Here is a 576716-nt window from a genome sequence, read left to right as displayed (position 1 = left end):
AAGTGAAAAAGCAAACCCACAAACAAAGCAAACATCCCCTTGAAATCTGAGCCAGAGTATACAGAATTATGCCCATCTTTTATTTGTCATGGCATTGCAGTATTTGCCTTACCCTTGAACTTGACCATAGATGTAGTTTTTAGATACACTGCTGGTGAACCCTGAGACATTTGTTTGTTTTTTTGTGTTTTTTTGTTTTTGTTTTTGTTTTTTTAATTTTTTTTAACGTTTATTTATTTTTGAGACAGAGATAGACAGAGCATGAATGGGTGAGGGTCACAGAGAGAGGGAGACACAGAATCTGAAACAGGCTCCAGGCTCTGAGCCGTCAGCACAGAGCCCGACGCGGGGCTTGAACCCACGGACCGTGAGATCATGACCTGAGCCGAAGTCGGACGCTTAACCGACCAAGCCACCCAGGCGCCCTGAACCCTGAGACATTTGTAAAGAAGAGTTTAAAATAAGAATGAAGCTATAAAAGAAAAGTATGGAGGTGTTAAAGTATGAGCAAAATTGAAATGAAATTCAGCAATTTACTGCTGCAAACCTTTCTTCCTTTTTTGCAAAATTTTGAAAGTCAGTACTTTTTCTCTTAGTTTACTTCTTTCCCTTGTCTCCACTCTTTTATCTATGTACTCTTTCAAAAATAATTATTTCTTTTTACAATCGTTTTATTAAGATATAATTGACACACAATCACACATATTTAATGTGTACAGTTTGATTAGCTTGGACATATGCAAAGAGCTATGATACCGTTACCACAATCAAGACAACAGACATATCCTACATTTCCCAAAGATTTCTTGTGTCTCCCTTATTCCCTCGCTGTCTTTGGTTGTATAAACACCTACTGTGAGATCTAACCTCTTCACAAATTTTGAAGTGCACAACAACATATTGTTGATTGTAAGCAACATCTTATTCAGCAGGATAACAGGATACATTATCACAAATGGCAGGATTGCCTTTTTTAAAAGGCTAAATAATATGCTATTGTATGGTTATTTACACATTTTGGCTATTGTGTATAATGTTGCCATGAACATGGGAGTGCAGATATCTCTTCAGATCCCAATTTCAATTCTCTTAGACAAATACCCAGAAATGGGATTATTGGATCATATGGTACATTTTTTATTAATTTTATGAGGAACTCTATACTATTTTCCATAGCTGTTGCACCATTTTACAATCTCATCAAGATTGCTTCTAATTTCTCTATATCCTTGCCAACGCTTATGCATTGAAAACTACAAAACATTGACAAAAAAAAAAAAATGAAAGGAGACGCACGTAAGTAGAAAGACATCCTGCAGTCATGAATTGGAAGACAATATTGTTAATATGTCTATACTACCCAAAGCAATCTACAAATTCAATGCTATCCCATCAAAATCCAAATGGCCATTTTTATAGAAATAAAAAAATCCTAAAATTCATATGAAATCATAAAGGGACAGATAGTCAAATAATTTTGAAAAGGAAGAACAAAGCTGGAAGTACCACACTTCCAGATTTCATATTATATTATAAAGCTACAATAATTAAAACAGTATGATATTGGCATAAAGACAGATATATAGACTGATAGAATAGAGAGCCAAGAAATAAGCCCACCCATATAGAGTCAACTGATTTTGACAAGGGTGCCAGGAATACACAATGGGCAAAATATTAAACAAGTGGTATTGGAAAAACTGGGCATGAAACGTGGACATGTACATGAAAAAATGAAATTAGACCACTACCGTATACTGTACACAAAATAAACTCAAACTGTGGTAAAAACAAGCATATGACATATAACTGTGAAACTCCTAGAAAAATACAAAGGGGAAAATCTTGACATTGCTCTTAGAAATGGTTTTTTGAGGGGCGCCTGGGTGGCTCAGTCGGTTAAGCGTCCGACTTCGGCTCGGGTCACGATCTTGCGGTCCGTGAGTTCAAGCCCCACGTCGGGCTCTGGGCTGATGGCTCGGAGCCTGGAGCCAGCTTCCGATTCTGTGTCTCCCTCTCTCTCTGCCCCTCCCCCGTTCATGCTCTGTCTCTCTCTGTCTCAAAAATAAATAAAAAACATTAAAAAAAAATTAAAAAAATAAAAAAGAAAAGAAATGGTTTTTTGAATATGACACCAAAATCACCAGTAACATTTGCAAAAATGGACAAATGGCACTACTTCAAACTAAAAAGCTTCTCCACAGCGAAAGAAATAAGAGAATGAAAAGACTACCCACAAAATGGAAAAAAAAATTTGTACACCATATATCTGATAAAGAGTTAATTTCCAAAATATAAGAAACTCACACAACTCAATAGCCAACAATTAATTACTTAATTAACCCAGTTAAAAAATGCATAAAGGACTCAAACATTTCTCCAAAGACGATGTACAAATGGTCAACAGGTATTTGAAAAGATGCCCAACATCATTAATTATCAGTAAAATGAAAATCCAAGTTACAATGAGATATCTCCTCAAACCTATTAGAAAAGTTATTATCAAAAACAACAACAAAAAGATAACCTAATTTCTTTTTATTCAAAAATTTTTTGTATCAGTATGGCTATCAAAATCTATATTTTACCTCTTGACTTACAATCCAATGCCACTCTATTTTGTGGCTCCAATTGCTTCATCTCTGGTCCCGGGGAGCTCTTACAGGTTAATCAAGATATGGTTCCTCCTATTGGAGAATGGTATTTAGAAACCAATATCTGAGTGATAGATGGTGTTCTTTGCTACTATGGTCACTGCTATTAGATTTCTCAGTAGACAGATCTAAAAAATATGTGTATGTACTAACCATCAATAACCATCAATCAATAAAGATGTATCTATATATATCTTGAGCTAAACACAATGCCTGATTTATCTGATTCTATTTAAGTACAACAGGTGTATTCTAGTCATCCCCCTTTACATGCTTGTATCACATTGAAAAACCTGGTTTTTACTATTCTCTGCCCATTTACTTATTTGTTCAATCCCAGTATCCATGTAAAGCAGGTTCACAATTGTTAATTCATATCGTCTCTTCCAAATGAGAAGTATATTTTTCAGTATGGTGACTATGAACAATACATTTTATCTTGTGTTTACATTTACAGTTAAACCATCATTTTCCAAAGTAATAAAGGTCAATTTCTTTTTTTTATTTCATCTCTTTCATACGACAGTAATCGAGTTGGATTAATCTTTTACAGTCTGCATTCCATGTTGGGATCCCCTGGTGCATAAAGCCAAGTTCACTTTTTGTGATGTGTAATTCTATAGGTGTTGACAACTTCTTAGTGTCATAAGCCAGTACCATGCACAACACATCATCCAAAAAATTCTCTGTGCCTCTTTTTTCTTTCTTTTTGCCAACCCTCGACCTCCAATATTTGGTAACCATAGCTCTGTTTTCCATCCTTATAGTTTTATATTTCCAAAAATGTTACACAGAGTCCTACAATATGTAACCATCAAAGTCTGCTTTCTTTCATTTAGCAAAATGTATTTGATCCCCATTCATGTTGGTGTATAATCAGTAACAGGTTCCATTTAATTGCTGAATGGTACTCCATTGAATGGATGTACCAGTTCGTTTATCTGTTCCACTGTTGAAGGAAAATTCTAATAGCTTCCAGTTTTTCCAATAAAAAAAAATTTAAGGGAGTTTAATTTTTAGAGCATTACTTAATTTACAAAAAAGTACAGAGAGCAAAAAAAAATTTACAGAGCGCACAAAGTTCCCATATACTCTTCCTTTATCCCTCAGATTTCCCTATTATGTATATTTGTTAATAATTACATTTGTAATTAGTGTGGCACATTTGTAACAACTGATGAACCAATATTGATACATTATTATTAACTACAATATATAGTTTACATTAGATTTCACACTTCGTGTTGGATGGTTCATTGGAATTTGAGAAACAGGTTGTTATGTATCCACCATTATAGTATCATACGTAGTAGTTTTACTGCCTTTTATTTGTTTGTCATTGTAATTTTCTACATAGATAATAATGTCATCTGCAAACCCATTTTTCCTTCTTAATCTAAATACATTTAATCTCCTTTTCTTATTTCATTATGTAAGATTTCTTAAATTAGATGTTGAAAGGAGTACTAAGAGAGAAAATCCTTGTTCTGTTCTTGATACTAGGGGTAAGAATCTCATTTCTCACCAAATACTAATTTTTAGAATAGCTGAGATTATTCATTTTACTACTAAAAAAATGCAAGGAGTAGCATAAAAAAAGAAGCAACTTCAGATTTAAGGGATGTATCATTACTTCTTTCATTTACCTTAAAATAACTTTTTGAATGTAAACAAGTCATTCTACTAAGATGCGTCTCATATAGAAATACTCAATTTTGTTTATATAGATATGACAATACTCTATTCTAAACAAAGATTAATTTTCTACTCTCATTCACCTTTTTTTTTGGCTTTTTATATGAATATTGTGTTCATATTCCTAGGGCTGAGTTAAAGTTTTTTTATTATAATGATATTTACATATCCATACACCTATTATAAAGTTCCCATTCTTATAACTTTCATCCAACTATAAAACCTGAATTTATTTTAAATATGTATAAGCTACATAACAAAACTTCTGATTTTCCAATAACCGTAATTGTTTAAACATAATAAGTGATGTGTTTATCACTTAAGACAAAAAATTTCTTTAACGAGGGTATGATACTGGTTGTTCTATGCAGTTGTTTTTAAATTGTTATATATATATATATATATACATGACTATAACTTTATGTACCTTATACATCTCACCCCATCATTCTTTAAACTAAATCACTGCAAAAGTGTATATAGATCTTACAGTGAGATGTTACTGGTCCATGAGTTGACATCATAAAAGCACTGAGTGTATTTCTAATCTTTATTCACTAGGCTGTAACAATTAAATACTCTGACTTTGGACCCAAGATATTATAAATAAAAATGCATATTGAATCATTGAAACCTCTTGGGTTCTTTGTTTTTTATTTTGTTTTGTTTTGTTTTGTCTGGGATATAACAATAGCCTCCAGGTTGCTATTCAAAGTGTGTTTCACAGACACACAACAGAAGCATCAGGCATCATGAACATCACCTGGGGTTTCTTAGGAATGCAGAATCTTGTGTCTCACTTCAGAACAATTACATCAGACTTTTCAAATTATTAACACCCAATTCTTTCACATGCACATTGAATTTTGAGAGACTCTAAGATCCACATGATAAAGAAAATCCAGACTGTGCTTATATAATTTACTTGGTATTTCTAGTAAAACTTAAAAAATTAAAAATAAGTTTTAAGCATTGATTCATTTTTTAAAACATGGCCCTCAGATTGGGATTATTATGTTAGTGTTACCTAGAGATTGCAATAAAGCAACTTTATATGCAAAACTGGGGCTCTTAGCCTCTGCCTCAGAAAACAGAGGGTTTGCATTTACCTAGATAGTTTAAAGTTTCTTTTGAGGCATTACATTTTAGTTTTTATATCTTAATTCTTCTTCTTTTATCATCTATAAATAAATTCTAGTTATCACAAGAGTCCTGTGAAAATTATTCACTTTGCAATTGCCCATAGTTCTGTGTTACAACATTATGGCTTAAAATTTATTCTGTAAAAGGGTATTTTGTTTGTTTCTAAGTGTTTTAGCTTCTAACATTTATAGAGAAGACTGGATTTAAATGAAGAAAAGTGATTTAAGAGAAGCTGAGAGAGGCTGAACTGATTGACCAGGAAAAAAAAAAAAAAAGGAAGAGAGAAAGAGAAAGGGGAAGGGAAAGGAAGGGAAGGGAAGGGAAGGGAAGGGAAGGGAATCTACCTGGAAAAGAAAACACAAAATGTGGAATTTGGAAGAGGGAGAGGCAGTAAGGGAAGGTAGTGAAAGAGCCCTGGAAGTATATTTAGCAAAGAGGTAAGGAGTTTGATGATGAAGCTAACATGGAAAGTGGGACTGAAGAAGAGCGGGATCAAAAACAGTAAGAAATGTGGCTCTGTGTGGTGTGAATTAATTCACTTCCCCCTCATCTCCATCAGAGGCATTCCATAAAAACCTTGATTTTTTTTGAAATTTTCATTTGTTTGTACCATTAATAAAATAACTAGTAAGAAAGAAAATCAAGTTTATAATGATGCACAGAACTGGAAGGCATTGATCACTAATTTAATCCTCACAGAGATCCTCAAAAGAAACCTTAGTAACTTCATTTTAGACAAAGAATATGATACAAAAAAAAAAAAAGATTAAATAGCATTCCCTACACCTCTTTAATTAGAGAACACACAGGGTGTTTTTTAGATCTCACCAATAACATCAGTTCCACCATCAGATGAGTGGTGTTGTCAGACTCTTGGGAAGCTTACACAAGCGATAGTGTGGGGGCTGTAACCAAGGACCTGGGGCACAATCTCTGCTGGAGAAGCCAGGTTAACAATCTTTATACCATGCTGCTAAAAATCTGGGTTTGATATTAATCTAATTTCCATTGGCTAAAATTAAAATTTTATTTTCTAAAAAAGGATATAATTTCTTCTAGTAACTCTCACCAGCGAGACCCAAGACATGACATTTACTGCCCACCTGCTTGTACTAACTTTTGTCTTACATTTTTCCTTAAGATCTTCTTTCTGGATTACCTCTAACCCAGGCAAATGAAACCTGAAACCATCCCTGAGGTGATGGGACTTCCCTGACAAGACTCGGTGTGGCCCAGACCACTCAGACTTTTGAGCTAAATGCCCTACTTATACCTGCACAGATGGACCATGGAATGACCTCTAAAATGACCTACCAGTACCTTTACCTCATTATAATACCAACATCTCTGCCCAGGAAGAAGCCTCAGCATCATTTATATAAATTACAATGTATGGATAGGCATGTTTCCCTTAAGTGCTTGAGTAACCTTATGTTGCTTCTACATAGGATGACAAAGCTTCCCTACCTAAATATTCATCCTAATCCTAAACAAAAGGTACCCATTCACCCTTTCTTAGGGAGGGCTTTAGAAGCCATTCTCCATGATCTCCTTATTTGCTGCAAATAAAGTTTTCTTTGTTCAACAACTCACCCAGCGCAGTTTCAGAGACTCGCCAGGAGCACACTCACATTGGTTTGGTTACATTGCCAGCTATTCAGTGAGAGATAACCCTTCCCCTTGTACTCAAACACAGAGATAACTGAGATTCACTTATATTAATCTCAACCCCACAGCGCTCGAAACAAACAAAACCTGCCTGGGAACTGTGTCAATTTGAACTTGCAACAATATCTTTACAGTCCAAATAAAACATCTTCTTTACTTTCTCTAAGACTATCCCATCTAGCTCCTCCAACCCACCCATACCCAGCCTCACCAAGGAGAAGAACTATCTGTCAAACCAAATTTAAAAAGGTCTTTTGGGAAACATCTTTACGAATGCATGTCTTGAAAAGAAATTAAAAATAAGCATTGTTTTTTTTTTTCTTTTTCAACATTATTTTGGCTATTTGGCGTCATATCTGGTTCAATACAAATTTTAGAATTATTTGTTTCAGCTCTGTGAGGAATGCTGGTATTATCTTGATAAGTATTTCATCGAATGTGCAGATTGCTTTGGGTAGTACGGACATTTAACAATTTTTGTCCTTTCAGTCCATGAGCATGGAATATTTTTCCATTTCCTTGTGTCTTCTTCAATGCCTTCCATAAGCTTTCTATGGTGTTTAGCATACAGATCTTTTACCTATTTGATTAGGTTTATTCCTAGATCAGTGATGGTGTAGAAAATTAGAGGAACACATAGAAAATAAAGAAAGCAAAATTGATTAATTTTAGAAACATGCTAATAGCATGTATCTGCACCACTTAATTAGAGTTTAGCCAATAACAATAACCATGCCTGGAGGCCAATTAAAATTTAGAGTCTTTAATTTTGCTCTTGCAAAATTTCTGCCACTTTTTTTTTCTGTTTCCCACCTGCTTGGAAATCCATCTCCAAAAGACAAACTAACCTTTAACTTGATACCAGGAGAATTTACTGAGCCTGTTTATGTAGTATTCAAATGCGACCAGAGAGAGAAGAGTAAATGATCTGAGATGGGCTTGAAGGTAAACAGCTGTCAGTGAACTATGAATCATCTCAAAGGCACATTAACTGAACTCATTTCAAAAGGGAAAATTGTTTTGCATGTTGAAAGGAATAACCACCGGAACCCTGAACCTACTCTTAATTTGCTGTCTATCTTATGACCTCCTTTGGGAAGCAGTATGATGAGCTTTATTTATTTATTTATTTATTTATTTATTTAAAGTGGGGTTTTTTGTTGTTGCTTTTTTTTTTTTTTTCCCTGATACTGCAATGAATATGGAGAGGAAAATGGATATGTCCTTTCTGGCAGTGGGATAGCAAAACATCAGCACTCCTATTCTCGAGCTGGATTCTCACCTAGATTTAATTGCCTAGAGCAGCTCGGCATGTAGTTCATTTGTTGTTTGGTTCTTGTTTTTTTTTTTCCAAGTGTAATTTTTCACAAAATGTAGACTACAATGGGTGATGCGTGATTTGATATTTCAAAAATTAGTATTATTGTGTGTATGTTAATGTAACCGATGCATTAAGCTTTTCTTTCTTTTGCTCCTTTTTTTTTTAAATACATGGAATACAAGATCATTTTGCTCAAGTCAAAGGAATAGTTTAAAGCAGAAATGTTTTCCTGACCTTATGTTTTATGGTTTTATGGTACAATTTTTATTTAAACAGAAAGGTCAGGTGAAATTCTATCCTCAGACCTCAACAATATCAAGCCAATGGTTAATCCAGCAACAGAACCCGAAGACTTCAATGTGCATTCATACATGATGTATTTGAGTATGTGTGTTTGTTACCAAAGTTTTAAAATATTTTAAATTAAATTGATTTAGAATCAAACATGACACAGTGGCATTTCCAAAGAAACCTAAATATCCACAAAATACTCCTTGCAAAATGCTGCTTTAAAGATTTTAGCTAGAGATTTGAAGAGCTGTGAAGAGAGGTTAATTAGAAAATTCATTTATGAAAATGCAGTGTGAAATTATACTAAAACAGATAGTCTAATTTAAAAAGGATATGTCAAGAGCAATGTGCTTTGATAATTTACAACTTACTAATCACTTTTCTGTCTCTCACAGTCTTTGGTTGTTCTTTTATATTCTCTCCATTATCTGCTATTTTTTCATAATTTTTACTTTCTTTTTTTAAATTTTACTGTTTATTTATTTTTGAGAGAGAGAGAGAGACAGAGCACGAGCAGGGAAAGGGAAGAGAGACAGGGAGACACAGAATCTGAAGGAGGCTCCAGGCTCTGAGCTGTCAGCACAGAACGAACGCGGAGCTCAAACCTGAGAATCGTGAAATCATGACCTAAGCCAAGGTTGAATGCCTAACCGACTGAGCCACCCGGACACCCCTTTACTTTCTTTTTTTAAGTTTATTTATTTATTTTGAGAGAGGGTGAGGTGGTGGGGCACAGAGAGAAGGAGAGAGAAATCCAAGCACTCCCCACACATGGACAGCCCAGAGCCCCATGAGGGTCTCCAATCCACAAAAGGTGAAATCATGACCTGAGCCGAAACCAAGAGTCAAATGCATGACTGAAGTACCCTGGCACCTCAATAATCTTTACCTTTTTCATGCTGCTATCTTTCTACTATTGTACTTGTCATTGTAATTCTTTCACATTCAGCCCTTTTTTTTTATTTTCTGAAGCTGTTTTCTCAGGACTTCCTTTTGCTAATGTCCCTTACCATTTATCTTATCTGATATTAATTTTTCTTAAAATACAGCAATAAATCATGAATATAGTGTTCACATATTACATTTCCATATTTGTACAATATACAACTAATGACCAATGTCATGTAAATATCTATTCAATATTCTTCTCTTTCGAGAAATGAACAAGAAAATTGAGGGCCAAGAAAGCTTTGGCCCTCAGCTGCTGAGGTGAATCACTACTTCACAGATGTATTTTATTTAAAATCTCAAGCATTCCACTGTTTGTTTAATTTGTGGGAAGTGCCATTGGCTGGTTGTGTTTGGGATGGAAGCAGGTAGATGTGGTCTAGGGAGAGTCACATTGCCACCTGCCAACAATCATTGGGAAAAAATAAGAAAAGAAAAGAAAAGAAAAGGGTATGCGAATAGCACAAGACTCACAGGCCCTGTTTTCAGAGTTGCTCACTGCAGGGAAAAGAAGCAAAGTCTATAGGAAAATTCCCTTCGTAGAGTTTCTGTGACACTTGTATTAACAAATATTGATAATAAGAAATAGGATGAAAACAGATGGGGCTACTCTCTAGACCTTCCCTCAGATTAGTAAGAAAAGAAACATCAGTCTGACTTTCACAGAATCAGGTTCAATTTTTTTGTTTGTTTGTTTTTTTCTTTTTACTTGCAAACTTGAGTGGTGGCACTATTTGATACAAATACTGATATCAGTAGTAGTGAAAATGGTCAATACTCTATACATGAACGTTGCTTCACAAGGCGTACATCCACATGCTTGTGGCAATTTGGGATTAGCTGAATATTTCACAAAGGGTAAAAAAACAGTTGTGGTGCTTTATTTTCCTTCTGTGTGTGTGCGCGCGCACGTGTGTGTGTTTTGCAAGGAGGACAGAAAAGTCAAGCTGAATGTTCTGTATTTTCTTGTAGTGTGTTCAGTTCTTAATTCACAAATGTAAAGTTTAAAGAGAAAATAAATATCTGGGATATTTGCCTTGGAGATAGTTTCAGTGCCCCTAAGTGATAAAGTTTGGCGACATTTTTGCTCCAACGAAGGGAGATCTTGCAAAGAATTTGTTTGAAAATTGTTGGATATAAAAACAAAAATATGATTTAGGTTTCAAGATATGTGATTACTTCAACAGCAAAAAAAAATTGTTGTCTTTACGAGTACTAACATGGATAGACTATACTCTGGCTCCAAAATTATAGAGAGTGATGATGGATTGATTGAATTTTCTTAATAATATAATGAAAGTCATTTTATAAATAGTATGATAAATATTGTAATAAAAGTCCTGAGAGTAAACGGAAGTGATTTTTGGGTCTTTTCTCAATTTAATTCTATCCTCAGAGGATGAAGATATATTACCAGTACTAAGGAGGTACGTATAAAGTCACTATGATTGTGACTTAGTTGCTTCTTGTTTTTCTCTGTAATAGAAAATGCTACAGTGAAATTCATTATGCATTTGTTTAGTATGTATGCACTTTTTTAAAGTTTAGGCTATATTACAAACACTCAAATTGCTTGATTTGATTTGAGATGTGGGGCTGAAGACAGTAAACACACACACACACACACACACACACGAGTCTCCGTCTAGGTTATAACTTCTCTGATGTTAGAGCCAGGAAGGACAGAGGGTAATGAAAAAGGGTGACTATTCCTTTACCTAACTTGAAAAAGTTACAATTTGATTCTCTTTAGCTGTGGGTAAGGACAAACTGCCTGTCCCTGTATTTTTTTGACAGAAAGACTAGTGGGGAATATATGTGGGTTCTTCAGAGTCTCTTTGGGGCCTGCCCACTCTCTCTGATGTGGACATCAAGGTCTTTTTACATCTCACCACCTTCTCCCTCCACTCCTGACTTTGATAGGTCACTGTTTTCTCCCAAGTAAAATGACCACCTTTGCAATATCCATTCAGCCCATGAGAAGTTTGGATGTCCTCTGCGAGCATGCACACTTTTAAATGTTGTTCATCCACCAGCACGGTCACTCACACCATTCTGTTCCCCGCCCTGGAAGATAGGAGGGAAGATTGGCGAGTTATCTAACCAAGAAAATATCTACTATTAATCTAGAGGAGAAAAATGCCTGTTATAGCAAGCGCTTACTTCATTTGTTTTTAAGCAGGACCGTTTAGAATTTTGGTTTTCAACTTTGAGCCTCAGTTGCATTTCCAAGAAAAGTGATCTGTATTTTCCACTTCCTACTGTATACATTTTTAATATAAGCATACAAAAGCATCACTGTCTAGAAAATATTTGCCAATTTTCACTTTGAATACAGTGTATTATATTTTTTAACTTTTGCAAATATTGATGACTTAATTATTTAAAATCTGATAGGTGTGACTTTTTCCTTTGAAAACCATTCTAATATATGTATGGATCACTTACATGTTTTTATGTTATATGCTCATTACCTTTGATTTGGTATTATTTTCCAAATCAGTTTACAAACGCTCTTTGTAAATAAACAGTTTAAATCTTTTATTTCGAAGACTTTCCTTTGATTTCTGAGGTCGTCAATTTTTTTTTTTTTTTTACTTTTTCTTATGAGTTTCTTTGAATTTTGTTTTGTCAAGTTGTTGTCAAATAAACTCTTTTTATCCCCTTTATGCCTTTGTTATTTTATTACTTAGAAAACTCTTGGATCAGTATTCTAACAACTCCAAATTTCAATGTCCCCATCTATCATCAACACACAAGATTATTGTTGTATAAGTTAAATAGACTTACTCTGTAAGCATTTGATATATAAAACATAAGAAATGTTTAACGATTCTAATTCTCTTCTTTTTACCATGAGGCTCTAAGTTCAGTTTTTACATCAGCTTTTCCAAAAAATAACAGTATGAATTTAATGCCTGGGTCATTCTACTTTATCAAAAAATAATTTTACAGCTTGGTCAAGTTTTGATTTTTCGTCCATTTCTCAACCTGTTTTCTTTTCTTTTTTTTTTTTAATACATGAAATTTATTGTCAAATTGGTTTCCATACAACACCCAGTGCTCATCCCAAAAGGTGCCCTCCTCAATACCCATCACCCACCCTGCCCTCCCTCCCACCCCCCATCAACCCTCAGTTTGTTCTCAGTTTTTAACAGTCTCTTATGCTTTGGCTCTCTCCCACTCTAACCTCTTTTTTTTTTTCCTTCCCCTCCCCAATGGGTTTCTGTTAAGTTTCTCAGGATCCACATAAGAGTGAAACCATATGGTATCTGTCTTTCTCTGTATGGCTTATTTCACTTAGCATCACACTCTCCAGTTCCATCCACGTTGCTACAAAAGGCATATTTCATTCTTTCTCATTGCCACGTAGTATTCCATTGTGTACATAATCAACCTGTTTTATTTTCTAACGCTTGATAATACTTTCTTCACTGAAATGGAGCCAATAATTTTCCTTACTTCATTATTTTTTTTCTTTTTTTTTTCATTGCTTTAGGTAAAGCATCCAAGGACATAATATGGGATAAAATAAGGCATTTGATTTTAGAAGACTTTGGAGTCTAATCCTTACAGATAAGCTGTATTAGTAAATTATAAAATAAGATTATTGATATCTAATTCATTTTCATAAAGTGAATTAACTTTCTAAAAGTTCTGTGTGGTAGATTGTTTGTCAAAAATATCCATCTTCTCGGGGGCGCCTGGGTGGCGCAGTCGGTTAAGCGTCCGACTTCAGCCAGGTCACGATCTCGCGGTCCGTGAGTTCGAGCCCCGCGTCAGGCTCTGGGCTGATGGCTCAGAGCCTGGAGCCTGTTTCCGATTCTGTGTCTCCCTCTCTCTCTGCCCCTTCCCCGTTCATGCTATGTCTCTCTCTGTCCCAAAAATAAATAAAAAACGTTGAAAAAATATCCATCTTCTCTGTATTCACACTAATATTATCTCTTACTAACAGGTTACTCCAACTCTTAGCCACCTAAACCAACACACATCATTTCACGTATTTTCTGAGATTCAGGAAACTGTGCACACCTTAACTGTATGATTCCAGTCTCACATGAGATTGCAGTTAAGATGTTGGCTGGACCTGGGGCACTTGGGTGGCTCAGTTGGCTAAAAGTCTGACTTCAGCTCAGGTCATGATCTCACAGTTCACAGGTTTGAGCCCCATATCAGGCTCTGCACTGATAGCTCAGAGCCTGGAGCCTGCTTTGGATTCTCTCTCTCTCTCTCTCTCTCTCTCTCTCTTTCTCTCTGTTCCTCCTCCGTTTGTGCTCTCTTTCCCTCAAAATAAAATAAATAAACATCTAAAAAATGTATACAAAATCATGAAGAAAAATATGTTGGCTAGAGCTAACATCTCTGAAGGCTTGAGTTAAATGGAGGGTCTGCTTCCAAGTGTTGTTGGCAGGACAACTCAGTTCCACAACACATGGGCGTCTCTAAGATCTGTTCATGCATGACAGCTGGCTTCCCCAAGAGCACGTGATCCAAAGGAAAGAGCAAGGCAGTAGCCAGTCTGTCATTTTTTAGTCTCCAAAATTGGCATTCCATCCCTTTTGCCATATTCTATTTGTCTCACACACCAACTCTGATACACTGTGAGAGGAGAATATGCAAAGCCACATGCCAAGAGACAGGAATCCCTGGAGGCTGATTATCACAATGCTGTTTTGTAATATGACTTTCTAGTTAACTGCATCAAAATTAATTTATTTCTCTATCCCTTATTTCCAAGCTCTCCTTTTAATTTGCTTTGATCAAGAGATTGCAGAGTAAAATGCTTTATCAGCTTCCAGCTGAGACATCATGAAAATTCGTATGCTTTTGTTTACTCTCTTAGAAACCAACCACCACCACATAAAGCCTGAGCCAGCTTAAAGAACATTACAAGCCCATGTGAAAAAAATTCCAGTTGTCCCCGTCTTTCCAGATAGTGAGACCCAGAGAGTATCATCAGAGCTATCTACCCAATCTGCATTTCATCAAAGACATGTTCATAAATCTAACCAGAACTCAAATAACCATATAACTTACTCATAGATAAGTAATAGCGATTACTTAGCATTTTGTGCCACTAAATTTTGGGGGGTCTGCTACAGATCAATTGACACCTGATATTTTCTATGTGGATAATATGGGCTGCATCTTGCACAAGAAAAGGATTTGAATGCAAATAAAACATAAACATGTTTAAAAAATTATTTCAGTTTGTGTTATCAATTTCCCATTATTCCATAGATGTCTAGTTGCTCAGATTTTCTGGCTATCTCTCCATTGCAGCCTATCCACCTTGGCTGTGCTCTGTAATTCTGGGGCCGACTGGGAGTAGTACAGTAGATTTCTGAAGCTCCTTTGCTACCTGGACTAGCTACTGATTTTTGCCAGTAGAAGTCAATAGAAGGAGATCACAAGATAAGAGAGGAGCTATAGTTTTTTTTTTTTGTTTGTTTTTGTTTTTGTTTTTAACTTTTCCTTCTTTGGGCAGTGACTAAACGGTGGCATTTTCTTCTTCAACCTACTTTAAACTTTCCTTAAAAAGACTCAGGATCATTTCATAAGAGGATTATATATAGAGGAAAGGCAGTTACTCTGGTTGTTCAAGAATTTACTCTAAATCCTAGGCTAAAACTTCACTATGGTCCACACACCATCTTTTTATGAGATTTTATGGAGGTAACGTACACACTTTGGTTATTTTTCCAGTTCCTGAATGAATAATTTCCACAGACCTACCTATTCAACAGCTTGTAAAATCTCCACATCATCCCCTTAATCCATGGATTGAGACTATTTGGGGAAGGACCAAATGAAAATCCCAGAAACATCTCCTTACCCCTCTAGTAAATGATATGTAACACATTATCTTCATGGAGTTTCAGAGATCAGTGCCCCTGTCAAAGATGAAAATGCAAGGATTACCCCCTTTCGGGGCATGTTTGGCTAGGGCGGAAGGTTGATGAATTATGGAGTCATTGATAATGAAGATCGATTATGATAAGCTTCATCAGGTGGTAATTCCAGTTGCAAGTGCCACTCATCATAGCATACGGCACATGGTCACACTTTTCTTTATTTGCAAGAGCCACCAGGAAGCAGTTTTTACTAGTAGAAACCAAAGTGCAACTTCATTCTCTTATCTAAGGGCTATGTCAATGATCTTGCTCTTCTTTCATAATACAGTCATTCTAAAATCCCACAAACTCTTTTTGTGGTCAGTGCCATTGAGGACATATGTGGAACTGTTAAGGAAGTAATAAATTCAAAGATGCCTTAATAAGAGATGTGTCCCATTCATAGAATTGCACTACAATCCCTCAGGGTTTGGGGGCAAAGCCGTGATTTCTTTTGTGTATAATTATTCTCCTCTGAGAAAAGCTCCCTGTCTCTATCCTTTTCCTGGTTGCCAGAAGCCTGTCTTCTGCCTACTACCAGACATTTGTAGTTACCATTGTCTGGTGTAGAGTTCTAGTTTACCAAGAAAGGAATAGTTTCACCAGAGAAAATAATGACCCCACTCAGTTTGAATCGAAGACTTGAACCCTATAATTTGAGGCTCCTCATACCCTAAACTTATAGGCAAAATAGTAGATAAGTAGACTGGACGTAACAACTATTCAAATTGGCAGAAGGATCTTTTTGGTTGCTGACACGGAGTGGGAGCAGGGAGACCTATGTCTGAGACTCAGAAGTTTTTCTAGGGTAACTCTTAGCACTTCTGTTGCCAACAGCATAAGATAATGAAATAATAGTGTGACCCATCAAAAGCAGAACTGCTTTGAAATCCGATCTTTGGGGAAAAAAAACCTTAACCAGTTGAAGTGCCAGATTAGAAAAAAGAAATATAGGATGACTAGTAGAAGAAGAAAATTATGATAACAAACTATAGCTTCATGGCCTTTGAGACATCAGTGTTACTATGTGTTTTCTTCCTTTCACAATTAATCAATTGACTGATCAGTCTACATTTTTGCCTTCCTTTTTATTTCTTTGTGATTCCAATGATAGAGGTTGATTTCCAAATTTAGTCCTATGTTTATGAAATATTCAAGAGTGGGGTTGTGTTTAAACTGAACGTAGAATAAATATGAATAGGGATGAATACGGCGGTTATTGTTTCTTCCATTTTTGGAAACAAACACATTTGTTGTTTTCAGTAACATTCTGCCAGTCAGAAGTAGCCCACCTTTTTGTCATATACTCCAAAATTCTGCATTCCAAAATTCCTTTGTCAATTGTCTTCCCTTTGGGGTCACAGGAAAAACTTTTTTTCCCTGTTTCATTCTAGCTGTCTTCTTACTTCTGGCCATTTCTCTAAGGTGGTTGCCCTTTAGGCTTCCCATTCTGACCTCCATGGCCCCTTCTCCACATACTCACTGACAAAGCAGTGAGTCCTAAGGTGAACACATCTCTGGAGGATGAGAGATAGAGGCCTTCTATTCATATTCCTAGATTCTGAAACCCCCACTTCCTCCTCTGGAACTCTCCTCCCCAGCCCTAGAAATGATAGCTACTTCCTGAAATCTCTAACCTGTAGACATTTTCCTTATGTTTGGCCTCTTTGGCCTAAGGGAAACTATGTATCTTTTTTTTTTTTTTTTTTTTTTGGAACATGCTATTGTGAAGTACATCTTATGGTTTATATTGGTGTTTGTTTTTGGACAGGTGATCATCCTGTTACGGCCCCAATTTCCTTGGTAATAAACATAAATGATAGTGCCGTATATGTTTTTTCAGGATACCCCAGTCCCCCTTAAAGCTATGTTTAATCTTATGACTAAATTCTGGTCAATCAGAGCTGTGTATATGAATACGATGCCCTTAAAAAGAGGGAAAATCTTTCTTTTCCCCGTTTAGTCATTTTAGCTAGAATAAACCATGAGGATAAGCCATTCTTAAACTTGCAGAGAGAGGGAAATATTTCAGGAATATGGGGATGGAGGTGTAATATAGAGAAAGATCAAGCTTCTGCCATGTCATGTAGTACAGCTCTCTTGCATGCTTGGACATGTACAAGAAAGAAAAAATATTATCTTATTGACGTTGTTGTTTTAGTTGTCTCCTACAAGCATTCAAATAAACAACCAATATATACATCTACACAACATATTCTAGTTCTCCTAAATATTAACAGCAATACAAATTTTAACTAAGTCCTCTGATCACATCAATTCCTCGCCTTCTCAGGTTGATTAAAACAATTAATCTTAACTTACAGTCCTCTCTCTCCTGTCACCAAAACTCGGCCTACTGCTGCTAATGGAAATATGGACTATGTAGGATTTTCTCTTTTCCTACCCAATGGCACTTACAATGATCTTGTCATAACCAAAACACAACAGTGACTTGATAGTAGTGAGCCACAGGTGTGTGTGTGTGAAAGAGCAAGAGCGAGAGAGAGAGAGAGAGGGAGAGAATGAAAGGTCCTCCTTCAGATTATTAATAAAGCTACCAAAGTGGGGCGCCTGGGTGGCTCAGTCACTTAAGCGCCCGACTTCAGCTCAAGCCATGATCTCGTGGTTCGAGAGTTCGAGCGCCACATCAGGCTCTGTGCTGACAGCTCAGAGCCTGGAACCTGCTTCGGATTCTGTGTCTCCCTTGGCTCTCTGCCTCTCCTCTGCTCACACTCTGTCTCTCTCTCTCAAAAATGAATGAACTTAAAAAAAGAAAAAAATGAATAAAGCTACCAAAGTAATGAACTGCCTGTGTTCCACGTTAAATGTACTCTAGAATATATTGTACCAAATGGAGAGAGGCAAAAATGTTTCCAAACATTTGTCTGTTATCCTTATATCTGAAAATTTCTGGATATGTTGAAACCAAATTGGTCCAAGCTTATTTGTAGTAATGCAACTTTAAATATGGGGTTGTGCTCTAAGTAAAGTTGACTCGTGTGAAACACATTAAATGGGGATGTAGTTATCCTCCAGGATTTGCTTAAAATAACGTATAATTACATCTTTTGTAACTGTCCTTTAAGTAAAACACAACAGGCACATTAATACACCTGTGGACAAAGAAACTATATATTGGCTGCAAACCAGAGTCCCAAAGGGAATGACTCAAGGACTTATGTTCCATATTTTTGGTGTTGTTTTCCCAGCAGTATGTCTCTCATGGGATGACACCAAAGGTAAAGTAGTAAAGCAGCACAAAAGCGGTCACTTAGTAAATCTTTGGAAATAAGTGGTTTAAAACACATTTGTGATGAGATCCTGGATTTTCTTCTTTCTCTCCCTTTTTGTTTGTTTGTTTTGTTTTGAGAGCTAAATAGTTTTGTTAAGGAGGAAATCTTTGATTGTGCTTTTATGCTACTTCCTCGTATTTCTTACCACGTATAATTAAACTTAAAATAGGACTCCTTGAAACATAGATATCATTGTGTAACAGAGGCTTTGAAAGACTTAAAATAAAATTCATATTTTTACTGGCATCTTCTGAGTCAGACTATGTGCCTTCAATAGCACAGCCTACTGTTAAATACCACATGAGTTAGAAACCATATAAACAAATGAAAGTACAACAATATTAATTTACAAAATATTTTCTTTCTTTCTTAAAAAAACATTTATTTATTTTGAGAGACAGAGACAGAGCATGAGCGAGTGAGGGGCAGAGAGAGAGAGACAGACATACAGAATCCGAAGCAGGCTCCAGGCTCCAAGCACAGAGGTGACGTGGGGCTCGAACCCACAAACCAGGAGATCATGACCTGAGCCTAAGTCGGATGTTTACCCCCTGAGCTCCCCAGGTGCCCCTACAAAATACTTCTAAAGTCCTGTCGAATATTGCTTCTAAATAAATATTTCCCAAGCATTCCTTTTTGTAAGAAATAATAATCATTACTAGTCAAATAAAAACATTCTGTTTTTCTCACACAAAGTGACTTGCTAATAAAGACTTGGAAATATCTTTTTTGCATTCCGGTTATAAAGTGATCATCTTCATGTAGTAAGAAGCCAGCATTACAGACCTGAAGTACAGTGAGGATCCACTGCAGCATCAAGAAATTGTATTGTTTCCGTTAGCGGTAAATGATTGTGAGCAGCGAAACTGGCATACCCTAATCCTTACTTCCAAAAAGAATAAAAGTCCTTGATTTCAATATATAATTCATGCATCATTGCACATGTGGTCTATAATATCTATTTGGCTTTCACATGACTACTGAGGATGGTAAGGTATGAGGATAAGCCGAAGACCAAAATTTGTTCACTTTTTTCATCGTGATGATTTATAGACTCTCTGTGCTATTATCATTTTTCTGGTTATCCAAATTATGGGTTTTTCATATCTGGATTGTTGCATTTATTTCTCCTTTCTTTCTATGACTTTTCTACTATTTTCTTTCACCTGTGTGATTTTATTCAGAAATTTATCAATAAGAAACTTCAACAGGGATTACTGGGATCATGTCTTTTTAAAAAGCCTAAAATGGCTTTCTTTTTTGCTTTTATGAAATCTAAACTCTTTGTGTTGATTATTTCAAACTCTTTAGGTGTCTAAAGAATTTCTAATGGCTAAAGAAACTACTATGAGGAGGAATGGATTGAACAGCTAACCCCCAACAGAATATATCTATAAATTCCTAGGCCTAATCTTTAAACTAAATATGAAATTTCCATTCTGTTCAATAATTTGATGATGTCTGTTTTGATACAAATTATGTCCCCAAATATTCAATAAAACTGGTACTACTGAAATATGCGTAGCATGTTTATCTAATATCTATAAAGTGAATAACACAGAGAGAGAATAAAATCTCATCCCTGTTCTCCAAACCCCACCTAATGTTTTTCATTTCCTATCATAGAAGTTCTCAAAATTTAGTCTTTACAGATATAAAGTATGTGTATGACCTTTTCCTAATAATTAGTTTACACTTTATATAACCAAACTTATATGATATTATATAAATAGCTATTTATTCTTACAAATGACAGTTTCTGTTCTTTTTGGGAGAAAATAATACTTAAAAATAGTGTTACTTCCTCTGTCTATGAAATAATCTTTAAAATTATTCTAACTGGCTTTAAATATTTCTGATTTGGTAAATTTCCTATATCTTCCCGTACATGAATCTGATTAGAATGGGCACTCAAATATATACATTTCCACAAAGAAAAAACATATATGTATAAAATTATCTAAATGCAAAATAATCACACACGGACAACTGCCAAATTATTAAACTTCTTCAAATCCAAAAATACATTGTTAAACTGGCAACAAATCACATTAACATACCCAAGATTTTCCTAAGCCATAGAGCAAATTAAGCTCTTACAATAAAATAGTTCATATATAATTTATGTATTTTTCAATGTTTGTGGCCATTGAATAAAGCATATTTATGATAGCTATTTGATTCAGCCTGATTCTGTAAACTTGGAATTTATCTTTGTTCTTTAAAAGACATATTGGCCAGTCTGTTTTTCAAATGTAATTATAAGTGAGAAGACACATATTCCATTAATGCCATGTTGGGCAGAACTCTTATTAGGGATGACTGAATACAACATCCTTTCCTTACTTAAGTGTAATTCTTCAGAAAAAAAATTGTATATCAGCATAAAAATATTTTTAAAAGAATGAATACCATGGCTTCATTTAACTGACATAAAATTAAGTTTAAACTAAATCCCAAGGATTTTTGAAATGATATTAATTTACATTTTAATTTGTCTCTGCATAAAATGCATCTCCTTCAAATATCATTATATGCTGATGCACAGTCTCTAATCTCAGAAATAAAACTTATGCCAAACCCTATTTCTTAGAAGAAAGAATACCATCAAATTCTAAACACTTTATCATCAAGATTATGTTGATGAAATATTTGCCAACATGCTACACATGCCAATGCAAATTTGGATATCAGTAAACTTTTGTACAAAAAGAAACCAGGTAATTGAAATTAAACACCATTAATTTTGCATCTTAAAAGATTTAAATAGTCCAAAGTTTATATCTACCACTGTTTTTGCAAGATGAAAGCAGAGTCTACAACAAAAATTCAAAACAATTTCGAGAACAATCAATTCGTTAGTATTTAAAAACATAAAACCTTACGTGTATTTTTTTCCCTAAACTTAGTTTGTTTGGTCTTTTTGTTGACTAGTTAATTGTAATCAAATAATACAGTTTCTTCTCAGTACGGCAATGATAATAAGTGTAAATCCTAGTTCAGAGTGGAAAATTACAGTTGGAGTGTTGAAGGCCTTAATTTATTTTTTCAGTATAGGTCTAGGTAATTAAATGGTTATTGATTAATGTATTTGTTATTGATTGTACTTCTATATCTAAAGTTTTTATACTGAAAATGTATTTCATGTTCAATTCCCCTAAGAAGTTTTAAAGACCAAATTTAAAAATTATTAAATCTAATTTTGGTACCATAAATTTCTGTTATATTTGCCATATTTGACCAACAGATAGGTTTAATTATATGGATGTTTGTTCAAATATTTTGCCATTTGCCACATGGAAAAGTTGGACATTCACCAAAATATTTATGATCTAAAATTAATTCTTCCAGTTTAATGTTAAATCTTAGAGAAATTTTTAAGATATTTAAAACCTGAGCTATGCAATGAGTGAGGTAAGAGTCTCAACAGTATTTATTTATTTTAGAAATTTCTTCATCAAAGTACTCAATTTCCTTTTTTATGGCAACTTAGTAACTATGTTCCTTTTTTTTTTGTCTACTTATACTATTTTTGCTTAGGATATTATAACTTTAAGTCTTATTAATAAAGATAATAGGAAGTGTAATACTAGCTTCCATTTGTATATTATTATACAATTCATAAAGGATTTTTATACACATGAGATCATTTGACCTGTGTAATAACCCTATGAAGAGAAGACCTAATTATTATTTCTATTGTATGGCTGAGAATACTAAGGCTCAAAGAGACAAATGAGTTATCTAAAATACTTCTTCTAACTCCAAACCACATTCTCATTTAAATACACTAGGTTTCAAATGTTTGGTTGGTGTATTACAGGGGCTTTTGTAAGGCCCTTCTATCAAGAAGCATCATCATGATATCTAGTAACTATAAAAGCTCCACTCTGTCTTGAGTCCACATCTCCAGAACAGGGAAAGATCACCACATGAAACCTGTTTTTCAAACTTGAGTCAACTGGAGAATACGACTTACAAAACATACTAAAGTGGTACACAGCTACCATTCATTAAGCAAACACAAATATTGTTAATTGGATGTTTGAATTAAAACAGGATTGTCAAAACAAACAAAAAGAAACTTTAAAAAGCAAAGCAATATAAGTTTTTTTTTTTTTTTCTAAATATAATTTATTGTCAAGTTAGCTAACATACAGTGTATACAGTATGCTCTTGGTTTTGGGAGTAGATTCCCATGATTCATCTCAACAAGTGCCCTCCTCAATGCCCATCACCCCATCAACCCTCAGTTTGTTCTCTGTATTTAAGAGTCTCTTATGGTTGGCCTCCCTCTCTGTTTGAAACTAATTTTTTTCCCTTCTCTTCCTCCATTGTCTTCTGTTAAGTTTCTCAAATTCCACATATGAATGAAAACATATAATATCTGTCTTTCTCTGACTGACTTACTTCACTTAGCATAATACCCTCCAGTTCCACCCACATTGTTGCAAATGGCAAGATTTCATTCTTTCTCAACGCCAAGTAGTATTCCATTGTATATATAAACCACATCTTCTTTATCCGTTTATTGGTTGATGGACATTTGGGCTCTTTCCATGATTTGGCTATTGTTGATAGTGCTGCTATAAACATTGGGGTATAAGTACCCCTATGAATCAGAACTCTTGTATCCTTTGGATAAATTCCTAGTAGTGCTATTGTTGTATTGTAGGGTAGTATCATTTTTAACTTTTTGAGGAACCTCCACACTGTTTTCCAGAGTGGCCGCACCAGTTTGCATTCTCACCAACAGTGCAAGAGGGTTCCCGTTTCTCCACATCCTTGCCAACAGTGTGGTTTTGATGTGTATTTCCCTAGTGATGAGTGATGTTGAGCATCTTTTCATGTGTCTGTTGGCTATTTGGATGTTTTCTTTGGAAAAGTTTCTATTCATGTCTTCTGCCCATTTCTTCACTAGATTATTTGTTTTTCAGATGTTGAGTTTGGTGGTAAGTTCTGTTGCGACCGGCGCAACAAACACCGAGATCAGGGTCCTGAGGGTAGGGGAATGTAAGAAAAAAAGAGAGAAGAGAAGACAGTTTGGGAACAGGAGGGTCCCCTGGGCTGATGGCCCAAGTGACGGCTTTATTGTTGCTGTACACAATCTTTTATATCCAGACTCTTATGGGTCAGGCCATTCTAAGAATAAACGGGTTTCACATAATCGCTGCCAACCAAAACATTTAGTTCTGTGTTTCTTTTGAATTTTCTAAACGGGTCACAACAAGACTTGTTGATAAGATTGCTAACAAAACACAATTCCCATGTTTGTTTCTATCTGACTTGGGGTAGAAAAAGGGAGGTAGCATTACTGCCAACACCCACAGACCACAGGCTTTAGGAATTAACTTTCTCAGCCTTGACAAGGCTTTCGCATGCCCTTGAAAGTGGGGGAATGGGAGGGGGAACCACCGGGTTGGCTGAGTCAACAGGGAACCGTTGCTCGACCCGGTCTCAGCCTGGCACTGGGGCCCGGCCTCCCACAAGTTCTTTATAGATTTTGTATACTAACCCTTTATCTGCTATCTCATTTGCAACTATCTTCTCCCATTATGTTGGTTGCCTTTTAGTTTTGTTGATTATTTCCTTAGCTGGGCAGAAGCTTTTTATCTTGATGCGACATGCCATGCTCAATAGTTTCAGGGTATAATCTATTTATTTCAAGTAAGTAATTCACCTGTATTACCACTAGAATTTCAAAAACTCACAATCATTAGAACTTTTATCACATGCTTTAAATTAGGGAGTCAAAAATACATGTCGAGTAAATTTTCTGAGGCCATAGAGCTAATACAAGGGAAACAAGAAACTAAGTCAAGTACATAATACCCCATTAACTGTGTTCTTTCTACTCCAACACATTTGCAATTTGTTTAGGCCTCTTTTACATTATCATGCAGCAAAAAAATAAATACAATCTCAACAATGACCCCCAAATTGCTGGTAAACTCTAGTTGTGCATGTTGCCTCTACAATTCACAGCAACTGTTCATTTAATGCACATTTAATATGAATGGAATGTATGAAAATAATAAACACTCCCAATAAAATAGCTCTTTTGAAATGTGCTAAGGATATATAGTGTTGAGTAGAAGTTCCATATTCAGGTAGCAGAGTCAGGCTGACTGGATTAGAAAGTTGGCCAATTCAGTTAGTGACTGTGTGGTCTTGTCCATTTTACCTAAACTTGGGGAGATTAACTTTTTTCACTTTATAATTGAGATTTTGATAATATCTTCCACATGAATGTTGTCACAATTGCAAAAGAATTTTTAAAGCACATAGCACGTAGAATTATGTTGTGATAATAAGTAACTGGCAGTTATTAACAATAATCAGTAATCTCTGTGGGAGCAAAGACCATGTACATATTTTGTATATCAGTGTATCCTCAGCATGTAGTAGAGAGTCTTGCTCTTACTGGACACTCAAGAATTTTTTATTTCAGGTATTCCTGAAAATGTAAGTTAATCATATGATTTACCAAGGATTTAATAGCACTGGTGATTTAAAGAAAGCCAAGCCTATTACTGGCTTTAGGAATGAAGTCTGATTATTCTGAGATAATCATGGTAATCCTACTACACCTCCCAGTTGATTTAGGAACCCACGGTAATTCAAACACCTCACAGCTATTTGGAGATTTAAAAAAAGAGACATATTAGCCTAAGTTGGCTCAATAATATTGAGGAGGGGGATTTTCACTCCACAATATGGAAGGAAGAATGTGCCACTGGACTTGAGCAAAGATGCATACAAATACAATTGTGAATGGCATCTATTTTACACCTATTAAGGGAAATAAAATAGAGCAAATAATTGCATGTCAAGGTAAAGAGAGAATGAAATGGCAATATTGAGTTGGTTAGTCAACTAATGCTAAACACATTCTACCTCTAGGTTTAGTAATGCATAAGATAATAGATTAATTCATTGTTTTAGCTAATCTCTGTTATTGTAGCTAAAAGCAATTTAACAGATGGATACTCCTTGATTCTCAGCATTTAAAAAAATTAGAAAAATGAAGTGAACTACTGGCAAAATAGGCAAGAGAATTGGCTTTTGAACCGTAGGAAAATTCCATTAAGTTTCCTTAGGATTTGATTAAATACAGTTTTAAAAAGAGATGATTGAGAAAGAAGATTGTCTGAATACCTGGTAACTTTACATAGAAAGCAACATCATAACTATTAGAAAAAGTGTGCTTTTTTATTGTAGCTCTATGCCCAAGGTCTAAGGCATTATTCTAAAATTACTTTCAAAATCCATTTTAAAATCAGACTGATACTTATAAACTACATAAACTTGTAGAAAGTTATGTATTTCCTTTCAGCTCTGTTCCTTGATATATTAAGTGATAATAAGATTAATAGAATCTTTGAGTGATTTTAAAGATTAAGACAATACATATAAGCCTGTGTTCTTTGTCTTCTGTTTCTACTTTAAAGTGTTTCTATTTTCTCAATATTTTACAAGAAACATTTATTTGTTATGGCAATCAAAAATTAACAGTCTTGTCTTAAACTTACACTCTATTTCTATTTTAAAAATAAATGTAATTCTTGGGGCGCCTGGTGCTCAGTCAGTCAGGCATCGGGCTCTTGATTTTGGCTCAGGTCATGATTTCACAGCTCAAGTTGAAGCCCCACATTGGGCTTTGCACTGACAGTCAGAGCCTGCTTGGGATTCTCTGTCTCCCTCTCTCTGCTCCTCATCTGCTCATGTTCTCTTTCTGTCTCTTTCTCTCTCAAAAATAAATAAACATTAAAAATAAATGTAATTCTTGAGCCTTGTAATTACAGTCTATAATAAAATATTTAAAAAATAAGATTCAATTTTTAGCCATTCATTTGAAACTTTAATTCAGACACTGGATTTTAGATAAAAAAAATATATTTTTTGAATTATCAGGCCTAAGGAGTATATGTAATGTTACATCAAAAAAGCAAAGGAATGAGCTAGAGATATAAGGGACACAACTCTCCTCTCCAAAACCAATAACCTTGTGCAAGAGAAGGGCTTGGTATCTGATGATTTGGATAATGCATTTTATCAATAGATTTAGGTTATTCTCAACTTTCAGTGACATAAAATATGAGGACTTAGTTTTTGATAATAATAATAGTAATAATTGGTGTGCCTGGGTGGCTCAGTCAGTTGAGTGTCCGACTTCCTCTCAGGTCATGATCTTGCGGTCTGTGAGTTCAAGCCTCGCGTCGGGCTCTGTGCTGACAGCTCAGAGCCTGGAGCCTGCTTCGGATTCTGTGTCTCCCTCTCTCTCTGCCCTTTCCCCACTCGTGCTCTGTCTCTCTCTGTCAAAAATAAATAAACATTAAAATTTTTTTAAATAATAATAGTAATAATATAATACTTCATGTCCATCTATTGGCAGGTTTACTGCAGCCAATTAGATACCCAGTGGAATGGAAAGTCCACCACATTGTGATCCTTCCAGGCCAAAACCCAGTGACCAGGCCAAGTGACAACATAATATATGAGGTAATGTTCTAATATATTCTTATTGGTGTTTCCATAACACCATAACTTTTCAAGAAAAGCACAAGTGTTTTCGTTCAGTTGTTAACCTATTACCCAGTGCTTCTGATTCATTATTTGTTTCATAGCTCATACTGGAAGATGCACATTTTAAAGAAAATGACATCCAAATGGATGATTTTGTAATGCATACTGTATGAATTGCGAGTTTTCTTATATATTAAATTAACAAAGTTTAATTTTTGCAAACGGAAATGAGTATTTCTCAGAAATACTAGGTTTACAGAAATCCTAGGTTTACAATTCAATGTGTAATGTAAATATATTTCATATTCTTCACTCCATTTCCTAGGTTGTAGACTTAAACACATAATTCCTTAACCACTATATTATTCTGGTTGAGAAAAAGTATACCACAATGGCGAACGACTCCAAAATCTCAGTGATTTAACACAATCAATGTTTATACATTTTTAAAGAGTTTTCTATTTGAGTATAGTTGACACACAGTTACGTTAATTTCAGGTATATATCATAGAAATTCAAGCTTTTCTATACATTATGCTATGCCCACCAGAAATGTAGCTACCACCTATCACCATGTAATTCTCTTACAATATCATTGACTATATTTACTATGCTGTGCCTTTTATTCCTGTGACTTATTCATTCTATATCTGGAAGCCTGAATCTCCTACTCACTTGCCTTCACCCTTTTGTCCATCTCCCCACTCTTCTCCACTCTGGCAACCACCGGTTTGCTCTCTGTATTTATAGGTCTGATTGTGCCTTTTGTCTGTTTATTCATTTGTTTTCATTTTTAGATTCCACCAGTGAGTAAAATCATATGGCAGTTGTCTTTCTATGTTTGACTTATTTCACTCAGCATAATACCCTCCAGGTCCATCCATGTTGTCGCCAAAGGCACTATCTCATCCTCTTTTATCACTGCATGATATTCCATTGTGTGTGTGTGTGTGTGTGTGTGTGTGTGTGAGTGTGTACGTGTGCATGTGTACACACCTGTGCTCACTTTTCTATCCCAGGTTCTCATCACATGAGGGGTGCATTGCAAGGAAGGCTAAGAGGTATAGTCTCTCATGAGTCTGAAATGACGGAAGTAACAGCCTTTGGTGAATATAAACAATAGTTACTATGAATAATTTTTAAAACTGGTAAATGTATGCAAATAGCAGAACATCTGTTAGGGAGATTTAGATTTATTCACTACAAACAAAGTTTTTTGTTTTGTTTGTTTCAAGTTTTTAGGTAAACTCTGGTTAGTTAACATATAGTGTAATATTGGTTTCAGGAGTAGAATTTAGAGATTCATTACTAGCACTCAGTGATCATCACAAGTGCCCTCCTCAATACCAATCACCAATTTAGGTGACTCTTACAGTTTAATGTTTAGAAGGAAATGTTAAAAATCGAGCAGTTTTTATTGATTCTGTTGTTTGTTTCTATTTCTTAGTTTTATTTCTTTTTTCCTTTTCTATTTTTTTTCTTTTTATTAAAATTTTTTTTTGTCTTCTTTCCTCTTCTTATTTTTTTTTTTTCTTTTTAGGGCATTGTGCATCAAATGTTTCAAGAAAAGCATGCCACTGTCCAAAGCTAGGGGAAAAACAAGAGAAAAGCTACTTCTATTAACTTTGGAGTTTCAAATTATAAGTTAACAGGAAAAAAATTATACAAATATATAATATATTTGTGAAAGTTTTGTTATGTGTAGTAATGAAATATTCTGTGTTTATGATCAGAAACAAGTTCCTAGGTAGGGATCATGGGGAAGATCGAGAGGAAACAGAAGAAAAATGAGATGCATGCAGGCTGAAAGCCTGGACCTGCAATAACCTGTGGACAAGAGTAAGGTCAGCATCCAAAGGTTGTCTGACCTCCAAAGTCATTAACATGATCCATCCATTTCAGAGGGAGCTGAATGGAGCTGAGGCTATGCCTCCAGATGTCTAGTCCTCTTTCGAATAAGCGGCTTTCATCACCTATATCTAGGCCTGCTTTTATCAAGGCCATAGCCTGAGATTGTGCATATTTTGCACTCGGATGAGGGACAAAGGCCACAAGGAAAGAGGAATGAATACCTTAAAATTGAGCCTGTTCTCCAATTTACCTAGGTGTTGGCATGCAACCAGATCTGGCATGTAGCCAGATCTAGGAGAGTCTGTTGTCACACAAAGGTGCCAGCAATATGTTAAGATGTGGGTCTATGGGGTACCCCTAACCAAGGGAGATTTTGTTTGTGAAATTTCTCAAAAGTTCTCAAAAAGTTAACATGTCCAGTACTTTGCTCTAATCTTTGATGAGGAACTTTATTCAAAAAAAGTCAATAGGTCACCTGTGAACTGTCAGGCAGGTGCCACTCTTTAGTTTTGTAAGATATTAGTGAGCCGTTGCCAACAATGAATGGAAATCTCAAAGCGAAGAATGTCTTGTTTCAATAAAATAGTCTTTTATTTTTTTAAATGTTTATGTATTTATTTATTTTGAAACAGAGCATGAGTGGGGTGTGGGAAAGAGAGAGGGAGAGAGAGAATCCCAAGCAGACTTCACGCTGACAGCGTGGAGCCCTACATGGCGCTTTATTTCACAAACCATGAGATCATGACTTAAACCAATATTGAGTCAGTGGCTTAATCGACCCAAGCACCCCTAAATGGTCTTTGACATCAAAGTTCTGTATTGCCTATTATTGCTGATATATGAAGCAGTTGGAAAAGTTGGTCATCACATATAATAGTGCCTACATTGTTTTTCTTTTGAAATTACTTGTTTCATAAAATATTAGCTATTAAAAACCACCAAAGCAATTTAATTAACAGCTTAATTAAAATTTATAAGAATTTATATAATTGGCCACTTGTTATTAATTATACATAGATTTTTATAAAAAAAAATTGAACTCTGTGAAATGATTAAATCTCAACATACTGATATTTCAGTAATTCACTATTTTAAACATATGCAAGAAGTCAATTAACATATATTTGTGCTTTTTTTTTCCTTGACAGCTGCATTTCACAGTTATTTCTTAAATAAGTGATTGTGATATGTTTTAAAGAAGGAAATAACATTGGAAAATACAAATCTGTTTCATTTTTATGACTTCTCTTCTGCTAAGTTATAAGTATCAGTAGCTATGATTATGAAAAACATTTTCATGTTTACGTTGTACATCATGCACTTCATCAGTGGATCTTAAGTATCTCAAATATGAGATGATGTGACATTATTTTGACTGGAAGATAAAATATCATTCAGAGTAAAATCAACTTATTTTGTTTCTAACTTGTAGAATGGTTCCTCCAAATTCATAGTCATGTAGGTTTTTTGGAGTATGCAGCTTTAGAGAAAAAGGGTCAGGATGTAGCAGAAAACATTCAGTGAAGGGAGGTAGTTCCATGCACCTGGCACATTTCAATTAAATGTGTTCTCAGGAAGCCTAATGTCCAGAAATTATCTTTTTTAGTGATAAGAACTAGCCCTTAACTAAAGGTTATATTTATTTAACAATGGAGTCAGAATTTTCCACTTAGAGCTCCAATTTTTTCTTAATATAAAATGCGGGTGTCTCTTTGGCTGCAAGACTTTTATTTCATTAAGAAACTTCCACTGATGTATAAAGTATCAAGACTTCTCTCAGTAGTAAGGTAGCAAATTTAATTCCGCACAATTTCAATGGGCGCAGAAAAGGTAGTTCCAGCATTATGTCTGTAAGTTATGTGGTTTCACTTCTGTGACCCCTTTCCTTTATTGGTTTCATATGAATTAAAATCTATTCAAAATTGACTGGCTATAGATTTTACTTTTTCTATTTAAATAAATCTCCTGAGGAATTATTCTATAATGAGTCATTTGGCTTTTATACAAACCAACACATTATATAAATTACAAAATGTACAAAATATTTAAGACATTAATAAATGTTTAATGGAACAGTGAATTTAATATCAAAATATTTTTACATGAAATAAAACACTAAGTTATTAGAACTGAGCCAGGAAACATTACTGTAAAGTTTTTAAATAAATTCTTCAAATAATATATATGTAAAATATACTATCCTTTCTAGTCTTAAGGTCATTTCATTTGCGTTATTTTTTTTAATGTTTATTTATTTTGAGAGAGATAGAGAGCAAGCAGGGGAGGGGCAGAGAGAGGGAGAGAGAGAATCCCAAGCAGGGGATTGGGGCAGGCCCAGAGCCTGACACAGGGCTTGAACCCTCGAAACCTGAGATCATGACCTGAGCTGAAACCAAGGTTTGGAGGCTTAACTGACTGAGCCGCCCAAACACCCCTGTATTATTTTAAATACAGTACAATACTTTAAATTTTTAAAAGCATATTTTGTGATAGACAGGAGGATAGGTTTTCATTCGTACCTTAACTTACTCTTAATTATGGCTTTAAAATGTTGCCTTTTAACCTTGAATTTATTACTCAATCGCTGTGTGTTTCAGTGTCTGTATGATCTGGCTTTAGTAGAAGTTGTATTAAGACCTCCACCTCCTGGTAGTTTGTAGTTGCAAAACCTTGATAAATTACAAAATCCCAAATTCAAATGCTTCAGTAAGGGCTAAATGCATTAAAATTTCATCAAAAAAATCTTTCCTATTTTAGCTGATTCTAAGAATTTGAACAAGAGCGTGATGGAAGAAAGTGAGGGGACAGAGATCCAACAGACGTTTCAACAATCACATGGGAGTAGAAGAGTAAAAGTTGAGACATTAAGGCTCTCAAATACATGGATGATTTCTTTTCTAAAGACATTTTCTCTATTTCAAAGTTGAAAGGTGCAATAGAATGAAACAATAAAACAGAATAGAAATTCCCAGAATCTCGTGGTGGCTAGGAGAATAAAAGCCTCAAGAGGGAGGGCACAGACTCCAAGTGAGAGCTCATAGCCCTAGAAGGAACGATAAATTCACAACAGCAATCTGCAGCTGCTTATTCCTTGGGCCAATTGCTTATCTTGAGCACAAATGGAACTGAGAATTCAGAGAACAATGACTGGTGTTCAGAAGAATTATAAAAAGTTTTGGCAGCAGTGTGACACTTAGCTGGTAAAAAAAAGGCTTCAGATTTCTAACACAAATTGTTATCTCCTGCAGACATTTCCAAATCCTAAAGATACTTAGGTGGGTGGCTGAAAAGCAAACCAAATTTAGCCCCCTGGAAACGTAGCTGTAATTTCCACTGTGTCTGAGTACGGAGAAGACAAACACTTGCAAACTATCAAGAAAGACCTTCATATTCTTCACAGAGGAACCTTGTGAACCATGCCCTAGACACAGGGCAAATCTGAGACTTGTAGTCTGAGTCTTAAAAAAACTTCAGTGCAGCCTCAACCCAGTTCAGTTGGTCATTGGACTGAGGTAATCAGCACCCCCAAAATGCTAACTCTGTAGTAGAGGAAAGAGTAAATTCCTTTTTTTCAGTAGATACGTAGGACCTTTACAGTATTTTATAGAGACTATGAATTATCAAGCAAATAGTAAGTGAAGTCCAGATGACACACAACTAAGAGGAAAAAAAAACTGATACTAACCCTATAATCTAGACATTGTAATCAGCAGAAAAAGCCTTTAAAATACCAAGAAATTGATGGAAAGGTGGACAGAAAAGGGTAAAATATGTGCAAATTTTATAAGAGAATTGAATTTTATAAAAAAATATCAAATGAATATCCTGGAATGCAGAATATAATATTTGCAATTAACAATCAATACATGAGATTGACTGCAGAATGAATACAACAGAAGAAAATATTGGAGAACTATAAAGCAAGTCAGTAGAAAATGTCCAAAATAAAACACACAAGGAAAATAACAACAACAGTATCTGAACATTAAAAATATGGAAGACACAGACAAGAAGATTCTGGAAAAGTTAATGGCTGAGGAATTTTCAAAATTGATGAAAGATCTCAAAAAAACATCTATTAGGTCAGAGAATTGAAAATAGAATAAACACATGGAAAATTATATATAGTCATATCATAGTAAAACAACTAAAAAGAAGGCAAAGAGAAAATTATAAAAACATCCATAAGAATAAGACATATTTTGTTCAAAGAAGCAAAAATAATACTAACAGCTTACTTAGGAAAAAGGTTGTCAAAAGACAATAAATAGCTATCATTAAAGTGTTGGAAAGAATATAGTCAGCATTTTACTAAAGCACAGAAAGAAAATATGTGCAATAGAACATAATTCAAAATTAAAAGTGATAGTGTCCCAATTTCAAGTAAAACAATTTAAACACACTATATCTCATCTCTGCTACTGAATGCAACTAAAAATGTACATATATCCTGGACAATATACACGAAACATCTGAGTCTGAGTTCTCTGAAACATAAATGCCGGAAACGGATTAGGGACTATAAAGAGAATAATAATACAAATTATTGACCAGAAGAAAATATGTGCAAATCACATATTTGAAAAATTTGAACCCAGAATATATAAATAAGTATAAAAACTAAATGCAAGAAGGCAAAGAACCTAATAAAAATCAGGCAAAATATTTGAAAAGACACATCATCAGAGAAGATATGCAGATTTCAAATAAGCATATGAAAAAAAATATGTTCATAATTAGTAGCCATTAGGGAAACAAAAATTAAAGTCACAATAGGATACATCTACACAACCAGTGACGATATAGTAATCATACAATTAATAACAAAAGAGACAATTACAAGAAATAGTAAGGAGGTAAAGTAATTGAAACTCTCATACATTGCTCATGGAAATGCAAAATGTTATAGCAATTCTGGCATTTTCTTACAAAGCTAAGCATCAACTTACAATACGATGTAGCAATTCCACCCTTCCAACTATTTACCATGGAGAAATGAAATTATGTTCAGGCAAAAATACTTGCACCAAAATATTTATAGCAGTTTAATTATCACCCCAAACTGGAAATAATCCAAATGCTCTTCAATTGATGAATGGATACACACATTATAGTGCATCCATACAATGGAATTCTTTAAAATGATGTAGAGGAACATATACTCATACACACAACAACCTTGGTGAATATCAAAAACATGCTAACTGAAAGAAACCAGTGTCAAAGTTTACATCCTCTATGATGATATATATGTATCATGTCTCATATAAATGTCACATTTATATGACATTCTGGAAGAGGCAAAACTATAGCAACAGAGAAAGGATAGGTTAGTGGTGGGTGAACAGTATGGTGACATTTAGGGAAGTTTGGGAACCGTCCTGTATTCTAATAGTGGTGAAGGTTTAATATATGTATATAGGTTCCAATTCACCAATACCTGTAACCATAGTATATGTAATTAATATTATATGAATTTGTATAAAATATATGAAATATATGACTATAATTTTACATTATGGTAGTAATTTCATGGGCATATACATTTTCCAAAATTAAGAAACACTTAAAATGTTTGAATTTTTTTGAGTATAAATTTAATCTTAATACAATTAATTAAAACATGTATCTTTCCTCCCAATCAAAATAAACACGAAAAAAAATACAACTTTTCGCAAATGAAATTGAGAAAATGTATCACTATCTGACTTACATTAAAATTATGATACCTGGATAAAAATGCAGGAGTTAATCCTGGAACTATAGATAGACAATTATATAGAGCAATATGAGTTAGTTATTTAGTGGTTTAACATATTATATATGTTGAACTCATATACATTAAACATACGTGGTGTTAGGAAAGATGGTTTTTGGAAGTACACAACTATCAAAATCAGATTGTTATTCAAAATACATTTGGGGAGGTGTGAATATTTTTTTCTGTATAAATCTGGAAATAAATGGATATTATTTTAAAACCGTAACTTTAGCTTACAAAGGAGATTTAAAAGTGGAACTTTAGTAAGAATATCATACAATTAATGAAACTTCATAGTACAAACTCTTCCAGTTTTTAGGAGACTGTAGGATCTTGATATTTCAATATCCAACATCTAAATATATAGAATTAGTTAGTGGTTTTGCCTGATAAATTCATATTATTTTACCATGTCATTTTTTTATATAATTTCAATTTTGTCTCATCAATGTCACAGCAGTCCTTTTCCATATAAGAAACTCTTTGAAATGTGTTCTTATGAAGACCATGCTATAACATGTACTAACTGATCATAAATAGGAAACATAATTTCCAGTGGCATTACGGCCAGAATGATAACAAATTAAAAACAAAAAATTAACACTTTAGATCAGATATCTGTGGTCAATTGTAGCAGATAGAACCAACATAATGGTCACGTTATGAAGATTTCCTGACATAAATTGCCAATTGACTACTATTTATGAGAGTGTTTCTAAGTATAAAAGAAAATATTTTAAATTCTACCTGCACACTCTTTAAACATTTGATTTTTAAAAACTGATTGCACGCTAAATTGTCAAGTGTTGAAACAGTTGTTCAAATGTCATCAGCATTAGTATTGTCTAGGAGATATAATTCTTTTGTATCACAAGATTTTTAAGAAAACCTAAAAAGAAGCTAATTTGTAAAGAATGAAATAAAAGATACTCAGGAGAAAAATGAGTTATTAGCACATAAATAACTACACTGTTCTGTATTTTTTAATATTCTTGAAAGTATAAGAGATTATAATCAAATATGGTTTCTTCATTAGGCTCATCATTAATGATGCTGATTCAGCTCTTGCTAATGAGAATTGTAAGCCTTTGTTGATTAGGTCATTGAATTAGGTCTCACTAGTATCATTACAACACATTTACTGTAGGGAAGGTAATAAAAATCAGAATTTTTGTCTTTTAATTTCTGTAGAGGTACACTTTTTACTTGAGAATGAAGCTATTCCTATTTTAAATACCTTTACTCAATTTTCTTCACTTCCAGCCTTCAGAGACAAAATAAAAAAAATACTCAATTTATGGAAGGTAAATTATGCAAAAACATGCACTGGGACATATTATAATTCAATAAGAAAAGTATATAGAACCTAGGATATGTGACTGACATCCGATCAACTTCAAAGAATGTGAGCAAGTAAGCAAATACAACAGGACATACTGATCTGTGTTAACAGATTAGTCAATCTCCACAGGAACAAAAAAAAAGAAGAGAATCTAAGTAATCAATCTGCATTAGCAGATTAGGAGTCAAACTGTAGAACCTTTTTATGAAATACTAGTTACAGCGAAAAGATTTAGACATAACTACGCTAGAATCAGAGAAGAGGCTGCAAGTCAGAATGAGAGCCTGCCTGAACGAGTAAACTCCCAAAAGCAAACAGCAGCAGTCGTCAGGCAATCAAATGGCATCTTCACACATTTCCCTTCATTTAAGAATATCCGCAATAATAACCCAGATGACTTTCTATTGTAAAAACCTGAGGAGACCCTAGGGTCACCAGAAAAACCACCATGAGGCAGAAATTCAGGAGATGAAAGATACATTTGTGAGCTCAACTTGAAAGAATAAAAGCCACACAGAGGTGGGGATTAAGTTAATATACTCCTAAATTAAAAATTGTACCTCTTGGAATTAAAATGCATGTTTGATTTTCTGACAATTCTTATATTTTCTTAAGCTACTCTTTTTCCCTATGATACAAAAGGCTTCTTCAATAAGCCTTTGAGTAATCCATAAATTTTTCTCTCTTATGTTCTCTTTTCAATTTAGTAATAATTTTCTATTTGTAGGACCTTAAATCAACAACTTGAACCCAGTTGTTTAATGAAACATGTCATTTCAAACATACAGGGCGGCTGGCTGACTCAGTCAGTAGAACATGTGATTCTTGATCTCTCGGTATCATTAGTTTAAGCCCCACATTGGGAGTAGAGTTTAATAAAAGAATAGCATTTCAAACATACAGCTGCCCATACTCTTACTGAAGGGCCACTCTACAATAGTAATCCACCTTTTCTGTAGCACCAAAAATTCTAGTAAATATCTCTTTAAGATATGGACATTTGCTAGTCAATGAACTAAGAATGAAGGTGTACTATGCAATTTCAGCGAAATAGGTTTGAGGCCATCATGTAAGCACTACTGCTCTGGTCTCTGTTTTAACATGACTTATTTGGGAAACACACTTTCAAATGTAGATTTTATGTAGAGGATGTTATTAGGGTTTCTCTCCTACCTTCTGAAGTGAATCTTTTTAAGCCTTCACATGTGCTTTCAACCTTTTGCTCATCTGGTCCTGCAAACATGAGGTAATTAAGATAGTGGAAAAGGCAAGAAGACAGAAAAGGCAATATAGCCTGGGGCAAAGCTATAAATGCACACTCTTGTTTATCCCATGGGAGCCGAAATTGCTTCTCACCCTCCACCTGATACCAACAGAAAACAATGCATTTGTCTGCTCAGTGAACACAGATGGTATACCTGAAGCCATGTTAATCTTCTCTAGCAAAGATACTATAAATTTCACAGCAGCTGCAATGGGGTAACTTATTTGTTGAGCTGTGGCTGTCTACTCTCATCTGTCAGGATGATAAAAGTTTTGCTAGAAGAAGAAAAAACAACAACAGGCTGCTATTATTAAAGGAATTGCAAGAAATCAAGGTTTATGAAGAGATTACAGATGAGGAAAACAGTATGGAGGAAAGCATGGAGGTGTAAGAATATGATGTAGCTCAGAGTGGATGGAATCTATGGCCCAGGACAGGTGAGGATATGAGTGTCCAAGCTCATGGGGTACAAAAGACCCATTGCCTAAAGGCTTCGAATGACACATAAAGGTCTTTATTAATTTTTATATAGTGAACCAGGAATGATTGTATTTAACCAAGAGGCTGATATTTCAGAATTTCATTTTAGAAATATTGATCTGGTCGCAGTGGAAAAGGTGAGAAGTAGCAAAATACGATGAAAAACAATTGCAAGAGACCAGGTGAATGATGACTAAGTCTTGTCCTAAAGTTATATGATGATGTTGAATGTACTTGAAGATGTTTATGGGAAGATACAAATGTTCAGATATAAGAAGAGTAATTTCTGGGGTTCTGACATACAACATTATGACTATAGTTAATGAAATGATATTGTAAACTTGAAAATGGCTGAGAATAGATCTTAAGGATTCTTACCATACACATACACACACACGCACACACACACATACACAAAAAAAAAGAAAAAAGGAGTTAGCTATGCATGTGAGATGCTAGATGTGTTAATTATCTTGATCTTGTTAAGCATTCTACGTTTACGTATACCAAATCATCGCACTGTACACCTTAAGTGTACACAATTACATTTAGCAGTCATTCTGCAATAAAGTTTTAAAAAGTAATTTTAATAGGAAAATGTGTAAGAAATCCATGATATATTAAAGGAAATGGGAAGTACTGCAACTCGACTTGGAGTTAAGGGGAGGAATTAACTATGATCAGAAGAAAAGACAGTGCTGACTTTGGCAGTTGGAGGAAACGAAGAGTAGGTGAAATGGAGATTCGTTGTCTATCCTCAGTAGTTATGTGTACTTATAAACGTATATATGTGCTTAACACCATATAGGTGAGAACTAAGAATGGGAACTAGAAAATGTGGTGCCTTGAAAAAAAAAAAAAATGACTTCCTAAGAGGCCCTGGGATTATAATGTTATCACTCCTCTAAGAATCGTGTATCTGATTGATATTGGTAACTGGATGTTTCATTTATCTATAGCTCTATCATTCAGCCATCCCTTTAGTAAAAATAAACTTTGTAAGAATTTTACACTATTAACATGAAAATATCTTTATAGAGAACAATATTTTCTGTTACTATGTTGCATGTACAATAGTTAGAAGTTAGACATTTTCATAATAAAATATATCCAGAAAAATTAATGAAAACACATCATATGATTTCAGCATTGTCCAATATGATGGCCATCAGCTACATATGACCATTGAGAAGGTACAATGTAGCTAGCCTAAATTAAGATGCACTATTAAGTATAAAATGGACACCAGATTTTAAATACATAGTAGGAAAAATAGTAAAATATCTCATCAATAATTTTTATATTGATTGTTGAAATAGTATTCTGGAAATAACTGGGTTAAATAAAATATATTGGTTTTTTAATGTTTTATTTCTTTTTGAGAGATAACGTGAGCAGGGGAAGGGCAAAGAAAGAGATGGGGACAGAGGATCCAAAGCGGGCTCTGCACTGACAGCAGTGAGCCCAATGCAGGGATGGAACTCAGGAACCGTGAGATCACGACCACAGCTGAAGTCCGAGACTCAACTGACTGAGGTACCCAGGCACCTCAAATAAAATATATTGTTAAAGTTAATTTTGTTCTGTTTCTGTTTACATTTGTCAATATGTCTACTACAAAAGTTAATATTGCATATATGGCTCACATTGTGACTAAGATATTCCCATGAACAACATTGTTCTAGAATATAAAGAAGTTAAGAGATTTAGCATTATTTAAATTACCAGCTCTTTTCTAAGTTTTATTTGTTGAGAGTTTTTTTTTTTTTTTTTTAAATAATATTAATAGGGGATGCCTGTGTGGCACAGTCAGTTTAAGCGAGGGCTCTTTGTTTCAGCTCAGGTCATGTTTTCATGGTTCCTGAGTTCAAGATCCCTGTTGGGCTCTGCACTTGTGAAGCCTGTTTGGAATTCTCTGTCTCTCCCTCTGTCTCTCTGACCCTCCTTTCCTCTCTCAAAATAAATAAATAAACTCAAAACAACAACAACAACAACAACAACAACAATATTAACAGGGGCCTTAAGGAATACACTGGGTTTTTAAGTCAATGTTGCTAAATTCTCTATATTTGAACAGTATTTCTCTTTACTCTTGTTCCTGTGATTAAAGTTGTTATTTCTAGCATCTTTTGTTTCCTATTTTTATTTAAGTGGTACATTTGAGCAGTTTGCTTTCCATTTTGTGTTTGCCTTGCTTTTACATTCGTTTGGTAGATATGTTAGGGGTGGGAGAGTCTGCATTATGTGAATGAAGGTCTGGGTCCTTGGATTCCCCACAAGATTTATGCAGGGATCTGCTCTCCAATAGAGACAACCAGAAGAAAAGTAGCAAGCGCAGAGCAGTTTATTTATTGATTTATTTTTTTAATGTTTATTCATCTCGGAGAGGAGAGACAGAGTGCAAACGGGGGAGGGGCAGAAAGAGAGGGAGACACAGAATCCAAAGCAGGCTCCAGGCTCTGAGCTGTCAGCACAGAGCCCACCCCAGTGCTGGAACTCACAAACTGAACTCACTGAACCATGAGATCTGACCTGAGCCTAAGTCTGAGGCTTTACCAACTGAGCCACCCATGTACCTCCAGGACAAAACAGTTTATTAAAGCAAAAGTATACTATTCAGGTAGGAGAGTGGGCAAGTTCCCAGAGGTGAAACATGCCCTACGTTGTTTTGGGATGTGATAATATTGGCTTGTCTGTCCTGGGAGGAGGGATGAAGTGGTCTCTAATCAAGGCTGTTTCTTATCATTTGAGAAACTCGTCCCACAAGTTGGGGGCGGGGGAACTTTTGACCCTATAAGGACCAGAACCTTCAGGGCACCCTTTCCCTGTGGTTGGGGGACTGTGGTAATGCTTTGTAATGAGTCTAGGGGCATGCTCTGCACCTGTGGCTCTTGATCTGTCAGCCCTCAGATTTTGGAAGCCAAAAGGTCAGTATTTTGTGCCCCTGGGTGTTCAATGTGTAGTTTATTCATCATTGTCCTTGCCTCTAGTTCAGGTCTATCATTTCCCTTCAAGGATTTGGGACTCTGCCTTGAGGATGGTCCTTCTTCAGCTCTGGCTAGCTTCTACCTAACAGATATGTAATATCTGTGGAATTGTTAATTAATCTCATCTACCGATGATGGGAATAGAAGAGTAACCAAGAGAATATCAGTGCGCAAAACTAATGTGCATTTATCTAGAACTGTTTTAGAACTCAAGGGTAGTTAAAGCTACTCACTAGAAGATGATAAAATAGTTTAATATACTTAGGAATGTAAAAATAACCTGAATTCAGGCAGATAATTTGCCTTTACCTCTTGTCATAGAATTTGAGATATTAGAGGATATTATTTAAAAGGAGAGAATTATGAAAAAATGTGAGCCTTGAAAAAGAATTTACATGATGCATTATCTAATTTTACTTTTTCAGGTTAGCCTATAGATATCATGTTTTTCCCATACTATAAGCAGTAATCTTGAGATTCCAGGAGCTGTGACTCTCTCTTCTCTTTACATTTCCTGAGGACTTGGGGAATATTGGTTTGTATAAATTCAAGAATCAGTAACACTATCTTCTGTGCTGCTGCTGCTGCTGTTGTTGATTATATTTGTTACTGTTGTTTTCAAATGAAATTTCCTTCAGAATAAGATTTCATTTCATTCTTTTCATTTTCTAAACTTATTTTATTTATAGATCTTCTTTTATTAGTGTCAGTTTCCTACTAGTGTATATTACCATTGCCAAATAATTTCATCTATTTTAAGTTTCCAAAATTTAAAATGTAATCTAACATCAATACTCTTTTTTTTCCTAATGATTTGCTATTTCTTGTTAGCATTCTAAATTTAAAATCATATTGTGAATGAAATAATCTTCTCAAAATATTAGGGATTTTTTAAATCCAAATGCCTTTGATATGCATTTTTAAATTAGTAACATGGCATAAAATAAATAAAGGATCCTCTGTAAGAAATATATGCTGGTAAATAAATCTTTGTGAGGCCAATGAGTCTAGCAGTCAACTATGAGGATGTTTTAAAACAGAGACTGCTGCTATCTTATTGTTGATAGTTCTTCTTTTAAAAGAAGCAAATGTTTATTTTATTTATCTTTTCAAAAAACAGCTCTAAGTTTTTATTGTTTTCCAGGTCTCTGTTTCATATATTTCTGCTCTGATCTTTGTTATTTCCTTCCTTCTGCTTGCTTTGGACTTAGCTGGTCCTTCTTTTTCTAATTCTTTATGGTATAAAGTGGGTTTGCTTATTTGAGATCTTCCTTTTTGCTTAATGTAGATATTTACTGCTGTTAACATCCCTCATAGAACTGCGTTTGCAGTATCCCAGGGGGGTTGGTGTTCCATTTCATGTTTCCACTCTCATTTGTTTCAAGTTTTTTTTTTTTTAATTTCCCTTTTGATTACTTTTTTGACCCATTGGTTGTTTAGGGATGTATTATTTAATTTCCACATACCTGAATTTTTCAGCTTCCCTCCTGTTACTGATTCTAGTTTCATACCATTGTTGTCAGAAAAGATACTTGGTATAATTTCAAACTTAAATTTACTAAGACTTGTTTTGTGACCTATCATATGATCTGTCCTAAAGAATGTTCAGCATGTGCTTGAGAAGAATATATGTTCTACTGCTGTTGGATGGTATGTTCTGTATATGTCTGTTAGGTCCATTTGGTTTAAGGTTTTGTTCAAGTCCAGCATTTATTTGTTGAGTTTCTGTCTGGATGATTTATCTATCATTGAAAGTTGAAGAATTGAAATCCCCAACCACTCTTGTATTGTGCATTTCTCCATTTACATCTGTCAGTATTTGCTTGCTGTATTAAGGTGCTGCAGTATTGGGTGCATATATTTTTCAACTGTTACACATTAAAAAATTTTTCAATGTTTATTTATTTTTGACACAGAGAGAAAGAGACAGAGCATGAGCGGGGGAGGAGCAGAGAGAGAGGGAGACACAGAATGTGAAGCAGGCTCCAGGCTCTGAGCTGTCAGCACAGAGCCCGATGCAGGGCTCAAACTCACAGGCTGTGAGATCATGACATGAGCCGAAGTCGGATGTTTAACCAACTGAGCCACCCAGGTGCCACTCAACTGTTACATTTTTTTGATTGATTCATTCATTTATCATGATATAAAGACCTTCTTTGTCTATTGTTACTGTTTTTGGCTTAAAGTCTATTTCAGGGTAGCATATAGTTGGATGTGTTTTGTTTTGTTTTGTTTTGTTTTGTTTTGTTTTGCATCCACCTAGACACTATGTCTTCTGACTGGGTAATACAATAATTTATATTTAGAGTAATATAGGTAGGAAAGGACTTTAATGCCATCTTGTTCTTTGTTCCCTGGCTGTTTTGTAGTTCCTTTGTTCTTTTCTTTCCCTCTTGCTCTCTTTCCTTGTGATTTGATTATATTTAAATCACATTAGTGATTATGCTTTGATAGAAGCGTGCTTTGATTCCTATCTTTTATCTGTGTAGTTTTTGTTTTGTTGTTACCATGATGCTTACATAAATGATCTTATAGTTATGTAGTCATTTTAAGCTGATAGCTTTGAACATGTAAAAATCTCTACATTTTTACAAGTTCCCCCCTCATTTTTAATGTTATAATTTATATCTTTTATATTGTGTATTCATTAACAAATTATTGTAGTTATAGCTATTGTAGTTATTTATTTATTTATTTATTTATTTATTTATTTATTTATTTTAGAAACAGAGAGAGAGAGAGCAGGGAGAAGGGAAGAGGGAAAGAGAGAGAGAATCTTAAGCAGGCTCCACATGTAGCTCAGAGCCTGACACAACACCGAGCTCGGAGCTCAGTCCCATGACCTTGGGATCATAAATTACTGAGCCAAAATCAAAAGCCCGACCAATAAGATTTTGGAGTGATATCAACAGTGATAGCTGATTGGCCAAGAAAGATTTCCTGAGCCATCTTTGATACAAAAAGGTGATTTTATTAAAGCACAGGGACATGATCTGTGGACAGAACGAGCTGCACTGGGGTTGTGAAGAGTAATTGGTTATATACTATGGAGTTGGGGGAGGTAAAGTCAAAAGGAAGACCTGCAGAAGGACTTTGATATGATAAAGAGGACTCATAAGATACCTGGGGCCTTGCTATTATGAAGCTAAGGTGGTTTTTCCTCTAGTAAAGCATTAACATTAGGACAGTAGGGCGTTCCTGGAGAAATGTTATACTCTGTATTTGACTCAAGTATTTTTCAATGGGCTGCAGGTTATAAAGAAATTTAATTTTACCTGCCATTTCCTTCTTGCCTTTGTCCCCTACATCACCATGAAGGAGAGGGTGTTATTAGGACTCCAGGAAACTGGGTCCCTAGGTTTCTGGAGATTAGGCTATTAATAAGATTGCTTTTTTAATACACTAAGGTATTTGTAAACTGATGAAGACTCATGTCCTGTATGACTATGATCTCTATCAGTTAACCATTTGTTTTATTTCCTTTCCTTTGTTCTTGGGCCCAGGAGTGCCTGAAGAAAATCGCATATATCCCACCTCGGGGAGAGGGGTGGTGGTGGGTAGTGGTTGTGTGCTAGCTTGTGCTTTGGTCTCAGCTTGCCTTATGGTCCCTCATCACAAAGCTCAACCGACGGAGCCACCCAAGTACCCCAGTTATAACTATTTTGATACTTTTTCCTTTTAGCCTTTATACTAAATCTATAAGGGAGTTATTTACCACTGCTACATTAGAGTATTCTAAATTTAATTATATATTTACTTTTAAACATGTCTTACACTTCCATATGTTTTCACATTAGTTACTAATGTCTTATTATTTCAACTGGAAGGACTCCTTCCAACGTTTCTTACATTTAACAGTTGTGCTGCTAGATTTGTGGACAAACTCATTCCAGGGAGAAACTATAGACTTGATTTTACTGTTGGAGTGATAGACAGCAGGGGACATGCTAATCAGTCTATCAGGTTCCCAGAAGGGGCACAGTCATCTCCTACATTCAGGCTGATAAGAAGCTAGAACCTCAGCACCGGCTGGGAAAGAATGATGTTAAATCCCTACTAGGGACAAAGTGGGAGATAGGCATTTTACTTTCTGCCCTGAGCCAATGGTGGAGAGCTGTAGGAAATGCTTCTGAGCTTGTTTGAAACTTTCGTCTTGGTTTAATAGTCCTATGGAACTCATCAATGCTGAGCCCCATTGGCTATCAGAGCTAGGTGATTTGAGACCCAGTTCTATGGGCGATAGCACAAATGCCAGATTGGTATATGTGTGGTACAAACTCTTTGCTCCAAAAGGAAGAAGCTAGGAGTTGAGGGATCTCCTCCCAGTTGTAAGGTGCTGTGTCTGGGTGGGCTTTATTCCAAAAGTATGTTTCAGCCTTTCTTACCTATTTCAATGTAGATATTTTCAGAGTCATCCACTGTGCAGAAATCACTCAAGTAGTTTCTGCATTTCTCACAGAGGGAATTGATCCATTCATAGCTATATACTTGGTGTATCCTTTGAGAGGAGAAATTCAGGAGCCTCCTTTGTTGCCATCTCAATGGTGCCTGAAGGCACCTGTTTTTAATTTGAAAGAGATCAATGGGAATTGTTATCTCCTCTGACACACTCAGAGCACAGAATATATAGCACAATACATTGATACTTTGCACTGGAAAATGTAAAACAAAATCATATCTTTAAGTCAGAATAAGCCTTTGATAAAGGTTCAGAAATACAAAATGTATTCTATGAATAATTAGGGGAATATTTCTTTTTCCTTTTTAATTGGAAGGAAGACTCCAGAGACTATAAAGGCAAGAACTTCTTTGCTCTTCACAGATATTGAATGTAAATTATCTTTCAATGTCTTTTAGCCTAATACCTGCTTCTTTTTTCACTTAGTGAAAAGAATTTCCCATCTGGTTTTAAGTCAGGATATGCCTATGGGAGAAGTTGGTCCATTACAAATCAAGAAGAGAAAACAATTCTGCTTTTGATGCTAGAGGCAGTTGCTGGTGGCTACTGTAGCTACAGTGCTGGTTGTTGATTGTCAACTTTAGTTGTCCTTGATCTTACTAAGCTTCTTACAATGTTCCAGCTCCAAGAGAAGGTACTTCTTTGGAGATTACAACACAATTGGTAAGAGATGTTTCACCAGTTCATAGCATATGAAGACTCATGGTTTCCAAAACTGAAGCATGTATCAGTTCCTGAATTTTGGCCCAATGCCTCTTTTTCCCTATCTTACTTCTCTAAGCTCCCTTTTGCTCATTCATTCCTTTCGACACTTTTTTTTTTAATTTGAGATATAATTGACATATAACGTATTAGTTTCCGGTGTACAACTTTTCTGACTAAATGCTGTTCTGCTGTGTTAAAAGTGGTCGTAAAAATGGTTACATATGAAGAAATGGACATAGTATAGGAAAGTGCCCGCATAAATTTTGTCCACATCAATTAGGCCAGTTCCAGGAGTGAATAGGTATGAGTTTCCTGAATAGATGATAGTTGAGAAGCTCTTTGATGGATGGGAAATCATACATAAAGTTTATATCAACACATAGGGTTCATGAAGGGAAGAGGATATATGTTAGCTTTTTTTCCCTTAGGCTTACTTTTTTTCCCACTAGTACAGAGAAACATTTTGTCAAAGCAGTAAATGATGGTAGCATGTGATGACAAATTTATTGTGATTGTACCATGGGTATTTGGTGAGTTCTGCATTAATAAAGTTATAAATATTTTATTTCTAAAAACCTTTATTATACAACAATACATAACAAGGTCTTTGTTGGCCTCAACTAAACCAGTAACATTATCAATGTGTCTCTTTTCAAGGAAGACACTTATTTTTCTCCTTTTCTTATTGACATCTATAATATTCTAAGCACAGAAATATGTGCAAGTTTTTCAAATCCAAGTATCCACTAGAGAATGCATGAACACCATAATAGAAAAATTACTTTCAAAAACATTATTCTAAGCAGGTTCTTCAATAAGTTATTTGTGGATTTTCAAAGAGTAGCACATAATAACCACACTTTGTTATCATGTAGTTCTCATTAGCAACATTAAAAATTTACAATTATTATTTGCTTAGTATTTTTCAAGTGCTAATAGCATATTAGGAGTTTTGGACACAAACTACGACTTCTTTTAAACAGATGCAACCATGAGGAATGAAAGTGAAGAAATCAAGCTCTATAAGCCAGGCTGAAGGGAGAATCCAGGAATCCTTTGTCCTTTTTATTACCCTATTTCCTGGACAATATATTCAATGGTTTAAATGATTTTTAATCAAACATAAAATCACCAATTCTACAAAAGGGCTAAAATTTTACATTCATAGACTCTTAACACAAATATAAAAGATTGGGTTCACAACTCAATACCTCTTTTTCTTTCTCTCTTCATCAGGTATTTTTTCTAATTACTTAATATTTATCTGTGTGTAAGCCACTTCTAATAAAGACAGAAAAGAGACTTCCCTCTTTTCATACATGTTAATATTTCTAAATGTACAAAAGATGAAAGATTAATGATATGACGTAAATCTTTTTTCCTCCATTTTCCCTCATATATAAACTGTATAAACCTATATATATATATATATATATATATATATATATACACACACACACATATCCACATAATGATACACATATGTAGCTACCCGCATGTATACACAATGTATTTTTGAATGCATTATCTTCTTTAAAAATTAAAATTATGGATAATTCATGGACAGTGATCTTTGAGAGGGAAGCATGGCATTCAAATACCACCTCTTTGGTCTAAGAAAATGGAAGAGTGAGATCTCTATGTGGAAAAAAAAAATCTCTGAGTAGAGGTGAGAGATAATGCTAAACACATATTATCTGTAGAGTTCTATGAACTGGCCAGAAACCAGAAGGTTCTTTCCTTACCTAACTCTGCATTTATGCCTCCATTCTATCATTTGGTCTTACAGACATTCAAAACTTTTCTTTTTTTTTTTTAATTTTTTTTAATGTTTATTTATTTTTGAGACAGAGAGAGACAGAACATGAGCAAGGAAGGGCCAGAGAGAGGGAGACACAGAATGTGAAGCAGGCTCCAGGCTCTGAGCTGTCAGCACAGAGCCCGATGGGGGGCTCGAACTCACGAACTGTGAGATCATGACCTGAGCCGAAGTCAGACACTTAACCGACTGAGCCACCCAGGTGCCCCTCAAAACTTTTCTAAAGATCTATTTAAAACCATTGATTTGGCATAAAAGTGACCAATTTTATCTGTAGACATTTTTAGAGAATAAATTTTAAATGTAGTTGTGAACTAGGGATTATTTCCATGGAGCAGTCCTTCATAATGACATAGTTAAAATGATACAAAAAAGTTTCTTTTTTTCAAAGCAGTAGTCACAAACATATGACACTGTGAAAATATCATCTGTATTCACTAGTAATATACCTTGCTGGTACTTGGAGTAGATTCTTTGGGCAAAAGGCTGGTATGGTTGGTGATGTTAGTTGTAACTTGTTAGTTGTAAAAATGATATATAAAATAAAAATAGAGACAGATTAAGTGAAGAGAAATAGTGGCAGCATTAATATGGAACAATAGAAGAAATGATTAAATAGTGAAGAGATAATATTTAAATACAATAAAACTGTAAAGCGTTTTTAAATTTTTTTTTATCGTTTATTCATTTCGAGAGACAGAGACCTAACATGAGCGGGGGAGGGGCAGAGAGAGAGGGAGACACAGAATCTGAAGCAGACTCCAGGCTCCGAGCTGTCAGCACAGAGCCCGATATGGGGCTTTAACCCACGAACCATGAGATCATGACCTGACCCAAAGTCAAACGCCCAACCGACTGAGCCCCCCCAGGTGCCCCTAAAGTGGGTTTTTTTTTTTGCACAAACCACAATAAAATGACTCACTTCTATGAGAATTTAATTTATTAAAAATTGATTATTCTTTCATTTTTTATTGCTTTAATTCATTTACTACTATTTTTTTTCTTTTTTTGCTAAATATTACACAGTTCTGGGGCTCAGTCGGTTAAGCGTCCAACTTCAGCTCAGGCCATGATCTCATGGCTCGTGAGTTCGAGCCCCATGTCAGACTCTGTGCTGACAGTGCAGAGCCTGGAGCCTGCTTCAGATTCTGTGTCTCCCTCTCTCTCTGCCCCTCCCCTGCTCATGCTCTGTCTGTCTGTCTCTCTGTCTCTCAAAAATAAATAAAAGTTAAAATAGAAAAAAAAAATTATACAGTTCTGAGATAATACTCATGAGTGTGATTTATTTTCAGTGAACAATTAAGGCTGACCTTTGAGGCATCAGGATATTTTTAGTCTTCTTTATTAGTATTTTCAGACTCCTTACTCTTATTTCATATTCCCCCCAAATTTTTCTCACAAGGATTTTGAATCTGGCTAAAAATAAAAAAAAATTAAGAATGAGAAGACAGAGCATGTTATGAAGAATGAAAAATGAGAAGATAATTAGAATCCATAATTCCTTTGAGATCCAAGAATTCTGAACCATATAAGCTCAGGCACTTTGATACTATACCTATATATCTTTAATTATAGTTATGCCTCCAGTTGGAGATTATCAGAAATCTCAGGTATTACTTTTCTATAAAAATAGCATATTGCATTTTTGGCAAAGAAATAAAATATAGGAAAATTTCAATGAACAATAAATATAGTGATGATTTCTTAAGAAACATTTGCAGATCAGGTATGCAATGAGGCAATTTGTATGCAATTATTAAATATGCCCTCCTGTGATCTTTCCTTTATAATCATTAATTACATTTCTTTCAATAAAATCCCCTGGGAGATTCATTTTTAACATCCAGTCAAAGAGGTAAGTAAATTAATTTCATTTAGTGATCCTTTTTTTCCATGTTCACTTATTCTTCTTACCATTATGAATTTAATGTGCACTAATACTGAAACATATAATGAAATAATAAATTAACCCTAATTTTCTACAAAGTGTTTCTATCTTTAATTAAGAGAAAAGAAGCCGCAAAAGGTAACTAATCAAGAGACATCATTTATCTTTTAAATTAGCATGCACTTATGTACACTTACTGTAGACTTGCTGTGTTCTCTGTCTTATTAATACAATTCCAAATAGAACATTTTTCCAGCCTCAAAGCTACTGTTGCCTAGTAAAGGGATTTTTATATGTCAATATTTAAAGTTTTTTATTAACAGAAAATAGACATATGCAGGCAATGATCAGTAAATAAAGAAGGAAAGAGTCCATTTTAGTTAAGAATGGCAGTAAAGCTTTATTGTAAAGATTAAAAAGGTATTGATTTTTCAAAGATGAGTATGTGTTATTGCGAAAGAGTTTGGGATGGTGTGAAAGATTAGAGATGTTGTTCAGAAAGAAGAAAAATGCAAAAGTAAGACCCAGAAGGATGAACTAGCTTGCTGTTTTCCAGAAGTGCACGCACTCTTGTCAATCTAGAAAATGATATCTATTAGTGAAGATGAGAAAAAGAGTGGGTAGTGAGAATCCCAGAGAGATAAGCAAGAGCCAGATCAATTTTAATGAATTTTTATGCAAGTTTAAGGAACATTCCCCTTGTTTTATAGATAAAGAGAAATCAATGTTGGGTGTTAGGCAAAGAGATCACATGATCATAACTTTTTACCCATGATAAAATTTGGGAAAGTAGTGGTGTATTTATCATTCAAAGTGATTTATCTTTGCTTGCATATTTTTTATTGTTTTGTTTTTAGGATTTTAATCTTTAACATTAAACCTTGATTCTAATTGTCTTATTGTCCCATCTAAGACAGGACACAAAGTAGATAGGGAAAATGAAGAAACCATTTAAATATCTAAACAAATTCTCTTAGAAACTCATAATGGAAAGTATTGATTTATGGTTAAAGTTTTACATTAAAATAAAGAGTTTTTTTGAAAGAGGAAAGACTTTTTTGGGGCGCTTGGGTGACTCAGTCAGTTAAGCATCTGACTTTGGCTCAGGGCATGATCTCGAGTCTGTGAATTTGAGCCCTGGGTCAGGCTCTATGCTGACAGCTCAGAGCCTGGAGCCTGTTTCAGATTCTGTGTCTCTCTCTCTCTCTGACCCTCCCCCGTTCATGCTGTCTCTCCCTGTCTCAAAAATAAATAAACGTTAAAAAAAAAAAAAGAGGAAAGATTTTTTGAAAGCTAAAATGTTAATTTGCAGAAGTACTCTGCAGGGCGCCTAGGTAGCTCAGTAGGTTAAGCATCCAACTCTTAATCTTGGCTCAGGTCATGATCTCATGGTTTGTGAGATCAAGCCCCATGTTGGGCTCTGTTCTGATAGTGCACAGCCTGCTTGGGACTCTCTCTCTCTCTCTGCTCCTCCCCTGCTTATGCTCTCTCTCTCTCAAAATAAATAAATAAACTTAAAAAAAGTACTCTGCATAATACTGTATCACATGCAACTTGGTAGAGAAAATGCAGAATAATTTAAGAGCTATTTTTATTTTTCCCCTGGCTTTTCAGAGGGGACATAATTCAGGGGGTTAAGACAGAAAAATCTTTAGAGAAGGAAAGATGAACAATAGAATAAATCCTGGGTATAGATGCTAATAATCAGAATATTAAATGAAGGTAAACTATAAAAATTCCCTACAAGTTTAGAGTAATCTCAGAGCACCAGAATACTTGTGACTCATATCTCATGGAATATCCTGAGAATGAACCTCCTGGGGAAGTTGTGCATCTGTCTTAGTTGTGCATCTGAGAAGTGAGTAGCAATAGGTCAGTAAAGTTAAGTAGATTGAAAGATTTAAGAAGAGACCCAGCCAGTCTTATAAATCCCTATGTGACAGAAAGCAGGGAAAATAGCTAAGAGTTCCTAAGCACATTAACATCTTCAAAATGCATGCATTTTTTCATAAAATAGGTGTTTATGATCTACTCTTATCATTATTTTTATTTCCTTGATATATATATGCATATATATATATATATATATATGCACATATGTATATATATGCATATATGTATATATGTGTCATGTGCATATATATATATATGTCAAATGTGTATCTCTATCACTCTCTACTTATCTAAGCTAATAAAATGAAAACAAATTGCTCCTAAGAAATACGTTCCTTCTCAATATGGTTGTTAAATTATTGATTTCCTTATGGAACCACTTATATATTAATATATTCCATGGTTTCTCAGGATGTGGAAGATGCCAATATCAGAATTAGAATCCAAACTCTAAAACTGTTGCACACCGAAATGTGAGCAGACTAACTATGAGACTCCATTATTATGCTGGTACCTTACAAGATGAATTTATAGGGCCTAGATTAATAGAGTCTGTGTAATTTTTAAGAAGAATAGACCTACTTTGCCTATGGAAGAAAGAATCCCAAAGTCAAGTTTTTGAGATTTCCAAATATTAAATCAGCTGTTATTCATAGTAAAACAAACAAGCAAATGAGCAAACATCACAAGTTATACACTATGGATATCAAGAAAAACAAAAAAATAATAGGTGAGATATTGTCATTGGAGTTATGAGATATGCATTATAAAAATCAAAAAAACAAACAATATTTAAATAAACAAAAATAAACTTTGGAACAAAAGAATGAATAAGTAATTAGAGCTTGTCTGAAGGGACAGGTTGATGTGACAAAAAAATCCAAAATGAGGTTTCAGAAATGATAAAATGTGCTTATTGGAATTAAAAACTCAACAGGTAGATTAAAAAATATTTTAGACATGCTGGAAAGAGAGTAAATGAACTAGAAATCAGACCTGAAGAAATGTACCAGAAAATCCGGAGCAGATAAAAGATATAAAAGACATGTTAAGAGACATAGCAGATAAAATAATAAAGTTCAGTGTATGTTAAACATATATATATACATATATATGTATACATATGTATACATATATATGTATACATATATATATATGTATGTATATACACACATAGATAGGAAAAAAAAACTATGTAAAAGAAGAGGATAAAACTAAAAGAAAATCCACAGCTTGACTTATAGTAGAAAACACCAAAGAGAGAAAAGATGTTCAAATCAGCCAGAGGGAAAACTATTGCATTTACCAAAAAAGTTTTTAGGCAATGGAAATCAGACTTTACCTTAACTTGTATGGTTTGGACTTCATATAGTTACTGTCAAATTGAATTTAATTGTACGATACCCACCTGGTGTCACAAAATTGATGGTAGAACAGATCTACCAACATTTATGGAAAGATATTTATAATATTAAACAAAATCTTTACAAAGGTCAAAATAAAATCCATACCCTGGCTTTCTTATTTTTAATTATTAAATTTTTTAATGTTTTTATTTATTTTTGAGACAGAGAGAGAAAGCATGAGCAGGGGAGGGGCAGAGAGAAAGGGAAACACAGAATCTGAAGCAGGATCCAGGCTCCGAGCTATCAGCACAGCGTCCGAAGCAGGGCTTTAACTCATAAACTGTGAGTTCATGACCTGAGCCGAAGTTGGACGCTCAGCCAACTGAGCCACCCAGGCGCCCCACCCCGGCTTTCTTTTATGGTGAAAAAACTGTGATCTAAAAAATGTAAGTAACTTTCCTTAAATCAAATTCTTAGTAAGTAGGAGCTTGCATTAACATGAAGCTTTAAGATCAATTCCAAGACCTTTCTACTACACTCTGCTAACGTCAAAGTATGAGTCAATAAATTATAGAGTATAATACATTAGTAAATGTAAATAGAACATTTTACTACTTGACTTAAAAATGACATTTTTTTTGAAAGAGTGTGTAAATGAGTGGGGAAGGTGCAAAGGGAGAGAATGAGAAGGAGAGAGAGAGAGAGAAAGAGAAGAGAGTGAGAGATACACAACAGAGAGTGAGAGAGAGAAAGAATCCCAAACCTCCAAATCCAGCATGAGGCCCCACGTGGGGCTTGATCCCATGACCATGCCATGAGATCATGATCTGAGCCAAAATCAAGAGTCAAATGCTTAACTGACTGAGCCACTTGGGTGCCCCAACATTGGCATTTTAAGACTTAGAATTAGTAAAAAATATTGGCCATAGTGAGGTTCACATCATATCTTCATATCACATCTACATGTGAGTAGATTACCGGTGAAAACATTATTACGAAGTTGTTCATAATTTTAGTGTAGTTTATAATGTATTAATCTAAGCAGTCACCTTTGGGGTATTAGAAAAATATGAATTACAGGAATACTCTACTTATTTGTAGAGAAGAGAGATGAAATAGGCCGTCAGTTTTTGAGATTCCATGACTGAGGGCAAAAATAGTATAATCTGAGACAAGATGAATCAAATATTTTTTATGCTTGGTTGAGGGATGAAGACACTAACCTAGGACCATATTATATTGAGGTGAAGGCAAAAATTATCAAGGCAGTTGATTTCAGTAGAACACTAATGTGTAAGCACAAATGTGTATTCTAATTATTATTTTTTTTTATTTTTAAACTAATACTTGTGTAATTTTTAAAAAACATCTCCACTGGTACCCTTAATAATTAAATGATAGTCTGATCTCTTTCTCTCTCTTTGTATTTTATTTTAAAAAAGAATAGAAATGAAGCTTGATTCAAAAATTAAAGAGCCAGTGTATAACCTACTTTTTAAAATAAAGCTTTGATTTAAGTCTAGAATATTTTGATTAGTTAATATCATGATATTGGAATAAAAATGAAATGGAGAGTGAGAAGGGAAAAGTGCCCATGCTAATCATAATGGAAAAAAGTAAAAACAGGTTGAATGAATTATGGTTGCTGTTGTGATGAGACATAACATTCAATCTTTAATGGAGCACACAGATAATAGGACAGTGCACTCAAACAGAAGCTTTTTGCTAAAAATTGAAGATGACATAATTATAGTTTCAGTAAAAAAAGCTGACCTTGATTCCTGGATGTGTTTATCTGAAATATTATAGGCAGCAGTGCAGTAAGAAAAAAGGTGATTTAGGTCTTTAGTGTTAAAAAAAAAATTGCATTAAAAAATGTACACACACACACACACACACACACAGAAACCAGTAAAACAAGTTGTAGAAAAGAAATGTCTAAATTAAATACATTTGGCCCATATTATATTTTTTCATGTTCTTGGTTATCAGAGTCTTACCTATAAGAAAGTAAAATTATTATTGAAAACCTTATTTGTTAGTTGTAGTTTTGTAGTTTCCTATAACCCACATTCTAGTTTAAGTCTAGCAAGTTTTTTTTTTTGTTTTTTTTTTTTTATGTTTTTTTATTTATCTTTGGGAGAGAGAGAAACAGAATCCAAAGACAGCCTCCCGGCCCTGAGCTAGCTGTCAGCACAGAGCCTGACACTGGGCTCAAACTCACAAACCGCAAGATCATTACTTGAGCCAAAGGTGGACGCTTAACCAACTGAGCCACCCAGGTGCTCCAAGTCTAGCAAATTATTTTTATCAGTTCATGGAAAGACAGGCAGTCACTAATAAATGGAGCCTTTTGAATAAAATAATCAGCTCTTCATTATAAGTCACACATAGGGATCTATGGTTTCTCTATGAGCTTTACTAACCACAAGGCCCTCTTTGAATGTATACAATTAAAATAAGGGATAAAAACAATAATTCCAAAATCTATGTGGAGCTAGATTTTACCAATAAGTGAAATACTTCATAGAAATAATATATGTGTTATAAAATTTCAAATGTTTTCTATTTTTATATAGAATGTAAATATAAAAACTTTCTATGTTTATACATGTAGAAAATAGAATATGTTTTATGTATTTATTTTATAAAAATGCATTATGTTATATATATATTTACATGTTATATATTTAAAATAATATACCATTACATATTTATACATCTTATGTTAATATATTTATAGATATGTATATATATTATTCACATATAAATATAATCTATAAAACAAATTTTATATCAATATAAATATATAAGACTATATATATTATATTTTGAGGGCTGTTTAATCTAGGAATTATAGTATATCTTCAGGAAATATCCAACTTAAACTAAAAGTAATTTGAAAATTTGAAATTTCCATCCAATTTAAAGTATATTAATGATTCCAGAGAATGTCATAAAATCTTTAAAAGACATTTTTCATAAATTCTAAAAAAAAATGAACGTAGCAACACGCAATACTGGTATTTTCCCTACCATCTAATTCTAAAATTCATTCATCTGTTAATTCACTTAGGCATTTAGGGAGACTGCCCTATTGTCCAGGCTATTTGTTGAAAGCTAGGGTGAGAGAGGTAAATTTAATTCAACACCTGCTGGGTAATTCAGAAAAGAAAATTTGAAAATTATGTACAAATATTAGTACTGAAATGATACATATCTGTAGAACGCTACAGAAGCCTGGTGCAGAGTACTACCTTCAGTCCAAAGAAGTCAGGGAAAGCTGAGACTCAGACTAATAGAACATGTGTGTATTAGGCCAAACAGGAAGAAAGTGGTTTCTGGAGGTATGAAAGGAAAGAAAACATGTAAGCTAATGATAAGTATCTAGTTAAGTCATGTTAGGTGGCTAGACAAAGCAAATGATGCCTCAGGGGTGTCAGATGGTTAAGGCATAGCTGGAGGTCTCATAAGTCAAGCTAAGATGTAACATACAATACATAGCCATCAAATAATTTTGAGCACGATTGATTTTTATTAAAAGTGCTCTTTAAAGACTATGGATGAAGAATTTAAGAGGACAAATGAGAAATTCTGAAGAAAGAGAGAAAGAAACTTTAAGAGGTTATTTTATCTATGCGAGACAGTGAACTCAGGAAGTAAAAATCTCTTGAGCGAGATTAATGACATAGAAAATATATATCATGGAATATATACTTAATATGGGGCACGTGGGTGGGTCAGTCAGGTGAGTGCCCGACTTTGGCTCAGGTCATGATCTCACAGTTCGTGAGTTCAAGCCCCACATCGGGCTTGCTGCTGTCAGCACAGAGCCCACTTCAGATCCTCTGTCCCCATCTTTCTCTGCCTCTCCCCCATTTGCACTGTCTCAAAACAAAATTTTAATTAAAAAAAATTAATTTATTAAAGCACTATTAAAATTGATAAAAGAAGTAGTTAAATTATTAAAGTAAAATATGAGAAATGAAAAATTTAAAAATCGTGTATCATTACAGATGCTGTTTATGGTAAAAAGATTACAAGATAAGATTTCTGCTGATAAACTTCAACTTGTGATGAGTTAGACACACTTATCAAATCTTGGATAAAAATTTAATTTATAGGGCACTTGGGTGGCTCAGTCGGTTAGGTATTTGACTTCAGCTCATGTCATGATCTCACAGTTCATGGGTTTGAGCCCCGTGTTGGGCTCCGTGCTGACAGCTCAGAGCCTGGAGGCTGTTTCAGATTCTGTCTCCCTCACTCTCTGCCCCTCCCCCTACTCATGCTCTGTCTCCATCTCTCTCAGAAATAAACATTAAAAAAATTTAAAAATTTAATTTATCACAACTGACACGGGAAAATATAGGAAATTTTGAGTATCCTATAACTACTAAAGACATTTAAATTTAAATTTAAAATCCATTCCTCCTCCCCCCAAAAAAATTCATAATGAAGTTCAGATAGTGTCACCAGAGCTAATGTCTTTCCCTAAAATTTTAAAGAGGAAATGATAGCAATCAATCATCCAGAAAAAAATAAAATAAAATAAGCAGAAATATTTTTTAAAATGTTTTAGGAGGTCAGTATATCATACAGTCCAAATGTGACACCAAATGTGACAGTACAAAATAAAATTTAACACCATGAATAGCAATGAATGTAAAATCCTCAAAAAAAATTTAGCAAACCAAAATAGTTATATAAAAACGAAAAATACATCCTCACCAACTTAATTCCAGGAATGTGTTATTTACTATTAAAAAATAATCGGGGCGTCTGGGTGGCTCAGTTGGTTAAGCTGCCAACTCTTGATTTTGGCTCAAGTCATGATATGACAGTTGGTGAGTTTGAGCCCTACCTCAGGCTCTGCACTGTTAGTACAGAGCTTGCTTGGGATTCTGTCTCTCTCCTCTCTCTGTTTTTACTCTCTCTCTCTCAAAATAAATAAATAAACATTTAAAAAGTAACCAACATACGGGGCACTTGGGTGGCTCAGTCGGTTAAGCCTCTAACTCTTGATTTCAGCTCGGGTCATTATCTCGCAGGTTCATGAGTTCAAGCCCCACATCAGGCTAAGCACTGTGAGTGCAGAGCCTGCTTGGGATTTTCTTTCTCCCTCTCTCTTTGTCCCTCCCCTGCTCATGCTCTCTCTCAGAATAAATAAATAAACTTAATGGGGCGCCTGGGTGGCTCAGTCGGTTAAGCGTCTGACTTCAGCTCAGGTCACGATCTCGCGGTCCGTGACTTCCAGCCCCGCATCGGGCTCTGGGCTGATGGCTGGGAGCCTGGAGCCTGCTTCCGATTCTGTGTCTCCCTCTCTCTCTGCCCCTCCCCCATTCATGCTCTGTCTCTCTCTGTCTCAAAAATAAATAAACATTAAAAAAATAAAAAATAAAAAAAAAGAATAAATAAACTTAAAAAAATGTTTAAATTAAAAAAACATAATTCAATAGAGTAGAAGAAAAAAGAAGAGAGATATAAAAGATCATGTAAACATATAAAGAAGAGTATTTTATGACATTCGACATCAATTTGTTAAAAGAGACATAGAAAAACTTACACTAAACAACGTATTAAAAAAAAAAAGTGTTGGGGCGCCTGGGTGGCGCAGTCGGTTAAGCGTCCGACTTCAGCCAGGTCACGATCTCGCGGACTGTGAGTTCGAGCCCCGCGTCAGGCTCTGGGCTGATGGCTCGGAGCCTGGAGCCTGTTTCCGATTCTGTGTCTCCCTCTCTCTCTGCCCCTCCCCCGTTCATGCTCTGTCTCTCTCTGTCCCAAAAATAAATAAAAAACGTTGAAAAAAAAATAAAAAAAAAAAAATGTGCAAAGCTTTGTCTCTGGAGTAGAATGACCACTGTCAACATTTCTATTCAATTTTGGCCTGAAACCCAACCAGTGTAATAAGGCAAGAAATATAGGAGATGTCTACACGGAACTTATAGACACCAGTGTGAGATATTAAGGATTCAAATCAATGAAATTATTAAGTTGAACCATATAAAATAGTCTTTTAAAATGTCATAAAAGACTAAATATGAGAACTTTAATACTTAAAATTATAAAAATGTAAAATCTTTTAAACTACTGTTTGAATAGAATTCCATAATAACCTCAGTTATTTTTGTAGAAATTAAGTCAATTTATATATTTATTTTTAAATAGATCTGAACAAGAACAATAAAGAGAAACAGAAAGCAGAAAGACATTGATGTGTTTATGTTACTGGATATCATGACATAACATAAATTATTGTATTGAAACACTATCATACTGAACAAAAATAAACAACTATATCGTATCAACAGGTAGTCCAAAATTAAAAAAAACCATGTAAACATACTGCTTTATAACAAAAATAGCATTACATAGAAATAAAGAAAGTACTTTCAGTAATGATGCCGAATTATCTAAGTTTCAACAAAGGGGAAAAACAAAACATACACCCCTGTCTTGTGTATGGTTTAATTTAAAAAAATCAGTTCCTGATAGCCCATAGATATAAATTTGAAAATTAAAATAATAAATTTTCTAGAAGGTAAAATGTGAGGATAGCTTTAGAGATCTTGAGGGAAGACAATATTTCTTTAAAATGAGACCAAAAAGGGAGCTTTAAACAAACAAAAAAAATGGCCTACATTAAAGAAGAATTTCATTCATTATTAAATACCAATGTGAGAATGAAAAGTAAGCCATGGAGGAAAAGAACATAATCGTAGAACACATACCCATCAAAGAAGCTTTACCTTTAATATAGAAGGAACTATGAAATAATATGAAAAAGGCAAAATCTCAAGAGAAAAGTGATTGACAGACTTGAAATGTACTTCATAAATGATAAACAAATATAAAAATATGAAAAGTGGCACAATAGCATTAGCCATTATGGGAATGCAAATTAAAACTAATATGAGATTCTAATAGTTACCCCTTGAGAATGGTTGAAATTAATGAAATTGTGACTACAAGATGATTGGTAGCAATAACAACCATCACCTTGTGCTTATGTGGTTGACAATTAGTTAAAAACCCACTTGTTTGGCAGGGAGAGGGGACACCTGGGTGGTTCAGTTGGATCAAGTATCCAACTCTTGATCTTGGCTCAAGTCTTGATCTCAGAGTCGTGAGTTCAAGCCCCACATTGGGCTCTGCACTTGGCATGAATCCCACCCCCCCCCAAAATAAAGCCTACTTGTTTGACATTTTCTATTAAAGGTGATATGAAGTAGAAAGCTTACTACCAGGTGTATACCATAGAAAATGTATGTGCATGAGCACTAAAATGATATGTAATGAAAATGCTTAGCAAAATTATTTGTAATTAGTTCAAATAAAAACAACCAAAACATTCATCAGTAGTTTAATACAAGTAAATTTTAGCGTATCTTTAAAATAAAATACAAGAGGGGCTCCTGGGTGCCTCAGTCGATTGAGTTTCCGTCTTCTGCTCAGGTCATGATCTTGCAATCTGTGAGTTCCAGCCTGGCTTCCGGAGCTGTTCTGACAGCTCAGCGCCTGAAGCCTGCTTCGGATTTTGTCTCCCTCTCTCTCTGCCCCTCCCCCATTCATGCTCTGTCTTTCTGTCTCTCAAATATAAACATTAAAAAGATGTTAAAATTCAAGAAAGGGTAAACTATATTTACACATAATCATATCATTTTATACCATCTAAAGATCTGTTGATGGTGAGACATAACACACTGGCCCTGGGATAGCTGGAGAGCAGATTTTTTTATTTACAATTCCAAATGAGAGAAAGCTGGCAAGCAGAGCCACGTAGACATTGCACCCAGAGACAGGGTAATAGCAAGCTGGATCTGTAGGGGACAGCGTACGTCTGGCAAGTGCGGTAGGATTAACTAGGTTTTGTGGCATCTCGGAAGACTGGTTATTTTGTAAACTGTCAGCACTCTGGTACATAGGAGATGTCTCCAGTTGTGCCTGGTCCTGGTAACTGACCCTGGGCCAACTAGGATTGATGCACTGACAGTGATGGACTGACTCACAATGGTACAGGGCACGAGCGCCTGACGAGGGAAGTGGCTGGGTTTGGAAAGTATCAGCTACTCATAAAGGGGAACTAACTGGCACAACCAGAGTCTCAAAACAGTCCTTGATTTAAGACGGTTCAACTTGAAATTTTTCAACCTTATGACCATGCAAAAGTGATAGGTTATTCAGTAGAAACCGTACTTCGAACTTTCAAGTTGGATTTTTTTCCCTGGGTAGCAATATGCCCTGTGATACTCTGCAGTGACGCTGGGCAGCGGCATCAGCCGCGCCATCGCAAGAGTGAACAAGCCAAGCCATACACTTAGAACCCTTCTGTACCCATAGAGCCATTCTGTTTCTCACTCTCAGAACAGTATTCAATAAATTACATGAGATATTCAGCACTTTATTAAAAAACAGGCCCTATGTTAGTTGACCTTGCTCAGCTGTGGGCTAATGTAAGTGTTCTGAGCATGTTTGAGGCAGGCTAGGCTAAGCCAGGATGTTCAGCAGGTTAGGTTTAGTAAACACATTTTCAACGTAATGGTGTTTTCAACTTATGATGGGTTTATCAGGATGTAAGCCCATCATAAGTGGAGGAAGATCTGTACTGGGTCAAGACAGCATAATTAAAAAAAAATATTTTGAACATATGAATGACAAAGACTTAGCATTTAGTGAAACAAGCCAAAAGAAAACAAACTTTGTAATTCTGTGTATAGAAAGATAAATTAAACAATGCCAATGTATTGGTTTAACAGTCAATTTGGCAGTTTCCTTTGAGATCTAGAGAGCAGGTTCTGTTTGGGAATGGGCATGAGCTGGCTCTTTTGAATCCAGTAAAATTCTTTTTCTTCATCGTATAGTGGCTCACTTCTTCACAATATATTTAGCTGTACAATTTACACATGTTTGTATGTTAGTTTTATTTCAATAGAAAGCTTATACACACACATTCTAATACACATTATGTTTTTTTCTACAGCCATTCACTTATGACATTTAAATGGATTGTTAAAAAGTCTGAACTTGACTAAATAGAAGTTTTACCATCAAATAAAGTACAGGAAAATCTAATGTGCTCATGTATGAGAAATGGCTCATTCAGGAAAGCTGCTCATACATTGTCTCCCAAATGATAGGATTTATTATGAGTAATTAGGAAGAGAGTATAACAAGAAGGAAAATCCACAGGAGAGTTGGTTTTTCCCGTCAGTCCTGTATTAGATAAAGAGCATTGAAGTTTCTTATAAGATGGCCATGGTAATTATTACAGAAATCAATATTAGAAGACAAAATTAGCTAGAAATTACAAATGGAGAGCAAATGTAAAATACTTAACCAGATAAGTCATAATAACTCTTGGAAAAAATACTTTGATGGCTCATAACAGCTAAATAGCAATAATAAGCATCGTTTTAACATCTATGTTAGCATTAATCTCATTTCACCATAAATGTGACTCAGCCAAATTTAAAAAAAAGTGGCAAGTTTTGGGGATCTATTGTAGAACACGGTGACTATAGTTAATAAAGGTACTATATTGCATACTTGAAATTTACCAAGGGAATAATTACTAAGCATTTTCACCAAAAACAAACAAACAAAAAAAAACAAAACACACACTAACAATGAGGTGATAAACGTTTTAATTAACTTGATTATAGTAATCATTTCACAATGTATACTTACAACAAATTATCACATTTTATACTTAAAATAAATTATAATTGTATTTGTCAATTATCTCTCAATAAACCTGGGAAAAATTATTTGAAACAAATAAACACAAAATTTTAATAGCTATAGATAACCATCAAGGTAATTCTTCAAGGTATAGAGAATTATGGTTTGTGAGGTGTCTTGTGCAGTACTCCTCATTCGACATCTAAATAGGAAGACATTATACCTATTCAACACAGGACAGTCCCGGCTATACCTGATATCCCACCATAGTCATTAATAGTAATCCTTTACCTTCTGAAAAGTGTCCTTGTGTGCACCAAAATTGTGTGGGTAGCCAAAAACAACTAAATATCCACTGGCCTTTCTGTTAATCAAGTTATTGGTAATAGCTACTTTTTAATATTCAAGAAGTTACCATTGATTTAAAGTATCAACTCATAAGTATATAGCTGATTAGAATACTTCTTTTTTTTTTTTTTTTTTTTATTTTTTTTTTTTTCAACGTTTTTTATTTATTTTTGGGACAGAGAGAGACAGAGCATGAACGGGGGAGGGGCAGAGAGAGAGGGAGACACAGAATCGGAAACAGGCTCCAGGCTCCGAGCCATCAGCCCAGAGCCTGACGCGGGGCTCGAACTCACGGACCGCGAGATCGTGACCTGGCTGAAGTCGGACGCCCAACCGACTGCGCCACCCAGGCGCCCCTGATTAGAATACTTCTGATGTCACATCTTATCAGTCCTACCAGAGTTTTACGGCCACATCAGTATCAGCTGATGTCCCAAATATCATAGTAGTGATTTCTAAATTTATTTTCTATTCAAAAAACTTTGATAAATTATGCATATTGAGTAACTAACCATGTTGGATTTTAAATTACAGAAAATTATTTACTGTTTGGCATTAATTCGGTGAAGAAATACACATAAACTTCAATACTTTTTAGAACTCTTTTTTTTTTAATGTTTTTTTATTTTTGAGACAGAGAGAGACAGAGCATGAGCAGGGGAGGGGAAGAGAGAGAGGGAGACACAGAATCCGAAGCAGGCTCCAGGCTCTGAGCTGTCAGCACAGAGCCCGACGGGGGGCTCGAACTCACAGACCGTGAGATCATGACCTGAGCCGAAGTCCGATGCTCAACCGACTGAGCCACCCAGGCGCCCCTTTAGAACTCTTAAAATACAAACCAATGCCTCTGAATTAAGAGACACTTAGTGTATCTCTGTAGTGTATCTCTGAATCTTTTTTCTTTGTAATTTGTTTTAATAAAATAACATGTATGTTATAATAAATTCTCCAATCAGGTATATAGCTAGATAAGCACAAGTCTGTGAACTTGTAATTTGCCAAATGGTTTGGAACAAATATTAATTTTAATCCCTAATGTAGGTATTATAATTTGCAAAGACACCTTATAATATAATTAAAAAAGTAATTATTTTCTCATTTGCAGAAAGATTATGAAATATTTTTATGTATATATAATTGAATATCTAATTATAGGTTTATATTAAAGAGATAAGCTTCTTTGCAGCTTTGTATTTTAGCTATATTTTCTAGAAATTTAAATATTTTATATTAGTGTTAATATAATAACAATATCTCATATGGAAGTATTAAAATTTTTAATCTTGATGTATAATATCTGTATAGAGCATGTAAAAAACCTTATAATTAGATACATTGGGGTGAAAAGCTGTTATGAATATTTTTAAGCAGCGTAGACTAAACCAAAAAAATATCATTTGATTACACTTAAATACATGCCTTGCATATTTTTGAATATGCATTGTTTTAATGTCCTTAAATAAAATCTTTGACTGTATAGCAATATTAAGGAATAGGCCTTACTGTTCGTACCACGATAAAACATTATAGTAACCTATTTGATTTGGCAGCAACCAGAAATTAAAAGACATACATTGTATGTATTTCTTTAGAAAAATTCGCAATCTTGGTTCAATTGCAAAGTGTTGGCAAAGTCTCTCTCTCAAAAAAAAAAAAATACAAGTGGTCATGGTTGTGTGGAGGTGATAAGCATCATGCAGAGCATGGAAACCAGAGAACACAGGCATGTCCCTTGACCCGGGCTTTTCAAAGGCCCAGTCTCTAATAATCATACCAACAGATTCTTCAGAGCTTTTAGCCAAAACAGAAAATACATTCATGTTGTGTTTAATGCAAAATGTAACATTCCATGAAAAGGATTTAAGACAAGTGAAATTTGGAGCAATTAGTATTCCAAATGACCTTCTGTGTTTATAATAAGCAGAAGGAGAAATGGGCACTGATCTGAGCTATAGACCTATTTTTATTAAAATCATTTAATTTGATTATGTATAATTCTTTTCATTGTCTAAATTTTATTTGGGGAGAACAAATTTGAGGCTAATATGAGGAGACTGGAAAAATTTCCAGATTTTGTAACTAATGGCACAATGTCGGCCAGATTTTTTTCTTTTACACTAACTTTATATGAGTTTTATAAGATATTGATATATTAAGTTTTCAGGTAATAAACTTTTGTAAACAAATATTTATTTTTGAAATAAATGAAATGTATAATTACTATTTTAAATAAATCATATAACTTTACAATTATATTATTACTCCAAATAAATAAACCATTTCAAACAATCTGTGATCATATACAAAGGCAATTAAATTATAACAAAAGAGGTTTATTTTGTTTGGCTGTAAAGATTTTTACTCTTACAGATTAGGTCTTCCAGAAGCCCATGATCGTGGCAAAGTTTTTGTCATTCTCACTCTTGTTAATTTTGAGCATTTATTTTGAGTATTTATTTTGCTTGGGAGATAATTTAGCTACTGGATAGTATCTGGGTCAAGAATCAACCTAGAGTTTTTCTCAGACTGTCGTCTTAGGAAAGGACAAAAGATGTTCACGTCTAGATGATTTATTATGATTTACCAGCATGGATGAAGAACAGATTAACAAATGATCTCCATGCATGGTAAACTTGGCTGTAACACTTGCTTACGAACACAAATTTGTTCTGAGATGGTTGATGTGTTAGGGAACAAGTTTAACACAATGCAGATTTCACATTTGCTTATCTATTGTTTCATCTGTGGGAAATAAGGAATATGTTCAAAACTGCACATAACTGAATTTATATAGACACACACAACCCAAGCATCCTTTACAACCATAGGTTTACAACATGTGTTATGCTACATACATCATCTTACAATTTAACACATGTAAAATTGTTTTTATTAGTGTTTTCTCTTTTTAAAATGTGTGTTACTAAGTTTTCTAGCGTCTTGATCAATAAACATTGTATATGTATATATACATATATGTAATAAGCCCATTAGCTCTCTTATGTTAATGCACAATTTTGAATAAAAACACATATTTTGTGTTATAGCAGAACTGACTGTACTATATTTTTATAGAAGACCAGGGCACATAGGGTGAATGATTCCAAAAAGTTTAGTAATAGAATTAGGAAATAATATTGATAAAATAAATAAAGAAATCAAAGTCTTTGTTTACTAAAAAATCCAAGAAAAAAATATATATGAATGATATGATATATATGTAGTATATAAAATATGTATACATATTTTAAACTTAGTTACTTCCCTGCTTGTGAAACTAGAGAAAAAAACCAATACTTCTCTTTTATATTAACAACAACAAAATGTTAAAATATTTACTCAGTTCAGAATGTATACATGCTAATTGACGTAGTGATATTTGGGCCATATGTTGTAAGCAATGAAAGAATTATAAGTATAGACTATGTAATGATTAAGGTTTATAAAAATAGGACATAATTTTTGAAGTTTCAGTATTTTACAAAACATTATTGCTTAATTTAAATGTTGAGTCAATATATTGTACATCTGTAACTAATATTGCACTGTATATTATCTAACAAGAAGTTAAATAAAACCTTAGTGGTGTCTTGGTGGCTCAATTCAGTTAAGTGTCTGACTCTTGATTTCAGCTCAGGACATGATATAGAGCCTGCTTAAGATTCTCTCTCTCTAATCTCTCCCTCTACACTCATGATCTCTCTCTCTCTCAAGCATAAATAAATAAATAAATTAATTAATTAATTAATTAAAAAGTAAAGAACATTTTCAATTACAACAGTCATGATAACAAAAACACATTTATGTAACTAATTTCATAAATCGACGGTTGGTTACTTGGCCTAGGAGTAAATATTTTCAGCTTTGCAAGTTATACATGATCTCTGTCATAACTACTCAACTCTGATATTAGGGAGAAAGCAGCCATAGATACTGTGTAAACAAATGGGCCTGACTGCATTCAATAAAATTTTACTGATAAAAACAGACATTCAGAATGGACTTCAGTACACTGAAAGCTAATTCATAGCAAATCATTTACACTGTTACAAATGTGATCGTTACTAATATTTGAATAGATCATTGAAATTATAAAACCCTATTATATAAAGTTTCTAATTCAATCCCCCATCAAATCTCCAACAGTTGTATATTATTATTAATAAATTCTAGATAGAGAAATTGTGTTTTGATGAGATTAAATAATTCGGTTAAATATTATTAAAATTAATAGCTATGATCAAAACCAAAACCAGATTTTTAACTAATTATTACTGTGAATACTATGATATGGAGCTTTCAGTGTGTTGGAAAAGGAAGAATTATATAATTTCCTAGGGGAAAATTAAATATTCTTCTCACTTAAGTTCTAAATTATATTCAGATGGTGATTTCAGTAGGGGAAATTGAGCATTAATATACATAACTAGTGTTCAAATACCAGATAACAGGATTTATCTGATAAAATATATACAAGGTCCCTGTAATATTCAAAATATAAAGTAAGTATTCAAACAATATAGCTATTGTTTTAAACTTTGTTAGAACTTTTGAGAATAAAGTACTCAAGGAAAAAATTTACTTGTCAACCCTGAGATATGGCTCTTAAGATGCAATCCAACTAAAAAAATCCAATGACTAAAATAACCAAATACACCATTGCCTAATTTTATTTTTCTGAAAATAAATATCTAAAATATTATTTAAAATTATCTGTCAAAAAATGTACTTTAACTAGCTGTTTATTTTCTTGATGAAGCTATTTATAAACAACAATAAAAGACTGATTCTAAGTGTATCATTTAATCGGTAGCTCTAACATTTTTATAATGTTCACTATACCATATTCAGAATATTGATGACTGGGGTTGTTGTTAGGTGAACCATTCACTCAATCCATGAGTATAAACATAGCATGTGATATGATTTAACTTATTAGGGACCTTTGCCATGCAGCATCCCCATTGGAATTTCTAAAGCACATGTCAATCAATATACAAATGAAATATTTTTCAATATTACACTTGATGCTTGATATATAGTCCATAAGAGTTAGATTTTCATATTGATATCATCTGATCATTTGTTTTATTAATTTTGTAACATCAAATAATCTTGTTGTTCAAGATCTTCACTTAATGTTCAATGATCAATCATTTTAAATATATTTTCTTATAATTATGTTGAATATATTTTACATTTTGAAGTAGCAACTTTTCATTATTTTTTAAGTGTTTATTTTATTTATTTTGAGAGATAGAGTGCAAACAGGGGAGGGGCATAGAGAGAGGACAGACAGAATCCCAAGCAGGCTCCACACCCAGTGCAGAGATCAACATGGGACTCCAATACCATGAAGCGAGCTCATGACCTGAGCCAAAATCAAGAGAAGGTGGTTTAACCAACTGAGCCAGTAGGCACCCAAGCAACATTTTACTCTTATACATATATATATATACACATATATATGTATATATATATGTGTGTGTATATACACATATATGCATATATATGTGTGTGTATATACACATTTATATGTGTATGTGTGTGTATATACACATATGTATGCATATGTGTATATATATATGTATATGTGTGTATATGTATATGCATATGTATATGTATATGTATATGTATATGTATATGTATATGTATGAAAGTGTTGATTTCCTTCACGGACATTGCAAACAGATTAAACATTTTTTTTTCTTTTCTTAATCTATTAAGAATAGCAGTGAATCAAAAAACACTTTTACAACCTATGTGATAAAATATTTTTGCCAATATAAGAATGAACATTACATTTTATTTAATGTAGAGTATTAGCATAGAATAGTGTTCAAAGAGTAAAGTGAAGGCCTAAAATGCCTTTTATGACAAGAGGTAAGGAAAATTGGAAAACAAGATGAAGGGACAAGGAGAGTGGGCCTGGAGAGGGAGCTATTTTCTTCCAATGATCATACCCAGCTGTAGCTAAGCAGGGAGTGAGTGTGGGATTTGGAAATTTGGTTCAAACCAAATTTGAACCCAGGGGCAAGTTAGGTTATCCTCAGCTTAGCACTTCTTTATTCTCTTAGGTTTTTAGTGCACCTTTGTTAAAGCTCCAGTAAGGACTTACATGGACTTTTGGCAAGTTTTCTAGAAAGGGAATTACTCTGTCCAGAAACCAAATTAGGGCTGAGGGAATGCATGACTTACAGAAGGAAATTATGATTAACAAGAAAGGTTTTAAAAGAACAATGAAGAATTCAGAAGCAACCAAAGATTCTGTGCATCAGTACTAGGGAAAAGTAACAGCAAACTGGTAGAGTTTGTTGAGCTATAAATATTACTAGGGGATTCCCAAAACTTATTGAGGAAGGAACCCAAGGGCACCACGTGAGATATCTGTTTATATGTGCATGAAGGAGGATCTCAGGATCAGCATGTTTTATTATTAGAGTTTTTGACATGACACAGCTAATTATTTATATTCTAAATGTACAGTCAAAATGTTAAATTTTAAATTATTTTTTGATACATATATCTTAAAAGCAAACATTTTTCTAAGGTAGCTGTGACTTAAATTGTTCTCATTCAACAATACACTTTTTGTTTCCTTAATACTCTCACAGATGCTAGTCTCTATTGCTATTGTGTAGCCATAGGACAGTGTTTGGCCAGTAGAATGTTGATGGAAGTAATATATACCCTTTCCAAGCCTGGGACATAAAATCATGCATAAGAGATTTTCTGTTCTTTCTTTCAACTACATGGCACTCTTGGAGAACATGTGTTCTAGGTGACATATCTACACAGAGGAAGAGACATCACCCAGTGGCAGAGAAAAAAGTTAACCATTGTTTTATTAATATATTGAGATCTTAGAAATTATATGTCACTCATGCCTAGATTTGTCTATATTAATGCAATAACAAATCATGTAAATGATTTTTTCAAAGTTTCCAATTTTTCCTATGCTGCATCTCTAATCATAGAAAATAAAAATCTGTTGTAACAGTGAATTTGTCACCTTCCATGACCTCCAGTCCATTAGAAATAAAGGGGACCTCCATTATAATTAAAAAGAACCAAAAGGAAATAAAACATGTATTAATACTAAACACATCAAAGACCATAGTTATAGGTGCTGTTGCATTTTATAATTGATTTTCTCTGGTAGCAATATATTTTTAAGATCAGTGTTTAAGGTGAGAACATAATTCTCCCTGTATCTCTCTTTTTTTCTTGACAAAGTAAGAGCCTGTTACTGCTGGCATTGGACACATTGTCACCAAATTTTAATCTCTATCTTTTGACCCCTTCATGGTCAAAAAATTATTACAATAACACACTTCAACTACCCCAAATCCAATATTAAATTGCTCTAAAAGGAATCATAGCCTATCAAAAAAACAATGTTCCACTTGCTCTAAAAAAATAAAGTCTTAAAAAAGGACCAAAGGTACATTTTTACTGATAAGACATAATTTTTGCCCATATAAATTCTGAAACAAGACCTAGTTTCTACCATACAATCCGTATAAACATAACTGAAATTTTTAACAGGTTATTGAGGCATAATGATTTTTTTTTACTTTTGTTTTTTAATTGAGGGAGAGAGAGAGAGTACATAAACTGGGGAGACGCACAGAGTGGGAGAGAGAGAGAATCTTAAGTAGGTTCCATGTTCAGTGTGGAGCCCAATGCAGGGCTCGATCCCATGACCCTGGGATCATGACCTGAGCTGAGATCAAGAGTCAGATGCTCAACTGAATGAGCCATCAGACACCCTGAGGCATAATTTACATAACATAAAGTTTATCATCATAAATTTACAATTACATAATTTAATAAATTTATAAAGTGTTCAACTATCAGCCCAATAGAGGTTTAGATATTTTCTCATCCTAAATGTTCCTTTGTGTTCATTTGTAGTTAATCTGTGCTTCTACTCCCTGCCCTAGGCAACCACTGATCTTCTTTCTTTCTATTAAATATCTATCATTAAATTGGATAAATTTATCTTTGCTAGCTCTTTCATATAAATGGAATTATATGTAGTGTATTATTTTGCATATGGGCCCTTTCACTCACTATAATGTTTTTGAGATTTATCCAAGTTGGACCACGTATCGGTGTTCAGTTTCTTTTAATTTATTATAGATATACCAAATTTTGTTTATCCACCCGTAAATGTATGGATATCTGGTTTGTGGACATTTGGACCATTGTTTGCACTTTTTGGTCATTGTCAATAATGCTATTCTAAACATTTGTGTACCTGTTTTTGAGTGGATATATGTTTGATCTCGGGACAAGCTTATATTTAACACTCAAGAAATTGAAGGGCATTTGGGTGGCTCAGTCACTTAAATATTGTTAGAATATGTGATGTATCACTTGTCTCTAAGGTTCTGTTTATTTTTTTTCAAATTTTTGTGTTTTTTATTTTTTTCTCTCTTTTCTTCAAATTGGTTAATTTTTATTGATTTGTATTCAGGTTCACCAAATGGTTTTTTGTTTTTTTTTTCCTAGTGTCACACATCTGGATTGGATTAAACTTAGTTAACTTTTATTTTAATTATCATACTTTTAAATTTCATAATTTCACTTTGGTTCCTTTAATACCCAATAGGTCTCTAGGTATTAATTTATTATTATCACTATTTCTTTAAACTTTATTTCCTTTTTATTTCAATATCTTTATAATAGCTAATGTGAGATCTCTGTGGAAACAAGGATAGTCTCTATAAATTGTTCTTATTTTCCTAAGTATGGATCACAATTTCCTATTTATTTCTATATCTCATAATATTTTTGATTGAAAACTGAGTATATTGTTAATATATTTTAAGTGTGATATTTTCTCCCAAAGATTGTTTTTGTTGCTTTTTTTTTGGTTTACTTTTCTTTGTTGTTTTATTGGTTTCTTTTTTTTTAAGTTTATTTATTTATTTTGAGAGAGAGCAAGAGAAGAAGGCATGAGTGGGGGAGGGACAGAGAGAGAGGGAGAGAGAGAGAATCCCAAGTAGGCCCCACACTGTCAGTGCAGAGACTGACATGGAGCTCAAACCCATGAACCGTGAGATCATGACCAGACCCAAAATCAAGAGCTGGACACTTAATCGACTGAGCCATCCAGGCAGCCCTATTTGTTTCTTTTTTGCTCCTTTTTAATTTTTTTAATTTTAATTAAACTATGGTTGACATACAATATTATGTTAGTTTCAAGTATATAACAGTGATTCAACAATGAAATGTTCACCACACTCAATGTAATCACCGTGTGTCACCATTCAAAAGAAAATTACAATATTATTGGCTATATATTTTTAAAGTAAGCTCTGCACCCAAAGTGGGGCTTGAACACATGACCCCAAGATCAAGAGTCATATGCTCTACCAGTTGAGCCAACCAGGTGCCCCTTGACTATATCTCATGTTGTACTTTTGTTGTTGTTATTCCTTTTCTTAAATACTTTGCTAAGTCTGTGAATTCTATTTCCCCTGTAGTGCACAGTTACTGATGTCTCTGTTCAGTTTTATTTTAATTTTAAATAATATTTGCTTTTATATTTAAACCTAACTTTACTCTGGTTTTCTCTGCTTTATATAAATTACTGAGAAGCCAATGACTACATGGAGGTTGTTTTAAAAAAAAGTGGGCAATAATCCTTCCAACTCTGTCAATGGATCTGTGTTTGAATAGGGAAGCGTATTTAATGCTCAACTCATTTTCAAGTCTTCACTTCTTTCTAGGCCCTTTGGAGTCTTCTATGCATGTGTGGATAGCCACGAAATATACCAGGAATTTGTCAATAGCTTGGACCCTCTTTCTTCTCCATTGCACAAGTACAAAACCACAGTCAGAAATGTTCTCTCTTCAATCATGGACTATAATCTCAGGTTAATAAAATGAGCTGTATCCCATCACTTGCTTGTTGCCTCTGAATAGTCATATCCACGGATGTTGATCCTGGGCATGGACATTGCTCACTGCTCTGAATCAACTAAGTTCCTTTTACCTATAACAAATAATCTGCCAGGTCTCAGTTTCCCCATCCTGACATGAACCTTGTGTCTACCAACCTGGAAGGACGTGTAAGCAGGTCCAGGCCAATTGCCACAGATTCCCTCAGTTCTTACAGTTCAGCAGTTTTTAAAGCATAAATGCTTCCTACTTTGGTTTATTCCTTTTGTCAAGTACTATAATACTAAAATGGGTGCTGCTGTTTATTTTTTCCAGCTTTACTTTTAAATTTTTTTTTTAATTTTTTAACGTTTATTTATTTTTGAGACAGAGAGAGACAGAGCATGAATGGGGGAGGGGCAGAGAGAGAGCGAGACACAGAATCAGAAGCAGTCCCCAGGCTCTGAGCCATCAGCCCAGAGCCTGACGCGGGGCTCGAACTCACGGACCGTGAGATCGTGACCTGAGCTGAAGTCGGACGCTTAACCAACTGAGCCACCCAGGCGCCCCCCAGCTTTACTTTTAAAACAGAGGACTTGTCAGTCTTCTCATTGACCATGGCTGGAAGTTCCACCTCCTTATATCACTTTTGCAAAGACGGAAACAGGATATGATGTTAAAATTGGGGTTTGTTTTTCAGTCTCTTAGGGATAATCCATAGTGCCTAATTCAGGGCAGTAGGTATATTGGTGTGGAAAGTATTATCCATCCATTCTACTTACATTTATCTGTGACATTCCATTTGAGAGCTAAGTACTCTAATGGATGAACTAGCTAGTCTTGTTATCTTATTTGCTTCAATTATTAAATTGAATAGATTTTTTTCTCCCAGAATCTTCTTAATATAATATTTTTTCTATCCAATTCTTTCCACCAACTCAGTATCTGAAATGCCTTTCATTATTCAGCCAAACAGATACATGAGTTACAGACGGTGCAGTCTTGCCAGAGCTGTTGAATGAATCACTAACTGGAGCAAATGTTTCACTATTTTTTCCAACCTTGACAGGAAATAATTTCCTCCTAGGAGGATTTCTCAACCACTTCCAGGAACCCGAATAACCATATATCCATTGGCCAAATGTTTTATCATATTGCCTCTTGTTCAAGAGTCTCTTGTTCAATATGTCTCTTATCATATTGTTCAATTTACCTACCTAGAGAACTTTTCATAATTTCACTAGCCTGTACCTCTAGTAGTATTACACTTGAACTCTAGTGTTATATTCATCCGGTTGCCAGCTTGCAATCTTCAGGTTCCTCACCATCCCACATACTATACGGATCATTGTAAGATTACCCAATAGTACCATGCTAATATGTAAAAGGGTGTATTTCCTTTTAAATGACTGATTATTTGGTAGATTTATAAAACAATAAAGGGTTCTAGCATAGAATTCATAACCTGAGCACAGTTAATGCCATAGAAGAAAAGGCCATTCCATATGTGGCCTCATTTATTTTAGGATGTTTCTGCCCCATTTTGTAGTAGGAAGAGAGGTGAAGAATAAGGTGGTAAGGTAACTCCTAAATACTATTTGACCAAGGTCTTCTTGGGCTGAAGGAGCTCAACAGTAGTCATGTATTCACTTTTCTTCTTGCAGTTCTAGTACAATTTGTTCCTAATTTAGTGACATAGGGACTCTAAATATTCCCCAAACTTAGTGGTGTATAGAACTTTGGCTTCCATTGCACCACATTATTTTCAACGAGATTTACATCCGTTAGTAAACTCCCTGGTATTCCACCAGGGTCCTGGAATAGGAGGGTCTCTTGACTACAGGAATTACACTCATAAAAACATATATTTTCCTTCAAGAGGCAAGATATACAAGCATACCCACTGTATTCATAACCTCTGCACCACGGTTACTAACATTAAAACTCAGTCAATATCCTTTCATAAAGCATGCAGAGTATCACCAGAAATGGTTCCCTGTTAGCGAAAGCTATTACCTATTAGACTGACTTGAAGTCAAAAAACCTTCTCAGAAGTCCTTATCAATGCAAAAGGTTCATACCTCTTTTTCATGCTTTACTCATGGTTCTACCCTAAAAAGATAGTGTGGTCTAGTTAAACTTTTCATGGTTCATTTTTGGTTAAATATAGTTATTTAGTGCTTATGATGAGTGATGCCCCAGCTTTAGAATTGTGAAACAATATGAAAAATCTGCGAAAAAGTCCTTGATTTCATGTCATCTACAATTAAGACATGCCAGAGAAGGATTCCATAAGATATACTATTTTTGGAAGATATCCTCAATAAATTATGTAACACTTAGGAATGAAGAAAGCATCACATTTTTCAAGCCACAGCAATATTATAACCATTTAAGTGATCCACTTAATCACAAGAATCACAAGAATGTATAATTGCAGTGAAGTTTGATTGAATAAGAGGAAAAACATATTCTGAATAACATATTAGAAGGTAACCTGTTATTTAAAACTCCCATCCCATCATATACTGGAATAACTTTCATTGATTGTTTTTTAAAGCTGCACAACTAATTTATAAATTATATTTTTCTAAGCAGGAGAAATTTCACTGCTTTTTTAAAAATATATGTCTTGGTATGGGGTGCCTGGGTGGCTGGGTCAGTTGAGATTCTGATTCTTGATTTCAGCTCAAGTCATGATCTCACAGTTCATGGGACCCATCCCTCCATCGGGCTTTGAGCTGGCAGTGTGGAGCCTGCTTGGGATTGATTCTCTCCGCCTCTCTCTCTCTCTCTCTCTCGCTCTCGCTCTCGCTCTCTCTGCCTCTTCCCCCCTTGTGCACTGTCTCCTCTCTAAATAAATAAATTCATTTCAAAGTATATATATAGTCTTATTTACATATTTTTGTGGCTATTATAGAAATAAATGAAGTCAGAATAAAGTGTGTCAGCAAGTGTGAGTCAGCAAAAGCTATTTATTCAAAGTTTGCAAGGGAGTCAGCTACTATCACTTGCACTTGGCAAAAACTCAGAGGCAGGTAGGTGATTGTGAAGGTTTTATGGTGAAAAAGAGGCGAGGCTTCTGGTGTGTCCATGATGAAGTTATGGGGTGATGGTGGGCTGGTCCAGAGCCGATGACCAAGAAAGAATTCTTGAAGACATCTTTGGCGCAAAAAGATAATTTTATTAAAACACAGTGAGAGAACCTGTGAGTAGGAAGAGCTGTACTAGGGTCATGACAGGTAACTGATTATATACCCTCAGGATGGGAGGGGGTTAGGGATAGAGAACGTCTCTAAGGTGTCTTGGAAGCAAGGTTTCCAGGACCTTGAGGGGATAGGTTAGGAAAATGCCATTTATTACCATTTAGTAAAACCTCAGTCATGAGACTCTTCAAATGTATATCAGGGGGCCATAAGCTTGGAATATGATTGCCAGCATATAGCTTGGGACAGTTGAGATAAAGGAAGTGTCTAAGGGAATTTTTATATGTTAAAGTTACAGGTTCCTGTGGGGGTGGGTCAAGGTAATGTTAAGCCAAGATTCCTTTTTGCTGCTAGCAAAGTGTGATCATTGAGGTAGCTGAGCTCCTAGAGGGAGGTCACTCTGCCTGTTTCAAGGACTTGTCAAAGGACTGTAAGCAGTAAGGGGATTTAATTTTTCATTTACCTTAGTTTCCCACATCACTATGGCAAGCACTTAAACCCCTTCCCTTTGTTCTTGAGTAGTCAGGACTGTCGAGGAATATCACACATATTCCACTGGGGGGGCGGGGGGGTGGTGAGCTATGCCGTTAGCCTGTACTTTGCCCTCAGCTTGGCCCACACTCCATCATTGTCCTGATTGATAGTTGTTAGCATGGAGAAGCTGAAGTTGAGCTAACAAGAAGTGGGTTATCCTAGGTGATTGGTCAGTGTAGTATATTTGGCTTTCTCTGGTTGCTTCTGAGTAGGAAGATGGGAGGGAAAAGAGAGGAGGGCAAAAATGGGGAAAACTGGCAATTATTGACCAATTTGATCCTTTGGGCCTGATTGCTGCATCTTGGCTTCCTGGACTGGTTACTTTTTTATATGGTCTGGTCATTGCCGATTTGCACATTCATTATTTGGTCATCATGCTCTTATTTTAATTTTCTGCACACATTCAACCATATGTGCATTTTAAAAAAACCTAATGATCTGATGCTAAATGTGTCTGAAAAGAGTAAATGATATAACCATGTATCATACGTGCACATGCCACAAATGTCAGAGATAATCAAATATCCTAGGTCTGCATTACCCTACATCAACAGCACCATCTCTGTATTTTTTTCATCTTGAGGACAATTACTTTGCAATTCAATTCAAATATGACACACTAGTCTTTTGTGAGCACAGCCTCCATTTTCTCTAGTCTGCCTCCATCTCTTGTGTTAGTTTTTACTCACGTCCAGGTAAAGTTCCAGACACGTTTTTAATGCTTATGCCTTTGATGTACGGATCAACCATGTGAACTCATTTGGCTCTGAGAACAAGGTGAAAGTGATGGTGTGCCAATTCCTAGCATAGAAGGTGCAAATGATTCAGAAAGTGTTTGCTTGCTACCCTGTGTTTCTCTGATTATCATGCAGAGGACTTGTCTATACTAACCTGTTGGTTCAAAAAGGAGCTGAAGAACATGTGAGAAAGAGGAAAAAGACACATGACAAGTCCTACAAAGGTTAGTTAAATCCAGCCTAGATTAGTCAGACCTTCCAGATACTATATGCTAGTATGTTTTGAGTGTATCTTTACAAAGAAAAGGCTGATATATATATATATATATATATATATATATATATATATATATATTGAACATTGCGCTGAAGTTCTGTGAGTCTGGATCTATAGAGGGAAATAAATGTCCCTGCATTTCTCAGTGCTACTGTAAAAAGCCTTAGTCTTCTGAGAGTCTTCATATACCATGAGAATTAGATTTTCAGACATTTGTCTAATGAATTGCTTTGATCTGAAGGGATAATAAAGCTTTATTTATCGCTTGGTGAAAACCAAATAAGTATAGCCTGGACTGTATCTCTAGATTAACACCTAGAGTGGGAGCATCTTGGAGAGTTAACTCCCTAGGTAATTTATGGCAAAAGGGATGAAGCCACACAACGTGCCATAAAAGCTGATATGCATCAAACTTTCTGGCTCCCAGACAGATTTTATTTACATATCAGGGGTTCGGAGTAAGGACTCCAATTATTTTTTTTCCAGTTACTTTTTTACAGAAACCCTTTCAGGTGGGTTTCAGGGGGCAGCTGTTTCCATTCTGTTGTAAGCAGAGGATAACACATTTTCCTGGCCCCTTACCTATAGAGTGCCTGGCTACTTTTATGGAAAATCTGCTATTGATTCTCATCATGTCATGTCAGAAGTAAGCACGAGGACGAAGGGGGCCAACGCATTTATTATTTACTGTGAGGTAATAAATAATAAATCTATCTTTGACCCAGAATACCATGTGTGTGCATTTAGGCTAAAATGAATACAGATGAATATTCGTCTCCAACAATTGAACTTAATTTAGTTGAAATAAGATAGAATTTAACTCTTAAAAATACAACTATCTTCAGTTTTTATAACAGAGACAGTTCTATATGCTATATACTATGGGAGTTTTAGAAAAATTATGGGAGTATTTCTATGCAGTAAGCAGCCAAAAGGAAGTAATCCTTAAACCAACTATTTATTTAAACAATTGGATTAAAGTTGGGATGATGGCATGATAGATGCTGGCAAAACATATTGGAAGATGAAAATGGAAAATACAATACTAACAAATTTAATACTGATAAGCCAGAGCAGTAAGGTTCAGTTTAATAAAATGTGAACTAAAATATATAGTTGAAAATCCCATTTTCAATATGTTAATGAATTCAAGGAAAATATAATAATATGAGAAATGATATTAGATTACAGGTCCAGAACAATGCTAAAGGCCTTTTAAATAAATAAACAGTAAATATAAGAGCCCCAAAATTTAGAGTAATAATGTAGAACATGATGAATGAGAGAGTGATAAATAGCTGAGGAAGAGACTTAGCCAGCAGATAAGTTGATTGACATTTTCAAGGCCTCTGAGATTGAAATCACAGATGAGAAGTAATTTATCATTAAATCTCAGAATGATGGACTCAGGATTGATGTTTTTAAAATGCAAACTAGGATGAGCAATGTGTAAATCTGAGGACTTGTATCTTTTTCAATTGCAGTTCTTGTATTAAAGGTCATAGATAGTTCTGACCCACTTTTTGACAATCACCTGTTTCAAGCAAATTCTTCAAAGTCAAATTAAAAAGAAGGGAAAAAGATAGATACAACAGTTCAGAATCACCTTCAGCTAACCAAAGAGAGTAAATTGACTGCAGGGATGAATGAAACAAAAATAAAGACATAGGAAATAACAAAGAAGACAATCAACTGAGGAACTTGTTGAAGAGTTTCTTAAAAGGGAGAATAATTGGGAGATAAGAATTCTAAGAAGCAGAGCATTGAGGGTGATACAGTAAGTTGGGACATAGTTTACACTTTTTCTTTCTTTTTCTTTTTCTTTTTTTTTTTCTGGTCCTGAAATTCTTTCCCATGATTGCAAATGATCTTCAGCTTTCTAGGTAAGCATTTGGCGGTCTCATTGCTTGCATTAGGGAAGTGAAGTGAAATTCATTTTACATGGGGTTTGGGGCATCTAATTTATTTCCTAGTATACAAAGTGTGCTTAAGATATAATTATGGCTTAACTATACTTTTTTTAAGATTTTTTTTGTTTATTTATTTTTGAGAGACAGAGAGAGGCAAAGCACGAGCAGGGAAGGGGTAGAGCGAGAGGGGGACACAGAATCTGAAACAGGCTCCAAGCTTCGATCTGCCAGCACAGAGTCCTATGCAAGGCTTGAACTCAGGAACCGTGAGATCATGACCTCAGCCGAATTTGGATGCTTAACTGATTAGGCCACAGGTGCTCCTAAAGTGGGTTTTATATTTGATTTATATTTGATTTGACTCATGGAATTAACTATATATGTTATTATATAGTGTAACTAATATAATAATATAGTGAATAATAAAGCTATACTATACTGTTTTATAATTATGCATAACATTAAATATAGTTTTATGTAATGTATATAGGGAAAACAAAAGATGCACATATAGCTATAAGACATTTTATATATATTATCTTCTATTATACCTATTTATAATATATTGCATATATCTTGATAAATAAAATTAAAGTTTCTGGTTATGGGAGTCACAGAGATGATTAATGTGTTCTGTAAAAAGGATAACCAGATAGGTATTGCATTTGCTAATAAGAGACCTAATAACCTACACAGTGCTTCACCTTTAAGCCCACAAAAAAGTTGATTGTAAGATTATTGACTATAATGATTGAATTTTCTCTCCTTTTCTCCTGCTCTACCTCTCTATGTTCTTCACTTATGTTTTTTTTTTTTTTTTTCAAGATGATAAAGACATTTGGAAAAATTTGTAGGAAATGTAAACTCTGAGAATCACATACAGTAAAACATCTGGTTACATATCCCATTTTGTTACAAATAGGTGACCTGACTCTTAGTTGATGTCCAGAATTCAGATCCAGCATTTTAATTCGTTTTGATGTTCATTCTCAAAATTATGTTATTCTTATTCACTTCTCACAGAAATCAGAAGGGTAGTCCTTTATCTGTAAACAGTTCCATCATATTAAGTGTCTATACAGCTTGAGAACATTAAAATCCATATTTCAATGTTGTAGATAAAAAAGAAAATTGAATGGAAAACTGCATATTTCTCAGATGTGATCACTGTCTATAGTAATGATTCAAAAGCCGTAGAAAGAACTCAAAATACATTTCCTAATTATGCGATGCAATAATTGTTGCTATATTCAAGATTTTGTTGTTCCTCCAATTTTTCTACATCCTGATCAGCTACCTTGATTTTGTTTTCTATGATTACGGCTCAACTATACTTGCAGATGAACATGCCCATCTAAAACTATAAAGACATTCTTAAGTGAGACTTGGAAGTCCCAGGGCTACAAAGTCAAAAGTGCATAATAACAAAAACAGTGGATGAAAACTTTTGATAGAAAAAATAAAATCTGCTACGGGTTTGTTGACTTCATTTGCTCAGGAGGTCAAATGAAAGTGCAAATCGCACTTAGAGAATAAAAAACTGGTCATCACTATGCACACTAACATTTTCCCTCTTGGATCTTAAATAATTTGAGGAATAAATTGAATGTTATTTGCATCTTCCTTATAAAGAAATCCTGCTGCTATTTTTAACCAATATTTTATTGTAAGATTTGTTTTTCTCTCTTCCTTATTTTTCTCACTTCAAATTTCTATTAACTTTAATTGATTTTACCTTATTTGCAAGTTTATTTGGAAAGCAGTAAAAGGAATACTAGCTAGTAAATAAACCTTTCACAGTGATAGCATTAATGTGCATTTTGAAAAAGATGAGTAAATAACTTTCTTTTCTATTTAAATACAGAGGCTTAACATATTTCCAGAGCTCTTTGAATTATTGAGCCATTTCTAATGCCCCCATATTTAATATTTTCACAGGGTCTTAATGTATGAGAAACAAACAAAAAAACCTACTTCGGCAAATTAAATTCTCCAAAATGGAAGAGTTTTAGATTGACACCTTAATGTGTAGGAATTGGCCTTTTTACTATAATTACACAACTATTTTTAGGTTCAGATTCTTAAACCAGTATATATCCAACTACTGAAGTAATAAATTTGATAATCAGATTATCAACAAACTATAATATTTACTTTTAATATATGCTAAAAAGATATTGCAGACATAATCTTCTTTCCAAAGCTAAATGTATCTGGATGTATTCAATAATTACAATTTTTCAGCACATTCAGAACAATTATAAATCAAATGACTAAATCTAAGGAAAAAAACAGACAACTTTAAGATAATTCTGACATAGAAATTTTGTGACATATCTTCTTTGGCTTTCAAGTGATTGAATTACTAGGTTAAACGTATCAATAATCATAATAAACGTAATAATCCTTTCCTCAGTATTCACCAAAGGAGATAGTGGAAAATGTTATTTTTATTTAAAGCATTTTTAACTTTTGTTTCTTATTTCTGTAGAAATGTATGAGGTGACTTATATCTTTAATATTTATTAAATATTCCTATAATTTCTACTACTTAATAATGAGAGAAGCATTGCTTAAAAATCATTATGTGCAGTGATGTCCCTACCTGTCCCTAATAATCTGTTTTGTTCTACAGTGTCCTTTACCTGAGGTTAATATAGCCACTCCAGATTTTTTTTTTACTAGTGTGAACATGGAATATCGTTTTTTGTATTTAAAATTTTAGCCTGTTACTACATAAACAGTAAATTTCTTGAAGACCCCTCCTAAAAAAATCATTATTTGATTACCCAATAAATGTGTGAGTTGCTATTATTCCCCACAAGTAGAAATGAACTGTTTATAAATTGTTTAAAATTTACATGTGGAGTCTGTAGTGAGATAATAGTTCAGAATAATTCATTATTCATCAATATAGCTTGGGAAAACACTTTCACTAGTAGTTTCAAATGATTATCAGAATATATTCCCCAACTTGAACTTTAACCTTCAACTTCATTGTTTTCCCCTAGTTTCTTGTACTAAACAAGTTGTTTCCTCTGATTCTTCTTATAATTTGTCATTAATATTTGAACACTTAATATAACTTAAATCTGTACAATCTTTCTTAAATTACACTTTGTTCTGTTCAATATCCCTTATCTAAATCTAGAATTCTAAAAATGTCTAAAAACCAAAAAGCTTTATTTACAATACATCTGGAAGGGGCAAGAAAAGTCCTTTCCTGAATCTATTTTGGTGGAAAAATACAATCATATTGGTTATGAAACTATCAACAATCTTGATTTCTTAGTCTTATTTTATTTTTTTGAGTTTATTTCTTTATTTTGAGAGAGAGAGAGAGAGAGAGAGAGAGAGAGAGTGGGAGGGGCAGAGAGAGAGAGGGAGAGAGAGAGAATCCCAAGCAGGCTCTGCCCTGCCAGCACAGAGCCTGATGCAGGGCTCAAACTCACGTATAGGGAATCAGCTGAAAGCAAGAGTCAGATGCTCAACCTAATGAGGCACCCCGGCGCCTCTATTTCTTACTTTTAATGTTAATACATATATTTTACTGAGGAATAATTCATCTTTGTTCACAGCATGTTACCCTCATTACTCTGGAAGTGTTAGGTAATAAACTTGAATAAACATTCATAAACTTTAACAAGACTCAATCATAAACTAATCAATTGTCCCGTATTGAGAAAGATATATTCACCAGATAACTGGCAGAAGAATATTTATATCACAGTTAAGAAAGGAACAAGAATATCAAACACAAATTATTATTTTTAAAAACATAATGGAAATGTGTACATGTAGTCTAGAATTAATGATAGATGATATACATCTTGTAGGAGAATGAATACTAATATACATTTTTAAATTAATTAATTAATTAAATTTAAATTAAGTTAAATCTCTACTTATACTAATAGAATTTTCTTAATTACTGAGGTCTGAATGTGTCTTCAAAAGGAAGAATACATGTTTTGCTTAAACTTAAAAGTGTTGCAGATACATTCATGTGTGATACATTTATGTTCTTTTATGCAGTTCAATGAGTTCATAGAAAATTTAAAAATTAAAATCAACTTTTAAGAAATTTAATTCTCTGCATGTCTCTTGACATTTGTGTGTGTGTGTGTGTGTGTGTGTGTGTGTGTGTGTATCTCTTCCATTGTGTATAAAATTAGGAATATATTTACAAAAATAAAAATTAAATTAAATTAGGAATATATTTTTATATATGTATATGTATGCACATTATATGTGTTTATTCACATTTGGATGTATGAGAAATATTTTATAACTATGTTCATAGAGACATAATTTAAATGCAACAAGGATTATTACTAATTTACCACAATTAAACTATCATATATGATTTATTTAAAGCCCAATAATTTTTAGGGATACATTTTATAAATATTATTTCTGGAAGGATGCACAAAAGGGAAGCAAAATCCTTATATCATAAACTGATAAACATATTTTCTCTGCCACGGTTTATATTTAACATTAAGCACAGTGAAATTTTAATTAATTTCAAGCTTTCTAACCATAACATGCAGCTTCATTTAATGGAAATTCTTTCTGAATTATTTTACATGATTGAATTATAAGGAAAACAACACATTAAAACATTCCTATCAAATAGCTACTTGCTCTAATTATATTACATTAGGTAAAAATAAAAATAATATCAATGTATTATGATAGTTACGATCATATTTTGTATCAAATTACTATATGTAGCTTAAACACTGAAATTTAGTGGATGTGTTTGGTACATGCTACTCTGTTGTTCAAACAGAGAAGTATGAATTGAGGCAAGTCAGGGAGGTAAAAGAGGGAAATTATTTAATTTTTAATATTTAGGTAATCTGAATGAATGAAATATCAGACTTTCTTGTATTTCTGCATCTTTTCTCTAAGTCCGAAATTATATAAAATGAGAAACAATTTAAAATTTACAAATGCATAAAGAGAAGATGAGCAGCTAGATAGACAATGAATGATAGATGATAGATAGATATTAAGATAGATGATAGAAATAGGTATTTTCTGCTGAATTCCACTCATACGTGGCTAGCTTTCTTATATTTGATAATCTTTCTTTGTGAAGTAATGTTTCATATTTATTTGCACAACCTCTGCATGCCCATATTGTATGTAATTTCTTCACAGTTATATCCCTTTCTTCTGCTTCTAAGAGTGTTGTTGGAAGGTTGGGATGACTCAGAGGACGTAGTAGGGTTAGTCAAGTCTCCATTCCCTACTTGCCTATGCTCATATCTTTATAGCTTGTTTTTGTTTGTTTGTTTATTTGAGAATGGGGCAGGAGCATGTTTTCTGGCAATTTTGCCTTCCTCTTCTGAAGCTGGCAATCCATCAAGTGCATCCTATATGGAGACTGGTTTTGGAGACAGTGGGTCCCTCAGACCTGCATTCACCTGTGACCCTGAAAGCAGAAGAATCACATTCATCAAATGAATGTATGTACTTTTTCATATAGGAAAGACAACTTTAAAAGTTTGATAATGGCCAACATAACTCAGTCTAGGTGGTATAGGCTTCCTGATACCCTATTTCTTGGGATATAAGTTTAGAAAGACTTATTGGAGGGAAAATTTTGGCAATATTTATCTCTAAATTTCCTATTATTAAAATAAAAATGGGGCGCCTGGGTGGCTCAGTCAGTTGGGCGTCCGACTTCAGCTCGGGTCACGATCTCGCGGTCCGTGAGTTTGAGCCCCGAGTCCGGCTCTGGGCTGATGGCTCGGAGCCTGGAGCCTGCTTCCGATTCTGTGTCTCCCTCTCTCTCTGCCCCTCCCCCATTCATGCTCTGTCTCTCTCTGTCTCAAAAATAAAAAATAAAAATAAAAAGTTAAAAAAATTATTCTTAAATTCAATCATTTATTATTAGAATTTCTTTATTAACATTTATTAAAATTTATTAAAAAGGTAAAATTATTTAACACATTGCCATTTTGTGAATAAAAACATTTGACCACAACCTAGGTTCCTACCAATAGATTCAAATAGATTCAAATATACTTGTCTATAGTCTCACACGAAATATATAGCCTTCAGGAAGATGAGGTAAATGTATTTTTTCTATCAATATGGAAATATGTGTGAATATATATATATATATATATATATATATATATATGATTCCAGTGTAGTACTGAATTATATCACTTGTGAAATGAAATGTTTACTATATATATAATTTATTTATGTGTTAAACATAAAAGAAACCCTATATTTTATACTAAATAGTAGCCTAAATCAGAAAATCATAAAATTTTTTCTCATAATAAAAATTTTTAGGCCACTGCAATTTTTTTTCATAATTCTAGGCTAATATGTATTAATAGTTTATACTTTTATTTCTTATAGCTTATACTTTAAGTTTCTTATAGTTTATACTTTTCTTAAGGTAGTGACAGCACTACCTTAAGAAAAGATATGGGGGCGCCTGGGTGGCTTGGTCGGTTAAGCGTCCGACTTCGGCTCAGGTCATGATCTCACGGTCCGTGAGTTCGAGCCCCGCGTCGGGCTCTGTGCTGACCGCTCAGAGCCTGGAGCCTGTTTCAGATTCTGTGTCTCCCTCTCTCTCTGCCCCTCCCCTGTTCATGCTCTGTCTCTCTCTGTCTCAAAAATAAATAAACGTTAAAACAAAATTAAAAAAAAAAGAAAAGATATGATCACACTCATATTTAATTCTGAAAATATAGCTGATAAATATTGGTATTCAGAGAATTGACTGGTATATACCAGAAGAAAATAATATTGCCTAATACCTGTCTTTGACTGTAATTTTTTTTAATTTCTCAGCCTATACCTTGATGTTCTGAAATTATTTCTGTTTGATTGAGATGGTTCTACATCTCTTCTAGTAATCTGCAGTTAAAAAAAAAAAAAAAGTTTTTGAATTTACCAGTTAGTAAAAGACTTATGGAAAGACCTAGAAATGAAACTGGAGGATGTTTTACATTTGAAAAAATCAAGATTCAAATAGAATTCAGTGATTGAATGTGTAATGTCTATGATTGTGTTCCCTAAGTATGTATACATCAGAAAATAATAATCTATTTTTCAAATTATCTTAAAGCTGTGATGAAATTTACCTTTTACACTTTAATTTTTAAATCATTGGACTTTAGTATTCTTTCTCTCAAAAGTGTATGCAAATTGAATTTTATTAAAAGACACCCTAGTAAATCAATTACACACATAAGATTGTAATTAAATGTATATTATAGCAAGAAAAGTGAAAGAGAATAAATATGTATGTTTCCCTCAAGTTGTGTTAGAGAAAGATCATGTCCTTCTCTCCTACTAGCTTATTGGAAAATTGGGTATGAGAAATGAGAGAAGAGCTCTAGACAAGATTCGTTTCATGTGCTAAGGAAACTATTTCGTGGAAATATTTAGTTCTGTTGTTTGAGATGGGACTTTGAGCCTTTTGCTGCCATTATCCTTTATATGACCAAATATGTCTGAGTTTGAAAAAAACATAGCTTTGGGCGATGCCTGGGTCCAACTTCAGCTCAGGTCACGATCTTGTGGTCAGCGATTTTAAGCCCCGCATTGGGCTCTGTGCTGACAGCTCAGAGCCTGGAGCCTGTTTTAGATTCTGTGTCTCTCTCTCTTTCTGCCCCTCCCCTACTCACGCTCTGTCTCTCTCTTTCTCTCAAAATGAAGAAACGTTAGAAAAAAATTAAAAAAAGAGAAAACATAGCATTTTGAGAGATACTTTAAACATTAAATAAGCAACATAAATCAACTATTAATGCTCCAATGCTCCTTGCTCCAATACATGTTATTTTATTATTAAATATTTTATCTCATTTTGTAATTGTAGAAAAGCCAGGATGAAAGGAGTTCATGTTGGAAATATGTTTTACTTATAATAATTATAGTTAAGAAGTGGTAAAATACGGAATTAGCCTTAGGTTGAAAATGATCTGTAATATGTATGAAAAAAATACCAAATACATTTGCTTAAAATGAATTTCTTAAACTTTTATATATTTAGTTTGTTTAATTAGAAATGTCATGGGTGTTGGGGAGATAGTGGATAAAAACAGGTTTCATGTAAGATTTGAAAAGATGAGAATTTCCATTCAGCTAAACTAGAGAATATATTTTTGTTTGACTATTAGGTAATAGGACTGAAACAAAACGATTCGAGCTTTGAGGTTTTACCAAAGAAGGCTAAATATTTGAGGAATGTATTCAAAGGATTTGCTAACTTACAGAAAAAAATGATTAGCTGTGCTAAAAGGAGATAAGAGGTATATAATATTTCCTGTAATACATAATAGAAAATTTTGAAATATAAGCAAAATAACTAAAACATTCTGAGGGATAGAATGTAGGTCATTTATTAGTCATTTTCTTTTTCACTTACAGGTTACTTGGAAGTGACTGATTGGAAAAGATCTATTGCAATTAAAGTACAAACCTTTATCAAGGCAAGTTTTAAGACAACGTCCCTAAGAATGAATGTTCAAGATATTGAAAGTGAAAAAAATGGCAGGGTTTGATATACCTGAACAATGATGGAAAAGGTGTTTTAGAAATACTAGGTTTTTAGTGCAAGTGAACAAGGCACAAAGATAGTGATGCTTACATACAACAAAGGGATGTGACGAGAAGCAGGTTGTAATGGAACATAGTTAATAAAAAGAAGAGACAACTTAGTGTCATGATTGAACAAGCAGGCTCTGAAGCATCTGCCTGTGTTCTCACACTGCCTCCTCCATTTATTACACAAGTAAGTCCATGGAAGAATTATTTACAACTCTATGCCTCACTTTCCCCATCTATCAAATGGAAAAAACAATACCTTCTTCTACAGGATTTTGAGGATTAAATGAATTATGTTAAAAGTCCCTTGAACATATTAACATTCAGTAAACATTATTTATAAATAATAAACAATGTTTACTGAATGTTAATATGTTCGTATGTTTATATGCCTTAATATTAAAGGCAATACTTTTGGTTATGAATTGAATACCAAAGTACCAGATAACAGAATATTAGGAAACAGGACTCCATCATGCGTATATAAATGCTTTATAATCTTTAGGTTATGTATTTAAAATGTCCTTTTCTCTTTTCCTTTTCTTTTTTATATTTTTAAGTTTATTTATTTATTTTGAGGGAGAAAGAGACAGTGCAAGTGGGGAAGGGGCAGAGAGAGAGGGAGAGAGAGAATCCCAAGCAGGCTCTGCATCACTAGGGCAGAGCCAGATGTGGGGCTCGAACTCACGAACTGCAAGATCATGACCTGAGCCTGTTGGACGCTTTAACTGAGCCACCCATGTGCCCCTAAAATGTGTAGTTTTCTTCAGTGTGAGTCTATCATTCTGACATTAGATACCCACAAAATCTGTAGTTCTAAAAACTTACAATTGTGCCTAGTAGATTGAATAAATATATATTTTGAAATGTCTCGTGGAAACATTATTATGTCATACAATTGACATGGATTGGTTCTGAAGAAATCATAACAGAGACTACAAAATTGACTTATAACTAGAGATTATTAATACAGAAATATAATGGAACAAGTGAAATAAATTAAAAATATACAGCAAAAAAATTTAGGTGGACTACCAGAGAGGTTTCCCACACACACATACACAAAAATGTTTAATCATAAATTACGTTAGTAGATACTATAGGTTGAATTGGGTCTCTCCACCACCACTAGCAATTCATATGTTAAACTTGTGCCACTAGTAACTCAGTATGCGATTGTATTTGAAAATAGGATCCTCAAAATGTACTTAGTTGAAAGGAGGTCATTAGGGTGGACCCTCATCCAGTGACTAATGTCCTGATAAACGAGGATATTTCAACACAGAGAAACACAACAGAGAATGCCATGTGGAGAAGGCAGAGATTGACACAATTTTTCTACATACTAAGAGAAGCCAAAGAATTGCCAGCAAAGCTTCAGAATTTAGGTGAAAAGCCTAGAACAGATTCTCTCCCACAGCCCTCCAGAGGAACCAGCACTGCCAAGAATAGATCCTTCAGAACTGTGAGACATTCTTATTGTTTAAGCCACCCAGTTTGTGCTGTTTTGTTTGGTAGCCCTAGCAGATTCATATCTTAGGTATTAAGGAAACATCAAGTCTTCAATAGTTATAGCAAAAATAGAATTATTTTGCTTAGATAATCTAATGTACTAGATAATTACTATTATTTGTTTATTCCTGATACAATATTGATGATATCAGGCCTTTTTGCAAAGTCTAATAGACTATGTTAAATGCTTTTAACATAGGAAGTAGCTCAAATAAGATCTATCCATATATATACTTTACATTTTACGTGATTTTGCTAAAATTGATCTCATCGGCTTCATCATGTTAATGAACTACAGCTGATTATAAATGCTATGAAAACTGCATTTTATAAAAAATAGGCAATTTTAATTATGAATTGCAAGGACTGTTTTATTTGATTGACAGTACTGAAGAAGTTTCATTTAGTGGCTTGTATTAAAGGCATATCACATACTTTCTTTACCTCATAAATTACTTATATTTCTGGAGAAACCCTGTTTGCATAGCCACTCAGGCAACTTGGAGATACTGGCTCTTTTGAATTTTGGAAGGAAATTCACCTATGTGTTGCTTTGTCTTATAGAAAGTATTCAAAGAAGATTTTGAAAGATTTTCGTGCAACTAGATAACTCAGGTTTTGCCAAAAAGCAGCAAAAAAATGACTTTTTCTCTTTAAGTGGCAGGAAAAATATTTTTTTTAGAATATGCTATGCCACCTTTATCTGGAAAAAGTTGACTTTGACTTTAACATTTAACTTTTTAGAACCGAGCAAAGAAATAGGGTCATAATGATCTGAGATATTAGAGTTACTTCCTAATGGAATGAACCTATGATTTTTTTTTTTTTACTAGCTGAGTGTATAATTTTTCACTAGAAGTCTCAAAGGGAATATTGCTAAGAGCTCTAACAATGTCTACTAGAGTAGGATGTCTAGCCATATAACTGATAGTATTATAAAAGGAAATATCATAGCATTTATTAATATACACTTGATCTAAAATAATAAATAATGCCTACTAGGAAAACTTTACTAATATTTAATGTGTGGATTAACTCTGAAGCCTTTAGTGGGTCTGTGTACCACACACACCTGTATCTCATAAGCAGGCAAGGTTGTCTAAAGGAAGCACAGTAGATCGCTCAAAACACAAAAAGGGTACCAAAAGCATGCTTATATTTTATTCATGTTTAGAATGTGATGATATATTATAATTATTACGTACCAGGTTAATTTTGCACATACCTTGTCTAAAAAAAATAATTTCCTTAAAAAGAGTCTGTGAAGAAATACTACTCTGAAAGAAAATGCCAGTATTGCTAAGCAAGTAAACAAACACTCCCCCCTGCAAGAAACAAAACATATTTTTCTGCAACTTGTATGTACTCCTCTCAGCAGTGGTATAACATAAAAACAGGAATAAGTTTAACTACATCTGAATGAAAATCATCTAAAAAAAGAAAGGATCAAGATGATGAGTTAAAGTGTGAATTTGTGTCTACTAACAATAAATATAAGCACCTTGCATTGTTCATTGAAATATTGTCTGATAATAATATAAGGCCTTTACAAAATAACATGTATTTTTTTTAAGAAAAATGTGCAAAAAACTGGGCAACCATTAGAAATTCAGTTTTGTAAAGATAAAACATCATCGAAAGTAATGGTCCAATTTAATATTGAAACTGTGAGTGACCCTGAGTTCAAATCCATACAGTGGACAATGTCACTGTGTTTTCTTAGAAGTGTAAAATAGCCTACCATGCTTCTGTGTACTTTCTGTGCTGCCCATGGTATTTTGACACACTTAAACAGTTAGTTCTGCATTATCAAGCTCTTAAATCTCTGTCATGGTACAAAAAGGTATTAGTAATAACTATGTCACTGAGTATATACTATATAACAATTCTTTAGTGCATGTATTTGAACTCTGATACCAGCAACGCAACAATGAAACAAAAAATATTGACTTAAATGACCATATTTTTCCTGTTATACCAGGTCACCTCTCAGCAACATAGGGCTCTTCTGAGGGCACTATGAGAAGCCACAAGCAAGAAGAACTGATGATTAGAACACTTAACCAGTAGCAACTTACTAACAAAAGCTAAATTTAAAAGAAGTGAGTGCCAAGTTCCCTTGTCTACCTAAAGTTTAATGATAGTATGGAACATAGATAGTACCTCTTCATGATACTTGTTAGTGAACTAAGAAGATAATTTGTCAGGGCACCTGGCTGGCTCAGTCGGGGGAGCATGTGACTCTTGATCTCAGGGTTGTGAGTTCGACCCCCATGTGGGATGCAGAGATTACTTAGATAAATAAAAACTTAAAAATAAAATAATAGAAAGCCTTTTATATTTAGAAATATTTGACAAGATCTCGTGGCAAAATAACAACTTTCTGAACCACCTACTTACCATATTGTTGTGTAAGTAGATAAGGACCACATAAGGGGAGTTCAGCGGATTACAGTAATAATAGTGCCATTTTTAAGGCACTTTCTCCAACACTCTGAGATACCTACCATGCAAATAATAAACCTTACTGGTATTTCATGTGCAGATTGACTCTGGAGTCCTCAGTAAATCCTCCTATCAGATAGGTGGGTATCACATTGCAAAACAAGATTTTCTAAAGAAAACAGGGCAGAACACACAAAATGTAAAACAAAACAAAACAAAACAAAACAAAACAAAACAAAAAAAGGTACCAAAAGCATCCTCAAATCCTTACATCAATGTCAAGAAGTAAACTTGCATTGTTCTATTCCAAACACATGCAAATAAAATGATGATGTAGCTCATATACTCAAGGTCATGAAGCTCATAAATAGTAGACTCAGGACTCAAAGCCATGGTCTTACACCAGTCTAAGACACTATCATGCCACTGTTCCTATCCTGGCATTTTAACGGCTCCTTGTTTTCTCAGAAGACTTTTCACTGACTTTCATTGAATAAATTATATATAAGTGTCATAAATATTTTAATTGCTTTATGTACAATAAGATAATATCAGACACAAACACTTACATTCAAATACATTCTTAGCACAGTCTGTTTCTTCTCTTACTACCCATAGGAAGATGCTAATAAGACATGCCAAGCTTGTGATGTAAAATGATAAAAAAGTGTTTCACACTATTTTGATGATCCACAGACATAATTCCAGATATGTATACACAGCCTAGCCCTGTAGATGTAACTGATTAGGGGATTATATTAGCCAGTCAGTCAAAAAATCAGTCACATTAGTATTCAGGAAGAGAAAACTTTGTATTTTCACAGAAATAGAATGCTTGCTTAAGCCCTCTTTATTCTAGGTCTCTATTTGAGTCACTTTTTGGAGTCTGTCTTATGGTCAAAAACAACTCTTTAAAGGTCTTCATTGACTTTCTGAAACTAAATTGATAAAATTTACTTAAACTTTAACACTCTTGACATAGTTCCAATTTTAGATCCCCTAGCTGTTCCATAAATTTATTTCCCTTCTTCTAATCTCAAACCCCAGAAAGTATGAGCAGTAATTTTCCTCTATTATGCAGAAATGTTTTCCAAAAAAAATAATGATGCTTTATTCTATTTACATGTATAATTCTCTACTTTCATCAATTAGCTTTAAACCCTTTGAGGAATCTGCTGTATTTTTTGGTTACAACATGAAACATAGTAATAATGAAATAAATATGTGCTAAACTAATTGAGAAAATAATAAAATGCCTTTAGAATTTAATACTGTTGTTCACATCTCTTCATTTATCCTATGCCACCCCATTCTTTTGGCTCAATAGCTGGCATATCTATTATTCCTTTCTTTTAAAATTTCTGATTTTTCTTCCATATTGTGTAGACTCTTCCCCTTAATATTTCTATCCTTATTTATTTACATGGACTGATCTACAATTTATACTAAGTACCTCCTCTCTCTGACTGTGTCTCGATAGTAATTCACAATTGTTTTTACAGCCTTTTGAGAGTTAACATTGAAAATAGCTAGCTTTTATTTCTTCTTATTTGTGTGATAGGAGACTAGGTTATTCTAAGCCTTTCGCCTGGAAAAACAGCTGCATAAGCATACGCAACACAAAAAATTCTTTGAAAAAATAAAGTAGTGAAAAATAGAGAGGGAAAATTAAAAACAAACAAACAAAATTAAAACAAGACCTAAACAAAAAGGAGACACAGCCAGGCCAAATTAAAAAGTGATAACTAGAAACAAGAGTAAAACCTGAAAAGTTGGAAAATAAAAGCCACTGCTACACAAGATAGTTCTTTGACACTTGCATTGTATTTCCATGGTTTTATGAGGGCTAGAAGACAGATTAAGAATCTTAGAAGAGTTTCCCCCCCATGCCCATTGACACAAACCTCATAGATGTAAGACCATCAAGTGAACAGATCCTCAGACTTAATCTATGTTGTTCTGTGAGGGGTTAGGGGAAAATAGAGGGCATTGACTTGAACCTGAACAAAGAAAAAGAAGAAGTAAAGGAAAAGAATAACAATAAGAAAAGACTGAAAAGTTTCAGCCACAGAAGACAAATTCAAGTTAGAAAAACAAAACAAAAACAAACCAAAAAACTCTCTGGGACATTCATGTAGAACAAACGTGAATAAAATCAAATAACAAACTCTCTCCTATTCAAAATCATTTAAGTTATGTTAAAAAGAAAAGAGAAAAGAAAAGAAGAGACAAGAGAAAAGAAAAAAAGAAAAGAAGAGAAAAGAAAAGAAGAGAAAAGAGAAGAGAAGAGAAAAGAGAAAAGAAAAAAAAAGAAAAGAAGAGAAAAGAAAAGAAGAGAAAAGAAAAGAAAAGAGAAAAGAAGAGAAAAGAATATGCTAGCAATATCCCCCTAGAGTAGTAGACAAAAAATGCTGGTAGAAGTGTGTAGTAATAGCCTTGCCTTGGTAGGTGCAATGTGACTTTCTACAGTTCATGCAGTCAGTACAGAAGAAAATGATATTAGGATGAATTCTGAAAAACATCCTGCATTACTATTGTTGGAGAGAAATAGGTTGAGAGAGCACTGAGGTACTTCTGGATGAGAAGAAAACGGCTTCAAATGCGGATGCTTTTCTGTACTAACTCATGTCTTATGGGGTACAAGAAAACCTAGTCATGTCAGGATTCTAATTTTCCTGGCTGGAAAGAAATCTAGAGGGGAAAAAAAGTTAAATAAGGACTCTGGAAGTGAAAAAGGATGTATAAAAATAGGCTGACTAAGTAAAAATAGCAAGATTCTCTGAAGATGAGCAGGACAAACTAAAGATAGAATAAATAAGAAGAGGTTCCAGGAGGATTCTAGTGCCCTGACTATAATCAAAACATATTTTTCTCTTGGGACAAGCCTTAAGGATAATATAAAAAGTTGATCTTTCCAGTCGTAGCATATGTCCAAGAATACATATATGTATACTCTTAGTAAGTCATAGCTAAATCACATTAAATAAACAAAAAATAATTTCCACAAAACCAAAATATATCTGAGTTGAAAAGAAGCATGTGGAGAGAAAGTGAACAAATAAAACTAATTCACCCTTCAGAAACCAAACCCTGTATTCTCAATTGTAAGTGTCAAAAGTTACCCACTATTGCAGTAGTAATGCTTCTGAAAAGATAAAGTAGATTTTATGTTTTTTTTTTTTTTTATTTATGTAAACTCTAGCCCAACATAGGGCTTGCACTCATGACCCTGAGATCAAGAGTTGCATGCTTTATGGACTGAGCCACCAAGGTGTCCCTAGATGACGTAATTTTTAACAAAATGGCATCAACACACATTTATAACTATCATAATTATTTTTATATTTTAGGAAACATAATTAAAATTAAAATGTGATGTCAGTTTTCACCTAACCTGCTGAAAATAAGTTATATTTTAATGATGTTAATTTCATTAAAGTGTAATAGATTTATTTCATTATAAAGTTTCTTATGTTATTAATATAGTTCTATATTAACATAAGTTAATTTAAAATATTCTGTTTGTATAGTGTGCTTTCATGTTATTTTGGTACGGAAGTTAATCTGCTATCAGTTTTTAGTGGACGTTTTGACAATACTGGGCTTTTAATATACATTATTTATTAATTTTATGCACATTAATTTTAATATGCATAGAAGATGTTCTGATTCAGAGATGGATTTATTATTAATTACTTCACAGTAAATAATAATGTTGATTCCCCTTGCCCTAGTAACACAAAAAGAGCCATGCCAAATATCCTGTATGAGTTGTCTAGTATTCCATAGGTGAGTGTTGAGGGAAAATGATTTTTCTTTCTTTATACAGGGAAAGGCAATGGGTCTCTTGGAAACATCAGTAGTCTGAGTAAGTTTTTGGTGTGTAAATAAAATCTCTGCAGGACCAGATACCCCAGTTCTCCTTCAGATCTAGAGAGATCTCCAAGCTCTGAGACTCCATCCGTTTTGACATGTGAACACCTAGGGGGCTGCCTCTCTGGGGTCCCTAGCCCTAAGGGGTTATTTTTGAGACCTAGTGTGAGCTATAACCACCTGGGATTCTTGGCGAGGTAAGGGATTTTATTATCCACCAAATCATCAGAATAATTAAGTAGGCAAATGGCAAGAAATACAATTCTCATGCGACATGGAGAGTCTCAGACAAGCAGGACTTTTACAGGAGCACTGAGAAATCCAGGAAAGTTTAATTTCTTCATGCTAGGGACCTAAAAATTCAATAATCTTTCAACCAAGGACTGCTTAAAAAAACCATACTATTGATATACTTACAGGTACTTCAAAATATCTAGAAATATGTCATCATGCAATCGGTAATAATCACAAAAGTAGAATTATAATTTTCAAAATATGGAAAAGATAAATCTATTCTTCTACATATGGCAGCTTTATTACTAAGTTCTAGTCTTGAATATTGACACTAATTTTATTATCCTCTAAGATGACAACAAATTTTCAGGCTCCAAAAATACCCACTCCTTCTCACCTGAAAGGAATTATTCATTCTCATAAACTATGTATCCTTTTTTGTTTTTATTTTTAAAGCGTACCTATATGTGTGAGTTGATTTAGCCTCACTCTTGATTTCTGATATTGTGATGCTTTCTGATTTTTTTCATAAATGCACATTCTTCACACATACACATTCAGTCTTGAATTTTAAAATATAACTAATAAGAAAACTGAACGGCTTTATCATCTTATCTCTTTAATCTTGTTCAATAACATTTTTCACCCTTTCTAAGAGCACGCCTCTTTTATTCGATATCTTCAAAACTCAAATTAGTAAGAGAAAACTTTGATGTTAGCTTTCTTTTGACAGAAGATCACTGAGCATGATCTTGTCTGTATACTTCCCACTGCATGCTGAAACACCATTTCATTTGCATTTTATTGTTATGTGACCAAAACAAGTTTTCTTGCAAGGATAAAAGCCAGAGGGTAGCATCGATCTTTTATTCAGCCCAGCTTTTTTGTTGTTTGCTATTGTATCAGTAATAACTTTTAGTCCAGGAATGTCCATTTAGCTCCTCCATTTTCCTGCTATGATTTGAGAGTCCTTTGCTGAGATTTGCATTCAGTGAAACCATGTTCGATTGAGAGAAGAAATCACAACAGGTGCTTTAAGGTGGTTGACTGTTGGTGTCAACATCTTGTTTATCTCAGTTTTGGACTCAGCAACCTTTGCTCTTCAGAACATGCCACATATTTTGTTTGTTAATATTTCAGTTAATTTTTACTATGTTCCTGATACAGAAAAGGTTAAGTTGTAAGGATTGGGGGTTGTGTTACTTTTCTCAGCGTGCTTTCCTCAATTTTAGCGAGAAATACTTGGCTAAGCTTAAACTGCAGACTTTTATCTCGAGCAGCATCTCTGGTCTCAAGTCAGATCCAGTTTCTTTGAGCTGGTTTAATCCATGACTCAAGGCTCAGTTTAAATGTGGAAAGGCCTAGTTTGGAAATACCCCCTTTCATTTTTCTGAAATTCCTCTAATCTTTTCAATGGTCATAGTTTCATGTGCCTCCTCCTTCTGGTTTTCCAGGCCCGGAAAAGCTGGACTTCTCCGCGCGTACTCTGCAGGTACAGTAGATAACCACACAGACAGTTCCTGGTTGCATTTAAAACCCGGAAAGGCGCAGGGATGTGTTTACTTCCAGTCTCTTCAATGCGTGTGAGTGCATCCTGCATCAGAGTCTTTGTGCTTCTGTGCTCACTCTAGTACCAATGTATGATCTGCATATTTTTCTGCTGACTCTTGTTTTACAGTAAATCCCATACCAGTTGGTTTTTAGCACCTCATACCGGAAATCAGAATCAATCCTTGTTCTTGAGAAACTGAGAATATCGATTTTTTTTCATGAACACATGTATTTTGAAATATTTTCATAGGTTTTTAAAAAAATTTTCTGAATTATTTTGTTGTCCTCAAAAGTATGTGATGATTGCTTGTAGCTAAGAATGATTACAACAACCTTTTTCATATGGCTGAAAGAGTGTTTTCTACCCTGAATAATATAGTATTTAGTCAAATATTTATACATCTATAAGGAAGCACAGATCTAAGTCTTATATTAGAATAACTTCCTTTTTTTTGAAGAGGTTATCAACCTTTTATATATTCCTTTTCTTCATGTATAACATGGGAGTAAATTTCTAACTGATTCTTATTAAATGAAATAACATACAGAAATTATAAAGCTTCTGAAATGAATATTTAAAAAATAAATATTATTCTTTATGCTAGTTATTACTATTCACTTTCAGGGACATAATAATAATTATTATATATATATATATATATATATATATATATATATATATATTCTTATAGTTAGGAATTGTGGCAGGCTTAAAAATAATTTTGAGGAGAAGAAAGGATAGAGTTTCAAATATTAGGAGGTGTGATAGTTGTAAAATTTGGGGAAAACTAGGATAATTTTAAAAATTATCTGTGATTCACTATGAGTGGACATTTCCATATAATTGGGAATAAAAGAAAATTAAATGTTTTTGAGGTAATAAAACACATTCTGAGGAGATCATATATCATATAACAAAACAAATAAAACAAATCCTGTTGAATTTAACTAGTCCACATATGAGAAATAAGGGAGATATTTATTAATTTCCATGTACTCGTATATTTTTCAGTTTACTTTTATGTATAGCATGCAGTGTCAAGAATCAAAATATTATTGCTTTGAAATAGTATATGGGTAGATAGGGGCAATCAAGATATAGGGGAATTATTTAAGACTATTTCCTAACCTTTGATAGATTAATATTAGAGATAACGGTTGTTGATGTCTTTTGTTTGTATATTAGTTTTTGGAAGTGGGTAGGCTGGTGTGATAGAGATAGAGTTAATGGAAAAAGTCCTGAAGAATTTACATAATTTAAGAACTTTTCTATTTTCATAAGCATTTTGCTCATTACCTGTCTCTCTGATCCTCAGTAGTCAAACCTTTCTACTTGACAGTTGTGTGTTGGAAGACAAGAGCAGATGTGCTCTCCTCTAATAGAATCATTTTCTTAAAAACAAACAAAAGAGAAAGATATACTTTCCCATCGGTCTACTAAATTTAAAATTCATTCTAAGTATTGCAGATTTTACAATGATTTCTTTCAAAAATGAAGATAAGGAGAGGATTGTGTGTAACAATCATTACTAGAATCTTTAGCTAATGGCTTTGTATGAATTCAGGGACAAAGAAGTATCACATTCTAAATACAGGGAAAATAATTTATCTCTATTGTCATAGGTCCCTTAAGTGATAAAAGGACCCTCCTGATGATAAAATGAAGCGTTTCAACTGAATGAGTTTAAGGGTCCTTTTAACCTACAGGTTCTAGTATCTTTCTGGCCCTAAATATAAGTCATCACTAGTCACCAGCACCAGCCACAGTGTCTGACATACAGTTATTTCTCAATAAATAGTTATTAAAATAATGCTAATCAAATGTATACATATGTGCTTTTTATGTATCAGATTAAAAATATGAAGGTGAGAAATATGTGAAGATCTCATTCAGAAACAATACCTTTCAAATAAGATAGAGCCCAATCTAATCAGAATATGCTATAATTAATTTAGAAGGGGGTAAAAACCCAAAAAGATGAAAATAGAAACCTGTAAAAGATTTCACGGGTTCTTTCTAAATCAATGATCTCCATAGTATTTCATTTTTAGTGGATGCTTCCACAAATCCTGATTGCTTACAGCCCACAGAACTCCCTATAACCACTGATTTCCAGAAAATGCAACAAAGCTTCCCATTCTTGATCCTCCTGCCATACAGAATCCAGACTCCAGTATACCACTGCTCCAAGGTAGGCAAAATTGAGGTCGAGGTGTGGTTGGCTGAAGGTAATTGCTGTTTGATTTAAAAGCCTTTGTGGTATTCTCGAATTCATGAGTCAACAAGTCTCTCTTCCCACCCCATCTTTAAACTAGGCTCATCTCTCTCTGTTAAGAGATACTCCATTATTAGAGAAAAATATAAATATATATTTGAAGCCAGAAACTTTAAACAAGATGATAGGTGAAGCATTAGTGACAGCTTTTCCTTCTGAGTAAATGGTTCACTTGGTATCATTTGCTTACACATTTTTCACATGAATGGTTTTGCCAAATGAATAGTTTTTGCATTAATATACTGGGTTCACATTTGCAACCTGCCCTTTAACAAAATGCATTAACAGCAAGGCTTAAAAATGAATAGAGCTTGAGTCTGCAGTATCACCTCCCTGTTTTCTTCTAAACCCTTTTATAAGAGCAAAGTTATGAAATGTGGCAGCCATTAAAAATAATTTTATAGAGAAGAAAGGATAGAGTTTCAAAAAATAGGAAATGTGATGGTTGTAAAATTTGGAGAAAACTGGGATAATTATCCCAGAAAACTGGGATACTTAAAAATTTGTATCTAGGATTCAGTATTAGTGGGCATTTCTGTAAAATTAGGAATAAAAGAAAAAAAAGGAATAAAAGAAAATTAAATCGTTTTGAGATAATAAGGAAACATGTTCTGAGAAAATCTTACACGGACGAGAACACATAGTACTTAAGCCCTGTCTTAGTTAGGTTTCAGGGAATGCTATTTTGGGTCCGTCTGTTTTTATTGCAACTTTTAAGGAGCACAAAGAGAGAGAAAGAGATCTTATATTCAGAGAAAAAAACATAGTTGGTCAGCTAATATGAAGGGCCTAATATGATAGGGAATAGGCTTTTCTGAAAATCTTTTCATCTGTGGAGACTGCTATGACACAGTTACAGTTGGACAGCAGAACAGCTTAGCAATCAACAAAAGGAAATATACAGAAATGTACATGATAATAATAATGCCATTATTAGAACAATTTTTGGTTTTATATTTGTCAAGCAACATTATCTGACATACACCATTACATGGTTATGTAATGACGTGTGTTTGAGAAGTGATTCTTGTATATATAATTTTACTCGTGTATTTCTTTGCAAACAGGCATTCATGACTTTTGTCCAAATTCCATTTATTTTATAGAAAAAGTAATACAAGTATTACTGGTATTATAATTCCAGGTTTGTGGTGTGTGTTTGTGTTTTGTGTGTGTGCACCGTGCTCATACGTGTGCAGATATCCATTGATACGGGTGAACATGCAAGGATGGGTGAGTGTTACAACATGTCCTCTGACCTCTCAAGTGCATGTTCTCTCTATGCCAAAATGATGCAGGAAACAAAAGGGAATAAAATAAAATTCATGGTAATGTGTTTCAAAGAACGAGACAGAATATTTCCTTAAAGAACATGTGTCCTTGAAGAAGGACACCAAAAATACAAGAGAGTCTGTTTATACTCCATAAATCTCTCTATTAATCTGTAAAATGACTTCCAGTACAAGCAATGAGAAAATATATTGGTCAATTGTTATTATTACAAACCATCACTAATGTCAGTTCTTACAAAAAAAACTCATGAGAATTATCTGAGTCTTAGAATGAGGTAAATCATGACTAAGTTAAGTAATACAATAATTCATAATCATATTTATGGAGAGATTATCAAGTTTTAGTTTTGATAACATAATATCCCCATAATTTGCATTACTCACTGCTTTAGAAATTGACTTTCTTAGAAAATAGAGTGAAGAAATCTAAACATAACTTTATATATATATATATATATATATATATGTATGTATATAATATATATTCAGCAAATGTCCTTTTTAAAAAATATAGAATATCCTTTAATAGGAAAAACCTATTTTTATTGGTAAAGGAGGGATGACATTCTCGTCCTATACTCCATACACTTCTCTTCTCTTTCTTGTACCTACACTTTTAAGTTGTTGCTTTTTAATTGAAGTATAGCTGACACACAATGATACATTAATTTCAATTGTACAACCTACTGATTCAACAAGTCTATACATTATACTGTACTCACCACAAGTGTAGCAACCATCTCTCATCACAAAATGATATTACAATACCATCAACCAAATTTCTTATGCTTTGTTAACCTATATTTTAATAGGACCGTTTTTCTGTATGAGAGACATTATACCTTTACCTTTTATGTCAGAGTGATGCTCATTCCCATGTACTTAAACCAACTTATTAGTTTTCCAAAAGATTCATTTGTCACAACAATAATTGTGTATATTAATCAATGAACTGAATCACATATCTGTTTACTAAAACCATGGTTGGCATAGACAGAGAAAAAAAAACATTAAGAAGCTTCTTTTGAATGTATTATGGATTTAAAAAAACAGTACAGCTGAAAAGGCAGAGGAAGCAGAGAAAACAGAATAGTAATATAAATAGTTTCTCATTTATCAGTCTATACATACTAGCTTCTCTTCCCTAGAAAGATAATTTTTTATATTTGATTGTAAGTAATATGTTTGTCAGGAGCATTTAAATATGCCTGTGTCTTACAGCAATGAGAAAGATGAAGACCATTAATTCAAGAGAAAGACCTTTGTTAAACATTTTGGAAAAGACTCTAAGAAAGTAATAGCAACCATAACAAATAGGAAATATCCAATACCACCAAATGAACTTACACAAGACATTCACATATCTGTCTCCTCCCTGTTCATTAGCCTCTTTAATTACCATATAATGGGCAAAGACAGAAGCAATGAAATTGTCTTTTTTCTTTTTTCTTTTTTTAATCTTTTGTATCTCCTGGAGAAACTGATGTAGACATTCGCACACAATGAATTGTCAATAAATACGATAGAATTCAACAGAAATTAAATTATGTTGGCTTTGTAGGTTATATGCATCTTACTTTTATTCAAGCATTTATTTTTCAGAAACATGAAGATGAAATGAAAACACTTAAAAATTTAGTCATAGTGTGAAAGAAGGATTACAAACTGTCAAACAGTCAAGCCAGGAAGATTCTTTGTTTGATGGTGGAAGTAAAGGGTGCTTTTTGAAAGCCCTTGACAATTATAAATGCCAAAGTAAATGTAATATAATTAAGTGTTCTATAATCCACCCAACTGTACCCAAATTATTATTATTACTTAATATGATTTTTGTAATGTGCGTGTCAAATAGCTATATCTGAACTGATTTATCTTAGCCTAATTGATTCATATGACAATTGAATTAATATAAACTAAATGAATAGAGTTGCACTGAATGAAATTGCACCTACAAAATTATTGCTGCTAAAATAACTCATCTGTTTGGTGACTACGTCTCAAACCTCACACTGTTAGATACAAAAAATAAATTTTCTGTATAATTTTTTCTTGATTTATCACAAACATTTTGTCACAGTTGCTCATTAATTTCTCCCTGATGTATTCATGTGGCTTCTAGGGGACATCATGTGTCTGGCTTTGCCTCTAACCCAGTGACTTCATTGTTAATCCCTTTTCATGGTTCCCTTACCAAATAGTGGAGTGTCTCAGATCTCAGAATTTGGCCCTTTTTTCTCTACCTCCACAGGTTCCCTGAGTGATCCCTCTTTGGCTATTCACCTATAGGTCTAATACACTCACATCTGTGTGTTCATATTCCTTTCACATCCAGGCTAGCTTATCCAACCACCTGCCAAAACTGGAGTATGTGTGTGACGTCTACAACACAACATGTTCATCAGTGACCTTCGAATATACCCCCCAGATCTCCTCACCTGGAGTCCCTCATTTGATGGCAACAACACCCTTCCAGTTGTTCAAGCGAAAAACAAAGCAAAACAAAAAACAAACAAAAAGTAGAGGCATCTTTGATCATTCTTTTTCTCTCAGATACCAGAACATCACATCCAGTTCATCCGGAAATCCACAAGCTTTACTTCAAAGTACATCCGGGCTTCATCCCCTTCCCTGCCACAACTGCCATGACTCATTCTCCTCACTATGATCTTTCTCCAGTATTACTGTAGTCACTACTCTTTCCACCCTTGTACTTAACTTTATTCTCAACATAGAAGAGTGTTATCTAACATAAATTAGGTTATGTCACCCTTTCATCTTAAAAAGTCTCCAATAGGTCACCAATTCAATCGAAGCCCAGAAAGCCTTAAGTTATTGTCTCTCTCTTCTCATAACCACCAACAAAAATCTACACCCACATCTCCTGACTTTATCTCTTCCTCCTGTCCCCTCACAGGCTTCCTTCACGCTCCTTATATGTGCCAGGTATTTTCCCACCTTAGGGACTGTGCCCTGATTTTCTCTCTGCCTAAAATACATTCTCCCTGGAAACCACACAGCTGAAGACATCACCTTATTTCAAGTCTTTGTATAAATTCTTTCTCAGTGATGTTTGACTTAAATAACATTTTTTAATTGCAGCCTTGAGAAAAGCATTTGTAATCCCCTTCACCCTTTTTTACCTTTATATTTTTATGATGCTTTATAATTTTAAAGCATACTAAATAAATAGATTATTTATTACATTTAATCTGTCTTGCCATGTGTCTCCCACTCAGAATGTAAACTATGTGAGTATAGAGATTTTTTTTCTTTTGTCCACTAATATATACAGGAGCTAAATCTGTCCTTAACATATAATTGCTCAATAAATATTTATGGAGTGAATAAATAAGACCAACCCCCATAAGTGATGCAGAGAAACAAATTATATCAAGAAGCAAGTAGAATGTTATTTTTACATATTCAGTCTGTGTTTAGTTATGGCCATTATCCTCAAAAGAGAATTTTACACAAGGCAGAGAGATATTTTTAAGTATGGAAAATGTGAGGAAAGAATCAAAACCGTTTTTACTTTCTCATAATAATTTATTTAAATTCATTATTAAATAAATACATGGAATATTATAAATTCCATGAGTAGACTGCATCACTAACACAATTTAAAAGCACAGAGCATGATTTGTTTTCTAAAACAGATTTCAGAGGTTTCACCAAACATACGTTAAATAATCTTAATTTTCAAAGGAAGGTGCAGTATTCTGAATTTCCTTAAACATGCAGTTAAGCAATGTTAGCTGTATGTTAATGATGCATCTTCAGTATCGGTTGTCAGGGAATCATTCTTCCAAGTTGAGATAGAAAATGTACGCTGCTTCTTATCACAGCAAGCCTCTAACTTCACTGCAGGGATAGAATGTTATAACCTAGTAGAATTACCAGGCATATTTCATGTGAATGCTCAGTAAAGACCACACTTTGGTACCCAATAAAAGAAAAGAAAATGTTCCCTGGAGGCAGTCCAACATGCTGAGACTCACCTATTTTTTTTTTTTTTCCATATTAAACAGTACTGATGAGTTGGAAGAGATGAAATGCAAAATATATTCAAAGATCAAGCAAAAGGCAGCTAATTAGGTGAGAGTAATTACATGACTACAGAAAATAATTGTATTTTGCTGAGTTAGTGTTGAATCAGTGAGGAGCTTTTTTAAAAGTTGAATATCCATTATCATTTTTTAACATTTCCAACACATGAAATAGAGTAAAGAACAACCAGATAATTAACTTTTTTTTTAATTTTTCTATTTGAGACTTGCAATAATAATAATCATAAACATAATCATAAAAGTTTAAATTGATTCATGACATTGATATATTTTTGAATTGTTAGATTTTGTTTCTGACTGGGAATTTTACAAAACAGCTATCTTTGATTATAAACTTAAAGCTTCAAGGATCTTCTGTTTTTCAACAGTGTGTTATCTGGATTATAAATTCCTTAGCGCTAGGGTTTTTCTTCCCCCACTTACAATTGCGATGACAAATTTCACATGGATATTAGTATCTCTCACACACAATCATCAATGGTCCTATGAGAAATGCAGCTCCAGCAAGGGTGCTAATGTCGTTCTGAAAAGGTGTTTTCTTTCTCACCAATTTGGAAACCAAACCTAATGGAGTTTACAGAAAATAGCATTAAAACTACAGTAAATTTATGGTACAGCATTTAAATACAAGGATTGAAGTAACATGCCCCAGTAAGTTAAAGCTTTTTTAGACACAGAAAGTTTTTGCAAGAATCACTTTCAGTCATGTAATACAAAGGCCTCATAAGCTTGCTGACAAATAGGTAAATGAAGTTTTAGAAGTGTTTCCCTAATCTTTTTTTTTTTTTTCTTCCCAATTGGGACTACACTTCTACTTTTCATTGTTTAGACAATTGAACAATAATAATCTCTGAATGTGACAAAATAAAAATGAGATGATTCTTCCTTACAAAGAACAGTGTGTTGTTCTCCACAGAGCTAGATAAATATTTAAGTATATATCAGTGTTTAATTCACTTCTAGAAGGATATGGGATAAAGAAAAAAAAGTTAGCAATAAAATAACACAGGGTCTTAACTATATATAATATAATGCTTTCTTAAAGACAATCTACGTTCCCTAAAAAAATAAAATGTCCTAACAATATTTACAGTAAAATGCCTAGAATACTTATTTTTTTTCCAGTGTTCTTGAGATATAATTGATGTATATCAATGTATAATTTTAGGGTGTACCGCTGATGATTTTATTTACATATAGTATGAAATCAATACCACAATAATTTTCGTTAACATCCATCATCCGATACAGATACATACACATATTTTTCCTTGTGGTGAGAATTCTTAGGATCTATTCTCTTAGTAACTTTCATATTTATTATACGGCAGTGTTAACTATCGTCATCATGATGTACATCACCTAACACATACTTATCTTAGAAGTGGAAGTTTGTACTTTTTGACCTTCTTTATCCAATTTCTCCTACCCTACCCCCATCTCTGGTAACCAAAAATATGATTTCTTCTGAAGTATTTTTTTTTTTTGGCTTTGTTTGGTTTTAGATTTCACAACTAAGTGAGATTGTACAGTATTTGTCACTAATTCATTTCACTTTGCATAGTGCCCTCAAGGTGTCCATCGGTGTTGTTGCAAGTGGTAGGATTAACTCATTTTTTTATGGCCAAATAATAGTCATGGCAAAACATTTAAAAGAGAAATGCCTTGTGATGATCATTTTTGTGTATTTACTTGGTTAGGCTATAGTGTCCAGCTTTTGAGTCAAACAGTAATCAAGATGTTACTGTGGACCATATCAGTTGCTGTGGATTTTATAAATATGATTAGCATTTATAGTCAAGCCACTTTAAGTAAAGCTGATTACTTTCCATTAAATGGATGGGACTGATTTAATCAGTCAGAGGCCTTAAAAGAAAAGTCTGAAGTTTCATAGAGAAAAAAGATTTCTGCCTCATGACCTTAACATTGAAATCCTGGCTGAGTTTCCATCCTGGGGTCCTGCCCTACAGATTTCAAATTTGCCAAACTCTACTATTATGTGAGATAATTCCTTATACTAAAATCATAATATAAGTATGATTAATCATAATATAAATATAAATATACATGTAGATTATAGAGATATACAAAGATAGATACTAATATCCTGTTGATTCTATTTCCCTGGGGAACTCCAATAGATACATATTTTATTTCACCCTTATGAAATCTTATTTTGTTGCAGTAGTGTAATTGAAATAAAATTGAGTAACATTATGCTTAACTTATAAATTAAATGCTATGTGAAATTATAAGAATCAAGACTGAACTAAAACTATGAAGTCACATTAGAATTATCTGTTCTTAAATGCTGTTTGAAATTGAGTTAAATCATATTTTAAGAATCTGTGTAACTCTTGGCCTTTCATACAAACCCTAATCACTTAAATCCAAACAGTAATTTGATCAGACTTTGTGATTCATTCTCAGCTTTGCAAATTCATAACAACTTTATCTTGTTTGAAAAAAAAAAAAAACTTGAATATAAAATCGTATGTACCTGGAATAAACTTCATATTTTTTTTTTAAGATTTTATTTTATTTTGGGTTGCTCAGTCGGTTAAGCCACCTACTCTTGACTTTGGCTCAAGTCATGATCACAAGGTTTGTGAGACTGAGCCTTGCACTGAGCTCTGCACTAACAACGTGGTCCCTGCTTGGGATTCTCTCTCTCTTTCTCTCTCTCTGCCTCTCCCCTGTTCATTCTCTCCCTCTGTCTCTCTCAAAATAAATGGATAAATATTTTTTAAAAATATTTTAAGTGATCTCTATACCAATGTGGGGTTCAAAGTCACAAACCTGAGATCAAAAGTCACATGCTCTACTGACTGAGCCAACCAGACACCCTGAACTTCATAATTTTTTTAACCAGTGTATAACCTAGAGAAAAATCATTCATTAACACTGCTTTGTAGTCATTTACAAAAAATACATTAATTTGTTTTACATAATTATATATGGTTGTTTTATTACTTATAAAGTTTTCCTTTCAACTGATGTGTTGATCAAAAAGAAAGTATTGTCATTTTTGTTTTGGTCAAACTCAAAAGAATAACATGATGATATTTATTCATTATCATTATGATAATTCAACACACTGAAAAATATATTTTTCAGGAGATGTCATGGTGCACATTTTTATAAACAGCAATGGAAAATGCTCTGTGATTTAGGTAAAATGATTCTAATACCAATTTCTGTGACTGTGGGAGGGTGGAACTATTGTTCCCCACACCACCAAGCAATTCTGACATCAGCTAAGTGGCCTACAGTTTAACTCAAATTCTGACGCTATCTACCTAGAGACAGCATCAGATCCCACAGGTTAGTTCTACACAACTACACAACTCCCCATCCTAATTCAGTCCTACACAACTCCCTATCCTAATTCAGATGCCAACCACAAGTCTAAGTTCTCAGCCCAGCTTCTGATCAACCAGCTTTAGGTCAGAGGTTCAACAACCCCTCCTCAGGATTGCTCAATTTGCTAGAGCTCCCCATAGAACTCAGAGAAATATTTTACCTACTAGCGTACCAGTTTGTTATGAAAAGATAGAACTCAGGAACAGTCAGACAGCAGACATGTGTAAGGCAAGGTATGAGAAGAGTATGGAGCTTCCATGCCTTCTCCAAACGCTCCACTGCCCCCCAATTTCCACATGTTCACCAACCAGGAAGCTCTTCAAACCCTGTACTACTGGAATTTTTATGGAGGTTTCATTACATAAAAATGAACGATTCAATCACAGGCTACTAATAATTAATTTAAGCTCCACTCCCCTTCCCTTCTCCCCTCTCCCCTCTCCAAAGTTCAGGGTGTGGGACTGTACTTCCAAATCTCCGATCACATGATAGTTTCTCCTGGCAACAAGTCCCCATCCTTAGGTGTGGTCCAAAAGTCACCTCATTAACATAAACTCCGGTGTAGTTGAAAGGGGTTTGTTATAAATATTAAGATACTTTTATCACTCTTATTATTTAGGAAATTCCAAGTTGTTTGTTTTTTTGTTTTTTGTTTGTTTTTTTTTTTTTTTGAAACTGAATGCTTTATTCTGTTCCAAACCAACTTTTCTGCTGGGTCTTGAAATATTAAAGTGTCCTACAACCGGAGAGAAAAATGTAAGTCAGGTGATAAAACGTATCTTTTGAGCTCCACAGAAATTCGTTCCAAAGAGATTTTTGAAAATAAGGCAACATTTAATTGCAGTCAGGGTAATATGTCTGTTCAGTTTCCTGGTGATTCAAATAGGAATAACAATCACATTAGATCCATCGACTTCACTGTCCAGTGTGTAGGCAAAGGACAAAAGGGGGTCTGAAGCCGGGAGTTCCAGTCTCTTACCCAAGTGGAACACCAGGAGGACACAGTGAGTTTATAGTAACAGTCCTCCACCAGGAGGAAGTGGGATCTTTCTCCACACATCACAGGGGAAGAGCCAGACACAGGACAGAGACTAATATATATTTATTATTATAAATCATAGTATCACACATTCTAGCAATTGTGAAATTAGATGTCATCCAGTAAAAGTACCAACAGGTCACAACATTTAGGGTAAATAAACCAAATTAAAATTTTATTAGATTTTATTTTTTAATATTTAAAGATATTCCATACACTTGCTAAAACTAGCACAAGGAAAATAAAATAAGACCTATCAATTTCTGACATGTGATTTTGATGTTTCCTTGACATTCATTACAAACAAGCAGCATATTATACTACAAATTGACATTTACCAGAAAAGTACAGCTTGAGCATTTCCACTACTGAATTGTTTGTTTACACTTAATTTTTCAGTTGAAATATGCTGATTTATCTTTTAAAAACTTTTTTTTTCCTGGAGTATGTGAACTGCACATATTAAACCTCTTAAAATATGGATGTGAGCAATTTCACTCCATTAACATTTAAATATGAGCTGTGTATTGCAATTACAACAGTATCTAACTGAAATGAGAAAACTGTAGATTATCACTAAGAGAAGATGAAACATCAAATGTTATAGTACCAAATGAAGTTCAAAATATATTAATTTCATCACACTGCAATGCTAAATGATATCTGTATGTCCTAGAAAAACAAATAAATTCATCTACTTATAGAAATTAGTAATAAAAGTCAATTAGTAGCATGATAGCAATCAATCATCATATAAACATGGCAATGATATTAGGTAGCAGTTAAACTGTATTGTAAATGGCTGATGTTCTCAAGATAATGCAAATAGAATAAAGGTATAAATTAACTGTCAAACCTTTTTATTTGTGAAAACCTTTTAATATACCTGCAGTTAAACCCAGAAGTTTATTGGGCTTTGATTCTGTACACCCAGAAAGTATATTTCATAATCCTATAATTTTGATTTTGATAAACTAGAAAACAATTATCATAATGAAAAGCAATGGACAGATCAAACAGATCACAGTGAGAGTTTTCTTTAAGGTGAAAATGAGTTTTCTTTTAGACATACTGAATTGGAAGAAATAGTGGAAAATAATTATTAGAGATACTCTAAGTAGTCAGATAGATGGAAGTCAAAATAGTGCCTTTTACATTGATAAAGCTTTTTGGAGAATGCCACATATATGTGTGAATAAGCATGCTGCAAACATTTTATCTTAAAATTAGATATCCTAGCTCACCCAGTCAAGAAAAAGTAGTAGAGTGATGATTCATTTCTATACTGATGATGAAAGAGATATCCCCAAAGGAAAGAAAACAGCTGACCCAGTATAATCCTGTTGATAATTGGATCACACAGTAAACAAAGTAATAATATTTGTTGAGCAGAAATTTTTATCTATGGAAATCTCAGAGCATGATGCACATGGTTTAGTATTACTTAACAATACAAACCACAATCTGTGAATTTATGACACATGACACTCTGAAAAATGTGATACAATCATTATAATGTTCTTGTTTTAAAATAGAGATATTTGATAACCTAAATGATCTCCACCATATAAGGTGGCACACAAACTTTACTTAGAATCCATAACTATTACTCTGGGACAGAGATCACTTATCTGACATGGGAAAGAAGTACATAAAGATCCAGACAGGATCCCCAGAACTCTCTCTACTTCACCTATGCTACTTTGTTGCCGGTATCCTTGCAATTTATAGTAAAGCTTGACACTGGCAAGATCTTTGATTTAGTTTGACAGTTTGATTCGTTGTGGTAGCTCAAATTTGTACCAACAGCAGGACTGTCTTTCAGCCAGAATGTAGCTGCCTACCCATCTTTGGTATAAACTGGCAAAAGTTTCTAGATAAATTATAGGAAATAAATATTACCAAAGGATTTTGGAGAAAATAGAATTAGATCCAAGAGAACTATCTAAATGAATGATAGGGAGTCCATGGAGGAAGAAACATTCAAAAATATTCTAATGTTTATTTATTCTTGAAAGAGAGAGAGAGAGAGAGAGAGAGAGCGCATGGGAGGGGCAGAGAGAGGGAGACACAGAATCTGAAGCAGGCTCCAGGCTCCGAGCTATCAGCACAGACCCAGATGAGGGGCTCAAACTCACGAACTGTGCGATCACGACCTGAGTGGAAGTTGGACGTTTAACTGACTGAGACATCCAGACGCCCAAGTTGTTCATTCTTTTTTTTAAGAATTATGTATCAATGTATGACCTGCTTGTGCATTTTTGTTTACCTGGAGAGATGCCCAATTTTCATACAAAATAACTCAAAGTTTTTGATTACCTATTTATACAGACACACACACACACACACACACACACACACACACATATATATATACAATACACACTTTTGATTACACACTTATATATACACACACAGATATATATACAATAGATATTTCTATATATGTAGTTGGAGGCCTAGCTAAGTCAGATAACTACTGAATTCTAAGGACATACAGTTAAAGAACTCAAAACACTTTAAAAAGAAATGCTAACAGAAGTCTGATGAATAATTAATGTCATGATCTCTCAGAATTGATAACATAAGTACATGTCACTAATTTCACATATTACTTAAGAAAAAGGATTTTTTAAGTCCCTAATATCAATTAATCTTAGTTTGGGAAATAAAAATATCCATTCTTCATTTTATTACTATTGACATACTTATCATCTAAGTCTGTTATGTAGTCAGATACCTGTAATTTTAAACTGGTCATGGCTCAGCTATATTCCATACTCTTCAGGTAATATAGTAAAGATTAAGTGAGGTTTCCAAATCTCCCTCTAATCGAAAAGCTGGAGAACCTTGGTATTGTATTTACAATGCATTTATATTATACATACACATATACATACTCACACACACAAATATATTGAAGAAAGAAGTCTGGAAACTTATTGCATAAAGAATAAAAAATTTCCTTGTCATATTAAATTATCTTTTAGCTTAAAGCTATGATAAAGCAAATGTTTAAAAAAAGGTTCTTCAATACTGCATTCTTTTAAGTTTCTCTAAAATACTATAAAAGCAAATGATCTTTACAAGACTATCAAGAATCTTAAAATAGGAAATGTGTTTTTTCAGTGGTTACATGACTTTCCATTATTTTTAACCTAGAAAATTAATGAGTATAATAACAACAAAACAAGTACTTTATGTGGATATTTTAAATATAGATATTTGCTGGCATGAAAAAAAAGTATTCTCTTGATATCTTTGAGACATTAATTTTTGTTTTAATATTGTTTTGTCTCACTCCATGTAACATACAATATTCATTATAAGGCTTAATGGGAAGAAAAATGAAAATTTAAAGTTCTATATTTTATTTTGTTGACAGCTGATTTAATGTCTATACAAAGCAAATTGACTTTATTTAAGAAATGCCTTAAAATATATGCGTGAATATCACTGTTTTGCTATTCTTTTAAAATATGAAAATAGTTGTCATGCTTTTTAAGATTAAAAAAGATGAATGCAGTTTTATATAATACTCATTGGTGACCATAAATGTTCTTATTGCTATTTGACCATATATGGTCAAATAGCTTGCATATCTATTTGATCTAAGTGTAAAAAAGAGTTGTTTTAAATTTTTTTCCAGTTATTTTCTATTTTCATCACTCATTGTTTATTGTATTTTACTGTAATAGGATAATATTTTTGAAAGTTTTCTTTTTAGGCTTAATATGAAACCTTGTTCCACTTTATTTTTTCACTCTCTTACCTTCTATAATTTTCTAATATAAATAAAAGTATCTTACTAGTTTTGTTATTATTTGTATTAATCCCCAGCATTGTGGAAATGTGTAGAATTCAGTCATTCTCTTTGTCAGAACATTTCTTTAATTTGACCTTAAATTCATCTGATTTCAACCAGGTTTCCATGGTTTTACCTTTTCAGTCAATTTTCCCTATTAGATGGTAAGTCCTTTATTTTTAACTTAGTGTAGTTAGGTTTATCATTTGAGATATATAGGGGTTCACCATTTCTGTTTGCATTTGTTGATTTTGTCTTTATGTACAGCATCAACAGGGCTTTCAAAGGGAAAGCTATAAGGAGAGGTTTGTTGATAGAAATACCCCTTCCCATTTGTTCTATCCCATTTCTACCCTCATTCTTTTCACCCCATTTCTAACTCCTCCCTGTAAACAGTCTCACTCTAATCTTTTCTTACTTCAGGACTGCGAAAGAGAGACAAAAAAATAATCTGGAGATCCCTTATGTCAGAAAGTAAGACAGTTCATAGAATAAAATAAAAATTTATAAATTCCTACTGGCAATAAACAAACAAACACATACAGGAAGAAAAAAATATTTTCTTCCATAGAGTATGGTTGCAATGAATAAGTGAAGAAGAAATGATGGAAGAAAAAGTCACAATTTGGAAACCATAAAAGTAATTGCTTAAATTAATAATTTTTAATAGATGAATGTAATGAGTGAAAATTAGATGAGAAACAGGGTATTGAGGGAGTTGTAAAGCATCTCCATGAGGTATGTATCAATTACATAGGGCAAAATCTTATTGGATCTGTAAATTAAAACACAGTATCACATCATGTTTATTTCCTGATTGCGAAAACTGTAGTATAATTGTTAGAGTAGGCACTCAGTTAGGTTCTGACAGCTGCATGAAAGTCAGCAACAAGGAAGTCATGGTGAGCTATTGAGAAAGTCAGAGGCTTGTCCTGGAAGCACCACACAGGAAGCAGGGTCAAACCTGACAGGTCCAAGATGGCTGTACCCCTGACAGGAAACCCCTGACAAAATTAGGGACAAAGAGAGAAAAGCCCTGCTTTATGAACCAAGTAATAAATATGCCCCCTACTTAACAACTGTCAATAAAAGATAGAAACCCAACCCCTAGAGATGGCTATTTGCTTGCGTATACATTCCCTTTCTCTCTCTGCCTCTCTCTTCCCTCCTCTTCTATCTTGAGAATGTCCTTTTCACTTTAATAAACTTCCCCCTTGTGTTACTCATCCCTTGTGCTGCTTGTCTGTCCTTGCGTTCATTCTTGTGATAAGACCAAGAATCTTTGGCCAGTCCTCTGGATCTAGCTGGGTTGAGGCCCCAGAGCTCGGGGTCTCCCCAATTCACCTGGCAATATAATATTTTCTTAGAAAATATATCTGGCATAAAGTAAAGAGGCATCATGTCTGCACATTCACACAAATGATTGGAGAGAATCTATCTAGATGATCAATAGATCCATAGATAGATAGATAGATAGATAGATAGATAGATAATAGATAGATAGATAGATAATAGAAAAATAGACATACACTGAAGGCAAATGTGGTAAAATGGAATGTTCAGGGATCTGTGTAAAAGATATTGTCACGGAAGAAAATCTGTCTCTGCCCTATGGTCTTTCTAGCTGGACTTAGAATCAAATTGACATGAGACAGATTAATAGGAGAAAGTCAAACTTAACAGCATATATACTGGGAATCCACACAGACATGAAATTCTGAAGACAACAAGGCAACAGGAAGCTAGGAGGAGCTAAGGAGGAAGGTAGGGGCCTGAGGATGCCAAAGTGGCACCTTGTGGGGCATCTCATCCTGCATCCCTTTCAATATACAAGATTTTTTTTGTTCCTTCTCACACTCTTTGGTAAGTCTGGAATTACTTGAAAGGACAAGATTATAAAAAAGTAAAATTAGTGACGGAGAGTGTACAGAGTGAGTCTAGTACTTAGGACTGAGTCATGGGGAAAAAAATAGCCAACACTTAAAACATAATAAATAAATAAACAAATCAACCAACAGAAGCGTGTGATTCTAAACTTTGCAGCTTCCAATTATGTATAATTTATGCAATGGACTTATTTAGGTCTTTGCATTTGCTTCCAGCCCTAAAACTTCCTTTTCATTACAGTCTGAGGTTTGTTTTGTCTTTGCATCATCATCTGTGTCTTACTTGTCAGACCCACGTCTACTCTAGTTTCCTTGTCTACATGAATATGTCAAATTTCTTTAATTCCTGGGGTGAAATTCAGACGTATAGCTGTGTCACTTGATTCTATCACTTACTTTTCTCTTTTTATATTTAACAGATAAATATTTGATTTTATCTATATTATCTTCAAATGAAAGGTAATTTTTCCAGAATCACTTTTATCAAAGGAAATGAACTTCTACAACAACAATATCAGCAACAATTAGGAAATTAGGATAAATAGCATCTTTTTTTTTCTTCTGTGTTCTGAATACTGTTTCATCATTCAACCGGAAATTAAGCTCTAGTGCTGGGCATTATTAAATTATCTTATCACATATTTTATTTAGTCAACTGATGGTGACAAGGAGGGAAACAGGATGATGTCCTTTAATACGTGATCTTTGATTCTATCTGCTTGATCTTCATTAATTGTAGCACCAAGAGTTACCACACTGGTTGGGTGGTGTGAGCAATGAACTCAGGATTTTTTATTCATTTGTTCTTTGACATACCCAAGTGAAGATAATTTACATTAGAGATATTCACTGAAGCTCACAAGCTGCTTTGTCAATTGGGAGTATTCTCTTTAACCCAGTATTCTATTGCTGCTGTTGTTTCTCGGATCATGCCCCGAAGGTATGAGATTAGGTGGTGAGTGTGTGTGTGTGTGTGTGTGTGTGTGTGTGTGTGTGTGTGTTTTAAATTAGAGATTATTATCAAATCCAAAAATAGTGAAGCAGAGTTGTAAATTTTCTGTTTTATTCGCAGTGTAATAGCCTCTGTCGAATTTGGTCTCTGGTAAAGAACAGATCTCTCGGCGAAATGGGGTGGAATACCCCTATGTCCCCAGCAATTTCTTCAGACCTCTCTACCATTGAAGCTAAACAAGTAATTTTTTTTCAAAATCCCTTCTACATTTTCTCTTAAACACTGAATTCTTATTTCACAAAAGGAGTTATAAGGTTATTCTATCTTACTCTACTTGCAAATTGAATCTTAGTTGAAGGATGTCTCAGAATATTTTCTGATGTGGGAAACAAAGGCAAATGAAAAAATTAAGTTTCCTTACTACATACAATTGACAAGTCTTTGAAACAGGCAGGGTGACCTTCCTGGGGGAGCTCAGCTGCCTCGATGATGTCAGTTTGCTATGGGCAAAAAGCAATCTTAGCTTAACATTACCCTGACCTGCCCCCCCTCCGGGATCCTGTGAGTCTAAACATATAGAAATTCCTTTGGAAACTTCCTTTATCTCTTACCCCCCCCCCCCCCAATATATGTGTTAGCAATCATCCTTCTAGCATACGGCCCACTGATATCCATCTGAAGGGTCTCATGGCTGAGGGTTTACTAAACAATAATAAATGACCTTTTCCTAATAACAGATAGCCCCCTCCTGGAAACCTTGCTTCCAAAATTCTTTACAGACTTATGCTATCCCCAATCCCTTCTCAACTTGAAAATATATAATCAGTCACCAGTCACAACCCCAGTGCGGCTCTTTCTGCCCATGGGTCCTGTCCACGTGTTTTCATAAAACCACCTTTTTGCACAGAAGACATCTCAAGAATTATTTCTTGACTCTTCACTCCAAACCCCAACATTTCCACATCATTTTCTACTTATTTGCTAGAGCACTGAGTAAGGTAAATTGAATATTTTTGATAAACAACCTCTTTCGATTTTATATAAATTACAATATATTATGATTCATATACTTTAGCATTCATTAATTTCTCCCCACCATATTTTATTCTCTGTGTTCACATTTTATCAGTGTTTAGAGATTTTTTTGTTTTAATCCATGATTATCCTATCATCCTCCTCATGAGTCCTAAACTTACAATATTCCAATGGTAATATATTTTAAACTATTTATTGTGCGTGCATATATACCAACTTATAATTTTACCTTAAGTGAGTCTTTTGGTGTTTCTATTATTTTCTTTTTTTTTCTGATTAATTAGGGCAATGTCATTTTAGATTTTAAAATATTCAAATTATACAGCTCCTGAAAATACACACTGAAATGGAAATTGTGTTCTTTATATTAATATGTATGTGCATCTAATGAGTTTTAATGAATGTGCAAAGGTCATTTCAATTGATTGTTGATTTGAGTAGTTTTTCTTCCAAGGGATTTGAGAGAATTGTATTCAAATGGGCTGGATTCTTATAACAATCACAATACTGTAATAGTGAATAATATCATATTAATATATGATTTTTGTGGCTTGAGAACAAGTGTTTTGTCATAAAGTCACAACTTTGAAATTATGAGTAAATTTAGTGATTTGATATGAATTAATTTGCATTACATATGAGTTAAGTGGTAATATTTCACTGTGCAAATGGCAAGAAATAGCAAAGAAATTTAAGAATTCTCACCTGATTATAAACAAGCACGTCAAAACTTTTTTAAGGAACGCAACAAATGCTTACATGTCTTTAATACCATAAATCATGAGATCTATTATTATAAATTAACACAATTTCATATTTCATACACCATGACAGATGAGGGTCACTATTATTAACTTTTTCTAAATTTTATATTAATAAGACAATTTGTTCAAGTAACTACCAATTACAAATTTCACAATTCAGTAAAACGGGCACTTGCTAACTAAAATGTACAGTACATTGTATGCATTTAAAAATATTTTGACCCCATATATTTGAAGAGAGGAAGCTTCTGCACTTCTAATAAAACTATGTTGCACCATTTAATAAAAATTATACTAACAAAGTGCAAGGGAATTCAACAATACACATTGTCTTAATGGAGAAAATACATAACTGTGCTAAAATATGAGTCACTGGAATTTCTCCAAATTCTAGATGATTGTCTAAATCATGTCACTATAATGCTTATTTGGCGTTAAACTCCAAGATACGTCAGCGTAGCCTTGTTGCCTTTACCATTCAAAACAAGGCTGGAATGCATACGGAGAAGATATCAAAGATATTCAAGAAATTAGAGGGGTGAGAAATTGAAAATGTAATAAAGGAACATAAAGGAAAATAAAAAACTTGCCATAAGCCTATGGTTTCTTGAACCTCCAGTATTATAATATTTATCTTATTATACTGGATTATTCATTTATATAGTAATATTTCAAATGCTAAAAATCGCAGAGTAGTTTCTATGTCACTGAAAACACAATAGCTATCCAGAGTAGCCTACAATCAAGTTAAATAATCAATATTTCACACTGTGGCATTCCTGTTGACATTTACAGGTTTGGGTTTACCATTCCCATTCATTACAGATTACTTCCTTTTTTTTTTTTTTTTTTTTTTTTTCTTAAACTGATTTCATACCCAGTGTGGAGTGCAGTGTGGGTCTTGAACTCAAGACCCTGAGATGAAGACCTGAGCTGAGATCAAGAGCGGGACACTCAACAGACTGAGCCAACCAGGTGCTCCTGTATTCATTGTAGTTAAATAGGTTGCTCTTTGGTGAATGGCAACATCTTTCTAATGACTTCCTGGTGAAAAATGCCAATTGTTGTTACTATCTTATAATTTAGTGTATAAAATGTTACTCCTTAGAAAATAAATCAATAACAAAAATATTGAAGATCATCAAAGGAAGGTGCTTGCATTCAATCTCATATACTTCAAATATTTGGGCTGTTGTCTTCTATCATAATCTTTTCCAAACATTCTTTCAGTTATTCTTTCTAGGTTTAAGAAAAATTCAGTCTTTGACCTAGTTCTCCTAAAGCCAGGCTCCAAGATACTTACTTGCAGGAAGTTTATTGGTGTTTGTGTTTGGAAACAGCACTTGTAAAGGAGGAAAGAAATCCAGATTAGACATAATAAGAATTTGAATTTCAATAAAGTTGCAACAAAACAAAACAAAACAAAACAAAACAAAACAAAACAAAACAGAAACCTCAGTCTATCCAATGTGGAGCAGAACTGGGATAGCATTTCCAAATTGCTTAGATTTGAGTTAAGAGGAATAACCTTTATATTATTCTATTGACCGAAGGATGAGTGTCAGCCACCAGGAAGGGAATAAACTTGGGTGACACCTTTGGCCAAAGGCAATGCACAAGAAGAGACTCAGCCATGGGCTGGGGCAATGCATACCTTAGTCTTAAAATTAGGATCTGGACAGCTGACCATACACTTCCTAGATTCATCTACTTTCTAATCAGAATTTATATGTGAAATTAAAAGCAAACAAACAAATGAATAAAAAACAAAAAAGCAGAATCAGACATATACATACAGAGCACAGACTAATGGTTGCCAGAGGCAAAGGGGGAATGGGAAAAAATGGGTAAAAGGGAGAAGGAAGTACAGGCTTCCAGTTATGGAGTGAATAAGTCACAGGGATAAAAGGTACAACACAGGGAAGTGTAGCCATTGGTATTGTAATAGTACTGAATGGTGACAGGTGGTAGCTACCCTTTGGGTGAGCATAATATAATGTATAGAGAAGTTGAATCATTATGTTGTACACCTGAAAGTAATGTAATATTGTGTGTCAACTATACTCAAATAAAAAAATAAATAAAAACAAAAACATCAGAATTTTAAAAATCCCATTTTGATCTCCTCTTAAATAGTATTACTCTCAGTATTAGAATATCTTATGTTAAACCCAATAAAGTAAACCAATATGGCTCCTTGATATTTGTCTTAATTTTTTTTCAACTTTGAAACAAGTTCAGAATTATAGCTATAAAGGAGGTAAAAGCAAAGGCATAGTAAGAATTCAGTGCAAGACATGATCTATTTAGGTCCCATTCCTCAGTTCTTATTGTGTCTCCAGTATCAGAGGTTTTTTTAATGATTTAATTTTTTTCATTTTATTTATTTGTTTATTTTCATTTTATTTATCAATTTTATTTTTTTTTATTTTATCTATTTTAGACAGGCAGAAAGAGAGAGAGTGAGTAGGGAGAGGAGCAGATGGAGAGAGAGAGAGAGAGAGAGAGAGAGAGAGAGAGAGAATCCCAAGCAGGCTCCACATTCAACACAAAGCCTGATGTGGAGCTAGATCCCACAACCTTGCGGTCATGACCTGAGCTGAAACCAAGAGTCAGACACTCAACCAACAGAGCCACCCAGGTGCTCCCCCAGTTTCAGAGGTTTTGAAATGGTAGCTCCCCATTCTGGGAATGGCAAATGCTATTTCACTTTCCAACATCGGGGCTCTGAACCTGTACAGATGTCATTATCCTTTCTCTTCTGTAACACTTTTCTTAATATATATATACATACATATATATATATATGTATGTATATATATATTTGTCATTTCTTCTGCTGCTCCTGCAATATTGGACTCACAATTTCATAAAATTTTCCCACTTACTGCAACTTTACTGACTGTCTTCCTCCTTGAATGTATAGCTACATCTTCTTCCACCATTCCTGTTAGTAGAGGCATTACTACTTTTTCAAGGACTAAAGAACGCTATCCTCTACTACGTTCCCTTTGATTTTGCTTCAGCAATTATACCTGCTGTCTTATATCCTCAATGTATCAGCCAGATGCCATCTTTCCCCTAAATGTAATCACAATTAAGTCTCTTCCATACTATTATAGTGCTTAAAAGTCATTTCTTTAGCTATCGCCTTTTCAAGATACTGTTTCATTTATTTTCTTATCTTCACTGTCAAATTCACAGAAAATATAATTTCTACCTGATACCTATTTTAACCCACCAAATAACCCTTCAACTTAATGCTACCGTACAAGAGAAATTATATTTCATTTCTTTACCATTTTCTCAAGATTATTCAAAGAATTAAGCCCAATGAGCTTTTCCTAGACATTATTTAAAAGCTCTATGTGAAAACTTTTTTCAAGGGATGAGATGCTCATTACATCAGAGGAATCCCCATTTCACCATCTTATTAAGCCACAATATGCTTTTCTCTAAATTTTAGGAGTTTCAATGCTCTGTGGAGATATATAAACTAAAATTACTCCTTTGCTCACTTCTCTTGATAAAGGATCATTCTTTTATATCATCTTGATTATTTTAAACTATATAAGTACCTTAAGCAATTTCAGTCTCTGTAAGATTCTTCTATTGATCATATCAATTTAGTTTTATATATTACACTGGAACAGGATGTCTCAATCTTGGCACTATTAACATTTTAGGTTGAATCATTCTTTTTTACTGTGGGCCTGTCCTGTGAACAGTAGGATGTTTAGCACTATTTTGGCCCCTACCCACTAGATGTCAGTAGCACCCACCATCACCAAATAGTGACTATCAAAAATGTCTCCAGGTATTACAACATGTCCCCTGAAACCACTGTCCCTCTCTTAAGAACCTCTGCAAAGATGAATAAAGAGAGGCTATAGAAGTCAATGAGTAATTTATATGCAATAATATTGAGGGATTTTTAGGACACCTGCAATACATTTACACATTTAATTGCATCATATATAATCTTCACACAAAAACACTACAAGGCAGATACTATGATAATCCCCATTTCACAGATGCGGAAACTGAGGTGCAGAATGGTTATTTAGCCTGCCCAAGATCTCAGAGTTTATAAGGGGTAGATCCTGGCTTTAAACCCATTTAGTCAAAACCCAGCCATTACCAGTACAACAAATAGCCTCTAAACCACCATATAAAGGCTAATAAAAGAATGGGGACCTAAAAAGAATATAAGATTGGTTAAAGGAAATAATTTTCAAAACTTAGAAGTGATTCAAAATAAGAAAGAAGTTAAAAAGAGGAAGACAAATATATGGTTTAGATGATACAAAGTAAAAAAGACAAGGATACACATTTTAAAGGGTTTGGGAAAGACAGTGAGAAAACTAGGTCATATCCATACAAATATTAGATTTAAAGCTGTAATGTAGTAGGAAAACTACAATATAGTAGGAAAATTTTTCTGCTTTAAAAGAAATCTTAGTTGTCTTTATTACAAATCCATCATTTCTGATCAATTATTTTCTTAAGAACGCCAGTTTTGGGGCACCTGGGTGGCTCAGTCGGTTGAGGGTCTGACTTCAGCTCAGGTCATGACCTCATGGTCTGTGAGTTCGAGCCCTGCATCGGGGCTCTGTGCTGTCAGCTCAGAGCCTGGATCCTGCTTCGGATTCTGTGTCTCCCTCTCTCTCTGCCCCTCCCCTGCTCATGCTGTGTCTCTCTCTCTGTCAAAAATAAATAAACATTAAAAAAAATTTAAAAAAAATAATGCCAGTTTTTTTTCTTGTGTTCATGGATTGAAGTCAGTGGCGTGGGAATAAGACAATCACAGAATTATGCAGTCATATTTACAATTAGGAATCTAGCAATTGTAGCTCTGTAAAGCATATATTTTACATGGTGTCCCAGTATTGTGTTCTGTATAGTTTTACTAAGGACATAAGTAAAATAAAATAGGTTCCTATGGACATAAACTGGAAATAAACATTATTGTTTTTGGTTATACTACGTTTACATTGTCTTTATTATGACAATTATCGCAGGTTTATATCTGCAAGATGCAAGAAAATGTATATATGAACAAACTAACAGTAGAACATCATACAGAGAGACCCCGCAGTCCAGTTCCCAGAGAATACAACAAGCCGTGGTGATAATACACAACCAGTCAGGTGGAGAAGGCAATAACGTGCTAGAATGAAGTAAAGTCTTAAAAAAAGACCCAGCTGATTGCACTATCCAAAAGGCTGGTAAGTCTGTGTACAGTTGTACGAAGTGTCAAGAATATTTTCAATTGGGTTTAGAAGGGGAATAAAGGTAAATTCTAGATCAACTAAACCAGATGAAAACTTACATCAGTCTGTCCACTCCAGTGCACACACCACTCAGTGGCTAAGGATGATCACACAGCTAACAAAGGGAGAAAATGTTTGGAGATGGACTTGAAAATAATAGAAAGTGTTGCTTGGCTGCTCATTCCAGCGTAGAGTAAAATAGCTAAAATAAGAACTGTCTTCCAAAGCCATGTGACAGTTTTGTGCATCCAAATACGAATCCTCCAATATATATGAATGAACATGTTGTATAAAAATCTTATTCTCCCCTCACAATACAAGGGATATCTTTTACTGGAAAAAAAGTCAAGAATTCTATTCCTTTTTTTTAAGTTCTCTTTTGATGATCTAAATATTAAGTGTATGTCCTTCGTATAGCATCAGGGAGGGCAGTGGTTCCTTGGTTTATATGAAGATAAGGAAAAAAGAACATGAAAGGTTAAATATAGCTATTTAAATGGTAGGGAATAGTTTGGCTTTAAATATCTTTGAGGTCATGGTAGTTAGCAAAAATCAAAATGGATGATTTAGCTTATTTATGATAGTTGCTACAGATTTCTAATAAAATATAAATGCTTTAATATACACCTCAACATCTAACATTTATAACCTCATAAAAATAAGTCTTGGTATAAGATTTGAGAATTATTGTACTCTTCTATTAGCATAATGACAAAAATATTTATAGTTGGACAGTATAAAATAGTGATTATTATGTTTTGAAAAAGGCTCATCTTGATGTGTTCTACTAAATGCCTAAGAACATGTTTTTTTTAAACTAACTAAATATATAAATACATAAATCTCATCGCCATAATCTCAGTATACCTGAATTGGGAAATGTACCATATTCTAGGATTTCATTTATAAATTGTGGTGATGTTTTGGCTTGCATTTTTTTCTTCCCTGCTGATTAGTAGGTAGTTTTTAACAGATGACCTCAGGAAAGTTTTGCAAAAACAGTTTCAGGATAAAATTTTCAATTGACCTCCAGAAGTACATTCTCAGGTGGAATTTGAGATAGGATAGTAGATTCTACCACATACCCAGGTGGAAGTGAAAAAAGCGCCCCTGTGTGCCTATAAAATATGCATTTGTATCTGTAAATGTATTTTTGAGAGAATCTTAACCATTACAACTTCCTGTAATGTTAACAAGGAAAAGATGTTTAAAAAAAAAAAAAGACAGTGTCAGGATCAACTTTTTCAATCAATGCAAATACCTAGAACATAGTATATCTTCACATTGTATATATATTTTTTTCTTTTCTTTAATTTGGAGAATATGATTCTGCATCACATTTTTCTATATCCCAGAGACTCAGTAAATGCTTAGAGATAGATGATAGATAGATAGATAGATAGATAGATTATAGATAGATACATAGATACATAGATAAATATTTCTCCTTCAAATTTTCTCCTTTCTTGAGAATACTCCAAGGGGAAATTTCACAAATTAACAGGTTGGATTAGGAATTGTTTGCTGTGTATCTTTTTTCTTCAATATGATCTTTAATTTTTTTAATGTTTATTTTTGAGATACCAAGAGACAGAGTGTGAGTAGAAAGAGACAAAGAGGGAGACATAAAGTCCGAAGCAGGCTTCAGACTCTGTGAGCTGTCAGCACAGAGCCTGGACATGGGGCTTAAAGTCACAAACCACAAGATCATGACCTGAACTGAAGTCAGATGTTTAACTGAGCCACCCAGGTGCCCCAATATGATCTTTAAAATAAAAACTCCTCTGAAAGTAAAAAAGGATCCCATCCCCTTGAAAAGGGTTGCCAGGAATACTATCTTATATAGCACAGAGTAAAATCACTGTCAAAGTCTTCGTATTACCAAATGCCCTGGCAACTTTAGAAATAGTTCATACTTATCACATTGAGAAAAGCCTGTTTGTTGGGTTCTAAACATACTGCTATGGCTATTCAGAGTCCTCACATGTCAGTAGAAACATGAACCACTGATACTTCTGAAAATAATGATTGTCTATGTCTTCGGTGCAGAGCAAAGGAAAAACTTAAAAAAAAAAATAAGAACCAACATTATACACAAAGATTTCATTGAGCAAAAATAATTATTTAAGAAATTCCCATTCTCAACTATAAATTCATGAGATCAGGGAAAGTATACCCTATTCATTGCCATATCTTCCAATTCTGGAAGATGTACCTGTCAACTATTAGGAACAGAAAAAAAAATATGTTGTTTCATTTATAACTATTTCTCTATGAAACTTTATTTATAAAAATTTAAACTAAGCCACCAATTTATTAGGTCTCTTTGGAAATTACCTAAAATACAGAAACAGCCTGGGGATTAGCAAATGGCTTTACCAGTGATATAATTGGAGTATCTGATAATTTTGTGGATTTCCCACAACTTGAACAAAGTTGTGAGAAGAAAGAAATTAAAATGGCCACCGCTTTTGAAGGAGGAAAACACATAACAAATAAGAAAATACAAAATTCAAATCTAGCCCTGCACTTCCCAGTTTAAACCCCTTCATTAATCCTCTGCTTTGAATTTATAATATCTTTCTAGTTGTTCAAAAAAAATTAAGGGGATATTACTCACTTATCTTTTGCAGGCTTCTCTTAGGCACATGCCACAATCCAGCCACGTTAGCTTTCACCTTATTCCCCAACTAAGCCTATGATTCCCTCTCTACAGGATATTCCATTGCCTACTCTTAACCTAATTTGCATAGGTACTTTAGTGCTCAGTTTGACACTTCCAAGCTGGGTTTAAGTCCTCCTCTGAGTGAGGTCCCATGCCCCCACCGTCATCTCTTATCACACCAGATTAACATTACATAGTTATTCATGTATTATCTGACCTTGACTGGGAATGCCAGAAATATAGTCTCCATAGGAATCTGTCTTGGAAACATCCCGTGTCCAGTATGGTTTTTGGCACCTAGCAGGTGTTCTGTAACTTTTTATTTAATACCTCAATTAATGCATATAGAATTGAATGAGTGAATAAATTTGGAGTAAATAATCATATCACTTAACTGTTGCTCTGATAGTGGAAAGAATAATCTTATAATTCTACTTATCACCTTTCATATGCTACATAATCACATATAATTCATTTTTTTTCCTTTGGACAGGGGAGAAGTATCAACATCCATATAACAAAACAAACTCCTTTACACAAATGGTTTTAGACAATTTTAGAAGCAAACTTACCAAATGTAATGATTGAAATGAACAATATTAACCATGTAATTGACCCTCACAAATATTCTTTAGATAATAGGGAATATAATATTTCCTCAATCCTATTCAAATTCCCAATATTAACTTCCTATTTTGAACGCATTTTTATTTTTTATTTTATTTTTTTAAGTTCATTTATTTATTTTGAGAGAGACAGAGACAGTGAGAATTGGGGAGAGGCAGAGAGAGAAAGCGAGAGAAAGAACCCCAATCGGGCTTCATGCTGCAAGCACATAGTGCAATGCAGTGCTCGAACCCATGAAACAATGAGTGAAATCATGACCTGAGCTGAAATCAAAAGTTGAATGTTTAACTGACTGAGCCACCCAGGTACCCCTTTAATACCAGTATATTAAATATTTGTTATATTTCTATCACCACATCTCTTATGCCCATCCTTGGTTGATCGTCATCTTATATCTCTATCACCAGGCAAATGCAGATCTACTTTCTTATTGTTATCAAATAAATTTACTATTTCAAACATTTTATATAAATGTTTCATTCAGCATGGTGCTTTTAAGATTCATATATGTTGTTCTGTTTATCAGTATATTCCTTTACGCCACGAACCAGTATTTCACTTTTTTATCTAATTCCCAGTTGAAAGGCATATGGGTTACTGTCAATCTGTGACTATTGTGAAAAAACAAAAAAGGTGCTAAAAACATTTATGTCTCTGTGTGGACATTGTTTTGTTTGTTTTGTTTTTTTCTTTTTTTTTTTTTTCTTTTAGTAAATACCTAGGAATAAAATTGTTGGGCCATACGGTACATGTATAATCAAAGAGAAACGGACAGTAGACGGAAATGATTGTAATATTTATATGCCTACCAGCAGTGTGGTTCCATACCCTGGGCAACATTTGGTATTGTCAGGCTTTTTTTTTCTTTTTTCTTCCAAGATTGTATTTAAATTCAAGTTCGTTAACATACAGTGTAGTATTCATTTCAGGAGAATTTAGTGATTCATTACTTACATATAACATCCTGTGCTCATCACAAGTGCCCTCCTTAATGCCCATCACCCATTTAACCCATCCCACAGCCACATCCCCTCCAGTCACCCTCAGTTATTCTCTTTAGTTGAGAGGCTCTTATAGCTTGCACCCCTTTGTTTTTATCTAATTATATTTTTCCTTCCCTTCCCCTGTGTTCATCTGTTTTGTTTCTTAAATACCACATATGAGTGAAATCACAAAGTATTTGTCTTTCTCTGACTGACTTATTTCACTTAGCATAATACACTATAGTTCTAGGACATCTGGGTGGCTCAGTCGGTTAAGCATCCCAGCCAGTCTTGATTTTGACTCAGGTCATGATCTCAAGGTTCGTGAGTTTGAGCCCCTTGTTGGGCTCTGCATGACAGCACAGAGCCTGCTTGGGATTGTTTCTCTCCCTCTCTTTCTGCCCCTCCACCCCCTTTCTTTCTCTCTCTCAAAAATGAATAAATAAAACATTACCAAAAATAAGGTTCTCTCTCTCTTCCTCGGCTCCTCTCCCCACCCCCCACTTGCACTCTTTCTCTCTGTATCTCTCTCTCAAAAAAACAAACAAAAACAAAAACACTCTAGTTCTATCCACATCATTGCTAATGGCAAGATTTCATTATTTTGATGACTGAGTAATATTCCAGTGTATTCATCAGTTGGTGGACATTTGCGTTCTTTCCATAATTAAGCTATTGTCGATAGTACTGCTATAAACATTGGGTGCATGTTCCCCTTTAAATCAGTATTTTTGTATCCTTTGGATAAATACCTACTAGTGTAATTGTTAGGTCATAGGGTAGTTCTATTTTTAACTTTTTGAAGAACCTCCATACTGTTTTCCAGAATGGCTGTGCCAATTTGCATTCCCACAAACAGTGTAAGAAGAGTCCCCATTCTCTACATCAACACAACCCCTATCAAAATAACACCAGCATTTTTCACAGAGCTAGAACAAACAATTCTAAAATTTGTTAGAACCAGAAAAGACCCCAAATAACCAAAGTAATGTTGAAAAAAGAAAAACAAAGTGGAAGGCATTACAATTCCAGACTTTAAGCTGTATTACAAAGCTATAATAATCAAGACAGTATATTACTGGCATAAAAACAGACACATAGATCAATGGAACGGAATAGAGAACCCAGAAATGGACCCACAACTATATGGTCAACTGATGTTCGACGAAGCAAGAAAGAATATCCAATGAAAAAAAAAAGATAGTCTCTTTAACAAATGGCATTGTCAGGCTTTTATTTTATCATAACCATTCTACATAGTGCAGAGATCTCAATGTGTTATATGTAATGTGCATGTCCCTGATTTTTTTTTATGAGACTATTGGCCATCTGAACACTTTTGTGAAGTATTTGCTCAAATATTTTGCCCATTTTTAAAAGTGATCTTTGTGGGTTGTAAGAGCTCTTTATTTTTTCTGGATAAAGCCTTTCAGATTTGTATAGTAAATATTTTTCCCTTTTCATTTTCTTTTTTTTGAATTTTTTAATGTTTATTTATTAATTTTGAGAAAGAGAGGGACCGAGTGCAAGCAAGGAAGGAGCAGAGAGAGAGGGAGACACAAAATATGAAACTGGCTCCAGGCTCTTAGTTATCAGCACAGAGCCCAACGCAGGGCTCAAACTCATGAACTGGACCATGAGATCATAAGCTGAGCTGAAGTATGATGCTTAACCGGATGAGCCACCCAGGTGCCCCTTCCTTCTAATTTTCTTAATGGTGTCTTTGGAAAGCAGATTATTTTTTTTTCTCAAAGACTATCAATTCTTTATTGTTTGTACATTTTGTGTCTTATTTAAGAACACTTAATCTACTTCAAGGTCACAAATATTTTCTTAACTTTTCACTTCTACAATTTAAATGGTTTAGATTCTTATACCTAGTTCCATGATCCCCTTTCCTTCTCTTCTCTTCTCTTCTCTTCTCTCTTCTTTTCTTTTCCTTTTCTTTCTGTCTTTTTTCTTTTTAAAGTAGCTTCATGCCCAGAGTGGAGCCCAAAGTGGGGCTTGAATTCACGACCCTGAGATCAAGACGTCTAGCTGAGATCAAGAGAGACACTTAATTGACTAAGCCCCCGAGGCACCCCCAATGACCCATTTTAAGGAGATTTTTATGTGTGGTGTGAAGGTCAAGGTTCACTTTTTGTTTTTCTTAATTTCCCCAGTGAATGAGCTTGGAACTTTTGTCAAATTTAATCAAACATATACATTTGAGTTTTGTCTTGGATTGTCTATGTTCCACAAATCCATATTTCTTTCCTTATCTCTATACTGCATTATCTTGATTATTGTGGTTTTAGATTATATCTTGAAATTAGATAGTGAAAATTGTTAAATCTTGTTATTTCTACCAAAAAGCATTTTTAAATTTTGACTATGATTGACTTGTAGTCATATCAATTGGAGGAAAACTGGTTCCTGAATAATATTGAGTCTTCCAACCTATAAGCCGAGAATTTTTCTGTATTTATTTTGATCATTTAATTTTAGTTTTTCTCTGCAATTCTCTGTAACTCAGTTATCCCTGAGTATTTAATAGTACTTTTTTTTCTATTTTAAATAGTATTGTTTCTTTTAATTTCAACTTCTGTTTTTTATTAACATATAAAGATACAGTTAATTTTTGAATCTTGCTCCTGTATCCTGTAACATTGTTAAATTCACTTATTAGTTTTAGCAGAATTTTATATTTCGACCTGTATGTACGTGAGCATATTGCCTGAAATAAGATAAGTTTGTCTCTTTTTAATATGCAGGGTTTATTATTTGCTTTACCTTATTGTACAATACAGATCTCCTATCTACCACTGAATAGAAGTAGTGAAAACAGCTTGTGATTGTTCCTGCCCTTAAGGAAAAAGAAAACAGTCTTTAACTAGTAAGTACAATATTATCTGTAATTTTTTATGGATGCCTTTTATCAGGATGAGAAAATTACTTTCTGTCTTGAGTTTTCTCTTATTATTAGAAATGGATTTTGCATTTAGTCAAATACTTTATTCTTTCTCTAGTGCAATGATTTAAAAAATCTGTCTTTGCTTTTCCTGTCCTTATTGCAAATTACACTCATTTTCAAATGTTGATCAACTTTGCATTCCTTGAATTCCACTTGGTTCTGGTGCATTTACCTTAAATTCCACTTGGTTCTGGTGCATTTACCTTTTTACATCTGTTTGATTTGATTTGCTAATATTTACTAAAGATTATCTCATCTATATTTTAGAGGAGTGGTCTATAGTTTTGTTTTCTTGTAATGTTTGCCTCTAATGTTTTTTTAATGTTTTATTTATTTATTTTTGAAAGAGTGCATGAGCATGTGAGGGGTCAAGAGAGAGGGAATAGAGAATCCCAAGCAGCTGGCAGCTCAGAGTCCAATGAGGGGCTCGAACTCATGAGAACATGACCTAAGACAAAATCAAGAATCTGAAGCTTAACCAACTGAGCCACCCAGGGGCCTCTGTTTGTCTGTAAGTTTAATATCAGGATAAGGGCCTCATAAAATAAGGTGTTCCACTTATGCATGTTTCTTCCATTCTATGTTGTAAAGGAGTTCATCTAGAATTGAAACTATTTATTTCAGTGAACAATTCAGACCTAGAATTTTCTTTGTGTGGAGTGTTGTTTTTCTTTTTACATTCTGATTAGAAACTGATGTAGGCATATTGAGATTTTGTAATATCTTGTGAATCTGTTTTGATGACTGTGTCTTTCACGGAATTCACCCTTTTATATATGTAGTAAAATGGCTCTTATCATTCCTTTCCTTTTCTTTAATCTTTTAAAGACTGTCACATATTTAGTTATCCATATGCAGAAGCTGACCTTGAGTTTGGCAGTCAGGATGTTTATCAGGGGAAAACACCTGCAGAAGCAATGGAAGAGGCTGAAGTTGAATTGCTATCTCTATTCTGACATGGGTGTTCTTTGGTGGGACTACCTATGTGGTACAAAGATCGTCACATTTTACTCCAAATTCCATACATCTGTCCATTTGCCTCTACTCCAGAACTTCTTGACCCCGGTATCCCCATTTTTTGGCTTCTAGGCCTTCGACCATCCAAGTAGGCCATTTAACACAACACATGAATCCACAATTAATCTTGAATCACTTCCTGTTCTACATAAACGGGATGACTACATGTACCGCATGGAGCTTCACCACTGGGGAGATTCCCCTACCCTGGACTTTTCAAAGGTACCACCTGGCAGTGTCGAGATATAGCTGCTGTACATCTTCAGCCTACGTCCACATACACCATCTACCTTTCTTTAAACTATGCATAGTTTTTGTCCTTCTCTATCAATTTTTCAGAAACTTATCAACCATGTGTCCATTGCTGGGAACATTCCCCTCTATGGTTGCCACTGTGGTCCTGTCTCTTGGCCCCAGATTCTTTTTTATTTGAAGAAACTTTTATCCTCTCCTAGGTACCAGTGAACTTTCTTGTATTACTTAAGTGTGTGCATCATATGGTACCTGGTCAGCCCCAGGAGTATATCTGCCCTGAAACCCCTCACCCAAGGGAAGGGAACAAAGTCTTTGCCTTCAGCAGAGGGGTCCATGTAGCCCATCTTCTGCTTCAGCTATCTGGCGGGACTTCTCTGCCAGAGGAGACCCAAAGTGCTACCAGTATTGCTGAGTCTCCTCCTTTCTGTGCGTAAGGCATTACTCTAACCAGCACCTTGTGTGTTGAGTCCTTCTTGGTTACTCCAAACCCGTACACAATGCAACAAGTGCAGGCTATGGGCTCCTACTTCTGGTGGGTGACGTTGTTCTCATCTTTGCCACCTTCCATGCAGTGGAAAACCTCACTTGGGATTGGTAGGCAAATTCTCCTGCTCCACAGGCATATACCTAAAGGAGGACTCTTACTCTACTGAAACATTAACAAATGGACAAAAGTTCTGGGAAATATGCTCATGCACCTTGATTTGTCATATGCTTACTTACAGATTTCAATGGCCAATGTGCTGTAGGGTTCTTCTGATTCTGCTTGATCTTACGATTTGTCAGCCAGGACAGGATCTAGTTCATGAGAGCTCCAGATGCATAGTGAGTGATTTGATGTTCACATTTAAATGTTTAATGTCTTCTAGGCCATGCTGGGAGTTACTTATTAAATAGTGCCTACTTCTGTGCTACAGATGGTCTGGACTTTATTCATATCCTCAAGGACCTATGTTTTGATTCTCCCCCTGGGGCCTACAATTGCTTACATCCAGCAGTTTTTCCAGTTACTGATACCTCTGGCTTTATACTCTACTGAGTCAGTATTCCCGGGCGGCACAGCTGCTTATATCACAGACTGAGCGCACTCTCCTGTTTCAGAAACCACTGGATGAGTTGTTTCACGAGCATATAAACTGGAGAAATATTTTCAAGTGTAGAATAAATTTCCTCTGGAACTCAAAAGTCCCGGTAGGTATTATACTTTCTTCTTTATAAATGAGAGAAACAAGATTTAATCATTTTGCCCCACTTGGGGCCATATCAATTCACCAAGAATATACTCTGCAAGATAGTGTGAACTATAAAGATTAAAAGACTGATGATTTGGCCAAACTTCTGAAGTCATATTATATTTATAGTCAAGATTATATTTTACTTATTCTTTTCCTATGTTTTCACTTATGGAAAAAAAATTGGATCCTATGTGTTGTGAGAAATAAGTGAATATTATCTCAAAAAGGTAAAGTCATTTTTTTAAATATAAAATTTATTGTCTAATTGGTTTCCATACAACACCCAGTGCTCATCCCAACAGGTGCCCTCCTCAATACCCATCATCGACCCTCCCCTCTCTCCCACCCCCCATCAACCCTCAGTTTGTTCTCATTTTTTTAGAGTCTCTTATGCTTTGTCTGCCTCCATCTCTAACTTTTTTTTCCCTTCCCCTCCCCCATGGTCTTGTTACCCCAATGTTTATAGCAGCACTTTCAACAATAGCCAAATTATGGAAAGAGAATAAATGTCCATCAACTCCTGAATGGATAAAGAAATTATGGTTTATATACACAATGGAATACTACGTGGCAATGAGAAAGAATGAAATATGGCCTTTTGTAGCAACGTGGATGGAACTGAGAGTGTTATGCTAAGTGAAATAAGTCATACAGAGAAAGACAGATACCATGTGTTTTCACTCTTATGTGGATCCTGAGAAGGTAAAGTCATTTTAAGGTAAGCTACTTTTTAATACAGTGTCTCAATCATGGGTTTAACGTGCCTGTTTATGATCAAAAGTATAGATTTTTTGCAATATATTTTGTTAACTCTAATCCAACATGATCATTAATTTTGAGCAAATATTAAAATCAGAGCTTTAAGATACAAATGAACATACTTCATGTATCATAAAGATCTAAAGTGGTTCTATGTAAATTAAAGTTAGGCTGAAAATCGTCAGCATAAATAGGTGATTTCTCCAATTCAAAAGAGGTTATTTTGGTTCTGGTGGGGGAGTGTTACTGCCTATTCCCTTGTCCAGAGCTAACTGAACTCTGGAGAAGAAAATACAATTCATTCTTTGTGATCAGTGTGCTAAACAATATATCAGACTTGGTACAGTTGGCCTAGGGCACCGTTACTGAGGAAAAATCATAAATACCTGAAACTGTTCCTCTCTGCCTGGAGGTACTATACGCTTTGTTTTGAAATAATTATAGCACTGTGTGGTGTAACGAACAAGTAGCAACAACAACAACAAAAAAAACATATTCAAAAATCTTGCTTCAGCTCACTTTTCCTTAAGCTAGGAAAGAAAACGTAACATAAATGTCCTATAGGATTTTTGCTGCACAGATGTAACCATTAATTTAGAAGAGCCAGGCTATGACGTTAAAGCAGAAAGCTTCTTTCTTCTTTTGCCCAGTTATCTATTCAGACTCACTGCTTACTCTAAGATATTCAAAAGTTTTCAGTCTTTCGTAGTCACTAGAATCAATTGCAGATAGATGATAGATGATAGATAGATAGATAGATAGATAGACAGATAATTACTATATAAAATGTCTAGGCATATGCAATTTTCCCAAATCATTTAAAATAAAGGCTTCTTGGGGCACCTGGGTGGCTCTGTTGGTTAAGCATCCAACTTCAGCTCAGGTCGTGATCTTAAGTCTCGTGATTTCGAGCCCCGCATTGGGCTCTGTGCTAATAGCTCAGAGCCTGGAGCCTGCTTCAGATTCTGTGTCTCCCTCTCTCTCTCTATCCCTCCCCTGCTCATGCTCTGTCTCTCTCTGTGTCAAAAATAAATAAACGTTAAAAAATTAAAATAAAATAATAAAAAAATAAAATAAAATAAAATAAAATAAAATAAAATAAAATAAAATAAAATAAAATAAAATAACAGTCTACTTGGAGCACCTGGGTGGCTCAGTAGGTTAAGCATCCAACTTTGGATCAGGTCACGATCTCACAGTTTGTGAGTGCGAGCCCTGCATCAGGCTCTGTGCTGACAGCTCAGAGCCTGGAGCCTGCTTCAGATTTTGTGTCTCCCTCTCTCTCTGCTCCTCCCCTGCTCACTCTCTTTCTCTCTTTGTCAAAAATAAACATTAAAAATTTTTTAAAAAATAAAATAAAATAAGGTCTTTTTGGCTGTTACCAGTTGGCCGCCTTACAATGGGAAACAAAGGCATATCATCTTCATTATTACTCCTCATCCCTCTTTCCAGCAATGTAGCCAAAGATCCATTCCACAGGGACATTTCATCCACAGTTTGAGATATAGATGAATATATCTCCCATGACTGGTCACTTCTAATACCTTCTTCACTCATTAGGCAAGTATTCTATAGGGGGGGAAAAGACTATTAGTAAAACTTGGGAAATGTGACCCAAAATATTCCTCTTTTGAAGGAATATTGTAATAATAAGAGTATGGGAAAATGTTAACTTCATTTAAATATGGATGTATCATTCTTTGTTAAGATTCGCATCTAATGGTCAATAATTTCTTATGGGAAAATATCCTTCTGATCTGAGTTTGACTTCTCTGTGTTCTTCACAAGTCTTTCCAGTTACATTCAGTGATAGATATATCTTTTTGCAATTGTTCTTGTACTAATTATCTACACTTCTTAATTAGGAATTAATTTAATACTATATTGTATGGTTCTTAATAGGCTTTTATTTTCTTTATTGCTCTTCAACTACTGGCCTATAAACGTCTTAAAAAATAGGTTTTCTCTTAAAGAAAGTGTCTTAAAATTAATTCATAACTCACTCTGTTAAAACTACATTTAATGTGTATTCCTCTTTAAATATTTTACTTTAATCTACATCATACATACAAAAGAGTGTATAACATTTATATATGTGCATTTTGAAAATTAATTTTAAAATTGACATTTGTTACCTATTTTACAGCTTGAGGGAAAAAAAAAGTGACTTAAAAGTCTGTATCTTCTCTTCCTTGTTTATATCCTTTCCTCTCAGCTGACCCCCATATTCCAACGCTTGTACTATCTTTTCATTGTCTTTGGTTGTCTTATTAAATATCCCTTCATCCCATAATTTTTAGTTTCTGAAAATGGAGTCACAATCATGCAACTAATGATGTCAAAAAAGGATGGGGGCTCTTTACAGAAGACAAGCTATGAGAGGTCTCTGAATCATAGTCTGGCTTCTGTTACCTTGAGAGTCTATAGATTTTCTTCAATGGAAGTCAGAGTGAACATTGAGTGAACATATGAGTGAACATGTGAGCGAACATTGGGAAATTTTCCAGTTTCTACTCTCTTGTTTTCATTTTCAATAGCTTTTCTACCTTTTCAGAATATTCCTTATAATGGGATGTTGTTCTTTAAAGGACATTTTATCTTCTCATAGCTCTGTTATATTAGTGAGCTATTTCTGCAGTTTTGACTCCCTATATAGTCTTGGTGTTTTCTAAATTGCTTCATCCCCATTTCTTTGGGTTTTAGTTTTTCTCCTTATAAGCTATTTCTCAAAAATATGGCAATATTATGAGTCTGTCTATGATTAAGAATGAAGCACTTGGTGTCTCAGTCGGTTAAGCGTCCGACGTTGATTTCAGTTCAGGTCATGATCTCATGGTTGATGAGTTTGAGACCTGCATCAGGCTCAGCGCTGACAGTGTGGAGCCTGCTTGGGATTTTGTCTCTTCTGTCTCTGCCTCTCCCCCACTCATGCACACGCACGCACACACACACACACACACACACACACTCTCTCTCTCTCTCTCTCAAAATAAATAAACTTTTTTTAAAAAAGAATGAAGCACCAAAATCTTTATTCGTAAACCCCCAAATTTATATGTTGCACTTGTTAACTTTGAGTTTTACTGGAGAGTGATTTCAAAGGATTGCCTTTTGGGGTACATCAAGTTATGAAGTCAGTGTCCAAGTGTTTGTTCTTAAGTGTTTCAGAACAGACTCTTCAAGCCTCTTTCTCAAAGTGTTCTGGATACAAGATGGAAGAAGAGTGTTCAGATTTCTGCATTCCATAGCATTAATTCACAGTATATTGCACTAGTGTTTGATTGAATAACCAAGGCAGAGGAGTCTTGGGTGACATCTTTATAATCGTGCCTATGACAGATACCATCCCCTCGCCATCTGGAGGGGCCTCAGCAGCTGCCCTTCTGTATGTAATGCTTCTCTTCACTCTAAGACCAGACATTTGAAGCATCACTGTGGCTCCCAGACAGAAGTGCTCCCTTTCTTGGCACATTGCTGGAGGCAGATCCCTTCAAGTTGCTCTCTGACCCAAGGTGGATAGAAATGTAAAACTTTTAGCTGCTTCTGCCCTTGTACATCAATTAATCATCCTAAATTAAGTCTGGATTGTTGCCTATTACTGCACTCCACCACCTTCAGTATGTTATAGATCAGTGCTTCTCTTAAGCTGAAATTTCCATTACAAACATGAGTCAACTTGATTGACTTGCTTAATGGATTGGTCATGACTTTTTGATCCTGCAAATATCTTTTTTTTTATTTTTGGTGTGGCTGTCGTTACATATGTATGCTTTTTAAAAGCTCCAGAAATTTGGTATAGGGTTCGTTAAAGCAGTAAATACTGCATATACATTCTAGACATTGAAGTTCAATCCATAAAAAGCTACCAAAATTATAATATAATGGATTATGGAAATCTTTCTCCATATATATTATGAAATCTATATATCTATATGTCTAGATATATAGATTTCATAATATATAGATACATAGAGAGATATAGATATAGATATAAATATAGATAGATAGGTTTCATAATATATATGGAGCATTTCCTAGTTTTATATTACCTTTAAATAACAAAACTATATTTATTTCATGAAATATGCCATGATTTACACCTTATGTTTTAAATTACTTTTTTATTTATGTTTTATACAGAGTAGTGATTAGCTCCATTTGACCATTTTACAAGACTCCAATATTCATTACATATACATGATGCATGCATTTGTGTTTGTGCATATGTGTGTGTGTGTATATATACATGTATATATATATACATATACATGTATATGTATACATATATATACATGTATATGTATACATATACATGTATATATATGTATACATATACATGTATATATATACATATACATGTATATATACATATACATGTATATATACATACATATATATACATATACATATATATACACATATCATATATGTATGTATACATACATACATATATATACATATATACATGTATATACATATATACATGTACATGTGTATATATATATATATATATATATACACACACACACACACACACACACATATATAGCCATATATGTGGCTGTTCCTATAGCTTAACAGATTTTTATGAGTATTTTTATGCATATACATGATGCATGCATTTGTGTTTGTGCATATATGTGTGTGTGTGTGTGTGTGTATATATGTGTATATACACACACACACACACATATAGCCATATATGTGGCTGTTCCCACAGCTTAACAGATTTTTATGAGTGTGTATATATGTGAGTCTAAACTGGTTTAGGGAGATTTGGACATAAAGTAGAGTCATTGATATTCATTCTCTGCTTCCAGTCCAGTCTAATTCAATGAAGACATCTGGTGTTTAACATTTGGCAGCTGCTCAAGAGGCTACGACATCTGAAATAGTTTGGCGGTCTGACTTCACTTTTCATTGAATCATTGACAGGTCATGATTAGCAGCCTATGTGGAACTTGGCAAACAGTAAGGGATGTTCCATGTTGGAATTCTTTTCTATCCACACACACTCTGTTTTTAATATCAGCAGTAAAGTATATTGGCAGGAAATTCTGTCTATGTCACCCTTTCCCGCTGTTCAAAAAATAGAAGATTTTAACTGCCAGTGCAGATTATATATTTCAAGATATTCAAGTATTTGACATATAAAAACTAATTATATAGTGCTAAGAATCTATAAAATCACAAGAGACATTTTAGAAATGATTAATAACATCATTTCTCTATTTTCATAAAAAAGAAAAAAATATTTTCCTAGACGAAACACCTACAATCTTAAGGCACTTAGTAAATATTTACTGCTGGTTGACTGGTTGTTAACGGTTAACTGGATTCAAATATTTTTCTATTTTCATAAAAGTAATTATACCCATTGTGCATGCAGTCAAAGCTTTAGTGGTGTAGTGGAACACTTCAAATGCTTTCCCTCCAGCTTTATTAAGATACAGTTGACATATAACAGTGTGCAGGTTAAAGGTGTGCAACATGATGAGTTGATACACTTACCTATTGCAAAATGATTACCACAGTAAGGTTAGTTGATATCTTTATCATCTCACCTAATTACCATTTTTCGTCTCTATGGTGAGACCATTTAGCATCTATGATCTCAGAGCAACTTTCAAATATGTAAGGCTGTATTACTGACTATAGTGGCCTTACGGTACACTAGATCCCCACAACTTACTCGTCTCACAACTGGAAGTTTGTCCCTTTTAACCAATATCTTCCTATTTCCCCTACCGCCCCCCGGCCCCCCCAACCACCAGCAACCACCATTCTACTCTCTATTTCTAGGAGTTCAGCTTTTTAAAGATTCCACTCCTAAGTGAGGTCATGCAAATTTCACTTAGCATAATGCCCTCAAGGTCCATCCATGTTTCTGTGAATGGCAGGATTTCCTTCCTTTATGGAAGAATAATATTCCAGTGTGTGTGTGTGTGTGTGTGTGTGTGTGTGTGCGCGCATGCACACATGTGTGTGTATGATATTTTCTTTATCTATTTTTTCTGTTGATGGACACTTAAATTGTTTTCATATCTTGGATACTGTGGCAAATGCTACAGTGAACACGAGGGCGCAGGATAAAAATAATTGCAAATATACATATATACATGCTGGAAAGTGTATGCAATACATATGGAAATCTAAGTTCAAAGCATATTTTTGTAAACTAGTGTCTGATCTAAAGCAAGATAACTATAGTGTTTTTGAGTTTTCTTTTTTTCAGAAACAATGTGAATTAAGCAATCTATACTATCATAAATATTTCTGTGAAATAATACTGCATTATACCTGGTACATAAATGTTTAGACGTACTTCTTGATCAAATAATTATTAACTTTATTAATAAATTAAATTAATGTTAAATTTTTATTGACTTTATGCTTTATGCTTTAAACTGCTGTTTTTTGCAGTTGATCCAAGAAATGGGGTTTTGGGCACTTTCCCTCAGAAAGCTAAAGTCAAAATCAGTGGTCCCTGTGGTGGAAAATATTCTTTGCCAAGTAGTTTGAAAGACTGTCTCTTGGGTCGCCCAGGTGGGGGCACGTGGGTGGCTTTGTTGGTTAAGCATCCTACTCTTGATTTCAGCTCAGGTCATGATCACATGGTCGTAGGTTGGTCATAAGGTTTAGCCCTGTGTCTGGCTCCACACTGGGCATGGAGCCTCCTTGAAATTCTCTGTCTCCTTCTCCCTCTGTCCCTCACCCACCCCTGCTTTCTCTCATTTTCAAAAAAAAAAAGAAAAAACACCGTTAATCCCAATGAGCTTGAGATAATAGATAATGGTAGCATTAAGCCATCATTAGCAAGACACTTAAAAATTGTGTCCAACATTATGAAGAACAAAAGTCACAATCACTTTTCAACAAATCAGTGTATGTTAACACAGTATTCTGTAAAAATACCTTTACTGGTAAAGATATAGATAGTTCTTTTGAATTTTCTTATTTAAAAGTGAAATCCTAATACCCCATACCATCAAAGTAACACTTGTTCTTCTTGCCATGGTAAAATAGCTTGAATAAAACATACAAAACAATGTGAAGTTGAAATAAAGTGCATTCTGTTGTCAGAAATACTGTCAGAGGATGCTTGGAAAACATTGCTGAAGATCTGAAAACAAACATGCTTTATGATATTTCAAAGTAGGGGAAGATTGCTACAGAACTGGATGAAAATACAGAAGTCTCCACTGTGACTTATATTGTGGTTTTCACAAGATTCTCTTTCAAAAGTGAAATGTATGAAAAAGTTCTACTTTTGAACCAGTGAAGAAAGATACACTGGCCAGATTTAATCTTTAATTAATATATTCCTAAAACCTTATTTTATTTTTAAAAGTATATAATTTTAACCACTAATGGAATAGCCAGTTTGCTTAAAACTTCTGAGAAAAGTTTATGGAATTAGCAGAACACTTAAATTAATTGATTCTTCATGCAATAATTGACTTTCTGCCTTCTATGCACCCCCTTTCAAGGAACCATAAGCCTGGAGATACAGCAAAAACCAAGGGAGACAGAAAGTCTTACCTTCACGGGACTTACTTTTGGTAACGGGAGATAGAGGATATGCCAAGCACAGAGTATGTCAAAGATTGCACCAAGTATGTCGTATGTCAGAGATTACTGAACGCCATGGAGAAAACCAAGTAGTAACAAGGGACAGGGAGCACCAGTGGGGATGAGGACGGATATATATGATTTTTTTAATAGTCGTTTTTAAATCCACTTTGAGAACGTGACACTTGAGCAAAGACCAAAAAGACGTGAGGAGATGAATCTAGCATACATGTCTCTTTTCCTGGAAAAAGGAACAGCAAGCTGTAGCCCTGAGGCTGTCCTGTGCAGAGCATGTTTGAATCACAGCAAAGAGACCAGTACAGCTTTAGAAAAACTGCTGGATAAAAGAGACACCATGGGAGGGGTTGTAGGGATCCAGAATACGCAATGCCTTCAGACCCTTCAACAAGCTTTGATTTTATCTAACGCAGTCATTTGAAGGGTTCTTTTGAGCAGAAGAATTATCAGATTCAATATTTCAAAGGATCTTTATGGTGGTAAGAACAGATTTGGGATTTGGGGGTGGGGAAGATGGGAATAAAGAGACTGTTACAAATAATCCACTTAAGACATAAAGTTAGTTGGCCCACAGAAACAGTGGCTAAAACAGTAAAATTTTAGAGTACAAATACGTTTTTGCAGAATTTTCTTGCTGATTGCGGCTTATAAGACAATAAAAGGAGTCAAGAATGAATCTATGCAGGTTTCTTTTTTTGAAGAAGAATCTAGGCAAGCTACTGTAAGAAAGAAGCACCCAGGCCGTTAATAAGTATAATGTGGTTAATTTTATAAAAAGAAAATTTTCAACATGTAAAATATTATCTACTTTTTTATAGAAATATGGAGTTTGTGCATATATATACTTTTAATTTTTTTAATGTTTATTTAATTCTGAGACAGAGACAGAGCATGAATGGGGGAGGGGCAGAGAGAGAGAGGGAGACACAGAATCCGAAGCAGGATCCAGCCTCCGAGCTGTCAGCACAGAGCCCAACGCAGGGCTTGAACTCACAAACTGTGAGATCATGACCTGAGCCGAAGTCGGTCGCTCAACTGACTGAGCCACCCAGGCGCCCCTGTGTACATATTTTTTAACATTAAGTTTACTGGCTATATTACGGAAAACAACTTAAGAGAGGGGATCAAATGAAAATTAATTATGCACGTGTTGCATGTGTCTTTTAGAAAATGTCTTTCAGACAACAGATCCAAACATTTCTGAAAATATGTCCGTGATTTGTATACTACACAATTACTTCTGGAAAAAAAACATACATTTAGTCTGCCCCTTCAAAGTTAAATGCTTTCAGAATTAATGAAAACACAACTGCCTTTGTCAAGGACATTTTAAAACTAGTGTTTCAAATAGTTCCACCATTATGTAACTTTGCTGTTGGAATCAATATTTCTATATCACCTATTAAAACTCTTCCTACATTAAGAAAAAAAAATGAAGGGGTGTCTGGTTGGCTCAGTCGGTTTTGCTTCCAACTTCAGTCCAGGTCATGATTCCCCCGGGGTTCGAGCCCCAAATCAGGCTCTGTGCTGACAGCCCAGAGCCTGGAGCCTGCTTTGGATTTTGTGTCCCCCTCTCTCTCTGCACCACCATTGCTTGTGCTCTGTCTCTCTCTGTTTTTCAAAAATGAATAAACATTAAATTTTTAAACTTTTTTAAAAGAAAAAAATGAAGATATATATGTATGTATATAAATGTGCACATATGTGTACCTATGAAACACATTTTCATTGATGTACGAGAACAAATGATTAGTATCACAGAATATAAAAATGCACTTGTGTAATCAGAAGAAAATTTTCACCTGTTTGATACAACTGGAAAATAAGATTCATGTGTTGTTTTTTTTTTAAACAGAACCAAGGATGTACCTTTTTAACTTAGAGGAGTACCTTTTTTTTATGTGTGATAGACACTAAAATCAAAAATCAAATACCAAAATACAATGTTCAGCTCTCACTCTGCATGAAGATAGTATAAAAATCTGATGTGCCCCGGGGCCTGCACACTTCAAGGTGGCAACCTAGTCAGCACGTCTAATTGGTCCTGTGTCCAACTTTGAACTTAGGGAATTCCCACTGTCTACATGATGCTTCTAGAATATTGTCATGTTTGCCTTAAGGTCAAGTTCAAATAAGTTGCAGTCAGAACACCTGAAAGAACAAAGAGTTGAGATTTTTGTAAGCTTTCTGTGCCTTCTTCCTAATAAATATTGTGATGTGTCAGAAAAAAATGCAGTGCTCTGTAACCAGACATTCATAATGTGGAATATCACATGATGTGAAATCAAGATTTAAAAAAGCAATAAATTACAGCGTTATTTACTAATGTTAATAAATCAGACAAAAATCCAAATAGTGTATATGTGTGTGTGTTGTGTGTGTGTTTTGTTTCTGTTTATCATGATTATAAAGTATTATTACAGTAGCACATGCATATATATTTTGTTTACCATAAATGGACATATTGGAAATACACGAAGAATTTTTAATGGTGGGATACATAATCAGTTTGAAGAGCACTAATCTAGAGGCCCGTGAAAATGAGTAAATATATTAGGGACACTGGCACAGGTGAGTTTGTGTGAGTGTTTGGTGTGACAATGTGTTGAGATGTTCAAAAGATGTTTTCTAAAATTACTTGTTAGATGCGCAAAGGAAACAAAACAAAAATTGTGGTTAGCAAAATTTAATTCTACAACCCCCAATTCCATGTGTATCAAGATTCTACTTTATGATTGGCATTGGCTTAAATGTTGTTTTGCCTCATAACCAAATGTTCTTAATCAGGTAGTAAACACTAATGTAATCTGTCTTTGCCTATGTGATTGCCCAGATTTCCACATCAGTCTTATTGTTAAATTCTAAGGTCTTTTCAATTTTGCTCACATTCCTTAAGTCTCATTCATATAACGGATTGTAATGCAGGGAAGAGGCAGTGACTATGGTATTAGTAATAGTAATAACAGAAGCATTAAGAAAGCACGCTTCTGTGTGCCGCTATGTGTCTATCACTGTTTCAATGGTGCATATTGACTTCTTTCTTTCCACAACTCTTAAGTGAAGTGTAATTGTTATCCTATTTTAGAGGAAACTGAAGCACAGAGAAATCAATTTACTTGCCTAAAGTCACACTGCACAAAAGAGGAAGAGCCAATATTTGAACTCAGGAATGCTGTTAAGTATACATTTCTGTGTATATTTCACTTTGCAAAAATCTGTATTTCCCCTGTGAGTTTTTATGCCTCCTACAATACCTTAAATATCTCGGATACAAATATTTCTTTTCAATGTGTCTAGGTTAGGTTTTCATAATTTTCTTTAATTTTGTTTTGCTTTAATACTTTAAATTCTCAAGATGTATTCAATTTCCACTTGCAATTTTGATGAGGTGTAACCATAGCCTTGAGGTATTCCTTCTTCCCCCCCCTGTTGTTTCCAAGTTTAACTACTCTAGAAGTACCGATGTTGGCTTTGAGCTGTGCTTCCATGGTGCTAATGACTGGTATAATTGCTTTTTAAAGAAACATCGCTACTGGAATAATTGCAAAGAGTACCTTAGAGATAGAATTTGCAGAATGAGAAGGTTGGTGAATGGCTATTATGCACAAACTCATTTCCCAAAACCTCAAGCTTTGATCTAATATTAATCCCTAAAGCTAATTGTCCTGATGGATATTTTTAGTAGAGGTTAAGGATTCCTTCAGTAACTTTTATTGAAAAGTAGATACTATGCTTTTAGTCAGCTACACCAAGTCATTCAATTAAAATAATGGCATTCTCTGTTTTATCTATATCGACTATACTCAACAAAAATGCATATACAAATTATTAAATTTTATTTCTTAAAAGAATCAAAGTCCATCCACATCCAAAAGTAATTTCCTAAATCATTGACAGCAGAAATGTAGGTGTTTTCTCCATGACTCCAAAGAAAGGCATTGCATAATGATAAGATTAATGTATATTAATAAATTTCTATTTATTTATATAAGTATAAATTTCTATTCAGAAACAAAAATGTCTTTGTATTTCCAAAAGTACCCCGCCTTGTATTTTCTGGGCTATATAAATCTGTCTGAGAGGACCAGATTCATTAATAATATATATTGATTATGTTATAACACATCTTGTTCATGCAGGACCAGGTGTACTTTGCAAAAAGTAATGTGCTAGGAATTATGTCCAGATGCCAACCAGACACTTTATTATTCTAACACAACATGATTAACTTATTGATATAATTTTCCCAAAATTCTAACACAAGTGTGGCCAGCTCCATTCTAGCACTATTTTCACAGATTCTTAAATTTGAATACAGTGGGAATATTTTTTTTTCCATGAGCTAGGCAATAGCAGTAATGACTTCTGACATCACAATACTGCTGTATGGATTAATGTTTTCAAGTATATTTGTTTCTGTCAGATTGCTAATGAATTCAAGGTTGCGGGACCCTCTTTTGAACTGTATTCTGTACTTCTTTTTGGTTCTATAACTTCTTTAATACTATGAAAATAACATGTATGTTTACTGAACATACAAATAGTACAAATGTATCTTCTCTGTCTACTGTGGGGAAAAAAACTCTACAAATAGAACTGTTTCTTTAAGATAAATACACAGGCTTCCAAATATTAAGTTACAATATATTTGAATAATTTCTTATCCTGTTTCCTATACCATTATGTAACAAATCTTATTTCTATACCTTTATACACTTCAGTAAGTATATTTATACAATAAAATGTTAGAAAGCAAGTTTCTAAAATCAAGAATTTTGGAAATTTTATTTGCACATCTGGCCAAATTGCCCTCCAAATCTTTGACCAATTCATAACCATATAGGTGAGAATATTACATTTATTGATATTTTGATTTTCTCTATAATGAGTGTATAAGCCCATTTTCATATATTTCTAAGCAATTTGTATTTCTGAAAGTTCATATATTTTGCTATTTTTTTTTCTTTTTGGCTTTTAGTATTTCCATCTAGTTCTTAGAACATGTGGAAGACAATTAGCCTTGTGTGTAATAACATAATATATCTTTAAATTGTATGACTTTCTTTTTAACTGTAGGTGACTTACAGCAAAATTTTTACTGCTGTGTGTTATGTTTTATATTATGTTTTCTGAGGTTGTGCCTGCCTAGTAATGGTTTCCTCACTCTTTTAATTAAAATCTCACACCTTCTTATAATGAGGTTATTATTTTCTTTTAATATTTAAATTTTCAGAAAAATCAACTATCCATGTGTTAACAAAATGGCTAGTCTCTTATAATTACAAAATACACTGAATGTTTTATCTCATATTAAATCATTATAATGTTAGCATTTATTTAACATGTTCTATAATGTTACATTGATCTGTTAATGAATTATTATGTCTAAATCCATAGTATATTTCAGTATCTTGTAATATGACTAATTCATCTAGCATCATCATTTCAGAAATTCCTGCCAACTGTTGAATGCTTAACTTCCATATGAATATTCATACTATATAACTCCCTTTTCTTTACCATAAATATATATTCTGTAAAATAAATAAATAAAATCCTACAATCACATACTTTTTTTTCTGATTGGGATAACCTTCCATTTAACATTGTATATTTAGTGAGAGAAAAAGAGAGAGGAAGAAATGATATAGCAAATTCACTATTTTGATTTTCTCTGTAAGATATGTTTTTGATTTTTTTTTTTCATTTCTTCAACATTACTTGTAGGCATCTCAGAAGATGTATTGCATATTTATACATATAAGACCACTTCTTGATATATTTTGCTTTTTCTTCATATTTTGTTTTTAAGTGGCCAAAGGAACCAGAGCCTCCATCACTGGTCCCAGGTAATTAGGGCAAATTTACTAAGCTCTGCCTTAGAATTTGAAACTTGGTGCAATAAGAACAATACTGCTAAGATGTCTGTGAAGGAATGACTTCAGAGTTAATGCCCAGCATGTTGGTTGGTATCTTGTAGCAGTGGGCGTGTCTTATGGCAGGCTATCTACTTCCTGGCTCTCCAAAGTCACTGGCACTGCTTCTTGGTCCTCCAAAATAGCTTAGTTCCTTCCTGTTATCCAAGCTTGGCAGTTCAGTCTCCTGTCAAGACACGAGCACTTCCTGTAACCTCTCCTTTTTTGGCTTGTGATGGTCAATGGCAGTTCCTGCAACCATCTATCTGCCTTTGTGCCAGAAATTCTAGGCCTCAGGGATAGATAAGGGAAAGAGAATAGTGAATGGTGTCCTCTGAATGGTGACCAGTCAGAAAAGTATGCTCCAAAGGGCTATATATCATCAGGGACCTGAGAGTATGTGAGAGATCTAGGCATGAAATATGGAAGAGAGCCACCTGGCCAGCTGAGAGGCAAGCTCTTTGCAGGATGAGATTTAGGCTTTCAGGTTATAATGTGGAATTTGAGCCAGAAATAACTATATGGAGCTGTTCCTCCATGGAAAAAAGTACTGTTGCATATTAACCAAGATCTAGAAATAGAATGGCGCCTTTCAAGATGGATACTCAGGCTGTTGGGGAAAAAATGTTTTTATGAGTGCAATTCTAGGCCCTGCACATTTAGTATCTTTTCAACCTAAGAAAATGAATGGTTCCAGAAGATTATAAGCTGAATCTACTACCAGACCACTCAAGGTTCTTTATTTTAATCGGTAAACAGGCAAAATGGGATGATATTTTGGTGGAAATGAGAGTTCCTGATAATCAAGTAGATAAATCTGGGTACTGTGGAGGGAGCCCTCCTAGTATCAATATGTCCACTAATAACTATTAAGGTGACACAAGGATACTCCAAAGAGGCATTACCATCAACAGCACACATCCTCAGAAATAAAAGTGTGGCTCAGTCTAATGGATGAAGAGCTTTTACCAGTCATTACAAGTTTGCACACTAAATGAATGGGAAGTAGAAGAAGATAATCCTAAAGATAAATTTGCCATTTACCAGTTGCAGAATAAGATTTTATTTAGTGTGATTTCAACTTTTATTTCTCTTTATTCCCTCTCTCTGACAACTGTATATTGAAAGTGGCTGTAGTGGTTAACGTTGACATTGGACCATTTGTGGAACACTGAGAGGAACATAACAAAATTAGAAGTGCAGTAGATTGACCCCAGAGATGATGGTCCTGGGCCACATGTAACAATGAAGGGATTTAGGGTTTTACTCCTTTGGGAAAGTGGGGACCCCCTTGTTTTTTGTTTGCTTGCTTTTTCCTTTTTTATGTTTCATTAAAAATGGAACACTGCATTTTGTAAGCAGAAAAAATTTTGCCAGTGTTACTATAGAAAGAAGAATGAGTGTCTTTGTTAGGAAACCAACAGCGTTCTCAGTATGTTTTGGCTCTTCATCATCCAACTTCTACTTTCTAATTTGTGGAGGTGACCAGTTGCATATAGCCTGGTGTGAGGCATTGCTCTACCTTTCGTTATGGAAGAAGAGTATCCTGGATATTTCTCTTTCAGCTTCCCAGAAAAGGGAGCACCTGCACCTTGTCCAAACATACACTGTTGCCTTATATTTTACACTTGTGTTAGCAATGCAGCTGGAAAAAGACAGTGAAAATTTGCTTTTGCACTTGCTGCAGTAAAGGTATCCAGAGGCAGCAACCACCTTATCCAACCGAAGCAGCTGCGATGTCTAGTGCTGGCCTCGATGCCCTTTCCTGAGGATTTATACTAAAGATCCCATGTGCATTTTATTCTCTGTTCCAACAGGACTGTCTTCATTTCTGAATTTTTGCCTAGGCAAAAACTTCCAACCTTAAAGAAAATCGATAAGACCCTGGCATCGGTCCAATGAATTTCCTTTCTATTTAACTTTGACAGAATACATTTATCTCCCTTGAAACCGAGATCCCTGAGTACTCTGGTATTTAAGAAAAAAAAAACCTAAAGTTATTCTCATGTGGTACTATGTATTATATCTGAATTTCTTCTTTTTTTCTTTTTGAACCTTTAAGTTGCCCTTTTGAAAGAGGTATATTTTTTCCATTCAAAGATCTAATTGCTAATTTTATATGTAGAATCTAATTATTTATTTATTCCTTTTGTTTATTTTGTCTACTTCTTTTTGTAACAAACCACCACAAAAAATCATCTTATTATTTTAAATTTTCAAGCGTATTTTCTGAAGGGTTTTAGGTATACGATAATATTGTCTAAAACAATGATAATTAGGGAGTGCCTGGGCGTTTCAGTCAGTTAAGCATCCAACTTTTGATTTTCGTTCTGGTCATGACCCCAGGATCCTGGGATTAAGCCCTGCGTGGAGCCCTGTGTGGAGAGCTGCACTGAGGGTGGATCCCACTTGAGATTCTCTCTCTCTCTCTATCTCTCTCCCTCTGTCTCTCTCCCCCACTCGTGGTGTCTCTCTCTCTCTAAAATAAACAAACACAATAATAATTTTGCTTTTTTCTTTGATGTTAATTAACTAGTTAGCACTTTTCAGTTAGTACCTTTTTTTCTTTGACTAATTGACTAGTTAGTACTTTTTAGTACTTTTTTTCTTTGACTAGATAGTACTTCTAGAATATTGTGAATATTAATGTTTGTAATGAACACCCTTATATTCTTAAAATTTATGCTTATGAAGATTCAACATTATGCATGATACTGGCTTTTACCTTATGATATATATTTTAATTTACATTGAGAAATAATATTTCCTTCCTATTTTATTAAGGGTTTTTATCAGAAATGCACGTTGTATTTTATCAAATGACTTTTTGGCATTTGTTGAGGTGATCATATTTTTTTTATCTCCATTGACTTTCTAACATGGTGAATTATACTAAAGATGTTCTGACAATGAGCTACTATTCAATTCCTGGAATGAATTTCATTTGATTCCATTAATTATTAGTCATAATATGTAGCTGTCACTTATTTGATTATATTTTATTTGAATCATTAATTATTAGTCATAATATGTAGCTGTCACTTATTTGATTATATTTTATTTCAAAGTATTTTGCAATCTTAATATATGAGACTGAATAGTGATTTATATTTTATTGTGTGATTTTGTTGTGAGTTGCTATCAAACTGGCTCTCTATGTTCCTGAAAAATATAAGTATAAATGCTCTTAAATCCCTTGAGGGTTTACTAGAATTTATTTGTGAATTATTTTGGAGTGGTTGTGTGTGTTGTGTGTATGTGTACATGTATGAGTAGAGGGCAAGAAATAGTTGATCAAAAGCATGTAACAGCTTGAGGTCACTTTCTTGATTCCTCCAAATGCTATTTCTATGGCGTCTGGTTTGAATAATTGAAATTATATATTTTTTATAAAACATCATTTTAACTAGATTTCCAAATCAGTTTGAACAAAACAGCCAAATATTCTCTTATATTTTTTTTAAATTTCACATATGTATGCCATTAATTTTTCCACTTTCATTCTTATTTTTACAAAGTAGTTTCATATTAATGTGTCTTGGTTAATTTATCTGACAGCTCCTGTTTTGTTGATATTCTTCTAAAAACACACTCAGATTTAATTATTTTTGGATGTTTTACTTAATTCTGCTTCTTTTACATTTTTCCTGCTTTTTTATTTATCTATTTGATTTTTCTAATTTTTGCAAAACATGATTAAAAGTATTCATTTTATTTCTCCTTGTTCTGTATTATGTATTAAAAGTAGGCTTTTTTGGGGGGCACCTGGGTGGCTCAGTCGGTTAAGCATCCAACTCTTGGTTTTGGCTTAGATCTTGATCTCACGGTTTGTGAGTTTGAGCCCCATATCAGGCTCCATGCTTAATAAGCTTGGGATTCTCTCTCCCTCTTTCTCTGGCCTCTCCCACTTGTACTCTCTTTCCCTCTCAAAATAAATAAACATATTTTTTTAAATTAGGTGTTTTTTGTTAGTCGTTGTTTTAGAGTTCTTCAGAGAAAGAGAACCAATATATAATATATCTTATATAAAATAATGTATATAATATATAATAATTACATATATCATGTATATAAAATAAGGAATTGGCTCACACAATTATGGGCACTGGCAGGTCCAAATCTGAAGGATAGAGAATGGCTGGCAGGCTGCAAACCTTCATAAATGGCTGAAATTCTTGTTGTATAATGTGAGAAACAAAGTCAGAAATACTTCCATATTAATATCCTATCACATGCATTTTATATATGTATTATATTAAATATGAATGAATACATAATGAAATTTAAGTGTTATTTTATAGTTACATTTATAAATATATATTATACTTACACCTGTATGTTTTCCCTATTCACTTTCTAATATTATTACACCTCATGAGGGGGTAAGGAAATTAGCACATTTATAATGCTTGCTATATATTTTTCTCTGAATAATCATTTCTATTAATAATTTTAGAAACTACACAGCTAGTAATGGTTGAATAATTGATTTGTGCTCATTAAGTATTGGTATTTGAAATTATGCTAAAGATGATGAGTAAAACTGAAATTTCACTTCCTCATACCTTCTCTCCTCAGTGGTTTATTAATCTTAGTCATTTTTGTTATCTCTACTCTGTTGAGGTTCATTTTATTTAAAATATATTTCATGAAGTGATTTCCAAATAATAGTGAATGCTCAGCACTGTTACTTTCCTAAGTATCTCATTTTTTTTCTCTTGGTTGCTGGACTTGGTCACCATTTTTTTTCTTTAAAAAACAAAAACAAAGAAGATTTTAATATATTTACCAACATATTAAATATATTTACCAATACTATTACCACAATTTTCCTAGTAATTTCTTTCTTTGTGGTTTTGAAGAATTTCACTGCCACTGAGTCTTCTAACAGTGACTTCTCATCCTAATTCCTCCTTGTTATAACACACACACACACATACACACACACACACAATCATACACATATCATCATAAGTGACTTGATTTTTTTCTTATAGCTCCATGAATAGTCATTTGTGTAAGTCACAATGCCTCACATGTACAAGTCTTTCTGCCAGTTGTTCTATTATTTTTTCCTTATCTTCATAAATACAAATTACACGTGTTTGTGGCTTTCCTTTCTTATATATCTAATATTTTATTTTATAACTATAAGCTTTGTGCACTTTCCTATACCATTTTACTTTTATTTATTTTTTTAACGTTTTATTTATTTTTGAGACAGAGAGAGACAGAGCATGAACGGGGGAGGGGCAGAGAGAGAGGGAGATACAGAATCGGAAGCAGGCTTCAGCCTCTAAGCCATCAGCCCAGAGCCCCACACGGGGCTCGAACTCACGGACCGCAAGATTGTGACCTGAGCTGAAGTGGGACGCTCAACCGACTGAGCCACCCAGGCACCCCACCATTTTACTTTTAAAAAGCTTACTCTCGGGATGCCTGGAACTCTCAGTCTGTTAAGCATCTGACTTAGGCTCAGGTCATGATCTCATGGTTCAGTTCGCGAGTCCTAACCCCACATTGGGGTCTGTGCTGACAGCTCAGAGCCTGAAGCTTGCTTCGGATTCTGTCTCTCTCTCTCTCTCTCTCTCTCTCTCTCTCTCTCTGTCCCTCCCTTGCTTGTGCTGTCTCTCTCTCTTTCTCAAAAATAAATAAAGATTAAAAAAAATTAAAGCTTATTCTCTATGTTCTTGCTCCATCTTTTTAATAAGAAGATATTCTCCTTTCTGGTGCTTCAAATATTGCTTTTATTGATGCACCCAAGTTTTGTTTTTTTGTTTTTTTGTTTTTGCTTTTGTTTTTGTGTTTATTTTTTTTTTGTTACCATCCTGTGCTATATTGGCTTACAGTTCTTCTCATATTTTATCATTTATTTTAGCTTTTCACCTTTTATTTGAGCTCTTGTTTCTACCTTTAAGTTTTTACATCATTTTACACTGCGCATTTTCTGTGCCGTTTGCTTCTTACTGTATGTTCTCATATTATGTAGGCATAGGTTCTTATATGCTTTATTCACTCATCTTTAGGAGTTACTTGAAGACTTGATTTGGGGCTTGGAGTGGGAGTACAGTAAAGGAGCAAACTTGTGATCTGAGATGCTAGGAACACTGAATATAACTAATATTCTCAGAACTTTTATTTATTTACTTTTTCAAAACTCTGTTTCTTGCTATGCAATCTGTCCCGGTAGTACATCTGTGATCATAGCTCTCAGTGTTTGATATATGCTCTATCAGAAAAATCGACAGAGCTCTGCAGGTCCCGTGTTTTCTGTCTCATTTCTGTTTTTGCTGTTGAGTGGCAATTTAGCTTTATTTATTTCTTCTTCTTCAGCTGGCTGTAATTGGAAGCTGCTGTTCTCTTCTCCACACTGTCACCTGCCACACTGAGAGCTTGCATTGTTGTCAAGAGGCTGTGCTGTATGCGTCTTCACTGAGTTCAACCAACTCTTTCCCAAACTTCACCTTTAAAAATGAAGGCCGGCAGCATGGAGTTGTGGAAAATTCTGCATCTGTCCGAGACCTTTAGATGCTTGCTTCTCTGCTCAGCATCATCTCTGACTGGATCCGTGTATCCTCAAATTAACTTTGTATAATGATTCAGGGCTGCTGTAGATCCTTATTTTGTTCATAGATATTTTTCACTGCTTTTCGTTCTGTTTTTAAAAAATACACCATATAATATGCCAATGGGTGCAATTTTTTTCATACAGTAAACATTATAATTAGACCTCATTTTATTGAGATTATTTTTGTGACAGAGTGTAGACAAGTTTAGAATGGGAGAAAATAAAAAAGAAAATTTAATGCTCAAAATTTAAAGCTCACTAATAAAATATGAGTCACATTTTTGGAAGAGAGAGATTATGATCTGTAAACACAGGTTTCATAAGGGCAAAGGTTTTATCTTTCCTACTTACTGTTTTAGACCAAACACCAAAAAATAGAAACACTTCAGTAAAGTTATTCTAAATGAATGAATGCATTTATTTTCTTTTTTTCAAATATAAGTTAGAACTCTTTCACATTTTCAGAAATTAATCAATACAAAGTATGCAATTAATTAGGTAACAACGTCATAATTTCATATGACCCTCAAAGACTTTCTAGAAAAGCTATACATAGTAAATAATCAGTTTCTAATGGAGACAATACACTTGCCCAACATCCATTAAGCTCTGGAGTTTTGAGTCCTGTTAGCACTGTCCTTAATGCTTTCTTGGAAATAACCAGAGTTTTGTTTGGGGAAGGATGTTGTATCCTTGATTTGTGGTCACTTTTTAAAAATGTTTGTTTATTTATTTATTTTGAGGGAGTGTTGCAGAGAGAAATGAAGAGAGAAAATCTCAAGGAGACTCCATGCTCAACACGGAGCCTGACTCAGGGCTTGATCTCATGACAGCGGGATCACAACATGAGTCGATATCGGGAATTGGACAGTTATGGGGTGCCTGAGTGGCTCAGTCAGTTAAGCGTCTGACTTCGGCTCAGGTCATGATCTCACAGTTGGTGGGTGCAAGCCCTGCATTGCGCTTTGTGCTGACAGCTCAGAGAGAGCTGTCTCTCTCTCAAAAATAAACAAACATTTAAAAAAAAAAGAATTGGACACTTAAAAGACTGAGCCCCCCAGGTGCCCCTGTGGTCAGTTATTTTTTAATCTCCTATCCCAAGCCACCATCTGTAATTTTAATTAGCTTCTTAAAGTCAGCTTTAGTTTCCCTTTAAAAAAATGATTTGGGGTATACAAAGTCACCAGCTTCCAATAGTATTAGAGTCTGAATTAAGTTTTTGTTTTCTGTTGACCATTCATCATACATCTTGCACCAGTGATACATCAAAATATACTTTAAAACTCGGGTTCAAGTATCCCCACTCACCACTGTAATAATTTGGGAAGAATATATATTAGATACTTTTTACAAATACGTAGAGATATAGGTGTTCAAACAAATAAAAAAAATTTAAATTGAGAAAGAAATTCCTTAGATTTCTGACCTTACATACAAACTTACCTACAGGACTGGTTTCCTCTGAGGCTTTTTTCCTTGGCCTGCAGATGGCCACACTTTTGCTACCTCTTCACGTGGTTGTCCTCCTGCGCATATGCGCTCCTGATGTCTCGCTGCATGTCTTCATCTCCTCTCTTTAGGAGCACCAAGCATACTGAATTAGCATCCCCCCACCCACCATGGCCTTGCTTTAACCTACTACATCTTTGAAGGCCTTATTCCCAAATACAATCACATCTGAAGTACTGGGTGTTGGAGCTTCAACATATGAGTTTGGCAACAGTACGTGACAGTGTGTAAGATGTTATTCTAAGAGATGTCCTGAAAATCAGCATCCGTGGAAGAGAGGAGAAGGAGCAGGACTGGGCAGAGAAAGAATGTGAGTTGCTGCATTGCAGGCCTGAATGGTAGCCTTGGACTAGCCAGGAGGAGCTTTAAGGCATTTATGGTTCACCCATCAGAGCTGTTTTGTGTTGGGTCAAAGCGTCCATGCTTTATAATCTGATTTGATCAATCTTGAGTTGTGTGGACCTCAAGAATCATGTTTTTTATTTGTAGTTGAGACATTTTCTCATGGGGCTGAGAGCAGGAGGCTGTCTGCTGACACCGCCTCCAGCAACTGAGGCACCAGGTCCTAACTGAAAGCAAATTGTGGCGTGTCACCATGTTCATAACAGTACTTTTTTCTGCTAGCCTCCTTCCCGTTCAAGTTTAAGCAGATTCCATTTACAAGTGCAGTTTCCCAGAGAGAATCCAATGTATCAAAACCTTGATTTTAAAGTTTCAAAAATACTTAAGTTTCTTGTTTTTAACTGGTGAAGAGGAAAGCAAAAATATTTCAGGTTGTTAATAACATAATGGAGATGTAATTTCTTGCAATAATTAGACTAAAAAGTGCATTAATATTATTTACAAAGACATTTCTAGAATATCAGTAGTTTTTGTACTAGAGAGAATCAAAATCAAGATTTGATTAAAAAACAGTTATTTCATTAGGTAATCAGCAAAGCTAGAGGTAAAGAATATCCTGCCATTACGTATTACTCACAAATTCTGAAATAAAGCCTCAAATAGCATGAAAAATTTGTTTTCATATCACCTTAAATCATTTCTTATTATCTCTTGGCAATTTTTATAAGACCAATCAGCTCTGAGTTCTCAATTCTGAAAACAGCAGGGACTTTGCTTGGAATTCCCAGCACATAATTAATGGGTCAGTTACAAACACAAAGCAGACTCAGTTTGTATTATCTACAGACAGTTTGGAATGGCAGGTGTTTTACTACTTCCTTACATCTCTAATCATTCTTGGCTTGATGCTTTAATGCCTGAAACTACGTATAATGACAATTCCTGTTGTGAAAATGCCATAGAAACATTAGAAGGCGAAGGCATATTTGCAGAGACAACGGAAAATAGTGGGGGAAAGTCAATCTATTTCTAACTAATTAGCCTAGACTGTGATTTTGTAGTAGGATGAACACAATGGGAAGTTCTGAGGAGAAATTTATTTTCTTATCCTGTAATTAATAGAGAAAAGAGTTAAATTGCCTCTTTCAATGTCAGATTTCCAAGGAAGTATATTTAGAATAAAGAAGGATAAGGCAACATGTTCAGTTTCATTACAATAAAATCAAATACTCAATAGTGGTGAATTTGATCAGTGTGCTCATGAGTAGATGTGCTGTGTCCTGTCATGCATTCAGACTCCTCAAGCTATTTGTCCCTTCATATGATTTATTCAGTTTCTTTCTTTTTAAGCTTAGTCTGTCAATTATTAAATGACATCACTTCTTAACCTCCTTTTTCGAAATATATTGTTGGAAAGATTGCTCTATTATCTCCCCCCAAATAAATGCTAATTAGAGAAGATGATCATAAGATTATAGATATATGCATGCATATAAGGAGTTAGTAAAATTTAACATTTATTGTCACATAATTTTTATAATGCTTAGCTGTAATACAACATAGCAGATATACAACACAGCAGTACATGACCCGTTGTTTCTGTTCATTGTGGGCCAGTTAAGATACAAAAGTTAATACACAAATTATAATTTGACAGAGTTCATAAGTAGCACTAAGACATCCTTCCACTTTAAACCAGAGGTAGTAAAATGCACCATTTATATAAAAGTGAAAAGTGTTCTCAATACCAAGAAGAAACTGAGCATAGAAATTTGATCCTGATTAAGTAAATTATCCTCTACCAACAGAACTTTCAAATAAAAACACAAACTCTGTGTAAATGTGTTCTTACTGGTTCCATTATAATATTTTTCTATGCTCTATTTTCTGTGCTCTATTTCCTCAATGGCATTTTGTCCAGAAATGTGAAAAAAATCCAAATCCAGTTAGTTTCTACTGTATGTACTACAGAAGCTTAATACAAAATCATCTCATTTGCTTAATCTTTCCATGAAATTACAAATATTGAAAACTATACTATTTTGATTAAATGTTCTACATATTGTCTTGGGAATTTACATTTTACTAGCTGAGCAAAGAGAAGTGAGAGACAGAAAAATAGAACATGTAACCAAATGATCAAAACTATAGATTTGAGCAATAATAAAGAGCTATAGCTTCAGGTGTATCTTAGATGTTAAACTTGACTGAAGGAATAACTCCCCTTTGCTTTCCCACTTGGTTGCCCGAGACACTAATTCTCAGCTCCGAAGATTATCTCACACTCCAGTGGCTTTGGTGCCTTAGTATAATCATCTGCTGTGAACTTTTCTGCACTTCACAGATACGCTGTAGGGAACAGAGCAGTCGTAAAAGATAAAAAGCTATAAAAGGCTAGAGCTGGCTTCATCATAATAGCTACTATTTAGATTTCAAACAAACTCCCACAAATTTTCCTTTAAGCAGAATTCAAAAAGAATGAAAATTTGCAGTCTAAGGATTCCCCATCCCTGCCCCAACTCTGTTCTCTCAAGATAAGTTCACTAGTTCTTGGGTGGGTAAATGTGTCGAATGGCTTCTTGCTTCTTCAATGTTGGCAAATGTGGTTTAATCAAAATGTGATAAAGCATCTTGAAATTTATATTTAAAAAGAACATGCACTAATTCCCCAAAAAACATTCTAAATTAAACTCGGTGAAGAGTTTCAAACAAATATATCACTATTATTCCCACATAACTTTATAGTTCACCAATAATCAGATTCTTAAATGGATTTTATTTTAACTCATTATTTATTTAGTATTTATTTATTTATTTTATTTATATATAATGGTGGGGGAGACAGATCATGAATGGGGAAGGTGCAGAGAAAGAAGGAGGGAGAGAAAGAATCCGAACCCCTTGGGGCTTGATCTCGCGTCCATGACATCATGAACGGAGCCACAATCAAGAGTCAGATGCTTAACTGACTGAGTCATCCAGGCATTCCAAATTCTTCAATGCATTTTAAGCAAAATCATGTTCTTAAGTATTTATGTAAAACATCATAGGTTTCAAAGATTAGTTCACACCTGCTGGTAATGACAATAAATGTGTTGGTTTTCACTCTTTCTTGAGCACTTTAATGACTTTAAGATAAACACCAACTATTCATATTAATAAGCATGCAAAACAAAAGATTTATACTATTAAATTATGCAATTAGAGACATTTCAGGAGAATCACCTGCAGAATTATTAAGAGTGACTAAAAGTGCAGTAAGCGGTGCCTGGGTGGCTCAGTTGGTTAAGCATCTGACTTTAGCTCGGGTCATGAACTCATGTTCATGGGTTCGAGCCCCACATTGGGGTCTGTGCTGACAGCTCAGATCCAGGAGCCTGCTTCGGATTCTGTGTCTCCCTCTCTCTCTGCCCCTCCCCAGCTCACGTTCTCTTTCTCTCACTCAAAATTAAATAAAAACATTTAAAAAATTTTTTAAGTGCAGTAATGTGTTCTATCAGAGCTTCTATGTGTATGCAATACATAATTAATGCAAAGAGTAAACCATTATAAGAAGCAAGAATCCCTTGCTCCCTTTTTAAAAAAAAGGGAAAAGAAAAAAGAATCCCTTTATCAATAATATACTTTTATATCTAAGAAATGTATTAACCTATTTGAAGTAAAGTTTAAAATTTGACCAAAAGGAATAATAGAATGCTGAAATAAATGGAGATCTACTGCTTTGCTGAAAACAAGTATTTAATATTATGTGTTCCCCCAAATTATATATCATCATAATTAAAACTCCCAAATTGTTTCCATAAAACTTTAAAAGTTGATTCTAAATGGTTTTTAGAATCATCTTGGATTTTAGAATCATCTTAACAATATCCACAAACATATTTAAAATGCACTTTTGTGTGTATAATAAAAAGATGGGACCTAATTTATGAATAACAAATTGATGCATTATTTTCCACTAAATGGCAAGGTAAACCTGTTTTTGCACCTTCTCTTTTTTTCCCCAAAGGTCTATTTGTGCATGCATTAAACAATTTTGTCATGTTTTAATGCTTATGATTTCATGCTATACAATTTTTGCCTTGTCAATTAAGTCCCTTTTCATTGTATTCTTTTTCAATATGTTTGTGACAGTTTTGAGAAACGCTTGTCAGACATTTTGTAGAATGTCCTTGGTTGAGGCTTGTCTCATGTGTTTTGTGATTAGGCTAAGGTATGGGTTTTGGAGAGGACCGCAGAGGTAAAGGGCCATTCTCATCACATTATCTTTATGGTAAATGCCAACAGCAGGATTATTACTGTTTATGTTGACCTTGATCACTATTATTTTTGTCAAGTTTCTTCTGCTGTAAAGTTAGTCCTTTTCATCTTTAGGAGAAAGACACTGTGCACAGCCTACATTTCATAGATGGAAAGTATTGCTCCTTCGTTTTGAGAGGGCACTGTCTATATAAATTATTAGGATATTTTCTTCTGTATGAGAGATTTGGCCATCCTATTATTTTTTTCAATCATTTACTTATACCAATAAGATATTATTTATGTCATTTCTCAAATTCTTTCAACATTGAGAAAATGTTTCATTTGGTTCCTGCGTCCTTTATGGTACTCCCATTATTGTAAGTTTGATGTGTTTGGGGCACTTTCTCACTATCTGACTCAACTTATATGTTCCTTTTCCCATCCTTAGAATCAGACATTTCTCCAAGAAATTCTGGGTTTTTTTTTGTTTTTTGGTTGTTTTTTTTTTTTTTTTTTTTTTTTTAAAATAGTGTTAGAAATCAAGACCTGGCCTCAAGAACTAGTTGCTTTGAAGGTGTTCTGTTTGCAGGTCTTCTCGGCTCAGAAAGCAAACGACCATACTAGTTCATGTATGTATATATACCCATAAATATTTCTATACCTGTAAATGTTAAGTCACTAGAAGTTTGTACTAATGCCTTCATCTGTAAGCTAGTACCACATGGGTTACTCTAGCTTTCCTGAATCTTGTCAATAGCATCCCACCTCAGCAGTGAGCACCTCTAGTCCCATTCATATGTCACTGTTTTCTTAATTGCTCAACTCCAGAATATATGTTTTCAGAATTGTTACATTCATGGGAAACAACTTTATCAACAACAGGACAATATTTATGTACCTGTTTCCTTTAGTCATACAATACCCACTCATTTCCAGATTCTTAATTCAGCACCTTTTCTCCCACCCATTTCAATTAGGCTATTTTATATATATGCAACGCAATCAGATCATTTTGTCACAGTTTTTATTCCATCCCAGCATATCCTGGCTTCTTAAAAAATTTTACAAAGATTTGTATAATTTAAAGTGCCCTCTTGGTGCTGTACAGTTAATGGGTTTGACAGACTTTAGAATTATGTACAATAATCACACAGAATTCCTTAACTACCATAAACTATCCCCTGTGCTTCACCTTCTGACTCCCTGGCAATTACAGATCAATTTATCATCTCTATAAATTTGCCTTTCAAACTGTCATATCAAGGGAATTATATAGAGTATGTAGCCTTTTTCAGACGGTCTTCTTTAAATTGTCAATACGCAATTAAAACTCATCCATTTCTTTTTATGGCTTCAAAGTTCATGTCTTTTTATTGTTAGTTAATATGTCATTGAAAAGATGTACCACAGTCTGTTAATCAATTTTCTTGTGTTTGAGTTGAAGTGTTTGTATATTACGGTATACAAGTTCTTTATCAGATATATTATTTTAAATATTGAACCAGTGGAAACACAGAGGTATCCACATGGCCTTGAGAAGAGAGTGTCTTGCAACTCTTGTTACTGTGGGGCAGATTCTTCCCTGTGCCCAGATAAAATTTAGGGTGCAGTCGCCCACCCACCCAGGTGGAAGCCGTGACCAAAGTTGTGTGCCACACAACCACTGGCTTCCATTTGGACTACCCAATATATATCTGGGTGGTGTGACCAGTCATCACCAAACCACTTGCTATACCTTAATATGATAGCATGACTACACAGTTGCAGTGATATCCATCCCATATTTCTGGTGCACCCAGTTTGGTTTTGTTTAGAGTGATTTTTCTGTTCCAAACTTGGGGGCCCTGGGTGTCCAAATGTCCATAACCCATGGTGAGCCAAATAAACCCATCCCAAATCTGAGGATAGCCACCCATGACTCTCATGGTGATATTTCTTGGACCTTTCTGATCAACAATTTGGTGGGCTACCTGTGTAGTTTGACACAAAAACAATACCGATGCCGAATGTTATTAACATTGCATGTCACAGGTCAGGTTTCTGGACCAATTTTGGTAACATCAGATGAATTTTATGAGTGTTAGTCATAGCTTGACCCTCCTTAATGTATTCTTTGGGGGCCTTCCAGTCCTTTCCCTGGAGTGCTGACACCCACCTTGGCCATCCTGATGAGCTACCGAGTGGCAGCTGCTTATTTGCCCAACAGTTGGATTGATTCCTTTGTCAGGCATAATAGTGAGACTACTGCAGGAATGTATTTCCATCAGGTGTACATCTCATGACCCTACCCTAGAGGAGCAACAGAAATCTAAAGCCAAAAGACATATATTTAGTAGGACTTGTATGGGTAGGTCTTCCCCTTCAATGAAAACTACACTTAATGGTCTGATATTAAGACCATCCATGGTTGGATATTAATGTGGCTGCAGCTTTAGGAATCTGAACAAGTTGTGCATAATGTACATGTTTTCCAGGGGAGGCAGCATCGGCATCACTGCCAGACCAGGACCCCCGCCTTCCCTCTTTCATGTGTTTGGGTTCCATTTCAAGTATAAGGCATTACAACCAGTCCAGCCTGCAGTAAGACAATGGGATCCCAGTGGAGATTGTGTGCTTCCTGCTCACCTAGGGGTGCAGAATAATTCACCCATCCCAGCAGGACGTCCCTTTGCAAATTCCGATAGAAAGCTCCTTTCCCAGGCAGGATGGGGCTTGGTACTCTCAGCAGAATAGCACGTTGATCCAGTGAGTGTCGAGGCAATGACTGTTTCCTCTGACTTTCATACTTTCACAGTATTGGGTGACTTTGCAGGAGTCCCCAGTATGGCATGCAGGGCAACATCCCTACGGGTTGGTCATTTAAATATATTAAAGCCGGGGACAGTCCACCTGGACAAGGTGATTTTTTCTGTTAGTAATTTAATGTGTTTTAATATTCTGATTCCTTTCTACCAACTCTGCTGCTCAGGTTATAGGAGAGATGGAAACTCCATTCACGTCATTTTCTTTTGCTCCATCTTGCACATCATGACTTTTGCACTGTGACTCCTGATTACTGTGCAGTTGATGAAGTGATTGTTACTCAACTTCTCTAATTCCCCAGTCGTGGCAGGCTGGTTCGTACAGTGATGGGAAAGTTTGAGTTAGGCCATTTGCAGTGCCCACATAAACCAAGGCATATTTAGAACACTCACTTGGAGGGAGGGGCCAATATATTCAATTTGCTAATCCCTTACTGGTGGAGAACTTTGGTGGATGGCCCAGACTCATTTGGCAGCTGCCTTGGATGTTGTTTTAAACACACAGGACATGTTACTGCATTAAACATGCCACTGTATTTCAAGGGCAATCAGCATCCTTGGCAATACACCATCTCACCTGGGCACTGCAAGGACCACTCTGTCTATGCACCAATCGGCTGTATCTGCTGAAGGGTCAGTTGTTGGGGCTCATTCCCAAGCTAAGACATTGATTTCTTGATTTTCAGTGGGTATCAATGCCCTATATGTTGGGCATGAAAACAGTGAGGGATGCCTTGAGTTCTGAATTGATATATGATTGATATCCAGAACGTTTGACTGAACGAAGAATTGAGTATAATGCCTCTTAAAAGCTATAGAGATTACTTCCACAAAATGCTTTAAAATGGAATTGTTAAATATAATTCTGTTTTTTAACAATTTCAAAAGAGATACTAATTGTGATTTTACATGTCAATTATTATAGGATGAAGAATGAAAACTGGCATATTGAATACTTAGCATATGCTCACAAATAAAAAAAAAAGTGCTGCTAGGAATCAGTCCTACTTTCAAAACTCTGCAACACTCTTTTCTAGAGCATAAAATCTAAAATTGGACAAGAGGTCTCTATGCAAATAATAATAAAGAGCAGAGTATGAGCAATTATATGAGAAGCACACAGTATAGGGAATTCAGTCTATGAACAGGTAGCATCTAAGCAGAGAGTTAAGGAGAAGCCTTTGAGGTTACTGAGACTAAAAAATTAGAATTGATTGATGAGAGGATATTGTATTTCATGAAAGTAAAACACAGGAGGATACAGTCAAGCATCTTGTGAGATAAGGTAGACTTGATTTTGATAATTTCAAAATGCAAAAGTAAAAAACACAAGCAGACTGAACCAAAGAGTTTTAAAGTATGTTTTAACTGAGTGAATCAAAGTTCACAATTTTCATGAAAAATAAATAACAAAAAAAAATCATAAAAGTTTCAAAACAGCCCACAATGATATCTTCTGCACTTGAAAAGGATTATAAAACTGATTTTTTTATTTATCATAAACACCCCAAGAGCCCACACTTCATTTTATGTCTGATTACAATAATATCTGCATGTATAATTCTCCTTTGGCAGTAACAGATTGGTTTCAGAGAGCAAGAAATTAACAGCAAACAAAGAAAACACATTCAAATCCCTTGCTACTGAAATCAATAAACTGACCAATTTTAAAGCTGAGCTGTTTTATTATGTAGTAATGAAGTTTATTTAGATTTTTGGCAACCACATTATAGCTCAGGGATTTATCAACCACTCTAAAACAAGAACATTTACATACTTCTTTAACTAACACAATTAGTCTTCAGACAGAAATATCCATTTTTTCCTTTGAATATTTAGTTTTTAAATCTTAAGTCTGTTCACTCTTCTCAGCCTTACTGAGTAATTAGAACTTTTATTTTAGTGTTCAATAGGAGAAAAAAAATATTAGCAACTTTTTTCTTCTAGTATACATTTTCTTAAAAAAATAACATCATTAAATGTCTGGATTCATTTCTAATAAATCAACTAAACTGAATTTTAATTTATTAGCATCACAAGCACACATTATTGCCAAGAGCTAGAAATCAGAGAAATAATGATTGTACAGGTTAAAACATAAGCAAGAGTCCCTATCCCTGCTGATACTGTAAGACCGTCATATATCTGTTATTCCATTCTATCATGATTTTATAGTGGATAATTAGGGATTTATGAAGATACAAAGTCCAAAATTATTTTTAAAGTAATATTATCAAAAAGAAAATTTGATCATTCAAGCTGGACCACTAAATATGTATGTATTGCATAGTACTAAGTACATAATTAAGTATGTAGCTACTGCCTGGGGGATCTGATTTCTATCACTGAAGTTTTATTGACGCTTCTTATCATGTATCTGGAAAGATGAAAAGTTGTTCCTACCTAGTCAGCCATGCCAATAGACCATAATTATTCCGTTTTCTCTCCTCTTTCAGCGTCACTGTCCTGGCTTAACATTTTGCAACACTTAGCTTTGCTGTTGTCATGTATTTTAATTTTTTGTCATGTATTTTACTTTTCAACTGTTTCTTATCTAGTTTTCCACCTGGTGGCCAGGCAGAGAATTTTGTGTTAACGCCTAAATTGAAGATGAGCCCATCATCTACCAGTTTTGATCAAACAAGTATCTTTGTTACCAAGCTTTCAGGGAATCTATAATGATCCTGACATTTGTTGGAACTTATTGATTTTTAATGATAATCCTTTGATATAAAATCCATTTTATCTTCATTATCTCAATGAAGAAGTGAAGGGTCACAAATATTGTGTGTCCAGTCCCAGGGTAACATGCAACCTATCAGAAGATACAACATATAAACATATAAAAAGACAATTATAAAAGAACTATAACAATATATGGTGATGGAGGTTAACTAGACTTATCATGGTGATCATTTTACATTATGCACAGATTTCGAATCTATATGTTGTACATCTGAAACTAATATGATGTTATATGTACATTCTACCTTAATAAAAAAATTAAAAGATAATCAATTTCAATCTGAATCAAAAAATAAAATTACAAATAATCAAATAGTTTTTTTTTGCATTATTAGATTTATACGAGTAGAAGTTTTGAAAAATCTGGGTTTGGTGACCATGTAGTAAAATCAGAATTCTCATTTATTAAGTTATGGAAATAGTCATCAGTACAACTTTTTGGAAGTTTTTGGAAGTCTTTGGAAGGAGAATTTGAAAATTCTCATAAAAATAGAAAAAAAAATACTTATATCCTTTCACCCAGTAGTTTCACTTCTAGACATATTTCTTGTACTATCTTCACAAAATCATATTATGTATATTTATGACCAAATGAAAATTATGTGATTTTATTAAAAAATAAAATGATGATATATTTGAAGCTATGACTTATATGAAATTTTATTTAAAATTTTTAAAAAGAAAGCAATAGACATACAGTGTGTTTTTATAATTCAAAAAACAAATGGTTATATTTAAGACATGAAGTGAAAGAAAGTAAGTTTCCAATGAAAGAAACTTTCTGTTTTTATTCAATAACAAATATTTCCTATGATTTGGATTTTATAAGAAGTACATATCCTGTATTATTTGTAAATAGTTATAGAAATAAACATATCTCAAGATAATACATACAAACAAATGTGTGGTCTTAAATTACTAATTTATGTATTGTTAACTATAATATTACACTGGGTTTTTACACAGCGATAAAATGAAGAGCCTAGAAGAAAGAATCAAGCTCTAATGTACATGTATATAATACACACACATATATATTTTCATATGCATATATTCTTATATGTAGATTTTATGTGTATATGTATGAGTATATATACATTCTTATACATATGTGTATGCATGTACTCTTAATGCTGGAATATCTAAGATATAAGAGTGTCAAAACCACAATGAATTGAGTAATTCAATAAATGACACATAAGTGCCGAAAAGAATGACATACATGATGGTTTATCTGTAGTATCAATTAATATAAAACTAATTATAAATATATATAGCTCTGTTCAAAGAATTAGAACTATTTATAAATATTCAGTTATGTGACTTTTTTTTATTTTTTTAAGTTTATTTATTTTGAGAGAGAGAGAAAGAGAGTGTGAGCAGGGGAGAAGAAGAGAGATGATCCCAAGCAGGCTCTGTGCCATCAGTGCAGAGCCTGACGTGGGGCTCAATCTCACCAACCCAACTGTGAGATCATGACCTGAACCGAAATCAGGAGTCGGGTGCTTAACTGACTGAGACATCCAGGCAGGTGCCCCGTGTTATGTGACTTTTTAAATGTGAGCTATCTTTTCCCCTAAAAGATGGGTTCAATTTTTTCATATTCGAAAGTAATAAACATTGCTGTCAAAATTACAAGTCATATTGCTTACTCATATCTGTGTAAGTATCATCATTTTAATATATTCTCACAACTATTTTAGTCTTTATTAAATCTTCAATCTTTATCAAACAGCAGATCTTATTTTGATTCTCTTTTTACAGAAAACATTTTTTTAAAAAATGGATGAACTTTAGTAAATTTATACAAGAGAATATTAATTTTAAAAAATGTATCTAATTACAAATGTAAATCTGTTTTTTTATGTAACATTTCTTATTATCTTCAATTTTTCCTTTATCCATTTCCTTTATCATTTCCTTTATCCAATTCATTGGACAATCCATTTCCCTTCTTCCTTCCTTGTACAATTTTTCACATTATATTTGTATTTTGTAGGCTCAACAATACAACTTTATGGATACCGTTTCTTGCAATATTTTGTTGTTTTAAATTGGTTAAGGGAAGCAATGAGAAAAAAAAACTTTATTATACTGTCTTTTACAACTATATATATCAACATACTTTTATAACTATTTTAGAAAATCATCTTACTGCTCTAATTTAAATTTTTAAATAAAAATATTAACACAAAATTGTATCTCTCGAGTATATTAGAGAATAATTTAAATATTCATTTGATAGGTAAGCTTACTTTTTGGTTATTATATAAATATTTAAATATTTATACTCAATTATTCAGAAAATCACTATTCCTTGTTACTAATCAGCATAGATAAAGCTCACTAATTTAAGCTAAATGTACTTTTTAAAGTGTTTTAGGTACAAATTTATGTGTTGGCTGTGAATTCTAAAGGTCCTTACCAGCTTTATCATTCAGTGTAGGTAAATGTAAATGTAAAATTAAAGCTTCGATTTTCTAATTCCACCTAAAAATTGAGTATCCTGCCTACATTTTATAACTTTCACTCTACCAATCCCAACACTGACTTTTAAGTTAGTTCGATTCTGAGAATTTTGAGAAATATGTGACTTTTTACTTCTCTGGATACAAGTAAGTACCACTTTAAATGGAGCATGAGTTCAAAATTTCGCTACAAGGCTCACAGCTTCAGAAATATTTGGGAAGTTTGACAGCAACCTGTTTAAGTGCTGGTGGAGTTTGCAAAACTCAAGGAGCTGTGAAAGTCTGAGATTGAAAGCATTTCCTATGAACTGCTGGAGGAAGATTGGGCAGTTTCACACACTTCAAATACAGATATGAATTGTAAGGTTCGGTCACGAGCAGCATTATTCAGGTGCAAAATTTCTTTTATTTTTTAGCCAAGAGACCCGGTTTTTCTAATCGTTTGTGTTTTCACATTGCTATTATGAACTAATAAATTCTTTGGGTATGAAATTGTATACTGTGATTAATAAATGTTAATATAAAGAATAACACTTTTAAAGTATGTAAATATGTGAATGGTGTTTATTTTACTGATGTGTAAGAAAATATTGTTTTTCTTTCCATTTTCAATTTTTCGCAAAGCACTGAGATTCAGTTCTGAAATAAGCAGTATGTATTGTCACTTATCTCTTCAAATCTGCTCTGCGGCATGCCTGCACATGCAAAATGTATTTTCCGGGTGCCCTTTGATGCATGAAGCACATGGGAAAGTGCTATTTAGCCATTAGAAAGCTTAATTTTTTTTCTTTAAAGAAAGTAACTTATAGCATTTCAATTTTAAATGTCTGATAGTGGCTTAATCGTGTTTTCCCTAATAAAGTAAAATCTATTAACAAATAAGTTCTCCTTTAAAAAAGGAAAGCTGACAAGAAGCCATTTATTTTACTAGAGTTTGAGGATTATTTCCTGTACTCCCCAGAGATACAAATATGCTTATTTTGTAATTTTAATACAAAATTTTGCTCTCCTGCCATTCGGAATCTATATTATGAAGATGCTTGCATTTTTAAAGCACTGTCTATCTACCTAGAGGCTAAAATAAGTTCTTTATAATTCAATCTGAAATAAAATGTCTGTCTTTGAATGACTTCAAAATTCCTTTTGTATAAAGATAATTAAAAATAGTGAGGGTTATAAACTGAACATCCAGCTGGCAGGACAGTGCTTTGTATTCCATGAAAGCTTTATTAAAATTTCTAAAGGATTTTAAAAATATATTGAACCAATGTATAATTGTGTGAACACTGATGAAATATACAGGGATTTATTGATAATTATTATTATCAATAATTGATAATTGATAATTGATTATTAGTAGATCCCAAGTTTAGTGAACGTCATCTAAAGACACAAACAATAATTTTCAGCCACAATGAATGCAGTGGTAGTTGTTTGTCACATCTTCAGTGACTAGTATTAGTGGAAGAGAAGCTATTGACGAAGAATGTGAGTTCCATTACTCCACCCTTTTTTGGAAGACTTTTACCAATTCACAACACAAAGGAATGACATCAAAGCAAAAATAGAGTCTCATGGGGTTGGACATTTAGTACATAGAATTAGTGCTGGCAGCTGCCCATATGGCTGGTCCTCAAGTAGTAAAATCCTAGAAAAAAGTGCAACAGATAAGTGAGCCTCAAAATCTACAAGCCATTTTCCCCTTTAATTTTTTCCCCCTGAATTCTAACCTGCGTGTACGGAAAGGGGCAAGTTTCCAAGGTTAACATGAGACAGAAGTAACAAAGATCCTACATATTTGGGCAGGTATTTCAGCAACTAGAATGCACAGGGAGACAGGGTTTGGAATTCTGGACCATCCAAGGTGGAAGAGCTCTGGTAAATACTCCATGGTTTTATTTACTCTGATCTTAGAATATGAACATCTGCATTACAAAAAAAGCTACAAGAAGTTCTTCAGAATGAACGAAAATGATACTAGGTGAAAGCTCAGATTTGCATGCAGAAATAAAACACACACACACACACTAGAAAGAGTACATATATCCAGAGTCATCTAGTAAATGAACATTTTTCACACCACTTGAATCTCTGTACTTGGAGCTCCTAGCATGGTACTATTTAACATAAAATAGCTAGAAATAACCCAATGCAAAATCTTTGTACCCTGACAGTTTGTAAAAGCACTCAATAGGGCTATGGATGGTTAGTGGTGGACATTTAGTAACAGGAGAGGTTATTGTAGCGTAAAGGAGGTAAAGTGAGTTATGTCTGGTGGGATCCATAGGGTGTGCGTGAGGGAGGACAAGCAGGCAAGCAACAATTTATAAAACGGTGACACTTGTGGGTGTGTCCAGGGTTTGCAGGGTTCTCTAAATAAAGAACAGACTTACTCAGGGAAAAAGAAGGACGGACGATTGAAAAAAGTAGAAGCCTCACTGATGATTCTCCCCGTGTCCTTGAGTTCTGAAGTTTGCAACATGTCCAGCAGACACTGCGGGCACCAGAGGCTTGTCTCAAGGGATACCTGAAAGCACATACTTATCAAGAACTATCTATAGTTTAGATATACTTTGTGTTTCACCCACATACGCTGCTATTTTCATCGGTATGTACATGCTGCAGTGATTTATTTAAAATTACTTATTTAATTTAAAATTACTTTTAACTATGAGAAAAACTCAAATGTTGAAGAAGATATCAGAACTTTATTGTTATATTGTCCTTCTAAAATTTCTACCTGATGTTTATTTTAATGTTTACAATAGGAAACAACACATGTATATGAAATTTTGTAAATGAAATTTTAAATTGACTACAATAAAGCAAATAACTGATACATATAATAAATTAAGATTTAAAAATTCAATTCATATGTTTCAGATGACAAGATTTCATTCTTTTTTATGGCTGAGTAATATTCTATTATTTATACATATAAATCATATATATGTGTAAATATATATATATATATATATATATATATATATATCTCGTATCTTATTTATCTATTCACCTAGACCTAGAGAATATAATGCTAAGTGAAATAAGGTAGTCAAAGAAGGACAAATACCATATGATTTCACTCAGATGTGGAATTTAAGACACATAGGAAATGAAGAAAAGAAAAAAAAGAGACAAACCACAAAACAGACTATTTTTTGTTGGTAGGTGGTGGTTATTTGGAGGCAGTCATGGGATTGAGTCTTAGATACAGAGAACAAACTGGTGGTTGTCAGAGGGGAGGTGGGTGGAGGATGGGTGAAATAGATAAAAGGGATCAAGAGTACACTTATCTTGTTGAGCACTGAAAAATGTATAGAACTTTTGAATCATTATATTGTGCAGCTAAAACTAATATAACACTGTATGTTAATTATACTTGAATACAAAAAATTCAACACATATGCTTATTAACAGATCAGAGGAAGAGTAAAAAAGAAGAGATTTCAACAGAAGGTGTCCATATAGAACCACAGAAAGAAAATTTGTGTGGAAAATACAGTAAAGAACCTAAGGGTCATGCAGGATCCCAAAAGCTACTTGGTATGTAATTAGAGACACAGAGGGGAGGATGAAGAAGGTAAGACAGAAGCATCATTTGAAGAAAAACGGGCTAAGAATTTTCTAAAATAAAACAAAATACATCAAATTGCTGTTACAAGCAGCCCTACAAGCTTCAAACAGGATTAACATTAAGAAAATAACACTTTAAAAAAAAACAGGAAAAGAAAGAAAAAGGAAATAACACCTAGGCAAATCATAATCAAACCACTAAAAACTAAATAAAGCATAACCTTAAGGCAGTGATAGAAGATGAAAACTACTCATGAATTCACAAGGATAAGATTGACAGCATACTTTTCAAAATAAGGGAAACCAGAATGAAATGGAATGGCATATTTCCGAGATGAAGAAAGAGAACTCAACACAGAATGCTATCCCAATAGAAAGTAAAATAAAGCTACATTATGGTAGCAAAGAGAAGAGAGCTGGGTGAATTAATTACCAGTATATCTGCACTGAAAGAGGGGAAGTCTTCAGACAGACAGAAATGGTCCAAAATGGAATGTGAAATTTCAAGTGTCAAGGAAGAGCACAAGAAAGAGTAAACATGTAAGAAATATAAGGAAATATGATTCTTATAAACAAAATATAATAATGCCTTCAAACATGAAATACGAGTGAGTTAAAATATATAACTTATAAAGGCTCAAAAACAAAAGTTAAATAGAATTAAACTGCAGTATAGTTTTATACTGTTTGGGAAATAGTCAAATTAGTAATAGAAGTTGTATAGATGACGTGGTGCAACCTCCAGGGCACCCAGGGCAAGTATAGTGGAAGACTGCACAAATATTATGCTACTAGAGAGGAAAAGGTGTATAAATGGTATTTGTATAGTTTAAGAGAAGTCAAGAAAAGAGAAATAAAGAAACCAAAAGTGGTGAGGCATAAAGGAGGAATAAAGTGGCACATGTAATCCAAATATACACATAATATAATTATATTAAATAGAAATTAACTTTTTCTTCTTAAGAAAAAAAAGAGAGAGAGAGAGAAAAGATAGATTGTGATGGTAAGCTGAATGAACAATATCCAGGTTTTAATCTTTGGATCTGTTGATATTAGTGAATATGTCCAAAGAACTTTCCAAGTGTTCAAGACTTTGAGATGGGAGATTATCCTGTATTATCTCGGTGGCCTTTTTTTCAATAGGCTCAATACCCAACGTGGGGCTTGAACTCAACACCCCAAGATAAAGAGAGGCCTGCTCTGCAGATTGAGCCAGGCATGCGTTCTTCTGGTGGTCTTTTATTGTAATTGCAATTGCTCTTTTAAGGAGGCAGAAGGAGTTTTAACAACAGGAGAGAATAAGGCCATGTGGTGAGGCAATGTCATGTAAGGCCGTGGGCAATGGAATGAGGACACCCTCTAGAAGTTGGAAAAGCAGAATAGATTCTCCCTTAAAACTTCCAGAAACACCAGTCCTTCTAGCATCTTCACTTTAGCCCCAGATAACTGATTTGGACTTCTGCCCCCATAACTGTAACAGAATAAACTTATGTTGACCTAAGCCATCAGTTTGTGATACTGTGTTTATATTTATAAGATCATAGGAAACTAAGGTAACTAAGACATTTGCATTAAAAAAATAAAGCCCACTGTATTCTGTTAAAAGGAAAGCATTTTAAATATAAGAATATAGTTTTATTTTAAATAAAATACAAATATGAAGTCACTAAACGAAAAAAAGTAGAGTTCAAGTTAAACGATATTCCCAGAAATTAAAAGGGTTATTATAGTGGAAACAGGGTCAATTCATGAAGAAGAAAAATCAGTTTAAATATATCTTCTAGCAGATTTGAAATACATAAAACTAGAATTGACACAGCAAAGAAAATTTTGTGTTAGGCAAAGATTTACTTAACATGGCAGAAAAGCACTAAACAGAATGAAGTTCTGATGTGTTGAAATTCACTAAAATTAAGAATTTATGTTCATTAAAAGACACTGAGTGAAAAATAGAATCTACAGTGCGGAGAAAAGTGCTTCTCTGTAGAATACTCATTTAAAAAAGTGCTCCTACAAATTAACAATAAAAAGAAAACATTAACCTACTCATCCCAAATGGTCAAAAGCATGGCAAAAATGTATCTAGATAGGCAAATGACATATGCAAAGATGGGCAAACACCCATCTTTCACGTGAATTTAGCACAGGCACCTTATATTGGTGATTTACATCCTTGTTATATTTCTTCCTAAGTTTCCTAAACTGTAAACTCCTTCAAAGAAAGAACTCCTTTATGCCTTTTTCTCTTGTGTTTAGCACACAGCTTTTGACATGGAAGGTGTACTGGAAATGTTTGTGAGAGCTGACCAGAATTGAGTTCCTCCCACTCATTCCCTGTGACATTAGCTCTGTCTAGTTACTCTCACAGGTTTCAGTCATCTCACTGGTAAAATGGGAATATTAGTTGAATATACTTCTTCATAGAATTGTTGTAAGAACAAAATAATTCCTGGAAGGCATTTTGCAGTGTCTGGTGCAGAGCTAAGTGCTTAAAAACGGTAGCTATAACAATAATTTATTATTAAGGAGCAAAGCCCTATACGATGGCTTGTGTGCCACTAGCTCAGATCAGAGGAACAGGAAGTGAGGATGGAAGTTCCTGACTTGGACAAGGTGGCATTATGGGATGGGGAGATTAAGATTATTTTTGCATACCTGTAGCAGTTTAAGTGAGTCAGTGGGGACCATGCAAGGCAAAGCCATTGTGTGAGGTACTTTCTGCACATTACCTGTCCAAAGACTGATTAGGGTCTGAAACCAACAGATGATCTCCTCCCAAGTCCTTTGCCCTCTGCTAGGGATGCAGTATCTGAGGAAAGGAAAACACAGAAGGAGCCCTATTCCTCACTGATGCATGGATTGTGCATGTGCTGATGAGGCCCTGTTATCAGATCCCCTGCAGAATGTTGAAGAAGGCATACAGTACCTCTCATCTGCTATGTTCTTTCAAAAATTAAGTCATTTAATCCACCTACCAACATTACAAAGTGGGTAAGTCCAATATTCTATTTTACATATGGTAAAACAGAGGCAAGGAAGGTTAGGCAATGTGTATGAGATCAGATGCCTCTGAAGCAGCAAAGCCAGGATTTAAATGCTATGTTTTTGTGCTGAGGTCCATGGTCTTAACAACTGCATGCCTTCCCTTTCTCATTCTCCACTTCTCTTACTCTAGGCCCATTTATTATCATTCTACTTTCCTAAAGGAGACTGTTCATGTTTTTCTTTAATCTTCATCATTTTTAGTGGTTATATGTTTAGGTGTTATATGTTAGTGATAAATCATTAAATTCTACTCCTGAAATCATTATTGTAATGTAGTTTAACTAACTTGGACTTAAATAAAATTTAAAAAGTTAAAATTAAATAAATTTAAATAAAAATAAAAGACTGTATGGTCTATACATATTTTGTCTATACATATTTTCTATACTATTTTGTCTTAAAATATTATAGCTAAAGTCACTAAACATTTTTGGTCACTCCATTCTCTATTTTTGTTGGTATGAGTTATGCCTCTCAACTATAGTGACTCACAGATTTTTTTATGATGTCTGTATAATCTAATGTACATGAAAGCAATCTGAAGATCATGATTGTGGTATGGAATATATCTACTTGTTAGTAATACTATTATATTAAAGGCAAAAAATTATAGTTACCCTGATCATGAGTAGAGAGAATATTGTCTTTTTATTTTATTTTTTTAAGTCTCCTTCATGCCCAGTGCAGAGCTCAACCCAGGGCTTGAACTCACGACTCTAAAATCAAGACCTGAGCTGAGAGCAACAGTCAAATGCTTAACCAACTAAGCCACTCAGGCACCCCAGAATGTTGTCTTTTTAAATCACCATTTCTCTTCCACCATCATCTCAAAACCACTTATAGGAGTTTGGACCACATCTGACCAATCCTGCTGTGGCTGACGGTGCACAACTTTAACTTGTCACAGCTAGGGTTCAAAATGAGAGGGCATCTGTGAAGGGCTGGGACCATGATGTATTGTCAGATGTTATGCTTTTAACTATAAAACCCTACTTAGTCATAAAACTTAAATATTTTACAAGTTTTTCTGTCTCAGTCACAAATACACAATTTTTCTAAAGAAGGGCTATCTTGGTTTGGGAGACTCATGTTCAGAGAAACATTTTTTTTAATTATTTATGTAAAATTAATTAGTGGGAAGTTTATATAAATAAGAAGTTGACAAATTCCTTAGGGGTGGAGGTCGGCAGAGGAGAGGAAGCGAAGAACTCAAAACTTCCCTCAATTGTGCATATACTAAGTTTTTATTAGTCATATATTCTGATAGCTATCCAGGAGGTTCAAATGCCTAACCACTGGAGACAATTGTAAATATGCAATACAGCAAAAATTTTCACATAATGAGCATAAATATCCTTTCAAAGAGAAAATCATAATCTAGCCTGCTCTAATCAAGTCTGCATTGTTGCATAAAGAATGCTAAGCAGCTGAGTATGAGGAAATGCCTTTGAAAGAAAACCAGAGAGAAATTATTGTGAAATGTTTTTTAAAAAACATGTTAATCCCTTGTTATTCAGCTAAAAGTAATTATAAGTTATAATTTATCATTAGGACAGAGTCTGTATTCTTCCTAATGAAGTTCTGAAATGAGTGAAAATAACTACAAATGTATCTTTTTTTATAAACAGTCAAATCTGAAAAAGATTTTTGTTTGTCATGAGTGAATTTATAACTCTGCACTTCCAAACATATTAAGTCTGGGTATTTTTAAAATTTAGAATTTGTAATATTAAGTTCTCATTTACACAAAATTAAATATGGGTATATAATCTGAAGTATACATTTTTTTCCAAAACAAAGTTGGCACTGTAATAATATTTCTTACAGTTGCATATATTTAAAGAAATAGTGTAAATGATCTGAATACCATTTTAAAAAGTGGAAAAACATTATCTGATTCCAGGAGACACTTGGTAAAACTTTATTTGTAAACCTGGCTATTGGATAGAAGAAAAACAATCCTGCCTGTAGGAAAATCTTCTTCCTACTTATTTTCTTTAATGTAAATCAAAATTTGAATTCTGCAGTAGTTTAAGATATATTAGCCTAGACCTTTTTTTCAAATAAGGTTGATACCCGTCTTTCCAAAAGAAATATAATAGAAAGTCTCATGGTTTGTTTGTGCCTTGGTTACACTCATATCCTTGTTAAGCATTTTTCAAGGAAATAGATATTGCTAACATTTATTCTGCTTAGTTGATAAGTGAGACACAGGGATATTTTTTTTTACATAAAAATAAGGAATCTCTGAATTTGAGTCTGCATGTATTTTCAACAAACTGAATAGAAACAGGGGCAGCTGTGTGGCTCAGTTGGTTAAGCATCCGGCTTCAGTTCAGGTTATTATCTCATGATTTGTGAGTTTGAGCCCTGCATCTCAGAGCCCACTTTGACCCTGTCTCTCCCTCTCTCTGTCCCTAACCCCTCCCTCATGCATTCTCTCTCTCTCTCTCACACACACACAAATAAATAAAAAATAAACATTTTTAAATAAATAAATAAGAACAAATGTAAGGACAGAAGACAGAATCAAATGTTAGCAAAATCTACTGTTTTTCTGTGACCTTGGTAATGATCACTCAAATATTCAGTAATATAGCTTCTTTTTAGTGAAATGACTATAAGAATACTAAGTTTTGAAAGTCGTGCTTTGTATAATATTGCATTGTCTTTCATAGTGTATTTTTCTAATTTGGCTAACAATATCATATTTCTTAAGATTATTTGCAGAAAATATTAAATTAAAGGTGAGATATGCTTGCTATCACTTTGTAAGACTCCATTGTACAATCAGCCACAAAGAAACTATTATTTGTTCCTAGACATTATGGTCAGCTAAATAAAGTTGTGTGCCAAATGAAATGCATTCTTGAAGGTAGTGTGAAGGTTGAATAATATGCTGGGTTTTTCTCCAGATATAAAGAAGTGAAAAAGTCAGTCAATCACTTTTTAAACATTTCCTGTAGAACCAAAGCCTGAAGTAAAATAATGTTATAATCAATTACAGCTATACACACTTTATTTATATATAAAACAATCCATATAATAGAATAACGCTTAAAGAAGTATCAGTGTGTTGTCAGAAGTGAAGTGCCTGCCTCATGCTGACTGGCTACTGGCTTTCCTTACACACATTTTGAGAAGACTTCTCTCTTGGTCTTTCTGAGATGGAGGGAGAACGTGGGGATTGAGGAGGCTCTACAACTTTGTTCATCAATCCTGATTATGATTTATGTTGATTCTTCTCAAAATGTATCACAGAGTCATGACTACAAACTTTAGGAGATTTTCATAGTGACGGTATTATTTAAACAAGCTTTTATGTTCATCTACCTCTCAGTGCTTTTCTTGTAAAATGTTATACCCTTTTTATTCCAAGTTATATAAAGGTGGTTTTTTTTCCCCATGTAGTGTCCATGGCTTTGAGGATGACATATAAAATGCATTTATGAGAATCTTTGTCATTTATATTTTGTATAAAGCTTGATTGTGTTCTTCAAGACCAAGAATGTGATTGTGAAAGTAATATTCAATATCCTGAGTAAAGCTATAAGTGTTATGCCCACATGTGGCATTGCCTTTGCACGAGTTAGCATCCATAGGGGTTAGGAATTGAAGGATTAGGAGTCTGAGGATGAATTAATTATGAAAATGTTGACTTTGAGATGTTAGTGGAACTTCCAGTTAAGGATCACCAGTTAGTATTTGCTTAAGGGAAGCAATTTACAGTACTGAGTTATGTCAGGAGAATAGGCTTTGTCGTCACCCAAACCTATCCTTGAAGGTAAATTGCTCTTGATGTGACTTAGTTATTTAACCTCTTTGAGCCTCAATTTGCTCATCGCTGAAGAGAAAACAAAGTAGTGCCTAGCTCAAAAGGTAATGTAAGGGCCAAATAAGAAAATGAATTGGAAGTGCTCAGGTGGTACATAGACTTCTAGATCATAGATTTAGACCACAGACGGTTACTAATTCATGAATGGTCATCATCATAACTGTGTTCTGAAGTCAGGAAAGGATATGAAATTATTCAAAGAGAATATGGGTTTACATACCTGCCAAAGGAAACTTAAAAGGACAAAATAAATAGAGTTAGAAGAAAAGTAGTTAAGACATAAGGCACAACAAAAAAGACAGAGAGAGAGAGACAGAGAGAGAGAGAGAGAGAGAGAGCAAAGAAAGAAGGAAGCAGTAAGGAAACTGTTTCACAGAAAGAAATTTTATAACTGTTCAAATTGCCTGATTCCACAATTCCACACAGCAGGCAAACAATAAGAGTACTGAAAAAAAGGAATTCAGTAAAAGGAATTAAGGGAACACTAGAGCCATTTGCCAGTGGATTGCTTTGAATGGAAATCAGTTTGCTGTGTATTAGAGAAAGAATGGATAAAACAGAATGGGTGACGAGTGGAGTCTCTTTTGTGAAAGGACTAGGTTATAAAAGAGAGAAAAGAGATAGGTGATGACTATAGAGAGGCACAGAACTGAGATGTGTTTCCACAAGGATTACATAAAGGAAAGGTTGAAAATACAAGAACGTAGGATGATGGTACTAAGGGAAAAAGAAGGGTAGATTAGGTAAAGATTACAAGTGGGAGCAATAAACATGAGACTAGCAGGAAGAAGAACTGCTAGGTTGACCTATGATATCTTTATAATTTTGGGAAGTTCACTAGCATTGACCTCACTTTTTTCCCTCTGAGGCAAATCACCTGCTGAGTTGTGGGTTAGAAGGACAAGAGGCTGAATAAAGTCATTGTTGCTCTGCCAGTCTCAGCTTATATAAATGCACTTTCATATATTCAAACTACCTTATTTTGCTCTTAAAAATCTACAGAATAACCAGGATATCTGCGAATTTCTTATTTTGCAGATTAGCTCTCTTTTCGGATCTTTTTGGATCTTATCCCTGAGAAGAGGAAGCCAATGATATGAATCATTTACTGTAATTTTGAATTAGCCATTTAAGATTTTTCCCCCAGTTTCATAGACTAAAAGACTTTATTTTTGTTTTCTTTTTTAATGTTTATTTATTTTTGAGAAAGATAGAGTGCAAGTGGGGAAGGGGAAGAGAGAGAGAGGGAGACACAGAATCTGAAGCAGGCTGCAGGCTCTGAGGTGTCAAGCACAGAGCCCGACACGGGGCTGGAACTCATGAACAGTGAGATCATGACCTGAGCTGAAGTCCAGCGCCTAACTGACTGAGCCACCCAGGTGCCCCTAAAAGACTATTTTTTTTTTATTTTCAGTTGGTATTAAATTATATAGTGAACTGAATACGTTCAGGAAGCCTAAATTCAACTTTTAATAAAATACTAATACTCATTTTACAAAAATAAGAGAATTGATTAATGTTTTCCTTGGTACATATTCTGTAATTGTGAACATATTTTGTGTTTATTCACCTGGAATTTTAAATAACATTTTTCAAGGCTTATTTATTTTTCAGAGAAAGAGATAGCACAAGTAAGGGAGGGACAGAGAGAGAGGGAGACACAGACTCTGAAGCAGGATCCAGGCTCTGCGGTGTCAGCACAGAGCCCGACGCAGGGTTCAAACCCACAAACTGAGAGATCATGACCTGAGCAAAGTCGGCCGCTTAACCTACTGTGCCACCCAAGTGCCTCAATAACATATTTTAATAAGATCATGTTGATTGAGTTAATAGCTGATCTTATAAACAAAAGTAGAAGAAAGGAGGTATCTTATGTTGAACATCATGTGTTTATTAATATTTCCAAATGTATGTAGGCTAAAGATGAGCATTGAATTATTGAGACATACAGATTGGAGACTTCTCCCCACTGCACTCTAAATAAGTAAAATTATAAAATATGTTGAGCTAAGTAAGCAAAAATGAAACACGGTATCCAGAAAGACTTCGGAGAGAGCATAAAATAAGTTAGAATGGTTACTAGTGTGAAAGGAAGCCTTTTGAACTTCTAATTATAACCTTTTATTTCTATGCAATCCGAATTCTGCCAACAAATCCATTAGATGCTTCCCCGATTTATCCTAGGACATGCCCCCAGACTAGAGCATGGCTGTAATCTTCTCTAGCAATTGTAGTACATGTGTTTTTGGAAAGAGTTGTAAATGTCAGCCTAAACTCCTCCATTAAACCAACACTTTCAAAAGCAAATTTGAATTGAAATACTTATTGGACTTGTCAGTTTTGGGCTTTAAGAAAAAAAAAACAAAAACCTCTGTTTATAGCTACTTGTCTGTAGTTCTCCAGGTATTTTCTATATATCATTTTTTGTGTGTCACACCCAGAGATTTATTTTTGTTTGCTATACCTATATATGTTTCGGAAATACATTTCAATGTTCATTGATAATAATAAATAAGATAATTATTTAAAAAATCACTTGAAATGCATCCTTTCTTTGAGAAGTTTAGAATTTATTAAGGTATATAATTAACATCCTAGAAAGCCAATGATACAACATACACAAACATGTAAAATTACAATAATAGACCTTTTTTCAAAAACTTAGTTTATTTTTGAGAGAGAGAGAGAACATGAGTGAGAGAGTGGCAGAGAGAGAGGGGGACACAGAATCCAAAGCAGGCTCCAGCACAGAGCTGTCAGCACAGAGCCTGATGCGGGGCTTGAACTCATGGACCATGAGATCATGACCTGAGCCAACGTCCATGCTTAACTGACTAAGCCACCTAGATGCCCCTACAATAATAGACCTTTTAAACAAATAAATAATAGCTTTCATAGCCTAAGTAAGTAGTAAAGTATAAATTTAAAACGACAAAACTTTACTGTAAATATTAACCCATTGTGCACAATGAAATAGTTTGTGATAAAGTTGGATACTTAATTCTCTTGATAAGGGCAATGAGATATGATTTGAAAATTCAGGAATTATCAGATAGATGGTATTTGTGATGTCCTTGGCTTTGCTCATTCTAGCAATGACTAAGAAGACACATGGAATGGATATTTAGAACATAGTAAATATATTTGATTTCCAGGAACAAAGTCGTGGTGGTTTTTCTTCTGCAGTGGTACTACAGCTCACTGTGGATAGATTCGTGTTAAATGGAGATGTAAACACATTTGCTTTCAGCTTTGTATTATTGCTCATTCATGCCCCAATTAAATATATATATATATATATAACATGAATCCATGTGGGTTGTTTTTATAGACTCTCTACCTCATAATATATTAAAAAGCGAATAATTTTTAGGTCACAAGAAACAAACTTAGTAGTTATACCTTATTTGCTTTGAGCTGAAAGATTTGGGGGCTGGTGCAGGCCGAAAGGTTTTAACCACCAATGAAAATGTTCCTGGTCTGGAAATCCAAACTCCAAGTCATCAGGATGTGAGTTTGATCTGACTCACTTCACTGCACCCACCCACAATGCCATTAACTCACCGCCTAAATGACCGAATTAGAAATATATACCAGTAAAACCTTGGATTGCGAGTAACTTGTTCTGTGAGTGTTCTTCAAGATGAGCAAACATTTCTAATAAATTTTAACTTGATAAATGAGTGATGTCTTGCTGTACAAGTAGTAAATGACGCTAAATGTCACATGATCACAACTGACCCAATGGTTCTTGAAATTCGCGTTGATACTCAAGTGCTTTGGATTACAAACATGTTTCCAGAATGAATTGGGCTCTCAAAGCAAGGTTTTACTGTATCTAAACTCTGTGTTTAAAAAGTCTCTTTCCAGACAATCATTTCAATAGATGATACTTGTATTCTCATTTAGAGCTTTAATTTCCCTAACATGTTATGTGACTTCATCAAATCAATAGTCTTTATAAAATTTTCATATGACAAATAGAAATAATTTGGTTTATTTTATTTATTTTATGAATTATATTGAGGCCTATGAAACTTTAAAACTGTGCTTATATTCACTACAGCTGTCACTATATGGCTTTTCTGAAGCTCAGTTCCTGCTCTGCTAGCTTTTTTCAGTCCAAAAGTGAAAAATATCTCCAAATTCTGGGTTCACATCTGAATTTTCTTCTTTGCAGAATTTTGACCCCTCAGTTCCTCACTACATTGGAAATCCTCTGTATGCCTTCCAAAATATATTTCTAATCCATTTTCCAGCTCTCCTGGTTATGCTCTCATTGAGCTGTTTTTAATGTGACACTGATGAACAGTCAGCATACAACTAGCTTCCACTAATCCAGACCTACAGTCAACTAAATGTAGGTTGTGGCTCTATTTTATACAATGTCGAAAATTTGGTGACAATAAAGCTACACCAATCAGTCAGAAAAATAATCATGGTATCTAGGGATATTAAATAAGTTATAAATATTTAAGATTGTAGCAGAAGCCATTATCATACACTCTAAAAAATATAATAATTAGGGGTGCCTGGGTGGCTCAGTCGGTTAAGCGTCCGACTTCGGCTCAGGTCATGATCTCATGGTCCGTGAGTTCGAGCCCCGCGTCGGGCTCTGGGCTGACTGCTCAGAGCCTGGAGCCTGTTTCAGATTCTGTGTCTCCCTCTCTCTCTGACCCTCCCCCGTTCATGCTTTGTCTCTCTCTGTCTCAAAAATAAATAAACACGTTAAAAAATATATATATAATAATTAACGTTTAGAATCATTGACTATTTTTACAATGAGGAAACTGATGTCTATAGGGGTTAATTGTTTACAAGAACTCACAGACTTAATGCCAATTACTGAACTGAAATCTAAGTTTTTATTTCATTTATTATTTTTATTATATAATAGCATGGCCAAGCAAAAATCCACAATATCATGGAGCCTAAAAACCTTTTGGAATAACTCTTTAATTTTACAGATAAGGAAAACAAGACTCTGAGCAGTTCATTTGAGCAAACAAAACTAGAATTTACATTCCCAGTTTCCCACATCAGAGCTTGTTTTTCTGCATCCATAGTACTGAAGAGCAAATACAAATTGGGTTCTCAATACTTTTTTTTCAATAATAACTTCATGAAAAAAGCATGTTAATCCTAATACAAGTGTCATTTAAATAATTAAGGAAATTTTATGTGGACCAATTGTAATAAATAAATAACTTGAAAGACTGAAAAAAAAAAAGAACAAAAAGACAACTTGATAATGAGATAATAGTACACACTGCATGAAAGCCAGTTAATTGAGGGTTTGTCATGACCAGTGAATGCTACTTGTAAATCCTCTTGAGAAAATAATAGCCTGCTAAAAGAAGAAAAATAATTAAGAGGAAGAGATCTCAGAGAAGTATAAATTAGCATATTTTTGATCTATGCATTGTCAAAATATAATGGTCACTCTTAGCTCATAACAGAAGAGAACATATATAAGTAGACTTATTAATTTAATCAAATTTACTACTCCAAAATGTTCTAGCTGTCTCAATCTACCTTTTCCTATGTATATTAGGTCATCCTTTTTTCTAGACAGCTCATCAAGAGTTTCTTTTCAAAATTATACCCCTGTAGAGAATGCCGTATCTTCACTTTTCTTGAGAATCCCCCGGAGTTAGAGTTTTTCTGTAACAGCATTCAGTATGTTAGAAAATTTGTTGGAATTCAGGAATATTTACTTAAGTCAGTTTATTTTGTTTTTAGTTTATGTTGAGCACACTTCTTAACATATCATTTTCACTGCATATTAGAGTTTTGCTAGTCATGTCCAATACTGCAGAGGGTTGGATTAGGTAACACTTACTTTGTATTGGACAAAGTAAAGCAAGCATTTATTTTCAAACTTTTATATTTACAACCTTTTATATTTTATATTTCTAACCAAGACTCTAATACTATTATGCAGAAAAGAATTTGTAATTGTTGTTAGTGACATGTCTGGTTCCTACAAATGTCCTCATCTCCTATTAGGATTTATATAGAAATTTTGTGCCCGATTGGATATGGTAGGTTAGAAGAATCTATTTTGGATCTATTTAGGATCACATTGGAGAGCATTTTGTGGGGTAACTTGGATTCAATGAGGAGCTTGTTGCTCTGGGCCACACCTACAGTGGGGATTCTTTGGGTACTGAAATTACGTATGCCACGTACAAATGTAGTAATTAGAACAATGAATATCTCCTGCTTTCAGAGTTCCATGGAGCTGAGTGTGAGATGTACTTTGGTCAAACTCGATTTATTGCCTTTCTCACTGGTGTTGCACAGTGGACTCTGGCAGCTTCAGAGATTAGAGTTAGCTCAGAATCATATCCAAACCTCTAAAAAAGTCAGTATCCATTTCTTGAAGTCTGGATTTTTTATTTCTTTTTCGTTCAAAAATACCCTTTAGAGGGGCACCTGAGTGGCTCAGTTAGTTAAGCATCTGACTCTTGATTTCGGTTCAGGTCATGATGTCATGGTTTGTGAGATGGAACTCTGAATCAGGCTATGTCTGCACTGACAGTGGAGTCGGCTTGGGATTTTCTCTCTACCTCTCTCTCTGCCCCTCCCCTACTCTCTCTCTCTCTTTCAAAATAAATAAACTTTTTTTTAAAATTTTTAATTTTTTGATTGTATTTTTTATTTTTAAAATTTATATCCAAATTAGTTAGCATATAGTGCAACAATGATTTCAGGAACAGATTCCTTAATGCCCCTTATCCATTTAGCCCATCCCTCCTCCCACAACCCCTCCAGCAACCCTCAGTTTGTCCTCCATATTCATGAGTCTCTTCTGTTTTGTCCCCCTCCCTGTTTTTATATTATTTTTGTTTCCCTTCCCTTATGTTCATCTGTTTTGTCTCTTAAAGTCCTCATCTGAGTGAAGTCATATGATTTTTGTCTTTCTCTGACTAATTTCACTTAGCATAATACCCTCCAGTTCCATCCACGTAGTTGCAAATGGCAAGATTTCATTCTTTTTTGATTGCTGAGTAATACTCCATGGTATATATATACCACATCTTCTTTATCCATTCATCCATTGATGGACATTTGGGCTCTTTCCATACTTTGGCTATTGTTGATAGTGCTGCTGTAAACATCAAAATGAATACATTTAATAAAATAACCTTTTGATTGTCTTCAGGTCACCTCAGAGGAAAACAAAAGGCAGGTTATTGCGCACATTTGTGGTTTTATGTCAGTATACCGGTGTCTTTCCTCAAGCTAATTAAAGTATTGTTTATTTAACAATCCTAAATCTAAGAGTTGAATCAGATCTGAGAAATGAATGGATCACAAATTCTGATTTGGTGATTCTATCTTGCCCCACAAAGGCTTTACATTTCTTCACCTATTTATGCTAAATGATACCTGGCCTTTCAGTGTTTTTATTGAATCTTAAAATTTGAATTTTCACACACACACACTCACATGCATGCACACACACATACATTATTAAAAAAAAAAAAAAACATGGTCCCTCAAGTTAGCATGTTGAAGGCAAGATTTCTGCTAAGTGCCTTCATTTGAATACTGAATAAGTTAAAGTTATGGTAATAAAACACACACACACACACACATACACATACACACAATCTCATTCCTAATAATATTCTTTAGCACTTTTAAATAATGTAAGTTACCAATTTCCTGAAATTCTATTTAGTTAAAACCTTTACTACATTAGTTGATAAGCTGTTGGAACAAAATAGGGCATCTACCTGGAGTCTAGGTAGCATAAAATGCTTCATTTTATTCAACACTCTGTTAAGAATGAATGCAAACTCTTTTTTTTTTCTGTCTTTATTGCCAAGACTCAAAATCTTAGTAATGTCTAATTAGTTTAGCTTCAGCCCAAACTCATGATTCAGATAGGAAAAGCCAAGTTCCTTGATTCATAGTCTACATATATTCATGAATAAAAAATGGGGAAGGAGTAATTCCCCAAAAGTCTCTTTTTGTTTAAGAACATTCACTGGATGCAAGATGCTAAAGTTAAGGAAATTAATTCAGTCCCATATAATTAAATTAAAGAAAACTCCCATTCCCAATTGAACAAAGCTACTTGAATTCATATTAATCCCTTCCTTTAGTCTTCTGATTACCATAGTAGAGCTTTCTCTCTTCTTACTGAAGGCTAGGCCCTCCTCTTGAGGTCACAGTCACAATCACCTCACTTCCTGTCTCTCAAAATTTACATCATCAACTCTTCTTTTCCTTTTTTATATATTCAAGCTGTTTCTCAACTTGATTTTTCCCACACTACTTAAAACACTCAAATTTCACTCCCTTAAAAAATTCTTTTTTTTAATAAAACCTCCTATGAAAGCTACCTACAAAATTCTCACCTCTTACACAAGCAGCTATACTTGCTGCTTCATTTCTTCACCTCCACTTGTCCTCAATCTAGTTGAGAAAACAAAAGTAATCAAGGGGAACAGGACAAGAAGAAAACATAGGCTCCTACTCTATTTAGTACCTCAGTGGAGGTCTATTGAGCCTTCTGAACTGTTGATTTAAGCAATTAGGATTTACTTAAGTAACAGGATTTTGGTACCCTAGAGTTATTCCTTGTAGACATTGGTATATAGAAACAGGGAAATTAAGAATATTTTAACTGTACCCAAAAGTTCTCCCAACTGTCCCCATAATAACTAAAAAAAAAAAAAAAAAAAAAGTGATGAAGCTCAGTGAGAAGAGAAGCCGGCAAAAGTGATAAGGAAATCTGGCAAGGGCAAATAAAACAAGGGTGCCAGCCAGATGTCGGAGACCAGATACTCTCCTTGCATACTTTTGGCTTCTGCAATCTTATTTGCCTTCCACATGCACCAACTGCCTGAGTAGCACCACTGATAAGTGCCCCCTCCCATTTTTCTTTTTTTCCTGTCTAACCCCTACAATCCCAGCCATAAAAGGAGACCGATGCCAAGATTGAGGGGTCAGCCTTTGGATGTGACTCCACCGGACCGGCAGCGGTACAGAGTAAACAGTCTTTTCCGATTCCCCGAGTGTGTGTGTCGCGTGTCTCTTCCTGGGAGCCGAGTATTTGGTGTGACAATAGCACCTGCTGATGTAAGAAAAATTCTGCTTTTAAGAAAAACCCTTATGGGCTTACTATGTTACTAACCACGTAATTGAAAAGATAATAATTAACTGAGTCTTATACTGCTTATAATTGGCAAAGTTAAAGTTATAAATCAATCTAGTTTCAGAGCATTTGTCTTTATCACGACACAAGTTTACTAGTATGGGATTTAAATAAATTTTACTGGGAAATTTTTATGGAAAGATAGGTAACAATGCCAATACAGATAGTTAGGCCAATATTTCAGCAAGGTAGTTTGGCTATATCTATAAAAATTTTAAAAGTTTATTTCATTCAAACCATAAATCCTTGTTAATGAATTTATCCTAGTGATACATGGCAAAGGTACACAAAGGTACTTATGTACAGTGATAGCCACAAAATAGCACTTTCATAATAGCAAAAAGGAAAGAAAAGAAAAAAAAATTACATGACCATCATGTAAATGATGGGGCTGGTGAATCTGTATGTGGAATATTAGGCAGCTATTTAAAAAGTAAACAATGTAAAAAGAACCACAAAGTGTTGGATATCTTCAAATATAGCAGTTATATATTCTTGACTTTATATTTAATAAATTATATAGACTATGAAATTTATAGATACATAGGATACATTAATACTATTAACTATATTTGAAGGTAATAATATTAGGAATTGGTTTCAAGGACAAAGATGATGTCTATTTTTATTTTTGTCAAATTCGACACCTAATCGACTGAGCCACCCAGGTGCCCCTCACCATAATTATTTAAATAATTACTAGTTTACATAAAATAATGTTTTCTAATTCAAGTTTAAATTTATATTGGAAAATGTGTATACCAAGTTTGAACTATATCCATAATGAACTATGAAAAGTTTATTTTAAAAAAAGCATCTTGAATTACCATAGAAAGCACTTTCTCCAAAAGAAACTGAACCTGGCATAAAGCCCTTAGAAATATTCGTATAAGTTTTTGCCTTGGACAACTGTACCACAGATAGCTAAGATACTCTCTTCAAAAGAGCCTTGTCGTTTTTATTCTGACATGTAAAGATTTAGGAAGTCATTACTTCACCTTCACAACAAGAAACAAAGCTGAAGAAAATGAAAATCAACAATTCTTCTTAGATCCATCAGAGAACAGTGGTCAAAGGGGAAAATCACTGTCCAGAAAACTGGAGAAACAGATGAATACAGCAGTTTACGAGGTGCAGAACCCATTGGAACCAGTAACTGGTAGGAGAATACTTAAACTGATGAATGGCTGGAGACTGAGTGTGCACTGGCCTGACAGTTAACAACACTGGGGGACTCGGTCTGCAGGGGGTCCCTAAACTCCAGGAGCCTATGTTTCCTGGTAAAAGTTGGTAAAACTCTCCTTTTTGTTTAGGCAGGTAGACACATAACCATTTAAAAAATGTGTCCAGGAGAAAAGGATATATGCTTTTGGAAATAATGTCAGGCTACAGGGTTTTGTTCTCAATATCGAAGTCCCGCCTCAAAAATCTACTTTACTTTTCCTGGAGCCTTATCTACCTGCAGTGGGGGCTGGGATCAGGGGCTGGTTGAGGATGGCGGTAGAGGTGGTGGTTAAATGTTAGCGTGTCTTCTAGCCTTTCTGTTACACACAAGGGTTCAAAAAGGCTTAAAAATTCTTTGGAAGGTCACAAGTAAGGGACGTAGACTGAGTTGAAAAGCTCAGATTTAATCACAAGATAATGAAACGCTTCCCCTCCTCATTATCTTACCTCCACGTCGAAACACGGCACTACAATCACAGTGAATTACCACTAGACAACTGCAACACACTCTATTTAAGTTGGAGTGTCTAGAGAACTCCAAAGACAACAGGGTAGACAAAAATTAGGACGCTACATGAAGCTTAAGCCTCTGACACTTAACAACTACACCAAATGCTTAGTAGAGCCTAACTTCTGAAAAGAGAAAGGGGAAACCCCATATTCAAGGCCACTTCACCTAGGTTTCTATGCAATATATGATGTCCCTGTTTCGATGAAAGTTTGCCAGGGCTGCTAAAAGGCAAGGTAAAAACACAGACTGAAAAGAAAAAGTAAACATGGGGGACACCTGGGTGGCTCAGTAGATTAAGCACCAGACTCATTATTTGTTATCTTAGATATCACAAGACAGAGACACTCTTAAAATCAAATCATATGATTAGGAACACCTTAAATTCCCCAATTAATTGTAGGATACATAGTTAACTAGACACTTGAGTCAACTTCACGGCAATTTTGAAATTATAATTTATTTGTAATTTTTTTGTTTAATGTTTATCTTGCTCTGTAGTGTGCACATGTCATAAGGTTAGGGAGTATTAAAATTCATTAATAATTCACCAAATAAATATTCATTCATGAATAAATGAATTTTTCTGTCTATTTTCATGAATTCTATAATATGGAAAGGTGTTGCTACTATGTAGACATAAGTTCAGACTCATAGATAAAGCATTTTAACTAAACAATCAGACACACTGTAAAATGAGGTAAGTCAGTTAACAGGTCTTCTTAACCTAGGATATTATCCTTAATTCTTGAGCTGTTCACTACAGTTGATTAAATATAAAATTTTTTTCTTTAATGTTTATTTTTCAGACAGAGAGAGAGTGTGAGTGAGGGCGGGGTAGAGAGAGAGAGGCAGACACACAATGTAAAGCAGGCTCCAGGCTCTGAGCTGTCAGCACAGAGCCCAACCCGGGGCCCGAACCCAGGAACCATGAGATCATAACCTGAGCTGAAGTCTGATGTTTAACCGACTGAGCCACCTAGGCGCCCCTAGTTTATTAACTGTAAGATATCTACAATATCAAATAGCAACCCTGGATAAACTGGTAAGACTCTAGAATTCCTGAGCATTCTCTTTATCTTTAGTAGCAGTTTGGGTGTTCTAAGCACATGAATTTAAAAGCGAATGACTCCTTAAAAAAATAAGAATTTAAATTATTTGGGATGAACTAATGGTGGAGTATTAGATTTATTCTCCCTACTTTCTAGATTTTGTATATGAGCACATTTGGTTGAGTTTAAATAGAAAAACATTAAAAATAAAATCATTTCCCACCTCTCTTCTTTCTTTCTTGACAAGGAAAGGACTTATTACCTTTTGTTTTCATAATAATGGGCTAGACCTTTCATCTCTTCCCATCACAATGAGTTAACTAAAAGGATGGTTAAAACAAAGGTTCATAAAAGGGACAAATGCATTCATTAAACATTAAACCAAATATATTCGGCACTTGTACATACTAGGTTGACTAATTTCAAAATTCACATCCACTTGGAACCTGTGAATGTGATTATTTGGAAAAAGGGTCCTTTCAGATGTAATCAAGTTAATACAGGGGTGCCTGGGTGGCTCAGTTGGTCAAGCCTCCAACTTCAGCTCGCTCGTGATCTGGCTGTTCATGAGTTCAAAAACTGCCTCCAGCTCTGTGCTGATATCTCAGAGCCTGGAGGCTGCTTCAGATTCTGTGTCTCTCTCTCTGTCTCTCTGTCTCTCCCCCACTCACACTCTGTTTCTCTCTCTCTGTCTTAAAAATAAATAAACATTAAAAAAAAATTATAGTTGGCATGATTTCTAATAAAAGCAAATATTTTTTAACCAACTTGTGTTTTTAGTTTCTCAAAAGATTTAGTTTTTAAGTTAGTATTCTGAGAACCTACTTTTGAAACTATTTTTTGCACTTTTTTTTTTTTTTTTTAGCAATGAAAAACACACATTAGGTGTGACTGGCATACATAAGATTTGTAACAAACATCACTGAGTCTAAACATACAAGTAAACTGGTGGGGGATATATTGTAGAGTAACACATACAACATGGTCTGGGCATCAGTCAGTCTGTTGTACAAAGGAAACATAGAACTTTGATCTTCTTGGGATAAGGTTATGTGGAGGTCAGTTAAAACAGTGACTCCTGTTATCTTCTCGGTAAGTCTCCAAGGCAATAACGGTTGTTCATGTCTTTATATTTTGTTGGGTGGGAGAGAAAGGAAGAGATTTCTACACTATCTATGAAAATATCATGCCTAGCACAGTGCCTGAAACACAGTACACATTCATTTAAATATTTGGTGAATGGATAAATCAATTATCAATGAATGAATGAACAAAGTGATTTGCCTAGAGAAACAATACTAATGATAGTGGTTGCTACTTGAAGACAGTTGGTCAGGACAGATTTTTAAATAGGAAGATGTTTTTGCCCCGTAGACATGATAAAGGACACCAGTGCCCATTACGAAACTTTTTTGTTTTTATTTATCTGTATAAGTTACGTAAAATTAAAACTCTTTGTATGGGTGAGAATACATGTCAGAGAAAGACCTCCGTCATAGACTTAGTAAGTAAAACAGATGTCACGGAAATTGAGGGTTTTTTGTATTGGGAAATTAGTAATTAAAAGGTATGAAAAAAACAGAAATATTCCAGGAATCACTCTTCAAACTGATAAAGGTTACTTCACTAATATTTAGTAAAGTTATGATATCATTTTGATTGCTCAGAATTACTAAAACTAATTATAGAGCTATTACCTTTCTGTTTGCCCTATGTGAGGGATGCTTTTTTATATCTCGAAGTGATAGCTCCAGGACAGAAACCTTGTCTACTGAAACAAATCACTGTACCTCTTGTTTTTCTTCTCCTATGGTGTTAACACATTATATCTTTATGGCCAGTGTTTATATCTGTAGGAGTATTGTAGCCCTAGCAACCTCAACTTTAGAGGCAACTTGGGCCACCTGAATACAATTCAAACAGTCCATAAAGAACTTGATTTTCCTTAAGGAGTTACCTGATCCATGTATGATTTTATGGAAGAAATTTGAAAAGTTCAGCTTGCTTTCCTCCCTCTAAAGCAGATCCCCTGAAGTGTTGAAAATAGAGATTCCACTCTCACAAATTAAATCCTTGTCTTCTTAGAAAAGACAGATTGATGCTCAAGTATTTTTCAGTAATTTCTTGAAAAATTATTTAAAAGTGCCCTTCAGATTGAGAGGTTATTGATGATTTATTAAAAGTTCACATGCTGTATGTCAAACTAAAATTTCAAGGTCTCACAGTGAAGTGAGAGACTCATACATTAATGTGTCAACAGTGATATCTTTTCCTTCATCCCACAGACCTAACACCAAATTTATACACCTTTAAAAAAAAACGAAAACTGGACCATAAAGTATTTATGGTTTACATATTTTTTCAGCTTCCTTTTTGGAAATAGGTAGCATCCGTGCAATGAAGTATTAAGGAAAATGCAATGAGAAAGCTTCACTGAGATTACCTTTTTTAGCATGCTAATAGCTATAATCTTCAACTGTAAAGTAGTTCCCCACGACTCCTAAAGAGTTATGCTGCCATCTATTGACAATGCAGATGTCTTTTACTGGTTATATGGTACAAGAAAACAAATTTTTATTAGAAAATACGTCTTTGGAAAGTCAGTGTTTCTGAAAATACCTTTGTATGGCAAATATATGACATTTGAAATTATTTGTAATACATTATTAACTTTTCTTTTTTAGTATGTGTAGGGCTGATTAACAAATTATCTTGTACTAGCAACTTTACTGCATGTTGCAGATATTTAAGACTACCACAAATCAGCAATTTGCAGAAGTTAATGTATTAACTGAATCTGTGTTTATGCATCAGAATATTGTTATGCTATATTTACTACATTCAACTGAATGGGATTACTATGCACTGTTGGCAATGTAAAGCAACATTTTAAAGAATTAAAAAAGACTTCATTCGGCAAAGAGGCTATTTAGAAAAAGAAAAAAGGTGATCAAGTAACATAGGTAAAAAGCATTTTACCAATTTTCTTTTTATTATCTCATGACATATTACATTAAGATAAAAAGCATTTGTATTTCATGTCTTTTGAAGCAGAAATTTCCCAAAGTGAGCAAGACAGACTGATTGGACAGTTAAAATGTAAATCGCTATCTATTTTGAATCTTGACCATACAATGTTGAGGAAAGCCCTTCTGAGAAATTTTCTCTCCTCTTTTCCACGTCAGATATCCAATATGTCAAATATCTGGTACAACAGAATGCAAGATGGAGTAAAAATGCATAAATATACCAGCTGCTTCTACTTCCATAGTTGGAAAAAGCAGGTTATTTGCTTCCAGTTCCCATCGCCTAGGAAAAGTGCTTAATAGAATATTGTGGCTTGAAGGTGTTCTCTGTTTGGGACCCTAAATGTGTAGTGTGAGAAGTACCAATGCGAGTAAGGATTCTGGATATACTTGGAGGAAATAATCAGTATTTCCCACCCTTTATCCGGAGTAAGTTTACTCAAACCAGGGAATTGAATGTGGAAGTCGGGAGTGGAGAACAGACTGGTGAATTAGTGTCAACACACAGGACCTAAGGACTGATGATAGACAGTTGGTAGCCAGACTTGAAGTCTTTTCTGGCTTATGCCACTCTGAATTAGGGTCATATTCCGTTGAGTCACAGTTAAGCATGGAATGTGAATTGAAAGAGCTATGACCTTGCACTCCTGTGTTAATAAAGACGTCATTTATAGCAGCAAAAACATCCAGTAGACTGGGGCAGACTGGGACTCCACAGTGCCGCCTAGTGACAGTAGCTAGACAATTGGAGCTCAAGCGCTACAGGATTTGAGAGAATATTTCTGTTCCAGCTTTTCATCCTAGCATTTAGAAGTGACCCTGCCTCATCACCTCCCACAACATGAAATGAGAAATCTCTCAAGACTATTCAAAAATTTGGTTAATGAAAACCTAAGGTGAGGAATATTGGACTTTCTAAAGATAAAGGTATTGTTGGGGCTTAGGTGGGAGTTTGAAGGAGATACGGAGGAAGAAGTGCCTGTATTTATATTTCATACTGGTAAAGCAATTCATTGTATGTTCTGTAATGATGGAAAAATACAAATAACAAATGATGAATAGCGTATGGTGTGTAAAATATAAATCAAGGCCAAATGAAACCCAAGATGTCTGCATACCACTGCTGCATGATGATGCTGAAATTATACAGCATCGCTGGAAAATTTTACCCAACATTAACTGGTGTTACAATGTAGAGGGGTTCTGGGACAAGTATATCTGCTTTGAGGGCTCTTTCCCCTAAAATAGAAAATAAAATGTTTATTACTCTGTTCTTTGTTTTCTTCTCCTCACCGCCCCCCCCCCCAGTCTTTAGTTTCCTGCTTATGACCTTTATCTTCACTTCTTCATAAATTCATTATACCAAATAATTACACTTACACTCATTTTCTGTTGAGTTGACATTGTTTAACCATCATTTCTAACAAAGTACAGTAATATGTTCATGATTCCATTAATATTTACATCTATATCAAAAGCAAGTCTCTGATATGACTTTCCAGGGAGTATTTGGTTTTCTATTCTGTATAAACATTGAAGTCATCATGAGAAATGAGCTTATCTCATCCAACTAAATTTATGTATGTATGTATGTATGTATGTATGTATTTATTTATTTTACAACCGCCATATACTTCACTCTAAAGTACTGGAAATAAAGCAATATACCTATTGTTAAACATTTTTGGCTTGACTAATGGTAAATGTATATGTATCTGAAATGCAGTGTTGATGTTTACACGATAACTTGGGGAGATAGATGGTAAATGCAACAGATGGTTTTGGGCAAGCTCTCAGTGCTCGTGCTTACAAAAACATTGGTGTTGTAATACTAGACTGCTTTTATTCTCATGGAGAATTTGGGGTGAAACTCTATAGAATTTATCTCAAAGATAAATAAAGCAGAAATGTTAAGATACTGATTCATGTGGTAAAACTTCTACTGTTTTTATTTGACCTATCATCAGCTTCTAGTGGAAAGAAAGTGACTGTGACCAGTGAAGTTGACAGCATTTTTAAAAACACTATGGCCTTCATGGTCTATGTTCTATTTTTCCAATTGCACATGCACACTAGAAGAATAAGTATATTCCATTTTTTGTATTGAATTTATTTGAAAAGAAAGATTTAAGTAAGACATGCCTGAACATTTCTTTGTTTCTACGAGATGATATGGTTATAAACTTAGAACTGAAAGATTTCAGTCAAAAATACCTTAATCTAATCCCCCAATAATTATCATTATAATCACTATGATTTAATAGTATCATGAAGTCAGATTTTCTAGGTTCTTGGCTATAATGTAGGTGAAATTAACACACTTTTGAAAGTTTTTGCCAGTTTAACAGGTTTCTATGATACTGTCAAAAGCAATTTGTCCTAGTAGAAAAATCACAAACTTTGGATTCAGTCCAAGATTGATCCAAATCCCAGCTCATCCATTTACTGGTTGAATGAGCTTCATCAAGTTCAAAAATCCCTGAACTTCAACTTTGTCATCTCTATAATTGTTCTGAGAGTTCAAGATAATATATATGATCTGATGTGTAGTAGAGGGTTAATAATTGGAAGCCGTGATTATTTGAATGCAGAGTGACTCAATTTTATTCCTTATCCAAAATCATTGTTTTGGAGTTCTAAATCCTGGCAATGACAATTATTTTCCTGAAAAATCTGAGCAATAAGCACGACTGACTTGAAGGCTTCTGTTTGTACAGGATGAGAAAGAGAGTTCTGGTTCATATGAGACTCTTTAATGCAGTTTTAAGAAAAAAAATCACAATCAACTTGTACGTTCTCCAGGCTGGAACAAAACTTCTATTTTTTTCTTAAAATGAATTTTTTTAAGTTTATTTATTTATTTTGAGAGAGAAATAGAGACAAAGAGAGAGAGAGAGGGAGATCGAATGGGGGAGGGGCAGAGAGAGAGAGAGGGAGAGAGAATCCCATACACGCTCTGGACTGTCAGCACAGAGCTTGACATGAGTCTTGAACCCACAAACCATGAGATCAAAACCAAGTGCCAGTTGCCTAACCAACTGAGCCCCACGGGTGCACCATGAAATGAAAATTTTAAATGCAAACAGTAGCATTGCTTTTATAAGGCAATACTTTTTTGAGAATCTGCATAGCCTAAAGAATAAGTGCTCAGATGCTAGAACCAGGTTATCTGAGTTTGACTTTTGTATTATTCTGGATTCTCCAGAGACACAGGACCAGTAGGAAATTATCTATCTATCTATCATCTATCTTTCTATCTACCTATCTATCTATCTATCTGTCTAAAGACTTTGTTTATAAAGTATTGACTCATAAGATTATATAGTCTGGGAAATCGGACAGTATGGCTTCTACAAGCTGTAGACCCAGGAAAGCCTGCTGTGTAGTTTGAAGGCTTTAGAACTGGTGAGTCAAAAATGTAGATTCCAGTCTAAGTTCGAAGGCCTGAGAACAAGAGCATCAGGGGCAGGAGACTATGATGTCCCAGCTCAAATAGTCATGCAAAAAGAATGTAAATTCTTTCTTCCTCCAACTTTGTGTTCTATTCAGGACCTCAGTGGCTTAGGTGATGGCACCTGCATTGGGTAGGGCAATCTACTTTCATCAACCTATCCATCCAATGCTAATCTCTTCCAGAAACATCCTCACAAACACTCCCAGAAATAATGTTTAACCAAATATCTGGCCGTCTCATAAGCCAGTCAAGCTGACACACAAAAGTAATTATCACAACTTCTAAACCTAACACTTCTTAGCTTTGTGCTCTGTAACTCCAACCATGTACTTAAATATTCTGGGCTTCAGTTTCTTCATCTGTGAAACAGACAAAATTAAATAGTGTGAGGAATAAATCAGTTACTATTATAAATTGTTACAGTAATATTTATCCTATACTTGATAATAGTAAATGCTCAATAAATGCCAGCTACTATCAGATTTTATATTTTTTTCTTCTATATTTCAGTCTGTTCCCTCCCAGTAGTCAGGGATATAGGAAATACAGAAAAAAAACTAGAATGTTAGTGACTATAGACACACAGTTTCTATGGGGATGCCTGGGTGGCTCAGTTGTTTCAGCATCCATCTCTCTATTTCGGCTCAGGTTATGATCCCAGGGTCATGAGATCGAGCCCTGTATCAGGCTCCATGCCTGCTCCAGGAGCATGGAGTCTGCTTGAGATTTTTTCTGTCTCTCCCTCTTCCCCTCTCCCCTGCTCTCTCTCTCTCTCTAACATAAACACATAAATATTAAAAAGAACACAGCTTCCAGTGCATTGATTTGTACACAGAATTTATGACAGAAATAACCATTTATGAATTTATTCACTGTTTTTCCTTTATTAATAAAAATATGACATTTAGAATCTTTTTAAAAACCAGAGTAACATTTCATTCCATTGTCACTGTAATCTTATAGGGAAGTCTTATGCTCATTTCTTAAATTTACCAAATTTGAGAATGACATGAAGACACAGAAGAAAGTTACCAAGAGAAGGGAAGATGGGTACTGGGTGCTGAGAGAGAGCCATCACCTCATTCTTGGATGGTTCTGTTGCTGTTTTCCATGTATTTGTCCATGTATTGACAAATCACTGAGAGACCTCCTTTTAAGTCCCATTGCCAATTGACTAATGCTCCATTCTTATTAAAATGTAATTTGGTGTATATAATAACTTTAAGATCAGAATCATCTGATACTGCTTGGGATTCTCTCTCCCTCTCTCTCTGCCTCTCCCCCACTTGCACCCACTCTTTCTCTCTCTCTCTCAAAATAAATAAACTTAAAAAAAATCATACTTCATACTGAAGATAATAAGTGTAGTAAGCCTAATGGTATCCCCCCATCCTTCCAAAGATAAATCATACTTATGATTTATGAAGATAAAATCATATTTCATAGCTTCATACTGAAGATAATAATTGTAGTAAGCTTAATGGTATCCCCCCTCCTTACAAAGATAAATCCATGTCCTAATCTCTGGAAACTGTGAATACCACCTTGTATAGCAAAAGACATGATTAAATTGAAAGTTTTGCAAAGAAGAATGTTTCTTAGATTATCCTGGTCAGCCCTAAATCTAATGAGAAATGTTCTTATAAGAGTGAGGCAAAGGGAGATTTGGGAGAAAGAAGAGGAGGAGGTAATGTGACCATGAAGTCAGAGATTGGAGATACACGGCTACAGCTCAAGGAATCCCAACAGCCACTGGAAGCTGGAGACAGGACAGCTTCTTCTCTAGATTCTTCAGAGAGTGGCCTTATTGACACATTGACCCCAGACATCAGGCTTCCCCAGAAGTGTGAGAGAGTAAATTTTTATTGTTTTAAGTCAAGATTGTAAGTGATTAGTTATGTAGTCACAAGACACTAATATGCATGACAGGGTGATCGAAGAACTTTGCTAAGACCATGAGAAAAGGTGAATTGATGAATCCATACACTTCTTTCACAAGAAGTCATTATTAAATGAGCTTTTTTGATACAATAATATTGAACCCATTGATTGCATCTGTGGTATATTTACAAAACTAATAGACCAAAACATATACAAAAGTATTAGGCATCAGGGGATATTTGAAGGCAGAGTGTGTACCTGTGTGTGTGCATCAGTGTGTTTTAGGGAGAAAGGTGAATGGCATGGATGTAGGGATGTCTGTAATCCTGAATTCACACCAGTCCAAGAACCACTGTTTCACTTACCTAGCAAGCACAGTTGTGACAACAGTTTTCAAGTTTACTTTAACGGAAATGATGGTTACACTGCTTTGAGCACTCGTACAATGTTGAGAATATAAACATAACTTAAATTGAAATTTGGGGAAAATTTCCATGACCACAAGATTATTGATTTTTTATTACTTTCCAAACATTTTGGAACTATCATGAATAAACAAACACTTAGTATATAAACACCCACTTGCATTAGTGGCAAATAGCCCCAGAGCTGTTAGGGATATGTGCAAAGCTAGGTAAATAGAGTGCAATTCTTTTACATGTTTAGAATCTAAATAGAACATCTTTGGAGGAAAATATGTAACGGCGCATTTAAGAAATCCGAATTACAATAGAGTATATATACATCAGTGGAACATAGGTTTAATTGAAATATCCTGTGGCTTGCAGAGGAGCAATATGTTCAGGAAAGATCAAACAGGGCCAAAGCAATAGCCATCTTCCTATTATTTTAAAAGGCATTATGAGGAGTTTAGAAAGACTTAGAGGTTAAGAAGAGTGATCACGATGATCTTAGAATACTATTTTAAGGAAATGATCAAGGTAAAATATATACACATATCCATATATATGGACATATATTTCAAAAATAATTCCAATGATCACTTGAATGAATTCTATGAATAAGAATAATTATTCATGTATTCATATTTGATAATGAATAAGACCTCTCTCCCCACAACTCCACTGTGAAATATATATATATATTTTTTAAATTCACCAGTGGCCTCCATGTGACTAAATTCAACAGTATTTCTTTGAATGCATCTTACTTTAGACTTTTGAAAATATTCAACATGGGTGCTCATTCCATCTTCTTAAAAGATTCTCTATTCTTGGACTTGTCATGACACACACCTAGTTTTCCACTTCATTTATTTATTTTTATTTTTTTAATGTTTATTCATTTTTGAGAGAGAGAGAGCATGAGCAGGGGAGAGGCAGAGAGAGAGGAGGGGACACAGAATCTGAAGCAGGCTCCAGGCTCTGAGCTGTCAGCACAGAGCCCTACACAGGGCTTGAACTCACTAACTGTGAGATCATGACCTGAGCTGAAGTCGGATGGACGCTTAACAGACTCCAGGTGCCCCTCCACTTCATTTAAATGACTCCATCTTCGTTGTTAGCTTCTCCTCCATTGATTGATGTGTAAATTCACTCTGCAACTCCCCTCACATCATTTCTTTCATGGTTTTAAATAACACAAATAATGTTATGTAAAATTTATTGATATTGTCAATCCCAATCCATTCCCTGAATTCTAGACTATTTACAAAGTATCTCAATCTAATATGCCCTAATTAATGAGTATGTCAAAATTAACATGTACAAAATGAACTCAGGGTGCCTGGGTGGCTCAGTCAAGTAAGCATCCCACTTTGGCTCAGGTCATGATCTCAAGGCTCCTAAGTTCAAGTCCCACATGGGGCTCTGTGCTGACAGCTCAGAGCCTGGAGCCTGCTTCAGATTCTGTGTCTCTGTCTCTCTCTGCCCTTCCCCCACTTGCACTCCGTATCTCTCTCTTTGTCTCTCCATCTCTCTGTCTCTCTCAAAAATAAATAAACATTAAAAAAAATAAACTCTTGCTATATCTATCCATACCCTAGCATCAACCCACTTCTCAATAGAAGACACTGGATTTAGCCAGATGCTCCTGCCAAAAACCTTTCATTCAACCCCCAATTCCCAATATCATGCAAATATTTAAGAAGCTTGGAGATATTTTGAAAATGCTCACAAGAATTCACAGAGCAATCTCAGGTAAGACTTTTAATGATGACAAAGAAAGTGCAAACATTGAAGGTCTGAGAGACATCCAGGCACAAATTCCCTGGGGTTCTCATTCCCACAAGGATACACTTTTTTCTCTGGATCGAAGGGTCAAGATTTATCTGACAAATAATAGTTTCCAGACAGTTCAAGGAGGGAGTTCGCAGCAGGGTTATTTATGCCTTTTTGGTCATAGTGCTGAACTAGGCTGTTTAACTGATCAGTCAGGTGAAAGCCACTAATAGAGAGAACTTGGCCTGGGTGCTCTTAGGGAATTCCAGACTATAAAAGGGACATCATAAATCATTTGTTAGTTATTTAGATAATTTCTTTTAAACTTGCCAGTGTTAAAGCCAGACATCAAGGTATCCCTGGAGATAAGCACAGACCTGCATATTTGAGCTGTAAAATAACTCTCAGACCTACCCAACCTACAGGGAATTCTGTGGACTCTCTATACAAGATATATCCCCATTTTTCTTGCTAATATCTTGGCCCAAAACACCAACTTTTAAAATTTGGGTACCCTGAAATACCATATAACTTATCCCATTGTACATCTTTTCTCTTCTATTCCTCACATGCATTCCTCAGAAAGCAGTGAGTGTAAATATTTAAAAATAAAATCATTTCTCTTCACCCATTAAAATATTCTAGCGTCTGTTTACTTCACAAAGTGGACATTTCACTTAAGTTCTTTATAAATTTTAAAATATTTTGCTATTATTACAATCTTGTAAGGAAACTACAGTAAAACCTTGGATTTCAAGTAACTTGTTCTGTGAGTGTTCCACAAGATGAGCAAAAATTTCTAATAAATTTTAACTTGAAAAACGAGCGATATCTTGCAATACCAGTATTACGTGATGCCAAATGTCACAAGATCACAACCGAGCCTCTCTCTCTCTCTTTCTCTCTCTCTCCCCCTCCCTGTGTGATGGTGGGTGATCGTCTCCTATGTTCCTATGCTCAGCCTCAGGCACTAGTGTATTTTTTGGTCACTTCAAAGCACCTATGGACAGTCCTTTGCTTTCTCATACAAGAGTAAGTTTGGGAATGCTTTGCTTCATTCTAAGTCAGGCTGCCTGCAGATATAGACCTTTTCCTCTGTTGCTTTATTGCCAGTTACAATAAATACAGTGCATGACAAGAGTTTATTAATACTGTGCTGCAGTCAACATCCGTTAGTGAGTGAAAGTCGTCATACACAATAACCTTCCTCTCTTTTCCTTCACACCAGCCACGAAGGTTTTCAAAGCAAAGTCAGATTAATTTGTTTATTTTTCTTTATATTGTGCATTTTCCTTATTATTTGTGTTATATTACAGTATCATAATCATTTTTATGTGAATATTTTTGGGTGGGGAACAAATCCTCTGAGTTTCCATTATTTCTTAAGAGGAAATTGGCTTTGACATGCAAGTGCTTTGGACTACAAGCATGTTTCTAGAGTAAATTATGCTCACAAACCAAGGTGTAATGTATTCTTATCTTCCCTATTCAGTATCAAGAAAAGTAAGACACATAGAGGTTTAGGAATTTATGCAAAGTCACATAGATTGTAAGCATTGGAGCAAGAAGGTGAATTCTAGAAGTCTGTCTCAGAAGACCATACTAATAAGCATTAGACTATGTTTTCTCTTGATTATTTGATTGCATTAATATAAAGCAAAGCCTTTGTACATTCTTCATCTGCAGTAATGTGAAATACTAGTTTGAGTTCTTAAAGGAAAGCTAAGGATACGGTGCCTTCTTTTCTCCCTACTTGACATTATCTAGTGAGATATTATGTCTTAATCAAGCTGGGTCTCATAGGCAGAATAATGTCTGAATTTCACATTTATTAGATAAATTGGAGACTCATTTTAAGTTCAGTTCCCCTCAGAAGCAAATGATAGGCGATAGTTTTGTATTTTTAAAAGCTTATGCTATTTGAGTGCCACTACTGTTCATCACTATGGCTAAAGCATGGTTAAGCAGATACCTTGTCACAGTTGAAATATACGATTGTCCTTTTTTTTTTTTTCCTTTACGTACTTCTGCATCTTAGTTTCATTGCATCCAATTTCCAGGTTATATCTTTCCATAGAATCATTCACCATTCTTGTCTTTGGTTCTTTAGGTGAGGTGACAACCAAGACCCTAATATTGTAAAAGTCAGTCATGGAAGAAAGTGTAGGAAAGTTCAATAAGACTTTTAAATAAAATGAGATATTCTTGAAACTAAGTGAGGCAAAGGTTTTTTTAAAGCCTTTTTTTTTTTTTTTTTTTTTTGCCCTTTAAAGTGTTCACATTGTGATTTAACCACATTATTACCAGGCGAGATAGGGGAATCTCATTTGATACACTTCATTGTATGTTATATTAAAATTCAGGGATTCTGAGGCTTTTAATGCATAGAAATGTAGCAAAATTTACATCTTCTACTTTAGTAATCAGCCATGTTATTGTCTGTTACCCTTTGCTGATTCCAATGTCAGAAACAATACTTCTATCTATGTCTCAAACTGAATTCATATATAAGTTAAGGTACAAGTGAAATTTTGCACAATCTTACTTTAGCAGGTATAAAATAAATAGAACTCAATCAGCAAAGCAATTAATTAAATATAATGTAATAGTACCAGCAACATATCTCCCCGAAATATTGACATATATTTCATTATGGCAAAAAAACATATTGTTGGTAGATGTATATAACAATTAGGATAAAGCTTTCTTCAAAAAAAAAATCATTGTATTTTATAGTTGAAAATATTCATTTATGGGAACAACGTGGATACTTTTAGTACTAATTTTTATTGAATTTGAAAAATAAAAACACTTTAAGTCCAGAAATCTGTACTTATGAGTAAATTCTACTCTGATTTGTCAATATTAAAGAATCTCACAGAATAGGATAAGGATTTTCAGATGGGATCATTGGGGGAAAGCAAATACACACATTGTTAATCTTTATCTCTTTATTTGTTTTGGAAGAGTAAATAATTTGAACACTATGCTATGATTTTAATGTGGTTTAAAAAGTTGATTCAAAAAGACTGTATAAAAACATAATTGGCCAACTACTTTGAAAAATAACAACGTTATTTTCCCTACATGATATCAAAACACTATAAGTCAGAAACAAAACAGGATGGTATTGGCTTAGAGATATAGAGATATATCAATGAACAAAATAGATAATACAAAACTAAGTCTAAATAGTGAAGCTGGCATATGAATATTTGATATTCCAAATATAGAAAAAGATAGACAATTTAGTAAATATATGAAGGCTATTATTGTATCCATTTGGGGCAAAAAATATTTCTCTCTGAGAGAGACTCAAACTGAGTTAAATGCACTTCTAAGGTAAATGTTTAAAGACACTTTCAAATAAGTATACCAAAATTAGGAGAAAATTTAAAAAATCATTTATGATGTTGCAGATTCTGTGAAAATTTTGCAAGACCAAGAGAAAATGCCAGAATTTATAGAGAAAAGATTACATATTTAATTAAGTACATAGAATATGAAACAGGTAAAACAAAAGATACTATAATCTTATTTGAAGCAGCATTAGTTAATCACTAAGGCCCTTATATATGATTGGAATTAGCCCTCAAATCTGTATCCATATTTCTTTTCTAGATATATATAAGTATTTGTTATCTCTTTAATTATTTTAGGCTTAAAAATTACATTTTTCTCTATATCAGTGTTCTCTGCTTTTAGAAAATACTCAGTAGGTAATGACTAAAAGTTTTTATTTGCAATCTTTCTCTTCCTGTTCTTGTTCTTCTTGTTCGTGTTCTTATTCTTCCTCTTCCTCTTTCTCTGCTTCTTCTTCTCCTTTTCCTCCTCTTCTTCCTCCTCTTCCTTCTCATTCTTCTTCTTTCTCCTCTTTAGTTTTTCCTCCAAGTAAATCTCCCAAACACATTGTCTTTTTGCTGCATCCATTTGTTTAAATTTATGTATGTTCTCATGTGCCCCCCTTTTCATATGCCTCAATGCCAGAATACTTAATGTTTTGAGAACGCACACATTTGATATTTCCCAATCAGTAGTTTAATGAGCATTAGAACTACCACTGTGTGATTCAATCTCATGTCTTTGGTGATTTCCTTGTACAGTGGAAGTGACCCTTACCTTCATTTTGTGTAACTAATATTCACTTCCATCCATTATGGCAGTTCTATGATGTATATTACCATTTCCTGATAGGATAAAAATGATGCATAGTGAGCATATTCTTAAACTGTTACCAACATCTAGAAGTTTAAAATCATAGAATTTTAAAGTGTAGTTGAATTTATCATTGTGTCTGAATATAAATCTTCATTGTTTTGTAAAATTATCTGTATCTTTAGTGTGAGTAGTACTTTTTGTTAAGGAAAATGACATAATGAATAAGATTTTTAAAGAACTGGGGAAGGAGGGGCCAACATGGTGGAGAAGCAGGGGGATCCATACATCCCTGTGACTCTCAATCAAAAAAGTGCAGAAGCTAAAGGACTTTGAACACCAGAGTCTGGGAGGAAAAGAAACTGAATCTATTAGGAAGAAAATGGGGAAACTGGAAAGAAGATACGTGGGTAACTGCAAACTGGGGGAGATAAAAAACAGCAGCGTGGGCACAGAGGGGAGGGACCTCCTTCTACGGAGAAAAAGGAAAGAAAAAAAGTGGCTAGGGAAGTGCAGGACCATATCTGGACAGGAGAAAGACCTTGGACTGAGAATTAAAGGGATCCTATCACTAACTGCAGGGCTTTCTTAGGACTGGAGCTGGCTCCCTGTTGGAGCGCCTGGGGAGGAGGGGATGCTGGGGGCAGTGGTAGGTCAGGGGCTCAGTCCACACTTGGAGGAAGTGGTTCCCTCCCTGGAGGGCTGCGCGATAGTACAGAATCTGTCTGTGTCTTCCATCCCCAGGAGCAGTGGCTGGACCAAGGACGAAGTCTGCAGGAGGAAAACAAGGCTGTTTCCCTGGAGTGCTGTGGGAAAAAACAAAGGCTGCCTGTGTCCTCCACCCCAGGGGCTCGCAGCACGGCAGCTCCTTATGTAGCAGAAGTCAGTCCTCTCTGAATTGCAGCAGCACAAAGCCAGCCAGGACCACATATCAGGCTGGGCTGCACAGAGAGGCACTTCCCCAGTGCCAGAGCACATGGAGTGGTACTTTGAATCCTAGCCAAAAGCAGGGTCAAGGGAGTTGGCAGAGCAAGAAGGACAGCCCTGCCTGCGCTTGCGGCACAGTGAGGATGACTCAAATGGAACCCACTGGGTCCAGCTCCATGGAGAAGGGACTGGGGGATCACCATTCCCCTACCACCACCACCAAGGTGGGGCCTCAGGGATCAGTCCCGGGGCCCATAGTGGAGGTGGGTCCAGATAACACCAAATCATGCCCCTTAGCACTAGGTAACTGCTTATCTACTTGAGCGGCACAGACCCTGCAAACAGGTACTGCCGACAAGCAATGCAGCATTGCCTGGATTAACTCTAGGTCAATTCTGGATATATAGATATATTCTCAACCACCACCACCCCCACCCCACCCCCACCCCCACCCCTGCCATTTCTCCTCCTTATCTCTTCCCTCCCCTAGGCTGGTTACTCTGGTTATTGGTCTGTCTAAACAGGCATATTTAATCCATTGTCTTGATACATGTTCTACACCTCCTTCTTTACACTCCTTTCTCTCTCTCTCTCTCTGGAATAATCAAGCCATAGAGTTTCTCTGGGTAACTTCCTTTCATTTTCCCGCCTCCTTCTTTATTTATTTTCTCTCTCTCTGGATTAAGCCTTTTAGTCTCTCTGCCTAGTCAATGTTTATTTTTTCTTCACCTGCGGCCCCTGCTCCTATCAATTCTCTCTTTGTATGTGCTCTTCTATCAACACTGCCTCCACCCTCTTCTTTACTTGTAGTTGGTGTTTTGGGGTTTTTTTGTTTTAGTCCTTAGGTTTTTGTTTTTGTTTATATGTTTGTTTCTGTTATTTGTGTGTTTGTGTGTTTTTGTCTCCTGTTTGTCTGTCTGTTTTCCTTTACAGGGCTACTCCAAGGAACAAATCAAAGCACACCTGATGGAGGGTCCAAAATATCATTACGAGTAGGGCAATAAAATAACCAAAGTTACAACAACAGAGAGCAAGTAACAATCCCCGAAAAAACACCTCCTGAAGGGCCAGGCCTTGGAAAGTGTATAAACCTCCTTTAATATAGCAGTGCTCACAGGTACAGAGACCACAACAAGCTTTTAAAACACATAAGGAGCAGAAAACTAGCCAAAATGACAAAACGGAAGAATTCTCTTCAAAAGAAGTTCCAGGAAGTACCAACAGCTAACAAATTGATTAAAACTGATTTAAGCAACATAACTGAACAAGAATTTACAATAATAGTCATAAAATTAATTGCTGGGCTTGAAAAAAGCATAGAGAACAGCAGAGCATCTATTGCTACAGAGACCAAAGGACTAAAAAAAGTCATGATGAATTAAAAAATGCTACAAATAGGTGCAAAATAAAATGGAGGCAGCCACAGTGTGGATTGAAGAGGCAGAAGGGAGAATAGGTGAGTCAGAAGATAAAATTATGGAAAAAGAGGAAGTTGAGGAAAAAAGAGATAAAAAAATCCAGGAGTCTGAGGGGAGAATTAGAGAACTAAGTGATGCAATCAAACACAACAATAACTGTATTATAGGAATTCCAAAAGAAGAAGAGAGAGAGAAAGGGACTGAAGGTGTACTTGAACAAATCATAGCTGAGAACTTCCCCAATCTGGGGAAGGAAACAGGCATTGAAATCCAAGAGGCACAGAGAACTCCCTTCAGATGTAACTGAATTGATCTTCTGTGTAACATATCATAGTGAAAGTGGAAAAATACAAGAATAAAGAGAGATTTCTGAAAGCAGCTAGGGATAAACAGGCCTCAACATACAAAGGTAGACACATAAGGGTAGTAGCAGACCCATCTACTGAAACGTGGCAGGCCAGAAAGGAATAGCAGAAAATCTTCAAAGTGATGAACAGAAAAATATACAGCCAAGAATCCTTTGTCCAACAAGTCTGTCATTCAGAATAGGAGAGATCAAGGTTTTCCCAAACAAAAACGGAAAGAATTCATCACCAGTAAAACAGCCCTACAAGAGATCCTAAGGGGGACTCTGTGAGTGAAATGTTGCAAGGACCACAAAGTACCAGAGACATCACTACAAGCATGAAGCCTACAGACATCACAATGACTCTAAACCCATATCTTTAAATACTTAACACTGAATGTAAATGGACTAAATGCTCCAATCAAAAGACATAGGGTATCAGAATGGATAAAAAAACAAGACCCATCTATTTGCTGTCTACAAGAGACTCATTTTAGACGTGAGGACACCTTTAGATTGAAAGTGAGAGGATGGAGGACTATCTATCATGCTACCGGAAGTCGGAAGAAAGCTAGAGTAGCCATACTTATATCAAACTAGACTTTAAATTAAAGGCTGTAACAAGAGATGAAGAAGGGCATTATATAATAATTACAAGGTCTATCCATCAGGAAGTGCTAACAATTATAAATGTCTATCCACCGAATACGGGAGCCCCCAAATATACAAAACAATTAATCATAAACATAAGCAACCTTATTGATAAGAATGTGGTAACTGCAGGAGACTTTAATACTCCACTTACAACAATGGACAGATCATCTAGGCAGAAAATAAATAAAGAAACAAGGGCCCTGAATGATACATTGGATCAGATGGACTTGACAGATATATTTAGAACTCTGCAGCTCAAAGCAACAGAATATACTTTCTTCTAGAGTGTACATGGACCATTCTCCAAGATAGATCATATACCGGGTCACAAAACAGCCCTTAATAAGTATAAAAGAACTGAAATCATACCATGCACCCTTTCAGACCACAATGCTATGAAACTTGAAATCCACCACAGGAAAAAGTCTGGAAAACCTCCAAAAGCATGGAGGTTAAAGAACACCCTACTAAAGAATGAATGGGTCAACCAGGCAATTAGAGAAGAAATTTAAAAATATATGGAAACAAATGAAAATGAAAATACAACAATCCAAACACTTTGGGAAGCAGTGAAGGCAGTCCTGAGAGGAAAATATATTGCAATCCAGGCCTATCTCAAGAAACAAGAAAAATCCCAAATACAAAATCTAACAGCACACCTAAAGGAAACAGAAGCAGAACAGCAAAGACACCCCAAACCCAGCAGAAGAAGAGAAATAGTAAAGATCAGAGCAGAAATAAATAATATAAAATCTAAAAAAACAGTAGAGCAGATCAATGAAACAAAGAGTTGGTTTTTTGAAAAAAATAAACAAAATTGATAAACCTCTAGCCAGGCTTCTCAAAAAGAAAAGGGAGAAGACCCAAATAGATAAAATAATGAATTAAAATGGAATCATTACAAACAACCCCTCAGAAATACAAGCAATTATCAGGGAATACCATGAAAAATTATATGCCAACAAACTGGACAACCTGGAAGAAATGGACAAATTCCTAAGCACCCACACACTTCCAAAGTTCAAACAGGAAGAAATAGAAAATTTGAATAGACCCATAAGCACTGAAGAAATTGAATCAGTTAATCAAAAATCTCCCAACAAATAAGAGTCCAGGACCAGATGGCTTCCCTGGGGAATTCTACCAGACATTTAAAGCAGAGATAATACCTATCTTTCTCAAGCTATTCCAAAAAATAGAAAGGGAAGGAGAACTTGCAGACTCATTCTATGAAGCCAGCATTACTTTGATTCCCAAACCAAAGACCCAGCAAAAAAAGAGAACTACAGGCAAATATCCCTGATGAATATGGATGCAAAAATTCTCAACAAGATACTAGCAACTAAAATTCAACAGCATATAAAAAGAAATATTCACCATGATCAAGTAGGATTCATTCCTGGTCTGCAGGGCTGGTTACATATTCGCAAATCAACCAATGCGATACATCACATTAATAAAAGAAAAGAAAAGAACCATCTGATCCTGTCAATCGATGCAGAAAAAGCATTTGACAAAATTCAGCATCCTTTCTTAATAAAGACCTTCAACAGAGTCTGGATAGAAGAAACATACTTAACATCATAAAAGCCATTTATGAAAAGCCTACAGCTAATATCAACCTCAAAGGGAAAAAAAACTGAGAGTTTTTCCGCTGAGATCAGGAACACAACAGGGATGTCCACTCTCACCGCTGTTGTTTAACATAGTGTTGGAAGTGCAAGCATCAGCAATCAGACAACAAAAGGAAATCAAAGGCATCAAAATTCACAAAGATGAAGTCAAACTTTCACTTTTTGCAGATGACATGATATTCTACATGGAAAACCTGACAGTCTCCACCAAAAGTCTGCTAGAACTGATACATGAATTCAGCATGTGATACATGTATCACAGGATACAAAATCAATGTACAGAAATCAGTTGTGTTTTTATACACCAATAATGAAGCAACAAAAAGACAAATAAATAAATTGATCCCATTCACAATTTCACCAAGAATCATAAAATACCTAGGAATAAGCCTAACCAAAGATGTAAAAGATCTGTATGCTGAAACCTATAGAAATCTTATGAAGGAAACTGAAGAAGATAAAAAGAAATGGAAAATCATTCCGTGCTCATGGATTGGAAGAATAAATATTGTTAAAATGTCAATACTACCCAAAGCTATCTACAAATTCAATGTAATCCCAATCAAAATTGCACCAGCATTCTTCTCAAAGCTAGAACAAGCAATCATAAAATTTGTATGGAACCACAAAAGACCCCAAAAAGCCAAAGCAATATTGAAGAAGAAGACCAAAGCGGGAGGCCTCACAATCCCAGACTTAGCCTCTACTACAAAGCTGTCATCATCAAGACAGTATGGTATTGGCACAAAAACAGACACATAGACCAATGGAATAGAATAGAGACTCCAGAATTGGATGCAAAATTGTGTGGCCAACTAATTGTTGACAAAGCAGGAAAGAATATCCAATGGAAAAAAGACAGTCTCTTTAACAAACAGTGCTGGGAGAGCTGGACAGCAACATGCAGAAGAATGAAACTAGACCACTTTCTCACACCATTCACAAAAATAAACTCAAAATGGATGAAGGACCTGAAGGTGAGACAGGAAACCCTAGAGGAGAAAGCAGGAAAAAGCCACTCTGACCTCAGCCGCAGTAATTTCTTACTTGACACATCTCCAAAGGCAAGGGAATTAAAAGCAAAAATGAACTATTGGGACCTCATGAAGATAAAAAGCTTCTGCACTGCAAAGGAAACAATCAAGAAAACTAAAAGGCAACCGAAAGAATGGGAAAAGATATTTGCAAATGGCATATTGGATAAAGGGTTATTGTCCAAAATCTATAAAGAACTTATTAAACTCAACTTCCAAAAAACAAATGATGCAGTGAAGAAATAGACGTAAGACACGAATAGACATTTTACCAAAGAAAACATCCTGATGGCCAACAGACACATGAAAAGATGCTTAACACCACTCCTCATCAGGGAAATACAAATCAAAACCACAATGAGATACCACCTCACGCCAGTCAGAGTGGCTAATATGAACAAATCAGGAGACTGTAGATGTTGGCAAAGATGTGGAGAAACGGGAACCCTCTTACACTGTTGGTGGGAATGCAAACTGCTGCAGCTGCTCTAGAAAACAGTGTGGAGGTTCCTCAAAAAATTAAAAATAGATCTACCCTATGACCCAGCAATAGCACTGCTAGGAATTTACCCAAGAGATACAGGAGTGTTGATGCATAGGGGCACTTGTACCACAATGTTTATAGCAACACTTTCAACAATAGTCAAATTATGGAAAGAGCCTAAATGTCCATCAACCAATGAATGGATAAAGAAGATGTGGTTTATATATACAATGGAATACTACTTGGCAATGAGAAAAATGAAATCTGGCCATTTGTAGCAACATGAATGGAACTGGAGAGTATTAGGCTATGTGAAATGAGTCAGGCAGAGAAAGACAGATACCATATGTTTTCACTCTTATGTGGATCCTGAGAAACTTAGGGGACCAAGGGGGAGGGGATTGGGGAGGGAAGTTACAGAGAGGGAAGGAGGCAAACCATAAGAGACTTGAATACTAAGAACAAACTGAGGGTCGATGGGGGGTGGGGGAGAGGGGAAAGTGGGTGTTGGGCATTGAGGAGGGCACCAGTTGGGATGAGCACTGGGTGTTATATGGAAACTATATATATATATATATATATATATATATATATATGGAGAGAGAGAGAGAGGAGAAAGAATCTGAATCACCAACACTGGCGCTGATGCTAGAAATTGCCAGTTCCAGCATGGCTTCTTCGATGGCAAGCTTGCTTCTTCCACTGAACTTTGTAGTAGGAAAGCTATGTCAAAGCTTCTTAATCTCTAATTTTTGAGTTAAGATGTCATTTTCTTTGTTTCCCCATGTGATGAATCTTCAAAAGAAGACAAAGTCACAGCACACTTCAACAATAATTTTTGAGAGCTTACTAGATTCAAGGCCAGAGGAAGATGTTTTTTGCTTTCAAAGCAGACTTATTAATGAAACCTTTAAGACCTTTTTAACTGCAAAGATATTTCAAAAGAAGCTACGCTTGGGGGTACAGAATCCAACTTCAGAATAAAGGCGGAAATGCTTTTACCCCCTAAAGAAAAAGAAGGATATATGGCAACTTCTAAACTCTTTGCATGCAGAATTGGAAACCCTTTGCACTGATTTTTACCATGAAAATTGATGTTAGCAGAATGGATTTTGAAATCATGTGCATGCTAGAAAACACTCATCACTTTAGATATTGTTCAGGGAAGATGAGATGTCTGGAGCTTCTATGATCATTATGCAAAACTGAAAGAAAAATTAAAAGGTAAAGGCCAAACTCTGAAGTTAGCAAACCAAAAATAAAAGTAAAAAATAAAATAAAATAAAAATAAAATAAAATAAGGTAATAAAATGCTTTATGAAGGTGAAACATAAATGAAAATTTTTTTAAGAAATTAAATTGAAAAAATGATGCAAAAAATAGAGATTCTTAAATCTAAAAAAAATTAATAAAACTGTTAAATTTAAAACAGTCTTAAATTTATGGAAAAAATGTGAAGATAGTACAGAGAGTTTCAATATACCCCACACTCATTTTCCCCTATTATTAACATCTTACACTAGTATGGTACATTTGTTATGATTAATGAACCAATTTTGATACTTTATTATTTAAGCCCCTACTATATTCAGAAAAAAAAAAAGAAATGGCTAATATATTTACTTTGCAATACATTTGAATTTGTTATTATCTCTATTATCTCTTATTAAGAAAACCTGGAGCATACAAAAACTAGAACAGAAGGGAGAAGAACCATTCTAAGGATATTTTAATTCTCATCTCTCTAGCCCTTTAGTATTTTCCTTCCTGGCTTTTTTCATCCTCTGAAACACACTGAAAAACTATCTATCTATCTATATCTATCTATCTATCTATCTCTCTATCTATCATCTTTCTAACTATATACTGTGCGTTCGTGTGTGTGTGTGTGTGTGTGTACAATTGTATAATTTCAAAATACATCAAATTATAGGAAACTAATTGAACTATTAAGTCAGTTTCCATTTAATGTTCTTTAACTGACTTAGAAATTGTAGTATTAGAACAACCATTAAGCTTTGCACTCCTTCACTTTCTTTGTGTGCATCCCCTCTGAATATTCTTCAACTACTCTCAGTTTAGAATGGTGCAATGAAAAGATATTGGACTGCGAAGTCAACATAGATAAAGTTTGTGGTTTAATCCTGACTCTGCTAGCTGTGTGATACTAAGTTATTTAAGTTGGCTGATCCTCAATTACTCCTTTTTCTAAAAACACTCATTATATTACATGACAAAATACACGATTTTAGCATATGGTAAAATAAAAGTTGATTTCCCTTCTCTAATTATATATTTAGTTAGCTTTTTATAACTAGTAATATAAGACATTTCCTCCATATATCCAGATTGGCTGAAGAAAAGTATGAAGGAGAGCTAAGGAAGTTTTAAGGGATTATACCAAATTTATACGAATTTATATGTTGATGTACGTATTCATTCATCCATTTATTTAGACAAGAACTGAGTATTGAGTGTGAATTGCACACTGTGTTGATAACCATAAATACAAGATAGGCACAGTTCTTTTCTTCTTTCATCTGACATGAAGGCAGACACTGAGTACCAGTCTTTGAAGATAACTAAGTTACTTCAAAGTTGTAATGAACAATACATGATAACTTAAGTTGTTATCATTTTACACATAAAAATATTAGAAACTAAATAAGTTTATATTGTCCTTTGCCATTATTAAAATATAACTGCATTATGTGTTTAATCTCCTTTTGCAATAGTTTCAGAAAACAAAGGAATTAAATTTTAAAATACCACCAAATAAATATTTGTATTTATTATTTTTGATAGAGAAATAGATAAGTGGTTATTTATCAAACTAATTGATACAGATAAAGTTTTCAAGTAACTTCATTAATTTGCAATCTCTAGATTTGTATTAGGTCATTTTAAAAATGTATAATCAAAGGGAAGGAGTTAGGATGATGGAGTAGCATGGAGACCCTGAGCTTGTCTCTCCTTGAAATGCAGCCAGACCAGCACCAAATCATTTTAAACACCTAAGAAATTGATCTGGGGATTAACACAACAATCTGCATAATTTAAGCCACAGAACTTGGTCGTAGTTTCATGGTGCAGAGTGGTGAACTGGAGGAGAGAAAAGCCACAGAAGGTAGGGAGCTGTTTTTGCAGAGAGAGGAAAGAGAAAGAGACAGGGGAGAGTGTCATACAAGAAAAACACTCCCCCAAAAGGGGAGCTGTTTTTGCAGAGAGAGGACAGAGAAAGAGACAGGGGAGACAGGATTATACAAGAAAAACACTCCCCCAAAAGTAGCTAGAGAGAAAGAGTGAAAATGCTCTCAGGGGACTGAACAAGAAATCTGTTCCCCAAAACCATCAATGGGAAGAAAGGAGAGGGTTTCAATACCACCAGGATTCTGTAAACAGTGGAGCACAGAGTCTGAAGTCTCAGAGCTCAGTGCTGGGTGGTGCTCTGGTGAGAAAGCACGGCAAATCCCCAGGAGCAGGCTGCAGGGTCTGAGGCAAGAAGCAGTTTCCCCACTTGGAGTGCATTTTATAGATGCCATATGGCCTCCCCACAGGCAAAGGTCCCAGTGGACTTTGGAGAGCATCCACATTTGCTGATATTGGGACAAAGATGCCAGAGTGCTGGTTGTGTGTTGTGATTTTCCATAATCTCTGAACCTCTGCCACTGCACAAATACACCAACATTTTCTGGGGCAAGTTAGCACCTGGCCATCGCTCAGTAATACCCTCTCCCAGAGAGTCAGCGCAAATCCAGGAGGCAGGTGTCTCTGAAGTGTGGGGTTTTGAAACTCAACCCCATCTGAGATAAAATTCTAGAGTGAGGTGCCGCCTGGCAGGCAGACAGCTTGGACATGGAGAGCGTAGAGGCAGGGAGTGGACAGAGGCCTGAGGCAAAGGAGGGATGCTTACTTATGAGTTGGTGAGAACGCAGAAGTTCCTGTGTCAGAGACTAGGGAGCTGGGTGAAGCCATTTCCACATCTCCTGCACACACATATCACACTGATCCATTCCAATAAGCTAAGCAGTGCCACCAAATGGAGAATGAAGCTTCCCTGCCCAACTGTACCATCCAAGCACATACCCCAGAAGACCAGCACAAATCCCTCTGCTTGTTTAGTGTACAGACTATAGAAGGATTCATAGTTTCAGTTCTAGGGGAAAACTGGATGTAACTTCATTCAACTTCATTTTGTTTGCTGGTTTATTTATTTGTTCATTTTCTTTGCTTCTGTTTTTGCTTAAATTGTTTTCTTTTTCTTTTTTTTCTTTTCTTTCTTTTCTTTTTCATTATTGGGTAAAGAAAGAGAAAAATTTATTTTTTTACTTTATTTTTAATTTTTTTATTCTATTTCATTTTATTTATTTCATTTTTCTATTATATAATTTTTTTAACTTTTAAATTTTTTCTTACCTTTAACCTTTTCTTTCCATTTTTTCTCTATTCTATTAAGCTTCTTTCAAAAAGCAGACCAAACTACACCCAGGATCTAGCTTTCTTTATGTGATATTTTGTTTTGTTTTTAATTTTTTTAATTTTTGATTTTTATTTTATTAATATTTTTCTTCCTCCAAAATGACAAAACAAAGGAATTCATCCCAAAATAAAGTAGAGAAAGAAATGACAGCCAAGAGCTTAACACAGAGAGAAGCAAGGTGCCTGAACTAGAATTTAGAACCATGATAAAAAGAATACTACCTGGCATTGCAAAAAGCATAGGATCACTTTCTGTGAAGACAAAAGAAATAAAATGTATTCAGGACAAAACTAAAAATACTATAACTGAGATGCAATCTCGAATGAATGCCACAATGGCAAGAATGGATGAAACAGAGCTGTGAATCAGTGACTTAGAAGATAAAATTATGGAGTATAATGATGCAGAAAAAAGAGAAAAAATAAGGCAAAAGAGCACAATCCAAGACTTAGATAAATCAGTAACTTAGTAAAAAGGAATAACATCCGAATCATAGGAGGCCCAGAAGATGAAGAGAGAGAAAAAGGAGTAGAAAGTTTATGTGAGAAAATTATAGCAGAAAACTTTCCTAATCTGGGGAAGGACACAGACATCAAAATCCAAGAAGCACAGAGAATTCCCAATAGATTTAACAAAAACCGACCATCACCAAGGCATATCATAGTCAAATTCAAAAAATACATAGACAAGGAAAAAATTATGAAAGCAGAAAGGGGAAAAAAAAACAAAGGACCCAAATAAATAAAAACACGAATGAAAGAGGAGAGATTACAGTCAATACTGCAGCAATACAAAAACAATAATGAGAGTATTATGAGCAATTATACACCAACAAATTGGGCAATCTGGAAAAAAAATGGACAAATTCTTAGGACTATATAAACTACCAAAACTGAAACAGGAAAAAATAGAAAATTTGAACAGACTCATAACCAGTAAAGAGATTGAATCAGTAATCAAATATTTCCCAACAAACAAGAGTCCAGAGCTATGAGGCCAGCATTAGCTTGATTCCAAAACCAAAGAGAACTACAGACCAATTTCCCTGATGAACATGCATGCAAAAATTATCATCAAGATACTAGCCAACTGGATCCAACAATACATTAAAAGGATTATTTACCACAAACAAGTGGGATTTATTCCTGAAATGCAGGGTTGGCTCAATATCCACAAATGAATCAGTGTGAAACATCACATTAATAAAAGAAAGGATAAGAACCACATAATCTTCTCAATAGATGCTGAAAAAGAATTTGACAAAATACAGCATCCTTTCTTGATTAAAACCTTCAAGAAAGTAAGGATAAAATGATCATACCTCAAGATTATAAAGGCCATATATGAAAGACCCACCACTAATATCATCCTCAATGGGGAAAAACTGAGAGCTTTCCCCCTAACGTCAGGAACACAACAAGGACATCCACTCTCAGTATTTGATATTATATCCTGTGACTTCACTGAATTCATGTATCAATTCTAGTAGTTTTTTGGTGGAGTCGTTTGGGTTGAATTTCTTTTTTTTTATTTTTTAAAACTTACATCCAAATTAGTTAGCATATAGTGCAACAATGATTTCAAGAATAGATTCCTGAGTGCCCCTTATCCATTTAGCACATCCCTCCTCCCAAAACCCCTCCAGTAACCCTCAGTTTGTTCTCCACATTTATGAGTCTCTTCTGTTTTTCCTCCTCCCTGTTTTTATATTATTTTTGTTTCCCTTCCCTTATATTCATATGTTTTGTCTCTTAAAGTCCTCATATGAGTGAAGTAATATGATTTTTGTCTTTCTCTGACTGACTAATTTCACTTAGAATAATACCCTCCAGTTCCATCCACATAGTTGCAAATGGCAAGATTTTATTCTTTTTGATTGCCAAGTAATACTCCATGGTATGTATGTGTGTGTGTGTGTGTGTGTATATATATATATATATATATATATATATATATATATATACCACATTTTCTTTATCCATTCATCCATCGATGGACATTTGGGCTCTTTCCATACTTTGGCTATTGTTAATAGTTCTGGTATAAACATGGGGGTGCATGTGTCCCTTCAAAACAGCACACCTGTATCCCGTGGATAAATGCCTAGTAGTGTAATTGCTGGGTTGTAGGGTAGTTCTATTGTTAGTTTTTTGAGGAACCTACATACTGTTTTCCAGAGTGGCTGCACTGGGTTGCATTTCTGTACATCAATAAGGATGTAACAAAAAGAGAAATCAAGGAATTGGTCCCATTTATAATTGCACCAAAAACTACAAAATACTTAAGACTGAACCTAACCAAAAAGGTAAAAAATCTGTACACTGAAAACTATAGAAAGCTTATGAAAGAAATTGAAGATGACACAAAGAAATGGGAAAACATCCCATGCTCATGGATTGGAAAAACAAATATTGGTAAAATATCGATACTACCCAAAGCAATTTACATATTCAATGCAATCCCTATCAAAATAACACCAGCATTCTTCACAGAGCTAGAAGAAACAATCCTAAAATTTGTATGGAATAACAAAAGACCCAGAATAGCCAAAGCAACCTTGAAAAAGAAAACCAAAGTTGGAGGCATCACAATTCTGGACTTCAAGCTGTATCTCAAAGCTGTCATCATCAAGACAGTATGGTGCTGGCACATGAACAGACACATAGATCAATGGAACAGAATAGATAACCCAGAAATCATCCCATAAACGTATGGCCAACTAATCTTTGACAAATCAGAAAAGGATATCCAATACAATAAAGACAGTCTTTTCAGAAAATGATGCTGGGAAAAGGAGGGATATGCAGAAGAATGAATCTGGAACACTTTATTACACCATACACAAAAATAAAGTCAAAATGGATGAAAGACCTAAACATAGGACAGGAGGCCATCAAAGTCCTAGAGGAGAAAACAGGCAGCAAACCTCTTTGACTTTGGCCGTGGCCATCTTTCTTCACACGACTCCAGAGGCAAGAGAAACAAAAGCAAAAATGAACTATTGGGACCTCATTAAAATAGAAACCTTCTGGACAGCAAAAGAAACAATCAACAAAACTAAAAGGCAACCGACATAATGGGAGAAGATAATTTCAAATGATATATCAAATACAGGTTAGTATCCAAAATCTGTAAAGAATTTGTCATTTCAACACCCAAAAAACAAATAATCCAGTGAAGAAATGGGCAAAAGACATGAATAGAGACTTTTCCAAAGAAGACATTCAGATAGCTAATAGACACATGAAAAACTCAACATAACTCATCATCAGGGAAATACAAATCAAAACCACAATGAGATACCACCTCAAACCTGTCACAGTGGCTAACATTAACAACTCAGGCAACAACAGCTGTTGATGAGGATACAGAGAAAAAGGAACCCTTCTGCACTGTTGGTGCAAATGCAATATGATGCAGTCACTCTGGAAAACAGTGTGGAGGTTCCTCAAAATATTAAAAATAGAACTACCTTATGACCCCAGCAATGCCACTAGTAGGTGGAGACAAGAGTGCTACTCTAGGAGACAAGAGTGCTACTAGGAGACAAGAGTGCTGATTGAAAGGGGCACATGCACCCCAATGTTTATAGCAGAACTATTGACAATAGCCAAAGTATGGAAAGAGCTCAAATGTCCATCAACAGATGAACTGATAAAGATGTGGTATATATATATATATATGTATATATATATATAATATATATATATATATACATATATATATATACACAATGAAATATTCCTCAGCAATCAAAAAGAATGAAATCTTGCAGTTTGAAACTCCATAGATGGAACCAGATTGTATTATGCTAAGTCAAATAAGTCAGTCAGAGAAAGACAAATATCATACGATTTCACTTATATGTTGAATTTAAGATACAAAATAGATCAACATAAGGAAGACGAAGCAAAAATAATATAAAAACCAGGGAGGGAGAAAATCCCTAAGAGACTCCTAAATGCAGAGAATAAATTGAGAGTTGCTGGAGGGGTGTTGGGTGTGGGGAAGGGCTAAAGGACTGAGGAATATTAAGGAGGACACGTGTTGGGATAAGAACTGGGTGTTATGTATAAGTGATGAGTAACTAAATTCTATTCCTGAAATTATTAAACAATGCGTAAACTAACTGGATTTAAATTAAGAAAATAAATAAAAAGTAATAAAAATATATAATCGATAATATACATTCACCCCAATGTTTATAGTAGTATTACCTACAATAACCATATATGGAAAGAGCCCAGGTATCCATTGATTGATGAATAGATTAAGATTGTGATGTGTGTTTGTGTGTGTGTTTGTATGTATCATTTTTTATTTGTCTTTCTCTGACTGACTTATTTCACTTAGCATAATACATTCTAGCTCCATGCACATTGTTGTAAATGTCAAGATTTCATTCTTTCTTATGACTGAGTAATATTCCATTATATATATATATATATATATATATATATATATACACACACACACACACACACCACATCACTTCTCTTTGGGAGTACAAACTCAGATAAAATTCAACATTGTCAATTTGCTCTTTTATTAAGATGAATAAATATTATTTGTCCCTGAATAAGTAAGAGGCAAAATTAAACCTCTGGAGTAGAGTGAAGCAGAATCTAAGGCACAGTTTCTGGAGGATTCTTTTTGGAGTTTTCCCTTAAAACTAGTTGGACTATCTTTGTATGGTGGTGGGTTTTTTTAAGGTCTTGGAGCTCAGACATCTGAAAGAGGGATGACTAAAATGAGAAGAAATAAAATAAATAGAGGCACCTGGTAGCTCAGTCGGTTAAATGTCCGACTCCCGATTTCGGCTCAGGTCATGATTTCAGGTTCATGAGTTTGAGTCCTACATTGGGATCAGTGCTGATAGTGTGGAGTTTTCTTAGGATTCTCTCTTTCCCTCTCTCTTTCTGCTCCTCCCTCCCCAAAATAAATAAACTTAAAAACAAAACAAAAAAAAAAAGAAATAGGAACATAAGAGGTTGTGTTAAAGTTCCAGAGTTAATTCTGACAATACCAGTATTCTGGATTTAAAGAGGCCTATAAAGAAAAATCTTTCAGTTATGCAGAACCACTGCTAGAGTTTCTCAAAGTTTTCAAGGTAGGATGTCAAGTTCTTGGTGGTGTTGTCCAAGACTTGTTTACCTCTTTTGTAAGAGCCTATATGATCCAAATGTTTCATCAGACTTCATTAGTGGCCACACAGCAGGTTGTCCATGGAAAAACTAGACCATCCATGGCTTGCTGTTGTAGAGAGTTCTGCTGTAGAACCTTATACCAAAGTCATTGAGCTTCATTCAATTCAGACTTTAGGATCCATAGGATAAAAGGGCCAACTGCACAGCAACCTAGGTCCAAATGAGGATCTGAGCAGTCAGTTTTTATTTCTCAGTGATGCTCAGTCAGGCAGGAGGAAGAAAATTTGGAAAAGTTAGATTAGAGAACTATAGCTGACGAATTGAAACTTTGGAAAGTATTGACACTTTGGGCAAGATCCAGTACTGTTGTCTTACAATAAGTTAACAAATTTGGTTTTTTGAGGGAAGGAGAGAATGAGTCAATTAAATTAAACACACACACATACATTTCTTTCCTCCTTGATGATTCTAAAATACCCTAAGATTCCTGGGCCTGCCCAAAATTATCTTTACTTATATGAAAGACCATGAACTTTGTAAGCCAGATTCCAGTCTAGTTTTCTCAAGGGAACTTTGCAAGCATTGGCTCCACAGAGGTCAATTTAGTTTCTTAAAATATTTGCTCATATGCGATGATATTAACATTGTTCTCAAATGTGGCATTACAGGGAAGGATTTAGTTATATAATCAATGTTTTCAATTATAACCTGGTAAAAAGGATAACAGATTCTTCTTATGGAACATATTTAAATAATTGTATTGCCATAAAAATAAGAATATTGAATAAGAGTTTCCAAATTCTAGAGGGTCATACAGGAAGAAAAAAACATATAACTTATCAACCTTCATTTTTTTTATTTTTTTAAATCATGGTCTAATTAAATATTATGATTTATAGATTGTTTAAGAGAAAATAAAGTGTTTCTTATATGTCCAGAAAATAAAACATGAAAACATTAATAGTATACCAAACAAAAACCATAATCATATGTCATTAGTTAATTCAAAATTATTGTAGATGTCACTAAGATAGTCAGTATGCATTTTTTGATCTATTTGTTGCTTCATTTTGGTTTCCCATATTCTGATTTCAGACATGAATAGCACAAAAAGTATTTTACTAATGCCTGAGTAATCCATTTGTTCATGTTACATTAATTTAATGTTCAGTAGTATAATAAATGGGAATCATTAGCATGATAAGCATATTGGTATTGTTTGCAGACTACAGTGCAACTTGCCTAAGACAATAAGAACTTCAAGGGGAAAAATACTACACATAATGGTTTTAATTGGCAGCTTCTATGTATTTGAATTCCAGAGGCTATTTTTAATGCTTTAACTTACATAACTTCATGTGAATTCCATGCTCAAAAAGGCAAATAATGTACAACCTCAGAGAACATGCATGGAAACTAAATTAGCAGTTGTATAATTCAACCTCTTGGTAATGGACTATCATTAGAGTTTCAATAGCACCTCATCATTTTATCCCCTTAGAACTACTTCCAGTCGTCAGATACTAGTGCCCTGGTACCCATACCTGTTTACATTCCACACCTTCTAAAAGAATTTTTATACTGTAAGATCTAAGAGTATTCAAAACCTCTCACAGAGATACTGATGACCAGAGATATCGACTTACATGTTTGTTGTAGCTTATGCTCTTCCAACTTACAAATCTTTGAGGTATTTTTTTGATATTCCTTTTATAACATTATAAGTGCATGTTTATGTCGACCTCTGTATTGCTATACTGTCAGTTCTCACCCTTTTTCAACCACTGTGTGACTACCCACTCATTAAGAAACATTCTGATTTGGTCCATGAGTCACTAAGTAATATGGAGTGCTTATTTTATATTATTACCAGTTCTAAATTTTTAGAGGTGATTTAATTCTTCCTTAATAAAATTTTATTAGAAGTTATTTATTTATTTATTTATTTATTTATTTATTTATTTATTTTAGAGATGATGAAAGTCAAATGGAAAGAAGTTAAATAACTCAGGGCACCTGGGTGGCTGATTTGGTTAAGCGTCCTACTCTTGATTTCTACTCAGGTCATGATGTCACGATTGATGGGATCGATCCCCACACTATCAACACAAAGCCTATTTGGGATTCTCTCTCTGCCCCTCCCCTGTTCTCCATCTTTTTCTCAAAATAAATTAACATTAAAAAAAGAAGAAGAAGTTAAATAACTTGCCCAGGATCAGATAGCTAGTAACTAATGAAGATAGGGTAGAATTTAATTACTACTAGATACTGTCTTTCAAAATCTGCACCTATTCACCCCTGGGCAAATGGGGAATGACTGTCTTCTGCTTAGGTATTAATTTCTGACTCAATTAGTGGGGTGCAGGATGGCAGTATCATCTAGGAAACACATGGAGACTTTTCATAAATTACAGAGAATCGTTTCCTCAGAGGCTTTAGTATATCAAAACAATTCAAATACTGTATGCAGTCTATCCCCAATATTTGATATATCAGTTCCTATTCTTTCTCTCTTTCATTCTACCCTCTTCATTCTCTCCCCCATCTCTAACTTTGTGTCTGTCTTATTTTAACACTCTAGTCAGCCACATCCCCACTATACATTATTTAAGTAAAGTCATGTTTTATAATACGATAATTAATGGCAGATAATGGTAGTTTCTTCCTCTTTTACTTTAAATTTGAACAATACTGAGGACAAAGAAACTAATTAAAATTTGCAAACTGTCATTATAATGACTATAATATAATGACATAAAGTCCAGTATCATGCTGTAATTGAGAATCATAGAACTCTTTAGAATTGCTATACTGCAAATAGCTCCAAGTAAGAAATATATATATATATATATATATATATATATATATATATATATTAAAAGGAGTTTTAGACTTTAACAGATAAGGCAGACAAAAAATGACTTGCTTACATTTTGTGTGAACATATATTATTGGGTTATTCTGCATTTGCCACTTTTTAAAACTCCCAACTCTTATTGTACAAATGTGTGAATTAATAGCTGGCATTTAATGTTAAAAAGATGTGTAATTTGTCACATTTGGATATACTCTAAATGTATATTTGTGTTGCACTATATCATAAGCCAATGAGATATTCTCTAGTTTGACACATCAGAAATGCAATTTACTTCTGTCGAAAGAATTACTGGGAAGCAATAGCTATTTTTGGCTTCACAGTATGAATGTATAGAAGTTAGTTTTTCAGTTGTTTAAGTCAAATAATTTTATTAACTGAGAGCATGAAATGCTGAAAAAAAAAACCAGTGTGAATTCTTTTACTTTTTCAACACTCTATGCTATTTGCCTGTAATCTTCAATGAGATTGTTCTTTAGAGTAAAAAAGTTTAAGCTTTTACAGAGAAAACAAAATTAGCAAATTCACAAGTGCGAATTAACATGGTCTCAAATGTTCCATGATGTCATTGAATTAAGTAAGACACAAACAAGTAAGTATGATGTAATAGTATTATATGATTATTTTGAAAAAATACTAAAATATATATCATAAATTTCCATTTCTGGATTTTGAAGTCTAAAAAGAGTTTTTATTGAAGTCTTGTCATTACTGCTGTTCTACTAAAGCTGATCTTGCTGGGTAAGCTATTTCCTGGAACTTTTAGAGGTAGAAGTAAAACATCCAAGGAAATCCCTTCTGTGCATAATTATAGTTTACAGTTTTATTCCAACCTTGAGAGTGATATTTTGAGAGATCTGTGTTTGTCCCATGTCATAGACCCGTGAGATTGGTTTCAGTGGACCAATTTTGTGCTGCTATGATATAGTAGTTTCCTGTTACACTTATGCATCCTCTCAGAATTCCTTCTTTGTAACTGTTTGAAATTTGACATAGTTCCTGGCATATAGTTGACATTCAATATATATTTATAAATAAATGACTGGTTCTGTGAAAATTGTAAATATTTTGTGTATCTAACTAAACTATGACTCTACGGTGAGTTGTACTTTGTCCTTATTGATTTATTATTCATATATCATTGAAGTTTAAGTGGAAGCTTGTATAATATGAGAACTGAATTAATCCATTTTTTCTATAACGGGCAATTTTCTGTTGATTTATCTAGTGAACTACCACTCATTTATGTTCTGATATGTCTAGGACTCTTAACTTTGATAAGTTAATTAAAAATGTGTATCCTTGACATATTTGTATGTCATCTGGCATTAATAATATTGTTTCTTTAAAATCTTTTTGTTTTGTTTTGTTTGTGTGTTCTGTTTTATTTTAGGAGAATGGAGCAGGAATGTCATCATTTGAAGTGAGCCTGTTTCAATTTAGTCTATGAAATCTACACTGGCTTTAAATTACATAGGAAAAGTAAGAACTTTTAAATAATCCATGTTTTCTAATTACCTATTATTTGAATTATTTTCCGAATTAATCTTTAGTTGTTTCCATTGATCATTTAAAAAAAAGGAACCAGGGGCGCCTGGGTGGCGCAGTCGGTTAAGCGTCCGACTTCAGCCAGGTCACGATCTCGCGGTCCGTGAGTTCGAGCCCCGCGTCAGGCTCTGGGCTGACGGCTCGGAGCCTGGAGCCTGTTTCTGATTCTGTGTCTCCCTCTCTCTCTGCCCCTCCCCCGTTCATGCTCTGTCTCTCTCTGTCCCAAAAATAAAAAAAAAAAAAAAAAAAAACGTTGAAAAAAAAAAATAAATAAATAAAAAAAAGGAACCATGTTTGTGAGAGTGAGCATTATATCAACAAATAAACCAAAATTTTAAAGACCTACAGCTCTTTACATGCCTGTTGAGTCAGGATAGTTCACACAAAAGATTATCTAAAGATACTAAAAGGATATTTGGATGAGTAGATTATAGAACAGAACAGTAGAGAAGATGTAAGGAGATTCATGTAGGTGTAATTTGAATAGATCATAATTGTAAGGGTTTATTGAGAGAGGCAAACAATTTTCGTTAGCTGAGTTGGTATCTCTAAGCATGCTTTAGGTCTCTACTATTATGTCTGTCTTCCATTCCTATTAAAATTCTCAAGCTTGCCTTTTCTTTGAACATACTAGTGCAAAAAACACCTAAATATACCGATGATCATTTGTGTCCTACTGCAGTGTGGATCTGAAATGAATTCATGAAAGGACTCAAAATCAGATATCTAAGGACCAGGAGACAACTCAAATTTTACAATGTTGTTGTTTTTAATATTTTTTATTAATTTATTAATTTTGAGAGACAGCGAGAAAGAGCATGTGCATGCGAGTGGGGAGGGGAAGAGAGAAAGGGAAAGAGAATCCCAGGCAGGCTCAGCACAGTCAACACAGAACCTGACAAGGCAGGGTTCAAACTCACAAACCATGAGATCATAACCTGAGATGAAATCAAGAGTCAGACACTTAACCGACTGAGCCACCAAGGTGCCCCTTACAATGGTTGTTTTTGGTTGGTTTTTTTTTTTTTTTAATAGAACACAAAGTTATATTGTAAATCTCATGTCCCAGATACCAATACTTCAAGCAAACATGTAAAAGCAAAATCTTCTTAGATTTTAGACTTGGAGTTAGGGCTATAATTTTTCATGTAGCATGCCATTCCAATTATTTGTGTGTTGATCTCCCAGTTTGACACTCACTCACCTTTCTAAATCCTGCTGTGTATCACTGGGCTGGGGGTGTACAATATCTGCTTCTCCAGTTCAGTTGCCAGCTGGCTTCCTGTTAGGTGATCCATTAAGAGGCACTGGTGGAAGATCACATTATAGAAGAGCAAGAGAAAATTCTGCCTCTAAACCCAACAGTTGGAATTTGCTGGAAGTGGCTGAAACAGCAGTGAGACAAGATGATTAAGTGAAGAAGACGATGATTAGGGAGAAACAGTATTTGTTGCTGCTGCTGCTGCTACTTTTGTTGCTGTAAATTCAGAAGGAAGTGCGAGAGCATTTCCGATCATGTTTTAGCAAGTGTAAGTGCATGGGCTCCAGCTTGGTGAATTAATATCTTGTGTATGCTGAATATCGCCTCTTTTTTCTTTATGTTCCAGACCTGAATCCATTTTGGTTTTGCACCTCTAGTACTTCCAGCCCTTCTTGGTTCTTGAAGCCAACTCCCTGCAGTAAATATCCAGTGTTTGAAATATTTAGAGTGGTTTCATTTTTTTTTTTTTATTTGACTGATATCCCTTGTTCAGATTCTTAAAAATCACATGGCAGGGATACTTCCATTTCTTTTTTTTAATTTTTTTAACTTTATTTTTAAGAGAGAGAGACAGAGCACAAGCAGGAGAGGGGCACAGAGAGAAGGAGACGCAGAATCTGAAGCAGGCTCCAGGCTCTGAGCTGTCAGCACAGAGCCCGACGCAGGGCTGGAACTCACAAACTGCGAGATCATGACCTGAGCCAAAGCCAAATGCTTAACCGACTGAGCCACCCAGGTGCCCTGGGATATTTTCATTTCTAATTTATTTTGGATCTTGAATAACTTTGATCCTAAAAACTGTATTTTTTTCCAAGTTACTCTAGTGGCATATACCTTTTCCCTTCTTCTCAAGACTCCTATTCACACATACATATTATTATAAGATGTGTAATTCAATTATCAGATCACAGTGCTAGTGAGACCTAGTCTCTAGCCCTTTATTTTACAAGATACTAAGGCTTCATACCATACGTAATTTCCAAACATTAAAAAATAAATAAAACCATGCTATTAATCACAATCACTTACATAGAGAAATGGAATATTTAGCATTCTCATTTTGAATCATGAATATGCATTTGCTTATGTACTACACTTTATTTTTCCCCTATGAAATTTGTGATTACCTGCCATCTACAAACTGGAGGGCATTGTCCAAATAGTTAGGAAGAGAAGCTCTGGGATCTAAATGGCTGTTTTTGAACTCTCGACCCCTCAGTCACCACCACTATGACTCCAGTCCAACTACTGGCCTCTGCCTAACTGCAGTTCCCAATCTGTGAAGCAGATAACACCACTAGCATCACAGGGTGGTTGTGGTGATTCAATAAAAAAAAATACATAAGGGACACTTGGAACAGTGTATGGCTCCTATTAAGCCCTCATCATTGTTAGTTGACATTATTATTATTGTTATTATTCTTTCCTCTGAAAATGGCAGAAAACTGTTTCAAGTGAACCACAATGGAGGAAATTTCTCACGGATTATCATTCTGAATCATAGCATATAATTTGCTGAAAACAATTTTAAAGAGTCAAAGTACAGATTAGTATTCTTGCAATTAAAATGTCATTTAAGAGTGCATTTATAGTAGCTATTTCAAACATAATTGGCAAATGCTACCATATGTAATTTATTTTTGATTGCACAAGTATTAAATGCTTGTTTTGATTATTTGATGCATGATATTATATTGGGTTTGGATTTTACTAAAATATTTCAAAGCTTTCAGTAATACTAATATATCGGGCTTCATCTTTGTGCTACCTCATAGGCTAGGATCTACAATAAAAGGTAAATTAGAAATGGGGATATGGCCCATTCCCTCTTGGAAATCATGATATGCATGGGCTAAACAGAAATACAGAGAAATAATTATAAGGTTACATGATAAACAGTATACCAGAAATGTCCCCAAAACCTCATGCGAGCATTACAAAAAATGACAAAAGCAATCATATCTGGCATGCATAGGGATTCTAAGGAGACTTGTGGTAATTTTTGAGTTCACAAATGTAAAAGTGAAATAAGATTTCCAGTAAAGATTGATGTAGAAAATGTACAAAGGTATTCAAACCCATGGAACTTTTTCAGTAATCTTTAAGCAGTATGATAGATAGGATAGAGGTAAAATAATGAGAACCCTGCTATGACTTCAAAAAAGTGAAAGACAGGAAACAAAAGAGAGACAGAGAGAGAGATTGATTCAATCCATTGCATGAAATTCTAACCAATCCAGAGGTAAATGAGTTCATTTTATCAAATTTTAACTAGTTTTCCTTCATAGCAAGTGGTAAAACTTTCTTTGATGACTATTACCTATCAGAAAAAAATTAATGCTTAGAGGTTTGAAAAATAAAATCATATTATTTTCTCATTTATATCTCTAAATTTTATTCATCATATAAGATTCATTTAAAACATATGTATTAAGAGCTCCAGTTATATGGATTCCAGTTACCCTCAAATGAGAAGCTATTTGGGAACATTTCATGTAGTCTTTACCTTTAATTTTGCATGGGGAACTTAGAAAGTGACGTTGGACTTTGACCTTAGGTGAGTTAAGAGCAATAGCTTTCTGCTTCTGGCTTTGTTACTTGTTCTGGACAGGTGTGCTATTAACGAACAACTCCAACCTACTCGTAAACAGACATTCCTCCCCAGGGCCTCTTATGAAGTGTATGATCACTATTTACTCTCCTGACAAAACCTGGTACTGTTAATGAACATCAGGGTTAACCTATAGCTGTGCAACCCCCTGGCTTGTCTTTTTGAGATGAAAGTTCCATCGCGTCATGAAAAACACTCTTGTCTCTCCTAACTAATGAGAAACAAACCTACTGCTTGGGCAAAGATAGTGCAGAGAATGTGCCTCAGAGGGATCACTGAAACTATCTAGAAAACTATATTAAGGATCATTATAGATCTCAGTATAGCATTTTTCATATCTTTACTTGAAAAGAGCATAAAATAGAATTGAAAAGCACATGGTGGGGACTCAAATCATTTACTCTAATGCAGATCATTATTTATCTAAAAAAATATTTCACATAGCTATTTAATTTCAAATCTCATAAAGCATCTGGATTATTTGCTCCATTTGGTTTTCCAGGCACAGACTGCAGATTAGATCCCTAGACCGAGCAACGAGCTCAATGCAGAAAGGGACCTAATAACAGGACGATTCATTTGGGCTAGGATTCCAAGTTGGACAGCAAGGGAATAAATACCTACTTTTGAAATACAGAGCCCTAGACCGTAAGTAGAATTTGCCCTTTGACTTGATTCACTAACTGCAGGGAACATTAAATGGTATTTCTATGTTGTCTTGTTCTCCAATTCACTCCCTATGTTTTATTTAAAAAGATTTTTCTAGGAGTCAATTCTAAGAACTTTTCATAAAAGTTGCTAGAAAAGTCATAGTCAGAAATGTGACCTCCCTGAAAACCACCTCCTCCCCCATAACCAACTATAATGAACCAAAGCAAACATAAAATACCACAAACTGTAATATATATGACTTACTCAGTATGATTTTGAACAATTTGGAAGAGAAGAGCAGAAGTCGGCATATAAATCCTTTTCGAGAGCCCAGCATGTGATCTGGCAAGTAAGTGGAACAGTTCTGAAAGGGTCACAATGATATAGCCCAATATATCAGGTCTGTATTCGGAAGCCCTTTGATACACCTGTCTTTCAAAATTCAGAATATTTCTAGTGTAAATAGGCCATACCTTCATGTACCGTATATTGTATAGCACCCCAGTAAGATTTGGGATAGTAACTATAGGAAAAATAGAGATAGTGTAAATTGTCTCATGGAAATTCAGGTCTATATGAGATATACAAATAAGTTACCCCCAAGAAATTGTTCATAAAATATGAATGGATTTTAAAAATGCAGATAAAGCACATTGGGCCTATAAAAATAAAAATTTAAAATTAAAAAAAGTGAATTTCTGGGAAAACAATTGGAACTATTGGGAATAGCCATTTCTAAGCCTGTCTACCTCAGGAGATGAGTAATAACATCAAAACTAAAGAAAAGATCTTGCAGCCACATATCGAACATTTTTTTCATAAACATTTTATCCTAACAGGAAAGATAAAGAAATAGAGATAAAAGTAATTATTAGACGCAGGAGAGGCAAGGAAAACAGAACTTTTGTAGGGAAAACTGACCATATTAATTTGTAATTTAAGCAATTGTAACTTGATCATCAGAGATAAGACAAGCCGGGAGTTTCCGTCTTATGAAATATTTCCTCCTTCAACCTGGCTTTCTCAGAATTGGGAGAGCAAACTGAAATCTGAAATCTGAGCAGTACACATGCACTGGGCAGGGTATACTACTCTGCAGGACTCAGGAACATTTCCCCATGACTTTTAAGATTTTCCCTTCACTGTTACACAAAAATAAATTCAAGTGGAAACATTCAACTATATAAATTTAAAAGCAGACAAAAGTATTAGAAAAAGGGTAACTTGATGGTTTTATTTTCTTTGATGGCTATAGTATGGGTAAATTTTTGCTCACAAAGTCAGGTAGGCAACTATGAAATCGTTTGTGAATAATTTTGTTATTTCAAACTCCGTATTTGCAGTTTTCCTGGAAATATAATTCCAGTCAACTTGAGGTCCTTCTCCTATGTTGTAAATTGGGAGTGGAGTGTTTGAGTGGTGTCATGGAGCTCAGGTCTTTTCCTTGATGTCACATGATTACAGAAGCTCCTACTGAACATCGGCCACTTACCTAGTGCTAAGTTAGTGGTCATCAAAGTTGACCTCAGACTTGTTCCTTCTTGTTTTGTGGACGCTACAAGCATGGAAAGTATTTCTTCTATTTTCGTGTTACCTTTGATATACTACAATGGTCCCATTGCAGCCTCTACCAAGGTTGAGAATTAAACTTAACAGACTGTGAAACTTTTTAAGCCCTTTCCTGGTTATATACACCAGGCATCATATCATTTTTTAGTTTATCCCAACTTTTCTTAGACTCTATTTGGATAATCGGTCATATAGCTTTTCTGCATTCAGGTCTGGTTCACCAAAGTAATTCCGAATGTTTGCCAAATCCCAGGCCTACAACAGAAGGTATAGAGTTCTTCCCCTAAACTTTCATCATCTCTTGTATCAATCTTGCAAACCTCCAAAGTAGAGGTTAACCTCTCTTATTAGGGGCAGAGGTGGGAAAAAACCTATTTTGCTTATGATGTTTCATTCAAGACTTTGACTTTTACATTACCTTAATGGCCTAGGTCTCTTAATTATGAAAGTCAGAGAATACACTTTTATTCTATTTTTCATTATGCAACATCTCTTAAGTCTGGGCCCAGAAAAGCCTATCTGTATGAATAAGGTGAAAAAAAAAATGCTTTGCAGAAAGGGAAAAATTAAACTAAGCAAAAATAATCTGTTTATAATGGCAAAACTTTGTATAAGAATAATATATAAGGCTTGGAAAGTATAAAGGAAAAGGTGAGTTGGGTCACGTGGATGGTTCAGTTGGTTAAGTATCCAACTCTTGGTTTTGGCTCAGGTCATGATCTCACAGTTCATGGGTTTGAACTCCACGTTGGGCTTTGTTCTGACAGAGTGGAGTCTGCTTGGAATTCTCTCTATCTTCCTCTCTCTCTGTCCCTCCCCATGTGTGTTCTCTTTCAAAAATAAATAAATAAACATGAAAAAAAAAGAAAAGGTGAATTGTTTGGACCCTGATAACTAGAAAATTGTATATAAAAATATAAAGTCATAGTCAATTAAAAAACTGGAAAAAATGTTGTTACTTTGAAAAAAACAGCTATTCATGTTACATTAAATATGGCATAAATATTCATATATAATGTAAACATTTGCTTATAAATATATCAAGAAAAACAAAAAGAAGCAATGGAAAATTGAGTGAAAGCCATAAATATTCAATTCAAAAATAAAAGAAATTCTCAATAAACATTTCAATAAAATATGTTTGAGCATATTAGTCATCAGACTTGACTTAAATATAGATAACTTTATTAATCTATCAGTTTGGCAAAGACTGAAAATAACTTGATACCTGAAGAAGTCAAGAATATGGAAAACAGATCTACTCATACAGTTCTGGATACATATGAAAAGTATTCTGCTATTTTGAAAATAATTTAATAATGCATATTAAAACATTATATATGCATACACTGTTCTGCAATTTTACTTTAGGCATATAAGATTATCTAACCTATTAACTTATAGCTGTTCAATCTAGATATATGTCACATAATTAAAATTACCTAACATATCTGCAATAGGGAGTTTATTAAAGAAATTTTGAAAATTGTATAAAATGGAAGACTTTTCTGACATTAAAAACTATGATATAAATCTGCATTATGTCTGGGAGTATAAGTATATATATATATGTATATATATGTATATATGTATATATACATATATATACATATATACATATACATATATAAGAATTTTAAGTAAATTATTAAGTGATTAAAAAGAAAGTACTTGTAGAGAGAGTATGATCATACTAATGCAAATGTGTTTGTTCCACAAATATTTTTCTAGCACTAGTGTGTATTAGAACCTGTGTTAGGAACTGGGAAGAAAATTTTAGACACAGTAATTGTAATCTTTTCCTCATTCAGTTTGCAGTCTAATAAAGAATAAAGGGGAGCACCTGGCTGGCTAGGTCAGAAGAGCATGTGACTCTCAGTCTCAGGGTTGTGAGTTCTAGCCCTACATTGGGTGTAGACATAAAAAAAAAAAAAAAAAACTTGATAAAAAAAGAATAAAGTCAATCCTTAATAAATAGTCAGAGAACTTCTATCATGGTTTCTCTTTATCTCATTTCTATCTAATTAAATTAACATATTTATATTAACCTACTTCTACTCTATATTTTATATATTAATTCAGTATATATTCTTCAAGGCACTGAAATTGTAGCAGTGGGCAAAGTTTACATGTTATTACCCTGTACATAAGTAAAAATACAATAAAGGTCCACTGGAGATTGTGATTATAAATGTTTGAAGGCCATATATGCATTGATTCTATTCACTTCTAGCACATCTTATTCCTTATTATGCATGTCTGAAATAGCTCATCACAATAAAGACTGAAACTCAAGACTGTTAAAAACTCAATGTGTGGAAGATGGCAGTGTAGGAGGACGCTGGGCTCACTGCGCATCCTGCTGATCACTTAGATTGCACTTACACCTGCCTAACTAACCCAGAAAATCACCAGAAGACTAGCAGAACGGAGTCTCAGGAGCCAAGCGCAGACGAGAGGCCCATGGAAGAGGGTAGGAAGGGCGGAGAGGCGGTAGGCTCCAAGGACTGGCGGGAGAGAGCCAGGGTGGAGGGGCGGCCCACCGGCCAAGCAGAGCCGCCCAGTTTGGCTTGCAAAAGTGGAGGGGCCGGACAGAGTGTGTTCCGACAGCAAGCGGGACTTAACAACTGGGAGGTCATAAGTTAACAGCTCTGCTCCGAAAGTGGGAAAGCTGGAGGACAAAGGGAGGGAGAGTTGCTGAGCCCCGGACAACAGAGCTCAGCTTGGCGGGGAACAAAGGCACTCGCCAGCGCCATCTCCCTCGCCCATCCCCCAGCCAAAATCCCAAAGGGAACCAGTTCCTGCCAGGGAACGTGCTTACACCATGCAAACACCTAAAGCTGTGCTTCTGTGGATCCATCCCTCCAGTGGGTCTGAATCCCTCCTGGTGCCGCAGGGCCCCTCCTGAAGTGGATCTCCGAAGGAAAAGCGAGATGAGCCTGTCCATCCCCCCCCCCACCCCCCATGCACCCTGCCGATCCACTCCAGCTAATACTCCAGATCCCCAGCACCACAAGCCTGGCAGTGTGCAAGTAGCCCAGACAGGCCACACCACCCCACAGTGAATCCCGCCCCTAAGAGAGGGGAAGAGAAGGCACACACCAGTCTGACTGTGGCCCCAGCAGTGGGCTGGGGGCAGACATCAGGTCTGACTGCGGCCCCACCCACCAATGCTAGTAATTCGAGACCGCACAGGGGAAGTGCCCCACAGTCCTGCACCACTCCAGGGACTATCCAAAATGACGAACGGGAAGAATTCCCCTCAGAAAAACATCCAGGAAATAACAACAGCTAACGAACTAATCAAAAATGATTTAAACAATATAACAGAAAGTGAATTTAGAATAACAGTCATAAAATTAATCGCTGGGCTTAAAAACAGTATAGAGGACAGCAGAGAATCTCTTGCTACAGAGATCAAGGGACTAAGGAACAGTCAGAGGAGCTAAACAATGCTATCAACGAGTTGCAAAATAAAATGGAGACAACTACGGCTTGGATTGAAGAGGCAGAGGAGAGAATAGGTGAACTAGAAGATAAAATTATGGAAAAAGAAGAAGCTGAGAAAAAGAAAGATAAAAAAATCCAGGAATATGAGGGGAAAATTAGAGAACTAAGTGATGCACTAAGGAGAAATCATCTACGCATAATTGGTATTCCAGAGGAGGAAGACAGAGGGAAAGGTGCTGAAGGTGTGCTTGAAGAAATAATAGCTGAGAACTTCCCGGATCTGGGGAAGGAAAAAGGCATTGAAATCCAAGAGGCACAGAGAACTCCCTTCAGACGTAACTTGAATCGATGTTCTGCATGACATATCATAGTGAAACTGGCAAAATACAAGGATAAAGAGAAAATTCTGAGAGCAGTTAGAGATAAACGTTCTCTAACATATAAAAGGAGACCTATAAGACTCGTGACAGATCTCTCTATTGAAACTTGGCAAGCCAGAAAGGAATGGCAGGAGATCTTCAATGTGATGAACAGAAAAAATATGCAGCCGAGGATCCTTTATTCAGCAAGTCTGTCATTTAGAATAGAAGGAGAGATAAAGATCTTCCCAAACAAACAAAAACTGAAGGAATTCCTCCCCACTAAACCAGCCCTACAAGAGATCTTAAGAGGGATCCAGTGAGACAAAGTAGCAGAGACATCACTACAAGCATGAAACCTACAGACATCACGATGACTCGAAACCCATATCTTTCTATAATAACACTGAATGTAAATGGACTAAATGCGCCAACCAAAAGACATAGGGTATCAGAATGGATAAAAAAAACAAGACCCATCTATTTGCTGTCTACAAGAGACACATTTCAGACCTGAGGACACCTTCATATTGAGAGTGAGGGGATGGAGAACTATTTATCGTGCCACTGGAAGTCAAAAGAAAGCTGGAGTAGCCATACTTATATCAGACAAACTAGACTTTAAATTAAAGGCTGTAACAAGAGATGAAGAAGGGCATTATATAATAATTACAGGGTCTATCCATCAGGAAGAGCTAACAATTATAAATGTCTATGCGTCGAATACAGGAGCCCCCAAATATATAAAACAATTACTCACAAACATAAGCAACCTTATTGATAAGAATGTGGTCATTGCAGGGGACTTTAACACTCCACTTACAGAAATGGATAGATCATCTAGACACATGGTCAATAAAGAAACAAGGGCCCTGAATGATACATTGGATCAGATGGACTTGACAGATATATTTAGAACTCTGCATTCCAAAGCAACAGAATATACTTTCTCCTCGAGTGCACATGGAACATTCTCCAAGATAGATCACATACTGGGTCACAAAACAGCCCTTCATAACTACCCAAAAATTGAAATCATACCATGCATACTTTCAGACCACAATGCTATGAAACTTGAAATCAACCACAGGAAAAAGTCTGGAAAACCTCCAAAAGCATGGAGGTTAAAGAACACCATACTAAAGAATGAATGGGTCAACCAGGCAATTAGAGAAGAAATTAAAAAATACATGGAAACAAACGAAAATGAAAATACAACAATCCAAATGCTTTGGGATGCAGTGAAGGCAGTCCTGAGAGGAAAATATATTGCAATCCAGGCCTATCTCAAGAAACAAGAAAAAATCCCAAATACAAAATCTAACAGCACACCTAAAGGAAATAGAAGCAGAACAGCAAAGACAGCCTAAACCCAGCAGAAGAAGAGAAATAATAAAGATCAGAGCAGAAATAAACAATATAGAATCTAAAAAAACTGTAGAACAGATCAATGAAACCAAGAGTTGGTTTTTTGAAAAAATAAATGAAATTGATAAACCTTTAGCCAGGCTTCTCAAAAGAAAAGGGAGATGACCCAAATAGATAAAATCATGAATGAAAATGGAATTATTGCAACCAATCCCTCAGAGATACAAGCACTTATCAGGCAATACTATGAAAAATTATATGCCAACAAACTGGACAACCTGGAAGAAATGGACAAATTCCTAAACACCCACACGCTTCCAAAACTCAATCAGGAGGAAATAGAAAGCTTGACAGACCCATAACCAGCGAAGAAATTGAATCAGTCATCAAAAATCTCCCAACAAATAAGAGTCCAGGACCAGATGGCTTCCCAGGAGAGTTCTACCAAAGGTTTAAAGCAGAGATAATACCTATCCTTCTCAAGCTATTCCAAAAAATAGAAAGGGAAGGAGAACTTCCAGACTCATTCTATGAAGCCAGTATTACTTTGATTCCTAAACCAGACAGAGACCCAGTAAAAAAAGAGAACTACAGGCCAATATCCCTGATGAATATGGATGCAAAAATTCTCAATAAGATACTAGCAAATCGAATTCAACAGCATATAAAAAGAATTATTCACCATGATCAAGTGGGATTCATTTCTGGGATGCAGGGCTGGTTCAACATTCCCAAATCAATCAACGTGATACATCACATTAATAAGAGAAAAGATAAGAACCATAAGATCCTGTCAATTGATGCAGAATAGGCATTTGACAAAATTCAGCACCCTTTCTTAATAAAACCCTCCAGAAAGTCGGGATAGAAGGAACATACTTAAAGATCATAAAAGCCATTTATGAAAAGCCCACAGCTAACATCATCCTCAATGGGGAAAAACTGAGAGCTTTTCCCCTGAGATCAGGAACACGACAGGGATGTACACTCTCACCGCTGTTGTTTAACAAAGTGTTGGAAGTTCTAGTATCAGCATTCAGACAACAAAAGGAAATCAAAGGCATCCAAATTGGCAAAGATGAAGTCAAGCTTTCGCTTTTTGCAGATGTCATGATATGATACATGGAAAATCCGATAGACTCCACCAAAAGTCTGCTAGAACTGATACATGAATTCAGCAAAGTTGCAGGATACAAAATCAATGTACAGAAGTCAGTTGCATTCTTATCCACTAATAATGAAGCAACAGAAAGACAAATAAAGAAACTGATCCCATTCACAATTGCACCAAGAAGCATAAAATACCTAGGGATAAATCTAACCAAAGATGTAAAAGATCTGTATGCTGAAAACTATAGAAAGCTTATGAAGGAAATTGAAGAAGATATACAGAAATGGAAAAACATTCCGTGCTCATGGATTGGAAGAATAAATATTGTCAAAATGTCGATACTACCCAAAGCTATCTACACATTCAATGTAATCCCAATCAAAATTGGGATTTTGTAATCCCAATTACAATTGTAATTGTAATGTAATCCCAATCAAAATTGCACCAGCATTCTTCTCGAAACTAGAACAAGCAATCCTAAAATTCATATGGAACCACAAAAGGCCCCAAATAGCCAAAGTAATTTTGAAGAAGAAGACCAAAGCAGGAGGCATCACAATCCCAGACTTTAGCCTCTAATACAAAGCTGTCATCATCAAGACAGCATGGTATTGGCATAAAAACAGACACATAGACCAATGGAAGAGAATAGAAACCCCAGAACTAGACCCACAAACGTATGGCCAACTAATCTTTGGCAAAGCAGGAAAGAACATCCAATGGAAAAAAAGACAGTCTCTTTAACAAATGGTGCTGGGAGAACTGGACAGCAACATGCAGAAGATTGAAACTAGACCACTTTCTCACACCATTCACAAAAATAAACTCAAAATGGATAAAGGACTTGAATGTGAGACAGGAAACCATCAAAACCCTAGAGGAGAAGGCAGGAAAAGACCTCTCTGACCTCAGCCGCAGAAATTTCTTACTTGACACATCCCCAAAGGCAAGGGAATTAAAAGCAAAAATGAACTACTGGGACCTTATGAAGATAAAAAGCTTCTGCACAGCAAAGGAAACAACCAACAAAACTAAAAGGCAACCAACGGAATGGGAAAAGATATTTGCAAATGACATATTGGACAAAGGGCTAGTATCCAAAATCTATAAAGAACTCACCAAACTCCACACCCGGAAAACAAATAACCCAGTGAAGAAATGGGCAGAAAACATGAATAGACACTTCTCTAAAGAAGACATCTGGATGGCCAACAGGCACATGAAAGGATGCTCAACGTCACTCCTCATCAGGGAAATACAAATCAAAACCACACTCAAATATCACCTCACGCCAGTCAGAGTGGCCAAAATGAACAAATCAGGAGACTATAGATGCTGGAGAGGATGTGGAGGAATGGGAACCCTCTTGCACTGTTGGTGGGAATGCAAACTGGTGCAGCCACTCTGGAAAACAGTGTGGAGGTTCCTCAAAAAATTAAAAATAGACCTACCCTATGACCCAGAAATAGCATTGCTAGGAATTTACCCAAGGGATACAGGAATACTGATGCATAGGGGCACTTGTACCCCAATGTTTATAGCAGCACTCTCAACAATAGCCAAATTATGGAAAGAGCCTAAATGTCCATCAACTGATGAATGGATAAAGAAATTGTGGTTTATATACACAATGGAATACTACGTGGCAATGAGAAAGAATGAAATATGGCCTTTTGTAGCAACGTGGATGGAACTGGAGAGTGTGATGCTAAGTGAAATAAGCCATACAGAGAAAGACAGATACCATATGGTTTCACTCTTATGTGGATCCTGAGAAACTTAACAGAAACCCATGGGGGAGGGGAAGGAAAAAAAAAGAGGTTAGAGTGGGAGAGAGCCAAAGCATAAGAGACTGTTAAAAACTGAGAACAAACTGAGGGTTGATGGGGGGTGGGAGGGAGGGGAGGGTGGGTGATGGGTATTGAGGAGGGCACCTTTTGGGATGAGCACTGGGTGTTGTATGGAAACCAATTTGACAATAAACTTCATATATTGAAAAAATACAAAATAAAAAAAAATAAAAACTCAATGTGTTACATCATCATAGATTAAATTCAAACTATTTCCCTTGAATAAATATCTCCTATGATCTTTTCCTAACCTCTAAATAACCAGTGTTATTTATTATTTTTTGTTATCACAAACTCTTAGCTTTTCTAAATTGCATTTTTTGCAGATTTCAATGTATTTCCCATTTCCCCAGTGTTTAGTGTCCCTATGTGTGGAATGAATATCCCATAATGTAGATCCTGAAATCCAACTCAGTCTTCAATTTCCAGCTCTAATGTTAACTTATCTCCTAAATCTCATGCTCCCCATGAATGTAATCTCAACTCTCCACTGAAGACTCATTGAATTTGTCCAGGTTGGCTTTTGTTCTCCTGTATTGTTTTTTCTTCATTTTAGTATGTAACTTACACACACACACACACACACACACACTCACACACACACACACACACACACACCCCTACAGGTATTTATATGTATATACATAAATAATCTCTTTAAAATTTGTTTTAAATATGTTTAATGTTTATTCCTTTTTGAGAGACAGAAAGACACAGACCATAGTGGGGGAGGGGCAGAGAGAGAGACAGAGAGAGAGGCAGCCCCAGAATCTGAAGCAGCCTCCAGCTCTGAGCTGTCAGCACAGCCTGATGCAGGGCTCGAACTCACAAACTGTGAGATAATGACCTGAGATGAAGTCAGATGTTTAACTAACTGAGCCACCCAGGTGTCGCAATAATCTCTCTTTTTTAAAATTATAATCTCAAAATGAGGCACATTTTAAATAATTTTTGAGTTGTCCAAAGCAGAAATTTAAAGTAATATTAAATATGACAAATATTCACTGAGTGTCTAATACATACCAGATACTATTCTAAACAGTGTGCATATATTCATGCATACTAATAATTCCAAAAGTATGTGTTATTATTATCCTTAAAGAACATTAATCTTAATCATTCAGGACATTTGCTTTGAACAGGTTTATTGAAAATAGCAACACACATAGGAAAGCATATTTGCTTTTCCCTCTATTCTCTAAAGCAAAAGTCACTTAATACCATTTGCTCACAAAGACCATAATTAGTGATGATTAGCCATTACAGGTTTGTACACAAATAAAACAGTCCTCAGTGAAGCATATGCCCCAAGACCCTGGCTCTGTCCTTTTCAAACCCCTTTTGGTTCATGAACATGCTAACAGGTTGTACTCTTTATTAGACCATCCAAATTTGAAACAACAGAAAGAATCTAAGAATTAAACAATGAAAACCAGTGTGTGTTTTACCTTGAAAACCTTCCCCATGTGTTTTAAATTGCCTATCCATCTTTTTAGTACTACCATGCTTATACTTCTCAGAGAATCTTCCTTCTCTTAGTTTTTTTCTTTCTTTCCTTCTTTCTTTTTTCTTTCTTTCTTTCTTTTTCTTTCTTTCTTTCTTTCTTTCTTTCTTTCTTTCTTTCTTTCTTTTTTTCTTTCTTTCTTTCTTTCTTTCTTTCTTATTAAATGCAGGCTTTCATTACCTTTTCTTGTTTCCCTGCAATGCCCACCTTTTGTACTTGCCTCAGGCCTCATAACTGAAACCTCAGGTCAAGTAGGTGGCAACTGCCTGTGTTCTAAGCACTAGAAGACTGAGGTTGTGATTGCTCATTACCATAAACGGTGGGAACCTTGTCCTCAGGGGGAAGAAGATCTATTAGTTACATAATGAAGGAGGACTAAGGAATGGCTCTTCCTCTGCCGGCTGCTGAGGTTAGTGGGGCACTGTTGCCAAACTCATGTGCAGCATCCCATGGGCATAACTGCTCCCTTTCTTTCACAGATCCACTGTATTTACTCTCTTATTCTTACCAAACATAATCCTTTCCCCATTTATTGTGGAAAAATGATTTTGCCATATAATTCCCCAGCCTTCCTTTTTTTGTTTTCTGGGTTTTTGTTTTGTTTTGTTTTGTTTTGAAACAGCAATTGCAGCTGCTCCTTGAACATCAATCAGTTTCACAGCTAGAGGTAGAGTGATGAAGATTCAGCTCCTTTTTTTTTCATTTTAACTTGGTTCTTCTATGAGAACCACTTTTGTTTGTGCTTTTGTTTTTGTTTCTCGCACAGAGTGCAACTGCTGGAGGAAATACAGAGTGAGAAGAACAGCCTGATCTTTGCGTTTGCCTGTGACTGGGGACAGAGAAGGTAAGGGAACAATTCCCTTCTCTGACCACTAATCATGGCAGCTCCACAATCCTGGCTGCCTCTGATTTCAGTCGCTTCTTTGGACTGTTGGCTGAATATTATTTTAAACTCTGGGGTGCCTGGGGTGGCCCAATCGGTTGAGCTTCCAACTTTGGCTCAGATCATGATCTCATAGTTGAGGTACCAGCTCCAGCCCCGCATCAGGCTGTGTGCTGACAGTTTAGAGCCTGGAGCCTGCTTCGGATTCTGTCTGTCTCTTTCTCTGCCCCTCCTCCACTCATGCTCCATCTCTCTCTGTCTCAAAATAAAATAAACACTAATAATTTTTTTTAATTCCAATGACCTTCCACCCCATTTTTTCGAGTGTTATTGTATCAGCTGCCTAGTCCTCCTTCACTTGGTCAAACCCTATTATTACTAATGTAATGTTGCTTATGTGAATCAATTATTTCTTTCCCTGTATTTTGTGATTGTAATATAAGTGTTTTAATTTTTTAAGAAACTGATATGTCTTTCCCAGTTTACATATCCTTAACATAACATGCAAAATAAGGCTGAAAATGGAGACTAGAAACATATTGTAGAGTTCCCTGAAGCCATAGTGAGGATTCATTGCTGAATGAATCCTATGGGTGATGGGGAGACAATAAAGGTTTATTGGTTCACTAAATGTCCACTCAAATACAATATGCCAATCATCTTAATTTTGTGATACAGTATGTGCCCTTCATTCCCTATTAAATCTCTTTATCTTCAATTATTCCTCAGTGGCAGAACTTTAAGATCTTTCATCATAGACCTGACTTAGGCTAAGTGCTCAATAGATGGCAGATGTAGTAAATTTAAATGTGTTTTACTTAGTAAGTAGATAAGGGAAAACTTTGAATAGAGCTCACTTTTATGAAAGTAAATACACCACAGTGCATATAGTATGCTTGGGCTCAGGAGTCAGTAAAAAATATATAACTGAGGAATTGCTTGCAAGCTTATTTTTATAACCCTAGAATAATGATTACACAGGTGAGATTTTATAAGGTCAAGGACTAGTGAGTTGGCAATAGCAACACAAATAGAAATAGAGTGCATGGACATTATGCTGGTACAATCTACAGGACTTTGCAAATTATTTCTTTGTTTGGAGAAAGAAGTGAGAGTAAAATATTTTTAGCCTGGTTTGAGCAAGATAAGTGTAAAACACTGAATTTCAAGAGATAACAGGGTGGGTGGAAAAGGAATATTCAAGGGGAAAAAAGGAAATGGAATTTTATATTTTGAAACTCTAGCTATTTTTCTCAACTATGACCATAACTAACAATTTGGCATTGAAGTAGTCCCTTAACTCTCAGGATCTTTATTTATCATCAATAACAAAAAAAAAGATTAAAGATAAAAATGCTGGGGCACCTGGCTTGTTCTGTCTGTAGAGCACGCAACTCTTGATCTTGGCGTCATAAATTCAAGCCCCACTTTGGGCCTACAACTAACTAACTAAATAAATAAATATTAAATTCAATTCAATAATTTAAAAAAATCAAAATGCTTCCAGACCCTTATTCCATGATTTCTGACAAGGAAACCCAAGTTATAAAAAGCAAGGTTAGACAGTGGGATGAAGGAGTGAAAGATATTTTCACATCCAATGGGAGGTGTTTTGTTTCTTTTGTTTTAAATTGAAGAAAAAATAATATATAGCTAGAGATGTGAAGATAGTTTTTAGCACCTGGCCTTATAGGACATTATTAAAAATGTATTAACAGAACAGATAAGTACCTAGTTTAGAATTGGCCAAGAAAAGGGGAACACAGTAACATAGTTATGTTTCATACATACAAAATATATTAAAATTTAATACATAAATCATATAACATATGTGTTACGAGGCAAGCAAATTGAGGACTGTTTTCTCAAATTCCTGAGAAAAATGAAATGAGGCTTCTATTGACTGAGAAGACCAGAAATAGGGTTAAGGACCTAATGCATACCTCAAGGCTTAAAAACTGTGCATGAGAAAAGAGGTGATTCAGGGAGCCACTATTAAATAATTGAAAAAAAAATGAAGATCACATTTGAGGAGAGATAACATGAAATTTAGTTTTATGATTAAGTATACTTTCTCCAAAAAACTTTCTCATCTTCCATTTTATGCATTTGAAGATGATAGAGAATCTGTTTCCCAACTGGCTGACAATATTATTTTGGAAAGAAAATTACATAGGGTTACTTTAGTGGGTGATATTCTGGGTCAGAGAACTAAGATGAATCAAAGAACTTGAAGGGGATTTCCAAGGAGACTGAAGAATGGATTCAGAGGGACTACAGGAAGTTGGGTTCATATTTCAGGTTTCAAAATGAAGAAAATGGTACAGATTAGTGTTGACAAGGTATAAGGTATAACCACATCAGGGAAGATGGTGGGAAGATGAGGTAGAGGCCACTGAAGCAGAGCATGTAGAACATTTCTGAGGTCAAGGCTTTGTTAGGGACATAAATATAGCTGTTAACATATCTGGAGTGCTTTTAGTGCAAGACACAGTCTGTTTTTTTAAAAGACTTTTTATTAAGGAAAACCAAAGAATAATGTAATGAATACATTACCATTTTTCTACAATTGTCAATTTAGAGCTGATCTTTTGTAATCTATATGCACACCCACCCCTTACCCTGGATTGTTATGAAACAAATCCCTGACATTGTATCATTGCTGCCATAAATACTTCAGTATGTTCTCTAAAACATAAGAACTCTTCGAAAATATACCCACAATACTTTTATCACACTGAAGAAATTAATATTGATTCCCTAATATCATCTAATATCCAATCACTGTTTAAATTTTCCCAATTGTCTTGTGATTTACTTTTTTATTTTTTTAAATGTTTATTTATTTTTGAGAGAGAGAGAGCATAGTGTGTGTGTGGGGGTTGGGGGGGGGGGTGCAGAAAGAGAGGGGAACCAAGGATCCAAAGCAGGCTATGTACTGACAGCAGAGAGCCCGATGCAGGGCTTGAGCCCTCAAACTGTGAGATCATGATCTGAGCTGAAGTCAGATGCTTAACCAACTAAGCCACCCAGGCGCCCTGTCTCCTGAATTTTTTATTTGAATTTGCACAAATCAAGATCTGACTAAGGTCTATACATTTCAATTGGTTGATGCATTTCTTGAGTTTCTTTTAATCTATAGGTTTTCCTTTCGCTATTTTTCCCATTTCTTTTTTTTAATGTATTATTTATTGATTGATTTATTGATTTATTGACTTACTTATATTCAAGTTAATTAAAATACTTGGCTTCAGGAGTAGAACCCAGTGATTCATCTCTTACATATTATACCCAGTGCTCCTCCCAAAAAGTGCCCTCCTTAATGCCCATCACCCATTTAACCCATCTCCCCACCCATACCCTCTCTGGCAATCCTGTTTATTCTCTGTAGTTAAGAGTCCCTTATGGTTTGCCTCACTCTCTGTTTTTATCTTATTTTTCTTTCTCTTCTATGTCCATCTGCTCAGTTTCTCCAATTCCACATATGAGTGATTTCATGGTATCTGTATTTCTCTGACTGACTTGTTTCCCTTAGCATAATACCCTCCAGTTCCATCCACGTTGTTACAAATGGCAGCATTTCATTCACAGTCTGTTTTATACTCCAGGTATATACCACAGTTTTCACAATATAAAGAAACATCTGCGAGATTAAAGTTTCAACAAATCTCAAAGGTTTATCATCATCATCATCATCATCATCATCATCATCATCATCAGTATACCCTTGAAGTAGATGCTGAAGTTCAGGGGAATAAATGGGTAATAAGCATACATTGAATAAATGTATAGTCATACATAACAATGAAGAATTGAGAGATGAGAATATGGAAATTTGGGAGAAAAACTGATTTAAATATGAATCTCTAACACATATTAGGGAAAAAAGTTTCCCGTAAAAAAATGACAGATGTGTTGGAATTAGCAAGATGAAACCTTAGAGAAAAAATTCCTGGAAGTGGATACAAGAAAGCCAAGAGTGAAATAGAGAGTTCACATCACTCCCTTTTGTCTGAGGAGGAGCTCAAGATGAAATTGAAGAATAACTCGCACTTTACATCACAATAAATGTGTAAATAAATTCTAACTCTGTATAGTAAATAATACATTTGATAGAATAGATAAATCTATTTCCTCTTTTTATTTTGAATAACTGCAGATCAGGGTTGTTATTAACATGTTTTCAGTGTATATAATACAAGAATGGAAAAGCATTGATTTAGATGTTAATAGAGAAATAAGAGGAAAATGCATCTATCATGAAATGTATGGCATTTGCCTTGCTTTCTAAAAGCTCTAAATATTCTTAATTTATTTTTTTAATTATTTTAACATTTATTTATTATTGAGAGACAGAGAGACACAGAGTGTGAGCAGGGGAGGGGTGTAGAGAGGGGGAGACACAGAATCTGAAGTAGGCTCCAGGCTCTGAGTTGTCCGCACAGAGCCCGACACAGGGCTTGAACTCACAAACTGTGAGATCATGACCTGAGCCGAAGCTCAACCAACTGAGCCACCCAGGCGCCCCTAAATATTCTTCATTTAAAATGGAAAACTAGAGCCAGGACGTTTAACAGAGGCAGGTGTTAAACTGCCTTTCTAAGTACAAGATTATAAACAGATTTTGTTGTTTCATTTGTCTTCATTGAAGAGACTTGCCTTTTTCCCAGCATTGGACCCTCCATTCCTAGCAGCTCTGACACTCCATTGTGGTATCTACATACAAGTGTCTATGCTATCAGAGGAGGGAGTGTTCATTCAAGTTAGATCAAACTGGCATTGAACTGTCACTGGGTGGAGTAAGGGGATCCAAGCATTATTTAAAATGGAGGATCAATGCATGACACATGACAGCTGGTGATTGGTCCTCACAAGCTGGTACTAATAGTGGATGGTCTTTGCTCATGATTTTCCTCAGAACTTCTGGAAGTTTGGTCCCTTCCCCTGTTGAATCCCCTCCCACAGTTGATATCAGCAAAAATGATGTATAAATACTTTCCCCCAAATTGAAAGTTGGTGGGCTATGGTCCTAGATACACTAGAAGTGCAATTTGGTTAGTGTTTTTTAGCATTTATTTTTACCAAAGCACTGATTTTAGTGCTTCAGTGGATAAAAGATCAGTAAATTTTAAGGCATTTCTTAACATTTATTTCAAGAAGAAGACTGATAAATTCAGCCCAAACTGGATTGGGACATATCAAGAGAGGGTTATAAATTAAGAACTGTGGAAGATCATAGAGGGAAATTTCACAGAGAAGTTTCCCTGAGAGATGTTTGAGATGGACCTTGAAAAACTGGATTACTTTCAAGTGACAGAGCTAGGGTTTGGGGATATTGTAGGTAAATGTAGTAGACTGAGGTTAAGATCAAAGAATACCTGTCAAAACCTTTTGAAATGTTGATTAATTCTTCTGGATAGGATAAGGCTATGGATTTAAATTTGGCCATTATTTGCATGGGAATGCTAGTTGAAGTTAAAAGAATGAACAAAATTCCATTAAAAAAATTATGGGGTGAAAGTAAATAAGACTGGGCACAGCATAGAAATAAAGCTCAGCAACCAACAAACCCCTCTGCTTCCTGCCCCCCCCCCCACCCCAAGCACTCTCCACACGTTTCCCTTACTTTAAATCTCATAGTTCTGCAGGTTTTTGTACCTTATACTATCTTTATATAATGGAATGTAGGTACTCTTTTGTATTTGGCTTCTTTTGCACAAATGCTTGATTTGAATTCATAACCCATAGAGTTGCATGGTAACATACAGCATTCTTTGTTTACTATTAAAAATGGCACTGAATAAAGGTGGTAATAGTAAATGCTCTTTTCTTATAACCAAATTAAGGTTGGTGTCTACCAGTTGGTATAATGTAAGCTTCAGGTTTATTGGAGGTATCTTTTATCAAATAAAGAAAGTTTCCCTCTGTACTTTGCTGAAATGTTTTTGTAATAAAATGTTTGTTACCAAATGGTTTTATAATAAATAAATAAGTGAATAAATAAACATTTAATAAAAGAGTTTTATAATAAATTTCATACTCTATCTTTTTTTAAAATTGTTTATTTATTTTGAGAGAGAGCACATGTGAGCATGCACATGACAGCTGGGAAGGGACAGAGAGAGAGATGGAGAGAGAGAATCACAAGCAGACTCTAATGCGGGGCCTAATGCCGTGAAGCCTGAGATTTGACCTGAGCCAAAATCAAGAGTCAAATACCCAACCAACTGAGCCAGCTGGGCACCTCTGTGTATCTTTTGATGTAGGCATATGCTTTTTCTCATTTTAAGCTGCTTAATTAGGGAGTTTTTTGTTTGTTTGTTTTTTTGTTTGTTTGTTTGTTTTACTGTGAAACCAACTTTGCAACCCATTTTATATATTGTTGAATTCAAAATACTAATATTTTGTTCTGAATTCTTCTGTCAATGGTTATGAGCAATATTGGTCTTTCATTTTCTTTCTTGGTTGTGTCCTTGCAGATTTTAGATTTTGTTGGCCTCATATAACAAGTCAAGAAGTGTTCTCTATTTCTGAAAGAAGCTGTACAAGATTGGTATACTTCTTCCCTAAGTTTTAGGCAAATTCACCAGTGTGGTCATTTGGGATGAGTTTTCTTTGTGGATACTTTAATTCAATAATTAACATAGAATTATCCAGATTTTCTATTTCATCTTTGTCATTTTTTGTAAGTTGTTCTTTTTAAGTACTTTTCCTATTTCATTTATGTTGTCATATATATTGGCATGAAAATTTGCAATAATATCCCCTTGTAATCTTTTTAATATCAATAATTTCTGTAGTGTTACCCCATCTTATTGGTAATTCACATTATCCCTCTCTTTTTCAATCAGTTATGAGAGGGGCTTATGAGTTTTGTTAACATTTTTTAAAAAGCAACTTTAGCTCTGCTGATTTTTTTTCTTTCTATTGAGTGTCTGCTTTCACTTAATTGATTAATCTTAACTGTATTATTTTATTTCTTCTTTTTGGCTTTATTTGATCTTTTTTCCCTAGCTTTTTTGGAAAATGACTTAGATCAGTTTTAATTTTTGTCTTTATTAATATATGCATTTAAGGCTACAAGTAGTCAGCTAAATATTGATTGAGCTAAAAACAAAAATTTTTGATATATCATATTTTCATTTTGTCCAAATTATTTTCTAATTTCCTTTTTTTAGACCCAAAATATATTTGGAAATATATCTTATGATTGCAAATCATTTAAAAAATTTCTGATCTTAATCCCCAATAGTTCATCCTCTGACTACAGGGATATAGTCCTTATTTATTCAATTGTTTGAAATATTTTGAAACTTCTTTTATAATATATCATATGGCCAAAATTGATTTGGAAAATACCATAAGTAGAAACAATGAGAATACAGTTATCAAGGAAAGTCTTTTTATAAATGTCTATTAGGTCAATGTAGTTTCTTCATTCATCAGAATCACATTATTTTTAAAATATTAGATGGTAGTATCAGTTACAGTTGTGGATTTGTCCATTTTGTAATTTTGTGATTTTTGCCTCAAATATATTGAAACTATGCTATTGGATTCATACATATTAGTATTATTACTTCTTGTTGCTTTGATCTTTTTCTTCTATTTTGAATTCACCTTTATCATAAATAATATTCATTTGACTTAAAAAATCTATCTTGTGTGACATTAATATAATCATACTAGCTTTTTTATATTGGAGTCTACATAAGAGTTTTGCATAAAATCACTTTCAAACTAATTATGCTCTAATTATTAAGTAACTTTTGTAAACAGCATATAGTTACAAAATTTGCTAGGTTTTTAGCCTGAAAAAAATTATCTCCATATTTGAATGTTTTGTCCATTTATATTTAATGTAATTAGATGTAGTTAGCTTGAATCTGCCATCTTACATTTTGTCTTTGTTTCTTTACTCCTACTTTCTAGTTTCTTTAGATTAACAATTTTTTTTCCATTTTTTTCTCCATTTTCAAACAACTTCCATTGTTTGAAGTTAACAAACAATGAAGTTTGTTAACTTCATTTTCATCCAGTTGCCATACAATTAAGTACAAAAATTTAATGTGAAAATTGTTTTGATGTGGGTATAAGCCCACAAACCCATCAATGTAACCAAGGTAGTAAACATATACATCACCCCCTTTCCCATCAAAGGTTCCTAGTGTCTCTTTGTAATCACAACTACCTCCCTACAGCCCTTCTCCTAGGAAACCACTGCTATAATTTTTTTTATTACTTTGTATTTAATAGATTTTTTATATGCATGAAATCATAAATGTGTACTTTCTGTCTAGCATCTATAATTCAGCAAAGTTATTTTGAGATCCATATTGTTGGTTCATCAATATTTTTTTCTCTTATGCTGCTAAATAGAATTTTTAATGTGAGATATATTATAATTTCTTTATTTATTCACATTGTGATGGACATTTAGGTTATTGTAGTTTGGAGCTCTTATAGGTATAACTACCAAGATCATTATTGTATAAGATTTTGAATGAAGCTCCTTTCTTTATCTTGAATAAATATTTAAGAGTAGAATGACTGGGTTGTAAGAATGACTGGGTAGAATAACTGGGTTGTATAATTAACTTTTTAGGAAAATGTCAAATTATTTTCCCAAATGGTCATTCATTTTACATTTTCATCATCAGTGAATAAGAATTCCAGTTCCTCCACATACTCATTAACACATAGTATGGTAAGTCTTTTTAATTTTAATCATTTTAATATAGTGATATGTAGACATATCTTATTGTGACTTTATTTATTTTTTTAATGTTTATTTTTGAGAGAGAGAGAGTGAGACAGAGCATGAGCAGGAGAGGGGAAGAGAGAGAGGGAGACACAGAAATCTGAAGCAGGCTCCAGGTTCTAGCTGTCAGCAAAGAGCTCAGTGCAGGGCTTGAACCCACAAACTGTGAGATCATGACCTGAGCCAAAGTCGGAGGCTGAACTGACTTAGCCATCCAGGTGCCCCTCTTACTGTGACGTTAATTTGCATTTCTCTAATGATCGAATAGGTTCATCATCTTTTCAAATACTGATGTGCCATTCATATATGTTCTTTGCTGAAGTGTTCAAATTGTTTTTGTATATTTATTTGGAAGCTTTTATTACTGAGTTTTGAGTGTTTTTATAATTATATTATAGACACATCATATATATATGTGTATATATGATTTTCAGATATTTTCTCCTAATCTAGGTCTCTTGGTTTTTTTATTCCCTTAACATTATTTTTCAACAAGCAGAAGTTTTTAATTTAAATTTAGGCCAACTTATAAATTTTTAATGGATTATACTTTTGGTATTGCATCTGAATAATCTTTGCCTAATCCAAGTTTATAAAGAATTTCTCATATGTTTTCTTCTAGAAAATGTGTAGTTCTAAATTTATTTAGGTCTATGATTCATTAAGTATTTTCTATTGTGTAAACTATGGATTCAAGTTAAATATTTGTATATACATATCTAATTTTTCTAGTACCATTTGTCAAGTGCAGTTGAAAAGTTATAAATTTCTTGCATTTTGCAGGAAGAGTATAAAAGTATCATTTAAATATTGATAATGATACTTGAAACATGTGTGTGCTAATCTCTAGAAAAACCACAAGTCTAAATAAAATGTAATGTATTGAAATAACTAATAGTCTTTTCTATGATTTGCATAAAATTGATCTACAAATCAAAAATAAAAATTGAATTAACTAGAACACCCCTATATATGTGGAAATTAAGAAATGTGTAAATAAACTATATGTCAAGTAAATAATGAGCTTGTGTCAAATCACTTGCTAGAATGGATTTTAGGTATATTTTGAAGAACATGAAGGTGAAAATGCAAAATGTCAAAACTTGTAGAATGCAGCTAAAGCCATGTTTACAGGAAAGTTATGTAAGCACAAGATTTACCTCAACAAGCCTGGTATCACCTGATGCTTTTGTCTAGGGACACTTGGAGACATAGTGCCAAATCTTTGCCAAAAAAAGCAATAGAATGTACTAGTTAACAATTATTGATTTTCTGTATTAAGATGTATCAGACAATAAGGAATAATCTGTAGCAGATTTTCAGCTTTGTCTCTAGATAATGTACAGATTTGTGTTTATGTTATCAAGGTTTGTATTATTGATGCTGGCTAAGAGCATGGTTTTAGCTAGCTAACAAGAAGGGCATGAAAGACTTGCTGTGTCCTGTTAGATAGAAACTACTCTGAAGACCTCCCTAATGCTATTCCAAGCTTGTTTGCTCTTCTTGCTATGTATTTTTTGTTTGTTTGTTTACGTTAAAGTGTTTTGTGATAAATGTTTTGCTCTTGTACGTCCTTTCAATTATCTAGACCAATATAATTAGCATAGTTAGAATATTTGGCAGAGTAATAATATAATCTATTAATAATAATGCAATCTATTCAGTAATGTAGAAGTGTTTAGAGGTTTTTGTTTAATGAGAAAGGTCGAGAAGTAAAGGGTAGCAGAACATACCACCCCAAAATATGATTGTAGCTCGTTCAGGGCATCCCACCCTTAAAATATGCCAAAAAGGACGGGAGGAAGAGGAATGTGTGATACCTGAGTTGCTGCTGAGCCATTTTTGGTTTGAAGTTGAGCAAATGTTACTATCATTGACAGGTAGAAAAAGCTTATCAATGGGATTTAGAGGTGGAAGGCCCAAAACTTGAGATCATTGCTAAATCAATAAAAAAGTAATTTAGACAGAAGGGAACTCAAGTAAGAATTTGGAAAGCTATTGCTGAGCTGTGTATTATGCAGTAGGGACCCAAGAGTTATCTCCCTAGCTCAAGACACAGTGATCTAAGTGTAGTTTGGGCTTACTCAGCATCCCCAGTTAATCACAGCCCTGTGAAAAATATAAATGGAGGGAAAGATCTCCAATCTGATGAGCTGTTAAAGGTGAGAGTTATGTAAAGATTACTATGAGAAGAATTGCCCAAACCCATCTATATTTTAAATGGAACATTCCTGAGTCTGCTAAATTTTAAGAAGGTAAGCTACTTTGAATTGAGTATATAATGATGTTAGGGTGCTAATTTATCCCCTTAACTGAAGTCATGATTGATGTCACATATTCCACCTCTTTGAGCATCTTATTTCACATTGTAAATAAAACACAAGATCAAATACAAGAAGCTGTCATGAATCTACTAGCTACCAGCACATATTAGTGTTGCATGATGGAAAGAAGATATGAATTACTCAGAAAAAAGAGAAATAATTAAAAAGAGGATTACAAAAAGGCAAAATGTTTAAATCAAGTGTAAGTGTTTAGGAGGGTAGTTAAATGTGGTACAAAAGTAGGACATAATTGAAGTGGCCACTAAAGTGATTATGGATGATTATGTGAGATTAGGTAGTCAGGCTGCTCTAACAACTGCTAAGGTGAAAAGAAAGTAATAGACTTCCTCATTCACCCTAGTCCTGATGAATTTAAAACCTGATAATGACACAAAAGTGAAATCTATAATTGCTTCAGAATCAGTGCTGATCACAATACTGTAAATTGAAAAAAAGGATTATAAGTCAGAATAACTGGGTAGCTGAGGTCTCACCAAAACCTCCAGAGAGAATCTGAGATCTTTTGATTGGTGTAGCTAAAATAGTTTGGAAATGGTGAAGAAGCATTATTGGTATTATAAGATATGGGTGCTTAACATATTCTGATATCTAAACCTGAAAATTAAAGTCTGAAGGGTATTTTGTTAAATTTATAGGATGTAGTGATGCTACTGTAGAATATTCCAAAGCAAAAATGTGGCATAATATGTGAATTTATAAGGGTACCAAGGTGGCTCAGTTGGTTGAGTGTTCAATGCGTGATTTCACTTCAGGTCATGATCCCAAGGTCGTGGGACCAAGCCCTGCAGCAGTGCTGAGTGTGGAGCCTGCTTGAGATTCTCTCTCTCTCTCTCTCTCTCTCTCTCTCTCTCTCTCTCTCTCTCTGAAATAAAACCAAACAAACAAAAAAACCAGATGTGAATGTATAAACGAGTTATCAAGTGTGATAATCATGTTGCCTATAGATTTATGCATCACCAGAATGAATGTAACATCAAGAGAAACTCTTGATTGAGGAATGAGAATTTCATGCAAACTGTCCTTCATTTTTTTGGTCAGATTGTTGTTTACTTTTATTTCATTTTTAAAAAGATTTATCTAGGTATTTTTGATATATGATAAACTTGCAATATACTACACACACTTAAATTATACAAGTTAGGTGTTGACATGTGTAAAAACACATTGCACTTGCAAAGCGAACAAATCCATCACCTTGAAATATTTCCCTATGCCCCTCTTTAATCCCATCTTCCTAATCTTCTCACTTTTCCATCCTCAGGAAAGTATTTGTCTGATTTATTTTTTTCACTATGGATTAGTTTGCATTTTTTAGAATTCTCTCTAAATGGAATCATTTAATATGATTTTTTTTAGAGGGGGCTGCCCATCTCCTTTTCCTCAGCATAATTCTTTGAGATTAATCAATATCATGACATACATCAAGAGTTTTTTTCTTTTCTTGCTAAGTACTAGTCCATTGTAGGGATATGTGCCAATATATATATGTTTCACCATCTACCTGTTGATAGACACTTGGGTTGCTTCCAGTTTGGAACTATTAGAAAACATCAGTTATGAAAATTAGTGTAAAAGTTTTGAATGACTACATATTCTTTATTTTCTCTTGGGTTAATACCTAAGAGTAGAATGATTGGTAGGTGCATCTTCAATGTAGGAAGAGACTGCCAAACTATTTTTCTGAAGTAGTTATATACAACATTTTATATCCCTCGCTCTAGTGCATGAGGGTTCTACTAGTTCCGTATACCAACACATGGTATGATCAGTCTTTTGACTTTAGTGCTACCAGCGTGTAGGGTTTTCCCATTGTGGTTTTCATTTGCATTTCCCTAAGGACTCATGGTTTTGAGCAGCATTTCATGTGTATTTGTCATTTATATATTTTGTGATGACACTTCTGTACACTTTATTTTATTAAGTTGTTGGATTTCTTATTGAGTTTTAAGAGTTCTGTATCAAAGGTATGACTTGAACTTCTGTCTGGTTATGGTTTGTCTTTTCATTCTCTTAATAATGTCCTTTGTAGAACCCATAATTTTCTTTAGTTTAATTTTTTTTGATTGAGTCCACCTTAAAAAAGTCCTTCTATTGGTTAAAGTTAATATATTGCATATATTCCACTTAAAGTCTTCCTAGTCTTCACACAAGATTCAATTTAATTGAACATATTTAGTAAGAGGTATTTAAATGAGAAATTAACCTACTACTCTATATAAAGACAGAATGGAAAACATTAATTTTGTTCCCTTTACCAGGTGTACCATTACCCATCCTGGTCATACCCCATGTGTGCCTTATAGCAATCACAGTTATAACAGATTCCACTGGACAATGGTTCAAAGATACACAGCCCCATTTTTTCCCCCAGAAATACCTATAGGAGTAAGACTGGGTTTTGGACCAATATCCTAACATAATGAATATAATGCGTCTTTAGCAGCACAGTCTGTTTTAACCATTATCTAGATAAAAGCAGTTCTCAATTGTGTATCTTCAAATTATGTTACATAAGAAGGAGGCACCTTGTTGTTCTTTGTCCTATGTTCCATGTCTAGTCAGAGCTACAATGGCATGGTTATCAATGGCTTATCCCATTTCTATTAGCCAGAAAGAAAAGCATAAACATTCAACATCTACTTAATGCATGAACATACACACACATTCACACACACACACACACACACACACACACACATACACACAATTCAAGAATAACAACAATTAAAAGAAGATTAGTATGTATTAAATGCTTAATATGTGCCAGGCATTGCATTAATCATGTTATATGTTATATACACAGGTTGTCCCTAGAATCTAAGCCAAACCTACGAATGGATTTTTGGAAAACAGTTAATTGTTTTCCATCTCACAGACCCAGAGTCAACCTACTCTGTATTGATTTCATCTTAGGAAGTACATTGCTTGTTTCAGACACCTTGCTTTAGGTACACCAAAATTTTAATAAATGTGACTTTGGAGATAAGTGTTTGATATTTGTTTGCTCCCTAGTAACCTTTAGAGCTTTCATATTAATAAAATCTCTCACACATAGAATATTGTTTTCCATTAACTAAAGTACATATATTGTTGTTACCTATTTATTTTTACTTGTTGCCCTAATCCACTATAGGCATCCACTATGTTGTTTTATATTCACTATAGCCATCTTTGTCTATTAAGGATTTTGTACTTGACTTACTATGTAGCAATCATTGAGCAAAAATAAATAGATTCATCATGTAATAACTAATAAGGAGGTGAGTTTTGAATGTCTTAGTTTGACTATAGACATTTTCCTTACCTTTTCTATGCTTTATCCCTAAAAAGAAGAATAAAATTAATAAATCCCTCACAGGGTATGGAATAGAGAGTTTTGCCAGAGGCTCAGATAAATCTCTTTTACCTTTAAAATTGCTCATACAATGAATTGTAAAATCATGGATTTTAATATTTGGTAAATCTTAGTACCTATGTTTATTTATATTATTCTGAAAGCAAATACAGTGTTTCTGGATCAAATGCAGATTACTATGACATCAATAACTTCACCAGTTCCCACATTCCATCCTCCCCCCTTCAGAATGATGCCATGAAAGCCAGATGGATTTTGCACAACTTGCACATACAAAAAAAGTTTTATACACCCCAGGAGAGGGACTAAAAAATTATGAGTCTTGGAGTTTACAGACTAAACACTTCTGAGGGATGAGGGAAACATTTGCTCCCTAATGTGTTATAATCCTTTGGAATGTAAACCTGCTGCTCCATAGTTCCAGGTTTCATTCCACTTTGAAGTGTAAACAGATTTTAAGATAAATATCTAAATCTCTCTAGAGGTCTCTCACTATCTAGTCCATCATCTTTTACCTTCTAAGACCTGCCCTTTAATCCAAGTTCCAGTGTCTGCTCTGAGGAGCCTAACTGGACAAAAACATCAACGTATTTACTTCCTGATACGTTAAATTTAAATTAAGTCTCTGTACAACTATGAGGACTAAATGTACTCCCCCAAAATTAACCATGAAACTACTAAACATGTATTTTTCTGAAACTCAACAAATGGTAGACTATTTTTTTTCTTTGCGCCAACAATACAACTATCCTGTATGACTCAAAGAGTGTTACACACATAAGTCAAACTATTTTTTTAATGAAAATTAAATACATCATGCTGTTTTCATCTAATTGTCCCTACATGGGATAAGATGAAAATATTGCATTTCAAATAATTGTACATCATGCTATGTTTCCTCAGAGACTTAATCTACATGCAACATTTTTGGAAACAGCCAAAGCTTTAATAAGAGAAAGTCAATGAACCTCATGTACCTTTTATAAAACATGACATAAGGCAATATAATTAAAACTAAACTTATTTCCTGTGGTGAAATTAACTTACAGAAATGAAGGTGTTTATTTATTAAATGGGATCTCTGGAGCTCTCGCCTTATACTTTCCCCTCCTGGGAAGGTTTTGATTGTTTGCTTCCTTTCTCTTGCCTGCTTGCTGTGTAATTTAAAACTGATGCCTTCCTTTGGGAAACAAAATTTGATAGGGGAACAGCCTGCGCTACCAGCTAAACAAATTACCAACGCTTTACTCACTTTTCTTCCTGTATTCTTTTTTTTCCTTTTTTTTTTTTTTTTTTTCCTTTAAGAATCCAAAGAATTGCGTGCAGGGGTTTACAAGTGCTGCTGTACGGTTCGGATTTAATTTGTAACAACATGGAGGACGTACTGGTCCCGTTAGTGACAGAGCTGCTTGATGAGAGTCAGCTTAGAAGCAAACAGGTTCCTTTTCTCTTTTTCCCCAATGCCTGAAGTTTTGTTTTTGTTTTTTTTTTTTTTTCTGATAAGCTTTTGGTTTCCAAGGAACTAAATTTCGATGGTGACTGATTAGATTACAAAGGCAAAATAATTGAAATAAAAACCGTTATAAAATTGCTTCTTATAAAAGCAAAGACTAAATGATTTGAATAGCATAGTACATTCAATTAGTATCAGAGCATCTAACCACCTAATCGTTCATTAATTGAGTATAAACTCTGTTTCAGGTATTATGGAAATGATTGCTAATGCAGACTTAAGTATGAATAATATGCTTTTTTTTTTTTTTTTGCTGGAGGCTGTTTATGTAACAGTCTGTTTACTTATTTTGAGGAAGACATACATGTAAATATATTTAACCAACCTGACCCCAGATTGCAATAAGCTAAATTTCTAAATTCACACTTGATTACTAGATGATGGTAAGAAATATCTTTTTTTTTTTTTTTTTTTTTTCAACGTTTATTTTATTTTTGGGACAGAGAGAGACAGAGCATGAACGGGGGAGGGACAGAGAGAGAGGGAGACACAGAATCGGAAACAGGCTCCAGGCTCTGAGCCATCAGCCCAGAGCCCGACGCGGGGCTCGAACTCACGGACCGTGAGATCGTGACCTGGCTGAAGTCGGACGCTTAACCGACTGCGCCACCCAGGCGCCCCAAGAAATATCTTTTAAAAGTGTAAGTAAATGCGGTCAGTTAATCATATGCACTGAGAAACTATTTTTCACTTAAGCTCATATTTGTTTGAAAATGATGTTCTAGACCATAGTATTTACCAAGACAAATCTAACTTTATTACAAAGGTTATTATTTCTAAATATTTATTTTCTTTGTAATTAACAAATTTATTCTAGAGCTTAAATTATTCAAAGTTTAACCTAGAACATAGTTATTTAAATACTACTGTTTTAAATAAAGAAAGCCTTATTACCACTATTTATTTAATTTTACCTTTAAATTTGTGGACAATTTATAATGGCACAGGAAATTCTCCAAATTGAAGAGGACTTAGAAATCTGAAAATACCTAAAAAACTGAAATATTTCCATGTGGCCTCATGGACAGTGTTAAGGACTGATTATTTGCCCCCTTCCCCACTTCCCCCTAAAATATTCATGATGAAACTTAATGCCCAGTGTGATGGCATCCTAGAGTGGGGCCTCTTGGAGGTGCTTAGGTCATGACAGTGCAGCCCTCATGAATGGGATTAGTGCCTTTATAAAAGACATCTAAGAGAGCTTTCTTGTCCTATTTCTGCCATGTAAAGTTACAGTGAGAAGATGGCAATCAGTAAGGAAGGTGGTTCTCACCAGACACTGAATCTGATGGCACCTTGATCTTAGTCTCTGCAGCTTCCAGAGCTGTAAGAAATAAAAATTGTCTACTGTTTATGGGTGCCTATTGTTAGTTGTATTTAGCTAAGTCATTCCATGGTGTTGTGCCTTGGCATTCATTTTGTTTGTCCAAGCACCTGGCAGTAACCTTGAACCTACACTAGCCTCTCATGCAAGCACAACCTCTGCATAGTAGCCCTCAGAGTCTCAAGTAAATGTAAGTTCCTATTATGACTTGTGATCAACAGTCTCGCTGCCTCCTATCACTTTTCCCTTATGCTCCCCTTAGATAAGACTCCCACAAGACTCACCCAAATCTCACTCTTTTGGCTTGAATTGACCAATATGGCCTTAGCCTGGAAACTCTAAAGCACTCTACTCATAGATCCTACTAAAGTCATATGTCCCAGGTCCTGTCTCTCTTTATCTGTCTACACTCTATCTTGATCTCCCCGGTGGTCCTTGCAGGCATGCCACATACTTTATCTAGGGCCTGTGAGTAATAAACGTCTCTATTTTAGTTTCTCTTGTGATCTCATTTTGACTCATGACTCACCATTCAGCGCCCTGTGCTCTACTTAACCAGTGCTAATTTGACAAATATATAATAGTAAGCCACCCAGTTTATGGTATTTGGTTACAGTAGGCCAAACAGACTGAAACAGAGACTTAGTGACAGTCCACACTGTAATGCGGTCTTCCTTATTGTGTCCAGTGTTTCTTCCATAGAAAAGACTAAGCAAATTAAGTATTTGTCTACTCATTTATCCGACAAATAGGGATTCACTGAGCATCTACTCTGCCTGACATATTGCTAGGTGCTAAAGAGAAAATAATAAAAAGGCCATTAGAGGGCTTATAATCTAATCAGGAGACAGTCACTGCTAATTATAAAATATATAAAGAAAATAATATCAAATTGTAAGAAATGGTACAAAGGAAATAGACATAGTTCTAATATAGAGAATAACAGAGTTCTGAGAGTGTGTATTTGCTGTATTGTTTACATACAATAACCAAAGTAGACTTTCCTATATATGAAATTTAAATGGGAAGAGAAGTTGGAGTGAAACGTGTGAGGAGATAGATAGGTGTTCAAGGTGGGAATACTACAGAGACTGACTTTGTATTACAGAGACTGAATGAAGACCAAAGATTGCATTGTATTAGGATGAATATAACTATGTATGTCCCATATGTGTATATGTCCAGAAATTTAATTTTTCCAAATATAATAAAAATGATGAAATAATTTTAAGCAACAAAATGACATAATGCATTCCTTCATCTTCCCTCACATTGAAGGGATAGAAGTGTAGACACTGCTTAAGAAACTTTTGTAATTGTCTAGTGAAGGAGGTCAGTGTGTAGATTACGATATTGATGCTGGTGATAGAGAAGAGTAGGTAGATTTGAGAAATATAGGACATAGTATTAAAGAGCATGTGGTAGAAGAGATCTCATTTGAAGGAGTATAAAGGAAAGAGAGGTACCAATGTGACCATTAGGATTATGGCTTAAGCAATTGAATAAAACTGTGATTTCCTAAGATTGGTGAATTTGGGGTATTATTGAGGTATTATTTGTGGAAGAGAGGAATCAAGATTTCAGTTTTGGACAAGATAAGTTTGATATGTCTGTGAGAGATACCCAAGAGGAAATACCAAGTACGTACTTGGAGGCGTGTGTAGGAGATTACAGAGATTTGGAACAGAGACATAAATTTGAAACATAGCATTGAACTGAACTTTAAAACTTGGAAATCAAAAATATAATTGATTGGGGAGTTCCAGGACAGAAAAGGGACTAAAATGATCCCTTTGAAGTACATAATTTTAGGGGAAAGAGGACAGAGAATGGAATAAAGGATGTTGAAAAGAAAATGTTAGAGGTAAAAAGAATTAGAATTGGTGACAAAATACTACCTTTTGTATAAGAATGATGATGGGCTCACCTCTCTCAATGATGCCCAAAGATTAAAAAATGTAGAAACGGAAAAGCTTATCTTAAATTTCTGAATGTTGAGGCCACTAGTGACTAGCATGAGAGCAGTTTCACTAGAATCCTGGCATTGGGAGGTGATTTTATACTTGATTGAAGCATGAATAGAAGGTGAGGTATGGACACACTGTAGACGCGGCTCTTTAGAGGTAACTGAAAGGGAGCAGTGAATTTGATGGTCTCTATATTTTTCTATAAGGCAAGAACATTATTAATTAGAATATATCTGTACAGCAATGAAAATTCTTTGGCTGAAATGAAAACAATGTAGTGTGAGAGAAGAGTTAAGTAAAGTTGTAGATATTAGGAAGTCTAGAGAAGACATGATCCATAGCACAAGTGGAGAAATTGTCTCTTGGTAAGAAGAGAATGGTTTATAGGAGGAAATAATTTCAACAGGAAGAAAGATGATTGGAACAAAAGCAGTAGGTGTACAGATTTCAGAGCATGACAGTGAGAAGATGTGTATCTGTTTATTTTCTCAATGAAATGTGGATAAAACCACAGCTGAAAGTGAGAAGAGATAGAGATATACGGGATATTTAAAGAAAGCAAAGTCTGCAAAGTTAACATTTCAGGAAGCGAGGAAAAGAAAGTTCATTATAAATAAAAGGGATTATAGGATGGTTGTATTTGTTAAAGTTAGATTATGAATGACAGAGAAAAAAAGTAACAGTGACTTAAGTAAGACTGTAGTTTTATTTATTTTTTCACGAATCTTATTTATTTTGAAAGAGAGTTAGAGAGTGCACATGTGCTTGAATGGGAGAAGGGCAGAGAGAGAAGGACAGAGAGAATCTTAAGCAGGCTTCAAGCCCAGTGCAAAGCCGGACATGGGGTTAAATCTGACAAATTGTCAGATTTGGGCTCGTGACCTGAGCCCAAATCAAGAGTCAGGCATGTAACAGACTGAAGCACCCAGGTGCTTCAAGACTGGAGTTTTATATTTTCTCATACATATGTATAGCCAGTATGAGGATAACAGGATCATCAGGAAACCAGGCTCCCAAATTTTTGCTTCACCCACCTCCATTGCTTTCTCCTGATGGTGCAGGCTTCCTGCTTAAGCTCCTGGATGCCACCATTTGTATGCCTTGTAGGCAGCAGGAAGAAGAGACAAAAAAGGATGAAGGGAAAATTCCTTCTCTTCAAGCTCAAATCCAATTAGTTTCCTGCATCATTTTATGTTATATGCAATTTGGGAGGAATTTAGACATTTAGTCATTCTTAGCTGCAAGGAAGACTGAAATACAGTCTTTATTTTGGCCAGGTGTCCAGTAATAATTTGGGATCTGCTGCCAGAGAAGGGGAGAACAGATATTAGCCGATGTCATGGTTACTTTTATGTGCCAATTATACTGGGCTAAAGGATACCCAGATAGCTGGTGAAATGTTATTTCTGGATGTGTCTGTGAGGTTGTTTGTGGAAGAGATTAGCATTTGAATCAGTGGACTAAGTAAAGAAGATCTGCCCGTACTAATGTGGGCAAGGCATCATCCCGTCCACTGAGAATCTGAATAGACAGAAAGGTAGAGGAAGAGTGAATTCTCTCTCTCTCTCTCTCCTTGAACTAGCATGTCCATCCTTTCCTGCCCTTGGTCACTGAAGCTCCTGGTTCTCTGGCCTTTATATTCAATCTAAATTATGGCATTGATTTTTCTTATTCTCCAGCTTGTGGACAGCAGATAGTGGGAATTCTTTGTCTCCATAACTGCCATGTCAATTCCTATAATAAATCTCCTTTTATATACATATCTCTTTGCATGCTATATGTTTCTCTGGAGAATCCTGACTAATTCAGGCAATAAATTTGTGCTATACCATAGAAAGGACATTTTTAAGTTTTTTTATTATGGATTTCAAGTGAAATAAGGCAGCTTCACCTATTCTGGCACACTATTACCTAGCAACCATGGGATATGTATCATATATACAGACAGGTTAAGGGTACAACCAAGTTTTGGATTTTTCTGGATGATCATGAATAGAAACATGTTTTATATGTTTACATGTATATATTATTATATTACATATATTTTATATTATAAAACATGCTTATATGTTCATATAAAAAACAGAAGGTATTCAAAGTTATGTGTTAGTATTTCAAGCTAACTGAGCAGCAGAAAAATCCATATTTTAAAGAAATATAATTGGATTTATTTATTTAAAGGAACTCAAATAAGAAAATATCTGTTTAAATTAAGCAATACAAACTTGTAGTGATTATATCCACATTTATTTATCTAATGGATCTTTTGCATCCTGCTTTGGAACACACAATTATCTATCCAGATAATTTACCTTTCTTTAATTCAAGTATTGGTTTTTGTCTTTCTTTCATGTCCGTTGAAGTGAATTGAGAGAAATATGTATAAACTTGTTGACACTACACAATAATTTTAATGGTTTAGTATAAAGTATGGTTTATCCTTATATTTCTAACTTATGTCCCTGTCACCTGACCCTTATTTTCACCCTCACCCCTTTTTCCCCCATTATTAAAACTCTAGTAGATTTATCATCCAAAAGCAATTGTGACTTTGGATACCAATATCCATCTCACAGTAAATAGAAGTTCTTGAGGGCTATGGAGAGAGTATGGAGATAAGCTGGATGATAGAACCTAAGACTTTTATGGGCCTCATGACGTCATTCCTACTGTGGAATCAGGCAAAGCCTTATCCTATGACCAACAGAGAAATTTTCATGTGCAATTTAGGAGCTATTTTCCTCTTTATCCTCTTAGGTTTTATCAAAGAAACTTTTCTAAATTTTGATAGTCCAAATATGTACAAAAAATAAATTGTGTGATTTATATTGATGTTTACCTGGGATTGTATACCATTTAGATGAGATCTCTTTAGGAATGGTGAACAATTTGAATACTTAACTGATATCCTAGAAAGAAGAAAGGAAAACCATTGTGCAGTAGCTAGGACACTCAGACCCTCTCTGTAGAACTAGTAAAGACTGGAATATCAAATTATCCCAGTTTTGCTGTGGCTTAAACATAAAACAGGACAAAACAAAACAGCAAAAACACTTATGTTTACTTCTTTTTCATGCTACATGTCTGGTTATTATGGACCATTAAACTGTTTTGCTCCACACAGGCTTTCAAGAACCCAAGCTCACAAAATCTCTATCATTTCCTTTCTGCACCACCTGAAATATGCAGCTGTTTTAATCAGTCAGTGAATAGAGGAAAAAGATTAGGCACTCATTAATAGGCTTCCCATTGCTCACACTCTGTGTAATGTATATCACCTTCCTTCATAGCCCTTTGGCCAGATACACATAGCCTCACATATATGAAGAGTCTCTGGATAATGTGGATAAGAAATTACAAATGGAATATTTAGTAAGTATGAATATCTGCTTCAATTCAATCTTTTCATTATCAAATTCCATCTTTTTTTTCCTTTTCCTAACTCATAAAAAAATGTTTAACAATTTCACAAGCTATTTCACTCTATGTGAAATGCTTCCATGATCCTTATACTACTTGGCCACGTATGAAATAGCTTAGGAATGTATGCTCTTCCTGTGGTCATACATTGTTCTCAGCTCAATATCTGAATATGGAAATTGTTTGGATCAAAGCATAGCTACAGTTCGAACCAGTCACCAATATCCTGGTGATAAGGATAAGTCATAAGGTCAGATTATGACCTCTCAAAAAAGTCAAGGAGATATTTTAATTGCCTGACTCCAAATACATAAATACACAATATAGTAATAAAATCAGAGAAGCAAAACTGCAGTAATCACATTCAAAAAACTGGAAAATGGTATGGGTGACTGTTCCAAAGTAGTAATAAAATCCTGCTGAACAGACATTGAAAGAGTCTCTTATTCATTGTTTCACTTGAAACTCCTGGTTTCACTCCAGGAAGGAGCTTTCTTTCCAGCATGTGAATATATGGGAGCCAAAGTACAGTTTTGGGATGCACCTGGCTGTCTTAGTCAGTGAAGTGTTTGACTCTTGATCTTGGAGCCCTGAGTTTGAACCCATCCTGGGTGTGGATATTACTTAAAAATAAAATCTTTAAAAAAATAGAAGTACAGTTTTTGTCGTAAACACTAACAGTATCTTACAGAACTGACTTTTGCCATTTTTGACAGAATTTATTTTTCTAAAATTTAGTAAACAAACACATATTTTTCAAGATATATTAAAGTTGAATTGTTGTTTGTTTTGTTGTTTTTTTTTTTTTTTCACATTCTACATCTTAGTCTCTATCCATCTTTCTTCCCATCTTAATATTGGATACCTTGAATGGATTGTGTTTGATCAGAAATCCACATTCTTCTTTGCTCTGAGTCATTGAATTGAAATAATTCACTGGGAGTCATACATTTATTTTCCTTTCCTATTCCTGGTGCAATTTCATCATTTGGAAAATACTTACAATTTTCCATTCACATACTCTTCCCGTCTTATTTTTTGTTTTTTTTAGTTGAGAAGTCGTTTTTTTGTTTTGTTTTTGTTTTTTGTTTTTTAGCAATGAAAGTCCAATTATTTTTCTGGAAATTCTATATTCATTTTTTTATTTTGCTTTCAAATTATCATTTCTTTCCTGAGCTTTTCTTACTCTTGTTTAAAGTTTATTTATTCTGTATCCTTACAAAACAAAACAGCAAAAACACAAAACAGCAAAAACAAATATATTCTGTATTCTTACTTTTTTCATAAGGATCTAAGTTCATTAAACACGTTATCTTGCATCCATTTAATTTCAAATGACATTTTTAAAAAATATTTAGCCACCGTATATCATGGTTTGTCACTTTTATAGCCTTTGCTAAACTTTCTCACTCTATGCCACCTATTTTAGTTTAAAAAATTTGTTAAGCAATCATCTCATTTTTTTTCATGTCAACTTCTTTACTAGTCAGTACTAGAGAGGTTATGCCATAGTAACACAAATTATCAAGATTTCAGTGGTGGAACAGACACAAGGTTAAATTGATTCTTAGATTCATATTAGGTGCAGTTCCATGCCAGGAGGGGTTCTCTGCTCCACAGAGTCACTCAAGAACGCAAATGAAGCTCGGTATCTTGGAGTTCAAATATCTATCTGGAATAAATAGGCATACGTTGCCAAGGCAAAGGAAGAGATCAGAGAAGCTACGACTAGCTTGGAAGTGGCACACATCACTTCTTTCCCCAGTTTGTGATGTGGTCTTGCCTAAACTTTAAGGAGGAGGTGAGACACAGAATTTTTAATGACCTTTACCCTCCTTGCCTTTTCTATATTGAGATAATTTATTCTTAAGTTATTTACTAAACATACATACCATCAGCATCAAGATACTGCATTGTGACTAATGAAGAAGCCCTTGCAACACCCTTGAACAAAATATTCTGTTGCCTCTCCTGAATTAAAATATGTAGTACAAATGTATGAGCTGAAACTCAGCCTTAAAATGTAATTATAGGGGCGCCTGGGTAGCTCAGTCGGTTGAGCCTCTGACTTTGGTTCAGGTCATGATCTCTCTGTAGGTGAATTCGAGCCCCAAATCAGGCTCTCTGTTGTTAACGTGGAGCCAGCTTTGGATCCTTTGTCTCTGCCCCAACCCCTCCTCACTTGCCAGCACATGCTCTCTCTTGTCTCAAAAATAAATAAGCATTTAAAAAAATGAAAATGTGACTCTAATCTTCCTTCTAACTATATTCTATTATAATCGACACCTTGTCTTTTCTATAACCTTCATTCTCCAAATATAACAGTTTCACTCACATAGAATTGTTTTATTAATTCATTTTTTATTCCCTTCAAACTATCTAAATTCTAGCATTTCTATAGTGCCAACATTTAGGTCTTAGAATAAAGTGGAAAAAAGTGAGTATCAACTACCATCTCTGAAATTTACTTTGACAAGTTACCTGAATTCTTTGAGTTTATATTCTATTATATGAATTTGGAGTGCTATTCTGTGTTTTACAACAGCATGCTCAAAAGGCATTCATGTAAGAAGTCCTTAACAAATGTTAGTTTTTCTTTTGTTCACCATTCCTATCTGGTGTTCTCTATCCTATGGGCAATAAAGAAGTCGAGTTACTGAAGAACTAGATTTCAGTCCTGCTTACAGGTTCTATGATCAAAATATATTATCCCTTCTGATTCTTAACTCCTCATTGATTGAGGAAGTATTTTCCTTTTCCATATTGTTTTCACAGACTTACTATGGGGAACAAATTGAACTCTGCTTGCACATGGTTTTTAAATTCTTAAATGTGTAATATAAACACAATGTATTGCTTTCATTCATCTTACTGCCACTATTGAAGGTTTATTCTAGACTAAAACTTCTTTAAAAATGTGTACAGTATTCTCAGGCCAAACTTAATTATTCTTTTTCTTAAGCATTTATTAGTTGCAATGATTTTGCAGTTAAAAAATAAAACAGTCTCACAGCTCTTTAGTTTTTTGTTTTTGTTTTTGTTTTTTTTTCTCTGTTCCTAGACACCCATTAACCTTCCTACAGGGGTTTATGTGAAGCATGATTTTTGTCAAGCTCTCTACTCGGTAAGTGTCCAACACTATCTGTCAAACTAAATTAACACATTTCTGTTTCTGGTCTGCTTACATTAATATCGTTATCAAAAAATATCTGCTAAAGGGAAAATTTGCTAAACAAAGAAATCTTACTCTAGTTCAAATTATCGTTTTGGAATTATTGGGATTTAGAATAAAGTGTTTTACTCTGTGTACCCTAAAGCTAAAGTTCAGGTCTGTTAAAAAAATCACTCTGGTAATTTATCCACATGATTTTAAAAGCCCCATTTCAATTTTTAAATCTAACTCTTTTGTCTTAGGGTGAATGTCTTTTCTGGAGAAAAGTTGATCTCATCTCAGTTACTTCTGCAATGTATTCTGTCACTAATCTTACTACTAATATTTTCAAGGCTTTTATGTTTCATTTACAGTGGAAATAAACTAAAACTAAAAATATGTTAAGTAAAAACCACCACTACTTTGTTTCAGAATTATGAATGAAAGTGTAAAAAAGTTGTAGAATCATAATGCCTTAAAACCGAAGTGACATTAAATATCATTCTGGTAAACTCAGCACATTTCTCAGTAAGGAGAAGCCTGACACCTGGAGTATGTATTTGAACTTGCTGCGTCCACACCACTTGAGAGGGTATGAAATGGATCCAGAGCTCATGTCTTCTGACTCCCAGGCAAATTTTTACCACACTGCAGTAATCTAAGTTTGCTTTTGATACCTAAGTGATAATGTTAAAGAAATTCCATTTAAAAAGAAGAAAGATACAGACGTAACTTTTATTTAGAGGCAGTACAAAGATATGTTTATCACACAAAATTCAACTAAGTGAATTCAATGACAGGCAAGTTATTATTATTTTTTAATGTACTTAAGGATTAGGAACATTTAGCTAATTTGGCAAATTCATAGTGACTAAAGGATTCAGAGCAAATTAAGGAGTGGGGCGATAGATAAGGCTATTTTCATACATGGCATTTTCTGTTGTACTCTTAATTCAAGTCTTGATTCTCAAGATGACAATATTCCCTTTTGACTTGCTGTCAGTATTCCCTCTTGTCCTGCTATCTTCTCAACAGTGAAATGTAGGCCCTTCATCTGATAACTGAAGAAAGGATGAGGTGCCTTTAAAATAATTGGATATAGGTGGGGCTGGATATAGGGAGAGCAACTAAAAGACATAAAATTATCTAATAAAGAAAGGATGAGTTATCAAACTAGGGAAGAATCGACAAGAGAGATGGAGAAGTCACTAAAACTATGTAGAAAACAGAATAGATTGGTTATGCTAATTAATTGGAGAGATAGATTGGAAGAGTAGTGTATTTAAGAGATTCGTGCTTAGGCAACAGGGCTATCCATGTCTTTCCAGAAGAAAGTCCATATGGAGAAAAGAAGTTGTCTTGACAAGTTGCTTTGAGATACAAAAGGAATTCCAACGGGGTGTTTCTAAAGAATCCTGATATTTAGCTTTGAGTTTTAAAAAATATACGTATTTTCAAAATAAATTTATACCAATTAATATATAGGTTTTAGATGAAGCCAAAGGTATAAAGTGTTTAAGAAAGCATATGATGAGAAGAAAATAAAGCAGATGGCAAGATGCTAGGGACCCTCAAGGAAACGTAAGGAAACATAAAGGCAGCACAGATCACACAGAGGTCAGCCACAAAATAAACAAACAAAGGAAAAGTGGAGTTAGACAAACTGAGTGAGGCAAGATGCTACAGTGCCTACCTTTGCAGAGAAGTCAAAGACAAAGAGATCAATCTGATAGGAGATCTTTGGTCATCTAAGTATGAAATAATTTACATGGAGTGATGATATTATGTGGCAGTGGGCTGAGAAGGTGAAGATAATACAAGGACTGTTCCTATAGTCCTACTTTATTCTTCTGGAAAATTAGCTGTCAGAGTGAAAACAGAGAAGGCGGAATAAAAAATGGAGGGAGATAGTGTTGTTGTTTTTAATTGCAGAATAACAACAAAGATAATTGATCATGTTTCTAAAAGGTGTAGCATCCAATTTACTCCTCTCCCTATCACCCTTTTCATCTCACATATTTTTAAGCAAATATAGCAGCCATTATGATGAGCTGAAAGTTATCTGTATTTCTTGGTCTTCTCCTTAAAACCTGCTAAAATGGGCATAGTATATCTTTGTCTATTGCACATATCTTTCCCTGAGTTCAGCAAGCCATCTCTTCCTGCCACCTCACTGACACTAGCCTTTCTGTTATCTCCTCTGGCTGGACTTAAGCTAACAGCATTTATACATATTCTGGTAGCTTCCTTCTTAAAACAATATTCTCTTTTGATACAAACACTCCTAAATTGCTGCTTTTTTGGCACGTATTTACATCAAATTTCTTTGAAGAGACCACTGAGCGCAGTACTTTAGTTTTTGTAAGTCTCTTTTAATTTACACCAATCTGGTTTCTACCTCCACTGCAAATGCTATTTTAAAGTCAACTGTGATCTCTCTACTGCTTAATAAAAGGATTGTTTTGTGGGTTGACACCTCACTTTAACAATGTAGCTTTTAAAAATGGATGGTACTTTTTCCTTGTGAATTATGCTCTAAGTTCTGAACATGGATTTTAACTTTTTGTTGTTGTTACTGCTGTTCTACTTCTCTGGTTGATTTTCAGGTCAATGGCACCTTTCACCATCTAGTTATTCCAAAAATTTTGGAGCAATTTCCTTTTCTCTCTTTCTCAAAATTTAGAACCAGTTCATCCTTTATGTTGCAATTCTACACGCAAAATATGCACAACACTGGCCTATTTCTGTTGGTTTTCTCACAACCTTCTGGCATAAGCTTATATCTCTCATCTGGGCTACTATGTTCACTGCTACATAAAACTTCTTAAATTAACCACCTCCCTGACTTTGCTGTTTTAAGGGTACAGTTCCATGATTTTTAGTATACAAACATAGTTCTGCGACCATCTCCACCATCCATTTTAAAATTTTTTTTTTTTCAACGTTTTTTATTTATTTTTGGGACAGAGAGAGACAGAGCATGAACGGGGGAGGGGCAGAGAGAGAGGGAGACACAGAATCGGAAACAGGCTCCAGGCTCGGAGCCATCAACCCAGAGCCTGACGCGGGGCTCGAACTCACGGACCGCGAGATCGTGACCTGGCTGAAGTCGGACGCTTAACCGACTGCGCCACCCAGGCGCCCCTCCACCATCCATTTTAGAACATTTTCATTACCTCAAAAAAAAACCACATATACCAATTAGCATTCAGTCCCCATTCCTTCCACATGACCCAGTCACAGGCTCATCTACTTTCCGTCTCTAAACTGAATCATGCAATATGTGGTCTTTTGTGATTTATTTCATTGGTGGTAAATTTTTCCAGGGTCATCCATGTTGAAGTATGTATCAGCATGTCATTCCTTGTGAATGCAGAATGATCTTCTACTTTATGCATATACTACATAAAATGCCATCAGTTATTTGGACATTTAGGTAATTCCCACTTTAGGGATGTTACAAATAATGCTGCAGTAAAGACTAGTTTCTAAGTTTTGGTGTGGATAAATTTTGAAATTTCTCTTGAGTCTATGATTAGCATAGGAATTGCTGGTTCATATGATAGCCTTCCATTTAATTTTTTGAGAAGCTGCCACACTTTTTTTAAAAGTCACTGCCACATTTTACATTCCTACCAATGTGGTATCAAGGTTCCAATTTTTCCATATCCTGGCCAACAGTTATTTTTGCATGTCTTTTTAATTGTAGGTATCTAGTGGACATGAAGAGATATGTTATTATACATTTGTTTTACATCTCACTAATAGACAATATATTGAACACCTTTTTGTGTGTTTACTGAGCAAGTATGTATCTTTGGAAAAATACCTATTCAAATCATATGCCCACTTTTTAATTGGTTTATTTGTCATTTTTATTATTGTAATGTAAGAGTGCTTTATTCTAGCTATGAGTCCTTTATCAAATAAATTATTTTCAAATATTAATTCACATTCAAAATGCTGTCTTTTTCAGTCTCTTTAACAAATGGTGTTGGGAGAACTGGACAGCAACATGCAGAAGAATGAGACTAGACTACTTTCTTACACCATTCACAAAAATAAACTCAAAATGGATAAAGGACCTGAATGTGAGACAGGAAACCATCAAAACCCTAGAGGAAAAAGCGGGAAAAACCTCTCTGACCTCAGCCGCAGCAATTTCTTACTTGCCACATCTCCAAAAGCAAGGGAATTAAAAGCAAAAATGAACTATTGGGACCTCATGAAGATAAAAAGCTTCTGTGTTGCAAAGGAAACAATCAACAAAACTAAAAGGCAACTGACAGAATGGGAAAAGATATTTGGAAATGACATATCGGACAAAGGGCTAGTATCCAAAATCTATAAAGAACACACCAATGAAGTGCTTCATTTTCCAGTGAAGAAATGGGCAGAAAACATGAATAGACACTTCTCTAAAGAAGACATCCAGATGGCCAACAGACACATGAAAAGATGCTCAACATCACTCGTTGCCAGGGAAATACAAATCAAAACCACACTGAGATATCACCTCACATCAGTCAGAGTGGCTAAAATGAACAAATCAGGAGACTATAGATGTTGGCAAGGATGTGGAGAAATGGGAACCCTCTTGTAGTGTTGATGGGAATGCAAAGTGGTGCAGCCACTCTGGAAAACAGTGTGGAGGTTCCTCAAAAAATTAAACATAGATCTACCCTATGACCCAGCAATAGCACTGCTAGGAATTTACCCAAGTGATACAGGAGTGCTGATATATAGGGGCACTTGTACCCCAATGTTTATAACAGCACTTTCAATAATAGCCAAGTTATGGAAAGAGCCTAAATGTCCATCAACTGATGAATGGATAAAGAAATTGTGGTTTATATACACAATGGAGTACTACGTGGCAATGAGAAAGAACGAAATATGGCCCTTTCTAGCAACATGGATGGAACTGGAGAGTGTTATGCTAAGTGAAATAAGTCATACAGAGAAAGATACCATCTTATGTGGATCCTGAGAAACTTGACAGAAGACCATGGGGGATGGGAAGGGAAAACAAAAATTTAGAGAGGGAGGGAGGCAAACCATAAGAGACTCTTAAAAACTGAGAACAAACTGAGGGTTGATTGGGGGTGGGAGAGAGGGGAGAGTGCGTGATGGGTATAGAGGAGAGCACCTGTTGGGAGGAGCCCTGGGTGTTGTATGGAAGCCAATTTGACAATAAATTTCATATTAAAAATGCTGTCTTTTTATTTTTATGATAATTTTTACAAACAAAACTTTTTAATTTTGATGAATTACAATTTATCAACTTTTTGGTCACTTGTTCTTTTGATGCAGTATCTGTAAAGGCTTTATCTAACCTAAGTTCACACAAATTTCCTTCTATATTTCCTGGTAAGAGTTTTAGAATTTTTCCTCTTAAATTTAGATTTATGATCCATGTTAATTTCTGTATTTGTTGTAAGGAAAAAGTCCAACTTCATTCTTTTTACATGTGGATGTCCATTTATTCCAGCACCATTTGTTGAAAAGATTATCCCCTGCCCCATTACTTGTCCTGATACCTTATAGAAAACAAAAATCAGTTGACCATAAATATAAGGATTTATTTCTGGTCTCTAAATTTTGTTCCATTAATCTATATGTTTGCTCTTTTGCCATTACCACACTGTCTTGATTATTACCTTTTAATAAGATTTGAAATCAGGAAAAATGAGTTTTCCAACTTTTTCTTTTCTTTTTTTTTTCTTTTTTTGAGATGGGTTTGGCTATTTTTGTTTCCTTGAAGTTCCATATGAATTTTCGTACCAGTTTATCGAATTCTTCAAAAAAAAAACCAAAACAAAACAAGCTGGCTGGGACATTGATAAAGATTCTACTGAATCTGAATCTGTATATAAATGTGGGTAGTACTGCCATCTTAACAACATATTAAACTTTCTGGGGCCTGGGTGGCTCACCTGACTGAGTGTCTGATTCGTCATTTCAGCTCAGGTCATGATCTCACAGCTGTGAGATCCAGCCTTGCATCAGGCCCCATGTTGAACATGGAGCCTACTTGGGATTCTCTCTCTCCCTCTCTCTCTGCCCCTCCCCCATTTATATGTGCAGTCTCTTTCTTTCTCAAAACAAATAAAAAAATTTTCAATGTTTATTTTTGAGAGAGAGAGAGAGAGAGAGAGAGAGAGAGAGAGAGTGGTACAGGGGCAGAGAGAGAAGGAGACAGGATCTGAAGCAGGCTCCAGGCTCCTGATGTGGAGTTCGAACTCAGGAACCAGGAGATCATGATCTGAGCTAAAGTAGGTCGCTTAATTGACTGAGCCACCCATACACCCCAAAATAAATAAACATTTAAAAAAATAAGCTTTCTGATCCATGAACATGAGATATCTTTCCATTTATCATTTCTAATTTCTTAATTTCTTTCAAGAACACCTTGCAGTTTTCAGTATACAAATCTTGCAAGTGTTTTGTTAAATTTATTTCTAGGTATTTTATTAACATTGATGTTATTGTAAAAAAAAAAGTTTTCTTATTTCTATTTTCAGATTTTTTATTACTATTTTATAAAAATATAATTAATTTTATGTTTATCTGCTACCTTGAAACATTATAGTTTTTAAGTAAAATACTTAGAAGTTTCTTCATATAAGATCATATTATCTACACAGAGAGATAGTTTTATTTCTTCCTTTCCAATCTGGATTTTTTAGAGGTTGCTCTAGGGTTTACAATATATATCAGAATTTACCAGAATATACTTCAGAGTTATTCTAAATTCTGATGAGATAGAGAAATGTCACTTCAATATGGCCTTATCAACTGTTCCTTTTTTTGTGCTATTACTGTTATACATATTATATTTATAGATGTTATAACCCCAAAGTAATTTTTATAATTATTACTTTATATAAAAATATATTTTTTTATTTATTTTTGAGAAAGAGAGAGAGAGAGAGAGTTTGTGTGTGTGTGTCAGCAGGGGAGAGGAGGAGAGGCAAAGAGAGAGGGACAGAGGACCCAGAGAGGGCTGTGTGCTGACAGCAGAGAGCCTGATGTGGGGCTCTAACTCAGGAACTGTGAGATCATGACCGGGGCTGAAGTCCGATTTTTGACCAACTGAGCCACCCATGCACCCTTATAAAATTACATCTTTTAAAGGTGAGAGGTAGAGCAAACATATACTTACAATTCATGATGTTAATATTATTATTTTTTATTTGTGGTTCTCTTTCTTGTTTCCTGTGGTTTTTAGATACCATCTGTTGCCATTTCCTTACACCAATAGAGCTTTTTCTTTATCTGTCTCCTTTGTCCTATTGTTGTCAAATATATTACAGCTCTGTATGCTCAACTTCTGTTTCTACTTGTTTTGCTTGTTGTTATTATAGAGTTACCGGCCTTTTTTTTAATTTCTCACCACCAAAATTTTTATTGTTTTTTTACTGTATTTTTTGGTTTGAATGTCTCTACAATCTGTTATGAATAAAATCAGTTCCTTCGAGGAGAGCTTCTGGAGCATCTGTTGTTATTACTTGCCATTCCTCTGGCCAGAGCATCACTGCTCTAAGGCTGAGGTATGGACAGATGCCTGCTTTTTTTCTTGGAGTGATACCTTTGGCCTATGAGTAGACACTGAGTTGCCCTGTTACAGATTCCTCATTTTACGAGCAGGCTACAAGGAAGGTGATCAGCGCTCTCTATTTCTGGCCTGCTCTTTGGAAATTGAGGGTAGGTAAAAGAAAGCCCCATTTTTTTAGTCATGTTTGCTTCAAATAGAACTTCGGCAAAATGGAATTGATTGGTAAGATAAGAAATCTTGATAGCTTGTCCCTCTCAGGGAGAAACCATATCGCAGACTGGGAGCTTAGGCCACACTCACTCAGAGGATCCATCTCACTGAGTCAGGGAAAGGGTTGTGGGTCATTTCTAAAGTCCTGCAGTTTCTTCCACTTTTCTCACCAAGATGCATTTGCTTCCTCTGCCTGGAATGTTCTTGCACATGTTCACGTGGGTAACTTCTGCTTAGCTCTCTGTGTTCCATTTATCCATATCGATATCTCTAGAATCTAACACAGTATCTGGATTGTATTAGGTTCTGTAAAGTTACACACTGCATGAATAAATAAGTACATAAAAATGCAGGAAATTTATAGAAAGGACAAAAAAACTATTAATAAAGTCCTAGAGATAAAGGGAGTGGTAGATTTCTAAAATACATCTGACTTGAATTGGGTCTCCTCTTCCTCTTACACAACTGAGCCACACTTTCTATAAAAGAAGCTTTTGTGAAGCTCATACTTCATAGGAAACAATAAAAGAATGTTTGGTATTTCATATAACTTCCTGCCGATAATTTATAGTGCACAGCCTCTCTATTTTCTGCTTCCTACAATAAAAAATAACCCGGCCTCCACTATCAGAGACATATGTACTGTGTCCAGTATTATATTTTCATCTCACAAATGCTAAAATTCAGAAGGAATTTTGAGCTGAAAATGACAAAATAATGGGGAAATTAAAATATATATATATATAGTTATACATATATGTGTATGTGTGTATACATACATATATATATATATATATATATATATATATATAGTTTCCTGAGCATCAGAAACACAGAGGTGGCTGTATCTCAAGAATACATTTTAATCTGTTTTTTTAAATTGTGTTTCGAATGATATTTCTTTGGTTTTACACATGAAGAAATTGGGGCTTAACAAGACTAAATTTTTACTTCAAAAAGATTAAATAGCAGAGCTAAAGTTAATTCTTCAATAATATAGCATTTCTCTAACAAAACATTTCATTCTTTCCTTAATTCATTTATTCATAAATACGCATGCATTAAACTTATTATTCATTTAAAAATGATTTATTCATTACCTAGAATTATGCAGTTGAATTAGGTTATAGTTTTCCAAACCTAGTGGGCTGTGTATGAAATATTCAGTCATACTAGATCAGAAACTCTTTGGTATGGATTGAGAATCTGTATATTGACAAGTTTACCGGCTGATTCTTATTTAGTCTACAATCTTATATAGGCTAAGGGTTATGTTTGTGAATGACTGCACTGGAGATATAAAGTAGGTTTAATTCCTATTTATAATTATCTAGTAGGAGTATGATTTTTTTCATGAAAAGTATAAGCCAAGAGTATAATTTATATGAAGAACATGTTTCAGTTGAGGAAAAGAGGAACAAATTTGTATTTTGGCTGAAAAATTAGTTCTTTACAGCCTAGCCTCAGAATGAATGGCTAAGATTTCAGGCTTCGGTAGTAATGGATTATGTATGAACACAGGTGTGGAAGTCTAATTTTACATGCACACATACAGTGTGTTGCAGTGTGAAAGTATTATGGGGTTCAGGGAGAGAATAGTGAAAAATCATGCTAGAAGTTTAGATTTGTGCCAGAGAGTGAGGGTTTTGACTGTTGGCCAGGAGGTTGGAATACGCAACACTTATTTCAGACACAGGTGATTTTTTGATCAAGGGCAAGACATTTTAATAATATTATGTGAGGAAAAAGTAATCGTTTAGCCTTATATATGGCAGATTACAAGAAAAGATTCTAGAAGTAGAGGAGATGTAAGCAGACCATTTCCAGGGTCAGTTATGAGGTAATGAGCTTTTGAACTAAGGATTTTAAGGAGAAATTAAAGGCACAGAGTCCAGAAAAAAATAATAATAAAATGGGAAATTCCACATCACAAAGCAGAAACAGAAAAAAAGGGACAACAACCTAGTAATACTTTCAGAAAAAAAGGCAAATTCTCCCTGTAATATTGGAAACTAATGAAAGAGAAATACAGACTATAGGATTTTTTGCAGTGCAGCATTCCTCAAGGAGATAAAACAATTATTACACATTATTTTCTCCCTTCTTTCAAATTCCACATCGATTTCTACATTATTTCTTTCAAGCTTCATAATGAAATTGAATGCCTACTGAACACTGGAAAATGAGGTTTGCTTATTTAAGAGCACCATGACTTTGGACATTTCAGATTTATTTCAGTCACCATCATTTCAACTCATATATAATGCTCAACTTCAGCTGAAAACCACAGAAAACATAACTTTTTCACAAGAAGGCTAAAGCCACTTATTATTCTTCAAACTGCAATAGTGTATGGCTATTTGGCTCTAATTTTATACTGCAATATAAAATATATAAAAATATAAAATGCAGTATTAAGAATTCATTTAAGCACACAAAAAAAACCACATTCTCCACAAGAGACACCCAAATCCTCACAGACTTCAATCCATTCCTTCCTTTGGTCAGCTGTAGAATCTTTTTCTTTCCAGTTACTGTGCTGGGTTATAATTCTGTTCTATCAGTTTTCCTGATTACAATACAATTTATAACAGTAGTAACATCTCTTATTAGTGATTAGGAGAAAAAAAGATCAGCCAGGTAGTAGGCAATGGGATAGAGGTAAGTAAGAGGGGTATCTGTATATATAGTCAGTAAGGTAAAGCATAATCTCAGAGGAAACTGCTACTTTTAATATAATGTGTTTTCACAGAACAAAGGAGCAGGAGAAAAATTATCTAATGGAGAGCGTTTGAATTTTGCTGACTTTTTCTGCTGGGAATAAGTCTAAGATAAGCATAATATAATTCAGCTTTTTGAATATCTTTTAATTACATTGTCATCTGAATCTCTCAGTATTCTAAAATTGCAATTGTGAATATGATTGTCTGTTTTGCAAAGGGGAAAAACTGAGGCTCACAAAAGCTGCTGGCCAGGGATAGACAACAAAAACTGACCAACTGAGGGCTCCAAAGAAGATTTTTCATTTCAAGATCCATTTTCCTCTCTCTCCTAATTTTCTTTTTATTTATCTTTCGTTCTTATCCCTCTCCTCCCTGCTATATCCTATCTTTGTCTTTAAGTAATTCATGAAACATTAATTATTCTAGTCATTTTAACTTTACTAGAGTTTCAAAAGTGATTAAAATACAATCTGTGACCTCACACTACTGTGTGCAACATATGAGGCAGATGTTAGGAGTTTGGTTGGATAACCTATGATTTCTACGCATGCCAAAATGCAAGCAAAAAACAGGGTATTTTACATTCTCATAAAAAGAATTTCTCAAGAACATGAATATTTTCTGAATCTTTTGTAGAAATACTGAACAAAGTATTTATTTTTTTTTCAACTTTTTTTTTTTTTTAATTTTTTATTTTTGGGACAGAGAGAGACAGAGCATGAACAGGGGAGGGGCAGAGAGAGAGGGAGACACAGAATCGGAAACAGGCTCCAGGCTCCGAGCCATTAGCCCAGAGCCTGACACAGGGCTCGAACTCACAGACCGCGGGATCGTGACCTGGCTGAAGTCGGACGCTTAACCGACTGCGCCACCCAGGCGCCCCTGAACAAAGTATTTAAATCATAGGCCTCATCATTTCAACCCCAAATCCTCATTGGTTATATTTTCTTAAGTGTCTCCCTTAAACATTTCCTTAAGGAACCTAAAACCTCTCCTTATTCTAAGCTCAACACTTATTTTTTTTTTCTTAAGCTGCATTTTTCTCTTCTTATATGCATATTAATGTATTTCTGTTTTTTTCTTAAACATCCACAGAGACATCTACTTATATAAGGATAAAGAGACCTTTCAGGTGCCAGTGGGGAAAGGAAAATTGTAACATTTACTTTTTTTAATGTGTATTTGTTTTTGATGAAGAGAGGGAGAAAGAGAGACCGAGTGAGCAGTGGACAGAGAGAGAGGGAGAGAGAGAGGGAAACAGAGAATCAGAAGCAAATTCCACGCTGTCAGCACGGAGCCCTACATGGGGCTCAAACTCATGAACCGTGAGATCATGACCTGAGCTGAAGTCAGAAGTTGAATTGACTTAGCCACCCAGGTGCCCAGTAATATTTACTTTTGCTGTCAAAATTTCTATATTGGAGTGTTATATATGGTACTGAGGGCTGAAGGCACAGCAGAAGCAGAGGGCAATTAGAATTGACAATTCTTACGTGCCTTCCTTTTGTCCCCAGGATGCCTAGTACAGAAATATTGCAACACATATATAAACATGTTAAGTATTATAATGAAAATCCACATATAAAACTGTTAGCCAAGATCATTTCTGTAATGAGAAAATCCAAATAGTTTAACAGCACCATGCTCTAACCAACTGAGCTAACCGGCCACTTCAAATAGTTCATGTTATATCATTTTTCAAAGTAGAATTAAATGTGAACTTTGTTGTAATTTTTGTAAGCTATCTGCTTAGTTTCTGAAAGCAAATGGCTAACATAGCCAATGGTAACGGATTACATTTTCGATTTGAGACTGTGATTGTAAACAGTGGTAAGGTCTCTGGCTTTGTTGGCAGAATCCTACTTAACCTGGGTCTGCCATTTCTTCAAAGTATGAATGGGCAATTGTCTTGTTTTAAAATGAAATAATATTATAGTAGGTTTTTAATATGCTTTATACGAAGTGATGTGTGCCAAAATATCTTGCATAAATATCGTTTTATTATTGTTAAACTAATGAAACAAGGAGGCCATTAGAATGAAGAGGTTCCAATAGCTTACTAGCCTGTAAAAACAAACCAAAACCTAAGTCTATGAATGCCTCAAGGTTAAGAAATCACAACCTAAAGAAACTAATCACAAACAGCCAACCAGACCTTCCCAAATTAGGCTAATGTTAAGCTACAGCCAATCAAGTGATTTCCATGCTTTGCTTCTGCCTTTTCTCTATAAAAATTGCTGTCTTATCTTTCATCATTACTAAGGGCTATTACAAAAATCTTCAAATATGTGTATGAAACTATTAAAATGGATTTAGAAGACCAATGCCCATATGTAAACTGTGTGATACAAACTGAAAGGTAATAAAGAAGAGAAAGGATTATGTCAGAACTGGAAAAGATCGGAATTATTTTTGGAGGTGCTAGGAACATGGAGTAAAGAAGGGTTAAAACATGTCAGGAAAGAGCAACAGTAGGATTAACTGTAGGTAGCTGAGTGAAACATGATAGGTGTGGGCAGTGGGAATATCTAACTGACTAAATATGAGCCATAAAACTCTGATGAAAATTTGCATTAAAGCAAAATTAATCTCAGAGCGTGGAATATGACAGCTATTAGAAAAATGGTTCTCTTCTTTCAATGATGAAAGTCGTCATATATTTGCATATTTATTTAGATTTGTAATATACTTTGAAATAGCTAATTACATTTAGACTTCACAACACACCTGTGAGGTAAATATTATCATCACATTTATTTTGCATAGAGGAGTGATTTGCTCCATTTCACAATGTTAGTAAGTGGTGAAAAGAGATGCACATACCGTGTACAAGAATGCCTGGCCAAGGAGGTAGAAAGTACAAGCTGAAAACCAGTCATGCGGTGCTTGCCAAATCCTGCAACTTGGCTCAGCACTGTGACAGCCTGGAGAAAGAGAACCTAACTGGAAATCTCATTTCTCCTCCAGATTCACCTTCAGACTTCTCCACCCTGTTTCCTGCCTTAGGCTTTCTTTCCCTCTGGCATCCAATTGTGTCGGTCAACAGGAATCACCAAGGGAGATTAAAGCGAGGAAGGAGAATGTTGTTGGGGTATTTATTTTTCAGTCATCCTTTCTGCAGCGCTACTTGAGACTGGCTGTTTTCCAGCTCTCAAGATGGACCACTTTATCGTCTAGCTTTCAAAACTGTTTCCCTCTCTTGTGCAGTTAGTGGACGAGAAAGTAAAAAAACAAGCTGTTCTATAGATTCTTGTCATTTCAAATATCTTTAAATGCCCTAACTTGATTGTGCTATTTTTTTTTTTTTTTTTTCCTGTTGGGACCCTGACTAATATAGAACGTACTTCTACTTTGCATAGAAGGGCAGTTTCCTAATTTATTTGCTTTGAACAGAACATTTTCCTTTATAAAAATGTACTGTAAGTGCTAGTATCTACTTCTGGTAAAACTAGAGTTTAAACCTGTGTCTTCTCATCAGAAAACCAGATGGAACTTGGAATATAATTTCTAGTGCTTCCTCTCCTGTTGACCAGCTAGGTGACATTTGACTTTCCATTTGACCAATCTGCAACAGTTTTCATTCCATTTTCTTAAATTAAAATAATATATTTTTAAGTTTTTTCTTGTGTGTATATATATATATACATATACATATATATATGTATATATGTATATATATATATACATATATATGTGTATATATGTATATACGTATATACACATATATATGTATATACATGTATATATGTATATACATATATATATATATGTATATATATATTTTTTTCTTCTGCTTTTGTTTTGATTTTAAGAATCTATAACATTTATACTTGGAAAGGTTAATCTGTAACATTAAATAATCATAGTGTCACGAACATGCCTAAGTTTACTGAAATTAACCTTATATGGAGACAGTAATATATTTCATTTAAAATATTTCTAGGGGCTCCAGGTTGGTGGCTCAGTCTGTTAAGCATCCAACTCTTGGTTTTGGCTCAGGTCATGATCTCAGCGTTCATGGAACGATCTCAGTGAGTCCCATGTCATCCGGCTCCGCGCTGACAGCACACAGCCTGCTTGGGATTCTCTCTCTCTCCCTCTCTGTCTTCTCCCAGACTCATGCTCTCTCTCTCTCTCTCTCTCTCTCTCAGTCTCTCTCTCTCTCTCTGTCTCAAACATAAATAAATTAAGAAATAAAATATTTCTAGAATATGTTTCTTTCTTTTTTTTTACATTTATTTATCTTTGAGAGCGAGAGGGACAGAGACAGAGACAGAAAGACAGAGCATGAGCAGGGGAGGGGCAGAGAGTGATGGGAGACACAGAATCCCAAGCAGGCTGTGCACTGTCAGCACAGAGCCGGATTCGGGGCTCAAACTCATGAACTACAATACCATGACCTGAGCCAAAGTCAGATGCTTAACCGACTGAGCCACCCAGGAGCCCCAAGAATGTGTTTTAATTGATATTTCTAATTATTTTTATATGTGTTATATGTTTTAGTTATTAAAACCATTTCCTGAATATATACAAATATAACACTTAACACTGCTTTAAATATCTCCAAAGTGCATTTGTCCTCAAAATAATCAAATAACTTTCGTGAAAACTGTTATATTAATAACTCAAGGTAATTATGATAATGGATTTAATATCATATATTTAAAATAAAATGCAAGAGCAGTCCAGTGCTTTCATTTTCTCAAAGTATATTTACACCTGTACAAAAAATCAATCTGAACCATAAAAGCAATACTTCCCCTGTACATAATGTTTTCTTATCTACTGTATTTATATTTTGTAGAAAATGTGTAATAAGTCTATTAAAATGCACAGAAATGAAACCAAAACATCATGCATGTAATTAATCTATAAACTCTGAGCCAAAAAATATTGGGGATTATTTCCTTAATAAAGGGAAAAGAAGAAGCATATCATTGATTTTTTGAGTGGAAAATTCATTTTAATCTAATGCCAGAAGTGTCAAGTTTATCACAGTATAACATAGCTTCTATTTTTCATGGTCATCTAAATAAAATTCTTCATAAATTACCAAAATTCTTTCCTCTGCCCAACAGCCATCACTTCCATCTTCTACTGATTAAATTTCAAATGGTTCACACTTAACTCAGCCAGACACTGGGCAAGTCAAACAACTCTACCATCTGGCCTAGGCAAAAAAAAAAAAAAAAAAAAACCTGACAAAACAGCGATATGCTACAATTCAAACCAGAACACCATGCATGTTAAGGCTTCCAATTTGAACATTTCTTTTCCAAAATATACTCCAATGAAGATTTGATTTAAAAAGGTATTATTAAGGTAAAATATAGTGTAAAGCATAAAATAGTATAACTAAGAAAAATATTTAAAAATGAAATATATATTTTATGATTATTGGGAAGGAATAAAAATACCTTTTTTCTCTACTAGACCATTAATTAAAAAATAATTGCAAAATAAAGTTTAAAATAGGGAGAGAAAATTTTAATATGGCAATATGACCTTCTAAGTAATCTGACCAAATATTACACTGAAAACGAGTAAAACTTCTATGGTATATATGTGATAGATAATGATAGATAGATAGATAGATAGACAAATAGATAGATAGATAGATAGATAGATAGACATATATATATCCCACAACAAAAAAGATGCTGTGAGGAATAAGAAGCAAGGAACATGATCTACCTGTCAGTTATTGAATGTATGTGGGTGTGTCTGTTTAAATGCATATATGTATTTAACAAATACATTTATTATCTGAATCCTTGATTATATCAAATATTAATTGAAATGAGACCCTAGAGAAGAAATGAGAACAATAGAAGCCAGCTTTCACTTTGGGACCTTTACTGATTATATTAAGCTCTATGTTTTGTTATCATGATATTCATCCTTGAGAATTACCACAAAAAATATTTCCAGTAAAATAGAGTCCGCAGCAAAAATATCAAAGTTACCACTCAGCATCATGATTGTGGACTATCACTAACAATGGGAGAAAAATTTAAAAATCAAAGGAAGACATCAGGTTTCAAAATTAAGTACATTTAATAATAAGAATAAATAAAAGGTCAATGAGAATAAAGTAAGACTCCAGTATAGGCGCCTAAGCTGATTAGGAATATAACCTAACTGAGCATATAAAAATTAAAACTATGAAAACTAAAATGGAATCAAAGCAAATAATCACAAAAGCAGAAAAAGAGTGAATAATGCACAAACATTGGGAAAATTTAAGGGGCAACCTACAATATTAAAAATAAAGGTATAAAAATCAATAGTTATAATAAATACAAATGAACAAAATACTTCAGTTAAGGAACATGAAGTCTATCAGGATGAGCTCTTCAGAAAGTAACTATGTACTGCTCAAAAGAGACACATCTACAACATAGCAAACAGAAATGTAGAAAGTAAAATGATGAATAAACTGCAGGGGTCTAATAGCATTACATTGCGTATAATCATTTATCAGTGCTTAATTTGAAAAACATTATGCCAATAACTTTGAAAAGATCAAGCAAATAAGTGAATTTCTAAATAAATATTAACTTGAAAAATATGTTAAAAATCAGATTCAGTTTATAACTCTTAAAGTATTGGCTGAGTAAAGTCCCCCTAAAAAGAAAACACCAAACTAGGGAGGTTTTCTGTTTGTTTGTTTGTTTACCAACAACTGCTAGCATTCAAGGAACAAGTAGTCCCATTTCCCATATTCCACTCCAGGATATAGAAAACGAGAAATATTTCTCCAACTATTTTTCATTGGATTAACACATTCTATATACTAGAACCCACAAGGACTAAAACCCACAAGGACAATACATGAAATGATTACAGGCAATCTTAATTACTAAAATAAATGCAAAAATTTATTTACAGATTTAGCAGATGAAATACAGTGAATCTTAACTTTAAGTTAACATAACTGGAAAAAATTATATTTATTCTGGGACATTTAGGTTGGTTTAAAATGAGAAAGAATTTGAGGCTCCTGGGTGGCTCAGTCAAACTTCTGACTCTTGGTTCTGGCTCAGGTCATGATCTCAAGCCTGCATGGGGCTCTGTGCTGACAGTGCGGAGGTTGCTTCGGATTCTCGCTCTCTCCCCTCTCTCTCTGTCCCTAGCCCGCTTGTGCTCTCTCTTAAAATAAATAAACTAAATAAATAAATAAATAAATAAATAAAATGAGAAAAACACAATTGAGGTATCTTATATTAACAATTGAAAAAGAAAAAAAACATATCATCTCAATAGATGAAGAAGATACATTTAAACATTCAACATTCTGTGATTAAACATTTTAAAAAGAACCAAAAAATCTAGGAATGAAAGAACCTTCTTAATTTGATAAATACTTTTCTTCAAAAATCTCCTATAAAACTTTATACTTAATGCAACTAAGTATGCATTAAGTATCTCTCAGGAATGAGGGAGTGAAAGGGCACCTGGGGGGCTCAGTTGGTTGAACATTTGACTTCAGCTCAGGTCATGATCTCACTGTTCGTGGGTTCGAGATCCATGTCAGGTTCTGTGCTGACAGCTCAGAGCCTGGAGCCTGCTTCAGATTCTGTGTCTCCCTCTCTCTCTGCCCCTTCCCTGCTTGCACTCTGTCTCTCTCTTTCTCTCTCTCTCTCTCTCAAAAATAAATAAACATAAAAAAGAAAAAAAGTTGTTAAAAGAATGAGGGAGTGTCTGCTTTGTGTGAATGGAGGTCTTGGTTCTTGGATTCCCCATGAGATGATTTTCATGAGGGTCCACGCTTCAATAAAGACAGCCAGAAGAAAAGTAGCAAGCACAAAGGAATTTATTAAAGGAAAAGTACACTCTCAAGGTGGGAGAGCAATTTTTCCAAGGTGGAACCATAGCAGGACTCTTCCACAGGGAGTTGTGACACCGAGGCTCTTCTTTCCAGGAAGCAACCTTATTCCTGCCGGCACTGCACAGTTGGGTTTGTACCCAAAGAACTGAGCCTGGAACACCACATGGCGTAGTTTTTTGTACATTTTCTACCTCTTTGATTTCCATATATGGTAAGGCACAAACATGTAGTCTGATTAAGTGGTCTCATGTTGCGAGGTCATGAGGGATGTTGGCTATAGCCAAGTTGCCTTGTTTTTTTCCTTTCCTTAGGGAGGGGACCCTAGCACAGAACCAGCCCCTAGATATTTTGGAATTGGATATTTGTTGCTTCTCTGGGTTGGGGGGAGCTGTGAGGGACACACAGTGGGTGGTGTCTATTGGAGGTCACTGCCCATTATTTGGGAAACTCTTCCCATAGGCTGGGACTGGGAGTTTTTGACCCTATAAGCTGTGGTTTGTACTGAAAAAGTCATGGCACCCTGAGTCAAAGAGCAGGGTCGGGCTGTGCCTGCAATGCAAATGCATTATGAACAGTCTGAGGGTTACCCTGGGGCAAGGGTGGAAGAGGAGACCTCAAGCTCTGCACCTGTGGCTCTTAATTTGTCAGCCCCAAGGTGTTAGGGGCCACAAGGTCAAGATGATGAGCTCCAGGCTTTATAATGTGCAGATTTTTGTTTTTGTTTTTGGTTTTTTGTTTTGTCACCATCCCTGCCTTGTTTATGTCTCTATCATTCCCCTTCAAGGATTTGGGATTCTGCCTCCAGGCATTTTTTCCACTGCTCTTGTCTGTCTTTTACCTAATAGAACATTGAACGCATTATTTTAAAGGATGTATGCTATGCACCACTTTTAAGGATTCTCATGCTCATCACTTTTATCATTACAGTGAAGGGTCTAGTTAATAGGAAGAAACAAAAAAGTAAAGCCACAGTAAATGAAAAATTTCAGAAAGAAGGAAAAACTTCTCATAGCCTAACAGATAATACTATTCCCTATAAATAGAAATTCAAATGAGTCTACAGATATAATTACATGAAACTATAGTTTCAAATGTTTGCTTGATACAAATGTTTGCTTGAGTATGTTTCTAGATATCACCAACAAACAGGAAGTTATACTAGAATATATCAATTAATAAAACTATTTTAATGTGTAAAATAATGTAGAAATATACATATAGAAAAATGTGTGTGCCAGTCCTTAGTGGAAAAAACTCTAAAACTTTATTGAAAGACTTTGAAGAAGACTTAAGTAAATAAATTTTAATATATACCAAATTCTTAGATAGGAAAGTTAAATACAACAAAGGTTGAAATTCTCTTCAAACGGATAGATAGATTTAATGTACTTTCAGTCAAATTTCCATAACAGTTTTTCCAAGGAATTCCCCAAGCTAATTCTAAAATTATACGATAAGGTGAATAATTAAGGAATTATGAGACAATTCTAATGCAAAGCTAACAGGATGGATGACTTCTGTTACATCTCAAGAATTACTTATTCAGCTAAAATAATAAGCACATGCAATATTGCTACAGAGCAGATAAATTGAGCAATTAAACAGAAGGCCAAGAAACAAATATCACTATATGGAAACTTTATTTATGACAGAAATGGTATCGTTAGTCATTACTGAAAGAACTTTACAATTACACATAGTGAGATAATTAACTATCCATATGTCAAAAAATAAAACCGAAATCCTCCTTCTTCACAACATAAACAAAGATTTGATTAATTACAAATTTGAATATGAAAGGCAAAACTACAAAACTTGTAGAATTTATATGAAAATATTTCATAATGTAAAACTAATAAAGAAAAATTTCTCCAGTTCAAAGGCAAAATTATAAGACAAAGGTAAAGATTTATAAATGAGACTACATCAAAATAAGAATATTTATTCATGAAAATAACTCGTAACAGGTGGAAACAGAAGCCATGAATTGGAAGAGGACATATGAAACTGATACACATTCAGGATATATAAAGACTATAAATCATTAAGAAAAAGAGATAATCCATAATATGAGCAAAAGACAGAGTTCCCTGAGAACAAAACCTTATTAGACATTAAATATATGAAGTTGCTAACCTGATAAATAATAGATGGGGGGGGGTGGTCCTTGGGTGGCTCAGTGGGTTAAGTGTCTAACTCTTGATTCTTCCTCAGGTCATGATCTCACTGTTCATGAGATAGAGCCTGAGTCAGGTGCTGTGCTGATGGGGCAGAGCCTGCTAGGGATTCTCTCTCTCCCTCTCTTTCTGCTCCTTCCCTGAGCATGCTCTCTCTCTCAAAATAAATATACTCATTTTTTTTATTTTTTTTATAATGTTTTTTATTTATTTTTGAGACAGAGAGAGACAGAGCATGAGCAGAGGAGGGGCAGAGAGAGAGGGAGACACAGAATCTGAGGCAGGCTCCAGGCTCTGAGCTGTCAGCACAGAGCCCAACGTGGGGCTCTAACTCACGTACGGTGAGATCATGCCCTGAGTTGAAGTCGGATGCTTAACCAACTGAGCCACCCAGGAGCCCCTTAATTTTTTTTTTTTTTAAATAATAGGTGGGATTCAAACCGAACTTATAATGAGATGTCATTTCATATCAAACCAAATTAACAAAGATTTAAGTCTGAAATCTCAAGTCTTAGTAATCATATGAAGAAACTGGAATAATTTTATACTTCTGGTGTGAGTGCACATTGATAAAACTGCTTTAGAAAGAAATTTTGTATTTTCTAAGAGAAATGAAGATATCCATAACTCATAATGCAGCAATTTTATTCTTTTGTATATACCTCAGAGATTCTCTGACACGTGTGCTCCAGGAAATATATCTATGAATGATCATGACAATATTTTCATATGAACCAAGAGCTGGAAATAATCCTATGTTGGATACATCTGCTAGTGTTATTCAGTGGAGTATTATCCAATAATTAAGAATCTATGATAGCTATTAACAGAAAACATAGATGAATTTCAGGAACACAATGTTAAGTCAGGTAAGCAAGTTGCAGAACAAGACAGAGGGTGTGATTTCATTAACATAAAGTTTAAAAACATCCAGGCACAAGAACATACATTTTTGTTCAGGGACATGTGATTTTCTGTGATGGGAAAGACTGGTTTAGGATCAAGCAAGGGTTCACAGCAGTCTCCAGGGCAATGTTGATCTTTATTGTAGAAAATATTCTAGATATATCAGCATTTCCTCTAAAGCTCACATAAATTATTACATATTTTTATATTTTATATTTAATAAACTGATAAATATAATAGTTAACAAATTCAAAAGGTAAGCATTAAGAATTAGGATTAATGAGTCATACAGGAGACAGAAATGGGAAGTAAGTAAAAGTAAAGAGACAGTATTAGTCAATCTAAAGAACACTGAATATTTATTAAGTGAAGCCCATGTTGAGAATAGTAAAACTAACAATTGAAAGTCATTAACTTATAGAAATTCAAATTTAAAGAGGAAAAGGAGTATTCTTGATACTAAGGACACTTGATACAAGGTTTTGAAGATTAATTTTGATCTGCGTGTCTAACTACTTCAAAGCAAGGAGGAAAATCAAGTTTGGATTTACAAGAATCTAAGGGACTTGTACAAGCCTTAAGAATTGCTACTGTGAAGGCATTCAATAAGGGAAGTTAAGGCAATCCATTCACTAATCATAAATCTTTTACAGCTTGTATTCAGGGGATGTGTATCAGGAATGTAGACAGAAGCATAAAATATGTAGGCTTTTAATGTATGTATGCTGAGAACAAACACTGAGGGCTTATAAGGGGTTTTCTCGTAAGGACAATGTGTGAAGTAGACCTACAAAAAGAACAATTTATGATGATAGTATAAAGCAGATACAGGAAAAGAGGAGAATCTGGTCTAGATTGGGTTGAATATCATTTATTATAGTCTAGGGCCTAACAAAATCTCACAATTAAAATTAAACATTTTAAATGATGTTAACCTAACATTTTATGCATTGTTCCAGTAAGTATACTTTATGCAAATACCAGATTAATCTAGCAGATAGGATGAAATGACCAGCGCCTTGAACATCTAGATCTGTAGTATATTAGTTTCCTAGGGCTGCTGTAAGGCATCACGCGCACACACACACACACACACACACACACACACACACACAGTAGCTTAAAGCAAAAGCCATTTGTTTTCTCGAAGTTCTAGAGACTTAAAGTCTGAAATCAAGGTCTCAACAGTGTTGATTCCTTCTGAGTGCTCTGAGAGAGAATCTACTCCATGCCTCTCTCTTAGCCTTTGATAATGGCAGCTAATCCTTGGCATTCCTTGGCTGGTAGATGCATAATTTCAATCTCAACTTCTGTCTTCACATGGAGTGTGCCTGGTATTTCTGTGTCTTCACATAGCTGCCTTCTTGTAAGGACACCAATTATATGGGATTAGGGTCCATATTAATGGCCTCATCTTACACTTGATTAATTCTGCAAAGATTCTGTTCCCAAATAAGGTCACATTCCACATTCTCAGTACTAAGGATCATGACTTTCACATATCATTGGTTGAAAGAATTTGTTATTCATATAAAATTGTGTTGTTAGAAATAAATTCCAGTTCTCTATTATTCATGCCATCAAAAGTGTGCATTTTCTTATTTCTAAAATGGAAAAGTGGAAAATACAATGTCACTTTCTATGTAACCAAGTGATTTATCTGTAAGTCTCACAGCTTCCTATACATTACTTGGATATAAACTATCAGCTTTTTAAGTATTAAAGACTTTTCTTTGGGGCGCCTGGGTGGCTCAGTCGGTTAAGCGTCCGACTTCAGCTCAGGTCATGATCTTATGGTTCGTGGGTTCGAGCCCCGCATCGGGCTCTGTGCTGACAGCTCAGAGCCTGGAGCTTGTTTCAGATTCTGTGTCTCCCTCTCTTTCTGCCCCTCCCCCACTCGCGCTCTGTCTCTTTCTGTCTCAAAAATGAATAAACGTTAAAAAAATTAAAAAAAAATAGACTTTTCTTTGTCATCATTTCATACTTTATTTACACAAATAATTACAAACACTGTATTTGTTTTTCCACTAGCTTCCTTCCTCTTAACTTCAATAAAGCTACTGAATTACAACTAAGAGAATAACTAGCATAACTGATGTACAGCTCACATAGAATCACGGCAATGAATACTCATAGTCTTAAGTGGTCCTTATAATACAACTGATTTATCACTCAGTAAGAACACCACAACAAACAGGTGAAAAGGAAGAAAACTGATTATTTCAAGCACTTAAAAATTCCTTTCTAAAGGTCTTATCAATGGACAGTGCTACATTATTGTGATATTTTTCAGATTTGGCATTTATTCTTTCAAAATTGACCCAATTCTTCTATAATTTCCTAGGATTACTCTTTCATTTTCTTAGCCCTGAAGTACATTGTTAAAATGGATCTTTAAACACTCAACTATGATCAGATGCACATAGTTCCAAAATATAGATCAGTCACAAAAATTAAAAGATACCTAATCAGCCCCTGGCATAAACAAAATCAGATTATAAGCCAGTCAAATACAAATGTAGTAAAACTAGATTTATACATTATAAGAATAATTCTCAAATAGACAATGCATAGTTTAAGAAACATGCCATATTTTTTCACTAACATTCATTTTTATTATTTTTGCTGGAAAATTGACAAGCTAGTTATTTTCCCTCTAAAATGCTGTTAAAATCAGGGTTAATTTGTGACCACATGCTTTGTATAAGAGAAAAACAGAAGCAAAGTGAAGACACAAATCTTTTATTTTATTAAAGCTTTAATGTGAAATCCTACAATTGCCAAATTTATTCTAATTTAGTTGATCATGTAAATATCAATTATTGAAAATTACTTAAACCATTAGTTTTTTAATAAAAATTTAGATATATCTTATCTCCTGATATTCAAGATATTATTATTTATTTCCAAGGTATTATTTTTAAGGCTATGTATTCTAGGAAAAAGCTTAGAATTTCTTATAGGTAAGTACAATTTATTCATGATGATTTTTCAAAATGCAGATTACCTGTATTGCTTGGTTAGAAGCCATCTTATACTCAGGAGTCACTAACAGTTTAACATTTTTCTTGCTTGGGTTGTCATTAATGCACCACAGAAACTACTAAAAGCCAGAAACTCTTTTGGAAGGGCTGAGTACTTTCATTTGCAGCAGTTTGTAAGGAACCTACGATATTAACTGCTTTTCTGTGTGTGCTGGGCTAATTGGAATCCAGGCTCGGCATTACAGTCTGTATGCCTTAACAAACAATGAATTTCTGGTTAGCCTCCAATGCACATTCCTTTCACATTGCTCTAGCTGCCAGTTGAATGTGTTTATTTTCTCATTTGGACTTCCATAGTAGCATTGACTCCTGCATTATAATCTTACTGTATCTCTTAATGACAACATAATCTGCTGGAGAGAATGCAAAACTCCTACAGAAATTACTTCTTATGTTAGGTAGAAAGAAGAGAGGTGGTGAGTAGCTAATATGTAGCTGGCATGAATCAGGTTAATGACAAAGAAAGAGGTTTGCAAAGAAAAAAATTGGAAGGAGGGAGACACAAAATTGCCTCATTACAAAATGAAAAATAGAACTACCAATTATTGTGCTGCTAAATCAAACCAGCTTGTGGGTGGGTGTGTGTACACATGGACAATATGTTTACTTGCATATTCTTATCCATGTTCTTTTTAATTGATTGTATAATAGGATGCAGTCCCATATCCTGCGATGCTTCTAAAATTGATTTGTAATGCAAGGTTTAGATAATAAGTAATATAACGACACTAAGTATTTTTTAAATAAGCAAATATTATCCAAATGCTAAAGTGCATATTTACAGGGCAGCAACAACTGATGAAACACCTTTAATAAAGAAAAGATTTCTGGGTTTTTGAATATAGTAACTTACAGTATTTCAGTTATCAATAAATCATATTGGAAATGTATTGAATATTTTAACATCTTAGATTTTAAACAGGCTATAGCTTGTCAAAACAAGTTCTTGAAAATTTTCATGAGGTAACAGTATCCATGTGCTTACTGGATTATATGAACACTGTGTATGTAACTGAATCAGTGATATTTTGGCATTCAGGGATTACATTAGCATTGCATAGGCAGAGACTTATTGAAATTTTATTTCAGTTATGTGAATTTTACCAAGCCTTGTGATTGAACATAAAACATCCTAATTTGTCATTAATCTTTTTTTCTAAATCAACCCTTGAAAATTAATTTCAAGAATATTCCCATATAATTTTAAGAAACAAAATTGATGAAAAATTGAAGAAACTCCACAGGGAGAGAGCATAGTGCAATAGTATATATTATTTTTGTTGTTTATCCACCATAGAACCATTGCTTAAAATTCACTGTTACTTTAAAACAAAACAAAAATCTTACCCCCTGAATTTGCATTTGGTCTTGATTATGCCATTATAACTTAAATGACATTTAATAGAAGGCTTAGCAATTGATGTTAATAATGCTCTGTTAACGTCCTAAGTACTCAAAGAATTTATATATAAAGTCATAGTAATTTAACGAAGGGAATTAACAAATTATTTACCTCCTTTTTTCTCTAGGTCTCAACTTGATATTTTAAAACCTATGATTTTAAAATAGAAGCAACAATGAAACAGAAAATATATCCTTCACTGCAATTTGATCAAGATTCGTTTTACCTTTGTATTTCTAAGGATTAGCAAGCACAAAGACTGGCACTAAAAGCTGCCCCAGGGATGTAAAATAGCTTACAAAACACCAAACTGAATAGATAACATATACTTTTTAAAACTGCTTTTGAGATTCTTCATATATGGATGCTGGGAGTCAGGAATCCACACCAAAAGTTGTTTCCATTAAATCAAATGAAATGATCTTTTGACCTTTTCTTCAGAAATGATAATCTACCTCAGAAACAGAAAATCCACTCCTTGCTCTGAGACTTTTTTGCTTATTTTCCTCTCATAATTTATCCTAATAATAAGTGCACATCATCATATCATTCTTCTTATCACCTTGTTTAGATATTTGTAATAAACTTGGATTTATTTTGTATGTTTTTCAAGTATGTTTAGAATGATAATTGGCTAATTAAAAATAAATAACTTTTGGAGTGCCTAGGTGGCTCAGCCCATTAACCATCTGGCTCTTGGTTTCAGCTCAGGTCATGATCTCCCAGTTTGTGAGTTCGAGCATTGGCTCCTCACTGACAATGTGGGGCCTGCTTGGGATTCTCTCTTGTTCCCTCTCTCGCCCTTCCTCTACTGACACACTCTTTTTCTCTCTTAAAATAAATAAATTAAAACAACAACAACAACAACTAAACAATAACTTTTAATATTGCGTTTTGTGTTTTCTTTCTTCTTCCTTTTTTTTTTTTTTTAAATAGTTCTCATTTCCTGGAAGATAACTTCTTTGGTACAATTTCTTCTTCTGAGCTTCCCCAGTGTTGTCCAGCATAAACACCCAATAAATATCTCTCCTTATCTTAATCCAGACTAGAGAGTCAGCAATTTTTTGACAGAAAAATGTGAGTATTTGATCACAGGTTCTGTGTATTAAGACTTTTAATAAAAGAAAGGAATTGACATGTTTCCTTTTTTTCCTTTCCCTTGTTATGTTAATGTGAGCTTCTCTAAGCTGAATCTTATATTTAATATCATAATTGAAGTAATTATTGTCTGAAAAACAGTTGAAATATATTTTACAATATTCATTACTCCCAGATACCTTTGCAAGAGACATACTGAAGAACGTACTATGTTACAGTGAGATTAAGGCAGTTACTCTGTTACAACACTCCTTGGAAATGCTTCCAGAGCAAAATATTTTTCCAGCTTTGAGATATAATTGACATGTAACATTGTGTAAGTAAAGGTGCACAACATGGTTTGATATACACATGTATTATGAAATGATTACTGCCATGTTAGTTAACATCTGTCACTTCACAGCTACAATTTTCAATTTTCTTTCCTGTGATAAAAACTTTAAAGATCTACTCTGCTGGCAACACATTTCAAATATACAAAACAGTATTTTTAACTACAGTCACCATGCTGTACCTTCCATCCTTAGAACTTATTGACTTCATAACTGGAAGTTTGTATCTTTTGGCCACCTTCACCCATATCTCCAAACCCTTGATCACCACTTCTGGCAACCACCAATTTTTTCTCTGCTTCTGAGTTCATTTTTTTTTTTAAATAGGTTTCACATATAAGTGAGATCACACAGTATTTGTCTTTCTCCGATCTGACTTATTCCGCTTATGCCCTCAAGTTTCATCCATGTTTTGTCACAAATGGCGGTTTTCCTTCTTTTTTATGTCTGAAACTGTCATGTCAAAATATTAAGACTTAATATGATGAAACTCATCTCTTTATTTATTATGATACTGCACATCAAAAATCTACATGGACATATTAGATAGTAATATGGTTTAATAAGCTATGAATTTGTTGTATGAGTTACATACAACAAATCGTAATACAATTTCATTTTGAGACAATGAAGGCAAGAGCCGTCAGCAACGTATTGTCATTTAAACTGGTTTACAATTTATAATAATCCACAGCAATCTGTTGCCACTTAAACGGTTTTACAGCTTAATTTATAATAATCCACAGCAAAGAAATAAGACTGTGACTAATTTTAGATTGTTTATTTAAAGTTGAAGATGAAAATGTGTCTTTACATGTCAATTAAGGAAAACTCCAGAAACTATTTGGTCAGGTTTATCAAGGGTCCCTCTCCACTATATGTTATGTGCATACCTATTAGTGCATGTGATTTTGACATGAATTGTTTGGGAAAGACAAAATTAATAATATTTTCTGATTCCATGTTGTAGATACAATTTTTAAGTATGCCAAATTTTAAGCATGACATGGGTAATTGAAATAAAGTAACAACAGTGGAATAGATTGAGAAATTCTACACATGTTGAAATCCTGTTTTAGAAGCAGACTGTAGTTTGAATATTGACAATGGCTGTGATCAAATTTGTGATGAAAGAAACTAAATTTATTGAAACTAATTATTTATTGGAAATAGCTATAACAGCACTTTGCAGAAACATGATTATAATCTTCAATACACTTGTTATTTGTCAATAGCTATCTCCGTGCGTTAGTGAAAAAGTAATTTTGTTGGCATCATCAGTGTTGTAATTAAATCTTTATGCCTAAACAGTGCACCTCGAGGAAAAATTTACCTTTCTCACAGAAAAAAATTGAGTTGAGGATCAGGTTCCTAAATTTATGTTTACTTAAATACAAAGATACATTTTTTCATCAATATTTTTGACAGGCTTGGATTGAATTCAGACCCACAAGATTTTCTGCAGATGTAAGGTTTCCAAAGCTATTGCTTTAGTGATTTTGCACAGTGTATTATAAATGTGTTTTTCCCCCTGACTTCTCTTTGTTTCACCCTATATGAAGACATTCTTTGCACATTAATGTGTTTCTTCTGAGTCCAGCTATTGTCAATCCAATCTTCTATGAACCTGCTTTTGTTTTTATCAAGGACTATGGCTTTGAGTATTTTGTGCTTAAAGCAAGGATTTATAAGTAGGTTTTATTCAATGCTGTATTTAAATACTCAAAGCAAGCATGTTTGGTTTTCTTTTAGTACTTAGAAAAAAATATATAAATAAACATTGTGATTGAATCTATTCCCTATAAAATAATTACCTGTAGTATTCTGGAAAAATACAAATAAAGTGTCATCATAATCACAACTATTATTTCAATTTAATAATTATTTTAATTTAAGCTCAACCAGGATCATTAGGAGATTAATGAATGAGAAATTGGGAGGTACTTATTATAAGATGAGAAGTATACAGTTGTCTTCAAATATACAGATTATGGGATTTATGTTTATGTTTATGATTTCTGGAAAATTATGTAATGTATCTAAATTTCATCTTATATAACTTCAATATTCTAATAACTGCCTAGAATAGTGTTCTGAGGATTAAAAAACTATTCTCAGAGTCCTTGTAGTCTAATAACATTTTATTAAATACAAGATTATCATTGAAGTGAACCGATGCAAAATATAAATACATCACCCTATATATTTATTTATTACTGTTATACCAGTTATACATATTTTTGTATTGTGTCTACCACATATAAATATAATCATTTTTTTATTGATGTCAATATTTGTGGGCATCCTGTATCATGCGAAATGATAAGTCAAAATTTGACAGAATAGAGATAACAATGAAGTAAATGTCCCAGGAGAATCTAAGAATCAAAAGCAAAAGTGAAAAAAATCCTGGAACCTGATCAAAGTTTCTGGTTCAGTAAAATTGAAAAAAAAAAATATTTTCAATAATCCTCAAATAGTTTGGGAGAATATTTGATAACAATGCAGTTATATTTTATTTCAAAAAATGTTTAATTAGCTTCCAGGAAATTCTGGCAATAAACTAAAGAGTCAAAAGTTTTTTGGGCCTTGCCTTCAATGAGTATTTTTCCAGAGATAGATTGACATTGATAAAGTATAACTTATTAAATTCTGTTTACGTGCTTTAAGCAATGGACTTTGAGAACTTCATTTTTACTTATTAGTAGAATCTACATTTTTTCTTAGATAAAAGATCATTCCAGACTCATTGAAAATGTATTTTAATTGAGCAATATTAGATGTTAGTTGACCAACATTGAAGCTACTGTAGGAGATAGAAATGAGACAAAATCAATGGGACTAAATTATAAATTGAATATACACATTTAAGAAAAGCAAAGTGTCAAAGATTACTTTTGGGGTGAAAGTTTTTTTCTTCTTTTTAATTTCTTTAATGTTTATTTTTGAAAAAGAGAGATAGACAGAGCAGGGGAGGGACCAAGAGAGAGGGAGACACAGAATCCAAAGCAGACTGCAGGCTCCAAGCTGTCAGCACAGAGCCAGATGTGGGGCTTGAACTCACAGACCAGACCGCAAGATCATGACCTGAGCTGAAGTTGGACGCTCAACCACCTAAGCCACCCAGGTGCCCCTAGGGAGAAAGATTTTTAAATGGATAGATGATAATAGCATTTAACAAATCACGAAAGTTGAATAATTCGAGCTTTAGGATTCTTTTAAACAAGTACATTCAAATAATTTGGTCTAGAAGTCATAGAAATGTCCTAATTGAATATATAAATTGTGAGTCGGCTGAGCAGCTGAATCCACGAGCATAGGTAAAATGACCTTGAAAGAGAATGCAGCATAAAACAGAACATCATTACCCAGTATTGAGTCAGAGTGACTATTAGTGACCAGCTGATGAAACATCTCACAAAATACCACTTATGTGGCACAAGCAGAGAGGTAGGAGTAATGTGTTCAGGAAGCCAGGAAAATGTGTTCAGAAACCAGAGGAAGAAAGCATTTTAAGAAACAGAGAGTGACTCTCAGAGTGGCAAGTAATCAAATGATGATTGAAAATATATCTGATCTGTTGGATATTTTGGAGGCTTTGTAACCATAATGAAAACTGCATTAACATGAATATCTAAAAGACAGATAGACCTAAATGATATGGGAAGAAAATAGAAATTCAGAAAATGAAGAAATATCTTCCCAAAATTTTGTCTACGAAGACAGAGAGAGAATTAAATAACTAAAGCACCAGGGCCGAGTTTTAAATTTTGAAGTTTTTTGGTTAAAGCTTAAATGTGTTAAAACTGATGGAACAGATCCAGTTTATAAGGAGGAGTTGTCCAGAAGTGAGAGAAAAAGAAAGAAGAGATAAGGAAAGATGGTGAGAAAGAGAGAGACAGGGAAAGAGGGGAGAGAGAGAGAGAGAGAGCAAGAGAATGAAACAATACACAATTTCTAAGAAAGCAGGAGGTATTGGATCCAATAGGCCGATAGAAAATTTATTAAGAGATGGAGTTAATAACATATGTCGAAAGCCAGATATTTTAGCACCATTGAATCATGGCATTTAGCATGTAGTGTTTGCCAAATTCATAAGAAAACTATCAGATTTAATTAATTGTTTTTTGAGTTTTTCCCCTAATATTGTAAATGAAGAATTCATTCACATATAGGAATTTAGAAGGAAATGACGGCTGACTATAGAATCAAATTATATTGTTGAAGAGGCAAATAAATAATTAAATAAACCTTATCTATCCATGATCAATTGAACAATGTGTGTTAGATTCTTTCTATATTACAAGTATTGTAGCCAGTGATTGGTGGCTTGTGAGAAACCTTCATTAAAATTTAATCATGTTAAGTTAATATCTCACCTCAATGCACACTTTTACCTTTCTACTATGCATTTTGCAATGTACTTTCAGAGTATTTAAACTCGCATTATTTTATAGATAAGATTCATGATATCTTAGGAAAATAGAAAGGCCAAGTTTACCCTGTTACCTTCTTTCAAATAATATCATTTAAATTTGGTTTATGAAGGAACAAAATTATTAACAAGTATATTAATATTACAGATGATTTTGAAAAAAATGAATCAAGAGTTATGAATGAAATATTCTCAGTGAATTGGCAATTGGATTTTACTTTTCTGGTACTGGTAAGTTCCTGTTTTATTCACACACAGAATCATTCTGAGATAAATGCTGACATGTCACCTCTCCTTCTTTTAGACCAAAATAAAACATAGATTATTTAATATTAAGACATATTTGATTTGCTGTTTGTGATGTTCACTGAGAGAAAAAGTTTTTTTGTTTTGTTTTGTTTTTAGTATTCTCATAGGGTGACTTTCTTAGGGGTTGGAGAAAGTATGGAAACCAAACCTTTAGCCCTCAGCTCCACCCAGCTTATTCTAGAAATAAGAATAATACTTGCACTCAAATTTTCCATGAATATTATTGGCAGTTTCAATATGTATCTTAAATTAAACATCATAAATGACTGATTTGCTTCACAATAATGTATCCAGATAATTTTTATTCTCTATAACATTAAAAATATTTGAAATAAGAACCTTTTCTTGAGAGAATTATTGTATCTAATCCTCTTTAGTTGGTGCTAGATTCCAAAGCTCCTCCACAACTTCAAAAACTGTATCCTTTTGTCAAGATTTGGGGCCCTGGATCATTCTACGATTCTAAAACTCTTTCTAATTGCTGGAGTAGAAAATGGACTCTATTAGACTATAAATTCTGTACCAAACTCTTGGGTAAGATCATCCAAAGCTCGCCAAGAGACATTAAGTATAAATCTAACCCTCGTATGTTACCTGGCTTCATTCTGTTTTGTCATTCAACAAAAATATATTGAGGTACTATTTTGTATACATCATCGCTTTAGCATTGGAAATCCATAGTGAAGAAAACCAACACAGCCAGGAGTTTGTAGTCTAGGAGATAAGACATACATAAAATGAAGTGTTGCACATTTCCTTATTTAGCTGATATTATAAAGGAGTAGTACAAGTGCCATGAGCAGATGTTCCAAGTTGCCACGTTCTAGTATGGAGCTTCAGGGAAAGCTTCCTGGGGAATGTGGTTAAATTGAAATTCAAATGTCATTTCAGTAACAGGAAATAAATTCTGCATATATTCTGGGGCAGAAAGGAGTAAAGCACATTAACAAAGGGAGTAAATGGATTTTATTTATTATAAGCAAAGTCTTTCTGTATTTTCTATTTGTAAAACTAGAGTACGCTGATGTTGAAAGGCTAGATGGGTAGAATATCATATATATTCAACATCTTCTGATTTCTTGTAACCAACATTATGTAATCCATGACTTTTTCCTAATTTATTAAATTTCATAGGAACCAGAGAATACTGTCCTATTCTGGAAGATAAATGGTTCTAAGGAGTTGCATGACACAGCTCACTGATACAGTCTGTTCTTAACAAGCACAGCCACTCTCCAGTTTTAACCAAAAGCCAATCTGGCAAAGATGCAAGAATGATGGGAAGTCCTTTCTCAAGAAGCTATCCTGGCAGCAAATAAAAGTTCCTAAGAACAACATTGACAGTGAGGATAATGTGTCACCAAAGATCTGGTGCCAGGAAGTAAGATCTATTGGGTGCTCAGAAAAGTAAAAATCAACTTCTCACTGAATGAGTTTTATGGTTATAATTTGGCTCAAAACTTTGAATGTGGCTGATTTTGTGTAGCTCTGATTGGTTAACTTCTTCCCTTCTTGAAGATTTTCTGAGACTGGTTTTCCAGTCTTCTTCACTAATTTAGTTATCTAAACTATCAATTCACTTTTCTGCTTAAATAGACCATAGTGAGTTTTTATTATTTCAGACTAAAGTTAATTCAAGAATTGCCAGCAGGGAAAGATAATGAAGGGGCTAAGAGAAGGTGATGGGGTGTTCTGGCTTTATTGGGGCAAAATGGAAAATCCATCAATTGCTAAGGAGTAGAAAGCTAGCAACCATAACATGAAATGGAAAGTAATTAATTCCTTTGTCACCAAATGTCACCTGGAATGATGTTCTCCTTGAAAATTAAGCTTTAAATATTAGCATGGCTGATACCTTAAAACTATATGAAAAACAAGAAAAATTCAGTAACTTTAGTTGGGCTGGATATTGCTAATAGTGATACACATCATAGAAGACTAAAACAGGACAAAAATATCCCCAAAGACATTTTATTTTAATACTTGAGGTATAGCCTGAAAGTGACAGACTTTCCTTTCATTGTGACAAAAAGAGTGGGACCCTGAGAAATATAATACAGAAGGTATAAGAACTCCGACTAAAAAACAAAACAAAACACCAATTCTCACAGCGTTTTCCTTGTCAAAGCAAAACCTTCTCCCCTTTATTATGAGAAAAGTATTTTCTTTCTTGAACAGTATGTAACTTGGGTCAAAAGCTAAATTGGAAAAAGCAGTGGTAGCAGATAATCCCTGCTGAGGATGTTGTCTTGTGAGGCGAACTTGGTTCTCCTCCTACACTAACAACTGCTCCTCACTATGTCTATACCTAGTAAGGTGAGCCATATCCCAACATGTGTGTGTAGGAGGGGAATGGTGGTGAGAACTGACAAGAGAATGAAAGCAGAAAGGAGACCAGTTAAAAAGTGCTAAAAATGAACTAATATAGAACCACAACAAGATCTTGGTAATAATTATACAAATAAATTCTGAGAATTCTGAGAGTAGTAACAAAAAAGAAGGTATTTTGCAAATGGCTCAATATTAAGTCACTGGTCGACTAAGCTACATGATGTTCTGAGGTTGTTTATTAAATATGAGAAGCATAATCCACAATGTTTGGGAAAGACTTTCTTTTGTAGGAATATTTGCCATGTTCAACTAGCTCTTAAACTCTGAGAAATAAATCCAAATATTTTTTGAGATCAATATGCTAAAAATTAAATTTGCTAAAGCCAGTGAGACACATGAACAATTCCTAATATGTATGTTTCCTTCCACTCTTCACTTTCGTTGATTACTTGAATAGAGCTGGGCCGTCCACACATGCTTGCTCAGCTATTAGCAGTGTAAAAATGAGGGAGGCCACAAAGAGAATCTAGGCACTCTGTAGATTGGGGACCAGGTAATAGGGCCTAAGAACGATTTCTCCCAATCCCATTGAATTCTGACATGTAACTCCAAGGAATAAGAGAATTTTATACTCACACTTTGCTTTCCGTGTTGTTATGGAGGCATATTTGTCAGGAAGATAGGTTGTATGTCATCTAATTTGATTTGTCACTTCTAATTGTTTAGACCTACATCATATGGACCTTCTTTTGTATTCTTGCCACGGGCAAGGCATGTATGTGTCCACCATACTTCAGTCAGGGTCACCATCTGTGGGCACCCACCACTTTTGGATATCCTACACAGCATTACTTTAATCAACACATTTATTTTAAAGTAAAAAGTAAGGCAATAAGCTGATACCCATCGATTTCTTGGTCTTATCATATTCCTTATTACCTAGGAGTAGAATGAAAAACAATTAGAATGGTTATATTTCCCAAAGTTGCAGTAAAGACGTGGAAATGATGTATAGTAGTGTCATGAACACTGAGGAGGACTATACATTAGCAACAAATGAATGGTGCTATGTTTCCCACAGACAAAATAAGGGGTACATTACAACTGGCTGAAGTTCCTAACACACTGGAGGAGTGAGAGAAAAAGATGGGTAGAGAAATGATATGTGGATAGATACATAGATGAGAGACAGAGGGAGAGGAAGGGGGAGAGAGAACAGAAATTTAAGTAGCTATTAATCACTTTAGTGTACAGATATTATTTGAGTCCTGAGTCAAAATTAAGCTCAAATAAAGAAACCTCACAAATAAAAATAATACAAACACAAAATTGGAAAGTTCTATCATCTGGATATTTGAAGACGTGGAACTGCTTTAAAATTTTATCCATAGAAAGAATTCGTATCTTTTATACAAAAAAATAATAGTATGGATATCTTTCTCATAAAAATACAGGGGTTGCCAATTGGCAACTTCAGGCTCCTCATACCAATGGGTTAGCAAGTAGATAATGAGGTTACTGTTTTGGTAATGGATTTATTTCTGACTTTGAAAACAAATAGAATTGTTGCTCCCAGATAATGCCAGAGAGGAGATTAGGTGGAATTCAATCTATTTAATGAAATGACTCTTTATTTCCAGGGAAAAAAAGTTAATGTTAGAATCAGTAGAAGCATATGGTTCAGATTCCTCAAAAATAAAGTTTTGTTTTCATCTGGACAGTGACAGGCAAGCTAAAGTGCTGACAAAGTGAATATGCAAATTATTTTTTAGAAGGAGTTATAAACACTACTTTGGTGACCAAGTACAGAAATGAGAATTATAATAACCCATCCTATTCATGTTATTTTATGTATTATGTATATATAATTTGAATTTATTTCTACATCATTTATCCACCACTTTATATAGGACTTTTTGATCATGGTAAACTTGGCTTTTTTTCCCCATAGATTTCAATCTATCAAGATATAATTAGGATGAACTATGGCTGCAATGAACATCACCAGAGATTCCGAATTAAATTGAGAAAAACAACTGAGGATGTTACTTTTGGCATCACCAGAGCTTGGTTGTCCTGCTGGGGTTGAAATAAAAGCCAGTTTCTACGGGTGGTATTGGCAGTGAGGCCAAGGATAACACTTAGTGTCAGGTGATATTCGTAGCCTCTACTTCAATGAATTCCTTCCTATTCCCAGTAAGCTATCACTTAGTGAAAGTATTTGCTTGCTAGGAGTGAGGATGTCTTATCTGTCACAGTCAAGGGTTGTGAGGATGAGCGGTTCAGTATTTCAAGACAGTCATTCACAGTGATAGAGAAAAGGAAAAACCCTGCTTCTATTCTTACTTCTAATCTTTTGGTTCTTATTTTATTATTTTTTATTATTTATTTTTTTAAATTTTATTTTAAAGAGAGAGAGAGAAAGTAGAGGAGAGGGGCAGTGGGGGAGAGAGAATCTTAAGCAGGCTTCATGCACTGCACAGAGCCTGATGTGGGGTTCCATCTCACGACTGTGAGATCATGACCTCATGATCTGAGCTGAAATCAAAAAGTCAGATGCTTGGTTAATAAGAAAGACCTACGTATCAGAAGTGACCTGGAAGGCTTTTTTTTTTTTTTTTTTTTTGAGAGAGAGAGAGGGTGCAAGTGAGCAAGGGGCAAAGAGGGAGAGAGAGAGATCCCATAAGCGACAGAGAGAGAGAGAGAGAGAGAGAGAAGTGGGGATCACCCAGGGTTTGTGCTTTACCCGAAGCAGGGCTTGTAGAAGTGAACTGGAACTTTTAGTCTTGCAAACCTACAGATTCTAAATGTCTAAAAACACAGGTTTGCATTTTGTACATTATTGAGTCTGTAAAAGAAAACACTATATTTAGTACATAGATTTTTTTTTAATAAATGGTTTAATTAAGTTTCAAAAGCCACGGAATCTGTTAAAGTGAATTTAAGTTACTAGACAGTGTTCTAATGATTGTAATTTAGGTGGTTTCGAATTAACTAAATATAAGATAATTATATAGTTTTAGAAAATAAGAGTAAGAGGGTCAAGCTGCTTCATTCATTCATTTCTTCAATGCCTACAACATTCCTGGCATTGTTCTAGGCATTGGTTACATAGCATAATTAACATATTTTCGGTCCCTGTGGAGCTTATATTCTCCTACCAATATTCTAGTAATAATCTCTTCATGAACATATGAATAAATAAGTGGATATAAAAGGCAAGTTTTATTGGAAATAAATGGAGACAAAGTATAAGCATCTGTGTCGATCATGTATTTAGACAGAGGTTTTAAGAGAAAAAAATATTTAAGGAATTTAACGATACATACAGAATTTAGCAATATAAAACCAGAAATTCATTCCCAACACAAATAAGTGAAACTTTCTTAACAGCCAATAATTCAGAAGTAAAATTGGAAGATACTTAAATTTTTCTACATGTGTATTTAAATGTATTTTAGGGAGTTAACACCGAAAAACAGTCCTCATCTTGTTGCAAAATATTATTAATAGCTTCCAAAATTGATTATGGGTGATTTTTAAAGGATGGGCACATGCCATTTTCAGAATTTTGAAGTACATTGCAGAGATATGTATTCATCTGTTTTAAAAGTTGTTTCGGTCCTAATAGGTATCATATGAACTAATGATTTCATATGTATAAATCAGATAGTCTCTCATAAATCTGCTTATGAGTATGTTTAGCCATTAATCAATAACTGTATGCTGATGGGAAAAATTCACTTATTTTTCCATAAGCACAGTTTTCAACTCTAACACTTTTATATAAACTTTTCAGTTACATTGGTTCCATTGTCAAATTTTTAAGAATTAAAGAATAACATTTTAGCATAGGGAAATATTCCTTCATCAAGTAAGTATTTGTCACAATGTCAGTCTCCATTGCAGTTGATGTTCTAAAACTTTTATTCTTATTTATTTATTATTACAGATTTTTAATAAGACAAATGGGTACTTGACAGAGAGAGAATCCATTGTTAATTTTTTTTCAGGCATTAATATAGAAATTACCACTTATGAAGAAAATCAATTTGACTATTTTTTAAATTGTAAATGCTCACTTGTCATAAAACCTCAGGAAATATTAAAATGAAAGAAACACAATGATGAAGAAATGTAAGAGCTATAGGAAGGATAAATGTTTTCAAAGATGCAGAGAACCACGTGTAGAAGAGGAAAAGACATCTACGATTGTACATACAGTCCTTACAGGGGGAATAATGAAAATAATATAGACTAGAGGGAGAATTAGGCAGAGAAGTGGACCGAACAGGTGCCATCAGGAAAAGGAATATAGCACAGACCTTGCATCCAAATAAACTGAGTTTGTGTCTTAAATTTGTCACTTTAGGGGCACCTGGGTAACTCAGTTGTTTTTGTGACTCTTGAGTTGGCCTCAGATCTTGATCTTGTGTGAGATCGAGCCCAGTGTAAGGCTCTGCTCTGGGTCTGAAGCCTGCTTAAGATTCTCTCCCCCTCCCCCACTCAAGCTCTCTCTTTCTCTCTCTCTCTCAAAAACAAACAAACAAACAAAACAAAACAAAACAAAACAAAAAACATGTCATATTAACTTCATGATGTTTAAATGAATCCGCATCTGTAAAGACCTTAGAAGAGGGAATGGCAAACTCCAGCCTGCGTACCAAATCTAGTCTACTATTTTCATAAATAAAGTACATTTAAACACAGCCGCATTACTTACTTATTGTCTATGGGTGCTTTCAAACTACAAACTTTCAAATTATACATTTACCTCACCAGAACTACATCTTTCTTTGCCTCAAAACCACGAATAGATTTTAATGATTCTAAAAGCAGACAAGGCTTCTACATTCATTATATTCTACATCTGTGATAACGTCCTGGAAACCACTTCAGAGGAAATGGACACTAGTTTGGTAGCACAGGTGCAACTATTCACAATCACCAGGGATTTCTTGGTGAATCCAAGATAGAAAATCATGCAGGTGGGTCTCACGAGTAATATTAAATTCATAACACATTAATCTTCTTTGTGCTTTCAGAGTCAAAATGGTAATGCATCGCTTTTAAGCTTGCTGTCTATTCTAGAAATATTGTCAATACTAACAAGAATTTAAAATGTTACCACATATAATACACCAACATCAGAACAGAAAAAGATTATGCCATCTCCTTGAGATTTGCTTTTAACTGAAATCATGTTCATACTGAATTTAATAGAAACAATTTCCTAACCCCCCAAAAAAGGTTTAACAATATTATAGACATGATGTCAATAACTAGCAGTGTTGAGCAGAATTATAATAATTATAATAGTAAATATTTTATTAAAAGTTTATTCTGTGGCAAACTTTATTAACCCATCATAAATGAATTACTTAATTTTTACTCACGATTATATTTTGAAATTGGTGTACTTGTTATACATATTGTACACTGTGGACCTAAGATTTAGAGAGGTTATGCAAGCTTTCCAAAAACATAGAGCTAAAAATATCAAAGAATCAGAAGTGGATATACTTTTATTAGATACGAGAGTGCAAACATCATTGAGCTATACTTCCTTTCTAGAACAAGGCATTTCCTTCCATGTGTCTTCTAAACATTTTTAAGTTCTTACTCACTATGTCAAAAATTCCTTATTTCATTTGGAGAGTTTATGTTAAAAATACCTCAAGGATAAACTCTTCACAGTATACTGAGCTTTGGTAAAAACAATAGGCTGCTTGGTAATTTTGTATTGCTAAATTACTTTTACTAGATATGAATTTATAAAAATGTATGTGAGGTATAAAATATTAAGTTACAGCAAAACTGACCCATTCAAAACCCAGTTAAGAAAGAAAACACTATAGGTACCTTTGAAGAATCCTGTTGGTTTTTTTTAACTTTTTTAAATGTTTATTTATTTTTGAGAGAGAGGGACAGAGCGTGAGCAGGGAAGGGGCAGAGAGAGAGGGAGACACAGAATCTTAAACAGGATCCAGGCTCTGATCTGTCAGCACAGAGCCCTACACAGAGCTCAAACTCATGAACTATGGGATAATGACCTGAGTTGAAGTCTGCCACCCAACTGACTGAGCCACCCAGGTGCTCCTGAAGAATCCTGTTCTAAATGGACATATTCAGTCTCTCCCATTGTCTCTGTATAAAGAGATAGCCATTCACTCCATTTTCTTTAGATAAATTGATAAATAGAATAACATAATAGATAAATAACATGTATCACAGTTACCAAGATTGTATATCTATCTATCTATCTATCTATCTATCTATCTATCTATCTATCATCTATCTATCATCTATCTATCATCTATCTATCTATCATCTATCTCTCTTTGGGGGATACAAATCTATATATAATCTTGTAGTTACTTATGATATTGTTTTTTAGCCTAAAAACTACATTATTAAAATTCCATTTCTTTCCACATGTAAACTAGAGTTATCCCCCCACTCTAAACAAACAAATAAGACATTTGTAAAATATGCAAACAAACTATTTTCAAATATTTCTCAACATGCATGCAGGGCTATGATCCCTATATAAAGGCAAACATATAAGGAAGCATTATGTCCTCAGGTTAGAAGCAATTTCTAGACATTAGTGTAAAAATTGGAAATGTAAGTAGAACTGGGCAATTTTGTGGATTTAAGGAGTCAGAAATTAAAATCCAGGGAGGCCGAGGCAGCTAGATTTGCAAGATGTTACCTCAGAGAGGAAGCAGTTACACACACTTTGATACCTTTTATATGAATATGTCACATAAACTTATTCAGGTTCGAAGTGTCCTATAAATTCTTCATATACATGTGGAATTTCATAGTTTTAGTTGCACAACTAACCAGGCATGTGGCAAGCAGTAGCAATCAGGAATTCAAATGAAAGCTAAAATTAAACTCACAGTGATTTGTCTAATGTAAACAACTCAACTGATGAAAAACTTGAATAAATACATACTTTGTAGGCAAGGCCAGTCATACATGTGTAATAAGACAATGGCCCCTTCTGCTGCCAAGCCCCTGCCAAATTCCCTGGATTCTGTTTAAAAGGTGAATTTTAATTTCAGAATCAGATTTTTAAAAAATCCAACCATTTGGATTTCATATATTGATGCAATTAATGTCTAAACAGTGTTGACAGATGTCTAAAAGTACAAGGTCCCAGAAAACTCTACTTTATTAAGGTCATTGATTGTTGAATGAAATTGTAAATTATGATAGCATGAATATTTTACATATTATATATAGACACATATATATATTTATATTATGAAGTGCACATACATTTGTATATATGTGTACAAATTGTACACAATCCGTGTTTATATGTAGAATATCGGCTCCACAATTATCGCCTTATTTACCAACATTTGTACCTAGTGTTTTGTCTATAACATTTCATAAATTGATATACTTTTGCTTCTCTCTCCATCTCCCTCTGTCATTCACTCACTTATCAGATACAGAAAGATATTAATAGACAAATATAACTCACTGTTTTAAAGAGAACATTTTAGAGAGAAACATCATTAGTCAAGTAGTACAGTTGTGCCTGTAGCCACCAATGAACTAAAATCCTTACATATTCATTGTACAGCTTAGTTGTCCTATGTGTACTGATAATTCTGAAGCATTTGTTCACATAGCATATTGCGGTTTGTCACTGTTAACTTGAGATTTCCAATACTAAGTAACTAAAAAATAAATATTTTAATTTATACTTCTTAATGTTATAAACTTATTTATATTTTATAGTTTATAAAATATATTGATGAAATTGTGCAAACAATATTTTCACCTAAATTTTCATATCATAGGATTCTGATACTTATTTATTCAATAATATTTTCTACTGTTAAACTATATGATAAACTGTAAAAATATTTGTTCAATAGTACTTACACGACAGGGATATTGGCAGGCAACATTTTAATAGAGATGACTAATTTTTAGGCAAACCAGTCAACAGTTGCATTATTATTGAAGAAATATTAAATGTGGAACAAAAACTAAAAATAAGAGTGACCTTTTAAAAAATTATAACACTTATTTACTTAGAATTCTAAGTTAAAAACTTATTTTGCTTATCCCTTTGAACAACTGAGTGAGTGAGGCATACACGCTAGATTACATTAGCCCCATTTTTGCAGACAAGAATGGAAACGGTATTCCTGTATTTAGTATAAAACAGATCTGAGACAGAAACTCTGGGCTTTCACACTCACAAATGCTCTTTTCCTGTTGCTTGTTGATACATCGTTTTTAAGTAATTTGATTTCACAAGGCTTTAAAGTATAAGTGTAGGTTCTAACATCTATTCCTAGCAAGTTAACTCTTGGGCCAACCAACCTAATTAATTCCCTCATGGGCACATTTTAAGGCATTGTTATACTTAATTTTTTTTATATTTATTTAAGGAATCTCTACCTCCCAACATGGGGCTCAAACTCACAACCCCAAGATCAAGAGTCACATGCTCCTCCAACGGAGCCAGTCAGGTGCCCCCAGCATTGTTATACTTCTAACTCAACCTCACAGCTATATTTGAGGGCCCCATGAGCCAAAGGTGCAGTAAAGCTTATCTTAAGGGATCAAGGGGCACAATATTTAAGCATGTTTTCAAGTCTTACCCTATGCCTGGCACACCCTCAGCAACTACTCAGATGTCAATTGAGGAAACAAAGTGAAAAGATCAGAGGAAGGCCCACCTAGGAGTTGGACGCTGACGATAAACACAAGCAGTATCAGATCCTTTTTTTAGGTCCAATGTCTCAAGGAGCCCTAGTGTTGGTCTACTACATTGTTACCCACAGGTTAGAGAGCAATAATACTTTTGGAGTCTAGACTATGCAAGGAGAGGGTCCAATTAAGACTGCCTGGGGACTAACAGACCTAATAGTACTAATTTCATCTATGCCAAACCAAGAAACTACCATTCTGAAGCCCAGCAGAAATAAATGATGGGCATTTCCCTGAGGTAGGTTCAGGGGGCTCAGGAATCTACCACTCTGTTTCTAGTAGGAAACACCGAACTGGCTCCAAGGGAAATAAACTGTATTGGTAAGCTTTGGTCTTGCACAGGACATGAAACCAGAGGAGACTAACAAGGTTAGGGCCCAGGTGATCAGTCCATATAGTGCCGGACTTCCTCACATAAGGTGCATGAGTCCCTAAGAAGGTCTATGTATGAACTTCCACACAAAAATTTGAGTGTGTCTATTTTCCTGGGAAAGGGTCCTTCCCTTTTCATAGACTCAAGAATAAGTAAAATCCTGAGCTACAGAAAAGGACTAAGCCAATGACAGGCTAGGATAAGGAAGCCACCAGATGTACTTCAGTGCCAGCCAAATCTGTGAACTCGCAAATCTGTCACTGAAAAGTTAGAACATGGATTCACAGCAGAGACAACAGAGTGGTGTCTTTGTGTTCTTCTTTGTAATTGTATTTCAAGTTCCTTCCAAAACAAGGTCCTGGGGACCCCCAGTTTCAAGTACGTTCTTGAGCTTGGTCCACTGCTGTCTTGTATTCATGCTTAGGAATTCATTTACCAATGTTAATCCCCAGGCTGGAGATGTGACATAGCAGGACTCCCTCTTCCATAGCATGAGTCCTTTGCTGAATTCAACACAGAAAACACACTGGAACTTTTCCTTGGAACTGGGCTGTGATGAGAAGTGCCTGCCTGGAGCATCATCATCTTTTCTTTGGCCCCTCACTCTAGTTTCTGAAGATAAAGCAGAAAATAACAATTCTAAAAGATAAAACACATGCCTCCAATGTGCTGTGCTTTCAGATATTCTGGGTTTAATTCAGCTGCCTAGAGAGCTGATTGATGTGTTCACCTTGTTAGGCAGCTAAGCCCACTTCCATGAGGAAGCCCACTCTATTCCTGGTAGCATGACAGGCCACTGAGAGATAGAAAGTACATAAGAACTCAGAGGTCACCTGGAATTTCTTCCCCATAAAGGCAATTTCATGAAAGAGGTCTTCTAAGAAATAGCACCATACTTTCCCAGGTACTCCTCAATCACTGTGTTGTCTGTCAAATAGATGGTTTTATTATTTTTTTAAGTTTATTTATTTATTTTTGAGACAGAGAGAGAGAGAGAGTATGCACATGCACATGAGTAAGCGGGGGTAAAGGCAGAGAGAGAAAGAATCCCAAGCTGACAGCATGGACCCCCACACAGGGCTCAATCTCAGGAACACCATGAGATAATGACCTGAGCCAAAATCAAGAGACATCTAAGTGACTGAGCCAACCAGGCAACCCAGGGATGATTTTATTCTTGATCTTGGCTTGTCCACATTTCAAGATGAGTTCCCGGAAAGAGTTCAGATTTGGAAATCCCTAGTTCACATAAGTTTCCACTATATGCAGCATTTTTATGATCTGGTGGGGTCACTCTGGCAAAGATACCACTGAAAATCTGCAGGTGAGGCTTTGCAATGGTCCTCTACACCAGTGAACTCACTCTTAATCCTTTGATGTGTACAACAAAGGCCAAGGAATGTTTATCTGGCACTTCCAAGCCATGAGGTTTATTTCTGGTCATCTAAGTCACATCCTGTCATGTTGCTGCCTCCAGGAATCATGTAGGAACCATTCCAGTCATTTAAACTTGAGCTCTTTTCCTCTCTTCTGCTCTTTCTTGTCCAAAAGTGCCTGCTTTGCTTGAGTGGCTTTAAGGGCCTGATAAGCCTTCCTCTTTTTCAGGAGAGTGTCTGGAACCAAAGAGATCTTTTTTTTCTCCACTTTTGCTCCACCATGATTCTAAAGCTGCCAAGAGTGAGCTTTTAATGATGTTATAGCCCACATGGATTTAGTCATCAGCATTCATCTTGCAACAGGGCCATAGAAGTCAAGTGACTACAATAAGAGACGGAAATCATTTCCCAAGTTCTTACATTTTCTTTTCCTTCTATAATGTATACCTAAGAAAAAGAGATAAAAGCAAACTTTCCCCCTTTTCTCCTTCATCACTTTCCAGATTTCATCATTTTACAAATTTTATTATTTCTATGTAATTAATGAACTGTTTTGTGCTTTGGTAATTATCATTTGAGCCTCTTATATCTAAACCTTTTTATACTCCAAGAGCTTATGCAAGACTTTAATTTTATACTTTTTTATTCTAGTAATGTGGGAGTAATATTGCATGCATTTCACAGAATACTGAACTCTAACCAATTTTTATGTGCCAAAGATGATCCTGTCAACTGTGTTAAATAACAGTATTGTTTTTAATGTAATTTTTAAATAACTTAGTAAAAGTTAAGCACATAGAATAGAGAACAACCATAAGGATATAAATCCTGAGGGCTTTTTAAATATATTAGTTGGAATATTATGTGCAACAGTTAGCTGTTTCTATCAAAAAACAGACATATTAAAATAAAAAATAAGTTGGAATAAACCATATGGATGAAAATTTCTCATCTGTTAAATAAGATTATCCCAAATAAAATATTTATAACACTTAACTGTTTTCTTTCAATACAAATGGATTCTAGCAGGTAAAAATGATATAAGCTCATAATGTTCACTCTGTGAAAACTGAGTAAAATACCAGAAACATAAGTAAGGAAAAAATACAATAGTATTTCATATGAAAAGGACTTAAATATATGGACAAGGATTTAAAAAAACTGTCTCAAATAACAGAAAATGGATATACATCTTTTATTTATTTAGCTCTGACCAAAATTATGTATTTCTTCAGAATTACAACTTCGTCTTAACAACACACTTTTATTTTCAATTGGCTTATTCTCATGCTTTTGTTTCTGACCTTCGAAACATATCTTATTGTACCCATGTAGTAGTTCTATTAGGAGAAACATCAAAAACAGCGGTGTTCAGCGGGTCTTTTAAAAATTATACTATTAAACAAATAACATGAAAAGACTAAACAGATCAGCTAACAATGAGGTACTGGAAGCCAGCCAGTCTTCAGGCAATAAAGAGACGGTTATTAGTTCACTTGCCTACTAGGCTGAAGATTTACAGGGAATAAATACAAATAAAATCCAAAAGCATTCCTGTAAAACATTATATACAAAAGGTGAAATGGGGGTAACTAACAAAGAGAGAAAGCGTAAACATTTAAAATATATATTGAATTATGACCTCTAGCAATATGACAATGCTATAACCTGCTTGGCAGGAATAATGGCACGCAGAATTACCAAGCTGCAAAAATAGAACAAAAAAAAAAAAAAAAAAAGGAAAGAAAAAGATTGGCCATGTTGAACAAAGACATTAAAAACAACCGACTGCTTTAATAAACATAATTCACAAACAAACATGCTAAAGAAAGAGTAGCTTCTCCTGCCATACACAATATATTTTATATATGAAGTGATTGAGTTTACCTTGGTCTTTCTTTTCTTAAGCACTTAACAAATGCCCTTTTAAATATAGATAGATTAGATAGATAGATAGATAGATAGATAGATAGATAGATATAGATATCCACTACCAGAACTCTGCATTCTATTCTGGAGTGAGAAAAGTATAATGTAATATGATATATGTTTTTTTAAAATACTTTTGTTCACTTTTCTGTTAAACAACTAGAAGGAAATATCCAATTGGTTGTTGAATATGTAGCTCACAAGCTTGAGCAAGTGAAAATCATGATGGCGATGGTGATAAAAGGCATGAGTATGAATTAAGAACTGAGAGTGAAAGTAAGAGTGAAGTAAGAATTGAGCCCTGTGATACATCTACAGGTAAAAAAAAAAATAGAATTAGAAAAAAAATCCATAAAATAGAGACTAGACAGAACAGAGGCACAGACTGGGAATAAATGAGTAATATAAAAACTAATAACTCTTTGGACCTATTTAGGTGAATCAAAATGTTGCAAGTTTTGAGTTGTACATAATGCACTAGAGGGCTCTATAGCAGGTCAAGGTCATGGTTAAAATTGCACTCTTGCATGGGCTATGTCAGCCAGCCAATCCAGTGATGTTAGAGCTATATCGACTATAGATGAGGTTGTTATATAGAGTCTAACACAGATTGCAATAGAAGACTCACAGTGCGGACTGCTGTGGCTGAGAGAAAGTCTGTGTCTTATGTAACAGGAACTATTCAACATTTTCAAAGCAGAACCTTACTTGTTACCAAACTCTAATAGACATAGAGCTTCTGATCAAGTGGCCAGCCTCAGGAGTATATGAAAGGAGCAGACCATAAAAAAAGCAATATTCTCAGATATAAGGATCCAATATGATGTAAATGATACTTTTGAGATAAGAACTTCATGTGTAAAGAAGGCACAAGTAAATACTATGAACGAGTGGCCTAGTCTACCCCATCACCCAACTCTGTTACACTGATGCCCAACCTCATGGAGTTTCACCATGCAACTGGTGAATGATGAAAAAACTCATATCCAGTTGACAGATGAATCAGGTTCCCATGTTAGAATAAGCTGAAGATAAATTGCTGCCACACTGAAGCCATATTCAGGGTGGATCTAAAGAATAATAGTGAAGGAACATTTTCCTAGCATGCAGATCAGCAGGAAATATACTTGATCATTTAATTTTCATAGAAAGATAAGATTCCCAACATATGGCTATCCTTGGATTCCTTTTTAAAAATTAACTAAATGGATTTGTCTTTTCTCCTTTTTTGTATGCAGGGCCTCTGTCTGTACCGCCAACAGAAGATTTGCAGAATTGTTATTTATTGCCATGAAATTCTTCACAAAATTGTCTCACATCTAGATGTCTTTAGGTGAAACACCATGGAATTTATTGGTCACACCATATTTCATAGACTGAACTGTTCTGGTCCAATGAAATGATTAAAGACCCCTAAAAGACTACCGAAGGTACTAGCATCCTGCATAGGAGGGATAATATCCTCTAGAACACAATATATATAGTATATGTATTATATATATGTAGTTTTAAGCTCATCTTACCACTGAGGCACTGGCCGCCAACCATCCACTATGGCTGATGCAGTATACATATTGAAAAAGTAGTATGTGGTGCTAGGTTTCCCAAAGCTATGGTTTAAGGAATTAATGGAAATCAATCATTCCCTTTGACTCAATTATACAAATTTTACTTCCTATCCTGATAAACACTGGCTGTGCTGGATTAGAGGTCATAGTTCCTTGGAGGGAAATTTCCACCAGCAGAGAGATTAAGATTTTACTAAACTTGAAGTTGTAAGTTATACCTGATCACATCAGTCTCCTCATACTAGTAAATATGAAGAAAATAAAAGAAGGAGGGTACCTGGGTGGCTCAGTTGGTTAAGCGTCCGACTTCAGCTCAGGTCATGATCTCGCAGTTCATGAGTTCAAGCCCTGCATCAGGGTCTGTGGTGACAGCTTGGAGCCTGGAGCCTGCTTTGGATTCTGTATCTCACTCTCTCTCCCCCTCACCTGCTTGTGCTCTGTCTCTGTCTCTCAAAAATAAATAAATGTTAAAAATTGATTAAAAAAGGAAGGATCTAGTGGTACATTTAATTTTTCCTCATAGCTATGAGAAACTAAAGTAGATTACTAAACAATAGAAGAGAAGATTAATAGGTTATTTTTGGACTTCCACATCTGATAAAGATTGTGAATAGGCAATTGAAGAAATCAAAGCCGAACAAAAGCAAGTTACCCTGAGGTAACTCAGGCTCCCTGACCTCAGGGAGAAAGTCTTGGCCATCCCTGTGGGCTAACTAAAATGTTTATTGTCTCTAAAGGGAACTGATGAGGAAGAGGAAGATAATATCAACAATGTCTTCAGGGCCAGTTGCCATAGCAAGAGCTTCAGCTTGTTATCTCCCTGCATTGAATTGCTACATGGAGATTGTAGCTTGTTGCCACCTTGAGTGTGTGGTGATTGCTTGGATTCAATGGACAGCAGATGCATATGTGAACAGTTCAAAGGATAGACTGTGTTAAATCTTTGCTGTTAACTGCCTCACATCTTCTCAGCCTCGATCCTGATTACAACCCCAGATAAAGTGCATTTTTTTCTGTGCAAGATTTTATTTGTTTTGTTTATAGAGATTCAAGTACACACCATCATTTCTTCCTCACAAAGCTTCTCTAACATCACATTGTGGTTCCTAAAGCGGAGTGCACTCCCTTGACCCTCTTAAATGCGCAAAATGAAAATGTAGTGTCCTTAACACAAGGGAACAACTCACAGTTAACTGTAAAGGAATCTAAGGAATAGATGTTTCTACTTTTAGTTTTCATCACAAAAAATTTTGAGATGTTTTTGATACAATTTCTCAGAAGAACCAAGAAAAATAAGAACTGGTCTCCTATGGTAATTGCTAACTCAAGAACAAATCCTACATTTGTATTCCCTCCTTCCTGGTCGCCTTCCCCTCAGTCCCCGGCCTGCTAACTGAAATAAAAATTTTTGTCTCAGGTTCTGCTCTGGGAAAGCCAAGCTAATCAAGCAGTCATCATACTAGAAATGTATACATACCTAATCTAGATAAGAGTAAAACAATCTTTTGTTTATGAAAAAACTTCAGACCCTGGTATATTTTTAAAATTGTGATTAAGCATAAAATTTTAAACATACTTTAATCAATTGTCTCTCCAAATATGGTAGAAAGCATTATAATTCAACCATTTTTAGCAGGTATTTGCTAAATATCGGCCACGTGAGAGGTCTTATACAAGTCAAGACATACTACTTTATACTATTTCCAAAGTATTTCCTTTAGGAGATTTCAATTATGTCTCCTGTGTCATCAATTATTCTTAATGGATAAAATATAAAGTGATGATGAATTATTTTTAAAGGTGTAGGAATAAAAACAAAACAAAAGCAAAAAGCAAAAACAGCAAACAATTAAGCATAAAACCGAAACTGATACCACGACTACCACTATATCCACCCCGACCACCACCACCACAAATCTTATTAGCTAGTGAAATGTTTTGATGACTAATCAGATACTGATATATTCACTGAAGACTCAAAATCATATTTTCTATGAATAATGAAAATAAATTATAGCTCAGTTCTATATACTTGAAATCAGTGAACACGGAACTATTTTCAACCAGTTTTAATCAAGAGAATGAAAGCATAAAACACACACACACAAACACGCCAACCTTTAGGGGTGCCTGGGTGGTTCATTCGGTTGACTGAATCTTGACTTTGGCTCAGGTCATGATCTCACGGTTCGTGAGATAGGGTCCTGCATTGGCTCTGTGCTCAGCATACAGCCTACGTGGGATTCTCATTCTCTCTCTCTCTCTCTCTCTCCCTTTGTCTCTCTCAACGCCTCTCCTCTGTGCTCACTCTCTCAAAATAAATAAATAAGCTTAAAAAACTTGGGAGGAAAATTTTTTAAAAAAGAATAATTAAGATGCTATTTCTTTATATTAATTATAAATATTGATTCTAAATTTGGTTACCGGACAGCGCTTTTATTTATTTTGTTCAATTTTTTATTTAAATGTTAGTCAGTTAACATACAGTGCAATACCGTTTTCAGGAGTAGAATCCCTGTAAGTGATTCATCACTTACATATCACACCCAGTGCTCATCACAAATGGCAGTGCTTTTCTTCCCCAGTGAAGACTACATCTCCAGTATGGTCCTATCAATTGGCTTATTATATATTTTTATTGAAAAAAAAAAAAAAACACTAATTTCTCAGAGTTGAAAGCAAGCAATAATACTAAGGCTTTTAAAATTGGAGACAATGGGGTGCCTGGGTGGTTCAGTCTGTTAAACATGTGACTCTTGATTTCAGCTCAGGTCATGACCTCGTGGTTTGTGGGATCAAGCCCCATATTGGGCTCTGCACTGAGACCAATTATTGACATTGGCACTTCAAGGTTAAGTTACCAAACTTTGCACTATTCCAATTCTGTCAGTAAGTTGACAATTACATCTGGAAATTTGAGGCCAATGTGCATATATTTTGTTGATATACAAACTGATTTCAGTAAAGGGTGAAAGTGAATACTAATATAATGCAGTCAAGATTATTTCACAGAATATAAATTGACCTAAAATAATTAATATACGGACTATTCCCTAAAATGTTAGAGTTAATAGAATTTGAGTTACAGGTGTAATAGATAGAGGTTGTAATGAATAAATTATTATAAAGAAGAAATAATGATTATTTTTTGAAAAATTCACCTATCATTTATTTCAAGTGATATTTATTAAGTGCCCATTATGTGCCAGATTGGGTCCTGAGGATATCATGGTTAAGTAAATGGCTCTTCTCTTTAAGTCATTTATAGATAAGTTGAATTTATGTCCAGTTTTCCCAGGAACGTGCATATTTATGTCTGTTTTAAAATATTATTTATCAACAAGACTCTTTTTGCTCTCAGATGTACCATTGTATACATGATAACATGATTACTCTATTTGCAAACCTGATAAAACTCTTATATAGAGAAATATTGAAAGAAATTTAAGTCACTAAAGTAGATCCTTTTTTTTTTTTAAAGTAAATTAGATCTTTAGTTCCTTTTATACTTTCAATCTTATCTTACCTGCATCTACTGAGGCAACTTCTTTTAAACCGCAGTGGAAGCTAAATAAATATCTGATTATCTATCAACAGAATCAATCTTACACCACAGAAGTCAGTAAATTAATTTCATCCAGCGGTGTTAAATCCTGTTTGGAGAAAACTGTGTAAAGAGGATTATGACAACATATTATAAATTGACTGTAAATAAACTTGTAGCCTTCTCATGGGGAAAGACATATTTGCTTTTACAAATGAGTGTTCCATCATGCTCTGTTCCCCTGTTTTAGATAAAACTGAGATATAGGGTATTTATCATTAGCACTTTGTAGATGTAGAATGTATTTTAAAGATATTTATTAAATAAATACTCTTTTGAAAACAACACAAAGTCCTAAGATGTAAGTCTCAATATAAATTGAATTCTATAATGTGATAGAACAGGAGTGGAGTCCAGATAATTAAAAAAAAGTTTGCCCAGAACTCCAAAGAAATAATTAAAATTTCTCACTGGCCTAAAACATTATTCTTTAACTGTGCTTAGGTTGGATCTATCTACTAGGAAAGGAAAAAAAAAAAAAGGAGACGTTTTGCTAATTCATTTTTTAAAAATTCAAATCACCACATAACATTTTGAGGCACAGAGGTATTAGAAACACATTTTGCTAATTTAATGAAGTTTTTCACGTATTTACAAATATGTAAGAGAAATATAAACAACAATGAAATCTATTTCTCCATAGAGATAGTAAAGATAAAAATTATAGCTCTTCAAATTACATCAACAATAAACTCTCAAAATAATTTGTTTCTTACTCCAATGAACAAGATATTACTAATCCTAATTTAAATAATCTGAATACTTTTGCTGCATATTTAAGAAAAAAAAAGCTTCTATCATATTTCAGAGTGGGGAGAGAGTGGCAATGACTTCTTCACCACTCTTCCTACACATAATTCCTCTCCACCATGCTTCGTAAAGTGTATTTCTTATAGTATATGCTTACTTAATATTTGATGGATTTTGAAATTTAGAAAATAAACTGAGAAGAATAGCTGAGCATTTGTGGTTCTTTTGGGGAAAAATGAAATGATAAAATGGATACAACAGACTTGTCTCTACATTTCTAGATTTAAAATAATAATAATAATAACTGCTAATTCTGGTAAAATGAGTGAATGGAACTAGATCATTTTCAAACTGTCTTATACTGTTATTTTTTAAATGACTTCCTTTCCTTGGGGGGAAAACAACAACAAAATTTTTGAGTTATGTTCATCAAAGAGACCTGGGAAGTGCCACAGCTTGCAGCTGAATTTAAATGGTTTATAAGGAGATAACAACATAACGGTTACGATTCAAAATTAATTTTTTATAATTAGCCAAGAGGATTTTTAATTGCCTTAAATATAAATATTATAGAGTGTGCTACCTAAGGCAAAATGAGTTTCCTTTTTGAGATTAACCTTTTTTTCTATATTATTTACTAGGATTTTCAAACATTTATTAACAAATTTCTATTTAAAGGTCTGAAACTCATTCTCAAAACAAAAAAAAATGCATGTTGAGTTAAAAATTCATGTGATTAAAGTCATATTTATTTATGTATATATAGTAGTATCAAAAATACTTAATAGACAATACATTTTGTATAAGCTTATGATTTTGAGTGACAAGATAATAGCGAATTAAAATTTTTTCCAAATAAAAACTAAAATCATCCTTCATTTTTATGAATCACAAGGTAATTATTTACCAACTTTACAACAGTCTACCTATCTACTAATCTAGGTGAATAAATATAAATATATCTTCATGATAGTTAATTTTATGTGTCAACTTAAAGGGTGTTTTTTGATGAGGTCAAAATTTAAATCTGTGAATTTTGAGTAAGGCAGATTGCTCTCAGAAATGTGACCTCATCCAATCAATTGTAGGCTTGAATAGAAAAAATAATAATAATTTGAGTCTTTGAGGAGCACATGAAGAAATTCTCCAGATGACTGACCTCAGATTTCATTGCACCACCAGCTCTCCTGAGTCTCCAGCATTCAGCCACACTGCTGATTTTGGATTTGCTAGGCAGCAAAGTAATGTAAGCCAAATCCTTAAAGTAAATGGATAGATGATAGATATAGATAGATGATGATAGATGATAGATAGATAGGTAGATGATAGATAGATGTGAGAGAGAGAGAGAGAGAGAGAGAGAGAGAGAGAGAGAGAGAGGGCTGACCTTTGAACCATGTAGAGTTTAAGGGCACTGAACCCCCATTATGGTCAAAATCCATATATAACTTTTGACTCCCCCCAAACTTAACTACCAATAGTCTACTGTTGACATCAAACCTTCCCAATAAACAGCTGATGAACACATATTTGGTACGTTATATGTATTATATACTGTATTCTTACAATAAAGTTAGCTAGAGGAAAGAAAATGTTATTAAGAAAATCATAAAAAAGAGAAAATGCATTGATAGCACTGTGCTGTATAAGTGGACCTGTGCAGTCCAAACCCTTGTTGTTCAAGAGTCAACATATACACACATAGGTGTTGTACATAATACATATATATAATATAATATAATATAATATAATATAATATAATATAATATAATGTAATATAATTATGTATCATATAATGTATATTTATTTTGTCTCTCTGGATAACCCTGGCTAATACACTCTTCAAAATCAATGTGATTTAAATGATATGTATTTACAGAGACATCATCTCTGACCTTATAGTAGCAACATAAATGATTACAATATGAACAAAAATTCAATCACAATGCCATCAAAAGGAATTTCTAGATAAATTTCTTAAATCAAAAATTTTATTTCTCATCCTATGCAGACTATCATAAAAAAATAATCTGACCTTCACAATAAAGCAAGTTCCATCACTTCTTCATCACAAAAAATGTGGTGCCACACTAAGCTAATTTTTATTTTGTTCCAAATTGATTTTAATAAAGTTCAGTTACAACATTTGTTAGTATGGATATAATATTCTACGTTGTGTTAATAAGCAGCTCTAAGACTTAATGGTCTATGAAAAGAAATTATTTTTCTATCTCATGCTAAATGTCCATTGTGAAATGAATGCACCCCTACTACAAAAAGAGAGATAAGTTTAGGTAAGAGAGATAAAAGAGATAAGGTTAACTGTGAGCTTAAAGCTTTAGAAGTGACACATATTCCCTTGACACAAATTTTATTGGCTAAAATGATTTACATGACCTCTCTTGATTTCAAACTCCAAGGATGTACAGTTCTCTTTCTAGATGGATCATCACAAATCACAATTACTAAGTCTGAGATAATTGGCAGCGATGGAAGGATTATCATTCTGCAGAAAGAGTCACTGCAAATTACGCTGCCAACATTGACATTGATAAGGTGCAGCAGTATAATCCTTCCCCAAGAGGAGCAGCAAATATTTTGAATCGTAATACAATACCACACCTATTTGGTGTCAATCTTGTAGAGAGAACTGCACACATTGTCAACAGACAGAGGTAATGGAAAGTGATATATTGGTGTGTTAGAAAGATATTTTTAAGTGAGTGGTGTAACAACAAAACAGTAGAAGTGTGAGTTTTTTGGGTAGTAATAAATATCTTGTCTCTAAAATATTAAAATATGAACCCAAAAATCATACCTCAAACAATGCTATTTTAAAGTCTCCTGGAATCAATAACCTCCAATTCCCATTATATGGCAATTGCATATATTCCTGATTTGAAACACTTCTTTGTTCTTGAGAAGTTTGCAAAGAAGAATGAGACCGAGAAGAAGAACTTGAAGGGACAAATAAAGAAGAGGAAAAATAAGACGTAAAGGAAATAAAAAGAGAAATATGGACTTAGAAATACAATTTTTCTTATCAGTACCATTTTTATTTCTCACAAATCTGTGATGTAAATTAAAAAAAAGAATCACCATTTGCTGTAAGGGAATAAAATTTTGATAGCATCATAGTCAAACCTTTTTATTTAAAAACACACAAAAAGAATTAACAGAAAATATTTATGTAAATTAAAGTTTTATAGTGAAATAACATTATGATTTGTATTTTTAAATGACAGTGAAATATGCTTTTTCCTAGTATGATGAAGATGTGTATGTGTGGGAGGGTGGTAAATCTTTTCTTTTTCTGATGGCTTCAACTGAATTGTGAATCTTACCAATTATCCAAAATTGTTTTACATGAGATGACTGGACATTTGGGAAAGTGCACATGTTTTGGAAAGTAGATTTGAGTTGCAATCTTGACTCAGAATGGTAGCTAGTGATTACGGACTAATAGTTACCTTTTCTGAATTTAATTTAATGTATAAAATAATGGTAATCATAGTGAAATCTCTTGTCATGATACTTTTTCTCCAGCCTTATGAATACATTGAAAACTATCAAAACACATTTAAACTATTATTTAAAACACATCATTTCACAAGAAATAAATACATGGTTTCTTCTGTATTGTTTTAGCTGAAAATAAGACCATTTGAATTTTTTGCCTCCTTTTTAGTAATTTCTGCTTCAAATGTACTTATACAAAGTAAGATTCTATAGATTTGCTAATTAAAACAGTAAAGTTAAGGAAACATGTTTGAGAATTCAAGGAATGTTTATGGGGACTTTGTACTTAGTATTTGCAGTGTAAATTAACCATATACTTTGGTTCTAATCTGTTGTAAATTGAAAGCTAAAGTGCCATCTTTTCCATATCATTTTTTCCCTTACAATCATTTACTTATCAGTGATAGATGGAGCATTTGCTTGTCTTGAATAGCATGCTATACATCTATTTTAATGAATTTTAGCCATCAACTTAATTGATAGTTTCAAACAGAGGGATAGATTTATTCCCGCAATGAATAAAACTACTTAACATTTGCAGCCTGAATAAATTATGTTAACACTTCTATTGGCTCTCCATTTCAGCCTAATATACTGCTAATTTTAAAAGAAATCAATCAAACAATATATAATATATCACTAGACCACAGTTTCTATATAAAGCAGAGTAAGTTTTTTTTTTTTTATATATAATACTTTAAAACTATGTGTTAAATGATTTTGCCAGGAGCCTTCACTGAACCAAGAAGCTTTTGACTTGTCTGATGTATATCTCTGTGGGCTCCCTTTATCATTTTTTACTTTAGACTATTTGTCTTTTTCTGGCATCCCACCTGTACAAGTGAGATGTCTCTATTGTAATAATTTATTATACAGAGTTTCAGAAAATTTGTCTTCTAATTAGAAACATAAATGAGTCTAGTCCATATGGTTTACTATAGAGAATGAAATACAAGGAGAGTGAAGATTAAATATTGACTTCTGAATATATATATAAAAATTTTCTGATATAAGTGAAAACCCCCAGTCAAATATATAGATCCAGTACTTATGTTAGTGTGATATGGCACTTACATGAGGAAATATTATGGTTCAAAATTTATATAATATAATCATTTACCTATATTAATATTTTGTTATATAACTAAATCATGTAGGTTATTTACTTTTACTGCATTATTAAGATTCATTATTTTATTTTATTCTAATGAAGAACTGTAATTATCACTGAATAATATTCTCAAATAGATTAGAGTTAACATGCTGCACAGAGGCAGAAGTTTCATTGATCAAAATTGCACTTATAATTTACCACAATATTTTATTATATGATATATAATATTGTCCTATGAGCCTTTATTTTTTCATAAGTGAAATTATATAACCCTTCTATTTTCATTTCTGTAATATTATTTTCTTTTAATGAAACTACACAAAAATTTATAAATTGAGTGCCTCACTTTAATTTTATTTTAATGTGTTTAAAGAGAAAAAAAAACAAAGAAACCATAGGGTGATGCTCTAAAGTTGTTAATATTAATACTATAAAATTAAGATACATTTTATAAAACAGAATGTAATCAAATATAATTTCCACAAAAAGAGTTATGAAAAAGAATGGATAAGAAAGTACAGCCTACTGGAGGACAGCAAATTCACATAAGATCTAAACATAAGTTGTAATGTCAACTGTACTAGATGGAATCTAAGACATACATATTATTTATTCCATGTAATGTAATGAAAGGACCTCATTTGAAATTATTTTTGATGCCTATTTATTTATTTTGAGAGAGAGAGCATGAGCAAGTGGGGGCAGGGGTAGACAGAGAGAGAGGGTTGAGAATCCCATGCAGGATCTGTGCTGACAGAACAGAACCCTACGCAGGGCTGGATCCCACGAACTGTGAGATCATGACCTGAGCGGAAAACAAGAGTTGGACCCTTAACTAACTGAACCATCCAGGTGTCCCTAAAATGACCTCTTTTTAAATGCTCTGAACAAATATAAAAGGCCCACCTGACTTGGTCTTGACTGATTTAAAGAATGGACCAGCCAGCATAGCTGAGTTTTATTTTTTTGTTTCCAGATATCTTCAGTTGCATAGGTATACATGTGGCTAGTCAAAGTTGAATCCAAGGTTGGAATTTTTACCAGTTTTGTGAAATGACCCAGGAAAGTGACAACCATGTTGAGGTTTTACGTGAGGCAATTATTCTACTGTTGGACAGAATCTAACGTAGGTCATTAGAGAAGTAAAAACTTGATAATGATGATTATCAATACAAAGATGACATACTTCAGGCACTGTACTAAGTTATCCTAAAATTTATTGTCACTAAATACCCATATTGTTCTTATCAATCAGAATATTGAAAAAGGCAGAGTGGGGATTCCTTGTATAAGCTCTGTGATCTCTATGGCCTGAGGTTGAAGAATCAGAGTTTGGGTACTGCAATCATGTGATGGCTCATGAACCCACTTGTCTAGTTGTTGATTGTTACTGTCAAACTAGGACCATAGTTTCTTTGTTTACGAGCCTTGAATTGTGAAATCAGTTCAAGAGGTAGTTTGGGTTTCCCTGCAGCATGATATGTATTTCCAAAGACAAGCACTCTAGGACAGAAAAGGCCATGTGGAAGCCCTATGTTTATGATGTAACCTTGGAAGTAATGCAGCATCACTTCTGCCATGCTCTTTTTTATTCCCCCAGAACTTTACATTTTTAGAGCAATTTTAGGTTCACAGAAAAATTGAGGGAAAGGTATCGAGATTTCCTGCCTACCCTCTAAATTACACATGCATAGCCTCCTGCATTATCAATATCCTTCTTCAAAGTGATACGTTTCTTACAACTCATGAAACTACACTGGCTCATCATTTTCATCCAAAGTCCACAATTTATATTATAGTTCACTCTTGGTGTTACACAATCTTATGCAAAACTCATGTTGCCAATTAGTTTTGAAATACTGGGGCACCTGGGTGGCTCAGTCGGATGAGCGGCCGACTTCGGCTCAGGTCATGATCTCACCGTCCGTGAGTTCGAGCCCCGCGTCAGGCTCTGTGCTGACCGCTCAGAGCCTGGAGCCTGTTTCATATTCTGTGTCTCCCTCTCTCTCTGACCCTCCCCCGTTCATGCTCTGTCTCTCTCTGTCTCAAAAGTAAATAAACGTTAAAAAAAATTAAAAAAAAAAGAAATATGTATAAAGGCATACATCCACCATTATAGTATCATACAGAGTAATTTCACTCCCCCAAAAGGCCTTGTGGTCTGCCTACTTATCCCACCCTACTCTCCAACCCCTATCCACCACTGATGCTTTTCATGTATTCTTAGTTTTTCCTTTTCCAGAATGTAATATATTTAGAATCATACTGTATGTAGTCTTTTTGATTGGCTTCTTTCACTTAGTAACATGCATTTAAAGTTGCTCCATGTCTTTTCATGATTGGATAGATTGTTTCTTTTTAGTGCCTAATAATATTCCACTGACTGGATGTACCACAGTTTATTCATTTATCCACTTACTAAAGGACATCTTTGTTGTTTCTAAGTTCTAGAAATCGTGAATAAAACTGCTATAAATATCTGTATGCAGGTTTTTTAAAAAATTGTTTTGAATGTTTTGCTTATTTTTGAGACAGAGAGAGAGAGAGAGAGAGAGAATGAGCAGGGGAGGGCTGGAGAGAGAGAAAGACACAGAATCCGAAGCAGGTTCCAGGCTCCAAGCTGTCAGCACAGAGCCCGACACGGGGCCAGAAGTCATGAACCACGAGATCATGACCTGCATCGAAGTCGGACACCCAACCAACTGAGCCAACCAGGAGCCCCTGTATGCAGGTTTTGGTATGGATAATAAGTTTGTAATTCCTTTGGATAGATATCAGAAAGCATGAGTTCTGGATCATATGGTAAGAATATGTTTGGTTTTGTCAGTAACTGCCAGACTGCCTTTCAAAGTGGCGTGCTATTTTGCGTTCCCAACAGTAGTGAATGAGAGCTTCTGTTACTCCACATTCTCACCAGCATTTGGTATTGTCATGGTTTTGAATGTAGCCATTCTAACAGGTGTGTGGTAGTATTTTACTGTTGTTTTCATTTGCATTTTCTGAGGACATATGATGTGAAGCATCTTTCCATATGCTTATTTGCCTTCTGTGTATCTTTGGAGAGTGTCTGTTAAGGTCCTTGCCCATTTTTTAATTCTTCAGAATTGTTTTCTAATTCTTCAGTTTTAAGATTTTTTTGTATATTTTGGGTAATAGTCCTTTATCACAATCCTTTAGCATATACATTTTTTGCAAATATTTTTCCTTTAATGTGGCTTGTCTTAGTCTCTTCATATTGTATTTGTAGAGCAAAAGTTTTAATTTTAATAAAGTTCATTTATTAATTATTTTTTCTCATGATCATATCTTTTGTGTTTTATCTAGATAGTCATCATTATATCCAGTGTCATTTAGGTTTTGTCCTATGTTTTCTTCTAGAGTTTTATAGCTTTGTGTTTTACATTGATGTCTGTGATCCATTTGGAGTTGATGTTTGTTAAGGGTGTAAGATCTGTGTCTAGGTTCACTTTTTTGCTGTTGTTGCATGTGGATCTCCAGTTGTTGCTGCACCATTTGTTGAGAAGACTGTCTTTGGTTCCTTGTATTGTCTTTGCTTCTTTATCAAAGTTCAGTTGACTATATTAATGTGGATTTGTTTCTGGGCTCTCTATTCTGTTCCATTGATCTATTTGTCTGTTCTTTCACCAATATCCTGCTGTCTTGACTACTATAGCTTTATAATAAGTATTAAAGTTGGGTAGTGTCAGTCCACCAATGTTTGTCTTCTTCAATATTGTGTTGGCTATTCCGGAATTTTTGCCTGTCCTGTAAGCTTTTGAATTAGCTTTTAATCACCCACAAAATAGATTGCTGGGATTTTTGTTGGTATTGCATTGAATCTATAGATCAAATGTGAAGAATTGATATCATGCTAATATTGTATTCCTATCGATGAATATGGAATATCTCTTCATATATTTAATTGTTCTTTGATTCTGTTCTTCTGAGTTTGTAGTTTTCCTCACATAGATCTCACACATATTTTGTTATACTTGAGAATTAAGAATGTAGACATGTTTAGAATTAAGGCATCATTCTGTGTACCACGTGAAGCTTCAGTCTTTCCATTCCTTATTTATTCAGTTTGGTACATGACTTTATCCACAAAATGTGTTTATTTCATTTATATTTTTAAGCTACCTAGCAAAAATTTTTGACAGTAACACACCATATTAATCTTTCCTGTATTTATATTTATATATGTTTCTATCCATGATATGATTCTTTATATTCATTTTGCTCAACATTTTTCCTCTGTTAGACTTTTCTCCTTCCTTTCAAGCCATCCTCCAATTTACAGTCTGAGTGATTGTTAAATATATATATCTGATTATTCCATTTACTTTATTAAGATCTTTTAGTGTTTTCCCAATATACTTAGAGTAAAGCCCTTATATCACTTTCAACACTTCCATTATATGGTTCTCACTTAACTATGAAGAGTTTCTAACCCAAAAAAGTTTTCAAGTATATCTGCTTGTGTGTTGTGTGTGTGTGTGTGTGTGTGTGTGTGTGTGTGTCTGTAGGATTTTAGAACTGCTACTCCCCTATGTAGAAAATGTATTTTCTTCTTCTGAACTGTTCTTTTATAGGAATAACTACTATATGTATTTTAGTTCTCTATCTTCTTCATTCTCTTCAACTGGACTTTATTCTCCTTTTCTTACATAACATCCTTATTTTGATACCACAGAAATCATCACATTGTATTCTATTTTTTTATTAAATTGATTGTATATCCTGGATGACTGACTATAAATTCAATTAGAGATCTGTAGCAGTGATCATTTTGTCTCAAAATTTAGCAGAGTTCCTGTAAAAAGTAAGCAATTCTTTAATTAATCAATTATTTATTTGATGGAAGGGCCATTGATTATAACAGTATAATGTATACATATTTTGATGTATTTGTGTTCAAAGATAAATTAGGAGTGAGGATGAGTGAACTTGGAGTGAGGATAACTGAATTATACTGTTTTGTCTTTATAAAACTGTAAAATTTACAAAACCATGTACATTATAACAGTCTAGGAAAGTATATTTCTATATATAAAGAGACAATTTGAACTAGATAAATTTTCCCCAGCATAAAATGAGCTTGATAGAAAACCAATTTTCCTTCTAGAAAATTTTTTTCATTTCCATACCTATAAAATAGAGACAACTTCACTATCTTGCAAGATTATGGTTAGAATGCTATAAATATTTCAATGTCATATGTAAACTTTTTTTTTATTATTTTAGAGAGAGAGTGCACAAGATGGGGAGAAGGGCAAAAGAAGTGAGTGAGAATCTCAAGCAGGTTCCACTCTCATTATGGAGCCCAAGATGGGGCTCAATCCCAAGATCCTGGGATCATGACCTTAGCTGAAATCAAGAGTCAGATGCTCAACTGACTGAGCCGCCCAGGCGCCCCACATTTTTGTTTTAATGAACAATAGAAATTACAAGTATTTACTTGATAATATAATATTTTGCAAACTTGTGTAGTGTTAAGTAAAATAAACCATTCATTACTAACATAAATTATATTTTTTAAATGTCCTTTCTTTGGGAAAATAATACTCAAGAAAAACAGTTGCTTAGTTTAGCTCCCATGTCAAATTCTGGGTTTTGTTGGATGAGATAATATGATTGGCAGCTTCATAAGAACCATTTTTGGCAAAGCTGTTGCCTCCCAAAAGGGATGCACTTACCAGAATAAAGGCAAGAGAATACTAAGTTTAAAAACTAAATAGATTCCTTTCAATTACATATTAATTACTTCTAAGTGATATATTTGGTTTTTTGGTAAATTACTCAGATACTGCAACTTTTGGTGGAGTCAGATTTTTTTTTCTAGCTCTGTCTTTCCAAAATCCAAATCCAAATGATCTTCAAGTGTTATTCAGAAGAAAAAAGAAGAGAAGAAGAAGAAAAATAGAAAAAGTAAAAGAAAACCTAATTTCTCTGATTTCTCTCCTCTACGACTTTTCTTATATTGAAATAATAAAAACCTGGGGAAGAAGAGTAAGTTTATAGGCTCTGTTTTGATTTATCCATTTTTATTTTGGGGTCTGTCTTTTTGGCTCTAGTTACTCCTATTGTGAAAATAAATAAAAGAAACCTCATTTAAAATGGAGTTGGGAAGCCCTGAAGGCGATTGTTTTAAGTGCTTCATCTTCAAACAGATTCATGAAAAAGACTTTGATGAATACTCTAGAACACAGGTTTTGATACATTTAAGATCATAACCCTGAACTAGTAAGAATTTCCAAAGCCCTAATGGAAAACTGATTGTTACAAAGTTTTGTTTTCCAGATTAAAAAGACCCCTTTTCTTCTTCTCCTTTAAGTTGTCTTTAACTTAACTGAGATTTGGTAAAGTGTATCTTTACAACAAAGTTTGAAGCATTTACTCTTTCTTCTTACCAAATTTCTCCCAAATTCTGAAACTCTTATCAAATATTCTTATTTTTCATGACAATGTGTCCATTTGCATAAGTTCTGTAAAACTCCCTTCTTGTAATAGGATGCCCAATGAACCTTGTTCCTGCTTCTCTTAATACACAGCCTATAAAAAGGACATATACTTCAATATTGTAAAAACCTAATTGTTTCTGTTAACCGAATACAGCAATATTGTCAGTGTGATCCTCTGAAAGAGAGACCTTACACATCATTCTTTGCAACTCTGAGACTTCATCTACTGGAAAAGACATCTCCAGATAAACTTTTCTGTGACCCCGTTGGAAAGACCCCTATCAGTTACTGTTAACCAACCCTTGTGCTAACAAACTCCAAGGAATAAACTCTTGGATTTACATGTTATATCTAAAGAAAGTACCAAACCCAGACTGGTCCTGCACACCAACTAGTGACCTGAAAGTAAAGATTTCCAGGAACCGAAGCATACAACAGCAAAAGGAGACAACTTTCCCAATCTGAGCAGACCAGGACTGTCTTTTTGCTTTCTTGCTGCTGCTGCTTCTTACTTTGTTTGTTTGTTTGTTTTCCCTTTTTCTCTTGGAGAGACAATGCTTTTATCTAAATTTCTCAGTCTATTTATTGCAAAAGGGGGAAACATCTCTGACTGTTGGATCTGTCACCAGAAACTCTGTTCTGTTCATTCAGTGTCAGAGACTCTGTGTTCTTAACCTGTAGCTAATGTCTCTTTAGTCCCAAATGTCGCTGCTAGTTATACTTGCGAGCCTATGGGTGTTTCCTATCAGATTAGGTTTTTACAACTTGGTGTTCCCATACCTTGTTTCAACCTTTTCCCAGTTATAACCATGCTAGCTCAACTAAACACCTCCACTTTTGCTGTATGACCCTTATCCCTCCACATTCTTTTCTTTATCTAAATATGATCTGTTTCCCTGAACCCAAGGGAAGTACAAATGGATTATACTTCTTTGCAAGGTTTTAAGAAAAGATCTCCTTAGGAAGGGATAGGCTTTCAGAATGTTATCTCAATTCCTTGGACCCATGGCTTGAAAGGGTCAGTCAGGAAATCCCAGCTAATGAATCTATCAATAACCAGACCTTAGCTGGAATCCTTACACTCCACCTGGTTTCATTTCTGTTTGAGGTGGACAGCATTTCCCAAGGGCATGAGAATGTTAAGATAGCTGACAAAGCAGAGGTCCATGCTTATTGGGACCTGTCTCTGTTAATATCCATAGAAAATCAGAAGCTCCCCTTGGTCCACTCTATTGAACATCCGTAGCCATCTTAAACAGGAACTTTCAGGAGGCATACATAACTCTGGATTTGCTTCCCTAGGGACAGCCTTTCTCCCATGCATTAGAGTAAATGCAAGTAAATGCATAAGGAAAAATCTTTCCCTAATATTAGGAAAGCTAGCCCATTCCACAGCCAAAGCAATAACAGCTTGACAACTATCACTGGACTCATTGGCTAAAGTAACTTTGCATAGTCAGATAGCTCAAGATTATCTACTTGCTGAGTAAGAAATCATTCATGTGTTAGTAAATACCACCTGTTGCACATGGATAAATTTCTCTGGGTAAGTAGAAACCTAACTGCATAAAATCAGAGAATGACCACACTGGCTAAAGTGAATGCCACATAATAGTACTTGGACCCTTGATTTATGCAGCTGGTAACCTTCAGATTAGGGGTTCTGATTTAGGACTATTTCCCAAATTGGGGTCATTATTCTGTTCCTGTATAATCAATTTTATTTTATTAATTTACTTATTGAACTCATGAAACTGAAAGATCATGACCTGAGCTGAAACCAAGAGTGGGACACTTAACTGACTGAGCCACCCAGGCACCCCTCAATTTTTTTAAGTAAACTCTACCTACAACATGGGGCTCAAACTCACAACCCTGAGATCAAGTGTCATATGCTGTAATGACTGAGCCAGCCAAGCACCCCTGTTTAATCAATTTTAAATTTTGTACTTGTTGCCTATCAAGTTGCTGCAGAAATAATGCACCAAATTGGGTGATGCTGGCTCAGGCCTTTGAGATGATCTCCAACACTTACGACATTGATAAGGCACAGATTTTAGGTGGAACACTCCTGAGCGTTCTTCCTCCTACCTTCCTTATCGCTAGAATGTGCTCTTCACAATTTCCATTCGGTACACTTTTCCTCACGTGCACATGGGACAGGACAGCCAGGAAAAGTCCATTCTGGCACTGAGAGACAAAACCACTAAATGTGGTAAAATGACCCTAGATCCATGATGCTTTTGAGGAAAGATCTTGATCAAAAGGGGAAAATGTGAAAAGAAAGAAAGAAAACTTCATTTATCATGAAATTGAGAAGATCTGAAGGGGGTTCTCATGCACATACTACTCACTGCAGCCTGCATAACCAGAAGGAAGAAGGAAGAATTATTTTGACAAAAAAAGGGACATTTATCACATAGGGATTTTATCTCTTGCTTTTAAGAAAAATAAGCAAAATCCCTTTCTCTCCCCCAGCAACAACACACTAACCACTGCTGGCAGCCAATGAGAAATCTTCACAATCCCAAACTCTTGTTCTTTTCCAGTGAAATTTTGTTCCAAACAGTCCTCCTCAATTTCCTCCTAAAACCTAATAAAAGCTGACCTTGCCTTTGTCTCTTCTGATTTGCCATAGCTTTCATGTCCCAAATTAAAATTCCTCTGCTATTCCCCAATAAACTCTTTTTTGCTGGTAAAAATAACTGGTTATTGCAAGGATTGACATTATGTTAAACTTGTTGCAAACTCCTCACGGAGTCACTAATCACAGAACATTTCTTTCTGTAGTAGCTGTAAGTTAACTTACCCAGAATTAGACCAAATACCCATTTTATAAATCTTAATGTATTTCTGAAACTGAATATAAATTTATGGCACAGTTTAGTTAATTCAGTTAATTTTTCTCACAGGCATATGTGTGTAGTCTCAAAGTGTAATTATAGTAACTCATGATTTTTGTGAATAGATATTTCAGAAGCAAATTATATATCTAATCACTGAATAAAAGAGCTTTTTTTCAAGGATTTAATTCATTGTTTCTTCTTGTGCACATTTGACTATAATGAAATGAAACAAAATTCAAGTTGAGATTTCATAAAATAGCATTGAATGAATGAATTAATGAATTTCTATCTTTCATAACTAGGAAAATATATCATTTTCTGGTTTAATGTATACAATTGTTTCATGTATAAAATTTGAAGAGTATAATTTCCAACATCATATTTAAAATGTTATGAAATTATAAACCCTCCTTTTTTCCAGTTCTATTTGAATTTTGAAACACACAATATTGATATTTTAAATGTGTGTCAAATCCTTTGAGTAATAAGGTAATATATGGTGTATAATATAACATATCATATATGAAACTTATTGTTATCTGTTCTTGAAATACACATTGCCCTGGCCCCACAATGCCCTGATAATGGTAAGTCAATAAATGACTAAGCTTCAAAGTTGACTCAATGCTTCTTTTGATTTGAAGTTTTCCTAATTGTTCAACCGGATGCAATTGTCCACTACTTTAAGCACCATGGCATTCATAATTTACCTAGAATTATGATGTTTATGCTTATATAATTTCTCTGACGTATTTTCCACTGTAAATTCATCTTGCTAATGCACAAAAGCATTAAATTGAAAAATACAAAAATACATAAACATAGCAAAATGTTTTACAAAAGCAAATAAAGCTTACAAAAGAAACACAAATTAAGATATTGCAGAAACTGTACATTAACAGAAAATGCCAGAATAAATAATTTTGATTCTTACTGAAGAAGATAAACTTCAACCATATTTAAGTAACTCTGTTAAAGGAATAAAAAAAATGGAAAGGAACAAAGGAATCTGTAATTTTAGGACTGATTTTGAACGGAGGAAACTTAATTTTAAAATATTCATACACATGTAAACTCATACACATCTTCTTACATATACCTCATACAAATATACTTTTAATAGGGTGCCCGGGTGGTTCAGTTAGTTGGTCGTCCAACTTGTGATTTTGGCTCAGGTCAAAATCTCGAGATTTGTGAGTTTGGGCCCCCCATCAGGCTCTGCGCAGATAGCTTGGAGCCTGCTTGGGATTCTGGCTCCTTCTATCTCTGCCCCTCCCTCACCTGCTCTCTATCCTTCTCAAAATAAATAAAAATAAAACTTAAAAAAAAACTCAAAATCACCATGTTTTATGAAATTTCCAAGGCTCTATGTTACAGGAAAAAAAAAATGAACTAGGCTGTAACTTTTGGGTAACTTTTTCTATATCCATTGAAGGCATAATAAAAGAGGAAAAAATCTGCAAGTTTTTAGTCACTTATTAATAAATATGGTATAATTGTGAGAAAGTTGTAGAATCATTGAATCCTGGCATGTTTATTTTACTAGAATAACTCTAAAGCCTGTTTCAGTTCTATCATGAGGAAATTTCATAGCATTTTGATCAGGGTCTATCCTTTCCCTCATAGGAGAGAGAGATGGAGAGACAGACAGAGAAAGGGAAAAACTTGAAGAAAGAAGCCTAAGGCCAAGGAATGACTTCATGAAAGTATGGAAAAAAACACAACTTGTTTTATGAAAATTTCTGTTATTTTATTATTTTAAGAAAGTATAAAGTCACTTTGCTGTTTTTCTTAATTCTAGTCATAAATTAGTATTATCCTACCTAAATTGACTTACTGTAGTCACATAACTAAATTTTCAGATATTATGTAGGCTAAACTATAGATGTTTACAAAAGAAGTAATTAAAAAAAAACTCTCATGATGTTTTTCATCTATGATTATTATAAGTTTCTGTTTCCTTTAACCAAAGTTTTCCTATACCTTTTTCATATTTTTTTAAATTATTGAAAAATTCTCACTGGACAAGGTGACAATAGACACCTGATACGTACTTAGTGAATCAATATATGCTTTCTTATTAGTAAACAGACCACAAAACAACATAGAACAAGTAAAGACTACTAGATCATCAGTATTAAAAAGACAAAAAGTAATAAAAACTTTCTCTTCATTTCTCAATATTACTTTTTTCATTTAGCCTTGAAAAATGGGAAACAGGGGAACCTGCATGGCTCGGTTGGTTAAGCATCCAATTTCAACACAGGTAATGATCTCGTGGTTCATGAGTTTGAGCCCTGCATTGGGCTCTGTGCTGACAGCTCAAAGACTGGAGTCTGCTTCAGATTCTTTGTCTCCCTCTCTCTCTCTGCCCCTACCCTGCTCACGCTCTGTCTCTTGCTCTCTCAAAAATTAGTAAACATTTAAAAAAAAGAAAGAAAGGAAAAATAAAAATTCTTAGTATTTTTAGCAACCTAAGGAAAAGATAGAAATATTAGTTTATAATTGTTAGCATACCTTAATGTCAAGATGGGTTGGTTCCTGTGTGTAATGAAATAGGACTTGAAGATGAAAATGAAAAATAAGAAAAGGCAATTGAACAAAAAAAAAAAAAAAAGAAAAAAGAAAAAAGAAATAGGGCTCTGGCTCTAATAACTAGCAATAAATAAACCAAAACTAGTAAGACTTTGTTACTGATATAGAAAACTTGCGAGAAATGGAAAATTGAGGAGGAAAGTACATTTCTTTTAGTAGTAAGAAGCATAAAAAGATTATGAAAGCAATCAATGTTTGTCACAGGCAAATGGTGACACAGTTGATTACTGAATGCGTCCTGTGTGGTGGTCTGAATAAGAACTTCCCAACATGCTCATGTCTCAATTCTTATAACCTGAGGCTGTTAACTTACATAGCAAGAGGGACTTTGCAAATGTGATTAAGAATCTTGAGATTATACTAGATCTTTAAGATGGGCCCTAAAATAATCATAAGTGTCCTTATAAAATGGAAACAGAAGGGAAATACAAATCAAAATCACAATGAGATACCACCATACACTTGTCAGAATGACTAACATTAATAACTCAGGCAACAACAGATGTTGGCGAGGATGTGGAAAAAGGATCTCTTTTGCATTGTTGGTGGGAATGCAAGCTGGTGCAGCCAGTGTGGAAAAGAGTATGGAGGTTCCTCAAAAAACTAAACATAGAACTACCCTACAACCCAGCAATTGCACTACTAGGCATTTATCCAAGGAATACAGGTGCGCTGTTTCGAAGGGACACATGCACCCCAATGTTTATAGCAACACTATCAACAATAGCCAAAGCATGGAAAGAGCCCAAATGTCCATATATACAATGGAGTACTACTCGGCAATCAAAAAGAATGAAATCTTGCCATTTGCAACTACGTGGATGGAACTGGAGGGTATTATGCTAAGTGAAATTAGTCAGAGAAAGATAAAAATCATATGACTTCACTCATATGAGGACTTTAAGAGACAAAACAGATGAACATAAGGGAAGGGAAACAAAAATAACATAAAAACAGGGAGGGGGACAAAACAGAAGAGACCCATAAATATGGAGAGTAAACTGAGGGTTACTGGAGGGGTTGTGGCAGGGGGGATGGGCTAAATGGGTAGGGGGCATTAAGGAATCTACTCCTGAAATCATTGTTGCACTATATGCTAACTAATTTGGATATAAATTTTAAAAACTAACATTAAAAAAAAAGATGGAAACAGGGAGAAAATTGACTATAATAGAGGAAACTCTGGAAGCAAAGAGTGGAGTAATGTGGCCTGGAGCCAAGGAAAGTCATAGCCTCTAGAAATGGAAGCAGCCAGAGGCACCTGGGTGGCTCAGTTGGTTGAGCATCCGACTTCGGCTCAGGTCACGATCTCACAGTCTGTGAGTCCGAACCCCATGAAGGGCTCTGTGCTGACAGCTCAGAGTCCAGAGCCTGTTTCAGATTCTGTGTCTCCCTTTCTCTCTGCCCTTCCGCCTCTCATGCTCTGTCTCTCTCTCTGTCAAAAATAAATAAACATAAAAAAAATTAAAAAAAAAAACAAAAACAAAACAGAAACGGAAGCAGCCAGAAAGAGGTTCTCTGGTTTCTCAGCCAGAAAGAGACCTCTAGAAAGAATACAGCCCTGAGGACACTTTGATTTTAGTTCCTTAAGATTCCTTTTAGATTTCTGTCCTCTAGAACTGTAAAATAATACATGTGCCATTTATGTCACTGCATTTGTGATAATTTGTGAAAGCATTAACCAGAAAATTATACACCCTGGGATTGATTCCACCCTTTAACTTTCACTTACATCCAAATCTCTGGCAGGTACCTCAAAGCAACCAAACTGTTGTTCAAGAGAAGCCAAAACCATTGTGCCCATCATCAGTCACATTTGACCTAGAAAAGATTGTTTTATATACCTGGTTATCTCCCGTGAGGTCATGGAAAAGAGAAATGAAGAATGGAGCAGGCAAAGCCCTTCATCAATTCATCCAACAGATACTCAATGAAGCAGGACTAATTGGGGTACAATGGAGAAAAAATACACAAGAATCCCTGATCTCATGGAGGTTGCATTCTAGCTTTCTTTTTTATAGACTGTTTCTTCTACAAAAATGTGACTACTTTTTAATAAAAGTATGAGTATGGTGCACTTGATGCATATTTAATTTTGCTTGCCAAATGGGTGATAAAAGGAGAGGGAAAAGAAAATACAGTAGCAGATACATTTCAGACAGGTTTTTCTGTGAGCTCTGCATCAAATATAATCTCTGGGAATAAACCCAGGCATTGTAAATGGGCTGAGCAAGAGAAAAAAGAAGCCACAGAAACTATTTCTTGCCAGATACTTGCTTCAGTGCAGATTTAATAAGACTTGGATCAGGTGTTGGAAATTCAGTACTTAGAGGGACTTTGTAGGTGATGTTTATGGGTTGTCCACAGTGTCTCAGTGGCAATTTATTAAAACTATCCTTTAATTTAACATTGTATCTCCCAACTCATAGATACTCCCTGTGTTCGACTATCTAAGTGGAGTCATGTTTAAAAGGAACTAATTTAAAATGCTTAGTTTTAGTGATCTAGATTGTTATTCTAATTTACTTATGTATTATGAATGAAAATTATACTGGCTTAGAGTTCAAATCCCTCACCTGCAAGATTTTAATTCACTAGGCCTAACCTATAAAATTGAACCTATTCCACTGTGGTAAATTCTTTAAATAAATATAAGTGATAAAAACAAACAGAGAACACATATTTTGAGTTAAATTTATAGATTAAACTCCCAGATCTTCCTATAAAAGATTATATTACATAATAATAAATGAGTATTTGGAGAATTGGGTGCCTTGGTGTTAACCATAATTATAACTTTATATTGGTAAGTCACCTTTATAGAAGTAAAGGTATAGCTGTGCTTTTGTTTTTTATTCTAACCACACATTCAACCACAATAAGAATTTTAAAAAAGCAAACTCTTGCTTTTAAACAGATTTATTTGGAATTTGTCATGATAATGTCAAGAAACTGAAGGAACCAAAGTTTGAACAAGTTTATTCATGAGGAAAAACTGTAAAAGGAGAAAGTTTTGCTAGAATAAAAATGAACAGAAAAACTGATGAAACTATCAACAATACTTTTACTTTTTATCAGAAGTTGCACATCATAACTCAAATCTGTTTCTAAAGAGTTTATTCTGTTTCCCAATTTGAAAAATGCTTAATCAACACTTGTTTTTTTACCTCTTTTATGGAAAGTTTGACCAAGGGAGAAGGAATTGGGTTATTTTCCGCATGTATATCTCAATCTTTTCACACGTAAACTTCTATATTTTCCTTTTTTCTGGAAAATATTGTGACTCCCTTCATCAAAGTCAATCAAATTGAGTTTAATTTTTACTTACTTGAGAAAAGTGATGTTTAAATATTGATAATATCTCTAATAATAAGAAAACTAAGGAAATTATAAGATTCTGTGACCAAATAAACTTAAGGTATTCTAAAATAAATTTTTCAAAATAGATTACCATTATATGATAAATTACGCTTGCAAATGATGGCTAAGTATAAAAATATATAATCACCGTACTAAGATATAGGCAATATTAAGTAATAATTTCATAGTACATTATTGTTACTACTATTTATTTTCTGAGTTACTTATTCACCCTAGTTTACAAGCTGATCTTAATGTCCAGAAATCCTTAGCTGTATCTCAGATGATGCAAATCAAACTACATTCCTTCCATTGCCAACATCCCCTAGGTTAGTTTATTCATTCTAAAGCAGTCAATCAACAATGCGATGAGCGAGAAATACAGCCGGGGATGTCTTATTTAAATGTGAAAAACTTTTTGGTGTAATTGGTGCAAATTCCTTGCAAACTTTCGAATCTACCTTCTTGGGAAAGTTTATGGGAAAATAAAAATTTGTTATTTTCTGTTCTATAAAGTACATATTTGTTTAGGTAAAGGCAGAAGCTAGGTCACCTGTTATTTTGAAACTCTTTAAATCATTCTGTTTGCAAAGAAGGAAAAGTTCGAAAGATTTGCAATACAGTATTTAAAGTGACAGTCCATATAATACAAGGTGGAAAAGATTACTTGCCCAGAATTCCCAATCTAACTGCCAATATATCTACTATTTCTGGGATTTAATTACATCCCACTTTGATAAATTTTCATGGACACTAAAATATAGTAAAGCAATTTTGTGTGATTCTTTCTAATAAACCTGAGATGCATGTCATGCACAGTATGTATCTACTGATAGGAAGGATACTTACCTATTTCTCTGTAAGAATATCAAGAATTTGGCCAAAGCAATTTCCTGAGGAAGTTTATACTTAGAACCTGCAAAGATGTCATACAAAGAAAAGAAAAGAAGGGAGCCAATTTTGGCTGAGGTGGACTGGCCTAAAATGGCAAGGCAGCACTATCAAGGAGTAAGCAACCATTGGAAAGAGCTTGGACATCACTGCCCATAATCTAGTGACTGCATATAGAAATATGTACACCTCAAAGTAGAGTGTATGGTCTTTGCAAGTGTGAAGAAATAGAGCTCTTTTTACAGGGAGTCTGATTTACAACTCTTGATGTATCACAGGTAACAATTTGCATTGGGCTGGGTGATATTTCTTTCTTTGTTGTTTTCTAGACTGTAAATGTGTTAAGAACAACATATTTTTAAAAACTTGCAAATAAGAGTAAAAATATAAATTCTTCAATTCAAAATTGTAATTCAGCAGTATTCTTTAAAGAAAAATCTTTTTCTCAGATAGCAGTGTTAAACAGTATATCCATTTTTCCCATTATTTCCACCAAATGAAAAATGATCAAAACAATTCTCTTTATCCATTTCTTCAGTACAGAACTAGCACAGCACAGAACCAGCAGCTAAACACAAGTCTACTAAGGACACATTTTTTTAAAAAAAAGAACTTTTTAAATATGGTTTCAGAAACCATATTTCAAAGACAACTCATTAATAAAAACTTTGAGATAAATGTTGACAATGTGTCACTATAATCAGAATTTATACAATAAATAAAATATCATTATATATATCAATTTAATACTTAAAATTACAGGTAGTGATAACCTGTGTAAAATACAGATTTTTTATTTTAACCTATTTCTTCACATTTTTAAAAAATGTTTATTTATTTTTTGAGAGAGAGAACACAAGCAGGGGAGGAGCAGAGAGAGAGAGAGAGAGAGAGAGAGAGAGAATCCCAAGCAGGCTCCACCACTGTCATCGAGGAGCCAGTGTTGAGGTCTGATCTCATAAACAGTGAGATCATGACCTGAGCTGAAATCAAGATTCAGACGTTTAACCAACTGAGCCACCCAGACGCCCCGCATTTCTTCACATTTTAAATAAAATAACAATAATGCCTCTTTTCAGGATTATGGTGCCATATTACAGAAAAAATAGGCAAAGTGTCTAGGAACATATTTGATATAGAATACACATAAATAAGTGATAGGTGATTTCACCCAGACCAACACAGTGATGAAGACATTCTGAGTTTCAGTAAATATGTTTAAACTATCAAACATAAATCATGTAGGTGAATTCTTTTAAATTTGGTACCTCTGATTTGGCAATATAAGTTACATCTTCTACAGATTGCAGACAATTTCATACTGTTTTCTTTATTTCCTATTAAAATGAGGCAAGCTAACTAGCTCTCTCTTAGTGTACTGCAAATCGACTTACTGATTTCAAACAGGTATCATTTCAATAAATGTTCAGATCAACAAAAACCAGGGTATAATCTGTTTCCTAGTCTGGATGCATTGTATATATACATATCTAAATTTTTATATAGATATAAATACACACACATTCTTGATGTATATATTTTTACTCTTACCTCAAACCCCTCTCTCTCTCTAACATAGTACCCCTCAGGTTTTTTGTTTATCTATTCCCATTTCCTACCAACTTTACCTGGAACTATTAATATAATTGTTCTTATTATCAGATCACAGAATATTTAGAACCTAAAAGATAATATTGGAGATAAGAAATAACCTTTCAAAAAATTAAATGCAGTCTGAGTATCTTGTGTATTATATATTTTATTAAGGTCATCTAGAGCATAACTGAATAAGTCAGAAATGCAGCATTATCAAATTATTCACAAGGGTTATCTAACTCATTAGAAATAATTGAAAATATCTTTAAAAGGTTGAAGATACGGCTGATGGAAGTTGGTGTGAGCAAAAAGAATACAACTACTTAATCAAAAAACTGGAGACTTTAAAGTTGCCTTTTGGTCTTGCAGTGATTTCTTGGATAAGACATGGACATCACTGTCAACAACTATATCAAATAGAGAATTTCTGCACAGCAAAGGAAACAATCAATAAATTGAAAAGGCAAATCTACACATTTGGGAATAGCAAAAAAGCAAAGGACTTGAGTAAATATTTCTCCTAGTTAATACAAACATATGCACATAAGCATCACTGGTGAATTCTACTTAATATGCTACCTATTTTTCCATAAAAGAATGCTTGAAACAGACTCTTCATGATTTTACAATTTTCTTAATGTAGCTCATAATTCTTTTAAAATGTATAAGGACATTTAACCCAACATACTATTCAATTTAACCTAAGCATTTATTGTTTTCTTTGAACCTAAATGATCCTAATAATAGCAAAGTTGACAAATAGCAATACATATATAATATACATATATGTTTAGTATAAAATGATAAACACATCTTAATTAATTAATATACTAGATACAACAGATATAAACACTTTATACATCCTAGTCATACAGATTGGAAAAATGTATTAGAATACAAAAAATTAAAAAAATATATATTTTATTTTCACTTTGACCTTCTTAATTTGTGATTTCTCTCTCTCTCTCTCTCTCTCTCTCTCTCTCTCTCTCTCTTAAATAGTCTTTCTTTTGAGGAAGATGAAACTCTCTTCATCCCATGGATGGATACAATTATATAACACCTACATCAGTGTAAATAACCTAGAAATCGGCTGAAGCCTTGCAGAACAGACTCTCCACAGCTAAATACAGAGAAGTCCACATCTAAGAGGCCAGGAAAGGCAGAGATGTGATCTAGAGCCAAATGAATTGTGGGGCTATCCACCAGAGGAGAGGAGAAAGCCAGACCCTATACCAGGCAACTCAGGCATGGGAGTTCCACACAGGGAAGATAATTCCCATAATATTTGGCTTTGAAAACCACAGGCGTCTAACAATCAGTGGGGCCTGACACCTGTCACTTTAAAAACTAGTGGACTCAGCTCTGGGAGTGCCTAAGAGTGATAGGAAACTGAGTTTCCACACTTAAAGAGACAACACAGCAAACAGACTCATGGAGATACAGCAAGATGCAGAAATTTGAAAAACACTGAGGGTATATGGGAAGGAGATTTATTTACTAATCTCAGAGCATGTGCTGAAGGGGCGGGGGTCTTTGGGGGACTTGAAAGGACAAAAGAACTAGAAGGCAGCATTTCCCTCCCTTGCAACCCAGCCTAGATACACAGACACCTGTTGGAACCAGTGTACAGCCAACAATTGTTACATACTTGCTAACAGCCAGCTCTTCCCCCATTCCTCTGCAGACACCCCTGCTCCAACCCTGCCTGGCAGCAGCTTTCTTGGGCAGCTGCAGCAGACCAGTGTGGACCTTGCTGGCACTGTATGCCCTTTTCCCACATTCTACTGTGGATCTGCCCCCTCCATTACAACCCCTCCAATATGCTCTTGGCCAGAGCAGTCCCACAAGACTGTCAGCCCCAACAGGGGCCAGCACCACTCTGCCCCAGAGAGAACAGAAGATAATCACAAACACCAGTCTAAGTGCAGTCCCAACAGTGGGGGCAGACATTAGGTCTGACTACGGGCCCCCACCCACCAATGAAAGCATTCAGGAGACAACACAGGGAGAGTGCCCTGAAGTTTGGTGCCACCACATCTCTGGCAAATACTTGGTCTTACTCAATTCAAGCCCAAGGCAGCCTCAGACTGGCCCATTGACAACACACGGACCAAACTATGACCAAAGCAGGCAAAGAGAGCCGCTAAAGACAACTGGACTGAAAGCAAACACTGTTCAGCCATAGTAAAGCACATGCAACACACACAGGAGACACTCCTGAAGCCAGGTTCTGGTGAACAGGGAACTTTGCACTGTAGGGCACTCCAGGACCTCTTCTTCACAAGGCCACTACTTGTAAGAGCAGAAGACATGGCTGATTTACCTAACACACAGAGACAGACAGAGTTAGACAAAATGAAGAGATGGTAAAAAAACAAATCGGAGACCAAAAACTCAATAACTGAAATTAGAAATAAATAAACTAGATGGAATAAATAGCCTACTAGAGTAATCAGAACTGATCAATGACCCAGAGGACAGAGTATTGGAAAGCAATAAATATGAACAAGAGAGATGGAGGAGAAAAAAATTATATATAATGTATATTATATATATATAATATACATTATATATATAATATACATTATATATATATATGAAAATAGACTAAGAGAACTCAGTGACACCATCAAGGCAATAACATTTGCATTATAAAGGATCCCAGAAGGAGAAGAGAAAAAAAGGAGGGCAGAAAATGTGTTTCAATATATAATAGCTGAAAACTTCCTGAACCTGGGAAAGGAAACAGAAATCTAGACCCAGGAGGCACAGAGAGTCCCCAACAAAATCAGCCCAAGGAAGTCTGCACCAAGACACATACTAATTAAAGTGAAAAAAGTACTGATAAAGAGAGAATTTTAAAAGCAGCAAGAGAAAACAAAACAGTTACATTTAAAGGAAACCCCATAAGGCTATTAGCTTATTTTTCAGCAGAAACTTTGCAGGCCGGAAGGGAGTAACATGCTGTATGCAAAGTGCTGAAAGAAAAAAAAAACTCTGCAGCCAAGAATACTCTATACAGCAAAGCTATAGTTCAGAATATGTGAAATAAAGAATTTTCCAGACAAATAAACAAATAAACGTTAAATAAATTAATGACCACCTAACCAGTCCTACAGGAAACGTTAAAGGGTACTCTTTGAGTGGAAAGGAAAGACCATAACTAGGAGTAAGAAAATTAGGAAGAACAAAAGCAAAAAAATTAACTACATTTATAAAAATCAGTCAAGGGATTCACAAAATAAAATAAAGTGTAACATCACATACTTAAAACATGGGGGGGTGGTGAATAAAGAATGTATTCAAACTTAAGTGAGCATCAACTTAATATAGACTGTGCTATGCACATGTTACATATAAACCTAAAAGTAACCACAAATCAAAAACCATTAATAAATATGCAAAAAATAAAGAGAAAGGAATCCAAATATATATGGATATGCAAAAAATAAAGAGAAAGGAATATGCAAAAAATATGCAAAAAATAAAGAGAAAGGAATCCAAATATATAACTAAAGAAGCCAACTTATCATTAGAGAAGAGAGTAACAGAAGAAAGGAGCTGAGGAAAACTACAAAACCAACCATGAAACAAGTAACAAAATGGCAATAAATGCATACCTCTCAATAATTACTTTGAATGTAGGTATACTAAATGCTCCAATCAAGAAAAAAACAGGGTAGGGGTTTCTGGGTGACCTAGTTGCTTAAGTGTCTGACTCTTGGTTTCAGCTCAGGTCATTATCTCACAGTTCATGAGAATGAGTCCTGTGTCTGGCTCCACACTGACAGCACAGAGTCTGCTTGGGAGTCTCTCTCTTCTCACTCTCTGCTCCTTCTCTTCTCTCTCTCCCCGCTTCCCACCAAATAAATAAAAACTTTTAAAAAAGAAACAAGGTGAAGGATTGTTTAAAAAAGCAAGATCTATCTATATGCTGTCTATAAGACCTAAAGACACATGCAGATTGAAAATGACATCATGGAAAGGCACTTATTCAAATAGAAGTAAAAAAAAGTCAGGGCAGCAATACTTATATTAGACAAAATAGACTTTAAAACAAAGACTGTAACAAGAGGTGACAGACACTATATAATAAAAGGAAAACTCCAACAAGAAGATTTAACAATTAGAAATACTTAGGCACCCAACATGCAATCACCCAAATGAAGCAGCTAACAACAAACATAAAGGAAGTAAGTCATAGCAATACAATAATAGTAGGAGACTTTAACATCCTACTTACATCAATGGATAGATCATCCAAACAAAAACTCAACAAGGAAACAGTGGCTTTGAATGACACATTAGACCAGATGGATCTAACGGATATATTCAGAACATTCCATCCTAAAACAGCAGAATGCACATTCTTTTCAAGTGCACATGGAACATTCCCCTGAACACATTGCAAATTGCACCACAAAACAAGTCTCAAAAAATTCAAAAAGTTGGTCATACCATGAATCTTTTCTGACCACAATACTATGAAACTAGAAATCAACCACAAGAAAAAATCTGGAAAGAACACAAATACGTGGAGGTTAAATAACATGCTACCAAGCAATGAATGGGTCAATCAAGGAAGGAAAGAGGAAATAAAAAACGCAGTGAGCCAAATGAAAATGAAAACACCACAGTCCAAAATCTTTGGGATGAAGGAAAAGTGGTCTTAGGGAAGTACATAGTAATAAAAGAGTACCTCAAAAAGCAAGAAAAATGTCCATATTACCCAAAGCAATCTACAGCTTTAATGCAATTTTTGTCAAAATACCAACAGCATTTTTCACAGATTTATCCATTCTTCCCAAATTATTTATTTATTCATTCAATCATTCATGTGACTATGAATTCAGTCGTATCTATGTGAATATATATATATGTATATATATATATATATATATATATATATATATATATATATATTCATGTATACATATTATCTATATTTGTGCATAAATATTTTTAATATGGACTGCTTCACAATTTTTGGTGTCATCCTTGTACAGGGGCTGTACTAGTCTTGTCTGTCTCATTCCAATTTTAGTATATGTGCTGCCAAAGTGAGGACTTATTTTATATTTTGAGTTATAATCTAGTACTACCTAATTTAATTACTCAGACTGTTTCAGCATTGGCCTGAGGGAGCTTTTTTATTGGTTCATGTATCCCTTTGTTATTTTTCACCAAACTGGAACAAATAATTTTACAATTTGTATAGAACCACAAAAGACCCCAAATAGCCAAAGAAATCTTGAGAAAGACGTGTTTATAGACTGTAAATTCATCAAAGAAAAGAAAGACAAGACTAGGGCTAATCAGACTCTGAATCTAAGACTGATTTGTTCTCCACACCTTATTGTACACTGAGAAAGTTTTCAGACTTACATTGTCTTATCTTTTGTAAAGAATTTTGAAATAGTAATATCTGTTGTAATTAAAAAAGAAATGAATTCAGTGAACCTGAGAAAAGATAGCATTATATATTTTTTTCTTTAGACACTCCAAATAACCTGAGTTAGAATTCTCAAAACTATTAAGCTAAGTACCACATTAATGAAAGTCATACTTAGTATGTTCCCAGAAAACATGTGGCAAACACTTGTTTGTCAATGATACTGTACTTTGTACTGGACATTTAGTTTTAATTCTAGGAGTGTACTGCTTTGAAATAACCACGTTGCAAAAATGACAAAGACAAATGAGTTTAATTCTACTAATTCAAATAAGATTTCTCAAAGGAAAGTAGAAAAATAATAAAAGTATTTTAACATTTTATTTAGAATCTTAGATATTTAATTCAGAATAGGCCAGGTAAGGTCAATTAAGGCCCACATGAGCCTATGTGAATACACATAAAATTAAATTTCAAAAAATTATTATAAGAAAAAATTAATTCAGATTGATATATGAAGATAAAACTAAAAAAATTCACATCATATTCAAGACTTAAAGATTTTTAAAACAATTTAAAGTAGAAATTAGAAATAAATGGGTAAGCTAAAAAGAATAATTAACAACTGTTATGTTAATAAAACAGTATTTTATTAATTGCTTTAAAATCTGATTTTAGGGCTAAATCGTGTGATATATTCATGAGGCTTCTTGAGTGTTGTGTGATTAAGTCACAACTCAAATTACTACTTCAGACTATTTACAAAATTGACCTTGAAAGTGATACGTCCTCAATTTTGTTATGGTCATTTCCTTTGTTCTTTTTTTTACAGAGAATTTTTACTTTTGAATAAAGGCAGGTGCCTAACGTTTTCTTTCTTTAGTAATAGATTTGCATACTGGTGCCTTGCTTAAAAGTAAGGTATTCATCGATGAGATCTAGACCCTTAATTTATCATCTAAAGAATTTACATGAATGGGTTAAGAATATCTTCTAGTTCTACTTTTTAAAGAGTGCTGTGATGTACTTTTTGCTAATTTTGAATGTGCTTTGGCAGGAATACTTCAAAATTTTTTTGAATAAATTCCCAAGGGATTTCTTAAATATAAATATTCCCAATATGTATACATAATGTATCCTTAGGAATAATTGATTATAATGGATCTTTCAATAAACAGTCCAAACAATTTCATACACAGATACACACACACACACACACACACACACACACACACACCTAGGAATGTTGAATTAGAAGATTAAAGCACCAGTATTATTATTTCTAGGATTTATTCAGAGACATTTAGAGTGACCTTTAAATTCCGTGGATTTCTAAATTGTATTATTCTTAATTGTTCTTACCTTTTTGTTCTTTCTTATAAATGAAAGCATCACTTTGTTTTGTTAAAAGGGTTGATCTCATGTTAAGTGTTCTTACCACAATAATAATATGAAAAATACAGCCATTCATTTTATGAAATATTATATGGCAATTTAAAATAGTGGAACAAATACACATTTATTCACCTTAAAAAACTCTGAAATCTCATAATCTACATAAAAACTCATAGATTTTATTATATATATATATATATATATATATATATATATATATATAAAATAAAATCTGTTTTTTAATTTAAAGAATAACAAAAGTAGAGTTCATGTGAATGAGAGTCATTGTCTGTGTCCACTACCAGTCCCTTAATTGTCTCTATTTCATAACCTGCTTCACTCAAAATAAATTTTCAATTGTCAATCAGAATGATTAGTCTACAATATAAATGTCATTACGATGCACCCATGCTTGAAGTTATTTCTACTTATAATTAATTTTAAACTTGGTTGGAATGCCCTTGCTTAAATAGCTTCAGCTTCTACCACATCATGCTATTTGTACCCACATGAAGTTTTACTGTCTTGGATAAATTTTCTACCTTTTGCTTTGTGGAGTTTTTGAACATATACTATGCTCTCAATATGAGCCAGTTTTGTGAGACACTTTGCCTTTCACCACAATTACATTGGATAAAACCTTCCTGAACCTATGATTTACATTGTGCCCCGTATGCTCTATCACAACTAATACTTCTTTTATGATAAATTTGAAACCCTTAATTGAGTTGCATATTTAATCGTCTTTTTCTTCTGCTAGATTGTAGACTCCTTAATGGTTAGTACTGCCATTTTCTTGTTCAGCAATTTATTACTGGTACATGTCAGAATATATTAAATATATATTACTGAACACCTAAATTGTGGTAGATTTCTTATACGCTAATGAAAGGAAGAGAGAAAAAAACACACAAAATATATAAACGTGATAAAGATCCAAAGATATGACAAAGATAGTGATGTACTATGATGTAAATTTTACAAATACTAAGATAACAATAAGATAGAGAATAGTTTAGGGGCACCTGGGTGGCTCAGTCAGTTAAGCGTCGACTTCGGCTCAGGTCATGATCTCGCAGTTTGCTAGTTCAGGCCCCGCGTTGGGCTCTGTGCTGAGCTCAGAGCTTGGATTCCGCCTCAGATTCTGTGACTCCATCTCTCTCTGTTCCTCCTCCGCTCACAGTCTCTCTCTCCCTCTCTTTCTCTCTCTCTCTCAAAAATAAATAAGGAATAAAAAAATAAATTAAAAAAAAGAGAATATTGGATTGGGAGGGATGGAATCTCTGAAGACATGATAGCTGAACTATCTGTGAATACTAATACTAAGAAGAAGAACTATATAAGGATTAGAATACACAGTAAATAAATAAAAAGCCCTGAGAAACCATGCTCAAAACTCACGTATATTAAGAGAACAAACAAAACAAACAAACAAACAAAAACAAGCAAATGAACCAAAAGTCAGGATACTGCATCAGGTCCTTGTGAGATAAGGGAAAGTGACTGGGGATAAGGCCAGGGAGTTGGGAAGAAGTTAGCTTGTAAAACATTCTATAGGCCATGGTGGAAATTTAGATTTGTTTTTGCTTGAAATGGAAACCATCAAACGTTAATAAGCAAGACTTTCCTATGATAATGTTTATTATATAAATGAAAGATCTTATAACTGCTATGTCAAAAATAAAATGTACAGTCTGTTTTTATATAAACGCACACACACACACACATATACATGTATATGTGTATGTATATGTATATGTATATGTATATGTATATGTATATGTATATACACGCACTCTGTTCAAAAGATGATGGTGGCTTAAAATAAGTTGTAAAATGAAGACAGCAAATGTGATTAAAATTGGAAAAAATATTTTTGAGGTTGAACCAAAAGAAATTGCTTATAGTTTGGCTTCAAGTATGGGGAAAGAGATAAATAAATAGTATCTTCTATTTTGTTGTTAAAATTTTCAGTGAACTAAATGACTGTTTTTATTACTTATGCACTAGAGAAGGAGCAGATTACAGCAGAAACTGAGAGGTACTTTTTGTCTCAATTACATTTGAGATGCCAGTTAGTCTTCAAAACGAAGATGCTAAACAGATAGTTTCATGTGTGTGTGGAGCCCAGGGCTAGATCAGAGATGAAGATTTAGACTTGAGACCCATTAAGATACATATGGCAGCAGATTTATGAGATTTTTCTGATTGCCTAAAGTAAAAGAAAATGATTAGCTAGAACCTTTAACACTGAATCCTGTGTAGTTTTCCACTTTCTAACTATAGCAGAAGAAAGAGACTAAGAAAAGACAGGGAAGCAATTAAATTTTCATGGAAACTTAGAACAACCAAAAAAAAGGCTTTCAATTATAGAAGAAATATACACCAAGCTAAATATTATTGAGAGTTCAGACAATTTTAAGGAAGATAAATGAATACTGCATTTGCCAAGGTTGAGGTCTTAGTGAATCTGAGAATTATTTTTGTGGGTCATGAGAATGAGTGACCAAATGGAATAAAACAAAGAGGAAATAAGGGAGATGTCATGTATCAATTACTCTTTGGTGGGGGGTGTTGTATGAACAAATAGGGAAATGTAAAAGATAGTAAAAAAGGACACTAGAAATTAATCTGTTTAAAGCAAAACAAGTGATATCTGCATACTAATTGAAATGATCCAGCAGAAGCAAAAGCAGTAACAGTAAAAAACAGAATAATTATAATAGTAAATGTTCTTGAGTAGGCTCAATGGTGTGAGATCCAGACATCAAGAAGACTGGCTATTTACAGTAGTCTGGATAATTCTTAGATAGTAAGAGAAGAAAAGATACAATAATCACTAATGGATTTAATAAACATTTAGTGAGTATTCCACTAAATATTTACTAATAACTCAAAGTTGTCAACAAATCCCCATCTCTCCCTCCTTTGCAGAAACACTAAATTTGAAACATACATATGACCAAAATGGTGGAAAGTCAGAAATTACTCTTTGATGATATTTTCAATGAATAAGTTTGGTAGAGAGGTAAATAAGAGAGGTAACAGTTTGTAAAGTAAATAGCAATACCTAAGAAAGTAACCAGTGGCTTTGAGGAAGGTATGAGGACGAACGGTTTGGAAGTAGAAATGAAGAGTAAGTCTGTCTATAGCATATACATATATATATATATATATATATATATATATATATAGTGTGTGTGTGTGTGTGTGTGTGTTTGTGTGTGTGTGTGTGTGTGTGTGTGTATCAAAAGAGAGAGAGAAAGGGTTTATAAGTCAAAAAAACTCATCAGATTAACACAGCTCTCAGAAAAATAGTAAAAATGGGTTGTGTCATTGGAGAGAAATAATCTCTCAATATGGAAAGGAAATAAAGGGAATGTTTCCAGAAATCTGAGGACATACAAATGTTTACTTGTGACTGATTTGAGATTCTAGTAGGCATGACAGAGAGCCTGAAGTCAGAAGGAAGAACCGAAAGGTGAAAGGAGAATCTAGATGTGACACTAGATGGGATTATCCTCATGGGATATGGTCTCCCAGTACTGTGAGGTCATAGGGATGGAGCCAAAGCTTTGAATGAAGAAGCTAAGCAGTGCTTCTGTCTTATTCTTCTTGAGGTATGAAGTTGTGACTCAGCTGGAGCCAAGGGTCCTACACAGATCTCAGGACTCACTAGCAATGAGGTGGAATTAAGCCCCTTTGCTTCCTAGAAAAATATTACCAAAAACATAGTGATACCACTTCCATCTGTGAGCAGATACAATATATAATCTGAGATCTTAATTTTAATTAACTATCGTAGAGAATTTTTAATTAGCATCTAAATTATGAGAGATTCTTAGCAAACGTTTAAAGACTTCTAGTCCTAGACAATACAGGGACAAGTCTCGGTATAGAATAGTCCATTTAGGCCTGAGATTCAGTGAGTAAATAAATGGTAGAGAAAGTATAATACAAAAGGGTAGAACTTTAAACATGAAGACAATAGACATAAAACAGTCTGGAAATTTCAGTTAAAGGGAAACACTCAAAATACGACAGTGGGCTAAAATAGTATCATCACTACAGCATTATTACAATGGTTTAGGTTTCTAGAGATAATATTTAGTCATCAAGGCAAGGAATAAGTTTCATTAGCATAGTAAGTTAAAAATCTTTACCCTTAAAACTATTCATTTCATACAGGCTCATGTTCAAATTTGTTTAAAATTTTCCTGGGTGCCTCATGAGCTAAAGCCTCAGTTTTCTGGAAATCACAGCTAGCCTGGTAAACAATATCCAAACATCTCTAGGTAATTTCACTCTCAGTTAAGGAACATCTTCTATAGAAATCAGTAAGAGAGCAGATATTTACCAAATTTTATTTTCAGTATGAGTTTTTACTTTACTTGATCATTTTCCTTTAATTAATTTCTTGTTTCCACACCCCTCTTGACTAATTAGAAGGAGAATCTTGGTTGATGCTTTGAACAGCTGTTACTGTAAATACAAATTCAACTGAGTTTTTTAGGAGACAGATAATATGAAAAGCAAATAGATTTTTGGAACTTAATGTTGTAAAATACAAGAGTAATGAAATTTATTAATAATAAATCAAATGTTTACCTCATAATCTGTGAACCTGAAACAAATGAGTTTCTACTTAGCTCTTTTGTTTATTAGGGTGAGATCAGACATTTTCATTTTAAGATTACATAGAAACCTTAAAGTGTTCCACAGCACATTGGTCTATACATCTTTAAAAAGTGTTGTGCCGAGCAGATTTATGATTTACAAAACAGGGATATGATTAGTAAAACAACTAATGTTTTTATCTCATAACTTCTCAAATCCTTTATCGAGTAATGTGCTGTTTGATCACAGGATCTATTTTTCAGGACATTTCTCTTAGATTGATATTCCATGGAATATACTTTGAAGCATATTGTTATATTTATTTAGTTAGTAAACCACTCTGAAAAATTAAACAAGAAATAATGAAACAGAAAAATCTCTTCTCTTATTCTTCAACAAAAATGACAGAGAAAATGCCAAAAAATTTTAAAATAATATATCTATCCCCACGCTACAATTATGGAAGGTCAAAAACTGCAAATTATATCATATGATGAAGAAATTATCTTTTGCTTTATACTTAAATTTTATCTCCTTAATCTCATTTATTTTTTCTGCTCTATCACTTTGGCCACCTTCTTTATAATGAAATTATCTATAATTGAAGTGATTACTACTTCCTTAAACACAATGAAATGCAGCTGGAGGGGACTAAAGGAATGAATAATTAATACTGAAAATATAAGTAAATGACATCATTACAACTAAAAGGTCTCTCACCTGAATTTTAATATTAGACAACACTTACTTCTTGTGTGTTTTCCCCAGCTTTACTGAGTTACAACTGACATATAGCTACATAAGAGCTTAAGGTATTGATTTGATCCACTCACATACTGCAAAATGACTGCCACCTTTTCTCTGGCTAACAAAATTTATCAGGTCACATATACACTTGAAAGTAGCCAACACGTGTATGACACTATATATTAGGCACAGCCTTAAGTGTTGATTTTCTCGCTAAATTTTTACCACCATCCTATGGAATTTCATTATGATAATCTCCCCATTTTATAGTTGAAGAAAGAGGCTGATTGAACTGAAGCTGTTTGCTAAGGGCCAAGGTAAGGACATGGTACAGCCATGTTTGATAGTAGATAGTCTGCCTTCAGACTCCAACTCCTCAAACCTTCCTTATTCTCCAGATCATCATAACGATAAGGAGAGATCATTCGCTATACTAATAATACTTTTGCTTGGGCTGCTATTCACCCTTTTAATATAAATTCACCCTTTTAGTGTAAAAGCATGTATTTGGCAAGAAGATAGCTATTGGCATAAGTAATTTTATTAATGATCATAAAATTATTTCCTTGCTACATGAAAGAAAACCTTATCTTTATATAGAAAAAAAGAAGAAAGCTTAACACAAAAATAGACTCAATCAGGGCTGCGAAAATTTGTCTTTATAGTGGTAAAATCCTGGTTAAATAGTTAAATAGATATTAAATGATTCACTTTATTGTTTCTAAAATAATAAACACTGTGCATTTTTGTATAATCCATCACTCTATTTAACAAATATATGATATGTGTTAAGTGAGTACACCAATTATTAGTGCTTAAATAAATGTTATTAAATAAAATCATTCTTAATATCTTTTTTCTGTTTAAATGCTTCTTTGTACCATCCATAACAGAAGGTTAATCCATTTTAAACATGGACAACATCATGTTATTATTTTCTTATTCAAGCATTTTTCATGATTTTCAGTCTTTTTCTAAGTACTGTACAAAGAAATGAGTCACCCATTCAAACACTAACGGGATAAAATGAAAAAAACAAACAAACTACAGACAGCGTGATATTTACACAACAGTTGAAACTTCTATCCTCACAGAAAGAAAATAGTGTTTTGACTTGTAAACAGAAAAAACAACTAGGGATGTCAGTATTGGAGAATAATACAGACTATAGATGTTATGTTCTTACATTCTCACTTTTCTGACCATAATCACAATTTAAAATGAAACTTGTGAATAAAGAGTATTTGAAAATAATGTAAGATATAATGATGATAACACATTACAGGCAAAATGACTACATTTGTTTTTCTCTAAGATTTGACCACCCCTAATGAACCCCCCAACTAAAGTTATGGATTTAAGAAATTGTTAAAAACTGTAGTTCTGAAAAAAAAAAATTGGGGACTGATGTACTTACATAGCATACTGGAAACCAAATTGAATAACCTGTATGTCCAGGAATTATTTTTCCAAGATTCAATTTTTAAAGGAGCAATGAATTATTTTTTGAAGTATTTTATTCCATAAGAGCAAAAAGGGTAAAGATACATACCCTGCCACCCTTTTTTAAAATTGCCATTATATTCTCCTAAGTGCCATGTCTATAATTAGATGGCCATTGCCATTTACATCTATGGAATGTGTAAGGAGATTCCTAAATCTCATCATCATATATCATTTTAATTATTTTTTTCAAAAACAGGTGATCTATTTATTATTAGACCTCTGTGAACAAAAGTGTCTCTATACCTTTGGAACCCAGTCCATTCAATCACTTTTATCATCAGTATTTATCATGTGAAAATATTACCTGATAAAAGTTAAGAACTTTTATCTCACTTTACCCTTTGGTGAGATTAAAGGTAACTAGCCACCAACTTTGTCCTTATAATAAGGCCCTTAATAAGCAGAGGCAAGGTTATTCATTAGCACTAGATAGTAACAGGCAAAGGAATCCTCTAATTGCCAAATTATGGTCAGAATGAAAAATGTATTTATTAATATTTTTCTTAAATACAATAGAATAATATAAGCTTAAGGGAAAAAAGGATAGAGGAAAAAAATAGAACACTTTGACACATCTACGATTTCACAGAATGAAACATATGACCTGAAATATTATGTTGTAAAACTGGGATGGATAATTATATCTAAAAATTTTTTTTATGTATATTTGTTTATTTTGAGAGAGTTGGGGCTGGGGATGAGAGAGAGGGAGAAAGAATCCCAAGCAGGCTCCACACTGTCAGCATGCAGCCCACCTTGGAGCTCCATCTCACGAACTGTGAGATCATGACTTGAGCTGAAATCAAGAGCTGGTTGCTTAACCGACTGAGCCACCCAGGTATCTGTGAGGTGGATAATTATAAATGCAAATATATCTATGTAGATTTAATAAGATTTAAGGGAAAATAATGCACACTTCCAAATAGAAGCAATACTCTGTATACGATGTTTCTTACAAAATTGAGGCCCTTTATGTCTAGGAATCCTGACAGCAGTTGACCAAGAAAAACAGTCCCAATCTGAAAGAATAATCTAAGTCAATACTTTGTAACAACTACAAAGAAGGTTATTTGACAATAATTATGTTAACAATTTAAAATGAGAATTATATTTTCTAACCAGCATAATTATGCACACCAAAATATAATTTTGGATATGATGAAAATCCTTGTAGTAATAATGGGAGGCAATTGTCTCTGCTCTTGTCCCAGGGCTATCTCCTCTTTTTTTTTTTTTTTCTTTAAATCAAGAGAATTTTTCTCTTCTGATCATTTTCTGCTCATACCATCTTATTCTTTCATGTGTCCTTCTGCCCTGGAATGGTTGGTAATATCTTTCAGCTAATATTACCAGAATATTCTTCTATGTCTGCATAAAAATATTTCAAACTTGGCTTTTAACGACTTAGTTTTTTATCAGTGATATGCTCTGGAGGATTTCTTTGCTCCCATTTGCTTTGAAGAAATTTTAACTATTACTTACTTATTAAGGAGGAACGACTTCTCATTCTATTTAGGTTATCTCACATCTATAAATGTCTTTAATATGAATTGTACTTCTTGAACAAGTTGTCATAATATTTTACCTAATTAAAATTTTGCTCTATTACAGCAGTGGGTGAGATGCCACATACTTGTTTTCCTTTGGATGAAAAACAATAATGCCTGGTCTGTTCTGATACTGGATACCTTACATGATGCACAAAATTACCGATACCACAGGTTTTTGTTTGGTTTTGTCAATGAAATGTTAAATGTCTCTCTCATACCAAATTAGCCTTTAAAGTTTATCTTTTCGGGGCACCTGGGTGACTCAGTCAGTTAAGTGCCGACTTTGGCTCAGGTCATGATCTCATAGTTGATGAGTTGCAGCCCCAAGTCGGGCTCTGTGCCTACAACTCAGAGCCTGGAGCCTGCTTCGGATTCTGTGTCTCCCTCTCTCTCTTCTCCTCCCTACTCTCTGTCTATCTCAAAAATAAATAAACATTAAAAATTAGAAAAAAAAGTTTATCTTTTCATTCCAGCTTGGTGATGGTAGTAAAAGTTGATAAGAAAGAATTCTACCCTTGAACGCACAAATCAGTAGGTATAATCAGAAGTAACTGTATTTTTTTCTTCTCGATACTTTTAACGATTCTATAAACCTGTTTAAATGATATGATTAAAATTGCGTGCAATTTTGTCTCTCACTTATCCAACTTTGCTCTAGCTTCTTACAAAGATATTCTCATTCACATAAAACCAAGTTATGCTATGTGCATACAACATACTGCATATAACCAAGTACCCAGTAAAAGGACAATGTTTGGCCAATAAGACAATATAGCTGGGAAGGTGTCACTCTTATTTTGTGATAAAATGATTTCCAAGTCAAATATCTTTCTTAAATGTGATTCTAGATCCAAGACAAAAGAAAATCATTTGCAAGAAAATGGAGTGCATCTATTCTCACTTATGGGCAAACCGATCCAAACTCTAGAAAAAGCATGGAATCAGTAGTATCACTGAGTACTTACAATGGCAACAATGTGTAATGTGAATGTAATGAGGAAAGCTGTGTGACAGTGAAAAGGTAGGGTTTCACAGAGCTTAAACTTCCATCAATAAACTTTGAGTTGGACACAGCTATAATTGAGTTATTTCTCTTTTATTTAATCACTTTTAATGTGTGTTAAGTGAGGTTAAAAATACCTCTTTCCATGTGTTAAAATTATACTAATGAAAGTAAGTAAAGTGTAAAAATGTTTACTCACCAGTCATGGTTACTTTTCTCAGTTAAAGTCCAGAGACCATTGATAAATGAACTCTTAGGTTTTAGGAAGGAAAATTTTCCACTCAAGTTTTTTATATTAATTTTTTTTAAAAATCAGACAGGGTGCATTTAAATTGTACTGTAGCCACTAAATTGTCCATGAGTGATTATTACTGAGTTTATATGACTTAATATATCTACACATGTCTCAAAACTGTAGAAACTGTATTATGTGAAAAGCTTATTGACAATTCCATGTTAAAATAAGTAATGGAAAAATCAATCTATTTAAAAGAACTTCACATACGATTAAAATAACTATTTCAAAGCCATAAAGTTTAAAACTAAATTCATTTTACTCATGCCCAGAAGGTATTCACAGTTCATCACATATCTGATGAAAGCTGTCTTTGCACATTAACTATTTCATTTTTCCCAGCAACAAAACCATGAGGAAAAACAAAAAAAAAAAAGAAACAAAAAAACAAAAACCCTCTAGGTGTGAAAATCTTGGCATTCCAGCTGTTCTCAAGGATAAGCCTATGCATTTTTGACCTTTCAATTTGTTCCAAGAATTTTCAACCAGCTCTTCCCTGCATTATTTTCTGGAAATTTTATGATATGGGATTCTTGTCTTACTCATAATATGGCTCAAAATGAATAAAGCGTTCATTTTATTTTTTCTTACATTACATGGAATAATTAACTTTTTCCAAAAAATAAAATAGCAAGAGAATGAATGAAAACACAAAATAACTGATTTTGAATAATCAGACAAAAGTAAGAAAATAGGTTCCCAGTGAGACTGGATCTCTTTATATCAGAATGGAAGTGTTGCTTTAATTTTTGATATTCTGTCTTTATTATTTTTACATTTAGCCTTTTTTTATGGATGATGAATTTGCATAATTGAATCCTACAGTGAAATGCACACTTCTCTCCCTGTGCTCCGGCAATCTGCAATTCCCACAGATAATCGTATTTGTTTCTTATCTGTCATACCAGAGTGTCTTAAAGAAAATTCTTCCACTTGTGAATGTATGCTTACCCTCCACTTTTTATGCACAAAGTAGTATACTGTGTACATAAACCTCATCTTCTGATTTCTCACTTAATATATCTTAGAGTCTATGTTCATATAAGTAAACAGAGAGCTTCTTTATTGACTAGAGTAGCACATCATAATATTATTTGCTATAGTAGCAATGTATTTTAACATTATTTTCCCCAAACACATTGAGATTATTTTATTTAATTATTGCTTTTGCTGTTATAAACAATGCTGCAATTAATGACTTTAATGCAAAAAGCATACATGTAGAATATTTCTCAATTGAGTCAGAGAGTGAACCATTTGTAATTTTAATATTAATATTGTAAGTATAATGAAACTAACACATCCTCCCTACAGATCTCATAGTTTGCACTCCCACTAACTTTATAAGAGAATGTCTATTTCCCAGCAGCCTCATTAACAAAGCACATTGTCATTTATGTTTCAGGTTTAGATGGAGTAACAGGGACAGGATACACTTCTGGAACTAAAAGACTTTGTTCTGGCTTTCCTTTGATTAGTGTTAGCATGACCTACAGCTTTCAATCACTTTCCTTTTAACCTACAAGAGTCTTTGTATTTACATTTATACTTTAAGTGAGTTACTTGTAGGTAGAATACAGTGGGTTTTCTTTCAGATCTCCATTTTCAACCATCAGCAAATGCAGAGGTATTCCAATAGAGAGGAATTAGTGATGATGGATGTTTCAGTGCAATGCTGCTTATATTGTAGTATTTGTTATATTATGTCTTGAAGAATAATGTGTGATATGTATACTGTCATAGAGTAAATAGAACTGTGATTTATGGTTCACCATTTGCATAACTATTTTAATATGCCACCCTCTATCCTGCTTTAATACATTTCAAAGCAAATTAATCCTATTCTCCTTTACAATTCTTCTTTCTGCGTTGTGGGCTACGGAGGCATTGTTAAAGAAATTATGGGGCTCTGTGATAGATTCCTGATGCTGTGTTCTCCCTCCCCCCTTCCTTTTATTATGTCTCACTACAACAATGAACTTGAAGGGGCGCCTGGGTGGCGCAGTCGGTTAAGCGTCCGACTTCAGCCAGGTCACGATCTCGCGGTCCGTGAGTTCGAGCCCCGCGTCAGGCTCTGGGCTGATGGCTCGGAGCCTGGAGCCTGTTTCCGATTCTGTGTCCCCCTCTCTCTCTGACCCTCCCCCGTTCATGCTCTGTCTCTCTCTGTCCCAAAAATAAACAATGAACTTGAAGATGAAGTAACAGATTTGTGACTTTCAGATACTTCCCATATTTATACCCGTAATATCTTACTTAGGTAATGCTGGCAGGAGGACATGGAATCCAATAGAATTCTCTTTATTATAAAACATTTTGTTTTTCACAGGGTGTCCGTTTCTAATTGCTAGTTTCAGGCAATGCAGATCCGCTATTTGGATGAGAAAATTTTTTCAACACAATTTATGAAAAGTTTGCAAATTTCTAACCTTCTATTTTTTCATTAATTTAATTGGGGGAAACTTAGAAACTAATATTCTTGTTATAAAACATTATTTTGAAAAAAAAAACAGGCTGTTATTTGAAGAATTTCATTATTGGGACAAGATGATAAAGATAGAGAACTTGAGTGTTTGGGCAAGTACTAATGAAGCAGCACATTTTTCTTTCAGGACTATGTTACTACCACTATTACACCATTTAATCTCCAGATATTAAAGACATTTTTCTCTAGAGAAAATGTTCAGTTAATCTCATAGGTAAATTTGACATGCAATCCACAATTAATTCAAGTTGAGCATATTTCAGTTTACACCAACATGTGTTGGAATGACAGTGATTTTCCCTACATTTTCAAAATTGTCAACTTATGATTACTTCATAAGTGTTTTAGGTTTTATATTATTTTATTTATTTTTTTCAATTTTTATTTAAATTCTAGTTAGTTAACATATAGTGTAATATTGATTTCAGTAGTAGAATTTAGTGATTCATCACTCACATATAACACCCAGCGTTCATCACAACCAGTGCCGTCCTTAATACCCATTACTCATTTAACTCACCCCCTGCCCATCTCCCTCCCTCAGCCCTCAAGAGTCTCTTATGGCTTATTTCCCTCTCTCTCTCCATCCCTACCCCATATGTCCATCTGTTTTGTTTCTTAAATTCCATATATGAGTGAAATCATATGGTATTTTTTTTCTCTGACTTATTTCACTTAGCATAATACACTCTTGCTCCATCCATGTCATTGTAAATGGCAAGATTCCATTCTTTTTGATGGCTAGGTAGTATTCCATTGGGTATATATACACACCACATCTTTATCCATTCATCATGGATAAAGTCAATGGACATTTGGGCTCTTGCCATAGTTTGGCTCTTGTTGATAGTGCTGCTGTAAACATCAGGGTGCATATACCCCTTAGGTTTTATTATTTACATAAAATAGATGTTACATATTACATGTTAACTGTGATTAAAATAACTTTTTTATCTTAAGAAACGCTATGATGCTCCTTCTTTATGACTAAAAGGTACATGATCTAAATTATACTGAGAAATATTATTTAGCACTTTGCCTAGAGTAGCTTTGAAAATATATTTATCTGTTGACTGCTTGACCTGTAGGCTTGATTTTGATATCCACTATGATGTTTAATTCATTAATATTTTCAATACATACACATAGGAAATAATGATACATTTTGCATATTGGCATATAAGAAAAAAAGGAAAAAGTCAATTAAATTGATAACTGTAATGTCACTGTATTAGCCTGTGCCTAAACATCACTAGTTTTGAGAAATTGTTACTACTTGAGGAAATCCATTCCATTTTGTAACGTCTATTAGCAAGTCTCACTCCATGTCCACATATACAACGTTCTTTTTTGGTTTTTTGTGTTTTTTTTAAGCAGGGATCATTCCTAGCACCTCATTTGCCTTCAAGTTTATTTAAAGACCAAGAAAGAAAACCAACATTTACTACATTTCTCCCACGTGGGCCATTTCTTTCTCTTTTACCTTATTGTTGTTCTACTTAAATATATTAATATACCCTAAATTTCTTTAATAAAATAAGATTAATTTAATATTTCAGTTATGGCATGTTTCAAACAGACTAGTCACATTGCATCAATTTTAAATATATTTACCTTACTATAATAATTGATTAAGCTATAGAATCTATAGCAAACCCACTTGACTTTTCTCTGAGAAATGAGTAAGTTTTCCTTAAATATTCATATTTATCCTGATATTTTAAAAAAGAGTATCAACAATCTACCCATGTTATTTGTTTATTCCTTAAACTTTGTGTTGAAGATATGTACTTTACTTTACTTTCCATTCTCAGATAGAGCTGTCAATAGAAGTATGGAACAAATGAAAAAGCTCAGAAAATATAAACCTTAAATAAATAAAATGCATCAGTGGTTAGTAAAATGATTATCAGTTTAAATTATAATCCTTTACATTATAAAATAACATGAATTTATTTATGCATTTATTCATGATGTGAAATAACCTAACAACATATTTAATCTTAAGTCCATTTTGGATCAATCTAATTAAGTAGACTTTTTAATCATAATATAGTTTGATCACACTGTCCTAAAAACGAATTTAACCTTTTCAGTAATAAAACTTGTGTTTTATTCTAACAGCAATGAGGAATAGTAAAAATACTTTCTATTTGGAATGACATACAACATCGGATGAGGATAAATCATCAGACTGGTCAGTTATAAAGTTCAAAAAATTCTTCCATTATATTTATTATAATAATGAAATTGTTATTAATGTAATGGTTGATATTTAGGGAACCCTTGCTAAATCTACAGCTAGGATAAAATAGCAGATGTAATACAGTGCACTCAAACCAAGAATAATAACATCTACAGAGAGACTTTTTTAATTCTTAGAGATGAAGACAAGGGTCATAATGAGTGTGTTTGAAGGTGCTCGGTTGTTAATGCAAATAAATGGAAGAGATTATGTATGTGAAAAACTGGAAAACACATTTATCCTTTAAAGGAGGTAACTGATGCTTAGCTAGCTAAATTGTTAAAAGTGTTTAACCTTTTAAATTCTCATTTCATTGTCATGGCATTTAAAACAAGTGAACTACATATGAGCCAAATTTTTAAGAAATGTATATTTGAAGTAGTCTACTTTGTCAATTTCCATGTTGCAAAACTTCCAATATGGCCAATTTAAACTTGTCAATGTGGGGTGCCTGGGTGGCCCAGTCAGCTAACAGTCTGACTTTGGCTCAGATCATGATTTCACGGTTGGTGAGTTCCAGCCCCATGTCCGGACCTGTGCTGACAGTTCAGAGCCCGGAGCTTGCTTCAAATTCTGTGTCTCCCTCAATCTCTGCCCCTCCCCTGTTCTCTCTCTCTCTGTCTCTCTCTCTCAAAAATACATTTAAAACATTAAAAATAATAAATAAAAAATAAAGTTGTCAATGTGATGTCATTGAACACAGGACTGAGAAGAGTCGCATACAAACATTCCATACAAGCATGTAAAATTCATCTTTATCACACCACTCTCACAGGCCATGGACTTGCTCAGTTTTAACAAGCTTTTTGACATCCATAAGCACAAAGAAGTCTATCAAAGGGATCTTATCTACATACTGTTACATGTGTAAACAATTCAACTCTCTCTATACTCTGTTCAGCTTTCTTGGTCTTAGTACATACCCTCTAATTCATATTTGCTTCTTGCTTTTCTATACTTGCTGCTCAACTCCTTCCCACCCACTCAAATTTTTTTCATTTATGGTGACTAGTATCTTTTGGCTTCTCTAGGTCACTTCACCCAACATACAGTTTCTTGTGTTTGGTTCTCTATGCTCCCCACCAACATACCCAAGACAGTCCTGCCTCTCTTCCAGTCCTGAGCCCACTTCCAGAGTTTCTTGGACTTTGCTCAGGAGAGGACAATGGAAAATAAATACAGTTTTACACTGACAACATAGTTTTTCTATTACCAAACTGGAATAAATACCCTAACACAGGTATGCACTAAGTATTGTAAAAGTGTGAAAAGGTGACCTCTAAAAAATCTGAGGTGGCTAATAAAGGATGGAGAAGAAATAATCCTGGAAGAAACTGGGAAGTCAACATCTTCAAAGAAAAGAGTACTAACATTAGTCCACATGATGATTGATTAAATAAATGTACCTTCACCATTTATAGGCAGCGACTATACTATATCTCAAATCCCAATTCTATTATAGAAAAAAATGTTTAAAACACATACGTATGTGCACACACACACACACACACACACACAAACACACACAACATGCCACAAGAGAGATGTTCACCTTGGGGCTGGGCTTTGGATTTAAAACAACTCTTTAAGGGTGCCTGGGTGGCTCAGTTAGTTAAGCATCCAACTTTGGCTCAGGTCATGACCTCACGGTTTGTGAGTTCAAGCCCCTCATCAGGCTCTTGCTGACAGCTCAGACCCTGGAGCTTGCTTTGGATTCTGTGTCTCTCTTTGCTCCTTCCTGCTCATGCTCCTCTCTCTGTCTCTCTCTGTCTCTCTCTTAAAATAACTAAACATTAAATTTTTTTAAAAAATTAAAAAAACAAATCTTTAAATATGAAGAGGTGGAATTATACAGAAAATTGTAAATAAAGAACTGAGTAAATTTTCTGTATTACATTGTAATTCTCAGTGAGAAAGGAACATATACCTCTTGTGCTGAAATAAGATTGAAAAACCAAGTAAAGGAATTGCAAAATAATTAAGTACAGACGAACCGGGAAAAGAAAAAGCTATCACCACACAGATATGCACACACACATGCACAATTCAAAATGAACCCACAAACCAAAATTCTAAATCATGTAAAGAAATCTCAGGCATCAAAACAATGAATAATCTAAAACAAGATTACTGCAGCAAAACATAATTTTCAGTCATATCTAACAAAATTGTTTTTTTACACTTAAATGGTCAAAAGGAATTTTCATTTACAAAAGTAAAAACCTAAGTATGTTTTAAAGAGGCAGTTTAAGGAAAACATGTAAATTTCAAAAATAAATCTGTTACAAATCTTTGTATTAAAAGCATGCTCATTTAATTGAAGAAAGAAATAGAGATTCTATAATGATCACCAAAGGAGTTTCTTAATTCTAATATATAGCCTGGAACAATACTTCTAAACTAAAAAAACAGCCAAAAAAAAAAAAAAAAAGCAACACAGATAAATGAAGAGGCTCTAAAAATATCTAATAAGATTTAAGTAAACAAGAAGACCTAGAAATGGACAAAGAAGCAACATAGCAAGAGTTGGTGTTTGAGAATTCCCCAGAATTGAAGGGAGACATGTGTCTCAAATCAAAGGTACACCCCAAATGTAAAGAAGAGTTAACATAAATCTACATTAATACAAAGTGTGATAAAACTATGAAATATCAAAGATGTAAAGAAAATTTTTAAGTATCAAAAAATAGCTTATTGCATGCCCCTTAAACAAATAACATTTGAGTGTGATAAGTCTTCTCAGCAACAAAGATGATAGGAATCAATGAAGTCATGCTTTAAATGTGTAAGGGAAATTCACTGGCAGTCTATATTTTTTATATAGATGAATTACTCACCAAGATTGAGTTAAAAAAAATTTTAGGCATACAAAGACTAAGAAAATTTATCACCCACATACTCTTATGAAAAGTTATATTAACAATATAATTCAGCAAAAAGATAACTGAAGAGAAGGTATAGGGAAAAAAGAAACAAAAATAACACAATTTTTAAAACATCAGAAATATCTGGGTGCCTGGGTGGATCAGTCGGTTATACTTGAGACTCTTGATTTCAGTTCAGGTCATGATCTCATTGTTGTGAGATTGAGTCTGGAGCCTGATTGGGATTCTCTCTCCCTCTGCCCCTCCCCTTCCTCAAAAAAAATATCAAAATTGTTAATAATCTGGTAAAAATAAAAATAAAAAACAATTATAATTTTGAAAGGTAAAATATAAATATTAAATGACAATATCAAGATATGGATAAGTGAATTGGACAGTTAAGTGTGCTAAGGTACTTATATGGATAGAAATGGATGTAGATAGTTAATCACTATATGCTTTTTAGAAGTCTGATTATTAACATTTTAAAGGTAATCACAGAAAATAAAATCTATAGCTCTGAAAAACTTCTCAAACCAAAACAAAGAAAAAGAAGAAAAAATAAAAACATGGCAAAGTGAACACAAAAGCTTGAGTGAATGGGATATATTCCACACACATTTTAATCATCAGAAATGTATAGTGAGGTAAGCAGATAATAAAAATATCCAACTATCGGTTACATTCAATGACACCTCTAAAAGATAAATATTGAAAGAATAAGGATAAAAGGTGGGAAAAAGTTATTATATCTAAATTCTAAAACATAAATAAAACCTGTGTCTCAGTATTTATATCAGTTAAATGTATTTTATGGCAAAGATTTAAAGGGCCAACAGAGATTCTGCATATAACAATAAAGTAAATAACTTAAAAATTGTAAAAATAATTAAAATGAATATAATTACTACATTGCTCAGAAATATGCATAGTAATAATTAACAGATATATGAAGTAAAATGAACAACTCCAAACCAGAAAAAGACCAAATAGAGAAAAAAATCATTACTAAGAAATAGAGTACTTAAATCAATTTTATTAAGGCATAATCAAGATACGCAGTAAATTTCACTCATTTTAACTGTTTTGCCTAATGCATATTGGTACATGAATACCCCTGTAATCATCAACACAATATGTCATCCAAGAAGGTTCCTTATGTTTCTTTGAGGATGATACTCTCCACACTTGGACATCTTTAACTGTATGGGTATATTTTCATTTCTTTGGGTTTAATAAGTAATTATTACAAAACTTCCAGAGAACATTTTAGAAATTACTATGACAATAAATATTATATTTATATTTACATATTATCCATATTTAAGATTAATAAAATCCAAGAAACCATTGACTGTACAGTGCAACATTCAAATACCACTAAGAAAGAAAAAAACACTCCCATTTAATGATGATGCAAAGTTTTGTTCCATAACTTAATTACTTTCTTTTGAAATAGTTGCTTTGAATTAACCTAAGCACAGTGTTTTGTTTTTGTTTTTTTTCAATCACATTGCATATTTGATCCTACATTGAAGGGAAAATATTGGCAATGGCATTATGTACTGATGTTACAAATGCTTATGCATGAGAAAAAATAATACAAATTTAGATTAATGCCATACATTAAAATACATTGAAAAATTAAATAAAATCCCAAACGTGTATCTTTAAATATTTTAGAAGGAAAAGCACATTTAATAAACTTATGGCAGTGTAGAGGTGTTGTTTTGTTTTGTTTTGTTTTGTTTTGTTTTAGCTAAGGTTCTTTTTTTTTTCATATACAGACTTTATTTTGTAGAGAGATTAAGGTTCATAGCAAAACTTGGCATAACATGCAGAGATTTTCCATATAATCCCCACACACACACACACACGCAGACACGCATGTGCGTGCGCACACACACACACACACACACACACAGTCTCTCCCTCCATCACCTTCCTGCATTAAAGTGGTTAATATCTGTGAACCAACATCCACACCTCACTGTCACCCAAAGTCCATAGTATACAGCAAGTTTACCCTTGGCAATTCTGTATATCTACCTGTCTTTCCAAATTTGAGAATAGTAGTTATTCTTATGACCACAATTCTCTGACAGATCATCTAAATAATATTCTTTTTGAATTTTAGTTCATTCAGTTTATCTGTAGTTAGGACAGAGTGACAACTTCCAAACTCTTTACGTGCCCGAACAGAAACTAGAAGTCTGTAAGTTTCAACAAAATCCATTGGGAAAAAAATGGCTTTATAAAAGAATAATGATTATAAAGAAAACTTTGTTGTTGGTGGGTTTTTTTTTTTTCATTCATACATTTATTACATCACTCGACATCTGCCAAGATTTACTGAACATCTATCCATCAGGGGTCATTCTAACAAACAAGAATATATTGGTATAAAAAAATAACAACAAAATATTTGTCTGCCTGAGCTTACATTCTAAATGGGGACTTTAACACAGAATGTTATTAGTTCCACATCTGAAAAAAAAAAAAAAAAAAAAAAAAGGTAATTGTGGTTCTTAATGAAGAATGGAAGAAGGAAAGCCAGGCAGTTTTTCTATGGTATCAGAAGGAGAAAAGCATGAAGGCTTCCTGTGTGCCCCACTGCATGTAAGTACTTTTGATGTCCCCTTTGAAAGGCATTTTGTGCCGGTTTTTGACTAGAGTGGTACTGGCTTTTCGTGGTTCCATTCTATCATCTCCCCAGTGATCAAAAACAGTATTTTGAGAGGACTGGCTAAAGTTGAACTGCACTCTCTGCACCAGAAATGACCATTGCTGGGTGGTGTCTTTGAGATTCTTAGAATCAAGAAGTTATGCTTACCTATGCTGCAGGTTGAATACAGTCTTTGAGTTAAAGGAAAAATACATGGTTAATTATTCAGTCCATTCCAGTAAAATATTCCTTTCTCCTGATGACCTATCTTTCTATGGTTTTCCTTTTCTTTTCACCTCTTCACCTTGCACACACATATACATAGTCTTTTATGGCAAAATGAATCCAACTTGGGTCCTACAGAGAATGCATTCAGACCCATGACTACATAATGGGAAGAGGCTAATCAGTTTTTCTCAGTGTGTAGTCCAAAGATCATCTGTATTGGTACCAGGGGCACTAAAGAGAAAATAAGTGTCCAGATTTCTGTGTGTCCAGCTTTTTCCTCTTGCACCAGGACTTGAAGATTCTAAATCGCCATGGTTGAAACCCAGAATCCTCATTTCCACATATTATCTAAAGATTTTTTTTGCTTCATTTCTTTCACCATAAGAACTAACTCAATCAACTAAAGATAAGTCACACAATTTAAGTGTCTGCTCATTTCTCCACAGTTTGCATTTGGTAGGAAGCAGGGAATATTACATGAACACTAAAAAGCAGTTCACTGAGATTTATTGAGAGACAGAATGTCATGGTGGTTAAGAAGCTTTGGAGTGAGCCAGATCTAGGTTCAGTAATAACTACCTATGTAACCATGACAAATTATGTAATCTTTTTGTACCTTAGTTTTCTTCACCTGGAAAATGGAGACGTACTTGCAGAGAGGATTAAATGAAGCAAAAAGGGAAAGTCTTCAGAATAGATATAACATACACTAGGTGCTTAATATGTGACAAGGATTTTGACAATGATTGTTCTATGATTTTTCTCCCTCTCCTTCACTTTTGTTACTATTAGGACCTGGAGAGGATATTAGAAAATAAAAGATGAAAAGAGATTGCTAGTAAAAATAAAACAAAGAGTGGATATACCTAGTATTGATGAAAATATGCTGAATCTAGCATGTTTTTATGTGCTGTAGCTGATTCTATGGAACCTAAATCTGGCAATACCATACTGTGTTTAGGATTTTCTATGTGCAACCTACCAATATTATTTATAAGTATATATTTAGAGTAACTCACATATATTCAAGGTGATAGGTTCAATAATGTTTATTATAACTTTGATATTAATTATCAATGTCAGAATTAATCTGAATAACTATCAAGAAGAGAATAAGCAAATAAACTGTAGTATTGTCATTTTTGCAATTGTCAATGTACTCCAGGAAAATATCACTATGACCCCACTCGTAGTTGAATGAGTTGGATGTACAGTTGACCTTTGAACAACACAGGGGTTAAGGGCAACAACTACTGAGCAGTTGAAAATCCAGGTATAACTTTTGACTCCCCAAAAACTTAACTACTAAAAGCCTTTTGTTGACTGGAAGCTTCACAGGTAACATTAACAGTCAATCAACATAAATTTTGTTGTTATGTATTTTATACTCTATATTCTTACAATAAAGTAAGCTAGAGAAAGAAAATGTTATTAAGAAAATCATAAAGGGGGCGCCTGAGTGGCTCAGTTGAGCATCCGACTCTAGGTTTTCGCTCAGGTCATGATTTCAGGGTCATGGGATGGAGCCCTGCATTGCACAGAACCTCTTCAAGATTCTTTCTTTCTCTCATCCCTCTGCCCCTCTCCCCTGCTCCCAAGCTCTCTTTCTGTAAAATAAACAATTTAAAAAAAGAAAATTATAAGGAAGAGGAAATACATTTACATACTGTGCAGTGTTTATTAGAAGAATATTCACATATAAGTGGACCTACACCGTTCAAACCTGTGTTTTCCAAGAATCAACTATATCACTATTTGCAGCTAGACAAATCACACTGTGGAACTGTGGGGTGTCTAGTAAGAAGGTATGGAATGGAATCTAATTTGATTTGGATCTGTTAGATGATTTGGAGGAGAGTTCAAGAAAACCGGGCTTTGTTCTTATTCGAAAGCTGTTAGAAAGCGGGAGTAATTCTATCATTTGCTACCTTAATTAAGTCTTAAATAGGAGAGAAGACTAGCGTAAGACTGAACATGTAATTGGTAAAGAAGCGGCAGTCAGTCAAAGCAGCCAGAGTAGTGGCACATTTGGTGCCTTTGTAATTTGCACAGTATATTTATTGCTTCTTTCAGCAATTTATTGCTTCTATTGCATAGACAAACTCTTTGCCTTACTTCCTCACAGTCACAGGGTGTCCCTAATTGATGTTGATGTTCTATGAAATTGTTAACATTTAAAAGAAGGACCTTAGGCCTAGCTCAGAGCGCTAGGCCAGCTCCTGGATGTCTGCTTTTACCTTTCGTATGTGAAATAAAATATGGAAATTAAAAGAAAAGAGAAATACACATATGAGCTTGTATTTATTGTATCTCCTCCTCCTCTCACAATTTTAACTTTTTTTGTTTTGAAAATTCTGTGTCTCTCTAGTCCCAATCTTGATGATTTCAAATAAGTTCTAATAACTTTGATTTTTGGTTTCTTTTCTCTCCTGTTTGATATAAAATATTTGCTTTAATGTTTAATGTGTCACTCTAAGCTAGTTAATATATAGCACTGACTTTGGGTGGCATGTCAGTAATAATGTGATGACTGTCTTTATTCAAAATTAATTTGAGAGACACCATACATCTATCTATCTTGAGTACTTTGATTTGGTTGTATAATGAATATCTTGGCAGATGGTAAAAAATTTTGACTTAATTAGACCTATTAAGAATAATTAAATGACTTTGACTTTGAAAATGATATTGCTTTTGTCTTCAGTAATTCACATAAAGCATATAAACTAATTGATTAATAAGGAAGAAGACAGGCCAACTGTACATACAATCTATGAATGTCCATGTTTGTGCCTTGGATTTTATACACACACACACACACACACACACACACACACACACACACACATGCATACACAATATTTCCAAATTTCAGAAAATTGTTAAAATATATTCAATGATTACCAGTATTAGAAAATGCCAAAGGTCGCAGAGACCTAGCATGGTATAATCTAAAATTATTTCTTACTGCTCATTTTATTTGCTAAATTTCTACCACTTAATTCCTAGATACATAAACAATGTCACGCTAAAACAGTGCAGTACCCACAGCTGTGATTTCATTACTAACATTGATATTGTGGAAATTATTAATCTGAAAATTATTTTTGTATTTTCAAATACATGACATTCTCCTTTATCTGCTCAAAGTGTCAACTTTCTCAGGAGTACATGAGTGTTTGCTACAGAAGGAATACACATAGGAAGATCAAGGTATGACACAATTTCAGGCTAAAAACAATTAACATGAACATTTCCATTCCAAACAGGTAGTTTCTCCTCAAACAAATAGTGACAATTTGTTTCTTACTTTGTTATTATATCAGATAGCTGACTTGTTCTCAACTTTTGTCCATTTGGCAAGCACTAGTTGCATTTGGCTTTCACAAACTTGAAATATGCCTAGTCCAAATTAGTATCTGCTGTAAGTGTAAAATACGAAATTTGAAATATCTAATATGAAAAGTATTAAGTACATAATTGGCAATTTTTTCTGTTGATTATGTTCTGAAATGTTCATTTGGGTGTTTACTGGATTCAATAAAATATATCATTAAAATAAAATTTACCCAATTATTAATGTATCTATTAAATATACAATTTTACATATTGGTTCCATTATATTTTTATTTGACACCACTTGTACAGACTGTAGATAACTTTTACAAGGCACAGATGGATAAAGGAAAGTAAAAGGAACTTCAGAACTTGAAGGAGCAGAAATGGATGTCTTCTCTGTTGGTATGACTGAAAGAAGAGGTGAGAATAAAAAATGGAATAGCAAGGTTTAGGGAAAACACACGTACAAACACACAAAAGGACACACACATCTGTCCCTCCTAACATTTAAATTTTCTATTAGGAAGAGAATGAGGCATGAGGGTCATGGTGGTTGAAAAAAAGTAATGCGATTGTTTAAAATATAATTTCAGACTCATGAACACTTTGTCAGTTTTACTTGCACAAGCCTAAATAGTTGTTGGGAGCTTAAAGCATGCTGGACTGGCTAGTAAATCATGTACAGAAAAAAAAAAAAAAAACACCTCCTCTGTAAGCTGTTTCGTGAAATAGCTTTACTGTGTTACAATTCCAATAAAATAATATAATTCACCTATTTAAAACGTATAATTAAGTGATTTTTAGTATGTTTCCAGACATCAGTGAGCAGAATCCCAATTTCAGAACATTCCCATCACTTCAAGAAGAAATCTTATGTTGTTTAGTTATCCCCTTCCTATACATTGCTGGATTTGGTTGTCAGCATTTTGTTGAAGATTTTTGAAGTCATGTTTATAAGATATACTGGTTTGTAATTTTCTTGTGACGTCTCTGGTTTTGGTGAGAGAGTAACAACAGGCTCAAAAAATGAGTTAGAAATGTTCCTTCCTCTTCTACTTTTTTAAAAGAGTTGTGAATAATTAGTATTTAATCTTCTTTGTTGTTTATTTTGAGAGAGAGAGAGAGAGAGAGAGAGAGAGAGGGAGATCCCAAGCAGGCTCTCACTGTCATCGCAGAGCCCAACAAAGGGCTCAATCCCAGGTACCCTGAGATCATGATCCTGAGCTGAGATCAAGACTCAGACACTTAACTGACTGAGCCACGCAGGCTCCCCTATTCAATTTTCTTTGAGTGCTTTTCGAATTTATTGGTGAGGATTCTGGGCCTGAGCTTTTTACTAAGGGTACTTTTGATTACTGTTTCAATTATTTCATGTGTTCTAACTCTATTCAATGTGTCTGTTTCTTCTTAAGTTGAGTTTTGGTAATTTCCAGTATCTATTTCATCTAAATCATCTAATTTGAGGGGATATAATTGTTCATATTCTTGTATGACCATTTTTACTTCTAAGGTCAGTAATAACGATCCCTATTTCTATTTCTAGTAATTCGAATCTAGTCTCTTTTTCTCTTTCAATAGAGCTAAAAGCTTGTCAATTTTTTTCCCAAGGAATCAATTTTTTTGGCTTCAGAGATTTTTCTCTATTATTTTGCTCTTTATTTCCTTATTTTCCACTCTAATCTTTATTTTTCTTCTTTATGCACTTTAGTTCCCTCTTCTTTTTCCAGCTCCTTAAGAGGTAGTTTTAATTCTTTCTTACCAGTTTGGATACTTTTATGTCTTTTTCTTGCCTTACTGCTCTGGCTTGTAATTCCAGTACAATATTGAATAGCAGTGGTAAAAGCACCATGTATGTCTTATTTCTTATTTTAGGGGAATATTTTCATTCTTTTACTATTGAGTATGTTAGCTGTGGGTTTTCCATTAAGTACTTTTTATCATACTGAGGAAGTTCCTTCAATTCCTGGTTTTCTGAGTGTTTTTATTATGAAAGAATGTTGGATTTTGTCAAATGTTTTTTCTGTATCAATTATGATATACAATATATGTGTTTTTCTGTATTAGTTAGGATACACACATACACACACATAATATTATATTAATGTGATGTATTACATTGATTGATTTCCCTGTGTAGAATCAATCATACATTCCTGTGATAAATCCTTATTGGTCATGTTGAATAATCCTTTTAATATGCTGTTGGATTTGGTTTGCTAATATTTTTCTGAAGTTTGGCATTTTTGTCTGTTATTGATGTTCTTGTGGTCTCTTTGGCTTTCAATCAGGATAATACAGATCTAACTGAATGACTGAGGACATGTTCTATTCCTTTTTTGTGGGGGGAAGAGTTTCATAGGAATTTGGTGTTAATTCTTTATTAAATGTTTGGTAGAATTCTCTTGTGAAGTCCTCTGATCTTGCACTTTTCATTGTTTAGAGGTTATAGTGGCTATTTTAAAATATTTTTCTGTTAAATATGACATCTGGTCACTTACACAGGCAATCTGTATTGTCTGCTCTTTTTTTCTGATATGTGTGTCATATTTACTGGTTTCTTTTGCAAGCCTTAAATTTTTTGTTAGAAAATAAACATTTTGTAATGTATATTGTAACAACTGAAGGGACTGCTGTCTGCTGCACTCCCCACAAGGGCTTGTTATTGTTTTTTTCTTGTATAATTTTTAGTGACTGGGTGGACTGGTTTAATGAAATCTGTTTGTCCCATACTCACAATATTAAGCTTTTGATGGTTCTCCGAAAGCTAGTGCAGCCTTAGATATACTTCTGGTGTCCTCCAGAATATCAGTGGTATGTTATTGATAGGGATCTCTCTCTCTCTTCCACGAATCACATTTGGCTGTTAAACTCCACTGATTGGTGGGCAGATTGCTCAGTTGTTTCAGCAATGTCTGGGGCAACAATTGCTCCACAAACTAATCCAATCAAAGTTTGGCTTTTTCTGAGGTCCATGGCTGAGCCTATTCTGACACCAAGAAAGCTCACTGCAGCCATCACATTACCTGATTGTTTTCCACAAACTAGCCAGTTTACAGTCTGGACTATATCTTCAGTAAGTCCACAAATCTCCCCAGTTGGCTCTTACACTCCACACTTAATGATATTCATTTAAGGCTTTTTAATGTCTTTTCATGACTTTATAGCTTATTTGTTTTTAGCACTGAATGATAATATTCCATTGTCTGGATTTACCCCAGTTTATTTATGTATTCACCTACTGAAGAATATCTTGATTGCTTCCATGTTTTGCCAGTTATGAATAAAACCGTTAAAACCATCTATGTGCAGATTTTGTGTGAACATATATTTTCACTTTCTCTGATAAATACCAAGGCATGTGATTGCTGGATCACATGTGGTTAGAGTATGTTTAGGTTTATAAGAGACTGCTTAACTGTCTTCCAAAGTGGCTGTACTATTTTGCATTCCCACCAGCACTGAATGAGAGTTCCTGTGGCTCCACATCATTGCTAGTATTTGGTATTGTCAATGTTGTGGAATTTGGTCATTCTAATAGGTGTGTAGTAGTATCTCACTGATCTTTTATTCTGCAGTACCCCAATGACATATAATGTTGAGAATCTATCTATATGCTTATTTGAAATCTGTATATATTCTTTAGTGAGATTTCTGTTCAGGTCTTTTCTCATGTTTAATCAGGTTGCTTTCTTATTTCTGAGTTGAAGAGTTCTTTGTATGTTTTGAATAAGAGTCCCTTATCAGAATTTTTTTTAAATTTATTTATTTTGAGAGAGTGCAAGTGTACAGGGGCAGAGGGAGGGGCAGAGAGAAAGGAGAGAGGGAACCCCAATCACATTCAGGGCTCCATCTCACCTATCATGAGATCGTGGCCTGAGCCGAACCAGGAGTCCAACCCTTAACTGACTGAGCCACCCAGGTGCCCCACTTATCAGATATGTTTTGCAAATATTTTCTCCAAGTTTGTCTTCTCATTCTCCTAACAGTGTTTTTCACAGAGCTTCGGTTATTAATTTTAATAAAATGGTTGTTTTTTTAAAGATAATTTTCCACATTTTCTCTGGTGAGTGGGTCAATGGAGCTGCTTATGCAGTCATGACAGAAGTTGATCTCTGAGATATTCTATCTCATGGAATTAATCACTATGAAAATAGTAAACTATGAACTATTCCATAGCAGGAGAAAAATCTATTAGTAGTAAGTACTTAGATATTTTAGTAAATATCCACATATTTCAATGTTCAGGGAATATAAAATTATCTGTGGAAAAGTCAAGATTATATCCTTCTGATTCTAAACCCAAATTTGCATCTGGAAAAGCAATGAGAAACTTAAACAAAGAATATCAAAGCTTATTCAGGCATTCAAAATTAATGAGAAGAAAATGTACTGAAACATTTAGGCAGTTATCTGCAAACTGCACTTCACTGTGAACTAAGCATAAAAAGAATAGGTTGGGATAAATAATATCAAATACTCTAATAGGTATAACACATGTATGAATAATTATTCAAGATTCTATACATTTTTATAAACAGATTTTTCCCCAAGTTTTTATTTAAATTCCAGTTAGTTAACAAAGTGTGATATTAGTTTCAGCTGTACAATTTAGTGATTCAACACTTTCAAACATCACAGCAAGTACACTCTAATCCCCATTACCTATTTAACCCATTCCCCCCCTCCTCCCCTCCCCACTGGTAACCATCAATTTGTTCTCTGTAGTTAAGAGTCTGTTTTGTGGTGTACCCCTCTTTCCTCCCCCATGTTTGTTTTCTTTCTTAAATTCCACATATGAGTGAAATCATATGGTCTTTGTCTTTCCCTGACTGACTTATTTTGCTTTGCATAATACATTCTAGTTCCATCCATGTTATTGCAAATGGCAAGATTTCATCCTTATGGCTAATATTCCATTGCATGCATATATATATATATATATATATATATATATACACACACCACCTCTTCTTTCTGCATTCATCAGTCAATGGACATTTGGGCTCTTTTTATAATTTCGCTATTGTTGATAATGTTGCTATAAACATCAGTGTGCAATCCTCTTCAAATCAGTATTTTTATGTTCTTTGGGTAAATATCTAGTAGTGCAATTGTGGATGAGGGTAGTTCTATTTCTAACTTTCTGAGGACCTTCCATACTGTTTTCCAGAGTGGCTGCACCACTTTGAATTCCCATCAACATTGTAAGAGGGTTCCCCTTTCTCAGTATCCTTGCCAACACCTGTTGTTTCCTGTGTTGTTGATTTTGGCCATTCTGTCTGGTATGAGGTGATATCTCATTGTAGTTTTGATTTGTATTACCCTGATGATGAGTGATGTTGAGCATCTTTTCATGTGTCAAACAGATTTTCTACTTATGATGAAATGCCTTAGCACCTCTTTTTTTTCTTTTGTTCTCTTCAAAACATATTCAAAATTCCTTTAAATATGGTATCTTTGATAAAAACTTGAAATATACCGTAATCATAACTATTTCCAAACAAAGATCCACAAAGAGGGTTTCCAATTTGTGTAATTAATTGTGCCCATCTTCCAGCAAGAAAGAAGTGTCTAAGACCATTTCTTTAATAGCAGATATATTAGGTGGTTATTAGAAAAAACAAACTATTTCCACTTTTTTTCTCTCCAAAGTAAAGTTGCTGTAAATTTCTTATACAAAACAGACCATGCCATTAAAACTATAAGCGTATTAAAAAAAGATATTTTGCTCCTTCATTTAAGTTAATGTCTTATTACATCTAATTTATATATTTTTAATGACTTTATTTTAAAAAATATTATCAGTAGTAGTTGGGACACATCTACTCTAAAAATTTCTTCTATATTTTTGTTTGGAATAAGATTATATTCAATTATTTCTTGTCAATTTTTGCCATCAAATACTACTATAATGATTAATACATAAGTATATGTATTTGTGCACATATACATTATTTTAATTGATTATAATATTAATACTATACATTCTTTAAGATGCTTAGATTGTATTACACTACATGTTTCAAATTTTCCCATGTTGTTTGTAAATTAGGAAAATTCTGATTTATTGCTATTATAAACACTATTGCAATACATTTCTTATAGATCTTTTCATTCACATAATAGTTTCCTTAGGATATATTTCTGAAGTGCAATGTCTTGCTCATTTTTAAGGCTTTTGCAAGTCATTACCAAATTGCCTCCAGAAAGGTCATACCAATTTATATTCTCATATTAATACAGTGTGAATAAGACACTTTTTATGTTTTTAATTGGGAGGTTAATTGGCAGGTGCTTTATATAGTTTAAAGAAGAAAGTACCCAGTAATTCTAAATTAAAGCAAAAATGTATGTTATAGCTTATATATGATTATTATAGAATTTTCTTCCTATAAACCAGGATTTGGCAATTAGAAATAAGCACAAAGTCATATAGTCCCACTCCTTCATTTTTTTCTGATGAGAATGGTAAATTGATAAAATGACTCACTACAGAAAAGAAAGCTTTTATATAAATTTTATTTTATAATAGTTTACGTTGTTGTCAATGGGTAAAATATTTCCGATATGCAAGACAAATAGGCTCCAGAGATCTGCTGTTCAACATAGCACCTATGGTTAACAACACCGTATTGTCCACTTAAAAATTTGTTTAAAGGGTAGATCTCATGTTAAGTGTTGCCACTGCAATAAAATAAATAAAATAAAGTAAAATAAAATAAAATAAAGCAAAATAAAATAAAATATTAAAATAAAACTAAAGGGGCAGGAAGAAATTTTTGGAGATGATCAATGTGTTTGCTAATCTGATTGTGATGATGGTTTCATGGGTTTACACATGTATATACTCATCAAATTGTATTAAATATATGCATTTTTTTGAATATTTATTACATTTCAATAAAACTCTTTAAGATATAGCCTATAAATAGGAAACATTGAAGTTTATACCTCTATATTTAATCTGAATGAACAATGATTATTTAACCTAAACTCTTTTATTGTTCAAGAAAGTATATGGTAATGCCAATGCATTCTCAGTAAAGCTTTTATATAGATACTATTGATTCCATTGAAATATATATGTGTGTGTGTGTGTGTGTGTGTGTGTGTATATATATATATATATACATATTTATATATATATGAAAAAGTATGTCTCTGAATCCTTATACACATTCTGATCTTTGGCAACCTGGAGGATTACCTGAAGCAGATTAGACAAATAGATTTATCAGGACAAGACCATGAATAGGTTTCACCATTAGTGATGACATCACAGTATAATTTCCTCAAGAGTAAGCTAGGTTTTATCAATTGCTGCCACGCTATATCTGGTGTAATTGATCTGTTTAAATTTGGTCTTATATTCAATATAATATTTTGCATTTCTTCAGTTTATTTTTATACATGTACTAATGTTTATATATTTGCATTTTTTTTTAAATTATTTATTTATTTATTTTGAGAGACAGGGAGAGAGAGAGAGACAGGGAGCAGGGGAGGGGAAGAGAGAGAGGAAGAGAGAAACCCAAGCTGGGTCTGTGCTATCAGCACAAAGCTCCACGTAGAACTCAAATTCACAAACCATGAGATCATGACCCAAGTGAAAACCAAGAGTCAGTCACTTATCTTCCTAGCTACCCAGGTGTCCCTAAATATTTGGATTCTAATGTAAACCTCATATAAAACACAAAATCAATATATTAGAAATATATCAACAGACAGGATGACTGGGTAGTTCAGTCGGTTAAGCATCCTACTCTTGATTTCAGCTCAGGTCATGATCTCAAGTTTTCTGAGTTTGAGTGCCCTGTGGGGCTCTGCACTGACATCATGGAAGCCTGCTTGAAATTCTGTTTCCCTCTCTCTCTACCCTTCCACCACTCTTTCTCTCCTTTTCAATAAATAAAAATAAACTTAAAAAAAGAAATATATCTATCGATTTTATTTTAATAAATGATTTTCTTTGTTCATAACTCTAAGTTAAAAGCAATGCACTTTACCATATTATAGAGATAAAGAGGCTGAGCTCTGGAAATCGTTGTGACTTAGATAAATCATCAGTTCAACCTGTGGTAAATTGGGATACGTAGGTATATATTTATGCATGTAGGTGTATGTATAAAATCTGAATAGCAATCAAGAGTTGCTCACATCTTGTGTGTGTGTGCGTATATTTAATGTTGCTATCAAGATTTAATGAAACAACACTTGTGAAATATTTGGCACAATGAATGTCTGGTACAGAAAAACATTCAGCAAACACTAGTTATTATTTTCATAAATATTTTTGCATTGAATATTCTCGATTATAAGTTAATTTATAAAAATGTTATGTAACATTTTGTAATAGAAGTATTATATTCCTTAGCATTGTGATGAGTAATACTAAAGATATCAATTCTTATTTGTATTTGCTATTATGAATGTGAAATAAAACCAAAAAGGATATTTATTTAAACATGGCAAGTTTTACCTCTCTAAATGTAAGGGAAAACCTTTTAAAACCTGTGTCAAATACTGCATTTCTATAATAGTCTAAAACTTTTTTTTTTTTTACACCAAGAAAGGGAGTTAAAGGGATTCAATATATTTGAGAAAAGAAAATAAAAGCTAAGAAAACGTGGCACAGAATGGCTGTGACATGTATATTATCTTACCTGGAATCATTTCATTATGAGGTCTAAAAAAAATAGCTGTTCTTTGGGACTGAGTGAATATAGCTCTAATTTCAGCTTCTAATTTCAGGTTCTCATATATAATTACTCTCTCTATGAGTGTAGAGTGGAGGGTTTTCTGCTACCTTGGGTATGAGCTTTAATTTAAATCCTCAGATTTCCAAAATTCTAATTTAAACTGCAGAGCAGCACAGCTATGATCAGATTGTTCTCTTGCAAATGGGGTTTATAATTTGCGAATCCCAAATGAAACAAATCATTTAGCAGAACTCAAAGAAGCCAGTTATTCTATGCTTTAATTTTTTTTTCTTTTACAAAATGAAAGAAAAGAAAAGCTTAAATACTATTCTGAGAACCTAATCAAGAAGAACTACAGAGTTGCTCTTGAATTATATGCCCAATGGCAATTTAAATCCAATCCTTTGGAGAAATATTAATAAGTTAAGTTAAAGAAATGGCAAATTGGGACAGTCCGAAAACTTTAGTATCATGTAGCTTATTTTTCATGGTTTATATTGAAGAGAAAGAACCTTTCTTTCACAGATCATATCACACAAGTTTGATGCCATGCTACTATAGTTGAAAAGAATTCTCTATTCCTTATACGCAATTCTCTAGGATACCTAAAATGTCATATATCAAAAAACTAGTTATTTGCAATTGTCTTCTCTTTTCCCCTATTATGTATTTCCCCAGAAACCATTGACTCTAAAACAGGTGAGAAGAACAATTTAACCAGACATAGAAAGGCAGGAAAAATATCTTTACAAGCAGAAAGTGAGTTCAGAAGTGTGAAGGAAGAAAAGTCAAAATCAAATCAGGAAGTAGTTTGCAAGTCCTTTTAAGAGTCAAGTTGAAACATTCCTACCCATGTGGGCTTTTGGTAGAAGTTAGCTGACATAAAGATGTCCAGATAAACATACTGCCCTAATCTTAGTTTACCTCTCTTGGTGATATAGTTCAGGACTTCAATATTGATAATGGAAAGTTGCTGCACGAATTTAATGTTTTTTGAAGATGAATAGTTGTTATCACAAATATCACCCTACTACATTCTGAAATTCTTCAAGTGCTAGAAATTTCTTAAGTACTGGCACAAATTTTGAAAGTATTAGAAAAAGTATTATTTTGATAATTTTAAATTATAAAGCAAGATGCAAAATTGTAAGTAGTAGAAAGGAAAAAAAAAGCAAGATTTTAAGCAGGGTAAACGTGGGAAGTAGTAGCTACATGTGAACAGAGAGAGAATTTTTAATCAATAAGATTTATCTTGATTATCTTATTGTAATAGGCCCAGGAAATGGCTCTTGAATTACAAATATGGTAGAATCAGAGTCAGATTAAGTTTTTAACTTGCAGACTGTCCTGTGGAGCCTAGAATTCAATGAAATGCTATCTTGTGGTTCCTTTTGTTGTGGCCACAATTAACTGTAATTGATAACACTGAGTTATAGTTTCAGGATGTATTTCAGCAGGTACAGATGGAAAACAAAAAAAAAAAACAAACAAAGCAAAAAGTGTTATGACCCTAGTTCCATTTTTAGAAAGAACTGGGATGATTCTGCCAGCTTAAAGATATTTGGTTGCTCCAGGTAAACAATCAAATGAAATACTTGAGTAAATTTGATGACCCAAAATGATGAGGACAAACATCTATCAAACCCAAACAGGCCAACCTTGAAAGCTTAATTATGAAAGTGTTGACATCTAAATGGGTAAGATCTGTGGGTGGGTTAAACAAAAGCAAGAAGCATAAAATGTGGAGTGTGGTGGAAAAGTTTCTACCAAATCTATGTTTTTTTTAAAAAAATTAACGTTTTATTTATTTTTGAGAGACAGAGACAGAGAGTACAAGCAGGTGAGGGGCAGAGAGACAGGGAGAAACAGAGTCTGAAGCAGGCTCCAGGCTCTTAGCTGTCAGCACAGAGCCCCATGCTGGGCTGGAACTCACAAACTATGAGATCATGACTTGAGCCAAAGTCAGACACCTCATCGACTGAGCCAACCAGGCGCCCCCTACCAAATCTATGTTAATGAATAATTTTAAACAGGTGTAAATCTCTAAAAAAAGATTAGCAGAATTTATGAAAATGATGTAGGTTTCACTTACTATGCCAGGTTGCAATACTAAGTTATACTTAGGGGATATGAAAAAAATGGATAGAGGATAGTTAAATAGGCAAACTGCCTTGTTACAGGAGAAGACAGATTCAAGATGTCATATTTCTGTAGCTACACACACTTTGAGAAATGTGTTGTTCCTTAGGAATTTTAGCCCTGTGTGCATGAAAAATGTAACATAATTAGAATCTCCTGGGGATGATAAGGTGAATGGTACAGAAAAATATCCAGATAGCCTATAAAGAGTTTAATATGTGTGTATTATAGATGGGAGAGTCTTATACCTTGTATTTTCATTTTATCTATGTTATATGTATACTGTATCAAGCCTTTTACAGCAAATTTCTTTTGAATCCAGAATGAAGCAAAAGCAAACAAAACCTGATGAAAACAAAAAACAAAACAACAAAAAACACAAAACAACAACAACAACAAACGAATATCTTTCCTTTTGAATACCAAGACTAAAGAAAATGCTTTGTATTCCTTACTGTATTCTCACTCCTTACTCCAGATTGCTCTACCCTTTCCCTTCTTTACCGAACCCTTTAGTTTACTCTTTCCTTAATTTTATGTTATATTAATTTACTCATTTAAAAGTGAAGAAAAATTATTTTAAGTAAAGTGTATTTATAAAATATTAATACAGTTAATTAGCAACCTAGAACTATTTCTTTTTTTAAATAGTTTTTAATGTTTATTTTTATTTTTGAGAGAGAGAGAGACAGAGTGTGAGTGGGGGGAGGGCAGAGAGTGAGAGGTAGAATCAGAATCTGAACCAGGCTCCAGGCTCTGAGCTGTCAGCACAGAGCCTGATGTGGGGCTCGAGCTCGGGAACGGCAAGATCATGACCTAGGCCTAAGTCAGACGCTCAGCCAACTGAGCCACACAGGCACCCTGAGCTATTTCTAAATTAAAAGTAAAGGTCCTACATAGGGATTACATGCAATATTTGAATCCATTCATTTAAATTCTATGTGTGCATGTTCACAAATGTTAAAATGGTGTCAGGAGTTTGTTTTATATATTTTGTGATTGGTAGACTCACCCATAGGTGATGTCTGTAAATTACTGCTATGTTTAATCAAAGCTATTATGATTTATTCCACTACACATGTAATTTATATAATCAAGTACTCTTGTGAATCAAGTTGGTTAGGAATATTCATATCCTTTACAGTACTTTATGCCATGTGAGACCTGCAAATTAGCAATAATGGAGAAGAAATGGTTATTCATATTTGGTCATGATGGGAAAGCTGTAGCATTTTCTTAGCAATCTAATTCCAACCAAGCAATCACTTGGTTCCAAATTATTAAGTCAATTTATTGAAAATTGGCAAAGAGAATAGAGCAAATAAAAATTAAAGATGGACATTCTTCAATTGTCCAAGTATTGACATTTTCATTAGTATGATTGGCTCCATTTACTACTAAAACATTGGTGCTGCCCTTTCAAAATACTCTGTAACAAACATCCAAATTAAAAAAAATATACACAGCTTATGATATTCCAAGACATGTAGCCTTTAATAAACCATACTATTAGAACTTAGAACAGTAGCCTAAAAAAAGATACGTCTTTCCTTAAAAGAGAGGGGGAAATAGTCTTACTTTTGGTAGATAGTGTCTCCCTGGGGAATAACCATGATGAATGCTTATTTACCCAATCAACAGTTTAGATTCATTTTCCTTCATCTCTCACTATTTCTCTAATACTAAGAACTCTGGGCCACCATGGAAATATGCATGAAAAAGTAAGAAGAGTAATGAGTAAATGCATTAGCTCAGAAAATTCACCTCTAGAAATTTATTTTCCCCTCCTTTGATAATTTTCAGCTCAGAGTCCATTCTTTCTCCTAATTCATGATTCTACTGATGTCATACATTGGGGATAGGATCCTACTCTGCCTCAAATATCAACTAATACACACTTACACATCTCAGTGGGGATGCTATTGCTACTTAGGTAGAATTCCAAACATCATCTATAAAAACTCCACCTGGTTAACGCAACAGCAGATGTGGAAGATGCTAAAATTCAAAGTTTTAATCCTCTCTAAGCCTATTATTAGTCATAAAGTTAAATAATTCTTACAATAAATTCTGGCCAGTGAGAAAACTAACAAGAAAATGAAGCAGGAGGAGAGAGAGAAGAATGATATAGAAAAGAATCTCTCCATGATGGTATTTTCATCATTATTAACCTTAGCTTAAATAAAAATGTAAAAAGTATCATTATGTCCTAATAAAATTTACCACAGTAAATGTGGTGACAAAGACAATTGAGTAAATTTGTCACACTTACCACAATATGCTAAATGAATTTTGATTGGGATTAAGTTAAATGTATTGATCAATTTATGATAAATGTATGTAAGATTAAAGCTTTCCAATCCAGGAATATGATAAAATGTGCCAAATCTTTTATAATCAATTTCTCTAATGTATTGCAATTTTCTATATGGAGGTCTTACACGTTTTATTAGATTTATTCGTTAGATTTATTTATGTTCTTTGATTTCAGTGTTTGATATTTCGATGCTACAAAATACACTTAGGTGATAAATTGAATGTGCCAAAACATTGTTTTTGAAATTGAGAAATACATTATTATTTATTGACTTTGCATCCACCCCCCAAAATAAACTAATTACAATGCAAATGATGTTTTACATCTACTCCTATAATATATGTGACTTTATTCCTCTGTTATCCCCTATTGCATTGACTAGGGCATCTGAAATACTGTTGAATTGCAGTAATAGCACAGATTTTGTTGTCTCCTTATTGAATTAATGGAACAACACATTCAATATTTTACTATTTACCGTATTTATTGGGTTTTGTTTGTTTTGTTTTTTACTGTTTGTAAATACCTTTAATCAGGTTAGTGAAGTTCCCTTCTAATCCTGGTTTGTAATCGCATAAAAGGATAATTGGATAATGGGTTTAATTAAAAGTTTGTTTTATATCTCTTTATGATAATATGATTTGTATATCACATTCTGATATATCAATTCATTTATTTTACCTGTGAAACAAACTTGGAATTCCTGAAGTTAACCCATCTTTGTTGTTGCATACCTTCATTTTATTGTATTACTAAACAGAGTTTGCTTATGTTTGTTTAGGATTTCTAAATTTACGTACCTAAGAAAGAGTTGCTTCTAATTTTTCTTTATTTGTAATGTTCTTGTAAGATTACAGTATCAAGATTACGTGGCCTCCCATAATGTATAAACTTGTTAAATCACTACATTGTACATCTGAAACTAATGTAACTTTGTGAGGCAACTATATCAAAAAAAAAAAAAAAAAGGAGGCAGGAGAAATATTAGCTGGTCTCATAACGTGAGTTGGGAATTTTATCCTTTTTTAATATCTAAAAATATAGAATTATTGTAATTTCTTTCTTACATTTGTTAAAACTCATTAGTTAAAACCATAATCTCAGTGAATTTGTTTTTGATATTTTAAGTTAAACATTGAAACTGACAGAAAACAATTCCAATTTTTCATTTAGTTGTGATTTTGTTAGTAGTGCTTTGTGTTTTAGAATTCTTCCATTTCACATATGTATTTATTATTTTATAGTTATTCATCCTTTATTCTCTTTTTAATGTCTATAGTATTTACTTTTATTTATAGTAATTTTAAATCTATGCCTCTATCTCATCCCTTGGGGTCTAACTCTATAATCATTCTCAACATTTATCAATCTATTTTATTTGTTTGTTTGTTTTAATAACTATGGTACTTCTTGGGCTTCACAGAATAATGCTAACTACCTGAATCAAAATCTCATCATTCAAGTTCCAAAAATAATACAGATCCAAAGGAGGTGCACAAATTCATATGCCATCATTATTTACATCCTAAAAAATAGACATAGCATATTAAAAATATATATAAATGACCCATATCAGGGCAATCATGGTAAAATGCAGTAGATCGAGAAGGAGCCCAGGTGATAGGAAGAGTAGGACAGAAAATCCAAAGTATATGTAGAATATAAGAGATGTGTTCAGGAAGCATGAGAGAGTATAGATGAGGTCTCCCGAGGAAGAATAAAATTACAAAGAGAATTCATAATACTGAGAACAAGGTTGACATCTGAAAGATCAACATTTTGGCTACATCTAGAAAACTGTATAATCCTAGGGGTTGCTTCAGAGAGGGGCCTTTTTAAATTTTTTAATGTTTATTTATTTTTGAGAGAAAGAGAGAAGCTGGGTAAAAGCAGAGAGAGAGGCAGACACAGAATCTGAAGTATGCTCCAGACTCTGAGCTGTCAGCACAGAACACAATGTGGGGCTCGAACTGACGAACTGTGAGATCATGACAGGAGCTAAAGTCAGAGGTTTAACTGACTGAGCCACCCAGGTGCCCCTGGAGAGGTACCTTTTTAAAGAAGAAAGTGTCAACTTGGAAAAAGAAGGTGCCCCTACCGATTTGGTGGAGAAGAGAAAAAAAGTCAAGGAAAGCCAAAGGACTTGCAGAAACAAAGAAAATTAAAAAATCAGAAGACACACAGAAGAATACCTCCCACGCTGTACAGAAACCTAGTTAGCCATTACAAAGCTCAAATATTTTCTATATTTAACTGTTATTTTTACTTCAAGAACAAATATAAGAAATGAACAGAAAACAAAAGGACATATCCATTCAGAAAGGAATTGTTTGCTTTTTACTGGATTATCCCCATCATTCATTCAACATAGTTGATACATTGTGGAGCCTGAGAAAATATTTATTTAATAAAGACAGATTGATTAAAAATTTGATAATAGATTACTTAAACAAAGTGTTTAACACAAAATACCTAGAATAAAGTCAAGAGATATTTTTAGGATTCACTAAAGAAATAAAGATTCTTTAAAACCATTGAAAAGCTGTATGATTCAGGACACATATATGGTTGAAGTTTTTTTTTTTTTTTTTTTTATAATGATCAATTTAAGCAGTTTCATTAATCATTACATTAAAAAATGATCAATAGATAATGAAAAGTTAATAATTAATTTTCTCATATACCCTTAATAAGAAATGAAAAACCATATTAAGAAAGCAGTAGATGAATCAAATTATGAATTATTTGAGACTTCTCAAAACCATTCATCAGGCCATTGTGGAATTTTTATAGTGCTTGCACAGGCTCTGTCATTTTTTGCTATGTCAAATTTATAATTTAAATGATGTAAAATCTATATTGATTTTGAAAACTTTGCATTAGTTAATGTTTCTTCTTATCTTTACATATAATTTACCCAAAATCCATATAAACATGCACCAATTATGTTTACACAAAAAGAAAATCATATTCAAACTCAAGATTTAATTTTCTTGGAAAAATATTTATCTTACGAAGGGTACAATTTAAAATATGTTGCATAATACATTGTGCAAGCAGTCAAGGGACTTCATTTTAACTCACCGAAGCACCACTCACCACTTACTGAATGGAAGTAACTTTTATAGTATTATGTTCTAAATTATATATTTCAAAGTAACATGTTTCATACTACAAGCTATGGAAAGTAGAAATAAAGGTGGATGAGACATTGGAGGACAAAGGAAGAAGTTCCACACCTAGTATGCATAAAAAAGGATTTGCTGTAATTTTACTATACACTTACACAGGCATCAAGTCACAAGCCCAAAAGCACAAAGATTATATGACTTAAAAATAATTTGAAAAACGAAGAAAGTGGGAAGATAGAAAAATGTATACCAGTTTTTACTGCATAACTGCCAACCACAAGCTTTCAACCGCAGGAAACACTAAACGTTTACTTCTAAAGTGTGTGTGGCTGGATAGTGGCAGAGCAAAGTTTGCTAACGGGGTCTTCAATCTGGGCCCTGGAACGAAGACCAGCAGCTGACCCCGGGAAGCTTTCCTTGTGGTGATAACACAAACACAAGAGCACATGAGTATGCGCTCCACTCTGCTAACAATTTTAACAATTTCGACAAAAAGAAAATTGTTTCAAACAAATTTTAAACTTGTGCTTTAAAGAATTTTGTTAATCAGGAGTATGTGTTGAACTGCATCGAATTATTTTTCTGCACAATTAAGTTTGTTAAATGATTTTTCTGGTGATTTATTTTCTACCATTTCATCATTTTCCAGACATGTATAATATAATAATCATTTTTACATATTCTTGATTTCCATTTGCTAACATATTTTTTTTTTAATTTACATCCATTACATGTAGCATCTATATAGTGCTGTGATGATTTCAGGAGTAGATTCCAGTGATTCATCCCCTGTGTATAACACCCAGTACTCATCCCAACAAGTGTTGTCCCTAATGCCCCTTACCCATTTAGCCCATCCCCCCCACCAAGAACGTCTCTAGCAACCCTCAGTTTGTTCTCTGTATTTAAGTCTCTTATGTGTTATCCCCTCCTTGTTTTTTTTTTTATTTTTTAAAAAAAAATTTTGTAATGTTTATTTATTTTTGAGAGAGAGAGTGAGACAGAGCGTGAGTGGGGGACAGCCAGAGAGAGGGAGACACAGAATCCGAAGCAGGCTCCAGGCTCTGAGCTGTCAGCACAGAGCCCACCGCAGGCTCAGACCACAAACCTTGAGAACATGACCTGAGCAGAAGTCAGATGCCCAACCGACTGAGCCACCAAGGCGCCCCTCCCCCTCCTTGTTTTTATATTATTTTTGCTTCCCTTCCCTTATATTCATCTTTTTGTATCTTAAATTCCTCATATGAGTTAAGTCCTTTGATATTCGTCTTTCTCTGATTGGCTAATTTTGCTTAGGATAACACCCTATAGTTCCATCCACGTAGTTGCAAATGGCAAGATTTCATTCTTTTTGATTCCAGAGTACTACTCCATATATACACCCCATCTTCTTTATCCATTCATCTGTCGGTGGGCAGACTCTTTCCATACTTTGGCGATTGTCGATAGCACTGCTATAAACGTTGGGTGCATGTAATGCTTTGAAACAGCACACCTGTATCCCTTGGATAAATACCTGGTAGTTCCATTTGCTAATATTTTAACAATTTTTGTGTCTTATCTCTTAAGTGAGATTGACTTGTAGATTTCTTTTTTCTACAATTCTTTGTGGAGTTTGGTATCAAAGTTATTCAATCTTCATACAATTCATTGGAAATATTTGAGTAACATAGCTGTCTAATTTAGCAAAGGTAAGAGGAATATTCAAACTGATATATCAAATTTATTGATCTAAAGACATCTTTTGATTTCAAAATTTGTTTTTCTAATACTATCCATAGAACTTATATAAAGTTTACTAGTATTAAAAATTAAAGAACAGTTATTTTAGCTGTAAACATGGCTCACATTTAACAGCAGAATAGGCAATAAACACACATTTATAATGTAGCAAAAGCTACAAACAGGGCTGACTGATCATATCATGACCTCTTTTCCATATGCTCCTAACCCTGGTCCCTGAAATGTCAGCCTAGCTTTGGATACTGCCTGTCAACATTTACAGCTATTGCTTTCACCATGATGTCATTTGATTCCACTAATGAAATCTATATGTTGATTAATAACTCACTTCCACAAGAGAATTGCAATCTGTTTTCTCCTCTCCTCTTGATTTTCTAGTTTTTCACTTAGGATTCAGGATGTGTGCGTGCGTGTGTGTGTGTGTGTGTGTTTATTCATGTTATGTATGTTCTCATATAATATATATGTATGTACATATATATGTAAAACTATACACCTAACCATAAAATTCCAGTAAGGCATTCCCACATGGACATCTCAGTAAAAGCTATTCTACAGGTACAAACAGCACTTGTCACAGTTTCCTAAGATGGGACAGAGCGATTAACTGTAAAGGGTCAAAGGTAAGCTTTTTGGTGAATAAAAATGTTCCATATCTTTTTTTTAAAATGTTAATTTATTTTTGAGAGACAGAGAGAGAGAGACAGAGCATGAGCTGTGGAGGGCAGAGAGAGGGAGACATGGAATCTGAAGCAGGCTCCAGGCTCTGAGCTGTCAGCACAGAGCCCAACGTGGGGCTTGAACTCACAAACTGCAAGATCATGACCTGAGCCAAAGACAGACACTTAACCGACGGAGCCACCCAGGTGCCCAAAAAATGTTCTATATCTTGACAGTGGCTGTAATTACATGGGTGTAGACTTTTGTCAAAACTCATGAAACTCTAAATAAAATAAGTACGATTTATTGTTTATAAGTTATACTTTAATAAAATTGATTAAATGGAATTTATTTATTTTTTTTTTTTGGAGTTTACTAGCTAGTACTTAACCAGAAATTCTAGTTAATTTGGTGGCAATTTTTTTAATGTTTATTTATTTTTGAGAGAGAAAGAGTGTGTGCACACGTGCAAAAGAGAAGGCCAAAGAGAGGGAAACAGGATCCAAAGTGGTCCCAGGGTGACAGCAGAGAGCCCGATGAGGGGCTCAAACTCACAAACCTTGAGGTCAAGACCTGAGCTAAAGTGGGATGCTCAACCTACAGAGTCACCTAGGCACCCCTACTGGCAATGTTTTAGAGGGGTACAGCATGTGATGAAAGGTATTTAAGAAGGGGTATTGATTAAAAAATGTCCTTTTTGCACTAATTATTATTAGTTTAGGGCTTCTCTAGGTAATATTAATTAATAAATTTTATTTGGCCATATTTATACTCAGGAAACTTGATAACAATTGAATTCAACAAAACTAACTTGAGTAGTGTGTTATGAAACTCTGTTGGAAATACCAATTCATGTTCAGAAGGTAGATTGTGTTCCACACATTATATTAGCAAAATTTAAAAAAAAAATAAGAAAAATTTTTTAAAAGGCTAACTTGGTCACACTGACCAAAACAGAGGAAAATACAAATACCTTCTAAATGATAATCTCATCTCACTTTTTTGGCCCTCAACAGAAATTAACTTTCACAACTAGTTAACCACCCACCAGATTAAATACCTGTATTCTATGCTTATCTATCATTGGAAACAAATCAATGGTTTTACAATATGTCTTCAAATTTATATATGACTAAAATAGGTAGATTGTATAAATGCCATTATCTTTGAAATTGTAAGTGAACATTAATACTTCTTAGTATAATCGATGCTCTAGAGATTGATCAATGAGTCTACCATATAAATGACCAGGAAAGAAGGAAAGTGGGCCAGGCTAAACAACTTAGGCTTCTTGTGTAGGTAAACAAGATTTCTCAAAAAAAAAAAAAAAAAAAATCTGGAAATCTCACACACAAAACTAATTTTTTATGTCTTTAGGCTGCTCTTTTAAATCAAAGGCCCACAAACTTTTTCTGTAAGAAAAACCGAGAGTAAATATTTCAGGATTTATGGACTATATTGTCTCTATCACATTATACTCAACTTGGCCATTGTAGTATAGAAGCAGTAAAAAAATAATAATAGTAATTTATTTTCAGAATTTCCTTCCAGCACTCATTTTCTATCCCCTTTTTGTATTTGTTTCACTCATATTGCTTTTCTTTTTAAACAGGGAAGGTAGTAATAAATGAATGGGTGTAGTTGCATTCTGATAAGAACTTGGTAACAAAAGCAGGAGGCTGTGGAGAATTGGCCAACAAGCTCCTATTATTATTATTATTATTACCATTTATTATTTGTTATATATCATTATAAGTACCTGAGCTGATATGTCAGTGATGTTGTAATTGCAAAACCTATGTCCTATCCCCTATTAGTAAAATAAGTCAGGAATAAGTTTAGAATGCAGTTATTATGTTTTATAAAAATCGGCAGAGTGTTGTACATTATAACACTGACTGAGCAGCATTGAGATCTCTGAGGTGGACCTCAATATACTGTATATCTCAATTTCAATCAATTTCCTCATCTTGAGAATAAAAGGAGTAAAAAGAAACCAGAATGTCAAATATATTTTTGACAGAGGCCAGGTCAATGGACATAGCTTAGTGTAAGAGCTAAACAGTTCTGTTAAAAAATAAATCTCAAAGGGGCTCATGGATGGCTCAGTCGGTTGAGTCTCCAACTTCAGCTCAGGTCACAAATAGCTCAGGTAATGATCTCACAGTTCTTGTGAGTTTGAGCCCCACATCAGGCTCTCTGCTGTCAACGCAGAGCCCTCCTTGAATCCTCTCTCCTCCTTCTCTCTGTCCCATGCTCTCACTCTCAAAAATGAATTAAAAAAATTATAAATAAATAAATAAACCTCAAAATTAATAAACATATTTGTCCACCCCATAAAACAGTGCTTGATGAAATGGGGCTCCAGCCTTTAGGTTTACATTGCTACATAAGTTGTCAGCATTAGCTTCAAGAGAAAGGAGGTCTGAGCTAAGATAAGCACCTAGTTACTCCTCCCAAGTTCAGATGCCTGATCACTCATCTCATCTCCTTGGATCACAGTGATTATAAAGAAAGAAAGAAGTTTTTCCACTAACAAATAGATCAGGTCTCTTAGAGAATTTACATTTAGTTTACATACATTAATGCCAAAGACTACTGTTTGATACTTAACATGTTTTAGTCAGTTTCCAAAAATCATTAATCTTTGGTGGATTCTAAGTACTTCTTTTTCAATTATTGTAATCATAGTCAATAGAGACATTAGTAATACTTTAGTGATAATACTACTGATTGTCATGAACTCATTTGAGTTTTAAGCAGACTCGTATTTATTTCCCTAAAATATTCTACCATAATGTAGAATTAATTAGTTGAGTTCCACCGATTTCTGAGGTTCTGGAAGGCTGCCAAAACTTTGTTTTGTTTTTCTTATTGTTAATTGTGTTAAACAATATTTCCCTTTTACACATTGAAAACTTTTATTGTTAAACTAAGCATATTACAGCTGTCAGAAATAATGAACGGAATTTCCTAATTTTAGGCTGATATCTAGATTAGACAAATACAATTTTCCTACATTAAATATCTAACTTGATACATTTAATGTGTATACATGTTATGTATAAAAAGATGTCATTGCTTTTATTACTTTTTTCTCCAGCTTAAGAAAGGAAACAAATAAAATCGAAATAAATGCACACAATAATAAGATAAAGTCCCAGAAGATAAAAAGCTTAGAAGTAAATTAAAGTTTTTGTTTGAATACATGTAGATGGCTGTTTATTTTTGCCTAGATAAATTAGGACTAGATGTTTGTTGGATGAAAAAAGTTACAATAGAATACAAAAGTGTTATGAATAAGGTGCTTTGAAACTTAAGGGGTATTTTATGAATCACTGTGTTTACACAAAAAGACTGATTTCAAATTTTAGGTAACATTTTTCTCCAAAATATACTTCTGACATACTTTTGTCTCTGGTCAACACTAGTTTTTGTTGTTGTTGTTGTTGTTGTTGTTGTTCTTCTTCTTCTTCTTCTTGTTTTCCCATGAACACACATATTCAGTAGACAACATTTAAAATACAGATGGATAGGTAGCTAGATAGACAGGTAGTATTTGTTGTATTAATAAAATCTGAGAAACATAATTGAATTTATGAAAGTATAAATGTTTCTTGAACCTGTTTTTGACCTTGTATCATTTTCTGTTTTGGGTAATAATTTCAGCATATAGAAGATAATAATATTCCCAGTTTTCTTAATGTACACAATATATAGTATCTCATTCAGATCATTAAAAAAATTCTTCAGAGGCCTCTCTGGATTGTGCCAAACCCCATTACAAATTCTCCCTTTCCTCGAGTCATTGATAGGTGAATTCAGTGTCCCCCTGTACGTTTATACTTTTACTTATACACAAACATAATCTGGTATTGTTACCATGGCCATTTTAAATTGTATTTCTTTCTTTCCATGGTATTTTCATAGATTCTAAGTTAATAGATATAGTGCCAGTTAATTAATTTCAATTCTTCAATAAAATTCTATTGGATGGATATTACATGTAACTAATAAATGATGATGGACATTTAAGTTATTTGAAATTTTCTCTTTTATATACTATGTTACATTGAAATATAAGTGTACATAAATTCTAGTGCTCATTTGTGACTTTTTTCTAGAGAATACATATAGAAATGAAATCCCCAAGTAACAGGGTATGAGCTTATTTGATTTTAACTAATTTTGCCAAGTATCAATCATATTAATCAATCTTTTTATTATAATTTTTGCCATTGTGGTCTGTCAAAGGAAAACTTTCATATTTATATATCACATACCTTGCCTCCTGTTCCTGTCCTTGTATATTTAACTTTCATCTCACAATTGATGATGCCAATCCATTAAAATTTATTTTATTGGTGGTATATTAAATGAATATAAATTTATTTTTATGTTATTACCAGTTTCCTAGAATAGTTAGTTATTGCATTAAGTTTTACATTTGTCACATAACAAGTTTCCGCACATGTTTTTCTCATTATGAACTTTTTAATCTTAACCATTTATCCATTTGCCTATAATAATACCAAGAGTAATAATAATGAAACTCAGTACTTTTTAATATGCCAGATACTATCCTAGGGTCTTTTTTTGCTATGGACTTTATAAACACTTAGTCATTTAATCTTACAACCATTCTATGATTTAGGTACTTTATATTCCCATTTATCAGATGAGGACCAAAGATTTTAAATAATTTCCTAAGATCACAGAGTACTTGGTAGAATCAGGTTTAAATCCAGACATTTGGCTCCAGAGTTTGGACATTTAAGCCTTCAGCTATCCTGCCTGCCTAATATGATACTGTCTTTGAGAGACACTGCTACGTGTTGCCAAGACATATTTCATTTTCCTCTTGGGCATACTACTGACTTTTATTTCCCCAGCCTCCTTTTTAGCAAGGCATGTTTATGTGATTGCTTTCTGACCAGGGGGCAGTGAACAGAGTCATGTGTGTCATTTTGAGTCTGGCTCATAAAAAGTTCTTATAGATAATCTTTTCTTCCCCTATGTACATGCAAGATGCAGAGGATCAAGTAGAGGATTATGAGATCCGAAAGAACAGACTATACATAAGGTGCACTGAGCCTGGGCTCTGAATCACAGTGTGGCACACAGATGCCAAATAACTGTTCTGAAGACAGGTGGGCAGGAAATAATATTCTAGAGCTGTGCTGTCCCATAGAGTAGCCACTAGCCACACTGGCCACTACATTTAAATTTAAATTGGTTAAAATTCACTAAAATTACAATTTTAGTTATACATTCAGACTAGCCGCAGTTCAAGTGTTCAAGTTGGGTACATATGGCTGTCACAGTGATTATCTTATTGAACGCCACCTGTACAGAATATTCTTATAAATACAGACAGTTCTGTTGGAAACCATTGTACAGTGTTAACCTACTGAGATTTTGGAGACTGTTTATTACAACATTAAAATTACCTTGACAAATTTCTAGTTAAAGCACTAAAATTTTGTCATTAATCTTGAAATCTTATAAGTGAAATGCTTCATAATATTTATTCTTCAAAATATTCTTGGATTTTATTTCCTCACTAAATTGTTGTGCTAATTTAAAATCCAAACAAGGGGCGCCTGGGTGGCGCAGTCGGTTAAGCGTCCGACTTCAGCCAGGTCACGATCTCGCGGTCCGTGAGTTCGAGCCCCGCGTCAGGCTCTGGGCTGATGGCCCGGAGCCTGGAGCCTGTTTCCGATTCTGTGTCTCCCTCTCTCTCTGCCCCTCCCCCGTTCATGCTGTGTCTCTCTCTGTCCCAAAAATAAAAATAAAAAAAAAAAAAGTTGAAAAAAAAAAAAAATTTTAAAATCCAAACAAGTATCATGTAATAATCCTCAATGTTTCATGCCTTCAATAACACTTGTTACTGTAAGTCATTTTAATTTTAGCTTTTTTGGTAATGCTATCAAAATGAGAGTTTCTTTTGATCCATTGATAACTAATGAGGTAGATGTTTTTCATTTGTTATTAACTATTTAGGTATCCTCTTCTGCAAAATGACTACTCAAATATCCCATTTAATAGTTTTCACTATTTCTTATTAATGTGTAGCATGTCTTTATATGTCTGTTATGAATCATTTACAGTTAAATACATTTCATATTTAAAACAGTTTAAAAAGCTAAGCAAAACTTATATTTTATGTAAGAAATGTTCTTACTGCATCTTGTTACCTTGTTACCATCTTAGAGAAAATTACATAAATATTATTTAAAAATTAAGTTCTAATTATTGTTGGTGACTGTTATCTCCTTTTGTCTATTCATCTCTCCCTTCCTCACCACGTCAACTCTTGGAAACCAAAGATATTATGCAATTTCCATAGTTTTGCTTTTTCAGAATGTCATACAGTTGGAAAAATCCAGTATGTTCTGTTTTCAGATTGGCTTTCACTTAATAATTATTATGCATTTAAGTTTCCTCCATGTTTTTCACGAATTGACAGCTTATGCATTCATTACTTAATGGACATCTGCACTGTTTCCACTTTTAAGCTATACTATAACACTACTTTGAACATTCGTATACGATTTTGTGTATTGACATATATTTTCATTACTCTCTGTTATCCTTAGGAGTAGAATTTCTAGGTTTTCATGGTAACCGTATGTTGAATGTTTTGAGCAGCTTTAAAACTGCTTTCCAATGTGGTGACACCATTGTACATTTCCACTAGCAATGAATGACAATTTCAATTTCTCTGAATCCTCACCACCATTAGTTATTATCTGTCATTTTGATTATAACCATGCTAGCTGGTGTGAAGTGTTATTTCGTTGTGGATATGATTTGCATTTCCATAATGGCTGATGATATTTAGTATCTTTCCATGTCTTTTGGGTCAGTGGAATAATTTCTTTGGATAAACATCTATTCAGGTGCTTTCTAAATTAATTTTTTAAAGACGTAATTTTTTTAGAGCAGTTTTAGTTTCACAGCAAAATTTAGAGTAAGGTAAAGAGACTTCCTATTACCCCTTGCCCCCACATGTGCATATCCTTCCCCATTATCAAAATTCCCCCATCAGAATGGTACATTTGTTATTATTGATGAATCTACACTGACACATCATATCACCCCCAAATCCATAATTTACTTTAGGGTTTACTCTTGGTCTTGTACATTCTACAGGTTTGGACAAATATATAATTTGATATTATGATATTATACACTATGATATTATATTATATGATATTATATTATATGATATTATACACACTAGTTTTACTACCCTAAAAAATCTTCCGTGCACCATTTATTTATCTCTCCCAGCCCCCCTCAACCATGACAAAAGCTTACGTTTGACTATCCCTATAGTCAAAATGTCACATAGTTGGAATCATACATATGTAATGTTCAGATTGGCTTCTTTCACTTAATAATATGCATTTAAAATTCTTCCATGTCTTTCCATGGCTTGTTAGTGCATTTATTTTAAGTTTAGAATAATATTCCATTATATATATTATTATGTAGATGAACTACAGTTTATTTGTCTATTTACCTAAAGGACAGCTCAGTTGCCTCCCAGTTTTGGCAATTATAACAAAGCTGCTGTAAACACTTATGTATAGGTAGGTGAATGTATAAATAAACTGTGGTACTTATTACTAAGCAAAAGAAGCCAAACTCATAGAATATACAACACCAGTGTAAACTCTAAGGTTAAGCTATGGGTTTTGCATTATTATGATGTATCAATCTAGATTCATCACAGATTCATCAGTGATAATAAAGCTGTTAAACGAAAAATATCAAGTTATTAAGCACATCTTTACATGTCTTTTCATGCATGGGTGTATTTATTTCTTCTGGCATATGCTTCTTGGTGAAATTTTTTGGCTTGCTCTTGACCATATCAATGCCCAATTTTACTATCTTGGGCACTGAAAAGAAAACTACAATGTATGTTTTGGGTCACATGTGAGAGGTAGAGAGCATTATACTGTATCCACTTAGGCCTCATCACAGCTCTAATAGACTGAAAAGATCAAAGAAAATACACTTAGTAAAGAAAACACACAGAAAAAAAAAGATAAATTAAGTAGTTATTGCTAAGAATGCAGTAAAATTGTTAATGAATAAATAAAAGGCTGAAAAAAGAATAGTGACTAATATTATGGAAAATAAACATGAGATGATTTTCAAATATACTTATGATTATGTATTCACACTGCATGTATCTCAATACTATTTTTCCCTAACATTATCTCTTCCTGGTAAAATACCCAAGGAGGGTTTCTTTCATTTAATTCTCTTTTGCTTCTACTTCTTGATGCAAATATTAAAAGAAAAACAACTAATGCAAATGCATTTTTTAAATATCTACATACTAAACACATTTAACTTTTGACTTATTTCCCTTAGATATAACTAGATGATTAATTGATAATTCAGTGCAAAATATAACAATAATAGTAACACTTATCTAATGCTTACTATGCACCAAGCGTAATTTTGAGCACTTTACATAATTAGCTGATTTAAGACTTGGGTAATACAACTAGCAGATGCTGAAAATGTGACAGGAAAATACTAAATACCCAGCCCATACTGTATGAATATAGAAATCCTGACTTATAAGTTCACACTCTTTATTTGTAAGCTCCCTCTGAAATTATAAAACATCACTATATAATTTAATGCAAATTTACCTATGTGCCTGAAACAAAGCTGAACATAGAGTCAGAGCTGAGGTCTCCATTAACACAATCATTTGGCTATCTTTAAAATCAATTTTTGTGTATCAAATATATGCTGTTTTCTAACTATTGAATTGGCAAAATAGAAAAATCATATATTTATATGAGTAAGCACTTCATGCATATATACATGCTCTGAATTTGCCTTTTGTTTCTCAGAGGTGGATGTTACTTTAATCTACATCAATCAAGTTCTGTATAATATAAGTGGATTCCCATCCAGGAATTTCTCCTACTAGTATCCAACAACCCATCCATGACTGATTATCATTTTCCTGATTTCCTGGTAAGAGTTTATGATTTTCCATATGTACCGACATCTTTAGACCCCAGTATAAACAGCCTTTATTCCCGAATATATGAATATAACTAAATTCAGCTCCCAATGAAATTATGTGTATCCTAAGTTTTCTTCTCAAAGATTATGATATATTTTCTGCGTGGCATAATCTAACTTCATTGAGGGGTTATGACTTCTTTAGAATTACTTTCTAACAATATCTGTATCTCCCTTTTCCACAATTCTATATTGTAGTAGAAGTATACTAATGTTGCTCTTTTGTGTAGCAACTCCAGATACCGCTGAAGGAAATCTCAATGAATAATGTTCCATGAATCCCCTGAACTCAACACATGTGGTCTTTCTCCATGGGAAAAATACATAAATATTACTGTATTACACAATATTTCATGGCTTACACCAAAAATCAGACTAGGTGGTTATAAATAGAATCCCTGTATAGATTACTGATTTTAAATGGCAAATGGTATGTTATTTTTAAACTACTTTTTCCAATTTTGGAATGTAGATAATATTTGTTACATGTATCAGATAAAACAAATACATAATTGGTTAAACAACTTTGGATTTCTAGGATTGAGGATAGTATCGTCTATCTCATTGTCTTAAGAGAAACTGAAATGGTATCCTTTATCCTTACCAACATTTTTGTACTTGGGAAAATCTGTCTAATGTTTCTTTAATAATGGTAAATATCACAATTGCTTAGAATTGTACTTATCTTTACTTGACTGGGCTATCGCCATGTTAAATAAGGTGAAGATAGCATCACATCTTGGTAAGAATGGCCAAACTCTGATTTTACACAATTTGTTTCCCTGAAAACTCTAATGCAAGGAAAATATATTTTAAATAATATGCTTCCAAAATAGTATTCCACATTATTTATTTTTTACTTGAATCTACTTTTTGGGACTAGAATAAGACTTGCTAGACCAATCTGAAAGCTTTAGACCTGTTAAACAGTAACAACAGCAGCAGCAGTAATTGTAACATTAAATTTATTGATTCTTTAGTTCACTTTAAAATATTTAGTAAACATTCTGTGCCCCTTCAATCTCATTTCTTACTCTAGAAGTAATTGAAGTTAATAGTTTATAAGTGTTTTTCTTGAATTTTTCCTATGCTACATAAGTATATTTATTTACGTAAGATAGACAATATTTTTGAAATATTATTTGATATCTAGAAATACAAAAAAAAAAAAAAATACTCTGAATGGAAGTTTAGACCTGCCTTGTACCTAATGGAGAAATGAAGACAAATTGTTTGAAAATGTGATTTGAGACACTATGGTCTAGCTTCACCCCGTATATCCTCAAGAGGATCCCCTACATCTGCATTATCCAATGTGATAGCCATTAGCACTTGTGATTATTGAGTAATGAAATATAACTAATCCGGCGCCTGGGTGACTCAGTTGGTTGAGCGTCCGATTTCAGCTCAGGTCATGATCTTTCGGTTGACAAGTTTGAGCCCTGAATGGGGCTCTGTGCTGACAGCTCAGAGCCTGAAACCTGCTTCGGATTCTGTCTCCCTCTCTCTGCCCCTCCTTCACTCATTCTCTGTCTCTCCCTGTCTCAAAAATAAATAAACATTAAAAAAGAATAAAAAAAAAAAGAAATATAACTAATCTGAACTGAAATCTTAAGCTCTGCATATTTGGAAATTAAGAAATATATTTATAAATAACCATGGCTTTTAACAAAAGAAATCTCAAAGTAATATGAAAATAGATAGAGCTGAATGATACAACAATGTAACAAACTATGGGACTTAGCCAATAGCAGTGGTTACAAAGAAATGTATAGCTTTAGAGACCTTAATTAAAAAGATCTAAAATTAATCACCTATCTTAGTAAGCTAGGAAGGAAAGCACAAACTAAACTCAAAGTCAGTAGAAAATATTTATAAAGTTTTATTTACTACCATTTAGATTAAGGCAGCCTACCAGTACTTTAGTTTCACACACCCTTGAAACTAGTTTTACATATTTCATAACAGGATTTATTTATATGTGACTGAAATATATATAGCACAGAAAAAATTTCAACACGTTTATTTTTCTGGAGCACCTGGGTTGCTCAGTCCGTGAAGCACCCAACTATTGATATCAGCTTAGGTCATGATCTCATGGTTATGAGATTGAGTCCCTCATCAGACTCTGTGCTGAGGATGGAGCCTGCTTGGGACTCTCCCCACCTCTCTCTCTGTCCCACCCCACTTGCATTCTCTAAATAAATAAATAAATAAATAAATAAATAAATAAATAATAAACAAACAAACATTTTTTTAAAGTATTTATTTTTTCCTTCACTGCCATTTCAATGAGAACAGTTTTGCTAGAGACAAAGTTTTTGCTTTTATGACATTATAAGTTGTTCAGTTTGGGAAACTCACATTAACATGAACAGAGCTAATTTGAACCTATAAACAGGCACTTTTAATATAAGAAAATGAATACATAGTGGTTACCTAAAGGAAGAAAATTTGTAAAATACCTCCCAAAAGAATATGAATATAGTAGTTGCACTAGTGTACAGCCCAATAAAATTTTTAGATATTATGTGTCTAATTAACCTGAGTCAAAATGTAGGGGATGGAAATTAGAATTAAAATAACATTTTCCCAATTAAACTGTCATAATAGGTAAACTATGATGAAATCATGAAGGGTCTTCACTTCCTACTAATTTGCCATCTTGTGTAAGGTAGAAACACATAGAATTCACACCAAGTAAGAAAATATTCTGGACAATAATGAATTCTGGAGTCACGATATATGTAAAAAGATGTTTACTTTGGAAAAGCATAATCTAGTTCAACCTGTGGTTTCACAGTATATTTTTGGGACTAAGATCTGTTAGCAGTCAGTAAAATACCATATGTCAAACATGTTTTAAGGAGAAAAGAAAAGAAATCTAAGCTGGTAAAAATCTATTGAACAACAAGAATAAAAACATCTTATTAAAAAAATCACCTTGACCATCTCTTGCTCTGTCCCATATACAGTACATATCTGGTCTGTTCCATGGTATATATAATTTTGTTATTTTATTGAATATCTTGTTATTTGGCTATAAATACACCTTTACCTCTCAAGTACCAGCTCAAGGTAAAATGCTAATGAATATATCAGAATATTTCCTAAAATTAAGTTTCAATGAGTAATTGGATAAACAAAATAATTTCTTTTGATCTCATCCTGTGCCAGTGTATAAAAATCATTGTCCATGCCCTTTTCTTAAAGTTATTATTATAAAAGTTCTTCTGATGAACAGAAGAACAGATGAACAGAAGAACATAACTAAGCTATCAACTGATACAGAAACTTTTTTTGTAATAAAATGAAGATATTAACATGTCTTAGTTCTTTTATCTAAAAAGATTGTGAATTTTCAAGAATGTGTTTCTTACACCATACACAAAAACAATTTTTAAATGTTTATTTTATTTACTCTGAGAGAGAGAGGGAGAGAGACAGAACAAGTGAGCAGGGGAGTGGTACAGAGAGAGAAAGAGAGAGAGAGAGAAAGAGAGAGAGAGAGAGAGAGAGAGAGAGGATCCATACTGACAGTACAGAGCCTAATACTGGGCTCAAATTCACAAGCTGTGAGATCATGACTCGAGCTAAAATCAAGAGTCAGACATTTAACTGACTGAGCCCCTATACACAAAAGTAAATTCAAAATGGATTAAAGATCTGAATGTGAGAAATGAAACCATGAAACTCCTAGAAATAAAACATAAGTAATACTTTCTTTGACATTAGTTTTAGAAATGTTTTATTCTGATATGTTCTCTCATGTCAGGGAAACAAAGTAAAAATAAATTATTGGGGCTACCTCAGAAAAGAAGAAGGAGGAGAAGGAGAAGGAAGGAAGAAGAAGAGGAGATGGGGAAAGAGAAAGAGGAGAAGTAGAAGGAGGAGAAGGAAAAGAAGAAGAAAGAAGATGGGGCACCTGGGTGGCTCAGTCAGATCAACATCTGGCTTCGGTTCAGGTCATGATCTCATGGTTCGTGAGTTCAAGCATGGCATACGACTTTATGCTGACAGCTCAGAACCTGGACCCTGCTTCAGATTCTGTGTCTCCATTTATCTCTGCCTCCCCTGCTTACACTCTATCTGTCTCTCAAAATAAATAAAAACATTTTTAAAAATTTAAAAAATGAAGAAGAAAGAATAAGAAGAAGAAAAGGAAGAAGAAGAGGTTTTGCACACTGAAGGAAATAATCAACAAAATGACAAAGCAACCTACTGAATGGGACAAGATATTTTCAAATGATATATCCAATTAGAGGTTAATATCCTAAATATAAAAATAAGTTCTACAACTCAACACCAAAAAACAAATAATCTGATTAAAATATAGACGACCTGAATAGACATTTTTCTAAAGAAGACAAATAAATGGTCAAAAAATACATGAAAAGATGTTCGACACTACTAATCATCATGGAAAAGCAAATCAAAACCACAATTAGATATCACCTTATACCTGCCAGAATAGCTCAAATAAAAAAGACAAGAAATAACAAATGTTGGCAAGCATGTGGAGAAAAAAGAAGTTTGTGCGCTTTTGGTGGCAATGCAAATTGGTGCAGCCACTATGAAAAATGGTCTGGAGGCTCCTCAAAAAATTAAAAATAGAATTCCCACATGATCCAGTAATTCCACAACTTTACATTTATCCAAATAAAACAAAAACACTAATATAATATATATATATATATAGAGAGAGAGAGAGAGAGAGAGAGAGAGAGAGAATATTACTCAGCTATAAAAAAAAGAATGCTTGATATAGTTGACTTCTGCATGGATTCTGAAGATTTCTGAAGGTTTAACTTGATCAGAACCCAGCCACTACTTTAAATGTGGATACCTGGTGTTTTGAGTCTCTGGAAATTGTTTCTGAAGTATTAAATAATTTATAATATTTTTATTGATTATATTTAGTTACAGATTGTCTACAAATTATAGACATGAGGCAACCAACTTCTTGGACATATGTAGGATTATTGTATTAAAAAATGATTTTGTAATCTTTTCATTTTAGGCAATGGAATGTATACCTTAAAACAAAATAAAAGAATTCCTGACAATTTAAAGTTTCATTTTCATACATATTAGTCACATTTTTATTATTTAATTTTTCATTCTTTTTAACTGCTCCTGCACTTCTAGAATATGAACATGTTACAGAAATTAATACACTAACTGATATTTGAGGTGTCACTTGTAAAAAAAACAGTTGCATATATGTATTGCATATCATACCATATTAGCATGCAAGAAAGTCTCATACTATGATATATCATCCATTCTTAGGTCATATGAGACACAGGGCATTTTAGTAATATGGGAAATAATCATCTGAGAGACTATCAGAAAACCATTGGGTGCAATTTGAGAGTATTTAAATGTAAAAAACAAATCCCCTTCGGGGGTGTTTTTCCTAATTGTTGGGACAAATTTTTTGAAATTTTCTAATCTCAGATAAAGTATTGAGAAAATCCTTATTTTAAAAAGATAAAATAAGACTCAAACATAAAAAGAAAGTAGAGTTGAATGTCTGTGCCAGGAACCAAATCATAACAACAAAAAAAGAGGGGAGGAAGGGAACCAAACTATATAAGAGTAATGTTTTATATATCATTAAAAAAAAGCTAGTATGAATCTGAAGGTAATCTAATTAGGTTATATGTTAAGATGTATATGTTGAACCCTATAGCAATCACCAACAAACAAACAAATGACACTTAAAAAATACGGTGGAAAATGACAAAAACATCCATTAAAATATTACATTAGAAAATATTTACTTAATTCCAAAGGAAACAGTTAAGGAAAAATATAGAATCAAAAATAATACGTGAGACTTATGAAAACAACAAGTAAAATAGAAAACATCAATCTCACAATGCCAATAACAAAATCAAATTGGTAATGGATTAAATAATCCAATGAAAAGTAAAAGACTGTCAGACTTGATAAAAAAAATATATATATATGATCCAGCTCTATGCTGACTACAGAAGTCACACTTCACACTTTAGATTTTAAGACACAAAGAGGTGAAAAATAACAAGAATGGGAAAAAGGATATAAATAATATATCATACAAGTAGTAATCACAAAAATGTCAGAAAACTATACTAATACTACATAGAATAAACATAAAACAAAAAAGTTGCTAGTGTTGAAGATTGACATTTCAGAATGACTGGTCAATCCATCAGGAAGATAAAATTATAAACATATATGGATCTATTAACACAACACCAAAGTACATGAATCAAAAACTCACTAAAATGAAGAGAGACAATTTGATAAGAGTTGGAGACTTAAATACCCAACTTCAGTAATGGTTAAAACAAATAGAATATCAACAATAAAAGATTTGAACAATACTATAAGGCAACAGACAATATAAACCTAACAGAGAACACTTCATATATATATATATATATATATATATATATATATATATATATATATATAAGTGTGTGTGTGTATACAGTTACTGAAGAATCTAATACACACACACACATACACACACACACACACATTCTTCTCAAGTCTGCATGGAACATTTCCCAGGATAGACTATAAACTAGGCCATTAAAAAAAAACTCAATAAATTTAAAAGGACAGAAATAATACAAAGTATGTTCTCTGATCACAATGGAATGAAATCAGAAATAAACAGGAAAGAGAATTTGATAAACTCACACCCATGCAGAAATCAAACAATACACCTCTAAATAAACATATGGGTGAGAAAAATAAGTCAAAGGGAAATTTAAAAAATGCCCTGAAATAAATAAAAATAGTCCTATAGCATGCCTAATCTTACAGGATGCAGCTAAAGCAGTACTTAGAGAAAGATCTTTATAGCTATAAATACCTATATTTAGAAAGAAGAAAGATTGAGAATGAATAACCTAAATCTTTGCCATCGGACACTGGGAAAAGAAGAGCATACTAAACTTAAAAGCAAGAATAAAGAAATAAATTATACAGATTAAAATAGAAATTGATAAAATAGAGAATTAAAAGCAGTAGAGAAAAAGTGATTAAACAAAGCACTGATTCTACAGAGAGAGAAAACGGTTGTGGTGTGTGTGGGGAGAGAGAGAGAGAAAGAGAGAAAGAGAGAGAGGAGACATAAATTACTAGAATCAGAAGTGAAAAAAGAGACTCACTACTGACTTGCATTACAGAAATATGAAGGATTATAAGAGAGTAACATGAACAACCATATTCCAACAAATTAGATAACTTAAAAAAATGTAATAAACTAGAAAACAAAAATAAAGACACTAAATTAAAGAAAAAGGCTGAGTTACTAAAGAATCTAATAAAGTGGTAAGTCTTTTGATAAACTGATTTTAAAAAGACACAAATCAAACATCATTAGTAATAAAAAGTGCATATGAAATAAAAGTTTTTTTAATGTTTATTTTTGAGAGAGAGTTCACAGTGGAAGAGGGACAGAGAGAGAGAGGGAGACATAGAATCCGAAGTAGGCTCCAGCACAGAGCCTGACGCAGGGCTCGAACCCATGAGCTGTGAGATCAGGATCTGAGCAGAGGTCGAACACTCAACCAACTGAGCCACCCAGAAGCCCCTGAAATAAAAGTTTTTAAAAGCTTTATTAAAAAGGGTAAAATCTTTATCCCAGTAAATTAGAGATTTGAAATGGATACTTTTCTATAAAATATAATTTAATAGTATAAGCCAAATAAAATAAGATAATGCAATGACAACAGGTTATTGGAATATGTTGAGTCCTTTGAAATAAGAATCCATATGTGTGCTTAAAAAGGGGGAAAGTAATTCAAAGTATGCTCAAAGGTGATAAAACACTCCAAAGCTTTTAAATATTGGCTGTAGAAGATTAAGTGTAATGGCAAGGAGCCTAATAGTGGGTATGATCACCACTTTACATAATTTTATGCAGAACTTGGAGAAAATTAAAACTATGTACCCATATTTGTAAAATAATCATAATGTACTACTGCAAAGAGTAGTAAAGTCTGCTAATAAGGTATTGATTGGAAGGTTGAGAGTGGGAACTGAGAATTAGAAAGGAATTATTTAACTGTGTACACATTTCTACTTCTTAGCTTTAGAAATGTATAATAAATTGTCCAAATGGTAAATAAGTAAACCAAATACTTAAATGGCTTTCAACCCAAATTTGTAAGCAGTTTACATCATCTCAGAGATTCTAAAATAAATTTAAACTTGTAAATGGAGTCTAAAAAAAAGAAGCATTCAGAAGTCGTATGAAAAATGTCTCATAACATTAAGGTAGTGAGTTTATATTTTGTCTTATTTTCTATAATTGAAGCATGGAGCTCCCCAATGTCCTAATTGATGATCTATGGTAGCAACTGTGGAGCCTCAATTGAGACAGAACTTGACGACATTGAAAAATAGTACATAACCACACAGATCACAAACAAAAATGTGACCTAACCCTCTTACACTGATCTGGATTTAAAGAGGAGTTACCGCAAACTCCAACCTACTTTTGCTTACAAATGACAGAAATGATTTTTTTCTTGAGGGATGTAGGGAAGCCTGTATCCAACAGTCCAAAACCTAAGTGACAGATAAAAAGAGTTAGTATTGCTCTGGATAGCCTGTAAAATGAAACATAAAAGTCCTTTACCCTGGAGTTGAAATGTGCTACCTTGGGATAAATAAGGGAGCTTATTGGAACTCCCATTTGAGGGAAAATCAGAATATTTACTAAGGGAGAAAAACTTGAGGACATGACATCTATTTCAAAATATTAAATCCAGTGTTATCAAAGATGAAGTTTAAAGGGATCCATTATGTTTGTGGGGGTGTAAATATGACAGACTTTTTAAAGAGCCACTGGGTGATGTGCAGTAAAACAGAAGATATATATGTCTATGACCCGTCAACTATATAAAGAAATATATCCCAGAGAATCTCTTGCATATATGTTGGTTTGGACATTTATTATAAGTTATTTACAAAATAATAATAGTCAACAACCCAGGAAGAGAATATATCAATTGTGATTTCTTTAAATTATTTTATTTTTATTTTTTTATTTTGATAAAGACTTTATTTTTTTTTCAATATATGAAGTTTATTATCAAATTGGTTCCCATACAACACCCAGTGCTCATCCCAAAAGGTGCCCTCCTCAATACCCATCACCCACCCTCCCCTCCCTCCCATCCACCATCAACCCTCAGTTTTTTCTCAGTTTTTAAGAGTCTCTCATGCTTTGGCTCTCTCCCACTCTAACCTCCTTTTTTTTTTCCTTCCCTTCCCCCATGGGTTTCTGTTAAGTTTCTCAGGATCCACATAACAGTGAAAACATATGGTATCTGTCTTTCTCTGTATGGCTTATTTCACTTAGCATCACACTCTCCAGTTCCATCCACATTGCTACAAAGGGCCATATTTCGTTCTTTCTCATTGCCACGTAGTACTCCATTGTGTCTTTAAATTATTTTATATTTTATAGAAATTTAACTGACTGACCTGGATCTACACAAATCAAAATAGTTGAATCACAAGAAAAAAGTGATGCCAGGTGGAAATAAAAAGGTAAATCACAGAGAAATATATGCTGTGAATTATACAAAATTTTTAAATACACAAAACAATCACATTATTTTAGGGTGTGAATGTACATAGCAAGACGTGTACACACTTTGAATGGATGTTGGGAAGGAGGGTTTAGCTTAAATGCGATTACTTTAAAAACTACCTGAAGTAAAGCTTGCAAATGAACATGGCTTGTACATAAGTTTAACATCCATTAAATTTAAGCATGTGGTGCACTTCTCTCTAGTTTAAATATGCCATGATTTGTTATTTTAAATTAAAAATGTATCAGGTAAATGTCAACCAAAAGAATGCAGGTGTGATTTAATTAAAAATAGGCTTCAAGAATTAACATAAAATGTAACAAAAAATATTAATGAAAGCTAAAATTCACAAATTAAAACAATAGTTATTAAACATTTATTCACATAACAAATTTCAAATACAGGCCATAAACTGGGTCATGAAAGACATCACAATGAGATTCAACGTATTAACATTTCAAGTGTATGATCTCTGATGATGATGGAATCAGTGTGGAATTCAAAATTACACTACTATGTAGAAAATCCAAGTATTTGTAAATGAACCAACCCAATTCCAAGTAAGACATGATCAAAGAAGAAATTTTAAAAATATATTTTAAGTTAAATGAAAATGAAAACACACATCACAATGGAATGTACCTAAAGTAGTACATGGAGACAGATATGTAAATTTAAATACCTAACTTTTAAAGAAGAAAGGAAAGATATCAAATATTAAAACTTCGACTTTAAAAAGCTAGAAATTAAGGGGTGCCTGGGTGGATCAGTTGGTTGAGCATCTGATTCTGCTCTTGATTTTGGCTCAGGTCATGATCTCAGTCCTGAGATCTAGCCCTGCACTGGGCATGGAGACTGCTTAAATTTCTCTCTCTCTCCCTCTGCTCCTCCTTGGCTAATGTGCTCTTGCAGACATGCAGGTGCTCTCTATCTCTCTCTCTCTCTAAAAAGAGAAAGAAAGAAAGAAAGAAAGAAAGAAAGAAAGAAAGAAAGAAAGAAAGAAAGAAAATGAAAGAAAATGCTATAAATTAAAATCCTACTAAACCCAAATAAATACAAGGAAGACTTAGGGATGACTATCAATAAAGTAGAAAATGTAATTGAGAAAAATCAATGAAAGCAAAAGTTGAATCTTTGAGGAACAAAAAAGAGGAAAACAACCCACAAATATACCAATTACTATGAGTATAAAAGGAAGAATCACTACATTATGTGAGATTTAATGCATTAAATTGTATTTTGTTGAATATGATATGGGAGAGTGCCACACCCAAGAATTAACATCACTTAGCAAAAATTAAGAGTTTGTTGGATATTTGCTTATAGAATTCACAAGCTTCATTTTCATAGTGTTAAAACTCTTGTGTTTAAAATATATAAAAGTATGCAGATTGCAGTCATTGGATATTCATGCAATATAGTTTGCTATATCAACACTTTACTCAGATTGTTAATTCTTTCTATAGCCTTCATTATATAGAGGCATTTTGCTTACATTCTTGATGAAAATTTTCTTTGACAGGAAATTCTATATGATCTAAAAATAGTATTGCATCCCATTTAAAAAAAGAGCCAACCAAACAAAACTGTTAACAAACGTTATTTATAATTGGGAAAAAAAAATGCCTCTAGTAGATAATGATTTGGATCCTGGTTCCAACATATTATGGAAAAAACACAGACTCAGTCCAATTCTTTTCATGACATCCTTCAATTAATAAAAAATAAAATAAAATATTCTCCTCCAATCCTAATCATACCATGAAACAACTTTTTTTTCCACCAAATATATCCTTTAAACATATCAGAAAGACCTTTTCTGCAATTTAGCCTTATTTATCTCTAAACTTTCAAGTCTGAGAAAGTTATAACAACATTTAGACAGAGTGGAAACTATGCTCTTTCAGTAGCTGAGAGCTGTATCAAGAATGAAAATAAACAAAATGGGTTTATCTATTATTTCACCAGATATTCACTGAGGCTTGGGTAATGTAGATAAAATAGTAAAAAAAAGGAAAAAGGACAAAATCCTTTCATTTTACATAAATATGTTACATAAATATTATTTGTAACTGTGCTCTATGAATTAACATATGTATGAAGTCATGTGAGCTTCCAACTTTTCATTCTCTCTCTTCTGGATACCCTCAATTTAGAAAACATCCTTGTATAATTTTATAGAGAGAGGAATTAACAGAATATTTCAGCATTTGAAATACTATTTCAGCTGTAGTTTGCCAATGTAGTACTATAAAACCAGCATCTCTTTATTCTGGACTCTAATTTAGCATTAATATAATCTAATATAAAATAGATTTTATGATTATGTCATATTTTGACACAGTGTACCCATGATATAAATTAAAACAACAGGAATTATTTTTAATAGGGATGAATATTCAAATGAACATGTTCAGATACAATTGTCTTATAAAACTATGTGCACATTTGTCTATGGCCTTGTATATATGCCTATCGCATTAGTTGTGACCCAATGAGATTTTATTTTAGAATTTAGTTTATGTCACAAATTATCCTTTTTTAGTTTTGTCTGTCATGTAATTTAATAAAAGTGAATTACAATTTCCTTCTATGCAGTTCTTTTCCTTCTTTTCTTTCTTTCTTTCTTTCTTTCTTTCTTTCTTTCTTTCTTTCTTTCTTAATTTTAAATAGGCTCCATACATGGGGCTTGAACTGTGTGGAGCCCACCATAGGACTTGAACTGATGACCCTGAAATCAAGGCCCTGAAATCAAAACCTGAGCTGAGATCAAGAGTCAGATACTTTACCAACTGAGCCACCCAGGTGCCCCTCCATCTATGTGGTTCTTAAAGATACTTAGCAGAAACAAGTCAAATACAAACTTCTATAGTACTCCTAGATAGTTTTCTGAAAGTTGAGATATAGTTCCTAAGCCAATTTTAGGCTTATGTAAATCTATCATATTTAAATCATTTATTGACTTTCTTCATGGGGATATATTAAAATATTTTCCAAGTATCTAATATTCAAATATGAGTCAATCAACAAAACTCCCTTCACTAGTAGACATTTATCTTGTCAAAATTTAAGTATGTTTCATTTGGCTTTACTTTGACTTTATGGATTTAAATCTCAGACATTTCTACTTTCTCTTACTTAATACACCAGCCACCTATTTTATCTTTTACAATTAATTCCAGAATTCAAAAAGCACTTTCAACTTGTTTGGAGATTCTGTAGTCTGTATTTTGAAGATTTTGAATTCTTTTAAAAATTTTTAAGTTTTCCGATGTCTTTCCTCTTTACAATGGTCCTTTGGACGTTATCAACATGACCTTTGTAATCTACTTTGGCAGTGTGTTAGCTATCAACATAAACACATACAATCATATATTTCCAATACTTTACCATAATTGGATTTAATCTCCCAAATAATATTATTCCCCTTATTTCTAGCTTTAAATAAATTATATTGAAAGATAATAATTGCAAAATTTTTATACTTTTTTTAAAAGTGCATTACATATATTATGTATTGTGGGTGTTGTGGTATGCGTGTATCTGTGTGAGAAAGAGACAGAAACAGAGACAGAGACAGAGATTTTCCTGTTTCACTTTTAAGCTTGACTCTTCCCCTATCCTTCTTGTTCCTCTTCCCTTCTCCTCCCCCTTCTCCTCCTCCCCCTCCTCCTTCTCCTCCTCCTCCTCTGCCTCTTCCATCTCCTCCACCTCCTCCTTCTTCTTTTCCCTCTTCCTTTCATCCCCTCCTTCTTTAAATCTGGCATTCTTCTGTGTTTGAACAGGTGAATTTTTTTTTTTTTTGCATCAGTTTCATCTGTGATCTTGACCAGAAGCACCAATACATGTTATCATTCTTCCTTTATTGGCTTACTTATTAGCATTCTCTTTAAAGAGAGCTAGAAATGACACTTTCTTAACTGAGTTATACAGTTCTTCAGTCTCTGTTGTAAAGGAGAGTTTCCTGATCTCTAGTCAACTTGTGTTTTCTAAAGTTTAAATCTAGTAGCCCTTTGCCCTTTACTTAGAGAAACTAGAAATTGGAAGCTGCTAATTAATTTCTAATATCTTAATATGAAATGGTTTTTAAATGATATTTTAAATTTTGTGTTAATAAATATTACAATATAGTGATAATTATTACAATAAAAGTAAGTATGGAATGTCAAGGGGAAAGCAAAAAGCAACATTTAACCCTGTTCTAGGAAGAATGACGGTAGGTAGTTGAGTGAGGGATAGGGGTTGAATTTATAAAGGCAAGAAGAGATGCATCAAAAGGAGATGCATTGCATGCACAGGCCTACAGTTAAGAGAAGAAACTAATTCCAAATGGCTGAAACATATGAAGTTTCAATGTGGGGGTCAAGATAGAAGCCTGCATATTGGTTGGAAATACAGTTCAAACAATAATTGAGGCCAGATAGCTCTGTATAACATGCTGAGGAGTTTTACAATTTAACGAGACACTGTAGAATGCTCAAAAGGGAACTGACAACACAAAAGTTTTTTTTTTCTTTTTTTAAGATTTGTAAATAAAAGGTTAACAATAGTTGTCTGTGGGTTTTCCTACCCTCAGTAATGCCTAAACATTTGATTCGTGGTTTAATTCTTTTTGCATCACTAATTTAATAAATTTATAAGAGAATAAATTTATAAGATTGAAAACGTTTGAGATTCTAGTCAAAGACTACGTTCTACAGATAAAGCATGTATGCTTTTTTGTGAAGATTAGTAATATGTAGGGAATAACCAACACTGATAAGACGCATTTGAACAAAAGCATAAGAATTAGTTCACTACCCTGGAACAGGGCCAAATGCCTAGCTTAGAATGAAAGATGAGGGATCCCCCAAAATGATGGCTTCCCTAAGCTGAAATTGTTTGTGTCTACCCATACTTGTCACTTTTGGGTACACATGTTCCATAGCGCAGTGACTGCATTATCAAAGCTGTGTCTGGAACTGAAAGACATGGGAAATCTGCTAGTTCTGAAAATGATATTGTGGCCTATCTTGTATTATTCTTCAAAGCTAAACAAACTTGTTGCTGGAAGAATCCTGGTGTTTCTCGGGAGTTTGTTAATCCAAACCTAAGTGCCCACTGCTGTGGCAGAGCAGAGTAAGCATTGCAAAACCTATTTATCTGATACATTCAAGTGGTGGAACAGTAGAAGTAGGGAGACTTATTTAGAAATTTGAGCACTCTGATTGTAGTTAGAATAGACAGGTCAAGAGACGTACTGACACAAAACACGATAGTGGTAGTGAGGATGAAGGGGACCAGATAAATTCTGGAGAGGTTTAGAGCACAGATTTAATAAGACTTGAGGATTAATGTCATGGTAAGGATGAATGAGAAGGAAAAATATGAAATAATTTCTGAGTTTCTGTCTTAAGTCACTGATCAAGAGACATAGGATGAAGATGAGGATTAAAGAAGATGATGAATTCTCTCCTATACATTTGGAGATCTACCAAGAAGAGGTGTGTTGCAATTACTTGCAGTTAGTTGTTTCATTTGAAGGGTTTAATTGAATGCAAATCAAGTCTCTTTTTATATTACCAATATTATAGAAGTATATTTAGTGTTGCTTCAGCTCATATTTTATTTCCATCATAATCCTTCCCTTGAATGAATAAAATGTATTATTTAATACTCCTATAAATTTACTGCATTTTCTTGGCTCACTGTCATTGTTTAATTTTTAAGAAACTGCTGGACACCTTCTTAGGTACCTAGCTCAAGTCTTATTAATCTACAAGACCATGATACACTTTTACAAATAAACTCCTCATCTTTGAATTCTCAATTTGTAATGTAAGTAGTAATAGTAAAATTTATTTCAAGATTTTCCTTGTGAAATACATGTTAAGATGTGTTAAGATATACATATATAACTTAGGATGATGGTATGTGTGTGTATATATATATATATATATATATATATATATATATATATATACATGCATGTTCTATATACGTACACACTTATACATATATATACATGCATCTGTGTGTATATATGGGTGTGCACATATATAGAAATATTCTTTATTTATCATTTCCTATGGCACTTAATATTTCCTGCATTTGATCCCATGTATGTGTCTGTGTGTATGCATGTGCATTTATATATCTTAATCTGTACACAAGATTATAAGACTTCCAAGGGATAGTGCTATATCTGACTTAATAGTCATACCCCTCACAATGCTTGCTCAGTGGCTTTCAATACATATTTTGGTTAAATAAATGGCTTAGTGAATGAATAATGAATCTTTCATCAGGGGAATATAGTGGGGAAAAATAGCCTTGTATATTATACTCAACAGCTATTTGAACAAGAACTTGTGAAGGCAATAACACTTAAACATGTATGGTTTTGGTCCCTTTGAAGCTCTATATATTTTATAATAGCTACAAAATCCTTCTCAGGTAAATGATTTAACCTAAAGTCTTTAATAAATGAACTTAAAGATATTTTCTCAATTTTAGGGATACATCCTGCTTCTAACCTGGTAAATACTGAAACCTTTCCAAGAGGATAAAATTTTGAGAATGTACGTATGTATACCCACACCTAAAAAATACATTCTTCTGAAAAATTTGAAACTTAGAAAAAATGTTAATATAAGGAAGTCAGGTTACCAGTTCTAAACAGGTACTTTTTAAAGTATTTTTAAATGTTTGTTTATTTTTGAGAGAGAGAAAGAAGAGAAAGAGAGCAAGTGGGGGAGGAGCAGAGAGAGAGAGGGAGACACAGAATCTGAAACAGGCTCCAGGCTCTGAGCTGTCAGTATAGAACCAGAGACGGGCTGGAACTCATGAACCATGAGATGGTGACCTGAGACAAAGTTGGGCGCTCAACCAACTGAGCCATCTAGTTGGCCCTGAACAAGTACTTTTAAACAGAGTATTTTTCAGAAGACAAATTAGCAAGAGTGATTTTGTTGTTTATATTGCTTTTTTTTTTGAAATTTAGAAATATATTCTTAACAACCCCCCCCCCAAATTCAGTTAAACACAGAAGGAAAGAGCAAGCTAATTAGCTTTTGTATAACGCTGTCATGTAAAGCCATACCTTTAAACAGAAAACTTCCAATATAAATGATATAAAGTCATGTGCTATCCTGTTGAAATTTCTCTAATGATAAAAATATGTGTGTTGGCCAATATAACAACTAACCCCAATTCATGACTGAGTACTTGAAATGTAGCTAGTAATAGAGAAAAACAGAATTTTTAAATTTCCTTTTAATGAATTTTAATTTGAATATCCACATGTAGCTAATGGCGATAATATAGGAAAGCAAAGCAAGGACTGAAAGATTTTAATCAGTCAAGACTTCATGCACAAGCATGCATCTACTGAAATACATCACACATAGGTTTTCTGAAAATGAATAATCACTTTAGGCTTTTTTTAAAAAACAAATTGCCACAGGGATCCACAAAAGCCTAATTTTGGAAAGAACAAATGAGTATAGATTTACTACCATGTTAATTAGTGTTTAAGGGTGTTAAGAAACAACAAACAAAAAGATAATAAGGATATGAAAAAGTACCTGTTGGAACTACTTAGGGAACAAAATAGCAGTTCTCTCTGATGGCCCAATTTGACAAAATTTCAATAAGTCTGTCAAAGAGAATAGTTTGCCAAAAGACAATATTGTCCAATTAAAATACTCTATGTGCAATTTTGTTAATATGTTTATTTTAAAAACAGAGATACTCTTCTTTTGTTTGAAGTCTAGTTGATGGGAAAATATATAAATCACATTTACCACCTTTGTTATTCCCAATTATTTTGTGTGACTTTTTGCATTTATTTGGAAGAAGCAAAGAGAAACTTAACAATTTTTTTGCCCTGGTTACTTAGGTAATTTGGAAAACTCCTGTAATTAGTCCAAGCCTTTGAAATACTCTGATTTGGATTAAAAATGAGCATTTTTGTTGAAAGATTATACAATGTAATACAATTCTTTTTGGTTAGACATCTTGTTAAATTTATTTAGTCTAATTTTCAAGAGACTGCAGAGATACACATTATCTAGTTCTATGTAAACAATGTCAAAATTGTCTTAAAATGCTCATATACAGACTCAAATTAAACAAAACATAATCACATTGATTATAATATTGTGGATGCAGCAAATACTTTGAAAATAAAGATAAAAGAAAAGTACACATAATAAAGGGATATAAGCTAAATTTACTAAAAATCATTAGTCGTGTTAAGCATAAAATCTTGAACCTAAAATTAACTCAGTGCCTTCTACCAGTCTGTGAAAAATGGAATCAAAATAAATTATGCAGATCTTGCTTTCTAATAAAATGACTCACATAATACGATTCCAAGAAACAAAGTGTTTTTTTTTAAAATCTGAATTCTGATGAGAATTAATTTGGTATGTTGTATCTTCAATGATAGATGTATAAATGTATTTAATATGGTTATTTATTATCTTGACCCTGTAAAAAAAAATAAAACTTAAGTGCATACTTGTCAAAATATTAACTTAAATTTTTGCTTCTGAAACTATTCATATCACAAGAAAACTTGATGCCTTTAAAAACAGAACTACCTTATGACCTAGCAATTGCACTACGAGGTATTTACCCAAAGGATACAAGATACTGATTCTAAGGGGCACATGAACCCTGATGTTTATAGCAGCATTGTCTACAATAGCTAAATTATGAAAAAAGCCTATATGTCCATCTCGACTGACAAATGGATAAAGATGATTGATAAACATGAATATTACTCAGCCATCAAAAAGAACAAAATCTTGCCATTTGCAATGATGTGGATGGAGTTAGAGTGTATTATGTTAAGTTAAATAAGTCAGTCAGAGAAAGACAAATGCCATATGATTTCACTCATATGTGTAATTTAAAACACAAAACAGATGAGGGTGCCTGGGTGTCTCAGTTGGTGAAGCTTCAAACTCTTGATTTCAGCTCAGGTCATGACCTCATGCTTCATGAGATTGAGCCCATGTTGGGCTCTGTGCTATAGCACAGAGTCTGCTTGGGATTCTCTTTCCCTTTCTCTCTTCTCTGCCCCCTTCAAATTAAATAAATAAATTTTTTAAAAAAATCACAAAACATGAACATAGGTGAAGGAAGAAAAAAAAAGAGGGAGGCAAACCATAAGAGACTATTAACTATAGAGAACAAACTGTGGGTTGTTGGAAGGGAAGTGGGCGGGGGAATGGGCTAAATGGGTGATGGGTATTAAGGGGTATACTTGTTGTGATGAGCACTGGGTGTTATATGTAAGTGATGAATCACTAAATTCTACACCTCAAACCAGTATTATGCTGAATGTGACCTTAGTATAATTTAAATAAAAACTTGAGTCAAAAAAAAAGGAAGAAAATTTCATGTCTGAGTATACATTAACTTTATTCTTTTGGGACTTTATAATATAAATAATAACTGCAACAAATAAGTATCATAAAGTAGAAATTAAAAGCATTTCCCAGGGGCAAAAACTAAATAAAATGTGTGCGCATGTGTGTGTTTATATATTCTTTTTGATTATTTTATCTACTTGTCTGTTTGAAGACATCAGACATCCACTAAAGCAATCAGGATCCAAAAGGATAGGATCATGAAGGCGGTACCAACCATGAAACACAAAGAAGTGACATGCCTTCTAGCCCAAAGTATCAATTCTGTATGCTGTACAATAAGCTGAGGGTTTGAGTTCCCTTAGCTAAAGGCCAATAGGAAGATGTAGAGACCCAAGCAAAATTTTGAGAGGTTTTGTGAGACAATATTAGACTCCAAGGATGAGGATCCTGGTGAGAAAAGCAGGACACAGATCAGTCACTTGCTCTCTTTTCCCCTCAAGACACCAGAATGCTTTACAGAAGGTACATGGGAAATCAAGAAATTCAGTAAAGTTTCTTGAGTGAAGAGCAAAAAGTTTGTGACTCTTCCAATCCTGAGGACCCAAAGTATACAGCCCAGAAGGGACCCCAATGACCATTTGGGACTCACAGCAATGTGGTTATGACTGTGCGGTAGGCAAAAAATTTCTGAAAGTAATAAAAAATCATTAAATATAAAGAGAAAAAATATAAATTTGATTATATTGATATTTATAACTACTATTCATGAAAATGAAGACAAAATAAAGCTATAAAGTGGAGAATAAGTTTTTTTTTTTTTATGTTTACTTATTTATTTTGAGAGAGAGATATTGTGTGTGTACAAGTGAGGAAGGGGAAGAGACAGGGAGAGACAGAATTCCAGGCAGGCTCTGTGTTGTCAGTGCAGAGCCCAAAGAGAGGCTCGAACTCGTGAACTGTGAGATCATGACCTAAGCTGAGATCAAGAGTAGACGTTTAACCAGCTGAGTCACCCAGGTGCCCCTTTAATTTTTTTTTAAGTTTACTTATTTATCTTGGAAGAATACATTTTCTAATACATGTGTCTGACAAAAATTTAGCCCTTAATTAATTAATTAATTAATTCCTTGTATCAACTTAAATAGAAAAGAAGCAGAAACATTAGTAGAAAATGTGATCCACTAACTAAAGATCTTCAACAAAAGTTGTGAGAAGGATATCTAAATAACCAATAACATGTGAAAAATCACTCAACATCATTGGTGATCAAAGAAATGCAAACTCAAATTACAGTGTTATCATGCATACCAGCATGGCTAAAACGAAAGGTACAAACAACATCATATGTTGACAAAGATGTGAAGACACTGGCATATACATTGATAATGAAGGTTTAAGTTTTTATAAATACTTTGAAAAGAGCATCTATTAAAATTTAACATACACATACCTGTAATTCAGCAATTCCTTTCCTGGCAATATGTAGCAGAAATCCATATTCATGTCCACGAAATACATGTTTATTTTTATAAGCAACTAACAAAATGTTTTCCAAGGTGATTGCACTGAGTTACATTCTCGCCAGAAATGTATGAGTGATCTTGTGACCATGCATCCTTAATAGCATTGTCTTATCACTCTTTTTATTTTACGTATTCTGATATGTACATACTGATATTTCATTGAACTTCTAATTTTCATTTCCCTAGTGGCTAGTAGTGTTTAATATCTTCATGTGCTTATTTTCTCTTTGTATATCCTGTTTTCTGTACATCTTAGCCCATTTCTTAATTGGATTATGTATCTTCTTAATGTTAAGTTTCAAGGGTTATTTAAATATCATTTTGCTGTTATTAGTCCTCTGTCAGATATGTCATTTACAAATATTTTCTTTAGTCTGTAATTTGTCTTTTTACTGTAACAGATTCTTTTACAGAGTAAACCATGAGGTGTAATTGTGTCAATTTTCCTTTTATGGCTCATGTTTTTTTGTGTCAAATCTAAGCAGTTTTGGTCTAGACTTAGTTTCTAAAGACTTTTTTTTTTTCATTTTGCTTTTTACTAGAAATTTTATAATTTTATGTTTAAAGCCATTATCGATTTCTGTAAATTGTATATACACTGTGTGATTTAGTGAAGGTTCTTCATTTGACTGCTGATGCCCAATTGTTCTAACACCACTTATTGAAAAACTATTCCTTCTCCACTGAATTACTTTTATTCCTTTGTCAAAATTAATTGAGCATATTTGTATGGATCTATTTCTGCAGCCCCTATTGAAACTTCATTTTTAATAGACAGAAACTAAAATCAATTTAAATTCCCATGAACTTTTAGATTGGCCAAATAAATAGTGGTCATCATAGAGTGGAATACTATAAATTTGTAAGAGTATAAAACTATTACTGTACTCACACACAAACATACATATAGCAGATGAATCTCATACATAATACTGAGCAAAAGAATTCAGGCATAATATATCTTCCCATTTGTAGAAGATTCAAAATGGTCAAAACTATTTATAGGTTACAGAATAACAATTACATTTATCATTGGGAAATGACTGGGAAGCGTCATAACAGAGCTTCTTAGGTGTCAATAATATTCTGGTTTTTTATGTTTGTGATGGTTAGCCCAGTATGTTTACTTTGTGAAAATTTTCTAAATTGCTCATTTAAGGTCACTGAATTTTTCTGTATGCTGGTTGTTGCAATATTTCAATTAAAATATGAGTAAAAATACCCTAGTCTCTCTTTCATTCCTTGATCAGTTTGAGTGGGGAGAATGTATACTGTTCTTGTACATGTAAGATGTACTAGGCTAAGGTTGAAAGACTAAGAATCCTGCTCAACTTGTATATTACTCAATATACATAAACCTTTCTCACTGATACCTTACAAATCCAATTCTTCCATGTTTCCCAGCACTGAGAACAATTTCTTCATATTTTATGTCACTTAACTATTGGATATGATACTATGAAGATGAGGAAATAACTTCATATTACTCAAATTGTTTGCCAATACAGAGACATTTTTTATTTAGTCAAGTTGAATATGTATAATGCTTAAAAGTTTATTTTGAGAGAGAGAGAGTGCATGAGCAGGGGACGGTCCGAGAGTGAGGGAGAGAATCTCAAGAAGGCTCCGTGCAGAGCTTGACATGGGGTTTGATTCCAGGAACTATGAGATCATGACCTGAGCCAAAATCACAAGTTGAATGCTTAACTGAATGAGCCACCAGGATGCCCCTAAGTTAACTTTATATTTTAAAGAATTTAGAAGAACTTTTGGCACATAATGAGTCCAATGTATAGACAGAACTTACAAATAGAATAAAAAGTAAAAATGCAAATGTGCATAGCTGAACTTAACTTTTTTACTCAACATAAACTTTAAGATATTTGATGAAATGAAATTATAATGGGATAACAAAATCTTTTGATGCGTTTTCATCTTTTAGTGTCTTGTAATTTTTACAGTATTGTGGGGGGAAAAAAAGAATCAGAGTAAAATGTCACACAAAGAAGAAAATAATCCCTTTCAAAGAAGTTAAGATGGGATCTTTATGGAGAAATCCATGACTCGCCAAAAAAGTCCCTTATTCTAATCTCCCTAAACTTTTAGAAAAACCATAGCCCATAACCTACAGGGGTTATGCAGGACATATTTCCCTCATTTTTAGAATTGTTTTGTACAAGTATAATATACTATCTGAATAATGTGTCAATACAGGTTTCTTTCTATGATATAATTTACATGTGAAATTTTATTCACTGGTACTACTTGTTTCCACTTCACATTATTATGCAGAATGTTGTTAATTTCCTCTGTACTCTTCTCTGTCTGCTTTCTCTCTCCCTCTTTTGAGATAAAAGCTGTAAACTTTTCATGGCTAATGACTACTCTATTACACAAAGACCCTGTCAAAGCTTTTAAATACCCATAGTGATCTTTCATTAATCTCTTGGACAAGTCAATTTCCTACAGTTTCTGTTGGGTATGTTTGTGGATACTGTGGTTCACTGAGTTATAGAAGAAAAACATTAAATTGGTAAAAAAAAAAAAGATACAGGTTTATATTTATAGGCATGATGAAAGATATATGGTTAACAATGATGTAGGCATTTAGCAGCCAATAAAATTGAAATAACAGATATTTATCCAGGTCTTAAACTTCTGATAAGCAATTCTAGCTTAAATTTAGAAGCAGAAGTGAAATAAACAGTACAGTAGGCAACATCACTCAGGATGGATTAAAGAAAATTTTTGTAAAGAATAGATTTTGAAATGGCTCAGGAAGTACTGCATTTGACCAGAAAAAGAAAAACAAAACAAAACAAAACAAAACAAAACAAAACAAAACAAAAACTTTAAGCTAGTGAATTCACAGTGAATGAGCAAAAGATATGATCTGAATGAATGATATACACAGTATCAGGAACAATTTGCAACTAATATATTATAGGGGACAATGGCTAAGAACATGAAGTGGAAACAAGTTCTACCAGTGAGTAAAACTTTACATGTAAATTATATCATAGAAAGAAACATGTATTGACAGATTGTTTTAGACAGAGTATGTTATACGTGTACAGAGCAATTCTAAAAATGAGGGAAATATATCCTGAATAGGATTATGATTACGTATTTGTGAATTTTTAAACCAAATAAGAGAATTTAGAATGAAAAGCTGCATTGGAGGATAAGGAATAAGTTTTATACTGGATATTTGCATACATTAAATAAGACAACAGGGGCACCTGAGTGGGTCAGTCGGTTAAGCGACTGACTTGGGCTCAGGTCATGATCTCCCAGTTTGTGAGTTCAAGCCCCGCGTCGGGATCTGTGCTGACAGCTCAGAGCCTGGAGCCTGCTTCAGATTCTGTGCCTCCCTCTCTCTGCCCCTCCCCTGCTCATGCTCTGTCTCTCTCTGTCTCTCAATAACAAATAAAAGTTAAAAAAAAAAAAAGACAACATCTATTTACAATTTTTAATCATTAATTATATTGAACTTTGGACATCCTAGTTATTTTTTTTTCCATTCATTATCAATTATAAAGAGTAAATGGGATTTTACCTGGCACATCAGTATCCTAATGCAGAGACCGGGAAAATTTTACACTGTTTGTCAAAATCCAGGTCAAAATCTGTTAGCAGGTCAAGATCAGCACTTCTAAAAATGTAGTGAATGGAATGGAATAGAACACAATATAAAAGAAAGTACCAGAATGCATCTCAAGTAGCAAGGGTTAAGTGTGGGTGTGTGTGTATATGTGGGCATTGCAAGCTGGATCATTACACAAAAGGAACTTAGTTTTTAGTGTGGATCACTCAAAACATGATACAAACCACTGCTATAGGGAGTTAAAAAGCACCCTGTAGAGGCAGATGTCCTGGGTTTGAATCCTGAATACACCAATATCAAGTGTGTTGCATTGGCATGTTATCTGTTATTTGTAAAATAACTGAACAATCAAATATCATAATTCATAACACTTTCACAGGTTTACTGGGATGGTTGAATGAGTAAATATATGTGTAGGGGTAATAATGGTGTCTGGATCATATTAAATTACAAAATCAAGTCAGATATGCTACATGCAGTAAAGAGCACTGAGTATTCAGCAGTCACTAGTGTCACATGTTTTACCATAGATGTCAGAAAACTCTCTACCTTTAATACTATGGCCGCTAATGGAGACTCAGATTCTGGAAGTAAATCTTTAGACAGTTGTATAATCCACAGGACTACAGTGAGAAAGGGCTATAGCTAATTGGCCAGAGCCCTTGGTTTTAAAGGCCTTTTGATTCCTTTCATTTTTCTTACACCTCATGGAGGCAGCCTTCTAAGCCCACTGGTCATTCATTTGTATTAAAATATTTGAAAAATTCTCTTCGGCTCCAGAAATATTTTATTGGAGATCAACTGAAAGTTGAAATGATTTGATATGTGATCAGCAATACCACAGTCTTTTGTTCACTGATTTTCAGGACTTCGTAATATCTAGTTCACCAGCCTTTGGAAAACGTATGAAACCACAATGATTTCTGTTTTTTAAAAGAAAAAAAAATCAGAAGAATTCTGATTCTTTCCAAAATTTATGCTTAATTTAATAAAACATAAAGTTTAAGAGGCAATGACTATTACAGTGTCACTATTTTACACATTTTTATAACCATTCCCATTTTTTCCACAATAATGTTGATTAAGTTAAAATAATTCCACTGTTCTCTTTCTCATGCCCTTTGGTGTCGCTGATGCTTTCTCTTCTAACCTCTCCTTACAAGTCATTTCCTTTCCTTTCACTATATCACTTTTACTTTTCTCATTCTCACTTTTACTAAAGGGTCAGCCTCAAACCAAATTTTAAAGTATTACATTCAAGATACAAAATAAATACATCAATGTTTTAAAGAATGCTGGTAGCTGATATATCAATTACTTGAATTGATATCATGTGGAAAAGGGTATGTAAATAATATATTAAACATACATTTTTCTAATGTATTTTTCTAATACTTTTTATGAACATTACTACCTTCAAAGTAAATATAAATAGTTAAAATACAAGAATGCCTATTGTAAAACTATTACAAAGTAACTAACTATACTTGTGCTGTTTTCAGACAATTCTTTCTTTTTTATGTATGTTTTATACACATATAACTTAAAAATAAAAAATTTTAAAGACCTCCAATCTGAATAATGTTCTGAAAACTTAGGTAGCAATGACATTGTGATCATGAATACTCCTACATTTTAACAGGTAACTTTTTTTGAAAATAAATGCCTTGAAATTTCAAAAGAACACCTTCAATTGTACAATCCATTAGAATTAACACTCACATATGTAGACCCTGCAAGCATAATAAATAGATTATTTAAATGTTATTCCCCTAGGACAATGAGCGCACATTGGAGAGCCTTGGGAGTGGTCTGTGTACTTTTGTTGCAGGTAAATTCCTTATTGTGTGCTTCCATTTCCTCAACCATAAAGCAAGGAGAGGAAAGGAACCAAGCCCACTGGGTAGCAGTGAAGACTAAGAAAGTTGCTATACACAAATCACTTAGAACAAGGCCAGATTTGTGAGCCATAAATGCTACCTATATATTTATTAATTACTTCAGAGATGAGTATTACAAAAAAACCTAACTCAGAATCTAAGACATTTTTATAATTTTATGTTATCTAGTAATACTCCCGTTCCTGGGAAAGCATATTTAACAATTCTAGTTTAATTTATTACAGAATTTTACAGTTAATGTATAGGTAGAGGTTTAATTATGAAGGAAGATTCTTTAAGTGGGCAATGTTTCTAGGCTATATATCTGAATTTGAATTGTGGAAAGATATTAATGTTATAATCCTCAAACTTAACTATGCAAAAGTATCATTGAAATACATGCAGTTTTATACCCCCATAATCTCTGAATTCAAACTCTGGGCGAATGTACATATTAACCAGGCATTACAGAAGATTTTGATACAGGTAGACAGACCTGGCAAAGCACACTATGATTAAAAAACATTTCCCTCAAAAACCGTCTCCAAATTTCTTACCTATGATGAATAATAGTACATAGATTTGTTTGATTTCACATGTAAACTCAGGCAGTGAACATTCTAAAATGTTGTTCTTCGATTTCAAAAATATGACTGAGAAACTGAATATTCAAGAGAAATTTTGACCAAATAAAATATTTTTAATGTTTTTCTGTCAATAGATATTTCCAAATGCAAGATTAAAGAGAGAAAAAATAATGATAAAATGAAGAGTGTATGCACAGAATGATTATATCTTCTTAAAAATAACTATGTTTTCAGTTGTACAAATATAAAAATAAAAGGAAAAGGTTAAGACCAATAAACTGGAACAAAGGGATTTACAGATGAGTTGTCAGGATAATTTCATAATATTCTATCTAGAGAAATATCATGGTGGAGTAAAGGATAATCAATATTAAAATCTTAATTGAGATTTAACAGATTAAAATTCACAATGTTGCAAATTGGCTATCTTTTTATGGATTGCAGAAACATGCCTAATATAGCATTTTTAATGGATACTAAAGATTCATTAACAAACAGCTGAAACAGCATATATAAATAATGGTTGTTGGGTATTGAAAAAAGAAAAAAAATCTTAAAACTAAGAAATTAGCAAATTATGTTTGCCTCATTGTTTGCAGCTTGCAAAAAGTCACTGGTTGATGGTCTCTTTAAAATTAGAATATACTGCTTGGTATTAGGCTTATGCTGTCAGTGACACCATTTCCTGCCTTCACGCTTTTCGGCCCTATTGGATCCCACTGATTTGGGATGAAATCTTGTTCTGCCAATTTCAGACACAGATGTGGCTTTCCCATTTGCTTTTTCAATGTGTTAATTTGTCTCCAGATTGGGAGTCCATACACCTGGCATTTCTTACCACCATACCCTAGACCTCCTATGTAAAATCCAATATGGACATGAAACTTTTAAGAACATGTGAATTTAAAATGCAAAGCTTTCTTTTTCTTAAAATTAGATGCTTATGTAAGTGTCCTTGAACTTTTGCCCCCCTTACCTTTCTGCTTTATTTGCTAGCAATTTTATAATTTGGGGTGTATGGTTGATATTAATAAAATTTGTTTTTAACAAAAACAGCTTAAGAAAACAATACTATATATTAAAGGAAGAAAAAAATCAAGGAAGCATGAATAAATTTCATAGAATGATTACAATGGGAATTGCCAGAGTAATATTTGAGTAACACAAAATACATATTTAAAAGAATCACGTATGAGTAGCATAGTATTCTAATCCATGAATTGTACTTTCTTTTTTGTTTATCTCGTATGGAGAGGGCACTGTAAAGGACTTTTTCCCTTCTTCCTTTTCCTTTTTTGACACAAGAAAAGAGAAATATTATACTCTATGATGTGCAGTATCCAATAGTTACAAGTTAAGAAGGCAATTATGCATCTTTTTCCTGAAAAGGACAAGTAGCTAGTTATGGGCCACTTGCAGAGATCATTTTCAAGCAGATCCGTGTCACGACAGAATGATATGACAGAGACTCAAAAGATTCAGACTCGATGGTGGGAGACAGGATAAAATGTACCTTTAGTCTCCAATTAGAACCAAGTTAGACTAATTTGGGACTGATGACAGATGATGTCCATTGACATAAAGAATATGTGCACTGAAATTGTTTTAAATTAGTTGTATATATTGATAAAAGTTACATTTTTTAAAAATAAAAGTTGCATTCTAAATGATATAATAACTAATTTTGTTATTACATTTATAATGTTTGAGCTTTGTATGAAGGGATAGTTTAATGGATCATACACTAAAACTATTGAGCTTATCTAGTTATACCATGGAAAGTGTTAGCTTAGTAATTTATTCTTGGACACACTCATTTGCCAGTTTGTGGAACACGAATTATCCTTCCCTAAGAAGGATAATTTAACTTTATAAACAAGAATTAGGATACATTACAGAAAGTATTACACATGATCACAAAGTCTGCCAATATCCTTGAAAAATGACCTCTTGAACCTCTTCTTTCAGTTCCATTCATTAAATGATTATTTCTCTTACTTTATGCTATGCATTTTTCTAGATATTGGAGACACAGAAATAAGACTTGATGTCTGCTTTCATACCATTTTGACTGTTAAATGGACATATAAATAACTAAAAACAAGGCAATAGGAATACAAAAACCAATGCTGCTAATAAATTATTATAGATTCTAAAGAGAAGTATGGGTAAGAGACTCTGAACTTTATAGGCAAGGTCAACCTATTCTGATGGGGTATCTGGTGGAGGTACAGAAAAAAATTATGGGGAAAGGTGATGATCCAGACAGGAATGGCAAAATGAAAATAAGAAATAGAAATTTGTGACATTATAAGGAATTCCATCTCTACAAGAAAACAATCCATGTTTAAAACTGTTTCTAGGACAACTGTTACAAAGTGACTATAAACAAATAAATTTGGATATTAAAAATATAATCCAGAGCCCATCTGCAGCAACTCATAACTCTACCATCATGAATATGATTCAAAAGGCCATTCATAAAAATCAGGGCATATTTTTTTCTGGATTATAAAAATGACTGTTTTCTTGCTGTCACTATACCTAAAACAGTTCTTCCAATCCCCAATTTTGTTTTTGTTTTGCTAAGTGTTCTCATAAGAAAGCTTGTTCAGCAAAATACCTGTTCAGATATTGCTAAAAGTAGAATTTTACTAATTATTATTTTAATATGGGAATAAAAGTAAAATGACTGATTAAAAAATCTCCTTATTTTGGGCGACAAGGTCTTCACTGGATATCTACAAGAACATAATGCAAGTAAAAAGATAATTGGTGATGTAAGTTTGAAAAATAAAATAAATAGGTGAATTGTAAGGAAATAGGATGATGCATAAATGATTCCAGGTAAGAGAAGATATGATGGCCAATAGCATGTGGAGATGCCAGGCTGAGAAAGATGTTAGTTTTCTATTTATTTTATTGATAAGAAGCATATCTGTAAGCAAATCAATTCAGAAAGTATGAATATTAAATTGATCATCTGAAAAACACTATCCTAGGTAATTTGGAGGTGATACAGGAATCATCTTTTTAATAAGAAAATTAGCCACTAAAAAATATAATTCAAGATGCAAATGATTCTAGAAACGTTAAGGTAGAGATGGAGAATAAGCCTGAAAAAATCAGGTCATCTTTATTGAACATATACTCAGTGAATAACCACAGTCTACCTACCGAAACTAGGATCAGGCTGGAAACAGATGAATGTCCTTCAGTTGCTTAAACTTTGGTACATGAGTTTTTAAGTTCTAACCCTTTATTTCTAAGCAGAAATGAATAAATAGACTAATAAAAATTACTGTTATAAACACTATAAAATATTATGAGATACAAAGAAGATAATGGTTTAACAGTTATTACCAGGTGATGAAAATGAAATTGCTAGAATCAAGGACACATTGAGAGGCCTTAGTAATAGAGTAGATCACTTATTCACCAGAAATGGGAGTGAAAAAAGGGAAAATGTGAAAAAAAGAGTTATTGGTATAAAGAACCTCAAAACAAACAACCATCATAACAAATAAATGTCATGAGGATTGCCCACGAAATACCATATTTAAAGTACAATTATCCTGAAGAAAATCTTTTTACTCTGTGTGTTAATTAAAAGGGTATCTTTCATTAGAAAGCTACATAAAATTCATTTCATTCAGAATATTTATTGAAGTAACAAGTAGACATTTTGAACAAAATCAATATATAATTGACTTAAATTAGTGATATAGCACTTAAATGCATGAGAAAAGAAAATCACAAAATGTTTTATGATTCAACTGGTTCATCATATTAGGAAATACTTTTGAAGAGTTTCTAAAACACTATAAAGTTGCAATGCAAGAGTAAAATCAATCAAGATTCCCTTGCTAATCTTTCCATAGTGCAATTGTAAATTATTGGAAATCCACTTATATATGACTATGAGGCGTTTTGGGAAACTATAAGTAAAAAACCTTTAACCTTGAGTGTGTGTGTGAGTGTGTGTGTGTGTGCGTGTGTGTTTCAAAGAGTCAATTGCCATGATCTGATCAACATGACTAGGTTATTATATTTTTGTTGAAAGGGTAAGATTATATTTGAATATTGGAACTATAAGAAAAATCAATTTTATTTTAAATTGCATATTAAAACACAAGGGAATGTATATTGAACAAACAGAACACATAGCTGTCAGTGCAATTAAAATTTCAGTTGGCATCTTAAAGATGACAAAATGAAATCGTTTTTAAGAAATCAAATTAACTAATGCAATACTCATACAAACACTGGAGAAGAAGTTTCCTAGCTAAGCTGTTTGGAAAGCAAAGCAAACATTAAACACATTTTCCTAACACGTGTAATATTTTTAAATTGTCTATTCTATAGTGTAAGCCACTCTGCTATAGCACCAGATTCTGACTTTATTGGTGTATATTTAAGTGACTTCAGTCCACATTTGTTCAACATTAAAGGTTCACGAGGGTACCTGGATGTCTCAGTTGGCTAAGCATCCAACTCTTGATTTAGGCTCAGGTCATGATCTCACAGTTTGTGGGCTCGAGCCCCACTGACAGTGGGGATCCTCACTGACAGTGTGGATCCTGCTTGGGATTCTCTCTTCCTCCATCTCTGTCCCTCTGCCCACTCTCCAAAATATAAATAAACATTAAAAAAAAGTTCATGAGCTATGTGATTTTATCAATCAAGGGACAGTCAGGAGACAAATTCCTCCTTAGTACTTTATATGGAGTGAATTTAATATGTGATTGTTAACTAAGTACAAGTTTGTTAACTAAGTAACAGAATGGGTAAAAGGAGAACTCAGGCATCATGAAAGTAGGGACCTCATGTAGCAGCCACTACTCCAGGAATGAAGGAAGAGACACTATTGGAATTATTAAAATTTTGAAATTTAGAAGAGGGCCCTGAGAAGCTGAAACTCAGGCCTCAGCTGATGTGGTGTCTGTCACAGGAGGGGCCCCATGGTGCTAAGACTCTTACCTCCAAGGAGGAAGCATCTGTTACTTAGTGCTTATGTCTCTGAAAGAGTACAACAAGGCTGTTTTTGTAAATGTTTGGAAAAGCTCAAACCATTCAGCTACTGCTCCAGAAAGGAAGTGTTTCTGCCAAGATGAACAAATGGGGCTGGGGTGATGCTCACAGAAACTGCAAGCCTCCAACTCTCCATCAGCGCCCCCTCCTGAAAGAGCCTAACAGGGAGGAGCTGGCAAGCAGAATATGGAAGAGCAGGTTGGGAGCTAAGAGGAAATAATTTAATAAACTGTCTAGCACTGAATCCTCTACCAGAGGATTAAAAGGACTTCTTGGGGTAAATGTCAATAAATTTAATTTAATAACATACATCAGGAAATTTATTCTTCATTAGTATCAAGCCTAGTTTTAAACTAATCCAGTAGTGGTTGGACGATTAGTACATATAGTGATGCAAAAGCAACAACAAAATCAAAATGTAATCATGATAGCATACATTTCAAACAATGAAGAATCATAGGGAACATTTTCTAAAGGTGAAAATATTTCAAAGGATCCTTGAATAACTTGCCCCAAATCATAACAATGACTACTGATGGGAAGAAAATTACAACTCAATTTTTGATTCTTGTTCTCTACTTGTTAGAATACAAGTGTCCTCTATTCATTTGCAAATAGGTAATATTGGCAGCAAAAAACATTTTTAGTATATATTTTTTTGATATAAGGAAAGTGATGAGGCCTTAAGAAGTTAAATGACTATAAAATCATAAACAAGCCAGTACTATCTTCTCATCTAAGACTTTTCCCTCTACTTCATGCTCTCTTTTCTACTTTTGCTGTAAATCTGATTCAATTATGGGAAAAGCCAGGAAAAACCTGTTAGCTATTATTTTCTTACTATCTATGGACTGAATCTTTGAACATAATATTTAGATATTAAATGCATTTAGATAATTATAAATGTGCCACATGTCTTCATAATGTATCATTGAGATACTGTAAAACCTAATGAACTGCTCCTTGAGTCTATATGTAGAATTTGTAGAAGAAACTGACAGTATAGAAAATCAATAATCTACCAATATGTCTGTATTAGTTATCTGGTGCTATTATAAATTGTCTCCAAGCTAAATGTCTGAAAACAAAAGAGATAATCTGATAGTTTCTGTGGCTCGGGAATCAGATCTGGCTTAGTGAGGTCCTCTACCTTAGGGTCTGTCACAAGGCTGTGATCAAGGTGTTCACTGGGCTGCAAACATCTCAAGGTTTGACTGGAGGGAATTCATCCCTTAGTTCATGTGGCTCTTGGGAGGCTATAAATCCTCAATGACTATTGATTCGCTTGAGAAGTTCTACTTCCAACTCACTGACATGACTCAGCAAGCCCCAGGTTCTCACTGGCTGTTGGCCAAATACATCACTCCCTTGTTATGTGGGTCTCTCCAGAGGGATACTTACAATAGGCAGCTTGCTTCTCCAAGAAGGAGAATACCACTGAAGAGAAGATGAGAGATGACAAAAAGACAGAGGTGCCATTGATTTTGTAACCTAATCTTGGATGGGACATTCAACCACTTTTATTGTGTTCTATTCATTAGAAACCAGTCACTAGATCTAGCCCATACCCAAGGGGAAAGGTTATACAAAGGCACGAATACCAAGAGATGGACATCATTTGGAGCCATTTTAGAGGCTGTCTACCGCAAGGTCTATCTTGGAAAGGAAACAAAATGCAGAAGGAATCACACTGAGTTTTTTTAATCTTTAGTCATTCCAAGTCCCTCTTCTATCAAGTCCTATTTAAGTATCCTAATTAAATTTTACAACAGAAAATAAAGAAAAATGTTTTCAAATGTTATAGCATTGTCAAAAGCACATCAAATAGGTAACATAATTTGTGAAATCAGAATGTATTGTAAAAAAGAAACATTATATAACAACTCTACCAAGGATCTCTCTTCCTCTTTTTTTTTTAATTTTTTAAAGGTATACAATGTTACATTTGTTTCAGATGTACAGAATAGTGACTCAACAAGTCTAAAGATTAAGCTATGCTCATCACAAGTGCATGTACCATCTGTCACCATACAATGCTTTCACAATTACCATTGGCTCTATTCCCTATGCTGTACCTTTTTTATCCCAGTGACTTATTCATTCCATAACTGGAAGCTTGTATTCCCCCACTCCCCTTCACCCATTCTGCCCATTTCCCCTATCCCCCTTTCCTCTGGCAAGTTTATTCTCTGTATTTATGGGCCTGCTTCTGCTTTTTGTTTGTTCATTCATTTGTTTTTTTTTAGATTCTACATATAAGTGAAATCCTATGGTATTTGTCTTTCCTTGACTTATTTCTCTTATCTTAATACCCTCAAGATCCATCTGTGTTGTCTCAAATGGCAAGATCCCATTCCTTTCTATGGCTAACATCCCATTATATTCAAGGATCTCTTTATTAATACAAAAATGTTATCTGTTTAATTGTGATATTCTTTTAAAAAATTCTGTTTTCATTATGTGACCATCCTCAACTCAAGAGCTTCAGACTTCAGGTAAACAAAAAGTCAAGCTTTAAAATAGATGTACTAAAGATTTCAGTCCACCATGGTTTCCAAAACCCCTGTACAATTATCATCTACTATTCTGATTGAGTGTTTTATTTCACACTCATTGCAATACTAAATGAAGCAGTGTTTAAAAATCACTAGTGTAACTGACATTTACATTCTTACCTTCCAGCACTGCGTGTCCCTTTTTTTTAGGTAAGAGACTCCAAATTACAGGGGACCCTTTATCTCCAATCTCTGGCCAGTACTCAGTGACTTCTTTACCCCTGGCCACAGCAATTGTTTTGGAGATAGGAATTTAGCCCAGATTGGGTTAAAAAGCTCAGGTCTGGACTTTTCCTTACAATCAGTTGAGATATAAAAAGGTATCTCCTTTTTGCTTGTTTTACCAAGAAGAACCTAGATAGCAAATTCTGACAACTCCACCCTAACTCTAGAGACCACCTGAGAGTAACAACAATGCTGAGTAAATCCAGAGCTTAGAGAAGTAGACAGTAAATCAGCGAGATCATTCTTGAGCCACTTAATTCGGCTATGCCTGAAATAAGCCTTATTAGTAATCTGATCCAATAAACTAATATTCCATTTGCTGTGCTGTCACTAAGCATGTTTGTATTGGTTTTATAGAATTTGCTACCCAGTGAGTTCCAAGTAACATCATGAGTAAGTAAGTAAAAAAGAAAAAAAGATGTTTACCTGAATACATGTCTTCCCAGTGTAATTCAATAATGGAAGTACAACCAATTGGCTATCATATATTGAATTCAGAATACTTTGATTTAGATTAAATATGATAGAAGCAGAGATGACTTATTATTTTAATAAAAACCTTTCAGTACTTACTTGATCAGTCACATTTTATGCAGAACTTAATTATCTACTGAGAAAAAGACGTACCTTAGCTTCAGAATCAAACTTTTAAGCAAATGTAGGGAATGTTTGAACTGCCACTTGATATATCAAGTCACAACTTTATAAAGAGGGAACAAATTCTTTATCAGCAATTAAAGTAATTTAAAAATGTACAGTTAAAAGGAATCCAAAAGCTATTTTTATATAACACTTTCACCTTGTTATTAAACTGTTTTTAGTTATTAGCTTGACAGATCAAAGATGCTAATGTGTGTGGTGGAAGAAAAATATTCTAACATAATTATGTGTAATACTTTAGCAGGAATATGAAATCTTGCTGCACTCTTGCAGTTAAGAAGCTGTGTGATATCAGAATGTTTTCTGACCTCTCTGATATTTTAAAGTCAAGTTATTTTCGCTATAATAATTGTTGTGGACTTTCTTCCATGGACTCTACCATATAAAAAAATCAAATGATCCAGTAAAATAATTTGTGGGAATATACTCCAAGTGACATACTAAACATGAGAAGTATATCATTTTATTATCCTACTTATAATTTTTCAAGCTTATATGCCTTTAAGATGATGTTTATCACTTTAACAAGGACTATTAAGCCTGAATATCTGTCCTTTGCTTGAGATCATGATCTGAGCTGAAGTAGGACACTCAACCAAATGAGCCACCCAGGCACCTCTCTGTTTGTTTTTTTTTTTTCCATTCCTCACATACACTTTAGCTAATCTGACACTTAATCATTTCTTCTTCTAACCTGTTTCCAGTCTTATATACTTTGCAAATACTATTTTATTCTCTCTCCAGAATGGTAGCTCTATATTCCTGACTTACCTAAATCCTCCTCTTTTTCCTTGTATTAATTTAAATGTCATATGCTCCGTCATTCCTTCTTTAACCCATGACCACGAATCCAAGTTTAGTGACTGCTTCATTTTTCTTCACAGTATTTAGCTATTTTCCTAAAGCTAACTTACCACAGTTTGTACTTTGACATATACACACACATATATAATTCATTCTCTATGTATACATATATAATTATATGTATATATGTGTGTGAATATGTATACATGTATGTGTACATATGTTTACTCTGTTTAATAAATCTGCACCAATGTATATGCAATGTCTAACACTTCTGTCTAGTGAATATTAGGATCAATATAATACTGTTAGATTGATTCATATTTTTTAAAACAGGCAGAAGAAGAAATAGGTGATTTTTCTTTCTGAATCCACATATTTATGTCATAATATCTCAGTCAAAAGACGTAAGTAATATATGCAAGATTTTGTGAATGTCTTGCCTTTGCTCAAATTTCTAATTAAATTTTAAAATTAAATGCATTAAATTATCATTTTTGAATATATTCATCATAACACATTGTGATAGGGTAATCAAGGGCAGTACATAGAAACACACTTAAATAATAAACTTATTATATTCCTTTCAATAGACACTGCTACTTTTACTGTAAATAAAATCTGAATTTACACTTACTCTGTTTGTAAATCTCATTTCTCCACATAGATAATGATTTTTTCTTTCTTATTATAAATACATAGACCTTGACTTACCTATCTACTCTTATTGCCAGACCTGTGACCTAAATTCAAAACTCTTCATTATTACCCTCCTTCTGCCTTCCCCTCCCCTGAAATATGTCCCTATCTCCTTTTTCTGGCTGGAAAATTCATATATATTCACTAAGATTATATTTTAAACAGGCACTTTTGTTGACACAACTTTAACCATTGCCCTCAATTTAAAATGTTTTATTTTCTAAAGTTTTCATAGAATTATAACATGCATACAGAAATTGAATCATAAATTAGCAGCATGACAAATTATCAAAAATTCAAATCTTTACATGACAGAAATTAAATATGATTACTGTCCTAAATCTTCACTCCTCCTTTCAACCACTACCTTGTACTTCCTCTCCAAAATTTATCATTATTCTGATCATTAATGACATAACACGATTTTCCTGTCTTTGAACTTTGAAAAATGGAATCCTGCTTAGGTGTTCATTTTGACCTGGCTGCCTTTGATAAGTATAATATTTTTGGGATTCCTTCATATTATCTCATAGAGATGGGTTATATTTTCATTGCTGTATTGTATTCTATCAATTCATCTAAGTTATTTCTTATTCTACCATTATAAATATTTATGTGTCTACTTCCCATTATTAGCCATAACAAATAATGTCACTGCAAGCATCCTTGTTCATGTCTTTCTTTGAACTTCTACATGTTTATCTATTAAAGATACACACAGGTGCATGCACACACACACACAAGACACACACTCAGGAAAGAAATAGTGAGACTCAGGGCATCTTTATGTGAATAATATCAAATAGTTTTCCCAAAAACTTATATTGATGTATACACCCTCCAGTGAATAGATAGTAACAAATGAAAGTAGCAATTGCTCCAGAGCCTAGTCAATATTTGTTTTCTTACCTTTTTATTTTGGTCTTTGTCATGCATAGGCACAGTACCACATTTCTTATTTTTATATATGCATTTTCACAAACATGTCAGTATATTGACTGAGATTTCATTGAATACATACATGATAAATTTGTGGAAATTTTGTGGCTTTAGAAAATCAAGTTTTTTATTAATAAACATAAAATATTTATTTATATATTTAGTTTCACTTTAGTTTTTGGCAACAAAATTGTATAGTTTTCTGTACAGAGGTATTGGATATCTTATATTTTTGATATTTGACATTTTTGAGACAATAAAAATACCCTTCTTTATCTTCTAAAATTTTGGTACTATATAATAATTCAAGTGATTTTTTTTAATTTACCTTACATTGAATAGCATAATAATAACATTATTAATTCAAATAATTTATTACTAAATTCTTCTGAATTTCTACCCATTACAATATGTTGTCTGAATTAATGACAGTCATTTCTATTTCTGGGTTTTATAATTTTTGTTCATTTTTTTTTTTTGCTATATCAAACTGGCAAGGATCTCTTAATATAATATTAGATAAATATGATGATAAAAGACATGTTTTTCTTATCAATGGCTACAGAGAAAAGCATATGTATTATTTATGGATTTCTTATTTGGTTGTTAATATTGTATTTATATTTGATTTTGAATACCAATAGCGCTTTTCACACAACTAAAACAAATGGTACTAAAATTTGTGTTGAACCACAAATGACCCTAAACAGGCAAAGCAATTTTGAGAAAGAACAAAGCTGGAGGTATCACAATTGTAGATATCAAGATACACTACAAAGCTATAATAATCAAAATAGTATAGTACTGGCACAAAACAGACACACACATCAGTGGAACAGAATAGAAAGCCTAGAAGTAAACCTATGCATATATGGTCAATCTGCAACAAGAGGGTCAAGAGTACACAATGAGGAAAAGACAGTATCTTCAATATATAGTACTGGAAAAACTGGACAGCTACATGCAAAATGAGAAAAGACCACTTTCTTACATCATACACAAAAATAAACTCAAAATGGATAAAAACCTAAATGTGTGACATGAAACCATAAAAAATCCAAGAGGAAAACATAGGCAATAGTTTCTTTGACATCTATTGTAGAAACATTTTTCTACATATGTTTCCTCAGGAATGGGAAACAAAAGTAAAAATACTACTTGGTGATCAAAAAAGAACGAAATCTTGTCATTTGCAACAATATGGATGGAACTAGAGTGTATTATGCTATGCAAAATAAGTCAATCAGAGAATGACAAACATATGATTTCACTCACATATAGAATTTGAGAAACAAAATAGATGAATATAGGGGAAGGGAAGGAAAAGTAGATAAAACCGGAGAGGGGAGCAAGTTCTAAGAGACTCTTAAATACAGAGAATAAATTGAGGGCTGCTGGAAAGCAGGGGAGTGGGGCAATTTGCTAAATGGGTGATGGACATTAAGGAGGGCACTTGTTGGGATGAGCACTGGGTGTTAAATGTAAATGATGAATCACTGGGTTCTACTCCTGAAACCAATACAACCCTAATTTTAACTAACTTAAATTTAAATTAATAATTAAAAAAAATAATAAATTATTGGAACTACACCAAAATAAAAAGCCTTAACACAGCAAAGGTAACTGTTAACAAAATGAAAAAGCAACACCTGAATGGGAGAAGGTATTTTTTCAAGTATTATATCTGATAAGGAGTTAATATCCAAAATATACAGTGAACTTACACAACAAGAAAAATAGTTCTACTTAAAAAATGGGCTGAGGATCTAAATAGACGTTTTTCCAAAGAAGACCTACAGATGGCCAACAGACATATGAAAATGCTCAACATTTTACTAATTTACTAATCATCAGGGATATGCAAATCAAAACCAAAATGAAATGTGACCTTACACCTGTTAGAAGGGCTAGAATCAAAAGACAAGGAATAAAAGTGTTGGCAAAGATGTGGAGTAAAGGAATCCTCGTGCATTGTTGGTAGGAATGTAAATTGGTACAGCCATTATGGAAAATAGTACAGACATTCCTCAAAAAACAAAAAAATAAAATTATCATATGATCCAGTAATTCCACTATTGGGTATTTATCCAAAGACAATGAAAACACTAATTTGAAAAGATATATGCACTCCCATGTTCATTGCATTATTATTTACAATTTCCAAGATATAGAAGCAACCTGTGTCCATGGATAGATAAGTGAATAAACAAGATCTAGTGCTCCTGTACAGTGGAGTATTACTCAGCCACAACAAAAACATGAGATCTTGTCATTTATGACAACATGAATGGATGTAGAGTGTATTAAACTAAGTGAAATATGTCAGCAGCACTGGGTATTATAGGTAAGTGATGAATCATTACATTCTACATCTGAAACCAATTTTACCATATATGTTAACTAACTAGCATTTAAATCAAAACTTGAAAAAAATAAGTCAGAGAAAGAAAAATACCATAGAACTTTACTTACACGCGGAATCTTGAAACAAAATAAAACAAAACAAATAGAAACAGACCAATAAACACAGAGAACTAATGGTCGCTGAAGGGAAGGGGGGGTGAGCAAAGTAAAATGGATGAAAGGGAGTGGAATGTATAGGCTTCCAGTTATGAAATGAGTAAATTATGGGGATGAAAGATACAGCATAGAAAATACAGTCAATGTATTTGACAGGTCAGGTCATGATCCAAGGGTGTTATGGTGACAGATAGTTACTATACTTCTGGTGAGTATAACATAACCCATAGAATTATTGAATCACCACGTTGTACACCTGAAAATAATGTAACATTTTGTTTCAACTATATTTCAATTAAAAAATGTTCTTGGCTGGTTAAGGGTTTATATTATAATTAGAAATACATTTTATTGAATTATTTTCTGCATCTATTGATATCCCTTTATGACTTTTCCTTTAATCTGTTAATCTGGTAAATTATACTTAAGTGTTAAGTTAGCAATACATTCCTGAATATAATTTTGGTCATGATATCTGGTCATGATATTTATTTTAAGATTCTTGTATCCGTGTTAACAAATAAAATTTGCTATGATTGTTACATCTTTGTCAGATTTTGTTATCCACATCATTATGTCTTCCAAAGCAGGTTGAGATATGATTTCTTCTTTCTTCCTTGACACTGTTTTGAATGGTGGGAGTTACTGTTTCCTTAAATATTAGGTCAAATTTATCAGGGAAGGCATCTTTACCTGTACTCTATCTTTTGTGTTTTGTAAGAATGATTTTATTTATTTATTTTATTTTTTTAATGTTTATTTATTTTTGAGAGAGAGAGAAAGAGAAAGAGAGAGAGGAAGAAACAGATCACTAGCCGGGGAGGGGCAGAGAGAGAAAGAGAAGGAGACACAGAATACAAAGCAGGCTCCAGGCTCTGAGCTGCATAGAGCCGAATGCGGGGCTCGAACCCACAAGCTGTGAGATCACGACCTGAGTGCAAGTCAGACGCCTAACCAACTGAGCCACCCAGGTGCCCTGAGAATGATTTTAATAAAGATAAATTTTATAATTATAGAATAATTCAGATTGTAAATCTTCTAATTTTTTGTAATGTTCATTTATTTTTGAGAGAGAGAGAGAGAGACAAAGTGTGAGCAGGGGAGCGGCAGAGAGAGAGAGAGAGGGAGACACAGAATCCAAAGCAGGCTCAAGGCTCTGAGCTGTCAGCACTGAGCCAGACACAGGGCTCAAACCCACGAACTACGAGATCATGACCTGAGCTGAAATTGGACCCTTAACCAACTGACCCACCCAGGCATCCCTCAGAGTGAAAATATTTTTATGTCAGTTTGTATACATTATGTTTTTTTTAGACATTTTCTTATTGAATCTATGTTATCAGATATTCTTATATAAAGGTATATCTATAAAGGTGTTTATAATATGTTTTATGATTTTCATATTGGTAAGATGTCTATTAATATCTCTTTTATCATTCCCATTATTGATTATTGGGACTTCTCTAGTATCTTGATGGGTTCCACCAGGAGTTTATTATACTTAGTAATATATTATAAAAATATAGTTCTTATATGGTTACTTTTTATTATCTTGATTATTTTTATCTTATGGTTTCTTTTGTTAAGTTTTATAATGATAGGAATGCTTATATCATTCATTTTCCTACTTTATTATCTTGAATGTGCAGTAAGTGTCACAACTAGACTTTCTGGCATTCAATTTAAAAAAGGATTTTCTGGGCAACCTGGATGGCTCTGTTGGTTAAGCGTCTGTCTCTTGGCTTCAGGTCAGGTCATGATTCAAGGTTCATGGGATCGAGCCCCACATTGGGTTCTGTGCTGACAGTGTGGAATCTTCTTGGGATTCTCTCTCTCTCTCTCTCTTTCTCTCTCTCTCTCTTCCTGCCTCTCCCCTGCTCACTATCTCTTTCTTTCTATATCTCAAAATAAATAAATAAGCATTAAAAAAATCTCTAAAAAAGCAGTTTCTAATTGTATTGTGATTTTTTTTTCAACTAAATTGGATATTTAGGACTCTGCTTCCTAATTTAATTAAAGTTGAGTGTTACTTATTTTAATATTGATTTTTAAGGTAATACCATAACAATTAACAATGTACTGTTTATTTTAAAGCCTTTGTTATTTCTTAAGACTTTATCTGTGACTCAGCAGGTCATAAATTTTACTTAATATTCTACCATGTGCACTTATGAAGAGTGTATATTTTGAAATTGTTGGGTTCAGCTCAAATTTATTAGTCAGATGATTCATATAAAGGCTTACTGGGTTTTTTTCTAGCTTGTTTTATCAGTTACTAAGAAAGCTGTTTAATATTCTATTAGTTCTGTTAATATTAACTTTATATATTTTAGGGTATATTATTAGGGTATACACACTTATAATTTTAAATCTCTATGGTGAATTAAATTTTATTATTACATTTCATCACGTTATTTCATTATCATTTTGAAATTGCTTTTTATCTCTATAAATGATATGTAATTGACAAATACCTGGGGAGAAATGAAAGCATCAAATACAGGACTAACTTCTCTGAACTTTTTCTTGTTTATAATATCATGGCCACCAAACTCAGTTGATTGTTTCACAATACTTTCAACAAATGGTTGTCATTTGGTTTGGTTTTGTCTAGCTATTTTAGTTTTTGTCTTTAGGCAAGTTTTACTAGCAACCTATTTGCAGAAGATAACTTTTTTCTTTTTAATTTTTGCTATTTTACCAATTGAACTTTAATATCTAGAAAGCAGATTTAAATTTGAAGTGTTGAATTCAGCAACTGTATTAAAGTTAGTCTTAATGACTTTTAATATGTAAATATGTGTATGATGAACACATAAATTCTCAAAAGACTCAGGATAGTACAAGCGAGTATGAAAGTTTTATAATTGGAATACAATTTAAATCAGAAAATCTTACAATAAATCTAAAATTCACAAATGAAAAGACAGATACCATATGTTTTCACTCTTATGTAGATCCTGAGAAACTTAACAGAAACCCATGGGGGAGGGGAAGGAAAAAAAAAAGAGGTTAGAGTGGGAGAGAGCCAAAGCATAAGAGACTCTTAAAAACTGAGAACAAACTGAGGGTTGATGGAGGGTGGGAGGGAGGGGAGGGTGGGTGATGGGTATTGAGGAGGGCACCTTTTGGGATGAGCACTGGGTGTTGCATGGAAACCAATTTGACAATAAATTTCATACATTGAAAATTAAAATGAAATAAAATAAAATAAAATAAAATAAAATAAAATAAAATAAAATAAAATAAAATAAAATTCACAAATGATGGGAAAAAATATAAAGACAAACATATATTAATTTTTATGAATTCAAAAATAAAATAGTCATGACTCACCCTTTTACAAAACCACACTTAAAAATCTTATATATGTATGTTATTTTATCTCTAATAAATCTATTAGCTAAAATACTGCCATTCCAAAGTTTTCAACTCAAGGGACTGTTACCCTCTTGTCATGAATGCATAAACATAGAAATGACAGATCATTTCTGTGCCTACTCCCATGTACTGCTCCAGCCTAAGATTATATAATTTTATGCCTTCTTTAAGTTATTCAAATATGCTACACACCTTAGTCCACTAAGCAGTTGCATGCATGTTTTTCTTATCATCAAAAGTCCAGTTTATATCTCTTTAACTGCCTTATTCTTATTAAAGTTAAAATCAAACATAATTTCCCGGGTAAGTCTTGCTTCATCTCCCCAACTAAATGAAGCTTGCTTTATTGTTATAGTATGTTTCCTTAGACCTGAATTAATATAATTGATAATACCCCTCTCAGAGGTTGGTGTGTGATTATTATATAAATTGAACATGTAAAGCAATCAGAAGGCTACTTGGAACATAATAATAATTCAATAAAACTTAGCCTTTATAATTACTGTTTCCATTTTTATATAAAATGGTGAATCTTCAAGTGAATAAAGGAGTTTCCCCAAGATACAAAGTCATTAAGTTGTCATGTTTTATCCCATGTTCAATTATTATTTTCAATTTTTCCTTGCTGTCCTTTTTTCAACCATTTGGCTTATTTCCCTGATACTTCTCTGATGTATGTGTAGGTATATTCATGAAAATTAACATATAAATATATATACACACATACAAATGCAAACATTCACCCACTGACACACACACTTGAACTGAATACTTGAATGGAATCTTACTATAGAGTTTATGACATAGTAGTTAAATGTTTAGCAAATCATTACTTTCAAAAAGCAGTAAAGGTCCATACTTCATTGGAGTAGATATTTCTAATATTTGAAAAAAAAATAGTTTCACCTATGTTTTTAGGGATAATATTCCTATATGTTTGTTTGTTTCTGAATAGCCAATATTTATCCAGGATTGAAAATTGGAACCAAGAGTTTCTATTCAGGCTACAGACAAATTTTATTGTAAGTTATTTATATAGTATCATTCATGTTTCCTAGAATTCATTCTTTAAAAATGGTTGAACATAATATTTTCTACACCTAAAATGTGCAATGTAATGATAATAATAAATATTGAAATATAAGAGGTTTTATTTTGAGGTGATATGGTACATCATCATCTGCTTTCCTTGCCTCTTTCTCAGCTACTTATTATAGTTATTTATTTTCTTCCTAGGGCATAAGAGGCAAGTAATGAAAATGAGCAGATTTTGGTCATAAGCACAAGTCAACCCATGATCCATTATGTGTAGCACTTAAACTAATTTTTTTAAGTTTATTTATTTATTTTGAGAGAGATAGAGACAGCGTGAGTGGGGAGGAGCAAAGAGTGAGACAGAGAGAGAGACTGAATCCCAAGTAGGCTCTGGACTGCTAGTGCAGAGCCCAACGTGGGGCTCGAACTCATGAACCATGTGATCTTGACCTGAGACGAAACCAAGAGTCGGGATGCTTAACTGACTGAGCCACCCAGGCACCCAAACTAATTTCAAAACAGACTTCCAAATATATAATGCATTTTATACACCAAAGTGTATATATATATATATATATATATATATATATATATAGGCTAGGAATTTATATAACACATAGTTAAAAATATACATCTGAAAATTAAGCTTTTGTATGTATAGGAAAGTGTGTGTGTATGTTCATATGCATGAGGGTGTGTACACATGCATTAAAAAGAGTTGATAAGAGAAAATATTAATATGATAAATATTTCTTATATGGATTTATGTGAGTATAAGTCTGAAGGAAACTCATTATGTTTTTGACAATACAAACTCATATTATCTTGTGGTTACTTGAAACATGGGTGAATGTTAACCTCAAAAAATTAAGTATATTCGTTAAAATTTTATTTGATGGCTATTTGGAATATGGGTGGATGCTAGCATAAAATCAAGAAATTTTATTATAAAAGTTGTCATTGTTTCTAAAAATATTGTTCTATGATTTCTGAAAGAACTTTCATTTTAAGACTCATATGATCTACATCTGTAGTCATAAGTTTGCAAACATATGTTTGCAAATTGTATTTAACCATTATTTTAGAAAGACCTATGTAAACTTAAACACAAGTACATGAATCAGAAATATTAAAGACAATATCTTCCAAACATCTTTTTCCTGTCTAATCTATTGTTTAAGCATACTACATATTTTAAACTTCTGATAAAATGTAAGTTCTTTGATGAGTTTTCTGTCAGAAAGTATTAACAAATGTGAATATATAATTTTTATATGCCAGAGAACATACATACTTATTCCAAAAATAATGCCAACCCCAAATAACCTTAAATACAAACACAAATCAGCAATAATGAGTATAGATTTCTTTCATTTAGAATATGTATCTTCAAATAGTAGGCCATTTCAGCTTGAATTCATTTTCATAACAAATTAATAGAATAAATACATTAAAGCTAACTTAAATAAAGTCTAAGGAATATGTGTATTAAAAGATTATTTTCAGTAATTAATTACAGCTGAGATGATTAGACAATCTGAACTTTCTTTTTGGAAAGAAATGGTAGCTCAGAATGAGCAGTATTTGGTTATTATGTGAAGAATTACATTATTTTAGATATACTACATTTTAAAGAGACTATATAATTTATTAATATGTCTGTAATTTAAAAAATATATATAATTTATATAAGTACCAAAAAACATAGTCTTATTTAAAGAAAATATATTACTTGGTATGATGACTGTATATCTTTGAAGCATAGTTATTTGTAGCTTTAAAAACCATGAGCCACATTTTCAAATTTCCCTCTAATCATAACTGCCCAAAGTTAGGGAAAATATCATTCTTTAAGTAAATCATCACAATAAAATTTTTCCATGCACTGTATTTTATGCTAATTTTTCTTGAATTTTAAGAATATAAAAATATTTGATTTCTTTAAATTGAATAAAGTAATAGTAACTGACCATAATAAAAAAATTTCAAGTTTTTAATTATATTAACTCTTCTAAAGTATATCTAAAGCACAGGACAAGAATTATTTAAGATCATAATTATTAACTTACTACTGGTATAGAAATTAAGACAAAAAACTACTGGACTTCATATTTGTTTCTTTAAACCTTAAGGAAAAAAAATTAAGTAAGCAGAGGAGATGTAGGGAAACACACTTTCTGATACTGCCACACTATAAAGGGGCAGAAAAGAAGTGTGATAAGGAGAGGGACAAATTTTTACAAACAAAATAAAATAAAATAAAATAAAATAAAATAAAATAAAATACAGTTGGGAAAGAGAGATCCAAATTTTCCAAATCAGTAGATTGATCTACCAGAGTATGCCACATTCCTTCTTTCAATATTTTTTTTCTGTCTGCTGATGGGCAAAGGGGTACCATTAGAAGTGACGATGTATCCACATGTAGCACAGAGTAACTTTTTCATTTCTAACATCTGACCTTCTGAACGTGCTTTACTATCAGTTGTCTCTTCAACTGAATAAATTAGAAGTTGCTTCTTGTAAGGGAAGGTTGGAGACTACCAATTTGGCCAAGTTTCTCATTTTACAAAGGGAAAATTGAGGTTGAAAAGGTTAAATGACTTTTTCATGGTCATGCATATATTCAACAGGAAGTCAGTACAAGGACTCTTGTGTCTTTACTATCCTTTGGAGATCAGAATTTGATCAGAATAGGAGATACGAAAAACTGAGATTGAACCTCACATTTTTACCTAAAATAGTGTGTGTGTGTGTGTGTGTGTGTGTTTACTCAATGTATGTTATGATGAATCATAAAAAGATTTTAAAATTAAGAAAATCAATAGTATTAATTGATTTATAGGTCATTATAAACACTTAATTTTATCACAAATCAAACATTTATTTGCATTATTTAAAATAAAAGCATTTTTATATGAAAATACTAATTGGGAGAAACTTTTCTCTATGTCAGAACAACTTATTATTGAGTTAGGTTAAATTTCAAAAAATAATAAAAAATAAATTTCTTAGCTTAATTCAGTGTTATCATTTAAATTCCTATGAATGAAATATGGGGATAGCAAGGTTTTATATATGCAGATTTTTGAGAGTTGGGGAAATATTTGAAGAAAACAAGGTCATCACTCTCAACATTCTATGAAGTTTATAATTTGACTGGAAAATTAGTACAGTGTACATAGTATTTTTATCTAGGACCATTTTCCTTATTTATCATTTTCTTTGGAACTCTTTCAAAGGTATATTTCAAATTAGAGCATGTGTAATTTTGTTTGGGGGTTAGTTTACAAAAGTACTTCCTTAATTTCTTTGCAATGAACTTATTTTTCCCCAGGATATGATCAAAATAATTTTTTCAATTTAAAGTATAGTAAATATAGTAAAATATTTTCTCCACATTTTAGTTGTTCTCATACACTCTCTGGCGGAAGAATTAAAACAGCTGATTTATACTAAAAAGGGATCAACATATGTAAGACAAGTATCTCCAAACATTAGGGACAAAAATGAGTAAATGAACTCTACTATTTTCACACAAGTTCAAGTTTTATTAATAGAAATCTGAAGACTTGGAATGAATTCTAACATTGAACTGTTCTTTTAAGTATCATATCGTTGAGATGGATTGTATTGGAACATTATATTCATCTATGTTATCAATGTATGCCAATTGGTTTTAACTTCTGTATTCCTCATAAATTTTCATACCTGTTAATGAATTTTTGACATATTTTAGAAACAAGTATTTGCCAACCTGTGATACACTGACTGCTAGTCAGTGTAAGAGAATGAGTGGCTTGAGCCAATACTTGTTCAGACCAGTATCAGGACATAGTAGAAGCAAAAACATCATTGCCTTCTGAGATCCTTTCAGACTTGGATTTGTGAAGATCTAAGAGAATTTAGAATCTTAAATATCCTATAAATTGTGATAACTGCATCATTCACATCATTGGAAACGGCCACCATTGTGTATTTTGTTATATGCTTTCCAAATATATGGCCTTAGACTCTAATTTGGGAGATTGCATAACAGAGTGTAGTTCTGAGAATTATTTCTGTGTTGAAATGAAATTGTGAAATGTCGAGTAAATTTAAGAAATGGTCTAAAAAAAAAAAAAACTAAAACAGCATTTCTCAAAGTCTCCAAAACTTGCACAAACTTACCCTGACATTTTCGATAAAATGAAATGTGTTTTCAGTTTTTCCAAGACATACTTAACCAGAATCTCTGTGGTGGCCATTGAGATATCTAAAATTTTAAAACTATTTTAAGTACATATACACATTCATTTTGGATCAGTGGTGTAAAGTGTACCATGTTACTTATATTCTGATTTCATCTGGGTTATCTCAGAGGCAGACGTGTGTCCTAACTCTCAGGTTGGAGGCACACCACCAGCTCAGCTATCAAACCTACTGAGATGGCAGCTAAAATGGAAAGGAATTCAGAATGTATAATAAAGGAGAGGGGAAATGGATTCCAAGTTGTGGCTCTAAGACTACAGTAAAGTTAGCTCATCCCATTAAGTTCCTCCTTTAAGTTTCCCTCAGGAAAAAAAGCCCACAGAGACCATGGAGGGGCTGCTTCCTAAACTTGTGGAAGAAATAGCTCTACGTGGGAATTGGCAAAGGTGCTGATGGAACATCTATAAAATATGAACAGATTGGTCCTCTCTGAGATATTTGTCTTACAAGTCATCGTTTCAGCATCTCTGTGATATGTTAAAATAATTTTATTTTAATGTAATTTTGTGTTTCTTGTTGTCTTAGAGGGAGGTTTTGTCTTCTGTAAATTATTCCATCATAGTCAGAAGTGGATCGTTACTCTAAATTTTAAGGAGACTTAAGGTCGCCTGTGTGGCTCAGTCGGTTAAGCATCGGACTTCGGCTCAGGTCATGATCTCACAGTTCGTGGGTTTGAGCCCCGCATCGGGCTCTGCGCTGACAGCTCAGAGCCTGGAGCCTGTTTCAGATTCTGTGTCTCCCTCTCTCTCTGCCCCACCCCCATTTGCACTCTGTCTCTCTCTGTCTCAAAAAGAAATTAAAAAATAAAATAAAATAAATTTTAAGGAGACTTACTGAAAATTTCACACAATACTTGTGTTTGCTTTCTATTGACTAAAATTAAATCACATGGCCATACAAATATACAAATGATCATAAAAAATATACCTAATCAAAAATCTAAAGTTCTATTACTGAAGGAGAAAGGGATAATAGTTAATAAATGTGCAAATCAGGCTTACTACAATCATTAAATCCAGTTTAAGAAATGAAGAGGAGATAACTAATTAAGAATGGGGAAGCTGGCGCTTTCTGTGAGCACTGAATCCAATAAATATTAAAATAAGATTGGAAACTTAATTTATATTTAAAAATAGTATATACATAATAGAAATATCATTAACAATGTAAAAATTATGTAATGACCACATGAAACACCACTTCACTCCCATGAAGATGGCTATACTTTTTTTAAAAAGGACAGTACTAAGTGTTGGTGAGAATGCAAAGAAATTGAAACCCTCATACATATCTAGTAGGAATTTAAAATGGTATAGCTGCTGTGCAAAACTGTTCAGAAGTTCCTAAATAAGTTACACATAGAATTACTATATGATCCAACAATTCTATTCCTAAATTTATACTCAGCATAACTGAAAACACGTATTCAATAAAATATTTTCGCATGAATGTTTGTAACAGCACTATTCACAGTAACAAAAGGGTGATTTCAAATTAAGCAAATGATTCACCATAAATTATTTCATTCTTACATCATAGTTTTCTTAATATTTCAGATTTAAAGGTTTATGTTAAAAAATAAATGAAATCCTGGGGGTCATAGGACATCTAAACTCCAAGATATATGTGAATAATTCCTGCTTATGATGTATATATTGGAATGCATTCATTTCAAAATTACCATTTCATTGATAATTTTACGTAGCTACTGAAGTAAGTGTGAAATATATTACATGTTTTTAACAAAGTCTAAGCTATTAAGTATTAAAATTTGTTCCATTGACCACTTACTTCAGAACCACTGGGAAGTAATACTTGTTAATATCACGTAATTTGACAAATTCCAATACCCACTCATGATAAAAACTCTCTCAACACTCCTTTTCAAATCAAGTTGGAAATTTTGATTAATATTAGCAATAAAAAAGGAAATAAAAGATATATTGATTGGCAAAGAAGACATAAAAGAGACTTTGTTCACAGACGACAAGATCATCTATGTAGAAAATCTGAAAGATTTGACAAGAACAAAACAAAACAAAAACTCCTGGAATTAATAAGCAATTATATAAAGGTTATGAGATAAAGTTATAGACTGAATGTTTGTGCCACCCTCTCAATCTATATGTGATGTCCTAACTAACAGTGTGATGGTATTTAGAGTTGGGCCTTTGGAAAATAATTAAGTTCAAATGTGATCACGAAGGTGGGCCTCCAAGATGGAATTAGTGTCCTTGTAAGACAGAGACCAGAGAGCTCTCTCCCTTTCTCTCTTGCTACCATGTAAGGGTATAGCAAGAGAGTAACAGGCATCTGTAAGTCAAAAGGGAGTTCTCACCAGGAAATGAATTGGCCAGTATCTTGATTATGGAATTCCCAGCCTCTAGAACTATGAGAAATAAAATTCTGTTGTTTAAGTCACCAAATCTATGCTATTTTGTTATAGCAGCCTGGGCAAAGACAAACTACTAAAAGATAATATATGAAAAAACCTAGATGACCTTGGTTACAACAATGACTTGTCAGATACAACATCAAAGATATAATCCATGAAAGAAAGGATTGATAAAATGGGCTTCATTAAAATTAAAATCTGCTGTGTGCAAGATACGGCCAAGAGAATGAGAAGACAAGTCATAGAGTGCAGGAAAATATTTGCAAAAGATATATCTGATAAAGGACAGTCATACAAAACATGCAAAGTTCAAACTGAACCACTTGATTAAAAACTGGGCAAAATATCTGAACAGACACCACACACATGTGCACACACACACGTGCACACACGCGTATGCAGATGGCAGTCAAGCATGTGAATGTATGTCACATCGTATGTCATTACTGAGTTGCAAACTAAAACAACAAACAACAATGTAATACCAGCACACACATGTTATAAAACCCAGAACTCTGACAACACCAAATGATGACAATGATGTGAAACAATAGGAATTCTCATTCTTTGCTGGTGGAAATACAAAATGAACAGCCACTTTGGAAGGCAGTTTGAAAGATTTTTAAAAAACTAAACATACTGTTACAATGTGATATGGCAATTGTGCACCTTGGTATTTACCTAAAGCAGTTGAAAACTTATGTCCACACGAAACCTATACATGGATGTTAAGATCAGATTTATTTACATTTACCAAAAATTGGCAGCAATACGATATCCTTCAGTAGATGAATGGATAAACAAACCGTGGTATATCCAGACAATGGGATGTTATTTAATGTTAAAAGGAAATTGGCTATCAAGTCATGAAAGTACATGGAGGAAACTTAAATGCGTATTATTAAGTGAAAGAAGCCAATCTGAACGGTTATATACTGTATGATTCCAACTATATGGCATTCTGGGAAAGACAAAACTATAGAGACAGTAAAAGGATAAGCGTTTGACAGAGGTTACAGGATAGGGTGAGATAAGCAGAGCATGGAGTATTTGTAGGGGAGTGAAACTACTCTGATATTATAGGAATGCACACATGCCATCATACATTTGTCAAAACTCACCGAATGTACACCTCAAGAGTGAACCACAATGTAAAAAATATGGATTTGGGGTGATAATGACATCTCATTATAGGTTCATCAATTGTAACAAATCTATTACTCTGGTGGGAGAAGTTTATAATGGGGGAGAGCATGTATATGTGAGACAGGGGGTATTTGGGAAAACTCTGTACCTTCCTCTCAATTTTGCTGTGAGCCTAGACCTAATCTATACTAAAAAAAAAATTCCACAATAAAAAGGAAATACATATTCCTAGAGTCTACTTAAACCAATAAAGCCAGAATTTGTAGGAGTATGATTTTGTATATTTATAAGTTTTCCAGGAGATGTTGTATGCACACTAATGTCTAAGATGGACCCTGGTCTCCCTCTTAAATTTATATCTCAAAATACAATAGAATCTTTCATAAAATTTTATATTAGAAAATTATAGCGGCACCTGGGTGGCTAAGTTGGTTAAGCGTCCAACTTTGACTCAGGTCATGATCTCACTGCTTAGGAGTTGGAGCCCAGTGTCAGGCTCTGTGCTCACAGTTCAGAGGCTTAAGCCTGCTTCAGATTCTGTGTCTCCCTCTCTCTCCACCCCTCCCCTGCTTTCTTTCTCTCTCTCTCTCTCAAAAACCAATAAATGAAAAAAATAAAATAAATAAAATTATATAATAATTCATCCATCCCTTCTGAAATATTTTAGAAAATGACCAAAAGTTTAAGGAAACAATATAATAAACTTAAGTTGAATTTCTAAATGTGTGATTACTCACTTATTTCTGACTTATTTATTTTTAATGAGTTAATTTGTTAGTATCAAATAAACAGAGAAATTACATCATCTAAAGCCCTTTTACATTTTTAAATAAAAAATCAACAACTCTATTCAGCAGTCACATTCTATTTGTGTATTTAATTTTATGTTTTATAATACTGCATTATAAATATCTTACTTGTCAGTTATGATTTTTAAACTTTTATAAGACTTTATGATTCCCACATGAATATCTGACTCACTCTAAAATTCAAACTAACTATATTCCACTGTTCACTTACTGCCCATTTCCTGCAGTCACTCATGTTGTTGCCCCTCCCTGTTGCCATCCTCACGTTTTCTCAAAATATAGATAATATTAGGTTATAATCTACCTTAACATAGCTGTTTAGATTTTCTCTCCCTGATCTCTCTGATTCTTTTCAGGATGTGAATAGTTGAAGATAAACAAAAAATCTAAAGGTAGCATTAACTTTGATGCTGAATCAGAATTATAAACCATCTTGAATTGGTTTTTCTCCTTAAAATGGTTACTGGAGCAGAGTTCGTATCAGATTTCAATATAATTTTCAACTCACTTGATATAGACAGTTAATACTATTAGTGGACAGTATCCAAGAAGCTTTCTAGTTAAAATCACCTCAGTAATGTGATGAAAACTTAGCAGTCAATTAAAAGCAAATTTTCATTTTATGAAAAAATTGGAGTGGATTGTTAGTCTACAATCAGAATATAAAAAGACTTATGATAATATAGAACTAGTCTCTAAGAATTATATTGAACATTCTAATTTGTTTAGCCTGCCTCATGTGAATTAATGAAATAAAAATAAAGATTCCTCTCCCAGATTATCTTTATGAGAAAAAAAAATCAAGTTATTCCAAAGTTTCATCTTAATTAAGAAGGGGAGATGAAAACTATATAGCTTCCACGAAATCAGCCAAATATATATATATTTTTTTGATTGTGGTCGAGGAAGTATGAGAGTTTAAAAAGTGTTAATTTAACTTTTTTTTTCTGTTTTGACTTTTAATCCAATTATTTACATGCTTAAATATTTATATTTCAAGTTCATTTAGTGAATTTTTTTAAAGTTAATTCATTTGAGAGAGAGAGAGAGCGTGTGTAAGTGAGGGAGGTACCGAAAAAGAATCCCAATTGGGCTCTGCACTGACTGACAGAGCAGAGCCGGACACAGGGCTAGATCTCACCAACAGGTCAGATCATGACCTGAGCTGATATCAAGAGCTGGCTGCTGAACCGACTGAGCCACCCAGACGCCCGACTTAACAACTTTCTTAACAGTTGCCTGCTGTTTTAGCTGAGAATTTAATGCTCTTTAAGTACTACTTTCACCCTCACAAAGTTATATCAGAAATTTAATTTAAAAAATGTTAATGTCTGTATTATTTGACTATGTTAACATTACTCACTGTTAAACCAAGCAATAGTCTTGACTATTAACTATACAAGCATAAACACATATACACATATATGCATTTGTATATACATAAGTATATGCTTGTTTCTATATATGTTTATACATATACATGCAATAATGTGTGCACATGTAGTTCTAGTTGTTATTATTGCTCTTTGTATGATTCTTATTTCACTTTGTTGTCAGTATTCTGAGTTTCCTTTCTAAATGGCTTTTATGTTCGTCTTTATTTATTTATTTCTCTGGGCACTGGATAGGTCTCTTATCTGAGTGACATGACAAACTCTGTAATTACTTTTTTTAAATATTCTTTAGTCAACTTTTCTCTTTTTTATTAATATTTTGAATAAAGTTTATTTATTATATTTTGAGAAAGACAGAGACAGCACAAGCAGGGGAGGGGCAAAGAGAGAGGGAAAATCCTAAGCAGTCTCTGTGCTGTCAGCACAGAACCCAACACTGGGCTGGAACTCACGAAAACTGTGAGATCATGACCTGAACAGAAATGAAGAGTCAGATGCTTAACCTAATGAGCCATCCTGGCATCCCTGTTTTTTTAATATTTTGTAAAGAATTCATTAGTGGAATACTGAGACTTCTTGTCCAATCCTTAAATATCTGTATCTTTCTTCACCTATTTTGTTCATTATCCTTTTTTGTTTGTTTTAAATTTAGAAACACATCCTCAATTTTACCTTTTAACATACCTACTATTTTTTCTGATTGATATTTTAATTTCCAGGTAATTATTATTGATTTATAATTATTCTGTTTCACAATTTTTTTATGACAAAGGAATCTACTATTTCTGAGGATCTCACGCTATTTAAATATTTTTTCTTTCTAATTCCTCCCCCATATTTGTTTATCATAGGTAAAATATTATAATATGATGCTTCTTGATGTCACTTATAGACAAAGCTTGAAGAAAGGAAAGGCACATTCCAAAAGGAAAAAGAGATTAACATTTAAAAATGTCCAGGTAATGGGGTGACTGGGTAGCACATTAGGTTAAGCATCTGACTCTTGATATCTGCTCAGGTTGTGATATCCTGGTCATGAGATGAAGCCCCATGCTGGACTCCACACTGTGCATGGAGCCTGCTTGGGATTCTCTCTCTCTCCCTCTCTCTCTACCCCTCCCCCACTCGTGCTCTCTGTCTCTCAAAATACAAATAAACATTTAAAACAAATGTCAAAGTAAATCAACAAAAACTATTTAGAAGTTTCACCAACATCCAGAATAAAACACAGATTAAAAAAAAAAGTTTTAAAATGTTTCTTTATTTTTACGAGAGAGAGAGAGAGAGAGAGAGAGAGAGAGAGAGAGAGAGAGGGAGAGAGAGCACAAGCAGGGAAGGGGCAGAGAGAGAGGGAGCACAGAGAATCCGAAGCAGGCTCCAGGCTCTGAGCTTTCATCACAGAGCCAGATGCGGGGCTCGAACCCACAAACCGTGAGATCATGACTCGAGCCCAAGTCGGGGCTTAACTGACTGAGCCACGCAGGCACCCCAAGACACAGATTTCAAAGAGGATTTATCTGGAAAGCATTTGATTGTGAATGTCTCTTCCCAAAAAGGGAAGTGAATGCTGGGAAGATGCCACTTTCAATCCTAAGCTTAAGGAGTCATATGTTTCCTTGCAGGTGGAAGCACTTTAGACAGGTATCTGACTCATGGCCCTGACCAAAGAGTGTGGGGATGCCTCCAGGACAGTCAGTGATTGGCTGGCTTCATGAATGAATGCATGACTGAATGAAACAAAAAAAAAAAAAACAACATTTATTGCGTATTTACAATGTGCTACATACACAACTATAATTTTCAGTTAACTTCTCATTTGATCCTCACAATACAAATGCAATTTAGTCTTTTCCACTCTAAAACTCAAAGAAATGTATAAAACATGATGATGACAATAAATCTGAGAACTAATAAATTATAAAACTATGCAAGGAGTTTTCAACTCAGCTGTGATTGTGGAAACCACATTTGTTCCTTGTTTATCACATACTACTGGCAGCATGCCCTTTATACTATATTTTAAAACATTCAGAGTTTATTCTATTGCCCCAAGTAAATTTTCTATTATTACTGTTTTAATGACAAAACACTATACCTTTCAGAAAACAGTAAGTAGGCAGGGAATGAGCAGAGATATAGGGTGCATCCTGTGCTATAAACTTCACATACATAAAGTCTAAAGCTAAGTAAAGATAGAGAAGAGATATTAATGGCATATAGTAGATTACAATATTTTTAAATTGAGGTATAGTTGACACACAGTGTTACATTAGTTTCAGGTGTACAATGTAGTGATCAGACAAGTTTGTATGTTATGCTGTGCTCACAACTGTAGCTACCATCAAATCACCATGCAACACTATCACAATACTGTTGGATATATTCCCTATGCTGAACATTTTATCCCTGTGACTTATTCATTCCTGAATTGGAAGCCTATACCTCCCACTCTCCTTCATTCATTTTGCCCACGCAATATATTTTAATAAGGCACTCAGAATCCATGAGACAGAGGTCCAAAAATGAGAGTCAGAGAAAGGATGTCTGATCAGGAGAGCCACTCCTAAATGTTGGGCTATGAGGTTGCAAACAATTTCCTATATATGTAACTGTAGGCTTGTTGAGTAAATATGACTAGAACCTATTTAAATCATATAAGTAATCTGGATTTTTCTCTCAGTTGTAATTCTGAAAGAAGAATCGATGAGAAGGGGAATCTGTTGAGAATAGATAACCAAGACCTGAATTTTTGAAATGTCTATATATCAGGCACAAGATAAACAACAACAACAACAACAACAACAACAAAAACAACAAATGTTTTACTGAGAGAGAACATTGCAGAGAGGCAAGAAGAACACTTTAATGCATTATATGCCAAAGCAGAAAATGTTCAAGTTAGGGAATGATGAACGATGAACATATATGGTTAGCAGTTGTCAGCTAAAATTATAAATCTTAACAAAGGTTTTTTTTTAAATTATTTTTAATTATTTTTTTTTTACAAATGTTGATGTTGTCAGTGAAAAATTGCCTGCCATGATAACCACCCCATTGTACATAAGAGCCTTAATGACTATGACATTTTGACAGCAGAAAAGCATTCTATCAGCTCTCATGTACTCCAGGAAATAGCTGGCCACGGAAAACTCTCCACCCCTTATATTGAAGAATTCTTCCTTTTTGAAATGACCCCCAAACTGTTAACTTATCCCCTTGTAGCCAACCGAGGGCTGCCAAATGTACCAGAATACCAACTAAAATGTCTCTTTGCCTGTAAAATCTTCACCTTAATAGAATACTTATCAACCAGAGACTGCCAGTTTTTCCTGTTTTTACTCTATAAAACTTACTTGTCTTTCTAACTCCTTTGAACCCCTGTGGAAATGTAAGTGATGGCAGATGGGTTCCCTTATGGCAAGTTTGTGAATAAATAACCTTTGTATATGTTGTAGCAGGCTTAGTTTTTGACATCGATAAAGGGACCCATAAATTTAAAAGAAGAATAAATTTAAATATGAAATAACTAAGTACACAAATGTCAAATCAACAATGGAGTAATCTTTTACATTTTTGTAGGCTGCTGTAATTAACAAACTATCTTCGCCTTGATTATTTAAACTTTTTTTTTTTTTTTTCAACATTTTTTATTTATTTTTGGGACAGAGAGAGACAGAGCATGAACGGGGGAGGGGCAGAGAGAGAGGGAGACACAGAATCGGAAACAGGCTCCAGGCTCCGAGCCATCAGCCCAGAGCCTGACGCGGGGCTCGAACTCACGGACCGCGAGATCGTGACCTGGCTGAAGTCGACGCTTAACCGACTGCGCCACCCAGGCGCCCCTTGATTATTTAAACTTTAACACAACCCATAGACACAATCATTCATTGTAGAGGATACTGGAAATAGGTTTTATATTTTGATTTGTATTTCCCCAAATTCAGTAAATATGAGCTAGAACTTGAACTCAGGCCGTCTGTTAAAAGATCCTTTCCTTCAACAATTCAGCACATTGCTTACATTATATTACAATGGCGAAACTGAGTGTTGCTCCAGAGTTGGAATGTTTGAAGTGAGAAACAGAACATGATTTGGCTTCTGGAAGAAATTTAGCCAAGGCTAAAAAGTGATATTCATGGATTGGGAAGGAACAGGAGAGTGAAATGATATTAGAATAATGAAATTTGAAAAAAAAAAATATATTTTGCAGACTAATTATTTTTTCAGTTCCACTGGAAGCTGGAAACATGGCAAAATGAGATAAAAAGTTTACCATCTGTTGTATTTAACCTATAGACTAAAGGATCATCCAAAAGATCAAGTGTTACATCTGAATTTAGAGAGAGTTTAAGAGGGCATTACAAATATATATATGATATTTATATGATTATTACATTAAATATATATGATTCTCTTGGATAGAAAAATCTGACTTTTAATCTCAAAGGATGAGCTCTCCCACTTAATATATTAATCTCTGTTGGATAAAGCTTTTCACAAAATCCTGACTCTCTTAGTTTCTAGCCAGTAAAATGTTGGAACAGGAAATCTGAATACATAAACATTTAAGAATTTCAGGAAATGTTTAAACTTTATACTAAATATACATTAAACAGAACAGGGAAATTACCTTTTAAAATTTGTTATCAAAATCATTGGTATCTTTATTTTTATTGGTATTTATAAAAGAAAGAGTAAATTTCTTCTTTATCCCCTAAAAGTTTTAGTATTATGAAAGATTGCTGTTTTGTACTTTCTTCCCCCAAATTAAAACCTCTCTTTCTTAAATTGATCACTTGTAGTTCAAGTTTCTTCCATATTTAGGAAGTTTTATTACATAGGCATCATAATATTAGCAGACAATTAAGGATATAGTACAGGAAAATCCAGTTTTCTGAACAAATTTTATAAAAAAACGTAGCAATCAATAAACAATACAATAGTGCACATGTGATAATCTTTTAAATCAGTTTCCTATCTCATCAATCAAGTCTTAATGATGAACACTTCCACATTTTAGTATAAACACCAAGTCTGAAATTTTCTAAAAGGAAAGACAGAATAATTTTGAGAGCCAAAAATCCCATATCTAATCACTAAGACTGGTAATCTTTGACAAACACTCCTTCTTGGTGTTGGTGAAAGCATCTCCTCTTAGACATGTGGCTCTATCATATGCACTTGATACAATAATTTATAATTATTATCATTGATGACTCTAAATGTGGCCCATCAACAGTGAAGTGGTATCTTAGGACATACACTTTTGTAGGCTAAATTCTATCCAGGCCCAGCATCAAAGATTACTTTTTTTCTTCCTTGGAATTATAAATCTTTCTGTAATTATTTTTTTCTTCCTCCAGGCCTTTATATTTCTTCTATTTGACTATATTTCATCTACATAAATCTACAGATCTGACCACATCATTGCAATACTTAAACTTTTCTTCTGACTTCAGGGTGAAATTCAAAACTTATTAGCACATAAAGGTTACGTGTGCCACAGCAAAAAGATAGTGGTTTGGAGAGTCAGTGGGAATTAAGAATAAATCTGGATATGTCATTTCAAGAGACTCAATTTCTTAATCTTTAAAGAGACATAATAATAGACAATTTACAGGTTTGTTGTACAGATTGGGCATGAGTGTGCATGAACAGCACATAGTGTAGCAGGTATGCAGTAGGGATACATGACATTATTTATGTTCCTTAGCATTATTCATTTATGACTCTTCATAGCCTTCACACAAGTATCACCTCTTGCCCATTAAAATATATTTATCTTGTTCTTGGAGCTCTTCTTTCTGCTGTTAATCACAAGTTTGCTCTTTCTGTCCCAGTTTTCACCTATGATACAGAACGAAAGGATAGAGAGGGGGCTGCAGAAGTGGAGGAAGACAGTAAAAATTTGTTGATTGATGGTGTTATTACAGGGCTCCTTTTCAATGTAGGGAATTCAAATAATGGACAGATCCAAGAGAAACAAGAAAAGACTCCATAGGCTAAACTGAACTCCATATTAAGGAATTGAGGGGAGGGAAATTCTGTAACAAGTCCTCCAAATTTTATTATAATAAAGTTGTGTAGTTTTAACATTTTCTTTATTTTTGTGCAACATTTGAAACTAGAGAACACTTAAAGTATGTTTTTGTTTTATACGATTTTAATTTTAGCCAGAAGAACTTTCCTGATTTCAGTTGTTTTTTCCAGAGCCTATTTTAATTTCACAAGATTAACCCCTGTCAATACCCTTACCATATCTGTTTTCACCCCTCAAAGCAAAGAAGCAACACATCCCAGTTACAAGGATCCATATAAATACACACCTTAGACATCTGGGAGTTTCTAACAAAAGCTAAGATTAAAGAATGAAGGCAACATACCACATGCATGAGACATTTTGTCTCCCATAATGTTTGAAGCTGGACACCTGAGGTTCCCCTTGATATGGTGAGATCAGATATTATGTTTCACACATAGCTGTAATAGAGTACTTGAAGTAAATATTCTTATTGAAATATTCACTATACAGTGGGAAATTTAATGAAAGCCTATAAATATAACATATGCTTTAAATGTTCTGCTTGAAACTTTCACTACATATGTTTAATATGCAATAGCATCTGAAGGTAATTATGTTATATATATATATATATATATATATATATATATATATATACACACACATATATATATATGTCAACTTCAAAAAAGAAATGGACATTTGTCTGTACTTTGGGACTTACAATTAGTCATTGTAGTAAAAACCATTAGAATTATGGAGGAAAGAATTACAAACTGAAAGGTGATAGTAAATGCCTTTCACAAAGCATTGTCCCAAATCCATACCCTTAAACTTTGAAATCATAATGTAGAAAGAGAAATAGAAATGATGTACCACATTACCACAAACCTCCTATATCACATTCCTGAAGCAGTAAAAGAGACTGGGAAAATATGGTGACAAAAATTATTTTAAAAAAATGCTCTGGACTCAGTCCAATTCATAGAAAAGTATTGAATAGGTAGTGTGAGACATAAACTAGCATGGATTTTTTTAAACAAAAATTCCTCCTCCACAAAACAATAGAGATTCCATAAAATATACCAAAGATAAAAGAAAAATAAGAACCACTGACGTAGAAGAGATGAACAGAAGAAAAAGACGTTCATTTAAAACTCTCCTCTTCGGGGCCCCTGGGTGGCTCAGTCGGTTAAGCGTCCCACTTCAGCTCAGGTCACGATCTCGCTGTCCATGAGTTCGAGCCCTGCGTCGGGCTCTGGGCTGATGGCTCAGAGCCTGGAGCTTGCTTCCGATTCTGTGTGTCCCTCTCTCTCTGCCCCTCCCCCGTTCATGCTGTGTCTCTCTCTGTCTCAAAAATAAATAAACATTAAAAAAAAATTAAAAAAAAAATAAATAAATAAATAAAACTCTCCTCTTCTTCCACTATGAATTAAAAATGACAGAGTGGTCCCCAAGTTATAGTCTTTTCTTTCATCTTTTTTGTGGAGAATTTAGTAGAAGAAAAAGACACATAATATGAACAAATGTTAACCGACAATTTATTTCCTCCACTTGGTGAATCACGATTGGTAAACATTTGAATTTCATGAGGACAATCCCACTGGATTTAACTGTGTCCTGGTCTTTGTATATAAAAAGGAAAAACAAACTATACATCATTTACACAAAGTGTCTGATGACTCACTGACTTCCTGGAAGTAGACTGGGCAAGAAAGATGGTGACACTTCATTGAGAATGCAAGACTGGCAGCCACACCGCCTCTTGGGATCCACACTTGCAGCACTTAGATCTCCAGGGAATTTGCCCCTGTTACTCAGTTTCTCAAATCACCCCACTCATAGAAATGAATCTCTACCTTTTTCTTATACCTCTGCTCTCATTGAATTAGTTTGCTCAGGCTGCCATGACAAAAGTACCAGAGACAAGGCGGCTTAAACAGCAGACACTTTCTCACAATCTTGGAGCCCAGAAGTCTGAGAACAAGGTGTCAATAGGGTACGTTTGCTCCGAGGTCTCTCTTCTTAACTTGTAGATGGACTTTTTCTTCTTGTCTCTGCATGATCTTGCCTCTGCATCTCTGATCAAAAGTCATCTTATAAGGTATCAATCATATTGGATTAGGGCCCATCCTACTGGCCCCATTTTAGTTTATCACTTTAAAGATCCTATCTCCAAATACAGTCACATTCTGAGGTACTGAGGGTTCTGACTTTAATATAGGAATTTTGGAAAAGGCCCAATTTAGTTCATAATGGTAACTCAGTTGAGATTTAAAGTTCTTGAAAGGCATATCTGATTGGCCATGCACAGGTTTACATCCCTACTCATGAACCACAGATTTTGTTAACCGTACAACTTTCATCTTACAGTTAGAAGTGGGTCCACCATATCCCCCACAGTAAATCAACCTCAAGTTTCAAGGCTGGCATCATGTTCAGGATCTACAGGTTAATTCTTCCTTTGTGTCTATCATGATTTCACCTCATTATTTTGCATCCTGTAGACTATGTTGTCATAGTATCTGCTGTCAATATACTCTATTTTTTTAAGTTCATTTATTTTGAGGGCAGGGGGTGAGGGGGGACAGAAATGAGTGGGGTAGGGGCAGAGAGAATCCCAAGCAGGCTCTGCATTGTCAGTGCAGATCCCAACATAGGACTCAGTCTCACCAACTGTGAGATCATGACCTGAGCTGAAATCAAAAGTGGGGCACTTAACCGACTGACCCACCCAGGCACCCTATCAATATACCCTACTTAAAACAGTGACAGAAAGGTAAAAAAAAAAAAAAAAAAAGAGTGTTTTCTTTTTTCAAAAATATACTGCAGCTTAAAAGGGAATCCAGGTATGTAAAATGTGATTTTTAAAATAATTTTTAAATGTTTATTTATTGTTGAGAGGGAGACAGAGACAGAGACAGAGACAGAGACAGAGACAGAGACAGACAGAGAGACAGACAGACACAGAGACAGAGACAGGGACAGAGAGAGAGTGTAACACAGGAGGGACAGGGAGAGAAGGAGACACAGAATTCCAAGCAGGCTCCAGGCTCCCAGCGGTCAACACAGAGCCCTATGATGGGCTCAAACTCACAAGCCGTGAGATCATGACCTGAGCTGAAGTTGGATGCTTAACCGACTGAGCCACCTAGGCTCCCTATAAAATGTAATTTTATACATGTACTTAATATTTATAATTTATATTTACATCTTTTGGCAGACTCAATCAATGAATTGTCAAGTAAAATGACAACTGAGAATTAAATTTGAATATAGCAAAGTGGCAATCACTAATGACCGTTAAAAAAATAAAAATTTAAGTTCTGATTATAGTGATGAAGGGGCACCTGGGTGGCTCCATAGGTTAAGTATCTGACTCATGATTCAGGCTCAGGTCATGATCTCACTGTTCAAGGGAACTGAGCCTCTTGATGGGCTCCACACTTTCAGTGGGAGCTTACTTGCGATTCTCTTCTCTCCCTCTTTCTCTGCCCCTACCCTTCTCAGGTGCACTCTCTCTCTTTCTCTCTCTTTCAAAATATAGAAGGAAAGAAAATATGTGATTATGATGGATTTAAGGAACAAAGTGGCATCATATGTACAGTAAACATAGAAAGAAAACCTTTAGAAGGATTTTTTCTTGAACAGGAAAGAGTATGGGTGATTACCTAGCAGGAAATGTGAATTCAAGGGAGCATTTTATTTGTTCATTTTTAATAGGGGAGAAATGATCAGAAATTTGTATGCTCATGGAAACTATCTAGTTGAAAGCAAAAACTGAGTAGTGTGGGAGGCAAAAGGGACATTTTCTTTTTAACTTTTATTATTTACCTACTTTTTTCAGTAAGTAATATATTCACAGAAATCAAAATCCAAATAATACACAATAGTGAACATTGAAAAGTCATTCCTATCCTTGTGCCTATGTCCACACCATACTCCCACCCCTTGGAGTCAACAACTCTTATTAGTCTTTAAAATATATCTTTTCCATGTTTATTCATGCAGATAAAAGAAAATGCAAATATATAGGTTTATTCTTGAAAAGAGACATTTTCTGTAGTAATGATCTTAACTCTGAGAAGGAATATGCCTCCAGGGCAATGGAGAAGGTAATATTAGAAACCAATGAAATCAGACTAGTAAGGCTTCATAGGGATGGATGTGTACTTTGGAAGAACACTTTAAGGTAGAAGAAAAAAGCTGTTTCAAACTTAGGAACAGCATGACAAATAATTCTTGACATTGATAGAGGGTCATATATTTCCAAAATATTTTCTAGAGATTTTTACCTCATGTATCTCTCAACATGTGATCTAGGTGAGGCAATTCTGAAGCCAGGAAAAAATTAATTTTGAGGAAATTATTTTTGTCCTCACAACTATTCTATACAATGTGTTCTTTTCAAATAATAATAATAATGTTTTATTTCTTTTTGAGAGAGACAGAGACAGAGTGCAGGCAGGAGACGGGCAGTGAGAGACAGGGAGACACAGAATCAGAAGCAGGCTCCAGGCTTTGAGCTGTCAGCACAGAGCCTGAATTGGGGCTTGAACCTACAAACTGTGAGATCATGACCTGAGCCAAGTCAGATGCTTAACCAACTGAGCCATCGAGGGACCCAATGTGTTCTTTTTTAAAATCCATCTCACACCTATGGATATCTTTCTGGTGTCACCTTTGGTTTGATTTCATGTATCCTTTTGTTAAATATGAAATGTACTTCTTGAAATGTTCCTATCTTCTTTTCAGAAAATATACATTTGAGGGTAATGCCTATAATTACTCCACTGTTACATTTTTTTACCCTTTTCCTGTCTCTTTGAATCTAATTTGTTGCCACCTATGTTTTCACTGAATTAAAATCCTATACTTTTTTGGGGCGCCTGGGTGGCGCAGTCGGTTAAGCGTCCGACTTCAGCCAGGTCACGATCTCGCGGTCTGTGAGTTCGAGCCCCACGTCAGGCTCTGGGCTGATGGCTCAGAGCCTGGAGCCTGTTTCTGATTCTGTGTCTCCCTCTCTCTCTGCCCCTCCCCCGTTCATGCTCTGTCTCTCTCTGTCCCAAAAATAAATAAAAAAACGTTGAAAAAAAAATTAAAAAAAAAAAAAATCCTATACTTTTTGAAAGAACTGTATAATGTGGGGAAAGTGTAGACATTTCCTTAATGTCTATATCTATTATATATAATTTAACCAGCATATTTAAAATATAAACATCTATTTAAATAAACATAATATATTTTAAATATATCTAAATATTAAGAAGAGAAACACTGATGAAAGGTATGGTTTTATATTTTACTCTTTAATATGTTTAATAAGTTTCATAAATTTACTCTTGATTTACATTTTGAAGTGTATACAACATAGTATTGCCTTTATCATTAATTCTTTAAAGCCAACTGTTATAAGAAAGTGTAAAATTAAAATTTACTTTATATATTAATTTTAATATGTACTTATTGATATATATTAACATGTAGATAACTCAAGGAAATTTAAATGGTTTGAATATATTTTTAAATTCTAATTACTAAGTACTTACGCTATTCCTGAAATTATAGTCTTATGGATTTCTACCTTTGTTAACATCTCATGATTCATAGTAACTCTGGTATCAAAATTAATGAATAAGTGTAAAAAGGAATCTGTCTCATTTTTAATGTTAGTTCAGTGACTTCTTTGTAAGTCTAACACTCCTTCTCCTTGGTCCTACATCTGAACATGCACTTGCTAATCTCCTTTGGAACTGGATGAGAAATTTAAACTTGCAACTCTCCAGCCCACCATAGGAACCTCTCCTCAGTCATACCTGTACCTCCCAAAAAGACCCAACTCACTCCCAGTCTTCACTCAAGTCAGCCTTGCTCTTTCAGGATCTTTTGTGTGAAGAATAAACTTGCTCTCAAATTGCCTTAAGGGTAAAGTGCCAGCAGCCTTGACATTTGCCCTAAAACTAGCAGAGGTCCATTTTACTTCCACATAGTGACCCTAAACAGTGAATATGTAAACAATTTATTGTTTTAGAATGTGAATTTCTACTTTTAACCTGAGTAAATATAAGATGTAAAAACATTTTAAAAGAAATCAAAACACCCAAAAACTATGTTCCTCACTTATAACTATATGATTGTGTGATGTCAACTAAAAAAAATATGCAGAAACACAATTGTAATTAAAGTGCAAACAAATGTTAAGATTCACGATATTCTAACCCAGAGGATGAGGTCAAACATTATTCTTTTAAAAAAATATTATATGATGAATAGACACTTCTCCAAAGAAGACATCCAGATGGCCAACCGACACATGAAAAAATGCTCAACATCACTCATCATCAGGGAAATACAAATCAAAACCAAAATGAGACTCCACATTACACCTGTCAGAATGGCTAACATTAACAACTCAGGCAACAGATGTTGGAAAGGATGCACACAAAGAGAGTCTCTTTTGCATTGCTGGTGGCAATGTAAGCTGGTGCCCCACTCTGGAAAACAGTATGGAGGTTCCTCAAAAAACTAAAAATAGAACTACCCTACGACCCAGCAATTGCACTACTACGCATTTATCCAAGGGATACAGGTGTGCTGTTTCGAAGGGACACATGCACCCCATGTTTATAGTAGCACTATCAACAATAGCCAAAGTATGGAAAGAGCCCAAATGTCCATCGATGGATGAATGGATAAAGAAGAGGTGGTATATAGATAGATATAGATAGATGATATAGATATAGATATAGATATAGATATAGATATAGATATAGATACACACACAATGAAGTATTACTCGGCAATCAAAAAGAATGAAATCTTGCCATTTGCAACTATGTGGATGGAACTGGAGGGTATTATGCTAAGTGAAATTAGTCAGTCAGAGAAAGACAAAAATCATATAACTTCACTCATATGAGGACTTTAAGAGACAAAACAGATGAACATAAGGGAAGGGAAACAAATATAATATAAAAACAGGGATGGGGACAAAACAGAAGAGTCTCATAAATATGGAGAACAAACTGAGGTTACTGGAGGGGTTGTGGGAGGGGGGATGGGCTAAATGGGTAAGGGGCACTAAGGAATCTACTCCTGAAATCATTGTTGCACTATATGCTAACTAATTTGGATGTAAATTTAAAAAAAATTAAAAAATTAAATAAAAAAAAAGGAAATGAAACAAACAAAAAAAGTTGATTTTGTTATTGTCTAAGTGACTTTAGAGGTGTAAAAGACCCTTACAAACATACAATTCTTTTATTTCAATTAAAATTTTGTAATAAAACGTTATATGTATTTAATATGTATATGTATTCAATAATTGATAGAATGTCATATATAATATGTGTATGTGTGTGTGTATGCACACGTGTGTGTGTATGTCCTCATTTGGATGGAGGTGGCCCTTACGAGAGCAAAGGAGAACTCTTTCAAAGTTTATGCTGATTCAAGGGATATAATGCAAAACTCTCCAGAAAAATCTGTAATGTGTGGTAATTTACACAAATCAGATTCAGACTTAGCCACGATATATGCAACTTCGCCTAATTCTATTACCCCATGGTCTTTTCTTCATTTAAATGTCAATATCCATGCCTGCATTTATTCATTCTAAAATGCTTTCAAAGTTCATTATTCCCTCTATTTTACCACTGTCCACAAATAATATTCTGTGTGTCTAGATTACTAGATTAAATGAGTACATTGTAGTCTACCTTAAATCTTTCTTCCTTTTATCAAAATGTACACTACTTGTCAAATTTAATCTTCTTAAATTATACTTTGTATCTCTTTACTCAAGAATAATTTCCCCCCATTACTTTCAATTACTCCATTAATCAAACTGAATTATCATCGCCTTTCTAGTCTACCAATTTAAACCCCATCTATAACTTACACCACTCTTCAAATTTCATCTTCTCTGTAAGACCACTTCTTTCTCTTTTCTGTTGCAGTTTCCACTAAACTTTCAAGCATCTGGACTCCTTATGAATATGAACTGTGTACTATACAACCCACCATTATTGTTTCTGTCTCTCTTCTTCTTCTCTCTTCTTTTTATCTTCTTCCCTCCCTTCTTTCACACCTCCCTCACATATGTTAATCTCATCTCTCCAGTCTTCATGTCTAATAATGGTTTTTTTTTTAATATTTTTTAGTGTTTATTTATTTTTGAGAGAGAGAGAGACAGACAGAGCATGAGTGAAGGAGGAGCAAAGAGAGAGGGAGACAGAATCCGAAGCAGGCTCCAGTCTCTGAGCTGTCAATACAGAGCCTGATGCAGGACTTGAATCCATGAACCACGAGATCATGACCTGAACCAAACTCAGATGCTTTGACTGAGCCACCTAGGCGTCCCTCTAATAAATGTTTTTTGTTTTTTTTTTATTCCTTCAGCTGAGGCTCAAAATACAACGCAGAAACTCATTTCATTAGAAAATATATATATATATACAGACTTACAGAATAACAATGTTAATAAAGGTAATGGCTAATGTTTAGTGAGCATTTACTAGGTACCAGATTCTGTACGAAGATATTTACAGGCATTATGTCATTGATTTCACTCCAAATTCCATGGTACTGTGATCATCTTGCTTTTATTGGTGATAAATTTGAGGCTTAAGGAAAATAAGCATGACTCAGTGCAAGCAATGCTATTCAAAGCCTATTAACATTTGGCTTCAAAGTCTGTGCTATTAAAATTGACAGCATGTTTGAGGATAATGTCAGTTAAGCCATATGCAAAACATATGATATAAGATTGGCAGTAAGTAGATTTTGTTTTGTTTTATTTGGCTTGATTTTTTTAATTGATTTAGTTGAAACTCAAACTAAATGTCATTTGACCAGATATGTCAAATCTGAGTGTTATTTTATTTACTAAATTATTTAGCATTCTTTTAGATTCAGCTTCAAAATATATATAGGGTTTCTAATTTTCATTCTGTGTCTTATATGTTAATAAAGTTTAGTAACTATACACATATATATTATTATAGTATTATAACCAATGTAACAATGAAGTTATTGTTCAAGTTTAAGAATTAAGAACTTCCTTTGTGGTACAAAATAGCCATTATATTATGCATTCCTATTTAATATATTTTGAAGGCATAATGTTAAAACAGGTAAGGAAGTAATATCAGCAAGCATCAATATCTTATCAATTTCAAGTGTTTAAATTATGGCCATAGTAACTATAGAAAATGAAAAATATTGACCTAATACTCTAAGCATAGGATTTAACCATGATACAAAAGACAACATACCAAAAAAAAAAAAAAACAAAAAAAAAACAAAAAAAAAAAAACAAGCAAGCAAAACAAAACAAAATAAAACCCTCAACATTTCCTAAATTCATACTATGAATATTCCTTCAGAAACATCGTCTCTGGCTATTAGCTGCTTACTTGCTTGTTTTCGTTTGTTTGTTTCTTTGTTCATTTGTGTTTTGTTCTTGTTGCTTTGATCTAATAATTTGTGGAACTCCTTTTTTGAAACATTTGATAAGAAATAGACTGTGGTTTAACATTAGAGTGATTACTTTTTCTGGAAGAACACACTTTTTTTAATATTTAGGCTAACCATACAATCATCTGGGTAATCTAACTTTTAAAAAGTGGAAAATTATTTGTCTGTAGATGAATTAAAAAGATCACCTTATTCTTTGCATTGTTACGAATTTTAATGCATATTTATTATTACAATCTGTGGTCCCTCATGCATTATGTAATTTCATTAGAGATAATAGGTAAATTGATACTCAGGACACTTTCTTTCATTCCACTCTGTCTCTATGCTGGCATGGAGGAAATATAATCAGCTTATAATCAGATAAGTATTACGGAATACATTGTCCTTTGTTTTAGAGTTAGAGGTCCCTTTCAGCTTCTTTTCTGCACTGAAATGCAGTAGCATTACTGACACATTTTTTAAAAGAACATTTCAACAACAGCTTAATGAGGAAAAGACAATATTTTAAGCTTTCAGAAAAATCATTAAAATGTGCATACATTTTGAATTTTTCTCTCTGGTTTCTTGTATAAAACATAATTAACTTTTAGAACTATTTACTAACATTCAGGCAATTTATAATCTTGTGGTTTTATTGATCAGGTCCTGATTAAGAGAGAACTATCTTAGATTTAAAATCATACTATTTATTGAGATCATGGAGCTCAATGTTGATCTAAGAGACAAATAGCGATGACAAAAACCAAAAAACCCTAAGGGTTAAAGCAGCAGTCAAGTCCACCATAGTCTTCAATGGAGAAATAACATTAACCAGGAAAGAACAAATGGTTATATAAAAAGAGAAATTTTAAAATGGACAGTCACCATACCCATAATTCCATTAAGCTTCATTAAAATGATGGACAAAGATAAAATCATACAGTTATCTTTTAATATTTAGATATAATTTAAGATAATTTAAGAAATTTGTTGCAAAAGAATTAAACCACAGAACGCTTGCAAAAATATCTTGGAGGTCACCTGTACAATCCAGGAGCAGGTGGGTAATCCTTAGATATTAAAAAAAAAAAAGTGCGTACGTATGTGTTTACACACACAAATACAGCTTATATAATTCCAATAATATAAATATATTTTAATTTAAAAATGTAATGCATATTGTAAAGAGCCAAACATAATACAGAAATAACACTGTTAAAAGTTACTTAATTATTCAAAAAATACGGTAAGCAATAGATAATAGTTGGCACTTCATGCTGGCATAAATTCAAATGGACAGTACATTACAAAAATTCAAATTTCATTTTGCTGTTGAAATGCTAATTTTACATGTTTATAAAGCTGTGAATAGCTGTAAGTTGAAAACTGTCATACTTCTTTCAACCAAGTAAATCTGACCACATAAAAGTAAATAAACCTGCATTCATATATAGCCATATATATGAATGCAAATGTATATATATACATTTGTATGTATGTGTATATGTATGTATGTATGCATGTGTATACGCATGTATGTGTGTATGTATGTATATGTATATATGCATAATATGTATATATGTATGTATTTGCATAGTTATGTTTGTGTGTGTGTATATATATGTATAATAAATATTATATATATATTCGGCAAGAAACTTTTCTTGCAGAATTGTTCTGAGTGGGAAGTAAGGGAATTGTTTACCAGTTGGCTCATTCACACCATGAATACTATGTAGCCTTTGTAAGAATGAAGTAAACTTCCACCAGTTGGCACCCAGATGTATTTCCAGATGGTATTATAGAGTGTAAAACACAATATGCAAAAGACTATTTATACATAATTTTTTTTGCCAATAAATGACCAAGAAGTGTGTGTGTGCGTGTGTGTGTGTGGGCGCAGTTGTAATTTCAGGAGCATGGAGAAAAATAAGTCAGTCCTCATAAAATGATATTAACATGACATTTCTGGGTCTGATGTATTAGAAATTGGAAGAGCAAAAAAATAAAATAATAAAAACTGTTGTTGAAATACTATTGTGTGATGTTCATGATTCTCTATAAACTATATACACATGTATTTGTGTGTTTAAAGAAATGTAAAAATCATCAATGTCGCACTTGATGACAATTCATGAAAAGCATTTTTCTAAATTTAGGAAATGAGGATGCCATCTAACCCTAGGGTTACTTAATATTGTCTGAACGGTCTAGTCCATGATTTTCAATATCAGTACCATCAACATTTGAGTCAGATACTTCTTGTTGTTGGGCTGTCCTGTGCATTTCAGGATGTTTAGGAGCATCCTTGGTCCCTCTCTGGTAACAATAGCACCTCTTCATTATGACAACTAAAAATGTTTCCCAACATTGCCAAATTTCTCTAGGTGTAAATGTGTCCATGCAGAGAATCACTCATATACAAGGAAAGGTGGTATTAAGTAAAAAAGTTGAGGTTTACAAAAAGGAAAAAAGCAATTTCCTTTGCAGAATACTAGTATTCTATTTGGAGAAAAATTGATCAACTGGTAAAATATAAGAACTTTTATTAGTGCTAATATGTAACAAATAATCAAACACTGGCAATTTTCATACTACATTTCAAAGCAATGAGAAAAATATGATGAAGAGAAGATCCCTTTACCAGTAAGTTAAAAAAAATGGTTTGGTGGTGTAGATCCAATGGCATTGTTAGAAATAAAATACAGAGATAGAGCTTTATTGGTAGGAAGACCTTAAGTGCTGCCCTGATTCCTTCCCCAGACTAATTGTATAAAGGACACTAATTCCAGGGTTTTGGCCTCTCTGATGTGAGCTGAACTGACCACCACAATTCTGACACAACTTTATGAGAGAGTATGGAAGCAAGAGGATGAAAATTTACCTCTCATTTGTAAGAGCTTATTCAGACATAAATTACATACCATAAAATTCACCCTGTAAAGATCATGATTCAATAAAGTATAGTGTATTCACAGTTACATACCACTCATCACAATCTAATTTTATGATATTTCATCATCCCCAAAATAACTCTTGTACCCTTGCAGATACTCCCAATCCACTCCCCACTCTTGCTTCCCTGCTACTAGACCTAGGCAACTATTAATATACTTTCTCTATACGTTTTCTTATTATTAACATTTCATATAAATGGAATCATAAAATATTTGGCTATCTTCCTTCAATTAGCATAATGATTTTGGAATTATCTGTGTTGTAGCATGAAGCAGTACTGGATTCCTTTCTATCGCCAAAACAATATTCTATTGTATGGATATACCACAGATTGCTTATCAGTTAATTTGCTGATAGGCATTGGCTTTTGTCCCACTTTTTGGCTATTGGGTATAATGTTGCTATGAACACTCATGTAAAAGTTTTCATTTGGATATATGTTTTCATTTCTTTTGGGTAGATATCTAGGTGTGAAAGTCCTGGATAATATGGTACCACTACATTGAATATTTTGAGGAGCTACCAATCTGTTTCCAAAGTGGTCCCATGATTTTATATCCCCACATATCTTTTCCATATCTTTGACAATATTTGTTATTACCTGTCTTTTTGCTTATGGTAATCCTGGTGGGATCTCCATCAGATCTGGTGGGAATCCTTAAAGTGGAACCACCTCCTGGTTTTGATTTATACTTCCCTAATGACTAATGATGTTGAGCATCTTTTCATTGCTTTTGACCAGCTGAATATCCATTTTTTGAGAAATATATATTGGATCCTTTGCTCATTTCTAAATTGAATTGTTTGTCTTCTTATTACTGAGTTTTAAGGGTTCTTTACACATTCTAGATATAGGCCCCTTTTTGGATATGTGGTTTTCATTTTTTTTCTCCCAGTCTTTGGATTGTCTTCTCTTTATGTTCTAAGGAGTACAAAAGTTATTTGTTTTAATGTTAATTGAATCTAATTTAATAACCTCTTATTTTATTGTCTACACTTTTGGCATCATATCTAAGAAATCATAGCCTAACCCAAATTCTCAAAGACATCACTCTTTTAAATAAGAGTTTTATGCCTTTAACTTTACATTTAGGTCTACAATCCAGTTTGTGTATGATGTGATATAGTTTTGTACATTCTTTCTCTACTATGTGGATATCCTGTTATCCCAGCTTAATTTGCATAAAAGGTTTTTCTTTATCCATGGAATTGACTTTTCCCTTATTTTATTTATTAGTTTATTATTTTTGTTTTGTTTTGTTTTGTGTTTTAGAGAGGGGTGGGGAAGACAGAGAAGGAGAAAGAATCATAAGCAGGCTCATGCTCTTCAGGGAGCCCATCACGGGGTTTGATCTCACAACCTTGGTATCATTATCTGAGTTGAAATCAAGAGTCAGAGGCTCAACAAACTGAGCCACCCAGGCACCCCTATTTTTTTAATGTTTCTTTATTTTGAGAGTGAGAGAGAGAGAGACAGCCTCATGTGGGCTCAATACCATGAACCAGGAGACAATGACCTGAACTGAAATCAAGAGTCCAATGCGAAACCAACTAAACCACCTGGGCACCCCTGCCCTTATTTAAAAATTGACCATAAAATTTAGGGTTTAAGGGGTGCCTGGGTGGCTCACTCGATTAAGCATCTGGCTTTTGATTTTGGCTCAGGTCATGATCTCTTGGTTGTTGGGATGGGGTCCTCCATCATGCTCTGTACTGGGAGTTCAGAGCCTGCTTGGGATTCTCTCTCTCCCTCTCTCTGCTCCTCCCCTGCTCATGCTCTGTCTCTCTCAAAATAAATAAATAAACTTCAAAAAAACTTACGGTTTATTGCTGAACTTCCAAATCTATCCCATTGTTCTGCATGTCTATTCTGTGTAGTATCAGACTGCTGTGATTACTGGTATTCACTACTATGATTCAGCTACTGTGTAGCTGGATTGTTAAATTTTGACATCCGGAAATAAAACCCTCCAACTTTATTTTTATTTTTCAACAATATTTCGCCTATCCTGGGTTACTTGATTTTCCACACTATTTTTAGGGTCAGCTTGTTAATTTATGAAAAAAAAGCAAGCTAGCCATGACTTTGAAGGGGATTGAAAGCCAAAGATTTGAAAGGAAATCCATAGATCAATTTGGAATTATGGATATTTTAATAATGTCAAATTTTCTGATCCATATATGGAAAGTCTTATATTATTTAGATATTCTTTAGTCTCTTTCAGTTTTACACTTTTCAGGTACGGTATTACATTTAGTTTTTTAAATATCTTCCTTAATTCTTCAGTATTTTAAAGCTATTGATAGAATTGTTTTCTTAATGTTATTTTCAGATTGTTCATTGTATAGAAATACAATTGCTTTCCATGCATTATTTTTATATTCTGTAACATTACTAATTTTATTCCCTTTAATAGTGAATTTCTTAGAATATTCTATATACAAATAAAGGTAATAATGGCGTATCTATTTCATATTTACTTGTTTAATAATAGACCCTAAAGGAGGAAATCTTGTTTTCCATCTAAGATTTTGTTCCTATGACGCTACAAAACTAGGTTAAACTCTGTGTCCTCCCTGTGTATTTTGGAAATAATAAAACATAAGTATATTAACCTATACAGAAAATAATGCTTTATGGAAAAACATAATTAGACTTAACAATAAATAAACAGAGCCAGAGTAATATTCCGGAATGGGAAGAAACTTTCCCCCCAAATGCCAAACTTGATCAAGAGATTTCTAACATTTTGGAACAAGGTGCATCTTAAATCTACAATTAATAGAGTAATGTTTATAGATGGTGCTATTATTCCACATAGTTAATCACCATCATTTGGAAGAAAATATATCTGTATCTTATACTGCAACCAAAATGAATCCCATGTGTAAAAAAGAGATTACTAAACAACTTTGATGGATATAACTGCCTAGTTTTCATGTATAAAAAGGAGAATTTTATTGTATAAACATAAAAGAAATTAAATAGTTGCAAAAAACAAAAAAATAGGTGAAAGAAAATTAAGTAAAATCTTTGCAAAATATCTGATGACAGGGTTTTGGAGGGTCAGAATCTTAAAATGACTCCACCCTCACCCCACTGGAAGGTTTCTTGCCTATTCCCTGGGAAGATATATATTAAGATACATAACAAATACACTAGGGATTTTACAGATGTAATTAAGATTAACAGTTACTTAAATTTGAGTTAATCAGAAGAGACAGTATCTAAGAAGCTCTAATCTAATCATATCAGTCCTTTAAAAATCAGTGTTTTCTACAGCTTATCACAGTTAGAAATACAAAAAAGATGCTGGTTCGAATATGGAGGATTCCATGATAAAGAATGTGATCAGCTTCTAGAAGCTGAGAGTAATTTCCTGATGACAGATTGAAAGGAAATGGTTACTTGAGTCCCACAACCACAAGGAAGTGAATGAGCTTGAAAGAGGATTGGTTCCCAAAGCCTCCACATAACATCACCAAATGACTAGCACACTGATTTTGCTCTTGTGAGAATTTAAGCATAGAACTCAGCAAAGCCTGCCCGGATTTTTAACCTACAGAACTGCGAAATTATAAATGTACATTGTTTTAATCTCCTAAAGTGGTGATATATTTCAATGCATCAATTAAAAATAATAAATTGTCCAATACAGAACTATAAGTTGTCAAGAGGAAGCAAACTGCTACTCCCTTCAAAACTTTGCTCAGAAATCTCATCAGCTAGGGGGGCCTGGGTGGCTCAATTGGTTAAGGGTTTAACTCTTGATTTTGGCTCACGTCATGATCTCATGGTTCGTGAGTTCCAGCCCTGCGTCAGGATCTGTGCTGATCACTCAGAGCCAGGAGCATGCTTCTGATTCTGTGTCTCCTTCTCTTTCTCTCTCTGCCCCTCTTCTGCTCGCACTGTCTCTTGCTCTCTCAAAAAGAAACAAACATTTAAAAAAAATAAAAAAGAAAGAAATGAATCATCAGCTAAACATATAATTTTATCATACACAAATCTGTCCTTCCATAAAACACTAAAAAACAGTTCAGTCAAGTTTTTTGCCATTTATAACAAGGATTGTGTTTCCTCCAGTTTCCAATCACATATTCTCTTTTCTGTCCAAGAGACATCATCAGAATCATCTTGAACACCCATATTTCTAGCATATACCTCAAAACTCTCCCAGCCTCTACCCATACCCAGTTGCAAACTCACTTCCAGATGTTTAGGTATTTGTTACAGCAGCATTCTACTTTCAGTAACAAAATCTTAGTCAGCTCAGGCTGCTGTAACAAATACCATAGGCTGGGTTTTTTAAGCACAGAAATCTATCTTCTCAGTTTTGAAGGCTGGAAGTCTGAGATCAGGGTGCCAGTAAGGTTGGGTTCTGATGAGATCTCCTTTCCTGCCTTGCAGAGGCTACCTTCTTGCTGTGTTCTCACAAAATAGAGAGACTGAGAAAGAACAAACTCTCTGGTGTTTCTCATTGTAAGAGCACTAATCCTATCATGAGGGCTACACCCCATAATTTCATCAAAACCTAATTATTTCCCAAAGGCTCCATTTCCAAATGCCATCGCATGGGGAATTAGGGGTTCAAAATAGGGATGGAAGGATGGGAGATATAATTCAGTCCATAGCACCTGACATGGTATCTTCCCCAACTGACATAATTCCTTACCAACTTGCTTTATCTTTTCTTTTTTATTCCTATTTCATATTTCATTTTTTCTTCTGCTTCATGGATTGTGCTGTGTTTTGTTCATCCTTGGTTACAAGCTGTTTTTTTTTTTTCTTTAACTTGTTTTCTTAATGATACCACAGTGGGAGGAAGATGCATAAAATATATGCATGTGTCCTCCTTAGTAAGAAAACATCAATTCAAATCAATGAATAGGAGTGTTTTAGGTTACTTGAAGCCTTCCTAATGTAGAAGCATATCCATACAACCTAGCATTTATAATTGAGTGATGGAGATAACATACACATGCGTGCATGCATACACACACACACACACACACACACACACACACACAATAAGTAACTCAAGGGAAATTGTTGTGAATGCTATAGAAAAGATATGAAGAATTCTGCTTTTTTCCCTCAAAAAATGATTTTTAGATTGATAAAAAAAATCTGCTTTTTATTTCTCTGTACCTCTCTTTTATCCTGTATCTGTAATTTCCTTTTCGTCTCCATGAGTTCTTAAGCTTCTTTATTCTGTTTCTCCCTGCTTCTATCTCTGACTGTTATTCAGACATGATCTACACTTGATCATGTCTGAATAACAGTCAGAGATAGAACCAAACCGTGGGTGTCTTGGAAACAGTATTTCACCTATGGAAACACATAGAGGTGAAGACTGAAATCTTCCTTGGAGACAGAAGGGAATTCACCCAGGGATGCACTAGGCAAGAGGCAGGAACAGGAATGAGTCCTCAGCTTGGGGTAGAGGAAGTATGCTTCAGTTTTTATGCAAAAACAGACATGATCAGTCCTCCTGGTGGTTTGCCTCAGGAGTGTGGGGGAGTCTACAGAGAGTGTCTGACTCAAGAATTGCCAGGAGTCACATATGAAAATTAAAGAGCAGGAAACACATAAACGGATTCACCTTGAGAAATCATTTTCTGCATTGTCTGTTTTAATTTCCTTATAAATACGATTTATATAATTGACCTTTTTGTACTTTTAAGATTTCTATAAAAAAGAATTATAAGTAAAACTATATAAGAACACAAATATTTTAAAAACATTTTTAGAATTAAGATATAATATAGATTTATTTTTCTTCAGAGAATGTTATTGTGCTCCAACACACTTTGACAACCACACCACACTATTACAGGCTATTTGGAACTCAAAGGAGTTTCATGAAATGTAAGCAGGGCAAAGAGAGAAATGTGTGAATTTGAAATAAAAGTGATGACAGCATAATCAGAGGATCTAGCAGGCCACTGTAAGTTTGCTTCAGCAATACCTATAGAAGAATACATGAAGGACAGACGTTTAGAGAAAAAATACATCTAGCATATGAGAGAAATCATTAATATGTCATCTTCACATTACAAAGAACACTAAAAATCTACCATAATGGTTTCTGTTTTTAAAGTTATTTTTACACATCTAAAAACATATGTATATCCGCTACTACAGGTGTATCATAAAACATCTAATTTTATAAGAAAATACACTAGCTACATGTAAGATTAAGAATATTAAAATATTTTGAGCTTATCTCTATCATGTAAACAAAGTAAAGATGAAACAAATTAATGCCAGGGGCATCTGGGTGGCTCAGTCACTTACGCATCTATCTGACTTCGGCTCAGTTCATGATCTCCCAGTTTGTAAGTTTGAACCTTGCAACGGCCTCTACGCTGACAGTGTGGAGCCTACTTTGGATTCTCTGTCTCTCTTTCCCTCTCTGCCCCTCCCCTGCTCATGTTCTCTCTCTCTCTCTTTCTCCCTCTCTCTCTCAAAAATAAATAAATACATGTTTTAAAAAATGACATCTTTATTTAAATAAATTAAATTAATGCCAGCCACCAAAGGGTATCCCTTCTTTCCTATGTTACCATTCTAATACTTCCAAGGAGTATTTGTTCATCACTATTATATTATTATATTTACAATTGGATAGCTTCTAATAAACTCATTGTCTTATTTTAAGAATCCTTTTTATGCTTATTTGTGAGAAATGGATTCTGAGTTTCCTTTTTGTTTCTCTGAAATCAAAGGAATGTTAAATTAATAGCTCCTTATAACAAGATACATTACCACTGTTAATAAAATTATACACATATTAATTTTGGAGATTCAAAATACATATTTCAAGGGTATCTCACATAGATGAAAAATATGAGCAAGCATACATCTAATAGCTACTAAATTATATTATAGTAATTATTTATTATAGTAATTATTTTAAAGATATTTAAATAAAGAAAACATAGGTTTCTTTTCTCTGTGGTTTTTAAAATAGAAATCATATTTTAAATATGATAGAAGTCTAAATTTGATTCTAAAACAATCATATGAAATCTATATCATTTCATATGAAATGTAATGATGTCCATAAAATAAAAATTTTTAAATACAAAATATAGCATAAAAGTTATTGTTGGTTTAAACATTGCAGTGAACCAATCGAAATTAAAAATAACTTTAATACTGAGAAAAAAAGTCTTCCACTTTCCTTAATTATGTAGGCAATTAAAAAGTCTTGCCTGTGCTTAAGTAATCAAAAGTTGATGGGTTTCTAAGATTAACAAAAATGGTTCAGCATATGTATTTTGTGGTGATCCTTTTCCATTTGGCTGAGATTTTTAGCAGTATACAGAAAAAAACATTCTCTTGCAGACAATATTACATTAGAAACAAATTTAGAAACATGCTCACATTTTCAAATTTCTTAGGGAACTATTCTAACTTTATCATGTGTTTAAGAGACTGTTGTTTGTTTTTAAATGAATTACTCTACCCATAAAACATCTCTGGTTGAAAAAAGTAACTTAATGTATAAAATATATAAGTAAATACATAAAACTTGAACATGTCATATAAAGTGGTATTTCTAATTTGTAATTCATCAAGTTAGTTTTGCCAAAGAATTGCAAATAATTCTATTTACAGTGCTGATTCTCACTCTGATTTTCTGTATCCTAGTTAATATTTCCCTAAATATTTCCAATCTGATTCAGAAAATAGTGCAGCTCTGCATCAGTGCTGAAGATAATCTTGCATTAACATCCTAATTTCTTTTTTTTTTTTTTTTTTTTTTTTTTTTTTTATTTATTTTTGGGACAGAGAGAGACAGAGCATGAACGGGGGAGGGGCAGAGAGAGAGGGAGACACAGAATCGGAAGCAGGCTCCAGGCTCTGAGCCGTCAGCCCAGAGCCCGACGCGGGGCTCGAACTCGCGGACTGCGAGATCGTGACCTGGCTGAAGTCGGACGCTTAACCGACTGCGCCACCCAGGCGCCCCCCTAATTTCTAATTTAGTCAACAAATATTTATTTAGGGCTTAACACATATCAGGAATCTTCTGAGCATTGATGAGATTGCCGTCTCACTCCCAGTGAGCTGCCATTCCAGCGGAAAATGACAACCAATGGAAAGTGGTAAGTGCAATAAAGAAAACAAAGCAGGGACCAACTACCAAAAGGATGACATAGGAGACCCAGCCTTTCTTTCCCCCAACAAATATCAGCAATTAGACAGAGATCCATTAACAAAACATGCTCTTGGAGAACTCTAGAGTCCATCTAAGAAATTTTAGCAACACAGGGGTGCCTGGGTGGTTCAGTAAGTTAGGCGTCCGACTTTGGCTCAGGTCATGATCTCACAGTTTGTGAGTTTGAGCCCCACATCGGGCTTTGTGCTGACAGCCCAGAGCCTGGAGCCTGCTTTGGATTCTGTGTCTCATTCTCTGCCCCTCCCCCACTTGTGCTCTGTCTTTCTCTGTCTCTCAAAAATAAATAAAAAATGTAAAAAAATTAATAAAAGAGAAATTTTAGCAACAAAGTGGTACAAAATAGTGAGTATAATTGCATGCGAAGAGAATAAAGACAGTTTTATTTTGACTGCACCATCCTATTTCTCAAGCTGACATTGCTCAGTGCCAAGCGGTAACTTCCCAGCTAGAGAATATTCATTCCCAGTAAAGGAAAAGCAGAATAAGGGACCAGCTTGTTCAATCTTTCAGGATGCTGCACAAAGGTCCCACATCAGTTTCACTTCTCCCAATTGATGAAGCTGAGATATATAGAGATGGCTAACATCAGGAAGAAAAGCAGGGGCTATTAATAGCAGCCATGCAGGGGGAGCAATTGTGGTTCACAGAGACCTGCTCTGCTGACCAATTCAGCAGATTTTGTCACTGAATAAGCAACCAAGAGCCAACACAGCTGCCACAGAATCCCTGACGATTTCACACCCTTCTTTTCACAAATATCCCATTGTCATCAAGATAACATAAGCATCACTGGAGTCCCACAAGGAGAAGCAAAGGAGAAAAGGGTAGAGAGCTTATTTAAATAAATAATGCCTGAAATATCCCAGACATGGGGAGAAATTTGAACATCCAAGTTCATGAAACTAATGGGTCACTTCAAGATTTCAGTCAAGAATGACCTCCAAGACACATGATAATAAAACTCTGTGAAAAAGACAAAGAGAATTTTAATTCTCTCATACAAAGGAACCCCCCTATATGGCTATCAGTTAATTTTTCAGCAGAAACCTTGCAGGCCAGTAGAGAATGTGATAATATTTTCAAAATACTGAGAAAAATAAAATGCCAACCAAGACTATTTTCCCCAGAAAAGCTGTCTTTCAGACACTAAGGTACAATTAAGATTTTCCTTAAAAAGCAGAAACTGAGGGAACTAGACCTCCTTATAAAAAATGCTGAAAGAAGTCCTTTAAGTTGAAATGAAAGGACACTAATTAGTATCATGAAAATATGAAAGTGTTGTACAAAGTGTTAAACGATAAGCATATAGTCAGATTCAGAATACACTAATGCTATCATTTGGTGATGTGATAAGAACTTAACTCAGGTATACAGGTTAAAATACAAAAGTATTAAAAATAGCTATAGCTACAACAATTTGTTATTAGGTGTGAATATAAAAGTATGTAAGTAATGACAGCAGAAACACAAAAAGGGGAGTAAAGAAGTAAACTTTTCATACAACTTTGAAATTGTTATCAACATAAACTGGATTAATATATATGTAACATGTTTTATTTAAGCTTCACAGTATGCACAAAGCAAAAAAGTACAGTAGATTCCCATAAGGTAAGGAGAAAGAAATCAAAGCATACCATTCAGGAAAATCATTAATTCACAAAGGGAAGTAGTAAGAAAGGAGGAGAGGAACAAAATAATGCAACAAACCCAGAGAGGAAAAAAAAAAGTAGGATTGTATTAGTAAGTTCTTACTTATCAGTAATTACTCTAAATGTAAATGGAATGAATTTTGCAATGAAAAGACATAGAGTGCCCACTTCTTCACTGGATTGTTTTTTTTGGATGTTGAGTTTGATAAGTTCTTTATAGATTTTGGATACTAACACTTTATCTGATATTTCATTTGCAAATCTTTTCTCCTATTCTATCAGTTGCCTATTAATTTTTGACGATTGTTTCCTTCGCTTGTGCAGAAGCTTTTTATCTTGATGAGGTCCCAATATTAATTTTTGTTTTTGTTTCCCTTGCCACTGAAGACAAGTCAAGTAAGAAGTTGCTGCTGCCAGGGTCACAGAAGTTGTTACCTGTTTTCTCCTCCAGGAATTTGATGGTTTCCTGTCTTACCTTTGGGTCTTTCATCTATTTTGAGTTTATTTTTGTGTATGGGTAACAAACTGGTCCAGGTTCATTCTTCTGCATGTCACTGTCCAGTTTTCCCAACACCATTAGCTGAAGAGACTGGCTTTTTTCTATTGGATATTCTCTCCTGCTTTGTCAAATATTAGTTGGCCATATGTTTGTGGGTCCATTTCTGGATTCTCTATTCTGTTTCATTGATCTCTGTGTCTGTTTTTGTGCCAGTACCATACTGTCTTTATGACTACAGGTTTGTAATACAGCTTGAAGTTAGGAATTGTGATGCCTCCAGCTTTGGTTTTCTTTTTCAAAATTACTTTGGGTATTTGGGGTCTTTTCTGGTTCCATTTAAATTTTAGGATTGTTTATTCTGGCTCTGTAAAGAATGATGGTGTTATCTTGATAAGGATTACATTGAATACATAGATTGCTTTGGGTAGTATCGACACTTTAACAATATTTGTTCTTCCAATCTATGAGCACAGAATGTTTTTCCATCTCTTTGTGTCTTCTTCAATTTCTTTCATAAGCTTTTGATAGTTTTCAGTGTATAGATCTTTTACCTTTTTGGTTTATTTCTAGGTATTTTATGGGTTTTGGTGCAATTATAAATGGGATCAATTCCTTGATTTCCTTTTCTGTTGCTTCATTATTGGTATATAGGAATGCAACCAATTTCTGTGCATTGATTTTATATCCTGGAACTTTGTTGAATTCATGGATTAGTTCTAGCAGTTTTTTGCTGGAATCTTTTGGATTTTCCATGCAGAATATCATGTCATCTGTGAATAGTGAAAGTTTGACTTCTTCCTTGTCGATTTAGATACCTTTTATTGTTGTTATTGTTGTTGTTGTCTGATTGCTAAGGCTAAGACTTCCAAAACTGTGTTGATTAACAGTGGTGAAAGTGTACATCCCTATCATGTTCCTGAACTTAAGGGGAAAGCTCTCAGTTTTTCCCCTTTGAGGATGATATTAGCTTATGAGCCTTTCATATATAAGAAATGGGAAAAAGACATGAATAGACACTTTTCCAAATAATTCATCTAGATGGCTAACAGACACACAAAGAGATGCTCAACATCACTCCTCAGCAGGGAAATACAAATCAAAACCACAATGGGATACCACCTCACACCTGTCAGAATGGCTAAAATTAACAACACGGACAACAACAGATGTTGGTGCGGATGTGAAGAAAGGGGAATACTTTTGCACTGCTGGTGGGAATGCAAACTGGTGCAGCTGCTCTGGAAAACAGTATGAAGTTTTCTCTAAAAATTAAAAATAGAACTACTCTACAACTCAGCAATTGCCCTACTAGGTATTTAACCAAAGGATACAAAAATGCTGACTCAAAGGGGCACATGCATCCCAATGTTTACAGTAGCATTATCGACAATAGCTAAAGTATGGAAAGAGCCCAAATGTCCATCAATTGATGAATGGAAAAAGAAGAGGTGGTATATATATACAATGGAATATTACTCAGCAATGACAAAGAATTAAATCTTGCCATTTGCAACAATGTGGATGGAACTACAATGTATTTATGCTAAGAGAAAGAAGTCAGAGAAAAACAAATATCATATGGTCTCATACATATATGGAATTTAGGAAACAAAACAGATGAACATAGAGGAAAAGAAGGAAAAAGTAAGATAAAAACAGAGAGTGAGGCAAGCCATAAGATGCTCTTCAATACAGAGAACAAACTGTTGGTTGCTGGAGTGGTGTTGGGTGAGGGGATGTGCTGACTGGGGGAAGGGCACTTGCTGGGATGAGCACTGGGTGTTATATGTAAGTGATGAATCACTAAATTCTACTTCTGAAATCATTATTACACTATATGTTAACTAAATTGGATTTAAATTTTAAAAAAGGGAAAAAAAAGATCTAGAGTGACCTAACAGATAAAAAACAACCTAACTATATGCTGCTAACCAAAGACACACTTCAGCTTTAAGGATACACAAAAACTCAAAGTGAAATGATAGAAAAAGATATTCCATGAAAATGGAAATCCAAATAAAGGAAGGGTAGCTATACTTACATGAGGCAAAATAGACTTTAAGTCAAAAGAAGAAAGAACATTGAAACTTCTAAATATATTAAGCAAACACTAACAGACATGAAAAAGAAATAGACAGAGGCGCCTAGGTGGCTTAGTTGGTTAAGCGTTCAACTTTGGCTCAGGTCATGCTCTCGTGGTCTGTGAGTTCAAGACCCACATTGGGCTCTATGCTGACAGCTCAGGGCCTGGAGCCTGCTTCAGATTCTGTGTCTCCTCCCTCTCTCTCTCTCTCTCTGCCCCTCCATGGCTTTCTCTCTGTCTCTTTCTCTGTCTCTCTCTCTCTCTCAAAAATAAATAAATAAACATTAAAAAAAAGAAAAGGAAATAAATACAATAATATCAAGGAACTTCAATACTCAACTTTCATAATCTGATAGATCGTCTAAACAGAAAATCAAACAGGAAATGTTATACTTAACCTATACTTTAGACCAAATGGACCTACATATATATACAAAACATCCTATCTAACAGCATCAGAATACACATTATTATCAATCACACATGAAACATTATAAAGGATAGATGATTTAGTAGGTCACAAAACAAGTCTTAACAAATTTAAAAAGAATGAAATCATACAAAATATCTTCTCCAATCACAATAGTATGAAACTAGAAATCAATAATGGAAGAAAAATTAAAAATTCACAAATATGTAGAAATTAAATACACTCCTGAACAACCAATACATCAAATCAAAAATTTAAAAAAAATAATCAAACTTTCTTGAGACAAATGAAAATGGAAGTACTATATGCCAAAATCTATATGATGCTGCAGAAGCAGGTGTAAGAGGGAAATTCAGAGTGCCAAAACCTACATTAAGAAAAAGAACCATCTCAGGGGCACCTGGGTGGCTCAGTTGGTTAAGGGTCCAACTTCAGCTCAGGTCATGATCTCATGACTTGTGAGTTCGAGCCCTGCATCAGGCTCTGTGCTGACAGCTCAGAGCCTTAAGCCTGCTTAGGATTCTTTGTCTCCCCTCTCCCGCACTCACTCTCTCTCTCTCTCTCTCTCTCTCTCTCTCTCTCTCCCCTTTGGCTGACAAAAACAATAAAAGAGATACAATATAATACTAAAAAATGATACATTAATCTAAACATGGAAGAAATAAAAAGAAAAAAGGAACTAAAAACAGAAGGGTCAAACAGAACAACAACAAAAAGAGTAAGAGAGTAGATCTAATCCAAACCATGTCACTAGCTACATTAAATGTAAATGGAACCATATCACAATTAAAAGGAAAAGCTTTTCAAACTACAATAAAAAAGAAAAGGGGGGCCTGGGTGGCTCAGGAGTTTAAGCATCTGACTTTGGCTCAGGTCATGATTTCACAGTTTGTGGGTTCAAGCCCCACATCAGGTTCTCTGCTGTCAGCACAGAGCCTGCCTCAGATCCTCTGTCTCCCTCTCTCTCTTTCTCTCATAAATAAATAAACATTAAAATATTTAAAAAGTAAAAGTAAATAAGTTAATCATAATGGATACTACATAAACATTAAAACAGTAGATTAAGATTAGTAAAGTGAAAAAATATATACCATAGAAACACTAATCATGACAAAATCTGAATAACTGTATTAAAGTAGAAAAGTAGACATCAAAACAAAGAGTCCTAGGAGTAGGTAGCATGGACCATTTTGTAACAATAGTTGATTACTTATGAAGATCTACCAATCAAATTAATTTGCCCTAATATAGAGATTCCAAATATTGAAAACAAAACCTGAAAAAACTAAAAAGAGAAAGAAATCCACAAATTTAGTTGAAAATTTAAATATCCTTCACTCTAAGAGAAAAAAAACATAGAGCAGATATAAAAAATTTGAACACTTATCAACTACTTTGACATAATTAACAATTAAAGATCAATAAAAACAATAACTGCAAAATATACATTATTCTCAGTTGAACACCTCAAGTAACCAGTACAAAACATTATACCATTATATATCAAATGCATATTATTTACCATTTATAATCAAATTCACCATTATAATCAAATGCACATGAAACATTCAACTTGATCAATATAATAAAATGTGTTTAGATTCTAAAAAGAGAAATCCACATGTATGTACAAAGTACATTTATTTATAACAGACAAACTACAACAACTGAACTGTCCATCAACTGGTGAACCAATAATTGAAATGTGACAAATTCATATAAAAGAGCATTATTCAGTATCATGGGAATAAAATATTGATACTCACAACAGCATGAATAAATCTGGAAAACAACATGCTGAAATAAGTGTGTTGTTAAAGGATTAAAAACTGTATTCCTGCATTTATTGGAATTTATAGAATAAATAAAACTAGCTAATGTCGAAATCATTGAGAGTAGGAGTGTTATCCAAGTGTAATTTTGCCTGGGAGGGCCACAGGGTAGCTTTTAGGATGACAGAAGTTTTGTCTCTTGATAGGTTTGTATGGTTCACAAGGTCTATGCATTTTTTTAAAACTCTTATTTAATACATTTAAGATTTGTTCATTTCACTGTATGTAAATATTACCTCAAGTAAAATGCGTGTTTGAATGCATGTAAAATTTTAAGGCATATTAGATTTTTTAGCAATAAAAATCTCTACACTGTTTTTGAATAGAAGTACAGGTTAATAATGATAAAATTATGACAGACCAATACTTTATACATGCTACATTAGTGTCTCTAATATGTATTGGCGTACATGTGCAATTTTTATATATTTTTCAAAAATAGATAACTGTGGATGTTTTAAAATGGTAAATACCACTCTAACAGTATAGGGTACTATATGAACAGTATAGGGCTCAAACTGTTTTCAAATATATGTTAATACTTTTTTAAACTATAATAAATTCAACTAAATTATAGAGAAAAGATACCCTAACTTTTAATGTAAAACCCAAGATAATATGGTAGTATCTTTCTACAAAAGTCTTTTTGGCAATTCTGTATCATAAAACCATTAATTTCTTTTAATTAGGATTTCTAAAACTAATTTAAATTTTTTTTAATTGCTGGACTATGGCATCTTGAAAAATAATAATTTCCTGTCCAATTGCAAAAGTAAAGTGCACTATTATATTCACTTGACTTTCTTTAGTCTTGCTTCCTATACTCCTATTCACTCCAGCAATATTATTAAGTTCTGAGGTTGATTATATGGGTTGCTTTGTGAAGAGGGACAAGCAGCATTTCAGACAGCTAAAAATATATTCTATTTGGGTATAAGTGAAATACTTATACCTATCATCCCCTCTGAAAAATGTGCACTAAATATTAGAATTAAAATGTTCAGTACTTTAAGCCTGTTCTGGAAAACTAAGAATTAGCTTACTGACAGTTAACATTTTTGCTATATCTTTAAAATAACAGTTTTAAATTATGCCTCTCCATTCACAAATCAAAGTTCTTTAAAAAGTTCTCAATCATCAATTATGAGTAGAATAACACTTTTTCTCTCTTTTTTCTTTCATGGTTTGAACTAAAACAATGTTACAATGTTAAAACATTTTTTCCCAACATACTATGTAATCTGAAAAAAGACTGATATACAGAAACTAATTTTCATATGTAATTAACAGAATCAGACTTTAAGGGTTATGTTTGTGAAAAATACATTAATGATTATAAGATAAAATATAAATATTGATTTTGTTATTTACTATAATTTTGACATGCACAACTTGAATATTTTAATTAAATCACTAACTTAATCTAACATATTCAATAAAATTTATATAACATGAAAGTACTGTGAATTATGATATATATAATAAGTGGATTACATGCGTGATGGAAAATCTTTTATAAAAAATATGAGATCTATACGTTTTTCTTCTCACAGTGTTCTCAGCAAAATCATCACCTTTCTTTTTTATACTCTCACATTAAAAATATTAATCCTGTGGGGCACCTAGTTGGCTCAGTTGGTTAAGTGTCTGAGTCTCGATTTTGGCTCAAGCCACGATCCCAGGGCTATGGGATGGAGCCTCGTGTCAGGCTGAGCATGGAGCCTGCTTAAGATTCTCCCCCCTCTCTCTGTCCCTCTCTGTTCATCTCAAAAAAAAAAAAATTTACTTCTTGCATATTGTTTGCATAGAAGTAGTCTGATTTAGGCTAGAATTGCGCAGGTAAAAGCTTGTCCAGTATCAGCTACAAGTTCAGGTATAGGATGTGAGTGAAGCTCTCCAACACTGATGCCAGTAAAGCAGTTTAGATGAAGACAAGCTCAAGATTGAGTGCTTTAGGACCTGCCTCCTTAACCTGTCCAGCCGTGTTCTTTTATCCCATCCCTTCTAATTACCTTCTCCCACATAATTACAAAGCCATCAAGCTTTTATACATATAAGTTTTCTTCTTCCACCTATCGTTTGCCATCACTATTTTAAATATATGACTCCAATTCTCAGTCAGAAAACAAGTGTTGGGAAGGAGAGATGTTAGCTTCCTAGTCTTGAAGAACACTTTGTTTATGGTGGGAGGGGACACTCAGGCAAGATTTACATTCTCCAGGTTTGTTTCTCCCTGCCAGCCTGCTCCAGTGCAAATATCCTTCTGCCACCCTTCCACTGCCCAGTAATTGAACATCTGTTACTTTGTTCCTCTATTTACTGTCCCTGGTCTCCAGTTCCAAACATATATGAAGCGTAATATCCCAGATGTCAAAGTGGTGGACTGTTTGCCCACTAGGAAATGGTGAAAATGTATTTTATAGAAGAGAGAAAATATGAAAACATAAGTATTAGGAAGGCAATGTGGAAGTCTCAGTCTTAAAGAGAGCCAAAGAGGATTCAATAGGAGTAACTATAGAACAAGGGATAAAAATGCATCTCAGTGTCATTTTTGACCGAAGGAAGGAAGGAAGGAAGGAAGAGGGAGGGAGAAAAAAAAAAAAAAAAAAAAAAAAAAACCAAGATTACTGGGAAAGTGGGAAAGAATGGCTACTATGTCAAATATTAAGGCTAACTGTACTTAAAAATTGTCACTAACTGTGAATTACAATATTTTGTAAGGCATAAAATATGTTTGTCTCAAAATTTAGGTTTAATAGTATAAACATGTACATAGCTATATGAAGTAGTATAAACTGTAAGAAGTGGAAAAAAATAAAACAAACTCAGTTACCTGTGGGGAAAGATTAGAAAGAATGGGAACATTGATTTAAGAATGACAAACTTGTATTTTTTTATTATTATTAACCAGGGCCTCCTCGATTGTCTGTAAACAAAATAATGGGAGCTACATTCATAGGAATTTAGCCTTCTACATCACTATATACAGATGTTCCTTATTAGGAAGTAGGGTAGTAAAATGAGCAAATATTATCATTGTTTCTTTTTTAAGAAATGGGGAAATCTCATTATATAGAAACATACATTCTCTATTATTATGTTTCCCACAACATTCATGGAAACCATCTTTCTTCCTCAAATGAACACATAGTCCATATTTTTAAGGAAAATTATCACCTAATTTGAAAACTTGCTTAGATTTTTTTCTTTTAGAATTAGAACTTAAGATCAATACTTCCATCTATTAACTGTCACATACACTAAACTTGTGGATACAGGAGTTTCACTGGTGGTGCAGAGAAATAAAGAGTTGTAGTTCCCACATAGAAAATCATAAACAGGGGTGTCTGGGTGGCTCAGTCAGTTAAGCGTCCAACTTCGGCTCAGGTCATGATCTCATGGTTCCTGAGTTAGAGCCCCACGTCGGGCTCTGTGCTGAGAGCTCAGAGCCTGGATCCTGCTTTGGATTCTGTGTCTCCCTCTCTCTCTGCCCTTCCCCCATTCATGCCCTGTCTCTCTGTGTCTCTCAAAAATGAATAAACGTTAAAAAAATAAGAAAATCCTAAGCATCTCAGATAAAAAGAGATGACTCAAAATATAAGAGCTCTATGACCCTCAGCATAAAATTATTGATAAAAAAAAGAGACTACTTAGAAGATGTCTGAGGATAGTTCCCTGCCCAAAACACAGATACAAGTATACAAACTATGTGGTATATGTAAGATATAATTTATAAAGAATAGTATAGGAAAATGGTGGTGGTATTATTGACTTGGGAGCTTCTTGTGAATCCAATAGCTCAAAGTCTAAAAACGAGTGAAATCAATTATTTAATACATTTGTATGAAATCAGAATTTGGAAATGTACTGTAAATATATTTTAGTTACTTCAAAAAACTTTAAATGATACACTTTTCATACTGGATCTCATTATCTAATTTCTTGCATATGTGCATACATAGAGATATATATGTAAGTGCATTGAACTATGATGTCTCATAGAAATAAAACAGCCTGAAGGGAAGCTATAAATTAGTTTTTGTGACAAGTGTGACATTAGTGGAATACAAAAAGGTAAATTTTAAAATCAGCCATGATTTATTCTTGGTAGAGGGGTACTTTATAAGGCAATCAATAAAAATTGCATATTATCTCTGGTTTCAAGGAATCTCTTGTGTTTAGATAAGAAGCCACTATATATTGTCATTCATATCTGAGAGTGAGTCCTGGGAAAGTGTATGTGTCTGTGTGTGTCTGTGTGCATATGCGTTTAAGCTCTCTGTATGATTCTGACGATCAGGTTTAATAAGTGATGTAATAACTTATCCAAAGATGTGATGCCAGGGTAGTTGATAAGAATTGAGCCTACCAGCTTCAGCATAATTTTTGGGATCACCAAAGCTTAAAAACTTTTGATGACACCTGTGTCAACATGATTTAACTGTTTGTTCTACAAAATTATTATTCCAGACAATATGACTAATAATCAACACATACAATAAATAATTTCACTACTAGGTTCAGAAAACATATTTATACTAGCTTCCTAGTGTTACTGTAACAAATTACCACAAACTGAGTGACTTAAGAAACAAATTTATTCTATCACAGTTCTAGAGGCTAGAATTCTGAAGTGAAGGTTTTGGCAGCATCATGCTCTTGGGGAAGGTTCTTCCTTGCCTCTTCCTAACTTTTCGGGATTGTCATCAATCACTGATGTTCTTTGGCTGGCAGACACATCGCTCCAATCACTGCCTCCATCATTACATGACAGGTCTCCCTGGCCAAGATGGTAAAGTAGGTCCCATATTTGAATTAAGCTCTAATTCCTTTTCACTGAGCTGCAGAATATTGAATTTATTTTGTCTGAAAGAAATGAGGAATTCTTTTTTTTTAATTTTTTCAATGTTTGTTTATTTTTGAGAGATAGAGACACAGAATGAGTGGGAGAGGGGCAGAAAGAGAGGGAGACACAGAATTCGAAGCAGGCTCCAGGCTCTGAGCTGTCAGCCCAGAGTCCTATTTGGGGTTTGAACTCACAAACCATGAGATTATGACCTTAACTCAAGTCAGATGCTCAACCGACTGAGCTACCCAGGCGCTCCAAGAAATTAAGAACTCTTTTTTGTGAGAAGATTGGTTATTCAGTAACATTTGAAAAGTCTTATTCTTAGGGAAAATCTGCCATGTTATGAATGACCTGTTAATATTTCTCTGTCTTTCTTAATCTCTTTGTTCTTTGAGTCTATAAGGGCAGAGTACAGAGCCAGCTACAAATACTTTTTAGGCTGGCCCTGATGATGACAAGTTCAGAAAGTTTTATCAGACTCGCATCCTTATAAGGAAAATTCTACATTGGGGCACCTCAAACTTTAAAAAAATTTCCATATTTTCGTCTTGTTTGTTTGTGAGGACCTGATTTCAGAAGAGATCTCCTCCCTAAATATCCCATCTACTGGGATTGAAAATCTGAAACTGTAGACAGCTAATCATTAGTTTGGGGCCAAGACACCAAGGAAGAAAACCACATCTGGACCAACCAGTGCCCAATTCATTTCAGGCCAAGTCCTTGCCACCTCTGGCCTGGACTCAATGTTTCTATAAACTTATATCATGTGTTTACTTTGTCTAAGGGGCATGATATTGATGAACACAATTTGGAATTACAGTGGTCACACTGGAGGACTTTTGATGGGAATGGAATTGAGAGGTACCACAGAAAAAAAGGGATCGATAATCTAAACATCCAATGATCTCCTTTATTTTCATTATGAGGAAGCTTCCAAAACAAACTCCGATCATAACATTGTTTTTTTAAATATCTTTAAGATAAAAGTAAGAACTGAGGATGAGGTTACTTATTTTTTAAATATCTTTAAAAGTAAGAACTGAGGATGATGTTGACATTACTTAACAGTTTGCTCCTAGAATTATTAACCAGGAAGATTAGATTAAAAACCAGTAAATAGGGGCGCCTGGGTGGCTCAGTCGGTTAAGCGTCCGACTTCGGCTCAGGTCATGATCTCATGGTACGTGAGTTCGAGCCCCACGTCGGGCTCTCTGCTGACAGCTCAGAGCCTGGAGCCTGTTTCAGATTCTGTGTCTCCCTCTCTCTCTGGCCCTCCCCTATTCATGCTCTGTCTCTCTCTGTCTCAAAAATAAATATTAAAAAAAAAAAAACAGTAAATAACTTCACTTTTGCTTTTGAAAATTCTGTTAAGAAAATTTTATGGGCAAATAATGTGTTCACTTGGCCAAGTAGCTTTCTATCCTCATCAAGGATTTCCTCAGCGGAACAAACTGCTCATTTTTCAGGACAAAAATTTGCTCATCACGATCCTCTTTAAGATTTTCAGCCTACGGGGTTCACCAATCCTACATACTCTGTCAGGAAATTTGCCCAGTCCTAATTGGTAGCCTACTTTTATATATCTGCTCTGAAACCCTCAAGCCAAGACCCCCCAAAGTCTACAAATTATTTATCAAATTCCTTTCAAGAATTGAAGGACATTACTGAGGTGATGTCATGGTAGAAATTCTTCTATGTTAGCAGCAAATGTAGTGAATTCAACTTTGTTTGATCAAATTTAGTTTAGTGATCTTTATTCGAATGTGACAGTCAAAACAGGTTAAAATACCCTATGGTGTTTTATCTGTTAGAAAGCTCAGACAAGGGATGCCTGGGTGGCTCAATGGCTTAAGCAACATGATCTCACAGTTCATGGGATTGAGCCCTGCATGGGGTCTTGAACTGATAGCGCTGAACCTGCTTGAGATTCTCTCTCTGGCTCTCTCCCTCTCTCTCTGTCCCTTCCCCACTCCTGTGCACATGCAAATGGGCACACACTCTCTCTCAAAATAAATAAACTTAAAAATAAAAACAGAAAGCTTAGTCAAAAAGTAAACTTTAGGGGCTCATTAAGAAAGCAAAGAAGGTTTCCAATTTAAATATAATTCCCGTGTGTTAGGACCACGGTTAGTTACTTATTAGTTAATTAGTTAATTGATTGATTTTTAGAATCTAGGATTTCTTTTTATAATTCAAAGCTGATTCAAAATGATTCACATTTTGTATCCTCCTATTTATCAGTTAACTGCTGCAAACGACTTGGAAATCTGGGAATTATAGATTGTTCCATTTTCCTATATTCATTCTGTTATAACCAGTATTAACAATGGAATGATATTCAACAAAAATGAGTTTTGCAATACTTTCCAATATAAGGCTTTTTATAAGATGTATATGGATGGATAGACAGAAAGATGAATAGATAACAGATGACAGATAGATAGATTATAGATGATAGAGATTAATATGTATATACACACATATACATGTATAGATATACAAATATACTGATACAATAATAATGGAAATTTTCATTTTTATCAAGGATTGGCACTACCATCTATATGTGTTAGGTTGAACAGATATTAGTATGTGTTGGATTTCCATAATGCCAATAACTTTAAAATGCAGACGGTGTATTAAGTTGTTTTGTGTTGTTTTTCAAAGGTATTAAAAAGTTAAAAGGTTTTATTATGGAGAATACACATAATTAAATCTGTATCATAGGTAATTTAAGAATAGGTAGTTCAAGGGGCACCTGGGTGGCTTAGTCAATTAAGCATCCGACTTCAGCTCAAGTCGTGATCTTGGAGTTTGTGAGTTCAAGCCCCACGTTGGGCTCAGTGCTGACAGCTCAGAGCCTGGAGCCTGCTTTCGACTGTGTGTGTGTCTCTCTCTCTGCCCCTCCCCTGCTTACATTCTGTCTCTTTCTTTCTAAAATAAATAACAAAACATTTAAAAAAATAACAACTAAAGAAGAGACAGTTCAAGTTCTTTACCTATGGTCACATAGAATTTTAAATTGAATTATAGTCAACTAGAAATAAGAGTTAATTTTAAATACAATACTTTTAAGAGAACTGTCCTTATGTTCTTTTGAAAATCACAGAATATACTTTTTTACATGAACTGATTTAAAAGGTTAATAAGTTTGCAAAGATTTGTTATAATAAAAAAATTAGTACCTTTTGAATCCTTCTTGTCTTCTTGAATCTGATATTTACAGCAAAATAATTTTTTTTTACACTAAGATGATTTCAGTGTGGTAGGTTTTTGTTTCTTTTTTAAACACAAATCATCAAATTATTACTCACACCAGTAAGTATTTCTAACTGTTAACACATAGGAATTTCAGCATTTAATACTACAGTGTATGAGGTGAATGTTTATTTACTTCCGTAGAAAGAAATGCACAAATATAATATATGTTAATCTGTATGACACATGTCAGTTTTGAATAATTTCATGATTCATTTTCCTAAATTTAGATAGTGATATTTTCATGTATCTGTACATTTTCCTTGATACAAAAAGTCTGCTCTGCAGCCATAGATTAAAAAAAAAATACATCACTCATCGAAATGATTCTTTTGCAATGAATATGCAGGGGAAAATAGCTTACTGTAATGATAATGGTAAATGTCCACTTTTAGCTCATATTCTTGGTGGAATTTATTTCTAATTATTAGCTTACATTACAAAATTTATTTAACATCATCAAACTAGACAAAATAAGACCATTAATATATTCAATATAAGAAAGGCTATCAGCCTAATGAGTAAAATAGGATAAAATTTGAGGAACATCAAATGAGTTCATTATCAATGTTGAGGAAGAATTTCACATATTATGGAAAGCATCAGCAATTAAGGTAGCATTCAACCGACAGAGAGTTAGGAGACAAAGAACTTAAATATTGCCATAATATTTTTTTTCATGGAAAGAAACTTTCATTACAATGATCTGGGATGGATTATAATATTAAGCAATAGAACACAAGGCATTCATTGGAAAATAGTCATAAATTTACCATCACCTAAACATGTTGGCACAATAGAAAGATGGCACACAGATGTCCTATATTAGGGGGTGTAAGGCTAAAACTATTTTTACAACAGCCGTGAAATTTAATGGCAAATCAAAATGAAGTGAATTGCAATGATGTAGCTTCTAATAATTAGACCTTTTTTTTTTCCTGTAAGGAAATGAGTTTTAACTCTAAAACCTATAAAAAATAAAGTGTTTTAAAGAAAATCATCATATTAAATAATGAAATTTGGTGTGGTATGATATAGTCTGCTCATGTCTTAGCTTATGAACATCAGTTTTCTTTGGGATTGATCCAAGGCAGTAAGAATCTGGCTGCACCAACTTGATTTACTGGATTAAATTATTTTATTATTTTTTAAATTTTATTTATTTCTTTTGAGAGAGATAGAGAGAATGTGAGTGAAGGCAGAGAGAGAGGAAGAGAGAGAATCCCAAGCCAAAATCAAGAGTTGGATATTCAACCAACTGAGCCACCCAGGTGCCTCTAAATTAAATTATTTTAAAAGAAAATTATACAGCTAAGTTTAGGAATATTGAGGAAGATTGATCATTAACCAAAGCACAACAAGGGCATAGGTGAAACTACAAGAATGGTAGTTAGAACAAAAGGAGAGATCGAGGCATTTAAGTCAGGGGACTGACAGCCTTCTGTTTTTTGAGTGATAGAAATGGCCAAAATGGGTCTCATTCCGTTAAAATGAAGGTGTTGGTAGAGCTACAATTATTCTGCAAGCTGTAGGAAAATTGGTTTTCTTATCTTTTCTAGCTTACACTAGTTGTTCCCATTTCTTAGCTCTTTGTCCTCCTTCCATCTTAAAGAGACCAATGAGTCATATGTTTCTCACATTGTGACACTCTTACAGTGTCACATTCCTGACTTTCAATTTATAAGGAATCTTGTGAATACATTGAGCAGTCCCAGATAATCCATCTCCAGACCCTTACTTTAAGCATATTTGCAAAGTCTGTTTTGCCATGTAAAGTAGCATATTCATGGATTTGTTTTTTGAGGGGATGTCATTAGTGTGCCTACCACAGGTATAAATGGAAAAGCAGATTTGACAGGACATAGGGTAAACATATGCTTAAGGTTTGATAAATACTTCAAATTACCCAAGTAATTTTGCTGATTTACATTAATTTACTTGAAATTCATGAGATTCCCAGTCATTTTCCATCTTTACCAACACTTAGCCCTTCCAGTATTTTTTATTTTAGCCAGTCTGGGTTTGTAATGGTATTTCATTTATTTTAATTTACATATAACTTCAGAGAAATTATTTTGAGCACTTTTCATATGCTTACTGGAAACCTGAAACATTTTTTAATTATATCTCTTCAAGTATTTTGATTATTTGTACTGAATCTTTCTTATGGATTTCCCAGAGCTATTAATATATTTTAAATTATCCCTCTTTTTCATTTTTCTAAATGTTTATTTATTTTTGAGAGAGAGAGAGAGAGAGAGAGAGAGAGAAAGCGGTGGAGGCGCAGAGAGAGAGGGAGACACAGAATCCAAAGCAGGCTCTAGCCTCTGAGCTGTCAACACAGAGCCTGATGCAGGGCTTGAACTCACGAACTGTGAGATCATGACTTGAGCTGAAGTCAGACCCTTAACCAACTGAGTCATCCAGACGCCCCAATATTATCATTGTTTTGAAAAACATACATGTATTGTAAGTATCTTCTCCCAGTTATTATAAATTCTGTCTTTTGGTAAAAATAAGTTTTAAATTTCATGAAATCCTATTTGACAATATTTTTTCCTCCTTTAGTTATTGCTTCCTGTGGCCTGTTCAAGAGAAATTTGCCAGGATTATTATGACATTTTTTTTTTTACTTTTTAATCAAAATACTATTTTTAATTGTATTGAATTTTCTGATTTGAAAATAAGTCCACTGTGTATTTCTGTTATCAGTAAAATTGATAAATCTCCACACTTGTTTTTTCTCTGAATACTGTATATATTATTCTTTCTTCTATGCTTTACATAATTCTTAACATTCATACTCAGTGTTCTAAATACAAAATTGAATGATATTTTGTATGTCATTATTTTAATAAAAAATAGTTTAATTAATTTTTAAAAGTACAGTCAGACTAATTATTTATATCCCATGTAAAGTAAAGCATTCAAGGAGATTACCAATTAGAAATAAAATACTACTGTTCTTTTTTAAACAGCAATAAATCTTCATTGTTGAATTCTAGTGATGTGATTCATTTAGTATGATCCTGGTCACAGATTATAGAAATGCCATTTCAAAATAGCTTCAATAATACAAAAATACATTATTTCAAAAATGGCAAATACAATACAGTCAGCTCTAGAATTGAATGATTCAATAACTCTTATATGTCAGTATAGACCCAGATTCATTCTTATCTCTTCAGTGATCTCTGATTTTAGCGTATCCTTAGATAATTGCTGATGTCTCAGGTTTCCAATACCAATGAAAAGCTATTCAAAGAAAAAAAAAACACTATACGTGTTTACGGTCTAGAAATAAATGGTGCTTCAGCAAACTTACTTTCACACATCATTGGCCAGAAATGTGTCACAAATCCCCTTCTGAATCATTTTGTGATGAACAATACAGCAGTTGGATGTATAGCTAAATGAAACTGGAAGAGTTTAAGCATTTACTTATTAACTTAATTATATATAATAAATGATGTAATAGATGCTGATTTTTACCTAAACTGTAGCTACTCCCTTATTCTCCATTTCTAAATGGGCTCTGGAAAATATGTTGACCAAACAAAATGTAATATATATATTATATTATATTATATTATATTATATTATATTCATACAATATTTCATTGAAAGGTGCATATTCATGGTACTAACATTTTTATGTCCAGTTATTATAACTTGTTATTAAATTATAACTTCTATCCAACATTTCTATTTGATTTTTTCTCTCTCTCTCTCTTTACCTCCTTCCCTCTCTCTCTTCCTCTCCCTCTCCTTTTCTCTCTCCATTTCAGATTGCTTTTCCTCTCATTCTCTTTCTTGATCATAGTAGAGTTAGTTTCTATAATTTGTGTTAATGTGTTTAATATTTTATTAGCATTTATTTTATAGAAGAATGTATCTTACTCATTTTAAAACTCCCGAAAATTATCAATTTGATTAAGTAAATACATTCTGAAAATTCACATGAAATAATTTAGATAAGTAAATAATTGCTAAGGAAATAATATCATTTTTCTTAATTTTATTCACTGTTTTATGTTAATAAAAGTAACATTACAAAGCAAAACCGCATCTTACAAATCAGAGTGAAAGCGGTAAAAATAAAAATAACAGTAACAAAATATCTATTAGAGATTAACTGAGAGTCTCATATGTTGCTGGTAGAAATGTCAACTATTACAATTATTGTATTCAGCATAGAAAGCAGTGCGGCAATAGCTATTAAAATTAAAACTAGAAATAAATAATAAAAACTAGAAATTTAACCCTTAAGGATCTACACAACACAAATAAAATCAACGATGTTGAAAATATAGGTATTTGTTTATTGCTCAAGTTAAAAAAAAAACTAAACTGGATTGCCTGGGTGGCTCAGTCATTTAAGTATCCAACTCTTGATTTCAGCTCAGGTCATGATCTCATTGCACATGAGATTGGACCCTGCATTGGGCTCTGCACTGACAGTGCAGACCTTGTGTAGGATTGTCTCTCTCCCTCTGTCTCTGCCCCTCTCCCACTCATGCTCTCTCAAAAATAAAGAAACTTAAAACAAAAAAAACTAAACTATAAAACACCTGAATGCTTATTAATAGAATTAAGATTGATAAAAATATACCTTTAAAATATGCTTTATATTAAATCTATGTTTAATATGTTAAATGAAATAGAGGTATTTTTATGAGGCAATGTTAAGAAAAAAAGTATGGGGGTGTCTAGGTAGCTCAGTCAGTTAAGTGTCGGACCTAGGCGCAGGTCATGATCTCTCCTTTCATGGGTTCGAGCCCTGAGTCGACCTTTTGGCTGACAGCTTGGAGCCTAGAGCATGCTAAGGATTCTGTCTCCCTCTCTCTCTGCCCCTACCCCACTCACACTCTGTGTCTCTCAAAAATAAATAAACATTAAACTTTAAAAAAAATTTTTTTAATGTTTATTTATTTTTCACAGAGAGAGACACAGAGCATGAGCGGAGGAGGGGCAAAGAGAGAGGGAGACACAGAATCCGAAGCAGGCTCCAGGCTCTGAGCTCTCAGCACAGAGCTCCACACGAGGCTCAAACTCACAGACAGCTAGATCATGACCTGAGCCAAAGTCGGTCGCTCAACCAACTGAGCCATCCAGGCGCCTCTAAACTTTTTTTTTTTTAAAGAAAGAAAGAAAAAGGATGGAGAATTACATAAAGTAAGTATAACTGTATTATTTAAATAAAGATTTGTTAAAGAATATTTGTATCTACTTTTCACATTATTAGAAAACTGTGATCGTTTTACAGATATAATAGGTATCAAGATTGATGTGTTTTTCTAGAAGCATGCATAAATTTTGAAAATTAGATACCTATGTTAACTGTACAGTATTAGCATATGTGTTTGTAAGTATCAAAAATATTATCTTGAAGTACCCCTATGGTTGGCCAACATTTTCTATACAGAGTCAGATAGTATTTTATGCTTGTTGCTACATATCATCTCAGGGGCAGTGGTTTTTCCTCCTTCTTCTCCCTCCCACTTTCCCTCTCTCTCCTCCCCTACTGAACCACCTCCCTCCTCCTCTTCTCCCTCTCCTTTTTTCCTTTATTTTTCCATCCTATAGAATATAAAAACAATTTTTAGCTCATATGATATACAGACCATGGTTACATTTGCCCCATGGGCCACTGTTTACCAACACCTGCTGTATAAAGATTTTTTAATTTGTCCTTCTTCTCTTAAAAAATACATATTTTACTAATCTCTCTATTTTTAATTATAAATTTTCATTAGTTTTTCTACCAATGATAACTAATCTGTGATATGCAATGGCATTTTATTTTAAAATAATTCCTGTTAGGGTGCCTGGGTGGCTCAGTCAGTTAAGCATCTGACTCTTGATTTTGATTTAGGTCATGATCTCATGGTTTGTGAGATCAAGTCCTAAGTTGGGCTCTGTGCTAAAAGCTCTGATTCTTTTCCTTCTAAACCTCAACTGCTTTAGGGGAAAAAGGTAAATATACTATGGATTGTCACAGAGTGGAGAAACTCAAACTTTTATGATTCTATTAAATACACTCAAGCAACCATCCTGCTTATACCTTTGGGTAGGGGAAGTGGCTTGATTTAACGGATTCATTTATATAGGTTAATAGTGGGGGGAGGAGGCCAATGTGTCCTTGTAGAATTGAAGTCCATAACTGTGATATCACATCTGAGAGCTCATCTTACTTGCAACTTAAGAAGTAGCCTGCTATATTTTATATGTTAATGTCAGTATGTAATATATGTATGTATGTAAAATGTAAACATTATAGTATACACTATTAAAATCTACAAAAAGTAAAAAGTACATGGAGATCTGAAACACCTCTGGGTCATGGAATAAATCTTTTTCTCACAAAAATTTTATCCCTTTCACCATGCCCCAATTCTCCAAGAGCCAAGCAATGAGAGCTAGATTTGCCTATGACTCCAGAAGTTTACACCACCCAGGAAGAACCACAAAATTATGAAGCTCTGAACTCTATGGGATCTTCTAAGTCTTATGGGAAGATGTTTGTATCACTCTTTGTAATGTAAGTAAATATCTCCAGGGAAGATGTTACTAAATCTTGCCAAAACCCTGTCTTTCACTTCTTTAACCTTTATTTCTTTTTGAGACACAGAGAGACAGAGCACAAGCAGGGTAGGGGAGAGGGAGAAGGAGACACATAATCCAAAGCGGACTCCAGGTTCTGAGCGGTCAGCACAGAGCCCAATGTGGGGCCTCAAACCCATGAACTGGGAGATCATGACCTGAGTCGAAATCAGATGCTTAACTGACTGAGCCACCCAGGTGCCCCCTCTGTCTTTAACTCCTAAGGATCATTAGTCAGTTGATCATCCTTTACCCCAACAGCAGTTGTCCCTTCCCAGAAAAGGCCTAATTGTGCAGAAACATGAAAAAATCTGGATCATTGAATCCAGAAAGTGGGGATCTTTGAGCCAATTCAGTGTAATGTTTTCCTTGCTTCTACATTTGAATGTAAACCAGGAATTGACATATTATATATTTGTATTTCACCACCCCACATGGGGATTAGCCAGAGAGGATTATGTCAGCAGTGAGAGTGCTTCAGATAGAGAGCTGTTACTGGACAAACTCCTCTGCCATTTGCCACCAGTTGGTAGATCAGGATTTACCATGAGTGCCTCTATTCTCTGAAGGTCAAAACTTTTACTATATGGATGACGTGCTATTGGTTGTCAAGTCTGAGGTCTCAGTGTCAGAAGCCCTGGCTGTGATGTAATTATATCTTTGCATCAGAGGTTCATAAAAATCTCTTTGAAATTCAGAGTCCTGCTTTCCAATAAAATTGGGACTATGTGGTAGATTCACAATGCTGAATCCTTTCGATATTCAAGGGAAATATTTTGTCCTTTTGGCTATAATACCTAAAGGAAGGCCCAGCACCTTATTGGATATTTTGAGTACTGGAGATAGTATAACTCTATAACTGATGATTTTGTCATTTTCAGCCTCTGGCAAAAGAGGGCAGCCTTTACTTCTTTACTTGGAGATGTCCCTTGGAGTTTTGGACTTATGGCCTCCCTGACATGGCTAATAGATGCACTACCTTTAGAAAGCAGTGATCAGCTTGTGACTGAGCTCTTGTTGATACCTGGCCTTCACAGTCCTTTATATTCTCTGGCCTGAAATTCTCCTGTGTAGTGGGGGTCAACACAAACTCAAGAACTAACAAGACAGGAAGGACCTAAATGTATTTGCTTGAAAAGTGAATGATGCACCCAAAAACATAGCCTGCTTGGCCCCAATAGCATCTGGCTTTTCATGATAAAAGGGCATCTATTATTTCACTGGGGACAATTTATCTCCCATAGCACTGCTGGAAAACAAGCTATTGGGACAATTGGACCCTCAGTTCCCTGAGGTTTTCCTAAATGCCTATGGCTTTCTCCTTGATTATTTCCCTGAGCTGAAATCCAGTATCTATGGTTTTGCTTCAGCTGTGGGTGTAGGTTATTTGGCTCAGTAAATGTATCTCTGATTCTAGGACTGTTCCCAAAAATCTACTTTTTTGGACTGGAAAACTATAGACTATATGATTAAATACATCCTTCTCTGAAGACTAAAACGGAAGAAACAAATCATGGCTACTGATGGAATTGTGTGGGCCATTCATTTAGGCACTGTTGGTAAAGATTAATTCTCTGATGAAACTGACTACAACCAAGTACTAAAATAGATATGCTATGTTTCTGTGGCAGAGGTTATATCTACATGCCATATTTATGACCACTTCCAAAAACAGACCTGTATGTTTCATGATGGTGAGAGACTACACTGTAATTGGGCATTGCCTCCTTCCACTCCTGGCAGATTGACTACTCAGGTTCCACCACCTTGTGGGACTATTGGCGGTGTCTCATTATCATGTGTGTGTGTGTATGCATACACACACATATCTACACAAAAAGTGAACAACCAGCAACCAGGTGCACTGCTGGAAGTTCTTCCCACTAGGAGGTTTCCCTTCACCATTATCTTTCATGAATAGGGCTGTAGTCATACAGCCGTCCACCTCTGGGTAGTGACTATGTATCTTGCTGAACCATCTGTAAACCAAGCCAGAATCTTCTCTTCCTTTGTCAACTTATCATAATGAACTCCTTATGAGGCCATAGATGTAGGTTATGAGAGAGAGGACAGCTTAGCAGAAGTGGAGACCATGGATATTGGGACATTACTTCATGAAACTTACTTGTGGCTTCATGTCCCACTCAGGCCTAATCTCATATATATAAACTTCCATTTAATCATGTAGTGCTGTTGTGTACACCCAAATTTATGCTGTGATGGGTCAAGTAATATCCAGTTCATAATGGGCAGCTTAGGTCACATGGTAACTTGGTGACTCATGGTTAGCATCTAGTTTTTACCAAGGCCCGGTAGCAGGCCAAAAGCTGTTTCTAAAATGAGATTAATTATTTACAGAGGATGGCAGAGCTTTGATTCAAAATTCCAAGGGCCTGTGTTGTGAATCTCCTATAAGTACCTGCCAAATGATGCATACAGCATCCGCATCTGCCACTGTGACTTAGAACTACTGGATCATATTATCCAGGTGGTTATAGCAGCTTTCACAACAGCCTAGGCTGTTTGTACAACCTCTTCTCATTCTGTGTTACACTTAAAACTAGTAGTTCCTTGAGTCACTTGGTAAATAGACTGGAGTAATGCACCCAAATGAGAAATATGTTGCCTCTGAAATCTGAAATGGTCCACTAGAGGGGCGCCTGGGTGGCTCAGTCAGTTAAGGATCCAGCTCTTGATTTCGGCTCAGGTCATGATCTCACATTTCATGGGTTCTAGCTCCAGGTTGGCCTCTGTGTTGACAGCATGGAGCTTGCTTGGGATTCTGTCTCTCCCTCTCTCTCTCTCCTCGCCCCACCCCTGCTTATGTGCACCCTCTCTCTCTCTTTCAAAATAAAGAAACCTAAAAAAATAAAATGGTCCACTAGATATTATGCCTCTATTGATTACAGGAGGAGTCATATGCAACAACTTATCTTTCACCTTAGAAGGGTTATCTGGTCATTCCCCATACACAGACCTCTAGTAATTTCATTGAAGTGGAAGGACCCTGAACTTTTATTGGATCCATCTCCCACCCTTTTATATGTAAATATCTAACGAATAACTCTAGAATAGTTGTACCTTCTTGCTCACTAGGCCCAATTAGTTTATTGTCATCAGTGTAATGGGCCAGAATGATATCCTGTAAAAGGAAAAGGCAATCAAGATCCTTGTGAATGATATCCTGTAAAAGGAAAAGGCAATCAAGATCCTTGTGAATTAAATTATGATATAGGGCTGGAGAGTTGATATACCCCTGGGTTAAACAGTGAAGGTCTACTGCTGGCCTTGCCAGTTCAGAACAAATAGTCTAGTAGTGTTTACTAAACAGAAATGAAGAAAAAAGCATTTGCCAAATCATTAGACGTATATCAGGTACTAAGAGATTGGTTAACTTGCTAAAGCAATGAAACCACATCTAGTAGAACAGCTGCAATTGGAGTCACCATCAGTGAAGCTTAAAAGAATCCACTGTCATTCTCCAGCATAGAACTATCTTCTGCACAGGGCAGATAGGAAAGTTGAATGAGGATGTGCTGGAAATCACCACTATTCCATTTCTCAAAGCCTTGAGAGTGGTAATAGTAATCACTGCAATTCTTCCAGACACGTGATATTGCTTTTGGTTTACCATTTTACTGGCTAGAAGCAATTCTAGTGGCTTCTACTTGGCCTATCTCACTATATTAGCACTCATACCACAGTTCAGGGAGGCTCCAGCAGCTGCTGAGTATGTCTATTCGAATTATGCAGTTTGGAACTGGAAATATGATAGCACCCTTTATAAGACAGACATGAACTAGTAACTTCACTAATTATCTGATTTCCATAAACCTGTATTATGAATGGGGACCAACGTGACTTTTGAGTCTCCTGGAATTAACTATATCACATGGTCTTCTGTGGAGTTATTTCTAGAGAATGTATCGTAAGCCCTGAGAAAGTGAATGGGGTAACTGCTGAAACATCAGCGACGTTCTGGTCTCAAGGCTGTCAACATGATAGCACTATGAGAACAGAGCTCCATGATCTCCCAAGAGCCAGTGAGGGAACAGACCCACTGTATTGATTAGCCATTCTTAAAACTGCACATCTTCCCCTACATGCTTTCACATCAACACCAGATGAGTGTTTGGTTTAGGTCTGGAGCCTCTTTGTCTTTTCCCCCCATGCTTTAACATTCGTTGATGTTTACACCTGGCAAACATGAACTAAAGATTATGTGCAGTTTGCTGCTGCTGCTGTTTCACTGGCAGAGGCAGCCCTGCAGTCCACTTAGTCTAAGTGCCTGAGAACTTTTTCTTTAGTGTGCAGCTACAAGTGGTGCCCAAACAGGGACCAGCAGAATCGACTGGCTCCTGGCGTACCTCGTCTGTCAAGCCCATAAAAGGGAAAAGGACGTCTACTCATTTAAGTAGGATCTACCGGCACTCGGTACTCACGAAAATATCCTTAATCTTTCCTTTTCCAATCAGACATGCAGAACCCTTCATCTTCTTGTCTCTTTTACTTTTGTTTTCCTGTTCTCCTATCATGGGAGTTTCACTATGTGAACAGCAGAATATACATAAGGAGCAACTCCATGTGTTTTTGCACTCATCAGGATTTAAAGTTCCAGATAAAGATCTAACCCAATTGCTTTCCATAATTTATCAGCAATGCCCATGGTACCCCACTGACGGGCCCCTTAAAATGGACAATTGGGAGTGCATAGGGTGCTACTTTAAAAAATGGCCTTGACCCAATGAAGATCTCTCATTTACACACCTAGAACATACGCCACAGTGCTACTCATGCTAAAAAAAAAAAAAAAAAAAAAAAAAAAAAAACACCAAAACAAAAAAAACAAACAAAACAAAACAAAACAAAAAAAAAACCCTGATTAAAATGGTGAACAGGACTTGAAAAAAGAAAATGAGAAAGAAAAAAAACAGCTGCCTCTGCTCATCTATCCGAGTAATAGGCTTTAAGACCGGGAGATCTCTTTCTCTGTCCTCTGGGCTTTTATCCATCTCCAGCCTTCTTGGTGGCACCTCACCTCTATGCTCTTTCCATCACCTGGGTTATGAGAAATTCCCTCACATATGTTGTTTTAATATAACTAATATTTCTCACAGAGTCTCACAACTGATAGATGACATTCAGGCATAATTGGACAAAGTCAGGGTCTCTCCTGGATTATTTAACTGGTTTGGAAACTGGGAATATTATCTTAGAGATGCCATCTTGTTGGTCAATATAATCTTTAGTTTGCATTTTTCTCTTTATGTCTACCAATGTTTATGCCACCTCATGCCTGCCATGCTTCCTATAAAACAATGCCTTAAACCACTCAACCTACCCTTGGGTAGACTGACTGCCATACCCCCACACAGTCCCTTATCAGCTTAAAGAAGCCAGAAAGGTCATTGTCCCTGTTCCCTAAAGGCAGTTAAGGGCCCTATTCCAGGGAGAGAAATAAATAGGGAAAGGATTTACACTAGGCAGGGAAAGATATGGGACCATTAGGGAGGCAGGCTTCAGGTGCAAGTGGGAGGGTGAGAAAGTGGCAGTGGAAGCAGAGTTTGGCAAAAAAAGAGGATGAAATAAACATGTTCTAAGCTGCCAGAGATAGGTGCCATAACAGTGCTATCTTACAGTTAGCTCTATGTTGTAAAAGAGAAGGTAAATGGTCAAAAGTTCCTTATATGCAGGTCTTCTTTGCTTTACACGACCAGGGAAACTTATGTAAGAGTTATAAGTCAGGTGCCAACCTCCTGGCCCCTTAAGCAGCAAAAATAGGCAAGTACTTATAGACTTGCCCCCTGAGGCCTCTTCTCAGAAAAAGCGACATATTAGACCTTTATGCTCTCCTTATCCAGGATTGCCAGGAATAAAAATCTTCCCCCTGAAAGAAAGCACATTCAATGTATCCATCAACTAAAATGCCTCATGGTACATTTGGAACCATAAAAGTTCCATTTTCCTTGAAAAATCTTAAACAAATAAAAAAGGACCTGAACAAATTTTCAGACAACCCTAATCAATATATATGGGAATGTTCCAAAACCTAACCCAGGTTGCTGAAAGAGCACAGGCCATCCCTAATGAAGGGGACTCTAACACTCTCTCGCTGCTTCTCTTAATACACTAAAATTCTGCTAAATGTAATTAAGACTGATAAAAATAAGAAAAATAACTCTATATGTACAAAAGTAAGAGATATATAAAAAAGACATAAGGAATGGGAATGTATTTTTGTTAAAGGTAAAAGAAAGTAATTTTGTCCAAAACAAGACTAGTTATTTGGAAAAAAATAGCTTGGGACAAAATCTAAATGCAAAGGAAAGTTATAGAAGGTTCATGAAAGGAAATCTTTGAAAAACAATTTTATATATAGTTAGGACAGACTAAAGTTAAAATAAATAGATTTTAAAATATACTAATACAAGATGAAAATTCTACTTTTCTCTCTATTCAAAAAAGTTGTCTTGGATTGTAGATCTGCTCTTAAAAAAAATATATATATATATATATGTGTATATATATATATATATATATATATATACACACACACACACACACACACACACACACACACACACACACACAAAGGTCTTTTCCCTTTTATCTGCCAAAGAAAGCCAAAGCTTTATGTTTTGTCTTTATCAGGTCTTTAGTTACTGAGTTAAAATTTCTCAGTATTAAAAGAGCTAGGTTTTACTAACAACTATGTAAACATCCATATTTGCCTTAAAAAATTGCTTATTGCCACCGTGGTTAAATAAATAAAATTTATAATAACCTATAATCCTATTTAGGATATACTTGATAACTTTCTAAGGTCTTAACAAACTTCCCAAGATTTAAATTGTAAATAAAATCTTTTTAACCAATTGGGACTTTTTATTTAAAATCTTACTTGAAAAGCCCTATCAAACAAATAATAATAAACCTTAAGCTACATTGTTGGAGTCAATGCTATAATTGCTCAAATATACATAAAATTCCTAAAATTTTTATATTTTTTGATATAAAGTCATCACTTGGTATTCTATTTATCAAAATGTTATATGTCACAACTAATTTTTCATCAATTACATCACAATAATTCTCATATCACATTATGAACCATGTCCCTTTTTAAGCCTTTTTTCATTTATAGTTATTTGTCATTATAGTTATTGCTCTTACAAAATGTGTTTCATATCCAAAAAGATTTATAAAACAAAATTTAACACAAATACATGTATTTGACATCTTTAAAATCATAAAACAAATGGGAAAAAAATTTCTAAAATTAAAAAACTACATTCAAACTAAACAAAAATTAGTAACATGAAACTCAACAGAAAAAAAATTTTATCAACTATCAAAGGACTCTTATTTGGGCTTCCTTTTATTTCTATTTTTCTAATCATATTTCACTATTTTCTCCTATGTTTCTTCACCTGATGCCAAGACTCCTTCACTGCCACAATGTCAAGCCATCATTAAACATATTTAAAACTACTTTTATTAAAACAAAAGGATGAGATGACACCCCTATGGCAAGATTAATGAGAGCACTATTTATATTAAATCATCTACAATTAGACAACAATTTTCACTCTGCAATGTTCAAACATAGTCAAATGGAACAGGAACTCCCGAAACCCAAGGTACGGTATAGATTGCCCAATGAGGGGCCATTCTGAAAGGGTCCAATACAATTGTTAACCTGGGGGAGAGGTTTTGCTGCTGTGCTTTCTCCTCAAGGTCCTATGTGGGTACCTGCTCGGTTAATAAAACCACATCATGAGCTGGCACAAGGGACTCAAGAATCCAATACCAAACTTCAAACTGATGGTGGTGGCCACTCCCAGCAGGATGTAGAATCCAAAGGAAAGGAAGATTGATCACTCAGCCAACTGAGACATCTCCCCAGGGGTGATGTTAAAAAATTAACCTCACGGCTGAAGAGGTTTTAATTAACACAGGCACACTTGTGATCCCTAAAATTATGTTTCTGTCCATCATCTCTTGACTTACTGCCAACTCAAATAAGGTAGTACTCCTGCTACTGTGTCTGCATTCTTTACCTGTTGCTTCTACTCACCCACGCTCTACTTTTACTTCTAAAATTCCTATCTTAACTAATGACTCCCCTATTACAGGAGGACACTGGGTTCCCATTAACGTTGATGATTCGTCTAACTATCCATCCTATAGGATCTCTATAAATTGGACTTCTTCTCACTTAGGCATCTCTCTATGTTTCCATTATAATCCTAATACTCATAATACTAACCTAAGCCTCTGTGTCCCTCTTCACAAACAATGGCATATAAACAGCATATTTAAAACATCAGAAGATATAAAGAAGACATCCAGACACATGAAAACAGGCACATGAAAAGATGCTCAACGTGGCTCCTCATCAGGGAAATACAAATCAAAACCACACTCAGATACCACCTCACACCAGTCAGAGTGGCCAAAATGAACAAATCAGGAGACTATAGATGCTGGAGAGGATGTGGAGAAACGGGAACTCTCTTGCACTGTTGGTGGGAATGCAAACTGGTGCAGCCACTCTGGAAAACAGTGTGGAGGTTCCTCAGAAAATTAAAAATAGACCTACCCTATGACCCAGCAATAGCACTGCTAGGAATTTACCCAAGGGATACAGGAGTACTGATGCATAGGGGCACTTGTACCCCAATGTTTATAGCAGCACTCTCAACAATAGCCAAATTATGGAAAGAGCCTAAATGTCCATCAACTGATGAATGGATAAACAAATTGTGGTTTATATACACAATGGAGTACTACGTGGCAATGAGAAAGAATGAAATATGGCCCTTTGTAGCAACGTGGATGGAACTGGAGAGTGTGATGCTAAGTGAAATAAGCCATACAGAGAAAGACGGATATCATATGTTTTCACTCTTATGTGGATCCTGAGAAACTTAACAGAAACCTATGGGGGAGGGGAAGGGAAAAAAAAAGGTCAGAGTGGGAGAGAGCAAAAGCATAAGAGACTCTTAAAAACTGAGAACAAACTGAGGGTTGATGGGGGGTGGGAGGGAGGGGAGGGTGGGTGATGGGTATTGAGGAGGCACCTTTTGGGATGAGCACTGGGTGTTGTATGGAAACCAATTTGACAATAAACTTCATATATTGAAAAAAAAAATAAAGGGAAAATAAATAAATAAATAAATAAATAAATAAATAAATAGTAAAAAAAAATAAAACATCAGAAGATAAATCTTGGGTAAATACTCTTAAATATCAACACCTTGTCCTCACCATAGGAGTAGAAGGAAACCTAACTGAGGGAGAATGAATACCAAAACCTCCAATTCTAGTATGTACCAGACCCTGGCTGGAGATGGGGTCCTATGATGGCTTCTCATGGGACCTCTACTGTTCTCATAATTTTATCCAAATATCCTTATTTAACAATACAATCCTTGAAAATTGGAGACCCCAAGGACTTATGGTGATGGAAATTAATAGAACTTGGGAAGGACATATCTAAAATTGGTCACTTCCTTTCCATCATGACACTTCTAATGCCATATGAAATCCTGGATTTGCGGGTCCAAAACTTAGACTCAAATACTCTACGAATGCCTATTCCTCTATTAAAACTTCTTCTTGGAGGATTGGCTTGCCATTTGTTCAAAAAAGTTATGTTTACATTGACAACTTAAAAATCAGATTGCAAAAACAATTATAGAGCTTCAACAAGAAGGCCAACATGTCATAATTGACACCCTCAATAATATCTCTAACTGGATCAACCCAAAAAACTGGACCTCTGGGTTCAATCTACACTCCTGATTGAACACTATTTATTATAATATTGCTAATAATCTTGTCTTTTGTTACAGTTATCAAAATGATGATGTTTCTTTGCTCCTCTAACAAGTCACCCAAGGTGTTCTTCACCAATACCCAGATGCTTACCATTCCATGACAACTCCTAGTTCTGCTAATAAAACACAAAAGGAGGGAGATGTGGAGTTATTTCTAGAGAATGTATCGTAAGCCCTGAGAAAGTGAATGGGGTAATTGCTGAAACATCAGGGATATTCTGGTCTCAAGGCTGTCGATGTGAGAACAGAGCCCCATGATCTCCCAAGAGCCAGTTAGGGAACAGATCCACTGTAATTGCTTAGCTGTCCTTGAAACTGCACATATTCCCTACATGCTTTCACGTCAACACCAGATGTGTATTTAGTTTATGTCTGGAGGCTCTTTGTGTCGATGTTTAAACCTGGCGAACATAAAATAAAGATAACGTGCAGTTTGCTGTTGCTGCTGTTCGCTGGCAGAAGCAGCCGTGCAGTCCATTCAGTCTAAGTGTCTGAGAACTTTTTCTTCAGTGTGCAGCTACAGTCTTTTAAAGGAATTAGCCACTGCATTTACTTTTCTATATTTTTAAAATTATTATTTAATCACTTTATCTACATCATTGACTTAAAGCTTTTCTTTAATACTTTTACTTATTTCTGGTTTAATTTCTTGGTTGTTTATTCCCTTATTTATTAAGATAAATCCTAAATTCTTTACTGTTTGTATGTGTTTCTTTTTAAATTATTGGGACTTCCAATATTATACCAATGGTTTTCTTTTTTTTTTAAACAAAATTTTGTTATAAAGCATTTTATTTTATATTACTGACTAGGTAGCATATAATTGCTCTTATAATATCTTCTTTTGTAGAAATATTTCACACTATGATTTTTAATTATGTTTAACTTCCATGTAACTAAGATGTCTTTGGCCTCCTTTTTGCTTTTTTTTCTTTTTTTCAAATTTTATTGGATGACATCCGAAGTACATGATCAACAATACAAACATTTTCATTAGGGTTATTCAGGTTTGCCTATTGCCAAGAAATATGTTTTTATCAATGGGATATGAATGTCTGTATGTATCAATAGCACAGAGTTCTTTTACTGAATGGTATTGCCTATTGTATTTCTAATGCTAGGAATTCATTAATTGTGGGTGTCCACGCACACACACCTATTAGAGTTAGCCCTTTTTAACTGAAAACTCCTTTCGATATTTCTATGCCTGCTTCTGCTTTCTATTTTACTTGCGTAGTATTGCTTTCTCTATGTTTTCAAACTGCATTTCTTTCTCACTACCAGAGAAATCCAGCTTATTCATATTTAGTGTAATGATTGATGTATTTGACTGTATTATTCTCATCTTAATTTTTGTTTCTATTAGTCACATTTTAATTCCCTCATTTTTTTATGTTTAACCATGTTTACTTCAAGTGTTCAACTTGTTTATTTGAAAGCAATTGTATTTATATGTCTATTCAATTAATGCTAATCTTCCACTGACATACACATAAATAGACGCATAGTTCCTTCTTATTCCGAAGAGATTATCACTTATTTCTGCCACCATGATAACCTCTTTCACCTGGCATCGTTTACTCCACTAAAATGATACCTTGATCTTACTGACTTTGTCTTCTCTATTCTTCTCACTCTTCCCCCAGTAAAAGGTCTTTGGGTCCTTCTTCATTCTAGCGTTCACTGCTATGAGTCTATGAGATAGTTTGGTTTAGTTTTGTTTTTTGTTTTTGTTTTTGTTTTCTTTTACTTTTATATCACTAACACATTTATCTTTGCATTTTTTATGGATTTTATGGAGTCCTTATTTAGCACTTATATTACATATTCCAAGAATTACGGTTATCTTTTTAGCTTTAGCTATATTTAGATTACAAGGATCAATACCTTTATTGTTTACTATGTTCTTTATCTTTCAACATCTTGTGGTCTTCATTCAGATTCATCTTATGCTTGGTTAAAATAACCTCTCTTACAGTTTTCGGTTGAGTTATGCAAGGAATAATGACTCCAAATACTTCTTTTTTTAATTTTTTTAATGTTTATTTATTGACAGAACCAAGTGGGGGAGGAGCAGAGAGACAGGAAGACACAGAATCCCAAGCAGGCTCCAGGCTCTGAGCTGTCAGCACAGAGCCTGACACAAGGCTCGAACTCACGGACTGTGAGATCATGACCTGAGCTGAAGTTGGACGCTTAACTGACTGAGCTGCCTAGCTGCCCCTGACTTCAAATATTTCTGTTTCTCTGCCTTCAGAAGGCTGAATGATACTTTGGTTATATAATTATAAACATAAGTATGTAAGATCAATTTGCTCTTAGAATAACCTGAACGTTGTCATATGCTACAGATATCCAATGCTGAAAAAAATAATACTCTATTGTTATTTTAAGTTTAAATAACTATTATAGAATTTTCCTATAAGATTAGAAGGTCAATTATTTTGTTTTACTGCTTATCTGAAAAATAATGAGAAGTGGTTAAAAAAAACAAAGATTATAAAAACATCTATATGCTGAGGACTGGGGTAGGCAAAAGAAAAATAAAATCTGTTAGAATTATAGCAATTGTTCCTTATTTGGTTTGTTTTAGTATGTTGAATAAAATCTCTAAGTCCGAATAGTACATAACCATCATTCAATAATAGCTTGAAAAAGCACTGAATGTAAATTCAATCTTAATATTTTCTATTACTAACCTAAATTTTAAATTATAGATCTCTAAACATGATACAGAGACTTCAATTCACATTTATATATTCAAAACAGTAAGTGTAAGGTACAAATTTTTTATTTAAGTAATTTTTTGGTGTGAATACACATTATAACCTCAATCAATATACATATCTAGGCCAGATTCAATATACATTATAATGTCATAGGCTCAAACATATAATTCAGACTCTACATGTCTGTTGCAAAAAATAAATAAAAATAAACCATTAGATCTTAGTTTCCAAATAACAAATAATATGAAAACCAAAAATATTCTGTGTTTTTTCACATATTCTCCTAATTTATACATCTTCTTAAATTATGTTCAATATGTACATAGATATAATGCTTCTAATGTTAGTGTTTGATTTATTAACATTTAGATTTTCTGTTCTGCTTTTCATAAATACAGATATCATCTTGGGTAAAAGTACCTACAGTCCTTTGTATTAAATTACATATATTAGCCTGATTAATTATAATAACTCCAATTCTATGGATTAAATTCACATTAGCTTAAAATAAATAGCTCAATTTTTTGAGTTTCCTAAAAGAACACATTCTTTGGTTTCAAAAAATGCCTATTTTTATTAAAAAAATTTTAAAAGCCTATTTTTTTAACCTGTCGTTTGTTTTTTTTTTTTTTTTTTTTTTTTTTTTTTATTTATTTTTGGAACAGAGAGAGACAGAGCATGAACGGGGGAGGGGCAGAGAGAGAGGGAGACACAGAATCGGAAACAGCCTCCAGGCTCTGAGCCATCAGCCCAGAGCCTGACGCGGGGCTCGAACTCACGGACCGCGAGATCGTGACCTGCGGACCGCGAGATCGTGACCTGGCTGAAGTCGGACGGTTAACCGACTGCGCCACCCAGGCGCCCCTTTAACCTGTCGTTTAACAGAAAAACTGTAAGAGATTTTCACACTAAATTATCTTGATCATATTGAACAGTGTATTACAGAGTGTATTGCCATCTATTGGGTAACATGATTCCCAAATTGTGCTCATGTTTTTTGTTTTGTTTTGTTTCAAGTATATTTTGATAAAACCTTAACATACAAAAAAAGAGGAGGGGGCTCACATTTACCTACATCATCATTAACTATTTCCACTTACACATAAAAAATCAGGTTAGTTGTTTGTTTGCTGATTCTGTGGTGTTACTGAGTTAACTACCACCAAAACCAAACATAGATAAATGAGATGAGGTTTCATCTATAATGACTAAGAAATCAGAAAGACACATTTGGTGAATCTCTCTCTTATAAAGAATAATTTTAAAGATTAAATATGTTTATAACATTGAATTTGTGTCTATAAAGATACAATCTTCAAAATGTGGATATTATTATCAGGCTTAGCCAAAAAAAATGATTTCATGGGGAAGACCATGCTGTAATTCTGCATGTAAATATGAATATTTGTATAAAAAAGGAGGCACAAAGAAGGAAAAGACCCTAAAGCACTGAAAATATTTCAAAGATATAGGAAAATATATATTCTTAGAGTTGGATTCAGATGATCCCAATGCTTTATATAAGGGTGTTAGCTATCCTGCTATGCTCTTACTGTAAGAATTGACAAGAAATAATTTTGTTTTGTGATCATGACACCTTCTATGCAGGATAACATTCTGGCAATTTAGCAAAACAAAGGCTTCATTTGAGCAGCCTCTTTCCTTGCCATACTATATTGAGGTTCTATTTTATTGGAAGCTTGAGGTTAAGAAATGTGTCCCAAGAAAGGCAGGAAATGAAAAAGAATTCACTCACTGTAGTAAGGTCTCTTTTGTGATAGTACTGTTGTATAGAATTTAATTAGATGATGGAAAGAGACCTAATGTCACTGAGAGAGAACATAATTGAGGTGCGTCACAGAGCCAGCCTTCTACTCTAAAGCTTTTATTTTGTGAAGTCAGGAGTACTGCTGTATTCAGGTCCAAATGGTAGAGTTGGGGGGGATAGTTAAGCATTGAGGGGAGAATATATGCCAAATCTAAGACCTAAAATATTATTTTTAGAGCATGAATATAGTTTATGCCAAATGTTTAAAATAAGATGTAAAAAGCTAGAATGAGGAAATTCTTCCTATTTTTTTTTTTTTTTTATGTGGGCAAGGTGCCCTTTCTTGCCATGATAGCTGTGGACACGTCTTTTTTTTTTTTTTTTTTTTTTAATTTTTTTAACGTTTTTATTTATTTTTGAGACAGGGTGAGACAGAGCATGAACAGGGGAGGGTCAGAGAGAGGGAGACACAGAATCCGAAACAGGCTCCAGGCTCTGAGCTGTCAGCACAGAGCCCGACGTGGGGCTCGAACTCACGGACTACGAGATCATGACCTGAGCCGAAGTCAGCCGCCCAACAGACTGAGCCACCCAGGCGCCCCCTAAATTTTTTTTATATACTGTGAATTGAAGGGGAAAATAGAATTGTATGCTCCCAGGTGAGCTTCATCAACTTCTCTCTCACTTTTTTTAACGTTTATTTTTGAGACACACACACACACACACACACACACAGTGCAAGCAGGGGAGGGGCAGAGAGAGAGGGAGACACAGAATTCGAAACAGGCTCCAGGCTCTGAGCTGTCAGCACAGAGCCCTACGTGGGGCTCAAACCCACAAACCACAAGATCATAACCTGAGCCAAGATCAGATGCTTAACAGACTGAGCCACTCAGGTGCCCCTCATCAACTTCTCTTAATGGTGTACACTTTATAATTTGAATTTGGGTTAAATATGTTCACTATCTACATTGAATTGAAGTAACACTGAGAATTGACTATTTAAATAGCTAAAGGGAAGTTCAGAAAGATAGTTACATTTTATATGAAAATTAGAATAAATGTATAGTACATATGTTTAGTTAATTCCTAATTAACCAAACGCTGGAACATATTTAGAACATATAAACATGCACACATAGTTTTATTCTCATAATAACTCCCTTATTTAGGCAAGGCACTTTTATTACTTTGTGATTTAACAGAGAAGGAAAGCGCAACATAAAATTTAAATTATTCTTTCAAATTTCCATGTGTAATAAGCAGTAGAGGTTGTACAAGAATTCTGTCCTCCAAATTTCACTTCCTGGGTTCTACATCTGTGTCAGTCTGCCTCCAAGATTCCTGTTTTCACCATCTTTGTAATTGCTCAGACTTGCACATTCTTACTAAAGAACAAACAGTACGTATTTGCTCAGGAGCTTGACTAGAAGGAAAATTATATTATGTTGACTCTCAATGTTTTACATAATTTTTAGGGCTTTAAGAACTTTTTTTTTTAATTTTGCAAATAAAGAAATCAAAAACACCAAACAAGCAGTGCTGAGCAAAAAAAAATGATCAATACAGAAATATTTCAATAACTTATTATATAATTAGATAACTTTATTCTAGTATCACTGAATTTTTTCAAGTCAGTCTTTTGTTTATTTTTAGTAAAAGTAAAAATAAACTGTATGTACATATGATAGAAACTAACCAAAAATATGTTGTTTCATAATACAGATTTGAGGAAGTTTATATGATGATTATGGAAATATCTTTATGTGTACAGTTTAAAAAATGCTAATTTTATGGCACAATGAAGAAAACTGCTGTTTTCTTGCTTAAAAGTCAAGTATCAATTTTAAAAAGTTTCAAATTATTTCCAACTACTAACTACTGTTATATTACATAGATTGAGGGCCATGTGAAATCTACTAAATTATGAAACAGGAAAAAAATGTTGGAAAGAAAGCTATCAATGAAATTTTTCCTTTTTTAAAAATTTTATGTGTTTATGTGTTTGTTATAAGCTTTTCATAATAAAAAGATGCCCAACAATGTTTTTCTTTATAATACTTCCCCTAATAATGACCTTCCTAGTGGTATTTATTCACAAGTGAGTCACGTAAATTTAAAAAGCCTATCTGTTGTGAAGATAGCCCTAATTTTTGTTAGGGGTGTGTGTGTGTGTGTTTGTGTGTGTGTGTGTGTGTGTGTGTGTGTGTGTGTGTGTGTGTAGGGGGGGATTTTTTGGTATTTTAATTTTTAGGTTTTTTTTTTTTTTTTTAGTTTTTTTTTTTTTTTAATTCTGGTTAGTTAGCATACAATGTCATATTAGTTTCAGGGGTATAACGTAGCAATTCAACACTTCCATACAACATCCTAGGCTCATCACAAGCGTACTGCTTAATCCCCATCATCTGTTTCAACCATCCCCCCAAATACTACCTTCTGGTGACCATCAGTTTCTTCTCTATAGTTATTAGTGTCTTTCTTGGTTTGCCTCTCTCTTTTTCCCTTTTCTCCTTTATTTTGTTTCTTAAATTTCACATATGAGTGAAATCATATGATATTTGTCTTTCTCTGACTTACTGCACTTAGCATTGTACTCTTTCTGACAACCCCATATAATTGTGGGCTCGTTTCTGGGTTTTCTATTCTGTTCTGTTGATCTATGTGTCTATTTTTGTGCCAATACCATACTATTTTGATCACTATAGCTTGGTAATATAACTTGAAGTCTGGAATTATGATGCCTCCAGCTTAGGTTTTCTTTTTTCAAAGTTGCTTTGGCTATTCTGGGTCTTTTGTGGTTCCACAAAAATTTTAAGATTGTTTGCTCCAGCCCTGTGAAAAAGTTCTGATAGTATTTTGCTAGGGATTGCATTAAGTTTATAGATTGCTTTGGGTAATATAGATATTTTAACAATATTTGTTCTTCCAATCAATGAGCATGGAATGTATTTCCATTTGTTTGTGTCCTCTTAAATTTCTTTGGTCATTGTTTTATAGTTTTCAGAATATAAGTCTTTCATCTCTTTGATTAGGTTTATTCCAAGATATCTTACTGTTTTGGATGTACTTGTATGTGAATGGGATCAATTTCTTAATTTCTCTTTCTGCTGTTTCATTAGTGGTATATAGAAATGCAACAGATTTTTGAATGTTGATTTGGTATCCTAGTACTATGTTCAATAAAACTGGTTAGAGTGGACATCCCTTATTGTATTCCTGACCATAGAGGAAAAGCTCTCAGTTTTTTCCCAGGATGAATATTAGCTGTTGGGTTTTTCATATACAGCCTTTATTGTGTTGAGGTATGTTACCTCTAAAACTTTGTTGAGAGTTTTCACCATGATGGATGTTGTACTTTGATACAGACTATGAGTCTGGATTTCTCTTTTGTCCAGCAGAAAAGTGGACACAGAACGGAAAACGAATGAGGCTAATGTCTGGGAGGAGACATGAGCCCAGAACAAGGGTTTCGTCTCCCTAGTTATTGAGGCTCAAGATCTTACACACGTGGTGAACGTGAAAACAACAATCTGATAGTAATCATTAACTTGTGTGTGTAAGAAGCAAAGGGTCTGGGGAACAAATGGAGTTTGAAGTTGTGATCAAAGTATATTGGCGCCAATTGGAAAGTAGTTTCCTGCAGGTGAGATAACAATTATGACATCTTGCTAACTAACCTTGTGGGCTTGTACCCTATGATGACGGCTTTCCGCCCTAAGCTTTTTTAACCCATTCACTTAAGTATAAGGAATTCTTGAACCTATTTGCCTACAGTACTTTGTCAAAAGTTTTTCTACATCTATTGAAGGGATCTTATGGTTCTTATCTTTCCTTTTATCAATATGATATATCATGTTGATTGTTTTGAGAATATTAAACCAGCCTTGCAACCCAGGAATAAATCCCACTTGATAATGGTGGGTGATTTTTTTTAACGTTTATTTAGTTTTGAGAGAGAGAGAGAGCAGTGAGGGGCAGAGAGAGAGAGGGAGAAACAGAATCTGAAGCAGGCTCCAGGCTCTGAGCTGTCAGCACAGAGCCTGATGCAGGGTTCAAACCCATGAGCTGTGAGATCATGACCTGAGCCAAAGTTGAGTGCTTAACCGGCTGAGCCATGCAGGGTCCCTGATGAATGATTTTTCAAATATATGATTGGATTCAATTTGCTAGGATTTTGTGGAGAATTTTTGCATCTATGTTCATCAGTGATATTAGCTTGTAGTTTTCTTTTTTTAGTGTCTTTATCTGGTTTTGGTATAAGGTAATGCTTGCCTCATAGAATGAATTTGAAAGTTTTCCTTCTTTTTTCTATTTCTTGGAATGGTTTAGGAAGAATTGGTATTAACTCCTCTTAAATGTTTGGTAAAATTCCCCTGGGAAGCCATCTGGTCCTGGACTTTTTTTGTTTGGCATTTTTTGATTACTGATGCAATTTCTTTGCTGGTTATCAATTGTTCAACTTTTCTATTTCTTCCTGTTTCTGTTTTGGTAGTTCATATGTTTCTAGCAATTTATTCACTTCTTCTAGCTTGTCCCAATTTGTTGGCATATAGTTTTTCATAATATTCTATTATAATTGTTTTTGTTGTGTTGGTTGTTATTTCTCCTTTCTCATTTGTTATTTTATTATTTGGGGTCCTTTCTTTTTTTCTTTTTGATAAGTCTGGTTAAGGGTTTATCAATTTTATTAATTTTTTCAATGAACCAGCTCCTGGTTTTATTGATCCACACTACTGGGTTTTGTGTGTGTGTGTGTGTGTGTGTGTGTGTGTGTGTGTGTGTGTGTTTTAATTTCTATATCATTTAATTATTCTCTAATCTTTATTATTTTCTTCCTTCTGCTGATTTTAGGTTTCATTTGTTCTTTCTCTAGCTCCTTCAGGTGGAAGATTAGTTTGTTTGAGATTTTTCTTGCTCCTTGGGATAGGCCTGTATTGCTACCTACTTCCCTCTTGTGACCAATTTTACTGCATCCCAAAGGTTTTGGATAGCTGTGCTTGTATTTTCATTTGTTTCCATCTATTTTTTTTTATTTTTTCTTTGATTTTCTGGTTGATCCATTTATTGTTCAGTAACATGTTGTTTCATCTCCATGTATTTGTGATCCTTCCAGATTTTTTCTTGTGGTTTACTTCTAGCTTCATAATGTTGTGGTCAAAAAAATGCAAGATACGCCTTTTTTTCTATTTGTTGATGCCTATTTTGTGATCTAATATATGATCTATTCTGGAAAATGTTCCATGTGCACTGAAAAATAATGTGTATTCTGCCATTTTAGGATGGAGTGTTCTGAATATATGTTAAATCCATCTAATTCATTGTATCATTCAAAGCCTTTGTTTCCTTGTTGATTTTCACCTTAGATGATCTGCCCATTGACGTATGTGAGGTGATAAAAGTACCCTATTATCATTGCATTATTATTAATGGGTTCCTTTGTGTTTTTTTTAAATTTTTTTTTCTTAACATTTATTTATTATTGAGAGACAGAGACAAAGCATGAGCATGGGAGGGGCAGAGAGAGGAGGGACACAGAATCTGAAGCAGCTCTAGGCTCTGAGCTGTCAGCAGAGAGCCCAATGTGGGGCTCGAACCCACAAACCACAACATCATGACCTGAGCCAAAGTCAGATGCTCAACCGACTGAGCCACCCAGGCACCCCTCCTTTGTGTTTGTTATTAATTGTTTTGTCTATGTGGGTGCCTTCATGTTGGGTGCATATATATTTACAATTCTTATATCTTCTTGTTGGATTTTCCCCTTATTACTATATAGTGCCCTTATTTGTCTCTTGCTATGGGGTTTGTTTTAAAGTCTAGTTTGTCTGATTTAAGTATTGCTACTCTGGTTTTCTTTTGACATCCATTTGCATGATAAATGCCCTCCATCACCTCACTTTCAATCTGCAGGTGTCTTTAGGTCTAAAATGAGTCTCTTGTAGGCAGCTATAGATGGATCTTGTTTTTTAATACATTCTGTCACCCTATGTCGTTTGATTAGAGTGTTTAGCCCATTTACTTCAAAGTAATTGATAGCTGTGCATTTATTGCCATTTTATTACTAGTTTTGTTGTTGTCTCTGGAGATATTTTATGATTCTTTTTTGTCTTCTCTCTTTCATGTTTTGTTGATTTTCTTTAGTGATATATTTGGATTTCTTTCTCTTTATTCTTTGCATGTTTATAAGTGGTTGCTGATATATGGTTACCATTAGGTTTGTATATAACTTGTTCTGCCAATGGCAGTCTATATTAACTTGATGGTCATTCAGGTTTGGGCCCATTCTTTTCTCCTTTCCTCCCTTTTAGGTATATGTTATTATATTTTATATCCATTTTTGTATATGTTAGGTATATACCTTTTAGGTATATGTTATTATATTTTGTATCCATTTTTGTATGTGATTTTCTTGACTGATTTTTACAGAAATATTCATTTTTATTGCTTTTTTGCTGTTGTTTCCTGCTTTTTACTGTCACTTTTTGTCTCTTCTTTACACTCAGATAGTGGCCTCTAATATTTATTGCAGGGCTGGTTGGTTTAGTGGTTACAAACTCCTTTAGTTTTTCTTTGTCTGGGAAGTCTGGGAAACTTTTTTTTTAAGCTCTTTATCTCCCCTTCTGTTCTCAAGGATACCTTTCCTGGATAGAGTATTCTTGGCTGCAGATTTTTTCCCATTCAGCATGTTGAACATATCATGCCACTGCCTTCTGGCTTATGAAATTTTCATTGAGAGATCTGCAGTTAGCCTCATGGGTCTTCCCTTGTATGTTAAGGGCCTCTTTTGTCTTGCTGCTTTTAGAATTGTTTTCTTTATCACTATATTTTGCAAATTTAATTACAATATGTCTTGGTGTTGGTCTGCTTTTGTTGATTTTGATGGGAGTTCTCTGTGCCTCCTGGATATGGATGTCTGTTTCCTTCCCTAGATTAGGAAAGTCTTCAGCCATTTTTTCCTCAAATAAATTTTCTGCCTCCTTTTCTCTCTCTTTTTCTTCTGTGACTCCTATGATATGAATGTTATTACATTTTTGGAGTCACTGAATTCCCTAAGCCTTTTCTTGTGATCCATAATTTTTTCCCTTTTGTTAAGCTTCATTAGTTTCCATTATTTTATCTTCTATGTCACTTACTCACTCCTCTGCTTCTTCCATCCTTGTGTCCATTACATTTAGTCTGTTTTGAATCTCAGCTATTGTATTTTTCATTTTTGTTTTTTTAACTCTTTTATCTCTGTGGTAAGGGTTTCTCTGATTTTTTTTAATTTTTTTCTCAAGCCCAGTGAGTATCTTTATGATCATTGCTTTAAACTATCCATCAGCCATGTTATTCATATCTGTTTCACTTAGATCTCTGGCAGTAGTTTTATCTTGCTTTCATTTGGGATAAATTCCTCTGTCTTATGTCTAAATTTCTGCCTTTTGTGTGTTAGAAATACATGTTATGGCTTCTGCTTCTGAAAGTAATGGCCTATGAAGGAGAGGTCATGTAGTGTCCAGGACCTCCTGGTGCTTCAGGGCGTGTCTCTGGTGTGTGCTATATGTGTTCTGTGGTTGTGTTTTGGCTGCACTATCCTTTAGGATAGTTGTCTGCAGAGGCACTCCTTGCCTACTGCAGGCAGTGTTCAGTTCCTGGTCTGAATGTGATGAGTTTTAACTAGGTGTGCTCTGGTCTTCTTGTGAAATGAGATCTGTCATCACATCCACCAGAATTGAGGTCCTGCAAAACTCTCAGGTCAGGAGGTATGAGCAGGGGTTTGTGCTGGTCTTCTGGGTGAGGGACCCACTGCCCTGGGACTGAGGCAAGCTTGACTGAGAAGGGCAGTTCCACCAGAGTGTAGAATACCCAGTGGGTTTTAGTGTAAGCAAGTTACGCAGCCAGTGTTGGTTCTGAGCTTCTTCCCGCAGGTGGCTCTGTGCTTATGCTGAGAGGTAGGGGAAGGAAATGGAACTGGCCAGCTCCTTTTTTCCTGGAGAGATATTTCTGTGAATGCTGCCTCTCAGGCATGTGCTCAAAGAATAGCAAATAATCTCCTCACTATGGGCCCCAGGACCCCTTCTGATCACTGTTGCCACCTGTCTGTCCCCAGGTTCTTTGCCTGCCTTCACTCTAGTAGTAGCACATTTGCTCTAGGCTCTATTCCAGCCAAATCCACTGACTATTTGTTTGTTTGTTTGTTGTGTGTGTGTGTGTGTGTGTGTGTGTGTGTGTGTTTTGGATGATGATTATATTTTTATGTTTTATTTTTTAATATAATTTATTGTCAAATTGGCTAACAAACAATGTATACAGTGTGCTCTTGGTTTTGAGGGTAGATTCCCATGATTCATCACTTATGTACAATACCCAGTGCTCATCCCAACAAGTGCCCTCCTCAATGCCCATCACCCATTTTCCCCTCTCCCTCACCCCCCACATCAACCCTCAGTTTGTTCTCTGATTTAAGAGTCTCTTATGGTTTGCTTCCCTCCCTCTCTGTAACTATGTTTTTCCCCTTCCCTTCCTCCATGGACTTATGATAAGGTTCTCAAGTTCCACATATGAGTAAAAACATATATCTATCTTTCTCTGACTGACTTATTTCACTTAGCATAATACCCTCCAGTTACATCCACATTGCTGCAAATGGCAGGATTTCATTCTTTCTCATTGCCAAGTAGTATTCCGTTGTATATATAAACCACATCTTCTTTATCCACTCAACAGTTGATGGACATTTATACCCTTTCCATTATTTGGCTACTGATGAAAGCACTGCTATAAACATTGGGGTACATGTGCCCCTATGAATCAACACTCCTGTATCCTTTGGATAAATTCCTAGTAGTGCTATTGCTGGGTTGTACGGTGGTTCTAATTTTAATTTTTTAGGAACCTTCACACTGTTTTCCACAGTGGCTGCACCAGTTTGCATTCCCACCAACAGTGCAAAAGGGTTCCCTTTTCTCCACATTCTTGCCAACATTTGTTGTTTCCTGAGTTGTTAATTTTAACCACTCTAACCGGTGTGAGGCACTATCTCAGTGTGGTTTTGATTTGTATTTCCCTGATGATGGTGATGTTGAGCATCATTTCATGTGTCTGTTGACCATCTGGATGTCTTCTTTGGAAAAGTGTCTATTCATGTCTTCTGCCCATTTTGTCACTAGATTATTTGTTTTTCAGGTGTTCAGTTTGGTAAGTTCTTTAGAGATTTTGGATACTAATCCTTTATCCGATATGTCATTTGCAAATATCTTTTCCCATTCCATCAGTTGCCTTTTAGTTTTGTTGATTGTTTCCTTTGCAGTGCAGAAGCTTTTTACCTTGATGAAGTCCCACTAGTTCATTTTTGCTTTTAATTCCCTCACCTTTGGAGATGTGTTGAGTAAGAAATTCCTGCAGCTGAGACCAAAGAGGTTGTTGCCTGCTTTCTCCTCTAGGGTTTTGATGGTTTCCTGTCTCACATTTAAGTCTTTCATTCATGTTGAGTTTATTTTTTGTGTATGGTGTAAGAAAGTGGTCTAGTTTCAGTCTTCTGCATGTTGCTGTCCAGTTCTCCCAGCACCATTTGCTAAAGACTGTCCTTTTTCCATTGGATGTTCTTTCCTGCTATGTCAAAGATTAGTTGGCCATACATTTGTGGGTCCAATTCTGAATTCTCTGTTCTATCAGTCTATGTGTCTGCTTTTGTGCCAATACTATGCTGTCTTGATGATTACAGATTTGTAGTAGAGGCTAAAAGTCTGGGATGGTGATGCCTGCCACTTTGGTTTTCTTTTTCAACATTTCATTGGTTATTTGAGGTCTTTTGTTGTTCCATACAGATTTTAGGATTATTTGTTCTAGCTTTGAGAAGAATGCCAGTGCAATTTTGACTTGGATTGCACTGAATGTGTAGATTGCTTTGGGTAGTATTGACATTTTAACAGTACTTATTCTTCTAATCCATGAGCATGGAATTTTTTTTTCCATTTCTTTGTGTCTTCAATTTCCTTCATAAGTTTTCTATAGTTTTCAGCCTACAGATGTTTTACATCTTTGGTAAGGTTTATTCGTAGGTATTTCATGGTTCTGGGTGCAACCATGACTGGGATTAATTTCTTGATTTCTCTTTCTGTTGCTTCATTATTGGTGTAGAGCAATGCAACCAATTTCTGTACATTGATTTTTTATCCTACGACTTTGCTGAATTCATGTAGCAGTTGTAGCAGTCTTTTGGTGGAGTCTTTTGGGTTTTCCACGTAGAGTATCATGTCGTCTGAGGAAAATGAAAGTTTGACATCTTCTTTGCCAGTTTTGATGGCTTGTATTTCATTTTGTTGTCTGATTGCTACTGCTAGGAATTCCAACAGTATGTTAAACAACAGCGGTGACAGTGGACATCCCTGTCGTCTTCCTGATCTGAGGGGGAAAGCTCTCAGTTTTTCCCTATTGAGGATATTAGCTGTGGGCTTCTCATATATGGCTTTTGCGATGTTTAGGTATTTTCCTTCTCTCCCGACTTTCTTGAGGGTTTTTATTAAGAAAGGATGTTATATTTTGTCATATGCTTTTTCTGCATCTATTGACAGGATCATGTGGTTCTTATCCTTTCTTTTATTAATGTGATGTATCACATAAATAGGTTTGCGAGTACTGAACCAGCCCTGCAGCCCAGGAATGAATCCCACTTCATCATGGTGAGTAATTCTTTTTATATGCTGTTGAGTTTGATTTGCTAGTATCTTGTTGATAATTTTTGCATCCATGTTCATCAGGGATATTGGCCTGTAATTCTCCTTTTTTGTGGGGTCTATGTCTGGTTTGGAAATCGAAGTAATGCTTGCTTCATAGAATTAATCTGGAAGTTTTCCTTCCCTTTCTATTTTTTGGAATAGCTTGAGAAGAATAAGTATTAATTCTGCTTTAAATGTCTGGTAGAATTCCCCTGGGAAACCATCTGGCCCACGACTCTTATTTGTTTGGAGATTTTTGATAACTGATTCAATTTTTTCACTAGTTATGGGTCTGTTCAAATTTTTTATTTCTTCCCATTTGAATTTTGGAAGTGTGTGGGTGTTTAGGAATTTGTCCATTTCTTTCAGGTTGTCCAATTTGCTGGCATATAATTTTTCATAATAATCTCTGTAAATTGTATTTCTGAAGGGTTGATTGTGATAGTCCATTTTCATTCATGATTTTATCTATTTGGGTCCTCTCTCTTTTCTTTTTGAGAAGTCTGGCTAGGGGTTTATCAGTTTTGTTTTGTTATGTTTTTTTCTTTAAAAAAAACAGCTCTTAGTTTCATTGATCTGTTCTACTCTCTTTTTTTTTTTTGGATTCTGCATTGTTTATTTCTGCTCTGATCTTTATGATTTATCATCTTTGGCTGGCCTTGGGGTTTCTTTGCTATACTGCTTCTAGTTTCTTTACGTGTGCTGTCAGATTTTGTATTTGGGATTTTTCTTGTTTCTTGAGATAGACCTGGATTGCAATGTATTTTCTTCTTAGGACTGCCTTTGCTGCATCCCAAAGTGTTTGGACTGTTGTGTTTTCATTTTCATTTGTTTCCATATATATATATTTTTAATTTCGTCTTTAATTGCCTGATTGACCCATTCGTTTTTTAGGAGGATGTTGTTTAGCCTCCATGTATTTGGATGTTTTCCAACCTTTTTTCTGTGGTTGATTTCAAGTTTCATAGCATTGTGATCTGAAAATGTTCATGGTATAATCTCAATTCTTTTATATTTATTGAGGGCTGTTTTGTGACCCAGTATGTGATCTATATTGGAGAATGTTCCATGTGCACATGAGAGAAGAAAAGTTCTAAATAGATCTGTCAAGCCCATTTGGCCCAGTGTATCATTTAGGGACATTGTTTCTTTATCGATCTTATGCCTAGATGATCTGTCCATTGTTGTAAGTGGAGTATTAAAGTCACCTGCAATTAACGTATTCTTATCAATATGATTGCTTATGTTTGTGATTGTTTTCTATATTTGGGTTCTTCCAAATTGGGTTAACATTTATAATTGGTAGCTCTTCTTGATGGATAGACCCTGTAATTATGATACAACGTCCTTCTTCATGTCTTGTTACAGCTTTAGTTTAAAATCTAGTTTGTCTGATATAAGTATGGCTATTCCATCTTTCTTTTGACTTCCAGCAGCATGATAGATGCTTCTCCATTCCCCCACTTTCAATCTGAAAGTGAACTCAGGTCTAAAATGGGTCTCTTATAGACAGCAAATAGATGGATCTTGTTTTTTTTATCCATTCTGATACCCAATGTCTTTTGATTGGAGTATTTAGTCCATTTACATTACATTAAGTGTTATTATTGAAAGATATGGATTTATTAGTGCCATCGTGTTATCTCTAGGTTTCATGATTGTGGTGATGTCTCTGGTCCTTTGTAGTCTTTGCAACATTCCATTCACAGAGCCCCCCTTCAGATCTCTTGTAGGGCTAGTTTAGTGGTGATGAACTCCTTCAGTTTTTGTTTGGGAAAATCTTTATCTATCCTTCTATCCTGAATGACAGCCTTGCTGGATAAAGGATTCTTGGCGGCATATTTTTCCTATTCAGCACATTAAATATTTCCTGCCAATAACTTCTGGCCTGCCAAGTTTCAGTAGATAGGTCTGCTACTACCCTTATGTGTCTACCCTTGTAGTTTAAGGCCCATTTGTCCCTAGTTGCTTTCCGAATTCTTTTTCTTTGTATTTTTCCAGTTTCACTATGACATGTCATGCAGAAGAGCGATTCCTGTTACATCTGAAGGGAGTTCTCTGGGTCTCCTGGATTTCAATGTCTGTTTGTTTCCCGAGATTGGGGAAGTTCTCACCTATGACTTGTTCAAGTACACCTTCTGCCCCTTTCTCTCTTCTTCCTCTGGAACTCCTATGATATGGATATTATTCCATTTCTTTAAATCAGTTAGTTTTCCAATTCTCCCCTCGTGGTCTAGAATTTTTTTATCATTTTCTCAGCTTCAACTTTTTCCATAATTTTATCTTCTATTTCACTTATTCTTCCTTCTCCCTCTTCAATCCCTGCTGTCACTGCATCTAATTTATTTTGCACCTCATTTACAACATTTCTTAATTTGTCTTGACTATTTTTTAGTTCCTTGATCTCTGCAGTGATAGATTCTCTGCTGTCTTCTATGCTTTTTTCAAGCCAAGCAATTAATCTTATGACCATTATTCTAAATTCTTGATCAGATGTGTTGTTTATATCTGTTTTGAGCAATTATTTGGCTATCATTTCTTCCTGGAATTCCTTTTGAGGAGACTTCTTCCGTTTCATCATTTTGGCTAGTTTTCTGTCCGCTATGTGTTTTAAAATCTTGTTATGCATCTTGCACCTGCTAGCACTATTATATTAAAGAGGAGTCATACACTGTCCAGAGCCTGGTCCTTCAGGAGGTATTTTTTTTGGAGTGTGTTACATGCTCTCTGTTGTTGTCACTCTGATTGCTTTATCTCCCTACTCACAGTGATGTTTCCTACCCTCCACCAGATGTGCTTTGATTTGATTGTTGAAGTAGCTCTGTGGGAAAAAAAAGGAAAGAAAGAAAAAAAGAAAGAAAAAAAAAGGAAAAAAAAAGGGAGGGGAAGCGGCAGTGGAAGAGGCCTTATCCCATACAAATAGAGAAATTACAGGGGCATAAAAAAAAGGAAAGAAAAGAAAATTGACCAGGGAGAGAAACTATATGGCTAAATCCAGAGACAGACACAGGAAAATAAAGAAGGAAATATAGAACAGGTATAAAGAGAATAAATGTGTCTGCTTAAACAAACCAACAACCAGAATAACCAGACTAGAGGAGGGAAGAAACAAGAAGGAGAAAAGGGAGGGAAAATATATATATATATATAAACTGTCCAAGAATTAAATCAGAAAATGTAAAAATGCTGGGTGCCTTGAAACCAGTGGTAGCACTGGTCTGGAGGAGGGGCTGTCTGGTTTGTCAGCATCAATACTGCTCCTATAGATACAGTTACCAGGTGCAGAGGAATATGGTTTGGTGTAGGCGGGTCCCACCTCCACTGTGGGCCTGCTGTCTATTCTCTGAAGCCCCACATTATTGGTGATGGGGAGAAAAATGGCAACACCCCAGTCTCTCCTCCCCAGACTGAGTGTCCCAAATCACTCTGTTCAGACAGTCCTCACATTGCTGCAAGGGGGCAAACATTTTGTTTTTGTTTTTGTGTGTTTGTTCACAGTCTCCCATGCCACTCTGGGGCTTGTTTGGGATTCAAACCCAGATGTCTTAAAGGGTCCCACTCCATGCACCCCAATTTTGGGGAAGTGCCACTCTGCCCCACCAATGAAGGGCCTCCTCACAGTGCTGCATGGGTGTGAATGAGGTGGTTTGTCCCGCTCTACTGACTCCCTAGTGTCTCCCTAGTGCTCAGGTGGGATTTAAACTCCGATGTCTTAAAGGGTTCCACTCTCTGCACTCCAGTTCCAAGGAAATGCCTCTTCGGCCCACCAATAAATGGCCTCTGGCTGGTTGGCATAGGCAGGGTCCTTTTTCCTTTGAATGTCTATATACCTTCTTCCCATGGTATTCGAGGGAGAGGATGGCTTTTTCTCACTGTGGACTGTGCCTCTGAACTAGTTATGGAGACTGGGGCTGGCACCCTCCTCCCCGGGTGTGGGAACAGGGCAGTCGGCCCAGTACAGAGAAAACCCCACAGTTAGAGATTCGATCTTTATCCATTTTTTGTCTGATCTCCAGTCTAAGGTTTTCTCTTGTCGAAATACAGTCCTACATTTCCACAGCCTCTCCTTCTCTTCCCTTTGTTTCTGCACAGAAGAGGTAAATCTAATGACCTTTAAAACTCCAGGCTTTAAGCCCCACTGATTGAAATGACACAAAATTCAGCCCCTTTAGTTTTCCTAAGCCAATGGCTTTGGGGAAATGTTATGCTTATGCATTCCCTGGTATGTTCCTCTCTCTTTCACCTTTCTCTGTGACCACAGCTCCTTCCCTTCTGCAGCAGCCATGATTCGTTTCTCCCCTACACCACCTCTCTGCACTTCCTACCTTCTTCAATGTGGCCTCTTCTCTCCCTTTACTTATGGAGTCTGTTCTGTCAGTCTTCGGGTCCGTTTCTGGGGTATTTAGTATGATCTGATGGTTATCCAGTTGTGTTCATGGGACAAGGAGAGCCTAGGGTCCTTTTACTCCGCCACCATCTTCCTGCTCCTCAAGGATCTTTTATACAGCTGTTTTTGGACCTACATTCCAGAACTCTCCCTGAAATATCATGAATGCCTTCTCAATATGCAAGACAATAAAGAATCATTTACTTCTAGTTGACCATACTATGTATTCCTACGTACTGCTACCAATTCTTATGAAACTGTCTCTATTTCATTAATTAGCCCATGTGGCCCTCATCCTTTCTCTCCTTAAAAATCATCTTCTTTCAGCATTCCCTCTATGTGTTCCATGAATGGTCATGCAGGTTGTGTTCTGTCCAAAGTCACTGACCAAGGTGGTGGGATTAGGGATTAAAATCCAACGAGTACTACTACTCAAGCTGTGCATCCCATGAAGCTGCACTGTCCTGGAGGAAGGCATACCTTTTTGAAATAAGCCTTCCTAGAGGGGGCATTTTTTTTTTCAAATTTATTCCTTCACAGGATGTAACAAAAGGTGTCCATTTTTTGATGTTCTGCTGGTGACAGCTTTCAACCATGCCCATCTCCTTTTCCTTCTCATCTCACACCTGGGCAAACTTCTAAGAAATCCTGGGTGCTCCTCCTTTGGTGAGGAGGTCAAACCACACAATACTTTGTTCACAGGCAACCCTCATTCTGGCTGCATAAAACTCCCAAGTCAGCTTCATTTCCTGACTCTATGAACCCATTTTCAGTCCTGCTTGGAAGCTACCATATCCATTCTTTTATGAATTATAATAAATATACTCATTCTTTCTTGGTGCATATATGTTGTCATCAGTCTAAACATTTAAACCAAATTTTGGGTAAGGGTACATTGTGTTTCTGTGGAGTGATCACAACAGAGGGGATGCTTTTTTAGTCTCGATTCACACAAAGGCCCAGTACATGCTGTAAATGCATAACATGGTTGTACTTAGAATAATGGCTATAAAGGGGAAGGCAAAATGTTACAGAAATAAGCACAGAATAGGCAAAAGTAGCATAAGATAAAAGCAAGTGTGACTTGGAAACAAAATACCTGTGTCTAAGAAAAAGCAGAATCTACCAATACTTGAATTACAGGAGGACCCAAGTGACAGTTTGGCAGTTGTGCTGGCTATTTCCAGGAAAGGATTAGACATTCCCTCCCTCATATCCTTTAGGAAACTGAAGACATTGAACATGGAGAGTGGTGGAGCTGAGGTCACTGATTTTGTTGCCACTACGAAAACGTCTATGCTTTTCCAAAGTCCTTTCCAGAGTTTGGCCCAATGTATACTATTACATTATTATGAAACTTTTTATATGTTTTAGGCATTAGGCCTTAATGCATTTTTTTTCTCCAAATTTCAGTCTGTGGCTTGCAGCTATGTAATGAGAACTTTTATTTAGCCTTTTATTAGTTTTTTTTTCTTATTGTATTTCTATCTATTAAAGAATAAATCTTGTTAAAAGACTGACATATTAGCCCGTGGGTTTTCATTGTTGAAGCAAATTTATTTTCTGGTTCATTTAATGATAATCAAATTATAGACACAGATAAAAAGTGAAAGGCAAGTTATTCAATCTAGCATGACCAAGACTGCCACAGTCCTGACCTGAGGATACAAATTACTTCTGTTGAAGTCATTTAAAAAGGTATCCCTTCCTTTTATAGTTGAAATTGTATTTGTACAAATGAAGTTGTTTTTTTTTTTTCTCATTGACTTTGATCTCTGCATAGATCAAGATAATAATTAGAAAATTTAGACAAATCAATAAAAAAGGTAAATGTGATGTTTGGGACTCTCTAAACAAAATAAGTGAGTGCTCATTTTTCAACTAGATAGTAATCACTAGACAGGTAATCAATGTTATTCTCTAATTGTGGCTAACTATTAATCCTTCATTTACCTGAATAAAAACTAGAAATTAACTGCACGTGTGATATGGGTGATATAGATATTTTGACAATTTTAAAGGTATTCTATTTGTGCATTTTTCAATTACTAGGAGAGGAAAACATTTCTAATAAATCTAAATATGTATTATTCATGGTTCTCCTAGCTCAATTTATTTGTGCTTTGTTAATTTCCATCTGTGTTTTCAATGTACTTTAGTCATCTATTATACTCACTATCTTTATTCTTATGCAGTATATTAATATATGTTACCAATATCTAATCCTTTGTGGTATTCAATCATCATCCATCGTCATCATCATCATAATTTGAAGAAAAAGAAATGTTTTATGTAGGAAACAGAGTTTTCTTAAGATCCTGAACTAGGCATCAAAAGACATGGCTCCTAGTCCAGGACACACTCTTGAGTAATGTACATGGTAGGCAAAGAGTAACAACTTGAAATCCAACCTATAGAATTTAGGGTAGAAATTACCTACCTTACTTTATCCATTATGTACTAATTAAATCTGATAATAATAATCGTTACTCCTCTTTTTAATGGCTCTCCATGTGGTAATTGGTGTATTTTGTAAGACAAACTTAACTTTAAGAAAGACACTTTACACACCGCAGTTTTACAATATTTACATCAGAAAATGCATGTTTTGTTCTACTTTGGATTTTTGTTATCCAACAAGAAATCCTGCTATATATTGATGAGAAATTAAAAAAATATAACTTGCAGAGACAATAATGAACGAAATATTTAATAAAACAAGTAGATTTACGTTGAATGATCTGAATCAATAACAACAAATCTAGAGATAATTTGCAACAAATAACTCCTAGGATTTAAAAACTTGGCCTAAAATAATACTTATGTATAAGTGAGATCAAATGACTGATAATTTAAAAAATTCTTTCATATAAAAATGTTAAGTGTATATGAGAATTTATAGTCTATTATATTTCATTATATTTAATTTTCTTCTCTTATGTTTGTGATTTATGGAAAATTCTTCAGCTTAAAATTAAAACCATTTCATACACACACACACACAGACACACACACAGTAAGGAAGGTTTTATGAACCCAAACTTCTCAATTATTGGATGAAAATTAGAAACTGAGGTCCAAAATTGCTTTTTGTAGTTGAATTACTTTATTTATTTATTTGTTTTTTTCAATTTTCTTCCCTCAGTGGGGGGTGGGCAGAGATTACCAGATCTGGTTGATCAGATCTTTAAGGATGACACGGAACTCTGGCTATAAACAACAGAATATTACATCATTCCTTCTCCTTTTCAGGTCATCTTCCCTTCCCTTATGAGGTCTACAAAGCAAGCCTCAGTCTCTGCAACTTAGGATGGAAACAAACGCTGTTTTTATGGATACAATAAAAAGAATGAAATCAGATTTATACAACATGAAGAAGAGATAAATAACCTCCTGGATGTTTGCATTCATTTTTAGATAAAATAATTATAGTTTAATAGTGAACAATTTTGACACATGTTTATTCACTTATTTCTGCTTTGCTTATTTTTCCCCTTTTAATTGTTCCAACTTCTTGAACTTCAGTCCATTCATACAGCTATCCTATGCTTTACTTCCCTCTATTTCTTCTAATTTCCAAATATGTTGTCCTCTATAATATTGTCTTTATTACAATCTGGATCTTCAGAGCAGTTATATTTCAAAAATATATAGATAAGTCTATATCATCTGAAAAGATATGTTTTTGACAATTACTTTGAGGCACAGGAAAGAGGGTCAAACTGCATCATTATAATTTAAAAGTGACAAATGGTAAATCATTTTCTTTGGGATATTGTGCCACTGAATTTTCAGAGAAATTATTTTCTTTCATTCATCAAATATTTTTTGGTTGACACCAGACACTTCTGAATCACAAATTCCAGCCTGAAAACATAGTTTATATATTTTAAGACACATTATTCAGTGTGGTTGTAAAAAAGTAAAATTCCATTAACACCTAAGCTGTTCATCCACAAATACTATATGCTTTAGCCATGAATAAGTTCAAAGAATGTGAGTTATGTGTAAACTGGAAAGTTCAAGAATTGTACTTATTTATAGTGACCATAATTTAAATAATTACTTCAGAGACAATTGCTTGTCCAAAGTATCCACTTCTTACTACTTAATATAAATTATCAAAATGTGATCAAGCAGAGCTATACTCTTAAAGGTGGTTTTCTCCTATATATTGTCCAGGAATAATAATAACTTTAACAATTATTATAATTGTGAAGTAGGCACCAGGCTAAGCATCTTGCCTGCATTATTTATCTCTTTTACTTTTCACACCCACATTACATACTATTACTGTGCCCTATGGGCCAACTGAACCCAAGAGAAGTGATGTAATGTCCCTAAGGTTACACAACTAGAAAGGTAGTGAACCAATACATTTGAAGACATTAACACCTGATTCTAATATTTTGTTCATTTGATACCTACCCCTTAACACTAATATTACCATTTTTTTGATTTTGGAGAATTATTTACACAGTAATTCACCTTTTTAAATATGCACTCACACATCATTTTAATTTTATTTGTGGGGTTTTTTTTAGAAAAACATTTAAAGAGTAAATTAATCTTTCCTTATGTTTTATTCATTGTTTGTGCTTGGAATATTTTTTCTAGCAATAAACTACATAAATATTCAACAATATTATTTTCCATATGTTTTGTTTTCTCAACTATCTAATCTATTTTAAATATGTTTTTATCACAATAACCATGAACTGAGATATAGTAATATAGAGATACTAAAGTATTGGAGAGATACCAGGATAACAGGTTCCTTCTCACTTAAACAGAAGGCAAAAATTTGGAAACAATCTAATACTGATATAGAAAACAGCTTTTGAGACATTAACTAATCATGGAATATTCTGACATTAGTTAAAATAAAGATCATATAGTAAATATCATCTGGCTTCTCTGAAGTGAATAAACATATAAAAAACATAGGGCATTTGATATCACAGTGTATATTCCTAGTACTTATAATTCCATTATATATTTTTTATTTTTATTTATTTGTAATATCCAATTTCTTTTTCATTGTGCAAGTTTTCTGGAAATGCTGACTTTAATGCCTTTTACAAACAAAACTGTAAATGCCATCCCTATATACCTTGATACATACATATTGAAGTTTAAATCAAACACTACTAATCTTTTCACCCTCCCCCTAACCCCGAATAACCACATTATTTTTTATTTGATAATAAATTATTTTCTGTGTTCTCCAACATTATTTTTACAATCTCCTGAGAATAAAATGTATCATATCAAGTTCTTATCTCTCCTCTTTCTGACCCTGCCACACTCCTCATTCATCAAACATTCATTTATTATCTCAGTGTTTTATGAGTGCAATAGAAGTGCTAAACACAGTACTTGGCACAAGTAAAACAAAGATGAATAAGCCTTGCCTTAATTATCTATAAGACTCTGCAAGGAGATAGATTTGCAAAAAATAACAAGGGGGATTTAAGCAAATTCTTACTAAGTCACAGAGAAAAGATTTTTAAATCTGGAGAAATCAGGAAATGTTTCCTAAAGTACCAATATTCTAGTGCAGTCTGAATTTTCCAGGTGAATAGGAAGAAATGCATTCTGGGCAAAGTAAACAATAGGTGCATATGCAGAGAATAAATCCTGCTAATTATAGGAGAGGCAAGAGATGACAGATAAAATCTATACAGAGGCCTAAATGTTAAACACTATGAATCAAACACTAAGCTAGTTAAATATTTTCTTACTGTTAATAATACAATCACTGAACTTAAGAAAAAAAGTAATTAGTGTAACTTGGGAGTTAAAAAGAGGAGTAAAAATTATTAAATAGCTATTATAATAGTCCAGATGAGGGAAGATGAGATCAGATTTAATACTCTGTTAGTAGATATGAATAAAGTGGGTAAAATCAAATAATATTGGGCTGACAGATTTTATCGCACTTAAGTGACCAATTTATAAGACTCAGATGATGAGACAGAAAGAGGTGTCAAAAAATGAGTAATGTGTATGCAACAATAATTCAAAATTTGGTTTGGTTGACCAAGTTGTGAAAGGGCTAAAAATGGGAAACCAAGTAACTAAAAAAATTAAAAAATTTAATTGGAAGTGTTGGAATTAAATCATTAGGTCAGCTTTCTACATGGTGAATTTAAAATTAAATTGCAGCTTCTAAATACTTTAAAACATAAATATGGCATTTTGGAGTGATTTGGTGGTTTCAATAGTAGTTAGTTAGTTACTTAGTTAGTTAGTTAGTTAGTGAATACCTACCATATGCCTGGCTATGGACTAAATGTTTGTGCCCCTCCAAAATTCTTATGTTGAAATCCTAATCCTCAATGTGATGGTATTGGGAGGTGGGAACTTTAGAAAGTAATTAAGTCATGAGGGAAGTCCTCATGATGAGTGAGTGCTCTTATAAGAGATAGGAAAGAGCCCTCCCTCTCCTATTGCCACAATGTGGGTATATAATAAGATGGCTACCTGCAAATCAGAAAGGTGCCTCACAGGACATCAATCCACCATCACCTTGAACTTGGACATCTGGCCTCCTTAACTGTAACAAATGTTATTTAAGCCACCCAGCCCATTGTATTATATAGAGAAGCCCAAACTAAGACATGCCTGCCCTATGTTAAATTCAATGGTGAACAAGAGAGATAGATCCTCTTCCCCGCTGGCAGCTTAAATTCCATTTGGAAGGGAAAATAATAATAAAGAAATAGATAAGGTAAATTCACAGTGTGATACACATTTAGAAAAATGTAATATTTCCATATGGTGGAATATGAAAAAACAAAACAAAACAAAAAAACAAGGAAGGGTCTCTCTGTAGAGGTGACATTGGAACTGAGAATGAAATCATGATAGAAGGAAGCTACTTCTGGGTAGAAGCAAGTGCAAATGTAAATATTCTTGCTAAGATACGAAAAAAATTGTAGTAATATTTAGGGTAAAAATGTGTGTGTGATATGTAACCTCAGAATAGGTATCTTAGTTCAGATTCCCGTGAAACAGAGATGAGAATGCAGGAGACCACTGGGGAATTGATCTAAGGTATGGTACATGTAGGGGAGTAAAAAGAAGTGGAAGTGTGCAGCGAGGAGTTGAACTGCAATAGAGTTAAGAGTTCTATGAGGAACTTGGAGCTGGGATGGCTAGGCTGTGCAAAGGAGCCAGGCCTGTATATACCTGCCATTGCATCTGAGCTTCCCCCAGAAAGGCCACAATCTTGGGTGAAGTGACTCTCTTTGAATGAAGGTAATTTCTGGAGGGGGCTAAGCTGTGAGCCTTAGGAACCAATACTGGCACCAGCTGAGAAAATAGACAGTTAGTCCTGAAGAGGGGCACATAGAGCATCAGAACATCCACTACAGCAGATGAGGACCTGGGTAAAGAGGTTGGATTTTATGTTTAGTATCTACATGGGCAATTCAAGCAAGTGTTTGTCCTGATATGATTTATAGTTTTAAAAAGATGCTCCTGGCTAGTGTGTATAGAAATCTGAGAAGGAATTATTGTGGAATATGGAAGACAAGTGAGGAGTGGAATACTTGAGTAGTCCAGGAATGTGATGATGCTACCTTGGTCAAGGGTAACAGGAGAAGATAGGCAATAATTAGAAGCTAAAGCCATGGGTTGGAACTAACTGAATCTCTCAGAAAAGTGTTACACCAAGAGAACTAAGGCTAGAATTCAGGAGAACAACATTACTTAAGTCAAGAGAGAAAGAAGCGATAAAAAGAAAAACTAAAAGGACTGCAAGACAAAGTAAACTGAGGTAAGAAGGTGGAATTATGTAAATATTAGAAGCCTTGTGTTTCAACAAGGAGAAAGTGATTAACCACATCAAATGCCACAAGAGAAATCTAAGAAGATAAAGGTAGGATTTTCCACTTGGTGAGGTTACCAATAGTACTTCCAAAATTTCATACATGTAATAGGATGGAAGAAACTAGTGGTTGGTAAAGAAAGTGACAAAGGAAGGAAAAGGAAAGCAAAAAATGATTGATTGGCTGTAGGTAAATGGAGAGCAAAGGATTTAATTAAAGTGACTAATAAGGTTAGGAAAGAATTTTTAGTTTGCTTTTATGTGTTTGTATTTTAAAAATACAGATATCTGACTGGGTTTTCTAGCATGCACACACACAAACACACACACCAAAAACCCAGAATACAAAGAGTTGATAAAGGTTAAGTTGAAGATAAATCAACACTGTCTCCATAATCAATCCTCTGTCATAAAAATCAGGAATTGGTTGGATCTATGTGGGGTTGGGAAGGGCTGTAAGTGAAAAAGTTCACATCAAATTAATCCTATGTCCTTGGAGAAGCAAAAGATAACACTGAAAGGCATAAGACATGAAATGATGATATGATATAATTAGCCATTGAATGTTTCAAAAATATTAATGTACACATTAAGGATGGCATCAGTTATACTAAGATGTGCAATAAAACACCTAACCATAAACAAATTAAAAAAATATGATCTTTATTCTGAGAAAGCTGCTAAGCAGAGATAGAAAGTGTGGACAAAAACTGCCTTTATATGCATGAGCTACTACTATGCTCCTTACTTATTAAACTATGTAAGACAATTCAACACTCATTCAAAATTTGCATTCTTTGTATGATGGAGTCTCTTTTTTCCATTGCTTGATTACTTTCTCAGTAGTCAACACTGACTTTCCATAGTCATAACACATACAAACTCAATAAGAGATAATGGCTTCTACATGTAAATGTGCATCTATAACTCTCTAGTCACTGCATAATTTTATTGGTATTTAGGATAAATAATAATTTCAATATGTGTTTACTAGACTTAGAGTAGTCTAGCCAACTCACAAAACAGAGTTATATCAGAAAATTTGTGATTTCCATTTAAATGCCTAAGAGTTCACTTATAATGGGAGATATGGACTCATTTTAGTATGACATTTTTATTTTGTAATGTTTTAGTAGACTCACTTCTTTTCTTAGCAATATAGCATATTAAGTTCTGTAGCATGAATTATTACAAACATAAAAGTTGATTTAAAAGAGCCTATGGAAATGATAAAAACTGTATGTATCTAGTTTGGCTCTTATAACCTTGAGTGAGCTATTAATATTGACTAAAAATTCAACTATTATGCTACCAATAATTTCTGAGATGTAAAAACAACTTAGATGGTATGATTTATAACATAAAATCTACATGATTATAAAAGTTACTTTAATATTAGGTGTTATAAATTAATGCTAAAATGCATGGAAGAATGACAGAAAGACCATTACAAAATTCTATTTTGGATATTATAATAGAGATAATATGCTGCAATTTAGTTTAATGAGTTGCAATTAAGAAACTGTTTCAAGAGTTGCATGTGACTTCTTTTAATTATTAGTTATTAGTTGTTCCTGCATAAGTGTATTTAAAACCACATTATTTGAACTGTAGTACATGATAAAAACTCTTCAATATATTAATATCTCTTATGGACTACAGAGAAAATTTAAAAAGAGAAATCAGTAAAATTTAAAAAGAAACACAGTACTTTTAATTCTCAGTACTTATGAGGAGAATATGAATATTTTAGGAAGCCTATTACTTGTGAAATGGAGAGAACACACACCTACATATGTAATTTGGGAATATTCTGACAAAAACTAAGGGACAAAATATTGAATACTTATCCATCCAAGAGGTACACCAATTTAATGGTCATCTCAAATCAAATATGTAAAGGTTAGGGCTGCCATAACAGAATATCACAGATTAGCTGGCTCAAGAAAGAAAAATTTATTCTCTCACACTTGTGGAAGGTAGGAATTCAAGAACAAGATGCTCTCAAGGTTGGTATCTGATGAGGCCTCTCTTTCTGGCTTATAGATGACCACCTTCTCATCATAGTGAGAAGCATGGAGAGAGAGAGATTGCTGGTGTCTCTTCTTTTTATAAGGACACCAGTCCAACCGGATTAGGGCTCCACTTTTACAATTTCATTTAGCCTTGATTACTTCTTTAAAGGCCCATCTCCAAATACAGTCACCCTAGGGATTGGGCTATAAAATATGAATTTTGAGGGAACAGAATTCAGTCCATAACACTATGATAAATAATATTTCACAGTTAGATGAAGAAAATATTATAGGATCCTACGACAATCAGAATAGGTTTCTATTTCATCTAAGAGGAAGACGAAAACCCGCTGAATTAGCTCTGATTTTAGAATAAAAAAGAAACACTGCCTACCTTCATCCTATAGCATACATGGCTCATAGTTTTGAAAAATTCAAAAATGTGTAAAATATAAAAGAAGTATTATTATATTTCATATTCTGTTTGGATATATAATAAATCACAAAGTAATTGCCAAAGCAAATATATAGTTTTGCTAAATGGAGAAAATATCTTAATGTTTGAGTGACTAAAAATAGAATCTTGATTAAACTTCCTGTGAAAAAGCATGTCTAATTTCACATCAAATTAGAATCTGTGATCTATTTGATCGCAGATATTTCTAGAAAATATAAAAAGCTGCAATGAAACATCCAACACTTTTTTAAAAGGCAGACTGCCACATGCAGCACCTCATTTAGACGTGTCTGGAGTCTTGGAAGCTTGACTACCCTACATTCTCCTACAAATGGACCTTGAGAGCTTATTTGGAGGTTCTGACAGGGGAGAACAGCTACTGTATACTCATGACTGAAAAACAGTCCTCTTCAGGCAGGGAGCATCTTCCTCTTCAACCCTGCAGGTAGCTTCTGAAGAGATGCACACGGAGTGCTGAGGGAGGAAGGGGATGCCCACCTACACACAGATCAGCTGATTTTACCCCGGCCATCAATGGGGTGACAGATTTCACAGCCAGATCACCCTCATATCCACATTCAACATTCCTAATGTCATATATTTAAGCTTCTCATTTACACTATATTTTATATAGAAAAGTGTAGAAATACTTTAAAATTCACATAAAAGGACACTTATTATACAAAACCATCCTTCCCTTACATAAGTTATGGTTATATTAAAAATTGTGTAAATAGTTGTTTAAATTCGTTCCCCCCAACTCTCCATATTTAGTGCAGAATCACCAGCACTTACACAGCCCTTTATTCATATTGAGAACTCAATAAACATATGTTGAAAGATGAACATATTTTATTGCTTAGCTGTTTAATTGAAGGGTCATTTCATTTTCCTCATACGTTCTAGAACCTTTTTGGAAATTATTTTTTGCACTATGCACATTCCTTGATATTCTTTTTTACATTTATTTATTTTTGAGAAACAGTGAGACAAAGTGTGAGCGGGGGAGGGGCAGAGAGAGAAGGAGACACAGAATCAGAAGAGGCTCCAGGCTCTGAGCTGTCAGCACAGAGCCTGATGCGTGGCTTGAATCGACGAACTGTGACATCATGACCTGAGGTGAAGTCAGACGCTCAACTGACTGAGCCACCCAGGCGCCCCTACATTCCTTGATATACTTAACTGATACTTTGCACATTTTGAAATTTTAATAGGGAGAGGCTTCTCTTTTCTTCATCTATGAATCTAAAACCATCACATTTCTTCGTGATGGTGTCTCCAAATAACCTCACCCAATTATGTTAACTCCTCCACTTATTGTAATATATTTGTATACTATTAGTATCCACAGAATGCTACATTACTATTAGTGCTATTAACTGGCATAATTATTTCTTTTACTAAACAACTAAACAGTAGTAGTAATAACATGTGTGCACGTGTGTGTACCTGCCCCCGATGCAAGGATGGAAACCATGATATCTGTTCACTGTTTTTTTTAACACTCCTCAATTTCATGTTTCATAATGGCTGTATATTCACTAACAACTGCTACGGCAAAAGATTCAATTCAAAAATGTAACATTTAACATGAAATTAAGGGGATCATCTAGGAGGGGCTCACCATAATAATACAAGAATGAACCCTTCAAACACAGCTCCATTTCCTATGCATCATTCTTCAAGAGACTTTGTTTTGTTTTGCTTTCCTTCTCAGATTCTTGCTGAAATTTCTAAGCATTTTGTTAACCCTTTTCCATAGTTGCTTTCCATAGTTGCTTTCCATCCTATCTTTAAGTCAGATAGGATATTTAGAAAAATACTATTCCATCAAGATGTGAGCAAATAGACAACATCATGACATTCTCTCGGGCATATTACTGAAAAGTCTTACATTAAAGTGACTTATTTAACTTTGTTTAATGTAATTTACACCAAAATAATTTCCTTACGTAACCCTTTCTAATTCTTCAGAACTCATGTCATGAGTAACATATTTGAGAAAATGCAGGACGACTTAAGTCCCTTTCCTGAATTATAGCACATAAATGAAGAACATTCTGCTGAACATAACAGAATTATATTAAAATAGGTCTTTCCACAAACACACAGCCTTCAGCTTATACAAAAACATCCTTAAACAAATTACTTGGTAAGAAAGAGAAAAATTCAAGGTAATTCAGTGCATAAATGGACACCAGAAAGTGAAAGCCTGATGTGAGCAAGAACTTTCTCAATGATAGTGTATCAGGAAGTCTCTAAAAATTATGCGTGCAACTTCCTAATTTACTTCATTCTCAAAACACACAAAACATTTATGTGGGTAAGGAGATTGAATTAGAGAAGAAAATGCAAATACAGAGTCGGACCACACATCTTGTAATGAATAAAGCAGTCATTTTTGCTATATCAAGTGTAGAAATATACCATTTTCATGGTACATTTATTAGGGTAAATTCTCTGCAAACTAAAAGATGATAATAAAAGAATAATAATTAGTTTTCTTACTATATGTGTAAGACCATTCCTAAATGTATAAGCTAACAAGGATTTCTATTCCAGGAATGACAAGAATGTGAGCAAAGGAGTCACATAATCAGGTTAAAAGATTCACTCTGGCTGCTGTGGGGTAATCAACTCTCAGGAGCTGGTTGTGTAAGAGTTTGAAGCATACAACAAGTTAGAAGCTAGGCAGTTCTCTACAGGAGATTCTATGCTTGCCTGGACTAAGATATTAGTGATACAGGTTTAAAAAAAAAAGAAGCATATAAACATATAAACATGTGAGCTTTATTTTAAGAACAAACCACCAGTATTTTTTAATGGATTAGATGGAAAAAGTGAAAACATGAATTCAACATGATAATTCTAAAGCTTTTCACATGAACAACTGGTTGAAAGAGACACCACTTACTTAAATAGGGCACTTCAGGGAAGGAGTAGCTTTTGGCGAAAAAAGGATGAAGACTATTTTTTAACATATTAAGTTGATGATGCCTTTTAGGAATCATAGTCAATCAAATACTTGATTTATAATATATGGTAAAGCAAAAAATATCTATCATTATAGTTGTTAAAAGAAATTTCACAAATATGGATTTAAGGAATTACTTCTAAACACAGCTATAAATAGGAAAGCTGCCATTTTTCTTATAAGTTACAAAAAAAAGGAAGATGTCAGTAAAACACACACACACACACACACACATTTTGGTGTGCAATAAAAACTTGAGTAATTTATTCATTCAGTCTATAAATGTGGCATTATGGGCTATGTATATTAACTGTTAGTAACTCTGAATAAGCAACACTGATCAAGAATCTCCCCTTGGATCTTAGAATCTAGTGATAAAGACAAACGCTTATTATATATATTTTTTAAGTTTATTTATTTATTTTGAGAGAGAGACAGTGCAAGCAAGTGCATGAGCAAGGGAGGGGCAGATAGGGAGAGAGAAAATCTCAAGCAGGTTCCATGCTGTCAGTGCAGCACCCAAGGTGTGGCTAGGTCCCAGGAACCGTGAGATCGTGACCTGAGCTGAGATCGAGTCAGATGCTTAACCGACTGAGCCACTCAGGCGCCACAACGCCTATTATATTCTTTGATAAAAACATGGAGGGCTTTATAAGAACCAATAATAATAAGAATAGATCTTCCCAGTGTGGAAGGGAAAGGCTTCCTTGAGGAAAAATGGAGAATAATTTGTGGAATTGGCCACACCAAGTAGGAGGGGAGAGGAGAAGGCAAAGGCTCAAGGAGGATTTCATGAGAGGGTAAAACAGGATTTTATAACTCACAAAATTTAAGCAGTTTTGAGTATAAAGTAAAATTTCTTCATATTGTGTAAGACAGAGGCATTTATTTTAGTGGCATGCATTTAGTTTTGCTGAACTGTTCTCCTTTGAAGCTAGGTGATAAAATGTTCAAAGATAAATTCATAAGATAGAGAATCAAGAAGAGATTTGGTCAATGTGGAAAGGGGATGGAAGTGGAGAGGCTATTGCTGCAGTTTTGCCAGAAGTGCAACATGTTCTTCACCTCCTTAGGGTGAAAATGTAATACTCCTTTTAGTACTCATCGCAGAGTTAAAACCCAAAATACGATGACAGAGTCCCCTTAATATTTCTTTTTAAAAGTGTATTCCCTTGGTCCTTGAAACCCTGCTATAAAATTACTAATTAATATTTGGCAAGGAATTTGGAAAGGTGTATATTCCCAGACATGCCATAAAACATCTTGGTTAGAATGTAAAATCAAGGCTACAGTACACCCATTAAAAGGATTTATAACTGTGTTTTAACTTAGAGTGGAGATGGAAAGAACACCAGACAGCTGTTAAGGGGTTGAGAGCAGAAAGCACGCTCCACTATTCATCAAAAAAGAAGACGCCAGGGATACAGAATTTGTTTTAAGTTGCTGGAAGATGTTAAGAATTAAACAAGCTTAGAATTGATATTTTTAAATTGGAACATAATTTGTAATTCAACAGATATTCTAATACGATGAAACTCTCAGGAATATTTGTAATAGAGATGTTTACTTATGAAACAATGATAGCATTATATTTGATATTTTAATATATTACACTAAATTGGGGAGGAGGAGAGTTACCCCCCAAAAAGAAGAATTTTAAAATATTCTTCTTGATATGAGGCTAGACAGGCACAGCTTGGAGCTTTTGATATGTAATCTAAGTGTCATTTTCAACTCCAGTGGTTGCTCATCAAAAGAATTACTTGGTTTAGGAATAAAGATAAGTTACAGAGCAGCAAATATGTAGTGCAGTTTTACTCAGGATCTTGTCATCTATAGATACAAGAAAGTTATCATAAATTTTATGCAGAATTAATGTATTTTACATGCCACGGTTGGATTTCATACAAGTTGTCTTACTGTGTCATCGAAAATATGATATCCATCCAAAATCTAGGTTATCAAACTTCAGAGATTAGCATTAATTGGGGAAAGTTGAGAATTAAAAGATCTATAGTTTTTGATATTTAAAATTACAGAATTCCATAGAAAATATTACTTTGCAAGGAAGTTTTCAAATTAGGAGCTTCTGTGAAGGAACCGTCATAACTACCACCACTACTACTGTTACTACTGCAACTACTATAAATACTCCACCACTCTTAATACTATTACTGCCACTAGAAGTAGTAACTACAACAGCAAACTTTGTTGCAGTCACTGGATAGTAGACACTGTGCTGAACACTGTAAGCATAACTTATTTTTTATCAAAAGTCATATCAGGTGGACATTACTACTTTCATCGTATAGGTAAAGAAATACAGCTCAAGGTCACTTGGCTAGTAAAGAGCCAAGACCTTATCTCAACTTAAAAGTTTGTGTTACGATAGTCCACACTCTTCACTATAAGTCTGAGCTTCCATTCACAGGTAACTGTTGAGAAGATGTATACGTACTCTTTCATACTGCAAATTAAAAAAAAACATAGGGAGGAAACAGAAAGAGGCCACATCAAAGTATTGGTAAATAATTTGAATTTTTGCCTTAAGTAAATTTTGCTAAACTATTTATTTTAATAATCAGAGTTGATATTTATCAGAAAAGAAAAACACATTGCTTTCTTGGTATTAAAATGTCAATTGCTGCTGAGGATAAGGCTAATCAATACACTAAGACCCAAATGCAGAACTTTATAAAGTTTGTTTAAATAGCTCAGCTAATTATATAAATGTAGAAGGTATCAAAACAGATACTGCTGAGCTATCCCACTGATTCAGAGAGTTATCCATAATAAGGCAGTAATAACGGATTATAACAGGCATGGTATTTTGAGACTTCTGACAAATTCTCATGGGGATTTAGTTAAGACCTTAGAATCAAACATACAGAAAATTCTGGAATATCAAAGGTGAATGATATTTCCAAGTGAAAGAATGTCCCACATAACCCTACAGAGCTTTGTCACATATGCTTTGAGAGGATTCCAGAGTCACACATGTTAATTGGTTACTAAAAAGGCAGTGGAAGCTTACTTCTTTTACAGAAGAATATTTCCTTAGAACTCTGTCCTTCAAACACCCACTATAAATTATCTGTGGCCAAAGCCACAATATGTTTTCCCCAATCATGTCATATCCTTGAAAGTTATAGTCTTTCCTCAAGTGATATAGTTACTTGTAATGTACATTTATTTATTTATGAAAAAAATGGTTAGGGGTGTCCGGGTGGCTCCGTTAGGCCTCCAACTTCGGCTCAGGTCATGACCTCAAGGTTCATGCATTCAAGCCCCACATCAGGCTCCGTGCTAACTGCTAGGAGGAGCCTGGAGTCTGCTGAAGATTCTGTGTCTCCACCTCTCTCTCTGCCCCTCTCCCACTCATGCTCCGTCTCTGTCTCTCAAAAGTAAATAAACATTAAAAAATAAATTAAAACAATTTTGAAAATGGATAAATAACATAAAGCTGACATATATTTTAACAGAATTATAGCTCATTAGGTGTCTTCAACAAGGATAAATGACATTGAAGTTTAAAAGTGTGTAAATTTTAAAAATATGGTTCTCTTCATGAATAGTTAAATTAATTATAATAAATAAATGCAATGGGAGGAAGAAAGTATGGAAGGAATAAGAGAAGGGGAGAAGAAGGGAAGGACGAAAAGAAAGAAGGTAGGAAGGAACTGAGGGAGCAAAGGAGGAGAGGGCAGGAAGGAAGGAGGAAGAAAGAAAAAGACAGAACTTAAGATTCAAGTTCCAGATGTCTTAGTCTTCATACTCTTTAACTAATTAAAGTCAAGTGAAGGCAAAGACTAGTAGACAATTAACATGTTTTATTTTTAAAAAGTTAAAATTCAAATCTATAGTTTACTAAAATCAGTATAAAATCCATTAAAATAAAAAAGACATTATATATCTACTTATGGGAATCTGCCTCCTTGACTAATATAAATTTTTTACTTATTATTTCCCACACACCCTTTTTATTATTTTTAATTTTTCTTATTTTTTAAGTAAGCTCTATGCCCAAATGGGGCTTGAACTCATGACCCCATGATCAAAGTCCTAGGCTCTACCAACAGAGCCAGCCAGGTGCCCCCCTGCAATTAATTAAGAATTAATTGCAGTTAATATTGACATTTCCAGGCATTTACCTTTTATTCTTCCATGGTGTTTAGTAAGATGTTTTGTTATGAAAAAAACCTCTCCCTGTGTTTATTAATTTGATTGTTCAAAACTAAATAAAAAAGATTTTCTTATTGTATGGATTCCAGCTCTTTGAGTAAGTAATCCTCTAGAGAATGTTCTATACCTGTTTAAGTTATGTTATTCTTAAAAGACATTCTCAATCTAATTGCTTGAGCTAGAACCATCTGTTAATGGGTCTCAGGTAAAACTAGGAGTTTCCTTCATAAGAAAGAGATCAAAGGATACAATAGGATACAACACAGTAGGTATTTAATAAAGGTTGCAAGTTCATGTCTTTAATCCACTTCCTCTTCAATAGTAATAAAAATTTTGGAGAGTCATATGACTCCCTCACTATTAAAGGATACATTTTACAGTTCCTTCTGCAGCAAATGATCATGTCCCTATGTAATAGGGTTTGGTGGAAGCTTACAGACACATTCATTATAAAATAGCTAACCGCGTTGTTGGCCCCTCTTGATCTCCTCTGCCCACTACTTGGCTTATGGGTGTTGCTAGATAGAATGATGAGGTTTAGAATGTACATAATGAAATACTGCCATTGAAGGATTGTTGCGAGCCATATCAACTTTGCAATGCATATCTGAAATTATATAGGAAAGGAAAATAAGTGTTAATCTTGTTTGGCATCTTTTATTCAATTATTTTTTCAAGCTTTTTGTTATTCATGGACAAGCTGAACTAATATCTCATTTTTGTATAACACTTATATACCTTTATCTGAAAAGAAATAAAGAATAATTTGGGGACCATATAGTCTCTGTTTTACTTGTTACTATTTGTTTTTCCTAACTAAAAAAAAATCTTATTAATTAAGTTCACTACTAAGTCCACTTAATATCTCCTCTAATGTCCTAAATTCATGTTTAAAACTTTTTATTCACATGTCTTAACAGAGGTCCCTAGTCAGGATCTGTATTTGAATCCCACTGATAATTATATCCATGTTCTCCTTTTTACCATTGCATACCCTTTCTTAAATATTTTAGATAATGTTAATCATATTTTCTAGTGGAAACATAACCAATTAATAAGAGCTAACATTTATGAACAGTTTCTATACAGAGCTACTCAAATTAATGCTATCTAATTTAATCTTCACAAAACCCCAATATCATTATTATATCCATAATGAAATAGACTTAAAAAACATTAAATGACTTGTAAAAGATCACACACTCATTGGAACAAACAGAACAATTATCCATTAATTAAATCAGTTTCTCTTTCCAAAAATTTACATTCAACAGAAAGTGTGCCTGGTATTATTTACATCTTAGGGGATATGGTTTTAAGCCAAGGCAGTGGCAACAGAATTAGACATGAGAAAGTTTCTTGACCCTTAAGTGATTTACTGAGTGACTAAGCTCCTTCAGATTTATGATGATAAAAACATGTTTGGTACGTACAAGGGAGCAAATGATGAATTGTGAGACTCATAAAAGATAGCCCTCAGCAGGTGAAACTGATTATTATTCAAGGGGATAAAACATGACACATCTTTTGAGCTATATATGTTGAAGTCTGAGCATGTAACACTCTGATGCTATGGCATCCATCTATGCTGTAGCTAGATTCTTTTGTTACTTTGATTAATACTGTAAAAATGATGATTAAATAGATAATGCAGGTCAGTCTAAAAAAATACTGGCTGATTTGTTCTTATGTTGCTTGTATCTTCATAACGAAAACTGTAGCTTGACTTGGATTTTGTTTTAGTTGTTAGCAGCAACCAAGATTGTCATTATCTGGCATTCCATATTTCCCCAAGTAACCAGACTGTTTTCAGTACATCCACTTTTTAAATATAATAAGTATTGCTGGATTCATCTTTCCTTTTTTTTTTTTTTTTGACATTCATGAAATGAACATGTATACTCTGAGGCAGAGAGTAAAAGCAAAGCTTTTAAGGGACTGAAGCTAATATAATTATGGTGCATGGATTATGAAATCCTTAAGGGAAACAATATAAACTTAAAATTTTAATTTTAAGTGTAGGGACTTGAAAGAAGTCTGTGTAAATTAGGACCCCTGAAGCTTGAGCTTCATTAGTTTCATGGTAAACCCACTTCATTAGAACAATATACATACATACTTCTTATATATACATCATAGATACATCTTATTAGTAATAATAAATTAGTTCTAATAATATAGTTCCTGACACAATCTATGAAGATATAGAAGTTTATAATTTTTCATTTTATCTCTAGTCTTTATATTTATATATGAAGTTACCTACACGTCTCATAATATTTAACATAACCAACATTTATTGTACCAGGCATTGTTCTAACCAATTTTATATCCATCAATTACATTGTGAAACAGTTCTACCACCTATAAAATAAATACAAACAGAGAGATTAACTTAATTATAAATTATAAAATGAGAAAAGGTAAATTAGAAAGGGGTATCTAGGACTTGATGCAACTTAAAACCAAGTGAAGAGACAAAGCATTACGTTTCAAGTTAAGTTTCAGAAACAGACATCCTTTATATTTAGTAATGACAAGAATTTCATAAGGAAATCTAAAAGAGAAAAGAGTTTTTTTGAAAAATATATCAAAAGTGATCTCCCCTCTTACCAGCAAAAAAGGAAGAGTGGGAGGGGGATGGGGAAAGAGGGAAGAAATAAAAGGAGAAAGTGATTATGAGTTGTAAAGGAAATAAGTATACTTATATATACTGCAAGGTTTTGCCAGTGTATTTTCACACTGACTTCCAGACATATTTTCACAGTGCATATAATGCAAATTTGAAATATAATCCTGTTATATCACTCTTACCAACACTGACTGGTGTCATTACTCCTGCCCTGGCCCTGCAAAAAAAGAGCCAATTTTTTAATGCCCCCGATTTCAAATCTGAGAGACTACCAAGGAACTGATACTGATGCAAAGGCATGAGGGTTTATTTGCAAGCTCAAGTTTGGGCCCAAGTATACCCGACACAGCGACACAGCGGAGCAGGGAACTTGGACCCCTAGGTTAAGAGGCGTAGCAGTTTTATAGGGGCCAGTGGCCAATTAGATTGTAACATACACAGAAAGTTGCATAGTCATGCCAGTCCACACGCAGGTGGCCAATTGAATTACAATTTACCCTATAGTAACTGTTTGAACTAGCCTATCACTCTGGTCAAAACTGGCGCGCAAGTTTGGCGGGCAAAAGGCGGGGTTTACATTCTTTGGTGGTTAGGGGTTCTGCATTCCTATATGAGCCGGTTTCCAGTAAGGGTGTGCTCAGCGGCTTGACTAGGGTGGGGGAGTGTCTTAAGCAATAAGCAGGTCATGTGGGGGTTATACATGAGATGGTGGGTGTAGCACAAAATGGAGTTAGTCTTGCTCTGCTTGTCCAGGGGTAGAGGATTTTTGTTAAATTCCTTGGATCCCACAATTTGATACGTAAAAAGTAAAAAATAGCTTCTCATTTTTATTTCAATTATTATTTTTACCTTTAATTTTGTATAAGTCTAAAAATGTTCACATAGATTTGTAGACTAATTACCTTCCTGTTTAAGTTATCTTTTCATTATTCTTTCATCATGTTCTAGGAAGTTATTTGGTGTTTTCCTAAATATTTGTTAAAATAATAAAAGTCACTCATATTCCATTTACTTTCCTTTTATAATCATTTGACTCTTCTATTTGCAATATTTTATAGAATATAGCTTATGATGTTACATAGATGCATCTTTCAGTATTTCTACTATAATTTGTAAATTGGATGTGATGCTTAAAGAGAATATGTGAATATATATTTAATATGTTAATATTTATTAACATTTCACTTTAAAAGCTGTTTTTATATTCAATAAATATAGACTCCACTTACGAGTGGTTGAATTAGTGATATAATTTCATTTTCTTTAAACATGTATTCAGTTTTTTACAAAATAAAAATATGTTTAGATATATCCTGCATATAAATGTGCACATGCACTTAATTACATACTTGTTGAAGCTTCCATTAATCATTCTATCAATCAATACATCTATTTCCTAATCCATATTACCATTGTATAATTAATTTTAACATCATATAGCAAGTAACCTTACAAAACACACACAAACACAATTTTTTTAATTGTTCCCCAAAATGTGGCTTATTTAGTTGTATGCCTTTTGTGACTACAGAAGCAGGATTATGGCATTTGGAGCTTAAATTCTTATAGGATGTGAATAAGTGAAATTAATAAAATGGGGCCAGGATGAATATGTTGCTGTCTGCTTAACCGGTAAATTTACTGGATTATATTATAATATACAGTGTTTTTCATGCAACCAAAATCCTAGTAAGAGGGTTGCTTTCAAGAAGCGATATTGCCTCACAGAAGAATGTTGTCCATGAAAAGTGCAAATAATGGCTGTTTTGAGAAGTAATATCAAATCTGAGATTGAAGTTTCTCATTTGCCTGCAGAAATTTCCATTCTTACCAATGGAATCAGATAATGGTCACTGTTCTTAGGGAAACATGAATTTCAAATAACTTATTTTCATTTTCTGAAATTCATACCCTTATGTGTGCTTGCTGATATTCAGGTAACTAGGTCAATTCCACTGGGTTCACGAGTGTCAGTTCTCAGAAATTCATAACTCCAGGTGAACCTTAGAGTACATAGGTCAAGTTCTAGTATAGAATCCTGTTGGAATTTTGATTAAAATTGCATTAAATTAAAAGACTAAGTTTGGAGGAAGTAAAATATTTATGAGATTATATTTCTTTCCATGTATTTTGACCTGCCTTTATGTTCTTCACTGAACTGAAGTTACATTCTTCATGTGGATCTATCCTTAAATTTCTTTTAACATTTTTAAAAATAACTTAATAATTTTGCTGTATTACCAAAACAGTTTTCTGACATGTTTTCCTATATAAAAACGCTCCTGATTTATATTTACATATATGTTATATCTATACACATTTATATTTGTAAAACATATTTTAACTTTATGTATAAATACACACATACATTTGAATGTATGTATACATACATTTGAATATATGTGTATATACACAAATACACAGATATATAACACAGAACTTTATTTTAGCTCTAATATTTTGCAGGTTTACAAATACTATACAGAATTAATCCCATTTTTTGATCTCCAGTTTAATTTGGTATTTCGAGATTTTTTTGTTTCCTTTATTACTTGGCTTACACTTCCAGAGTAATGCCAAATGAAATTTGTGATTCTTCGGCAAATGTCAGAATATTATGTGTTGGGAAAGACAATCTGCCATGAACCTAGAGCATCCCTGCATATCTGTATGCCAAAACCACAAGGTTTGAACATTTTTGTGCCTGGGCTCTTTTTCAGGAATGTGCTCGCAGTGAGCAACTTTGTGGGATGAGATAATGTCACCCTCTGGAACCAAGAAGAGAATTATTTACTGCTCCCTCTGAAAGAGTGGATTTCCCAAGTCAATACTCCTCAGCTTTGTTGCAAACTCACTGCATGTGCAATGTCCATCTAGCACCCCATTCCCTAAGTTGCCTCCATGGGACTTGATGAGAAGGGGAGTTGATGTGCTTGCTGATATTCATGCTGATTCTTGTGCTGTCCTTTGACTCTGATCTCATGTTTCATGTCTTCTCCCTGCATCATGAAATAGTAATAGGCTAACATATTGTGTCGAAAGTAAGATAAAATTGAATCATAGAGGTACTGGGTGGCTCAGTCGGCTTAGCGTCCGACTCTTGATTTCGGTATAGATCATGATCTAACGGTTCATGGGTTTGAGTCCCACGTGGGGCTCGGTGCTGATGGTGCAGGACCTGCTTGGGATTCTCTCTCCCTGCCCCTCCCTTGCTAATGCTCTCTCTCTCTCTCTCTCTCTCTCTCTCAAAATAAATACACTTAACTTTTAATCGAATCTTAAATCCAACAATTTCGGTAATGAATATGAGAAAGAGATGACACGGGATGTTTAAAATGGCTTTAAACAAGGAGATGATCAAGGGCCCTACAATTTGGATTTGGGGATATGGGCACAATACCTGGGAATGGGTACCAAATGCATTTGCCCAAGTGATGAGCTGGACAAATGTAAGGATCTCTTAATATCCTATCTGTTAATGAGGCTGAACAATGAGAGATAAAATTGAAACAAACCCATGAATAATAATATGGTTGTTGCTTCTTCTCCTCTGGATAGTAGAAAGGAGGGATGCTATGATGGCAATGTGGCAGCAAGTCCCACAAGCCACAGCTGGAAGATAATGTTGCTGTGGCTGTGGAGTTACCAGACTTAAAATGAAGGGCATCAGCAATAAGGACCTTCTTATTCAATATAGAGCTTGACGTGACCCAAAAAACATTAGAAGTTTGTTTGGTAGAGCAGCAAACATGTGGACACTCAAATGCAAAAATGAATCAAAGTTTTGCTAACAAACTGGTCTCCACCACTGGGTAATCTGCAATGAGGCAGAGCCATAGAGGCATGTACAGGGCAGAAGGAATAGGGCCATTGTGTCCAGGTGCTTGATGGATATGGTACACAGAGGAAGAACTGGCACGCTCTTGGCTTCCCTGACTTTGGAGTTAAAGGTCAGGAAGGAAAAAAGTCCTCCCTCCTGATACTTCCTATCCCCACATCTAGTTTTCCCCTTCTCCCTGCATTCCATGCATTCTAGGCCCATGTATCTTTATACCTGATCCTACGGAGGAAAACAAAACAAAACAAAACAAAACAAAACAAAACAAAACTGAATTCAGCTAAAAGGGTTCTTGCAAGGGGAGGAAAACTACCCTGACCTTGGACATGAGGCCCTCTGGGCCAATTCAAGGTATTCTCTTTCTGCCTCCTACTTCTAAATGTATAATGAATAGTGATGTTTAATGTTCATGGACTGTGAATGCCCAACAGTATCAGAAGGAATTCACCCATTCAGGGACAACTACATAGGAGAAAGTCCCTATCTCCTCATATGGGGTCTGCAGGGGCAAAGTAGAAAATCAGGAGAAGGGGAAATCACAGTATAAGTTAAATATTTGATGGCCGGTAGAGGACTCAGAGATACCATTCCCCCGTGCTGCAGCATCATCTGTCTCATGCAGTCTCTAAGCCTTTCCAAATCAAAGACAACTATTAACCCCGCTGCTCAGCTCTTATGGAGACTGAATGTTTGACCCTTGGTAGCTTTATAATTCTCTAGCTTGACATCCACATTTTGGAGATCTTCAACTCAGATTCAATGACTAACAAGGGAAGGACCTAAGAGGGCTCACTTTTCATATGGAAATGGTGCATGCTTGAGAGCGCAGCTGGCCTGTTGTCACATGAAAAAGTGGCAGCTAGACCAGAAAGGAAACCCTTACTTTCCACTCCACCACTTAAGCAAAGCCAATTGCTCCATGAAGCCCTTGATTTACAAAGATCTCCATAAATTCGTGGCTTGGTTCATTCATGGTTTGGCTAAGTGAAAGTCTAACGGTGTTTATTAGAAGGTAGCTGTCATCCAAACTGAGTGGCAACACTGGAAAATCAATAGGAAGGTTTGGCTTCTCATTTTGCTTTGGCTGCAAACTGTGGAAACAAATCACAGCTGCCAATTGAATACTAGATTACTTATGGAGATGGTCATGGTTAAGGGCTCATTCTCTGTTGAAATCTACTGGAATCAAGTTGCTGCTGAAACCTGTAACATCCAAATCTCTGCCACTGGCACTGAGATTCACCATCACACCAAAAATGGCAACACATCCACCTCTACAGACTGGGACCAAAGTAAACAATAATACATCTCTGATGTCAAGACCACAACTACACAACTTGCCATTCCTGCCAAAACTTAGCCTGTCTCATGGATGAAGGAGACTACATTGCCCTTTGACCCTTTCTCAAGATTATCTGAGTTACCTCAGAGCTGCCAAGACTCTGGTTTAGAGTATCTCTTTTACTGTGTGATCAGCTAACTGATCACAGCACTATAACCCTTAAAACCATATCTGTATATTTTTCCTTTTATCCAACTCTGACAATAGTGTTTATTTGCCACAAAGAATACCTGGAAATGGGGCATATTCAGGTGTTTTATGGTCATTTTATTCCTCTTATAAACCTAGGATACCAGCATTATTGAATGGTAGAATGGACTTTAAAAAAACCCACTCTACATCCCTCAATTCTGGTCCAGAAAATTCAGAAAGGTAGTTTGGTCAGTGAATATGGTTTTCCCTAGTACGGGTACATTTTCTCTTGCCTACTCCCTGGGTAATTATCAGGATAAGAAGGATAGGGAATTACGTAGACATACATCAAAAATTTATAATTTAATCTAGTCCATTCCTGGGCATAATGAATCTTTATTTTCCTACTGCAACTCCAGGCCAGCCTACTTGTTATACCCTTTAAGTGCCGACTCAGTCAAAGGAAGGTGAGGACTTTCAGACTCAATTCTGGCTCAGCCATACAGATTATCTTGTTGGACTGACATACCCTTAGATTATAAAGACACTGACATCTTGGGTGAATACGCTATTCATTGTGTCTACCTAGAGTGAACCTCTTAGGCAAATGTGATGCATATAATGGAGCCCTGAAAAAAATGTTAGTTATGGTAATGGTACACATTAACTTTCTATTTGTTGAGAGAGAGCAAGAACCATGACACATAGGGAGGGAATGCCTTAGAGTTACCGATTTGGGGATGGGGTACAATTAATGTATCTTTGTCTCCTAGATATAGCACCACAGCCTAGGAAAACAATCAGGGCCTCCTTAAGGAAAGCAGCAGCTGCAGCTGACAATCTGACCTTTTAAGTGGTTTATAATCCTTGTCTATGTACTATAAAGAAAAATTCATGTGGACATGTCTGGTCCAGAAGTATTCAGATATCCTTACAACGTCAGTGTCAGGTCTTCAACGTGCATTCCACCTCTGTATGTTTATAAACAGGCCAGCAGTCAGCACAACTTTTTTTTTTCATTCTGACTCCTACAAATTCATATGCTTTTATTGATACTCAAGTGGATTATGTTATGTTATGGGACTGAGGCTGTAAATACTTGTTAACAATCTCCAAATTAACCAATGTAATGGTGATCCAAATCAAGTTTAAAAACAAGTGGCTAACTGTTAAGAGTTGTGACTTTCAGGTTAAACATTTATATATGGGGGGAAGTGGGTCTTGTAATGTCCTGAGGATTGAGGACTGAGTATGAGAATTATTTTTTGGCATATCTATTGCCCCCTGGAATTAACAGCAATAACAACAAATACCAGTATATCAACTTTCTCTCTCCTGTATGCATAATAATGGATAATGCACTGGTCTTAGACTACATTTTCTCTGTCTTATGTAAGACCAACTGATTCTCTCTGAGACATATTCATAGTTGGCTGGTTCTGTCAACTTGGGGAGGTAACTTCTACAGGTTGATCTCATTATTTTGCTTGGAGCCCTGTTAATAGTTACAGATAGTAGGAAATAATTAAAGGCAGTATGAAACAAAGTGAACAGATTTGATCCCAACCTCTGTCATTTAGATTAATCAGAGTGGACAATGGAGTAGCACATTTATGTGAAAGTTAGGTTTGTCCAAGAACATGTAGAACAAATTGTTGAGAGAGGCAACACTGATGTGGTTGCAAAGCAACCCCTACATGTTCTTGCTGGCTGTATCAAGAACCCAAGCCCTGGCAACTCTTTACCTGGAACATTTCAAGGCTTTGTTTATAATAAGCAATCACGAGGGATGAGGTAATATCATCCTTTGGGACAAACAGTGGGCTTACTTCCTGCTTCCTGTGAAAGAGGTGGACTGCCTAAGCTTAATGCTTCTCATCTGTGACACAGATCTGCTGCATGGGCAGTAACCATCTGTGCCTCTCCACATCATGCCTGGGGAACGTGGGTACTTGGGGAATCAATACACGTCTTATATTCATGATGTTTGCATGACATAATAAATGAGTAATAAATGATACTAAATAATAAATAAAGTCTTTTCTTTCTTACCCAGGAGTCTCATGTTTTCTGCCAGCATCCATCAGACAGTAACGGGCTTTCAAGTAGGTAACTAAATCCCAGACACAAATACATACCCTCGTGGAAATTCATAGCATACGTTATTAACCTTATAGCTCTAAGAAGTCTGGTCAAGAAACCTTTCTAAATATTTTAAACCTATGTTTTCCAAAATCCGTATGTCATACTGGAACGTGCTGCTATCAGGATTCTTTTATTTATTTATTTATTTATTTATTTATTTATTTATTTATACCTTTAAATGTTTGATACATTCTAACATTTCTTCATTATTAGACATTTTCTTTTTTGTTTCACTAATGAATATGGAATAGAGTTTAATACCTCATGCTCTCAATAACAGCCCTTCCCAACTTTCTTCTTTCTTTCTTAAAATAACTTGATCTTTTGCTAGAGAACTTGTTCTCCAGATTTGCCTGTTTTACCATAGTTTATATGTTCCAAACTGTAATTCCTCTGCTATTCCCTAATAAACTCATTCTGCTGGTAAACTAACTTTAGGCTATTTTCACCATTCAGGCTGACAGTATCAATGTACTTTTGATATTAAGGTTCATTTTAAAAATCCTTATAGTTAATTCATCCAACTTTAGCCAGCTTGACCACACATAAAATTCCTTCTCAAATTCATATTCCATTACACTTCCACAACTTTTTAAATATTCCTTCAGATTTTGTCCTATATTTTTCCCTTTTCCCATTCTGAAAAACAGCCTCACTTTAGAACAAATTACTTTTTTTCTCCCAACAACAAAAAAAACATATCTTTATTCCTCCTACCTTCTCTTATTGAAAATATATATCCTATTTTCTTGCATATGGAGTTGTTTCCTTATTATTACTAGTAGTTTAAATCACATGGATTATAATTTTTAACCCTTAAAAATCTTAATTAAAATAGGCATTCCATTTTGTCTGATTTGAGAGCCCTTGCTTTCAAGTGCATTTCTTAAATGATCTTATCTACTTAAAATGTATCTTTAAATCTTCATTGTAATTCTCTTGAGGGCGGGCAGCAGTTGGCAAGATTCTGGCCACAAATGGAGTTCAATGTACATTTCTGTCCAGCCATATCTAACTGCAAATGAAATACACCCACATTTCTGTTTAACCATATTTTGGACCTCCCAACCTGATGATTACCAAGCCAAGTTCTCAAGACTCAAAACAAGTTCTATGTAGTAAGATCTTGCCATTTTTATATGTATCTATGCCTTACAGGACTATAGTTTTCAGACATAAAATAAGTAAGTGTACTGGAAAGTGGCACATTCAACCTTTTGGCACCCAAGGGGGCTTTTTTTTTTTAAACTAAGCCTTGGGTCTTGTGGAGCCAAATTAATATCTAAGACAGATGTGTCACAGGATTGGGGATTAGTGTACCTTATGGGACAGACATTTTCTTTAGATTGGCATTCCTTAGATAGCCCATTCTGTGACCAATATAACCTAATATAAGAGTCTTAAAGTTAGGTGGCAAGTGTTCTAACAGCTTTTCAGTGCTTGACCCAAGCCCACCAATTTTATGGCTTTTGGCTTCCAAGATTTCCATTAGCAACAGCTTTTACCTACATAAAATAGACAAACAAGCATGTGAACATTAACACACCAGCAGTAACCAAGAGATATTACTGTGGATGTGGAATGGGCAGTAGAAGGCCTTGTCTGCACCACCAGCAATTCCCTGTATAGAACTGGTGACTAGGAAAAAAAAAAATGAACAAGCAGACTCCAACAAATGGGGACTACAGACAGGGATAAACTGCTTTGTCAGCCTTAAAACAAAACTTTATCCACCTAGGTCATCACACTAGATCCATTCTAGCTTAAGTTGTACCCAGTCTGACTTTGGACCCAGTGGGTTTCCAAATCAGAGTCTCTGGCTAGCAGTCACCAGCAGTTCTCAAAGTGAAATATGGAGAGGGATTTCATACAACTGAGGAATTACAGACTGAACCAAAGGCTAGGAACTCAGGTTATGGATAGAACCATCTGTGAGCTCAAGCTGACCTGCTAAAGCCAGGACTTGAAAGCCAATTATATCAGAAGCTCAATGCAGAGACAGTGGAGCTCAGAGCCGAAAGAAACTTACCCATGGCCCTTGGAAATGGTAAGAAATACGGAGAAACTCAAAGGGGTCGTGGAAACCATGATTTGTTCCTCCCCCATGAAGCTGTCAAAAGTTTCCTTTGGATGCTGACACCGCCACCAACTCTGTTAAAAAAAAAAAAAAAATTCAACTGACTAAATTTTAAAGACATTATTGGCTTTGTTCAATGGGTCATAGATTGGGCAGCATACCATCTAGCAAATAGAAAGGGGCTCCAAGTAGCTATACAAAATGGAAGACTTTTATATGCAGAATGGAGTGGGAGAAAGGAGTTACTAGCAGAATGGACTGTTTGTGGAAAGGTCAATTTACTTCGGGGGGACCGCAAGGGTCTATCAGGCAGATTACCTCACTGGTGCTAACCAGGTAATTTCAGATTGACTAGTTTAAGTTTTCCATTCCTGGGAGATGCTGAAATTGTAATTAAGTTAAATATTAAGTCTCTGGGCTTAAATATTAAGACATGGGCTTAGCACAAGGGACCCCATTTGGGGATGTTGTCTCTTTTTTTAAACAGATTGTAATAGATTGTGTGTGTTGGCAGGGATATCAGCAAGGATTTTTCAGGGAGGAATAATAATTCATACAGATAAACAAGGAAGGTAATGAATATCAGAGAAATGAACCATTATGTGTATAAGCAGAAACTTAGACAAGCATTCTAAATGTTTTAGCAACAGTGGATACTCCAATTTGAATTGCAAGGCAATACGAATTACAGAAATCTCAAAAGAAGTTAAATGTTAGGTTGGTTACAGGGCTCCTGGGTGGCTCAGTCGCTTGTGTCCAACTTCACATCAGATCATGATCTTGCAGTTGGTGGGTTCAAGCCCAGTGTCAGGCTCTGTGCTGATAGATCAGAGCCTGGAGCCTGCTTTGGATTGTGTCTCTTTCTCTCTGCTCCTCCCCCCGCGCTCACTTGCACTCTCTCCCTCTCTCTGTCTCAAAACTAAATAAACATTACTTTTTTAAAAAAAATATTAGGTTGGTTACTTGAGTACTAGACTAAGAAACTGATCTCCAATGTTGTTCACAACTGGTATTATCTGATGGTATATGAGATAATAAGAATAATCTGTATAAGAATAAAAGCTAATTTTATCTGGTGGTAGAGGCTATAGGAAGATATTAAAACAACTGTGATTTTGGGCTTTTGAGGCTGGGAAATGTGCACTGCCATTAAAAACAACAATAATCAGGTTTTGGAAGTATATAATTTATTGTTTCAGATTTTTCCCCCAAAGTCTTTGTTAAACATACAGTGTGAAAATAGAACACAGCTAAGTATTTTATAAAAACTTTATTATTTACTCCTTAGAATAATAGTCCTGTAAAGTAAATTCCAACTATTATTCTCAAATTATACACAAGGTACATGAAGATTGGAGAGCTTACAAGGCTAATAATTGACAAAGTAATGATTAGCCAAGTGTTTTGAGTCTAACATCCCCATACTTAAAACACTTCTCCCAATTGTCTCCCTGGAGGATTTGGGGATATTAAAAGTTTATGTCTACACATCTTACAGTTACTCATTTTATTATTATTATTATTATTATTATTATTATTATTATTATTTTGTGTGTGTCTAGCCTCTCATCTAAGAGCAATATGAATTTCAATATTGGAAATTATATTTAAATACAATGACAAATATGAATCTTAGATAACTCTGCTTAGTAAGTGGGTTCTTGGTGGACAGATTTCTAGTAGTGAATTATGAGTCAAAGCTATTCTTGAGGCTTATTAACATAAATATAAGTAGAATGGAATAATAATGGAATGATAATGGAAGCCACATTTCTATAATTGAAATAATCCATATTCTGTAGTACCCTAGGTTAATTTATAAAATTAGTATGAAATGATAAATGAATAGAAAGTTACTGTGCTACCAGACAAAGTTTAATTTGCTGAGGCAGTGTTCAGTTTAGTGATTCTACTTCACATTTGCTTTTCTTTAGATTTTTTTTGTCTTTTCTGAATTCAGACTGCAAAATGAAATGATGTTGAAAATGTAATAAAAGCTCAAGTTCTTATTATAACATGCTTTTCTATGTGGCTGAATTCATCCCATTTTTTTCCACACTATATACTTTGATTTTTTGGTTCTAGGTCTGATGATTTTTTTTCAGTTTATTTATTTATTTTGAGATAGAGAGAGGGTGCACAAGTGGGGGAAAGATAGAGAGAGGGGGAGAGAATCCCAACCAGGCTCCCTGCTGTCAGCACATAGCCCAATGTGGAGCGTGACCCCCATGAACTGTGAGATCATGACCTGAGCTGAGGGCAAGAGTTGGTTGCTTAACCAACTGAGCCACCTAGGCACACTTTAATGATTTTTGTAATAGATTATATTTATGTAATTATGTGCTTTATGAATTTGGACTTTTTAAATGTAAATAATGTCAATATAGCATTAATACAATGTTTTAATCTAAATAAAATAGCTAATTTAAGATTATTTGATTTTAATCATAAACATTATTTATGCATGATCAGGTAAATACCTGTCATACTGTCAGCATACAAAAATATGCATTGAATTAAGGATACAGGTTTAAAAATGAATTTCAAGGCATTCTATGAGAAAATATTACTATTGATATTATTAATTCTATTTATTATTATAAAATATATACAAAGAATGTCAGATAGTTCTAGAGATATCACCACCAAGCCACTAAAGTAATGTTTTCTACATCTGTACCGTGTGTAAAAACTATATTTTCTGATAAAATGTATATATTTTAAATGGATTAATTCACTTACATTTTGAAAAGTTCCATACTAAAACTTTCATAGATCTTGTATCCTAGTTTGTCTCCTTACATCCCATGAAAACTCAGTATTTTTTTAGGCAATGGAATCACTTTTAGAGAATGAGAATTTACTTGATATAAAAAATCAAAATTATCTACGATTATGTAATTTTCATAGAATTTATATTCAGCATTAAACTTCAGTGAGATTTATTCTGAATCCAAATGTACATAAGAAATTTGAGTAGACAACATGCAAAACAAATAGAATTTAATTGAATATAAGGCATTAATTGAATTTTATGAACATTTGAAAAATTCATGTGTGATAAACTTCTAATGTGCTTTTTAAGTTGTTTTTAATTTTCATTCTCTTTTGAAAGTCTTTTATTGTGTAGGAGTTGAGTCAGGCCACCCCAAGATGTGCCATGTGGGCATGACGATTATTCTGAGTTGAAGGCAATTGAGAGCCGATGGGCACAAGAAAAACGTTTGATCCTCCCTTAACTTCTATTCAGATAGAATAATCTGAATTGGAGGTCTCTCCAGAATAAGGGTTATTAACAGAGATACATTTTAGCTGAGTGACCTATAGGCATGGCAGGGCAAACATTGATCACAAAACACCTGCTCTTATTGTTGCCAGGTGGACTGGGGAAACCCCAAGCCTTAAGGCCTCCCCCTGGCCCATCCCCGGGATGTCCCTGAGGCTGTTAGTCTCATCACAAGAAAGAGTTAAAGGATGGACCAGACACAGTGGCTGAGTGGTACAAATGGGAAAGTTATTAAAGGGAGAGTACACTCTCGAGATGTGAGAGTGGGCGAGCTCAAGGGGAGAGCTGAGATCAGTGTTTGGTTCTCTTTTATTGACACTTGTTAACTAGGGGGTGGAATATTTATTATTTGGGGAGGGGAGTTTTTTGGGATCAGGGTTTTGTGTCTTGACTCCTTTACTTGGTCAGGGTCTCCAGGCTTCTTTGTCTTGGCCTGTCTGGTTTGATATGGCTTCTTGTGACTTTGTTTTTGGAGTGCTGCCTTGATAGGTCTTTAACTTTCCCCAATAAGGGGCTATGAATCCCCCTTTGCTGGCCTCCAGGCATCCTATTAAAGCTTAACTAACTGTCTACTCTAACATTATTGCCCTATGAATTGCATTCCTTTCTTCTGAAGTCCTAGACTCCCGACTCCCTTCTCTTTACTTTAGGAAGACATATATATTTCATTTTGCTTGTCTTTGGAATTTCTATTTCTATGTGAATTCCTCATACAAATGCTATTAAATTTGATTTTCTCCTGTTAATCTCTTTCATGTCAATTTGATTCCTGGTCCAGCTAAAAGGACCTTTGAGGAGATAGGAATTCTTGCTCTCCAATAACAGCTACAACTTCAGCTCAAAATCCAGACAAATCAGCTCGTCTTATAAGAAAAAGAAGTTGTAAGATTTACTAAATATTCTGTGACCTTTTTACTACAAAGTAAATGTACTCTGACCAAAAATACTGTAGAAGCATAGTGCAAATCTTCACCTTAAATATTAGATACATCAGTGAAGGTTCCTGGGTTCATTAATTCAACCAACACTTAGAAGTTCATAAATAGGAAAGTCATACTTCTTGTACTTAAAAATTTTCCATATTCATGCAGCAAAATATGCTCTTAATGATATATAATTTAATTGGTGCAACTATAGATGTATGCTTAAAGTGCTATAGGAGCACAAAGGACCAAGTTGATTAACTTTAATTAATGGGGACCAGAAAAGGACAATTCAGTAAGCTTTACGGAGAGGGCAGGTGTGGACAACACAGTTAGAGATCAAAATATGCAACACTCCATATTACAGGAGTGTTTACATTTACAGGGGTGAGACACAAAGTAAGCAATTTAAATTAGTAAGTTATACTAGAAGGAGTATATAGTAAGTATACTAGAAGGAGATCAGAGTGTATAGGAAGTAGAGGGGGTTTACATCTATAAAGAGAGTGATCAGAGACAACATCACAGAAAAACATATATTTGGGGGAATATAGAAGGAGTTGATGGAGAGAGAAATGCAGATGTTTGGGAGATGAACATTACCGACAGAAGTAAAGTGGTGAATGTGAACGGCTTTAAAATTCAGGAGTGACTGGCATATGAAAGTAACCGCAAGGATGTCAGTGTGTGGGTAGAGTAGCATGAATAAAGGGGCCAGCTATGAAATAAAGCCAAATTGGTCAAATTGACAGAATGAGGAATCTCAGGGGTGAGAACTGGTAAACTATGTCAATTAACTTTCCCTCAGGCAAATCTATCATTGACTTTTTCTGTTAAATACTTGTGCTACTTATTCTTCAATTTCCTTAAAAATTTCTCCCTTGCATTTGGTGATAAATCAATATAGGTGGTAGATATTTGGGGTTAGACTTGTTTGTTCTTCCATTTTCTCTGTGGTTCTTATACAGATAGGTCCTCTGATGAGGTGCAGGCATTCTTTCTTTCTCTTGATTCTCCAAAGCAATCAACTCGGAAAAGACCTGCTGTGCAATTTAGTGATTTTTTTTTTAGTTTAAGAAAAGCACCTCAACTGAAAGAAATTGATGCATTACTTTTCTTTATAGTGTATAATGACACAGGTTTAATTAGATATATAGAATCAATGCAAATAATACGCCAGAAGAATAAGCCATTGTTATGTGTAAAATAATATTCTTCATGGAGAGTTCAATTAAAGAAATACACCAGGCTATAAAGAATTAGACAAACCAAAAATAAAGGTCTAAAAATTTTAGTAAAGGAGAACTCATCTTGCAATATCCCCATACTTCAGTAAAAAGGAAGATAAATTTGATAAAGATGGCTGACCACTAAATAGATTCCTACAAAATCTTAGCCATTAATTCCAATAATTCCTAACTCTGTGTTGGGAAGCAAATTTTGCCATCCCAAAATATGCCTCTTTGGTATATGATTATTCTAAATTTTTTTTTTAACGTTTATTTACTTTTGAGACAGAGAGAGACAGAGCATGAACGGGGGAGGGGCAGAGAGAGAGGGAGACAGAGAGTCGGAAGCAGGCTCCAGGCTCCGAGCCATCAGCCCAGAGCCCGACGCGGGGCTCGAACTCACGGACCGCGAGATCGTGACCTGAGCTGAAGTCGGACGCTTAACCGACTGAGCCACCCAGGCACCCCCTATGATTATTCTAAAAAGCTGCACACACAAGAGAATCTCTGAAAACCAAGTTGAAATTACCCTTTCATAAGAGACATTTACACATATGAGGGAAGTCTCCCTTTGTAAGGGTGCCTCCCTCAGTACTCTAAAAGGAAGATATGTCTAAATCTCTAGAAACTGTTATCAGTACGGAAGCCATGAACTTAAATCTATATAACAACCTTACCCTTTTACTGTGCTTTTCCTGGCAACTCTCATAACTGACTCCCAGAGCCTTTTGTCTTCAGCTGGAGATGGTATTTAAGGTAATGGCTTCAGCCATTTCAGAGAGTTACTCAGGTTTTCTGATCTCTCTATGAATATCAGAAGTATACATATCATTAAATTTTATATTTTTTCCCTCTTATTCTGTCTCATGTCAATTTGATTCTTAGACCAGCTAGAAGAATCTTGAAGGGCAGAGGAACACTTGGAAGACAGTTTTTGTTTGTTTGTTTGTTTTAAACTAAACATTCTCTTGCCATATAACCCAGTAATCACATACTCGCTGGCATTTACCTAAAGGAGCTGAAAATTGGATGTCCACAAAAAACAAAAACCTGCACATGGATGTTTAGGTCAGTTGTATTCATAACTGCAAAAACTTGGAAGCAACTAAGATGTTCTTTAGTAAAATGGATAATCCAACTGTGATATATTTAGACAACAGAATATTGTCACTAAAAAGAAATGAGCTATCAAGCCATAAAAAGACATGGAGGAAACTTAAGTACATATGATTAAGTGAAAGAAGCCAATCTGAAAAGGCTACATACTCTGTGATTCCAACTATATGATATTAGAAAAGGCAAAACTGTGGAGACAATAAAAAAAACCATAATATATGTTACCATCATGGTTGGAGATATGTCGTTATACATTTGTCCATACCCATAAATTGCACGACACCAAGAGTGAACCCTAAAGTAAACTATGGATTTTGGATGATTATGATATGTCAGTGGAGGTTCACTGATTGTAAGAAACAACCACCTGGTGTGGGAGGTTGATAGTAGGGGAAATTGTAGATATGTAGTGACAGGGGTATATGAGAACTCCCTGTATTTTCCAATCAATTGTGCTGTGAACCTGAAAATGTGCTAAAAATTAAAATATACAAAAAGCAACAACAACAAAACACTGGATAACCTACTATGTTAACCTAACTTACTATGTTAACTTACGATGTAACCTACTATTCTTAAATTATTACGTTAAGATGGCCCCAAATTTTCCCACTATTCTTACTAAAAATTAAGTGACACCTTTGAACAAATACAGAATCTCTCCCTTTAAACTTATACGTGGCAGACTATGAATTCGGGTCTGAGACCACATCCTGTGCCTGATTTAACTGAATCCTTTCATAATCATGCTCAATATTTTAAAATGGTTTTTCCTTAGAAACCCTGAGACATAAAGTCCTAACAACCTGAAAGGACACATGGAGAGAATTCTGCCATGCCTACTGACCAGGAGATCTGACTGCATAAAAGTGTTCTGCAGTAAAGATAAGATGAGCTGTCACCACAGTAAGACAGACCTTTTCAAGTGCTGATAATCACCCACATAGCTATTTTTTTTTTCACTTTTAAAAAATTTTGGATGTTCAGTCCAAAGTAAAAAACAAACCAAAACAAAAAAGCAGCTGGATTAATACTACTCATAAGAAGTTAGTTCCTCAGGAATACTGGACTATGGTTCCAAAAAGGACTTAAAAGCTTAAGTTTTCTAATGTAACTGATATTGGTTCTGAACTCAACTGAAGAGAGGTACTCTCACAAATTTATTCCTATTCTTACACACTACCTTGCTGTTCTAATCACAGTAGGGTTATTTCAATTACAATAAGAATCACATTTTACTAGAAAACAAACATGTCATTTGTTATTGAGGGGAGGCATAATATGTGACCCTTAGCACAGGATTATTTGGAGTTGAAGGCAATCAAGGCCTAGCAGACTCACTATGATTTTGTTTTTGTTTTTGTTTTTTTTTTTTTTTTTTTAGAGAGCTCTCCTAACTCTTTAAAAGAATTAGATAGGGGGTCTGTATCAGGAAGAGAGCTACTATCAGGTAACATTTTACATCAGAAAGACTTATCTGCATGGCATGGCAAACATTTATTTACCAAATATTTGCTTTTCCAGTCTTCCAATAGGTACCCCATAATAAAACCTTGATACTAGATGATGGCCATGGTGTCTTGTGTCTTGTTTCACATATGGCAAAAAATATTTGGGAAGATAAAACAATTACTAAAGGGACTAAATTATTACATAAATGTGATGGTGCTTATGTGATGACAGAAACTCAGAAAAAAAGTATTGACCCTTACAAGGAAAACTCAATTAAAATTTTAGATTATCAGGGCCCAAAGTCTTCATAAGGAACTACCAGATAATACTTAAACATTTTAAAAATGCAAGCGAAAAAGGCAACAATTTGTAAAATTAACATATGGCCAAGAAAAATCTTTGTGGATTGTTAATCTAGAATCTAATTCAACTGTTTACCATTGGTATGATATATTCAAAGGTTATTCTCCCAAATTAAATAATCTAATAACTTTTAAACAGTTTTATTGAGATATAGTTGATATACAAAGAATTTCATATATTTAATGTGTAGAAATCGATTAGTTTGGATTTATACAAATGCCCATGATCCATCACCACCATCAAGGCTCTAGAGATCCGTTGTACAAAGCTGTTAACAATACAGTATAGGTACTTCAAGACTTGTTAAGAGGATACAGTTTATGTTAAACATTCCTACAACAACAAAAACAAAAACAAAGGTACACCAGGGAAATTTTAGAGGTGTTGGATATGTACTGAATTTATTAGAAATTTAGTAATTTTTGGGGCGCCTGGGTGGCTCAGTCAGTTGAGTGTCCAACTTTGTCTCAGGTCATGATCTCACAGCTTGTGAGTTCAAGCTCTGCGTCAGGCTCTGTGCTGACAGCACAGAGCCTGGAGCCTGCTTCGGATTCTGTGTCTCCCTCTCTGCCCCTAACACACTCACATTCTGTCTCTGTCTCTCTCAAAAATAAATAAACATTATTATTTTTTTTAGTAATTTTGTTATTCTATCTTAATTTTGATAATTGCTTTGCTTTGTATTTTCTATACACTTGGTGTGATTAAGTTTTGGGGTGATGGGGGGGTGGTGTCTAGAGCCTATGGACAAGAAAGAATTCTTGAAGACATCTTTAGTTCAAAATGGTGATTTTATTAAAGCATGGCACAGGACCTGAAGGCAGGAAGAGTTGTATTGGGATTGTGAAGGGTAACTGATTATATATCCTCAGGTTGGGAGGAGATTAGGGATAGAGTGAGTCTCTAAGGAATTTTGGAGGCAAGGTTTCCAGGACCTTGAGAGGTTGGGTGTTGTTAGGAAAACGCCATTTAGTAAAATTTCAATTATGACACTCATCAGATGTATATCAGGGGGCCATAAGCTTGGAGTATAATTGCCAGCATATATCTTGGGTCAGTTGAGATAAAGGAAGTTTCCAAAGGAATTTTTATGTTAAAATAGATTTATAGGATCCTGGGGGTTGGGCTAATGTTAAGCTAAGATTCCCTTTTGCTCCTAGTAAGTGTCATCATCATAAAGGCAGCTGAGCTCTTAGAGGGAGGTCACTTTGCAGGTTTGAAGAGCCTGTCAATGGGCTGTAGGAGGTAAGGGAATTTAATTTTTATTTGCCTTAGTTTCCCACATTACCATGGCAGGCACTTTTGTTCTTGGGTAGTCAGTGTCTGAGTAATATCACACATATCCCACCTGGAGGGAGGGGTTGCTGTTAGCCTGTACTTTTCCCTCAGCTTGCCTATGTTCCCTCATCAGATGGATATTTACAGGGCTGCAATTTGCTCAGAGAAAAGTAGAAACAGAAATGGAGATAACTAGAAACATTATAATGTTACTATTTTATAGTAACAGGGAAGAGATTATAGAGCAAATACAAATTAAAAATAAGAGACTAATTCCCCCTGTTGAATATAAGAAAACTCTCCTCCTTTTTCTTAGCGGATTTACTTAAAAAAAAAACAAAACTGATTAAGTTCTTTTTCTGTCTCTTTGAAATGTATATAACCTGTTTTTAAAACTGAATAAGCCTCTTATCAGCTTCAGGAGCCAAGACTGTCTTTCTCAAAGACATGGGAACTGTCCCTTTGAAATGTAATCATCAAGGAAGATGGCACCAGTTTCTGTAAGAGGGTACAAGCTTCACTTCAGAGGGCTCTTCCTCCAAGTTGCAAAACTGCTTCTCATAAAGATATGACAGGTTCTTTTCCTGTGGTTAAAACCAATTAGCTAACACAGATGGTTACCCCAATTTAAGATGAACCGTGTGTGACAAATGATGCTGTGAGGTTATTTGAGGACTAATTATTGTTTATCTTGGGAACATGTATGTATGTGATGGGTTGTATCTTCACTTGGTTACATAAAAGGGTAAGATTTCTTTCTGCTATTGCAATCTTTTAGTGGACTGCCTGTGATGTGGATTGCAGTCTAGTTTAGGGATTATTCAATAATAACAATGTTTTCTTTTCTCCTAGGGAAAGAAAGAAATTCCTTTTGCAAGGAAGGGAGGGGATTTTGTTTTTAATTATATTTCCCTAATAGTTGCCCAGTAAGCAACTGTATATAAAAGTTTGGAGTCAGGGAAGTGATCCAGGCTGGATACATAAAATAGGGTAGTGCCATTCTGTAAATGCTATGTAAAGCCAGGAGATAGGCTGAGATCACTAAAGGAGTGAATAGAAACAGGCTTGAGAAGATATCAAATCCTAGTAATGGGCCACTCTACTGCCAAAAAGAGAATCCAGAAAAGTAAACAGAAAGAACAGACCATGAAGTGGGGAGACAGAGTAGTATAGGGTCTTAGAGGCCAGCTGAAGAAAGTATTTATAGGTCTGTGGTGTATTAAATTGTGTAAAATGCTGCCATTAAAGCAAGAAAATGCAGAAAATGCAATATTAGATATAACTACTTGAAACCATTAGTAATCTTATTTATTTATTTTTTATTTTATTATTTTTTAAAATTTATTTTGACACAAAGTGTGAGAGAGAGAGCATGTGAGTGGGGAGGGACAAAGAAAGAGGTAGAGAGAGAATCCCAAGCAGGCTCCATACTGTCAGTGCAGAACCCAGTGTGGGGCTCAAACGCACGAACCATGAAATCATGACCTGAGCCAAAATCAAGAGTCGGACACTTAACCATCTAAGCCATGTAGGCACCCCAAAACCATTAGTAATCTTAACACAGTTGTTTTGAGAAAGAGGGAAGGTTAAAACCCCACTAAAGTAGATTTAATAGAGTTGTTTCAGGTATAAAGATTGGTATGCTGGAGGTGGCTCTCAAAAAAACAAAAACCAAAACCCAACAAACAAACAAACAAACAAACAAACAAAAAAAAAACAAATGTGAGGAAGTCAAGTGAGTACAAACACCATGTTGGATAGTTTGAAATCAGCCCCAGTGGGAGTACATATTTACACCATGAATTTCAGAAAAATACTTCAAATCAGGGTTTTGTTCTCCAAAAAGCTGGTTGTTAAATATTCACCAGCATACCACTGAATGAAAATCATATGGGAGTGAGTTTTAAAGATTGAAAGAAAAGGCAGTAAGTAAAAATAATGTCTTCAAGAAGTTTTTGTCTAAAAAAGAAGCAAAATACATACATACATACATACATACATACATACATACATCGGGCAGAGGCTAAACAAAAAAAGTGTGCTGGTAAAGAAAGATGTGTTTTGTTGTTTGGTGTGTTAGTTTTGTTTTGTTTATCATCTGGAAGTAAAAGCCACAGGAAGCAGATTAAATGCTTCAGTCAAGGGGAGACAACTGATGACATACAAGAGGAAAGGGAGAAAATGGGGCTGTAGGCAGAAGACGGGATCTAGTGTGCTAACAATGGGGTTGACATAGCCCCTGGAACTACCAACCATAATGGGGAGGAGGACAGAGCATCTGGGTACACCTGTAGACAGATAATAGTGATGGAGGTTCTCTGTGAATTGCTTTCTTTCTTCAAGAGACATTAAAGTTTGAATATATATGCCTTGTATGATTTCATTCTTTCACACAAGATCTTCAGAGGGAAAAAAAAAAGTTCACAGTCTAATTACCTGAACATATATGTTAAAATACAGCACATTCGATTCTTCACCCACTGTGTTAGGTTTATATATTTAAGTAGGACTACAAATTGTGTCACTTCTTTAAACAATCCATAAAATGATTAAACTGAAAGAGCCATTTCATACAACTTTTATACAGAGTTCAAAAGTTCTCTGCCTACCTAACTCACACCAAAAATAACAACACCAGCAATGAATTTTCTTACTCAGCCTATAAATGGTCATCCCAATGAATATCTGCTATAGTCTATTAGATGACAGCCTGTATAATGTAGGGGTTCAGACTAGTTAACCCAAGATATGTCATTTTGGCATGCAGAGCATTTTGAGCTGAAAACAATTAAGGTTCAAAAGATTCAGGAAGAAACTTTAACTTTCTCCCTAAATATCAAAAGCATTTGGGTGGAGGACCTGCTCCAGGAAGGGAATTATCACCACAGGTAACTACAGAATAATATGAATTAAAGGTGGCAGGACAGGGAGGAATTTAGCAAATTCCGGTTGTTAAAAACCAAACATTTACTTGTCATCTTCCTGTAAATTGTCTTCTTTCCCTTTGAAGTCCCAGACCCCAACTTGTTTCTCCTCAGTTCACATACTCCATTTTGCTTTGCAGTATTTCATGTTTATGTGTATTCCCCATATGTACATACTTACATCTGATTTTCTCCTGTTATCTGTCTTAATTTAATTTAATTCTTAGACTAGCCAGAAGAATCTTGAAGGATACAGAACAATTTTTTTTCTCCCCAAAATAAAAAAAAAAAAAAATTATATTTGCTAACATATTCTGTGGACTAATAACTGATATCAACCTTACTGCCAATTGAGAGCAAAAGAAAATCCAATTTTTCAGTTCTCGTGTGTAGAAAAGCAAAATTTGCCAACCTAAATTTGTCTCTTTGACATGCAGATTATTTTGGGCTGATTATTTTTAAGAAACAGAAGGCTCAGAAAGAACCTTTGACATTCCCCCCACCCAACCTGCCTAAAAGAATTTACATAGGGAACCTGCTTCAGGAAGAAAGCTATCATCATAGATAAGATCCACAGCATAATATGAATTATGTATGGTATTGGGGAGGACCCTATCAGTCTGTTTCTTAAAATTCCTATGTCCCATTGTTTCTGTATGGTGCAGAAAACATCTGTTTACCAAACATGTACTCTCTTTCAACTTCCTGTGAATTGTCTTGCTTCCCCCCTGAAGTCCCAGACCCCTACACCTTTCCCCTTAGCTCTAGATGGCATATAAGCTTCAATTGCCTGATTGCCTGTGGGCCTCATGTTCTTATGGACCCCCTGTAAGAGTGTAATTAAATCTTATTATCTCCTTTTAAGCTGCCTCATGTCAATTTAGTTCTTAAGATGAGCCAAAAGAACCTTAAAGGATATATTAAATGGTTCCTCCCCAACTACAGCATGTCTTTTTTCAAGACTATGTATATATAAAATTTATATACATGCATATAAGATACACATATATATGGTTACTTACATGAATGGAGTTACTTATTTTATTAAATAAGCTACATAATTAATATGGCCTTTGAAATAATGAGCTATTTTCTTCTCAGAATATATAATGCATGAAGATGGAACATTTTTAAGATGGAACACACACATT

At 34.3% G+C, this 576716-nt stretch overlaps 1 non-coding gene and 1 pseudogene across 1 annotated transcript; both read right to left on the bottom strand.

The window, feature by feature from the left end:
* Nucleotides 1-312707: 312707 nt before the first annotated feature.
* Nucleotides 312708-339572, bottom strand: LOC132693010 (large ribosomal subunit protein uL30 pseudogene; annotated as a pseudogene).
* Nucleotides 339573-348588: 9016 nt separating this feature from the next.
* LOC132693430 (U6 spliceosomal RNA) lies at nucleotides 348589-348695 on the bottom strand. The gene has a single exon (XR_009616813.1). It is a non-coding gene; the product is annotated as a U6 spliceosomal RNA (small nuclear RNA).
* Nucleotides 348696-576716: the final 228021 nt, after the last annotated feature.

Source organism: Panthera onca, chromosome B1 (assembly GCF_046562875.1).
Source record: "Panthera onca isolate mPanOnc1 chromosome B1, mPanOnc1 haplotype 2, whole genome shotgun sequence".
Lineage (NCBI taxonomy): Eukaryota > Metazoa > Chordata > Mammalia > Carnivora > Felidae > Panthera > Panthera onca.
This window is presented reverse-complemented; position numbering and strand designations above follow the sequence as displayed.